At 45.4% G+C, this 567,150-nt stretch overlaps 3 protein-coding genes, 6 long non-coding RNA genes, 2 other non-coding genes and 14 pseudogenes across 23 annotated transcripts, besides 59 other annotated features; 8 read left to right on the forward strand and 17 right to left on the reverse strand.

Moving 5' to 3' along the window:
• Nucleotides 4,588-4,637: an enhancer, noted in NCBI's record as "active region_12600". NCBI's record gives its function as "activates an Ori minimal core promoter by ATAC-STARR-seq in GM12878 lymphoblastoid cells {active_cell/tissue: GM12878}" and the evidence as "EXISTENCE:reporter gene assay evidence [ECO:0000049][PMID:35858748]".
• MICOS10P2 (MICOS10 pseudogene 2) lies at nucleotides 38,630-39,135 on the reverse strand (annotated as a pseudogene).
• On the reverse strand, nucleotides 41,257-46,261 carry KPNA2P3 (karyopherin subunit alpha 2 pseudogene 3; annotated as a pseudogene).
• On the reverse strand, nucleotides 41,257-73,594 carry ARHGAP27P1-BPTFP1-KPNA2P3 (ARHGAP27P1-BPTFP1-KPNA2P3 readthrough, transcribed pseudogene; annotated as a pseudogene). The gene is made up of 13 exons (NR_026899.1): nucleotides 73,520-73,594; nucleotides 73,029-73,275; nucleotides 71,938-72,634; nucleotides 56,046-56,143; nucleotides 53,950-54,305; nucleotides 53,511-53,642; nucleotides 50,124-50,221; nucleotides 49,837-49,974; nucleotides 46,016-46,249; nucleotides 45,600-45,759; nucleotides 43,402-43,551; nucleotides 42,189-42,318; nucleotides 41,257-41,603 (listed from the first exon to the last, which is right to left on the reverse strand). The product of NR_026899.1 is annotated as an ARHGAP27P1-BPTFP1-KPNA2P3 readthrough, transcribed pseudogene (transcript).
• On the forward strand, nucleotides 41,997-43,195 carry LOC101929240 (U5 small nuclear ribonucleoprotein 200 kDa helicase-like; annotated as a pseudogene). The gene has a single exon (XR_243770.4). The product of XR_243770.4 is annotated as a U5 small nuclear ribonucleoprotein 200 kDa helicase-like (transcript).
• Nucleotides 50,694-50,906: a silencer, noted in NCBI's record as "fragment chr17:62755217-62755429 (GRCh37/hg19 assembly coordinates)". NCBI's record gives its function as "represses an EF-1alpha promoter that drives an FKBP-Casp9 reporter gene in an ReSE screen in K562 erythroleukemia cells {active_cell/tissue: K562}" and the evidence as "EXISTENCE:reporter gene assay evidence [ECO:0000049][PMID:32094911]".
• On the reverse strand, nucleotides 53,509-54,307 carry BPTFP1 (bromodomain PHD finger transcription factor pseudogene 1; annotated as a pseudogene).
• Nucleotides 69,393-70,062: an enhancer, noted in NCBI's record as "H3K27ac-H3K4me1 hESC enhancer chr17:62773916-62774585 (GRCh37/hg19 assembly coordinates)". NCBI's record gives its function as "activates a minimal SCP1, AML or CMV promoter by ChIP-STARR-seq in naive and primed H9 embryonic stem cells {active_cell/tissue: H9 hESC(naive and primed)}" and the evidence as "EXISTENCE:reporter gene assay evidence [ECO:0000049][PMID:30033119]".
• Nucleotides 69,734-73,099, reverse strand: ARHGAP27P1 (Rho GTPase activating protein 27 pseudogene 1; annotated as a pseudogene). The gene is made up of 3 exons (NR_027487.2): nucleotides 72,990-73,099; nucleotides 71,938-72,634; nucleotides 69,734-71,800 (listed from the first exon to the last, which is right to left on the reverse strand). The product of NR_027487.2 is annotated as a Rho GTPase activating protein 27 pseudogene 1 (transcript).
• Nucleotides 70,063-70,731: an enhancer, noted in NCBI's record as "H3K27ac-H3K4me1 hESC enhancer chr17:62774586-62775254 (GRCh37/hg19 assembly coordinates)". NCBI's record gives its function as "activates a minimal SCP1, AML or CMV promoter by ChIP-STARR-seq in naive H9 embryonic stem cells {active_cell/tissue: H9 hESC(naive)}" and the evidence as "EXISTENCE:reporter gene assay evidence [ECO:0000049][PMID:30033119]".
• Nucleotides 70,218-70,437: a silencer, noted in NCBI's record as "silent region_8847". NCBI's record gives its function as "represses an Ori minimal core promoter by ATAC-STARR-seq in GM12878 lymphoblastoid cells {active_cell/tissue: GM12878}" and the evidence as "EXISTENCE:reporter gene assay evidence [ECO:0000049][PMID:35858748]".
• Nucleotides 70,598-70,657: a silencer, noted in NCBI's record as "silent region_8848". NCBI's record gives its function as "represses an Ori minimal core promoter by ATAC-STARR-seq in GM12878 lymphoblastoid cells {active_cell/tissue: GM12878}" and the evidence as "EXISTENCE:reporter gene assay evidence [ECO:0000049][PMID:35858748]".
• Nucleotides 71,911-71,960: a silencer, noted in NCBI's record as "silent region_8849". NCBI's record gives its function as "represses an Ori minimal core promoter by ATAC-STARR-seq in GM12878 lymphoblastoid cells {active_cell/tissue: GM12878}" and the evidence as "EXISTENCE:reporter gene assay evidence [ECO:0000049][PMID:35858748]".
• MIR6080 (microRNA 6080) lies at nucleotides 72,354-72,419 on the forward strand. Its single transcript, NR_106728.1, has one exon. It is a non-coding gene; the product is annotated as a microRNA 6080 (primary transcript).
• Nucleotides 72,729-72,828: a silencer, noted in NCBI's record as "silent region_8850". NCBI's record gives its function as "represses an Ori minimal core promoter by ATAC-STARR-seq in GM12878 lymphoblastoid cells {active_cell/tissue: GM12878}" and the evidence as "EXISTENCE:reporter gene assay evidence [ECO:0000049][PMID:35858748]".
• Nucleotides 73,595-76,435: 2,841 nt separating the features above from the next.
• On the reverse strand, nucleotides 76,436-128,779 carry PLEKHM1P1 (pleckstrin homology and RUN domain containing M1 pseudogene 1; annotated as a pseudogene). Its single transcript, NR_024386.2, has 11 exons — nucleotides 128,651-128,779; nucleotides 120,756-120,844; nucleotides 113,849-113,988; nucleotides 113,362-113,647; nucleotides 96,425-96,695; nucleotides 91,595-92,512; nucleotides 88,859-89,004; nucleotides 83,944-84,137; nucleotides 78,843-78,906; nucleotides 78,162-78,319; nucleotides 76,436-76,962 (listed from the first exon to the last, which is right to left on the reverse strand). The product of NR_024386.2 is annotated as a pleckstrin homology and RUN domain containing M1 pseudogene 1 (transcript).
• Nucleotides 76,574-77,333: an enhancer, noted in NCBI's record as "H3K4me1 hESC enhancer chr17:62781097-62781856 (GRCh37/hg19 assembly coordinates)". NCBI's record gives its function as "activates a minimal SCP1, AML or CMV promoter by ChIP-STARR-seq in primed H9 embryonic stem cells {active_cell/tissue: H9 hESC(primed)}" and the evidence as "EXISTENCE:reporter gene assay evidence [ECO:0000049][PMID:30033119]".
• Nucleotides 77,705-78,205: an enhancer, noted in NCBI's record as "H3K4me1 hESC enhancer chr17:62782228-62782728 (GRCh37/hg19 assembly coordinates)". NCBI's record gives its function as "activates a minimal SCP1, AML or CMV promoter by ChIP-STARR-seq in primed H9 embryonic stem cells {active_cell/tissue: H9 hESC(primed)}" and the evidence as "EXISTENCE:reporter gene assay evidence [ECO:0000049][PMID:30033119]".
• Nucleotides 77,705-78,970: a biological region, named in NCBI's record as "CDK7 strongly-dependent group 2 enhancer GRCh37_chr17:62782294-62783493".
• Nucleotides 77,771-78,970: an enhancer, noted in NCBI's record as "CDK7 strongly-dependent group 2 enhancer chr17:62782294-62783493 (GRCh37/hg19 assembly coordinates)". NCBI's record gives its function as "activates an origin of replication core promoter dependent on BRD2, BRD4, P300/CBP, MED14 and CDK7 cofactors, with strong dependence on CDK7, by STARR-seq in HCT116 cells {active_cell/tissue: HCT116}" and the evidence as "EXISTENCE:reporter gene assay evidence [ECO:0000049][PMID:35650434]".
• Nucleotides 89,650-90,150: an enhancer, noted in NCBI's record as "H3K4me1 hESC enhancer chr17:62794173-62794673 (GRCh37/hg19 assembly coordinates)". NCBI's record gives its function as "activates a minimal SCP1, AML or CMV promoter by ChIP-STARR-seq in primed H9 embryonic stem cells {active_cell/tissue: H9 hESC(primed)}" and the evidence as "EXISTENCE:reporter gene assay evidence [ECO:0000049][PMID:30033119]".
• Nucleotides 113,385-113,885: an enhancer, noted in NCBI's record as "H3K4me1 hESC enhancer chr17:62817908-62818408 (GRCh37/hg19 assembly coordinates)". NCBI's record gives its function as "activates a minimal SCP1, AML or CMV promoter by ChIP-STARR-seq in naive H9 embryonic stem cells {active_cell/tissue: H9 hESC(naive)}" and the evidence as "EXISTENCE:reporter gene assay evidence [ECO:0000049][PMID:30033119]".
• On the reverse strand, nucleotides 113,625-113,697 carry MIR4315-2 (microRNA 4315-2). Its single transcript, NR_036271.1, has one exon. It is a non-coding gene; the product is annotated as a microRNA 4315-2 (primary transcript).
• Nucleotides 117,195-117,695: an enhancer, noted in NCBI's record as "H3K4me1 hESC enhancer chr17:62821718-62822218 (GRCh37/hg19 assembly coordinates)". NCBI's record gives its function as "activates a minimal SCP1, AML or CMV promoter by ChIP-STARR-seq in naive H9 embryonic stem cells {active_cell/tissue: H9 hESC(naive)}" and the evidence as "EXISTENCE:reporter gene assay evidence [ECO:0000049][PMID:30033119]".
• RNU7-115P (RNA, U7 small nuclear 115 pseudogene) lies at nucleotides 117,360-117,414 on the reverse strand (annotated as a pseudogene).
• Nucleotides 128,314-128,403: a silencer, noted in NCBI's record as "silent region_8851". NCBI's record gives its function as "represses an Ori minimal core promoter by ATAC-STARR-seq in GM12878 lymphoblastoid cells {active_cell/tissue: GM12878}" and the evidence as "EXISTENCE:reporter gene assay evidence [ECO:0000049][PMID:35858748]".
• Nucleotides 128,494-128,953: a silencer, noted in NCBI's record as "silent region_8852". NCBI's record gives its function as "represses an Ori minimal core promoter by ATAC-STARR-seq in GM12878 lymphoblastoid cells {active_cell/tissue: GM12878}" and the evidence as "EXISTENCE:reporter gene assay evidence [ECO:0000049][PMID:35858748]".
• On the reverse strand, nucleotides 135,991-138,352 carry LOC105371860 (uncharacterized). The gene is made up of 2 exons (XR_934918.4): nucleotides 138,272-138,352; nucleotides 135,991-136,665 (listed from the first exon to the last, which is right to left on the reverse strand). It is a non-coding gene; the product is annotated as an uncharacterized LOC105371860 (long non-coding RNA).
• Nucleotides 139,646-139,695: an enhancer, noted in NCBI's record as "active region_12601". NCBI's record gives its function as "activates an Ori minimal core promoter by ATAC-STARR-seq in GM12878 lymphoblastoid cells {active_cell/tissue: GM12878}" and the evidence as "EXISTENCE:reporter gene assay evidence [ECO:0000049][PMID:35858748]".
• LOC105376844 (uncharacterized) lies at nucleotides 141,406-201,360 on the forward strand. Of its 2 annotated transcripts, XR_934912.4 has the most exons (4): nucleotides 141,406-141,582; nucleotides 184,324-184,463; nucleotides 196,946-197,071; nucleotides 201,190-201,360. It is a non-coding gene; the product is annotated as an uncharacterized LOC105376844 (long non-coding RNA). The 2 variants fall into 2 exon arrangements; XR_001752972.3 differs by lacking the exon at nucleotides 141,406-141,582 and having other exon boundaries at nucleotides 183,867-184,463.
• LRRC37A3 (leucine rich repeat containing 37 member A3) lies at nucleotides 145,725-211,073 on the reverse strand. Of its 2 annotated transcripts, NM_199340.5 has the most exons (15): nucleotides 211,026-211,073; nucleotides 210,345-210,465; nucleotides 189,957-190,054; nucleotides 186,244-189,249; nucleotides 184,124-184,195; nucleotides 181,276-181,347; nucleotides 178,410-178,481; nucleotides 177,681-177,761; nucleotides 160,690-160,761; nucleotides 160,057-160,131; nucleotides 154,495-154,613; nucleotides 151,037-152,568; nucleotides 150,374-150,478; nucleotides 147,435-147,484; nucleotides 145,725-146,239 (listed from the first exon to the last, which is right to left on the reverse strand). In NM_199340.5, exons 4-15 carry the CDS (start codon nucleotides 188,850-188,852, stop codon nucleotides 146,194-146,196), a joined length of 4,905 nt encoding a protein of 1,634 aa, NP_955372.2. In that variant the 5' UTR covers nucleotides 188,853-189,249; nucleotides 189,957-190,054; nucleotides 210,345-210,465; nucleotides 211,026-211,073; the 3' UTR covers nucleotides 145,725-146,193. The 2 variants fall into 2 exon arrangements, with proteins under 2 accessions (NP_955372.2, NP_001290184.1); NM_001303255.3 differs by lacking the exons at nucleotides 177,681-177,761; nucleotides 178,410-178,481; nucleotides 186,244-189,249; nucleotides 189,957-190,054.
• On the forward strand, nucleotides 162,480-174,486 carry LOC102929163 (ARF like GTPase 17A pseudogene; annotated as a pseudogene).
• Nucleotides 163,099-163,379, reverse strand: RN7SL404P (RNA, 7SL, cytoplasmic 404, pseudogene; annotated as a pseudogene).
• On the reverse strand, nucleotides 197,478-197,613 carry RDM1P4 (RDM1 pseudogene 4; annotated as a pseudogene).
• Nucleotides 210,423-210,802: a silencer, noted in NCBI's record as "silent region_8853". NCBI's record gives its function as "represses an Ori minimal core promoter by ATAC-STARR-seq in GM12878 lymphoblastoid cells {active_cell/tissue: GM12878}" and the evidence as "EXISTENCE:reporter gene assay evidence [ECO:0000049][PMID:35858748]".
• Nucleotides 210,873-210,962: a silencer, noted in NCBI's record as "silent region_8854". NCBI's record gives its function as "represses an Ori minimal core promoter by ATAC-STARR-seq in GM12878 lymphoblastoid cells {active_cell/tissue: GM12878}" and the evidence as "EXISTENCE:reporter gene assay evidence [ECO:0000049][PMID:35858748]".
• Nucleotides 210,873-211,398: a biological region, named in NCBI's record as "H3K27ac hESC enhancer GRCh37_chr17:62915421-62915921".
• Nucleotides 210,898-211,398: an enhancer, noted in NCBI's record as "H3K27ac hESC enhancer chr17:62915421-62915921 (GRCh37/hg19 assembly coordinates)". NCBI's record gives its function as "activates a minimal SCP1, AML or CMV promoter by ChIP-STARR-seq in naive H9 embryonic stem cells {active_cell/tissue: H9 hESC(naive)}" and the evidence as "EXISTENCE:reporter gene assay evidence [ECO:0000049][PMID:30033119]".
• Nucleotides 211,063-211,282: a silencer, noted in NCBI's record as "silent region_8855". NCBI's record gives its function as "represses an Ori minimal core promoter by ATAC-STARR-seq in GM12878 lymphoblastoid cells {active_cell/tissue: GM12878}" and the evidence as "EXISTENCE:reporter gene assay evidence [ECO:0000049][PMID:35858748]".
• Nucleotides 211,474-211,975: an enhancer, noted in NCBI's record as "H3K4me1 hESC enhancer chr17:62915997-62916498 (GRCh37/hg19 assembly coordinates)". NCBI's record gives its function as "activates a minimal SCP1, AML or CMV promoter by ChIP-STARR-seq in naive H9 embryonic stem cells {active_cell/tissue: H9 hESC(naive)}" and the evidence as "EXISTENCE:reporter gene assay evidence [ECO:0000049][PMID:30033119]".
• Nucleotides 211,976-212,475: an enhancer, noted in NCBI's record as "H3K4me1 hESC enhancer chr17:62916499-62916998 (GRCh37/hg19 assembly coordinates)". NCBI's record gives its function as "activates a minimal SCP1, AML or CMV promoter by ChIP-STARR-seq in naive and primed H9 embryonic stem cells {active_cell/tissue: H9 hESC(naive and primed)}" and the evidence as "EXISTENCE:reporter gene assay evidence [ECO:0000049][PMID:30033119]".
• Nucleotides 221,386-221,680: a silencer, noted in NCBI's record as "tiled region #3243; K562 Repressive non-DNase unmatched - State 7:EnhWF". NCBI's record gives its function as "represses a minimal TATA promoter and a strong SV40 promoter by Sharpr-MPRA in K562 cells {active_cell/tissue: K562}" and the evidence as "EXISTENCE:reporter gene assay evidence [ECO:0000049][PMID:27701403]".
• LOC107985000 (uncharacterized) lies at nucleotides 234,950-254,359 on the reverse strand. The gene is made up of 3 exons (XR_001752973.3): nucleotides 248,787-254,359; nucleotides 248,549-248,551; nucleotides 234,950-234,960 (listed from the first exon to the last, which is right to left on the reverse strand). It is a non-coding gene; the product is annotated as an uncharacterized LOC107985000 (long non-coding RNA).
• SLC16A6P1 (SLC16A6 pseudogene 1) lies at nucleotides 245,270-248,819 on the forward strand (annotated as a pseudogene).
• Nucleotides 257,399-257,448: an enhancer, noted in NCBI's record as "active region_12602". NCBI's record gives its function as "activates an Ori minimal core promoter by ATAC-STARR-seq in GM12878 lymphoblastoid cells {active_cell/tissue: GM12878}" and the evidence as "EXISTENCE:reporter gene assay evidence [ECO:0000049][PMID:35858748]".
• Nucleotides 257,668-257,831: a silencer, noted in NCBI's record as "fragment chr17:62962191-62962354 (GRCh37/hg19 assembly coordinates)". NCBI's record gives its function as "represses an EF-1alpha promoter that drives an FKBP-Casp9 reporter gene in an ReSE screen in phorbol 12-myristate 13-acetate-treated (for megakaryocytic differentiation) K562 erythroleukemia cells {active_cell/tissue: K562(+PMA)}" and the evidence as "EXISTENCE:reporter gene assay evidence [ECO:0000049][PMID:32094911]".
• AMZ2P1 (AMZ2 pseudogene 1) lies at nucleotides 258,145-267,180 on the reverse strand (annotated as a pseudogene). The gene is made up of 5 exons (NR_026903.1): nucleotides 266,150-267,180; nucleotides 264,837-265,112; nucleotides 264,349-264,522; nucleotides 264,129-264,257; nucleotides 258,145-259,976 (listed from the first exon to the last, which is right to left on the reverse strand). The product of NR_026903.1 is annotated as an AMZ2 pseudogene 1 (transcript).
• Nucleotides 266,006-266,300: a silencer, noted in NCBI's record as "tiled region #14154; HepG2 Repressive non-DNase unmatched - State 4:PromP". NCBI's record gives its function as "represses a minimal TATA promoter and a strong SV40 promoter by Sharpr-MPRA in HepG2 cells {active_cell/tissue: HepG2}" and the evidence as "EXISTENCE:reporter gene assay evidence [ECO:0000049][PMID:27701403]".
• Nucleotides 266,850-267,049: a silencer, noted in NCBI's record as "silent region_8856". NCBI's record gives its function as "represses an Ori minimal core promoter by ATAC-STARR-seq in GM12878 lymphoblastoid cells {active_cell/tissue: GM12878}" and the evidence as "EXISTENCE:reporter gene assay evidence [ECO:0000049][PMID:35858748]".
• Nucleotides 267,230-268,100: an enhancer, noted in NCBI's record as "H3K27ac hESC enhancer chr17:62971753-62972623 (GRCh37/hg19 assembly coordinates)". NCBI's record gives its function as "activates a minimal SCP1, AML or CMV promoter by ChIP-STARR-seq in naive H9 embryonic stem cells {active_cell/tissue: H9 hESC(naive)}" and the evidence as "EXISTENCE:reporter gene assay evidence [ECO:0000049][PMID:30033119]".
• Nucleotides 267,420-267,489: a silencer, noted in NCBI's record as "silent region_8857". NCBI's record gives its function as "represses an Ori minimal core promoter by ATAC-STARR-seq in GM12878 lymphoblastoid cells {active_cell/tissue: GM12878}" and the evidence as "EXISTENCE:reporter gene assay evidence [ECO:0000049][PMID:35858748]".
• Nucleotides 276,501-276,780: an enhancer, noted in NCBI's record as "active region_12603". NCBI's record gives its function as "activates an Ori minimal core promoter by ATAC-STARR-seq in GM12878 lymphoblastoid cells {active_cell/tissue: GM12878}" and the evidence as "EXISTENCE:reporter gene assay evidence [ECO:0000049][PMID:35858748]".
• Nucleotides 277,398-277,697: an enhancer, noted in NCBI's record as "active region_12604". NCBI's record gives its function as "activates an Ori minimal core promoter by ATAC-STARR-seq in GM12878 lymphoblastoid cells {active_cell/tissue: GM12878}" and the evidence as "EXISTENCE:reporter gene assay evidence [ECO:0000049][PMID:35858748]".
• Nucleotides 277,978-278,027: an enhancer, noted in NCBI's record as "active region_12605". NCBI's record gives its function as "activates an Ori minimal core promoter by ATAC-STARR-seq in GM12878 lymphoblastoid cells {active_cell/tissue: GM12878}" and the evidence as "EXISTENCE:reporter gene assay evidence [ECO:0000049][PMID:35858748]".
• On the reverse strand, nucleotides 287,680-289,644 carry LOC124904044 (uncharacterized). The gene is made up of 2 exons (XR_007065877.1): nucleotides 287,920-289,644; nucleotides 287,680-287,833 (listed from the first exon to the last, which is right to left on the reverse strand). It is a non-coding gene; the product is annotated as an uncharacterized LOC124904044 (long non-coding RNA).
• Nucleotides 289,645-300,883: 11,239 nt separating this feature from the next.
• Nucleotides 300,884-348,335, reverse strand: GNA13 (G protein subunit alpha 13). 2 transcript variants are annotated; one of them, NM_006572.6, is made up of 4 exons: nucleotides 347,906-348,335; nucleotides 345,097-345,323; nucleotides 309,848-309,898; nucleotides 300,884-306,424 (listed from the first exon to the last, which is right to left on the reverse strand). In NM_006572.6, the coding sequence occupies exons 1-4, from the start codon at nucleotides 348,186-348,188 to the stop codon at nucleotides 305,852-305,854; spliced, it is 1,134 nt and encodes a 377-aa protein (NP_006563.2). In that variant the 5' UTR covers nucleotides 348,189-348,335; the 3' UTR covers nucleotides 300,884-305,851. The 2 variants fall into 2 exon arrangements, with proteins under 2 accessions (NP_006563.2, NP_001269354.1); NM_001282425.2 differs by lacking the exon at nucleotides 347,906-348,335 and adding an exon at nucleotides 347,188-347,369.
• Nucleotides 319,282-320,221: an enhancer, noted in NCBI's record as "H3K27ac hESC enhancer chr17:63023805-63024744 (GRCh37/hg19 assembly coordinates)". NCBI's record gives its function as "activates a minimal SCP1, AML or CMV promoter by ChIP-STARR-seq in naive H9 embryonic stem cells {active_cell/tissue: H9 hESC(naive)}" and the evidence as "EXISTENCE:reporter gene assay evidence [ECO:0000049][PMID:30033119]".
• Nucleotides 320,222-321,161: an enhancer, noted in NCBI's record as "H3K27ac hESC enhancer chr17:63024745-63025684 (GRCh37/hg19 assembly coordinates)". NCBI's record gives its function as "activates a minimal SCP1, AML or CMV promoter by ChIP-STARR-seq in naive H9 embryonic stem cells {active_cell/tissue: H9 hESC(naive)}" and the evidence as "EXISTENCE:reporter gene assay evidence [ECO:0000049][PMID:30033119]".
• Nucleotides 339,260-339,893: an enhancer, noted in NCBI's record as "NANOG hESC enhancer chr17:63043783-63044416 (GRCh37/hg19 assembly coordinates)". NCBI's record gives its function as "activates a minimal SCP1, AML or CMV promoter by ChIP-STARR-seq in naive H9 embryonic stem cells {active_cell/tissue: H9 hESC(naive)}" and the evidence as "EXISTENCE:reporter gene assay evidence [ECO:0000049][PMID:30033119]".
• Nucleotides 347,573-347,832: a silencer, noted in NCBI's record as "silent region_8858". NCBI's record gives its function as "represses an Ori minimal core promoter by ATAC-STARR-seq in GM12878 lymphoblastoid cells {active_cell/tissue: GM12878}" and the evidence as "EXISTENCE:reporter gene assay evidence [ECO:0000049][PMID:35858748]".
• Nucleotides 348,113-348,622: a silencer, noted in NCBI's record as "silent region_8859". NCBI's record gives its function as "represses an Ori minimal core promoter by ATAC-STARR-seq in GM12878 lymphoblastoid cells {active_cell/tissue: GM12878}" and the evidence as "EXISTENCE:reporter gene assay evidence [ECO:0000049][PMID:35858748]".
• Nucleotides 355,360-356,326: an enhancer, noted in NCBI's record as "H3K27ac-H3K4me1 hESC enhancer chr17:63059883-63060849 (GRCh37/hg19 assembly coordinates)". NCBI's record gives its function as "activates a minimal SCP1, AML or CMV promoter by ChIP-STARR-seq in naive H9 embryonic stem cells {active_cell/tissue: H9 hESC(naive)}" and the evidence as "EXISTENCE:reporter gene assay evidence [ECO:0000049][PMID:30033119]".
• LOC105371864 (uncharacterized) lies at nucleotides 369,560-392,307 on the reverse strand. 3 transcript variants are annotated; one of them, XR_007065878.1, is made up of 3 exons: nucleotides 385,383-385,498; nucleotides 383,121-383,197; nucleotides 369,560-370,150 (listed from the first exon to the last, which is right to left on the reverse strand). It is a non-coding gene; the product is annotated as an uncharacterized LOC105371864 (long non-coding RNA). The 3 variants fall into 3 exon arrangements; XR_934923.2 differs by lacking the exon at nucleotides 385,383-385,498 and adding an exon at nucleotides 392,276-392,307 and having other exon boundaries at nucleotides 369,750-370,150; XR_002958120.1 differs by lacking the exon at nucleotides 369,560-370,150 and adding an exon at nucleotides 379,979-380,329 and having other exon boundaries at nucleotides 385,383-385,417.
• Nucleotides 392,174-392,503: a silencer, noted in NCBI's record as "silent region_8860". NCBI's record gives its function as "represses an Ori minimal core promoter by ATAC-STARR-seq in GM12878 lymphoblastoid cells {active_cell/tissue: GM12878}" and the evidence as "EXISTENCE:reporter gene assay evidence [ECO:0000049][PMID:35858748]".
• LOC100507002 (uncharacterized) lies at nucleotides 392,407-402,690 on the forward strand. The gene is made up of 3 exons (NR_110801.1): nucleotides 392,407-392,637; nucleotides 392,802-392,891; nucleotides 402,311-402,690. It is a non-coding gene; the product is annotated as an uncharacterized LOC100507002 (long non-coding RNA).
• Nucleotides 414,219-414,750: an enhancer, noted in NCBI's record as "H3K27ac hESC enhancer chr17:63118742-63119273 (GRCh37/hg19 assembly coordinates)". NCBI's record gives its function as "activates a minimal SCP1, AML or CMV promoter by ChIP-STARR-seq in primed H9 embryonic stem cells {active_cell/tissue: H9 hESC(primed)}" and the evidence as "EXISTENCE:reporter gene assay evidence [ECO:0000049][PMID:30033119]".
• Nucleotides 414,751-415,281: an enhancer, noted in NCBI's record as "H3K27ac hESC enhancer chr17:63119274-63119804 (GRCh37/hg19 assembly coordinates)". NCBI's record gives its function as "activates a minimal SCP1, AML or CMV promoter by ChIP-STARR-seq in primed H9 embryonic stem cells {active_cell/tissue: H9 hESC(primed)}" and the evidence as "EXISTENCE:reporter gene assay evidence [ECO:0000049][PMID:30033119]".
• Nucleotides 415,087-415,136: an enhancer, noted in NCBI's record as "active region_12606". NCBI's record gives its function as "activates an Ori minimal core promoter by ATAC-STARR-seq in GM12878 lymphoblastoid cells {active_cell/tissue: GM12878}" and the evidence as "EXISTENCE:reporter gene assay evidence [ECO:0000049][PMID:35858748]".
• Nucleotides 428,655-429,154: a silencer, noted in NCBI's record as "silent region_8861". NCBI's record gives its function as "represses an Ori minimal core promoter by ATAC-STARR-seq in GM12878 lymphoblastoid cells {active_cell/tissue: GM12878}" and the evidence as "EXISTENCE:reporter gene assay evidence [ECO:0000049][PMID:35858748]".
• RGS9 (regulator of G protein signaling 9) lies at nucleotides 428,965-519,298 on the forward strand. Of its 3 annotated transcripts, none has more exons than NM_003835.4 (19): nucleotides 428,965-429,192; nucleotides 445,017-445,113; nucleotides 449,890-449,940; nucleotides 451,828-451,934; nucleotides 452,131-452,182; nucleotides 452,446-452,504; nucleotides 454,608-454,684; nucleotides 459,795-459,876; nucleotides 469,327-469,398; nucleotides 480,881-480,910; nucleotides 481,770-481,831; nucleotides 485,138-485,251; nucleotides 488,721-488,836; nucleotides 493,588-493,675; nucleotides 495,758-495,896; nucleotides 499,517-499,602; nucleotides 502,083-502,200; nucleotides 516,597-517,081; nucleotides 518,870-519,298. In NM_003835.4, exons 1-19 carry the CDS (start codon nucleotides 429,136-429,138, stop codon nucleotides 519,000-519,002), a joined length of 2,025 nt encoding a protein of 674 aa, NP_003826.2. In that variant the 5' UTR covers nucleotides 428,965-429,135; the 3' UTR covers nucleotides 519,003-519,298. The 3 variants fall into 3 exon arrangements, with proteins under 3 accessions (NP_003826.2, NP_001075424.1, NP_001159405.1); NM_001081955.3 differs by having other exon boundaries at nucleotides 469,327-469,389; NM_001165933.2 differs by lacking the exons at nucleotides 516,597-517,081; nucleotides 518,870-519,298 and having other exon boundaries at nucleotides 469,327-469,389; nucleotides 502,083-504,857.
• Nucleotides 446,871-447,030: an enhancer, noted in NCBI's record as "active region_12607". NCBI's record gives its function as "activates an Ori minimal core promoter by ATAC-STARR-seq in GM12878 lymphoblastoid cells {active_cell/tissue: GM12878}" and the evidence as "EXISTENCE:reporter gene assay evidence [ECO:0000049][PMID:35858748]".
• Nucleotides 455,510-455,709: an enhancer, noted in NCBI's record as "active region_12608". NCBI's record gives its function as "activates an Ori minimal core promoter by ATAC-STARR-seq in GM12878 lymphoblastoid cells {active_cell/tissue: GM12878}" and the evidence as "EXISTENCE:reporter gene assay evidence [ECO:0000049][PMID:35858748]".
• Nucleotides 456,000-456,059: a silencer, noted in NCBI's record as "silent region_8862". NCBI's record gives its function as "represses an Ori minimal core promoter by ATAC-STARR-seq in GM12878 lymphoblastoid cells {active_cell/tissue: GM12878}" and the evidence as "EXISTENCE:reporter gene assay evidence [ECO:0000049][PMID:35858748]".
• Nucleotides 456,739-459,743: an enhancer, noted in NCBI's record as "VISTA enhancer hs1517". NCBI's record gives its function as "enhancer in: neural tube[6/13] | other[10/13]" and the evidence as "EXISTENCE:transgenic organism evidence [ECO:0001131][PMID:17130149]".
• Nucleotides 464,545-465,338: an enhancer, noted in NCBI's record as "H3K27ac-H3K4me1 hESC enhancer chr17:63169068-63169861 (GRCh37/hg19 assembly coordinates)". NCBI's record gives its function as "activates a minimal SCP1, AML or CMV promoter by ChIP-STARR-seq in naive H9 embryonic stem cells {active_cell/tissue: H9 hESC(naive)}" and the evidence as "EXISTENCE:reporter gene assay evidence [ECO:0000049][PMID:30033119]".
• ZNF848P (zinc finger protein 848, pseudogene) lies at nucleotides 468,023-469,119 on the forward strand (annotated as a pseudogene).
• Nucleotides 472,880-472,929: an enhancer, noted in NCBI's record as "active region_12609". NCBI's record gives its function as "activates an Ori minimal core promoter by ATAC-STARR-seq in GM12878 lymphoblastoid cells {active_cell/tissue: GM12878}" and the evidence as "EXISTENCE:reporter gene assay evidence [ECO:0000049][PMID:35858748]".
• Nucleotides 474,873-475,409: an enhancer, noted in NCBI's record as "OCT4-NANOG-H3K27ac-H3K4me1 hESC enhancer chr17:63179396-63179932 (GRCh37/hg19 assembly coordinates)". NCBI's record gives its function as "activates a minimal SCP1, AML or CMV promoter by ChIP-STARR-seq in primed H9 embryonic stem cells {active_cell/tissue: H9 hESC(primed)}" and the evidence as "EXISTENCE:reporter gene assay evidence [ECO:0000049][PMID:30033119]".
• Nucleotides 475,410-475,946: an enhancer, noted in NCBI's record as "OCT4-NANOG-H3K27ac-H3K4me1 hESC enhancer chr17:63179933-63180469 (GRCh37/hg19 assembly coordinates)". NCBI's record gives its function as "activates a minimal SCP1, AML or CMV promoter by ChIP-STARR-seq in primed H9 embryonic stem cells {active_cell/tissue: H9 hESC(primed)}" and the evidence as "EXISTENCE:reporter gene assay evidence [ECO:0000049][PMID:30033119]".
• Nucleotides 477,050-477,573: an enhancer, noted in NCBI's record as "H3K4me1 hESC enhancer chr17:63181573-63182096 (GRCh37/hg19 assembly coordinates)". NCBI's record gives its function as "activates a minimal SCP1, AML or CMV promoter by ChIP-STARR-seq in primed H9 embryonic stem cells {active_cell/tissue: H9 hESC(primed)}" and the evidence as "EXISTENCE:reporter gene assay evidence [ECO:0000049][PMID:30033119]".
• Nucleotides 477,574-478,097: an enhancer, noted in NCBI's record as "H3K4me1 hESC enhancer chr17:63182097-63182620 (GRCh37/hg19 assembly coordinates)". NCBI's record gives its function as "activates a minimal SCP1, AML or CMV promoter by ChIP-STARR-seq in primed H9 embryonic stem cells {active_cell/tissue: H9 hESC(primed)}" and the evidence as "EXISTENCE:reporter gene assay evidence [ECO:0000049][PMID:30033119]".
• Nucleotides 515,925-516,729: an enhancer, noted in NCBI's record as "H3K4me1 hESC enhancer chr17:63220448-63221252 (GRCh37/hg19 assembly coordinates)". NCBI's record gives its function as "activates a minimal SCP1, AML or CMV promoter by ChIP-STARR-seq in primed H9 embryonic stem cells {active_cell/tissue: H9 hESC(primed)}" and the evidence as "EXISTENCE:reporter gene assay evidence [ECO:0000049][PMID:30033119]".
• Nucleotides 516,730-517,534: an enhancer, noted in NCBI's record as "H3K4me1 hESC enhancer chr17:63221253-63222057 (GRCh37/hg19 assembly coordinates)". NCBI's record gives its function as "activates a minimal SCP1, AML or CMV promoter by ChIP-STARR-seq in primed H9 embryonic stem cells {active_cell/tissue: H9 hESC(primed)}" and the evidence as "EXISTENCE:reporter gene assay evidence [ECO:0000049][PMID:30033119]".
• Nucleotides 545,873-546,073: a silencer, noted in NCBI's record as "peak2941 fragment used in MPRA reporter construct". NCBI's record gives its function as "represses an SCP1 promoter by STARR-seq MPRAs in K562 erythroleukemia cells {active_cell/tissue: K562}" and the evidence as "EXISTENCE:reporter gene assay evidence [ECO:0000049][PMID:32103011]".

Genomic DNA, 567,150 nt, shown 5'->3' on the forward strand with positions numbered 1-567,150 from the left:
CAGCCATAAGTCTTATTTTGCAGCCCAAAGAGAGAAAAACAGTCCCTACAGACACTCCCCAGGGGCTCTGCCTTGGTGGGCTCTCAAATTTGGACTCTGCCTGTAGGCCAAAGGGCACTAATGTCATAAAACCCACACCAGGAAGCTTGCGAAGAAAAACAACTTGGCTGTTTAAGAAAAGACCCACAAACACAGTGCCGAACATGGAAATGGACAGAGGCATCGATGCAAGTTTCCAGAAGGGCAGAAAAAGCTAGAAAACTCTCCCAACACTGAGTAACCACAGCAATCTCTAGACAGGTTCTGGGCCTTATGTTTACGATGAAATGCAGGAAGCAGCTCAAAGCCTAGAATGTTATTGTGAGCATTAATATTATGTTCATAAAAGCTGTGGTATTTTTTTCTTCTTCTCTGAAAGCCAAAGCAAGCATCTCTAAACTTGTCCTTGATAAGAGGTTAAATATAGCAGGAGGTGTCATGCCAGTATGCTGCTTCTAATTTATTTACAGAAAAGAGCCCCTATGGTGCAAGACATTCTGTAAGCTGCTTTTTTGTTTGTTTAAACAGTTGATCATGAGCATCTTTTCATGTCGGTATGTATACATCTACACGGTTCTATGTGCTTTCTGTAAACTAAGAAACTAAGGGGTCTTCCTCAGTGAAAGAGGTAGAGCTTTTGTAGGAAATAGCCTGGAAGTGGGCGTGGCCATAGAGGCCCCTGGGCCCCAGCCAGGCATCCATTCTTCCTCCCGGCTGCGGCTGCGGTGAACATTCTTGTGACCAGGAGCTCACACTTCAGCCCTTTCTCATATTCAGCAGAAACTGGCGCATCTCAAGTCTGAGCCCCACTTCCTGTTACAGCCAGAAAGCCGAGGAAGCACCACCCCTTGGCTGTCTAGAGCTCCCCAAATCCCTGCAATTTCTTCTCACCTTGCCCCAAGCTCATGTCTTCCTTTCTAGAAGCTGGAGATGAAGGCAAAGCAACCATTCTTCCTGGGAGAGTCACCAACCATCCCCATTTGCCTGGGACTAGGGGGTCTCCTGAGTTGTGAGACTTCAGGTTTTAAAACCAGGACAACCCCAAGAAAACCAAGATAGTTGGTCAGCCCACTCCCAGAACTGGAGGCATGGCCAATCCTGACAGAGCTGCTGGAGGTCCCCTTTTCACAGTTCCAACAAGGGTCAGGTTGGAATTTTCCAGAAGGCATACCTACGGAGATTCTCCAGCTGGGCCTGCTTGAGTCCCATGTCCACCCCAGAGATAATCGCCAGGACAGAGAGTGGATGCAGAGGAGGCAGATGAGAACCGCCCACCAGGAAACAGGCACGTCCCATTCTACAAAGCCTTCACATGTCTGAAGCCAGCCTGACCTCTCCCCAGTTTCTCCATTTGTCCTCAAATGCAGGGCTTCCCAGGCCCTTCCCCATCTGTGGTATTAGGGAGGGGACCACTCTGGAAGGAGACCCTAGGCTTTCCCTCCCACCTGAGTGTCAGTATTCTCAGAGGAGCCAATCTGGAAACGAGATCTCAGGAGGTCTGAGGGGAGCTGTGGCCAATGGGCAGGCCTGCGAAGGCAGAAGACACCGACTCCACTGCTGGGCTGTGGGAGACCCTCGGGGCCAGCAAAGTCAGGCAACCAGGATAGGCTCATGTTTAAGCAAAATGTCAGGAACAATTTTCAAATAATCGACTCCATTTGCTCCAATTCAGCCTTCCAACACTGCTTCAGGTAAAATGCCTCTTTTTACATTTCAACCAACGGGTCTTATTGTTAATCTGGAAAATACACAATAAATGCATTACTTTCCCTGTATTTCCAGGCTTTCTAGACACTCTTTGGCACATGTATGGTACTTTTTTAGTTTAACAATTGAACCCACTAATTTCAATGTAAAGGTACTTTGCAGGCAGACACCTATAATCCCAGTACTTTGGGAGGTTGAGGTGGGCAGATCACCTGAGGTCAGGAGTTCAAGACCAATCTGGCCAACATGGTGAAACTCCATCTCTACTAAAAATACAAAAATTAGCTGGGCATGGTGGCAGGTGCCTGTAATCCCAGCTATTTGGGAGGCTGAGGCAGGAGAATAGCTTGAACATGGGAGGTGGAGGTTACAGCGAGCTGAGATCACACCATTGCACTCTAGCCTGGGCGACAGAGCAAAACTCCATCTAAAAAAAAAATACAAGGCTGGGCAAGGTGGCTCACACCTGTAATCTCAGCACTTTGGGAGGCCAAGGCAGGTGGATCAACTGAGGTCAGGAGTTCAAGACCAGCCTGGCCAACATGGTGAAACCCCGTCTCTACTAAAAATACAAAATTAGCTGGGTGTGGTGGCTCATGCCTGTAATCACAGCTACTCAGGAGGCTGAGACAGGAGAATTGCTTGAACCCAGGAGACAGAGGTTGCAGTGAGCCAGGATTGTGCCATTGCACTCCAGCCTGGGCAACAAGAGTGAAACTCTGTCTCAAAACTAAAACAAAACAAAACAAAAACCTCAATGTAAAGGTACTTTGCCCACTGAGCACCATGGCTCATGCCTGTAATCCCAGCACTTTGAGGCTGAGGCGGGCAGATCACCTGAGGTCAGGAGTTCAAGACCAGCCTGACCAACATGGTGAAACCCCCATCTTTACTAAAAACACAACAATTAGCCAGGCATGGTGATGGGTGCCTGTAATCCCAGCTACTCGGGAGGCTGAGGCAGGAGAATCGCTTGAACCTGGGAGGCAGAGGTTGCGGTGAGCCGAGATTGCACCACTGCACTCCAACCTGGGAGACAGTGAAACTCCATCTCAAAAAACAAAAAAAAGATACTTTGCCTGAAAACATAATGAGCATATTATTTGAAAATGTCAGTAGCATACACTTAAAAAAAAAGTAAATAAATAAGTAATAGAGACAAAAGACAAATCTCCCATGTAGTGTTCCAGATAATTCCTGTAGATACTCCACCTCATAACTCCCACTCCTTAAACGTGGGTTGTACATGGTGAATGACCAAAGAGGATGGTATGGAAAACGGGAAGAAAAGAGTAACTTTACAGTGGAGAAACTGACAAACACTACTTCAGCCAGGTAATTAATAGCGGAGAGAGTGAGCGTGTATGTCCTGTGTTTCTCAACTTTGCTGACACCCTATAGTCTTGTGGGGAGCAGTCTGGTGAAGCATAAAGATCTTGGATCTGGAGTCAGCCAGCTCTGAGCTCCAATCCTACCTCTGTGTGCTCTTGGAGCAGTCACTCAACCTCATTGAGCCTCAGTTTCCCCATCTGTGAGAAGAGGATTAGAATGCAGGGATGAGGCCAGGTGCAGTGGTTCATACCTGTGATCCCAGTACTTTGGGAGATCAAGGCAGGAGAATCACTTGAGCCCAGGAGTTCAAGACCAGCCTGGGCAACAAAGAGAGACCTCCGTCTCTACAGAAAGTTAAAAAATTAGCTGGGTGTGGTGATGCACACCTGTAATCTCACCTATTTGGGAGGCTGAGGTGGGAGGATCACTTGAGCCTGGGAGGTTGAGGCTACAGTGAGCCATGATGGTGCCATTGTACTGCAGCCTAGGTGACAGAGTGAGACTCTGTCTCAAAAAAAAAAAAATTTAAATTAAAAAACGAAAAGAATGTCTATCTGGCCCTTAGCAACCGTGAGTGCTGGAGGAATCATGTTACATTTGAAGGCAGCTCCGAGGTACTGGAGTGGAGTCGGGTGGCTTCGCAGAAGGGTCCTGCTGTTAACACACTTTCCCTCGGGCAGATCCCCTCATACTGCCCGGACCTTCCAGTCCTTCACTCATTCTTCACTAAAGGCTGCAAGGGGCCAGGGCATGATGGCTCATGCCTATAATCCCAGCACTTTGGGAGGCCGAGGTGGGTGGATTGCTTGAGGTCAGGAGTTCAAAACCAGCCTGGCCAACATGGTGAAGCCCCGTCTCTACAAAAAAAAAATTACAAAAATACAAAAATTAGCCAGGCATGGTGGCGTGTGCCTATAATCCCAGCTACTCCGGAGGCTGAAGCACGAGAATCACTTGAACCCAGGAGGCAGAGGTTGCAGTGAACTGAGATCATGCCACTGCACTCCAGCCTGGGCGACAGGGCGAGACCCTGTCTCAAAAAATTAAAAAAAAAATGCTCCAAGGTCAAGGGCTTTTCAGACCCTCTTGGTCCATTTGGTTAGGGGGTGTTTTCACAAAGCTTTGCCTTGTTAGCTTTATGGGACCCGGAGGGCATACTTTATAGAACACAATCTTCATACCAGTGTCTCTAACCACAAACCCCAAGAGTCTGAACGTTGAGACACTCAGGAAGTTGAAAGGGACCTCTCCTCTTCAGAGGCCCGGCCCAGCTCTCAGGAATGGCATGCATCAAAAGGCAGGAAGTCCCTCACAAGTCTGTCCTATCAAGCCACCAGACACTGGTTACCTTTATGTGGCTGCACAAGAGGCTGAGTTCCCAGGGAGGGGCGAGGTGGTCTGGGGCTTTCAAGCCGTGGTGGAACCCACGCCTGAGAAGGGAGGCCTGCCGCTCCCACCACAGGAAGCCTGGCCCCCGCCAGCAACAGAGAGACTCAGAGCCCAGGCCTCAGTGCCCTCATGGGATAAGTGGCATTTTGGTTCCTGTTTCCTTCCCTCTCTGTTTTTCTTTTTCTTTTCATAGATTCTCCAAGCAAATATTAAACATGTCCTGCAAATCTCAGGAATCAGCACACAGAGAAACACAAAGAAGAGTAAGTGGCCTTCTTCCAAGACCTGGTTTATCAAAGGTCTGAGGCAGTCCTGATCCGCTGCTCTCCTCCTGCTGGCTGAGCCTTGCCACTGGCTCAGTGGCCCAGGGTGCCAGCTCCCTTTCCTGGGCCTCCCGGGAAAGGGGAGGGAGAAGGTCGAGGGAGCAAGAGGGTTCCAGGGCTGCCTCCAGGGCTGGCCTGGCAAGTTGCAGCTCTGTCCCTGGCGATTTCCCTGCAGCCAATGGCTGTGGAAGAGGAAAGGAGAGGACCTTTTGATGTGGTGGAGAAGCATCATTGTAGAAGGGAGAGGAATAAGTAAAAGGTTGGCCAGGGAACCATGGCCGGGCACGGTGGCTCCTGCCTGTATTCCCAGCACTTTGGGAGGCCAAGGTGGGCAGATCACTTGAGGCCAGGAGTTCAAGACCAGCCTGGCCAACATGGTGAAACCCCTTCTCTACTAAAAATACAAAAATTAGCCGGGCGTGGTGGTGAGCACCTGTAGTCTCAGCTACTTGGGAGGCTGAGGCAGGAGAAGCACTTGAACCCGGGAAGCGGAGGTTGCAGTGAGCCGAGATCGCGCCACTGTACTCCAGCCTGGGCGACAGAGTGAGTGAGACTCCGTCTCAAAAAAAAAAAAAAAAAAGTAAAATGTTGGCCAGGGAGCCTTGCTGGCCTCCTGAAGGCAGCCAAACATTAAACACACCTACAGTCACAGAGTCCAGCTTAAGGAAGAGGCAGACCAGAAAGTGAAAGTGAAGAAAGAACGGGAGGAGAGATGGGTGGGGGCGCGGATCAAGGCAGAAAAGGGAGGCAAAAGGCAAGGCTCCTAGGGACAGAGAGTGGTGACATGCCAGCTTCTGTTCGTTAAAACCCTGCTCTGGACCATGAACACTGCTAGGCAATTTCGTTATGACAGCTCCTTGCATCCTCCCAGCATTTTACAGCTAAGGAAACTGAAGACCGTGAGGTTAAATTCTTCACCCGAGGTCCACAGCTAGGGATTAGCAGAATCAGTGTTTGAACCCAAGGCTGCCTGACTCCAGTGTCACACCCAAACTGTTCCTGTCTCTCTGTTAGCAGTTCTTAGTTGCTGGGGATTCAGACTCTATTTTGTTGCTTGTGTAGTTCAATACAGCTCCCCCCACTGTGGCCACATTGCAGCCTACAGATGCAATAAAAAGGAGGGGAAGGCATGCATTTCCTTTAAGGGTACACCTGAGGTCAGGAGTTCGAGATCAGCCTGACCAACATGGAGAAACACAACTCTACTAAAAATACAAAATTAGCTGGGCATTGTGGTGCATGCCTGTAATCCCAGCTACCCGGGAGGCCAAGGCAGGAGAAACGCTTGAACCCAGGAGGCAGAGGTTGCGGTGAGCCAAGGTTGTGGTGAGCCGAGATCACACCATTGTACTCCAGCCTGGGCAACAAGAGCGAAACTCCATCCATCTCAAAAAAAAAAAAAAAATGCTGTGAATCTTGAACAGAGAATGCAATAGACAGCAAGAAAGGTCTGGTGGCATCTTCGAAGGAGCCTTCATCTCCTATACTTTCAGGGTGGATATGATGGAAGACTCAGCCCAGGGCCTCATTGTGCATGTAGGAGTTCCAAGTAAATGCTTAGGAAAGGGCATAGTGGGGACGTAGTGGGACCCTGAGACTTAGAATAGGAGCATCTAAGTGGTCACAGACAAGGCTGAGACTCTGGCACTTTTGAATTCTCAAATCCTTCAAAGCTCCCTTGTCTGTTCAGGCAGGTCCTCCCGTGTAGAGGTAACCAACTTATCCCTGCCTAAGGAACCTTCTGTGACTGCACCTAGGACAGTTGCTTCACTAAAAAGGGACACCAGATCTTCTCTTCATTCCTCCAGCATCAAAAGGAGAGTTAGATCCCAACATAGCCCACTTGGGCAGTACAAGGCCTGCTCTAGAAAGAGAATGTCTATACACTAAAGAAGTGGCAGGACCTTGCCAGTTCAAATCCACAAGGGTCTTGGGAGCACGTGTCGGAGAGGATTCTAAGCATTGTGTTAGCCTAAAGATGGTAAACACAAGGCTTGGCTGGGCACAGAGCCTCGTGCCTGTAATTCCAGCACTTTGGGAGGCTGAGGCGGGCGGATCACTCTTCAAACTCCTCAAACTCAGGAGTTTGAGACCAGCCTGGCCAACATGGTGAAACCTGTTTCTACTAAAAATACAAAAAATTAGCTGGGCGTGGTGGTGGGTGCATGCCTGTAGTCTCAGCTACTCGGGAAGCTGAGGCAGGAGAATCGCTTGAACCCAGGAGGCAGAGGTTGCAGTGAGCCGAGATCGTGCCATTGCACTCCAGCCTGGGTGAAAAAGTGAGAATCTGTGTCAAAAAATAAATAAATAAATAAAAATAAATAAATAAATAAAAGGCTTGATTGGGCTGAATTCACTGATACACTCACCCAGGTTTGGGCTTTGGAGTTGGCATGAATAGTCTACAATGGCTAACTCAGACTTGACTTAATAGAGACGTAAAGTTAAAGTTCCACCACCCAGAAGCAGCTGGGTTAGAGGGCGGTGAAATGGCTGCTGAAAGTTCATTTACAGGGTTAGCCTGGAGACAACACCCTGTTGGCTTCAAGTGTTGGCCTACAGGTTGCAGTTATGTCTTTTAAAAGCTGCTAACATTTGGAATTGTCTCCTTCAAAACTAGAAAGTGTACATCTAGATGCCGGGCGTGGTGGCTCACGCCTGTAATCCCAGCACTTTGGGAGGCTGACGCAGGTGCATCAGGAGGTCAGGAGTTTGAGACCAGCCTGGCCAAGAAGGTGAAACCCCGTCTCTACTAAAAATATGAAAATTAGCTGGGCTCTCCCTCTCCCTCTCCCTCTCCCCTCTCCCCTCTCCCCTCTCCCCTCTCCCTCTCGGTCTCCCTCTCCCTCTCTTTCCACGGTCTCCCTCTGATGCCGAGCCGAAGCTGGACTGTACTGCTGCCATCTCGGCTCACTGCAACCTCCCTGCCTGATTCTCCTGCCTCAGCCTGCCGAGTGCCTGCCATTGCAGGCGCGCGCCACCACGCCTGACTGGTTTTCGTACTTTTTTGGTGGAGACGGGGTTTCGCTGTGTTGGCCGGGCTGGTCTCCAGCTCCTAACCGCGAGTGATCCGCCAGCCTCGGCCTCCCGAGGTGCCGGGATTGCAGACGGAGTCTGGTTCACTCAGTGCTCAATGGTGCCCAGGCTGGAGTGCAGTGGCGTGATCTCAGCTCGCTACAACCTCCATCTCCCAGCCGCCTGCCTTGGCCTCCCAAAGTGCCGAGATTGCAGCCTCTGCCCGGCCGCCACCCCGTCTGGAAAGTGAGGAGCGTCTCTGCCCGGCCGCCATCCCATCTAGGAAGTGAGGAGCGCCTCTTCCCGGCTGCCCATCGTCTGAGATGTGGGGAGCGCCTCTGCCCCGCCGCCCCGTCTGGGATGTGAGGAGCGCCTCTGCCCAGCCGCGACCCCATCTGGGAGGTGAGGAGCGTCTCTGCCCAGCCGCCCCGTCTGAGAAGTGAGGAGACCCTCTGCCCAGCATCCGCCCCGTCTGAGAAGTGAGGAGCCCCTCCGCCCGGCAGCCGCCCCATCTGAGAAGTGAGGAGCCCCTCTGCCCGGCAGCCACCCCGTCTGGGAAGTGAGGAGCCCCTCTGCCCGGCCGCCCCTACTGGGAAGTGAGGAGCCCCTCTGCCCGGCCACCACCCCGTCTGGGAGGTGTACCCAACAGCTCATTGAGAACGGGCCGGGATGACAATGGCGGTTTTGTGGAATAGAAAGGGGGGAAAGGTGGGGAAAAGATTGGGAAATCGGATGGTTGCCGTGTCTGTGTAGAAAGAAGTAGACATGGGAGACTTTTCATTTTGTTCTGTACTAAGATAAATTCTTCTGCCTTGGGATCCTGTTGATCGGTGACCTTACCCACAACCCTGTGCTCTCTGAAACATGTGCTGTGTCCACTCAGGGTTAAATGGATTAAGGGCGGTGCAAGATGTGCTTTGTTAAACAGATGCTTGAAGGCAGCATGCTTGTTAAGAATCATCACCACTCCCTAATCTCAAGTTCCCAGGGACACAAACACTGCGGAAGGCCGCAGGGTCCTCTGCCTAGGAAAACCAAAGACCTTTGTTCACTTGTTTATCTGCCGACCTTCCCTCCACTATTGTCCTGTGACCCTGCCAAATCCCCCTCTGCGAGAAACACCCAAGAATGATCAATTAAAAAAATAAAAATTAAAAAAAAAAAAAAAGAAAAGAAAATTAGCTGGGCATGGTGGTGGGCTCCTGTAATACTAGCTACTTGGCAGGCTGAGGCAGGAGAATCACCTGAACCTGGGAGGCCGAGGTTGCAGTGAGCCAAGATTGCACCACTGCACTCTAGCCTGTGCAACAGAGCAAGACTCTGTCTCAAAAAAAAAAAAAAAAAAGGAAAAGAAAAAAGAAAGCGTATATCTAGGAAACAGAGGGTGAAAGAGTAGCTACTCTCATGCTTACACCTAAGAACACACTTGAAGAACTCTTGCTGCCCATCCCTATGACCTTGGATTTGGGAGTCTGAATATTCTAGTGCCTGAGGTGGGAACTGTTTCTACCAGGGGATTGTACTACCATGGTCATGGTTCTGATAAATTGGAAGCTAAGGCTTCCTTCAGGCCATCTGAGGATCCTCATGTCACTGATCCAGCAGGCAGGGAAGGAAAGACAAATGTCTTTCCTTTTGGCCACCCAACATCTGAACCTTCTTCCTATATATCTACGGTATAAGCAGATGACCTGGGCTCAGCTATATAAAAACAGCCCCTTGTCAGGCGTGGTGGCTCATGCCTGTAATTCCAACACTTTGGGAGGCTGAGGCAGGAGAATCCTTTGAACCTGGGAGGCGGAGGTTGCAATGAGCCGAGACGGCACCACTGCACTCCAGCCTGGGCGATAGAGCAAGACTCAGTCTCAAAAATAAAAATAACAAAATTAAAAATAAAAACACTCAGCCCTAAGTGAAATGGAACATGAGTAGCCCCACCTCCAGTGGCATAGGATAGAGTTCCTGGAGCAGGTGCAGCAGTGCTACTGGCAGTCTGAAGGATTCAGTGCTGGAGAGGTGGGAGGAGCAAGCAGCAGCATCTACAGTTCAGAGAACCAGTCTTCCCTGTAATTCAGAGAGATGCCACTCTCCTCCTCATGAATCATTTTACCACCTAAACCGCTAGAGTTGGCTCCTATGGCCTGTGACTGACAACTCTTACTGAAGCTGTTGTACTATTCTCTATTTCTCTGTTTTTGAAGTATTTCATAATAAAGAAAATGAATAACTAAGGAGGAAAGATGTAGGATCATCTTAATAAAAGCAGAAAAAGCATGCAATAACATTCAACATTCATAAATAACAGTAATAGGCTCGGCGTGGTGGCTCACGCCTATAATCCCAGCACTTCGGGAGGCCAAGACGGGCAGATCACAAGGTCAGGAGTTTGAGACCAGCCTGGCCAATATGGTGAAACCCCGTCCCTACTAAAAAAACCAAAGTGTGACCGGGTGCCGTGGCTCACGCCTGTAATCCCAGCACTTTGGGAGGCCAAGGCGGGCAGATCATGAGATCAGGAGTTCAAGACCATCCTGGCCAACATGGTGAAACCCCGTCTCTACTAAGAATACAAAAATTAGCTGGGCACGGTGGCAGGTGCCTGTAATCCCAGCTACTCAGGAGGCTGAGGCAGGAGAATCACTTGAACCCGGGAGGCAGAGGTTGCAGTGAGGCGAGATCACGCCACTGCACTCCAGCCTAGGTGACAGAGCGAGACTTCATCTCAAAAATAAATAAATAACAGTAATAACAAATCCATAGGAAACTAGACTAGCTGCCAACTTCCTTAACATGATGAACATTTTCTATCAAAACACACAGGAGAAATAATAATGGAAATGTGGAAGCCTTCTCTTTAAGAGCAGAAACAAAGAATGAAAGCCCATTGTCACCATTTCTATTTAACACTGGAGGGCCAGGCTGGGCGCGGTGGCTCATGCCTGTAATCCTGTGACTTTGGGAGGCCAAGATGGGTGGATCACTTGAGATCAGGAGTTCAAGACCAGCCTGGCCAACATGGTGAATCCCTGTCTCTACTAAAAATACAAAAATTAGCCAGGCATGGTGGCGGGCGCCTGTAATCCCAGCTACTCAGGAGGGTGAGGCAAGAGAATCTCTTGAACCCGGGAGGTAGAGGTTGCAGTGAGCCGAGATCGCACCACTGAACTCCAGCCTGGATGACAGCAAGACTCCATCTCAAAAAAAAAACAAAAACAAAAACGAAAAGTCCCATTTACAATAGCAACAACAGTTATAAAATGCTTAAGAATAAATCCAGCTGGGTGCAGTGGCTCATGCCTGTAATCCTAGCACTGTGGGAGGCCGAGGCGGGCAAATCACTTGAGGCCAGGAGTTTGAGACAAGCCTGGCCAACATGATGAAACTCTGTCTCTACTAAAAATACAAAAATTAGCCAGGCATGGTGGTGTGCACCTGTAATCCCAGCTACTTGGGAGGCTGAGGCTGAGGCTGAGGTGGAAGGACTGCTTAAGCCAGGAGGTCCGCAGAGGCTGCAGTGAGTCATGATGGTGCCATTGCACTCCAGCCTGGGCGACAGAGCCAGATCCAGTGTAAAGAAAAAAAAAAGTGTAGTATTTGTTCAGGGAGAAACAAAGAACCCAGTGGAACAAAATATAACCAGAAAATGACCCATGCCATATGAAAACAATATATGGCAGAGAAGACATTACAGATCAGTGAAAAGAAGATAGTGGTGCTGGCCTAATTAGTTACCCAAATGGGAGAAAATAGCTTGATCCTTACTTCATAGCATACACAAAAATAAATTATAGGTGAATTGAAGACCTAAATGTGGAGGCAAAACTCCAAAAATGGTTAGAAAAAATATATAGGGGATTTTGTTTATAGCAGAGTAGAAAAGAGTTTCTCAAATAAGACAGAAAAAGGATATACTATAAAATTATTTTAGAAACTTCTTACCAAAAGAAAGAAAGGAAACAAGAAGGAAAATTTAAAAACCATAACAACACTGAAAATAAAGCCACAGACTTTAAGATTCATTTTCAGAAAATATTTTTTAAAACTCCCATAAAATCAAGAAGAAAATAACAAACAACCCAAGTGGAAAATGGGCAAAGGATATTAAAAGGAAACTCACAGAATGGTCAAGGGCATGTGAAAAGAGCCTCCAAACTCATTAACAGGGAAATGAAACTTAAAACAACCCGGAAAGACCACTTTGTATCCCTCAGCTTGGCAGGAGCTTGAAGGACTGACAATGGCAAGTGTTGGCAAGGACACGCAGAAATGGGAACTCACACACACTGCTGGCCAGAGTGTAAATTACTACAGTCACTTTGAAGAACAATTTGGCCATAGCTAGTAAAATCAGTGGTGAACAAATCCTTCAGTCCACCAGTTCTGCTTCCGGATATACACCATAAGCTCACACACTTGCCCGAAACGGAGTAAACAACAACGCACGCTGCAACTCTGTCTGTAATAGCAAAAAACTACAAACAACTCAAATATTCATCAACAGAAGGCCAGAGAAACAAATTGCATACAGCTGAAAAAAAAAAGAACGAGAGCCACATATATCACTATGGATAAATTTCAAAAACAAAATTGAAAGCATGCTGAAGTTTTTTTTTGTTTATTTTTGTTTTTTTGACTGAGTCTCGCTCTGTCACCTGGGCTGGAGTGCAGTAGTGCGATCTCGGCTCACTGCAATCGCTGCCTCCCAGGTGCAAGCAATCCTCCCACCTCAGCCTCCTGAATAGCTGGGACTACGCCTTGCTACTTTTTTGGGTGTTTTTTTTTTCTTTTTTTGTTTTTGTTTTTGTTTTTGTTTTTGTTTTTTTGAGATGGAATTTCGCTCTTGTTGCCCAGGCTGGAGAGCAATGGCGCAATCTTGGCTTACCGCAACCTCCGCCTCCAGGGTTCAAGTGATTCTCCTGCCTCAGCCTCCCAAGTAACTGGGATTACAGGCACCTGCCACCACACCCAGATAATGTTTGTATTTTTAGTAGAGGTGGGGTTTTTCCAGGTTGGTCGGGCTGGTCTCGAACTCCCGACCTCAGGTGATCTGCCCACCTCGGCCTCCCAGAGTGCTGGGATTACAGGCATGAACCCCGCGCCTGGCTGAGTTTTTTATTTGTTTGTTTGTTTGTTTGTGGTGGAGACTGGGTTTCACCATGTTGATGGCTTTCTCAAAATCTTAAACACAGAGTTGCCCTATGTCACCTTATGACCCAACAATTCCACTTCTGGCTATACATCTAAGAGAATTGCAAACATACATTTACACAAAAAATTGTACACAAATGTTCATGGCAGCATTATTCATAAAAGCCAAAAAGTGGATATAACCCAAATGCTCTTCAATTGACAAATGGATAAACAGAATGTGGTATCTCCATACATTGGAATGTTGCTTGGCAATAAAAAGGAATGAAGTACTGATCCATGCTACAACAGGGATAAACCTTGAAAACACACTAAGTGAAATAAGCCAGACACAAAGGACAACAGAGCGTATGATTCCATGTATATAAAATGTGCAGAGTAGGCAAGTCCATAGACACAGAGAGTAGATGAGTGGTTGCCTAGGGCTGGGGAGGAAGGGATCAATGGGGAGTGACTGCTAATAGATGCTCAGTTTCTTTTAGGGAATGAAGAAATCTTCTGAAATTAGATAGTGGTGATAGTTGCATAACTCTGTGAATACAGTAAAAGTACTGAAATGTACAGTTTACAAGGGTTAATTTTATGGCACATCAATTATACCTCAATTAAAAACACACACACACGGAGAATCTTATGTTGAAGTTTGTGGTCTGCTCTGCCCATTTCTATATCGCCTCCACCATTTGCCCCTAGGAGGAGGTTCAGGACAGCATAATGGGAGTGTGAGCTGGACACTGTTCAAATGCTTGCCCTCCTACAAAGACCCTGAGGAAATGAAGCTGGAGCCCAGTGTCAGAAATCCAGTTTTATACACTGCAGTGTGGTCATCAAGAATGTTTGCCACTTTCTCCTATAGCCAAGCAAATGTTTAATTGTGGGAAACAGGTGAGCTTCGGAGTGGCATGTGATGGTTTAAAAGGTTACTTCATATTTTATTTTATTTTATTTTTTAAGACAGAGTCTTGCTCTGTTGCCCAGGCTGGAGTGCAGTGGCATGATCTCAGCTCACTGCAGCCTCTGCCTCCTGGGTTCAAGCGATTCACATGACTCAGCCTCCTGAGTAGTTGGGACTACAGGCATGCACCGCCATACCTAATTTTTTTTTCTTTTTTTTTTGTATTTTCAGTAGAGATGGGATTTCACCATGTTGGCCAGGCTGGTTTTGAACTCCTGGCCTCAAGTGATCCACCTGTCTCGGCCTCTGCAAGTGCTGGGATTACAGTCGTGAGCCAACGCGCCCAGCCTAAATGTCACTCCATATTTTAGATCTGCTTAACTACTCAGAATTTACTTATAAGACTGCTATAGTCATGTCACAAAGTCATGGTAGTCTTCTTGATAAGCAGTCATTTTTATACATTTTGTACGCAGATCTGAATGCTGTAGTATTTCCAATGTCTAAAATATATGTAAATAAAAATATAAGGCCGGGTGCAGTGGCTCATACCTGTAATCCCCTTTGGGAGGCTGAGGTGGGAGGATCAGGATCACTTGAGCCTGGGAAATCCAAGTTGTAGTGAGCCCTTATCATGCCAGTGCACTCCAACCTGGGCAACAGAGTAAAACACTGCAAGAGAAAGAAAAAGAGAAAGAGAAAAAGAGAGAGAGAGAAAGAGAGAGAGAGAGAGAAACAGAGGGAAGGAAGGAAGAAAGGAAGGAGACAGACGGGGGGCTGGGTGAGGTGGCTCATGCCTGTAATCCCAGCACTTTGGGAGGCCAAGGCAGGTGGATCACCTGAGGTCAGGAGTTCAAGACCAGCCTGGCCAACATGGTGAAACACCATCTCTGCCAAAAATAAAAAAGTTTCCCGGGCGTGGTTGCAGGTGCCTGTAATCCCAGCTACTCAGGAGGCTGAGGCAGGAGAATCACTTGAACCCAGGAGGTGGAGGCCGCAGTGAGCCGAGATCAGGCCATTGCACTCCAGCCTGGGCAACAAGAGCAAAACTCCGAATCAAAAAAAGAAAAAAAAAAGAAAGAAAAAAATTAGCCCAGCATGGTGGCACACGCCTGCAGTCCCAGCTACCCCAGAGGCTGAGGTGGGAGGGTCATTGAACCCCCAAAAGTCAAGGCTGCAATGATTCAAGATTGCATCACTGTACTCCAGCCTGGGTGAAGGGAGTGAGACCCTGTCTCAAAAAAAAAAAAAAAAAAAAAAAAAGCTCTGAATCTATAGGTTCCAGCCCTGAGAAATTCTGGATAAAATGGAGTTAACAGTTCACCTGCCTCAGGTGAGATAATATAAAACTAGAAAGGTCCATACCATTGTAATATCTAATTGAATCTATTTGTCAAAACAGTACCCAAATGCAGTATGTTCAGAAACCTTATAGTGTTAGGTAATAATAACCATAGACAAGATAAAAAATATGGGCTGGGTGTGGTGGCTCGCACCTGTTATCACAGCATTTTGGGAGGCCAAGGTAGTAGGATCACTGGAGGCCGGGAGTTTGAGACCAACCTGGGCAACATAGCAAGACCCCATCTCTATAAAAAAATATATATATAAAGATATATATTATATATATATTTGTACATGTTAACTTGAGGTGAGGGGTGCAGGGAGGGTGGAAAGGAGAAAGTAATAATATTAAGCATCAGTAAACAACTCTAGAGCCAGGCATGGTGACTCACTCCTGTGATCCCAGCTTTTTGAGAGGTTGATGCAGGAGGATTGCTTGAGGCCAGGAGTTCAAGACCAGCCTTGGCAACATAGTGAGACTCTCCCATCTCTAAAACAACAACAAAAAGTTAATTAAAAATTAAAAGAAAAGAAAACTTCATAGCCGTCTTCTCCAGGAAAACAAGTCCCAAAGCCACTTGCCACTGATGCAGAGGTGCGCAGAGCCCGAGGAACACGGAACCATAGCAGCTCTGCAAGTTGATTTTATTCCAGGCTAAAAGATGCTACTTCTCAAAGAAAGGAGCTTGGAGCGTCTCTGTTTATGAATTCATTTTTCAGGGGTGGGGTGATTTCAAGAGTCCAGGCTGTTTCCTGACCATGCACACTGTGCCGGCCTGGAAGCCTCAGGCCCCAGCCAGGCTGACCACGAGCCAGACCCGGAGTAAGCTTCGTCCCACGCTTCCTGTCGGTCCAGGCAGCCTGAGTTTCCTGGTGACCCTTCCCTGCACCCAGCTGATTCAAAGGCCTGGCAAGGCCTGGTGCCAGCCAAGAAAATCTGAGGCAGCCAGGTTTGTTATTTCAAATCTCTAAACCTTCAGACCTTTGTGCTTGGCTTACATATGTGAAAGTTAAAACAAGGATGTGTGTCGCAGTGGTGATTATAATTCAAGTAAGCAAAGATCCCTGCATGACCAGCCTTCAAATGTCAGCCCATGCTGAAGTTAACACATTTAACTCATAGAACAAAATAATTAAAATGAGGAGTAGATGCAAAATGGTACTGCCATTCTAGAAAACAGTTTGGCAGTTTCTTATAAAGTTAAACGTACACTTACCACAAGAACCAGCAATCACTCTCCTGGGTATTTATCCCAGAGAAATGAAAATTTATGTTCATATAAAATATTGTACACAAATAATTATAACAGCTTTATTTGTAATAGTCGTGTATCAGTCAGGATTCTCCAAAGAAATAGGACCAATAGAAGAGAGATATATACATAATAAATCATATATATAAATGAAATATATAAGAAGCTATATATATATGTACACACATACAGATATCTCTCAGAGTTCTCCAAAGAAATAGAACCAACTATATATATATTATATGTAATATATTATATTACATATATTACATGTAATATAATATATATTATATATAAAATGTATGTAATATATTATATATAATATATGTAATATAATATATTATATAAAATGTATGTAATATATTATATATAATATATGTAATATAATATATATAATGTATGTAATATAATATATATATTATATATAAAATAAATCATGGCCAGGCATGGTGGCTCACACCTGTAAACTCAATACTTTGGGAGGCCGAGGCAGGAGGATCACTTGAACCCAGGAGTTTGAGACCACCTGAGCAACATAGTGAGACCCCGTCTCTACAAAAAACATTTTTTTAAATTAGCCAGGTGTGAGCCAGGCATGGTGGCTCATGCCTGTAATCCTAGCACTTTAGGGGGCTGAGGCAGCAGATCACCTTGAGCTCAGGAGATCAAGACCAGCCTGGGCAACATGGTGAAACTCCATCTCTACAAAAAATACAAAAATTAGCCAGGCATGGTGGCACATGCGTGTGGTCCCAGCTACTCAGGAGGCTAAAGCTGGAGAATTTCTTGAACTGGGGAGGTGGAGGTTGCAGTGAGCCAAGATCAGGCCACTGCACTCCAGCCTGAGTGACAAAGTGAGACCCTATCTCAAAAAAAAAAAAAAAAAAATGTCCAGCAGCTACTCAGGAGACTGAGGTGGGAGCATTGCTTGAGCCCAGGAGGTTGAGGCTGCAGTGAGCCATGATCACACCATTGTACTCAAGCCTTGGTGACAGAGCAAGACCCTGCCTCAAAAAAATAAAAAGACATATGTATAAGAAATGATATATATTGATCTATATAGATAAATGATATGTATATAATAAATCATATATATATAATATATACATTTATTACAAAGAATTGGCTCATGTGATTATGGAGGTTGACAAATCCTAAGATGTGCAGTCAGCCAAGCTGAAGACCAAGGAGGATCGACGGTGGTGTTCCAGTGCCAAGGCCAGCAGGCTGGATACCCAGGAAGCGCAGATGTTTCGGTTCCAGTCCAAAGGCAGGAAAAAAACTGATGTCTCAGCTCAAAGGCAGTCAGGCAGGAGGAATTCTTTGTTATTCAGGAAAGATAGTCTATTTGTTCTATTCAGGCCTTCAACTGATTGGATGAGGCCCACCCATCTTAGGGAGGGCAGTCGGCTTTATTCAGTCTATTGACTTAGATGTTAAACTCACCCAAAATCACCCTCACAGAAACACCCAGAATACTGTTTGATCAACTGTCAGGCCACCCCATAGCCCAGTGAAGTTGACACATAAAATTAACCATCACAAGCCAAAAATTAGAAACAAGCCAAATGTCCCTCAACAAGTAAACAGATAAACACATGATGGTCTATCCATTCAGTGAAGTAACTCAGCAGTAAAAGGTAATGAGCAATTGATCCATGCAACAATGTGGATGGGTCTCAGGGCTTTTTGCTGAGTGGAAAAAGCCAATCTCAAAAGGCCAGTCTGATTCCATTTATTTAACATTCTTTCTTTTTTTTTTTTTTGAGATGGAGTCTTGCTCTGTCGCCCAGGCTGGAGTGCAGTGGCCTGATCTTGGCTCACTGCAACCTCCACCTCCCAGGTTCAAGCGATTCTCCTGTCTCAGCCTCCCGAGTAGCTGGGACTACAGGTGCACACCACCACGCCCAGCTAATTTTTGTATTTTTAGTAGAGATAGGGTTTTACCATGTTGGCCAGGATGGTCTCGATCTCATGGCCTCGTGATCTGCCCCCTCAGCCTCCCAAAGTGCTGGGATTACAGGCATGAGCCAATGTGCCCGGCCAACATTCTTTTGTTTTTTGTTTTTTTTTTTGAGATGGAGTCTCGCTCTGTAGCCCAGGCTGGAGTACAGTGGCACGATCTCAGCTCATTGCAACCTCTGCCTCCCTGGTTCAAGTGATTCTCATGCTCTGGCCTCCTGAGTAGCTGGGATTACAGGTGTGCACCACCATGCCCGGCTAATTTTTGTATTTTTAGTAGAGAGAAGGTTTCAACATGTTGGCTAGGCTGGTCTCGAACTCTTGACCTCAAGTGATCTGCCTGCCTCGGCCTCCCAAAGTGCTGGGATTACAGGCATGAGTCACTGTACCTGGCTTTATATAACATTCTTGAAGTGACAAAATCATAGAGTTGGAGAATAGATCAGCAGTTCCAGGGGTTATGGTAGGAGGAAGGATGTGACTGAGGGGTAACAGGAAGAAATTTTATCTTTTCTTTTTTTTTTTTTTTGAGACAGAGTCTTGCTCTGTCACTCAGGCTGAAGTCCAGTGGCACGATCTCAGCTCACTGAGACCTCCGCTTCCCAGGCTCAAGCAGTCCTCCCACATCAGCCTCCCTCACAGTTGGGACTGCAGGAGCGTGCCACTGGGCTCAGCTATTTTTGTATTTTTTGTAGAGATGGAGTTTCATCATGTTGAGATGAGATCAGGCTGGTCTCAAACTTCGGAGCTCAAGTGATCCACCTGCTTCAGCCTCCCAGAGTTCTAGGATTATAGGCATGAGGCACCATGCCCAGCCCCAGGAAGAAATTTCTTAGTGGTGATGGAATACTTCTGTGTTCTCATTGTGGGGATGGTCACTTGAATCTATGCATATGATAAAATTTCATAAAACTTGTCCAGGCTCAGTGGCCTGTAATCCCAGCACTTTAAGAGGCCAAAGTGAAAGGATCACTTGAGACCATGAGTTTGAGGTTACAGTGAGCTATGATTGTGCCACTTCTCTCCAGCCTGTCTCAAAAATTTTTTTTTCATAGAATTACATGCCAAAAGAAAAAGATGAGTGTCTCTTTCATGTGTATCTATTATGTTCCCAACACTGCTTTTGGGACTTTACACACAGTAACTGGCCGGGTGCGGTGGCTCACACCTATAATCCGAGCACTTTGGGAGGCCAAGGTAGGCGGATGGCTTGAGTCCAGGGGTTCGAGACCAGCCTGGGCCATAGTGAGACCTCATTTCTACAGGAAAAAAAATAATAATGATGGTGTGTGCCTGTAGTCTCAGCTACTCGGGAAGCTGAGCTGGGAGGATTGCTTGAGCCTGGGAGGTCAAGGCTGCAGTGAGCCAACATTGCGTCACTGCACTCCAGCCTGGGCGACAGAGTGAGATTCTGTCTCAAAAAATAAAAACAAAAACAAACCAGACAGACAGTCACCTTAGGAATAAACACTATATCCCCACTTTATAGTCAAGGAAACACTGAGAGAGTGTAATCACCACCCAGTCACATAGCTGGTAAGCGGCAAAACCAGGATTTAAACCAAGTCTACCTGACTCCAAGGCTTTGGCCCTTTCTCATGTTGCCTGCTAACATACACACAAGCTCCAAAGAATGGGGCCTCCATCCTGCCCGTGATAGATATTTCTAGCCCTGATGTTGCCTCGCACCACAGCAGAGTGTCCTGCACTGTGTTTTCTACATTCCCTGGATAAACACAGAAAGTCCTGCTCTGTGAAGAGGCCATCAAAATTAGCACAGAGATGAGGCATTGGAGAGCAAACTCCAGGACAAGTCCAGAGGGACAGATGGCTCAGCCCGAGGTCAGGGTCCTCTTTATACCTCACTTGAATTTAGGCGGCAGGCTGGGCATGATGGCTCATGCCTGTAATCCCAGCACTTTGGGAAACCAAGGCAGGTGGATCACCTGAGATTAGGAGTTCGAGACCAGCCTGGGCAATATGGCAAAACCCCATCTCTACCAAAAAACTAGCCAGGTGTGGTGGCACGCATCTGTAGTCCCAGCTACTCAGGAGGCTGAGGCAGGAGAATCCCTTGAGCCAGGGAGACGGAGCTTGCAGTGAGCCAAGATCGCTCCATTGCACCCCAGCCTGGGCAACAGAGTGAGTCTCTGTCTCAAGAAAAAAAAGAAGAATTTAAATGGCAACCAAATTCCCAGGGGTGTGTGTCTCTGGGATGCCTCCCCTGACTCCCTCCAGGCTGAGCTGCGGACCCATCATCCACGCTCCCACATCAGCAAGATTTACGTTAATCAAGGACCTAGTGTGTGGCTCTAGAATCACCAATGTATCCTTTGTTGATGCGGGAGCCTCTCACAGAACTTGGCCTGGGTAGAAGCGCAGTAAGCGTTTGCTGAGTGAATGAATGAACTGCAAGAATCTCATGCAAGGGCTGTGGACTCAAATGCCTTCAGAGGCCAGGCAGACACCACCAATGAATGAGGTTGGGGGTGGTGATTCGTGGAGAGTGGAGAGGACAGGGGTGGAGTGGGGACATGTGCCCGAGCCACCGGGGCAGCTGCCACTCCGCTTGCCCTCATGCCACCAGGCAGGAATGTGGGCCATCTATTACCACATCTGATTTTTCAAAAGAAGCCAAAATCCAGTCTTTTATGATGAGCTTCTGATTTTTTCACGTTGCGGACTAATTTTAAGTTTTTTAAATTAAGTGAGGGCCAAACGAAACACATATGCTAGTTGAATACTGCCCAGAGGACATGGTTTGGAATTTCTGCTTTGAAACTTCAGGATGTTCCAGCGTTTCTGATGCAGTGACAGTGATTTTCCTGATGACTACGAGACAAAGGTGTCCACAGCAGGTAAAGGAAAGCCAGTGCCACCAACAGCCATAAGCCAATTCCATGTGGACGGCCTCCTCTGCTGACATCCCACTGGGAGAGCCGGTAAGAACTCTGAAGGCGGGGTTGCAGGGAGGACAGGGAGGAGGGTACAGATGACCTATGACTGCTGGCTGGCATAGTACGACTCTTGTATAACTTGAATTCTCATGAAACATGCATTTTTGATGGATTATTGGATTATTTTCATCCTTGCACTAGTGGCACAAAGACCGGACAATCCCATGTAATGGACAAAAGATAGTGCCACTTGCACCAGAGGGAAGCTAGGACAAGGCTGGACAAGGTCCTGGGAAAGAGGCCACAGGTGGCAAATCCACCCCGCCTGAAGGACCTCATCTGGGTGCAGACTTCTACCTCCCACCATTGCTTCAATACCGGAGGTCTTTCCTTGTTTTCCTCACCAGACAGTTCTTTTTCTCAAACTAAGGAAATGAGCACACATCTCAGAGTGGCCCCAGTTCAAATCCTTCCTCTACCATTCGCTGACTGTGATGAACAGCTTTGGAATCCCCATTTGTCCATCTTTCCAACATGACTCATATATGTTGATATCACACATCCCGGATGTGATAGGATGAGGGCACTTCATCTCTTAGGTGTTCTTCCCAAAATTCTGCAGTCCCAGTCTAATCATGAGAAGACCAGAAACTGTCACCAGTCAGCGGAGACTAAGGAGACATGGACACTCAACGCACCATGGTGTCCTGGATTAGGTCCAGGAAGGGAAAGAGGCCATTAGTAAGACAACTGCTGAGACCTGAAGAAAGTGTTTAGTCCAGTTGAAAAATCATGGATCTAGACCAGGCAAGGTGGCTCACACCTGTAATCCCAGCACTTTGGGAGGCCGAGATGGGTGGGTCATTTGAGGTCAGGAGTCTGAGACCAGCCTGGCCAGCATGGTGAAACCCCATCTCTACTACAAATACAAAAGTTAGCCAGACGTAGTGGCGTGCACATGTAATCCCAGCTACTCAGGAGGCTGAGGCAGGAGAATTACTTGAACCTGGGAGATGGAGGTTGGAGACGGAGTTTGCAGTGAGCCGAGATTATGCCACTGAACTCCAGCCTGGGGGACAGAGTGAGACTCCGTCTCAAAATAATAATAATAATAATAATAAACAATAAATAATAAATAATAAAATAAAAATAAAAATTATGGGGCAGGGTGTGGAGGCTCATACCCATAATCCCAGCACTTTAGGAGGCTGAGACAGGTGGATCACCTGAGGTCAGTAGTTCAAGACCAGCCTGGCCGACATGGTGAAACCTCATCTCTACAGAAAATGCAAAAACTACCCAAGCATGGTAGCATGTGTCTGTAGTCCTAGCTACTTGGGAGGCTGAGGTGGGAGGATTGCTTGAGCCTGGGAGGTGGAGGTTGCCACAAGCTGAGATTGCACTACTGTGCTCCAGCCCTGGTGACAGAGTGAGACTCTGTCTCAAAAAAAAAAAAAAGATAAATAATAATAAAAATAGTTAAGATGGCAAATTTTATGTTATATGTATTTTACCACACTTTTTTTTTTTTTGAAACGGAGTCTCACTTTGTCACCCAGGCTGGAGCACAATGGTGCGATCTCAGCTCACTGCAACCTACATCTCCTGAGTTCAAGCAATTCTCCTGCCTCGGCCTGCTGAGTAGCTGGGATTACAGGCACCCACCATCACACTCGGCTAATTTTTGTATTTTGGGTAGAGATGGGTTTCACCATATTGGCTAGGCTGGTCTCGAACTCCTGACCTCAGGTGATCCGCCCAACTCAGCCTCCCAAAGTGCTGGGATTACAGGTGTGACCCACTATGCCCAGCCCACAATTTCTTAAAATAATAAAGAAACGAATACAGATTTGACTGTATATGTGCGTGTGCATGTATGTGTACACATCCACATTCCCTAGCTGTATCCACTGAGAGGGACACGGAACAGCCTCATCCTAGTAGCAGTGAGCACATGTAGCATCCAGATCTTGACTTCTAAATACCATTTTCAAAAAAAGAGAACCAGGATCTTCAGAGAACAGACTGATTCCAGGGCTGAGACCAAAAAAAAAAAAAAAAAAAAAATACAGATGCTCCTGGAACAGCTTGTACTAGAAAGCTCAAAGAATGGTGGGTCACTGCAAAAGGAAAAGGGCACAGCTGCGAGCTTGAGTGGGCTCCCACTGGCCAAACTGGGAATTTTTTTTTTTTTTTTGATACAGAGTCTCACTCTGTCACCCAGGCTGGAGTGCAGTGGCACGATCTTAGCTCACTGCAACCTCCGCTTCCCAGGTTCAAGCAATTCTTGTGCCTCAGCCTCCCAAGTAGCTGGGACTACAGGTGTGTGCCACCACACCTGGTTAATTTTTGTATTTTTAGTAGAGATGGGGTCTCACCATGTTAGCCAGGCTGGTCTCGAACTCCTGACCTCAAGTGATCCACCCGCCTCAGCCTCCCAAAGTGCTGGGATTACATACATGAGCCACTACACCCGGACTGGGAATAATTTAATTATTACAGTGAATAGTGAGAGTCATGGATTATAACCTATTGCATTCACGAGTCCATGCAGACATAGATAAATCACTTGCCAAAGATCACAATGGGATAAGATAGCACTGGGGACGAGGGACGCTCACTCTCATTTTCCTTTAGCACTTCTTTCCCCCCAGATACTGTAAGTGGGAAGGACATGACACATAGAGCAAGCTGGAGGCCCAGGAAATTCCTAGAGAGAGTGTCCAGGACATATGGACTTTTGAGATCTGTCCAGTGTCATTTCCTGTTTCAAATCATGCTGGGGGAAGGGAAGGTGCAGGAGGTGCAGTGAGGGAGGGGGCGTAGGGGTGAGAGAGGCCGGAGAGCAGGGAGGAGGCTGGTCCATCAGCTGCAGCTGCCAATGATGCCTGCTGGGGGGTGTATGGGCGAGGGACCTCCTGGAGAGCGAGGTGCCCACATCTGGTTCACATTGAAGGGTAAAAACAAACAGGTTTGTGAGCTGGAAGAAGCCCAGTGGACTGAGCCAAGCCGTGCTGCTTGGACACTAGGGCACAGCATCCCCTCTTCCACGGGTCACTGGGCCTGGCCAGCTCCCAAGGGCTTGCAGAGGGGACGCGGTTGGAATAAGGCCATCTTCTCTGCTTGGAACCACATTATCTGGGTCCAGCTCCTCCTAATGTACAAACCGGCCTCATCGTGTGTCCGGAGAGGCTGGTTCTTTGATTTGTAGATGACTCATTTCAGGCTCTTGAACGAGACTGAGACTGCACATGTACCAAATGTCACCATGTCCACCCAGAGGGCTTGTTTGTGCTTCGTGTAATGTCTCCCTTGGCTAGGAAGAGACAACGGCTTGCTGTGGGATCTGGAGCAACTTTCTTAACTTCTATGAGCCTCAGTTTCCCCAGGTATAAAATGGAAACAACAGTTCCTCCTTAAGGGGTCATGGTTGGCCTATTAGAGTTACTGAGTATCGGGCCCAGCCGCAGTGCCAAAAATCTCTCAATCAACGTCCACCATTCCTACTGGTCATTTGGACTCCAGCCTTATCTCTTCTACTGGGTATCTAAAGTTAGCCTGTAGTCCCAGCTACTTGGGAGGCTGAGGTAGGAGGATCACTTGAACTCGGGAGGCAGAGGTTGCAGTGAGTCAAGATCATGTCACTGCACTCCAGCCTGGGTGACAGAGTGAGACTCTGTCTCAAAAAAAAAAAAAAAAGTTTTAGGAAAAAAAGACTTTCCTCTAGGCCAGGCAGGCATGGTGGCTCACACCTGTAATCCCAGCAGTTTGGGAGGCTGAGGCAGGTGGATCCCCTGGACAATATAGTGAGACCCAATATCTGCAAAAAAAAAAAAAATTAAAAATTAGCTGAGCATGGTGGCACACGCCTGTAGTCCCAGCTATATGGGAGGCTGAGGCAGGAGGATCACTTGAGCCCAGGAGGCAAAGGTTGCAGTGAGCTGTGATGGCGCCATTGCACTTCAGCCTGGGTGACAGAGTGAGACCCTGCCTCAAAAATAAATAAATAAGTAAATAAATAAGGCCAGGCACAGTGGCTCATGCCTGTAATCCCAGCACTTTGGGAGGCCGAGGCAGGCAGATCACTTGAGGTCAGGAGTTTGAGACCAGCCTGGCCAACAGGGCCAGACCCTGTCTCTACTAAAAATACAACAATTAGCCTGGTGTGGTGGCTCATGCCTGTAATCCCAGCTACTCAGAGGCTGAGGCAGGAGAATTGCTTGAATCTGGGAGGCGGAGGTTGCAGTGAGCCAAGATTATGCCACTGCACTCCAGCCTGGGCTACAGAGCGAGACTTTGCCTCATAAATAAATAAATCGGCAGCAGACAGCAGGGAGCTGATTCATTCTGGAGAGAGCCCTGAGGCCCGTGTCCTGGCCAGCACCTTTTAGAGACCTCAGCTTCCTACCCTAAACTCACCTCTTGCTGTCCCCAAACTTACAGAAAAGGATGTTGTCCCTTTGCCAGATGCAATCAGTTTGCGCTCCTCCAGCACCCTCCAGGGTGTTCCTGGGGAGTCCGCTTCTGTGGGCCCACTTGTCAGCTGTCAAAAGCCCTTGGCCGGCCGGGCTTGGTGGCTCACGCCTGTAATCCCAGCACTTTGGGAGGCTGAGGTGGGCGGATCACAAGGTCAGGAGTTGGAGACCAGCCTGGCCAATATGGTGAAACCCCGTGTCTACTAAAAATACAAAAACTGGCCAGGCAAGGTGGCGGGCGCCTGTAATCCCAGCTACTTGGGAGGCTGAGGCAGGAGAATTGCTTGAACCTGGGAGGCGGAGGTTGCAGTGAGCCAAGATCACGCCACTGCACTCCAGCCTGGGCGACAGAGGGAGACTCTGTCTAAAAACAACAACAACAACAACAACAACAACAACAACAACAACAACAAAAGCCTTTGTCCAGGAGCCACTGCAAAGCACAAGCCCGGGACACCATCCACCTTGGTCCTTGGGAGAAGGTGAAATTAGACAAACTGGTTACACCTTGGCAAATCATTTGACCTCATTGTGCCTCAGTTTTCTCCTCTGTGAAAAGAACTTTTTTTTTTGAGATGGAGTTTCGCTCTTGTTGCCCAGGCTGGAGTGCAATGGCACGGTCTCAGCTCACTGCAACCTCTGCCTCCCAGATTCAAGTGATTCTCCTGCCTCGGCTCCCTAGTAGCTGGGATTACAGGAGCCCGCCACCACGCCCAGCTAATTTTTTGTATTTTTTGTAGAGACAGAGTTTTACTATGTTGGCCAGGCTGGTCTAGAACTCCTGACCTCAGGCGATCCACCCACCTCAGCCTCCCAAAGTGCTGGGATTACACACGTGAGCCACCTCGCCCGGCTTAAAAACGACTTCTAAATACTACTCACTTTATAGGGTTGTAATGAGGCTATCCTGAGAGGTTTGAGTATGCATGAGGCATATTTGGTACAGTGCCTTGCATATAGTAATTGCTCAGTAAGTGCTCACTATTATGGTTGTTAGCTGTCATTCAAGATGTCTCCAGCCCCAAATAATCCTCACTGAACAGTTCAGAAGTTGCCAGGGCTCAAGCTCAAGTCTGATTTCCTAGGGCTACTGGGGAACAGACAGAATCCTTCATGCGGTTTCTTTTTTTTTCTTTCTTTCTTTTTTCTTTTTTTTTGAGACACAGTCTCACACTGTTGCCCAGGCTGAAGTGCAGTGGCACGATCTTGGCTCACTGCAACCTCTGCCTCCTGGATTCAAGTGATTCTCATGCTTCAGCCTCCTGAGTAGCTAGGGTTACAGTCCCACACCACCATACATGGCTAATTTTTATATTCTTAGTAGAGATGGGGTTTTGCCATGTAGACCAGGCTGGTCTCGAATTCCTGACCTCAAGTGGTATACCCACCTCGGCCTCCCAAAGTGCTGGAATTACAGGCGTGAGCCACCACACCCAGCCCCTTCATGCAGTTTCTCTCACTCCTTTCAGAAACAAGGAGTCTGATATTCCATCAACATGGAATCCACTGCTATAAACCAGCCTGCAGTCCCAGCCGGTGAACTACAATCCAATCAGGGATTAAATCTAAATTCCTCCCATCTGATCACTGGGATCCCTACACATCCAACTGACCCCCTCCCCCTCCAGAAATGTTATCAATCCCCTAAATGCCTCCAATCACCAGTTTAACCACCAGCCAAGAGCTTACTACTCCCCCTCTCCCAAGCTTAGACACTCAGTGTAATTAATGGACACGCAACATTGGGAGCTTTCACATTAAGCTCTTACTTTGAAACTTTGAATAAGAAAAAGCTGAAAAAAGCAGATCTCCCAATCTCGGTGAAATTGTAGGTAAAACTCCAAGTAGAATACCCAAAATAAATTGTATAAGTAATGATAATATATCATAATGTATTTATTATATGCATATATATTAGATATATTTAGAATATATAGGTATTAAGTATTCTAAATTTCTATCACCTATCTATCTATCTCCATCTGTCTATCTATAGTCACTGCAAAGGCTAAAAGGAAGTTTTCCACACTCAAGAGTGAAATGGGGCTGGGCTCAGTGGCTCATGCCTGTAATCCCAACACTTTGGGAGGCTGAGGCAGGAGGATTGCTTGAGGCCAGAAGTTCAAAACCAAGACCAGCCTGGACAACATAATGAGACACTGTCTCTACAAAAAATATAAAAATTAGCCAGCTATGGTGGTGCACACCTGTAGTCCCAGCTACTTGGGAGGCTGAGGTGGGAGGATTGCTGAGGACAGGAGGTGGAGGCTGTAGTAAACCATGATTGCTTCACTGCACTCCAGCCTGGGTAACAAACTGAGAACTTGTCTCAAAAAAAAAAAAAAAAAAAAAAAAAAAAGAGAGAGAGAGTGAAATGGAACAAATTATACATCCTTTGCATGACAAGAAAGAGCTAGAAGAATAACATTGTGGAGGGCCTGGTTTCTCTGAAGGAGCTGTTGAAATCTGCTCTATGATCAGAAGGGACATGATTGTAGGTGGAGGCTGGAAAAAGGCTGTTTAAGCAACTGTTTAGATTTTGGGTTAAACCATTTTGCGCAGCTTGAAAAATAGTATGCTCTCAAAAAAAATCTATTTATCCAACAGCTATCTATCTATTTATCTATCTATCTCTCTATCTATCTGAAATGAAATTAGTTGCCCCTTTCAACTCCTGCTTTGTAAAATAACACTGACTGAGAGCTTACTTGTTGAGCTGGGTATTCAAATCACCTTTAAAGCACCTCTAGGAGTTAGACACTAGTTTTATCTTCATTTTGCTGAGTTGGAAAGTGAGGCACAGAGCAGTTAAGCAACTTGCTGGAGGTCACACAGCTATTAGGTGTCAGAGCTGGATTGAAATTCAAATCTGATTCCAGAGCCAACGCTATTTGCCACTAAGCTCTACTGCCTCCCTGTGGCGGTTTTCCAGTCAGGAGGGAGTCTTCAGCTTTCACAAATACTATACCTCCCTCGCCCACAACACACGGAACTCAGTCTCCCCCTGTTGCTTTTCATAGCAAATCCTATGCCCTCTGTTCATGTTTTTGACATGCATAAAATCTTGGCCCACCATGAGAAAAAAAATACTTTGTTGATGTGTGTGTTTGTTTTAACCAGTAACTTCCACTTTCTGTCTTTCTAAACCATTAGAATGAAAAACATTTGTTCTCACCCTTCCTATGTTTTTGTTTGTGTTTGTTTGTGGAGATGGAGTTTTACTTTTATTGCCCAGGCTGGAGTGCAATGGCATGATCTCGGCTCACCGCAACCTCTGCCTCCCGGGCTCAAGCGATTCTCCTGCCTCAGCCTCCCGAGTAGCTGAGATTACAGTCATGCACCACCATGCCCGGCTAATTTTGTATTTTTAGTAGAGAGGGGTTTCTCCATGTTGGCCAGGCTGGTCTCGAACTCCCGACCTCAGGTGATCTGCCCACCTCGGCATCCCAAAGTGTTGGAATTACAGGAGTGAGCCACCGTGCCCGGCCCTCACCCTTCCTATGTAAAACCAAAAGCATTCACTCACTGTCCATCCACAGCACAGATTGGAAGCCACTTAGGCACCCCGGGGGTTGAATCTAGTGAAGAGAATCTGACGATGCCTGGTGCACTCTGGGGTGAATTCATTTTGACACGTAGCTCTGAAGTTTTAGAAATATCGTTGTTCTTCATATTGGTGTTTTAGATAGAGGAGGCATGTTAGTTTTATTTTTCTTTTTTTTGAGACAGAGTCTCACTATATCACCCAGGCTGGAGTCCAGTGGTGCAATCTCAGCTCACTGCAGCCTTGACCTCCCTGGCTCAAGTGATCCTCCCACCTCAGCCTCCCAAGTAGCTGGGACTACAGGTGCACACCACCACGCCTGGCTAATTTTTGTATTTTGTAGAGACGGGGTTTTGTCATGTTGCCCAGGCTGGTCTTGAACTCCTAGACTCAAGCAATCCTCCTGCTTTGGCCTCTCAAAGTGCTGGGATTACAGGAGTAAGCCACCACACCCGGCCGAAATGTTCTATGTCTTTATCTGGATAGTGGTTACCTGGGTGTCCATGTAGGTAAAAATGCATTGAGTGGCTGGGCACAGTGGCTCACTCCTATAATCCCAGCACTTTGGGAGACTGAGGCCACTTGAGTCCAGGAGTTTGAGACCAGCGTGAGCAATATGACTAAACCCCATCTCTACTAAAAATACAAAAATTAGCTGGGCACTGTGACTTGGGCCTATAATTCCAGATACTCAGGAGGCTGAGGCATGAGAATCACTTGAAGCTGGGAGGCGGAGGTTGCAGTGAGCCAAGATTGCACCACTGAACTCCAGCCTGGATGACAGAGTGAGACCCTGTCTAAAAAAAGAAGCATTGAGCAGCACACTTCAGATTAGAGCAGTTCACACTCATTACTGAATACAAATTGCACCTTAAAGCCAGCTGCAGTGTCTCACGCCTGTAATCTCAACACTTTGGGAAGCCAAGGCGGGCGGATCATCTGAGGTCAGGAGTTTGAGACCAGCCTGGCCAACATGGCAAAACCCTGTCTCTACTAAAAATGCAAAAATTAGCCAGCCATGGTGGCAGGCGCCTGTACTCCCAGCTACTTGGGAGGCTGAGGCAGGAGAATCCCTTGAACCTGGGAAGTGGAGGTTGCAGTGTGCTGATATCGCGCCACTGCACTCCAATGTGGGTGAGAGAGCGAGACTCGTCTCAAAAAAAAAAATTAAATAAGTTGTACCTTAATAAAATAAAGACAATAGAAAGGGAGGAATCTAGGAGAATTATTATTTTAAGGGCGAACAAAGTTCATAAAACAAACACACACACACACACACCCTGTGGTGGTTGTGAGGACTGGTGTGGGACAACAGAGGAAGAGAAGGCAGGGAGACTAGAGTTAAAGACTATTGCTTGTTGTCCACGTTTTAATCTCTTAGGCAGAAAAGGGCAAAGACATGCCCTTTTCATTGTCACCAGCTTTACTTTCACCTTTTAAAAGTAAATTGTTGGCTAGGTGCAGTGGCTTACGCCTGTAATCCCAGCATTTTGGGAGGCTGAGGCGGGTGGATCACCTGAGGTCAGGAGTTCAAGACCAGACTGGCCAACATGGTGAAACCCCATCTCTACTAAAAATACAAAAATCAGCCAGGCCTGGTGGCACACACCTGTCAGCTACTCAGGAGGCTGAGGCACAAGAGAATCACTTGAACCCGGGAGGCAGAGGTTGCAATGAGCTGAGATTGCAACACTGCACTCCAGCCTGGGCAACAGAGTGAGACTTTGTCTCTCAACAACAACAAAAAGTAAATTGGATCGGAGTGCAGTGACTCACACCTGTAATCCCAACACTTTGGGAGGCTGAGACTGGGGGATTGCTTGAGGAGTCTCCCTGGCTGAAGTGAAGGTTTCCCAGGCTTTCTCATGAGAGAATGTCTTTTAAGTTTACAAAAGGAAAGGCTGAAATTAAATTCCCTGGTATCTTTCCATTGGCTGAATTTCCCTGTAGCTGCCTCTTGCTGAAGCCTGGGGTCTCCCTGGCAGCTGGGCCCGGAGGAGGCAGGAAGTAAATAGCTGTTCTCTGAATGGGCTCTTCAGAGAAACGGGACGCCTCACTGTATTCACTGCGAGGAACACAGGACCTCAAAGCTCTGGGGCCCAACTGGGAACTACACAAGTGGTTTCTTTTCCAGAAAGCCCACTCATAAGACGCAGAGGCATCCAATTTCCCAGGAACCTATGGCACAGTGAGAGGCATGTCTTCGTCACCCAGAAGCTCAGGACAATGTCATCACCCACAGAGGCATCGATGGGAGGGCTGAGCTCAGGAACCCACAAGAGGCTCAGGGTGCTGCCATGAGCTTAGATCCTAGACTTGAGTGGGCTGAAAGGTCACAAGGCTAAGATTTAGGGCTAACACAGAGGAGACAAGCCAACGCTGAGTCACTTTGAAGCTTGAAATCAGGGGTTTTAACCCCCACGCTATTGACATCTTAGACCAGAAAATTATTTATTGTGGGGCTGTTCTGTGCATTATGGGGTGTTTAGCCGCATCCCTGGTCACTATCCACTAGATGACAGTAGCATCCTCCTCCCCGAGAAGTGACAACCAAAAATGTCTCCAGGCCAGGCGCGGTGGCTCACGCCTGTAATCCCAGCACTTTGGGAGGCTAAGGTGGGCAGATCATCTGAGGCCAGGAGTTCAAGACCAGCCTGGCCAACATGGAGAAACCCCATCTCTACTAAAAATACAAAAATTAGCCAGACGTGGTAGCAGGTGCCTGTAATCCCAGCTACTCAGGAGGCTGAGGCAGGAGAATCGCTTGAACCCACGAGGTGGAGGTTGCAGTGAGCTGAGACCATGCCATTGCACTCCAGCGTGGGCAACAAGAGTGAAACTCCATCTCAAAAAAAAAAAAAATGTCTCCAGATTTTTGTCAAATGTCATCTTGGGGGGCAATATCTCCCTCGATTGAGAACCACTGCTTTAGGTAAAAGCAAAATCTTAGGCTGGGCGCAATGGCTCACACCTGTAATCCCAGTACTTTGGGAGGCTGAAGCGGGTGGATCATTTGAGGTCAGGAGTTCGAGACCAGCCAGACCAACATGGTGAAACCCTGACTCTACTAAAAATACAAAATTAGCTGGGTGTGGTGGCGCACGCCTGTAATCCCAGCAACTTGGGAGGCTGAGGCAGGAGAATCACTTGAACCTGGGAGGTGGAGGTTGCAGTGAGCTGAGATCGCACCATTGCACCCAGCTTGGGCATCAAAAGTGAAACTCCATCTCAAAACAAAGCAAAATCTTAGACTTTTGGGGCTATTGCCTGAAATCTTGGACAAAGGCCTAACTGACCCAGTTAAAATACTGAGTTAAAATCTGAGCCCCACTGTTAGACTAAAGCAAACCAAGGAGGCAATGAATTACGTGTTGCCTAACTTGCTTCTCCCTTGCAGTTTCAATTGCGTTAGGCAGCCAGCTTCCCTTCCTCTCCACTGTTTGAATTGTTGCTGTGCCGGGCAAAAACTGTGGCTGGTCCACCTCAGAGCTGGCCTCATTTCAATAACAGCCGGGAGGACTGGCATGGGGCTTTCCAAGCTTAATTAGCTCATGTTTGTAAAGTTCTTAGGAAGCTCAGGCCAGCATGCTATGGGAAGTCCAAGTTACTAGGATTCTCGCCACACTTAAAAAAAGAACATTCCCACATAAAAAGGCTGGTAGAGGCAGAAAAGAGTGCCTCAGAGCATGTGTGTGAATAGCAAAGGGTCCTTCTGAACCACATTTGAGACCGTAAAGAAAGAGGGTAATGCATTCCAACTTTCAGGCCCTCCTCCTATTCTCTAGAGCAGGAAATTATTTAAAGTATTTCCTGAACAGCTGAAGTATGTTAGAAACCTGCTAGCATCCTCCACAGAATCTCCAGGAAATGGACACCAAAGAATTTCTTTGCAACAAGAAACTATTTGAGCTCTACTGGCCATTTCTACCTGAACAGGTTGGATACTCTCAGCCTGGGACCTAGAGAATACAATCTTCTTAGATCATTTTTATGTCAAACTTAGCATCCTACAGCAAGAACACACACTGGAAGAGAATTCCTCTTGTGTATGCACATATATATGAAGAATTCTCTTCTAGCATATGTATATATATATATATAGAGAGAGAGAGAGTATATATACACATATATTAGTATACATCAAGAGAGACGGAGACAGAAAGAATGAAGAACTTTCTTTGTTAGGTAATTTAGCAATGTCAGTAATAGCTTGCTAGTTAGTTATTCCCGCTCAATCTTCGGGTGGGGCAAGAATGAGGTCAGCCTCTTCTGTTTTAGGCAGAATTCTAGAACATGTAACAAAAGGAAACTGCTTGGCTCCATCCCACCTCTAGAGATTTGTTCTCTCCAAGGCCTGCCTATAAATCTCCCAGGGTGGGGTTCCAGAAGCATGGTGCCCCGGCAAGCCAAGTTTGAACCTCCCAAGCAAATCAGCATTGGAATGTTGGTGGTGTCACAGGATCAAGAGCCATCTGGAAGCCAGCTGTGACTTGGGCTGATTCCCATGGTTTCCTATGAGAAGGGCAAGTATGATCACTACAGCAGAAATACCAAAGAAAAATGGCAATTGTTACCTCTGGAGCAAAGAACAAGGCCTAGAGCAGAGCCAGTTCCTAAAGAGAATGACAGATCTGATAATGCTGGTGAAGGCCAGGCAAGTTCTGTGCTTCCTAACCAGTTAGAAGCCTTTCCTCCGGCGGCGGCAGAGCTCGGATCCAGAGTTTGGGAAGTGTGGGACTTGCCTCTCTGAGACCTGGCTGTCAGCAGGAGGATGAGGAGCCAAACATGTCCCATTGTTACCACCCACCCTCTGGGGCTTGCAGGGAAACTGAACTCCTGGCCAAACGAGAAATATAAACCCTTGCCATCTTCTCTTTCCGAGGACAAAGGCACCACAGATTTTTAGTGTGTTTCATCATGCTTTTGGAATGAATGTCAACCAAATGCCATCTTTTAGGGACAGTGGCAAAAACGCCTGTCCAACTGGAGTTCTTTAGTCAATGGCAGTTACAGTCACTGATCTGAGGTCTTAAACTACCTATTAGGCTCAGGGAGTGACATTAAAAAAAAAACAGCAGCCGGGCGCGGTGGCTCATGCCTGTAATCCCAGCACTTTGGGAGGCTGCAGTGGGTGGATCACAAGGTCAGGAGTTCGAGACCAGCCTGGCCAACATTGTGAAACCCCATCTCTAAAAATACAAAAATTAGCTCGACCCGGTGGTGCATGCCTGTAATCCCAGCTACTCAGGAGGCTGAGGCAGGAGAATAACTTGAACCTGGGAGGTGGAGTTTCCAATGAGCCAAGATTGCGCCATTGCCCTCCAGCCTGGGCAACAAGAGCAAGACTCCGTCAAAAAAAAAAAAAGAAAAGAAAAGAAAAAAGCAAAAAGCATATTTACAAATGTGTAGAAAATAGGCTGGGCGTGGTGGCTCACATCTGTAATCCCAGCACTTTGGGAGGCCGAGGTAGGTGGATCACCTGAGGTCAGGAGTTCAAGACCAGCCTGGCCAATATGGTGAAACTCCATCTTTACTAAAAATACAAAAATTAGCTGGGCATGGTGGCGGGTACCTGTAATCCTAGCTACTCGGGAGGCTGAGGTGGGAGAATTGCTTGAACCTGGGAGACGGAGGTTGCAGTGAGCCAAGATTTCGCCACTGCACTCCAGCCTGGGCGACAGAGTGAGACTTTGTCTCAAAAGAAACAAAAAAAGAAAAACAAAACAAGAAAAAGAAAAGAAATGGAAAGGAACTACACCTGAAACTCATAATATTTTGAAGGTAGCTCTGCCTTTGAGGGCCTAATTTTCCCCAGGCTGTGATCCCCTTTCTTTGAAAAGCACCCACATGTATTTAACAGTAAACTGTGCATACAGTTTCAGAGGTTCAGGAGCCCCATAACCTATCTTGGATCTCAGGTTACACAGGTTAAGAATTCTTATTCAGGCCAAAATATAAAATCCAATGGTAGAATTTTAGGTTATTATTTTAATTGTTTTAGGTTATTATTTTAATCTTTGTGGTATTCTGTTTTTCAAATTTTCTAAAATAAGTATTATTTCTGTAACTACCAAAAATACATTTTAAAGAATTACCAGAAAGAAAAGAAAGAGAAAAGGAAGAAAAAAAGAGAAAGGAAGGAAGGAAGGAGAGAGGAAGGGAGGGAGGGAGGGAGGAGAGAGAGAGAGGGAGAGAAAAAAGAGAGTGAGAGAGAGAAAGAAGGAAGCGAAGGAAGGAAGGAGAGAGGAAGGGAGGGAGGGAGGGAGGAGAGAGAGAGAGGGAGAGAAAAAAGAAAGAGAGAGAGAAAGAAGGAAAGGAAGGAAGGAAGGAAGGAAGAAAGAAAGAAAGAAAGAAAGAAAGAAAGAAAGAAAGAAAGAAAAAGAAAGAAAGGAAGGAAAATGAATTAGCTTTGTGTTCCCTAAGTTAATCTTTGCTGAGTGGTTGAGACGTTGGTTGAAAGAATGGGCAAGAACAGAGTAGGGTGACAGTCATTGGTCACTTACAACTTTAGTCTAAGCCAAAGGGTTGAAAAAGACCATCTTGGCTGGGCGTGGTGGCTCATGCCTGTAATCCCAGCACTTTGGGAGGCCCAGGTGGGTGGATCACTTGAGGTCAGGAGTTTGAGACCAGCCTGACCAACATAGAGAAACCCGGTCTCTACTAAAAATACAAAATTAGCCTGGTGTGGTGGCGCATGCCTGAAATCCTGGCTACTTGGGAGGCTGAGGCAGGAGAATCTCCTGAACCTGGGAGGCGGAGGTTGCAATGAGCCAAGATCATGCCATTACACCCCAGCCTGGGCAACAAGAGTGGAACTCTGTCTCAAAAAAAAAAAAAAAAAGAAAGAAAAAGACCACCTCATTTATACACAGTTTTCTACATTTCTCCTATATTTCAATAGTTTTGCTTTTAAAATATGTATTTTTTGCAGCCACAATCAGGAGATGCCTTCTGGGTATCATACCTTGACCATTAATTTTAATTTTGAATTGATTTAAAGTTTTCTTATTCATCCAATCTTTCCTCATATTCCCTTGTTTTTATGGATAAGCTTCCAATATTTCTGCCTAAACTTGTTCAAGTTCTAAACATGAGTTTCTTCATAGTAGAAAATATGGCTTTGTGGTGGCTGTCTCAACAGTCAAGTGTTTGCTCATTCAAGAAACTTCATTAACACTAGTATTAGGGCCCTATCAGGTATTGATACTGACAAGCTTCCATCACCAAGTTGGACTTGGGTGGTTCAGTCCTGTTCTCATGGCCAATGAGAAGTTAGGTGAGGAGGTGCTCCAATTAGTCTGTCCAATAGAATTAAGAGAAAGGGAACCAGTGGGCACAAGAAGACAGCTGGACCTCTCACTGGGATACTGCAAAGGCTAACAGCCAGTCTAGGAACTTAGTCACAGTGGGCTCTCCTTGAGCCAGTTCCACTGTTCAGAGAGCTATGCCAAGCCCGTAAAAGACCTAAAGGCTGACAAAACATCTGACTTTTCAGTAGAATCCCATCATTAAGTATGTAAACAATCCAGTATGGTCATCTTATGTTGATGTGTATCTGATTGATAAGGGGAAAAAAAAGAAGAGTAATAATCAACTTAGACTAGAAGGTAAAATATATCAAAACAAGAGTCTATGTAAGAACAAACAGAAATCTTTGGTGTTAAAAGGTTGGAGGCAGCCAGGTGCAGTGGCTCATTCCTGCAAATCCCAGCACTTTGGGAAGCTGAGGCAGGAGGATAGCTTGAGGCCAGGAATTTGAGACCAGCCTGGGCAACACAGCGAAACTTTGTTTCTTCAGTTATTACAGCTATTCCCAACAACAAAAAGTTTGGAATAGCCGTAATACTCATCTAGGATATTTCTATTATGTAGGAATTAGTATCTATACTTTTCTTATGCCAGCACTGAGCTGCCCCATCAAAAGGTCTTTCACTGACATAATAAAGAGGCAGGATTTGAATTCAGACAGATCTGGCTCTTAAATACCAGTCCACTTCACTGCACCATGCTACCTCCCACAACTAGGATGGGAAAAGACATTTACGATTGTGAAAAGCCTGGAACGCACGAACTGATCAGTTTAAGAGGGTTCGATGCATACACCTCCCACACAGTGTTATGAAACTGTCCCAAATATTTAGGAAGAACTGAGCGTTCACAGACACTAGAATTAGCTTTCAAACTATGCCAACATGTCGTTTAACATGCAAGTGCTCAAAATTAAATTGCACTTCTGCCCTCAGAAAACCCTAGTTGATAGCTTGGGTGTTTCTTATCATCTTTATTAGCTGGGGTTATGAAACTTAAATGGGTGATGTTGCTAAAACACTTTTCTCTAACACTTTCCCATGGGGAGTTAGAGGCAGGCTGCATGATTTGGCCGGGTTTTGTTCATCACAAATTAGGTCAACATCCCAATCCCAAAAGAAATCACCATTAGTGAAATGACATGTTTCAAGGGCTTTCCAAAATCAGTCCACCGGGTTTTGGCAAGCTCCAGCAAGGGTGGAGAGGGGTAAGGGGCAGCCAGGCCTTAATGGCCTTCTGAAGTTGGGTCCTGTATCTGACAAGGTTTCCAATGGCTCCTATGAACAAAACTGACTTTGCTCTTACTGCTTTTATGCAATTAAAGAGGCCAAATGCTGAAATAAAAATCTCACTTAACAATGAGGATTTACAGTAATGAAAAAATTATCCCGAGTTTTTTCTTCAGTGATGATGCAGTGACAGAAAGATTGAGGATGAGAGGGGAAAAAATCAACATTAGGAAACAGAATGTTGATTTCCTTTGTCCTAAAAATGCAATATAGCAATGAAAGAATCAATACTTTATTAAATGTTTAACACTGATGTCCAATCTTTTAAAGTTACCCTTTTAAGATTATTTCAACAAGCAAAATAAGTCTTAGCAGTTTTTACTTTGATAATTGCCAAATGATATTAGGAATATTACCTTTCCTCCCTTGCTTACAACAAAAACAAATACAAAAATGAAAGTTATAGGTAAAGATATATAATTTATCAAAGTGTTTTTTTGTTGTTGTTTTTTTTGTTTTTTTGAGACGGAGTCTTGCTCTTGTCACCCAGGCTGAAGTGCAGTGGCACAATCTCGGCTCAGTGCAACATCCAACTCCTGCCACCACGCCCAGTTAATTTTTTGTATTTTTAGTAGAGACAGGGTTTTGCCATATTGGGCAGGCTGGTCTTGAACTCCTGACCTCAGATGATCTGCCTGCCTCAGCCTCCCAAAGTGCTGGGATTACAAGCGTGAGCCACCGTGCCCAGCCTATCAAAGACTTTTTTTCCCCTATTTTTGTTTAATTTATTTAAGACCACCTCCCTACAATTTCCAGAGAAAAAATACAAAACAAGAAACAGACTTGGTTTCAAATACATAACCAGGTGCTGGAGTTTAAAGCATTACTGATAACATTGTTACAGAAGAATGGCAGCTTACTGCAGGACACTTCAGTATTCCTGAGGAATAAACATGATTTCTCTTGTCCTCCCACTGGGACGTTCTCAGGTGAAGTCACTGCTCCTGCTCTTTGACATATTTTCCATGTAGAAGATATGGAGCCTGGAAATCATGCTGACAGTTGGAGTAAGCCATTCCTAATCCCATGCCAGAACTGAAGGCTAATGGCCACATTCTTCTTTTAAAGAAGTGAGAAAACAATTCCTAATCCAAAACCAGTACCTGTCTTCACCACCGCATCTGCCAGGCACTGGTCCCACTTCCTGCTGAGCTCCAATTCCAACATGTTCCCCACCCATGCCTCTAGCTCTCCTCTCCGCCAGCCCCTGCACTCTTTAACACTACCAAAGTCTTAAATGACATTTCAAACTGCTAGATGGCCGGGCACAGTGGCTCACACCTGTAATCCCAGCACTTTGGGAGGCCAAGCTGGGTAGATCACTTGAGGTCAGGAGTTCGAGATCAGCCTGGCCAACATGGCTAAACCCCATCTCTAATAAAAATACAAAAATTAGTCTGGTGTGGTGGTGGGCACTTGTAATCCCCGTTATTCGGGAGGCTGAGGCAGGAGAATTGCTTAAGCCGGGAGGTGGAGGTTGCAGTGAGCCGAGATTGCGCCACTGCACTCCAGCCTGGGAGACAGAGTGAGATTCCGTCTCAAAAAAATAAAAATAAAAATTAGCCAAGTGTGGTGGCGGGAGCCTGTAGTCCTAGCTACTCGGGAGGCTGAGGCAGGAGAATCTCTTGAGCCCGGGAGGCAGAGGTTGTGGTGAGCCAAGATCGCGCCACTGAACTCCATCCAGCCTGGGCAACAAGAGCGAGACTCCATCTCCAAAAAAAAAAAAAAAAAAAAAAAAAGCTTTCAAACTGCTAGGAAACTAAAAATGTTGGTACATTAATAAATCACTAGCAGTTTAGACATTAACACTGCAAGAGGGAGAAGTTGGTGGCTACACAATGTTTTTATCGTGACTTTTACAAATCAAGCTGGTTATAAAGTCATTCTGTCATTCTCAAAGATATTAAGTTACCCACAGATAAATTAAATAAAAATCTCCCAATGCCTCTACGGATCTAACCACTCCAAGGAAACTAGCATGTTAAGCATTTTATCTAAGATATGAAAAAAAAAACTTTTTTGGAAACCAGCTATCTCCTGTTCATTACCTCACTATTGAGTCATGCTTCCTTTAACAAATCCAGACCTTACGCTTTCTATCCTGTCTTTTACACTAGTCTTTCTGAAGCCATTAAAACTCTCCCATGTTAAAGCAAAAATCTAGGATGTCCAGGTTTACTTCCCCATCACCTTTTCTCAAGCTGAAGACTTTTGGATTCAGTATCCAAGAAGGGACTCGAGTTGGGGAGAGGAAGAGAGGAGCAAGTAAGTAGGAAAGGAAGGGCAGTCTGTACTGTTAATGTCTCTTCCCCCTCCCCTTTATGGGAGCCTTTGTACAGGAAAAGCTGAGAAAGTGATCCACGGTTCCAAACAAAATGCTCTATGCTTACGAGGACCACGTGTAACACAGGGGTTTAGTGTTCCATTTTATTTTTTGTTGTTGTTTGTGTGTGTGTGTGTTTGAGACAGTCTTGCTCTGTCGCCCAGGCTGGAGTGAAATGGCGCAATCTCAGTTCACTGCAACCTCCGCCGCCCAGGTTCAAGTTATTCTTCTGCCTCAGCCTCCCAAGTAGCTTACAGGCGCCCACTAGCGCATCCGGCTAATTTTTGTTTTTTGTGTTTTTTTTTAAGTAGAGACGGGGTTTCACCATGTTGGCCAGGCTGGTCTCAAACTCCTGACCTCGAGTGATCTGCCTGCCTCGGCCTCCCAAAGTGCTGGGATCTGGCCAAGATGGTGAAACCCCGTCTCTACTAAAAATACAAAAATGAGTCGGGCGTGGTGGCAGGCGCCTGTAATCCCAGCTACTTGGGAGGCTGAGGCAGAGAATCGCTTAAACCTGGGAGGCAGAGGTTGCAGTGAGCTGAGATCGTGCCACTGCACTCCAGCCTGGGTGACAGAGCGAGACTCCATCTCAAAAAGAATAGTGGTGATCAATCTATATTGTACAAGAGCCCTTGGGAATTACATTTTTAAAAAAGACACAAGGTGGACCCTCATGCCCCTCATCAACGAAACAGAACTGGGTACATTCCCAGGTGAGGCCCACGTGCAGCCATGATTTTACCTTGGAATCCCATTCAGCCTTGAAGTTTGGGAGGAATGAATTCCACTTGTAGCTCCAGGAGAGATTTATGATTAAATTTACAGTGTTTAGCGCATCTCCCTGGCCAAGGAGACTTAAGGAGACACTGGCTGAGGGTTTCTGGAAAATTTTATTCATTCTTCTGTAAAAACTGCAGCCAGGACTACCTCTGGTTAATCCCATCAGTTTGGACGGGTTACCTTTCACTAGCAACATTAAAGACCCCAAATTAGAAAGCAACACATAGGCATGGTGAAGTCAAGAAAAGGGTGGACTTGAATGTTTATTTACAGGATGCTGCAAGATAGGAAATTCCACATAGAAATTAGAAACCTAGTCAGAGGACAAGCTTCATACAGTATGTACAGTTGGAACTGTTCAAGTATAGTTTCAGTGTAAAAAGTGCTACAATAACAAACCACATTTAAGAAAGAGTTCTTAGTAGAGAAACAATAAGACAAAATACCAAACATAGTACACAACAAATTTATGCCTCAGCTACATGATCTAAAAGTTAAAGGTCCCAGGAGCCCCATCCTGAACTTGGAAAGTGTAGCCTTCAGAGGTAGTTTCTGGCACAACGTTTTGATCTTCCTCTTCCTGGAAATATATTAAAAAATAAGTATAAAAATAATAAGTATTCCAAGCAGCAGCCTACCTGAAGTCTGTATTTAATCTCTAGGTCTTGATCTGCATATTACACCTTTAATCCTGTATGGTATTGTAGTATCTGACATAGGGGAGGGAGGGTCTCTGAAACTTTGCCAATTCATAAGTGCTAGCTACTACAGTAACAGAAACAGGCCGAGATTTTTTTTCTTCCCCAACCGTCACTTTTCAATAGGAAAAGACTGTATTAGGCCCAGAGCATGGTGGTGGGTTTGGCCTACTTCTCTATCACCTCCTACAATGACACCCGTTAACTTACCCTCAAGATATTCTAAGATTCTCAAGGCTGTTCATTTGAAACTAATCTGGTGACTTTTAAAATCTCACCTCAACGCCAAGACCAAGGTGCGAGGGCTTATTGAGATCATCTCCAATGCAGCAGGGTACGAGAATATCCCCATCCAGCACCATGAAGAAAACTTCCTGAGGCAGTTGGCTCAGAAGGTCCCTGACAAGCTGAATAACCCTAAGTTCAATGATCCGCACATCAAGACCAACCTGCTCCTGCAGGCTCACCTGTCCCGCATGCAGCTGAGTGCTGAGTTGCAGTCAGATACGGAGGAAATCCTTAGTAAGGCAGTCCGGCTCGTCCAGGCCTGCGTGGATGTCCTCTCCAGCAATGGGTGGCTCAGCTCTGCTCTGGCAGCTATGGAATTGGCCCAGATGGTCACCCAAGCCATGTGGTCCAAGGACTCATACCTGAAGCAGCTGCCACACTTCATCTCTGAGCATATCAAACGTTGCACAGACAAGGGAGTGAAGAGTGTTTTCGACATCATGGAGATGGAGGATGAAGAACGGAACACAATTCTTCAGCTGACTGACAGCCAGATTACAGATGTGGCTCGCTTTTGTAACTGCTACCCTAATATCGAACTATCTTAGGAGGTGGTGGATAAGGACAGCATCCGCAGTGGCGGGCCAGCGGTGGTGCTGGTGCAGCTGGAGCGAGAGGAGGAAGTCACAGGCCCTGTCATTGCGCCTCTCTTCCCGCAGAAACGTGAAGAGGGCTGGTGGGTGGTGATTGGAGACACCAAGTCCAATAGCCTCATCTCCATCAAGAGGCTGATCCTGCAGCAGAAGGCCAAGGTGAAGTTGGACTTTGTGGCTCCAGCCACTGGTGCCCACAACTACACTCTATACTTCATGAGTGATGCTTACATGGGATGTGACCAGGAGTACAAATTCAGCATGGATGTGAAAGAAGCCGAGACGGACAGTGATTCAGATTGAGTCCTGAGGCATTTACTCTTGGGTAAAGGAGAGTTGAGCCTGAATTAGGAATGTGTATATTGTAGGGATCCTGGTGGTTATGGGGACCACGTCTGTGGGCCTGAGGTCTGGCCAGCCAGGGCTGGTGCTGTCCCTGCCCACATCCACTTCCTTTTCCCTTGTTCACACTCTGGATCCAGTGACAGCAGGTGTCACGGGTCAAGCATAAATCATATATAGCATGTTCAGGCATGTTACTGGTAGTTCCTTTTGAGTCTGACATTCTAATAAAATAATTTGTAGAAACCAAAGCTAAATAAATAAATAAATAGATTTTATTACCATCAAGCCAAACATCAGAGGGGCAATAAGTACATTACGTCCTATGCACACTGATATTTTACTATATTTAACAAAGATATGAGGCTCATTTTTAAAAGTATGAGGGAAAAAAGGGCTCATGGCCTTGGCTTTACATTTTTCCAAGTTGTTATTAATATTACCATCCATTACTCACCTCTACAGAGAAATACTTCTCAGTTAAGCTTAATGAAGCCTTATATACAGACTCATTTTCATGGTTTTGTAGAGCTTCAATTTTGTCTACGCCTCCACATTCTTCAATCATTATACTAAGTTTCTCAGTTTCACCTAGTTTCTCAGCAGCCTAAAAAAAAAAAAAAAATCCAAGTTTACTGGCGTATACTCTGAATGTTTTAATGAAGAAAACATCGAAAATTTGAATATTGATATGTCAGGCAGAAATAAGCACCTTAACAGTTCCTTCATCAAGCCTATCATAGTTTTATGTCCATTCTATATTTTGTTGAAACTCAGTGTGATTGGATCTGTACCTACTCTTAGCAGTACTTCGACTGGAGCCAGAGATCTTACAATCAGTAGCTCTCAACCTTTTGTATGTATCAAAATCACATGGGCCACTTTTTTTTCTTTTTTTCTGTTTTCTTTTTTTTTTGAGATGGAGTCTCGCTCTGTTGCCCAGGCTGGAGTGCAATGGCGTGAAGTCGGCTCACTGCAAGCTCCGCCTCCCGGGTTCATGCCATTCTCCTGCCTCAGCCTCCCAAGTAGCTGGATCTATAGGCACGTGCCACCACGCCCGGCTAATTTTTTGTATTTTTAGTAGAGACGGGGTTTCACCGTGTTAGCCAGGATGGTCTCGATCTCCTGACCTCGTGATCCGCCTGCCTCAGCCTCCCAAAGTGCTGGGATTACAGGCATGAGCCACCGCGCCTGGCCAACGTGGGCAACTTTTAAAACAACACTACACTCCAGTTCAACTGGTCTGCTATGGGAACAGGGGCGTATTGTTTCGTAAAGCATCCTATATCATCACAAGGTGTAGTCAAGGTGTCTAAGGGCAAAGATGGCCTATGGAGTGCTAAACTAAATGTCTCCGAACAGAATGTGTGTTGGTATTAAGGATTTACGGGGCACATGGAATGGTATGTAGGTTAGTTTTTCTTTAAATTTTCAACTTTTAAGAGATACATAAATATCTATAGATGAAATAACAGATTTGCTTCAAAATAACTTAGGGGATTAGATGAAGGAAAGAAGAAATACTGGCCACATACTGACAAATTATTTATACACAGTGACAGATACACCAGCATCCATTATTGTAGGCTCAATTTTTTTTTTTTTTTTGAGACAGTTTCACTCTTGTCACCCAGGCTGGAGTGCAATGGCGTGATCTTGGCTCACTGCAACCTCCGCCTCCCAGGTTCAAGCAATTCTCCTGCCTCAGCCTCCTGAGTAGCTGGAATTACAGGCGCCTGCCACCACGCCCAGCTAATTTTTTTAATTTTTAGTAGAGACGGGGGTCTCATTATGTTGGCCAGGCTGGTCTTGAACTCCTGACCTCATGATCCACCCGCCTCGGCCTCCTCAAAGTGCTGGGATTACAGGCGTGAGCCAACATGCCCAGCCTGTAGGCTCAACTTCTATATGTAAAAATTTCTAGAATCCAAAGTTGATGAGAAGGGCTTACCTACCACCAATCACTACGGCAAAGTGCCATATGCTGGTATGCTTGGATCAGTTAGGGGTGGAACCAGAAGAAAAATATAATTAAGTCATTCAAAAAAAATTTTTTTTTGAGACAGAGTTTCACTCTTTCGCCCAGGCTGGAGTGAAGTGACGCAATCTTGGCTCACTGCAACCTCTGCCCCCCACCCAGAGTTCAAGCGATTCTCCTGCCTCAGCCTCCCAAGTAGCTGGGATTATAGGCGTCTGCCACCAGGCCTGGCTAATTTTTGTATTTTTAGTAGAGATAGGGTTTCACCATGTTGGCCAGGCTGGTCTCGAACTCCTGACCTCAGGTGGTCCACTCACCTCAGCCTCCCAAAGTGCTAGGATTACAGGCATGAGCCACTGTGCCCGGCCAAGTCATTCAAATTTAATGTCACCAAAATTCGGTATGAAATTGGGAAATTAAATCAACCAAGTAAACAGGTGTGATGAGTCCACATAAGCGCCTGACTCCGATTCAGTTCGCACCATCCACTTGTCATCTCTTTTATATCTTTTATAATGCCTGCCACATTTTTAATCAAAGGGGTGGCCACATAAACAGGCTTTCTGATTCTGTGGCTTACTAGTGAGTAAACTTACAGCTGCCCTCCCCCAAGTCTAAATAGTAAACCAATTATTATCAAGTCCAAATTCAAACAAAGCCACCTTGATAGGACTTACCTGAAAGATATTTGAAATGGCATCCAGGATAACCAGAATAATCTTGGTATCTTTTGCAGGTAAGAGGTTCATCAACGGTTCTATTATGCCACAGTGAACAAGGTACACAATCTGTTCAACTGTTCCACGGCCCATACAGCTTCCTTTTGTGTCTCAAAATCTGCCAATTAAACATAAGGAAATGGTTTTATTTCAGAACAGTTGCACAAATAAGATTCCAAGAGTACTTTTTCACAAAAACGGTGACTGAAAGTACCAAGGTTCTATTGATACAACCTTAAGTAAAGGGGTTACTGGGTATTGTTCAGCAAAGGACTCCTAGTAGAACCCAAGATTCTTGCACATGAAGAAGCTTATCAAGCACAGCTTTCTATAAATACTAAAAATGACTTGATTAAATCCTAAGACTTCGTTACCTTAGAGAGATCGCTGACAAGGAATGGGACTAATCCATGATTCACAACTTGCTGTATCTGGTCCTGGCGGCTGGCTGTGATGTTTGACATTGTCCACGTAGCTTCCTTCTGAATGTTAGTTTTGGGGTTGGTGAGCAGGCTGGGAAAGACGGCGAGTGCTCCTGCATCAATCACAACCTGAGTCTGTTCATCTGTACCAGTGACGATATTCCCTATGGCTCTTAGGGCAGGAGTCTGAAAAGGAAAAAATGTTGATGCTGGTTACCTTATATTTTTCTCAGCACTTCAGAAATTCTGTACTCCAAAAGTTTTAACAAGAGGCCCAACATGACCTGAAATAGGCAATATTTCAATATTGGTATCAACTGATTATGCTTTTTTTTTTGAGACAGGAGTCTTGCTCTTGTCACCCAGGCTGGAGTGCAATGGCGTGATCTTGGGTCACTGCAACCTCCGCCTCCCAGGTTCAAGCAATTCTCCTGCCTCGGCTTCCCGAGTAGCTGGGATTAAAGCGTGTGCCACCATGTCCGGCTAATTTCTTTGTATTTTTAGTAGAGATGGGTTTTCACATGTTGGCCAGGCTGGTCTCGAACTCCTTACCTCAGCTGATCCACCCGCCTCGGCCTCCCAAAGTGCTGGGATTACAGGCATGAGCTACTAAAAATTTAGACCTACATTTAATTTTGCCTGTTAAACATTCATTATTTTATATGTAGAACAGTTTCCAAACTCGATGTCAGGACTCACTGGAGTCTCAAGTTATGGAGTATCCAAGTGTTTCGTTGCTAAAAAAGGCAGCTTTGAATAATTTAAAAAATGAACTAGAAGGCCAGGCACAGTGGCTCACACCTGTAATCCTAGCACTTTGGGAGGCTCAGGAGGGAGGATGGGTTGAGCTCAGGAGTTCGAGACCAGTCTGAGCAACATAATGAGACCTCCCCTTCTACAAAAAATTAAAACAAAACAAAACAAAAATCCAGGCATGGTGGTGTGTGCCTATCACCATGCAAGACCTTCTCTCAAAAAAAAAAGAATCAGAGCAGACTGAAGATTATTCCTACATTAATCTCAATAACTTGCATTCAGATATACTTTGAGGGAGAAAGACATGAAGTTATAAGCAACATTCTGAGAATTTTGATATCTAATTTTATAATCTATATATTTCCATGGTTGAGTGTTGTTGCAAATATAAATGGGTTATGTGCGGCCAGGTGCAGTGGCTCACGCCTGTAATCCCAGCACTTTGGGAGGCCGAGGCGGTGGATCACCTGAGGTCAGACGTTCGAGACCAGACTGAGAAACATGGTGAAACCCCATCTCTACTAAAAATGCAAAAATTAGCCAGACGTGGTGGCGGGCCCCTGTAATCCCAGCTACTCGGGAGGATGTGGCAGGAGAATCGCTTGAATCCAGGAGGCAGAGGCTGCAGTGAGCCTAGATCGCACCACTGCACTCCAGCCTGGGCAAAAGAGCAAGACCTGTGCCCTGCCCCCCCAACAACAAAAAAATGTTTTATGTTGTGAATCAAAGTAGAAAGGAGGTTTGAGAGCCAATGCTACCCATAATTCAAAAAGCCAGTATCCCTGTCTCTCCAGGAGCTTGACACCTAACAGAAAATGTGACAAGTAGACAAACAGCATAAAACAAGTGGTAAATAGATGGGTTACATAGCATTTACTCCCAATTTTGGGTGCAGAATCAGGGCGCTAGAGAATCCTGAGAAAGGAGTGTCTTTCCTACGAGGCTAAGGAGTGCTATAAGAAGAAGATGAGCTTTGAGTATTAGTACCCTAGAAATAGAACACACGTAGTAGTCAATTGGAAAAAAAAAAAAGATAAATGTGGAGTGCTAAAGGGCTAAAGGAAGCATAACGTGGCTGGGTGCAGTGGCTCACACCTGTAATTGCAGCACTTTGGGAGGCCGAGGCGGGCAGATTACCTGACGTCAGGAGTTTGAAACCAGACTGGCCAACGTGGTGAAACCCTGTCTCTACTAAAAAAAAACAAAAATTAGTTGGGCGTGGTGGCGGCACCTGTAATCCCAGCTATTCGGGAGGTTGAGGCACGAGTATCACTTGAATCCAGGAGGCAGAGGTTACAGTGAGCCAAGATGGCGCCATTGCACTCCAGCCTTGGCAACAGCACGAGACTTTGTCTCAAAAAAAAAAAGGAAGCATATTGTGAGAAAAAGAAGTAGGAAAGTGCCCAGTTATCTTTGGAAGATGAAAGATAAATTTGAAAATCTAAGATAGGTCTACTTTGTGGAAGGCCTTCATGGAGTATGGATTATATTATTATTTTTTAGACAGAGTTTTGCACTTGTTGCCCAGGCTGGAGTGCAATGGTGCGATGGTGCGATCTTGGCTCACTGCAACCTCTGCCTCCCAGGTTCAAGCGATTCTCCTGCCTCAGCTTCCCAAGTAGCTGGGATTACAGGCACCCACCACCACCCCGAGCTAATTTTTTTTTATGTTTAGTAGAGACAGGTTTCACCATGTTGGCCAGGCTGGTCTCAAACTCCTGACCTCAGATTATCCACCCACCTCAGCCTCCCAAAGTGCTGGGATTACAGGCGCAAGCCACCGTGCCTGGCCAGAGTATGGATTTTTATTTTTAGAGACAGGGTCTTACTCTGTCATCCAGCATGGAGTGCAGTGGTACAATCATAGCTCACTGCAGCCTCAAAATCCTGGGCTCAAGTGATCCTTCTGCCTCAGCCTCCTGAATACCTAGGACTAAAGGCCTGTGCCACCATGCCCAGCTAACTTTTTATTTTTTGTAGAGACAAGGTCTTGCTATGTTGCCTAGTCTGGGCTCAAACTCCTGGCCTCCAGTGATCCTCCTATTTCAGCTTCCCAAAGTGCTGGAATTATAGGCGTGAACCATCATGCCCAGCGGAGTATGGATTTTTTATTTTTATTTTTTTTCTTGAGACAGAGTTTCACTCTTGCTGCGCAGGCTAGAGTGTAATGGCAAGGTCTTGGCTCACTGCAACCTCTGCCTCACAGGTTCATGCAATTTGGAGTATGGATTTTAAGGAGAGAAAAAACACGTCTAAAGCAGTACTTTAGGAAAAAATTCAGAAAAATAGCATTTGGCACAGAAAGAAGGAAACGATAAATTAGGAGGCTACTGTAAATATTTCAGGAGGAAAGACCTGAACAAAGCTGGTGACAAATACAAAAAAACACAGAATACCAAAAAAGACAGAAATAAACCAAATGGGCTGGGTGTGGTGGCTCATGCCTGTAATCCCAGCACTTTGGGAGGCCCAGGTGGGTGGATAACAAGGTCAGGAGTACAAGACCAGCCTGGCCAACATGGCGAAACCCTGGCTCTACTAAAAATACAAAAATTAACCAAGCGTGGTGGTCTGTACCTGTAATCCCAGCTACTCGGGAGGCTGAGGCAGGAGAATTGCTTGAAACTAGGAGGCGAAGGTTGCAGTGAGCTGAGATTGTACCACTACACTCCAGCCTGGGCGACAGAGCAAGACTCCATGTGGGAAAAAGCAAAAAGAAATAAACCAGAAACTGGTTGGCTCTGGACACACTGGTCAGGTCAAGGTACCCAGCTAGTAGCTAGAAATGCAGGGAAGTCTGAAGGAAGGTCAGAGTTAAAGGAAGATCCTAAATCAGCTTCAGTGGATTATGGAAGGCAGGAAAGAAGATAATTAGTAATTGCAAACAGAGAAAAAGATCTTCACAGATAGTTAAAACCATAAGACTAGAAATGTTAAGTTTACTTGAATTTCTAAGAAAAGTCCCTACTGATTTTCTGGATTTCATGTAACTCATAATCTAAAATATATTTTTTTACCTGGTTGTTGCAGTTTTCCTGCAGCGGAGAAGTAGCATCATCAGGAAATGAGCTTACATTTCTCCTCTTCAGCATCTGGTCATCCTTCTTAGCTTTCCTCAGCTCCACATTGACCTCTATTCTGTGACGCCTCGTTTCCTTGAGAAAAGATAACATGCTGTTTCACCTACCACATCAGTTTTTGTTGCTAAGTGAGGACATTTTTAAAAAGATCCCTAAGTTTTCATCCCTTTCCAAATGTCTTCCCATTTAAATAACACCATAAGAAAGCAACAGAAGGTACTCACTGTACTGTCCTTTCCCTTGTTCTTAGATCTGTGAAGATGGGCAGCTTGTGTATTAGCATTCTCATTGGTGGACATGGTTATGAGACAAAGGGAGAAAGCTAAAAGATGGGGGAAGAGAAAAATATTTCCTTTATCGTTTTCCTTTGTCAATAATAGTACCAAATAAGAACTGAATTATCAAGCATCTACTGAATCCACACCTGTGCACTAGAGGGATATCATCATGTTTTCAGCACTATGGAATAGTTTTAGCCAACGGATAACTGTCCCCCTTCCATCTGAAGGGCTGAGACTTCCTAGAGCAGGGCTGTCCATCAGAAATAGAATGCAAGCTATATAAATTGAAACTTCCTAGTAGTCATTTTTGTTTTGTTTTGTTTTGAGATGGAGTCTCACTCTATCGCCCAGGCTGGAGAGCAGTGGTGCAATCTCAGCTCACTGCAACTTCTGCATCCCAGATTCAAGTGATTCTCCTCCCTCAGCCTCCCAAGTAGCTGGGACTACAGGCGTGTGCCACCATACCTGGCTAAGTTTTGTATTTTTAGTAGAGATGGGGTTGCGCCATGTTGGCCAGGTCGGTCTCAAACTCCTGACCTCAGGTGATCCACCCACCTCGGCCTCCCAAAGTGCTGGGATTATAGGCGTGAGCCACCACATGCAGCCAAAAAAAATTCAAAATTAAAAAAACCCAATAAATAATAATGAACTTAGACAAAAATACCTTCTTGGCATCTAATGAGATGATCAAAAGGTTTCCTTTCTTTAACTTTTTTCTTTTTGAGAGTGTCTTGCGCTGTTGCCCAGGCTAGAGTGCAGTGGTGCGATCTCAGCTCATTGCAACCTCTGCCTCCTGGGTTCAAGCGATTCTCCTGCCTCAGCCTCCTAGCAGCTAGGACTACAGGCATGTACCACTGTGCCCCACTAATTTTTGTATTTTTAGTAGAGATGGGGTTTCACCATGTTGGCCAAGCTGGTCTTAAACTCCTGGGCTCAAGTGATCCACTCGCCTTGGCCTCCCAAAGTGCTGGGATTACAGGCATGAGCCACCACATCCAGCCTTTCTTTGACTTCCTAAAATAGTATGGTATTAGTAATCTCCTAGTATTGGAGATTGGTGTCTAAGGTGAAGCCAATTCAGCCATGGTTTCTTATTCTTTAAATTTACTCCTGAATAGATCTGCATACCAATATTTTGAGATTTCTTATAGACACACCTATTTGCTATTAATTATTAATAATAAATATTAATAAAGGAGACAGGGCCATAATTTTTAATTTGTCTATTTCTATTTATCAAGTTTTCTAACAGTTTCACACTAACAGAAACAATAATCTGTAAAATTTCCTCCTTTTTCTATTCTGGCAGAAAAGTTTAAATGGAACTATCTGGTTCCCAAAATTTAAGAAAAACCTTATGAAATCATTTGGTCCTGCCATCACCTTAATGACAGGTGCAGTGATAAACAACCAGAAATCCTTTTCCTGCCTAAGAGTGTGGCTTCTGACCTATTAAGGACTGAGATGACTGTGGCATCCTTCTCAACCCTTCCCCCCACCCAAAGGGAGCTCGGTGGGTCCCTTTCTGTGGCTGTGGGGATGGAAGGTGGGGCACGATGAGTTGGGGCCTTCTATTCCACCATCTTGCTCCACTCCTTCTAGGTGGACCCCTTTCATTGTAGATGTAGGAAACCTGAATACTATGTTAGTAGACCCTGTGAAGGCTTTAAAATTCCAAGTTCTAGTAAAAGAGAATCAGAAATGTTGGTTAGTATGTCTCTTTTTTTATTCTTGATATTGGTTATTTGTGCTGTATTATTTCCCCCCCTTGATAATCTTATCAGAGGCTTGTAAAACATAATGGGATCTAAAGTATGTTTGTTTTCTATTTCATCACATTTGGTCATCTTTAATATTTTCTTTCTTTAGGCTGGCTCCTTGAGATGTACCCCTAGCTAATTAATTTGCAGTTTTTCTTTTCTAACATAAGCATTAAAGGCTAGCAACTTCTCCTAGGAAGTCTTTAACTGCATCTCACAAATTTCAATATATGTAGTACTTTCATGAACATCCAGATCAAAATGTTTTCTGGTTTTCATTATGATTTACATTTGAGCACTTCTTATTTATTTAGAAGTGTATTTCTTATGTTTCAAGCATATAGCCCTTGCATTTCTTTAAAATTTTACAAATGTCTGTATCCCTAAACAATACTGTAACATTGTGTTATCACACATGCTTTTAAACGCTACACAAATGTATGTAGTATATACATTTATCCTTATGTATTTTTAGTGATGGAACTGTTTTCTTTTTTTTTTAATTTTTATTTTATTTTAGATTCAAGGGGTCTATGTGCACTGGGGGAACCGGGTTTCTAGTTACTCATTACCCGTAGAGTAAACACTGTACCCAACAGGTAATTTTTCAACCCTTATGCCCCTCCCAGCCTCTCCAAATGTTTTCCTTCTATTGTAAACTTACGAGATTCAATCTCGACACTTGTTGCTCTAGTGTGTTTTTCACTGCTATGTAACAGTCCATTATGAAATGATGACACAATTTAAACATGCCTGATTATGAGTACTTAGGAATTGTTTCCAAATTTCACCATTATGAAATAATATTATAAGGAATACCCTGTTACAATGTCTTCTCATGTACACAGGGTAAAAGTTTCTCTACCATATCGAGAAGGAGTCAAATTGCATTTTTAACTTTGGTTTTGTCAAACCATTCTCTAAAATGTTATAGCAACCATTGTACTAATTGCTCTCGTATCAGAAATGTATCACAACTATAATCCCAACACTTTGGTAGGCTGAGGCAGGCAGGTCGCTTGAGCCTAGAGTTTGAGAACAGCCTGGGCAACATAATGAGACACCGTGTCTACAAAAAATACAAAAACTAGCCAGGCATAGTGGAATGCGTCTGTAGTCCCAACTACTCGGGAGGCAGAGGTGAGAGAATAACCTTAGCCCAGGGAGGTCAGGGCTGCAGTGAGCTGTGATGGCACTACTGCATTCCAGCCTGGGTTGACGGACAAAAAATTAGCCGGGCGTAGTGGTGGGCACCTGTAATCCTAGCTACTTCGGAGGCTGAGGCAGGAGAATCATTTGAACCCAGGAGGCAGAGGTTGCAGTGAGCCGAGATTGTGCCACTGCACACCAGCCCGGGCAACAGTGCAAGACTCCGTCTCAAAAAAAAAAAAAGAAAGAAAGAAAGAACTAATAATATTCATTCATGTTTACAACTTATATAGGAAGAAACTGAGCCAAAAGTAAAGTCTTTAATATGGCCTCTTAAATACATTAACTTTCATGATTAATAGGCTAGTATTTCAAAAGCGAGTCCAATATTCATCATTTACAAGGCTCAGAATTCACTTACCTGGTATGTCCTAAAGATTCTCGCCATATTGGTAGCATCACAACTGGTTTAACTGCACACTCCAAAATGGCTAAAGCCAATGCAAATTCTCTGAGTTTGCTACACATCTGAACTGCCTTGATCCAGTTTGCCCTGTATTTCAGAAGAAATGAAAGAAATTATTTCACTAGGTTGATCTAAATTAAAAGCATAATAGTTGTAACTTTGGTCTCCATCTGATTCCAGGAATAAAGATTCTGACTCCTAGGAATCCTCCAAATAGTTAGTGGTGTCAGTTCAGTAAGTTAGAAGTACACTCATGCCTCTAACGTCCTGTCTGCTGACCACATTGACTTCATTCAACTCATTGGTAATGACGTTTTCAAGTGCACAACTACAACAATCATTTTATAAACATTTAGTATATTTACAGCAATAAATTAACCTTAGTTTCCTTTACCTATGTGATGCCCGGTTGGGATGAAGAAAGGATGAAGGGATGTTGTTTTCTAATTGGGTGATAGTCAGTCTCAGAGTAGATATGGTAAGAACTTTGGACCCATGGACAGAACCGTTCCATTTGAACTCTCCTGCTGGAGTCAGACAGAACTTATGTGCAAGATGCCTTCTCTTATCATGGTCTTCTCTGTGCTGGTGCTTATTCAAAGCAAATGAATTAGTGGAGTATTGATTGTGGTAGACGCGATACTTCCCTTCTTGACCCAATTTAAGATAATTGTTGATACTTCCTTTCATGACCACTTTCTTTTCGGTGCTCAACCGTGAAATTTCTCCTTGAGAGTTAACTACCAGTACCTGACCAAAAAAATAAAAAGACTGCATTATTTATGTCAGCCAAAGATGTAAATTGTATCCAATCAACTGTCTTTCAATAATTAAAATTAATCACTCAAAGTAAGTTAAGATAAATCTTATGATAGAACTTTTGAAGTCTAAAAGCTAAGTTAAAAGTAAAGCTAATTGTTTACAATTAAACAACCAAGATATGCCTGCAGAAAGAAAACTAACACATATTAAGTACCTATTACGTGTCAGATACTATTATTCACTGCTTTCATGTATTAATATTTCAAATATACACATGAAACCATACATATAAATTACTCACCTACCATTTTTTCAAGTTTATAACAAGCTTTTCAAGTTTATACCTAAGGGAAAAAGAAGGGCATCACAGGTATTCTCCCCCCCAAAATATATTCCTAAAAACGCTCTTTTGGGTCCTTTTATCATTCCAGCTATAGTGTAAGACCTCATGGATACTTCAAAATAGTATTTTCAAACAGTTGATCCCAACTCTTTAGTGACTATGAAATAAATAGTGGGTCTTATTCAGCTTTTTAAAAAATAAAATGTAACGCAGCCAGGCACAGTGGCTCATGCCTGTAATCCCAGCACTTTGGGAGGCCAAGGCAGACAGATCATGAGGTCAGTAGATTGAGACCACCCTGGCCAAGGTAGTGAGACCTCATCTCTACTAAAAATACAAAAAAAATTAGCTGGGCATGGTGGCGTGTGCCTGTAGTCCCAGCTACTCGGGAGGCTAAGGCAGGAGAATCACTTGAACGAGGGAGGCGGAGGTTGTGGTGAACCGAGATCGCACCACTGCACTCTAGCCTGGCAACAGACAGAGACTCCGTCTCAAAAAAAAAGGTAATGCAATAGGCTAGCACAGAAAATATCAGAGTGCTTCCCACATAATAAGGTAAAACAGTCTTTCAGAAAGCTTTTGAATATGTATACTGGGCTGCTATGAAAAAATGTGTATTTGACTGAGGGTCAGAGTCAAAAAGAAGTATGAAAGCCACTACTTTTAAGCAATCGCTGTGATGTTAAGAACATCATTTATTCGTACATATTTACACTGCAAATAATTCTTGAATCTGGGAGACACAGTTGGGGCCACGTCCTGTCACCATGGCTAGCTGAAGGGCAGAGATACTGAGTCCTAGCTCTGATCCCATGATCTGATTCACGATCAGAGCTGGGACGCCATGCTGTCCTATCTACAGTGTTCTGCTATCAATGGGTAAGCCTCGTCCTTTAGCTGCAGGTTCACCCGGAGTGATCATAGCTAGAACTGAGCAGTGAATCATCGATAATTCTTTAATAAACCATAAAACCCAAAATAGCCTACTCATATGTGTAAAGAAGGCTTTAATTCTTTAGAATTGTATGTAGAATAAAACTGGTCATGTAGTAAGAAAGTGTATCAGCCATTTATAGCATTTATATGCCTCGACTGAAATTTGGGTATGCAACTATGCTTAGAAAGCCTAATGTTTTTAATCTTGTTACCTACTACAGCTTTGGAAATAGAGAAAATACAATTCAAAAATAGGTCTACAAATTTCTACAGATTATATATATATATAAAATATATATATATAAAATTATATATATATATAAAATATATATATAATTATATATATATAAAATATATATATATAATTATATATATATATAAAATATATATATAAAATTATATATATATATATTATATATATAAAATTAGCCGGGCGTGGTGGCGGGTACCTGTAGTCCCATCTGCTTGGGAGGCTGAGGCAGGAGAACCACTTGAACCCTGGAGGCAGAGGTTGCAGTGTGCGGAGATCACACCATTGCTCTCCGGTCTGGGCAAAAGAGAGAGACTCCATCACAAAAAAAAATAAAATAAAATAAAATAAAGTTTGTTCCCTGGATCCAGCATCCCCTTTTAACAACTAAATCCTTTTTCCCTTCCTCCTTTTCGAGCCAACTTCTCTGTCCCCTCACTTAGACAACCAGCTCACTGCTCAGAGGCCTTCCACCACTTCCTTGATGACAGACCTGGTCCTTGTTAAGCATGTCCGTGTGAAGAGACCACCAAACAGGCTTTGTGTGAGCAACAAGGCTGTTTATTTACATCCGGGTGCGGATGGGCTGAGTCCAAAAAGAGAGACAGCGAAGGGGGATAGAATAGGGGCAGCTTTACAGGACTTGGGTAGGCAGTGGAAAGGTACAAGTTAAAGGTGGTTATCTATTGATAGCAGGGGAGGGGTCACAAGGTGCTCAGTGGGGAGCTCCTGAGACTCACTGTCCAGGAGGAGATTGTCACAAGGTCAATTGATGAGTTGGGGCAGGGACAATGCAAGGAGCTGGCTGTTTTACTCCTTTTTGTGGGTTTTTTTTTTTTTTTTTTTTTGGCTGCTCCAGACTTTGTGGCTCCTGCAGGCCATTTGGATGTATACGGGCAGGTCACAGGGGTTACAAGGACCTTGCTCCGGCTTAGAGGCCTGACAATCTTCCTCTGGCCTGACTTCTGTCCAGTGTTTGCTCTTTAAAATCCTCTCCTTCTTGGGCTTTCTCGGGCCAGGCCTCCTGGTTTTCCTTCTTTTTCTCTGCTACTGCTCAGCAGTTGGGCCCCAGGCTCCATCTCCTCCGCCACGGCCTCATGCTTGGTGTCTCACCTGTCTTCTCACTCCACCGCCTTGGGAGAGCCCAGCCCCACTGGCTGTAGATCAACAACTCGCAGCACAGTCTCCAGGCTCACATAGCCCACTGCCATCTGGATGTCCTTTGTACATGTTGAAAGCTGTGTGCCCCAAATCAAATTTGTCCTCTCCCTCCTCCCTCCCCATTCTCAGCATCTGAGTGACATCTACTTCTGTCACCCAAGGTAGAATCATCCTTGCCTCCTGCTGGCTTTGCCTCATCTGTCACTGAGCCCTGTTGATCTCACCAGCCTAAACCTTGCAGACCTGCCTACCAGTTCTCACGTAACACCAGGGTTAGAAGAACATGAAAACACTGCTGCAAGGAAGCAAACAAACACCTTGCAGGCAGGCAATGAGTCAATGTCCAGGCAGAAGGAAAGGGCGGGGCTCTTCAAGGGAGATTGAAGAGACAGCCAGATACAAGGCATGACCTTGCATGGGATCCTGAACCAAACAAACCAGCTGTGAGAGAGATGTTTTAGGATAAGGTGGAAATCTGACGATGGCTTAGGTCATAGATGACATTAAGGAACTATTGTTAATTTTGTCAGACATAATAATGGAGGGTGTTCATGGAGAAAGACATCACTTTTCAGAGATGCATGCTGAAGTTTTCGGGGTGAAATATGATGCCTAGAATTTATAATTCATCAGCAATAAATAAATAAATAAATAAATATAAATAAACATGGCAAATATTGTTTTTTCTCTTTTCTCTTTTTTTTTTTCCTAGTAGAGCAGCCAGCAAGGAGCAAGTATTGTTAAATCTAGGCAATAGGTAATTGTATTCGTTTTTCAAAAATATTATTTTTGGCTCAGTGTGGTGGCTCATGCCTGTAATCCCAGCACTTTGGGAGGCCGAGGCAGGCGGATCACCTGAGGTCAAGAGTTCGAGACCAGCCTGGCCAACACGGCAAAACCCCTCCTCTACTAAAAATACAAAAATTAGCGGGGCATGGTGGCATATGCCTGTAATCCCAGCTACTCGGGAGGCTGAGGCAGGAGTATCACTTGAGCCCGGGAGGCAGAGGTTGCAGTAAGACGAGATCATGCCATTGCACTCCAGCCTGGGTGACAGAGCAAGACTTGGTCTCAAAAAAAAAAAAAAAATTCTTTTTGGCCGGGCATGGTGGCTCACACCTGTAATCCCAGCACCTTGGGAGGCAGAGGTAGGTGGATCTCTTGAGATCAGGAGTTCAAGACCAGCCTGGCCAACATGGTAAAACCCTATCTCTACTAAAAATACAAAAATTAGCCAGGCATGTGCCTGTAATTCCAGCTACTCAGGAGGCTGAGACATGAGAATCACTTGAACCTGGAAGGTAGAGACTGCGGTGAGCTGAGATTGTGCCACAGCCCTCCAGCCTGGTGACAGAGCAAGATTCTGTCTCAAAAATAAAAAAATTATTTTTACTTTTCTGCATGTTGGACATTTTCTTAAGTTTTAAATTTATTTACTTATTTTTAATATAGAGGTAGGGTTTCACTGTGTTGTTCAGGCTGGTCTCAAACTCCTGAGTTCAAACAATCCTCCCGCTTTGGCCTCCCAAAGTGCTAGGATTACAGGGGTGAGCCACCAGGCCCAGCCTAATTGGACATTTTCATAATAAAAATAAAATTAAAAAAAAAATTCCTCAAACATTTTTACTATTCTCCATCCTCACTGTCACTACCATATAAGCCTGTGCTCTCGGCTACTTGGAAGGACGAGGTGGGAGGATTGCTTGAGCCCAGGAGGTTGAGGCTGCAGTGAGCCGTGATTGCACCACTGCACTCCAGCCTGGGTGAAAGAGCAAGACCTTGTCTCAAAAAAGAAAATAAGAAAAAGTTGTTCATTATTTCTCACCTGGAAACAGACTTGCTCTTCCAGCAATCCCTGCCCCCGATGTATTACAGACGAAGTAGTTCCTCTCCCTTTCAGACACAGCTCTGGAGCCAGGATTCTGGGAATAAGGCCACTTAAACACGCCCTGTTTCCCCTCTGCTCCCAACTGTGACCTGCTACTACTGCCTGAGTCAAGCAGAGGCTGGGGCAGTGGGTGGGTGGGACCTGGCTGCCACAGGTGAGAGGCTATGTCTGAGGTGGAGGCTCCCAGGGGAACCCTGGGGCAGGCTGGCCCATCATGGGACCCCAGGGAGAAGGCAGTGTGGCTTTTGTATCCTTGTGCCCAGGAGCTGAGGGGGGCCAAACAGGTGGGCCAGGTAGTCTCTACCCATAAGGCCAGGGCACCAAGGAGACAGAGAGAATTCCTGCTGGTGTTTTGACATCACGGATGTCCAACACCCACAGGCTCACTGGCAGAGACCACCATCCCTTCTCCACTCTAGGGCCACCCCTCCAAGTGGGGTACTCCTGCAGCTTGACTCCAGCTCTGAGGAGCAAACTCACTCTGTGACAGCTCAGCAGGGGCAACAGAGAGAACCACCAAACCAGCTGCTGCCACCAGACCCCAGCACAGCCGGGACCCAGGACGCACTAAACCAGCCGCCGCTACTAGACTCCAGCACAGTTGGGACCCAGGACACACTAAACCAGCCGTCGCTACCAGACTCCAGCAAAGTTAGGACCCAGGACACACTAAACCAGCCGCTGCTAACAGACCCCAGCACAGCCAGGACCCAGGACACACTAAACCAGCCGCTGCTACCAGACCCCAGCACAGCCGGGACCCAGGACGCACTAAAGATGCCATCACAGGTCATGGGGAAAGACAGACTTGTCAGTGAAAGGTCACAGGACAACTGGGACAACTTAGCCCATCCAGAGATAAACAAATAAACATGTATATAAATAAGGGAGGGTCCACATCTCATTCTGTCCATCCACATTAACCTTCAAAGGATTAAAGATTTACATTTTTAAAAATGAAGCCATAAAAATAATCAAAAAAGAAAACAAAATCCAATATGCTGTATGTACATATATATAAAAGCCCATATATTTTATATATATGTCTCTTTATATATATAAAAGACTTCAATATGCTGTATGTATATATATAAATATATATTATATATAATATGCTGTATGTGTGTGTATATATGGCTTCAATATGTTGTGTCTGTGTGTGTATACATATATGTATATATATAAATATAAGACTTTGTAACAAAGACTCAAAATATAAAAGCCATAAAATAAACGAGTGATACATTTGACTACATAAATGTGTTTTAAGAAAACTTGTGTGGCAAAATAATGCTATTAGCAGAGTCAAAAGACAAGCTCAGGGTGGCGGAGGGAATTACAACTCAGGTAATAATAGACAAAGGGCTATTTTCTCTAGTATAGAAAAAGCTACTAGAACTCAATAAGAAAAAAACCTAACAACCCAATACACAAACAGGCAAAGGATATAAACAGACCACTCACAGAAAAAAAAAAAAAAGTGGAGGGGGACAAACAGCCCTTAAATATATGAAAAGATACTCTTTCTGGAAAGAAAAATGCAAATTTAAAGTACCTTAAGATAAGACATATTATGGTCAGATTGGCAGAAAAGGAAAGTTTGACAACAGTTAGTTGGCAAGGCTGTGGGGAATAAGACACCCTCATTTGTGTTGGTGAGGTCAAATTGGTATATGCCTCATGGGATATACCCATCAAGTATCTATTATTTACCTTTTGACCCCAAAATCCCATTTTTGGAATTTTTCCAACATCTACCTATACATATATAAAAGAGTATTCATTATGGCATTGTTGTAATAGCAAAAAATGGGAAACATTCCGAGTGCCCGTCAACAGGAGACTGGTAAAATGGATTATTTGTAGTTGTAGGGAAAGAGATAGAAACTCTCTAGGTATAATCTCCAAGATACATTGTCAAAGGAATAAATAAAAGTAAACAAGCTTGTTTTTTTAAAAAAAATCTTGTTTTACACACAAGATGGTGTGTACAAGGTACTACCTTTGCTTAAGAGAGAGAGAAAATTAAGTAATCAGATATGTAGTTATACTAGTTTGTACTTAGAAACTCTGGAAGAATGAAGAAAGAATGAACGAAAGGGGTGACTTTTGAGTTGATGGAGAACAGAGCAGGGAAACAGGGTACATGTGAGATTTTTACTATAGATTTTAAAATATTGCTTTGATTAAAAAAACCTGTAAATACATTACCTAGTAAAATAAATTCAAGGCTATTGGCAAAATAGAGGGCCTGGAGAATGCAATTACAACTTGAATACAAACTCTTAAGGAGACTCGAATCAAGCAGAATTTTTAAAAAGGACTGATTTTTAGAACTTAAAATATGTCATTGTATTAGTTGAAGGGGAATAAATTCACTCTTGAGATTCAAATTTGCAGCCTGGAAGGTCAAAAAGAAATATCAAATTTCAGAGCAAAAGTACACCAAGATTGAAATAAAGATGCCAAAGATAAACTGCAGGGGACCCAGTCAGGAGCACTCACATGCAAAGGAAAGAAAAGGTAAAAGAAACAATAATCAAGCAACAGGCCGGGCGCAGTGGCTCATGCCTGTAATCCCAGAACTTTGGGAGGCTGAGGCAGGCGGATCGCTTGAGCCCAGAAATTTAAGATCAGCCTAGGCAACATGGCGAAACTTTGTCTCTCCAAAAAATACAAAAAAAGTTAGCTGGGCCTGGTGGCGTGTGCCTGTATTTCCAGCTTCTCAGGAGGCTGAGGTGGGAGGATCACTTGAACTCAGAAGGTGGAGGCTGCAGTGAGCCGTGATTGTGCCACAGCACTCCAGCCTGGGTGGCAGAATAAGACCCTGTCTCAATAAATAAACAAACTAACAATAATCAAATCAAGCAACAAATAGATGTTCCTAAGCTGAAAAAAGACCAGAACCTACAGAGTGACAGGTTCTGTGAGCTCCAGATGAGGGTGCTGCGAAAAGAATCCCCATCGAGGCATGTGCTAAAGAATATGTGTTTGATTAGGAACCCCAGAGAAGGGACAGCTGCCAATAATGAAATGGAAAGTGCAACAGGGGAAGAAAAAGGAAATCGATAACCAGATCAGAGGGAAGAAAAACACAAGATAAACCAATAAATGTAAAATAAGCCAAAGGTAATTAAGTACAGTAGATCAATTGTTAAATGAAACATGAACAGAGTGAATTCTCCCACCAAAAGACGAGTCATCTTGGGTTTAAAAATACAGTGATAGGCTGGGCACAGTGGCTCACACCTGTAATCCCAGTACTTTGGGAGGGTGAGGCAGGTGGATCGCTTGAGGTCAGGAGTTTGAGACCAGCCTGACCAATGTGGTGAAACCCTGTCTCTACTAAAAATACAAAAATTAGTTGGGCGTGGTGGCATGTGCCTGTAATCCCAGTTAATCAGGAGGTTGAGGCAGGAGAATCACTTGAACCTGGGAGGCGGAGGTTGCAGTGAGCCGATATCGAACCACTGCACACCAGCCTGAGTGACAGAGCAAGACTCCATCTCAAAAAACAAACAAACGAGAAAAAATGAAGACAACAAAAATACAGTGGTGATGGGCAACATGAAGAAACCCCATCTCTACAAAAAAGACCAAAAAAAAAAAAATTAGCTGGGCATGGTGGCACACAGGCCTGTGGTCCCAGGTTCTCGGGGTGCTGAGGCAGGAGAATTGCCTCAGCCAGGGAGGTTGAGGCTGCAGAGGGCCATGATCACACCATTGCACTCCAGCCTGGGCAACAGAGGGAGACCCTGTCTCAAACAAAACAAAACAGTGATGTGACATATACAAGAAATTAGTAGTTTCAAAAAATGATAATGGTAGAAAATAAAAGAATGCTAAGCAAGTGCAAAAAAAAAAAATAAAGTAAAATAAGGAGTGGTCATATTAACAATAGAAGGGTGAAATTTAAGGTTAAGCACTATAATAGGATAAAGAGGGACACCACGTAATGATAGAAAAGCACAATTTGTAACGACATGACAGAATACTCAAAATCTGCAGGCTCCCGACAGCATCGTAGTTAAATATAAAAAGCAAAAACTAGGAAAAGCACCAGAAGAGCTTTATAGAGAAAATGTGAGTGGAAGGTTTAACATAACACATCTCTATCAGAATTAGAGTAAAAGACCCCTGCCCCCAAGCAAAGGATACAAAGGAAATGAAAGTTTGAATAATATAATCAATAAACTTGATTTGATGCAGTTAGGACCTTATAGCCCTTAAATGGAAAATATGCATTTTTCCGTCCAGGGATTAATATGCATTAATCCCAGCACTTTGGAAGGCTGAGATGGGTGGATCACTTGAGGTCAGGAGTTCCAGAGCAGCCTGGCCAACATGGCAAAATCCCCTCTCTACTAAAAATACAAAAATTACCTGGGCTTGGTGGCGCACACCTGTAATCCCAGCTACTCAGGAGGCTGAGGCAGGAGAATCGCTTGAACCCAGGAGGTGGAGGTTTTGGTGAGCCAAGACTGTGCCACTGCACTCCAGCCTGGGTAACAGAGTAAGACTCCATCTCAAAAAAAATAAAATAAAAATAAAAATAAGAAAATATGCATTTTTCTTATATGTCTATGAAAAACTTAGAAAAATCATTTACTTGGTCACAAAGAAATTCATAATAAATTTTAAAAGTGGAGATTTTACACATCTGGAGAAAATGAATGCTTTCCTAGTAAAATATAAAATGGCCAAAATTAACTAGAAGGTGAGTAGAAACTTAAATAAACTAATTACCACTGATGAGAAAAAAAATCTGCCACTGAAAAAGGCACCAGGTCCAGAGGGTTTCATGAGAGGGAACTGTAGAAACCTTTTGAATTCATCTTTGCCAACACCTTCCTCCTCCAGGAAGCACTCTTGGATTTCCCTCTTGCGAACAAGATTCTGGGAGGATGGCTCCTCCAACATGCCCCCCACAGCTCTTTGCAGATGCATCATGTCATATCATATCATATCTGCCATACCATAACTACCATGCCATACCATATCATAATTGGATCTGCTGTTCAATTTCTCCTGGACAGTAAGCTACCTGAGGGCAGGAACCATCCTTTATTTTTCATTGCTCCCTAGTGCCCAGTACAGCAGCTGACATTCACTGACTAGGTGAATATGGTAAGTGAAAAAGCAGAAGGCACAATCGTCATTACGCTGTGATGTCTCTATGGGAACTGCCCAAGACATACACATAAGAAGGCAGAATAAATGGGAAGAAACCAACATGCTAACAGTCATTTGATTGAGATTTCCTCCTATTATTCAAATATTTGTAATGGAGTTAAGCTATTTTTATAGGGAGGGAATAGTAATTTACACATTTAACTGGGCCAACGAGGAGAAAGGAAGGGGGAGGTTGGGAGGATTCTGCAGGCAGGCCCTTCTGCTACCTCTGCTTCCTCTCTCTGGCCCAGCCCCTAGACAGACACAAAGGCCTGGACGGGGGCCCCTGCCCCACTCCCTTCATGCCTCACAGGGGACCCCCAGCCAGGAGAAGGCAAGGAGGCAGGGTGGGCACCCACAGGGGCCTCAGTTGGACAGAAGGGTCCTGCGGGGCTCACCTGGCAACAGCTCTGCAAGTTCCCTCAACACCAGAATCCTTCTGCAATCTGGAAACAGAGCTTCCCAAAATTTAGCAAGAGCACCTGTGCCCCTATGCCCCTGTGCCCCAGAGCCCTAGTCCTGGCAGCCCTATTTCCCCCTCAATATGAACAAACAGCCGCTGACCTCTCACTCCCCGGCACAGATCCAGCTCTGAATCTCCCTAACATTCAGGCATGGAGCCCCGACCGCATTTCTGGTCAGCAGCTACCCCCTGGTCACGATCATGGACTTTCCCATTCCCCAGGGCCTGGCACTGACCACCCATCCAGGCTGGCATTCAGAAGTACTGATGCCCACCCTTCCCTGTACTGGACATAGTCATCTCTAAGAAGGGCAGAGAAAATAGGTCCATGGGAGCTAAGCTATGAGGAGGCAAAGGCCTAAGAATGATATAATGGACTTTGGGGACTTGGGAGTGGGGGAAGGGTGGGAGGGGGGTGAGGGACAAGAGACTACACATTGGGTACAGTGCACACCACTCGGGTGATGGCTGCACCAAAATCTCAGAAATCGCCACTAAAGAACAAACACCACGTGCTCCCCACAACTATTAAAATAAAATAAACATTAAAAAATAGGTCTAGAGTGAGGTCAACTACTGAGGCCTGGGAAGGAAGTGAGGGGGCAGGTGGGGCCCATCTCAGGCCTCTGGGGGCCGAAGGGAGCCAGGGACTAAAGAGGTGAGAACCAGGCGCAGGCTCCAGGGAGACCCCCAGAGACCATGTGGCCTGCAGGGGAGTTGGGGGGGTGTGCAGGGAGATCTCTGGGGGGACAGCAATGTGGGGTGAGGGTGGGAGGGGTACCCAAGAAGCTGCTCTCTCCTAAGTCAGGTCCTAGGCAGGCAGAGGGGCTCTTGGGACAGCCTGGGGCTGCAGGTGAGTCCCTGGGAGGGAGACAGCTGAGGCGGCTGCCCCAGCTGGAGGGTGGGGGTGAGGGTTGTTGGAGGAGGGAGTACAGGCAAGGGGCTAGCTGGAGTCCCCTCAATTTGGACTTAGCTTCCTGCTATTACCAACGCCCCTTGCCAAAGGCTCCCTGGCTGGCCCTGAGTGGGGACAGGTGGGTCTGTCCCGAGGCCAGTTTCTTTCTCTCAATCACAGCGGCCTCGGGCTGCCCTCGGAGTTTGTCCTAGGAAGTGGGTGCTGGGCCTGGATCCAGAGAGGAGGGGCCCCCAGGTGGGTTTTAGGATTTGGGAAAGGGAGGGGAGAGAGTGGAGAAACTGCTGTGGCCGCCCTCTAGTCCCTCAGGGGCAAGGGCTCACTCACAGTTCCCAGCGGAGGAGGAGAAATGAGGGCCCCCGCTCCTTCCAGTCGGGGCTGCCTGCTCAGGTGCGGCGCCTCCAGGGTTGCTTGTATAAGAAGGTGCAGCAGACCGGCTGGAACTTCCCTCCCAGCGGCCAATGCCCCAGCAGCAGGGGCGGGCTCCAGGCCAGCTCCACCCACCTGGGCCTTCCCACTTCTGGGTGGGGATGGTGACTGCACCCTGAGATCCCAGAGCCAGGACCACAGCCATGGGGAAGAGTCTCAGAGGCCCCTTTATTGCACCGCCTTTGGCCTGGCTTCCCAGGGCTCCCTGAGTGGCCTCTTTGGGAGAGAGGAGGAGTCATCCCTGCTTACCTCTCCCTGTCTCCCTGTCTCCCCTCTCAGAAGGGGTTGCTTCTGCCCTCTCCTGGGCAGCAAGAGAACAGGAGACGTCCCTCTCCTGGGACATCAACTCTCCCACCACAGGGCTGGGCACGCAGGATGCTCAGAAGAAGGAGCGCTTGCTTGCCTTCAGCTTGTACTGTTCTTGCTGAGAGGAACAGGGTGGCCAACCCTAAAGGCCACCTGGCTGAAACTGAACCTGCTGGCCAGGGTGGGGCTTGGGGTCAGGGGCCTGGAACTGTCCTGGACACAGCCACTTCCTGGCTGTATGAGCTTCGTCCTGTCACTAAACCTCTCTGAACCTCTGTTTGTACTCAGGGCAAATGGAGGTGCCTACACCTGCCTTCCAAGCTGCTGGGAGCTTAACCCTGGGTTACAAGCCTTTGAGCAAGAGCCCACAGGACTGTTAGCCCCTTTGGGACTGCGTCTTACCACACTTTGTCCCCAGTGTCCAGCACAGTGACCAGCCCACACCAAGTACTCAATATGTGCGATTAGAGTGCATGGGGAGTGACAAGGCTGTGAAACACCATCCATGGCAGGAACTCCTCTGTTCTGGGGGTCCCTGGCCTTGCCCAGTAGCCTGCCCTAAGCCCTGAGCTGCCGCCTGACAGACGGGGGTCCCTATACACTCCCCAGTGCCCCCGTGCCATGCCATCCCCACATCCTGCCCCCTCTGTTCTGCACCCACTTTCTTCCGAGATCCCTTCTCAGCAACAATCTCCTCCCCATCTTCAGCCTCCCCATCTCCTGCCCACCCACCTGAACCTGGGGATGTTTCCATCTATGACCTACACCCCCTCTGGCCACGCTGTGTCTCTCTCTCTCCTTCTGTCTGTTGTCTACACACTCAATTCGCACCCTCACTTCACTCCTGACCACTGCCCTCTGCCTTCAGCACCCCCCTGACCAGCTGAGCTTCTAGTGGCCACTTCGGATAAGTGTTATATGGCCTTTCTCTCACGTCACCTTCCTGTGCATCTTTCTTCTGGACACTTCTTGTCCTCTGAGCCAGCACTCTCATGCTTCTCTTCCCTTTGTCTGGCACCTAAATCCAGGCAGGCCCCACCTTTCTCCACCCTGCTCCTCCCCAAGTCCCCCCCACCCCCCAACTCAGTAAGCAGCACCACTGTCTGCCCACAAGTGCCAGCTGGGAATCTGAACTCAACCCGATTTCCCTCCCACCTCCCTCGGCCCCCAGACCCTGCCCATCCATCTCCCAAACCTCTGTTACCACCACATGCCCACGAGACCACCAAGAGCTTCGGCCATTCTTGAGGCCCTGGCCACAGGGATTTTTTTCTCAATCCCATTCCTGTCTCTGCTAAAAGCCTCACAGCAGCTGCAGGATAACGTGCACATTCCTGGCAAGGGCTCATGAGGCCCTGCCCCGGTGGGCACCCACTCTCAACCCCATGCTCCACTCTGAGCCCCGGCCCCATGTCTTCTGTTGCTGGCCTCCTATCCAAGAGGGTGAGTCCCCCAGGACCGTGGCTGTGCCTGAGTCCTCTCTAGATCCAAAGGCTCACCAGGGCTCTGCAGCTATTTGGCTAGTTCATGCCTAATGAACGAGTGAATGGGCCTGGAGGATTATGGTGGGGAAATGCCGCCTGGGACAACTAAGGGCAGGGGTGGGGTTCCCTTGTGGGGGCAGGACCAACTCCCTACCCTGGACTTTGTTGGGGGTGGAGCACCAGGGAGAGCCACAGCTGCCTCTTGAATAAAGCTCCGTGGCAGGGAACGTGGTATTATTGCACTCATTGCACAGGGGAGGAAACTGAACCAGAGACGCAAAGTGACTTGTGGAGGTCACATAGTGAATTAGGGCCACAAGTGGGGCCAGGGAGCAGCCTGTCTCTGGCCAATGTCCTAGTTCCCCCCTGGGTAAGTCCCCTGCCCTCATCACCTGTGCCCCTCCCCCCATATGCCACTGCAACTGGGAACCTGCTGGGAGCTGGAGGAAGGATGGGCAGAGGGGCCACCTGGCAGGCGCCCTGGCAGCCGGGGTGATCTGTCTTCTCAGGAGATGTCAGGACCTGGGCAGTCTCCTTCCTCTTTGGTCCTGGGGCCTGGGGTGGTGGCCCTTGGGCAGACCTACAGAGGCCTGGCTCATAGGTAAGGGGCTGCCGCACCTCCGCCCTATTCAACATACACTCTCTGTGCACTCTGTCTGAGCCAGACCCTGGGCCAGATGCGAGGTTCAAAGAGCAAGGCCATTCCCCCACCTCCAGGGGCTCCGCTCAGACGGGCAGGCACCGTCCCACCGTCACTAGGACAGAGAATGTGGAGAGGCCGGGAAGTGCGCCACCGGGAGCCTGCGCAGGAAACGGAGGGGCGCTGCGGGGGAAGAGCGCTGGCATCCAGCCACCCATCCCAGAGAAGCTGCCTGGCTGGCTGGCAGGGGCGCGAAACAGGAACCAGCCGCGGTCTCCAGCCCCGCCCGCCGGGTGCCGTTTTCCACCCTGGCCACAAGGCGGCGGGCTGCCGCTGCAGGAGCCAGAGTGAAGGCGGCGCAGACCCAGGGAAGCCAAACGAGGATGACCCAGTCTGGGTGGACCCCCTGCTGCTGCCAAGCGCTTCGAAGCCTTAATTCATTTAAGGCTCACAACCCTAATCCTTAGGTATTGTGCTTACACCAGAGGACGCTGGGCCTGGGGGGGGAGGGGGTGGTCCTCGCTTGTAAGTTAAGTGGCTGTCAGCAGCTGGCAGCTGCCCCAGCAAAATCCAGTTCCCCTTTCCCTAGTCTCAAAACCTGAGCTCTGCATTGTAACGAGACAGGCGGAGGGAACACCCAGCAGCGGGCCTACGGAGGCGTGTCTCCTTCGTCTGGGCATCCCGGACTCAGTCCTGGCACATGGTGGGCATCAGTGTTCATGGTAATGACATCAGGCACAGCGAAATAAATCAGAGGCTCCCAAGGTTCAGAGGTCATCTGTCCATCCCCTCCCTTTGTGCTAAAGAACAAACCGAGACCCTGAGAGAGGAAGAGAGCTGCCTCTAGATCATCACACGGCCGGTGGCAGATGGCAGAACGGTTCTAAGCATCCTTTTCTCCCCCTCGGGCTGCCCCTCCCTGAAAAGTTCCTAAAGTTCAAAATGTCAGAGTCCCCCAGAGTGTTCTGAGGATGCAAGAGTGTTTGTAAAACGTGCTCTATTTTCGATTTCCCAGATTAACACAACTGGATTCTGAAGAGGGGAAAAAACAACCTCACTTAACACGTCTTTCTGAAACAAACCCATCAGGAGTTCTTTTAAAAAAAAAAAAAAAAAAAAAAGGAACTGAAATGCTGGAAGCACCCTCAAAGGGAAGCAGACGCCTGACTTTCACATCCACCCTCTCATCTGACTCCAGGCTCCTTGAGCTGGCGGCAGGCCCGCAATCCCCCGTTCCGTGCCCAGATGCACTTCGGAATATAGAACAGCTGGGACTTGGAAAGATAATATGTGGCACCCACCTGCTGTAGGTTACATAACCTCCCAGCAGGGCTTGGGGCAGCAGCCGGCCATCGAGCTTATTTGCATTTCTGCAGCAAAACATGAATATTCACACAAGTGCGATAAATAAAGACCATCAACAGCCTCATATCAGTTCAAGCGCAATTTTGCCACCAATTTGATTACGAAAAATCTTTCGGGCTTCCAGGGAGCTTTGGAGCCTGGAAATTGCAGATGAGGGATGGGGGCCTGCACTGTTTCGCGGCTGGGGAGAGGGAGCTCATCCGAAGTCTTCCGACAGAGGTGGGCGTCATGCCCGACGCTGAGCGGAGTGGGTCTCCTCGAGCCCAGGCTCCCTGCGGGCGCTGTCCTCAGCGAGCCTCCCCGCCTCCGCGCCCGGGGTCGTACCTGCTTCACGATCTCCTACCGCGGCGGGCCGCGTACCTCCTGGATGGCCTCTTAGACGTTCTCTGAGTCGCTGCGCGACAGGGGCAGCAGGCACACCCAGGAGCCCGCTACGCTGCAGGCCTTGAAGCTGCCGCTGCTTCCGAGGTTGCCGGCGGGAGGCGAGACGACGGCGCGCGTCAGGTCGTCCAGGGACTGCGCGGGCCGCACGGGCGCCGTGGGCCGCAGGTACAGGCAGGCGGGCAGGCCGGGCGCCAGGCTGCTGCGCTGGCTCGCGGCGCCGCGCTGCGCAGGGCCGCACAGGGAGCTGGCCCCGCCTCGGGGCTCCGCTGGGGGGCCGTTGGGGGCCGCTGCCACAGCCGCGCTCACGAACCGGTAGTCGTAGGCGAGCGGCTCAGGGGCTGCGGGTCCCGATGGGGGGACCTGGCGGCGCGTCAGCGGCAGGGTTGCCCAGCGCAGGCAGCTCGCGCACGTACTGCGCGGGCAGGTAGAAGGGGCGGCCGCCGGGCTTGCGCCGCACGTGCCACCAATGCTCAGTGCTCTGTGCTGCGCCGCAGCGGCCGGTAGCGCTCATTGGGCGGGATGGCCACGCGGCGCCCGTCCTTGCCGGTGTACTCGAAGGGGTGCTCCACCAGTACGTACACGTCCCCCTCCACATCCGCCGCCATTGCGGCCGCGGCATTTTCCTGCAGGCAACAAGGAAGAGGGCCGCGGAAGTCAAGACCACTGAGCCCGGAATAGCCCAGCACTCGAGGAGAGACTTGGGTTCGAGTCCCGATGCTGCACTTGCCGTTCGCCTTCGGGCCTCAGTTTTCCCATTTCTAAAATGAGGACTTGAATAAAATCACATGCAAGGCTTCCATTCTTACACTCAGTGCTGGAATTAGGACAACCTCTTCATTCCGTGGGGTTGATTCTAAGATTTCAGCCTCGCTTCAGTCCTGCGGTGGGGAGATTGTGGGTAGTCTTGGTCCAAATCGACTGCGAGGGAAACTTTGGCTTTAAAACGAGGGGTGATTACCTGCTCTAAGGTCGACACCACGCTTGCTTGATAGTTGACCGTGCCTTAGTTTTCCCGTCAGTCAAGTGGGAAGAGCAGCCCATTTCCTGCCGCTCCCCGGGCCCTGTCCCGCCTGGACGCCTCCCTCCAGGAGCCTGCGCCCCGGCCCCGGGGTCAGGGTTGGGATGCGGGCTCTGCAGGCGCCCCGGCGAACAGCTCTACCTGGAGGCTGTCCCTGCCCCGCTTAGTCCAAGGGCCTTGGTGTGGGGGCCTCCGCTGTCAAGGCGGGGGAACCGGTTCTCTCGGTTTCTCTCCCCTTCCCCAGCGGCTTCAACGCAGACGTGAGCCCGAGCCGGGCCCGCCCCCGCCCCCTGCTCTCCGGCTCTCACGCCGCCCCCCGAGAGAGGCTGCCCACCTGCCCTGTGACCCCTACAGTGTCCCCAAGAGAGTGGCCCCTGGAGAATGCACTCTGAGACAGTGACTGTCCGTGCGGAGTCCCAAAGCAGGGGCCCTCAAAGCTCTCCGGAGTGGTCACAAGCCCCGCTCCCGCCCCGGCTGGGTGTGTCAGGGATGGGGGAGAGCTTAACTAAATCTGCCGGCGCCCCTCCACCAAAGCCATGAGTCGGTGGTCTTCTCCGGAAGTGCATGGCCCCTCCAAGCTCCCACACTGACCACATCTCCTCCTGCCTCCTAAGGTGACCCAGGCCAAGGGCCAGGAGACCGCGGCTTGCCGAGGCTGAGGGACCGAAGGAGCAGGGTCCAATCCGGGACTCCCGTAGGGCTCCTTCGCCACTTTGTCAAGCGTTCCTCGACTAGGAAAGGGTATACACTTGAGTCACTAAGCACACTGGGCCCCGGAGGCGGGGTCATCGAGCTGCCCAGAGCCAACAAACCCCAAGGTGGACACTGCCCCGGCGCCCCTTCCCCCCGGACCCCGCAGCGCACTCACGTCTGCTGGGCGGGCCTCAGGGAGCCCAAGGGCCGGGTGGGCGGGGCCGGCAGGTTAGGCCCGGACCATCGCCCTGGGCGGGGCTTCCGAGGTGGTGCCGGAGAGGTTTCGCGGAATCGGAGCTGGCAACGGCAGCGAATAGGGACAGCGACGCTCAGGAGTGCTGTCACCCATACCCAAAGAAGCTGCGTCTGGGCGGGGCGAGGAGGAACCTGAATGCCTCTGCTGGGGACCTTGGGGGGCATTGGGACGAGGACCGGAGCAGAAAGCCGGGGTCCGGAGCCAGGAAGGCTGCGTCTGAAGGGGCGCTGGCTGGTCGCTAGCGGAGCCCAAGGAGGGTGGGCCTCCCCTGTCCCGCCTTCCCCCTTCCCTTCTCCCCCGGGGATTTGCTGTCCCGGAGTCCCTGCGTCCCTCCCGCCTGCGGCTCTGGGAATGCCGGTCTGGGGCTGGTTGTCTAGTGCGGGCGTTCCCGTTCGCGGGGAGGTCATTGGCACCCTGAATCACCCACTGCGAGCCCTTCCAACCGGATTGTAGACCTGCCAGCTCCGGGCCCACCTCCCCCAACAGGGCCTTTCCCGGAGCAACCCGGCCGGGCCTGGAAAAACTCCGAGAGGGATTCCCAGCGCAGGGACGCCCACCGGAGCGCAGTGTCTCGGGCTGGATAAGAAGGGGACCCGGCCACAGCTCCTTCGCCAACCTGCGGGAACACAGAGAAGGGGAGGGATTGGTGGGGGCCGAGAGGATCCCTGGAGCGCGAGAGCGCACCCGTCGCCAGGAGGTCCCCTGCGTCCACTGCCCAGGCGACGCAAGCTACAGCGGCGTCAACGCCTGGGTCGGCGCTAGGGGCCTGGGCCTGCTCCCCACCCGCCTCCAGAGGGAGGGCAGCCCTTCGCCTACCTTCTCCTCCCCGTGGGATGCGGCCCGAGCAGCTCCCGCCCCAGCACGGAGACAAGGGGAGCAGGCGCGCGGAGCTCCCGGGTGCGGACCCGCCACCTGCCGCACCCTTCCCTCCCCAACCCTGCCCCTTTCCCCACCCCCACCCCACCTCCCACCTCAACTCCCGCTCGGCGGCCCACTGCCTGCCCGGGCACCTCGGGGCGTCCGCTCGCCGGCCTCGTCTCCACTTGTCCCGGCAGGCGCGCGTGGGCTCGGCGTCCCGCGCTCCCTCCTCGACCGCGCGGCTCCGGCGCTGCCAGGTTTCCTGTATAGCACTATAACCAGTGAGGCACCGGCGGAGAGCGCCCGGCAGAACTTCCTCCCGGACTGGGGCTGGGCTGCGGTTGCGAGAGACAATCCCCGGCGTCCTGGCTTCCTGTCGCCTCTGGGCCAGGCCCGCGCCTGAAGAGGAAAGATGCCACCCCCTCCCCTGCATTTCCCGGGATCCTGGGCCACTCCCGGGATCCTGGCTGTCTCCAGGGAGGAAGAGGCCGCGGGGCTGAGATGGTGGGACTGGGGATGGCGGGAGTCTCCCGCGCAGCTTCTCCTGGCCAGATTGCCTTCCCACCATCCCCCACTCCCTCTTGACCCTTGCGGGGAAAGAGGTCCACCCTCCAATCCGTCCACAGGGTAAGCTCAGAACAACCTCCTGGGGGCCAGGAGTCCAGCCCCAGGGCCCTCCGCCTTGGGGGTCTTCTGTTTGGGAATTATCTGCCTCTCTGGACAAGCTGCCTCGCCCTGATCTGAGCCTGCGCTCACTCCACACGTCACAAACCACAGCCCTAGCAGACCCCCTGCCCTCAGGGGCCCCCAGAAACAGTTGTGCCTATGGACGTGGCTGTGTGTGCGGAGAGCTGGCTGATTCAGGCCAGTGTTCTGGGACGAAGAGAAGCCCACACCCCAGGCCATGGCCCCTCTTGACTCCACCTCCTGGGGGCCCAGGGTTGGATGGGAAGCTGAATCTGGCCACACTCGTTCTGGAACTCCCTTACCTCTGTATCTTTGCCCCTGCTAGGCGTTGCCCACCCGTGAGTCTACACTTCCTCTGAGAATCTCAGTGTGTCTGAGGCCTGGTGGCACTTTGGGACCCTCCAGGGTGGGCACACAGCAGAACTCAGCATTGGTCTTTGGTGCCCGACATGCTTAGAAAATAGTGACTGGAGGAATCTTCTCTCCCTCCCTACCTTTTAGGTCTCTCCCCACCTGCAGCACAGCCAGGCAGCGGCTGGCAGTGGTGATGGTCTTTGCGTGGGGTCAGGCAGGTATGATGCCCCACTCTGCTGCTTGGCGGCTGGTAGGCCTTGGGAGTTCTGCCTTATCTCTGCAGCTCAGCTTTCTTTCCTATCAATAGTAACACCCACTTCACTGGATTATTGGGAAGATTAAATGAGATCCACTAAGCAGTGCTTACCACATGCCCAGCGTACACCATATATCAGCTATTTTTTTTTTTTTTTTTTTTTTTGAGATGGAGTCTGGCTCTGTCGCCCAGGCTGGAGTGCAGTGGCACAATCTCGGCTCACTGCAACCTCTGTCTCTGGGTTGAAGTGATTCTCCTGCCTCAGCTTCCTGAGTAGGTGTGATTACAGGCACCCACCATCATGCCCAGCTAATTTTTGTATTTCTGCAGAGACGGGGTTTCTCTATATTGGCCAGGCTGGTCTTGAACTCCTGACCTCAAATGATCTGACTGCCTCGGCCTCCCAAAATGCTGGGATTACAGGCGTGAGCCACAGTGCCTGCCTATATCAGCTATTATGACACTTTTATTATGTGATGAGCTCTTGGGGTTTGGACTGGAATCTCCAAACCACCCGTCCTCCTTCAGGCAGAAGAGAAGGGGAAGTCCCAGCTACTCGGGAGGCTGAGGCAAGAGAATTGCTTGAACCTGGGAGGCGGAGGTTGCAGTGAGTCGAGATCACACCACTGCACTCCAGCCTGGGTGACAGAGTGACTCCGTCTCAAAAAAACATGGGTGAGAAGGGGAAACAAGTGCCCTCAGAGGCGCTTGGCTGAGGATGGAGAGGGGCTGAGCCCACTGGCAGGGCAGAACCAGGTCATGTGCCATGGCCCTCCACTGGGCCTCCCTCCCCCAGTTTCTCTTCTCTTCTCTGGCCCTACCATCTATTGTCCTTGGGGGAAGCTGTGGCACCTAGATGGGCAGAGGGTGCCAACTTGTAATCTGAAAGGGGCCTTCAAGGACAGGAAATCGCAGATCTGAATGTTGTCTGTTTCCATCCCATTTTACCGCAATCTGATTTCCCTGAGAATTAGTCTGTTTCCAAGGGCGCCTTCGGGAAGAATCCTCACAGGCCTAAGCCCTCCCCAGGCCAGACTCCTGCCCACTCAGGGATGGGGCAATGAGGGCTCTGACCAGGCCAGGCTTGTGGTCATGGCAGGTGCATAACCCAGCTCCTGGCTTAGGAGGTATTGGCATCTGGGCACAGGTGTGCGCCATGACCGGGAGAAGCTATGCACAGCCTCCACCTGCCTGCCACCGCCACCTCTGTTCTGCACAGGCATCCAGCTCCAAAGCTGGGTGGGTGACTCAGCAGCTGATCACCCCCAGGGAGGGGTGGGGGTGGGCTCATCTCTGACAGTGACAGGTGGATCTCCACCTGAGGCCTCAGACTCCAAGCTGAGCGCAGGTAAGACAGCTAGGACTGAGGGCCCGCTGGGTCCAGGAGAGGTGGGAGAAGGCGACAGAGAGACCAGCAAACCCACATTTCCCTGAAGCCTGGAGGGTCTGAACTTCACTTCAAAAACAATTCCAGGCTCCCACCCCAGCACCAAGGCCCCTTCAAAGGCAGTCCTGCTCCGGGGAAGTTCTTCAGTCTCCAGTGTCCTGGCTGGGCAAGTTCAGTGATGCTTTGGGAATTCATAGCTTTGTGAGGCGGCGGCTGCATCCACAGGGCAGCTCCCCCGCATGCCCTGCACAGCTTAGGGCGAAGGACCAGGTCATTTCTCCACAGTGCAGGGCCCAGCTGCCTGCTGTCTCTAGGGTCCTGCCTATCTGTGCCCTGGCAGGGGTCAGTCAGGCAGAGAGGGTGACCCCGGGCACCCACCAAGGTGGGCCTGGAGCATCTGCAGCAGTGCCCCTGTCTGTAGAGGGGTGAGGAGGGCACGGGGATTGGGGGTGGGCAAGACGGCGACCCTCCCTAAACCGAGGAGGGCTCATAGTGCTGAAAGTGCTGGTTTCCAGTCATTTCTCCTTCTCCTAATGGGGCCAAGGCCCCAGGCTAGAGAAGAGCTAGGGGCTCTGACGCTGAGAAAGGGGTGGGCTCAGCAGGTGAGACGCACTGGGGTGGGGAGTAAAGAGGAGACAGAGAGGAAGTGGGGTCACCAGGACTGGCCCTGCCCTGCTGAGGGGCGGTTTGGCACTGGCAGTGAGGGCCAGGAAAGGCACTGGGTGGGCCCACAGGCCCTGTCCCAGCAGTGGCCTGCCCAACAGCCACCCGCTGCCTCTAGGACAGGCCTGAGAGGCTCCTGTGCATCCGCTGGGGGTGAAAATGTCTGGATTTCATGGGTGACTCGCATACGGTCAAGAATAAAAAATACTTTCTGTTGAAATATGAATGGGAAAAACCCACCTTAAAAAACCAGACCTTTTAATCAGGAATGTGGAATTGAAAATGTTCCCCAAGTCCCCTTTCCACAGTGTTTGGCCAGCCCTAACGGAGGCGCCGGGACGCTGGTGAGCCAGGGCCTGGTGAGTAAACGGCCCTGCCTGCCCCAGACAGGGAGCATCTGGTGGTGGCCACGCCTCCTGCAGCAGAGGGGTGGGGGGAGGGCCAGGGGACATCATGGGGACTTCCTGGGCTTTCTGTAGGAGGCCAGTGCTCTGGTCACATCTGAGGTCTTCCTGACAAGGGGACACAGCTGTGACACGGTGAGTATCCTGGGCTGATAGGAAACCCAGCTGGGATGGCTGAGCCACACTCACCCCCGGCCTTCAGAGTGGGATCAGCAGAGGGGCATCAGGCGAAAACGTTCTGTTGCTGGTACTTGCGTCAGCGAGCACAGCGGGGGCAGCCCTTCTTCACCACAGCCTGGCAGCTCTGGTGGAAGACGGTCTTGCACTTGGCACACCTGGGGAGAGAGCAGCACACCTGCTGGTGCCGGCTGGGCTGGAGGTTGACCTGTGGCCACGCTGGCCAGCACTTTTGACCAGAACCCACGATATGGCTGTGACATACTGTGTAACCCATGCACGCACGCTGTGCCTTTCCATCCCGGAACAGGAGATTCTCGAAACAGTGCTTACCCATACGTCACACAATGCACACTGATATTCTCTGTCCTACTGCATTTTTTATAAATGCTGCTTGAGATTCATTAAAGATTTCTTACCTGTATTTTAAAAAGCATTTACTTATTTATTTATTTATTTTTGAGACAGAGCCTTGCTCTGTTGCCCAGACTGGTGTGAGGCTCACTGCAACCTCTGCCTCCCAGATTCAAGCAATTCTCCTGCCTCAGCCTCCCAAGTAGCTGGGATAACAGGTGCCCACCACCACACCTGGCTTACTTTTGTGTTTTTAGTGGAGACGGGGTTTCACCATGTTGGCCAGGCTGGTCTCAAACTCCTGACCTGAAGTGATTCACTCGCCTCGGCCTCCCAAAGTGCTGGGATTACAGGCGTGAGCCACCGCACCCGGCCAAGACTGTATAATTTTAAAAACTCACTCCCAGGCCCATTCAGGGCTGAATCCCGGCCAGTGGACACCGATAAAAAAAGAACTAATGTTCCCAGTTCAGTTTTCCACTCCCACATGGGTTGCAGGAAGGTCTGGATGAATTTTTCCATTGAGAGGTTGCTGATAATGAGCAATAACTGGGAACAAGAGGGATCATTTCAGCAACCGAGGCAGTAGCAGTGGCAGTGGCAGCTACCACCCACCAGGTGCCCACTTTGTGCCTGGTCTTATGCCAACAGTGCAGGGCGGTAACTCATACAACCCTCCTCAACCCATGCATACACTGAGACCCCAGGAGGCTCCACTCAGAGAGCCGGCAGCCACCTCTTCTTTAGGAAGACAGATGGTTCTGTAGAGGCAGAGGAGTCCTGGGAGAGCTTGTCTTGCCCCCTGAACTGGTCCAGAGCTGGCCATGACTGCCCAGGGCGTGGGCTGCCCTGAACAACTGCACCGCCCCTTGGCACGGCACAAAGCAGATGTTCAATACATTCCTGCCCATAGAGCGAAGCCTGCTGCCCTGCGTGCTTGGGCCAGGCTGTGGGTGTGGCGAAGGGTAGGGCTGGGAGGCAGCTGGCTGGGTGTCCCGCATACCTGACTGTGGTGTCAAACTCAGAGGGGAAGATGATGTCGTGGTGCTGGCAGATCTGGCAGATGAAGCTGCGCTGGGTGCACAGGTCGCAGTGGTAGACATGCTGGGAGGCAAATTCAATCAGGGCCTTGAGGAATCCTTCATATACCTCATCTGCGATCTGCGGAGGGTAAGTAGGAATCCTTCATACACCCCGTCTGCGATCTGCGGAGGGCTGGTAAACTGAGGCCCCAGGCCTTTCAAGCAGCTGCACTGAGTCGCCATGGCACCCTGCCTAGAGAACTTCTACCCCCAGTTTCCATGCGGGCAAGAAAAGAAAACCTCCCTGAATCAGGCTGAGTAGTGGCAGCATCCAGCCCGTGGGTACTGAGGTCACTCGGGGCTTATGGGATTTATAGATGAGACCCAAATCCACTGTACCCTCCCCTTGGGGAAAGGAGTATTCCAAACTCTCTTCCCTACGATCCTGGGGTTGCTGGAGTTTTATTTCAGGGGTGCTGGGGGTATCCGTCCCTGCCCAGGAAGCTGGGGCAGCAGGGCAACCCACCCTGAGCTGCAGAAAAGCTGCAGACTGCTGTCTTCTTCAGTAAACTACAGACACCCTCTCTCCCATCTTCCTTGCTGACTTCTCCAGGAATGAAGTCTTTCTAGAGTTCTGGGCGGGGTAGGCATGACACTCTCACCTGCCGGAGGTCAGCAACACGGAACCTATGCGGAGACTCCAAGAGATAATTCCGGTGGTTGAGCCTTCAAACAAAACACAAGCGATTCTTTAGAAAAGTTTCGAAGACCCAGGCCAGCCCGTGTTGTTTATTTTCATTCCCCTGGCGCTGCTCACCAGGCAGACACCTCCCGCCTGGGCGGGGCAGGGCCTAGGAGCACAATTCAGCCTGCTTGGGACCCGGTCTTCAAGGTAACTAACTAGCTGGTTGGACCTTGGACATGTTACTTAAGCTCTCTGAACCTTGGGTTCCCCTCTCTGGGAAATGGAGTTGTCTGGATTGAGTAACTTATTGAAAGCATTTGGCTTGGTGCAGAGCTCACAGTAAACATGTAATTAATTAATTAATCATGAGGAGGATAGGTGCTGACATCTGGGACCAGGAACTGGGCTAAGAGCTTCATACGCACTCATTCATTTGATCCTCACAATAATCCTGTGAGGCTGGTACTAACACAACCCCAACTTTGAGAAGAGGAAACAGAGAGGTTAAGTCACTTGCCTGAGGTCACATATCTAGTAGGTGGGAGAGCTGGAGTTTGAACACAGGGGCCTGGCTCCTGAGCCTGCACCCTTGTCCACCTGGTAAATGCCTAGAGATGCAGGCTGTTGTCATTATTGCCAAAGTCACATACCAGGGACAGTGCTGGGGACAGTAATGCACAGGATATGGCCTCTGCCCTCCTGTGGCCCCTGGTTTGGCCGAGGGACAGACATCCAAGTGTCTGGTTTCAGTGCTACATGAGAGCAACCGAGACGTGTCCTAAGTACAGCAGTCCCATTTCAGAGGTGGCGGGGGGAGCAGAGGACAAGGGCTCAGCTGCCAACGCGGCTCTAGTTTCCACCACACCAACGGCAGGGATCCAGCGGGCCCCATCCAGAGAGATGGAGAGGAAACACTTGCAGAAAGTCCCCTGGTACAAAACCTGCCTGGCCTGGCTGTGTGTGTTTACATGGGTACTGGGGGTGGGAGGTTACTCCAAGTCAGAGGATGCTTGGGAACCTGCCCCAGGATGCCCCAGACATCTGGGGACAGGATGGTGCCAGCCCTGGGTCTGGGCCTCCCAGGTGCAAGCTGTGGAGCATCTGGAATGGGGACTTGGCCTTGTCCCAGCTAGTGGCCTCAGCTGTGGTCCAGGGGAGCCCAATCTGGGGTGGAGAGGGTGAGTCTCACCAAGCAGCCACACAGGCCAAGATGCCAACTGGCCCCTCAGTTTACCATGCTGGTGACCCCAGTAAACTTCCTACACTCTAGGAAGGGAAGCTGCCATTTGTCACCAAGAAAACATGGGACACAGCGGGCTGGGGGGACACAGGTTGGCCCTCAGCTGGCAGGAGGGTGGGCTGATCTGGATGGAGAATTAGCTTTGCCATCTGTCCTCTGACCACAGTCGTGGAAGCCCTGGGAGCCCCTGTGCCCTGGGCCTGTCACCCTCTCAGCAAGGGCTTGTGACTGGCTTCTCCACAGTGCTCAGTCAAGGCCAGAGGGGAGAGGGCGCCGACCCAGGGGTGAGAAGCCACTTCCCCTCCTGGCTTCCAGGAGAGAAACTCTCATGCACCAGGGCACAGTCAGCCCTACTTAGGGCCTCAGTTTCTCCGCCCACACAATAAGGAGAACCTCTTTGTCCTCTGGCGTGAGGCTGGCTACCTGGGAAACAGACCAGAGGAATCTGGACGGCTCTCCGGGAGAGAGGAAGATGAGGGGAAAGGTCGACTCTTAGCTCCTGGAACCGATGAAGTGATGGGGAAGGAAAGGGTCAGGCAAGGGCTGGAAGATCCGGGGGACATGGGTGGGGGGCCTGGGTGCCACCTGTCTCCTGAGCCCTGGCTCCTCCTCTGCCCACCCCTCCCCGGCTGTCGGGAGGGACAGCCTTCCCTCTGGCTGACTCGGTCCAGGCCCAGCTCCCTGGGCTAATTACTAACACCAGCTGCCACCCAGGGCTCTCCCCTTCACCAACTGCACTCCGCTGGGGCCAGAATGGTCTTTTTGTGTGTTTGTTTTGTGTTTTTGAGACAGAGTCTCGCTCTGTCTCCCAACCTGGAGTGCAGTGGCATGATCTTGGCTCACTGCAACCTCTGCCTCCTGGGTTCAAGTGATTCTCCTGCCTCAGCCTCTCTAGTAGCTGGGATTACAGGTGCCTGCCACCACGCCCGGCTAATTTTGTACTTTTAGTAGAGACAGGGTTTTGCTATGTTGGCCAGGCTGGTCTCAAAATCCTGACCGTAGGTGATCCACCTGCCTTGGCCTCCCAAAGTGCTGGGATTACAGGCATGAGCCACCGCACCTGGTCTTTTCAGAGTGGTCTTTTCTAAGCCGCTGACCGGAAGTGACAGCCCTGTGCTCAAAACCCTTCAATGGTTCCCCACAGGTGGCAGATCAAATCCAAAGGCCTCGAGGGCCCTTTGAGTTCTGGGCCCTGCACCTGAAGCCCAGCTGCCCAGAGCCCCTCAAGGGTGTCAGTGAGCTGTGCTCCTGCCAGCCTCTTGCTACCGGTCTCTTAGCCAGGAAAGCCAGGTTCTCCCCTGCCCTTTCTACTCTTTTCTCATTTTTCTAAGCCCCAGTTCAACAGACACACAATGCCACTGGTGTGGCAACATGTGTGTGTGGATGGAGTGAGGTGCAGAAGCAGGTGGTGGTGGGCTCTGAGAAGGGCTGATTGAATGGTCTGCTTTATTCCCTTTCATAAATTTTCCTCGCTTGGAAGATTGACCTTTGTAAAGAAGAAAAACATTTTAGAAGGAAAAAGGAAAATATCTCTGCATGCCCTCAGCTCAGATGCCATCTCCTCTGGGAGCTCCTCTGGCCCCTGCCAAGGCTGGATCAGGTGCCCTCAGGGCACACACGATGCTGACCCAGGGCCATCTGTGGCCCAGACTCTGGGTCCCTCATGCAGCCCTCACCACTGCTCAGGAGGCCACAGGAACAGAGGAATCACTGGCCCATTTTATAGACGGGAAAGCTGGACCCGGAGAAGTGAAGCAACTTTCCTGACTCACAGTGGGTGAGGGCCTCCCACGCTCTTTCCCCTGCCCCATGCTGTTTCCATGGGACTTCCACAGGCATGGGAAGCAGGCTGAGCACATAGCAGGAGTACAGCGCTGCTGCCCAGGGATGGAGCAGGAGGGTCAGGGAGAGAGAGACAGGGCTGCCCCTGGTGCCCACAGAGACAGGTCTGTAAAGCCGATGAACAAACTCTCTCAGCAGGGCAGGGATGGGTGAATGGGGCTGGGGTCCACAACCCACCCCACAGGCATCTGGTCTACACAGGTCTGCATGCCTGTGCAGGTACCTGGCTCCTTGACCAAGGAGGGTGATAAGGCCCCACCTGACCCCAGAGATTTCGCCACCTGGTTAGGTGGGCAGGAGGATAGTCTCTCTGGAGCCCTGGGTCATGGACTCTCAGAGGTAGGGAGTGAGTCAGCGCTTGCCAAGAGGTGGAGACCCAGTCACCCACGGATGCTTGGGATGGGCAGAGCCTCCTGGGGTGAAGTCTTCTAGGGTCTAGGGTCCCACATGGTGGTCCCTGGAAGGCTTTCTGTTCTTCCAGGCCCTACAGAGGAGACCAAGGCTCAGCTGGCAGCTAGCTGTGGGGCCAAATTCTCCTCTCTGCCTAGGGGAGAGCCCCCTGCAGTACCCCTTGAGAGCCCCTGGGGACCTGCCTGGGGCACACCCTGGCCCTGAGGAGGCCCGGCTCTGGGAGCACTGCAGCCAGGATGGAGGAGGCAGTCTTCAGAGAGGCGCTCTCTGGGCCAGCCCTGTGGGGAGGGAAGGCCAGACGGGGGAACCTGGAGGGGCTTGTGAACCGGTCCCTGCCCCCAGAAACCCAGCAGAGGTGGATTTGAAGCCCATTCTGGGCAGTAGGCACCGGCAGGCTTCTCCGCCTGAGGTCTGCCCTCCTGAGGGTGCTGGGAGAGCACAGCCCTGGGAAGACTGCAGCCTGGGCGTGACCTGAGGACTAGGAAGTGTTTATGACAGACATGGAGAGGCCTAAGTCCCTGTTGAAGCCCAGCATCACATCCCATTCCTGAGCACCAAAGGCCCCAGGCCCTGGGTAAGAGAAGCTTCCTGAAGGGCATCCTGAGGGCCCCGCCCGGATCACGTCTTCTTTGGACAATTTCAGGAGGGAGGCTGGCATGGGCCAGACGACTGGCTGGTACAGGGAAGAGACGGGAACATCTGGCCCTCGCCTGCCTCTCGCCACACTCCCCACTTCCCTCGTCACTGTAGCCAAAGTTCTCCCTGGGCTTTCCACCAACGGTGCCTTCGTTCATGGCCTGTGCGTGCCATTCCTTCTGTCTAGAATGCTCTTTCCCCCTTTGCTTCTCCTTTCTGATTCTTCCTAATTTTTCAAGTCTCACCTTATAAGTCACTTCCTCCAGGAAGTCCTTCCTGCTTTGTCCTCCTCTGATCTGGGCTGGATGTCAAGCCTCTGTGGTTCCAGGACGTCCTGCCTCTCACCCTCACCCCCAGATGGAGTTGCTGGCTTTCCCACCTGTCTCCCTCTCACCCTCAGCCCCGGATGGAGTTGCTGGCTTTCCCACCTGTCTCCCTCTCACCCTCACCCCCGGATGGAGTTACTGGCTTTCCCACTTGTCTTCCCTGCCAGGCCAGAGGCTTCCAGCGGGTCAGCCCTGGCTCTGCCCTGCTCAGTGTTGGAGCCCACATGCCTCGCCAGGTGTGCAGTGCTTAGTATGTTCTCAGTCCATGTTTTTGAGTGAACAAATAGATACATGAACAAAACCCCAAAATCACCCCCAAAAGATGTGATCATTTCCCAGGCCCAATGGGAAGATCTCTGCCCAGGTTTCCTCTAGGTGGACGCCTTGCCCTGGGCACTGCCCTTGTGTGTGTGTGCGTGTGCATGAGTGCCTGCATGTGTGTACATTTGTGCACATGTGCATGGGTGTGGATGTCTATGCGTTTGTGTATAAATTTATGTGTGTGGGTATGTGTGCACATGTGTATGTGTGTCTGTGTGTACATGTGCATATAAGTATGTGTTTGTGTGCATGCATGTGCATGTGTACGTGCACTCACACGCATACACGTAGAGGTTGCTCACCTCTTGCTGAGCTCCTTCAGGGCGCCACTCCGGCACAGGCCCAGGTAATCCCCCAGGAGCTTCAGCTGCTCCCGGCTCCTCCCAATGAGGTGCATCCGCTCCACATGCTCGTACAGAGACGCGTTCACCATCTGCAGGTTGATGAGGGGCTGGGCCCGGATCTGCGTCAGAAACTTCAGGGCCTGCCTGCAGATCTGGGGGTACCACCAGACATTGGGGATGGGAAGGAATGGCTGTTCAGTGAGCACTGCCTGGCCAGGTGCCACATGACCTGCTCACTTACCTGAGGGGCTATCTTCATTTTACAGATGGGGAAACTGAGGCTCAAGGAGATGAAGAGATTTGGCTAGGGTCACCCAGCTTGTAAATGGTACAGTCAAGCTCTGAACCCAGTTTATCTGACTCCCAAACCCGCTCTCCCTCTAATGGCAAGGGTCACTGCCCCCTCCCCAATCATGCTGAGATGAGGGAGGGACTGCTCTGATAACGCCCCCTCCCTCTGGGCCTCACAGATCCTTCCCACTCTTTCCTGTCCTCCCAGCCGCTATTTCCTCCCACTAAAGGAAACAGGCACTCCCTTCTGTGCCCTGATTCAGGAACCAGGTGACAGGCTGAGTCAGGCTCCAGCCACAGGAAGCTACAGATCAGACACAGCTCACCAACAGGCTTCCCTGAGCTCCCTCGGCTCACACCAGTAGCAACACCGGGACTCTGTGTGCAGCTGAGTGATCCATCTCAGTCTCTCCTGGCTGACAGGGTGTTGAAGGTTCTACCCTTGGCCCTGATCCTAATACCAATGCCAATAATCAAGCGCCTACTATTTGCAAAACACTGGGTCAGGAACTTGACCACATCCTCCCGTCATTCTCAGAACAACCTGTTAGGGAGGGTGTCCCTGTCCCTGTTTTCTAGATGAGGAAACGGAGGCTTAGAGGGGCTAACGTAGCTTATACAACCTGCCTGCAGAACCTGCCAGGTTTGAGCTGAGGTGTCATCTCTGAACACCAGGCTGCTGCACTAATCAGAAGCCCCCTCCCCTGCAGTGGCCTCGCTGCATCATAAGGACGGAGGAGCTGTTGTCTCCACAGCCGACAAGTGCACAGTGATTAGAAGTCTGGCTTTGGCCTGGCTCAGATCTTTAACATCTTAACTAGTCCTCTCGTTACATATTTTATTTCTGGTGGCTTTGTTTTTGATACTATTATAAGTGATTATCTTTTAAAATAGTAATTTGTTTGCTGATATATAGAAATGAAATTGATTTATTTGATTGTTATATCCAGCAACCTTTTCAAATTCTGATAAATTGTGTAGGGGAAAAAAAGTCTGGCTTCGGAGTCAGAATGGAATTGAATCCTGCCTCCACCACTTTATACCTGTATGAATTGGTGAAACTTATCCCTCTCTGTGACTCAGTTTCCTCATCTGTAAAATGGGGAAAATGAGAGCAATTAAGGCTCACGGGTTTGGGGCCTTTTTGTTCGCTGCTGCTGCTTTAGTGCTGAGGCCCGGCACTCGGCAGGATGTCAGCCCAGGACTGGGACTTCTTTTTCATGGGATTATTTTGAATTCAGATTAAAAGAGGTATTCCAGGAGAGCTCCTGGCATTAGGGCCTGGCAGGTGGCACATCCCCAGTAAATGTGAGCTGTTATCAGCTGCTGTGTGAGTGCCTGGTATGGCCCTGTTGTCCCCTTGAGGGTTGGGGGACTAAACTGGCCCTCAGGAGACCTGCCCCTGTATTTGGGGGCTGAGGGGGCCTCTGACCTCTTGTCTCCCAGCTCCACCAGCATCTCTCACCTCCCCCCGCAATGGACAACCTCTTCTTTTCCCAAAGCCTGGGGCCCTGAGGTACCAGCCCCCCCAGCCTAGGGACAGCCCAATGGCAAACTCCTGGTGACTTGGGTCAAGCTGCTGTTCTCCAATCCTAACTCAGCTCTTCCCATGACTTGGCCCCAGGCCTTGGGTGAGGCTCCAGTGAAATAACACACAGGAATGTGCGCTGAACACTGCCAACCACTGCAGATGGGCAGGGGCTTTGTGCTCCCCAGCGACTGTTCCTATCCTGTGGGAATGGAGGAGACAGAAAGAAGCCCCACTCCTGGGCTGACATCCTGCCAGTGCCAGCCAGGCCTCAGCACCAGTGGGTCAGCCAGAACAGCAACGGCGAACAATAAGGCCCCAAACCCGTGGGCCCCCCACTTTCTATCTTGAATTTCCCTGTCTTTCCTAGGCCAGCAATCTTTGAGAGGGAGAGCGAGCTGAGGATTTCCTGATCTCAGATATGCCTAGAAAAGGATTGTACTTTTCTTTCTTTCTTTTTTTTTTTTTTTGAGGTGGGGTTTCGCTCTTGTTGCCCAAGCTGGAGTGCAATGGCGCAATCTCAGCTCACCGCAACATCCGCCTCCCAGGTTCAAGCGATCCTCCTACCTCAGCCTCTGGATTAGCTGGATTACAAACATGCGCCACCACGCCCAGCTAATTTTTGTATTTTTTAGTAGAGACAGGGTTTCTCCACGTTGGTCAGGCTGGTCTCAACTCCCGACCTCAGGTGATCCGCCCACCTCAGCCTCCCAAAGTGCTGGGATTACAGGTGTGAGCCGCTGTGCCCAGCTAGGATTGTACTTTCCTAGTTAGAAAAGGAAGTGGCACAAGGATGAGGGCAGTGAATAAGGAGATGGCTCAGCGGAAGTATCAGGGTCCTGTAAATAGTTAACGTGTTTTATGATCAAAGGGTTCTTTGCATTTTTGGTGATTTTGAGGCTTAATTTCCTCTATGTAGTTAGTTAAATATTTAACACTGAGAGCAAGGGCGGGGACAAGGCAAACAACAAAAAAATCAAAATGAAGCCAACTTCTGCGGGGTTCCCCTGCCCCAGGGAGGTGGAGGTTGAGGTAGAACTGACTGAGAGAATCACCCTGCACTATGATGAAGACACATCCACACATCAGGACTACATAGCTGGCAGGCCCTGACTCTCCAGAGGAGCAAACAGCTTCTTCCTTATGTTTCTGTGTCTGTCTTAGTAGAAATCTGTGCCCTTGGAAGAAAACCAAATTTGTACCCCTTGAGGCAGACACTAACCAAGTGAATTAGGTAGATGGGTGGATGGGTGGGTGAACATAGGCAGGAGGTGTGACAGGCCCCAGGGAGGGAAAGGACACTGTTCTTACTGACAGGCACACACTGCCACACCTGCCCTCCCAACAACCCCGACACAGACACTGTTGTTAACCCTCCTTTTACAGATGAGGAAACTGAAGCTAATTTGCTCATGGTAACACAGGTAGGAAAGTGGCTAAGTTCAGCTGGAGAAAAGGAAAATTCTGAAAGACTTTAAGATACATCTTATTCAAAAGCATTTGGTGAACATAAAAAAGTACCCAAGGCATAATATTAAGTGAACCAAGCTTCTTATAAAGCAGTATGAGTCCTGTGTGATCCCAACTTTATAAAAAAAGATGCATATGTCAATAAATGCACAGAAAAGGGTATACCCCGAAATGTTAATAATGGTGATCTCTTGTTTATGACACAGAATTTTGATTGGTCTTTGGGTTTTTCTGTAACTTTAAAATGTTAAACAATAACCGTGTATTATCTTAATAATGGGGGAAGTCACAGAAAAAGTGCTTTTCAAAAACATGAAATAAATAAGCCCATGTAGGGCCTACAGGGGAGTGCAGTCACCTGGGCCTCATAGGGTTGGCAAAGGCAAGGATGACTGCTCCAAGGTATAGCCAGCTCGCTGGCCAGCCCATCTACCCATCCACCTACCTATTCACCCATCCACCCAGCCATCTACCCACCATCCACCCATCTACCCATCTACCTACCCATCTCCCTACCCATCTACCCATTCACCTAACCATCTACCCATCTAGCCATCTGCCCATTCACCCACCCATCTACCCATCTACCTACCCATCCACCTACCCACCAAGCCATCCACTCATCCACCTAACCATTTACCCATATGCCTATTTAGGCACCCATCTACCTACCTATCCACCCATTCACCAATCTACCCAACCACCTACCCATCCATCCATCCACCAACCCATCCACCTAGCCACCTGCTCATTCACCTACCTACCTACCCATCCACCTAACCATCCACCTAGCCACCTGCTCATCCACCTACCTACCTGCCCATCCACCTAGCCACCTGCTCATTCACCTACCTACCTACCCATCCACCTACCTACCTGCCCATCCACCTAGCCACCTGCTCATTCACCTACCTACCTACCCATCCACCTAACCATCCACCTAGCCACCTGCTCAGCCACCTACCTACCTGCCCATCCACCTAGCCACCTGCTCATTCACCTACCTACCTACCCATCCACCTAACCATCTGCTCATCCACCTAACCATCCACCTAGCCACCTGCTCATTCACCTACCTACCTATCCATCCACCTAGCCACCACCTGCTCATTCACCTACCTACCTACCCATCCACCTAACCATCCACCTAGCCACCTGCTCATCCACCTACCTACCTGCCCAGCCACCTAACCATCCACCTAGCCACCTGCTCATCCACCTACCTACCTGACCATCCACCATCCATCTATCTATCTAATCTATCAAATCTATTTTATCTATCTTTCTATCTATCATTTATCTGCTGGTGCCTTAAGCAGTTATGTTTGTAGCTGCAGGAAACCATCCTCAAACTCTTTCCTCCTGGGGACCAAGACAGCCACCGATAGAGCCCTGCCCAGGGCTGTGGACAGGCACCAAGCTTTTCTCTTGGTTAGCTCCCCCACGTCACACTGCCTGAACCAGTGACCCCAGCTTCCCTTGTTTAGAGGAGCCAAACTCCTCTAAACAGATGAACAGCAGCAGCAAAGAGGAGTGAACACCCCTCTGTCCCTCAGCAGCTGGGCTGCTGGGCTCGAGACTTACCGGGCGCTTGGTGAGGTCCCAGTTGTGGATGATCCTGGCCGGAATCACTGAGGCATCGTCTTGGTGGCAGATGTCACAGTAATAGAGGCCAGAGAAGGCACAGAGCTTGGGTCGTACAAAGGAGAAGCCGATCTGCCGGGAGCAGCCTGGGGAGATGGGTGGAGAGTGAGTGGTGTGGCCAGAGTCAGCTCCTAGTAACTTGGGAGCTGCTGTGGTGGAAAGGATCTGCTGGTTGATTTTTTTTTAAGGTAGGCACAAACACAAGAATAACCACCACTCGTATTTCCACCACTCAGAACTCCCCTACTAATTAATCTTTACAACAACACACTGTAAGAACTATCATTATTTTACAGCTGAAGAAATGGATGCTCAGAGAGGTTAGGAAATCTGTCTGGTCACATAGTGATGAAGTGGCATGGCTGGCATTCAGATCTGGGTTTGGCTGGTTCCAGAGCCTGAGTTCTGCTCCACTACCCCTTGCTGCCTGTGTCCGGTGTCCCCACTGCTGGCTTGGCAATGCCAGCCTCCTCTAGGTCCACCCCTCCACTCGGGCCCCATAATGGAAGCAGCAGAGTAGGGGCTGTGGCAAGCAGTGAAGTAGCTGGGGGACAGGGACCGGGGTCGGGGCTGGCAACAGGGAGTGGATGGGTAGCCAGCAGGGGGCAGGGGAGCGTGCACAGTATCTGATGCCTCGGGACTGTGGGGCAGGGCTGGCTTCAGCCCCCTTGGTTGGAGGTGTCTCCACAGCCGGGGCCAGTGGGAATGGGAGTGGGATGTGCCCTGGGCAAAAAGCAGAGGCCCTGACTCAAACCCTGAACATGTGCCGTAACTCCTCCAGGGGCAGGCAGAAGGGTCCCCGGGCCTTGGGACCAGAGGGCGGGCTCTGCTCCTCACCCGCTGCCTCACCCTGACCTTCACCTGATTTCTTCAAGGTTCCATTTCAGTGACTGTAAAATTCAGCTACTACCAGCTATTTTGTGGGGTTATTACAAAGCTTAAATGAGACAAGGTTCTGCAAGTACCCTGCAAATTATGAAATACAACCCAGATGCCAGTGGTTGGTGTCTGCCACTGAGCCATGCCTGCTGGGTAGAAAGGAAACCCAAACTCCCCGGTGGCACAGTCCCACCCGCTGGTGGGTGGCAGCCATGGTGAGAGTTGCCCCCGCAGCATTCACACCCACAGGCGAGGAACCCTTTCTTGCAAGCCCTGGAGTCCTGGCCCCCTCAGAGCCTGGCCTCCACAGGCTGAAGAGCAAAGTGTGAGTGCTGGGGCAGGCGGGGGAGAGGTCAAGCGAGGCTTGCAGGTGTTTTCTGCAGGAAGCTCTGTTCTGCCTAGCTTCTCCCATCCTCCCGGGGCCAACCGCAGACTGCTTCCTTTCAGACGCTTGAAACAGGCTTCCCTCCAGTCTGTGCCAACAGGACAGCTCCCAAACCAAGGCTCAGCTTCTTGCTCTGGCCTTCTGCAGCAGGACAACCCCCTCACAGGTCACCTAAGGGTCCCATGGTGATGGGATGCCATCTGCCTCTGGATGGTGGGGGGAGTGGGAGGAGCTAACAATGGAACATGGGCAGGGGGATGTCACTCAACCTTGAATAAGACCCTAGAGGGATGCCCTCTAGGGTCCTGCCTATGAGCAAAGGCTCTGGGGCCTGACTGTCAGGGTCCCATTTCTGCCTCTGGCCAGGCATGGTTGCTGATATCTGTAATCCCAGCACTTTGGGAGGCTGAAGCAGGAGGATCACTTGAGCCTAGGAGTTCAAGACTAGCTTGAGCAACAGGGGGAGACCCCATCTCTACTAAAACAAACAAACAAACAAACAAAAAAGGAAAATTCTGCCTCTGCCACTTACTAGCTGTGTGAGCTCAGTAGCAGACACCAACCAGGTACTTACCAGCTCTGTGCTTCAATTTCCTCCCCTATCAACAGAGATGATAATAGTAGCGCCTATCTCTACAGGGTTGTTATGAGACTTAAATGAGATAATCCAAATAAAGCAGCTGGCCCAGTGCCCAGCACAGAAGTATTAGATTTGATGATGAGGAAGACATAGCAGATGTACTGATTTGGAATAACATCCACAGTGTAGGAAAAAACCAAGTTGTGGAACAATATATCCAGCATTCAACACAGCAGCCAAGAGCCCCGTGTGTCCCCTTTAAATGTATGAATTTAAATGGAAAATTCAGTTGCTTAACCACACTAGCCACACTTTAAGCACCTGGTAGCACTACATGGCTCGCAGCTATGGCACTGGACACACAGATCTAGGACATTTTCATCATCACAGAAAGTTCTATTGGACAGCACTGAATAGCACGAGCCCATTTTTGTAATTAAAAAAAAAGGGTGTACACTTAGAAAAGCAGCAGAAATATTTGGAAGGAAACCATGCCCCTGCTCTGAAAGAACAGGACAGTAGAGCAAGAAGAAAATGAAGCAGGCTGGGACTCCCTGAGCAGCGCAGTGACTAGCCAGCCTGTGGCCCATCAGTGGGAGGTGCCAGGAGAGGGACGGGTGAGCAGGGCCCACTGCCTATGAGCAGGGCACTGGCCCCAGCCGGGGCTGGGGAGGAGCAGAAGCTGTAGGGCAAGCCTGATCTGTGGCCTCATCCCTAGGGGAAGGATGGGGGCATTTGCGGGGAGGCAGAAGGGTGGGGAGCCTAAATCAGGAACCAGCAGGAGGCGGAGTGAGGCTGGCAGGCTGGGGGTGGCAGCAGAGCAAGTCGGCACCTGCGCAGAAGCAGCCTTGGGAGTCAAGGCCTTTCTCCATGGGGATGGCCACCAGGTACTGCAGCAGGAAGCCATTCTCCCGGGTGGCAAATTTCAGCACCTCCTGACAGTTTTCATCCAGGCTCCCGCCCAGGGTCACCGCCTCCTCGGCTGTCTCCAAGTAGGATGCCAGGACTTTGCGGACCAGATCCCTCCACAGGGCGGCTTCCTCGGCGTTTCCGGCCTGCAGCTTCAGGACAGCCTTGGCCGTGATGATTTTGAAGAAGGATGGGCCCCCAAGGCTGGTGTCTGGCAGGATGTCCCGGATGGTCTCCACGCCGTGGCTGTCACTCAGCATCTTCTCATTGTTCCTGATGCGGAAACATTTCAGAGCCTCCAAGGGCAGAGAAAATATATAGGGCATCCAGGTCCTGTCCATGTACAAGTACAGCAGGGACTCCTTGATGGCATCTAGCTCTGGAACCTGGGCGGACGACCAGTCAGACTGTGTGCCCTGGAGGGCCGCGGGCTCCGAGAGCAGGTCTGAGGGAGAGAGGCAGCCCTGGGGCGCCTCGGGGGGTTCCTCAGGCTGGTCTGAGTACTGCACGTTCACCCACTCATCCTCCTGCTGAGGCCGGACCTTCTGCAGGGCCTCCCGCACCAGGTCCAGCCAGTCCTCAGCTTCGTCCTGGGAGGAGGCGCGCAGGGCCAGCTTCTTGCCAGAGAAGACCAGCTCAAAGCGCCCGTCACTGTGGGCTGGCCCCACAGACTCACAGCGAAGCAGGGAGCAGTTCTCCACACAGGTGTGCTCCTCGTTGCTCAGGTAGAGGCGGAACTCCAGTGGGGAGAGCTCGCAGAAGAGCTCCTTCCAGATGCCCATTGCCCCCTGCCGCTCCACGGTGCCCAGCTTCATGAGACCCTGGAATGGGTTGGACAGTCCTGGAGGCAGAGGCAAAAAGGGGCACATTAGTTGGCGGGCCTGTCTCTGTCCTGCCCAAGGCAGCCTCTGCTGCCTGATGCCCTGCAGTGCATGTGGCCAGTGACTGTCCCCAGAACACAGGCCAGCCACGGGGCACTATCACATGGGACCCTGAAAGCTGGATGGGAACATCCCCATTCTCACCGTCCACTGCTGCTCTTGCATCCTGTATTTCACTGAGAAAATAAGAGCACCCAAAAGATCACCTCCACACGCCCTGTTCCCTACACCCACGCCTTCCCTCCTGTTGCCAGGGATGAACCAAGTGTGCTTCTTTCTGCGTGAGGCCAAACCCTCCATTTGTGCAGGAGGTCTCTCCCTTGGCCAACTACTCAAGGACAAGGAGCAGTCCTTCTCTCCTCTGTCGCTGCTTTCTTCCTTCTCTATGGGGTGACTCCCATCGGCACACATGCACGCTGTCATTTCTCCCATCTTTAGAAATACCTCTCATCTCCACGCACTTCCCTAATGACCACCATGTTTCTCAGGCCCCTTTACAGAAAACCTGTTTGAAGAGGCATCAAAACTGTTCATCTTGGCCGGAAGCGGTGGCTCACGCCTGTAATCCCAGCACTTCGGGAGGCTGAGGTGGGTGGATCACTTGAGGTCAGGAGTTTGAGACCAGCTTGGTCAACACGGTGAAACCCCATCTCTACTAAAAATACAAAAATTAGCCAGGTGTGGTGAGCACCTGTAATCCCAGCTACTAGGGAGGCTGAGGCAGGAGAATGGCTTGAACCGGGGAGGCAGGGGATTGCAGTGAGCTGAGGTCACTCCACTGCACTTCAGCCTGGGTGACAGAGGAGTGAGACTCCGTCTCAAACAAAACAAAAAACCTCTTGGTCTCTAGTTTCCCTGCTCCCATTCCTTCTCAAACCTGCTCCAAGTAGGCTTCTCTCCCCTCATTCTACTGACACTGCTTCTGAGATGGTCAATGCCCTCCTCGTTGCCAACCCCCAAGGCCACTCCTCAGCCCTCGCCCCCACCCTTCTATCTCTCTGGCTCGGTCCTCCCTGTGGCCTCTCACGTTAGAGTGCCCAGATGTCAGTCCTGGGTCCTTGTCTCCTCTCTGTAGATGCCACTTTCTCACCACTCTACCTGCTCTCAGGCTTTAGCTCCCAATTTTTATCGCCAGCCTGGACCTTGTTCTTGAAATCCACATTCATATATCCACCTGTGCCATACATGTCCACTAGGATCTCAGCTGACATGTCCAGGATGAATTCCTGCTGCCAGCCTGCTTCCTCCTGAATGGTCCTCATCTCACCAAATAGCAAAATTCATCCTTCCAGATGCTTGGGCTAAAAATCTTGGTGTTACCCCAGGTTTTCTTTCTTTCGCAGCCTACATCAGCAAATCCCATTGGCTCTGCCTTCCACACATCCGGAATCCCCGCCTCTCCCCAGCCGCACCCCACCCACTGTCATCTCTGGCCTGGCTTGTGATGACAACCTCCTAACTGGTCTTTCTCCCCTTCTCCCCGTAGTCCCTCAACGTAGGAGCCATCATGACCCATTTAAAGGGAAGTCAGAGCATGTCCCCCTGCCCCAAAACTCCACAGTGGCTGCCATCTCCCTTAGCTGAAGCCAAAGTGCTTCCAGTGGCCCACAGGCCTCGTCAGATTGACCTCGTCGCTCACTGCCACACCCCCATCTCCTCTCTCCTGCCACTCTGGTCTCCACTGTCCCTGGATGTGTCAAGCGCAGCCCCAGCGCAGGGTCTTTGCATTTGTTCTCCTTGCTTGAAACACGTACATTGCCTCATGACTCCTTCCCTCTCTCCCCTCGCATCTCCTCAAACATCCCCTTATTGGTGAGGGCTTTTCTGGCCATCCTATATGCAGTGGTCCACTCTCTACCTCTGTAGACAGGTAGAGATTTACTGTCCTCCATAGCACTTATTACCACCTGACCACACACTATGCTTACTTGTTAATTTTATTTCCCGTCTCCTCTACTAGAATCTAAATCCCATGAAGACAGGGCCACTGCTTTGCTGCCTGCTATGTCCCCAGCACTTAGAACAGTGCCTGGCACATCACAGAGCCTCAATAATATTTGCTGAATGAATGAGCAGGTGAGTGCCTATGTATCACATGTTGCCCAAAGCTCCCTGCTGCCTGGGGTGTGACAACAACCAGAGTGTCCAAAGGACACACAATTCTCTCTCCGCCAGCCTGGAATAGCCTTGGAGATTTCACACTATTCTATGGGGGTTCCCTACCCCTCAAGAAACCTGATGGCCTAGACCTGAAGCACAGCTTCGCTGGCAGGTTAGAGACCACAGCCATCACACGGGCCGACAGACAAACCTAACAGAAGCCAGCCCGGAGACTGGGCTCTACCCACACAACCCATGCCAGGGCTACCCACAGCAAGGCCCCCTGAGCTGGGCAGGATTCTCTGCTGGGTCACTGCAAACAGAAAATGAGGAGAGAAAGAGACCAATTCTAGAGCGTACTTTTTTTGTTTGTTTTGAAGAGGAAACCCATCATGAGGGTTACTGAAAAATTTGGTTATGGTTATTTAAGGCTTTCTGGAATTTCAGTGTGTGGAGATCAAGCTGACCTTGCTGTAAAAAGCACTGGGGAGGTCGGGCATGGTGGCTCACACCTGTAATCCCAGCACTTTGGGAGGCCAAGGTGGGTGGATCACATGAGGCCAAGAGTTCAGACCAGCGTGGCCAACATGGCAAAATCCTATGTCCACTGGAAATACAAGAATCACCTGGGTGTGGCAGTGCATGTCTGTAATCCCAGCTCCTGGGGAGACTGAGGCACTTGAGCTGGGAGGCAAAGGCTGCAGTGAGCTGAGATTATACCACTGTACTCCAGACTGGGTGACAGAGCAAGACTCTGCCTCAGAAAAAAAAAAAAAAAAAAAGGAAGCACTGGAGGACATTAAACAAATAGCAGATCCTCCAGCCTGGCCAACATAGCAAAACACCATCTTTATTAAAAATGTAAAAATTGGCCGGGCGCAGTGGCTCATGCCTGTAATCCCAGCACTTTAGGAGGCCGAGGCGGGTGGATCACCGGAGGTCGGGAGTTGGAGACCAGCCTAACCAATTTCGAGAAACCCCGTCTCTACTAAAAATACAAAATGAGCCAGGCATTGTGGCTCATGCCTGTAATCCCAACTACTCGGGTGGCTAAAGCAGAAGAATTGCTTGAACACGGGAGGCGGAGGTTGTGGTGAGCTGAGATCACATGATTGCACTCCAGCCTGGGCAACAAAAGGGAAACTCCACCTCAAAAAAAAAAAAAAAAAAAAGCAAAAATTAGCCAGGTGTGGTGGCAGGTGCCTGTAATCCCAGCTATTTGGGAGGCTGAGACAGGAGAATTGCTTGAACCCAGGAGGCTGAGGTTGCAGTGAGCAGAGATCATGCCACTGCACTCCAGCCTAGGCGACAAAGGGAGACTCCATCTCAAAACAAACAAACAAACAAAACAAATAGCAGATTTGATCAAGCCACCCAGAGCTGTTACATAAACCAACTACTGAGGGTAAACACGTTTGGAAGGACCATTTAAAACACCTGGGGCTTCATGGGGCTGGATGTGCTCTGAGCTACAGGTGGAATCAAGAGTTTTCTATAATCATAAATTGCATAGTTTTCAGGGAAAATATTTTCCTATTTGACTGGTGAAACAGTATTTTTGTCCTCTGTAGGCAGTTTTGAGACAATATACTACTTTTCCTGAAATGCTTCCCTGAATGAACATGATTATGATGGCATTCTGGAATGAGGTTTTATAACACTTGTGGGAACACACTACCCCTTTAGCAATGGAAAACAGAACTTCACAGCTGCCTTCTGAAAGGCCTGGTCCCTGCAGATGGGACCCACCCGGGACCCTCCTGGTCACCTACCCATCTGCCTCCGGTGTACCACCTGGAAACTCTTATGCCCCTGGGATGGGGCTGCCTGGGCTTGCCTTCTTCCTGGGGAAGGTACACACGCTTGGTCTAACGCCCCCAGGGAGCAGTTTTTTCTTGGTTCTTGAGAAAAATGCCTGTGGAGACCAGGCCTTGACTCTGGAGTCCCCCTGTAAGAAGCTATTGGGTGGTCTGAAGCACTCTTCAGGGGTTGCTCCCGGGAAGGCCGGTAGAAGTCATCCTCTGAGATCCAGCTCTTGTTTTTCTGTTGGGAAAGAAGACAACAGTTGTTTGTTTTAAAGTTTTTTTGTTTTGAGACGGAGTCTCGCTCTGTTGCCCAGGCTGGAGTGTAATCGCGCAACCTTGGCTCACTGCAACCTCTGACTCCTGGGTTCAAGCGATTCTCCTGCCTCAGTCTCCCAAGTAGCTGGGATTACAGGCACCCACCACCATGCCCAGCTAATTTTTGTATTTTTAGTAGAGGCGGGGTTTCACCATGTTGGCCAGGCTGGTCTAGAACTCCTGACTTCAGGTGAGCCACCTGCCTCGGCCTCCCAAAGTGTTGGGATTACAGGTGTGAGTCACTGTGCCCAGCCTGAAGTTTTTTTTTTTTTTTTTAAGTCTTTATCTAGATATGGCTCTTATATCATAAAATTAACCCACTTAAAGTATGTAATTCGGCCAGCCATGGTGGCTCACACCTGTAATCCCAGCACTTTGGGAGGCTGAGGTGAGAGGATCACCTGAGCCCAGGAGTTTGAGACCAACCTGGGCAACACAGTGAGAACCCATCTCTACAAAAAATAACTAGCTGGGTGTGATGGCACACACCTGTAGTCTCAGCTACTGAGGAGGCTGAAGAGTGAGAATCGCTTGAGCCAGGGAGGTCAAGGCTGCAGTGAGCCGTGATCACGCCACTGCCCTCCAGCCTGGTTGCAGCCTAGGCAACAGAATGAGACCCCATCTCTAAAAAAATAAATAAATAAAGTGTCCAATTCAAACATTTTGGCTTAGTCAGAGTTGGGCAATCGTCACCACCACCTAAGTTTAGCAAATTTTCCTCACCCAAAATGGAAACCCCATACCCATTAGCCATCATCCCCATTTCCCCTGGCCACTCTCAGCTCTAGGCACCTACTTATCTACTTTCGGTCCCTACACACCTGCCTGTTCTGGATATCTCATATAGATGGAACCATATGACATGTGACCTTTTGTGCCTGGCTTCTTTCTCTTAGTGGAAGGTTTTCAAGGTGCATCCATGTTATATAAGCATGTTTAAGTGTTCATTCCTTTTTATTGCCAAATAATATTCCATTGTCTCGATCCACCACATTTGGCTTATCCACTCCTCGGCTGATGGACATTTGGGTTGTTTCTACTTTTTGTCAATTATGAATAGTGCTGCTATGATCACTTATACACAAGTTTTTGTGTAGACATGTTTCATTGTCTTGGGTATATACTTAGGAGTAGACTTGCTGGGTCATGTGTAACTCTATGTTTCCCTTCTTGAGGAACTACCAAGCTGTTTTCCAAAGTGGCCGCACCATTTTATATTCCCACCAGCAATGTACGAGGGTTCCAATTTCTCTCCTTGGGAAATCTATCCAAATCCATTGGAATCTACTCAAATCCATTGTCTGTCTTAAAATGGGGCTGTCTTTTTGTTGCTGAGTTGTGTTGTGGGTTGAATTGTGACCCCCCCACAAAAGGACATGTTGAAACCCTACCCCCCAGTACCTCAGAATGTGACCTTTTTTGGAAATATAGTCTTTGCAGAAGTAATTAGTTAAGATGAGGTCATGTTGGAGTAGAATGGGCTGTTCATCCAGTATGACTGATGTCCTTATAAGAGGAGGAGAAAAGATACACAAAGAGAGGAGAACACCAAGTGAAGACAGAGATACAGAGGAAGAACTTGTATGACAGCAGAACATGTGTGACAGCAGAGGGGAGACCGGAGTGACATGTCTACAAGCCAAGGAATGCAAACGAGCACCTGCAACGCCAAAACCCAGGAGAAAGGCGGGAACAGATTCTTCCTTAGATTCTCCAGAAGGAGCCTCCAGAACGATCAGAGAATAAATACCAGTTTTGTTTTGTTTTTGAGACAGAACCTCACTCTGTCACCCAGGCTGGAGTGCAATGGTGCAATCTCAGCTCACTGCAACCCCCGCCTCCCAGGTTCAAGCAATTCTGCTGCCTCGGCCTCCCGAGTAGCTGGGGTTACAGATGCTTGCCACCATGCCCGGCTAATTTTTGTATTTCTAGTAGAGACAAAACCTTGTCGGCCAGGCTGGTCTTGAACTCCTGACCCCAGGTGACCCACTTGCCTCAGCCTTCCAAAGTGCTGGGATTACAGGCGTGAGCCACTGTGCCTGGCCTATTTTGTTTTGTTTTGAGGCAGGGTCTCGCTCTTTGCCCAGACTGGAGTACAGTGGTGCAATCAGGGCTCATTGCAGCCTTGACTGCCCAGGCTCAAGCAATCCTCCTGCTTTAGCCCCACTGAATAGCAGAGACTACAGGCATGCACCAGCACGCCCAGCAAATTTTTTATATTTTTAGTAGAGATGGGGTTTCACCATGTTGGCCAGGCTGGTCTTGAACTCCTGGACTCAAGTGATCCGCCCACCCTTGCCTCCCAAAGTGCTGAGGTCACAGGCATGAGCCACCTGCCCAGCAATGTCTGTTTTTGTTTTTTGTTTTGTTGTTGTTGAGACAGAGTCTTGCTCTGTCGCCCAGGCTGGAGTGCAGTGGCACAATCCTGGCTCACTGCAAGCTCCGCTTCCCGGGTTCATGCCATTCTCCTGCCTCAGCCTCCTGTGTAGCTGGGACTACAGGTGCCTGCCACCACGCCCAGCTAATTTCTGTTTTGTATTTTTAGTAGAGACGGTGTTTCACCATGTTAGCCAGGATGGTCTCGATCTCCTGACCTCATGATCCGCCCGCCTCGGCCTCCCAAAGTGCTGGGATTGCAGGCATGAGCGACTGCGCCCAGCCAATGTCTGTTGTTTTAAACCACCCTGTGTATGGTACTTTGTTATGGCGGCCCTAGGGACTAATTCAAGTTGTAAGGTGCTTTATATATTCTGAATACGAGACCCTTATCAGATTTATGATTTGCAAATAATTTCTCCCATTCTGTGAGGTGTCTTTTCATTTTCCGGATGGTGTGCCCTCTGGAGCACATAAATTGTTAGTTTTGATAAAGTCTAGTTTATCTATTTTTGTTGTTGTTTTTGTGCTTCTGGTGTTGCATCTTAAAAAACCATTGCCTAAGTCAGTATCACAAAGATTCACTTCTGTGTTTTCTGCCAAGAGCTATATAGTTTTAGCTCTTACATTTAGGTTTCTGGTCCATTTTGAGTTAGTTTTTGTGTAAGGTGTAAGGAAGGGGTGTTATTATTTTGCATGTGGGTATTCAGCTGTCCCAGCATGTAGGGTTTCTCAGTCCTGCTTTTGGGTTTGAGATGAGGGAGTCCTGGCGAGCAGGCCTCAGGGTCCTCATTGGCCGCCTCTGTCTCTGCCGCCCACTTCTGTGCAGGCCCCTGCGACCCCAGGCAGCCAGGCCCTGCCCCTTCCCTTCGTTGTTCTCTTTTGAATCTGAAGCTGCTCATTGGCTGGGGAAGATGGGGTTGCGGGGAGCATCTGGGGTGAGTGGGCTTGTGGGAGTGGATTCTGGTTCCTTTTCTCCAGTATTTCAAGTCCTCCCTGGCATTCTGTGCCTCAACATGGAAGGGCAGAGGCAAGGAAGCTGGCTGGGCCAACTCTAAGTGGCTGTGTACACAGAGGAAATGAGTCACACAAGCAGTGGGACCAGCCCCGCTGTTTTGTGAAGTGCCACTAACCTCACCCTGACATCGCTATTTCCAGTCCCTGAATCAAGAGTGCACTCCCTGCTTTGTAAACAGGGAAGGGTTGGTTTGGACAGTTGGATCCATTCAGATGCTACACGACTCCTCAAGCCAAGGGTGGCAAGTTCTGACTCAGGCAACTTGAGGGGTGGCTCACAGAACTAGGTCCCCAGAGACTCCTCCATGGGGCCTTCAGAATTGGCAGGTGCTTCCCCCCTGCCAGTGACAGATGATGTGTCAGTCAGGGCAGCCACTGGGGACCATCCACAACACTAGATTCTGAGCAAAGCCTGCCTAGGTCATCAAGAACTGGGGGACCTCCCTGAGGAAAATGGGTGGGAGAAACAGCTCCCTGGCAACCATGTGGCTGTCCTGGCAGCCTCACATATACCTGGGAAGTTGTGTGATCTCCAGCGCCTGGTGGGAGAGGGCACTGTCCCTGAAGACTCAGCTCAGGAGACATCCATCGCCTCTGCCTGGAAGCTTCTCTCACCCTTCCCCAGCCTCCACCCCTTCCCACCCCCTAGCTGGGTTAGGGCCCCTACTGGGATCCCACAATATTCTGTGCTTACCCTCATTCTAGCATCTATAAGGCTGTTTGGAATGGTTTTCTTGATATCTCCAGCAAGTGCCTGCCAGAGTCATACAAGATGAGGGAATAAATCATGACCATCCCAATGTCTTTAACATAAAATAACAAAGGTGGGTCAAGTGGACTGGAAGGAAGGAGACAAATGTAAATTTTAAGATTATGGACATTCAGAATGGGCGTGATGGATCATGCCTGTAATCCCAGCACTTTGGGGGGCCGAGGCAGGAAAATTGCTTGAGGCCAGAAGTTTGAGACCAGCCTGGCCAACATGGAGAAACCCCATCTCTACTAAAAGTACAAAAATTAGCTGGGCATGGTGGTGCATGCCTGTAATCTCAGCTACTCGGGAGGCTGAGGCACAAGAATTGCTTGAGCCTTGGAGGCAGAGGTTGCAGTGAGCCGAGATGGATGGAGCTATTGCACTCCCACCTGGGCAACAGCGCAAGAGTCTGTCTCAAAAAAAAAAAAAAAGTTTATGGACATTCACTGGGGAGGACTTCTCTCTCCTTTGAGGAAAAACACTACTAGGAAATGTTCAGACACAGTCCATTGAGCACAGCTGCCAGGAAATGAAACTAGGGAACATCTTTTACTCTCTTAAGCAACAGGGAAAAAACAGTGGAAATGCAGGTTCCTCGGAGCTTCTGCACATGGGCCTGGACAGAGCTCTGAGGCTGTGTGCCCCTGGCCCCAGGCGGGTGGGGAGCAGAGAGAGGGTGTGAGAGAGAGTGCACGCATGAACACCACTGTTTCTCTCTTCTCTCCTTTTTTTCTTTTAGAGATGGAGTCTTACTCTGTTGCCCAGGCTGGATCACAGTGGTGTGATCTCAGCTCACTGCAACATTTGCCTCCCAGTTTCAAGTGATTCTCCTGCCTCAGCCTCCTGAGTAGCTGGGATAACAGGCTCACGCCATCATGCCCGGCTAATTTTTGTATTTTTAGTACAGACGGGGTTTCACCATATTGTTCAGGCTGGTCTCAAACTCCCGACTTCAGGTGATCCACCTGCCTCAGCCTCCCAAAGTGCTGGGATTACAGGCGTGAGCCACCGCACCTGGACCCCTTCTCTCCTTTTTTCCCACCACCTTCCGACAACCTGCTCACTCAGGGTCCATGTCTGGCCAGCACCCTGCCCTTTAACAGTGGAGAGAAACCATCACCGACTAAGGATCTATACCAGAGCTGCAACTGCCACCAGGGACCCAAGACAGAGAAATGCCACCTTGCGTTACTAAAGGGCTCATGACACCATATACAACAGCTGAATCCCCAAGAGGAATGTGGCTGAGGAGTGAGACGAAGGTCTCTGGGACACTTTCAGAAGGATGAGACTTTGTCCAGCCAGTCCTCATTATGCCAGGCAAAGGAACTGCCTGTACTCATAACTGTGGAAGGGGAACCACATACCATGGGCAGGTGGTCCATGGGGGCAGTGATTAAGAGCAAGTCCTAGAACTCACACTGCCTTTTGGGAGTTAAACTGAAACCAACTCACAACCCCCAGATCCCAGACATGCGTCACCCTTGAGAGGCCCCTATTCCCTGCACCTCTCCTTCCCAGTGCTTAGCACAAGTGTAATTATGATGTGGATAATCATTTGTCTAATTTAATGTCTGTCCCCAAAGAGCCTTTGTCTGTCCTGTTGTATCACTCTACCCCTAGGACCTAACATGGTGCTTGGCTTATAGTAGGTGCTTTGGGTTCAATGAATTAAAAATAAATGTTTTTAAAAGAAAGACTGAATGGGCCTCTACACTATAAAACTTGACAGTGACCCCAACATCTCCCCCAAAATAACATCAAATAAAAAGCACGTGGCTAACTGATAGAAGTATAGAAAGATGAGGACCACAGGGGCAGATATGCAGGGCACAGCCTGGCACTGTCCACAGGCCAGGAGCCCAGCAGGCCCACATGAGCTGGCAGGCTATTCAGTGGCACCTGGTGACTACCTACTGAATAAGCAGTGAATGAATCCACAACTTCCCTGTGAGACAGACACAGGACGGGGGCAGGATCCGAGATTCTCACATCGGACTCAGCACCAAGCGCTTAGATGTCACATTCGCTAAGCAACCTTCCAGCAATCAGAGTCCCCTGTAGCTGGCACAGAGGCAGAGCCTGCCATGATCACACCAACCTGACCACCCTGTCCACTCGATGGTACACTTCGCTGACCCACTTTGGCCTCCCAAATTGCTAGGATTAGAGGCGTGAGCTATCACGCCTCGCCTGAACGTCCATAATCTTAAGTTTCACATTTGTCTCCTTCCTTCAAGTCCCCTTGACTTATCTTTGTTATTTTATATTAAAGACATTGGGATGGTCATGATTTATTCACACATCTTGTATGATTCTGGGCCAGGTACTTGCTGGAGATACCAAGAAAAAGAACCATTCCAAACAGCGTTATAGCTAGGATGGGGGAACAAAATAAACTTAGGAATTGGCATCTCAAGAGTCTCTTGGGAGTTCAAGAACTATTCATCCATGCCTACTTTCTCCCAGGTACAGTGCTTGGTGCTGACAATACAGAAGTGAACAGGCCTGGTGCTCTGTATCATAGAGCTAATATTCTAGTAAGGAAGACAGAAAATAAACAAGGAGACAAAGAGATAATATACTGTAATTGCACATAGTGATGAGTGTTATAAGCGAAGTCAAGCAGATGAATGGGACAGAGAGTCACTGGGGATGGTGCTTTTGAGCTACGGGGGTCCGGTCAGGGAAGGCTGAGACAACAATGAAGTGAGTCGGGAAAGAAGGAACAGCAAATGTAAAACCCTGAAGCTGGGCCGGGCACGGTGGCTCATGCCTGTAATCCCAGCACTTTGGGAGGCCAAAGTGGGCAGATCACTTGAGGCCAGGAGTTTGAGACCAGCCTGGTCAACATGGTGAAACCCCATAATTTTGTAAAAATACAAAAATTAGCTGGGCATGGTGGTAGGCATCTGTAATCCCAGCTACTTGGGAGGCTGAGGCATAAGAATAAGTTGAACTTAGGAGGCGGAGGTTTCAGTGAGCTGAGATTGCACCACTGTACTTCAGCCTGGGTGACAGAGTGAGACTCTGCCTCAAAAAAAAATTTTTTTTTCAAAGAAGCCTGATGTTGGAAGGAGTTCGCTTGGACTACAGAGCTGCAAGGAGGCCGGTGGGTCAGAGCTTAGTGAGCAAAGATGCTATTCTGTCCCACCAGCTTTGAGGCCCTGGCAAGATAAGATGCCTGAGCCTGCAAAGCAGAAGCTAGACCATGGGCAGGAGTGAACTCAACATGCTTAGTGCCACTCTGGAGTCCTGTGGGGCGCACAGCCTGCATCCCCAGCAGACGTCACTCTGCCTCCAGCTTGAGGAAGGGGCTGCAGAGCTTTCCTCTTCAGCCTTCAGCTTGAGTTGGCAGGTGCACAGTCACAACCTTCAGGGTCCTAGAGCATTCATTTTCAGGAAGTAAATCTTCAGGATGTACTGAAGCATCTTCAGGATAGCAAATTCGAAGACTCTGACCCACACTGACGGTTTTGTGATTTACATGGTCATATTCAAGAAACAGAGCGAGGCCAATCAGATATCCATATGGAAAAATATGAGGTTTGACTTCTAACACCACACATAAAAATTAATCCCAGAAAGATCATAAACCTAATTGTGAAAGATAAATCACTAAAGCTTCTAGAAGATAATATAGGCAAATACCTTCAGATCCTTGGGGGGAGATGAGTATCTCTTAAATGGGACAAAAACCAAGCAAACCATAAACAAAAAGACTGATAAACTGCACATCATTAAAAGAACCTCTGTTCAATAAAAATACCATTAGGAGGTTTAAAAGTCAAGCCCTATAGACTAGAAAAAGATACTTGATAAATATAGTTTTTGTCCAATGAAAGACTTATATCTGTAATATATAAAGAGTTCCTACAAATCAACACATACACATACAACTCAATTTAAGACCAGAATGACAACTTGGACAGACATTCTATAAAAGAGGATTGACTGGCCAATAAGCAAATGAAAAGGTATCATCATTTAGTCATCAAGGATATGAAAATTAAAACCACTACACATCTACCAGAGTGGCTAAAATTAAAAAGATTGGTAACACCATTGGCCAGGATAAAGAGCAACTAGAATGCTCATTTGTTGCCAATATGAGTATAAATTAGCACAAACACTTTAGAAAACTGTTTGGTGGTGGTATCTATTAAAGCTAAACATAAGCCACCCAAGGACCTAGCAATTCCATTCCCAGGTATATATACCCACAGAAATAAGCACCGAGTTTCTCCAAAAGCATGTATGAGAATGTTCACTACAGCTTTCTTCATAATAGTCAAAACCTGGAAACAACCCAAATGTCCATTAACGGGAGAATGGATAATAGGTTGCGATATATTTTTACAATGGAATACTGCAGAACAATGGAAAAGAATTAACTACAGCCTCATGCTATATGTACAGCCACACACCACCATGCCCAGCTAATTTTTGTATTTTTTGTACAGATGGGGTCTCACTTTGTTACCCAGGTTGGTCTCCAACTCCTGGGCTCAAGCAATCCTCCCTCTTGGTCTCCCAAAGCGCTGGGGTTACAGGTGTGAGCCACCATGCCCAGCCCCCAAATATTTTCATTTTAACTTGTAATCCATAAAAATGAGATTTTCTATTCTTTTATCATACTAAGTTATTGAAATCCAGCGCTTATTTCACATGGCACATCTCCATTTGGACTTGCCACATTTTAAGTGTACAACAGCCACACGTGGCTTGTAGCTGCCATATTGGACAGCACGGCTCTAAAACCTGGGTCATGTTGCAAAGTGAGTATGTTCAAGGCCTAGTATTTTCTAAAAATATTAATTTAATAGGCTGAGTGCACCAGCTCATGCCTGTAATCCCAGCACTTCAGGAGGCCCAGGCAAGAAGATCGAGACCAGCCTGGCCAACATGGTGAAACCCCATCTCTACTAAAAATACAAAACTTAGCCAGACATGGAGGTGGGCACCTGTAATCCCAGCTACTCAGGAGGCTGAGGCAGGAGAATTGCTTGAACCCAGGAGGCGAAGGTGGCAGTGAGCAGAGATTGTGCCACTGCATTCCAGCCTGGGCAACAGAGCAAGACTCCATCTGAAAAAAATACCAAAAACCAAAAATCAAAAAATATTAATTTAATAATAACAAGTACTAAGGAGGAAATGAAGGTTCAGAGAGCTGAAGTGACTTGCCCAAGGCCTTATGCTGGTGAGTGGTAGTGGTTAAAGAGCTGAGACTGCGGTCAGACTGAGAACGACCTTCACAAAGTGACGTGAAAATGACAGGAGATACACACGGGAAGTGATCAGCACAGTGCCGGGCTTATATCTATAGCTCACATGCCAAGAAACAGCCGGGCTTATATCTACAGCTCACATGCCAAGAAACATGAGCCCCATCATCATGATGCTATTAACACTATCACTATGCAGGGAGAGGAAGGCTAACAGGGAGAAGGCAGAGACCACTCAGGGTCACTAGCTGGGGAAACCCTGTGTCAGCTGACATTTCCCAAGACCGCCCCCTGAACGGCTTGCACCACTCACCGGACTGGTGGGTGAGGAAACTACCAGCTTCAGACCAGCTCCGTCATGAGCCTGGGCCTTCTGCAGGCCATTCCCTTGGCCCACTTCTCTGGCTGTCTCGCTGACAGTACTAGAAGGCTGCTGGCCTGAGGTGCTCTCTACAGGCTGCTGTAAGTCCAGGGGGCTGGGCGCCTGGGGATGCGGCTCCTGCACGTGGACACCATCTTGAGTTCCAGAGGCTGCCTGGGCAGGAAGGGGCTCTGCAGGTGCCTCACAGTGCAGGTGTGTGCTGGTGTTGAGGCCATGGAGGGAGAGTTAGGCCTGTGGTGTGGGGATCTCCGTTTCTTGGCTCAGTCCGTTGGTTGGCACAGTTTACCTGGGCTTTGCTGAATTCCAACAATACCATAGAAGTTTTAAACAAAGAAACCTGTGTGACAGGTTGTCTGCGATAATGCCCAAGGCAACTGGGGCAGAGGGAAGAATGCAAAACTGCTGTTTTATGATTTAAAACAACCCACACCCTCTAAATGATCCACTGCACTCCCCCTCACACAGTCCTCCTCTGACACTCCCACCACGTTTTTCCTGGCCAGGATTTAGGCAGACTGCGTGGACAGGTGATGTGTGGAGCCTGGGATCTCAGGCGAAAAAGCTCCCCAGCAGAGGAAGAGGACTTGGTATGAATGAGGACTTACTGGCATTCTGAGCAGGCTAGCTGTGGGCCTGGAGAGCTTGCTCAGCCAAACACATGGTTGTGTGGGCAATCGTTTCCCCAAACATGGTATGCAGCAGAGCCTCCTCCTCCACAGCACAGGGAGTAGAGATGCCAGGACTCTGTGCCCTGGGGCAGGGACTAGGAGAAGCGAGGGCTAGGCAGGTTTCCTAAGCGAGGTCATACTTTGTTCCTGTGCAGGCACTGGGACAGCAAGGGGAGGTGCAAGGGCTGGTCCCCTCAGAGCTGGACTGGAGGTGGAGACAGAGAAGCTTCACATCCCCAGAAACTGCTGCTGGAGCTCAATGTATACCAGGTGTGTGAGGGTGGATATGAGTACACACGAGATGTGCCCCTGCTCAGTCTCCATGGTGGGACTGCCACTCCCTGTCTCCTCCGTGCTGCTTCCTGGGGCCACAGGGAGCAAATGTTACTGCCTTGGTACACGTGCGTGTACACCACACTCACACATACACACTGCACAGAAACATGCCCTGGGCCCTCTGGAATGTGCACTGACTAGCAACTGCTCCTCCCTCTCCTGAGGCTTCTTCTGAGGATCCAAGCTCCATTTTGAAAATAAACCCGTTTGCTCTCTCTTCTGCTTATAAAACCAGTGGAGCATGTCATGGGCAAAGCCTGGTTCAGGTGGCCACAGGCTGTCTAAGGCCCCAAAGCCTCCCTGCATCTGCCCTGATGGCTTGGACTGGGTCCAGAAGATACATGAAGCTCTGCTTAATTTGGGCTTATGGAAATGAGGATTTTAGAATTCAAGTTGCTTACCTGATTGTCTTTCCAGTGAGCTCTGCACCATCTTAACCCCAAACAACATTTCAAGACATTATCGTCAAGAATAGGTGGCCAATCCATACATGTATAAGTAACTGATTTTGGCCGGGTGTGGTGGCTTACATCTGCAATCCCAGCACTTTGGGAGGCTGAGGTGGGTAGTAGAACCACAAGATCAGGAGTTCAAGACTAGCATGGCCAAGATGGTAAAACCCCGTCTCTACTAAAAATACAAAAATTAGCCAGGCTTGGTGGCAGGCGCCTGTAATCCCAGCTACTCGGGAGGCTGAGGCAGAGAATTGCTTAAACCTGGGAGGTGGAGGTTGCAGTGAGCCGGGACTGTGCCACTGCAATCCAGCCTGGGTGAAAGAGCGAGACTCCATCTCAAAAAAAAAAAAGTAACTGATTTTCAACATAGACACCAACACATTTTAATGGGGAGGGAATAGTCTTTTCAACAATTGTGCTGAGATAAGTGGATAATCACATGCAAAAGAAAAAAGCTGGACTGCTATCTCACATTGTATACAAAAATTAACTCAAAGTGGATTAAAGACCTAAAGGTAAGAGCTAAAACTGTAAAACTCTTAGAAGGAAAGAGAGGTATAAACTTCATGTCTTTGGATTAGGCAACGGTTTCTTAGATGTGAGATCTACAGCATAAGAAAGCAATAAAAAATAAATTGTAATCCCAGCACTTTGGAGGCCAAGGCGGGTGGATCACCTGAGGCCAGGAGTTCGAGATCAGCCTGGCCAACATAGTGAAACCCTGTTTCTAATAAAAATACAAAATTAGTTGGGGGTGGTGGTGGTGCGCACCTGTAATCCCACTACTTGGGGGGCTAAGGCAGGAGAATCACTTGAACCCGGGAAGGGGAGGCTGCAGTGAGCCGAGATCACACCACTGCACTCCAGCCTGGGCAACAAAGTGAAACTCTGTTTCAAAAAACAAAAATAAAAAACGTTTGTGTGGTTTTTTTTTTTTTTTTTTGAGACTGAGTCTCACTCTGTCGCCCAGGCTGGAGTGCAGTGGCGCCATCTCGGCTCACTGCAAGCTCCGCCTCCCGGGTTCATGCCATTCTCCTGCCTCAGACTCCCGATTAGCTAGGACTACAGACGCCCGCCACAACGCCCAGCTAATTTTTTGTATTTTTTTTTTTTTAGTAGAGATGGAGTTTCACCGTATTAACCAGGATGGTCTCGATCTCCTGACCTCGTGATCCTCCTGCTTTGGCCTCACAAAGTGATGGGATTACAGGAGTGAGCCACCGTGCCTGGCCAAAACGTTTGTGTTTTAAAGGATACTATCAAGACAGTAAAAAGACAATTCAAAGAATCGGGGGAAATATTTTTAAATTATACAGAAGGGCCTATTATCCAGAATATACACAGAACACTTACAAATGAACAATAAAAAGACAAATAACTAAATGTTTAAATGGGCAAACGATCTGAACAGACATTTCTCCAAAGAAGATATCCAAATGTTTGATAAGCACATGAAAAGACACTCAACATCATCAGTCATCAGAGAAATGCAAATCAAAACTACAATGAAATACCACTTTATACCCACTGGGTTGATTGTAATAAAAAAGACAGAAAATAATAAGGGTGGCAAAGATGTAGAGAAATTAAAGCTTGTATATATTAGTGGTGGGGATGTAAAATGACGCAACTACTGCAGAAAACAATTTGGTAGTTCCTCAAGAAGTTAAACATAGAGTTACATATGACCCAGCAATTCCACCCCTAGGTATGTAACTAAGAGAATTAAAAACATGTCTACCCAGGCTGGGCGTGGTGGCTCATGCCTGTAATCCCAGCACTTTGAGAGGCTGAGCCAGGCGGATCACCTGAGGTCAGGAGTTCACCTGGCCAACATAGTGAAACCCTTTCTCTACAACAAGTACAAAAATTAGCTGGGTGTGGTGGCAGGCCCCTATAATCCCAGCTACTCAGGAGGCTGAGGCAGGAGAATCGCTTGAACCCAGGAGGCGGAGGTTGCAGTGAGCCGAGATCATGCCACTGCACTCCAGCCTGGGGACAGAGCGAGACTCCGTTTCAAAAAATAAATAAAATATTGAATAAAATAAAATACAACAATACCATCGATTGAGCACTATTGATGCCTCTGTGCCAGGGACCATTCTAAGTACTTAAATCTAAGTACTTAAACCCTCCAGACTATACCTATGCCACTCAGTGATGATTATAATACAGATCCAATCTACACAGAAGAAGCTATTTAGGACAGTCAATTCACTAGGCCAACTGCAATTTGGTTTCTGCCAAACAGAACCGATTTATATTAATAAATTTCATTTTGAATGTTGTGTCTTTTATGCTTTTCTTTATGTTTGATTTGTGGATGTTTTGATTTTATATGTGTAATGATAAGCACAAGGAATTTATGTCTAATTTAAAGTTACAAATATTTAAATAATGTAATAACTTTGATGAACTCTAAGTGTCAGTGAGAACATTTTACCCTTGAAATATACACTTCAAGAAATGCTGGTCTCTGTGGATGCTCAAGGACTAACTTCAAGGCCCAGCTCTACGAATGCTGGTGCTGGCTGTGTGTTTGTGCATCTGTATGTCTTACATTTGCCAGTTACTCACACCACTGTCCGGCATTTGTCTATACATCCTGACCCTTGCCCCTCCAGTTTCTCCATAATAGCCGGGACAACACTTCCTGCACAGAGAGGATGGTCACTGATTCAGTGACCTTAAGCTGGAATTTTCCATCACAAGACACATGAGATAAAGGCGAGACATATGACAAGGGGATGGCTGGCTGGTCTGCAGAGGAGGCAGACACACAGGAAGGGCTAAGACAGGTGAGTAAACCTAGGTCATGCCCTGTGCTCGGGACACACTGCAGGCCTGTCATGCCATGGTCCCAGTGGTCACAGGAGGCAGAGACTGTTCCTCCCCAATGTATTCTATCTAAATTCCTCCATTTAACATTTGAAAACTCCACCTAATGTGCTCAGAAGCCATTTCTGGGCCTACGAGACAATCTCCTATATTGTTTGACTAACAAGCAATGTGCCTGACCTTCCTGGGCTTGTAAGTGGTGGAACAGGACTCGAAACTAGGTCTGCTCCAAGCCCAGTCTGTAACACCACCCAATGCTGGTGCTCTTTCCATGCTGGGTGAGAACCCTGGAGGGACCTGAACCAAGGCGAGGGCACAGGGCCAGTGGAAAGAAGGTCCCAAACACGTGGGACCTTCTTTTCCGCTGATGCAACATGGATCCAGCTGAAGGAGGCTTTTAATAAGAAGTTCCCATTTTCCACCTATCAGATGAGCAAATATCCAAAAGTTCACTAATACCATCAGTTGGCAAGGCTAAGAAACAAGGACATTCCTGGTGGAGTGTAAATGGGCAATAATCTGTGAACATTCCATATTAGTCTATCCTTTTGCTCGGCAATTTTGCTTCTGGGAGTTTATGGAACAGAGATAGCTACGCAGAACTAAAAGACCACATACACAAGGTTATTTATGAAAACACAGGCCCCAGCACCCATTAAATACTGGGCTGATTAAGTAAACTAAGGTACATTGATACACTAGAACAATATGCAATAGAAAAAAAAAGAATGAGGCTGAGCGCAGTGGCTCACGCCTGTAATCCCCAGCAATTTGGGAGCCTGAGGCAGGAAGATCTCTTGAGCCCAGGAGTTCAAGACCAGCCTGGGCAACACAGTGAGACCCCCGTCTCTATAAAAAATAAAAATAAAAGAATGAAGAAGCTCTGATATGAAAAGATCTTCTCCAAAACAAGATATAGAACAGTGTGTATATACTGCCTTTGTAGGAGAGAAAGTAATAAATAAGGAAGACATTTTAAAAATCTTGTTTTTTTTTTTGGGACAGAGTCTCACTCTGTCACCCAGGCTGGAGTGTAGTGGCACAATCTCAGCTCACTGCAAGCTCCGCCTCCCGGGTCCACACCATTCTCCTGCCTCAGCCTCCTGAGTAGCTGGGACTTCAGGCGCCCGCCACCACGCCCGGCTAATTTTTTGTATTTTTAGTAGAGATGAGGTTTCACCGTGTTAGCCAGAAAGGTCTCGATCTCTTGACTTTGTGATCCGCCTGCCTCGGCCTCCCAAAGTGCTGGGATTACAGGCGTGAGCCACTGCGCCCAGCTGAAAATCTTTATACTGGTATTTGTTGTAGATGCATTTAGAAATTTGGAAGAATATACAGGAAATTGATTATTATGGTTTTAGGGGTGGGAGGAAAGAACAGGGTAGAGGGAGAACAGGAATGGGAAAGGCTTTCACTGTATATGTTTTAGATTTTTTTTTAACCATAAAAAGATTATCTATGCAAATTTTTTATTTTATTTATTTATTTATTTATTTATTTATTTATTTTTGAGACAGAGTCTTACTCTGTCACCCAGGCTGGAGTGCAGTGGTGCGGTCTCAGCTCACTGCAAGCTCCACCTCCCAGGTTCACGCCATTCTCCTGCCTCAGCCGCCCATGTAGCTGGGACTACAGGCGCCCGCCACCATGCCCAGCTAATTTTTTGTATTTTTAGTAGAGACGGGGTTTCACCATGTTAGTCAGGATGGTCTCAATCTCCTGACCTCGTGATCCACCTGCCTTGGCCTCCCAAGGTGCTGGGATTACAGGCGTGAGCCACTGTGCCCAGCTGCAAAAAAATGTTTAAAAGGCTGTGTGAAGAAGGCTCTGCCCAGTTCTCTCTTCAGCCTAGTTCATCTGCCCCACATACTCTTCCACACATCTGTCTGTCCCCACCTGTCCACCACCTCCTGCATGCAGCACTCAGGTCCTGTGTCCCCCGGGAGGTATTCTGTGAAGTCACACTCTTATGCGTTATGTTTCATCTATTTGTTGGAAGTTTTAAATGTACTCTGACCTATTAGTTTCCTTCCTTCTAGATGAAGACAACAATATTTTACACTGTGCCTTGTAGAGACTAAGTATCTTGTTTTTTTGTTGTTATTGTTTGTTTTCAGTTTTTGTTTTATTTATTTATTTATTTATTTTTAATTTAGAGGCAGGATCTTGCTACATTGCCCAGGCTGGCCTCGAACTGCTGGGCTCAAGCAATCCTCCTGTATCAGCCTCCCAAGTGCTGGGATTTCAGGCATGAGCCACTGCACCCGGCCAAGTAACTTGCTAAAAGTCACCGGGGCAGAGCTGGAGCCCAAACCAGCTCTAAGCTGTTCTAAGTCCACTTTCTCCACTATGCCTGTATTGCCTGCTACAGTTCCCAGCTACTCCAGTCCCTGGAGAAGTCGATGACTCCCTTGGCTTTCTTTAATTACTAATAGAGTTCAGTAACAGACAATCACATGCTATGGGAAGAAAGGGAGGAGGAGAGGAAAGAAAGGAGTGAAGAGAGAAGATGGGAAGGAGTGGGGGCAGGGTACTCACTCTTGCAGAGACTGGTCTGAGTCCTCAGCATTTGCTGTGCCCAGGTCTGAGTCATAGGACATGGGCTCCTCGCAATGGTCTGGACTCTTGGAGCCATTCTCTTGGAGTAAGCAGCTATCAGAGTTTAGGCTGCAGGACAGCTGGGATGAACTGGCCGTGTCCAGGCTGAGGGAGGAGGCAGTCGGCTTCTGGTTCCTCCGTATCTTATGGCCCGAGTGATGGACTTCGATGTCTTCAGAGCCTGAAGAATGGGAAATGGAATCCAGAGATTCCTTCCGCTGTAGTTCTGCACCAGAGGTAGAGAGAGGGTCCAGCTCAGAAAGCGGGCAAAGCCCAGACAGGGCCAGTGGGGTGAGCGTCCACTCATTTAAGATGGCAGACTTGTAGGAGAGTTCGAAGGACAAGGACATGAGGCCCTGCAGGAAGCTAAGGAGGAACTCGCCCTCCTCAGCATCCCGGAGCAGGGCGGTGGGCTGGTAGTACTCACGCAAGCGGGCCTGCTCCTGCAGCAGCAGCTTCAGGTAGCACTCCATCAGGCCATTGTTCAGGGCCAGCCGCAGCCATGCCCGGCAGCGGCCCACATCCATGTTGACAAACGTCAGGTGCTCCAACTCTGAGATGATGTGTCTGGGAAGGGAGAACAGACGTGTTTCAAGAAACTACCCCAAATCACAGAGATGTGCTTTTATCCACTGATGAGCAGGAACCAGGAGTAACTACTGCAAATAGATACAGGCATGAAAAAATATTGGGTAATAGTGTTTTAGGCCAGATGTGGTGGCTCACACCTGTAACCCCAGCACTTTGGGAGGCCAAGGCAGGTGGATCACTTGAGCTCAGGAATTCGTGACCAGCCTGGGCAACAGGACGAAACTCTGTCTTTACAACAACAACACAGCCAGATGTGGTGGCTTGCACACGTAGTCCCAGCTACCCAGCTACTCGGGAGGTTGAGGTGGAAGGATAGCTTGAGCCTGGGAAGCAAAGGTCACAGTGAGCAGAGATTGGACCACTGCACTCCAGCCTAGGCAATATATATATATATTTATATTTATATATAATAAATATATATAAATATAAATTATATATATTTATACATTATATATATATTTTTTGAGATTGGAATTGTGAAAGATAATTTCCATGTTCATTCCAACTACCACGGGGCCCCTGACACATCTGCTCATCCAAGGCATGCTGTCAGAGCTCCTTAAGTGCAAGGTCCTTGGAGCAATGAAGATGCAGGGTAAAGACATGGTCCCTGCCCTCAGGCACAAGGAACTGATGAAAAAAGGCATAAAGGGTAGGAAATCAACAACCCTGTAAGAGGATTGGGGAGCGCTCCAATTACAGCATGTGGCAGAAAAGTGGGTGGTTTGGTTGCAAGGCCAGGAAAGAGAGGGTCTTAAATATCAAATCAATAAGGCAACAAGGGGTAATGGCCCCACACCCAGCTGTGCACCAGAATCCCCTGGGGAACTTGAGCAGGATACAAGTTCTGGGACCCCAACCTAGTGAATCAGTCTCCAGGCTAGCATCTGGGAGCCTGTAGGCTACAGATTTTTGTTTAGAAAAGTGACTTGACCACAGTCATGCAGACTGCAGGGTAGATGTTCTGCATAAGGAGATCAGACCCCAGGTGTACCAAACTCAGTCCCAGAATGCCTCCGTCTGATGTACATGCCCCTCTGAGCTACCACAGTCCCTAGCGCAGGTTTATCTCCTCCATGGGAATGTCGACCGCACTCTACTAGGCTCAGTGAGTAAGCTCCAGGGAGCTTCAGCTCAGTAAATGTTGACCAGATGATGGACTCAAGGAAAGACAGAGTGAGATAAGGGGGAACAATCGAAAGCCAGTGTCACCCAGGAAAGAAGAACGTGAGACAAGGCAGTGGCAATCTGCATGGAAAGGAAGATTAGAGACTGACAAGGCTTCTTTTGGGCTGAAGATGGCATTTAGTAGTCCTCAGAGGCACAGTGCCAGCTACTTGCTCAAAAGCCCAGACAGTTAGGGGCCAAAGAGATAAGTGTCTCCGGGTGAATATTCATATGCTTTTCCTGATTCCACTCTTTAATAAAAATAACCCCATACCTCCTTAAGAGATAACATTAATGGCTGGGCGCGGTGGCTCATGCCTATAATCCCAGCACTTTGGGAGGCGGAGGTAGGCAGATCACAAGGTCAGGAGTTTGAGAGCAGCCTGACCAACATAGCAAAACCCTTCTCTACTAAAAATACAAAAATTAGCTGGGCGTGATGGTGCGTGCCTGTTGTCCCAGTTACTCAGGAGGCTGAGGCAGGAGAATTGCTTGAACCTGGGAGGCAGAGGTGCCAGTGAACCGAGATCGCGCCATTGCACTCCAGCCTGGGTGACAGAGCGAAACTCCGTCCCAAAAAAAAAAAAAAGATTTACAATTCGGATGTTTGAATAATCTAAGGCAGGGTCAGCAAATCTAAGGCAGGGTCAGCCCGTCTGTAAAGGGCCAGATAGTAAATTCTTCAGGCTTTGCAGGCCACACAACCTCTGTTGTAACTATGTAATTCTGCCCCAGTGTGGCAAAAAAGGCTGTTCCTGCTAAAGGTGGCCAGTCTCACCTGTTTTTTGTGACCAGTCTCAAAGCAGCCACAGGCTCTTGCCTGAGTGCTGAGGGTCTCAAGATCTGCTGGCACACTGGCTGGGAAGCTTGGTCTAGAGATAAGCCTTTCTAGAAGACACTTTCAACCCCTACCTCACCCTCTCTCTATGCTAGAACACAGGGCACCTCTGTTGGCTTCCTGAACAGCCGGGGAGGAAAAGCCAAGTGTCCCATACTCTGCTGCTCCTCTGCAAAGCAAAACCTCTCCAGCTAAATCTCACTTGGGGGTGACAGCTTTCAGGAGGGGCCAGAAGACAGGCTGGGGCAGAGGCTTCTGGTGGGCACTTTTCTTCCTTTTTCCTCCGGCCTCAGCTCGGATGTGCTTGGTGTGCAGGCCATGGATAAATACGGCCTCCAGGGCGCTGCACATGGTGTTGGCATCTCCGTCTTCACTAGTGACCACCATGTCCAGGGACACGTACTGCTTTTGCAAGGCTTTCACGGATCCCACCAGCTTCTTCTTGATGACCTAGGCAGCACCACACAGAACACAGGCCTTTAGCAGAAAATCCTATGGAGAGTCCCTAGAGTGTAATCCTTTAGCTGGTGCCAAATATATGTGCAACCACATGCACACACACCTATGTGTGTGTCTGTAGATTCCTTCTGCAAAATTAGCACATTGTTAACTACAGCAAAGAAAGATAAAGCATAGAGAAGAAAAGGAAAATCACACACACTACCCAGAGATAATTACTGTTATTGTTGTTTCATATGTCCTTTAGTGTAGATACTTTTTGTTTTTTAGACCAAACTTAAGTGAACTTAGAGCCATATAATCTTGTGTTTAAATATTGGCCCCATCATAGCTGCAGTGATGGGAGCTTGGGTAAATCCATCTAGGACAAGGTTGGGGCTTCCCACCTTTTTTACATGGACAAGCTTCTGTAGAGAATCAATAAGCCAAGAGGCAAAAACTAACAAACAATAAACACCCACACTGCTTTAGAACAATAAAAACATGAGGAGAACAGGAGCATGGTTTACTTTAAGAAAGATCCTACGCTGGGCGTGGTGGCTCAAACCTGTAATCCCAGAACTTCGGGAGGTCAGAGGCAGGAGGACTGCTTGAGTCCAGGAGTTCAAGGCTGCAGTGAGCTGTGATCACACCACTGTACTCCAGCCTGGGCAACATAGCAAGACCTTGTCTCAAAAAAAGAAAGATCCTAGGCCTGGAAGCCAGAGGACTAGGCTCAGTCCTAGCTGTCAGTAACCAGATGGGCCTCCTCAGACATTCCACTTAACCGCTTTGAGCCTCAATTTCCTTATCTGTTAAAGTGGAAATAATACTTTCTGATTTATAGTACTATGAGGATTCTCCTGAGGACAGGACTACCTTTTTTTTTTTTTTTTTTTTGGGAAGTGGTTTCTGGTGAAAACCAGAAAACCTACTAGATAAATTCTAAAAAGAGGCTGGGTGTGGTGGCTCACGCCTGTAATCCCAACACTTTGGGAGGCCAAGGCAGGCGGATCACTTGAGGACAGGAGTTTGAGATCAGCCTGGCAAACATGATGAAACCCTGTCTCTACTAAAAACGCAAAAATTAGCCAGGTGTGGGCCGGGCACGGTGGCTCACGCCTGTAACCCCAGCACTTTGGGAGGCCGAGGTGGGTGGATCACGAGGTCAGAAGATCGAGACCATCCTGGATAACAGGCTGAAACCCCATCTCTACTAAAAATGCAAAAAAATAGCTGGGCATGGTGGCAGGCGCCTGTAGTCCCAGCTACTCGGGAGGCTGAGGCAGGAGAATGGCGTGAACCCGGGAGGTGGAGTTTCCAGTGAGCCGAGATCGTGCCACTGCACTCCAGCCTGGGCGACAGAGCGAGACTCCGCCTCAAAAAAAAAAAAAAAAAAAAAAATAGCCAGGTGTGGTGGTGAGTGCCTGTAATCCCAGCTACTTAGGAGGCTGAGGCAGGAGAATCACTTAAACCCGGGAGGCAGAGGTTGTACTGAGCCAAAATCATGCCACTGCATTCCAGCCTGGGTGGCAGAATGAGACTCCATCTCAGAAAAACAAAACAAAACAAAACAAAACAAAAAACATGTATATAAAAGAGCTGAGTGTGGCACTAAGACTAGTGTTTTATTCATCCTTGTGTCAACACTTGGCACTGTGCCTGGCACATAGAAATACTCAATAAATGTTTGTTAAATGAATACACCACAAAATGTACAGAGTCTTTTGGAAATATAGAGTAAAAATTGAGCATAATTATAAGTATGTGAAAATCACATAAGTGATTGGAAAAGAACTGGAAAGGATTACAGAAAAACTGGTTTGAATTGTTGGGTGATAGGATTATGGCTACATATTTTAATCTTTTATTTTGATTTCAGCCAAAACACTAAATGTTAACATTCTTTGAAAAGTTAAATTTGAAAAAATATAACGGTTTTAATGAGATATAATTCATATACCATAAAATACACCCATTTAAAGTATACAGTTCAATTGTTTCTAGTATATTCACACAATTGTGCAACCATCACCACTACCTAATTTTAGAAGATTTTCTGGCCGGGCACGGTGGCTCACGCCTATAATCCCAGCACTTCGGGAGGCCAAGACGAGTGGATCACCTGAGGTCAGGAGTTCGAGACCAGCCTGGCCAAGATGGTGAAACCCTCATCTCTACTAAAAATACAAAAATTAGCCGGGCATGGTGGTGCACACCCATAATCCCAGCTACTTGGGAGGCAGAGGCATGAGAATCACTTGAACCTGGGAGGTGGAGTTTGTGGTGAGTCAAGATCGTGCCACTGCACTCCAGCCTGGGCAGCAGAGTGAGACTCCGTCTCAAAAAACAAACAAACAAACAAACAAACAAACAAAAAAACCGATTTTCATCACCCCAAAAAGAAATACTGTATATTAGTGATTGCCAGTGGCTGGGAGAAAGGGGAATACGAAGTGAATGCAGTCACTAATCTATTTTCTGTTTCTGCGGCTTTGCATATTTTGTACATCTCACATGAATAGATATCAATACAGCATACGACCCTTTGAATCTGACTTATTTCACTTAGCATATTTTCCATCAAGTTGTAGCATGTATCAGGACTTCATCCCTTTTTATTGCCAGAAAATATTCCGCTGCCTAGATATACCACATTTTATTCATCCATTCATCAGTTAATAGACATTTGGGTTGTTTCTACTCTTTTGCTATTATCAATAATGCTGCTATGAACATCCATGTACAAGTTTTTGAGTGGACTCATATTTCTAGTTCTCTTGGGTATATATCTAGGAGTGGAATTGTACACATAACCCTATGTTTAACTTACCAAGGAACTGGCAAACTGTGTGCCAAAGTGGCTGCACTATTTTACATTCCCACCAACAATATATGAGTTCCAATCTCTCCACATTTTTGCCAGCACTAGTTATTGCCTTTTTTATTACAGCCATCCTAGGGGGTGTGAAGTAGTATCTCACTGTGGTTTCGATGTGCATTTTCCTGATGTCTAATGATAATGAGCATCTTTATTGGCCATGTGTGTATCTTCTTTGGAGAAGGGTCTATTCAAATCCTTTACCCATTTTATAACTGGATTATTTGTCTTTTTATTGTTGAGTTATAAGTGTTCTTTATACATTCTGGATACTAGACCCTTATCAGATATTTGATTTGCAAATATTTTCTCCCATTCTGTGGGTTGTCTTTTCATTTTCTTGATAGTATCCTTTGAAGCTCAAAAGTTTTTAATCTTGAAATAGTCTAATTTTAAATGTTCTTTTAAAAGCAAGATGTTATTTGTATATTATATTTAAAAAGTACATACATACTTCGTTCAATTGAGCACCTACTAGGTGTTGGGTTAGGGTATACAGGGAGAAATAAGGCATACCCTCAAGAAAGGCATACCCTCATGGAGTCAGTTTGTGCAGCTGTTGTTAGAAGGCTGGGTTGGCCAGGCTTCTGCCCTAGCTCTGGAGGGTCCTGGGGTGGGATTCGGCAGGCACTGGGGGTGGGAGAGTGGGGGTGCAGAGGGGAGGGAAGAGCCTCTGCATGAAAGCCAGCTGGGAAACAGGTGGAGCTGGACTCTCCTGTGGCCAGGACGGGGAAAGGCACGTCTCTGAGAGCTACAGTTTCTTTCAAGCAGAGAGTTCTCTGAGCTGGGAAGCAGCAGTGGGGAGGAAAGGAAATCCTGGCTTCTCCCCGAAAGCCATCTCAGGATGCTGCTAAGGCACCAGCCCCAAAGCTACCTGACTTCCTACCTCTCCAAGAGAACAGAGAGCTCTATCTGGAGTACCCAAGATAGCCCAGGAGGGTGCAAAGGGCTGTCCAAGAAAAGGTCCTAGGGGGCTCCAGTGAACTGCTCACAAATAATTACATTTAGAATATCCCAGAAAATGGTAAGTGTTCAGATACATGTAAGTTACCAATTTACCCCCATTACTGAAACAACAAACCAGTGCCTGGGAATATCTGTTTCCCACCCATTCAGTGCTTTGGCCAGACTGTGACCAAATCATGGCCTAAGGGCAGAGGGCTGAAGGGCTGAATGGAAATCCTTGGTCTTCAGGTTACTGATCTTAAATTCCCACTGCTTTTCATAAATCTCCATCTTATCACCAATAAGGTGATCTAGAAAAGACAGGGTCTCCTCAGAGCCTGCTTGTGCTATAACTTTTTCTCAACCTGGTCTCTCTTGCAGGACAGTGCCCATTCATTTCGAAGTGAGCCAAGCCGATGATACAACTGTCCCCTGCAGCCCTTCCCCGCCCTTGATCCTCCCTCACCCACCTACCGGGATGGCAGCCTGGGGGTCCAGTCCATTCTCCACCACTGAAAGCATCTCCACTCACGCAGCTGCTCCCTCAGAGAATCACATGACACCTGAAGAGACAGATGGCAGCCAGATGAATGGGCAGGGAACTTCCCCCCAGCCAGAGTCCATTCCCAGCAAGCAGCAGGAGGTCAGCCTCTCTTACTCAAACTGCAACCAAAAAGGCCTTTGAAGAACACAAAAGTAAAAACTGATAATAGATTTGAAGGAAAGAAACAAGGAAGGAAAGCCCAGGGGGCTCAGTCATTGGGAGGCAAGGAGTCCTGGGTGCCAGGGGTGGGTCCACCCCAAGGAGTAGGTGGTAAGGGCGCTTCACATCAAATGCTGCCCAGAAAGCCAAGGCCCTGTAGGATCGAAACCTGTAGGCAGGGAATGACAGGCTGATTCAGATACGGAGCTGCAGGTTCGAGGGGGAGGCTGCAGCTGAAGGTGGCAGGAACCCACTGGGACCAGGAAGCAGGGGCTCACAGGCTCACACATCACATTCAGGGGCTGGGTCCTGCAACACCCTGCCCCCACCCCTCACTCCTGTCCCAGTCCAACATCTGCCAGCTCGGCAGTAAAAAGTACCACTGGAACGGCTTCAAAAGGGGAGGGCTCCCTTGCTACACTTCTGCTCCTCATTTGGGCTTCGAGGGTCTGGCTTGAGCAGCACAGACAGGGACGTGTCTAACCGGGATGACCATGAGGTCTCATCGCAGTTTGCCACTAACCAGGGAGACATGCACAGACCTCTCAGAAGGAGAATGTGTAAAATGCCTGTCACGGGGCCTGATATGTGCCTGTACCTGATATGTTGTACCTGGCATCTGTCATCCCAGTGGATGTGGCCACCTAAACCTACAGACCAAGAATGTCATCGCCTAAATGAGTATGCAGGAAGAGTTGAAGTCAGTGAGTGGTTAAATCCCTCAGGGCTGCCAGCTTCCTCCTGGGAGTGGGTGGGGTGGGGTGGGGTGGGGTGGGTGGGGTGGGGACTTTAGCCTGAGCCTGAGGGGGCTGCTGACTGGCTTGGCCCCACCACAGCAACTTGGACAGACCTGGGCCAGGCAGGCACATTCACTCGTAAACAAATCTCTAGCCAACTCCTGGCTGAGCATCAGGGGAACGCCGGGAAAGGTGATGTCTGTCTGTCTCAGCTCTCAAACAATCACCGCACAAAGAAGTTAACAAAACCAAGAAAAGTTAAATGGGCTCAGTTCTCTTTACATATATTGCCTAATTTATGTTCCTCCTAAGGACCCTAGGAGTGCTGTTTTATTGTCTCCACCTGACAGATAAGGAAATGGCAGCTGACCCAGGTCAAGGAAGTTCCTGAGGTCCCAGGGCTGATAAGCGGCCTGACTCCACCACCAGCCCCCAGGAGGAAGCCAACCCCAGCCCTAGGAAAACCCGATTCCTAAGTGAGTGCTGTAAACCAAAAATAAAATTCTAAGCTCCCCAACTGCCTGAATGGGCCCCCCTTGGCCAAAGGGATTTCAAAAAAACTGAAAACTGAGTTCAGGCCATGACAGGAAGTGGGGCGTGGGCCATGCCTCATCCTAGCCTCTCCCTTTTGGAGCTTAGACACAACTGACCAGCATTAACATTGAAACAGACTCCTAAGACTGACAGAACAGACTCTCAGCAATTAAGACACCAACTCCAACCTGACTGGTCTAACATCACATGGGAGATAACAAGCCCTAAGGAAATCAAAGTATCTTACCCCCAAGTATATTTTTGACATAGTTTGGAATGGCCCTGCAAAGCCATCTCTTGTTGGGAAAATCTATGTCCTGCAGAGATTCCCTTCCCTTTCTAGGCCTTTTCCTGATTTAGAGGAGATTTAACTAAGAGTCTGACACCTTAGAGACATTTACCATCTATTCTCTTGAAGGCTTCATCTACGTAACATGAACCTTGGCTTTCACAACCCACCTTATCTTAAACCCAAGCTTTTCTTCTGCTGACTTTTAACTCTTTAGGCAAAGTTTAACTTTTTCAGCCAATTGCCAATCAGGAAATCTTTTAATCCACCTTACCCTGTCCCCACCAATGTATACCTTACATATATTAATTTATGTCTTTGCCTGTAACTTCTGCCTGTAACTTGGATAAAAATCAAGCTGTACCCCAATCACCTTGGGGACATGTTCTCAGGACCTCCCAGGACTATGTCACAGGTCATGGCCCTCACATTTGGCTCAGAAGAAACCTCTTCGAATATTTAACAGAGTTTGGCTTTTTCATCAACAGTGCCATCACCTCAGAGCTAGGATTCCAGGGGTGGTCTGGGAAGATCCTTTCGCTGGGGGCCGGGAACAGGGGGTGCAGGGGAACATTAAGGCCAGTGTGGCAGGAAAGGTTTCCTGGACAGCCCTGGAGCAGCATGAGGTTTGGAAAGCAGACAGGCAGGCTGGCCCTAAATGGTGGAAGGTGCTCTGATTGGATCTCTGGCTTCTGGGGATAGCAGAGGGCAAACAGGACACAGGGAGTCAGGACCCAGAGCCAACCTCCCTAAGTCAGGTCCCTCAGGAGGAAGCAGGCATGTATGGAGGATGGTTCCTGCAGACCCAGTAACAGGCCGGGTGCTGCAGATGGCCAGAAGAGCCCTCAGTCCTGACTACAGCCCCATCTGACTGCCTCACCCTTCACCATAGTCTGCTCCCAGCTACCCAGGGATTCTCAGAGCCCTCCTCCGGAGACCAGTTCCACATTCTGGCCACGGGGTGACAGGAAAAGGGGGCTGTATGCTGCAGTGACTCTGCATCTAGGGTCACTTCCAGAAACAGGCCTGGTCTTGAGGTCAGGCTCCATCAAGGCTACCCTTTTGCAGCTCAGCAGGCCACGTCCAGCTTCTCTGGCTCCGAAACCCTGGGCTCCAATCCCAATCCACAATTTCCAGTGGCCTGAGGCCCTCAGGCCCACCCTTCTAGAGAGAGCCCGAAGCCCCAAAGTTGCCCTTCCCTTAACCAGCTACAGGGCCGGGACCCTAAGGACTTAGACCCAATAATTTGAATTATAGCCCAGGCCCATTAAGACCTCATTAACTAATTAGCTGAGAGTGATAGAGTATTCACAGAGTATTCACTGGGAGGAGCAGGCCATTGGTAAGTCAGTGCTCTGGCCAAGTAACAGTATGCTAAGAAAACAAAATAGGCCAGGTGCCATGGCCCACACCTGTAATCCCAGCACTTTGGGAGGCCGAGGCAGGAGGTTCACTTGAGGTCAGGAGTTTGAGACCAGCCTGGCCAACATGGTGAAACCCTGTCTCTAATTAAAAAAAAAACAAAAATTAGCCAGGCATGGTGGCCCATGCCTGTAATACCAGCTACTGGTATTACCAGCTACCATACCGGCTGAGGCAGGAGAACCACTTGAACCCAGGAGGCGGAGGTTGCAGTGAGTTGAGATCGTGCCACTGCACTCCAGCCGGGGCAGCAAAGCAAGAATAAATAAATAAATAAATAATTTATGTCTCAAATAAATAAATAAATAATAAACTGAAGCTGGCTGGGCGCGGTGGCTCATGCCTGTAATCCCAGCACTTTGGGAGGCCGAGGCGGGTGGATCACGAGGTCAGGAGATCGAGACCATCGTGGCTAACACGGTGAAACCCCATCTCTACTAAAAATACAAAAAATTAGCCGGGCGTGGTGGCGGGTGCCTGTAGTTGCAGCTACTCGGGAGGCTGAGGGAGAATGGCGTGGACCCAGGAGGTGGAGCTTGCAGTGAGCCAAGATCGTGCCACTGCACACCAGCTTGGGCAACAGAGCGAGACTCCATCTCAAAACAAAAAAAAATTAATAATAATAAACTGAAGCTAAGAGAGACAGGGCCAGACAAGAGAAGGGTCACTTGGCCTAAAACAGAGTCAGAAATGCCACAAAATGACTGACAAGAGCTCAGAGAAATCCAGCAGAAGAGCCACTTGAAAATTCACAAGATAGGACTGAGCCTCTGGGGTTCCAGCCACAATGCAGGACACCTCTGTTTGTAGGCAGCCATAGCACCCCACCTATCTGTATCTGTTCCATCATGCTCAGGGAGGCAGGGCTCAGATGGTCAGTGACATAAGAACTCACGGCAGGAATCAGAAGGAGGCTTTGTGTCTCTTGACTGTGGGGACAGCACTGCGTCACCCACCCTGGTGGCCCAGATTCTGAATCTACCATCCTATGGAACTGGTTCCACTTTCTGTCCTCAAAACGCTCTTCATTGACACAAAGAACCAAAGTGAAGAGAGGTGTGGCTTCAAGGAGACCTACCTGAAGGGAGTGAGGCAAAGCTGGGCAACAGTACCAAAGGGCTCTTGAACATGACGGGTGAAAGCTTAGCAGGGGAAAGGTGACTGGTGCCATTTAGGAAGCCCCAAACCACACCAAGTCTACTGCCACCCTATGTATTCATTCGCCTTCACATAGCTCTCCAGAGTGCAGAAAGCAAGCTTCTCTGATGTCCCTCTCTAACCTCATTTAATTCTCACAGCAATCCCGTGAGAGAGTGATTATCCCTGTTTTACAGAGGACAAAACTGAGGCTCAGTAGCAATGGGTCTCAGGTAAGGGACAGAACTCTCTGGTTTCTTCATCCCAACTCCTGCATCTTTCCCTGGACCAAAAGGCCTCAGGTCTTTGGCTCAAATTCAGACAAACTATTACTTCTTCTTTAGAGGTACGCGGAAGCTCCATTTCATCACAGAAGGTCTGAAACCAACAAGAAACAGTTCTGCCAATCAGGTTTATAGCCCCAACCAGCTGAGACCAGGTCCTACCAATGCTCCTAAAGTCTCAGAGCTATACTTTCTTAAATGTTCCAACATAGTTAGGAAGGAACAGTTCCGGCTGGTTTCCTGCATTATACTGCCTGGCCTTCTCTATATGTCCAATTTCACTTCCTCCAGAGATCAAGGAAGCAAAAAAAGAGAATGACCTGGATGAGACTTACGTTAAAAGAAGAAAGGGATAACCTGGTTTCACCACTCTCAAAACACTCCACCATGACTGAACAGCAACCTCTTCTCTTGAGGGACTCCTCAGCCACTCCCCATGGCCTTCTCTCCACTGCCCGAATTGTGTAACTGGCTGTTCAGAGCCACAGCCTGGCTTTAAGCCATCCAACTGCTGTACCAATTGATGGAGTCATGTTTTTTCAATTGGAAAAGAATGACAAAGTTATCCTCTGATTCAGAAAGGCAGCTGATCTTTCAGGCATGTGAGTGCTGACTGAGGAAACCGCACCTCTGTCCACCTGAGGAAAGCTGGATTTCTGTGATGGGTGGAGTGGTGGGGGTTGGAGCTTTGAAGCAATTAAATACCAGATGAAGGGTGAGAAACTTTTAGTTTGTGATTCCCAAACTCAGGGCTAGTGGATGAGGGCAGAATTGTGGAGTCAGTGAACACTAGCTATCTTTCTTTCCTCCCTCCTTCCTTCCATCCAGTATCACCCAGCTTCCCTGTATTCTTGTCCCATATCCCAGAGGATTCTAACAAGGACCAAACTCTGAATGAATGAAAACAGGACCGTTGCCTGACCCATTCACCATTGTATTTCTAGTACCTGGAACAGTGTTTGGCACAGACTGGTGCTCAAAAAATAAGCTGTTGAATGAATTGATTAATAAAATAAAAACAAGGCACGGGGCACGTACCTCCACTTCACACACTGTGGGAAGTTGGGGTATACAACTCTTAAGTGCTGGGGCAACTGTGGAGCTCCTGTCATTAAGCCAAGCTGCCAATAAGGCTGAAAACAACTTAAATATACTGCATATTAATGGGAGGACATTGAAGGTAAACAGCATTCACTTTTCAAAGGAATACGACTATAAGTGGCAAGCACAGACAATGTTCTTTGGGGCCCTTTAAAACTGCAATCAGCCGGGCACGGCAGCTCACGCCTGTAATCCCAGCACTTTGGGAGGCCGAGGTGGGTGGGTCACCTGAGGTTGGGAGTTGGAGACCAGCCTGATCAACACAGAGAAACCCCCATCTCTACTAAAAACACAAAACTAGCCGGGCATGGTGGTGTATGCCTGTAATCCCAGCTACTCGGGAGGCTGAGGCAGGAGAATCGCTTGAACCTGGGAGGCAGAGGTTGCGGTGAGCCGAGATCATGCCACTGCACTCCAGCCTGGGGAACAAGAGTAAACTCCGTCGAAAAAAAAAAAAAGAAAGAAAGAAAAAAGCTGCAATCAAATGGCCCACCCATCTGATGCCGGGTCCTCAGGATTCAGAGAAAATGTGTACCAAAAAGCCCCCAGGAAACCATAAATGCTGAGCATAGGACTTGGGTGCCTCTGGAATGTCCTTCTGCCTCAGCTACTCTGAGATAACATGGTCCCCTGTGTTCATGGAACCCAGATGGCCAAAAGTCAATGATCCAGCACTTATAAGAAAAGAAAGCGATTCAAGAGCCTCTGTACCCACCTAGGCCTCAGCCTCCCCAGGACCTACTCACCTATACTCTTCACAACAGGTAACGTTGCCTCTGGCACCCATCATATCCCCTGAATTCAGCATCAGGACTGATCTGCCATCAGCTCTGGCAGGGAGAGTCCCTTACAAGTGCCAAGAAAAGGAACATGAACAATATTCTGTGACCACAGCCAACACCACACAGAACTTCCCAGAAGCTCTCCAGGGCGAGAACACCAACCAGAAGGAAGTGACAGCTTCCATCATTCTGTGCTAAGTGAGCTGAGTGAGTGGCCATCTCTCACCTTCCAGATATTTGAATGATACCTACCATTCCAGCAGCCAGCACAAGTCATTTAATATGAATGCCAGAAACACAATCCCTGAGGACAGGTACAGGAGACCAGATGCCAGGAAAAACCCCGGCCCCACCCAAGAGTTGGGGAGAGCCCACTGCTCCTCCACCCTTATTTACCACCTGAGCCCCTGCACCCGCCAATCATGCTGCTCAGTCTGTAACTGCGGGTCTGAGTGAGCACCTACATTTGGCTGTTGAGGGGCAGCTGGTGGAGTTGGCAGGCGACTCTGCACTAAGTTCTCAGGTTGAATGGGAGTTGGGTCGAGGGAAGGAATGGACGCAGAGTTAGGGTGAAGAGTTGCGGTGGGTCAGCGGGGGTGAAAGGACATGGAGATGTCATTTTTAACAAGATTGGGTGAGGGTGGTAGGAAAGGAGGCAGCAAGAGTTCGGGACAGTTTGGCAAAGACTTAGGGATGGGGTGTCCTCAGTACGGCAGGAGACGCAAAGGAAGGTATACAGTGGGCTAGGAGACTAAGGACGAGAAGACACAGTTACGACTTGGAATAAGGCTGAGATCGGAGTTATCCAGAAGAAAGCGGTGAGCTCAACAGGGCACCTACTTTGGGGGTGGGTCTTAGATGAGAGGGCGGAGGTAGAATGTTTAGGATGAGCAGATCTTGGGGAGCTGGACAGGGGATGGGGGTGACTGGGATAAGAAAGCTGAGCCAGAAAAGGGGAAACCTGAATGGTGGGTCTCGGGGAGGTGAGCGCGGAGCATCGGGATTACCAGAGGGGTGGGGAGAGAGGATGAGGTGTGTCAGGGCGGGGCGAAGGGACGTGGCCGAGATCGGGGTTGGAACTGGGGTAAAATGGGGTCACGAGTGAAGCTGCATTTAAGCAAGACCGCTGGTGAGGGGATGCGGGCGCGGGCTGGGGGCTGGACAGACGGAGGGGACGGGGCCACAGCGGCGGTGCAGGGGGAAGGCTGGGTCGGAGCGGAGCGGGCGCGGGCTGGACAGGGCTGAGGGCTCTGAAGCCGGGCAGTCTCAGGGTAACCAGGGGCTGGGAATCGCGGAGGGAGCGGGAGGCCCACCGCCCGTTCGCGCCTCGGCCCTCCCACCACTCCGCCGCCCTCCTCGCATCTTGACCCCCTAACTCACCAAGCGGAGCGAGGAGCGAGGCGAGGGGGGCTCCCGGCTGCGGCAGCCCCTCAGCCTCCGAGCCGACGATGCGGTCTCTCGGCCACTGACAACAGGAAGCAGCGCCCCGGCCCCTGACGCCATCACGTTGGCTCGGCGCTCCGGCCCTGCCCCCGGCCCGCGGTGCCAATCGCGCAGCCCGAAGGAGCCTTGGGGCGGGGCCAGCTGCTCCCGGAAGTCCCTGGGAGCTGAGCCCCGGGGCAGATGCGAGGTCTGGGAGGCTGGGGAACTGGGGGCGCCTGCAGGGCGCAGAGAGGCGACGGCACCGGTGTCAGGGAGAACGCATCCGTTACCGCCCGCCTCCCGCAGGTCTGCGTCAAACTAGATCCTGGCTTCTGGGTTCCTGACCTCGTTTGGCCTCAGAACCATCTGTGCAACATTGGGGCTGTCACTTCGCCTCCCTCAGCTGAAGAGTTCCCACTTGTGAGTGGGACTAATAACGCCTGCCCTATCTTTGCCTCTCCGAGGGCAGCAGTGCAGCCCGTGGGGCGGAGCCCGGGCCCAAATTGGAGCCTCCGCGTTGCGCTTTCAGGATAAACACAGCTGTTTTGACCACACTTTATCCCAAGGGAACGCCTTGAGGTCCCCTTGGGCACACTCCCGTGTGTAACTCGCCCATTAGCACCGCCTGGCTTGAAGCTTAGGGGTCTGGTTATTCTCTTCTAGCCCGTGTAGAGGATTTCTTTCTTCCTTTCTGTTTTTTTTTTTTTTTTTTTGGGACAGGGTCTCACTCTGTCGCCCAGACTGGAGTGCTGTGGCACGATCACGGCTCACCACAGCTTTGACCTCACGGACTAAGCGGTTCTCCCACCTCAGCCTCCACGCAGCTGGGACTACAGGCGTGCACCACCACGCCCAGCTAATTTTTTCTTCTTCTTTTTTTTTTTTTTTTTTTTGCGACGGAGTCTGGCTCTGTCGCCCAGGCTGGAGTGCAATGGCGCGATCTCGGCTCACTGCAAGCTCCGCCTCCTGGGTCGACGCCATTCTCCTGCCTCAGCCTCCCGAGTAGCTGGGACTACAGGAGCCCGCCACCACGCCCGGCTAATTTTTTTATGTTTTTAGTAGGATGGGGTTTCACCGTGTTAGCCAGGATGGTCTCGATCTCCTGACCTGGTGATCCACCCGCCTCGGCCTCCCAAAGTGCTGGGATTACAGGCGTGAGCCACCGCGCCCGGCCAATCTTTTCATTTTTAAAAAAATTTATTTATTTTGTAGAGACAGGGTCTCACTGTGTTACCTAGCCTGGTCTCCAACTCCTGGCCTCAGGCGATCCTCCTGACTCGGCCTCCCAAAGTGCTGGGATTACAGGCATGAACCACCACACCTGGCCTGTATATCTTCTTTCTAACGCAAAAGTGACATTTCTCTTTCAGATGAACTCGGAACAAAATGTCATAAGTGGTGGCCACAGGTAGTGAAGAGCAGGGCAGGGAGTGTTGGCAGGGACCCATGCTCTGGACACTTTATACTTGCAGGCTTTGGTCAATTGGGAGCCTAGGGCCTGAGTGTGGATGAGGAGAGGTACTGCTACATGCCAGTCGTAAGTGGGCACAGGGGTTGGCTGGGGAACGGGCCAGTTCTTGGAAGCAAGCTTCACTGCCCTCGGCCTGGGCGTCCTGTGCTCTTTTGGCTTCTCTGGGTAGGAAGGTGTCCCTCTTATCTCTGCAAAGGTCAGAGTCCCACTGTCTGCTTTCAAGTATAAAACCAGCACTTGGGGGTATGACCCTGGACTGTATGAGGGCCGCCCTTTCAGTAATTCTCTCTCCAGGAGTGAGAACCTCCCCTTCTCAATTTTAGACTAGATGGGTCTGAGTGTGTTTAGTGCAGTTAATGGTTGAGCAGGAAGATTAGAAATAAGGACATAGAGACAAACTATTCTCTCGGTGTTAAACTCATTTTAAACAAAGTGGAAAGTAAGGGATTTAGTAGGGAAATCCTTTCACCTTGGCAAAACGATAGTATACAACTGGCACAGCATGATCCTTGGTGGCTTGGCACAAGCATTCCCTGTCCCCCCCCATCAAGCACATAATGTCCCTCAGTAATTCCACTGCATTTTTGTGCAGCGGCTGTGTGCTGGAGTGTGGGGAACCCCCCGGTAATCTCTTGTCTGCTTTTTAGGAGCCCCTATCTCCTGGTCTTCTCTTACCTCCCAAGCTACCCTGCTTCTTTGAAAAGTCTGCAGGCTTGTCTACCTCTTCTCAGCTTGCTCTGCATGCCTTGGGGAAGCTGCATAAAGCATGGATCATGAAGGAGGGGGGCGGAGGAGAGGGAAATGCATGTTTGCACAAATGGACCCTGAGCCCACCAGGCAGGCTCCAGATAGGGAAAAAAAAAAAAAAAAAAACCCTTACATTATCATGTGACTTGCGCAAGAAAAAAGGTACCTGCAAAGGGCCAAGGGACCAGAGAGGAGAACTTGAGAGGTATTCTGGAGGAGGCTACTTTTGATATGAGCTTTCTAGGTGAGTAAAGGGTATTGCAGCTGAAGGGACTGGCTGGTAAGTGGCCAGCAGATAGGAATACAGGCTGAGCTCAGGGAAGGGTGCACCCAGAGGTGGGGAGGAAGGTGGGAAGTGAAAAAGGAGGCTGGGCGCGGTGGGTCATGCCTGTAATCCCAGCACTTTGGGTGGCTGAAGCTGGTGGATCACTTGAGGTCAGGAGTTCGAGACCTGCCTGGCCAACATGGTGAAAGTCCATCTCTACTAAAAATACAAAAATTTGCCATGTGTGGTGGTGTGCGTCTGTAGTCCCAGCTACTAAGGAGGCTGAGGTATGAGAATTGCTTGAACCCGGGAGGCGGAGATTGCAGTGAGCCAAGATAATGCCACTGCACTACAGCCTGGGCGACAGAGTGAGATCCTGTCTCAAAAAAAATTTTTTTAATAATAATAAAAATAAATAAAAATAAAAGGAAGTGAAAAAGGAAAGGGGAAGGGGAGAGGGCCAGAATGGAAGGGGAGCTGAAGACTGAGCAAGGCAAAGTTGGAGGCCAGTGCAGAAAGGGCTCAAACCATTTGCAAGGATGGTTCACATCCCACTGGTCTGTCAGCTTAGATTTAAAGCACTACCCAGCGTTATTCAAAGCCAGACAGGAGAACTGTAGGCATCAGAATGCCCTGGGGACAGGTCCAAAATGCAGATTCCTAAGCCCCACACTAACCCTAAAGAGTCACTCTAGGATGAGGTCCAAGAATTTGGGCTTGACCCCACCGCTCCTGTCCCCTGCCCTCACACTGAGGACCTAAAGGATAATGAAAGGGGGGAATCTGTGCCCTAAATAATCCCTTTTGGCAGTTACTTTCTGTTTTCAAAGTTCAAGTCTGTCCTCCGGGACTAACCTAGGAGATGAGGGATAAGGGAATTAACATTTATGGAAAATGGAAGAACCTACATAGGCACCTGTGTTCACCTAATATGCCTTACCAGCCACCTGAAAGGTGGGTGCTGCCATTATCTCCATTGTATGGATGAGAAAATAGGCTTAAAAGAGGTTAAGTGGCCAGGTGCAGTGGCTCACGCCTGTAATCCCAGCACTTTGGGAGGCCGAGGTGGGTGGATCAAGAGATCCAGACCATCCTGGCCAACATGGTGAAACCCTGTCTCTACTAAAAATACAAAGAATTAGCTGGGTGTGGTAGCGCGCATCTGTAGTCCCAGCTACTTGGGAGGCTGAAGCAGGAGAATCGCTTGAACCCAGGAGGCAGAGGTTGCAGTGAACCGAGATCACGCCACTGCACTCCAGCCTGGTGACAGAGCGAGACTTCATCTCTTAAAAAAAAAAAAAAAAAAAAAAAAAAGAGGTTAAGTAACTTGCGGGGGAGCCACAGCCACAGAAGTATTAAGTGCTAGAAGTAGGATTCTTACCTAGTTCTTTCTGATTCTAGTTTCAGCTTTGTTCAGTGGGTTTTAGAGCCAGGGCTGTTTAGGTTTGAATCTCATCTCTATCCCATATTGTTTGCTGGGACTTCCTTAAAACAGTGTGGGGCCCAGGGCAACCCAATGAGTATGGGGCTAAGACAGCTGACAGCTGCCACCAAATCAGCATTTTTCACAGGCCCGTTGAGATAGCAGTGAAGACAGAAATTTCTAAATTGAATTTTATTGATGTTCAGGAAAGAGAAGTAAGTCACACCGCCTCTTGGTCCTCAGCCCCAAGCAGAGAGCCCAGAGTGTGTGACCTCAGGCAAGTGCCAAAACCTCTCTGAGCCTCAGTTCCTCATTGTAAATAGGGGCTAATGTCAGTTGATGTGAGGAGTAAATATCATGATATCCTGGCTGGGCACAGTGGCTCACGCCTGTAATCCCATAACTTTGGGAGGCTGAGGTGGGTGGATTACTTGAGGCCAGGAGTTCGAAACCAGCCTGGCCAACATGGTGAAACCCCATCTCTACCAAAGATACAAAAATTAGCCAGGCATGATGGTTCATGCCTGTAGTCCCAGGTACTTGTGAGGCTGAGGCACAAGAATCGCTTGAAGCTGGGAGGCTGAGGTTGCAGTGAGCTGAGATTGCGCCACTGCACTGCAGCCTACATGACAGAGTGAGACTCTGTTCCAAAACAACAACAACAACAAAAAAAAAAAAAAAAAAAGAAAAGAAAAAAAGAAAAGAAAAAGATGATATCCTTAATGCAAGTTCTGGCCTGTAGTAAGTGCTCAAAGATGAACAGTTGTTATTATTCTAGTTGTGGCTAATTTTCACCCTGCCAATTGGGCAGGTCCTTGCCTTCCATTGCTCTTGTAAGCACCTGAATGAGAGCCTTTCTTGTCTGAACCCCAGATATATTCTTGCTTGGCGTCTGATTGAAATAATAAAACTAATGTTAATGCACCCTCCTCTCTGGACACTGGAATCACTGGTGTGCTCTTCAGTTCTGTTGTAGGAAGCGGTTTCTTTCCACTCTCTCTTTTTTAAAAAATTGATTAAAAAGTGTTGTTATACACACGGTTTACAATTCAATAAAATGAAACGGAATGGGGATGAAACATAACGAACAACAGCAGTTCATTGTCCCCATTGTTCCCACCCTTCTGGGGAGCAGGCTTTCAGCAGAATCTTCTGGTGCTTCTCCCCACATCTCCTGCACGTCTCATTGTTTGTATTTTATTATTTTTTTGAGACACAGTCTCGCTCTGTCACCCAGGCTGGAGTGGTGCCATCTTGGCTCACTGCAACCTCCGCCTCCTGGGTTCAAGCAATGCTCCTGCCTCAGCCTCCCTACTAGCTGGGATTACAGGCACCTGCCACCATGCCCAGCGAATTTGATATTTTTAGTAGACGCGGGGTTTCACCATGTTGTCAAGCCTGATCTCAAACTCCTGACCTCACGTGATCCACCCGCCTTGGCCTCCCAAAGTGCTGGGATTACAGGCGTGAGCCACCGCGCCCAGCTGTCTCATAGTTTTAGACACTGTCTGTTGCCTTCCTGGTAAACCTGGCAAGGACTTAGCTCTTTTACACCCCAGCCCTGTCCATTCTTGAGGTTTGGGTATGCCACAATTTGTAGAAAATGAACCATGTTTACAGAATTGTGACTATATAAATATTATTCACCACAGAGCTTAATAATGTGCTGTGAGGTCAGGCATGGTGGCTCATGCCTGTAATCCCAGCACTTTGGGAGGCCAAGGTGGGCGGATCACCTGAGGTCGGGAGTTCAAGACCAACATGGCCAACATGGAGAAACCCCATCTCTACTAAAAATACAAAAATTAGCCGGGTGTGGTGGTGCCCCCCTGTAGTCTCAGCTACTTGGGAGGCTGAGGCAGAGAATCACTTGAACCTGGGAGGTGGAGGTTGCAGTGGGCTGAGATCATGCCACTGCACTCCAGCCTGGGCAACAGAGTGAGACTCTATCTCAAAATATAATAAAATAAAAATAAAATACACTCTGATGATGATGGCTGCTTCCCCCAAGGGTGCCTCAAGCTCTCCTTTTCTTTCAGTGCCATCTGCCATTATCGTGCCCTTGTTCTCTTCCAGTGCTCTGGCGGAGCAGGTGGCGCCCAGGCCCACAGTGCCCTCTCCAAGTTCTGTCCTCCATGTGCTCAAGTTATCCCCTAAACTTGTCACATGTGGTCATCCTGGAACTTTGCTTAACTGCTTCCTGGGTTGGGGCCTTTATTTCCTGGCTCCCTTCTCTTCTTGCTTAATTTCCCCTCCCTTTGCTGCAGCACATACTCAGTTAAGAATCCCTTTCTAACATTAAAAAAAGAAAAAGAGAATAGTTCTTGGACCTCCTCATGATAGAAATTATATCTTTAGGCCGGGTGTGGTGGCTCACGTGTGTAATCCCAGCAGTTTGGGAGGCCGAGGCAGGTGGATCACTTGAGCTCAGGAGTTCAAAACCAGCCTGAGCAACATGGTAAAACCCTATCTCTACAAAAAGTACAAAAATTAGCCAGGTGTGGTTGCATGTACCTGCAATCCCAGCTACTCAGGAAGCTGAGGGAGGAGAATCTCTTGAACCCAGGAGGTGGAGGTTGCAATGAGCTCTGATCATGCCACTGCACTCCAGCCTGGGCGACAGAGTGAGACCCTGTCTCAAAAAAAAAGAAAATAAAGTTGTATCTTTAATATCCATTAACTGAAAAATAAAAATAAAAATAAGGACCAAAAATTACTATGCGGACACACATGCTTTTAAATGAATTTGTGTGTTATTAACCACAGTAACATCTATGAACCTGTGAAAAACTGTTACTGGTTTAGGCTTAAGGGTTTGCCCAGTCTAGCTTCAATGTTCAATGGGTGGGCACGGTGGCTCACACTTTGGGAGGTGGCCAAGGCAGGCAGATCGCTTAGTCCAGGAGTTGGAGACCAGCCTGAGCCACATAGCGAAACCCTATCTCTACAAAAAATTTAAAAATTAGCCGTGTGCAGTCACGCGCACCTGTAGTCCCAGATATTGGAGGGCAGTGGGGGGTGGCGCTGAGGCGGGAGGATCACTTGAGGCCAGAAGGTCAAGGCTGCAGTGAGCCGAGGCTGAGTCACTGCACTCCAGCCTGGGTGGCACAGCAAAACTCTGTCAAAAAAACAAAACAAAACAAAACAAACAAACAAAAACCAAAGTTGGATGCAGTGGCTCATATCTGTAATCCCAACAACTTGGAAGGCTCAGGCAGGAGGATTGCTTGAGGCCAGGAGTTCAAGACCAGCCTGGGCAACATAGTGAGACCCTCGCCTCTGAAAAAATTAAATATTAATAAAAACAAACCCTAGTAGCTTCAGTCTTTGATTCTCCATCCCTCATTTCATCCCTTTGTCTTCTGGTAATATAATTTCCTTCTTGTTTTTCCTTTGGGATGAGCCACTTTCGCTCCCTGGGATTCTGCTGGGATTGAGTTACCGCCTTCCGGGCTCAAGCGATCCTCCCACCTCAGCCTCCCAAGTCGCTAAGACCATAGGTGCATGCCACCATGCCTGGCTAATGTTTTGTATTTTCTGTAGAGCCGGCGTTTTACCCTGTTGCCCAGGAGTTTTTCCTTTAATGTTCTCCTGCTACTTACTAATTCACTTTGTCACCCTGTGAGCTCATAAGAGCAGAGAGATAGCAACAGGAGCTAAAAAAAACTCTAAGCTGGGAAAAAATATTAAATATGAAATCATGATAGCTATTAGCTTAATTTGTTTTAGGCAAATTGCAAAGTAATTTTTTGGGAATCAGTGTCCCACTGCAGTGATTCCATACGGGGATTCCTAATTCCCAGTATGTTTTTAAAATAATTTGTAAACACCTAGTACAAACACATGATATGAAATTCAAGAGGTACAAAAGGGCATACAGCCCTGCACTCTCCCAGTTTCCCTCCCCGAAGGCAACCGCCATTACCAGTTTCTCGTGTGTGCTTCCAGAGGTATTCTTGTCCAACAGAACTTCAGTGATGAAAACAGTTGCCTGTGCTGCCAGTTTGGAAGCCATTAGCCACACGGGGCAGTTGAGCACTTGATATGTGGCTAGTGTGTCTTAGGAGCTGAATTTAAAAAAAAATTTTTTTTTTTTTAAAGACTCAGTGTCTTGCTCTGTTTACCAGACTGGACTGCAGTGATGTGTGAACATGGCCTCAAACTCCTATTTATTTATTTTTTGAGACAGGGCCTCACTCTGTTGTCCAGGCTGGAGTGCAGTGGTGCAGTCATAGGTCACTGCAACCTTGACCTCCTGGGCTCAAGAAATCCTCCCACCTCAGCCTCCTAAGTTGCTGGGACTACAGATGAATGCCACCATGTTTGGCTGATTTTTACAATTTTAAATTTTTTGCCTGGGCGCAGTGGCTCATGCCTGTAATCTCAGCACTTTGGGAGGCTGAGGCGGGCAGATCACCTGAGGTCAGGAGTTCGAGACCAGCCTGGCCAACATGGCGAAACCTTGTCTCTACCAAAAATACAAAAATTTGCTGGGCATGGTGGTGCGTGCCTGTAGTCCCAGCTACTTGGAGGCTGAGGCACGATAATCGCTGAACCCAGGAGGCAGATGTTGTAATAAGCTGAGACTGCGCCACTGCACTCCAGCCTGGGTGACAGAGTGAGACCCGTCTCAAAAAAAATAAAAATAAATAAATAAATAAATTTTTTGTAGAAAAGGGGTTTCACTATGTTGCCCAGGGTGTTCTTGAACTATTGGCCTCAAGCTATCCTCCCACTTGGCCTCCCAAAGTGCTAGGATTACAGGCATGAGCTACTGTGGCCAACCTAAATTTATATGTAAATAGCCATATGTGGCTAGTGGCTACTGTATCAGACCTCACAGTTCTGTACAGATAACGCACAGCGCACAGTAGCATACTATACACGCCCTACTAAATCTTGCTTTGTTCCCTTAACGGCACCTATGCATCTTGGAGATAGATTGTCCCAGTCTGCCTCATTTTTAAAAACTGCTGCATAATATCCTCTTGTAATCCACAAAGGCAATCCCAGACCCAGCCTGGGGGGCCATGGGTCATCACTTTTTACAACAAGCTCTAAAATCTTCCACATATACCATAATCAAGGCACTTCAGAACAACCCTAGGTTCCTCATGCCTCTACTTTTATTAGCCTGGGCCTGACATAGTTGGACATTGAATAGTCACTTCTGGGGGCTGGTGGAAATAATTTACCATGAGTGACTGCCCTAAAATATACTCTCCACCCACATGGCCCGTGTCTGGCATTCACTAGTGCTGGTGGCATTCTTTAAGGTTGCTCATATCTCTAAGTGGTTCTCCTTTAAAGAGCAAAGTCTCCTGGGAAAGGTGGTCATTAAGCAGAACATCTGGGGCTCATCTTGCTTTTGCCCTGTTGAGAGGGGCCAAGGGACTTGGTAGAGCAGCAGGGGCTCTGACGGTGAACCTCATTGTTTTTAAAATTATTCTTAAGAGGCCAGGTGCGTTGGCTCACACCTGTAGTCCCAGGATTTTGAGGAGCAGAGGCAGGAGGATCGTTTGAGTCCAGGAGTTCAAGATTAGACTGAGCAACACGGGGAGACCTCATCTCTACAAAAAATTTAAAAGAAAATTAATTGGGCATCGTGGCATGAGCCTGTGGTTCCCGCTACTCGGGAGGCTGAGGTGGGAGGCTGTGGTTCCCGCTACTCACCTGAGCCCAGGAGGTTGAGACTTGCAGTGAGCTGAGTTCACACCACTGTACTCGAGCCTTGATGACAGAATGAGAGTTTCTCAAAAAAAAAAAAAAAAAAAAAATTGTCCTTAAGTCCATGTGGACCCCTGACTAGGTTTGTGCCCTAGACAGCCTTCCTCTGAGGGCAATTCAGGTGGTGAGACTCCAGCTTTAAATGGCCTCTAGAGAAATTTCACTAACCTGCCTTGGTGTTTGACCCTGTATAACCCCTTTCTTCTGGAGGTCCCTTTGGGTGGCAGTAGATACGGGATTTGGTGTCTGACAGCTCTGGGGACAGATCCCAGCTCCAAATGGCAGAGTCTCTACAGATTACAAGCCAAATACTTAGCACTATGTGCTGATCTTCAGGAAGTCAGTCTATATTTCATAACAAGTCACATGGGGATAATGAAGGAATGGCCTAAAACGCTCTCAGTAATATTCCTGAGTCATCCCTCAGGGCTGGGCTTGGTGTTAGGCATGGCGGGGAAGGGAGCAGAGCTGTGTGCAGAGGAAGATGCAGTTCTTGCCTTGTCAGGGTCCCTGACCTGATGGCGACCCATGGTGGAGTCTTCATAGTGATAGACACCACTGTAAAAGCAGATCCAGGTTGTGCAACCCTCAAAGCAGGTCTCCTCACTCACCGGGATAGATAGACTATTGGCGGTACCTGCATCCACCGCTTGCCATGGTTTCGTTGTGGGTGGAGGATACTTTCCTGTCCCCTGGCTTTGGGTTTGCCCATGTGGATTGCTCTGGCCTTGGAATGAAGCAGAAACCAAAGGCTGCCAGTTCCGAGCCCACGTCTGAAGTCGCCTTAGGTGGTTCCGCGGGCCCCGTGCGCTCCCACCTTCACCCAGAGGGCCTTCTCTGGTGCAGCCGCTGCTTCTTCAGCCTCCGCCCAAAAGGAACGGAGGCCCCTGGCTGATCCGCAGGCCTACAGGGAGCCACAGAGCGCAGCGGCTGGACCAGCGTTCAAGCCCAAGCACAGGCCTGCGAGAACCTTGTTCCAGCCGCCGTTTAGGATGGTTGATTAGGACGCGTTGCAGTGGCGGTAGCTCACCAATCCAGTGCGTGCACCCGCTCCTTTATTAGGCCATAGAGCCAGTGGCTCCCACAGGGACCTGATACAACAGTGCGTTAAATAAGGAGCATATTGAGCTCTCATGTCGTAAGCCAGTGGAGAAGTCCAGGGCTAGTGTGGGGGCTCCGGCGGGGGCTGTGGCCCGCATCCGCATGGAGCCTCCCCATGGTTCACAGGTCTCAGTCTTCGGAGCCTTCGGCCCTGCGAGCCCGAACGGTCCACAGGGGGGCGCCAAACCCTCTTTCGAACGCCATCCTCTAAAGCCTAGGCTCCAACCGGTTCCATTTCTTCAGGCTCAGGATTTTCACTCTTCTCGAATGGGGGTGTCCCTCCCCCAATCTTCTGAGTCGCAACAGCATCTCCCTCCCTCCAGGACCTCAGAGCCAGAGCTGGGCGAGAGGCCCTGACCTCCGGGGTAGGGTGGAAGCGTCCCTGTGAAGGTGCTGTCCTGCCTCCCATCCCCAGGCGCCGGGCCTCTCCCACCCTCAGCGCCCTGCTCACCTCCAGCTGAAGATGTCAGGGCACCTCTGCTTCCTCCCTGCCGTTTCTGCAGTACCGCCGAGTGTGCATAAACGGGTTTAATACAGGCTTTGCTGGGTGCGGGGACTCCCACCTGTAATCCCAGTACCTTGAGAGACCAAGGCGGGAGGATCACTTGAGGCCAGGAGTTCAAAACCAGCCTGGGCAACAAAGTGAGGCCCGTCTCTGGAAAAAAAAAAAAAAAAAAGAATAAAAGAGGTCCCTTTTTCTGGGAGATTGATATAGGGGAGTGTGAGTTAGAAGGGAGGCATCGAGGATCAGTCATTTAAAGCAGCATCCAAGGATGTTCAAGGCTAGAGATCCACAGGTGTATTTTCAGAAACTGAATTTCCTGGCGGGGCACAGTGACTCATGCCTGTAATCCCAGCACTTTGGGAGGCCAAGGTGAGTGGATCACTTGAGGTCAGGAGTTCAAGACTAGCCTGGCCAACATGCTGAAACTGTTTTTAGAAAAAAAAAAATTGGCCAGGCATGGTGGTGGGCGCCTGTAATCCCAGCTATTCGGGAGGCTGAGGCAGGAGAATCACTTGAACCTGGAAGGCAGAGGTTGCAGTCAACCGAGATCACGCTACTGCACTCCAGCCTGGGTGACAGAGACTGTCTCCAAAAACAAACAAACACACAAACAAAACACAAAAAAACCCCAAAACCCAAAACAAGCCAGGCGTGGTAGCTCGCACCTGTAATCTCAGCCCTTTGGGAGGCCAGGGCGGGTGGATTACCTGAGGTCAGGAGTTTGAGACCAGCCTGACCAACATGGGGAAACCCCGTCTCTACTAAAAATACAAAAATTAGCCGGGCATGGTGGTGCATGCCTGTAACCCCAGCTACTAGGGAGGCTGAGGCAGGAGACTTGCTTGAACCCAGGAGGCAGAGGATGCAGTGAGCTGAGATCGTGCCATTGCATTCCAGACTGAGCAACAAGAGCAAAACTCCACCTTAAAAGAAAAAAAAAAAAAGAAAAAACAAACAAAACTCCTGAATTTCCCTGTGGATACCTTTTCTCTGGCAGACTTTTTCAATGAGGGCTAAGTTGTCTCCAATACTATATGGCCTGTAGACCGCTCAGCTTTCATTCCAGTGAAAACATTCCAGAAAAATCTCTGAATCAATCCCAGGTGTTTCTCCAATCAGCTCAGGATGATTGTGTGTTACCTGCTGCCCAGCTAGTGACACCTCTCCAGGCCTCTGACTTAGCTAGGTCTCCACCATGTGACTCCACCGTAGACTCCCCGCCTTCTTCTTTTGCAAAGCCTTGGACACCCAAACACCTACCAAAAGTGGGTTAGTGTGCCAGGACACCTCCAAGTGTAAGTGGGGCTCTCCAGCACACCTGGATGTGGAGGTGTGATGCAGAGTGGTGGCTGCTCGTGACACTCATTTCACCCCTTTCTGTGCAGGTGCCAGAAGCCCAGGAAGCACACATCAAGGCTCGCTTGCCAGCGGGGTGCTGCCAATAAAATGTAGTCACGTGGAATTTGGGATGTGGAAAGGAGGTAGAAGTCATCCTTTCCTCCCCCATAGCAGCAGGTGTGCAGGCTCTGGTGGTCAGCTGGACTCCATACTCCCCCACCAGTCACCAGCCTGGGGACCGTGGGGCTGCAAGGACCTCAGCAGCAGTTTCCCAAGTTTCCTGACTTCTTCCATCCTCTGGAAATCAGCTGTGGTAAAGTAGCCTGAAAGCCAGTGGTGCAACCCCATCCCCACAACCTTCACCACCTCTAGCCCCTCCAGTGATAAGCACTAATTGCCTATATACAACCCTTTTTTGTTTGAAATATCTAGAGTAATTTCTGTTTTCCTATCTGGGGTAGTGTAACATAAGAAGAAATATATATTTGGTCTCTGCCCCCAGTTCCTAACACAAAGCTCCCAAAACCCTTGAAAATTCCTGAATGATGGCAGTGCTAAGAGCATTGTCCTTTGTTAGTTTATCATTTTTCTTTTCTCCTAGGTGTTTTTTCCTTTTTAAACTTTTCTTTTAGGTTAGGGGGTACATATGCACGTTCGTTATATAGCTAAACTTGTGTCATGGGGGTTTGTTGTACAGATTATTTCATCACCCAGGTACCAAGCCTAGTACCCAATAGTTTTTTCTGCTCCTCTCCCTCCTCCCACCCTCCACCCTCAGGTAGGGCCCAGTGTCTATTGTTTATGAGTTCTCATTATTTTGCTCCCACTTATAAGAACATACAGTATTTGGTTTTCTGTTCCTGTCTTAGTTTGCTGAGGATAATGGCCTCTAGCTCCATCTGTGTTCCTGCAAAAGACATGATCTCGCTGTTTTTTATGGTTGCACATCTTTTGTTCTAACATTTGGTCCTTAAACCTGGTTCCTGACACAGAGCTCCTAAATCCCTTGGAATTTTCTGGGTGATAGAAGCGTCCTTTGTTCTCATGAGGTGACTCTTGGTGGGCTCCTTATTTGGGGACTGGTCACCAAAAAGACCTATGGTTGGAAGTGTTGTGCTGTCAGCCCCATTCCCCATCCTCTGGGGTGGGGAGTGGAGCTGGAGCTCAATCATGCCTACGTGATAAAGCCTCCAGAAAACTCCTTAAAAGACAGGACTTGGAGAGCTTCCGGGTTGGCGAACACATCCATGTTCCAGGAGAGTGGTGCACCCCAACTCCACAAGGACCCTTCCAGACGTCACCCTGTGTATCTCTTCATCTGGCTTCATCATTTGTGTCCTTTAAAATATCCTTTGTAATAAATCAGCAATAGTAAGAAAACTGTTTTCCTGGGTTCCATGAGCTGTTTTAGCAAATGTTCAAACCTGAGGAGGGAGTTGTGGGGACCTCCAATTTATAGCCAGTTGGTCAGATGCATAGGTGATGCTTGGCCTTGCACCTGGGGTCTGACATGGGGATGGTCCTGTGTGACAGAGCCCTTAACCTGTGGAGTCTGGTGCTCACTCTGCTTAGGGCTTCTCTGCCTTTTTAGTGTCCTTCTAGAAGGCCTTTCCTTCCTCTTGTCAGCTCAGAAAACTTTTCTTCCACTTCCCTTCTTCTAAACCATCCCTTACATCTACTCCTTTCCAGCCGACCAAGAGCAGAACCACGGCTGGCTCCACTGCCACCATGCTGTCCCACACTGTCTCCTCGGGATGTATTCAGATGTCCAACCCTCCCCCCAGTCTAGGAGCCACCCCCCTTTGAGGAAAGGGATGCTGGCCTAGTCAACTCTTTCCCAGCACCAGGCACAGCATCTGGCACATTCCATCTTTTTCATGGACTCTCCCCAGGCGGCCTGACCTTCCCTCCTCTGAACCAGTGCATTTCTTGTCTGCATCATGTTTGCCCTAATCAGATACCACCTTATTTCCATCTTTTAAAAAATGCTCTATTTCTCTGGCAGGCTTCATCGGAATCACAATTTTCATTCATTTAGTAACTGTTGGCCTTGTATCCACCTCTCTCTGGCACTCAGGTCTCACTTAAGAGCTGGCTGTCTGTGATTTGCAATCAGTGAGATGGAGACAGAGGGAGCCCTAGGCAGTCATGTTTTGTTCCACCTGACCCTGGGCGCCACTCCCCCTCCCAGGCTACAGGCGGACATGGGCACCAGCCAGGGAGAGACAGCTCATCCATACTCTGGCCCAGCAGAAACTCTGGGCTTAGACAAAACTGCTCAATTGAGGACAAACTGGGCAAAGTAGAATCTTACTTTGGGAGTTTTTAGAAATATGGTGGGGTGGCATTTGGGAATAATAAGAATTGTAGCTGGGCATGGTGGTACGCGCCTGTAGACCCCCAGCTCTGGAGGCTGAGGTAGGAGGATCTTTGGAGCCCAAGAGCTTGAAGCAGCAGTGAGCTATGAAGCACCACTGCACTCCACCCTGGGTGACAGATCAAGACCCTGTCTGAAAAAAAAAATGTACACATTTGAGATGCATAAAATTTTCTTGTTATATAAAAAAATTATAAGCATCGAAATGTGAAATTATGTAAATATGCCAAAATAGAAACCTGGAGGTGCTTGGAATCCAGACTTTGAGAGCCCAGCAGTGCAAGGATCTCTAGTGTTGGCTTTTTTTTTTTTGAGATGGGATCTCACTCTGTTGCCCAGGCTAGTGTGCAGTGGCCCATTATAAGCTCACTGCAAGCTCCGCCTCCCAGGTTCAAGCAATTCTCTCTCCCTCAGCTTCCTGAGTAACTGGTGTTACAGGCGTGCATCACCACCCTCAGCTAATTTTTGTAATTTTTAGTAGAGACAGGGTTTTGCCATGTTGGCCAGGGAGGTCTTGAACTCCTGCCTCAGGTGGTCCACCTACCTCAGCCTCCCAAAGTGCTGGGATTACAAGCATGAGTCACTGCACCCGGCCTTGTCTTGGCTTCTTGTCAGCTCCCTGCTTATGTCCAACACTCACCCCTATTAGAGCTGGTGTGGGGAGCTTCTGTCCTGATGACTTAACAGTGTAATTAAAGTGCTTAGCGCTGTACCTGGACCACAGCTGGTGCCAATAAACAGCAGCTGCCATCATCCTCACCATCTGCATGTTATTGTTATATTAACTCTTTGATGGCAACCATGGCTTATCCCCCCAACTACCTAAGCCCTACAGCAGGGCAGTAGAATGGTTAAGAGGCTTTGAAGTCTAACAGTGCTAGCTTAAAACCCTAATTTGTTGCTTTGGATGTGTGGCTTTGGACACTTTGGGCAGCTCACCTACGTTCTTTGAGCCCTGTATCCTTATCTGTCAGATGATGATTTTTTTTTTTTTTTTTGAGATGGAGTCTCATTCTCTTGCCCAGGCTGGAGTGCAGTGGCGTGATCTTGGCTCACTGCAAGCTCCACCTTCCAGGTTCACACCATTCTCCTGCCTCAGCTTCCCGAGTAGCTGGGACTACAGGCTCCTGCCACCACACCCGGCTAATTTTTTTGTATTTTTAGTGGAGACAGGGTTTCACCATGTTAGCCAGGATGGTCTCGATCTCCTGACCTCGTGATCCGCCCGCCTCAGCCTCCCAAAGTGTCAGATGATTTTAACAACTATGCTTCCATGAATTGCTGGGCTAGATGATGTGACTGTAAAATGCCTAACCCACGGTTTAGCATCAAGTAAGCAAATTGTAAATGGTAGCGCTACTCTGCCTATGACTATTTAGTCTTGTGCTTTAAACTCAAATATTTGTTGGCCTACTGAAGTCACCACACAGAGAAATATGCTTTTCATTCTCAGTAAAGAACTTTGGGAGATAACTGGGGCAGGCAGCAAGAGAACAGATGTCATATGTCTAGATGTCATATGTCTAGCATCAGCAAACTCATCGGAACTGATGGGCAGCTCACTTTGCTTAGAACCTGCACCAGCATACACACGGGGCTGCTTCCCAGTCACACTGCTCCTGGGAAGGTAGGGGGGCTGCTGTTCTGCAATTAGCACGGTTCTTTACCTCCTATTACCGAACTGCCAGAGTTCATTTGTGTTCAGTTAGGTAGATGACCAATTCTTGTTCATTCCTATTTTCTTTTGCTCACTAATGTGTTTAACGTTCACTAACCTACCAAATGTGATTTATTAGTGACTTTTTCTTTGAAGATGGAGTGGAGGAATCCTAGTGCTTTCTGCAACATGCTACTGCTGTTATGGAACAGTGCAGTTATGGATGTGCATCAGCCGGGGATGGGGAGAGGCTAGGGCAGTACATGTGAATGGAGAGGTAGCCCCACCAGTGTGTTTTCTGAAATACAGTCCCTCAGAGGGCAGTCTTGGGAAATTACTGTTCTTACACATTCTTCTTGACTGTACCCCTCCAGCACCTCCCTGCTATCCAAGGGTTGGGATTTTTAAAAAGAAAAACACATTTTAAAAAAAGCAATGTGAATCTTTTGCCATCTTGTAAGGGTGAAAAGCCCCCTACCAAGTCGGGATGAACATTCATGCGTGTGCTTGAGGGCTTGGGAAAAAGACAGGGCTTGGCCCCACAGTGCAGGTAGGCCCAGTGATCCTATGATAGGGGCCAGGAGATGGGAGGTCCCCTGTGGGCAGGAGTTCAAGTATGTGGTATTATATGACTGGTGCTTGATGAACCAAGGGAGAGGGCACCAAAAACAATGTTATTTAATTGTAAAATCTCCACCCCCTGAGCATATGTTTTCAGGTCTGGGTGACTAATTAGACTGGGAAACAAGGGCAGGAACGATGGCCCTGTGCTTGCTCTGCCCGCTGCCTCTGTGGATGTGTGGGCCGCTGGCTTCAGTCCTGCTTTTTTGATGGCCGTTGTTTACGCTATGTATTTTTGCAGGAGGCCTGAGGTGGGCTGGGTTCTCCTCCTATGGCAGGGCTTCACTCTCCTCCTCCGTTGGGGCTTCGCTGTCCCTGGGATAAGAATAACAATGCCAAGGTTTTGATTCTTGAAAGGAGCAATTAAGCTTCTCACCCCCTCCTCATTTTAGATGGGAACTGTGAGGGCCCCGTCATTTACCCAGGGTCCCTGTTGAGGATCTTGTCCTCATTAGATGACTTCTTGTGCAGCTTCCATGTGTGATTATTTACTCTTGTGGCACTGAGAGGTTTGTACATATCTTTAAGCCAGATAGTTTGGCTCATTCCCCAGGCTGGAGTGCAATGGTGCTATCGTGGCTCCCTGCAACCTGCGCCTCCTGGCTTCAAGCAGTTCTCCTGCCTCAGCCTCCCAAGTAGCTGGGATTACAGGCCTGCGCCACCACACCCAGCTAATTTAGTATTTTTAGTAGAGATGGGCTTTCACCATGTTGGTCAGGCTGGTCACGAGCTCCTAACCTCAAGTGATCCCAAAGTGCTGTGATTACAGGCATGAGCCATCCTGCCTGGCCTTTCTGGTTAAAATTCTGTGAGGTTTGCATAAAAGGAATAGAGTAGGGGCCCAAAAACCAGTAAGATGAGAAAATAGTGTTTCCTCAGTTCTAGGATCCAGGGGAAAAAAAAAAAGAAATAAAAGAGAAAATACTGTTTCCTGCCACTTAAGAGGAAGGACTCACATATCCTACCTTCCATCAGCCTTGAAGGAGACAAGTGCCCTCTCTCTCACACCCGGTGGCCTTCCCTTCCCCTTTCCCAGAGCCTCCAAGAAGGCCCCTGGCCTGGCCTGATGCCCACCATCAGCAGCAATAGGCACCAAAACCTTTCTCCTTCCTATCCCTCCCCACCTCCCGAAAGGGCTGGGGACAGCAGGTGTGTCCTTGTTAGTTCCATCCAGCTCAGCTTTGGCTGGGGAGCTAATTTCACTGGAGCCAGGCTAAGCATTAGGGTAAGTAAGTATTTGTCCTGTCTCGGGCAGTTTCCTCACTGAAAAATGAGGGCAGAGTTCTAAGCCCTCCTCTAATTCTAAAATTCTAATTAAAACGTCGCGAGACTAGTGGTGGTGCATGCCTGTAATCCCAGCTACTCGGGAGGCTGAGGCAGGAGAATCGCTTGAACCTGGGAAGTGGAGGTTGCCGTGAGCCGAGATCGCGTCATTGCACTCCAGCCTGGCAACAAGAGGGAAACTCCGTCTCAAAAGAAAAGAAAAAAAAATCACCAGACTAATATTTACCTTGAGAATCCTTCTTCATCTTCTTGTAATGACCTTCGGTGACAACAGATCTGTTTTAGAAGAAAACGCAATTAAGATTATCTATGACAACAACCACCATCTCCAAATCTGTATTGATTCCTTTTATTCATTATAAGTCTCATCTACCTGATGAGGTAACTTTTTTGAAGACAGGAATTGCATACTGTGTAACACTGCTTTGATTCTTCCATAGTTCAGTCATCCTTGCTATCTTGCGGGGGATTGGTTCTAGGATACCGCCCCCACACCATACCAGAATCTGTGGATGCTCAATCCCTTACACATAATGGTGTAGTATTTGCTTATAACCAACACGCATCCCCCCTATACTTTATTTACTTAGCGACAGGATTGCCCTCTGTTGCTTACGCTGGAGTGCAGTGTCATTCTCTGTTACTCAGGATGGAGTGCGGTGTCACGATCACAGCTCACTGTAGCCTCAACCTCCTGGGCTCCAGTGATCCGCCCACCTCAGCCTCTTGAGTAGCTGAGACTACAGGTGCATACTACCACACCTGGCTATTTTTTTTTTAATTTTTAATAAAGACAAGGTCTCACTATGCTGCCCAGGTTGGCCTCCCAATGTGTTGGGATTACAAGTGTGAGCCACCATGCCTGGCCCCATGTAATTTAAGTCATCACTAATAAAATGTATACATATTGTACAGTGGTGACAGTTGTTATATTGTACTTTCTGTTTGTATTTTTATTGTTTTTTTTTTCTTCAAATATTCAGCCTGATCTAGTTGAATCTGAAGATGTGGACCTGCTGATGAAGAGGGCTGACTGTATCTAACTTAGGGTCTTGCATGCAGCTGGCACTTAATACATTTTATTGACTGTTTTAGATAACATTCAACAGATAATTCCTAATAAAAACTCTTAAAAGTAGGAGAAAAAGGAAACCTGAGTCCTTCCTCTGAAGTGGCAGGAAAACTAGCCTGGGCAACATAGCAAGACCTTGTCTCTACAAACACATTTTTTAAATTAGCTGCCTGCCTGTAGTCCCAGCCACTCAGGAAGCTGAGGCAGGAGGATCCCTTAAGCCCAGGAGTTTGATGTTACAGTGAGCTAGATCACACCATTGCTCTCCAGCCTGGGTGACAACAAGGCCCTGAGAAGGGAAAAAAAAGGAAAGGAAAGGAAAGGAAAAAGGAAAAGGGAAAGGAAGGAAAGAGTAGAAGTATTGGAAAGGAAGAGACAAAACTATCATTATTTGCATACTAAATGATAAATGTTAGCCAAAGAAGCCTAAGAGAATCAACTAAGATTTTACTGGAAGTAATGAGGATTCAATACAGTGGCTATCTACAAAATCAAGAAATCAGCACACAAACCTCAAATACTTTTCCCATGTACCACCAATAACTAATTAGAAAATGGAAGAAAGATCCCATTTACAATGGCAATACAAATGTATGAAGAATTTAGGAACAAAAATACAAAGATCTTTTATCTAACAAAAGATGTGTAAGATCTATATATGGAAACACTAAAGCTCTTCTGAAAGACATTAACAAGAAATGAATACATGACATGAGATAGCACGTTCCTAGAATGTTGTACAGATGTAAATTCTCAAATTAATCTACAAATTTAACATAATCCTATTCAAATCCCAAGATAGTTTTTGGTGGTGGCTGTTTTTAAGACAGGGCCTCGCTGTGTTGCCCAGGCTAGAGTGCAGTGGTACGACCACAGCTCACTGCATCCTCGACCTCCCAGGCTCAAGCGATCCTCCCACTTCAGCCTCTGAAGTCTCTCATATGGTGTCCAAGAAATGGTGACAAATCTCACAAAGGGACTAGGCTCAGCAGGGCTGGAATATTCAGGGAAGGTGTCAAGAAGAAAGATGAACTTGAGTTGGCTTTTGAAAGATGCATAGGACTCCCACAGGCAGGGTGAAATAAGGGCATTTTAGATGGACAAACACACAGACAAAAGCAGAAATGCGGGTGGTGTGACTGGGGTTTGGTGAGGGGCTGCTGTGGCTGGAATGGAGGGCTGGCTGCCACAATCATGGAAATGGTAAATGAGGCAAATAAGGTTGGACTGGTGGCATAGCATCAAGGTTGCCAGCTTTATTAAATCACTCTTCCAATATGCTAGCACTGGCCTGTTGGGAAAAGTAATACATCATGTAATCGAACAAAAGACAGAGGCAAGCTCCAGGAATCGGCACTGTAAACAGGACTTGCCCCAGAGTAGCCAGATGTAGGCTTTAGGTAAGTTGATGCAAGCTGAGCATCTCTAATCTGAGGGGGAATGTCTCACATGGTGTCCAAGAAATGGTGACACATCTCACAGAGGGTCTAGGCTCAGGAGGGCTAGAGTATGAGATGTTCCCCCTCACCAGTGAACTTAAAAATGTGGCCAACAATTTTTGTAAAAGATGGCTACTCTGTAGTGCTTTAACTGGACCTATTTAGACAATGCCTTACACACTGGAGGACGATACTGTGTAAATCTAATAAGTCTACAAGACAATACTTCTGTCTTTTGGCTCTCTCCTTCCTCTCCAGGGTGATGACAACTCCGTGAGGGTGGAGATTATACCTCTCTCATCATTTCAGCAACAAGGAAATAATTTAGTGGCAGAGTAAGGGTGACTTGGTGAGTACATCCAATTGTTGACATAGTTTTGGGTGGGAGAAATTTTGCTATTATATCCACTTCTTAAAATAGTCTAGTGGGATTAACTTGGTTTCAATTCACAGAGATCTGGAAGCGAGGATCCTTTAAAAATCCTGAAATATACACTGCAGTAAAAGAACAAAGCATACACCTCAGCCTTAAATGACTGAAGTATGTCAAGTAGCAGCAGGTGGGAAAGTGGCTTTGGTTTTCAGTTTGTGAGCTCTGAATCCACACAAAGACAGGACTGCATTCTGAAAACCTGAATTAATTATTGTCCTTACCTCAATGAGGCAGAGAAGTATAATCAAAATCGTTAGTATTCCAGTCACAATTAACGCCAAGATGAGTTTTTTGGTATAGCCATATCCTGGAAGTTCTTTTGTGAACTAAAAAAAAAAAAACCAGAATGAGAGCTAACTATTCAAAACCCCAGTATTCCAGGTGAGTAGCTTACAGGTTCTTTTTTATTTTTTTGAAAGAGGGTCTCACTCTGTCACCCAGGCTGGGGTACAGTGGTGCAATCACCATTCACTAGACTCGACCTCCCTGGGCTCAGGTGATCCTCCCACCTCAGCCTCCCAAGTAGCTGGGACTACAGGCACGTGTCATCAACCCAGCTAATTTTCTTATTTTTTGTGGAGACAGGCTTTCACTATGTTGGCCAAGCTGGTCTCAAACTCCTGACTTCAAGTAATCCACCCACCTTGGCCTCCCAAAGTGCTGAGATTACAGGCGTGAGCTACCACCCCCAGCCTACAGTTCATCTTGTGCCCTAATCTATTTCACTCTCTACATGAGCAAAGTGGGAGATCACTGTCATGACCAAAGTTACATGGCCAAGATAAGCTATGGCCTGGGAGTCCCAGATTCTTCTGTGTGGGCACTTTCCTGGGATATGCTAAATGATGGGAAATCTGGGTCTCATGTTTCTGTGTAGTCCTCACCTCAAGCGACTTCTCTTTCTGTTCACTCTGGGCTTCTGTGCTCTCATTAATGTAGTTCTCAGTCTTCCATTGGTCCGTATCCCATTCTATCTTGGATGCCTTTACTTCCTGCTGCCCACTGAGAAGCTTCATCAGGTGGCCTGTCCTGGAGACGAGCTTGGCACAGGTCACTTGCACATGGGCCCCAGAGCAGTCCATCTTCAAGGTCCGGATAACATGAGCAATGAGCCTTCTCACATTGTTGTTGGGGATAACGGACTGCAGCTGCTGGGTTAGCTGAATTTCAAACTGATCACCTGGGGACGAGAGCAATGGGTAATTGAAGCTTTTGGGCTCGGGGGACAGGTCAGTGCCCACGTTGTTGTATTCCCATTTTGTCTCAGTTTGTTTAACAGTTGGCCCTAAGTTGAATGCAGTCCCAGCGGAATCTGCCTCAGGAGGATGATTGTAGTTTGTGTTTTCAGAGATGGTTCCTTCTGGCATGTTAGTGTTTTCCATAAAAACATTTTCTTCAAAGGCATTTCTTGCAGTTGTGTCTTTTGTATTATTGTTTTCTATAAAATGTTCTGAAGGAGCAGATACTTCCAGAAAAGGATTTTCTTGAGGACTCAGGTCTCTTAAGGATGAAAAAGCCCCTTGTGAAGGGGAATTTATGAGGCTCTTCGCTGCAGAGAACGGAAGCCTGTTTGAGAGCATCAGTCTACTCAGATAACTTTTCTTTCTGACCTTTGGACTCTTTTTGACCTTGGGTGTTCTGTGGGTCATGCGGGAGCGAGTTTTGTGAAAGCGGTATTTTTTTCTGGAATGTACGATGGGTTTAGATGTCTTCATATTTGTAACTCTAGCCTTTGCACTTTCTAAAATGGAAATAGCGTGGGTTAAGTCTTTCCATCTGTCTCTCACCTGTGGTAGGGCTTTTGCAGGGCTGGAGGTAGAAGGCGCGCCCTTGGAGAAGGGTTTCAGCACAGAGACTGCTGCCTTATGCTCTTGGGTGAACGAAGGCTTGGTGTAGACGGCGTTTCCCGCTAACTTCTCAGGCCCCTGCTGTGTGTGAGGCTGTTTCAGCTCCCTTGGGGCTGGACTTCCGAGCCTTTTTTCTTCGGCAGTGTTCTCCACAGATGCCTGGGCACCCTGTTCCCTCCTGATGCTCTGCCTTCCTACCTCTTTGAAGTGCCTTTTCTGGATGCTCCTTGGGCCCATGAGGACTCTATTCAGTCTCTGCCGGTTTTTGCCTACAGTTTGAATCTTTGCCAGGCTGTTTCCTGTGGTTGGCAGTTTAATGAACGGTAGTAACAGTGATTTCACATCTAGGTTAACGGCTGAGAAATAAGGTAAGATGTAACTTAGTGTACTGGTAACATCACTCTCGTCATTGGTGTCTAGCTGCTCACTCCCAAAGCCTGACAAGTTGATGCCACTGCTGTCTGAGGGCTCCTCCGGCTCAATAATCAGCTCAGTGCTTGTGTAATTCTTCCGGGCTTGTAACACCTTCATGAACGCTCCTTCTGGATTCCCTACAGATGCTTCTTCAGCTGTCAAAAAAGAAGAGACTGCTTTGATCATGAAAGATGATGGGATGGGATGCATCAGTCCATAGCTGTACACTCCAGTCACACAGAGTAGGAGTCAGCAAACATTCGAGTGCCATTCAGAGAGGAGAAACACACACTCAATCCTAAACCTATGAAATGGCAACAACAAAAGGAGAAAATACATCTTTTGAAAACACGGCCACCTACTTGGAACATTCCATAGTGTGACATAGAGTAACTCTGTTTAGGATTATTTCGTTGATCCCCAGAGGCCAATTGCCCAGTGCTCAGTCAAAGCCCAAGGTGGAAGACAAGTGCTTCCCTGATGAGCTGGCCTCTCTGCAGACTGCTCCGTACCCTGTGCTGTCCTGCCTCAGATGCAGAGAGAGCACAAGGCTCCTGCTCACCTCGTCCTCGGTGCACCTGTGTTCTTGCTACCATCACAGCTGAATGCAATGAAAGGCGGTCCTCTGAGAGGAGCAGGGTGGAGATGCTAAAGTGGAGGCCCCCTCCCATTGCTGACAGATCCTCATCTGGCATGCGCTCCACCCACCCCATTCTCTGCTCCCACGTGTGGTAGCCCCATCACAGAAGATGCGACATGGAAAAAAGCACTGTGTCCACCCTAGTTCTTAAATTTGGGCAGGGATTTGGGGTGTATGTTAAGAGTTTTTCAAATTTGCCAGATTGTATGCCTATGTTGTTAAATACACAGTGAATCTCTGGTATGATAGCAGTTTCGGGATAAACATTACTTGAGGTCCTAAAATGCAGAAGGGAAAAAGCAACTTTTGTCAGATGCTTACTTTGCTTTCATTTCATCTCTAATATTTTGGATGGGGAATCATCCAAAGCTTCTGACTGCATGAAGGTCAGGTGTGCCAGTGTGCAGCTGGGTTTCTTTTCCAGAATTAAAAGTACTTTGGGTGGTGGTGAGGGTCAGAGGAAGAAGTAAAGATTGTGAGAAAGGGGAAGAAACATGGGCTTGGGGAGAACCCAGAATTGGGGCCAGAAGACCTGACACTAGGCTACAGCACTTAGCACCTCTGATCTTGTTTTTCCTCATCTGTAAAAGGAGGTTAACAAAGCTTTTCTGCCCGCTTCTTGGGGAGAAGGGAATAACATAATTGGTAAAAAAAAAAAAAAAAGTTTTGAAAAATAAGCAACACTGACTTTATGTAACCAAGCATTATTAATTATCCACCCCATATCACTGGTAGATACCTGTATTCAAGCTATCTGGACATGAAAGCAGTCACATTTTAGAAGTCATGAAGTTGATGCTAATAAACCTAATCTACAAAAATACTCTTGAAAGCCCTTGAGCATTTGTGAACAGAAAGGTTTGAGATTCGGAGCAAGTTCAGAGTTGGATGGTCTAAGAATGGAAAAGCCCTCCATTCCATTAGAAGAGCCAGGTAGCAATTTCTGGTTATGGAACCAGAAGCTCTCAGGCTTCAAATAAAACAGCATCACTTGTACTCTTATAAAACTGTAAAAACAGAAAGACCAAAACCGTATCTACATCTGTCCTATAAGGCAGAGAGTACTTGAGATCTCATGGATTTAAAACCAGCTTACAAACTACATTGCACTATATGAAGAAATTATCACTGTGGGCAAAGCATCAAGCAGAGAGCACAGTATACAGTGTGTGGATGTTAATGTTATTCCCTAGCCTTCCCATTCCTTTGTCTTGGTCCTTTGTGCATATGGAACAGTTCTATTATTAAATTTTGTAATAGTAACTGAGAACCTGACTCTCAGCAAGGGAGTAGTTCAGAAATTGAGGGAGTTTAACTCTGAATGAGTAAATAAAAATAAAGCAATTATGTCATTAGCTTAAAATTTTATCATCATTAAAAATAAAAAGTTTAAAAACAAATACTTAATGTAACAATTTATCACCATGCAATTTGGACTCACGACAATGTGTGGTGTTTGTCAGACATGCACTGTTGCAATGCAGCTTGACTGTCTTGCAGACAGCCTCAATGCTGTTTTTAAATTGGCAGAGGCAGCAGGCCATATGGCTAGGTACGATCCTATAGATGAAAACAGAGAGCAATAAATTAGCGGTAAAGCGGTTACTTGAGTAGGTAAAGGAGGCAGCCAACACTACCACAGGGGTGGGAAAAAGGTATCATTGAAGCCTGTGGACTGGACAGTTGGGTAGGAACCAGAAGGCCAATAGGAAGGAGGACAAAAGTGCCCAACTGAAGGGTAAGCATGGCAGTGAGTATGGTATGCCTAGAATAAAGATGGTTGGGATTAGAATTGGGTGACAGTGATTAGTAGTTTCAGAAGTATCTCTTCCCAACTCAAAAGTCTCACTTTGGGCTGAAAGTACAGAGGAAGAAGGTAGACTTTTAAGAAGTCTGAATAAGCCCCCAACTTCCGGAGTCCCTTTCTCAATTCCTGTTGGGAGTGGGAAATATTATAAATTACTCTGGGCATTAAAAATAGCTTAGTTTAACCTGGATTGCGGAGTTAAAAAATAACAAAGACTGCATTGGTCAAATCTGGACAATTTGAGCATTCAAAAGAATAACAACAATAAGTTACAACATATTTAATATAAAGAAGAATCCACGAAGAGTGATATTGAAAAAGAAAGAGGGGGAGTTCTTCTTCAATGAAATAATGCCAGCTAGTAAATGTAGAAGGAATGACAGAATTTTTAAAAGTGTCACTTTGCAACCGTCAGTGCAATACAAATTCATTCAGACAAGGATTATCATTGATGCACATTTGGGTGAAAAGACATTTGAGAACAGGATCTTCACTGAACTCAAAGTAACAACCCACAGATTATTTATTAATTACCAAGGGGAAAATTATTATTTTTTATTTTTATTTTTATTTTGTCACCCAGGCTGAAATACAGTGGCAAAATTATACCTCATTGCAGCCTCAACCCCCCTGGGCTCAAGGGATCCTCCAAATTCAGCCTCCTGAGTAGCTGGGAGTATAGGCTTGCACCACCATGCCCAGCTAATTTTTTTTTTTTTTTTTTTTTTTACTTTTGTATTTTCAGTAGTGACAGAGTTTCCCCATGTTGCTCAGGCTGGTGTAGAACTCCTGGGCTCAGGCAATCCTCCCACCTCGGCCTTCCAAAGTGCTGGGATTACAAGTGGGAGCCACTGTACCCAGCAAAATAATTACAATGGAGAGATCTGGAAGATCACCTTAGTCAAGTGATCAAACTTAGTATTACAGGCCATCTGCGGTTACGAGGCAGGAAGAATACATCACCTATGCAGTATTTTTCCCAAAAATGCTTAACTTGAATTTCGTCATGAGGAAACAGACAAATCCAGATTGTGGGACAATTTACAAGACAACTATCTTTGACTCTTAAAAAATGCCAATGTCATGAAAGAGCAAAGAAAGTAGAGGCATGTTTTAGATTAAAGGAAATGAAGACATGACATGCAGTGCCTGATCTTTGATTGGATTCTGTACTATTCTTTCATCTTTCTGGCTTGTTTGAATTTTTTTCAATACGTAAATTTGGGCAAAAGAGGTAACCGAGACAACTGATTAATTTATTGTTGTGGCTTATTGGGGGCACTTTCAGAGAGATAAAAACAATCCCTGTAACTGAAGTAAAAGGTTAATCTTAGGCAGTATAGCATGGTCATTAAGAATACAGATTCCATAGCCAGACTATGCTTCAATCTCAGCTCTGCTAATAATGTGAATTTGGGCAAATTGTTTAATCTCTGTTCCTTGGCCTTGTCATTATAATAGTACCTACCTCTAATGAATTTTGAGGATCAAATGAATCAATACCTGAAAAATGCCTGGTGCACAGTGAGTGCTCAATAAGAGTTAACTATAATTATTGTGTTGCAGAGGTTGTGGGGGGCCTTTTCTGAGTCCTCCAAAAGGATGGCTTTATTGGGGCCATATTAAGACTGTGGAAACAGAAGAGGGTTTCATGGATACAAGAAGTCTATGAGTTGGGGGTACAATGTATAGAGTTTTAGATTAAAACTGCATCCAATAAGTTGGCCTGACACATCTTTCAAACCTATAAAGGAACAATCACAAGTGACTAGTATTATTCCTTTGGGTCCAGTGGAAGCCTCTGATCTTCATATGGAATGGACCCGGAACCGTAACCCAGCATTTTGTTATATAGCAACTTTACCTCTGCCACAAAGGTGTTTCTTTTGTTTATTTTGAGGCCAGGTCTCACTCTGTTACACAGGCTGAGTGCAGTGGTGCAATCTTGGCTCACTGCAGCCTCTGTCTCCTGTGCTCAAGTGATCCTCCCACCTCAGCCTCCTGAGTAGCTAGAACTACAGGTGTGTGCCACCACACCTGGCTAATTTTTGTATATTTTGTAGAAATGGGGTTTCACCATGTTGTCCAGGCTGGTCTCGAACTCCTGGGCACAAGCAACCCTCTCTCTTTGGCCTCCCAAAGTGCTGGGATTACAGGCATGAGCCCAAAATTTTTGTTATTCTTTTTCTGCCCCCAACTTTTTATTTTAAACATTTTCTTTTTTTCCTTTAAGCCTTAGGATGGCTGGGAAACATTTTCAAATGGTATAATGAACACCTGTATAACTTTCATCTGGAATCAATAGTTGCTAATACTTTGCCACATTTGCTTTCCGTGTGTGTATGTCTATACATTTTCTGGACAAAACCATTTGAGAGTCAGTTGCAGACATAATGACCCTTCACCATTGAAGACTTCAGTGTGCAGCCCCTAAGAACCAAGGCATTCTCCGACATAACCAGAGGACTGTCATCACTCAATGGAACTTCATATTATCATTGTCTACTATGCGGTCCGTATACACATTTTCACAATTGTCCCAATCATAACATGGCTTAAAAAATTCAGAATCCAATCAAACATCAGACATTACATTTAGTACATGATTCTTTAGTCTCCTTCAATCTAGAACTGTTCCCAGGATTGTTTTAAAGTATACTGACAAATCTTTGAGACTGTAAATGACCTGAGGTATACTTGAGAATAATTTTTCAATACACATGAAAGATCATTACACATGAGCCAAGACTCAAATGAGCTGGCCTACTTACTTTGTACATAAATGTGTAAACTCCTGAAGACTTCCAATAATGAACTCCCATAAGACAGTTAGTTCAATGTCTTTATGGCCTTGGTGACAAATCATTACAGAGGATGAGAGCATTTTTCCTATCCAATAATGGTCAAGAAAAAAGCAGACAGATCCTCACTATCTTAGAGAACTAAGTGAGAAAGCTGGTCGATGAAGGGGACTTCATCCAGAGAGGAAGGGATCCAGCTGACGGGGAAGATGCTACAGGAGGCTGAGGAAAGTGAGGCTAGAGCAGTAAAAGAGATCTGACAACCTGGTGAAGATAAGAAAGTGACCTGACAAAAATGAACGGAGCAGAGTGCTAAATGAAGGGCCCTTTCCATGCTAATCTTGCATAATGCCCTCAACCAGCCCTAGCATAACTGAGTCTCTATTTAGCTTGCCATATTGTGGGGGCTGGTGGCACAATTGAAGTTGCAGTAAATTGTGTAACAAACTCACAATAGGGCCCTGCAGGCATATATATACATATATACACGTACATATATATATATATACATATATACACGTACATATATATATATATATATATATATATATATATATATATATTTTTTTTTTTTTTTTTTTTTAGACAGGGTCTTGCTCTGTCACCCAAGCTGGAGTGCAGTGGTGCCATCTTGGCTCACTGCAACCTCCACCTCCTGGGTTCAAGTGATCCTCCTGACTCAGGTTCCCTAGTAGCTGGGACTACAGGCGTGTGCCACCACACCTGGCTGATTTTTATATATATATATATATATATATCCTGCAAAGAAGGCCAGGCACGGTGTCCCATGCCTGTAATCTCAGCACTCTGGGAGGTGAGGCAGGAGGATCACTTGAGACCAGGAGTCCAAGACCAGCCTGGGGAACATACTGAGACCTCATTTCTACAAAAAAATAAAAAATAAAAAAGATACATCACATATGCAAATTAACTCAAAATGGATCATAGACCTAAATGTGTATCATTTCTGGGAGAAGACATAGGAGAAAATCTTTTAGATGCTGGATTAGACAACAGGTTCTTAAAGATTTCTTAGGTAAGAAACAAAAAATCACAAGCCATTTAAGAAAAAAATGCTAACTTAAAGCTGGTCAAAATTAAAAACTTCTGCTCTTCAGAAAACATTTTTATTTCTTACTTTTTTTTTTAGACAGAGTCCCACTCTGTCGCCCAGGTTAGAGTGCAGTGGTGCAATCTCGGCTCATTGCAACCTCCACCTCTCAAGTTCAAGCACTTCTCGTGCCTCAGCCTCCTGAGTAGCTGGGATTACAGGCATGTGCCACCACACCTGCCTAATTTGTGCATTTTTAGTAGAGATGGCATTTCCACACAACCGGAATACTACTCAGCAATAAAAAGGAGTGAACAGTTGTCCCGCAGTGTCTGCAGGGGATTGGCTCCAGGACCCCCTGCAGATAGATACCAAAGTCCACAGATGCTGAGGTCTTTTTTATGAAATGACATAATGTTTGTATACAGCCTCAGGTATACTCTAAGTACCTAATACAGTGTAAATGGTATGTACATAATTATACTGTATTTTAAATTTTCTACTGTTTTTATTGTTGTATTGTTGTTTTATATATTTTATTTTTTCCAAATATTCTCCATCCATGGTTCGTTGAATCTATGGATGAGGAACCTGCAGATATGGAGGGCCAGCTGTAGTGATAGGTGCAACAACATGGATGGTAGCATAATCTCAAAAAAAATTCTGCTGAGTGAGGCCAGGCAAGGTGGATCTTATCTGTAATCCTAGCACTTTGGGAGGCTGAGGCAGGCGGATCACTTGAGGTCAGGAGTTCGAAACCACCCTGGCCAACATGGCGAAACCTTGTCTCTACTAAAAATACAAAAATTAGCCAGGCATGGTGGCATGTGCCTGTAATCCCAGCTACTCGGAAGGCTGAGGCAGGAGAACCACTTGAACCTGGGAGGTGGAGGTTGCAGTGAGCCTAGGTCATGCCGCTGCACTGCAGCCTGGGTGACAGAGTGAGATTCCATTTCAAAAACAAAAAAAAAAATTAGGCTTTGTGAAAGGAGCCAAACACAAGAGGCTACGTGCTATATGATTTCATTTATAAGACATTCTGGAAAAGGCAAAAGTATAGGAACAGAAATCAGATTAGTAGCTAACAGGGGCTGATGGTGGGAGGATGGGATTGCCTACAAAGGGACAGGAGGGGCCTTTTTGAGGCATCAGAAATGCTTTATATTGGGAATGTGGTGGTGGTTATGTAACTATACATTTGTCAGACTCATCAAACTGTACACTTAAAAAGCGTGAATGTTACTATATGAAAATTATACCTCAATGAACCTGACTTAAGAAAATAATAAAACAAACCTAAAGAAACAACTACGTAAAAATAAATCTCGGAAAAAAATAACTTACAGTTTTTCCAGTTCAACAGTCATCATGAGAATGTTCTTAAGTGTTGTAAGTGGGACTAGCGTTGTTCCCATGTCTCTGAAGAAGAAAGCCGAAACATTCATGATATGAGCCCCAATAAAAAATTCTGTACTTAACAATTCAATTTTGGCTTCTCTATTAAACAAGCCAGCTCAAGAGTTTATTTGCTGTAGAATTCCAGGGAGCTCTTATTAAAGAAATTAAAGTTGATTTGCATCATCAAATTAATGATACTCAAGAGCAGAACTTACACTTTTTTTTTTTACCATTATCTTCTCATTTTCATATTGCACTCACCATCTTATTTACTCTTTTCTTTATTTTTAGAATAATGAACACCTTTTCCCCTTTGCTTTCTTGGTTAAATAATATTCCTCCATGTGTCTACATGTTGCAAATCTATATGGGTTCTTCAATGCTGTTCTCTTCCCCTGCTGGCTGTCTTGACCATTATACATCCTCTTAATTTTTTTCTTCGCCAATAACTTTTTTTCAATAACCCAGTTAAAATTTAAATTATGACATTTTAGCCTAAATGCAAAATACTTAAGCTTTGATGAAAAATTTAAAAAGCATAAATCATCTCTTGACTCATGAGAGTACTATAGTACTTACAGATATTTTAATGCTGGCAATTTAAAGAGATATGGATCTTCAACAGTTGTCAGAGGATTGTGATTGAGAATTCTGAAAAATGGAATGGAATTAAAATAACCTGCATTTTCAATGTGTAAAACTGCATGAAAAGTTTACATTCATTTTTTGGTATGGAACTTGTAGGTAAAAAAGAAAAAAATGTTTCCTGTCTTTACCTAAGAAATCACCATTAGACTCCGTAAAGCACTATTCCTATGGGAACTACCGAGGTCTCTAGAAGATAAAGGATAGAACGCGGGGAAGAACTACAAGGAAAAAAAAAGTGGATAGCAAAGAAAAAATATGCCACAGAACTTTTCAGGTCAAAAACCCTAAAAGTGACTATGTTGGTAGGAAGCCCTGACTGCGGAGGAAACAGTATTTCTAGCAACCTCCATAATTCAAGTTGTTCATCTATTTTTTTTTTTTTTTTTTTTGAGATGGAGTCTCGCTCTTGTTGCCCAGGCTGGAGTGCAATGGCTCGATCTTGGCTCACTGCAACCTCCGCCTTCCAGGTTCAAGTGATTCTCCTGTTCTGCCTCAGCCTTCCGAGTAGCTGGGATTACAGGCACCCACCACCACGCCCAGCTAATTTTTGTATTTTTAGTAGAGACGGGGTTTTACCATGTTGGCCAGGCTGGTTTTGAACTCCTGACCTCAGGTGATCTACCTGCCTCAGCCTCCCAAACTGATAGGATTACTGGCATGAGCCACTGCGGCTGGCTGCTTGTCTTTTATCTTTATAAAGTTTTTAAAATTTATGGTTTAATTTGCACAGTTAAAAAAAAATAGGACCAATTATTTTGCTTTATAGCCAAAGAAGGAATAAATCTAAGAGGAAGAACTGGTCAAAACCATACTCCCACTTGTCCTCTTGTATGACATCACAGCCTTTCTTACATTGCATGTAATCACCTGTCCACTTGTCAGGCTCCTGGACTATGAGCGCTTTGAGGGCAGAGACCACATTTTTTTTTTTTTTTTTTTTTTTCTGAGACGGAGTCTCACTCTGTCGCCCAGGCTGGAGTGCAGTGGCGCAATCTTGGCTCACTGCAATCTCCGCCTCCCAGGTTCAAGCAATTCTCCTGCCTTAGCCTCCCAAGTAGCTGGGATTACAGGTGCCCGCCACCATGCCCTGTCATCCCCGTGCCTGGCATGATGTCTGAAATGTATTAGGCATTTAACAAATGTTTATTGAATAAACAAATGACATTTTGTTCATATGTCAATAAAATGAATAAATTGATTTTGATGCAAATTTTTATTCCAAAATGCTGGAATCAATTTTCTTTTTAATTCTTTAAGGTGAACAAGAAAAATAAAAGAAACAGGAAGAAATAAAAGAAAATCTACCTTTAGGTTAACCCAAGAATCATCTTTGTACTTAGGCAGAAATTATAAAAATAATAATTATTACAGTGAGTATCTACTGGGTTGCCAGGTATTTGTGATCAGCAAATACCTTATGTGGTAGATATTATTATTGCCCTATTTTTAAATGAGGAAACTGAGGCACAGAGAGGTTATATAACTTGTCCTAGGTCACCAAGCTATTAAGCAGCAAAGCTGTAATTTGAACTCATGTGTTTAATCTGTATGAAGAAAAAGGGTTTATTTTAACCTTAGGTTTTTTAAAAATTTTCATTTTCGTTCTTCATTCTTTTTCTTTCTCTCTCTTTTTCCTTCCTTCCTTCCCTCCCCCTTCCTTCTATTTTCTTTCCTTTCCTTTCTTTCCTTTCTCCTCTCCCCTTCACTCCCCTCCCCTCCCCACCCAAACAGGGTCTTGCTCCATTGACCAGGCTGGAGTGCAGTGGTGTGATCTTGGCTCACTGCAACGTCCTCTTCCCAAGCTCAGGTAATCCTCCTTCCTCAGTCTCCCAAATAGCTGGGACTATAGGCACGCACCACCACGCCTGGCTATTTTTTGTGTTTTTAGTAGAGATGGGAGTTTCACCATGTTTGCCAGGCTGGTCTTGAACTCCTGATCTCAAGTGATCCGCCTGCCTTGGCCTCCCAAAGTGCTGGTGTGAGCCACTGGGCCCAGCCTTAATTGTGAGAAGACTAAATACAGAAGTGCCTTTCAACCTTCTTCTACTCCTCTGGGAGGACCTCTATGAGAATTACAATTTCTCATTAGCAGGGCACGGCAGTGCTTGCCTGTAATTCCAGCTGTTTCAGAGGCTGAGGCAGGAGAATTGCTTGAACCCGGGAGGCGGAGGTTGCAGTGAGCCAAGATCAAGCCACTCTACTCCAGCCTGGGCGACAGAGCAAAAAAAAGTGGATTACAGTTTCTCTTTTTATGTCTTTCCCCTAATCATTTCCCATGATTAAATAGTTAATTAGTCTATGGTCAATGAGACTTTTTTTTTTTTTAAGAGACACATTCTCACTCACTGTGTTGCCCAGGCTGGAGAGCAGTGGCTATTCACAACCATGATCCCACTAGTGATCAGCATGGGAGTTTTGACCTGCTCTAGTCCTGAACTGGGCTGGTACACCCCTTTTTAGGCAACCTGGTGGTCTCCTTTTCCCGGGAGGTCACCATACTGATGCTGAACTTAGTGCGGACACCCAATCAGCATAGCATGCTACAGCCCAGAATTCCTGGACTCAAAGGATCCTTCTTCCTTTGCCTCCCGAGTATCTGGGACTACAGGCATGTACCCAGTGAGCCTTCAGAGATTTAAAATCATGTCGTAAGTGACATCAGTGAAAATGGTGGAATAAAGACATCCAGGCTGGGTGCGGTGGCTCACGCCTGTAATCCCAGCACTTTGGGAGACCGAGGCAGGCGGATCACGAGGTCAGGGGATCGAGACCATCCTGGCTAACAAGGCGAAACCCCGTCTGTACTAAATATACAAAAATTAGCTGGGCGTGGTGGCAGGCGCCTGTAGTCCCAGCTACTCGGGAGGCTGAGGCAGGAGAATTGTGTGAACCCGGGAGGTGGAGCTTGCAGTGAGATGAGATTATGCCACTGCACTCCAGCCTGGGCAACAGAGTGAGACTCTGTCTCAAAAAAAAAAAAAAAAAAAAAAGAGAGACATCCAAAAATTCATCCCTTCATAAAAGCAACAAATACCAAAAAAATAGCCAAAAAAAAAAAAAAAAAAAAATTGACCAGAATAAACTTTTTCAGAACTCTAGAAATGTAACCAAAGTCTTGCAGCAACCCAAGGAGCATTTATTCAAGAAAAATTTCTGTAAGAATAGTGAGATTTGTGTTAACTTGCCTTAGACCATTCCTCACTCTCTAGCTCAGTAGTCGCCTTGAAAAACAGCCCACATCCCCAACCAGAGGGAGCAGAATGGAGATGGAGCTCCTTCAAAGCCTTATTCTCAGTTAACTGTCATGATGTCATCTGTCTGGTGGTTCCCTGGAAGACCTCATTTGAAAGGTCTGTCTTTATTTGACCAGAATGAAAGCTGTCTAGTGCTAAAGCCTCTCCACAGAGGGTGTTTTTGGAAAACAATTACAGACAAGTGTTTGAACATGGCAACTGTATTCGGCAATGAATAACAGTTTGGGGGAAAAAAGCCTAATCAAAAAGCTTAATAGGAAAAGCTGAGGAATAAGATGTCCACAGGAATTTGAAACACACTGATATATGCTTGGGAAACTAGAAGTCCATAAGACATATTCCTGGCAATTTGGAATCTCACGCGCATGCATAGGGCAGACTGTCAGCATGGTCAGGAAAGACCTACTAAGTTCATAAACTCTCACCCCTGGCTGACACCTTGAGGTTCTGCACAAGCAAGAAGTGAAAGCTAAGGCATGGCTGTAAATTGTCTAGCTGAGTGCTGAAGGTATGCCCCAACATGTACACAGAGCCCCTTGGCAAAAACTAGGAGACTTATCAGTTCCAAGGATTTAAGTAAATCTTCATTTAATCATTAGCTGATCAGTAAGCTAACCGAGGAGGGACTTTAGTGGGAACACATGACATATAATGCGAGACTTTACAGAAGAAGTTCAGAAAAGTCACTAAATAAATAGCAACTACTAACACAAGCAGGAGTAACACCAAACCCTGGCAGCATGGATCTGATTTTCAGAATTGCTACATTATATTATTTAAAATATTCAATTTTTAACAAACATTTATGAAAGATGCAAGGAAACAAAGTATGGCCCAAACACGTGGTTGGGGGAGAAATAAGCAGAAATTGTCCCTGAGAAGGACCAGATGTTAGACTTACTAGACAAAGATTTTTTTATTTTTTATAGGTGGGGTCTTGCGAAGTTACCCAGGGTGGTCTTGAACTCCTGGCCTCAGCCTCAACCTCAGCCTCAGCCTCCCAAAGTGCTGGGGTTATAGGCACAAGCCACCATGCCTGGCCTAGAGAAGGATTTAATTCAGCTATTTAAAATATGTTCAAAGAGATAAGAGAAACGATTCAGTTCTGTAGACTAGAGAACTAAAGGAAAGTATGAAAGCAATGTCTCATCAAATAGAGAATATCAATAAAGAGATAGAAACCATAAAAAGGAGTCAAATAGAAATTCTAGAGTTGAAAAGTATGGTAACTGAAATGGAAAAATTATTAGAGGTTCTCAATGGCACATTACAGCAGGCTGAAGACAGAATGGGGAACTTGAAGGTTAATTGAGATTGTTGACTCTGAGGAACAGAAATAAAAATGAATGAAAGTGAATGGAATCTCAGAGACCTGTTTGTGGAACACATCATCAAGCTTACTAATGTACACATAATGAGCATCCCAGGAGAAGAAAAACAGAAAAAAGGAGAAAGAATATTTGAAGAAATGATGGCCCCAAACTTCCCAAACATGATGAAAAACAATCTGCATATTCAAGAAGCTCAAGGAACTACAAGTAGGAAAAACTGAGGGATCCACATCTAAACATACTGTAATCAAACTGACAGAAGGCAAAGACAGAATATCTTGAAAGCAGCAAGAGAAAAGCAACTCATCACATACAAGGGATCCTCAATAAGATTAATAGCTAATTTCTCTTCAAAAACAATGCAGGTGCTGGGCATGGTTGCTCACACCTGTACTCCCAGTACCTTGGGAGGCTTGAGGCTCAAGAATTGCTTGAAGCCAGGAGTTGGATACCAGCACTGGCAATAGAGTAAAACCCTGTCTCTACAAAAAATTTAAAAATAACTGGGCATGCCCGTCTGGGATGTGAGGAGCGCCTCTGCCCGGCCGCGACCCCGTCTGGGAGGTGAGGAGCGTCTCTGCCTGGCTGCCCCGTCTGAGACGTGAGGAGCCCCTACGCCCGGCAGCCGCCCCGTCTGAGAAGTGAGGAGCCCCTCCGCCCGGCAGTCGCCCCGTCTGAGAAGTGAGGAGCCCCTCCGCCCGGCCAGCCGCCCCATCCGGGAGGGAGGTGGGGGCCAGCCCCCGCCCGGCCAGCCGCCCCGTCCGGGAGGTGGGGGGTGCCTCTGCCCGGCTGCCCCTTCTGGGAAGTGAGGAGCCCCTCTGCCCGGCCGCCACCCCATCTGGGAGGTGTACCCAACAGCTCATTGAGAACGGGCCATGATGACGATGGCGGTTTTGTTGAATAGAAAAGGGGGAAATGTGGGGAAAAGATACAGAAATCAGATTGTTGCTGTGTCTGTGTAGAAAGAAGTAGACATAGGAGACTCCATTTTGTTCTGTACTAAGAAAAATTCTTCTGCCTTGGAATGCTGTTGATCTATGACCTTACCCCCAACCCAGTGCTCTCTGAAACATGTGCTGTGTCCACTCAGGGTTGAATGGATTAAGGGCGGTGCAAGATGTGCTTTGTTAAACAGATGCTTGAAGGCAGCATGCTCGTTAAGAGTCATCACCACTCCCTAATCTCAAGTACCCAGGGACACAAACACTGTGGAAGGCCGCAGGGTCCTCTGCCTAGGAAAACCAGAGACCTTTGTTCACTTGTTTATCTGCTGACCTTCCCTCCACTATTGTCCTATGACCCTGCCAAATCCCCCTCTGCGAGAAACACCCAAGAATGATCAATAAAAAAAATTAAAAAAAACAAAAACAACAACAAAAAAAACTGGGCATGGTGGTGCATGCCTGTAGTCTCAGCTACCCAGGAGGCTAAGGTGACAGCATTGCTTAAGCCTGGGAGGTGGAGGCTGCAACGATGTGAGTGGTTGCACCACTGCACTCCAGCCTGGGTAACAGAGCAAGACCCTGTCTAAAAACAAAGCAACCACACACAACAGTGGAGGACAAAAGGCAATGAAATGGCATATTCAAAGTTCTGAAGAAACTGTCAACCAATAATTCTATACCTGGCAAAACTACCTTTGAAATTGAAGAGAAATTAAGATATTCTAGATAAATAAAAACTGAGAGACTTTGTTGCTAGAAGACCTGCCCTATAAGGAGTACTAACGTGAATCTACACAAAGAAATAAAAAACACTGGCTGGGCGCAGTGGCTCAGGCCTGTAATCCCAGCACTTTGGGAGGCTGAGGCTGGAGGATCACTTGAGGTCAAGAGGTTGAGACCAGCCTGGCAAACATGGTGAAACCCTGTCTCTACTAAAAATACAAAAATTAGCTGGGTGTGGTGTTACGTGCCTGCAGTCCTAGCTACTCAGGAGGCTGAGGCACTAGAATCGCTTGAACCTGGGAGGCAGAGGTTGCGGCGAGTAAAGATTGTGCCACTGCACTCTAGCCTGGGCAACAGAGTGAGACTCTGTCCCAAAATGAAGAAAAAAAAAAACAAAAAGATACTTACATAATGCAATAATTATAAATCTAGTTGATGAACATAAAGTATATAAAGATGTAATGTGTGACAATAACAGTATAAAGGAGGGGGTGAGAGTGGAGCTTTAGAGAAGCAAAGTTTTTGTATACCATTGAAACAAAGTTGGAATTAATCTGAACTACAACGTTATAAAATTAAGATGTAGCTGAGACGACAGATGCGCACCACCACACTCGGCTAACTAAAAAAAATTTTTAGAGATAGGGTCTCACTATGTTGCCCAGGCTGGTCTCAAACTCCTGGCCTCAAGCAATCCTCCTTCCTTGGCCTCCCAAAGTACAGGGATTATAGGTATGCACCACTGCATCTGGCCACAAACATTTTGTTTTTTTACTGTTCATTTTTCAAGACAGGTTTTCACTGTTTCCCAGGCTGGAGTGCAGTGGCACAATCATGGCTCACTGCAGCCCCAATCTCCCGGGCTCAAGTGATCCTCCTGCCTTAGCCACCTGAGTAGCTGTGACTACAGGCATGTGCCACCACGTTCAGCTAACTTTTAAATTTTTTTTGTAGAGATAAGCTCTCAGTATGTTGCCCTGGCTGGCCTTGAACTCCTGGGGTCAAGCAATCCTCCCACCGCAGCCTCCCAAAGTGCTAGGATGACAGGTGTGAGCCACTGCACTGCAAAAATACAGAAGACCAAATTATTAAAATTAGAAATGAGAGGGGACATTACTATTGTTCTTAGAGACATAAAAAGGATTATAATATGAATAAAAAGGATTATACATATATACAATATATGCTAATAATTGGATAAGCTGGATGAAAGACACATTACCAGAAAAATATGAACTACTGAATCTGACTTGAGAAAAAAACAGAAAATCTGAATAGACAGACCTATGTCAAGTAAAGAGATTGAGGTAGTAATCAAAAAACTTTCCACTAAGAAAAGCTGAAGACCAGCAGGCAGCCTCACTGGTGAATCTACCAAATACTTAAAGAAGAATTAACACCAATCCTTCATAAAGTCTTTCAAAATACAGATGAGGAAAGAACATTTCCTAACTTATTCTATGAGGGTGATATTAACCTGGTATCCAAACTAAAGACATCACACACAAAAAATTACAGACCAGTATTTCTTATGAATGTAGATGGAAAAATGCTTGACAAAATCTGTCAAACCAAATTCAACGGAGTATTCTGTAAACATGAAGCCGATAATAATAGCACGATTCTCCAAATTGATCTATGGTTTCACTACAATTGTTGTTTTTTTGAGTGAAAAAGTTTTCATTTATTGGCCGGGCACAGTAGCTCATGCCTGTAATCCCAGCATTTTGGGAGGCTGAAGCAGGTGGATCATCTGAGGTTAGGAGTTCGAGAGCAGCCTGATAAACGTGCTGAAACCCCATCTCCATTGGAGTCTCACTCTGTTGCCCAGGCTTGAGTGCAATGGCGTGACCTCGGCTTACTGCAACCTCCACCTCCCGGGTTCAAGTGATTCTCCTACCTCAGCCTCCTGAGTAGCTGGGATTATAGGCGCCTGCCACCACGCCCTGCTAATTTTTGTACTTTTAGTAGACATGGGGTTTCACCATGTTGTCCAGGCTGGTCTCTAACTCCTGACCTCAGGCGATCTGCCTGCCTCAGCCTCCCAAAGTGCTGGGATTACAGGCATGAGCCACTGCACCCTGCTAACATATCCTCTTTCTAAAAAGCTACATATATTGCAAAGTATTGGAGTGGGAATAACATAGCAGTTAGGTTGGGCATTTGGGTTGATTACATATCTGCTATTATCAGTACAGTTCTTATCAAAATCCCAGCTGGCTTCTTTCCAGAAAGTGACAAGCTAGTTCTAAAATAATAATGCAATTTAAGGCACCCTAAATAGCAAAATAATCTTGTAAAATAACAAAGTGGGAAGACACAAATGTCCCAATTTCAAAACCCAAATCAAATCCACAGCAATCACAGTGTGATACTGGAATGTGGACAGACAAATAAATCAATAGAATAGAATTGACAACCCAGAAATAAACCCTCACATTTATGGAAAATTGATTTTTGACAAGGGTGCTGAAACAATTCTACGTGGAAATAATGTTTTTTTTTTTAAAATGGTGCTGGAACAACTGAACATCTATGTGCAAAATAATGAAGGTGGACCCCCTACATCTCACACGATTATAAGAATTGATGCAAAATATGTCAAATACCTAAATGTAAGAGCCAAAATGATAAGACTCTTACACAAAAACATGGGAGTAAATCTCATGACCTTAAATTAGACAACAATTTTTTCCTCTCCAAACTGGATTTTTTTTCTTTTAAAACAATTTTGTCTTTTGAATTTAATGAAGTATTACTAGCTGAAGGCAGCCTGACATGGTGAAAAGAATGTCAGACAGATGAAAGGGACACAGCCTGATTTAAAACCAAACACTGAACCTTTTTAAAGAAGAATAAGACATTTTATACACACACATGACACCAAAAGCACAAACAACCAAAGGAAAAATAGATACATTAGATTTTATCAAAATTAAAAACTTTTGTGCATCAAAGGACACTGGCAAGAAAGTCACAGAACTCACAGGATGAGAGAAAATATTGGCAAATTATCTGTTAAGGTCTAATATCCAGAGTATCCAGAATATATAGAGAATTCCTATAATTCGATAAAAAGACAAATCAATTTTTTAAATGGGCAGAGGATTTGAATAAATATTTCTTCAAAAAAGATATATAAATGGCTCATATACACATAAAAATGTTGAATGTCTTAAATCATTAGGGAAATGTCCATCAAAAACTGCAGCGAGATACTACTTTACACTCACTGGGATGGCTATGAGAAGAGACAGACAATGACAGTGTTGACAAAGACCCGGAGAAATTGAAACCCTCAAACATTGCAGATGGAAGTGTAAAATGGAGCAGCCACTGTGGAAATCAGCCTGACAGGTCCTCGAAAAGTTAAACATAAGAGTTGCCATATGATCTAGCAATTCTGCTAGGGATGCACCCTAGAATTAAAAACATGTCCACACAAAAAGTAGTAGATGCATGTCCATAGCAGCATTATTCATAAAAGCCAAAATAAAGTAGAAACAACCACATGTCCACTAAGTGATGAATGGATGAACTGATATAGTGATGGCTCCATACAATGGAATATCACTCAGCCTTGCAAAGGAATGATCCATGCTGCAGCATGGGAGGACCTTAGAAACAACATGCTTCGTGAAAAGAAACTAGACACAAAAGGCCACATACTGTATGATTCGTTTATATGAAAGATCTAGAATAGGCAAATCCATAGGGACTCAAAGTAGATTAGTAGTTACCTGGGCCTGCGGGAAGACAGCACTGGGGAGTGATGGCTAATGGGTACCATGTTTCTTTTTGGGATGATGAAAATGTTCTGGGGTTAGATAATGGTGATTGTTTTCTATACAACCTTGAGAATATACTAACCACCACTGAATTGTACACTTTATAATACTGCGTTGATGGTATGTGGATCAAGTCTCAATGTAACACAAAGAAGCATGTTGTACTGTATAGAACACCAGGTGCCAGAAGACCAAACATGCTGGCAGATGGAAAAAAGAGGAGTGAAGATTCACTCTCCCTTGACCAAGATCAGAGTGAGTCAGTGGCGAGGCTGGGAGCCACACAGCTTGTCCTGCCTTGTGATCCCCCTCCTCTTCCTATTCCATATGGTTTTTCAGTGCCATTAACTTGTTTTGTAACACTAATATTCAATAAGATGATGTTACAAAGAGAAAGAATGTGAGTGCCACATGACTGGTTAAGTATGGATTCTCAAACTAGGGCTTTAAATATCCTTCGTGATTTTTTTTGGCATGAAAACTTGTAAGACCACTGGTGGGCTCTGTACAAAGTCGGCTACCCCCTCATTCTATATCTTCCTCTGCCCACTTTCCTCCCAGCTATTAAAAATGAATGTAGGCTGGGCACAGCATCTCAAGCCTGTAATCTCAGCACTTTGGGAGGCCAAAGCAGAAGGAGAGCTTGAGCCCAGGAGTTTGAGACCAGCCTGGGTAACAAAGTGAGACCCTGTTTCTATTTTTTCTTAAACACCAAAAATAATGACTGTAAGGCAGTATGTAGCCAAACAACTTAGCAAAGTTTGTTATCTTTCCTCCAAAATTCTCTCACTCTCCAACCTTCCCTCTTTCTTGATAGCTCATCCATAGCCTTGAGCTCAGCATTACCTCTGAACTAGGAAGCTCTTCTCCAGCTGACATTAGGATCTTTGCATTTGTCCCTAATGAAATCAAAATATAGGGCCATTCGATATTATCCTATTTTCCTCCTGTTCTAAGGCATTCTTTTCTTGACTAAGGTTGTGCCTGGGCCGTGGAGAGACTGAGTGGGAACTGGCTCAACGGCTCAAGTTTGAGGACTCTACAGCAACTCTTTTCCACAAACCAAATGATATGAATGCTTTTATTTATTTATATTTATGTTTCCACTTTTTAAAAGTCTTTTTGTAGAGATTGGGGTCTCACTTTGTTGCCCAGGCTGAACTTGAACTCCAGGGGCTCAAGCGATTTGCCTGTCTTGGCCTCCTAAAGTGCTGGGATTAAAGGCATGAGCCAGCGCGCCCAGCCTCGAGTGTTTTTAGATTCACAGTAGATGATCATTTCCATTTCTGGTTCAAGTCCTTCATTTTATACATTAAACTAAGGTGCACTGACTCCCAGTCCATCGACTTTTTGGTATCTTTATGGGAGTAAAATGTGGCAAGCTTTTTTTCAGCCTCAAAGACTGTCTCAGAGTAAAAGTTTAAGAAGTACTGCTCTAAATAATTTTATTAAATATGCCTTATTAGATGAGGAAAACTGAAATATTTTTATATAAGCCTTTTGCTGTAGAACAATGGGACAGAATAAAGGTAGCTCACAAAATAAGGGAACATTTCTTGCCTGTTTTTTTTTTTCCCCTCCAAATTCTTCTACACAGGTCCAGATAGATGGGCTATGTTTCCTTTCTATTAACTGAGGAGACAGAGATGAAAGGACTGGAGCATGTCATCACTGTCTTAAATGTACTGAAATTCTAACAGCTCTAGCTGAAAAAATGTCCAAAGCAGGCCGTGAAAATAAATTTAAATGACAAACTCCAAAATGATCTATGCTAGAATCCCAAGGCTGTCAGGGAAAACTGGTTCCATGGAAGAAGGTAGTCAAAGAAATAAGCAGATGACCTAGACCCTCACCCAATATGCGCGATGTACTTGGGGAGAAAGTAACCTCTTTCCTTTATTCATCTACATAGGTTCGTGAGCCACACATCTCCCCACACCAAGCTCCTCCATACAAGACCTCGGACTGCATCACGTAAATGCTTTTTCAGGGGCAAAATCTAGAGAATCTGAAACAGTGAGCCTTTTTCTTTTCTTTTCTTTTCTTTTCTTTTTTTTGAGATGAAGTCTCACTCTGTTGCCCAGGCTGGAGTGCAGTGCAGTGGTGTGATCTTGGCTCACTGCAACCTCCACCTCCTGGAGTCAAGTGATTCTCCTGCCTCAGCCTTCAGAGTAGCTGGGATCATAGATGCCCGTCCCCATGCCTGGTTAATTTTTGTATTTTTAGTAGAGACAGGGTTTCACCATGTTGGCCAGGCTGGTCTCGAACTTCTGAGCTCAAGTGATCCACCCACCTTGGCCTCCCAAAGTGCTGAGATTACAGCATGAGACACCATGCCCAGCTGTGAGCCTGTATCTTAATCAAAGTCCTGAGAATAACCTTGAAGAAGACTCCCTTGCAATGAGCAACAACAGAAGAAGCAAGGGACCTGGAATCTGGCAGACCTGGGTTTGAATTCTGGCTCTGTCACTTTCTGGTGAAGTGACTTGAGTAATGAACATGAGCCTTTCTGGGTAGCGTTTACAGCACAAAGCAATTTGAGGAATAAATGAAAGAGCACGTCTAGTGCCTAGCAATGCGCTGGACACAGTGCCGGTGCTCAGCCATCATGTCACACCAGCACTGACCGGTGAGCATAAACCCTGGGGATGCCCAGAGCTGGTACAGCCAGGAGCTCCAGAAGCGTGGGATTCTCAGAGGGAAGTGGAGCTCACTGCTCTACAGGTCCTATTCAAGTTAGAAAGTAAGATACAATGCACACAAAGCCAAATTGTCATCATTCAGCTCCTATTACAGGGGAACTAAGAGCTGCATTGAAAATTATTTGCAAAGCTTGTAAGTGGTTCTGCCACTTATTAGCCGTGTGAACCTTAGCAAATTACCTAGCGTCTCTGAGTTTCAACTTCCTCATCTACAAAATAGAAATGATAATAATAACCGCATCGCAAGAGTTGTTGGAAAAATGAAAATGAGGTATCATAGGAGGTAACATGTATGGAGCATTTACCATAGGCCAAGCACTGTTCTAAGAACTTCGGACATGTTATCTCACTTGTATAAGTACTTAGGTGCCTACAACATAAACAGCACCTGGTAAATTAAGTATTGAAAAAATGCTATGGGGCAGAGGAAGAAATGCTAAGCTTCTGTGAGAAGAGAAGACAGCTTGTTACACAGGTGAAAAGAACAAGCTGCAGCTGAGAGAAGAAAAGTATAAGAGTTGTTAGGTGTGACAATCTCAAGACTTTTCAACCACTACAAATTTAAACAGCCACCCTAAATCACCCCAAAGGACAGACTCGAGTTGTTCTTTTTGTCTTTAATGTTTGCACCTCTCCGAATCAGAGAAGAAGCTGCCAGGATTCCAGTACATACCAAAACATGATGACAATACCCTCAACTGTGCAAACTTTTGTGCATCTACCGCTATGTAAAGGAAGCTGATGTCAGTAGACTGGGGGGAACAGTAAGGCATGTTTGTGACCGAAGCTCAATTTGCCATCACAGTGTGGCCACACCTACCTCACTAATATTCTAATAGTGGGATAAATAATTCAATAGGGATAAAGCCTGGATTTTCCTCTTATTCTTAGTGCTTACATTCTTGGCATGATATCGATGTGCCATAGACAAGCCAATATGTGAGTGTACTCTATCTGAATAAAGTATAGCCTTTCTACATTGCAAAGTCATCCAGTTTCTAAAATTATTGTTAGAACCAATGAAGTGACTAAGAGAATTTTAAAAAATAAGCCATCAGTCTGGACCTGTGTATAGGAATGAAGGAGAAGCACTTTAAAGTCAGGGAAAAAATATAAACATACTTAACATTTAGGATTATCAACCATTGCTGCTTTTCCATAAACCATTTCATTCATGATTTCATCTGTAAGAGATATGATTATTGCCCCCATTCAGTGAGGGGCTTTGATAGTTAGCCGCCTGGTCCTTCTTGCTTGGATGCCCTGCAAATAAATGTCCTCCTTTCCCCAATGCAAAACCTCGATATGGTTGTTTGACTTTACTGTGCTTGGGCCAGCAGAATCCAGTTAAGTCCACTAATAAGCTCTTGGCCTGTCTTTGAGATGGATTTCAGATTCAAAATAGACAGACCCTATCACCCTGCTAACTTGGCCAGTCAGTATTTGTCAATAACATAGAGGCTTCATTCAAGAGATTTACTGGGTTGTAACTATTGGAACCCAGGGATGATTTCAGGATTTTGTGGGGCCTGAGCCTTATCTAGTAAAAACATTAAAAAAATTATGACTACAAAAATTTCCAGGGGCCCTCCCAGGACCTTGGAAGGGCCTGTGCAAGTGAGAAGCCTGGAAGGTTAGGCTCTATTCATCATCGATCAACCACAGCTGGGGCCTCTTTTTTTGTTTGTTTTTTATAAACTTGTGTAATGCAGGGAAATATATTGTTTCAACTTACAAACACCACAAAATGGTGTCATATTGGTCATAAAATTACTGGCACCTTCCCTTGGCATCTTGCCTTTGGAAGGAAATGCAGTGGGCCTATATGTCACATATGCCAAATATGACTGCAGTGTAGCTTTGTTTACCAGGAAGATTTGACTCCAAAAGAGCCCAGCCCCTAACATACACTTGGTGTGTTGAGACCCTTGTGCCAATCTTTGAAAGTAACTGTGACTTAGTTTGAAGGGTACAGCTCTATTCTGTTTATATGAAATGAGTGCTAGTTTCCAATATCAGCTAGCTCTGATTTTTTCATCACCATGAAGCAAATGCCTTTTTCTGTTGTTTAAGATGAACACAGAAACTCAAGATAAGCAAGTTAGTGTCTCTCAAGTCTTTCTTAACCCAGCCCCCATTCCTGCTTTGTCCTCTCCTTGTCACCCTGCCGTACAGATCCCCACATGGCTCTCATATGTTTTCCCATCAGCATCCGCTTCCTCCTTGAGGAATGAAAGTCCCCTGGGGACAAAGTCCTCATCTTGGTGTGTCTTTGAGATGGATTTTGTAGCCCCAGCACTTAGTACAGTACCTGGCACAAATGGACATGACACTCTGAATGTTTTTGAGTGAATTCATTAATTTTTATCAACTGTGATTCCAGTGTTTTCCTGGTGTTGCCTACATAATTGTAGTGAAGCTGGCTAGATGATGACGATGATGATTATTATTATTATTATTATATTATTATTATTATTTGAGACAGAGTCTCACTCTGTCCCTCAGGCTGGAGTGCAATGGTGCCATCTCGGCTCACTGCAACCTCCGTCTCCTGGTTTCAAGTGATTCTCCTGCCTCAGCCTCCTGAGTACCTAGGATTACAGTTGCCTGCCACCATGCCCAGCTAATTTTTGTGTTTTTAGTAGAGACAGGTTTCACCATGTTGGTCAGGCTGGTCTTGAACTCCTGACCTCAGGTGATCCACCCACCTCAGCAAAGTGCTGGAATTACAGGCATGAGCCACCGCTCCCGGCCACCAGATTTTTATGAGGGACTCCCAGTTGTATAAAGTGCTTAGTAAAGATGGTGAGTTTAAAACATTTGTATTGATGCTACCTAAACCTCTTGGTGGAGGGACCTAATGAGCCTGTTCTCTGGTGTGAGGGCAAAAGAAAAACAGACCTTTAGTGTACTTTTCCTAAGTTATGCATCAGCAAATTAATGAGGACAGAGGGGAGCATGTGCAGAAACTGCTGCTCTAGTCCAGACACATCCTGAATGCCTCCCTCTAACTTGAAATGAACTGTGTGAAACTAGATTTCTGAACCACAAGGCAGGTGGAACGTCTTTTCTAAAGTCAGATGTAGAGGAGAATCTTCACCTTGAGTCCCCTTCAGGCCACTGAATATACCCACTCTGATTTGATGGGTATGTTATACAGAGAAATCATAGAATTTTTGCAATTATGGTAGAAGAGTAGTCAGGAAAGTATATGGAATTAAGATACAGCGATATATTTTCTTTACAAAAGTTTTTTTTTGCACAATAGCTTAACATAAACACCATCTTGGCCAGGCATGGTGGCTCACACCTGTAACCCCAGCACTTTGGGAGGCTGAGGTGGGCGGATCACCTGAGGTCACAGGAGTTCGAGACCAGCCTGGAGGGGAGGTTGGAGGGTAGTGGCACAATCTCGGCTCACTGCAACTTCCCCCTCCCGGGTTCAAGCCATTCTCGTGCCTCAGCCTCCCGATAGCTAGGATCACAGGTGCCCGCCACCATGACCTGCTAATTTTTGTATTTTTAGTAGAGATGAGGTTTTGCCATGTTGGCCAGGCTGGTCTCAAACTCCTGACCTCCAGTGATCCTCCCACCTTGGCCTCCCAAGGTGCTGGGATTACAGGCATGAGCCACCATTCTGGCCCTACAACTTTGGATTTGATTCCTGCTCATATGCAGAGTTTCTAACTGCTTAAATGTCTGCAACATTTAGCTGCAAGGAAGGAAGCTTAACACAAAGTCCTCCAGGGAGCAAAAAACTGCACCACCACGCCCAGATTTTTTTTTTGTATTTATAGTAGGGACAGGGTTTCACTATGTTGGCCAGGCTGGTGTTGAATTCCTGACCTCGGGTGATCCACCCACCTCGGCTCCCAAAGTTCTGGGATTACAGGTCTGAGCCACCCCGCCCAGCAACAAGGCTAATTTGAGGGTCACTTCTTTGATGCCTTTTCTTGCCCATGCTATAGGTCAGAACTAGGACAAGCAGAGGAGGTCATATATAAGCTACGTAAGTCTCTTGGCCTCTTTGTACCTTAGCTTCCCCATTTGAGAAAAATGAATGGATCTTAAGACATGCTTTTCAGAGTTGATAATGGGCTTATACCCAGCTACCCAATAATTGTATGAGTTTTTGTACATAAATAGTTGTTTACATGTATTCATCTTCTATTTCACTTACAACTTATGTAAAAACTGCATTCCGTGCCAGGCCTGAAATGTTCCAAAGCTGAGTTCTGTAATTACATTGCAACTAAGATTTCTAAAAAAAAAAGACACAAGCCAAAGAAAAAAAAAATTATTTCAGAACATTTATCATTTGCCATGATTCTAATTTATATAGGATGGAACATAACCTCAATCCTTTCTCTATGCACTAAGGAAATCTGACTGTGGAAGATACTGGCTTATGATTTATACTTTAACACTGCACATGTGGTGCATTAGATACAAAACAGTGAATGCTCAGTAAATACCTGTGTTAAGTGATCTTTATTTCTCTAGAACAGGATTTCACAACTTCAGTGCCATCAACATTTTGGACTATATAACTCTTTGCCATGGGGGTTTGTCTTATACCTTGAAGGATGTTTAGCAGCATCTCTGGCCTTTGCCCACCAGATGCCAGGAGCACACTCACAGTTTTGTCAACCAAAACTGTCTCCGGACATTACCAAATGCCACCTGAGTGCAAAATCACACCACCTGAGAACCACTGCTCTCTGATGATTCACTAAGATCTGTGTAATAATTCTCACAATAATCCTTGCTAGAGACAAAAAGGATTTGCTGTATAATTTTAGTAGCTTTCTACTGGTAAAATTTTAATCATATTTCAAGAATAGCAAAAAGGTTTATAATTAAGTTTTATAAAAATTCCAAATGTAATCAAGTTATATTTGTAACTTACATAAACTTCAAAAATGGTAGTGGTTCAAATGTATGTCTTTCAATAGACTGTATTTTATTGCAGGATAAATCTCTAGGAAAACGAAAATATTGCCTTGATTAGTTATTAAATGTCAATTGGTATGAATAACAGCAAGAGTTTAGAATAATACTGAATACCTGTTTTTCATCTCAACTCTAAACGTTTGGACTTGTATTTGAACATTCCAGAGCCCCTAACCCTGCCCATACCTCTCCTAGAGTCTCACCTTCATGGTTTTAATAAATATACAACATAATAGACTTTGGAATTAATTTTTCCTGAGAGCAGTAGACTTGATTAGATGCCCTTTTGTAGTGTCATCAAATCTTAGATTATGAGCTCAAAGATTTTATCTCTATATACACAATTTCTAATATTAAAAAAAATAGTCGGGCCGGGTGCGGTGGCTCAGGCCTGTAATCCAGCACTTTCGGAGGCCGAGGCTGGCAGATCCTGAGGTCAGGATATCGAGACCATCCTGGCTAACACGGTGAAACCCTGTCTCTACAAAAAAAATAAAAAATTAGCCGGGCCTAGTGGCACGTGCCTGTAGTCCTAGCTGCTCAGGAGGCTGAGGCAGGAGAATGGCATGAACCCAGGAGGCGGACCTTGCAGTGAGCCAAGATTGCACCACTGCACTCCAGCCTGGGCGACAGAGCGAGATTCCGTCTCAAACAAACAAACAAACAAACAAGTCTCACATTTCTACACCTTCTTAGTTTAGGTCTGTTTTCCTAAGCCACTTCAATATCAGAAGAAATAAAAGACATCCTTTCACATCATTTGAAAGGAAGCTACCCCTTTACCTAATACATAACTTTGAACTAATTCAAATCATATTAATAGAATTAATTTCTATCATATTAATAGAAATTCATTTTTGGTTTTGTATTGCTTTAATATTTCATAAAAAAAAATTTCTTCAGTTATACAGTGATGGAGTTTGTCCCTCCCTCTTTACCTGGATGGTGTAACGTTGTCTGGCTGATGTCTCCATCTCTAGTCTCTCCCTACCTAAACTATCCTGCACACAGTCATCATATAAACTCTCCAGAAGTGGCTTGCAAAGACCAGCATCTCCTGGGAAATTACTGAAGATGCAAATTCTTGGTCCCACTCTAGACCAACTGAATCAGTAACTACGAGGGTGGAGTCCAGAACTGAGTTCTAACGTGCCCTCTCAATGACTGTGATGCAGATCTACCTTACAGCGCTGCTGTGGTAACACGGTTCCCCATGTTGGCTCCTCAGCTTGGCATTCAAAGCTCTAGAAGATCTGGCTCCATTTTCCTACTCTCCCTTCTTGTACTCTACGGGTACTCATGGCATTCCTTGAATACTTTCCTGTGTTTTGCCCTCCCATTTTCCTTTTGCAAGTTTAGAGTATTTTCCCCAAGATGTCTGTCTGGTGTTACACAATGGCCCTTTAAAGTCCTATTCAAATGGCATTGTTCTAGTAACATCCTCCTGGGTCCAAATTGAAGGCATTTTTTCCTCTTCTATGTTCGAGAAACAATTTATCCCTCCTAGTGCCCACATCCGTTTCTTCTTCTTAATGTAGTTATTTTTTATCCCATTTCTTCTGAGCATAAACTCCCTGAAAGCATGGACTAGGTCTTGCTCATCTGCATTGCCCACCATGTTTAAAACTGACACATGGAAATAAAGCAAACTCAAATATTTGTAAAATAAATGAATAGCTGGGGGAGTGAGTAGAAGGAAAATAACTATTTTAAAGGAAATGTAGTTTTATTATTTCATGGTCTCTGTAGCACTTTGGCATCCACCTGAGGGTCTTTACACCCACTTTCCTTAAGCCTTCTATATTTGAAAGAATCTGTTTGCAAAAGAGCATCACTAATGAGCTTAATAAGGATTAATGACATACAGACCTCTATGGACAAAGGGTAAGAATCAAGCTTTCATAGCAATGAACATAGTATCTTCTTGTCTCTAAACAGACAGAAATACAGGGATCCCTTTCTGGTAACAGGGCTGGGGCGATCGTTATTTTGTAATTAGTGAAGAGTTAGGGGCATTTCTGATGTGCTTCTTAGTGTAAACATTTCTAGCTCTACCAGTTAACCATCATTTTAAACATCTGTTTTAATATAACAATTCCTGAAATGAAATCCTTAATACCAGTCTATTCTCTTGGTAGCTTAATATTCTTTATAATATTATTGATATAATTCAGCTATTTTTAATATTTAAATGTTAATTTAATTCCGATTAAATTACCAAAAAATTCTGGATTAATGATGTTCAAATGAATGCAGGTGGTCTCCATTTTCTTCTCCTTTAGGCAACCATCTGAAGTTAACTTTAGTTCCTTTCATCCTACTAAACCAACTTTTTGAAATTTTTTTTGGTGAAGGTCAGACAGTAAATATTTTAGGTTTTATGGGCCACATATGATCTCTCGCATATTTCTTTGTTTCTTTTCTTTTTCTTTCACAGTCCCTTTAAAAATGCAAAACCCATTCTTAACTTAATGGGCTATTTAAAAATAGACCATAAATTAGATTGGATCTATTGGTTGTAGACTGAATAGAAAAAGAATGATATGTGAACCCTTATAAAACAAGGTTCATATGGGTGTCAGTCACTGCTCAGATTTTCTTACCATGTGAAATGTTTTTGTCTGTATTTTGTCTATACAACTTAAAAACTGAAAATGCACAGGAGGTAGCTAGTGCTAGAGATGGGCTGAGACCCTATACAAACTTACAGAATTGCAGAATTTTATTGCTCAAAGAAATCTGAGAGATTATCTAATTTGAACCCCTTATTCATTTTACAGATAATATGACTAAAAACTCATAAATATAATTAACTAACTTACAAATACTGGAGGGATAGCAGGCCTTCAAATGAATCCTTGTGTAATTCAGTCAAGTTATTTTCTCTGAGAATTCTGGAAAATGAAGAAGTTATTTCTAGATTAAAATGCAAACTACAACTATTTGCTACACAGAACCATCTCCTGCATGTGGAGGAAAGCTGGGTCATGGTCACTTCAAGATGGTGGGATCTGCTCTGCTTTCATTCAAACCTTTTCTTATATTTTCCTTTTTGTGTCCATCTCTCTCCACCACCACCACAAACACACACACACACACTCAAGCACACCCCTTGAAGAGTGGGTTTCTTCCCACCAAATTCTATTATTTCATGCCTCCTCTCTAGATCACAAAATCCCTTTTAGAATCCAACTCTGGGTGGCACCAAGATCAGCAGAACCTCCATTTCCTCCTCTCTTTTCCCAAACCTTATTATGAAAGCCCCACATGGAACCATGTCAGGGCTGCAAGTGAAGCCATTCAACCTTTTTCCCCCCATCAAAAAAATTGGAGAACTATAATGTGCATAAAGTGCACATAACATAAATGTTGTTTATTTAATTTAATTTAATTTTTGAGACAGGGTCTCACTCTGTTCCCAGACTGGTCTCAAACTCCTGGCTCAAGTGATCCTCCTGTGTCTGCTTCCCAAAGTGCTGTGACTGCAGACATGAGCCACCTCACCTGGCCAAAATATTCAGTTTAATAATTATGAAGCAGATACCCATGTAAACATCGTTACAAAAGATCATTGCTAGCATGCCAGAAGCCCCAGTGTGCCCCTTTCCAATCATATCCCTCTCTCTAACCCTAATAGGTAACCACTATCCTGACCTTTGTAATAATTTTCTTGTTTTTAAAATGTAGTTCTGGCCTGGCGTGGTGGCTCATGCCTGTAATCCCAGCACTCTGGAAAGCCAAGGTGGGTGAATCACCCACGGTCATGAGTTTGAGACCAGCCTGGCCAACATGGTGAAACCCTGTCTCTACTAAAAATATAAAAATTAGCTGGGTGTGATGGAGGGCACCTGTAATTCCAGCTACGCGGGAGGCTGAGGCAGGAGAATCCCTTGAACCCGGGAGGTGGAGGTTGCAGTGAGCCAAGATCGCACCATTGCACTCCAGCCTGGGCAACAAGAACAAAATTCCATCTGAAAAAATAAATAAAGCAATTCTCCTGCCTCAGCTTCCCAAGTAGATGGGATTACAGGCACCCACCACCACGCCTGGCTACTTTTTGTATTTTTAGTAGAGATGGGGTTTCGCCCTATCGGCCAGGCTGGTCTCAAACTCCTGACCTCAGGTGATCCGCCTACCTCCCAAGGTGCTGGGATTAAAGGCGTGAGCCACCGCGCCTAGCATATGTTTATTTTTAATTTAGAACTCATCGTGGCTTGTCTATATACATTGAAATAATGATGTGACACACAAACTGTTGTGAAAAATGTCAGTTACTTTGAATGTAAGCATTTTTTCCAAAATCACTTATGTGTCTAAACCAATTCCTTCTATAAATCAGTAAGAAAATGATAAAACAATTCAACAGGAAAATGAACAAAGGCCAGAAAACTCAGAGAAGAAACACAAATGTTCAATAAACATATAAAGATACTAAATTAAATTCATGAGTAATCAGAAAAATTCACATTTAGATGGAATCCCTTTTATTCATCCATAACTTCAGCAAAAAGTTGGAGAATACCCAGCGGTGAAAAGGTGTTGGGAAATGAATGCTGTCATATTCTGCTGACAATAGAGTAAGTTGGCACAAAATTTTTGAAGGCAACTAAAATTTTATATCTACATAGTCTTCACCCCAAGAATTCCATTTCCAGATATCTATGCTACAGGAATACTTGCACATGTTCACAAAGAAGCATGTACAGGGATTTCATTGCAGCAATGCATGTAACAAGAAAACTAAGCATAATCTAAACATTCATCAATGGGGGAATTATTAAATAAACCATGATGCATCCATACTATGGATTATGCAGGAGTTTAAATGAATGGGGTGACCCTCTCAGTACTGGGAAGCAAAGAAATCTAAGGCATATCATGAAGTGAAAGAATCAAGTTGCAAGATGTTACCCTTTATGCGAAGAAAAAATTTTAAAACCACAAAACAAATCTATTTTGCTTTATGTAAATATGTATGTAGGTAAATGAGGAAAAGTCTGGAAGCATGTATACTAAATGCAGAGTAGCATTACTTCAGGGATGAGGGAGTAGGGCACAAGGAGAGTTTTTGTTATATCTGTTATTGCATTTTTATATATTAAAAATGGAATCATGGGCTGCGGGTGGTGGCTCATGCCTGTAATATGAACACTTTAAGAGGCCAAGGTGGGAGGATCACTTGAGCCCAGGAGTTCAAGACCAGCCTAAGCAGCATAGGAAGACCCTGTCTCTACAAAAAATACAAAATTAGGTGGGTGTGGTGGCATGCACCTGTGGTCCCAGCTACTGGGGAGGCTGAGGTGAGAGGATCACTTGGGCCTGGGAGGTGAAGGCTGCAGTGAGCTGTGATTGTGCCACTGCACTGCAGCCCAGAGGACAAAGTAAGACCCTGTCTCTGAAAAAAAAAAAAAAAAAAAAAAAAAGAGAACAAAAAGGAATATAACCATGTACTATTTGTATGATAAAAAATAAATTTAAATTGCCTCTTATTTTAAAGAGAGCCTACCAAATTTAATTTTAAAATAACCATACAATTGCAATCAACAGTGGTTGATTTGGGGCGTGGAGGAGAAATATCTTTCCTCAGAGGTACCGACCTCAAAATTCTGGACCAAGAAGGATCTTACAATGCAGTTAGCTTTTTGTCATATTTGGAGAGAATATACTCACAGTTTCTCGGTCCAACTGTATGCTTTCCATACATTTCCATCAATGTAAGAAATATAGTTTCCTTGGAAATTTCTGTGAAGAAACACAGTTTATATCCTTGAATAGGTAGGAAAACAATGAACACGATAAGTAAAAGAATCATTGCAACCTTGTTGGGGATATTCAGAAACAGAAAATAACACCTGCTTTCTCATTTCCAGAGCTATCAGCTTCCCAGTTTGCACAATTCATCAAGAAATTATGCGGGGTCACTGGCACAAATGATGAGGCATCTCCTGGAAGCTTAACTTCTTATCCATCCCATCTCTTGGACAGATGATGCCAGTTAATTACTTTGAATGTAAGTATTTTATCTAAAAGCACTTATGTGTCTAAACAGACTTCTACAAATCAGTACCAAAATGGTAAATAATTCCACAGAAATATGGGCAAAAGCTTATCATTATCAACAAATGAGAAGAAAGAAACCCTATGCCAGGTAACACCAAAGCTTTGGCCCAGTGCCCTCTGTTGAAACATCCTAGGCTTTTTCTTTCCACTCCTATTACAACTGATCTGATTTGGCCCCTTCACACCTCACTCCTAGATTTTGCTAGACCTTTCTATTTTGTCTCCCTGAATTAAGCTTTTCCTTTTGGACACTTTACATATGGATTCTAAAACAATCCTCTGCATGTCTACACTTGCACATAATGCAAAAAACAAAATAAAATAATCTTCCTGTTTTGATCATGTAATCTCTCTTGCTTGGAAACTTTCAATGGCTTTCCATACCTCATTGTGTAACTTTCAAACTCCTATAGCTGATAATCAAGGTTTTACAGAATCGTATCTTCATTGCTCCCTCACCTAATTCTTTGTAGCCACATTGGTCTACTAAATTCCAACCATACCTGTAGCCATGCGTTTGCCTAGACTGTACTCCCATTTTTCTCCTATTTAACAAATTATGGCTACTCTTTAAGACCCAAGTAAAGTTTTAGCTTACCCATGTAGCATCTCCACACCTCAAGGATCACAGATTCTGGCAAATTCTAGCACCAATGGTCTGCATTATCTTTTAGTACTTAATTATATATACCTCCCTTTTTATGCCTATTCTCTTTCTTCCCTCCTATCATTTTTTTTTTTTTTTTTTTGAGATGGAGTCTTGCTCTGTCGCCCAGGCTGGAGTGCAGTGGTGCAATCTCGGCTCACTGCAAGCTCTGCCTCCCAGGTTCACGCCATTCTCCTGCCTCAGCCTCCCAAGTAGCTGGGACTCCAGGCACCCACCACCATGCCTGGCTAATTTTTTTCTGTATTTTTAGTAGAGATGGGGTTTCACCATGTTAGCCAGGATGGTCTTGATCTCCTGACCTCGTGATCCGCCCGCCTCGGCCTCCCAAAGTGCTGGGATTACAGGCGTGAGCCACCACACCCAGCCTCTTCCCTCCTATCATTTTTGTGTTCTGGAGACAGTAGCATACTTGGCCCTGGGTTTGACATAAAACTAGTTCTACATATAGAAAGCTAGGGACAAAAATGAGTTCTGGACAAAACTAAAGGACTGAATAATCATGTGAACAGCCAACTCTCCTACATATGCTAAGCACTGATGAAGTGTTTCATATATTCACTCACCTAAATTTCACAACAATCCTATGAAATGCTAACTAGCATGATCCCCAGTTTAAAGGTGAGGAAATTGAGTCACAGGCAGAATAACTTGCTCTGGGTCACCAAGCTAATAAATAGATCTGGGTTCAAACCCAGGCAGCCTGGCTCCGGAATCAACTCTTAACCACTTAGAGCATCATCACTGAGATCGGGAGAGGGACAGGCTGCTGTAAAGAGGGTGAAGCGAAAATGGGAGGAGAGCAGCGGTTAAGCAATGATGTGATGGGGCTAAATAAAAATGGATACAAAAACGAGTAAAAGACCAGAGTAAAAGGAAAAGACTGGAGAAGGGGCCTAACATTAAAAGAGAATGAGGAGAAGGGAGAGTTGACAAGCAAAGGTGAAAGCAGAAAGTCAGTTGTCCATATGGCTTGGGGAGATAAAGAAGGCCCAGGAAGGCCTCCAGGAAAAGGCTGCCATGTCAGGCAGGACACAGAGGACAATTGAGGAAAAGTGATTCTTACAAGATGGTGAAGGTGCCATTGTGGGTGTTGGGCTCTGGCACAGGCACTTGGCGGAGCCTCTGCTCTGGGTTGAGATCAATACATGACAACATCTCATCTCCGCAGGTACAGAGCTCACATATGTTGGTGCTTGTGGAGGCCTTGTGTTCCTCTGGTGCAGTTAAAGCCTTATTTTGGGTGTAACTTTCAGACTGCACCAGTGAATCCTGAGCAGGTTCTAGTTCAGTAGGTGGACCTGTGACTTCAGTCAGGCTTCGATGCAGAGTCTGAACCCGGTCTGGACGAGGAGCTGTAGTCTTCTCCAGGGCTGTAGAATGTCCAGTCTCTGTAGTGGGTTCTGGAATGATGGCAAGTCCCAGGTCTGGAAGCTGAGTTGAGGTCTCCTCCGTGGTTGGAGATGGTTTAACCTCTGTAGTAGGTTTTGTAGTTATGGTAAGCTCCAGGTCCAGAGGTTGAACGGTGGCTTGAGTCAGGTGTGAATGCTGAGCCTGACCCTTGTCTGAAGGTGGAAGTGTCACCTCAGGGTGTCCTGGAGGAGGAGCTGTAGTCATCAGGGCTGTAGAAGGTTCAACCTCTGTCATGGATTTTGGAGTGATGGTAAACCCCAGGTCCAAAGGTTGAACTGTGGCTCGAGTCAGGTGTGAATGCTGAGTCTGAACCTGGTCTGGATGTGGAAGTGTCACCTCAGGATGCTTTGGAGAAACTATAGTCCTCTTCGGGGGTGTAGAATGTCCAACCTCCGTAGTGGGTTCTGGAGTGATGGTAAGTCCCAGGTCCAAAAGTTGAACTGTAACGCTGGGTGACACTGGATGCTGAGCTTGATCCTGACCTGGTGTTGGATTTGTTACCCCTTGATATACTCGAAGTTGGGGTACAACTTTCTTAGGAGGCTGAGTTGGGGTCTCCTTCATGGTTGGAGAAAGTTCAACCTCTGTCATGGATTCTGGAGTGATGGTAAACCCCAGATCCAAAGGTTGAACTGTGGCTTGAGTCAGGTGTGAATGCTCTGGAGGTTGAGCTACAACTACATTAGGGAACTCTGGAGTCTGAGCTGGGGCCTCCTGATGGGTTAGGGAAGACTCACCCTCCTCAGCGGTCTGTGGATGCTCAGCTGCAGCCTCCTGCTGGGTTGGAGAGGGGTTCTCATTATTAATAGGTTCCGGAGATTGAAATGAAGTCTCCTGTTGAACTGCTAAAGGTCCAGCTTCTTCTGATGACTCTGGAAGCAGAGGTGGGCCCCCGTGCTGGATGGCGGGAGGTTCTACATCATTACCTGACCCTGAGAGCCGAGTTGTAGCCTCCTGGTGGACTAGAGAAGTTCCCACCTCTGCACTAGGCTCTGCTGCTATGGTGAGCTGCACGTCTGGAGGCTTCACAGAGACACTGGGTGAAGCTAAATGATGAGTTTGATGGTGACCTGGAGGTGAAACTGTGACTTCATGATGTTCTGGAGGCTGACCTGGGGTCTCCTGCTGGGTCGGAGAAGATTCGACCTCCCTAGAAGACTCAGAAGGCTGAACTGGCTGCTGCTGCTCACTGATGGAAAGTTCATGCTCCATAGGAGGAACTGGAGGCTCAATTGGGGCCTCCTGTTGGGTTGCAGAAGGTTCCACCTCCTCTGGAAACTGAATTGGGGTCTCCTGCTGGGCTTGGGAAGATTCTGTCTCATTGGTAGGCTCTGAAGTTATGGTAACCTCCACATCTGCAGGTTTAACTGTAATGTTGGGCAAGTGATAATAAGCTTGATCCTCACCTGGAGGTTGAACTGACACCTCATGATTCGGTAGAGTTAGACTCTCCATAGAGGACTCTGGAGGCAGAGCTGGGGCCTCCTGCTGCATTGAAGAAGGTTCTTCCTCAAGGAGCTGTGGAAGCTGTGCTGGGGCTTCTTGCTGGAGTGAAGAGGACTGGATGTCTTCAAGGGTCTCTGGATTTTGAGTTTCGGGCTCTAGATGGAATTGAGAAGGTCCAACTTGCTCAGAGGGCCCTGGAGGCTCATCTGACTTCACCCGGAGTTCTGGAGGCAGGCTACCGGGATACGGTGTATCTGTACTGGAATATTCATTCTGCAAAGTCTGTTTCTGACTCTGAGGTGTGGATAATTGGTGTATAATTCCAATAATCTCAGCAAGGCTCCAACGCTGAGCTGGATCTTTCTTCAGCTTCTTGGGCGAAACAGGGAGCCTTTCCTGTGGACTCAGCTTGTCCTTTAAATCCTGCTGTGAAGCCAAGAACTGCTCTGGCTCCAGGGGCAGCTCTCCAGCTGAATCCCAGGTGTCCAGGAATGGAACCAAATTTTCAGTCGATTCCTGGGGTGGGGCTGGCATCTCTGAGGAAGCAGAGGGCCCCAGGTGATCAAAGTCCCACGGGTCTGCTGGGAGAGTAGGCGCATGGGGAGATTCCCGTGGGAAATGGGAGGAGTGGGAAGACCAGGGCTCAGGCGGCCCCAGGGGGTTAGAGGTCAGCTGGAGCGGGTCCTTGACCCACTCCAGAGGCTGAGCCTCCTTGACTAGTAGCCACAATAGTTGCCACATAAGGAGGGGCCATGGGCCCCAGAAACGCAGCGGGGACATGACACACGCTAGTGCCGGGCACTGAGCGGAAGTCATTCTGGCAGCTCCGAGACGCTCGTGCCCCTTGTAAGCATGAGTCCCGCCCTGTCTTTATGACACCTTTATTTATGCCACAGATCTGCTCCATGTCACCAGGGCACTCTTATGTCACAATCCCGCCCAAGCACGCCTTCCCATCCTGCCCTGCCGGAGCACCCCTCTCCTCCCCTTAGTGAGGAAGGATTTGGGCCTCAGATCCTGGTGGTCCCAGGACTCCAGCGCCTGCTGTGGTGGGGTAGGGTGGGGTAGGGTGGGATGGGGGCGCGGCAGAGCTTCCCAAGGAAGTCACCGGACCTCGCCTCAGGATATTCAGAAGTGCTAGTTCAGTTCTGGCAGCCTTCCTCCTTTAAGGTGAAATCCGAGAACACTCTTCCTTCCAGGGAGAGCAACTGACCTGCAAAATGGGCGCCAGGATGCACATTACAGTCATTTATTCCAAAGTGTTGCCATTTTCGCTAAACTGTCGCATGTTTGATAATTAATTCACCACCCTATTAGGTAGGGGCTGCCAGGGAATAAGCGAGGACTCCAAATTTTCTGTAGGAGGGGTGTTGGGAGTTGGCAATTCGGTCTGGGAGAGAAGGTTTTAATCCGAGTGAAGAGCCCTTTGCACTAGCCTGGGAGGAGGCTGAACTGTCATCCTGCCTTGACTCAACACAGCCATTCCCCTAGAAGTTACAGCACTTCTAGGGTCACCTGTGTTCAGAGATCTACCCTGTGTGCACACATGGAGAAGAGGCTTAGGTTGTTAAAGTCAGCATGTTAAATCATTTCCTGAAATGCGACTGTAACTAGAACCCAGCTGACTTCCCCCACAGCCGTTCTTACCTATTTTATTACTGTCTGGCATAATTACCAGCATGTAAACTCCAAGAAGGTGCTTCATCTTATTTTAGTGCCTGGCATAGACATAGGGTGCATAGTGATGGCTTTAAAATTGAAGGGGGGCCGGGTGTGGTGGCTCACACCCATAATCCCAGAACTTTGGGAGGCCGAGGTGGGGGGATCACTGAGGTCAGAAGTTCGAGACCAGCCTGACCAACATGGTGAAACTCCGTCTCTACTAAAAATACAAAATTAGCCAGGTGTGGTGGTGCATACCTGCAATCCCAGCTACTCAGGAGGCCAAAGCAGGAGAATCGCTTGAACCTGGGAGGCAGAGGTTGCAGTGAGCCGAGATCACAACATTGCACTTCAGCCTGGGCAACAAGAGAGAAACTCCATCTCAAAAAAATAAAATAAAATAAAATGGAAGAGATTCCAAGATTCACCTCATTTAGGGATGGAGCTATTATTATAATCAGATTTCTGAAATGAGTGCTGACTTCCTCTCACATTTCACAGGAAGCTAGACTTCTTAAAGCTTGAAGTCTCCTTGGTGGGTTTTATTTAAATTGAATTAAAATAATTATTTTACAGGGAAAAATTTCAAAACACTTTGCAACTTTGGGGTAAAAGTTAAATAAAACACTGTAGCCCCAAGTTAAGTTCCCACTGAAATGATACTTTTGCTCCTTTTTTTAAAAAAAATTCCATAAATAGTAAATAATGACTGTTTTGAGATTAATTTAGAAACAATCCCTATTTAAGAGCTTTCATATGCAGTCATGCATTGCTTGCCACGTGAGGAGCTTGAGAAATGGGTCACTAGGTTATTTCACCATTGTGCTAATATCATAGCGTATACTTACACAAACCTAGGTGGTGTAGCCACCATACCTAGGGTACACGGTATGGCTTAGGACTCCTAGGCTACAAACCTGTACTGTATGTTACTGTACTGAATACTAAAGGCAACTGTCACAGAATGGCAGGTATTTGTGTATGTAAACATGGAAAATATATAGTTAAAATACTGTGTAAAAGATAAAAATGGGGCCTGGGCACAGTGGCTCATGCCTGTAATCCCAGCACTTTGGGACGCCAAGGTGGGTGGATCACTTGAGCTCAGGAGTTCAAGACCAGCCTGGCCAACATGATGAAACCCCATCTCTACTAAAAATACAAAAATTAGCTGAGTGTGGTGACGCGTGTCTATAATCCCAGCTACTCAGGAGGCTGAGGTAGGAGAATCACTTGAACCTGGGAGGTGGAGGTTGCAATGAGCTGGGATCATACCACTGCACTCCAGCCTGGACAACAGAGTGAGACTCCATCTCAAAAAAAAAAAAAAAAAAAAAGATAAAAATGGTATACCTATATAGGGATAGCTCCATTATACGCTTACGGAACCACCATCATATATGTGGTCTACTGTTGACGCAAACTTCATTTTGCAGCACATGATTGTAAATGATTGACAGAAAGATCTTCAGCAAAATATTCCACCCAAGATACGTGGGAGATATTGAGATCCAAGCAATAAGCCATATTTGAAAGGCATTATAGTTTTCAAAAGCTGTAGCGCAATCATTCTTAAGGCCAGTTACCTTCTCCCCACATCTCTGGGATCCTGTTTGAAGGGAGTTCTAACAAGGCCTGTGTTCGAGCAGCCCAGCATCCCTTACTCCTGGAGCGGGGGGAGACTAACCCCTCTCCTGTGTCCACAACTGTAGTAACACAATCCTCGGTTCTGCTCTCCAAACTTCAAATAAGGGGTCAGAGCCAAGGGTCAAGACTTTAGGAAAAGCCCCGGAAATACCCTGCACTCAAAAAGCAGTTTCAGAGTTTCACATTTTCCTGAGAATTAAACAAATTATCCTCCAAATTCTGCTGCTTGTTTTGAATTATGGTTATACTGGCAATGTTATCCAACCCTTGAGTTGTTTTTCTTTTCTTTTTTTTTTTTTCCTCGAGAGAGTGTCTTGCTCTGTCACCCAGGCTGGAATGCAGTGGCATGATCTCGGCTCACTGCAACCTCCGCCTCCTGGGTTCAAGTGGTTTTCATGCCTCAGTTTCCCAAGTAGCTGGGATTACAGGTGCCCACCACCACACCCAGCCAATTTTTGTATTTTTAGTAGAGACAGGGTTTCACCATATTGGCCAGGCTGGTCTTGAACTCCTGACCTCATGATCCACCCACCTCGGCCTCCCAAAGTGCTGGGATTACAGGTGTGAGCCACAGCGCCTGGCCTGTTTGTTTTTTGAGATAGAGTTTCACTCTTGTTGCCCAGGCTGGAGTGCAATGGTGTGATCTTGGCTTACCGGAACCTCCGCTTCCCGGGTCCAAGCGATTCTCCTGCCTCAGCCTCCCGAGTAGCTGGGATTACAGGCATGTGCCACCATTTCTCCATGTTGGTCAGTCTGATCTTGAACTCCTGACCTCAGGTGATCCACCCGCCTCAGCCTCCCAAAGCACTGGCATTACAGGTGTGAGCCACTGTGCCCGGCCCTGTTACCTTTGAGTTTTTATCTCCACATACTTATATTAAACCGTGTAGTTCTTCTTCCCATCTGACATCTACAATCTCTTCACTGGGTCTGTACTCCATAGCTATTTTACCACTTTCTGAAATAAAGTTAGCAAGGATGAATTCAGAATCTTTTTCATTCCAAAACTTCCTGCATATAATGGTAGCAACCCACAATGAGACATTCTTTTAGTTTCTAAAAGCAGGAAATAAGCATTTTCCTGAAAGTTTCCTCATCTCTTCATCATACACTTCGATTTTTGTTTTTCTTTTTTCTTTTAGACAGGGTCTCACTCTGTCACCCAGGCTGGAGTACAGTGGCACTATCATAGCTCACTGTAGCCTGGAATTCCTGGGCTCAAGTCATCCTCCTGCTTCAGCCTCCAGAGTAGCAGGCACTATATCACTGTGCCCATCTAATTCTCTTTTTTAGAGACATGGTCCCGCTTTGTTTTCCAGGCTGGTCTCGAACTCCTGGCTTGAAGTGATCCTTCTGTCTTGGCCTCCCGAAATGCTGAGATTTCAAGCGTGAGTCATCATGTCTGGTCTCACAGCTCAGTTTTTAACATATGTATGAAATATCAACTGTGTTTGGTTCAAAGGACTTTATGATCTTACAGATAGGAACTAAGGAATAATAACATAAGAAATAAAAAATGTGGAAATAAAAACGTTCAATCATAATATGATTAAAAGGTAAGGCACCAGGTGGGGGGTCGAAGTAAGTTCAAATCCAAAATAGAGACCACTGGGCTAGTAGACACTTCACATTAGAAGCATGGCTAGGTGTCTACTCCCTGAGAACCAAAATTCCACCAGATACAATGAACAAAGCTTTAGAGAGAGAAAACATTTGAACATTTTACGGGCAGAAAATGGCCCACATACTCTATAGACAATACAATTTCCTTCAAGGCAAACTAGAACTATAAGGCTTTTGGTCTAAGAAGTGAGTGTGTGCAAGGGATACCTTTGCATACTAGGGAGGGGTAGACAACCCACACATTTAGCTTGGTTATTAAATGTCATTACTCAGACTTGACAGTTGATGACCAAGGAAGTAAGACTTTCACTAGAATGGCTGCCCAGGTTGGAAAGCTGAGAGCAATCAGGGCCACCTCTTACAAGCAAATAAAGGTCTGTAGTAACTTAATTACAATCTCAGTCTCTAAGCCTTCAGGGTTGTGAAGCAGAAAGGCAACTCTGTTCAGGGACTCGTTAAACACCAGGTTTCCTTTGGGCACAGGCTATGACATTTGTGCCACTGTAGAACTGAATAGGAAATACAAGCAGTGCCATTCAACAGCATGACCACTTCCAAGGCTCACAGCAAAGCAGCTGATTATTGTATAAGAATCATATTTGGCCAATATGTCAGTGCCAGAAATGAGAGCTGGAACTGAATTCTCGATTCGAGAAACATAATCTAATAAATTCTTCAGCAGAGTTTATTTATTCAGAGAGAAAACAATCACAACAATAGCATATTTTGTCTGCTTACCTTGTAAGTATAGTTCTGAGTTTTTACACTTGTCATCTCATTTTTTCTTACAATATCCGCAATAAGGTTGATTGGATTACTAACCCCAGTTTGCAGATAAAGATTGCAGCTTAGAGATATTAAATATCTTCAAATCTCTCTGGCCATAAGACCTAAAACTGCATACAAAAATCTAAGAGACAGAGTTAGGACTCAAATCCATGTGTCCAGGGCTTATAATCACTATTCTGTACGATAGGCATGCAATTAAAGAAGACCTGCCTCAAACATTTTCTGTGTGACCTGAGGCAAGTCCTTTTATAGCTATAAACTAGGGACAATATTTGCTGTCATTTTTTCTACAAATGTCACAAAGAACAAATTTGAGCCTGTCGCTGTGAAAGAACTTAGCAAATGAAAGCATCCTAGGGAGTGTTTTAGATATCGATATTTTTATCCAATTAACTTTTCAAAATGAGTTTATTTGCTCACTGAAACTGAAGTACTTCAACGACGATTAAGAAAGTTTTACCTAGAACCACAATCAACAGTTTCTGGAATGCATCTGACAAAGCCTTCTCAATAGCAATCTGGGCTATCTTCCCTTTCATAGGAATGACAACGGTCTTAAATCCAACCCAAACTAATGGATTTAAGATGCCTATCTGAGTGATCATTGCTACATGTTGGTTAAAAAATAAAAATGCATCCACGAATCTTAGCTCATAATCTTCGTGATTAAAGGCAGACAGCACAAGGGTATGGTTGAACGTCTCTGTTATAGGTACATCCTGGCAGGGCCCATTTTTACTGCCTCCATCTAGTTGGGAAGTTCCTAAAGTACTAGAGGGAGACACAAGCCAAGAACCTGGCACATATCTCACATCACCCAGAGATTTAATTCATCAGTTAAGGCTACACTCCTATGGACCCCACCCTCCTATGCATCAAGGGCTGGAATCACTCACTGAAAAAAAGCTTTGTTGGCTGGACACGGTGGCCCATGCCTGTAATCCCAGCACTTTAGGATGCCAAGGCGGGTTGAGGCCAGGAGTTCAAGAACAGCCTAGCCAACGTGGTGAAACCCCATCTCTCCTAAAAATACAAAAATTAGCCGAGTGTGGTGGCACACACCTGTAATCCCAGCTACCTGGGAGTCTGAGGCACAAGAATAGCTTGAACCGGGAGGCGGAGGTTGCAGTGAGCCGAGATCATTCCACTGCACTCCAGCCTGGGTGACAGAGTAAGACTATTTTCAAAAAGAGGCCAGGCACAGTGGCTCATATCTGTAATCCCAGTACTTTGAGAGGCCAAGATGGGCAGATCACTTGAGGTCAGGAGTTTGAGACCAGCCTGAGCAACATGATGAAACCCTGTCTCTACTAAAAAATTTTTTAAAAATTAAAAATTGGCTGAGTGTGGTGGTGGGCAGGAGGGAGGTGAACTGCTTGAACCTGGGAGGTGGAGGTTGCAGTGAGCCGAGATCACACCGGTGCACTCCAGCCTGGGCGACAGAGCAAGACTCTGTCTCAAAAAAACAAAAAAGGTTTGGTACAGATAATCTGGCTCCTCCCTGGGCATCATCCATGAAAGCCTACTCCCCTCCATTAGCCTACAGCCCTGCCTCTGACTTCAAACCCTAAGCCTGAGGGCCATGAGTACTAGAAAAAAATCTCAACGTCAGTTATCAATTGAGTACCCTTTCTAGTATCTCTAGTAGACTCTTGTTCCACTGAAGCCCTTCTACGAGTAAAAAAAAGGCTGAATGGGCCGGGCGCAGTTGCTCATGCCTGTAATCCTAGCACTTTCAGAGGCCAAGGCAGATGGATCACGAGGTCAGGAGTTTGAGACCGGCCTGACCAACACAGTGAAACCCCATCTCTACTAAAAATACAAAGATTAGCCAGGCATGGTGGTGCATGCCTGTAATCCCAGCTACCCAGGAGTGTCAGGCAGGAGAATCACTTGAACCTGGGAGGTGGAGGTTGCAGTGAGCCGAGATCACACCACTGCACTCCAGCCTGCGCGACAGGGCAAGACTCTGCTTCAAAAAAAAAAAAAAGACAATGTTTACACAAAACTTTCTGTAAATCTTTACATGATGACTTGGCATGGTGGGTGGCTCATGCCTATAACTCCAGCACCTTGGGATCCTGGGGCAAGAGGATCACTTGAGGCCAGGAGTTTGAGACCAGGCAGGACAACACAGCAAGACCCCATCTCCAGAAAAAATAATTAGCCACATGTGGTGGCGCACGCCTGTAGTCCTGGCTAGTCAGGAGGCTAAGGTGGGAGGATCCCTTGAGCCCAGCAGTTTGAGGTTGCAATGAGCTATGAGCATGCTACTGCACTCTAGCCTGGGCAACAGAGCAAGACCCTGTCTCTAAAAAATAATAATAAATAGATAAACAAATCTTTAGATAATTTTGTTGGGATAACTGAAGGCTATAAGAGATACATATTTGAAGGACTATTTTAGACGAGATTGGGCGCGTTCAGGGTGGTATGGCTGTAGACTTGAAGGACTATTTTAATACAAAGCAAGTTCTTAACCGAAAACTGGAAAAACATTACTTCCTTCTTCCTCCTACGCTTCTTGGCAGGAAGTACACTGTACAATTTTAAATTTAAAGGTTCTGGCCGGGTGGGGTGGCTCACACTTGTAATCCCAGCACTTTGGGAGGCCAAGGCAGGCAGATCACGAGGTCAGGAGATCGAGACCATCCTGGCCAACATGGTGAAACCCCATCTCTACTAAAAATACAAAAATTAGCTGGGTGTGGTGGTGGGCGCCTGTAATCCCAGCTACTCAGGAGGCTGAGGCAGGAGAATGCCTTGAACCCGGGAGGCGGAGGTTGCAGTGAGCCGAGATCACGCCACTGCACTCCAGCCTGGTGACAGAGCAAGACTCTCTCTCAAAATTAGTTAATTAATAAATCAATTTATTAAATAAATTTATTAATTAATAAATCAATGTATTAAATAAATTTATTAATTAATAAATCAATGTATTAAATCAATTTATTAAAGCAATTTATTTACTTATTTAAAGGCTCTGTCAGGTATTGCCTAAGGTAAAAGTCTGTATTGTAAGACAGAAAACCTCTGCCCAGGACTTCAGTAGCTCAGAGAGGGAAAGGCTTGATATGTGTCTGAAAAGACAAGTTTTAGACAGCAAGAAAAAAGAGATCCTTCCCATTTCAACTCCTTACCCTCCTCTACCCCCAATGAAAACAGACCTTCCTTCGCCTTATCCACAGGCTCCTCCACCAAGCCAAGGCCAGACTCCTGCAATCATAGGATGGCAACACCACCTCTAAAGCACAGAACTTCAGCCTTTGCTTCGGAAGTGGCACCATGGTCTCTTCATTTTCCCTTTCTTCAAGGTCAGAAAACTGAAGCTGTTAGGAGTTTTAGTGTTAAGTTCCTTCCGAGGATGTTAATTAGGCTTCAAACTGTTTTGTTCTGAGAAATAAAAACTAAACTCCAGTCATTCAAGCTAACAGTTGAGGTGTTCTATGGCTTCAAAATCAAGTAAGATTTGTAAATGAATTGCTAGGTGCAACCATTACTTATTATATGCCACACAAACAGTGGAGAAAATTATGGACACCACCATCCAAGTGATTGAGATTATTAATTTTAGGTAGCAGGCCAATTCAGACATGTCCACTTATCCTCAATGGCAGGGGGCCTCTCACATCCCCTCCCTGTAACCCAGTTCAATACTTCTGTCTAAAGTCTAGAATTTCAATGTTGAAAGGAGAGCGTGGTTAGTGAGAGAAAATCCACAAAGTTTATCCTGATGATCCTTTCTGACCATCCATTGAAACCAAAGTAGTAATTCACCAGTTCTTGGCATCAGGAGCTGTTTCAGGCAAGGGCCTGATGTGCAACTGCCTTATGTCTGCTGCCAAGAGGAACCTAAAGTCACAAGAGACAGACCCACAAATATCACAGCCTGCCAGAGATTTTATTTTGGATACACCTGAGATTTATCAATACCAACTGTGCAAAGAAAAGAAATTGTTTCAGTCTTCCCATTCAGTAGCTCCTTCTTGAGAACATGACCTGAAGAATAGATAAGATGAACCCACCCATCCCCCACCCCAAGTTACCCCTGCTTAAAGAGGAAATACACATACCTCTATACATTTTACAAGCAACTAAAACAACTAGAGGTTCATCTGCATTTATAAGCTTCTTTGACAATGCAAATATCTACTGAGTGTTAATTCTTGAAATATTTTACACATTTCTGTGAATTTCTTACATCACCAGTTCTTTCTTATGTCTATTTCATTTTGTAAGTGTAGAATATGATTATATTCATGAAACTCAAATGATACAAATAGTCAAATTTATTGTATTAGAAATTAATAAGAATAGTAAAGTTAATTCTTTGTTGATTTGTTTATGCACCTTCCTCTGTCACTGGTTTATAAGCTCCATAAGTGCCAGAGGAAAACATATCTTATTCTTTTTTCATTCCCAGAACAAAGCACAGTTCTTGGCATACAATACAGGATAGATGATCTGTTGATTGAGTGAATGAATAAAACAATGAGCAAGTAAAAAATGAAATTACTTTTTCCCACTGAAGAGAAAGAGAAACGCTTGTTGGGAAGGAGAAATGAAGACTATTTTTTTTTTTTTTTTGAGACGGAGTCTCCCTCTGTCGCCCAGGCTGGAGTGCAGTGGCACGATCTCGGCTCACTGCAAGCTCCGCCTCCCGGGTTCACGCCATTCTCCTGCCTCAGCCTCCAGAGTAGCTGGGACTACAGGTGCCCCCCCACCACTGCCGGCTAATTTTTTGTATTTTTAGTAGAGATGGGGTTTCACCGTGTTAGCCAGGATGATCTCCATCTCCTGACATCGGGATCCACCCACCTCAGCCTCCCAAAGTGCTGGGATTACAGGCGTGAGCCACCACGCCTGGCAATGAAGACTAATTTTTAAACGTTGAGTGCTACCACGGAGACCAGCCTGTATCATGAGTCACAGTGGAGACTTTCGGAACATCTAGGAAACTTCAGAAGGGCTCTAAGCCCCTGGGTGGTACAGACAGTTGTCACCTTGGATAACGTTGCCACAGTTCTTGCTGGCGACCATTTCCCTTCATTTCACTGAAACAAAAACAAAAACAAAAAACCCTCACAGATGCCTTAGGCCTTTCCTTGATTTTAAAACATTATTCTCTTTTCTGTATTTATAAAAACCAAAAAAGACAGGAACTAGGTGCATGTGCTAAAGTAGAAAAGAACACTTAAGGCCAGGAGCAGTTGCTCATGCCTGTAATCCCAGCACTTTGGGAGGCTGAGGTGGGCAGACTGCCTGAGGTCAGGAGTTCGAGACCAGCCTGACCAATATGGTGAAACCCTGTCTCTACTAAAAATACAAAAACTAGCAGGGCGTGGTGGTGGGTACCTATAATCCCAGCTACTTGGGAGGCTGAGACAGGAGAATCTGGGAGGCGGAGATTGCAGTGAGCAGAGACCGGGCCATTGCACTCTAGCCTGGGGAACAAGAGTGAAACTCCACCTCAAAAAAACAAAAAATAAAAGGACCCTTAAACTAGATAACAGTGGGGGTCAAGCAGTAACCCAAGGCTCTGAGTTCAGTAAGTAAATAAATCTAATATGAATGCCCTCTCCTCTCACTCATCTATTAACTTGTAGAACATTTCCTTCATTACTGCATCAGCGATGAGCTTTATGCTGTGAAATTCTCAAAATCTAAAGCTTATGAAGTGGTCTCAAGGTCCAAAGCACACTAAAAACTCATTACTTACAAAATGATACCAAGTAACTGTTTCATCATCTTTACCGTACCTTTACCATATTTGAGTGGCTATGTGAAATGGTCACAGGTTAGAAACACATCATAGTCCAAAAGTTGAAGAATATTCCACAGGTAATCATTTCAGTCACAGGAAGTGGAACCAGGATTGAAGAGGGTGTTGAATAAGCTACAAAAGTGGGTATAGTATACCTGGAGTCATTACTAAGCAGAGTTCTCAGATTTGATCAAGGTTAATTCAATGAGAAATGGAATATATATAGACAATAGGCAACAAGATTAGCAGGAAGCAGTCAGATCAAGTAGCCAATCAGGAATTGAAATCGGTCCTTGAAAATGGAAAGGTGATTGAATTGAGGCATACAATGAGATATCCTTCTGTGGCTCTGGGAAAGTAAAATTGGTTGGCATATTAACATGGAATAGGATTTCTACAAGGCCGCTTAAAGAATGTTTCCATCCTCTGAGAACTGAAGGGAGTTCCAAATAGGCAGTTTGTGACTGATGATGAGCATGTTGATGATAAAGTCTCCTTTATATAACAGCCGGCAGACGACTTGGTCACACCCACACATCTTAAATTCACATAAAGGTAAATATATGGTCAGGCGTGGTGGCCCACACCTGTAGTCTCAGCACCTTTGGGGAGGCGAAGGCGGGGGTGGATCATTTGAGGTCAGGAGTTCAAGACCAGTCTGGCCAACATGGTGAAACTCCATCTCTACTAAAATACAAAAATTAGCCAGGCATGGTGGTGCATGCCTGTGGTCCCAGCTACTCAGGAGGCCGAGGCAGGAGAATCACGTGAACCCGGGAGGCGGAGGTTGCAGTGAGCCAAGATCGCACCACTGCCCTCCAGCCTAGGCAACAGAGACTCCGTCTCAAAAACAAGTCAATATAGCTGGGCATGGTGGCTTGTACCTAGCTACTTAAGAGGCTGAGGCAGGAGGATTGCTTGAGGTCAGGATTTAGAGACCAGCCTGGGCAACACAGGGATACTCTGCCTCTCTAAAAATATTTTAAGAAGTACCACCACCATGCCCAGCTAATTTTTTTTGTATTTTTAATAGAGACGGGGTCTCACCATGTTAGCCAGGCTGGTCTCAAACTCCTCACCTCAGGTGATCCACCCGCTTCAGCCTCCCAAAGTGCTGGGATTACAGGCATGAGCCACAGTGCCCAGCCCAGAACTTGCATTTCTAACAATTCCCAGGTTGTGCTGTTTGGGGAACCATACTTTGAGAAACACTTCCCTATAATCTGATAGGTTATTTCCCCTAAGATCCAGATGAGTAAAAATTAATACACATTAGATGAAATTCCAGAAGTTATCTTCGAACTTTGCTACTCATTGAATGTCATGAAGATATTGGAAAAAAAAGAAAAAAAACAAAAAACAACCTTGCTACTCAACGAGGGATTTGCTATTATCACATTTCAGAGAAATTCAGAACCTCAGGCCTAAACCCAGGCCTACTAAATCAGGATCTGCAGTTTCTCACAATCTTCAGGTGATTTCTATGGTCATTAAAGTTTGAAAAGCTGCCTTGAAACAGTCCTTCCTAAAACTGAAGTGGAGGTGCCACAAAAATCATCTGGTAAATTGTTTAAAGTAATCCCAAATGCAACTCAAATCTACAGAATCCCAGGTGAAGCTCAGTAATCTGTATTTTTATCCTTCTCCCCAAATAATTCTGATGTGCAGGCAAGTTTGAAAACCACTGCTTTAAAGAAAATGGATACTCCCCTTACCAAGCAGAAAGTAGGATTTTGGAAACTGATGCAAGGGAAGCAAAAAAGATGCCTCAGGAGGCACGATTACAACAGGATTGATGCAAACGGAAGCTGAAGCTTAACCAAAGACATTAATGTACGCCCACAAAAGAAACTGCTAAGGAAGTCAAGTGGTCTGCATGAATTCTGAAGAAAAATGGAGAACCAAAGAACAAAATTTGTCAATGAATTTCCAGCACAGTCTAGGTTAAGGGAGTGAATTTCTTGACTGAATGGCACAGACTCTGTACCACCTGATTGGCTGTTACCTTAATGGAGGAATTATATTACAATGTATAGGTACTTTAATTAGAATGACCTGGCAGTTACTGAGGCAAAATTTTCCGCTCCTTTGTATTCTGTAATACAAGAAGGATCTACATGGATGTTCTGTTCTCTGAACTGTCTGGATGAACCGGTCAACGGCACTCATCATACCTTAGTTTTTAAATCTGCATTGTGGTCATAATCTGTTATTTAATTAATTTCTCGTATTTTTAATAAAAACTTTGCCTATATATTTTAGACAGAAATTGCCTTACTTTGCTGAAATGCTGAGAAATCCTAGACAGTTTTCAAGGCTGGGCTCAAATGTCACCTCTACTACCCTTTGCTGTGCCTCCTGGCACTGTGCTTCTGACACTTTGTACGGTCCTCCATGACAGCGTGAGCACAATTATATTACAGGCAATTACTCATGCCCCCCTGGCTCATCTGTTGACTCCTTTAGAGCACAGATCATGTTTTATTTATTGTAGCAACTAAAACAATTATTTGTTCAACCAATGACACCCATAAACAAAACTACCTGCCGAGGGCAGAGATGCAGGGGTAAAGTCATGCCAAGATTGAACCCCAGAAACCACTGTAGATTTTTCAGAGTTGACTCCTACGTTTTCAGACTTCTAGACTTCAAAAAACAACTCTCTATAAAATGTATGTTTCTAGAAGGAAGAAGAGTAACATTGTCCCCCCTTTTTTTTTTTTTTTTTTTTTTTTTGAGCTGGAGTCTTGCTCTGTCGACCAGGCTGGAGTGCAGTGGTGCAATCTTGGCTCCCTGCAACCTCCACCTCCCAGGTTCAAGCCACTCGCCTGCCTCACTTCAAGTAGCTGGGATTACAGGAGCCCACCACCACACCCGGCTAATTTTTATATTTTTAGTAGAGACGGGGTCTCACCATGTTGGCCAGGCTGGTCTCAAATACCTGACCTCAAGTGATCCACCTGCCTAGGCCTCCCAAAGTGCTGGGATTACAGGCGTGAGCCACCATGCCTGGCCTATAGAGTGCTTTCTATTTGCCAGACATTGTGCTAAGCACTTTAAAATGCATTATTTCATTTTATCCTCAGATCAGCTCCATAAAATAGCTACCATTATTACCTCTACATGTATATAGATATATGTATCTATATATACGTATATCTACATACACTGAAAGTCTCACCAGTGTTTTAACTTTTGCTTTCAACCACTATACATATTTTAAAGAGCTTAAGAGGAGAAACAACCGTTTGCATTTTTAAATTTTCCCAGATACCATTTCTGCTGCTCTTTATCTCTGAAGTTCTAGTATTACCACTGGTATAATTTTCCTTTGGCCTAAAGACCTTCTTTTACTTTTATTTTAGAGCAGAACTTCCGCCAACACATTCTCTTAGATTTTCTTCATCCAAAATGTCTTTCTTCTTTTTCTTTTTGCCTTAATTGTTGAAGGGTATTTTTGCTGGATATAGAATTCTGGATTGACATTTCTCTCAGTACTTTAACGATGTTCTGTAGTTACTTGAATCGCTGAAAGGCTTAAAGTTGGGGACCAGCTCTATCACCTATACATTTTATAGAAAGGTTCATTACTTTCATATCTTCATTGTGGACCATAGCCTTTATCATCACAAAATTTTGTCTCATTTATGAGTTTTTAAATTTTGCTTTGAACCTAAACTTTTACAACTCCTTTCTATTTCCTACAATGTGGAGTTTATGGCGGACAGCACAGGCAGTTGGAAATATATATCTGGAGTTTAGAAAAGAGGTCTAGGTAGGAAAATGGATCTAGAAGTCATTGATATTTTGGCCGGGCGCGGTGGCTCATGCCTGTAATCCCAGCACTTTGGGAGGTTGAGGCAGGCTGATCACAAGGTCAAGAGATTGAAACCATCCTGGCCAACATGGTGAAACCCCGTCTCTACTAAAAATACAAAAATTAGCTGGGTGTGTTGGCACACACCTGTATTCCCAGCTACTCGGGAGGCTGAGGGAGGAGAATCACTTGGACTCAGGAGGCAGAGGTTGCACTGAGCCAAGATCGTGCCACTGCACTCCAGCCTGGTGACAGAGTGAGACTCTGTCTCAAAAAAGTCATCGATATTTTGGTGGTAATTGAGTCAACTGATAATTAGGGGAAAGTTGGGGAAACTAAATGCTGAGGACTATCACATGTAAGAGGGATGTTTGAAGGAGGAATAACTGGTCAAGGAAATCAGGTCATAAGTGGCAACAGGAAATTTAAGAAGGATGTAGTAGCCAAAGGTATCATACATGCATTGTATATGTATGTAGATATATATCTTTCAATGTATGTAGATATACATCTACATACATACACAATGTATGCATGTAGATATAATATACACTGAAAGTATAGATACATATCTACATACATTGAAAGTGTATATATATACACACATACACACACACATATATACAATTATAAGGGGGGGCTAGAATAAAGAAACCTATATGTTTGCAATACTTTTACATTTTATTTAGAGGTAAAATGCTAACTCTAAGTAGGTAGGTTAGGTATATATTTTGTAATTCCTACAGCAAAAACATAGCACAGATATAACCAAAAGCCAATTAATAAAACATAACACTAAAAAATATTCAGTTAATCCAAAAATAGGCAGAAAAAAGAAACAGAAGAAACCCCCCAAAAAAAGAAATAACCAGAAAACAAATAATAAAAAGGAAACCTAAATCCAATCATCATCAATCATATTAAATGTAAATGGTCCAAAACACATTAATTAAAAGACGCTGTCAGATTACATTTAAAAGAAAAACGAAAAAACAAGAAACCATTTGAAAATATAATGATATGGCCAAGTATGGTGGCTCACGCCTATAATCCCAGCGTTTTGGGAGGTTGAGGTGGGCAGGTGGCTTGAGCCCAGGAATTCAAGACCAGCCTGGGCAACATGGCAAAACCCCATCTCTATTTTTACAAATTAAAAAATAAATGAATATCATGATATCTAGATTAAAAGCAAAAGGGTAGAGAAAGATATGTCATTTTAACACTAGTCAAAAACAGTATTATACTACTAATATAAAACACTAATTTTATATTAATATTAAGTAATTTTTTTTTTTTTTCCCCCGAGATGGAGTCTTGCTCTGTTACCCAGGCTAGAGTGCAATGGCATGATCTTGGCTTACTGCAACCTCTGCCTCCCGGCTTCAAGCAATTCTCTGGCCTCAGCCTCCCAAGTACTTGGGATTACAGGCAGCTGCCACCGTGCCTGGCTAATTTTTGTATTTTTAGTAGAGACGGGGTTTCACCATCTTAGCCAGGCTGGTCTCGAACTCCCGACCTCAGGTGATTCACCTGCCTCGGCCTTCCAAAGTGCTGGGTTTACAGGCATGAGCCACTGCACCTGGCCTATTTTGGGTTTTTTTTTTTTTTTTCTTTTGAAATGGAGTCTTGCTCTGCTTCCCAGGCTGGGGTGCAGTGGCGTGATCTCGGCTCACTGCAATATCCAACTCCCGGATTCAAGTGATTATCTTGCCTCAACCTTCTGAGTAGCTGGGACTACAGACGTGTGCCACCACACTAGGCTATTTTTCTCTTTTTAGTAGAGATGGGGTTTCGCCATGTTGTCCGGTCTGGACTCGAACTCCTGACCTCAGGTGATCCACCCGCCTCGGCCTCCCAAAGTGCTGGGATTACAGGCATGAGCCACCATGTCTGGCCAAATAATGGTTTTTAATATAATGATTATTACCAGAAATAAAGGTTATTTCAGAATGATAAAGGGGTCAAATAATCAAGAGGACAAAACTGTAAATGTTTCTGCATCTAATAACAGTGCCTCAAAATACAGGAAGCATAAACAGACAGAATTTTAAGGAGAAAGAGAACAAACCCATAACAATCATTGCAGACTTCAACACTCCTTTCTCAGTAATCACTAGAACAAGCAGACAGGAAATCAGCAAGGATAGGGAAGACCTTAACACGATCAACCAACTTGACCTAATTATTATTTATGAAACACTTTACCTAAAGGCAGCAGAACACATCTTTCCTATTACAAACTGAACATTGACCTAAACAAACAATGTTTCAGGCCATATACAAACCTCTACATTTTTTTTTAATTCATCATAACGAGTATGTTCCCTAACCATAATGGAATTAAATTAGAAACCAACAACAAAGATGTCTGGGAAATCCCTAAATGTTTGAAAATTAAACAATACGTTTTAAAACAAATCATGGGTCAAAGAGTAAGTCATAGTAGAAATTTTACAATATTGTGAACCAAATGAAAATGAAAATAAAACATGTATCACAAATTCTAAGATATGTTTTTAAAAGTGCACAAAGGGGCTGGGCGCAGTGGCTCATGCCTGTAGTCCCATCACTTTGGGAGGCCAAGGCAGATGAATCACCCGAGGTCAGGAGTTCGAGACCAGCCTGGCCAACATGGTGAAACCTCATCTCTACTAAAAATACAAAAATTAGCTGGGCGTGGTGGTGGGTGCCTGTAATCCCAGCTACTTGGGAGGCTGAGGCACGAGAATAATTTCAACCTGGGAGGTGGAGGCTTCAGTGAGCCAAGATCGCACCACTGCACTCCAGCCTGGGCAACAGAGCAAGATTTTGTCTTTAAAAACAAAAACAAAAACAAAAAAACGCATAAAGGAGCACAGTGGTTTAGCCTGGAATCCCAGCACTTTGGGAGGCCAAGGCAGGAGGATTGCTTGAGCAAAAAAATTCAAGACCAGCCTGGGCAGTATAGTGAGAACTCATCTCTATTTAAAAAGAAAGAAAGAAAAATCAAAGAAAATGAGGTATACATGCACAAGAGGATATTATTCAGCCATTTAAAAAGTGAAGTCATCTATAAAGCTTAAGGTTTGGAAAATAAAATCTGTTTGCAGCAACATGGATAGAACTGGAGGACATTATGTTAAGTGAAATAGGCCAAGGGCAGAAAGACAAGTATCACATATTCTCATTCATATATGAGAGATTAAGAAGTTGATTTCATGGAGATAGGCAGTAGAATGATGGTTACCGGGGGCTGGGAAGCAGGTAGGGATGAAGACAAGTTGATTCATGGGCATAAAAACTCAGTCAGATAGAAGGAATACGTTTTAGTTTTTATTTGCACAGTAGGGTGACTAGAGTCAACAATAACTTAGTGTATATTTTAAAATAGCTAGAACATTTGTTATCTTCCCAATACAAAAAAAAGGATAAACATCTGAGATGATGGATACCCTAATTAACCTGATTTGATCATTACACACTGTATGAATCTATCAAAATATTGCATGTACCCTTATAAATATGTACACTCTACCTTAAGGAAACAGTGAAAAAAGGTGTGGAACAACGACCACAACAAAATCAAAGAGGAAAATCTTTGTGAACTTGGGTTTGTCAGGCCAGGAATCAGCAAACCATGGCCAATCCACTACCTGTTTTTCTAATAATCAAAACAATATAATTGATAATTTGTAAATTATGTGAAATTCAAACTGCAGTGTTCATAAAGTTTTATTGGAACAGCTATTATCATTCATTTACATATTGTCTATGACTGCTTTCATTGCTACAATGGCAGAGCTGCAACAGGGACAGCAAGGCTGAAATATTTACTATCTGACCTTTTACAGAAAAAGTCTGGCAAGGTCTGGGTTAGGTAGAGCTGTTAGATGAACACCAAATGTGTAAAAGAAAAAATGTGGTAAATCAGACTTCATCAAAATTTAAAACTTATGCTCTGGGAAAGAGACACCGCTAAGACAATGAAACACAAGGCACAGATGGGGAGAAAATGTATGAACATCACACAGCCTAACAAAGCACTTATATCCAAAATATATAAAGAATTCTTACTACCCAACAGTAAGAAATTGGCCAGGCATGGTGGCTCATGCCTGTAATCCCAGCACTTTGGGAGGCCAAGGTAGGCAGATTGCTTGAGCTCAGGAGTTCAAGACCAGCCTGGGCAACATAGCGAAACCCCATCTCTATTAAAAATACAAAAATTAGCCACACATGGTGGCATGCATCTGTGGTCCTAACTACTTCAGAGGCTGAGGTGGTGGGAGGATCACCTTGAACCTGGGGTCGAGGGGAATGACAGGCTGCAGTGAGCCAAGATCATGCCACTGCACTCCAGCGTGGGTGAAAGAACGAGACTCTGTCTAAAAAAATAAAAGAAGCCTGGCGTGGTGGCTCACGCCTGTAATCCCAGCACTCTGGGAGGCCGAGGCAGGAGGATCACAAGGTCAGGAGATCAAGACCATCCTGGCTAACATGGTGAAACCCCGTCTCTACTAAAAATACAAAAAATTAGCTGGGCGTGGTGGCGGGTGCCTGTAGTCCCAGCTACTTGGGAGGCTGAGGCAGGAGAATGGTGTGAACCCGGGAGGGGGAGCTTGCAGTGAGTCAAGATCGCGCCACTGCACTCCAGCCTGGCGACACAGCGAGACTCCGTCTCAAATAAATAAATAAATAAAATAAAATAAAAGAAGAATAACAATAAAGAAAGCAACCCAATTAAACATCTTAAATAAAGATTTTGGTATCTTGGCCAGGCATGGTGGCTCATGCCTGTAATCTCAGCACTTTGGGAGGCCGAGGCAGGCAGATCGCTTGAGCCCAGGATTCGAAATCAGTCTGGGCAACATATCAAAACCCCATCTCTATTAAAAAAAAAAAAAAAAAAAAACTAGCCAGGTGTGGTGGTGCGCACTTGCAATCCCAGTTACTTGGGAGGCCAAGAGGTGGGAGGATGGCTTGAACCCAGAAGGTGGCGGCTGCAGTGAGTGGTGACTGTGCCACTGCTCTCCAGCCTGGGCAACAGAGCAAGACTCTGTCTCAAAAAAAAAAAAAAGACTTTAGTATTTTTCCATAAACAATGATATACAGATGGCAAATCAAAAGATGCACATAAAAAGAGGCTCAGAACCATTAGTCATTAGGGACAAGGAAATTAAAACCAGAAGAAGCTACCACCATATACTTATTAAGGTGGCCAAAAAAAAAAAAAAAACTTGAGGCCGGGCGCAGTGGCTCACGTCTGTAATCCCAGCACTTTGGGAGGCCGAGGCGGGCAGATCACGAGGTCAGGATATCGAGACCATCCTCGCTAACATGGTGAAACCCCGTCTCTACTAAATATACACAAAAATTAGCCGGGCGTGGTGGTAGGCCCCTGTAGTCCCAGCTACACGGGAGGCTGAGGCAGGAGAATGGCATGAACCCGGGAGGCGGAGCTTGCAGTGAGCCGAGATCGCGCCACTGCACTCCAGCCTGGGTAACAGAGCCAGACTCCATCTCAAAAAAAAAAAAAAAAAAAAAAAAACCTGAAAATATCAAGTGCTAGGGAGGATACAGAGCAACCGGAACTCTTCATACATTTGCAGGTAAGAATGCAAAATGGTACAGCTACTTTGGAAAACAGTTTTGGCAGTTTCTTATAAACATACAACCCAGAAATCATACTCCTAGGTATTTACTCAAGAGAAACAAGAATTGTGTTCAGACAAAAAACATTATGGAAATGTTTACGGCAGCTTTATTCATAGGTGCCACAAACTAGAAATAATTGAAATATTCAACTATTGAACAGATAAATGCACTGTGATACACTCATATAAAGGACTGCTACTCAGCAATAAAGAAACTACTGATACAACAACACAGATGAATCTTAAATACATTATGCACTGTACACGTATAAACTAAAAAATTAAAATACCTATTTAAAAGTCAAACAGGCCGGGCGCGATGGCTCACACCTGTAATCCCGGCACTATGGGAGGCCGAGGCCGGCGGATTACCTGAGGTCAGGAGTTCAAGACCAGCCTGGCCAACATGGTGAAACCCTGTCTCTACTGAAAATACCAAAAATTCGCCAGGCGTAGTGGCGGGCGCCTGTAATCCCAGCCACTCAGGAGGCTGAGACAGGAGAATCGCTTGAACCTGGGAAGCGGAGGTTGTGGTGAGCTGAGATCGCGCCACTGCACTCCACCCTGGGCAACAAGAGCGAAACTCTGTCTCAAAACTAAATAAATAAAGTCAAACAGTACATGAAAAAATAATATGATCAAGAGAGGTTCACTGCAAGAATGTAAGGGTGAATCAATATAAGATCTACTAATATAATTCTATGAATATACACTACTGTAATTAATATGTAGCATGCAGGAGGAAAACTATATGATCATCTTAAAAGATGCTAAGATGTCATTTAACAAAATATAATAGCCATATCTGATTTAAAAAAAAAAAACTTAAACAGAAAAAAAATTGAAATAGGTGAATATACTCAACACATTAAAGGTCTCAAACCAACAGTTAACCATTAAATATCTGCAACAGTTCCATTAAATTGGGATAGCATACTAAGATGCCTATCATTATAACTAACATTTGACATTGTTTTGGAGGAGGTGGTAGGGAATGCAATTTTTTTCTTTTTTCTTTATTACCCAGGTTCCCATCAATGGTAAAGGCAATGTAATTTGAAGAGAAAAAGGAGACATAAATATAAGAAAATCAGATGTGTACATGATTCATGTTTGCAGATGACAAAACTTTATTCCTAGAATAAAGTTATTCCAATCAAAGCAAAAGCTACAAGAAACAATTAGAAAAAAGAATAGGTGGCTGAATTCAAAATTAATTTTTTAAATTAATGAGTTTTCAACTAGAAGCCCCCTAGCAGAGCAGGTATTTTCATAGACAAATTAAAGATTAAATAAGATATCATGGCATAAGTGAAAATATTTAACAAATAAATTATACTTCATCCAATTTTGTAAAAAATACATACATATACCTGTGCCAGGTGCAGTGGCTCACGCCTATAATCCCAACACTTTGGGAAGCTGAGGCGGGCGGATCGCCTGAGCTCAGGAGTTCGACACCAGCCTGGGCAACACGGTGAAACTCCATCTCTACTAAAAAATACAAAAAATTAGCTGGGTGTGGCAGCGAGCACCTGTAGTGACTACACCACTTTGTTGACGGCCGTCCGGACCTGCAGCTGTCCGGGCCAGGTGGCTGCCCCCGCCTCCCCCCGGCCGGGGCGCTGGTGCTGGGGTGGGGCTGGCGGCGGCGGCGGCTTTCTCCGGCTACTGCTGCCCCCCCTGGGCGAGCTCAGCCGCGTCTTGGGCGCCACCTCAGCCTGGGCGGCGGCCCACCTGCCCCGGCTGCTGCCGCGGTGCCGCGAGCGGAACCCCGGATGGGTCCGGACGTGGGCGGCGGCGGCGGCGGCGGGGCCGGGGCGCAGCGCTCCGCAGAGGGAGCCGCGGGCTGCTTGGTCGGCCTGCCCCGCCGGCCCCTCATGTTGGAACCGAGGCGGAGGGAGAAGGGAAAGCGGCCGGGAAGGGGCGGGCGCAATGGGCGCAGTGGGGGCGGCCGGGGCCGGGTGGGGAGGCCAGAGGGGCAGGGCAGGAGGGGCCCGGCCTGCGGAAGCGGTTGGAGGGAGAAGGCTCAATCCGAATGGCTGGGGCCTCACTGCGGATCGCCTTCAGCCGCCATCTTGTTTCTTCCGTTACCGGAGCGCGGTCACGTGAGCTGAGCAGCCTACGAGCCTGGGACGGGGCGAGGTGGCGCGGCGGCCGCTAGGGGGAGCGCGGGAGCATTGAGTCGGGGGCGGAGAGCCTGGGGCGCCGGGGCTGGGCGCAGCGCGGCGCGGCTGGACTCCGGGCGCGGTGGCGCCGTTGAGAGAGACGCGCAGCTCGCGAAATGCCCCGCGGCTAAGGCCTTCGGAGACCATAGTCTCCGCGGACCCCTGGCTGGAGCCCAAAGCCGGCCGGACCTCCTCCCTGCGTCTCCCCTTCCGCGGCTCGGAGAGGAAGGCAGGAGAGCCCCCAAATATTCCCCTCCCGCCCCCTAGGGAAACTGAAGCTGAAAGAGCCAGCGAAAGAAAAAAAAAGTCTCGGAGTGGGGCGGCCCGAGCGACCTAAGGGACGGGGCAGCGCCAGCGACCGAGGGAAATTAGTCGGGGTGGGGGAACAGGGAGACAAGCCCCCAGAATTTAGGAAACTCCTAAATTCTACTAAAAATACAAAAATTACCTGGGCATGGTGGCGGGTGCCTGTAATCCTAGCTACTGAGGAGGCTGAGGCAGAAGAATCGCTTGAACCCCTGAGGTGGAGGTTGCAGTGAGCCAAGATTGCGCCATTGTACTCCAGCCTGGGCTGCAAGAGTGAGACTCCTTCTCAAAAAATAAAATAAAATAAATCAAGAAAAGTCTGGAAACCATGCCAACTGGTGAAATGAATAAAGAAATAAATGTTGTCTGGACTGAGTGGCTCACACCTCTAATCCCAGTACTTTGGAGGCCGAGGCGGGCAGATCACTTGAGGCCAGGAGTTCAAACCAGTCTGGGCAACATGGTGAAACCCTGTCTTTTCTACAATTGCAAACAAATTAGCCGGACGTGGTGGTGCATGCCTGTAATCCCAGCTACTCGGGATGCTGAGGCCCGAGAATCGCTTGAACCTGGGAGGCAGAGGTTGCAATGAACTAAGATAACGCCACTGCACTCCAGCCTGGGTGACAGAATGAGACTAGGTCTCAAAAAAAAAATTATAATTCAGTAACATAGTCAGTTACAAGATAAACATTGAGCCTGCCTCCTAGGTTCAAGCGATTCTCATGACTCAGCCTCCCGAGTTGCTGAGATTACAGGCGTGTGCCACCATGCCTGGATAATTTTTTGTACTTTTAGTGCAGACGGTGTTTCACCATGTTGGTCAGGCTGGCCTCCAACTCCTGACCTCAAGTAATCCACCCACCTCAGTCTTCCAAAGTGCTGGGATTACAAGCGTGAGCCACTGTGCCCGGCCTCAATTTGGGTTTTTATGGAAGCTTCATTACAGAGTCATTAATGATTACACCGTTGGCCGTTGGTGGTCAGCTTAACCTTCAGCCTCTCTCTCTTTCTCAGAGGTTGAGAGTGGCACTGAAAGCCCTGACCACCAGCCCCAATCCTGAGGCTGTCTAGGAAAGCCTAATCAGTCAATCATTAGCATAAAAAAAAGACTTATTTTGCAGATTCTGAGGGTTTTAGGAATTGTATGCCAGGAACCAGGAAGATCAAATACGTGTTTCACAGTCTCACAGGACCACATAGAGGAGATTGGTCATCAGTGTTTCTCAACAGAAGCGCTTTGGCCTTTTGGACAAGCCAGTTTACACACTGTAGGAAGAAGTTTAGCATCTCTGGGCCCGGATACCAAAGGCTAGTACCAGCCTCATCATTTTTACAACCAAAAAGGTAACCTTGCCCGCTCCCCATACATTCCCACTAGGAGGTGTCAGAACCACTTCCGGCTGAGAACCACTGGAATACATTTTGGAATATCCAAAAAATGTACTTCCATTTTAAGAAAATAATGTGGGATTGGTGTTTTTCATTTTTTAATTATTTGGAGGAAATTGCCAATGACAAGTGCTTGAACAAAAAATCCAAATTACAGACTAGTGTATATATAGTGTGATGTATCCATTCAATTCACTCAGGAAATGTTTATTTAACACTTAAGGTGTGCCATGCACTGTTTCCATTCCACATTCTGTACAGAGTGGGAAAATATTTGTAGTTTATATCCTTTATATGTAAATAAATAGGTCAGTTGCACTTCAAAGCCAACAAATAAAAGTGATCTCTAAATCTAAACCCCAAAGACAATCATTTTTAAACAACTTTAGAATATATCTTGTATATATTGTTTTAATGCATGTGTTCATATATAAACACATTTTATACAAAAACAATCTAATGAGGAAGAAAAATTATACTTTGGGAAAGAAGGAGCCGGGTGCAATGGTTCACGTCTGTAATCCCAGCACTTTGGGAGGCCAAGGGAGGTGAATCACATGGCGCCAGGAGTTCAAGACCAGCCTGGCTGACATAGTGAAACCCCATCTCTACAAAAATACAAACATTAGCTGGGCGTGGTGGCGCACACCTGTAGTCCTGGCTACTCCGGAGACTCAGGCAAGAGAATCGCTTGAACCTAAAAGGCAGAGGTTGCAGTGAGGCGAGATCGCGCCACCACATTCCAGCCTGGGCGACAGAGTGAGACTCTGTCTCAAAAACAAAAACACATTATTGCTAAGGTAATTTGCTTTTGAGTTCAAGACCAGCCTGACCAACATGAGGAAACTCCGTCTCTGCTAAAGTTTCAAATATGTATAAGTACTGGCATATTTTAAAAATACATTTTATTTTCTTTTTAGTTTATAAGATATGTGATTCCTTCTTTACATCTACCTATTTTTATTTCTGCCTCTTTTTTTAAATAGGGTTAATTTTTTTTTTTTAAATGGAGTCTTGCTCTGTTGCCCAGGCTGGAGGGCGTAGGGCTGCCTCTGCTCACTGCAATCTCCGCTTCCCGGGTTGGAGCAATTCTCCTGCCTCAGCCTCCTGAGTATCTGGCATTACAGGCACCTGCCACCATGCCCAGCTTTTTTTGTATTTTTAGTAGAGACGGGGTTTCACCATGTTAGCCAAGCTGGTCTTGAACTCCTGACCTCAAGTGATCCTCCCTCCTCAGCCGCTCAAAGTGCTGGGATTACAGGTGTGAGCCACCATGCCCGGCCTGTCAAATTGCTCTATAATTTCATTTGGAGTGAATTCAGATTAGACCATTGATTTTATTGGCTTTTTTTTTTTTTTGCTTTTTGAGAAGCAGGGCCTTATTCTTTTTCCTAGGCTGCAGTGCAGTGGTGCAATCACACCCCATCGCAGCCTCCCCCTACCCAGATCAGTAAGTCCTTCCGCCTCAGGCTCCCAAGTAGCTGGGACTACAGGCGCGTGCCCTGCCACCATCTCTGGCTAATTTTGGGGTGTTTTTTGTTGTTATTGTTGTTGTCATTGTTTTTTTGTAGAGACAAGGTTTTGCCATGTTGCCCAGGCTGGTCTCAAACTCCTGGGCTCAAGCAAGTGATCTTCCTTCCTTGACTTCCCAAAGTGCTGGGATTATAGGCATGAGCCACCGTATGGGCCCTGGTTATCTTTTTTTCATATTACACATTTTCATTTTCAAACATTTGAATTTTGCAAGCTTATTTTGAGTGAGAGGAGTGTTGTTTTCTTCTCTCCTGAAGCCCAGTGTAGCCCAGTCAACCCTTAACTTCCAGCAGGGAGCCAGCGCTTATCACTGCCTCACACACAGCATGTTAGCCTCCCTTATCCCCGAGAAACTCATACTGTTAGTGTTCAGCCACCACTTCCTCCTTCTGCATCTGGAGTCTAGAAGGCCTGCAGTTTTAGTCCTGCTCACAGTTTTGTGTCTGTTCCGTTGAGATTGTTGTAACTTATTTAAGCATGACTATGTCTTTTCAATTTCTCTTTTTTATATTTTACTCTCACTTGTATGTTCTTGAAGGGAGAGGGAGGATCAAAGTGTGCGCCCGCTATACCATCTTGGTTTTCCCAAAATCTGTCCCACGATGTTATAAAAATATATGAACTAGGAAATGAAACTCAAGGTTTTCTTTCTAACCAAGGAAGAAGTTCAGTCTCTCTCTATAAATAGAGAAGGGCTGTTGAATAATTTGTCACATTGCTTCTCTTTTGACTTTATAAGACTAGATAGTCTATAGACAGAGAAACAGTTTCATTAAACCAGGGCCATTCAGGTTTATTTGGTAAAATATTTGTGATATATTTAAAAGCTTCCTGAGGTACTCATGTAATGATTGTTACTAGTATAATTGGTGCATAGGGCTGGGTGACCCTGCAAAAAAAGAGGCACAGCAAACTTTATTTCAGGTACAGATGGACCTTACCTTTAGGCAAATCCTTGAAATTTTGGCGTGGGGAATCAGGTTTTTCTGTGGGTTTTTTGTTTGTTTTTGGCTTTTCATAGACAGCTATATGAAGTCTCTGCTTTAGAATCTATAAAACTATAGCTTCAGAGGCTGGGCGAAATGGCTCATGCCTATAATCCCAGCACTTTGGGAGGCTGAGGTGAAAGGATCACTTGAGGTCAGGAGATCGAGACCAGCCTGGCTAACAGGGCGAAACCCCGTCTGTACTAAAAATGCAAAAATTAGCCAGGCATGGTGGCAGGCACCTGTAATCCCAGCTGCTTGGGAGGCTGAGGGAGGAGAATCACTTGAACCCAGAAGGCGGAGGTTGCAGTGAGCCGAGATCATGCCACTGCACGACAGAGCGAGACTCCATGTCGAAACAAAAAACTGTAGCTTCAGAGATTCACTTAAATTATCATTTATAGGCCAAGAGAGTTGTGGCTCACAGCCTGTAATCCCAGCATTCTAAAAGGCTGAGGTGGGTGGATCACTTGAGGCCAGGATTTTGAGACCAGCCTGGGCAACATGGCAAAACCCTGTTTCTACAAAAAGGAATTTGCTGGGTGTTGTGATGCACACCTGTAGTCTCAGCTACTTGGCGAGGCTGAGGCCAGGGGACTGCTTGACCCCAGGAGGTCGACCCTGCAGTGAGCCATGATAGCACCACTGTACTCTAGCCGGGGCGATCAAGTGAGGCCCTATCTCCAAAAAAAAGTTTTGTTTTGTTTTGTTTTAACAGGGTCTCACTTTGTCATCTACATTGGAGCACAGTGGTGCCATCACAGCTCACTGAAGTCTTCACCTCTCAGGCTTAAGGGAGCCTCCAACCTCAGCCTTCCAAGTAGTTGGCACTACAGGCATGCGTCACCACACCTGGCTCATTTTTGTATTTTTTAGTAGAGATGGGGTTTCACCATGTGTCCAGGCTGGTCTTGAGCTCCTGGACGCAAGTGATCTTCCGCCCTCGGCCTCCCAAACTGCTGGGATTACAGGTGTGAGCCACTGTGCTGGACGAATTTTTTTAAAGAAGGAAAAATAAAATTAATTCGGCCCTTCATTAAAAAAATTAAAAACTCTTTAAAGGAAACGTGGGCTAAGTTATTTTTCTGAGAGACTATAAGATTTGGGAAGAAAAATAATCATGATGAAACGTTTTGGGAATATTTTTGGTATTTAAAATTATTGTAGAAATTTATAAATGTGTCAGATTTTGGCTGGGCACAGTGGCTCACACTTGTAATCCAAGCACTTTGGGAGGCCAAGGTGGGCAGACCACCTGAGGTCGGGAGTTCGAGACCAGCCTAGCCAACATGGTGAAACCCTATCTCTAAAAGAATTTTTAAAAAAATTTTAAGTCAGATTTTAAGAAATATTCTTATGGCTGGGTACAGGTGGCTCATAACTGTCATCCCAGCACTTTGGGAGGCAAAGGCAGGCGGATCACTTGAGCTCAGGAGGTAAGTTACCTGGGCAACACAGCAAGACTCCATCTCTACAAAAAAAAAAAGTAGCTGGGCATGGTGGTGAGCACCTGTAGCTACTTGAGGGGTTAAGTCAGGAGGATCACTTGAGCCTGGCAGGTCAAGGCTATAGCAAGCCGTGTTTATGTCACTGCAGTCCAGGCAGGGTGACAAAGTGAAACTCTTATCTCCAAATGAGAAAGAAATCCTCTTGGTCGTAGATATGATTTCTTTACACCAAGTTTGTTCGTGGATGCCAATCACAATGGGTTTGTCCCTAGGGTAATATAGTTTGCTTTGATCATTTCCAAGAGTAAGTTGTACTACAGGATAGCAGAAGAGATGCACTTAAAAAGTATGGCAAAATGCATATTGAGACAATAGTATGTTGGCCAGACACAGAGACTCACGCTTGTAATCCCAGCACTTTGGGAGGCTGAGGTGGGTCACCTGAGGTCAGGAGTTCAAGGCCAGCCTGGCAAACATGGTGAAACCCTGTCTCTAACAAAAATACAAAAAATTAGCTGAGCTTGGTGGCACGTGCCTGTGGTCCTAGTTACTTGGGAGGCTGAGGTGGGAGGATCACTTGAGCCTGGGAGGTGCAGGGTACACTGAGCCGAGATTGTGCCACTACACTCTAACCTGGGTGACAGAGTGAGACCCAGTCTTAAAAAAAAAAAGAAAAAACAAGATGCAGTAAAGAAGCCGACCAAAACCAAGATGGTGACGAAAGTGACCTCTGGTCGTCCTCACTGCTCGTTAAAACTTTTTTTTTAAAAATATGAAAAGAGGCTGGGCCCTGTGGCTCACACCTGTAATCTCAGGACTTTGGGAGGCAAAGGCAGGTGGATTGCCTGAAGTCAGGAGTTTGAGACCAGCCTGGCCAACGTGGCACAACCAAAAATGCAAAAATTAGCCAGATGTGGTGGCACACACCTGTAATCCCAGCTACTTGGGAAGCTGAGGCAAGAGAATTGCTTGAAGCCAGGAGACAGAGGTTGCAGTGAGCCGAGATCATGCCACTGTACTCCAGCCTGGGTGATAGAGCAAGGCTCTGTCAAAAAAAAAAAAAAAAAAAAAAAAAAAGCCTGGCCTGGTGGTGCACGTCTGTAGTCCCAGCTACTCGGGAGGCTGAGGTGGGAGGATCATGTGAGCCTGGGAGGTCCAGGCTGCAGGGGGCCGTGATCCTGCCCCTGCCCTGCAGCCTGGGTTATACAGCGAGACAAAAGAAAAAAGAAAAAAGTTAGTGGTAACAGGATAAACTACATAACCGTATATTATTCCTTCACATTCATGAAGCAGGTCAATTTGAAGCTTGAGGACGACTTCCATTCCTCTAGGTGAATCTACCAAGAAATGCCTTGGTAGAGCTAGGAGTGCCAATGGTATCAGCAAGGCCAGCCTGGTTCCCTGTGATTCATGGTAATTCTCACTATGACTTTGACATGATGTTCCTACACTGTGCCTATCAACACTTGTAGACACACTGTATAAGCGTTTGTTACATTTACTTTTTCTTTTGTCATTAGGTCTTTTATTACAGAGGCCACTGTGCACTCCACAATCACACACTTACACAGCTCCGCCTTGCCAGGCAGTGTAGACCCTGCCAAGCAGTGTAGACAGATTCTGGATAACTATCTTTGCATCCTTCCCCATACCATGTCCCAGATGTTGAACTGAAGCAGCTCCTTCCATGTTCCCTACCCGTTAATTAGCCAGGCCGCTGCCCACATTGTCACAAACATTATATTAACTGAAAAACTGGCCCATGCCATATTCCATTATGAGAAATTATTTTAAATTCGATTAAATTCCAATGTTTATTCAGAAAACCTGGTAGAGATTGAATTGCTCTATGTACCTTTCTTAGTTTTCTTCTTCATAGCATATTTTGACCATTTATCTTCTACACCTGGCTGACCTGCATGGTCCTTGTAGTGTAACTTCTACTTGGTGTTTGCGCTTTGCTTTGTTTTCAAATTTAAATTGTGAGATACATTTTTAAACCTATCTAAGAAATAGCCCTGATATTGAAATGGCTTCTGTGGAATAGGTTTGACAGATGTAAGTCTTTGATTCTTTGGCTTTGGTTTTTGTGCTTGTTACAGTTTTACACACATTCATTCAGAGGAAGACATTACCATCAATGTGTTGTTTCTTTTTTCAAATTCCAGTATGTTTTTAAAGACCCATATTTCACTAAGCAGTGTACTTGTTGAAACTGATGTGAGTGACTTTATGTTTCCACATGTGATAGAGCATCAGATACTGGAGTTTGCCAGGGGTAGAATGGTTGGATTCAGGAATGTTTAGCTGACTCATAGCAGGAAGTTACACTGTAAAAAAATGAAGCAAGGCAGGGAAGACAGATTTAAGTACCATGCAGCTCAAAACGACAACTACATTGTCATTTTCATTGTGAATACTTTTAGGTTCTATATTGGCTGTGATCTTTGTACTAACTGGTATTATGGAGAATGTGTTGGCATCGCAGAAAAGGAGGCTAAGAAAATGGATGTGTACATCTGTAATGATTGTAAACAGGCACAAGAGGGCAGCAGTGAGGAATTGTACTGTATCTGCAGAACACCTTATGATGAGTCACAGTGAGTTCTGATAAGAGCATCACATTTAATAATTTAGGAAGCCAAATTGCTCTGACTGGTTACTTATTTACTTTAAAATAAAAAGCAGATTTTTTCTACATTTGTTATACACTTACGTTACAAATTCCTTTTCATTTTTTTTTTCTCTTTTTCCCTTTTTACCTACCCTTCAAAATTTATCTTGCTTCATAGTGAATGTTTGAGACACATTGGGGAAAATGTGGTTTAATGGTAGATTTGATTCTTCAATATGTAACATAGAAATTAATGAGATTAAAATAGCCTGACTTGTTTGGACTTTATCAGTGTTTGAAATGGTGCTTTATTGCAGGTTAGAAAAACACTAATTTGGGTATAAGCTTTGAGACTCTGTTATTACCTTACAGGATTTTGAACTCCCATATGGTACAGTACTAGTTGAAAGATTTGTGACTTGTTTTCAGCTTTAAAATCAATTGAATGTTTCATATTTATCTTTAAATTGGTTCTCCAAAATTACAGTGTTCTTATAAATTTTTTTACTGCTTGTTCTTAACATCAAAAATACTAAATTAATGTACTGGAATGTCGATCTTGAAAGTATTAAAACCATAATACTAAAACTATTTTATATCCCAGGGTTTAGCAAATTTTCAGGTGCATGCTTTATTATAAGTAACATCATCCCATCTGTTTTGAACTCACATTTCCATTTCAGATCTTGCAGATTTTTTATTGGCCGTGATCGGTGTCAGAATTGGTACCATGGGTGCTGCATTGGCATCTTGCAAAGTGAGGCAGAGCTCATTGATGAGTATGTCTGTCCACAGTGCCAGTCAACAGAGGATGCCATGACAGTGCTCACACCACTAACAGAGAAGGATGATGAGGAGTTGAAGAGGGTGCTCCGTTCCTTACAGATGAGAGCCCCTCTGTGTGCAGCATTTGAAAATGAAATCAGCCGGCATAATTTTGGAAGCATTTCTAGGATTTCAAGTTTCCAATGTTAGGATTTCAAGTTTCCAATCTTAGAGTGATTATTTACTGACTCTCAGCTAGTCTAGTGAAGGGCTTGACAAACTTCAGTCCTTCACATACCAGTGTCATGAGCTTTATCATATCCCCACACCACCTCAGCTTATCTAACACTCAGATAATCTAACGTGACTCACTTCTTTATACATTTTATTTTTAAAGAAACTTCCTCTCACTCCCATGGATTGAGAAACAGTATGATTAGATTATAGTTATTATTTTCCTTATGAAAGACAGAAAGGGGGCTGGGTACGGGGGCTCACACCTGTAATCCCAGCACTTTGGGGGGCTGAGGTGGGCAAATCATGAGGTCAGGAGTTTGAGACCAGACTGGCCAACATGGTGAAACCCCATCTCTACTAAAAATACAAAAAACTAGCCGGGTGTGGTGGCGTGAGCCTGTAATCCCAGCTACTAGGGAGGCTGAGGCAGGAGAATCGCTTGAACACAGGAAGCAGAGGTTGCAGTGAGCCAAGATAGAGCCATGGCACTCCAGCTCGGGTGACAGTGCGAGACTCTGTCTCAAAAAAAAAAAAAGGAAAGAAAAGAAAAACAGGATAGGTATGGTTTGCAGGATTAGCAAGTGATACAGATGTATTGAAGACATAGAAGGCCAGTGTGGTTGCTCACCCCTATAATCCCAGCACTTTGGGAGGCCAAGGCAGGAGGATCACTTGAGTCACTTAGTTAGAGACCAATCTGGGCAACAAAGTGAGACCCCATCTCTACAAAAAATAAAAATAAAAAATTAGCTGGGCATGTTGGCACGCACTTGTTTATCCAGCTACTCGGGAGGCTGAGGTGAGAGGATCACTTGAGCACAGGAGGCTACAGTGAGCTATGATCGTGCCACTCCACTCCAGCCTGGATGACAGAGCGAGACCCTGTCTCAAAACAATGGGGGGAAATAAAAGGATATAGTGCATTGGATTGAAACTTTCTCCTATTTTTATCATAATCACAAGAATTGAAGAAACTAAAAAGGGAATCGTAGTCTCAATGTGTGGTTGAATGTTATCTAACATCACATCTCTGCCACCTCATCATTAATCAGCTGTGGTAATGATTCCACACTTTGAACCCATCCCACCTGTTTACAGAAGCAGTTGCAATGCCAGCATCACTCAGTGACAGCTCACCATGTAGGGCCCAGAATACTGCTTTTGTGACTTCTAAACTTGTGTTCCACCCCCCACACTGTGGGGAAAAGAAAGAGAGATCAGATTGTTACTGTGTCTGTGTAGAAAGAAGTAGACATAGGAGACTCCATTTTGTTCTGTACTAAGAAAAATTCTTCTGCCTTGAGATGCTGTTAATTTATAACCTTACCCCCAACCCCGTGCTCTCTGAGACATGTGCTGTGTCAACTCAGGGTTAAATGAATTAAGGGCTGTGCAAGATGTGCTTTGTTAAACAGATGCTTGAAGGCAGCATGCTCCTTAAGAGTCATCACCACTCCCTAATCTCAAGTGCCCAGGGACACAACCACTGTGGAAGGCCGCAGGGACCTCTGCCTAGGAAAGCCAGGTATTGTCCAAGGTTTCTCCCCATGTGATAGTCTGAAATATGGCCTCATGGGAAGGGAAAGACCTGACCGTCCCCCAGCCCGACACCCTTAAAGGGTCTGTGCTGAGGAGGATTAGTATAAGAGGAAGGAATGCCTCTTTGCAGTTGAGACAAGAGGAAGGCATCTGTCTCCTGCCCGGCCCTGGGCAATGGAATGTCTCGGTAAAAAACCCAATTGTCTGTTCCATCTACTGAGATAGGGAAAAACCGCCTTAAGGCTGGAGGTGGGACATGCGGGCAGCAATACTGCTTTGTAAGGCATTGAGATGTTTATGTGTATGTGTATCTAAAGCACAGCACTTAATTCTTTATCTTTTCTATGATGCAGAGACCTTTGTTCACGTGTTTATCTGCTGACCTTCTCTCCACTATTATCCCATGACCCTGCCACATCCCCCTCTCCGAGAAACACCCAAGAATGATCAATAAATACAAAGGGAACTCAGAGGCCGGCAGCATCCTCCATATGCTGAATGCAGGTACCCTGGGCCCCCTTATTTCTTTCTCTATACTTTGTGTCTTTTTCTTTTCCAAGTCTCTCGTTCCACTTAACGAGAAACACCCACAGGTGTGGAGGGGCAACCCACCCCTTCACCACACCAAGGTCTTCCGACCAGGCTTTGAGTACCATTATTGCAAAGGAAGCTCATCTTAGGTAACTTATTACTAGAGCAGAAATCACCTAATGTAAAGTATTTCATGTATCGCATTTAAAACTGACTTTTGGGTTCATTGATGTAGTGACTCAACTGGGAATCTTAAATGGAATTAGTGTTTTCACTGACAATAAGAATGCCTACTTTTTCATTATAGGCCCATAAGATGTCCCGGCCTTTCCTTGAACCAGTAGACCCTAATGATGCACCAGATTATTATGGTGTTATTAAGGAACCTATGGGTAAGTACATGAGTTGAATATGAAGTTTTTTCAGAAGTCTCAGTGGATATTTTATTAACCACAAAATTAATATCTTAGAATACTTTTAGCAAGGCTGGTGGGGGTATAAATTGGTATGGTCACTTTGGAGGGTAAATTGATAGTATCTATTACAGTTGAATTGTGCATACTCGGTTATTTTATTTTATTTTTTTGAGATGGAGTCTCACCCTGTTGCCAGGCTGGAGTGCAGTGGTGTGATCTCACCTCAATACAACCTCTGCCTCCCAGGTTCAAGCGATTCTCCTGCCTCAGCCTCCCGCGTAGTTGGGACTACAGGCACGTGCCATCACACCCGACTAATTTTTGTAGTTTTAGTAGAGACGAGGTTTCACTATGTTGGCCAGGATGGTCTCAAACTCCTGACCTCAGGTGATCCGCTCGCTTCGGCCTCCCAAAATGCTGGGATAACAGGCATGAGCCACCGCGCTCAGCCCCCCCAGTGATCTTCCTTTGAGGAAAAGCCACGGGGTGCTTTCTCTCTTCTGTAGCAAGGAAGATGGTTTCTAAGAGGGTATTTTAAAGGCAGTTTACCTAAAATAAAAGTGAAAGGCCAGGCAAGGTGACTTATGCCTGTAATCCCAGTACTTTGGGAAGCCGAGTGGGGAGAATAGCTTGAAGCCAGGAGTTCAAGACCAGCCTGGGCCACAATATGAGACCTTGTCTCTACTACCAAAAAAAAAAAAATTAACCAGGCTTGGTGATGAGTGCCTATAGTCCCAGCTACTTGGGAGGCTGAGGCAGGAGAATCACTTGAGTACAGGAGTTTGAGGCTGCAGTGAACTATGATCGAGCCACTCCACCCCAGCCTGGGTGACACAGCAAGAACTTGCCTGTTTAAAAAAAAAAAAAAACTGAGGCCAGGTGCAGTGGATCACGCCTGTACTCCCAGCACTTTGGGAGGCCAAGTGGGGCGGAGCACGAAGTCAGGAGATCGAGACCGTCGTGGCTAACACGGTGAAACCCCGTCTCTACTAAAAATAACAAAAAATTAGGCGGGCGTGGTGGCAGACGACTGTAGTCCCAGCTACTCGGGAGGCTGAGGCAGGAGAATGGCATGAACCCAGGAGACAGAGCTTGCAGTGAGCCGAGATTGCGCCACTGCACTCCAGCCTGGGAGACAGAGCGAGACTCCGTCTCAAAAAAAAAAACAAAAACAAAAAAACTGAAGGATAAGCCCAGCTAAAGTATCCAATTTTTATTCTCAGCAAAGGAATTAAAAAATAAATGAATATATATATAGGCAAGGAAGCAAGAAAAGTAGGCAGCAGGTTATAGACCAAAAACAAGAAACTACAAAATCTGTAAAACTAGGCTAGGCGTGATGGCTCATGCCTGTAATCCCAGCACTTTGGGAGGCCGAGGCAGGTGGATCACCTGAGGTCAGGAGTTTGAGACCAGCCTGGCCAACATGGCAAAACCCCATCTCTACTAAAAATACAAAAATTAGCCAGGTGTGGTGATGCACACCTGTAATCCCAGCTACTCAGGTGGCTGAGGCACGAGAATTGCTTGAACTCAGGAGGCAGAGGTTGCAGTGTGCCAAGATCACACCACTGCACTCCAGCCTGGGTGACAGTGAGACTCTCACAAAAGAAGAAAAAAAAATTCCCAACCTTACCAACATAACAAGACCATGTCTCTACAAAAATTTTAAAAATTAACCAGGCATAGTGGCGTGCACCCATAGTCCTAGCTACTCAGGAGGCTATGACAGGAAGATCACTTGTGCCCAGAAGTTCAAGGCTGCAGTGAGCTGTGATCACTTGTGCCCAGGAGTTCAAGGCTGCAGTGAGCTGTGATTACACCACCGCTCTCCAGCCTGAATGACAGATTGAGACCCTGTCTCAAAAAAAAAAGACAAGAATAAAAGAAAAATTTTCTGAGCTGATGCGAGTCACAGGACTTTAAATTCTAGCAGAATAAATTCATTCACTCAGCAAATGACTATTGAGAACCTGATGTGTGCCAGATACAGGGAATTTAGCAGTGAATAAATTAAAGCCCCTGCACTCTATGAGGGGTGGGGGGAGCAAGGGGTCAGTTGATAAACATTATAAACCAGGTGGACAAATGGAAAAAGACTCACCCCTACATACATCGCTATAAAATTTCCAAACATTAAGAATAAAAGAAACTTTTAGATAAAACAGACAATCTATAAAACAAGAATTAGATTGGTGTCAGATTTTTCTGCTACAACATTTAGTGCTAGAAGATTATGGAAGAATAAATCTAAAAGTTTAAGAAAAAATGATTTTCAACCTAGAAGTCTATGTGCAGCCAAACAGTCAAGTAAAGTCAGAATAAATACATATTCAGTCATGTAAGGACTCAGGGTACCCTTTCTTGGCAGGTATTTTTTAAAAGCATGTGCTATTGGCCAGGCAGGAAATGGCTTATGCCTGTAATCCTAGCACTTTGGAAGGCAAAGATGGATGGAACATTTGAGGTCAGCATTTCGAGACCATCCTGGCCAACATGGCAAAACCTCGTCCCTGCTAAAAATACAAAAATTAGGTGGGCATAGTGGCGCATGCCTGCAGTCCCAGCCACACAGGAGGCTGAGCCCCAGTTCAATAGATACACGATGCCACTGGTGTGGCAACACGTGTGTGTGGATGGAGTGAGGTGCAGAAGCAGGTGGTGGTGGGCTCTGAGAAGGGCTGATTGAATGGTCTCTTTATTCCCTTTATAAATTTTCCTCCCTTGGAAGATTGACCTTTGTAAAGAAGAAAAACATGTTAGAAGAAAAATGGAAAAGAACTCTGCATGCCCTCAGCTCAGATGCCATCTCCTCTGGGAGCTCCTCTGGCCCCTGCCAAGGCTGGATCAGATGCCCTCAGGGCACACACGATGCTGATCCAGGGCCATCTGTGGCCCAGACTCTGGGTCCCTCATGCAGCCCTCACCACTGCTCAGGAGGCCACAGGAACAGAGGAATCACTGGCCCATTTTACAGACGGGAAAGCTGGACCCGGAGAAGTGAAGCAACTTTCCTGACTCACAGTGGGTGAGGGCCTCCCACACTCTTTCCCCTGCCCCATGCTGTTTCCAAGGGACTTCCACAGGCACAGGAAGCAGGCTGAGTGCATAGCAGGAGTACAGCGCTGCTGCCCAGGGATGGAGCAGGAGGGCCAGGGAGAGAGAGACAGGGGTGCCCCTGGTGCCCACAGAGACAGGTCTGTAAAGCCCATGAACAAACTCTCAGCAGGGCGGGGACGGGTGAATGGGGCTGGGGCCCACAACCCATACCACAGGCACCTGGTCTACACAGGTCTGTAGGCCTGTGCAGATACCTGGCTCCTTGACCAAGGAGGGTGATAAGGCCCCACCTGACCCCAGAGATTTCGCCACCTGGTTAGGTGGGCAGGAGGATAGTCTCTCTGGAGCTCTGGGTCATGGACTCTCAGAGGTAGGGAGTGAGTCAGCATGGCCAAAAGGTGGAGACCCAGTCACCCACGGATGCTTGGGATGGGCGAGCCTCCTGGGGCGAAGCCTTCTAGGGTCTAGGGTCCCACATGGTGGTCCCCGGAGGGCTTTCTGTTCTTCCAGGCCCTGCAGAGGAGACCAAGGCTCAGCTGGCAGCTGTGGGGCCAGATTCTCCTCTTTGCCTAGGGGAGAGCCCCCGCAGCACCCCTTGAGAGCCCCTGGGGACCTGCCTGGGGCACACCCTGGCCCCCAGGAAGCCCGGCTCTGGGAGCACTGCAGCCAGGATGGAGGAGGCAGTCTTCAGAGAGGCACTGTCTAGGCCAGCCCTGTGGGGAGGGAAGGCCAGATGGGGGAACCTGGAGGGGCTTGTGAACTGGTTCCTGACCCTAGAAACCCAGCAGAGGTGGACTCGAAGCCCATTCTGGGGAGAAGGCACCGGCAGGCTTCTCCGCCTGAGGTCTGCCCTCCTGAGGGTGCCAGGAGAGCACAGCCCTGGGAAGACTGTAGCCTGGGCTGTGACCTGAGGACTAGGAAGCGTTTATGACAGACATGGAGAGGCCTAAGTCCCTGCTGAAGCCCAGCATCACATCCCATTCCTGAGCACCAAAGGCCCCAGGCCCTGGGTAAGAGAAGCTTCCTAAAGGGCATCCTGAGGGCCCCGCCCTGATCACCTCTTCTTTGGAGAATTTCAGGAGGGAGGCTGGCATGGGCCAGACAACTGGCTGGACAGGGAAGAGGTGGGAATATCTGGACCTCGCCTGCCTCTCGCCACACTCCCCGCTTCCCTCCTCACTGTAGCCAAAGTTCTCCCTGTGCTTTCCACCGACAGTTCATGGCCTGTGCGTGCTATTCCTTCTGTCTGGAACGCCCTTTTCCCCTTTGCTTCCCCTTTCTAATTCGTCATTTTTCAGGTCTCACCTTAGAAGTCACTTCCTCCAGGAAGTCCTTCCTGCCTTGTCCTCCTCTGATCTGGGCTGGATGTAAGCCTCTGTGCTTCCAGGACGTCCTGCCTCTCACCCTCACCCCCGGATGGAGTTGCTGGTTTTCCCACCTGTCTCCCTCTCACCCTCACCCCCGGATGGAGTTGCTGGCATTCCCACCTATCTCCCCTCTCACCCTCACCCCCGGATGGAGTTGCTGGCATTCCCACCTATCTCCCCTCTCACCCTCACCCCCGGATGGAGTTGCTGGCTTTCCAACCTATCTCCCTCTCACCCTCACCCCCGGATGGAGTTGCTGGCTTTCCCACTTGTCTTCCCTGCCAGGCCAGAGGCTTCCAGCGGGTCGGCCCTGGCTCTGCCCTGCTCAGTGTTGGAGCCCACATGCCTTGCCAGGTGTGCAGTGCTTAGTATGTTCTCAGTCCATGTTTTTGAGTGAACAAATAGATACGTGAAAAAAAACCCAAAATCACCCCCAAAAGATGTGATCATTTCCCAGGCCCAATGGGAAGATCTCTGCCCATGTTTCCTCCAAGTGGACGCCTTGCCCTGGGCACTGCCCCCGTGTGTGTGTGTGTGTGCACGACTGCCTGCATGTGTGTACATTTGTGTGCATGTGCATGTGTGTGCAAGTCTGTGCATTTGTGTGTACATTTATGTGTGTGGGTGTGTGTGCGCATGTGTATGTGTGTATTCATGTGTGTGTGTTCGTGTGTGTTCATGTGTATGTGTGTGTGTTCGTGTGTGTGTGTGTGTGTGTTCGTGTGCATGCACGTAAAGGGTGCTCACCTCCTCCTGAGCTCCTTCAGGGCACCGCTCCAGCACGGGCCCAGGTAATCCCCCAGGAGCTTTAGCTGCTCCCAGCTCCTCCCGATGAGGTGCATCCGCTCCACATGCTCGTACAGAGATGCGTTTGCCATCTGCAGGTTGATGAGGGGCTGGGCCCAGATCTGCATCAGAAACTTCAGGGCCTGCCTGCAGATCTGGGGGCACCACCAGGCATTAGGGATGGGAAGGAATCGCTGTTCAATGAGCACTGCCCGGCCAGGTGCCACATGACCTCCTCACTTACCTGAGGGGCTATCTTCATTTTACAGATGGGGAAACTGAGGCTCAGGGAGATGAGGGGATTTGGCTAGGGTCACCCAGCTTGTAAATGGTACAGTCAAGCTCTGAACCCAGTTTATCTGACTCCCAAACCCACTCTCCCTCTAAGGGCAAGGGTCGCTGCCCCCTCCCCAACCATGCTGAGATGAGGGAGGGACTGCTTTGGTTAACGCCCCCTCCCTCTGGGCCTCACAGATCAGGGTCTCTGGGTTCAGGAACCCTTGGAGCTCTTTCCCCAGAGTTGTTTCCTGGCCATGCCCATCCTATTCCTGGAGTCAGAGTGCCACAGCAGACACATCTGAGCCGAGGGCTCCCTGTGACCTTCCTCCCTCTCCCACAGAGGCAGCCTTCCAAGTTTTCTACCCCCGACTACACAGTGGAGCTGAAGAGCACCACTCTCTGCTGGGCCCCTAAAACAAATCCAGTAAGAAGAACGTGCTGGAGGTGAGTGGTGGGGGTGGGGAGAAGGAGGGAAGGGGCTTAGTGATGCCTGCCAGCCCTCTGAAACTAGTGACCTGGAAATGACCTGGGGGTTTTTGACCCTTAATTCCCTATGAGCCAACACTGAGTGCAGCTTTTGGCTGTATTAATAGAGGTAAGAGTCCAGAGCCAGAGAGGTGATATTGGTGCAGTTGCTGGCAGTGCTCTGGGACCCTTACTGTAGGCAAGCCCCAAGTAGGAGGACCTGGGAAGAATTGGGGCTACCATTCTCAGGGCTCAAGGCCAAAGCTGCATCCCCGCCCCAGGGGACCTGTCCTGTGTTTCTAGCATCACAGATTCTGCAGTTCCCCCTCCAGGAGCTGAGTTAATAATAATCCTTGCCCTGGAGGGTGGTGAGGAGTAGGGCCTCTGGAAGAGGAAATTCTCATGCCTAGAATGGCAGCCCTCGTCCCAGCCTGAGAGAGACAGGAGGCTCCGTGTCCTTGGCTGCTTACTGTGACAGGCCTGGTTGGGAAACCTCTTTCTCCCCAGGTGCCCTTCCCTGTCCCTGAGCCAAAGCCCCATTTCTGTCTGGACTGCATCCCCAGTGAATAAACCGGGGCAGTGGGCAAGACTACCAGGTTACCCCCACAGGAAGGGAGAGAAGACCCAGGATGGGTACTCCCAATGCCACACCCTTCACTGTCCACGTCTTATCTTGTTTTTAAACTACTCTTACCCTGACCTCAGTCCCTAGAAGGTTTGAGGCAGATCACAACAGAAACACACGTGGTGAACTGGCAAATTCACTGAAAAGCCAGGACCACAAAAAACAAGTTAGAGATGGGACTCAAGATGGAGAGGAATTAGGGGGCAGATGATGTACAGGTGCTAAGGTGTGGTTGCTGAAGAAAATTTAGCTCTGACTTTCCTGCTAGGTAAGGTGAAAAGAGAGGGGCTATCAGGTGCATGTCTCTTTGTTGTTGAAAAAATAATAAAACCCACCCAGATGTTGAGGGAATCAAAGCTTTTTCCTAACCCTTCGCTCTTAAATTTCTTGTGTGTAGCTCTGTGAACATGGGATCTAGAAGGACAAGTCAGGTACCCTGCAAAACACCTCCAGGGAGGTTTAATGGGGCTGCTTCAGGTGGCATTATTATGATGAAGGCCAGCAGCATGACCTCATGTCTCAGCTCAGAAAAAGCAATTCTGCAAAGAACCTGACTGTGTAGTTTCTTGATTATTCACCAAGCTCCATTCAGTTCTAGAACCAGGATATCTACAAAGCAAAGTTGGAAAACTGGTTTCATCTCATGAGCTACTCTGATGACTAGGTCTGGAGTCTTGTGGGGTTTTGTTTTTATTTTTTGTTTCTGTTTTTGTTTTTGTTTTTAGAGACAAGGGAGCTTGGGTTTCCTTTCTACCCAGCAGGCATGGCTCAGTGGCAGACACCAACCACTGGCATCTGGGTTGTATTTCATAATTTGCACAGTACTTGCAGAACCTTGTCTCATTTAAGCTTTGTAATAACCCCACAAAAATAGCTGGTAGTAGCTGAATTTTACAGACACTGAAATGGAAGCTTGAAGAAATTAGGTGAAGGTCAGGGTGAGGCAGCTAGTGAGCAGCAGAGCCCGCCCTCTGGTCCCAAGGCCCAGGGACCCTTCTGCCTGCCCCTGGGGGAGTCAGGGCCTTTGCCTTTTGCCCAGGGCACACCCACTGGCCGCTCCCACTGGCCCCCCGCTGTGGAGACACCTCTACACTGTAAGAACTATCCAACCAAGGGGGCCAAAGCCAGCCTTGCTCCACAGTCCTGAGGCATCAGACACTGTGCAGACTGCCCTGCCCCCTGCTGGCTGCCTGTCTGCTTCCCGTGGCCAGCCCTGACCGCGGCCCCTGTCCCCCAGCCACTTATTGCTCGCCACAGCCCCTACTCTGCTGCTTCCATTCTGGGGCCCGAGTGGACGGGTGGACCTAGAGGAGGCTGGCATTGCTGAGCCAGCAGCAGGGACACTAGACACAGGCAACAAGGGTAATGGAGCAGAACACAGGCTCTGGAACCAGCCAACATGGCAAAACCCTATCTCTACTGGAAATACAATAATCAGCTGGGTGTGGTGGTGCACGTCTGTAATCCCAGCTCCTGGGGAGGCCGAGGCACTTGAGCCCAAGAGTCAGAGGTTGCGGTGAGCTGAGATCATACCACTGTACTCCAGCCTGGGTGACAGAGCAAGACTCTGTCTCAAAAAAAAAAAAAAAAAAAAAGGAAGCACTGGAGGACATTAAACAAATAGCAGATCCTCCAGCCTGGCCAACATAAAAATACAAAAATTAGCTGGGCATGGTGGCGGGTGCCTGTAATCCCAGCTACTCGGGAGGCTGAGATAGGAGAATCACTTGAACCCAGGAGGCTGAGGCTGCAGTGAGCCGAGATCGCGCCACTGCACTCCAGCCTGGGCGACAAAGGGAGACTCCATCTCAAAACAAACAAACAAACAAACAAAACAAAACAAAACAAATAGTAGATCTGGTCAAGCCCCTCAGAGCTGTTACATAAACCAACTACTGAGGGTAAAGACCTTTGGAAGGACCATTTAAAACACCTGGGGCTTCATCGGGCTGGATTTGCTCGGAGCTACAGGTGGAATCAAGAGTTCTCTATAATCATCACTTGCACAGCGTAGTTTTCAGGGAAATATTTTCCTATTTGACAGGTGAAACAGTATTTTTCACCTGCCTGTAGGCAGTTTTGAGACAATATAGTACTTTTCCAGAAGTGCTTCCCTGAATGACTGCGCACGATTATGATGACATTCTGGAATGGGGTTTTATAACACTTGTGGGAACACGCTGCCCCTTTAGCAATGGAAAACAGGACTTCAGAGCTGCCTTCTGAAAGGCCTGGTCCCTGCAGATGGAACCCACCTGGGACCCTCCTGGTCACCTACCCATCTGCCTCCAGTGTACCACCCGGAAGCTCTTATGCCCCTGTGCGGGGGCTGCCTGGGGGCATTAGACCAAGCATGTGTGCCTTCCCCAGGAAGCAGGCAAACCAAGGAAGCAGGCAAACCCAGATCTGAATGCCAGCCACACCACTTCATCACTATGTGACCGGACAGGTTTCCTAACCTCTCTGAGCACCCATTTCTTCAGCTGTAAAATAATGATAGTTCTTACAGTGTGTTGTTGTAAAGATTAATTAGTAGGGGGAGTTCTGAGTGGTGGAAATATGAGTGGTGGTTATTCTTGACTTTGTGCCTACCTTTAAAAAAAATTAACAGATCCTTTCCACCACAGAAGCTCCCAAGTTACTAGGAGCTGACTCTGGCCATACCACTCACTCTCTACCCATCTCCCAGGCTGCTTCCAGCAGATCGGCTTCTTTGTACGACCCAAGCTCTGTGCCTTCTCTGGCCTCTATTACTGTGACATCTGCCACCAAGATGATGCCTCAGTGATTCTGGCCAGGATCATCCACAGCTGGGACCTCACCAAGCACCTGGTAAGTCTCGAGCCCAGCTCGTCACAGCCACTCAGGGCTGGTGAGGGACAGAGGGGTGTTCAATCCTCTTTGCTGCTGCTGTTCATCTGTTTAGAGGAGTTTGGCTCCTCTAAACAAGGGAAGCTGGGGTCACTGGTTCAGGCACTGTGACGTGGGGGAGCTAACCAAGAGAAAAGCTTGGTGCCTGTCCACAGCCCTGGGCAGAGCTCCGTCGGTGGCTGTCTTGGTCCCCAGGAGGGAGTCTGAGGATGGTTTCCTGCAGCTACAGACATAACCGCTTAAGGCACCAGCAGATAAATGACTGATTAGGTAGATAGATAGATAGATAGATAGATAGATAGATAGATAGACAGACAGATAGGCAGGTGGATGGTGGATGAGTGGATGGGTAGGTGGATGGTTACCTGGGCAGGTGAATGAGTAAATGGGTAGGTGGATGAGTGGATGGGTTGGTGGGTAGGTGGATCAGTAGGTAGATGGGTAGATAGGTGGGTGAACGGGTAGATAGCTAGATGGGTAGGTGGATGGGTAGGTAGATGGGTAGATGGGTGGGTGATTGTGTAGATGGCTAGCTGGGTAGATGGGTAGGTGGATGGGTAGATGGGTGGGCAGTGTGTAGATGGGTGGGTGGATGGGTGAATCGGTAAGTGGATGGGTAGATGGGCTGGCCAGCGAGCTGGCTATACCTTGGAGCAGTCATCCTTAAAGACTATCAAGTAGGCGTATCCATGAATTAATGACGAGGAACCAAGAAGATAGTAAATGACAAAGCTAAATGCAGTAGCAAAGCTGATACAAGGTGACATGGAGCTCAAAGAAGGAGCAGATTTTTAATAATATGTCTAAAGCAATAGTTTCATAAATGCAATTGTTAGCTTAGAGGAAGTAATAATGACCCACATGGTGAATGGTACATGGTAGAATGCATAGCTTTCTATGATTCTATAGCAAGCTGAAGAAAGAGAAAAAAGAACGTGCACTGTGGTAGACTATAAAAAACTGCTTCAACAAAATTTTCAACTGAAATTGGTCTTCCAGACCTTTCTCCACCCCTTTATCCTGAATGGGCTTCTATAAAATCCCCAACAAATAGAATATACAGAGAATGACAGTGTAGGATTTCTGAGGATAAGTCATAAAAGTTAATACAGCTCACTGTCTCTATTGAAGCTTGTTGTGGAATTTAGTACCAGGTATAAGGAAGCCAATGCCATGCAGAAAGTCAGCATGTAAGTCTTCCAACAGATAGCATCAGCTAACATCTAAGCCAATGGCTGGCATCAACTTCCAGATTTGTGAGTAAGCAATCTTTAGACAATTCTAGCAACAAGTCTTTGCAATACCCCCCCAATGACCATGATCAGAGCAAAATCAAAATAAAATTGCTGCTTTATGAAAATAAACGTTGTCATTGTTTTAAGCCACTTAATTTACGGTTAGTTTATTACAAAGAAATAGATGACCAGTAAAAACTTTGAGTAGTGAAGATGTAAGAGCAGTAAGGATTAAAAGTGCTGAAAGAACTGGAAGTGAACAGCAGAGGAGGAAAAGTTAAGAAACAAATGAGAGCTCCTGAGAATGTCAAAAACAGAGAGATTTGCATTTTGGCTGAGGATAAGAAGAATATAGATCAAAGGCATAGAGAAAAAATGTGCTTGAAATATAGACTAAACTCCCAGAGTTTCAGCTATTGATAAAATTCAGATTTTTTTCACGAGTTCAAGAGATCAAGACCATCCTGGCCAACATGGTGAAACCCTGTCTCTACTAAAAATACAAAAATTAGCTGGGCGTGGTGGCGGTGCCTGTAGTCCCAGCTACTCCGGAGGCTGACGCAGGAAAATCACTTTAACCCGGGAGGCAGAGGCTGCAGTGAGCTGAGATTGTGCCACTGCACTCCAGCCTGGCGACAGAGTGAGACTCCGTCTCAAAAAAAAAAAAAAAGAAAAAAAAGAAAAGTCAGATTTTTTCAGACAGAAGTGTTTTATCAGCATTCAAAATAAATTTACTAAGAAAATCACAGTGTCTATTTTGGGAAAAGTAACCATCTCCTAGTCCAACTGTCTACCTAAGAGAAAAGTCTGAAATATATATAGCACTTAATTGTTATTGTATTTCTTTTCTCATAGTTAAAATCATTGAATGCCATCTTTGCATGAAAATATTGTGCAGAGTTCAAAACACTAAAAATATACGAGTAGTTCTTGGTTTTTGGTCATAAAAACAAACTATATTAGATGAGATAAAAGAACTACTGCTTTTCATTTATTCAATAATAGTTATATTGAATCTTTCTGCCATTGGTCTTTACATATACTCAGTGGAAGAACGAGTTTATTAATAATATCTCAAAATTTTAAAATAAACTGAAAATTCAAAATTATAGAGCTAAATTTACATATAATGCTACACTAACAAAATTCTGTGTGGTCAAGGATATTTATTTGAAAATAATTTTATATTTAGTTAATGATAAGTAGCCAGATAATTACTTTTCTATGAAGAAATGCTGAAAAGGATGAGAAGGCACTATTTTAAAATGAACGTCTGAGATTTAATCAGAAAACCATTGGTCAATAACTGTTTTAAAATCACTGAAATACAAATCATCTGACATATGTTGTTTACCTTAAGTATATACTCATTTTGTAAATTTTTTTACCCCCTGACACACACACACACACACACACACACACACAAACACACACACAAGCACTATTCCCAGCTTTCTCTTCATGGAGTAATTTAATTTATTCCATTTTAAAAATCTTAGACTCAGAAAATAATAAATAATTAAGGAATATTATAGAACCGATTACATGATTTCAGTAAGCTAAAAATGTTCACTCTGTATTTCTCACTATATCAATGAGATTCTTTATTATACAAGTGTAACAGCTCTTAAGAGCAATTAGTTAAGTAAAATTTTGTCAGAAGATATGAGGATTACTCTCTTATTTAAAAAAAGTAACTTGCCAACAAACAGGCATGATTGAATTAGAGAAGCTTCAGTTTTTTGTGACCCTGCTCCTGAAGTGAAACTTGGATCCTAAACACCAAATGGTGGGTTCACCTGCCATGATACATGACATTTGTTTTATCAAACAGCATAAACTCCGTTAAAGATGTTCCTTGAAAGGTCTAACTTCATGTATACCCTGCCATCAGAGCTGATCTACCATAGATAGACTAACAAATACCAACCGAATACAATCTAATGCACAAAGGACAGAAAAATAAATTACATTTTCCCCCAAGTTTACAAAATTGATTGCTCATTAAGATGTTTATGGCCGGGTGCAGTGGCTCACGCCTGTAATCCCAGCACTTAGGGAGGCCAAGGCAGGCAGATCACGAGGTCAAGAGATCAAGACCATCCTGGCCAACATGGTGAAACCCCGTCTCTACTAAAAATACAAATTAGCTGGGCATGGTAGCGCACCTGTTGTCCCAGCTACTCAGGAGGCTGAGGCAGGAGAATCGCTTGAACCCGGGAGGTCGAGGTTGCAGTGTGCTGAGTTTGTGCCACTGCACTCCAGCCTGGTGACAGGGCAAGACTCTGTCTAAAAAATAATAATAAAATAAGAAGATGTTTATATGTACATCTTAATTTAATTCACTATCTCAGATTATTTTTAAATTTGCCTTTAAGCTTAATGGAAAATTCCCCTGAACTGTGGTATAATTTGAGTTCAAAATGTATTAATCATATCCAAATCTTCATCTTGAATTAGGAAATGTTCATTTATTATAAGCCATTTCTAAAATTGCTTTTAAACCTATACAATATGAATATGATTGGGTTACTAAGGTAAGCCTGGACATGATAAAGTAGGTTGTAAAAATTTAGAATTTTTAATCCCAGTAATCAAATCAGCATTCTAGGAAATCAAGTATGATATCTATTGAAAGGGTGATGACACCTGAATTATGGTATTATGCTTTTATAGCCAGCTTCTGAAACTGTAATATCACTGAGTATCACAGACAAGACACAATAATAAGGTTACCCGCAGAGAAAAGGTAAAATGCCTTGTAAATTTAACTTTCTAGATTTTCAAGTTTCAAGTTTTTGTACTAAATACTAAAGTTGTACTAAAGTTGAAGCCTTATGTTCAGAAATGTTCCTGTATCTAAAAAATAAGCTTATGGCATTTCCCCATAAAACACATTTCTAAGTCCCAAGATGGAGTAATTAGAGAGATGTTTCTGCATGGAATTCTATAAATTGTCACACCTGTTTAGTTGAACAATGAATGAAAATATGCAGACTTGAACAGAATTCAAGAAATTATTAAAAGACTTACACTTTACCAGCAGAAATTACTTAATATAGGAAAAACATCAGTCATTTTTCAGGGAGTCATCAAGGGATTTTTAAATCACTAAAAATGACAAATAAGAAGCGGAAAATTATCACAATTATATAAGCAGTATTACTGCGATGTACAGAACATCTGTCACCAGTGATAGCCATTCAACATTCTACAAGGGGAGCCAATTGACGCATTCAATATTACAAGGCTAAAAGCAGTTATTACTTTTTTTCACTTTTAAAACAAAACGCAATCATGTAATTTTCAGTTAGTATAAAAATTGAATGCACCCTGAGTCAAAAATAAGCAGGTATCATATTTTCCATATGGCCATTTGTAGCAAATCATACATTTCATTTTTGAGAAATGGTATATTTTTCAAAGTATTTTTCTGTGTGTTAATAAAACATGGAGAGAAAGCTGTGATTCTTTCTTTCTATACATGGCAATAAGAGTGTACAATACTCAGTCAGACACGGTGGCTCATGCCTGTAATCCCAGCACTTTAGGAGGCCGAGGCCGGTGGATCATGAGGTCAGGAGTTCAAGACCATCCTGGCTAACATGGTGAAACCCCATCTCTACTAAAAATACAAAACATTAGCTGGGCATGGTGGCATGCGCCTGTAGTCCCAGCTACTCTGGAGGCTGAAGCAGGAGAATCACTTGAACCCAGGAGGCGAAGTTTGCAGTGAGTCAAGATCGTGCCACTGCACTCCAGCATGGGCAACAGAGTGAGACTCTGTCTCAAAAAAAAAAAAAAAAGAAAAAGAAAACCAGAGTGTACAATACTCAAATATAACTCTGTGATTTCAGACTAAAAAATTGTGTAGCACTTATTTTCAAATATGTCTGTCAGAAGAGAATGATAATACTTTGAACTTCTTTTAAGATTAAGAACATCCCCACATCTTGTACTCTTCTCATTATCAAACATTTATTCAATACCTTATATATGCTGTAAAATAGGGCTGTAAATTTGAATCAATCACAGGCTTTGCTGTCAAGAACTTTGCAAATCAGTAGGAGAAGTAAAGGAAGGGGATTTTTGCAGAAGTGAAGGAAAAGAAGAGAGACTTTATTCTAGAGAAGATATAATATATGAGTGATGGCAGAGAAAATATGAATGTATATGGCCTGTTCATAATACACTCACTAACACTAGTTGATTAGAGCAAATGATTGGTTAAGAAAATATTGAAAAATGCTTATAAAAGTAGATAGACATCAATTACATAAACACCTGAATGCCATAAAAAGGATACCGGATTTGACTGTATTCACAAAATGGTGGAAATAAAATTAAATGAGAAGTTGTTATGCCAAACAATAGCAAAAGTACCCAAAGCTAAAATTAATTAAATGCTTACCAAGTATTTTACATTAATTGGTTCATTTCATCTTAAGAAAAACACATGAAAAATGCTACTCAATTCTCTTTCCCCTTAAATTCATCCTCTTGACAGTGTTCCATTTACTGGTTTCCTCATTTATATTAGTGAATTTCATTTTTAAACAATTACCAAATTATAGTGAAGTCAGGACCACTTTACAAGAAATTGATCTTTATGCCTAATTATACATAATTGATTTTAGTTAAATGTCCCAAATTACTGTTTCTACTTGAAAGGGCCCTGTTTAGAATCACTGAAGAGTTGCTTGTTTCACTGGAAACACAGAAAAGTTCTGAAAATTAAACAGAAAGAGAGAGAAAGCCACATTGACATTTGCTGTTCTGTGTCGGTGGTGTAGCTTTTTTTCAGATGAACTCTCTCACTGAAAACTACAAAAGTTCTGTATAAAAACACACAGAAATCTGCACAAAGTCCTTTAAGAACGAACAAAACCAGGCAGAAATAGAATGCATGAGTAAACTCAAAAACTTATCCAAAGAAATTATCTAATCTGAAGAATAGTGAGAGGACCACAAATGGTTGAACTAAAATGAACAGAGCCTCAGTGACCAGTAGGAGAATTCTGAGTCTACCATATGTGTAACTGTAGAAGGAAGGGATAGAGATATTTTGGCAAATAACTCCTTGGCAAATATTTGGCAAATATCAAAAGAGGCTGAATTAAAATTCTGGTAGAATTTTTAAAATAAATTGACAGGTGAATTCTAAGATTTATATGTATATGCAAAGGATCTAGAATAGTCAGAACAATTTTGATAAAGACTAAGAAACTGGAGGATTTGTTTCATAGAACCTCAAGTTTTAATATAAATATACACTATCAAGAGACACTGGTATTGGCCAAGGAAAGAAAAACAGACCAATAGCATAGAATAGAGATTACAGAACTAGACATACACACATATGTGTTTAATTTATTTTTGATAAGATGCCAAGCAAATCTATGGGTAAAAGAAAGAGTTGCCACATGGTGCTGAACTGTATTTCCATATATTAAAAAAAATAAACCAACCTTCCATGAAATGCAAAAATTAACTGAGTGGATAATAAACCTTAACAGAGGGCTAAATAACTGTATGTATTCTAGAAGAACACATTGAAGAAATTACTTGTGACTTTGGAAAATGCAAATGTTTCCTAAAGAAGGCACAACACCTACAAAATGTGTTTTAAAACGATAAATTGATTTTATTAACATTGAAAACTTTTGCTTATCAAAATACATGAAAAAAAAATAAAAAGGTGGCCGGGCACAGTGGCTCACACCTGTAATCCCAGCACTTTGGGAGGCTGAGGCGGGCAGATCATGAGGTCAGGAGACCAAGACCATCCTGGCCAACATGACGAAACCCCGTCTCTACTAAAAAGACAAGAAAAAAAAATTAGCTGGGCGTGGTGGCGCGTGCCTGTAGTCCCAGCTACTCGGGAGGCTGAGGTAGGAGAATTGCTTGAACCCAGGAGGTGGAGGTCACAGTAAGCCGAGATCGTGCCACTGCACTCCAGCCTGGCGACAGAGTAAGACTCTGTCTCTAAATAAATAAATAAATAAATATCAAAAAAATAAAGAGCCAGAGACAGAAAAAAAATTATTTGTACTATATGCATACCTGACAAGTGACTTCTATCTAGGACATACACAGTTTGACAGATTAATTTTCCAACTTCTATCAGAATTGAGTCTCAAAATAGGATTAAAGTTCAATTATTAAACATGAAGAAAGTTATATCTGATTTAGCTCCTGCCTGCTTTTCTTTCCATGAACCAAATTCTATTCTTCATAAATTCTACCCACTGGTGAGTGTTATGCAAATGGAGAAATATGTACTTTACATTGGAAAATAATCTGTCTACCTCTGATTTAAACTGCTAACTATTTTAAATGTCTTACACTATTCTCTGCTAGTCAGATTGGATCTCTTGTTATCTGTCCAAAATGGTAACTGAAGTTACTGAACTGTAAAATTACTATGCTATACATTATTAGTTCATGACACATTTTCAAATATGAATGTGACGTAGAAACAGGTGATTGTCAGTTTAACTCTATCTCTAACCCCCTGCCATGTAGAGAATTGAACTAGCCCTCACTCTCATAAGTGGAATTTTAAAAAATAATGTGAGTTGGCCGGGCGCGGTGGCTCACTCCTGTAATCCCAGCACTTTGGGAGGCCGAGGCGGGCGGATCACGAGGTCAGGAGATCGAGACCACGGTGAAACCCCGTCTCTACTAAAAATACAAAAAATTAGCCGGGCGCAGCGGCGGGCGCCTGTAGTCCCAGCTACTCGGGAGGCTGAGGCAGGAGAATGGCGTGAACCCGGAAGGCGGAGCTTGCAGTGAGCGGAGATCGCGCCACAGCAGTCCCGCCTGGGCGACAGAACGAGACTCCGTCTCAAAAAAAAAAAAAAAAAAAAAAAAAATGTGAGTTACATGAGCTGATAAGCACACATGTATAGTCAACGTTAAGGCTTAGTATTTATGAAATTTGGAATGATGATTTATGGCAAATGTTTAACACATTTAATAATGTAAATACTTTTTAAGGCATTGAATAGGTAGGAGTTCATATAAGTTTACTCTGGGTTGGTTGTTTACTGAACTGTAAACATTTTTTATTCATTGAATGCCATTGCAAAACCTTTTTAACATCACTCATCTTGGGTTCAAACATCCCAGCATCCTTACAAATAAACTTTCCTATCTTGAAACTAAATTTGTTTTTGTTTTTGCTTTAATTTAGTCTTAAACTAAAAACAATGAGTTTATTTTCTGACAATCACCTGTTTCTACATCACATTCATATTTGAAAATGTGTCATGAACTAATAATGTATAGCATAGTAATTTTAACATTTCCTTGCATTGATCAAAAATACACCTTTAAAATTTAGCAATAAATCTTATACAATTACAATGAATCACTTTCTAATGGATGCACAAATCTTATATAACGTTTTCAAATTTGGGATTACAATGAAGAATAAATTTTCATGTGGCTTTAGATTAGATTTTAATTCTTAATTTTACTTTTATAATGTTTGAAAATTAAGTTTGACCTCATGGCTAATTATTCTTAGATATACTCTATTTCACAATATTTGAGATATCTGAAAAATCAAGAATTTGTTTTTCTAAGAGCTCTTTAGTTTTGAAATAGGATTGTCATACTCTACACCATAATTATTTGCAGTCTTAAAGTAAATTTGTATTAGAAGTGGGTTATTAAACTGCTTTAGGTATGACAACTATAGTATTCCAAATGATATGAATTCCAAAATTCTGTTTGGAATGAAATTCAGGAGCAACGAGAATTTGACATAAAGGCTAGTTTTATAATAATCATCGGTTGATAAGGCATTAGAAATATTAATTTTTTTTCTTTTTTTTTTTTTTTTGAGACAGAGTCTCGCTCTGTCGCCCAGGCTGGAGTGCAGTGGGGCGATCTCGGCTCACTGCAAGCTCCACCTCCCAGATTCACACCATTCTCCTGCCTCAGCCTCCCGAGTAGCTGGGACTACGGCGCCCGCCACCACACCTGGCTAATTTTTTGTATTTTTAGTAGAGATGGGGTTTCACTGTGTTAGCCAGGATGGTCTCAATCTCCTGACCTCGTGATCTGCCCGCCTCGGCCTCCCAAAGTGCTGGCATTATGGGCATGAGCCACCGCGCCCGGCCGAAATATTAATTTTCTGTACTTTTACTATGACTCATTAGAACATAATCTCAATTATGAATCCAGATTCATATATAAAATAATATATATTAATATGCACAGTTGATCATTGTGGAAAATATACATATATTAATTTCTGAAGAGTTTTGAAGAAACCAATAATAAAATATTAGAAAATATGTATGAAATAACCAGATAGATGATGTATTAGAAGGAGGAGCAAGTCACGTCTTACATGGATGGCAGCAGGCAAAGACAGAGAGCTTGTGCAGAGGAACTCCTTTTTTTAAAACCATCAGATCTCGTGAGACTTATTCACTATCATGAGAATAGCACAGGAAAGACCTGCCCCCATGATTCAATTACCTCCTACCAGGTCCCTCCCACAACATGTGGGAATTCCAGGTGAGACTTGGGTGGGGACACAGTCAAGCCATATCAGATGGATAGATATAGAAATATTTTATACATCTTTTAAATGTGATGCTTCCTGTACACTTTTGGCACAGGCTGTAGGTCTCAAAATAATGCAAAAAGTACCCCTATTATAGTTACTGAACCTTCACAGGGCAATCATTCTAGTTTTCTCAGGATAGTACTAGTTTATGCTCATGGAGTAGAAGATAGAATATTGCCGAAGTATCAGTTGTCTCCATTGGAGCCAAACTTGAAGAAGCTGTGTGATAAGACTTAATGGGGAGCTGGGTGCAGTGGCTCACGCCTGTAATCCCAGCACTTTTGGAGGCTGAGGCGGGCGGATCACCTGAGGTCAGGAGTTTGAGACCAGCCTGGCCAACATGGTGGAACCCTCTCTCTATTAAAAATACAAAAATTATCCAGGCATGGTGGCACGCAAGGCAATTATCTATAAACCCTGTGACAAGACTGGTAGCCTCAATTCTCCTAAGTAACATAAACATAACTCATAATTTCCTGTGGTTCCTACTGACCAAGCTCACTGGCAGCCAGGAAGCCTTGGCTGGAAGAGCAGTATTATTAGTAACCTTCTCTTCATACCAACTGAAATAAGGAGGAATTAGCTAGTTTTTGGCTGCTTGGGTCTTCAAAGTCCTACAAGCTGCCCTCGAATAATTGATACGATACAATTTGCATCTGGAAAGCATTGAAAAAGAGAGGTAGGTTATCACTGGTTACATTACCATATTATCCTCATGTTAAAAAATAATTTTCTGCTTATGTATATCTCTATAGTTCACACTCCTAGAAAAGATGATGGCAGAATTTAAAGCACCAAGTGGTGATTTATCAAACCCATCCCTATTTATTTTAATGCAACTATAAATAATAGTACTTGGTTAAAAAATCCAGGACGAATGGTATATATATGTATATATATGTATTTTTTTATCTGAAAATTGTTCATCACATTCACAAATGAAACTATTTGAAGTAATGTTGCTGCATTTTCCACGGAAACAGATATGTGGTTGACATCGGCCAATTATTTCTGAGCAATTCATTCCTATAACAATGAAAAAAGGTTTATTTACATTGCATGTCAATATTATAATCATCAGTTTTCCCTCAATTCTTTAATAAAAATGTCAAATTCTGACAAATATAATTTCAGTTATGAAACCATGTTATATGATGCTGCATTTAAATTGAAATAAAAATTAATTTTGATACTTTACATAAGTTTTTCCTCTTCTGACCCCAGACTATAATATCCAAATATTTTTTCTGGCTAGTGGTATTTGAACTTTATTTAATTTACATAATATTTTAAAATTTTAATTGTTTTTTCATGGTAGATAATATTAGTACATGTAAGTACCAGTTTTTCAACTTACACTGATAATATTGCAGTGGTAATTTACAAAGTGACACATTCAAATGTGCATTGTGTCTCACCCTTATGCCCTAGCCAAAGGAACAATTCAAAATGAGAAACAGCTGCCTGGATTTTCAGAATATGTGCACAAACTTGCAAATTCAACACTTCTTTGCCCTTGCTGGCCTATCAAATTTTCCAAATCTCACTTACACATACTATTGTGGTCCCACTATATCAGGTGACATAGCCTTCCATAACATACTTGTACTATGCATATTTAATCATCTTATAATACGCTTAGTAGAGGAATGTGCCTTGGAAATCTCAGGGCATAGCAAGTGGACAAATGCTGTTACAAAACAACTGCATGTAATTTGGCAATATGCTTTTTTCCTCAGTTTAATTAAGCTCTTAATTTAATTTATAAGCAGCTTTTGCCATTATCATTGATGTCTTTCCAATTCCTTATATACTGACATCCCTGCCTCACTAATGCGGAACTCTTCTTTCTTCATTTACCTCCAAGCAATCCTAAACATAATGAAAATATAAATAATGAAATTATAAATAAAAATCATTATGTTTCAAAATGTTTTCCAAACATAAAAACTAAATTAACAGTAGAATGCTTAATAGTCCATGCCCTAATTACCTAATTAAACCTTAGTGAGTTTTATGAGCTAAATTGTGCCCACCCACCCCCACCAAATTCACATGTTGAAGTCCTAACCCTCAGTATCTTACAGTATCCATATTTGGAGACAACGTCTTTAGAGAAGTACACAATTAAGGTTAAATAAGGTCAGTAGGGTGCGTCCTAATCCAATGTGACTGGCGTGCTTCTAAGAGGAGAACATTTACACACAGACACACACATTGCTTTCGCACCAGGTAGGTGGACTACAACAGTCTAAGTATGAATGTGGATGAGGGACGTCACTCAGGTATTCTTGCTACGCTAACTTTTGCCAACAGTATGGATGACTTTAAGTGTATACGTAATGACAGGTTATTTACGTCTCTTCTCCAGCTCATTTTTAGGATCTGTCCTCCTTAACCCCCACTTTGGGAATTCAGACCACCTTACTAATAGGTTTGAATTCCTAGCTGGGCACATATGCAGTGGTAGGGCTTTCTTGACACATGCATTCCAGAATAATCTAGTAATTTGCAGTTGTTCACCTGTTATGTCCTCTCCTTTTTCAAGAGAGCTACATTCAATGTGGATTTAGATTATGCTAATAAAGACAGCGTTCTTACCTGTGTGCAGATCATCTCAAAACAAAATTTTTGGCCAGGCACAGTGGCTCATGCCTGTAATGCCAGCCCTTTGGGAGGCCGAGGTGGGCAGATCACCTGAGGTCACGATTTGGAGAACAGCCTGGCCAACATGGTGAAACCCTGTCTCTACTTGAAACACAAAAAACAGCTGTGCTTGGTGGCACACGCTTGTAATCCCAGCTACTTGGTAGGCTGAGGCAGGAGAATTGCTTGAAACCAGGAGGCGGAGGTTGCCGTGGGCCAAGATCACACCACTGCACTGCAGCCTCGGCAACAGAGCAAGACTCCATCTCAAAAAAAAAAAAAAAAAAAAAAAAAAAGATTGAGTACATTCATAATGCTGAGTACAATAAATTTCCACAAAACTTATAATGAAATCTGGATCCATATTTCTTCTTGATGGCTTCTCCCACGTCTTGAGTCCATGATTGACCTTATATTTTATTTCTTCTGCACTCCTGCCTATTCAAGCAATTCATGGCTCTGAAGGAGCGCATTGGCTGGAGATACAGCCTCCTCTTCGTGGGCCTACTACAGTTAAACATTGTCGTCTTCGGAGCACTGCTCAGACCCATCATCATCAGAGGACCAGCGTCACCAAAAATAGTCATCCAGGAAAATCGGAAAGAAGCACAGTATATGCTTGAAAATGAGAAAACACGAACCTCAATAGACTCCATTGACTCAGGAGTAGAACTAACTACCTCACCTAAAAATGTGCCTACTCACACTAACCCAGAACTGGAGCCGAAGGCAGACCTGCAGCAGGTCCTGGTGAAGACCAGCCCCAGGCCAAGCAAAAAGAAAGCCCCGCTATTAGACTTCTCCATTTTGAAAGAGAAAAGTTTTATTTGTTATGCATTATTTGGTCTCCTTGCGACACTGTGATTCTTTGCACCTTCCTTGTACATCATTCCTCTGGGCATTAGTCTGGGCATTGACCAGGACAGCGCTGCTTTTTTATTATCTACAATGGCCATTGCAGAAGTTTTCAGGAGGATCGGAGCTGGTTTTGTCCTCAACAGAGAGCCCATTCGTGTGATTTACATTGAGCTCATCTGCGTCATCTTATTGACTGTGTCTCTGTTTGCCTTTACTTTTGCTAGGGAATTCTGGGGTCTAATGTCATGTAGCGTATTTTTTGGGTTTATGGTTGGAACAACAGGAGGGACCCACATTCCACTGCTTGCTGAGGATGATGTTGTGGGCATTGAGAAGATGTCTTCTGCAGCTGGGGTCTACATCTTCATTCAGAGCATAGCAGGACTGGCTGGACCACCCCTTGCGGGTAATTTAAATACACAAAATACAAGCGCTTGTCTACTTTCCCTTATGAATTGTGCTAGCTTCCTGTTCAAGCCATAAAAAAACTTACTGCTGTTTTATATTTCCATTGAATTTTAGAGCTGCCAGGGATTAGAGATTACTTGAGCCAGCCCTCTTGATTTAAATATGAGGAAACTGGCCAGGCACGGTGGCTCACGCCTGTAATCCCAGCACTTCCGGAGATCAAAACCATCCTGACTAATACGGTGAAACCCCGTCTCTGCTAAAAATACAAAAAATTAGCTGGCATGTGTGGTGGTGGGCACCTGTAGACCCAGCTACTCGGGAGGCTGAGGCAGGAGAATGGCGTGAACCCAGGAGGTGGAGCTTGCAGTGAGCCGAGATCATGCCACTGCACTCCAGCCTGGGCGACAAAGCGAGACTCTGTCTCAAAAATAAATAAATAAATAAATAAATAAATAAATAAATAAGGAAACTGAAGGCCAAAGAATTGAAACCAAAGGTCACATGGTAAATTAGTGGTTGAATCAGGACTGGAAGCTGTGTCTGCAGTCCAGAACTGACCCAGGCTTTTTTTTTTTTTTTTTTTTTGAGACGGAGATTCGCTTTGTCACCAGACTGGAGTGCAGTGGCCCGATCTCGGCTCACTGCAACCTCCTCCTCCCGGGTTCACGCCATTCTCCTGCCTCAGCCTTCCAAGTAGCTGGGACTACAGGCGCCCACCACCACGCCCGGCTAAGTTTTGTATTTTTAGTAGAGACGGGGTTTCACCATGTTGGCCAGGATGGTCTTGATTTCTTGACCTCATGATCCGCCCGCCACGGCTTCCCAAAGTACTGGGATTATAGGTGTGAGCCACCGTGCCCGGTCGACCCAGGCTTTTTCTGTCACCTTGCCTTCTCTCATGCTAGACAGGAACGCATGGATTTATCACCTTCAGAGCCCACCTGACTTTTGGAATGACAGAAATATCGGACTTCTGTAAGTCATCTTCCCTTCTTAGGAAAGGTATTTGGGAATAGAAAGCAGCACTCTGTAAATACCTAATTGATTTGTATAGAATGTTTCCTTGTAAGAGGGACATAGGTATGTTTCATAGCTTAGATCCCAAATGGGTCTTTAAAGTGTTGTGATTAGAAATTGTACCCCCTGTCAAAAGATACCTACAGTGGCCAGGCGCAGTGGCTAATGCCTCTAATCCCAACACTTTGGGAGGATGAGGCGGGCAGATCATTTGAGGTCAGGAGTTCCAGACCAGCCTGGTCAACATGGCAAAACCCCGTCTCTACTAAAAATACGAAAAGTAGCCGGGCATGGTGGCAGGCGCCTGTAATCCCAGCTATTCGGGAGGCTGAGCTGGGAGAATCGCTTGAACCTGGGAGGCGGAGGTTGCAGTGACCCAAGATCGTGCCATCGCACTCCAGCTGGGGCGACAAGAATAAAACTCAGTCTCAAAACAAACAAACAAACAAACAAACACCTAAAGTGAACTCAAGTGAAAATAATACAGTTCCTTCCTACCGAAGAATATTACCTTTTCAAAGAAGTATGCATCGAAATGTCCCAGGTTTTAGGTCCTCTGCTAGGACAGGCTTAGCCCAAGAAGAACAAGTATATTGGGTGTTTGTCTCTTTCTCCTCTCCAGTCTAGTAAAGATTTCTGCCCTTAACACCCATTTTTCTTTAGAAACACAAAAGAAAACAAGGAAGGCAATGAAACTGAGAGGCTTCTGAATGGGATGGTCGCCTGGGTGAGGGGCTTATGTCTAGGAAGGATGCTGTTAACGGACGCCATGCTCTCTTCCAGGTTTGTTGGTGGACCAAAGTAAGATCTACAGCAGGGCCTTCTACTCCTGCGCAGCTGGCATGGCCCTGGCTGCTGTGTGCCTCGCCCTGGTGAGACCGTGTAAGATGGGACTGTGCCAGCATCATCACTCAGGTGAAACAAAGGTAGTGAGCCATCGTGGGAAGACTTTACAGGACATACCTGAAGACTTTCTGGAAATGGATCTTGCAAAAAATGAGCACAGAGTTCACGTGCAAATGGAGCCGGTATGACACACTTTCTTACAACAACAGCCACTGTGTTGGCTGGAGAGGGATGGGGTGGGCCCAACGGAGACACAAGGAGGTAGAGGAGCTAACCCCTCTACTCCACTTTCAAAACTACATTTTAAAGGGAATGTGTATGTGAAGAGCACTACCAACATCGCTTTTGTTTTAAGTTTTCCTTTTTGCTTGTTTTTAAAGCCAAAACAAAAAACAACCAAGCACTCTTCCATATATAAATCTGGCTGTATTCAGTAGCAATACAAAAGATATGTAGAAAGACTCTTTGGTTCACATTCCAATATTAAAATAGTGACACGAACTGGCAAAGTGGTTTTAAAAGCTTTCACATGGGATAAATGATTTTCTTTCTTTCTTTTCTTTCTTCGTATGGTCTTGTCAGAATAAACTACTATCTTGAATAAAACAACATCCAACCCAGGTCATTGAAATGAAATTGGCCAGTCAAAAAAAAAAAAAAAGACTTCAATCATTTAAAAAATTCCTAATTTTCAGAAATATGAATAAATGGTTTTTGTTAAACCCTTTGTAAAATACTGAGGTTCCCATTAACAAATTATGGCTTCTGCTTGCTGGAAATGAAGTATAGTTTAAGACCAAACATTTTACTAATAAGCAAATTTTAAGTACATATATAACTTGAACTTCATAAATGTGAAGATTACCACTTCTTTTTATGGCCAGTCCTTACCAGAAGTGTTTCAGTACAGAATATACAAAATGGCATTTAAAAATGTGTTTCCTGTTGCTTTTAGTTATACAGAAATATGTGACTGTAGTGTCTTTAATTTAAACCGCTATTTATTATTAAGTTATTCTAGGATGATTAATCAAAAGAAATAAAATCTGAGACATAAGCAGCATTTTTACCTCCTTTCTGCAGTCCTTTAAATGCCTCACAGAATACGTCTTATCTTGTAAAAAATACTTTCATAAAAGGCCAAGTTGTCATGATTCTTCCATTTGATTAAGGGCAACATGTGCTATTTAAAGGGGAAAAAATAACGGATAGCAAATCACCTTAGCTTTCAAAAATAATTTGTTTTATCATCTAAGAATACTTGAGGAACTTCTTTGATCAGAATTATATTTCATTGAACTGTTAAAGCATTTCTGATTTAAAGAAAAAACCATCTAATTGTTGAAGCATTTCTGTATTTCACATGGGGGTAACAGAGACATTTATGTTATAGCGAGTTACAAGTTGCAATTTACATCTTCTATAACTCACAACTTGATTGTTCTAAGTTGCCAGAGGTATCGGGTAACTGGTCATTGTTTTTTTGTTGTTGTTGTTGTTGTTTGTTTTATTTTTTATTTTTGGAGTCACACTACATGTATAGTATTGCTCACGTTACAGTTTTCTGTAAAGAGGACAAGTGTCAGGATAATAGGTGGACTTTTTACTCACCTATTTTACTGCAATCTCACCCTGCAGGTGACGGTCAATGCTCGCTGCTCCATCTTTACTCATCATTAATGTTAATTTATGACAACTCGGGGGAAAAACATAACAAGCCTAGTTTGGTTACAGGTACACACAAGCTTGAATATTTCTCTGCACTGAAATGAAAGTGGCATAGTTCATCACCACCTGCTACATTTTGTAGAGCATCTTACCAGCCATAGAAATAGGACAATCTATAAAACTTTGGGGAGGGTGGGGGAGGAAATGACACAGTGTCTGTCAAAAACAGGCATAATCTAAAACAAGGTGGATATAGCAAATCTCTGCCACTGCTTGAGAAGAACTTTGAGCTTGTGGCAGTTTTGCAGACTTACATGACTTCAGCACTTTACAACGTATTTTTACTATGAATGTTCAATACAATTTAATATTTATAACTGATTTCAGAGGGATCTGCTCCATGTCTATTCTGTTACCTGCATGAAAAGAGAATGCATGCCAATTTCAGTATGTCAATAATCAAGGTTTTAAATGTTTGGAAGAAAATAAAAACAAGATTGCTGATTTGTTCTGTATTAGTGACATTCTGGTACTTCTAGATTTGCAATACATTTATGGCTTTTTTATTTAAAGATACTGATTTTCTTCTGTTATAAGATTTTTTTATTGACTCTCACAGCATTCAGTATTTGATGCAATTAAAGTTATAAAAACTCACCAAAGATTCACTCCAAATAAATAATTTTTTAACGTTTATCTTCTGCAAAACCTTTTAACTCTACTAGAGACACATAAAGTTTCCCAAGAAGTGTCTACTGAACTTTTTATTTATTTATATTTACTAGTATTTTTTTTTGAGATGGAGTTTCACTCTTGTTGCCCAGACTGGAGTGCAATGGCACAATCTCAGCTCACTGCAGCCTCCCAGGTTCAAGTGATTCTCCTGCCTGAGCCTCCCGAGTAGCTGGGATTACAGGTGCCCGCCACCACGCCTGGCTAATTTTGTGTATTTTTAGTAGAGATGGGGTTTCACCATGTTGGCCAGGCTGGCCTCAAACTCCTGACCTCAGGTGATCCACCTGCCTCGGCCTCTCAAAGTGCTCGGATTACAGGTGTGAGCCATCGTGTGTGGCCTGAACTTTTAAATCATTTTTTCTGGTCATTGAAAGCAGGACAATTTTATTTTATGTTGAGTTTTTCATGCAAATTACAGCACCTTAGAAAAAGACTAAATAATTCAAGGGAAATATTAAGTAATGAATAACAGGAGAGCGAAATAAAAATTAAACAATATAATCAAATGAAGAAGCATGTTTTCATCTAAGAATTAAGAATGAAAGCAGCGATGGTATTTAATTATTAATGAAAAATACATGAATGAAATGATATCATGGTAGCCAGAGTAAGCCTATCAAAAGTCATAACGGCAAATAGTTAAAGACTACAACCAGTTACAGAATCGTTCCAAGAACTGTTGCAACCTGTAAGTAAACAGCACAGACTCTACATGCCAGGGTTTGGCAAACTTTTTCTGTAAAGGTCCAGATAGTAAATATTTAAAGCTTTGCAGGCCATGAGGCCTCTGTCTAGTCAACTCTGCCATTGAGGGTCAAAAGCAGCCACAGACAATATATAAATGAATGAATGTGGCAATGTTTCAATGGAATTTTATTTATGGATACTGAAATGTGAATTTCACAAGATTTTCATACAGGAAATATATATTTTTTCAATCACATAAAAATGTTAAACACACACACACACACACACACACACAATTAGCTCTCAAGCTGAAAAAAAAAAAATTCTAGCTCCTTCACCACATATCTGTAACACTGGCACAGATCAGTACCACCAGAAGCAAAGCTCTGAAAACTAACAGTCCTGACTCATGGGAAAGGATTCATTGTGGTCAAAGTAATTCTTAGATCATAACTGCCCCAAAATAGGAAAGATCAAGCAGCTAACACTTTTTCGTTGTTGTTGTTTTGAGACAGAGTCTTGCTCTGTCACCCCGGCTGGAGTGCAGTGGCACGATCTTGGCTCACTGCAACCTCCACCTCCCGAGTTCAAGCAATTCTCCTGCCTCAGCCTCCCAAGTAGCTGGGATTACAGGCATGCACCACCACACCCAGCTAATTTTTGTATTTTTAGTGGAGACAGGATTTTGCCATGTTGGGCAGGCTGGTCTTGAACTCCTGACCTCAAGTGATCTGCCCACCATGGCCTTCCAAAGTGCTGTGATTACAGGTGTGAGCCACCGTGCTTGGCATTATAGCTAACGTATTTGTTAATTATGTTTTCTTTTTTTTTCCTTTTTTTTTTTCTGAGATGGAGTTTCACTCTTGTTGTCCAGGCTGGAGTGCAGTGGTGCGATCTTGGCTCACTGCAACCTCCACCTCCACCACACCAGGCTGTTAATTATGTTTTCATTTCTCCTGATTAAAAAGATTCTGCTTTAAGATTGTTGACTTCAAGAAGTTTCAGTATAAACCTTATGTAGACTTTCTCTCCCCAAAACTAAAATTATTCTAGTTATAAAAATGAGTTGGGCCGGGCGCAGTGGCTCACGCCTATAATTCCAGCTCTTTGGGAGGCCGAGGCGGGTGGATCGCCTGAGGTCGGGAGTTCAATACCAGCCTGACCAACATGGAAAAACCCCGTCTCTACTAAAAATACAAAATTAGGCGGGCGTGGTGGCACATGCCTATAATCCCAGCTACTCGGGAGGCTGAGGCAGGAGAATTGCTTGAACCCGGGAGACGGAGGTTGCAGTGAGCCGAGATTGCGCCATTGCACTCCAGCCTGGGCAACAAGAGCGAAACTCCGTCTCAAAAAAAGAATTAAGATCATGTACTCTTTTAAGACCTATGTATCCGTAACTAATACAAAATGTGTCCAAACCTTTTAACAAAGTTATACATTTTATACTCCAATAGCATGTAATGTAGCTTTTGAGCATTTATTTGCCTTTCCCTTTGCTTAATACCTGGTGATAAAATAGAAAATGGATTCTATGTCAGCATTCTTGTGGCACAGATTCAAATCACCAGGTGGTATTTATTAGATTTAGATTTCCATACTCCAATTCAACTATTGTAAATTAGAAATCATCATGATCCTTCAGCTGGGCATGGTGGCTCACACCTGTAATCCCACCCAGCACTTTGAGAGGCCGAGGTGGGTGGATCACTTGAGGTCAGGAGTTCGAGACCAGCCCAGCCAACATGGTGAAATCCTGTCTCTACTAAAAATACAAAAATTAGCCGGGCATGTTGGTGCACGCCTGTAATCCCAGCTACTTGGGAGGGTGAGGCAGAAGAATCACTTGAACCTGGGAGGTGGAGGTTGCAGTGAGTCAAGATCGCGCCACTGCACCCAAGCCTGGGCAACAGAGTGAGACTCCATCTCAAAAATAATAATAATAATAAAAAATAAGAAATCATGATCCTTATTTTCACAAGTTTGCAAATATGGGGCTCACAAGGAACTAGAGTTTAGAAACCATTGCCTTTAAATCTTTAAACGGTGGCCAGGTGTGGTGGCTCATCCCTATAATCCCAGCACTTCAGGAAGCCAAGGTGAGTGAATTGCTTGAGCTCAGGAGTTCAAGACCAGCCTGGGCCACATGGTGAAACCAAAATTAGCCAGGTGTGGTGGCTCATGCCTGTGGTCCCAGCTACTCGAGAGGCTGAGGTGGGAAGATCACTTGAGCCCAGGGGGCAGAGGTTGCAATGAGTCCAGATGGCACCACTGCACACAGCCTTGGCAAAGAGTGAGAACCTGTCTCAAAAAAGAAAAATTGTAATGGTTATGCACATTACTTAAAATGACCTATTTAAGGAATTCAGACATGTTACATGCAAAAATGATCACTGCTATAAATATACATTGCATTGAGAAAAGAGAAGCTGCCCTTGTTTTCAGATTTGTGTTTATATTGCATGTGTCCTAAGTGAGGGCGATCGTAGCGTACAGCTGGGCCAGCCGCCGTTGCATAAGTAAGGAAACTGGGTCCCCCTAGTGTTCAGTTCTCATAATGACTCTCGAAAGGTGCAGAACAAGAAAAGTGGCAAGAGAACTTACAACTTCGCTATCCGTGTAACAACTCACCCAAATCAAAATTACTTCAATGACTATCCGTTTCCTACAGGGAAAGTTAGACGGGAAACCTGATGCCCAGAACATTTCCCCAAATATTATTGAGAAAATACATATTGTGGCCATGTATTTGTGTCATTTATATGCCTTTCCAGCAACTCAAGAACAAGCACGCTAACTTCCCTAACAACTTATACACCCTGGAATTCAACCAAAACTTTAAGTACCTTCTCTGCATCGACACCTCCCATTCTTAGTCTCAACTTTGTCCCTGAGCTCCTGATTTACATCTGCCTGCATGGCAGGGCATGGATATAAACTAAGCATCTTCAACTTAAAATGTCCTCAGCAGAACTCTGGATCTTCCTCCTCAAACCCACTCCTCCACACATCCAATCGGCTCTCCTTTCTAAATATATCCAGGAGCTGACTGCTTCTGCCAACTGCATCAGGACCCTTGATCCAAGCCAATATCATCTTAGCTGGATTATTACAGTAGTCTTCTAGCTGGCCTGCCTGCTTCCACTCTTGCAACATGCCACCCCATCTTAATTTTCCATACAGTAGCCAGAGTAATCTTCTTACAGCACAAGTCTGACATAAATCCTTGGCAATGAGCCCTGCGTGAACTGCCCGATGGTATTTCTTTTCCCTCTGCTCCTGTTATACTAGCCCCACTGGCTTTTTTTTTTTTTTTTTTGAGATAGAGTCTCGCTCTGTTGCCCAGGCTGGAGTGCAGTGGCATGATCTCGGCTCACTGCAACCTCTGCCTCCCAAGTTCAAGCAATTCTCCTGCCTCAGCCTCCCAAGTAGCTGGGACTACAGGCACATGCCACCACGCCCGGCTAATTTTTTGTATTTTTAATAGAGACGGGGTTTCACTATGTTAGCCAGGATGGTTTCTATCTCCTGACCTCATGATCCGCCCGCCTTGGCCTCCCAAAGTGTTGGGATTACAGGCGTGAGCCACCACGCCCAGCCCCCCCACTTTTTTTTTTTTTTTGAGATGGAGTTTCACTCTTGTTGCCCAGGCTGGAGTGCAAAGGCACAATCTTGGCTCACTGCAACTTCTACCTCTGGGTTCAAGTGATTCTCCTGCCTCAGCCTCCCGAGTATAGCTGAGATTACAGGTGCCCACCACCATGCCTGGCTAATTTTTTTTTTTTTTTTTGTATTTTTAGTAGAGATGGGGTTTTGCCATGTTAGCCATGATGGTCTCAATCTCCTGAACTGGTGATCCGCCTGCCTCGGTCTCCCGAAGTGCTGAGATTACAGGTGTGAGCCACGACACCCAGCCTCTCTTATTGTTTCTGGAATTGTTCTTCTTGTTGCAAGCTTCAGGCTTTGGCATTTGTGGTTTCCTTTGCTTGGTACTCCCTTGCCTGAGATGTATATGCAGTGTGACCCTTCAATTTGATCACTTCCAAATGCTACCTCCCTAGGGAGGCATTCCTGTCTATCCTATTCAAAATGGTACTTGTTTCTATTTGTTTACTTTGACATTAGGTTATAACAGCATCCACTTTGGGAGGCTAAGGTGGGCAGACTGCTTGAGCCCAGGAGTTTGAGACCAGCCTGGTCAACATGGTAAAACTCCTCTCTACAAAAAGTACAAAAATTAGCCAGGTGCGGTGGCACGTGCCTGTACTCCCAGCTACTTGGGAAGCTGAGGCGGGAGGACCACTTGAGCCCAGGAGGCAGAGGATATAGTGAGCCAAGATCACACCACTGCACTCTAGCCTGGATGACAGAGCAAAACTCTGTCTCAAAAAAAATTAAAAATAAAAATAAAATAAAGCATCTGTTTACTCCTTGACTCTCTGTCTCATCCACTAGTGTATTAGGGTAGGAGTTCTTTGTTCACTGCTGTATTCCCAAGGCTTTGAGCAGGGCCTGGCACCCAGTAGGTGGTGCTCCATGAATATTGTTGAATGAAAAATACATGAATGAATGAGTTATAGACTTTTTTCCCCTTTAGTTACACAAGAGAAGAAAAAGATATCTATTGACAGTTACAGCTCAAGAGAGTCTTTGCTGCTATGAAACAGCTGGATAACCACAGGACACTGAAAGCACTGTGCCGAGAACCCACCGGTTCAGCATCTGAGGATGGATGGATCTCAGACTGCCCAGCAGTAGTGTACTACATGGGTGGGTCAGTTGTAAAGAAGAAAAAACTGATCCATGAGCAGACACTAAAGAAAACAGTGGGATGAAATCAATACTGGGTTAAGTATGGCAGTCTGTGAGTTTGAACATATTGCCCCAATAGATTTTGTTTTAACTATTTTCCAGTAGACATTTTTTTTCATAATGCTTTCTTTTAATGCCTCAACTAGTCGCAAGAGCTTTACTAAATATTGCAACTCTTGGCGGGGCACGGTGGCTCACGTCAGTAATCCCAGCACTTTGGGAGACCAAGGCAGGCAGATTGCTTGAGCTCAGGAGTTCCAGACCAGCCTGGACAATGTGGAAAAAATCCCATCTCTAAAAATTAAAAATAAAAAAAATACACCGGGCATGGTGGTGCACACCTGTAATCCCAGCTACTTGGGAGGCTGAGGTGGGAGGACCACTTGACTATGGGAGGTGGAGGCTCCAGTGAGCCGTGATCATGCCACTGCACTCCAGCCTGGGCAACAGAGCGAGACCCTATTTCATAAATAAATAAATATCGCACCTCTCTTTTTTTGGTACTAAGGCAGAACTGTACATAGACTGATTTCTCCAACTTTGAGCAACCCCAGATGGCTCTACTTGAACAGAAAAGAAATTGAAAGTTTAATCGTGTATAATCCCTTGTAAACAACCTGGGGGAAAAATGGTTAGGTTCTCGCCGGTGATATTTTACTTCAATGAGGTCATGTAGCACAGTGAAAATAACGAATAACTCAGCATTAGGGAGAATTGGGATCTGATCCCATTTTTGCCATTGGTTACATGACACGCAAGTTTACTCGGCTGCTGCAGGCTTGTGTCCTCATGCATGAAATGGACTAAACAATCTCCACATTATTAATGCTTTACGACTCCGCTTTCCAAAAATGGAAATGCATTTGAAGACAATACCAGGCCCTTGAAAATGAAGACGGGAGGGTAAAAAACAAGCTGCAACAGAGAACAGTATCAAGCTTTTAAAGAAACAAGTTAACACCGAAGCCAGAGGCCTTTAATGTAGACATTAAACGGTGTCTACATACACCCTTTCAGCTTGAATGTCAGCACCGGCTGTACTGACAGAAGATTTACATGACCTTTTCCTGAAATAAGCCTTCCTCTCCTAGTAACTCAATACCACGGGTACATTTTTCCAGGTACACTAGAGTTGGGTACTGCTCTAGAGCTGCACTGTCCAATACAGTAGCCACAAGCCACATGGGGCTGTTGAGCACTTGAAAATGTGGCCAGTTGGAAGTAAGACGTACTGCAAGTGTAACATACATACAGGAATTTGAAGACGGTAAAAAAAAAAAGGATATAAAATATTCAGCATTGATATTGATTGAAATAATATTTTGGATGCACTGGATTAAATAGAATATACTATTAAAATTAACTCCACCTGCTTCTTTATGCATTTGCTAATACGACTACTAGAAACATTAAGCTTACATAGGTGGCTTGTATTATATTTCTATTGGACGGTGCCATTCTAGATATCCGAATCTACAAAGTGACTGAGATTCAAACTCTTCAATGAAGCACTTTTTAAATGCTCTACTTGAGAATTAATTCCACTCACTGCTCTGCTGCCGTCGCGGTCCTGACTTTCCAAGGCTGTGCCCAGAGCGCGGCACACGTGGCTCTCACACAGGCAGGCCTGCACGGCACGCAGCAGTGGAGGAGGTTACCCTGGGTCGCCGACGCCAGGGGAAGCCAAGCGACCGACCCCACACTTCTGAGCCCCGCCGGGGAAGTCCCCGGGCGCGGAAACAGGTGGTGCGCCGGCGGTTCGCAGCTGCTGTGCCCGCTGGCCTGGGCGCAGCCGGGGACAGCGACGCGTTTCCTGCCCGGGAAGGGCCCGAGCGCAGGGCCGGCTATAGCGGTCCCGCAGCTGCCTGCTTCGATTTTAGCACTGCTGCTCCCTAGAGGGAGCAACGCGGCCCTCTGTCCCTCGTAGGGCTTGAAATGTAAATTATTCATATCAGGGGAATGTGTGCTTCAAAAAGCAAGCTGGACAAGAACCGACGGGTAATCCTCGCCAAATTCTTCTATTTAACCCTCACCATTAAAAGTCTGAGGCCTGAAAAATCTCTTGACTGGAGAGATATTAACTCCACAGGTAAACGGGATCAGGATCTACGACATAAATGAATCAAATTCACTGATTTCTAAGATTATTTAGACAGTAGAAAATTATTAATCCTTTTTATTAGTTCAATACTTCATTCAGCATTTGCAGAGCAAAATCTGCTTGGATTTATTTAGTGAAAATTATCTTCTAAAACTACAAAGATTTAACCACAGTACATAAAATTTAGTTGCAGTAGGCAAATTATATTTTTAAGCTGAACCCTAAGAAATTGTCCAAAAATATGTACAATAGTTATGCACAGCACTTATGATTGCTGAATAAATGCATCATATAAAATTTAGTTCAGTTTTTAGCAAGAGTGAACGATTTCTTAGATGATTTTTCTCCTGGTCTCATAGTGCAGAGTATTCACAAATGGACCTTATATCTTCTCCAGACAACCGTCATCCCCAATTTATTCACCTAGGCAAATCTTAGTTCAAAAGAGTTTGTGAGAAAGGCTGACCTACAGGACTAAAACCGTGCTTACATTGTAGGAAAATAAAAGAAAATGTAATCGAATGGACAATAATTTTTAAAGCACATTATTCAAGGAGGAATAAGCCCTGTAACAGAATCCATAAAACACCATGCTCCATCAGTCTCTTTTTGCTAACAGAATGACCAAGTATTCTCTCCAATTAATTTTAATAGCAAACCACCATTTCCTAAAATGACTTAAATGGGTTCAATCAAGTAGGAGAATGAATCCAAGGGAAACCACTGACTAGGGGTATAAAATGTGCCTTACATCATATTGCATACATCAAACAATCAAAGAATTTAGGCTTCAAATTACAAGAAAAAAAAATACCTTTAAGTCTTACCCTCAAGGTAAGATAGGAAAGTGGGAAATGCTGTCTGCTCACTGGCATTCCATAAAATATTCACTGTAATTTCTGGATTTCCAAGACACATCTATCTAGCAGAGGTGGTTTGTCAAGTCTGAGCTTTTCCACCTGTCCACCCCTGTAGCAATGGGGCTGATGTTCACAACCTGCAGACCATCATCAGCATTCATGGCACCCCGACAGATAACCCCATTAAACTCTCTCCCTGACTCAGGTAAACACTTCACAATGTGAGAAGGTGAGAAAGACATTATTACTGAAATAAACCTGAAAGCTGCTCTAAGTCTATAGAGAAAGTGTAACACTCACAAATATAAATACCATTACACACTATTTGTAAGATCCCTCATAAATGACTATGTTATAGCTGAGACCTGCAACGGAACTCCCACCACCAAATGTTGTGGTAGTGTAAGGACCATTGTTATTTTCACTTGCAAATATTCCTGAGAGGTCGTATTTTAAGCTGCTAAAAACTAAAACAGGAATAAGGTGACAACCAGCAAAAGAAAAAAAATGAGCTAATGCACTCGAGAGAGTAAGGAAGGCTCACGGAAGAGGAGGGCTGTGGTGATCAGAGTCCACGGACGTCCAAAAATGTGACTTGGCTGGCCCTAACAGAGGGGAGCAGCTCTTCTAAAAACAAAATCACCCCCTGGAAATTATGTTGGTTGGTTCCTTGGGGCATCTACAGTTCTTTTTCAAGTTATTTACTTGCTCATTACCGCCAGTCCCAGCTTTCTTGGGAGACCTAAACATATTTGGGGAATGGAAATAATGTGCTTGCTGCCACAGACCAGGCCAGTAAGATGAGAAGATAAAGAGTTTCTAGAGTTTTTATTATTCAAAATGAGTTTCATTTCAATTCAGGTACTTGAAAGAAGGTTCTAGTCTGTTACTTTGACACAGCACAAGATCAATAGTTTATTCTGATGAAGTATTCCACCCAAATGAAAGCATAACATGCAAGTAGTCATTTATTTCAATCACTCCTATTTGAAGGTCCTTATTTTTGGAGAACAGTCAGGCATTTTATTATCCACTCTTTCCATTCCTTAAAGGCTTCCTTCCACGGGTTTCAGTAAATTCCCATTATCCTCACGACTGTGTTCTGGAGTTGCTCCAGGTGTGCCAGAAGATTCATCATCAATCCACCTCACCAGTGCCTGGAAAAGCATTGAAAGATGCGCACTTCAACAAACCACAGCAAAATACCATCAGGCAAGAGAGAAGCATTGGCTTCTAGATCATAGGGTGACATATTACCCCATGAAGACGCTGCATTTGATAATGATGCTGTGAATATGAATAATGCTAATGATATACTGAGTGAAATGGCACGTACCAAATACACACAGAATTACAAATGATGTCAAAAGTACGCACTGAAAAAAGATGAAAAAGAAATACACTCATTCTTATACTTTGTTTCTAGCATGATAGGATATTTTTTCTCAACTTGCTGAATATTCTACAAGGCATTATATTAATTTGACATGTATGTATATACATATATAAGTGTCCACACAGGCATGGGTAGACATATGTATGTGAAAACACATGTGTAGACATTTCTGTGCAGTCACCTGAATGCAGTCATACCCATGAGTAAACACATGAATGTATATTGATGTTTGTGGGCAAGTGTGGGCACACACACACATACTGAGATTAGGTACTTTCCTTCTTCCTTTTTAAAGAAAATCACTTTTTTCCTCCTAATGAACATCATACCTCTGTCCCATATTTGGAAAGATAAATCCTGTCCTCACACTTATAGGGTTTAAAAAATGAACTTTGCCACACATATCAATATTTATTCAGTTTTGCAAAGTCAAGCTCTCTTGCCCTAAATGGAAGAGAAGCAGAAAATTTCTTCCACTATTTCTCATTGAACTGTAAGCATAAATCACTCTAAGGCAAGCTGAAGTTTTTAAGAAGGGCATTTCTTCGCATGTTTTTAAACCACAGCTTCCTGCTTATCTTTACACTAATTTCCTCTGATAAATTATAACTCTAGAGAAGGATATAATAGATACATCAGTTTGCTACTCAGATAACCACTTCCCCCTCTTTACACTATCCATCCCTCAACTTACTTTATATCTTTCTACAATGCTGAAGCCAATAACAGCACACTGCAACTTGTGCAAACAGATAGGGCAAAGGTTTAGAGGGCGCCGGTCAGCTTCTTCCAAGTGGAAGAAGCCCCAGATTTCCCTATCAAAATCCTTTGCTGCTATCCACCATGCCTTGTCTTGTAAAACTTAATGGGCTGGAGGTCAAATACTTGAGAAACTGAAGTTTCAGAGTCTTTTCCCACAAAAGAAGTCTTTTTCTGAAAGTAGCAAGTACTCCAAATCAAGTACTCAAAAAGGAACCACAAAAACTAATCACATGGGTCAGGCATGGTGGCTCATGCCTGCAATCCCAGCACTTTGGGAGGCCAAGGTGGGCGGATCACCTGAGGTCAGGAGTTCAAGACCAGCCTGGCTAACATGGTGAAATCCTGTCTCTACAAAAATACAAAAATTTGCCAGGCATGATGGTAGGCGCCTATAATCCCAGCTACTCAGGAGGTTGAGGCAGGAAAATGGCTTGAACCCGGGAGGCGGAGTTGCAGTGAGCCGAGATCCCGCCATTGCACTCCAGCCTGGCGACAGAGCGAGACTCCATCTCAATAAATAAATAAATAAATAAACAAATAAAATAAAATAAATCACATCAACAATAGGCAGTCATGATTTCACTCTTTAAGGACACGCTAAACAGATCTGTTACACGTGTGCCTGGAGGGGTTGCTGGCCTTCCCTCACGCAGCACTGACTGAGGACAACTGCCCTGATGTCTTGAAGCCCATGCTTTAAACCACGGCTTTAGACAGAATAACCTCGTCCCCTTCCCCACCCCCACCCCCTTTTTAAAGAGCAGCTCAACTCTATTCTGTCACTAGTGTCTGGTGACCAGAATAAATACCCTTGTAACTGACTTCCTGTGTTACATTTAGAGTTATATCAACCATCTCTGCAAGCACAGAGAACACGGTTTGCTACGTAACTCACCCTACAGGGTACTGCTTCACAATTCGACTTGTTTACATGATCACTTTTATTTATGTCTCTCGTTCAGTTTTTATTTTAAAGTAATAAATTTTTAAAGAAAATAACCCATGGTAGGTTTGTTCAATCTAATTTGATTCAAAAACAACTTCCTCACCTCCCTTTACCCAGAAAATGTGGACTGATATTCGAAAATTAGGGAAAATAGCATTCTAGAAGTTAAGAAAACACTAAATCTATTCATGTATCACAAGTAACCCCCTCTGGCCAATCAAGTGTGAGCATATTTCACTACAGTAATACTTTCAGCAAGGACATTTCTTTCTTCCAATAATCCTACAAATAGAAGATTATTTTCTTTCGTAGTCAATGCTTCTCAATTTAAAAATATGAATCTTTGTAAACTTGGAGAAAACAAGACCACTGTGTTAAGATATTGTCACTGTCTAATCCTGCCACTTTCCTATGTAAATCTTTCATGTCATGTAATATTTAAGAAACTTACAAAAAAAAGAATTAAAGTAAAAACAGTTTGGGGAAATGTTTCCTGACCTCCTCAAATACATAAGATAAGTTAGCTAGTAATATCTAGATAAACGAACATATGGTTTGAAAATTATTTTTTTAGCTGGGTGTGGTGACTCACACCTTTTATCAAAGCACTTTGGGAGGCTGAGGTGGGAGGCTCGCTTGAGCCCAGGAATTCAAGATGAGCTTGAGCAACACAGGGAGATCCCATCTCGACAAAAAAAATAAAATAAAATAGCTGGGTGTGGTGGTCCTGTGGTCCCAGCTACTCAGGAGGCTGAGGCGAGGCAGGAGGATCCCTTCAGCCCAGGAGGCTGAGGTTGCAGTGACCCATGATCAGCCTGGGTGATAGAGGGAGACCCTGTATCAAAAGAAAAATGAAAGGTAGATAAAATTAATTTTTAATGTTTCCGTCTCTATCAGGTTAATAATAAGAGAGAAAACTTATGATAAAAAGCTACCTCACACCACCAAAATCAGTAAGAGAGTAGTGACCCACGTCTCCAAGACTGCATGTTGGTAGGGCCATGGGGGGCCACAAGTAAACCTCACATAAATGGAGAATAAAGAATAAACGAGTAAGTGGGAAGAGGCTCTATAGCCCTACAGCCCCCACCTCTAGTAGAAACATTTGTCCCAAAAAGCTTACCACCCCACACAAATCCTAAGGCTAATGTAACATCCAGACAGACCATAAACTCTCAGGATAGTCCCTGTACTTACTCCCCATCCCCAGAACACTAATGAACCACTCCCCTTAGGGGGCCTTTTCCCTTTCAAGTCTGTCTTGGATTATTGGGGATGAAGTTAGAGAAGTAAGAGCAAAAATGAAGGGGAGGGGAGAAGTAGAGAGATGACAAAAAAAGGTTAAAAATATAACCTGTTTCGTGAACCTTTCCCATCCCCAATATTACCATGCAGAGTTCCTAATGAGTCAATGTTTACTATGTATCTCAAATCAAAGATGGAAGTTTTTACTTTTTAAATTAAAAAACAAACAAAAAACAAATGTCGTATGATGAGAAAGAAGCAACACTTAGTCTATGGCTATCCTAACTGTGCAAGATGACTATGAAAAGAATTGAAAAACAATTAGCAAGATTTTCACATCCATTAATGATAGCTCAAACTGTAATTGGCTTAATTCACCTTGCTACTGAATTACTGACGTTTACTAGCTGTTATGCTGAATGCCTATATATGTGCCAGGCCTATATATGCTTTTTTTTTTTTGAGACACGGTCTCAATTTATTGCCCAGGCTGGAGTACAGTGGTGCGATCACGGCTCACTGCAGCCTCAACCTCCTGGGCTCAAGCAATCCTCTCGCCTCAGCCTCCTGCATAGCTAGGACTACAGGTGTGTGCCACCATGCCCAGCTAATTTAGTTTTTTTAATTTTTATTTTTTGTAGACATGTAGTCTCACTATGTTGTCCAGGCTTATCCACACTTTTTATGTACAGGCACTTTTATGTAAATTATCTCCAAATGACTCCATGATGTGGGTATTGTTACCTTTAAGGTCCTGTAGGTAGTGAGTGGCCAACCAGAACCTAGATTATCACAATCTACCAACAGCACACTTCCCATTATGGCATAATGTCTCAACTGAAAATACTATAGTTTTAAATATCAATATGATTCTTGGTTGGAATTTTTTTCCCTCTTTTAACATCTTCAAATATTCTCAAGTTGAAGAAGCTTCTAACAACAATGCCAAAAACGGAATACCATCTGTCAAAGAGGCCTGTCCAAAGACAAAATTCCACAAGTCTCTTGGGTAAAGATCAATCATTGTTATTCCCACAACACAGAAGGCATCTTCAGGTTTCTTCTTTTTCAAGAACTTCAGGATGTCCCCTATTTAAGAAGAAATACATAAATGTATGAGTGTATATTATATACATATGCTTCCTTTACTCAGTTCAAATTGCAAAGTTGTGTAATTCACCTGCATGAATTTGTAGGTTTTGTGTGTTCTCATTGACTCTAAAGGAACACCTTGTTGTAGAAACAGGAACTGGTTCTAGCAGTTTTACTCTCAAGCGATAGAAATATGCTTTACAGTAGCCCGTGAGCCATTTAATATATTCTTCACTGATAATTCTGGTGCTTCATAGAGATCCTATAATATGGAAGAACATTTAAAAACAGACTTTAAGACGATTATTCAGTGTTTACCCAGTCTATGAGTAAGAGGATTCAAATTAGAAACAAAACCAACTCTAAATTTTCAATACACCTTTAACATTCATCGGTGTTGATATGAATTAAAAAAAAATGTTCTAGGTCTGTTTGGCTACAAAACTTGTACCATTGCAATGAATATCAAAAATGATCCTAAAATGGCCCATCTGAATCAGACCAATAGCCCGGACTATTCCTGACAACAGAACCATTGCAAAACCGAACCAAAACTAGCACATTACCAGTATTTACCAATGGACCGTATATAAATACTGCGTTTGTCTGGAGAGGGTATCTTTCTGTAAGGATGACTGAAGAACTGTTCAAAGTCTTGGGGGGCCTCAGGGTGGGAGGTGATCCAATCTGATGGAGAATGCAAGGTCCAAAGAGATCACTGGCTGGCTGGAATGCTTCATTCATTAAACGCTGTTCCCCAGCATCTACTTTCTCATACTGTGACACAAGCACTGGATTCTTTGAGATGACAGCTATTTTTAGTGTCTGTTCGGAATACCGTACTATTTGCATCTAACAAAAAAATACAAGCAGTCAAATATAAAAATACATATCCATATTGGGGACTTTACCTATTCTCCATATACAGCTCTGATTTCTCCCTAGAGTGAAATGACTGACTGCTAATGCTTTAGAGTGGTCACACTTAGAGTGGTTTCCTCATGTCCAATCAATTTCTTGGGGACCTAAGAAATTACAAAGACAATCATGAAATCCATTCCTCCATCTCATATGGAACCTGCTCCCATTACAAAAACTAGTGGTGGCCAGGCGTGGTGGCTCATGCCTGTAATTTCAGCACTTTGGGATAGGAGGACTGCTTGAGGCCAGGAGTTTGAGAACAGCTTGGGCAACATGGTGAGACCCTGTCTCTACAAAAAACTTAAAAATTCCCTGGGCATAGTGGTGCACACCTGTGGTCCTAGCTACCAGGGAGGCTGAGGTTGCAGTGAGCCATGATCGTGCCACTGCACTCCAGCCTGGGCAAGAGTCCAAAACAAACAAAAAAATCTCATGGTGACCATAGGAGCAGGACCTCACACCCAATTTCCTTCTTTTGGGGAATAATATTGGCCTGGCATGGTGGCTCATGCTTATAATCCCAGCACTTTGGGAAGCCAAGGCAGAAGGATTACTTGAGCCTAGGAGTTTGAGATCAGCCTGGGCATCATGGCAAAACCCCATATCTACAAAAAAATTAGCCGGGCATGGTGGTGTGCACTTGTAGTCCCAGCTACTTGGGAGGCTAAGGTGGGAGGATCATCTGAGCCCAGGAGGTCGAGGCTGCAGTGGGCTGTGATCGTGCCACTGCACTCCAGCCTGGGCAACAGAGACTTTGTCTCAAAAAATCATATTATGAATTAACTCATTAGTGCCACATGAAAAATACTCCTCGTTTCTAGTGTGACTCAAAGATCTTCAACATCAAATAAAAACAAAACTAATGTAAGCCCTATCATTTCTGCAATTTAACTGCAGGCTGAGAAGCTACGGCTTAGTCACATCACATTAGGGAAGACATCAGATGACTAATCAAAAGCCAGACTCACAATGACAGGTTTCTTCCATTCACATCGTGTTCCTATGTAGAGTTTTCATCCTTCCTCTTGAAAAGGGTCAGATGTTCCACCACGAGACTTTTTGAATTACACAAGGAAAAACCTGAACATCTCTGTCTGGATCATCTCTGTCATATTTTCTAATTATCTAGATTTTGCCAGTTTAATGATAGACAACTGATGGGAAAACTTAAGCTAATGTCTGTTCTGATTGAACCTCTGAATTCTGGGGTTGAAGAGGCTGGCTGAAATTCCAGATCAAATGTCTCTGTACTCAAAGCTCTGATAAGAGCATAAGCTCATCCTCACTCCTACACAACTGGGCTGAAATCTGACTTCTACAGGACAAAATATAAAACCAGATGTACCTTCCAGTGGTCTACCTACCTTGATTAGGAAGGAAGGCTCCCATGGAAGCTTTTATCTCACAAGGACAGACATGTCTGGGCCTGGCCAGAAGGAAGTTGTGGAGTGTGCCTTCATCTTTATATTAACGAAGGCAGTGAGAAAAGTCAGGAGGCCTCCCCTTGCCTCCCAAGCCTAATCTAGGGAAGCTGCGGGAGAAGATGGGCAGGGGGCGCACAATATGGTCACTGTGGTGGGCTGGAGGCCTGGGACGCTGTGGTCCCAAAACCAGAACATCTCGGGCCAACCGGGAGAAGTTGGCCACCCTAGCTGGTTGCCTACAGCAACTCGCACTGTGGGCTCTGGTCCGTGCAGGCACAACCCAGGCTCCGGCTGGGGGTGGAGTAGGGCTTCCCCGGGGACTCTCGCTTCGCCTCTTCTTCCCCCAGGAGCCTCTGGAAAGGCCTCCCTGGCTCCCCAGAGGCACTCCGCCCCCGCAGTCCCCGCGGCTTCCGCCACGTCCGTCCCTCCTACATCCTCATCCCTCTCCACCGACCGCGACTGGCGCCCGCCTCTACGACCCGGCTGCCCCGCCCAGCTCTGACAGCACCTGCGAACCGCCCTGACCCAACAGGCCTCGACACCACTCACCCGCGACATCCCTCACGCGCGTGCGCACCGCGTCTCTTCGCACTACGCCACGCCCACTGGCGCCACGCCCCTTCGCGCCGCGCGACGCGCCGCTCCATCGCACACGCTCTCTGGGCCCCGCCCCACTCACGACCCGCCCGCGCCACGCCCCTGAGCGCGCCAGAGCTGGAGTTCGGCGGCCGCGGCTCGCCTTTTCCTGAGTAGAGGGTCACGAGGGGACTACAAGCCCCAGCCGTCCGCCCCCGCAGTCGCCAGTTCCCCGTCTGCCCTCGCCGGGGCTCCGCGGCCTGGTTCTCCAGAGCCACAGACGCGCCCGCGTCACCAGGGTCGCCCGTGTGGGAACGTGCTCGGCAGGCCGCGGGTTTGAGAGGCGTCCCGGCGTGACGAATGCAACCAGCGTAGCCCCCAAATGAGTCGGCGGCCGCCGCAGGTTGTCGTACAGCCGCGGCGCTCCCTGGGGCAGTCACCCAAAGGACTTTCCCTTCTTTATTTGTTGGGGGCGGCGGGGACTGGAACCCAGACGCGCAAGTGTGGGGCGTGTCCTCGTGGCGTCCCTGGCGCTCCGAGGCCGAGACCCGGATGCCAGGAGAGGCAGTGAGGTCGGAAAGGCACCGCGGGGCCAGCATTAGGGCTGAGCTAGTTCTGTGGCCTCGGGTGGGACGTTCAATCTCTCTGGGCCTCGCCATTCTCTTTCTTTTTATTGCTTTTTGTTTGTTTGTTTAAGACGGAGTCTCTCTGTCGCCCAGGCTAGAGTGCAGTGGCCCAATCTCGGCTCACTGCAACGTTTGCCTCCTGGGTTCAAGCGATTCTCCTGCCTCACCCTACCCAGTAGCTGGGACTACAGGTGCCCACTATCACGTCCGGCTAATTTTTGTATTTTTAATAGAGACGGGGTTTCACCATTTTGGCCAGGCTGGTCTCGAACTCCTGACCTCAGGTGATCCGCCCGCCTTTCCCTCCCAAAGTGCTGGAATTACAGGCGTGAGCCACCGCGTCCGGCCTCAGTTCTTTTGAAGTCATTTTACCATCCTCTGGATTTTCCTCATCCTAATTCTCCTTCCCAGTCTCCAGGAAAGACAGGCACATTTTCTTGATGACTTCAGCACTTGTAACCCCTTGTTGGCTCTCCTTAGAGGACATTAACTCTGTGTGTTTGAACCTTTCAACTTCGAGGATCTCCTCAGCCCATCCTTATTTGTTCACCCTTCTGGATCATGAAATCTCCAAATTTGTCTTTTGAACCCAGTGCCCATATCCACCCTCACCTGAACCCATTCTTGAATAAAATGCATTCCTACCATGACTGTTCTCAAAGTTTGAAGTTGAGCATACCGATGCGCCACTCCTGCTTCAATGCTTGAGAAGTCGTAGGCTTTCTTCTATGTGCCTTTTGACTGGGCGCCTATCTCCCGACAGCCTGAGGTGGTGTAGCATAGGGGCGAAGGTGGTCTGTGCTTGAATCCCAAAACCCTCACTAGCGTGGGACCTGTGCCAGTTACTTGACCTCTTTTTCATTTCTTCACTAGTTTGTAAAACGGACACAATTACAGCACATCTTTTATTGTTATTATTTGACACGAAGTCTCACTCTGTCACCCATGCTGGAGTGCAGTGGCGTGATCTTGGCTCACTGCAACCTCTGCCTCCTGGGTTCAAGCGATTCTCGTGCCTCAGTCTCCCGAGTAGCTGGGATTACAGGCACGCACCACCACGCCCGGCTAATTTTTGTATTTTTAGTAGAGACGGGGTTTCACCATGCTGGCCAGGCTGGTCTCAAACTCCTGACCTCAGGTGATCCATCTATCTCGGCCTCCGAAAGTGCAGGGATTACAGGCATGAGCCACCGCGCCCCGCCTACAGCACATCTTAGCAGAATTTTAGGGATCAAATGAGTTCCTTTGGATACTGTGCCTGTTTTTGACTGAACGGCTGTCTTCTGACATCCTGAGTGGCTTCTTTAGCTTAGTTGTCACCTCTTCTATAGCCTCATCCTGCCTCATGACAAAACTTCTCTTCTGCCTGTTCATTGCCTTGTGTGTACGTAATAATACTGCAGTTGTCCTTGTCACAATGATTGGAACCTATTTCTTACATGTCACCCTTACTCAACTGCGAGATGCTTGAGGGTAAAGACTCTCATACGGGGTGTCTGAAGCATAAAAGGTATTCACTAGATTTTCAGTCAGTTTTTTTTTTTTTTTTTTTTTTTTTTGTTGTTGTTGTTGTTGTTTTGAGACGGAATCTCACTCTGTCGCCCAGGCTGGAGTGCAGTTGCGTATCTGAGCTCACTGCAAGCTCCGCCTCCTGGGTTCAGGCCATTTTTCTGCCTCAGCCTCCCGAGTAGCTGGGACTACCAGTGCCCGCCTCCACGCCCAGCTAATTTTTTTTTTTTTGTATTTTTAGTAGAGGCGGGGTTTCACCGTGTTAGCCAGGATGGTCTCGATCTCCTGACAGTTTTTTGGTATTCATTAAAAAGAACTTCATTTTGCATTTAAACTGTTTAAATTTCTGAATCGTGAACTTTGTACTTGCTCAAAAATTTTAGGATAGCATGTTTCTGCATGGTCTAATATTTATTTTTTTAAAAAAACTTACCAGGCGTGGTGTCTCATGCCTATGATCCCAGCACTTTGGGAAGCTAAGACAGGAGGATCACTTGAGCCTAGGAGTTCCAGACCAGCCTGGTCAACATAGGGGGAGACCCCATCTCTAGAAAAAAAGCCAGGTGTAGTGACACATGCCTGTAGTCTCAGCTACTTGGGAGGCTGAAGTGGGAGGATGGATTGAGCCTGGGAGGTCGAGGCTGCAGTGAACCATGATTCACAGCACTTTAGCCTGGGCAACAGAGTGAGACCCTGTTCAAAAAAGTAAATAAATAAACACCTTAGTGCTTCAGGGGGGTTAGTTTTTTTTTTTTTTTTTCATTAGAAGGAAAAGACACTTTCTCTTACTAAGGTATTTTTGCCTGTTAACTAATATGCAGTTGCAAAATGAACCATAGGCTGTTTGCATTTCAAAGAACACTACAAGTTCTGATATTTAGAAATGAGTGTATATGCCAGTGGCCCAAGGTTGGAAAAGAAAGTTGGTAACAACATTAGAAGGTGGCAGAAATCAGGAAAGAAATGTAACATATACGGCAGATGAAGGGTTTAAAAATAGCTTTTACATATCAACACGGAAAAACACCATGACATAAAAATGAGCAAAAAATATGAACCATATAATCCGAATGGTTCATTAACATCCATGTGTTCAACTTTATTGAACACATGAATGAACTCAAAGGAAAACCACTCTAATAATGTTTTCTTACCTGCTAATTTGGCCAAAGTGTTTATTTTGAAATAATTTCAAGCTAACAGAAAAGTGGCAAAAATAGTATAAAGAATCCCTGCATTCTCTTCACCCAGATTCCCCAGTACTTAACATTTTACCTCATTTCTTTATCATTCTCTTTCTTTCTGTGTCTTTATCTCTGTCTCTCTCTATATGTAAATGTACATTGTTTCCCTGAACTGTTTGAGAGTAAATTGCAGGCCGGGGGCGGGTGCAGTGGCTCACGCCTGTAATCCCAGCACTCTGGGAAGCTGAGGTGGGTTGATCACTTGAGGTCAGGAGTTTGAGACCAGCCAGGCCAAAATGGTGAAACCCAATCTCTACTAAAAATACAAAAATTAGCAGGGTGTGGCGTTACATGCCTGTAATCCCAACTACTTGGGAGGCTGAGGCAGGAGAATCGCTTGAACCCAGGAGGCGGAGGTTGCAGTGAGCTGAGATCACGTTATTGCACTCCAGCCTGGGCAACAGAGCAAGACTGTCTCCAAAAAAAAGTAAGTTGCAGACATGATGCCCTGGACTCCTAAATACCTCATAGTATATTCCCAAAAATCAAGCACATTTTCGTAAGTAGCCACAGTACAACTAAAACATGAGTCCATACTGACATTTCCAATTCCAGTCCAGCCTGACACCACAGAGTTCATTCATTCTAGCCTTCCATTTTTCCATATGTATGATGTCCTTCATCAGTAGAGAGAAACCTGGCTCCTGTTATTCACAATTTATTTATTTATTTGCTCTGTACTAGAATATGTACTAAAAATAATTTCAGAATTCCTAATCCATAGCACTGCAGGAAAACAATTCTACCAATTAGTATGTATTTAAGGTTCTTTATAGCCAGAGGATATATATTAAAATAACTGTGTTCAAGTTACCTACCTAGGTTAGTTCCCCCTCCCAATTCTGCCCTTCAGTGTAGTATTGTTATTAACATGAAATATAGTTAGGTTCATTTATTTTTGTTTGCATTCCATTTTATGAATTTCCCCCCAACCTTGATCTTTTTTTGATTGTGTGATACATTAACATGGTTACTAAAAAGTTGTATTTGATGATAATGTCCAATGATGGTAGACTGTCCTGGCGGAGTGTATAAACAGGTCGAATCTTTCTGGTGAACAACCTGACATGGAGTATTAATAGCTTTTAAAATGTTCATACCTATTGACCCAATAAGAGATCTCACAGACTTATGGTTAAGGATAGTCAACAAAATATTATTTATAATTATGAAAATTAGAAACAATCAAAATATCCAGCTATTGGAGACTGGAAAAGCATAAATTATTAATCATAGACCATAAATTACATGTACATTCATATGTTAGAATACTAAGCATCTATTTAAAATCATTTCTCAGCTGGGCACAGTGGCTCATGCCTGTAATCCCAGCACTTTGGGAGGCCAAAACAGGCTGATCACCTGAGGTCAGGAGTTCAAGACCAGCCTGGCTAACATGGCGAAACCCGGTCTCTACTAAAAATACAACAATTAGCCAGGTGTGGTGGCACATGCTTGTAGTTCCAGCTACTCAGGCGGCTGAAGCAGGAGAATCGCTTGAACCTGGCAGAAAGAGGTTGCAGTGAGCCATGGTCACACCACTGCACTCCGGCCTGAGCGACAGAGCGAGACTATCTCAAGAAAAAAAAAAATCATTTCTCAAAGACAGTAGTGACCTAGAGAAATGCTAAGGGGAAATAAAGTGTGACACAGAAATGTTTACACGTTGTAATTTTTTTTTTTTTTTTTTTGGGACGGGGCCTTACTCTGTCACCCAGGCTGGAGTACAGTAGTGTGATTACAGCTCACTGCAGCCTGGACGTCTCAGGATCAGGTGATTCTCCCACCTCAGCCTCCCAAGTAGCTGGGATTATAGGTATGCACCATTACACTTGGCTAATGTTTTGTGTTTTTTGTAGAGAAGGGGTTTCACCATGTTGCCTAGGCTTGTTTTGGTTTTGAACTTCTGGGCTCAAGCCATCTGCATGCCTCCACCTTCCAAAGTGCTGGGATTACAGGCATGAGCCATCTTGCCTGGCCTATATGTTGTAATCTTATTTTTGTTTTAAAAAGATGTGCTTGGCCGGGCATGGTGGCTCATGACTGTAACTCCAGAACTTTGGGAAGCTGAGGCAGGCAGATCATCTGAGGTCAGGGGTTCCAGACCTGCCTGGCCAACAAGGCGAAACCCCATCTCTACTAAAAAATACAAAAATTAGCTGGGCATGGTAGCACACGCCTGAAATCCCAGCTACTCGGGAGGCTGAGCCATGAGAATCACTTGAACCAGGGTGGCGGAGGTTGCAGTGAGCCAAGATCGTGCCACTGTACTCACTCTGTGTCCAAAAAAAAAAAAAAAAGAAAGTGCTGATAAGTAATAATCTATGAATAATGAGATATTTGGTGGTTTTGATTTCTCTCTCTCCTGCTTTACTTGTTAATTTGCCTTTTCCAAACTTTCTACAATAAGTATTATTACTTTTACAGTCAGAAAGCAATTTAACAAGTCAGTAGTGTATTAATATTTAGGCATTCCTAAATATACAAATGACCCTTGGGCATAACAGCTTCTCCATGTTTTCTAGGTGGTTCTCTGCCTCTGTCTTTCTGCCTAGGCTTTCAGCTGCTCCTCAATCTATTTTTCTATGGTCTCTGAATTTTACTTACACCAACATACCACTAACTAGAGATTCATTTAGATTAACAACCAAGCCATCCTTTGTCTTCCTAATTTGTTGACTTTATTTTAAAATTACTTTATGGACCGGGTGCAGTGGCTCACGCCTGTAATCTCAGCACTTTGGGAAGCCAAGGCAAGCGGATCACTTAGGTCAGGAGTTCGAGACCAGCCTGGCCAATGTGGCAAAACCCCGTCTCTGCTAAAAAAAAAAAAAAAAAAAAACCACACAGAAGATTAGCCAAGTGTGCCAAGTGTGGTGGCACACACCTGTAGTCCCAGCTACTTGGGAGGCTGAGGCAGGAGAATCGCTTGAACCTGGGAGGCAGAGGTTGCAGTGACCTGAGATCACACCACTGCATTTCAGCTTGGATAATAGAGCAACACTTGGTCTCAAAAAATAAATAAATAATAAAATTACTATATATATGAAAATATTCCAAATATACATTTTTAAAAGCTAAGAAGTACTAAAAGCATTGTAATGAAAAGTAATAGTCCCCACCCCATAGGCCAACTTCCTAGAGGCTACTGTTCTCAACTCCTTGGCTGTTTTTTCTGGTATTTATCTCCATGTTTCTCAACAATGTGTGTATAGTGAGATTTCTTGATCTTTTGATTTTAGGTAGCATCTGTTAATTTATTGCCATGAGAGATGAGGACTTAACTCTCATACATCATACTTTCTACCTCTCATTCCTCTGGTGATTATATCACACATTTTGGTTGAATCTGGTGGTCAGTGTTTACATTATGATGATTATGCAAACATTGTGTACTACAGAGCCAAGTAGTGTACTATGACCATGCTTTCTTTCTTGTAGAACCTCTTTATTTTTGCCTAGAGTTAATCATCACTTGATTTCTATTATTTATTTTCTTTTAAAAAACTATATAACATGCATGTGCCTTATTTTTTATGATTCTCTGATTCTTTACTTTGTTTTTTAATGCTTCTCTACATGGCCCGTTTACACTAGTTACATTTTTTTTCTGGGTACCCTCATCTCCACATTCCTATCTATACTGGTCATCCATGGGCCTACTGCATAGCTGTTCCTAGGACTGCAACTACACTTTGCTCTGTTGGATCCCCTGTTTCTTAAATTACTAAATTCTGTCTTCCTCTTTCCTGGCCTACTCCTTTGGTTTCAGTAGCACATCCCCAGAACCTTCTGGAATAAAGGTACATAGAGATAAATATTTTGAGAACTTTGACATCTGAAAATGTTTTTATCCTGCCCTCATACTTGATTGAGAATTTATTGAGTTGGTGTGGAATTCTAGATTGCAAATCATTTCCCCTCAGAATTATAAACAGTTTGCTCCAGTTTCTTCTGACTTCCAATGTTGCTACTGAGATGTTCAATGCCATTTTGATTCCTAGTTCTTTGTATGTTATCTGTTATTTTTAGGAAGATTATAGGGTCTCCTTTTTATCCTTAGCGTTCTGAAGGGTTATAAAGATGTGCCTTAGCCTGAACCTTTCTTCTCATTCATTTTGTGGCTCACTTAGCAGGCCCTTTGATACTGAGACTCTTATCCTTTCATTCTGAGAAATTTTCTGGTATTATTTTTTTGATAATTTCCTTCCCTCCATTCTTGCTGGATGTTGGACTTTCAGAATAGATCCTCAAATTTTCTTATCTCTCACATTTTTTCCATCTTTTTGTACTACATTCTGAAGTTTTTATCAATTATTTTTTTTCTTTTTCTTTTCTTTTCTTTTTTTTTTGAGACAGAGTTTCGCTCTGTTGCCCAGGCTGGAGTGCAGTGGTGCGATCTCAACTCACTGCAACCTCCACCTCTTGGTTTCAACCAGTTCTCTGCCTCAGCCTCCCTAGTAGCTGGGATTACAGACACCCACCACCACACCCAGCTAATTTTTTTTTTTTTTGTATTTTTAGTAGAGATGGGGTTTCATCATCTTGGCCAGGCTGATCTTGAACTCCTGACCTCGTGATCCACCCATCTCGGCCTCCCAAAGTGCTGGGATTATAGGTGTGAGCCACTGTGCCCAGACTTTATAAATTATCTTCTATCTTTTCTTTTGAATACTTACTTTAAACTATTCTGCTTTTCAATAGCCAAAATCCCTTTCTTGTTATGATTATTTTATTTTGCACCCTGCGATGGTTTGAATGTCTGTGTCCCCCCAAATTTCTATGTTGAGACCTAACCCCCAACGTGATAGTATTTGTAGATGGGAACCTTTGGGAGGTGATCAGGCCATGAGAATGGAACCCTTATGAATAGTATTAGTGCCTTTATAAAAGAGACCCAAGGGAGTCAGCTCACCCCTTCCTCCACGTGAGGCCACTGCAAGAAGACACTATCTCTGAACCAGAAAGCAGGCCCTCCCCAGACACCAAATCAGCACCTTGATCTTGGATTCCAGTCCCTAGAACCATGAGAAATAAATTTCTTTGTTTATAAACCACCCAGTGTATCATATTTTGTTACGGCATCCTGAAAGTCTAAAATACATCCTATTTCATGGATAAAATGCCTTTTCTTATTTCTCTATAGATAGTAACTATACTACTTTTGAAGATTTGTTCTGTTGTTTCCTCTGTTTTGGTCTTTTTGTTTCATGTTAGAACTTTCCATAAACATCTGGTAATCTTTGGCTATCTGTTAAGATTTCATTATGAGGCACAAAAAACTGGTGGGGGGTTCTGTGTGCATGAATGTGGCTTATTCTCAGAGGCAATCTGGCAGATAATCAGCTTATTCACTGAGGGGATTCTCCCCAGTGTCTGAACTTGAAAGTTTCTTCTCTGCGACCATTGCATTTTTTTTCCAGAGTAGGATCATTTCCTAACTGACTGCCAGTGTTCTGGAAGCAGGTGCAGTGAAGAGCCTAAGAGTCCTACTAATGTGTGTGTGAATTCCGAATCCTTAGTCACCGTGTTCATCCCTAACCCATACTGCCACAAGGACTCTCAAGTCTCACAACTAATTCATTTTAACATGAGAAGATATTAAGAGGGTTAAGAGGTTCTCCATGATTCACCTACTAGTGTGAATTCATATCTTCTCCTTTTGCTTTTCCCCTGGCCCTTAGCTGATATCAACTGCTCTGAGGAAATGGAAGTCTGATTGGTCAGGAAGCAGGAATAGTGGGTAATTTGGGGTCCCAGACCCCCCTTAGCAGGCAAGCAGCCCAGAGGTGGGTAAAGCACTTTAGGAAAGGGTGCTGCAATCCAGGGACTACGGCCCTGGACCTGGACGCCAAAAGGGAGTTGAGAAAGTAGAAAAGAAAACTACTTATGCTTAAATTGTGCTCAGAGCCAGGTCTCTATGCAAAGGAGCAGCAGGTGACCTGATTTCTCCCTCCTGCACTGCAGAGAACCTGCCCTCAAAGACCCAGAGCTCAGCTTCAGTAGAAGTTGAACAGCACTGTGCGAGCGAACCTGAGAACCCAGTCACCCTGAGAAAAACGGTTTCTAGGAGAAAACACATTCTTTGATCCAAACAACCAACTTACAAATGATCTTTTGGACCACGTCCTGCCTGCAAACTGAGGCTCAATTCACCTTTAATGGGCCAGCTCTGGCAGTGCCAAGGGAGAGAGGCCATTAGCAGAAATGAAAAAAGCAAGAAATCTTTTAGTCCATTAGGTTAAAAGAAGATTTTTCATGCTTTATTATTTATGATTTGCGACTTCAGTTACTGTTTCCTGGAACAAATGTTATGATTCAACTTCTATTTACTGAAGCAAATAGATGCTTATCAGCAGTCATGCTACAAATCACAAAGCAGTCAGTAAGGCCTTTGGGGCTGTGGCCTCTTTTGCAATTCTTTGATGTCTTGTCAGGCAACTTATTTTCTGTGCCTTAGAGAGTTTCCAAAAGCTACCACAATCTGATGTGTGTGTGTGTGTGTGTGTGTGTGTGTATACATTTGTGTGTGTATATCTACATGCACTCTTTCTGTCTCTCTTTCTCTCTCTCTCTATATATGGCATATAAATACAGTAAATTCAAAGAATTGAGCAAAAGCAGATTTTGGTTTTTACTTTAAGAATATCATTTCACTTCCTGAAAAATTAGGAATTAGGAGTCCTAAGAATACCACATAGCATTTAGGAAGACTTGAGTGGGAGCTAAGAAAGTTCGAATGAGGGGAGGAAGAAAGTCCCTGGTCAGCCCGGTATAGTGACTCAAGCCTGTAAACCCAGCACTTTAGAAGGCTGAGGTGGGAGGATTGTTTGAGCTCAGGAGTTTGAGATCAGCCTGGGCAACCTAGCAAGACTCTGATCTCTATTAAAAAAAAGAAAGAAAAGAAAGCCTGGGCAGTGGCCTCAGTGAACCCTCGAGGATGCTGTGATCCTCTTGGTGACGTCCCCAGCCTCTGCTTCAGGATGACAGCATGGTCTCCTGCACCATAGCTCGGTCTGAAATTTTCGGTTTTTCTTTCAAGTTCCCCTTTTTCAGTCTTCAAGGGGGATGGAGGAGGTGGCCTGAATAAGACATAAATGAAAGAGGAAGTGTCTCAGCACCAACCAAACGTAAAACAGCGACAGCGACCCACTTAGCTTGTGACCTCTACGGAAATACTGAAGACGTCCTCTGTGTCCTTTTAGACTTTCTGGGGGAGGGGACAGCTGCTGCCCAGAAGCAAGCAGCTTCCTTTTGGCCAGGTCAGTGCAGGGAACCAACAAAGACAGGGACCTGTGGCCAGAAGAAGCACAGCCACAGCAGGTATCTGATTGGACTGAGCCAGGAAAGGCCTTCTTGCCCTTAGGGACCCCTCAAAGCTTCTTTCCCACAAGCTGGAAACTGCTTGGCTCACTGCTGTCCTAAATGCAGGTGCCAGCCGAGGGGGTTACCCTAGGACCGTGAGCCATTAACAGCTTGTCTCAAATACGCTTCTCCAAGGCAGTCAGCGACTCCCCACTGAACACCTGTGGGTTCCTGCTGGTGCTAACTTAGGCACAGGGCTAGCAGGTCCCTCCCCTGTAGCAGATGATGAGAGCAAGTGTGGTGCAGGAGGAACTGGAAAGAGAGCATCGTCAGAGGCGACACTTGCGTGGATTAAAACCATATATTCTTGTGCAATGTAAAATTGCCAACTTGCATCAGCATAACGAAGGACACACTTAGAATAGAAAAGCTGAGGAGGACAGAAGAATAGGAAGAACAACAAAATCATGCCTGGTCCTTTTGCCCAGAAATGACCCATGTGAATCTTGGCTGAACTTTTAGACTTTTTCGCGGTGCACATTTCTGAACATAATTTGACAACGTGGGACCTCTAGAATTGTACATTCTAATTTTTCAGTCCATTTATTTCTTATTCCAGAAAGAATCCATATATAAGGATGGCTCATCACAGTGTTGTTTTTAATTGTGAAAAGCTGAAAAATGGATGCTCGCCACTAGTGTTTATAAATAAATTCAATAAAGTTATGCTCTCACAATAAAATATTATGTAATCATTTAAAAGAATAATCTCATGCTCTGCGTATTATCATGGAAGGATGTCCACAAGGTCTTGCTGAAATTTTTTTAAAAGTCCCAAAACAGTGTATATATAATTTGAGACTATTGATATAAAAATATGGGTGTATATGTGTGTAAAAAAAGATGTTTGGGCCGGGCACGGTGGCTCACGCCTGTAATCCCAACCTTTTTGGGGCTGAGGTGGGCGGATCACTTGAGGTCAGGAGTTTGAGACCAGCCTGGCCAACATGGTGAAACTCCGTCTCTACTAAAATAAAAATAAAAAAAATTAGCTGGATGTGGTGGTGCATGCCTGTAATCCCAGCTACTCCAGAGGCTGAGGCAGGAAAATCGCTTGAGCCAGGGAGGCGGAGGTTGCAGTGAGCCGAGATCTCACCACTGCACTCCAGCCTGGGTGACAGAGCGAGACTCCATCTCAAAAAAAAAAAAAAAAGGATGTTTGCCAAAATGTTAATAATGGTTGTCTTTAGAAGGAGGGCTTTTTGTGCTGTTTACTTTCTTCTTGATATTTTTTAGCAATTTGTTTTTGCAATGAGCATTTACTAGTTTTATATTTTTTAAACTATTTACCTTGAAAAAATTAGGTAAATCTATACTTACCATATAAAATACATTTATTTTGTAGTGAGTGAAAATGAGGGTTACAAAATATATACATAGTATAATATCATGTTCATATTTTATAGTTTTATACATAAATTTACATATTTTAGTTTAAGTGTTTATAAATACAAAAATACATTCACACATTTGAACATATATATAATATGCATATACATTTTACATGTATATATAAAAAGTTTTAAAACATATATTTTTATTTTTTAAGATTACTCTTTTTTTCTTTTTTTTTTTTGAGACAGAGTCTCACACTGTCGCCCAGGCTGGAGTAGAGTGGCACGATCTTGGCTCACTGCAACCTCCACCTCCCGGCTTCAAGCGATTCTCTCGCCTCAGCTTCCCAAGTAGCTGAGGTTACAGGCGCCCACCACCACGCCCAGCTAATTTTTTGTATTTTTAGTAGGGACGAGGTTTCACTACATTGGCCAAGCTGGTCTCAAACTCCTGACCTCGTGATCCACCTGCCTCAGCCTCCCAAAGTGTTGGGATTACAGGCGTGAGCCACTGTGCCTGGCCAAGATTACTCTTATATTTTGAATAATAATTGTATTTCCATTCTGGGGAAAAGAGTAATATTTTGGAAACCAGGCGCAGTGGCTCACGCCTGTAATCCCAGCACTTTAGGAGGCCGAGGCGGATGGATCATCTGAGGTCAGGAGTTCGAGACCACCCTGGCCAACATAGCAAAACCGTGTCTCTACTAAAAATACAAAAATCAGCCAGGCATGGTGGCGGGCACCTATAATCCCAGCTACTCGGGAGTCTGAGGCAGGATAATTTCTTGAACCTGGGAGGTGGAGGTTGTAGTGAGCCGAGATTGTGCCACTGCATTCCAGCCTGGTGGACCGAGTGAGACCCTATCTCAAAAAAAAAAAAAAAAAGTATGATTTTGGGCTAAGTCTTGGAGGGGTAGGGACGGCCAGTCCAGGGCAGCCCAGGCTGAGGGCACAGCATGTACCAAAAACACAAAGCCACAGCAGAGCAGGGCCATGCGTGGCACACGCTGCTCCTGGCACCTGATAGCACCAGTGTTCTGTCCTCCTGGAAACTCTCCTCTTGCATTTCTGGGTCACTGTTCTCTCCAGGCTGCCCAGTCAGCCAAGCAGGCACCTGGGCACAGAGGGGCCCTGAGGGATTGAGGCTGTCCCGGGTAGGGGCTCCGTAAGGGGGAAGCCAACCTACTTTGCAGTGTTCCTGAGGCTCAGGCCCGTGTGCCACAGTGAGAGGGCGCGAACTCCACGGTCCGTGGACTTGGGTTCAGCTGAGGCACCACCAGCTCCTGGGTGGCACTCGGCCAAGGCACTTTACCTCCCTGGGACTCAGTGTGTTTATCCAGGGGTATGAACAATAAGAACCTCTGGCCCACAGGCTTAATGAGAGAATTAAATAAGACATGGGAACAGCTCCTTTCAACTAACTGTTTATTACCAGAAGGTGCCCAATAACCAGGCATGGCAAAAGCCCAAAGGCAAAAACACAAAGCCCTGACATTTAACAGGTTCTTTTTTTGCTAAGAAACCAGCGCTGGAGACAAGTACTTGTGATATATCCTCGTGGCTGGACTTGTTGGTCACAAGTTCTAATTATGGAAATGCCCTCTGACAAAAGAGCCTGTTGATGTGAGTCACTATGGGTGGTTTAACTCTCTAGGCCTGGGCTGCTCCTAAGAATCATTTGCAGATACATCTATCTACCTAGCTATTTTTTTTTTTTTGAGACAGGGTCTCACTCTGTCACCCACTCTTCACTCTGTGAAGTGCAGTGGCACAATCAGGGCTCACTTTATCCTTGACCTCCTGGGCTCAAGCATTCTTTCCACCTCAGCCCTCTGAGCAGCTAAGACTATAGGTGTGTGCCACCATGCCGAGCTAATTTTTTTATTCTTGTTTTGAATTGTAGTATAGATGTCTCACTATATTATCCAGGCTGGCCTTGAATTCCTGAGCTCAAGCAGTCCTCCCACCTCGGCCTCCCAAAGTGCTGGGATTACAGGCATGAGCCACCGCACCCGGCCCATAAGATACATATGTTTTTTTTAAAATAATGCAGTGAGTTGTTTTGTTTTGGTTTTTGTGTTTTTTTAGAGACAAGGTGACATTCTGTTGCCCAGGCTGTGCTCTCACAGCTCACTGCCGCCTTGACCTCCTGGGTTCAGGCAATCCTTTCACCCCAGCCTCCACGTAGCTGGGACTACAGGCATATGCCACCACACCCTGGTTAATCTTAATTTTTTTTTTTAGAGATGGAGTCTTGCTATGTTGCCCAGTCTGGTCTTGAGTTCCTGGACTCCAGTGATCCACCCCCCTCAGCCTCCCAAAGTGCACCACCATGCCCAGTTAATTTTGTATTTTTAGTAGAGACAGGGTTTTTCCATGTGGTCAGGCTGGTCTCAAACTCCTGACCTCAGGTGATCTGCCTACCTTGGCCTCCCAAAGTGCTGGGATTACAAGTGTGAGCCACTGAGCCTGGTCGCTACTTGTTCTTATTGTGCATTTATATCCTGAAGAAATGGAATCTGCCATTTGCTGTAGCAGCGATCCAGAAAAACAAAGTGTAGTTGTTGGAATAAAACACAACTAACTGACATTGAGTGTCACCTGGGGGTGACCCAGCACAGCAAGAATGGATCAGCTTAAGCAGGTGTGGTGGCATGCACCTGTGGTCCCAGCTACTTAGGAGGCTGAAGTGGGAGGATCACCTGGCCCAGGAGAACGAGGCTGCGGTAAGCCAAGATCATGCCACTGCACTCCAGCCTGGGCAACAGAGCAAGATCCTGTCTCAAAAAAAAAAAAAAAGAATCAAAGAATGGATCAGCCTCATATCATCCAAGCTCATAGAGACAATGATGTAGAAAAACCCCAATGGCTTTGTATTGAATCGTCACCTTCAGAGGGCTGGGGACATAGGTTCATAGATAGTACCTTCACTCCCGGGAGGCACGGGAAGACAATTCCTTTTTGGTTTTTTTTTGAGACAGAGTTTCACTCTTGCCACCCAGGCTGGAGTGCAGTGGTGCAGTCTCAGCTCACTGCAACCTCTGCCTCCTGGGTTCAAGTGCTTCTCCTGCCTTAGCCTCCCAAGTAGCTAGCATTATAAGTGCCCATCACCACACCCAGTTAATTTCTGTATTTTTAGTAGAGACGGGGTTTCTCCATGTTGGCCAGGGTGGTCTCGAACTCCTGACCTCAGGTGATCCACCCACGTTGGCCTCCCGAAGTGCTGGGATTACAGGCATGAGCCACCACGCCCGGCCGGGAAGCCAATTTATAACAAGCTTTCTTGGTAAACATGGGTAATTAGTTGATGACCCTAATGGTCCCTACCCCTCAAAGTTTGGTGCATCCTCTTTCTCTCTCCCAGCCGTGTGAGGACACAACATGAAGTTGGTCATCTCAGGACCAGGAAGAGAGCCCTCCCCAGAACCCAACTATACTTGCACTTGACTTTGGACTTCCTAGCCTCTGCTGTGAGTGATGAATGCTTGTTGTGTAATCCACCCAGCCTATGATACTCTGTGGTAGCAGCCCAAGCTGACTAAGACACTTGGCAAGTGCATCTCCACAATAAGATCCAAGCCATCTCAGCCTGGAAGTTGATGCTTCCAGATGGCATTCAGGAGAATGACCAAAGTTTGTCTCTCTTTTTTTTGAGACAGAGTCTTGCTCTGGCTGGAGTGCAATGGTGCGATCTCAGCTCACTGCAACCTCCGCTCCCTGGGTTCAATAAATTTCTTGTGCCTCAGCCTCCCGAGTAGCTGGGATTACAGGCATGTGCCACCACACCCAGCTAATTTTTGTGTTTTTAGTAGAGATGGGGTTTCTCCATGTTGGCCAGGCTGGTCTCAAACTCCTGGCTTCAAGCGATCCACCCACCTCAGCCTCCCAAAGTGCTGGGATTATAGGCATGAACCACCACACCGAGCCCAAAGTTTTTCTCTTTGACCCTTCATTTTGTATTGTTGATCAATCTCCTCACCTTTTTTTTTTTTTTTGAGATAGGGTCTTGCTCTGTCACCCAGGCTCAAGTGCAGTGGCATGATCACAGCTTATTGTAGCCTCAAAGTCCCAAACTCAAGCAATCCTCCTGCTTTAGCCTCCTGAGTAGCTGGGACTACAGACGTAGGCCACCACACCCAGATAATTTTTATTTTTTTGTAGAGATGGGGTCTCATTATGTTGCCCAGGCTGCTCTCATACTCCTGGGCTCAAGTGATCCTCCAACCTTGGCCTCTCAAAGCACTGGGATTATAGGCGTGAGACATCACGCCCGGCCCTAACCCCCTTTCTGATTGACATGTTCTTAAGGTACCTTACAAGAGGTTAGAAGTGTTTTTATAAATATACCTTTTTTTTTTTTTTTTTTACAAACTTCAGTTGTAACCAAATCTTGCTAAAGAACTCATTCTGATCTCTTAAGGTAACTTTACATTTCTTTACATTAGAACTTTATATTTCTTCTAATCCATATGCATTGGTTTTACAGTTTTACCGTTTTGTAATTGCCAAAACAATACAGGATTCTCAGTCACATCGGAATTTCAGATGAACAATGAGTAATTTTTTAGTATAAGCATGTCCCATAAATTTCATGGGATATATTTACATTAAAAGTGATTGGTTGTTCATTTGAAATTCTAGTTAACTAAGCACCCTGTATTTTTATTTGTAAAACCTGGCCACCCACTCTCCAAGGGAAATACTAGTTCCCTATTTCCAAATTGGTGGAGGTGGTGGTGACCTCATGATTGCTCATATAACCTATCCACAGTTTCAAGAAGGAAAGAAAGGTAATTCTGTATGCCAAAAAGACACAAACCACACAAATAGCAAATATGTCCCCATGCAAGGCACAGTGCTGGATGACTCATGGAGAGTGATGTCTGGTCAAACACAAGCCCTCGGGCACGATGGCTCATGCCTGTTATCCCAGCACTTTGGGAGGCTGAGGCAGGTGGATCACGTGAGCCCAGGAATTTGAGACCAACCTGGACAACATGGGAGAAACCCCTCTCTACTAAAAAAAATACAAGAAAACTAGCCAAGCATAGTGGCACATTCCTCAGGGCGGGAGGCTGAGGTGGGAGGATCACTTGAGCCCAGGAGCCAGGAGATCCAGGCTGCAGTGAGCCATGGTCACACCACTGCACTCCAGCCTGGACGACAAAGTGAGACCCAGTCTCAAAAAAAAATTAAAATTAAAAAATAATAAAACAAAAATGTAAAAAAAATACATATATATGTTGCTCTACAGATTAGATGCATTCAGAGAAATTTACCTGAAAATCAATTTCTGAAAAGTAAATTTATTTCCCTAGTTTTCAACAAAAAATAAGCATACTAGGCTTTCAACCTCAATCTGCCAATTTATCATTTGGTCCTTGGCAAGTGTATAAACTAAAAACTTCATTGAGACTCAGCTTTCTCATCTGTCAAACATAGCCCAAATGGCTACCTTTCCCTCCAGCCAATGCCAGAGGAAGTGCTTGGTGAGGAAGGGGTAAGGAGCATGACAGGCCCTCCAAGATGGCCCCATGGCGTCTGTGATCTCCCTGTTCCCTTCTCAATAAAATGAATGTAGATCAAGCAACTCCTAGGTGTGAGCCATTCTGAAAGGGGCTGTGGGATAGAACACATCCCTGCATCCCTTGAAGAGTTAGACTCCACCTGGAAAGATAGGACATGTGTAGTCATCTGTTACAGTGGTAGCCCCCAGTGAAATGCACCTCTTAGTATTCATGCCCTCTATAGATCACTCAACTGAATCTGGGCTGCCTGAAACAATAGAATGTGACAGAGGTGATACTGTGCCAGCTGTGCCAAGGGGCACACGTGGAGGGGCTCACTTCAGGGTGCTGGATGAAGAACAGGGCAGGAGGCCAGACACAGTAGCTCACGCCTGTAATCCCAGCACTGTGGGAGGCCGAGGCGGGTGGATCACCTGGGGTCAGGAGTTTGAGACCAGCCTGGCCAACATCTCTATTAAAAATACAAAAATTAGCCACGCATGGTGGTGGGCACCCATAATCCCAGCTACTCGGGAGGCTGAGGCAGGAGAACCCCTTGAACCCAGGAGGTGGAGGTTGCAGTGAGCCGAGGTCGCACCACTGCACTCCAGCCTGGACAACAAGAGTGAGACTCCATCCCAAAAAACAAAACAAAACAAAACAAAAAAACAGGACAGGGACAGATGCTGGGCTTTGAAGACTGCACAAGCTCTAGGGCTACGCCTTAGGAAATCTTGGTGGATTCCACATTTGTAGTCCTGGGAACCCTGAGCCACCAGGTAACAAGCCTTACCTTCCTGTTGGAGAGGCCACATGGAGAGTGAGAGGCCCTGAGACTATATGGAGGAGAATGAGAAGCTCAGCCAGACATGTGCACATGTTCAAGCTGACCCAGCCACCCTCCGGACTCCGGAGCTACAACAGCCGGGACCCCTGACATGGGGGTGATGAAGCCACATCTTCAACTCATTCTTGGGTGTGCAAGATGCAAGTTAACATGGAACTCATTCTTGGGTATGCAAAAGATCAGGAATGTTTAAGCAAAGCAAATGATGTCTAGGTGAAGGTGATGCTCCCCAGACAGGGAACAGCACCCAGTATCCCCTGTTTAAATTCCAGACCCACAGATTTGTGGGCAAATAGCATTTTGGTTGTTTTTATGGTACCTCGCTTTTGGGTAGTCTGTTATGTAGCCATAGGTAATAAAATGTCAAACTCTCAGGAAAAGTAAAATGTCCCTCAAAATGTTAGGAATCTGTGCCTTCCAGCCAGACAAGTTTCTCAGGGTCGAAAGCAAGGACATGCCCAGTTCTAACACAGGCAGGAACACTTCCTGTTGGGGACTGAGCAGGAACTCCCTGTGAGTGCCCCAGGTTTCTGGATCCTGGGGGGGTGTGGGGACAGGCACCTGGGCTGAGGGGCTCGCCTGTGTCTGTTCAGCCACGGCTGTGCTTCCCCAGAGACGAAACATCATGGGGGGCTGCGTTTGAGGTGGGGGTGTCAGTGCCACGGAATCAGGGCTACCTCTACTGTGCAGAGCACCGTGACGTCCCCTACCTTCCAGGCAACAGCAAAAACCAAAAGAGACAGGCGGTAGCAAAAAGGGAGGGTGGAGTGGAGGGAGAGAGGGATAGAGGCCAAAAAACACCCCATGAGACAGCAAGGGAGCTGCCAAGCCTTCATTTAACCCAGGACAGAAGCAGGACTCGCCACCCGGCCACGGAGGCCAGAGGGCTGCAGAAGGGCACACATGCGGAGGGGCTGACTTCAGGGCACTGGATGGAGTACAGGGCAGGGACAGACGCTGGGCATTGAAGACAGCACAAGCTCTGACGGGGCCAGGAGGGGCCAGGATACTACACACACAGGGCCAGCAGGCCAGCACACGCGGAAGCAGCAGTGCAGGTGTCCCGCTGTGGATGTAGGCTGCTTGGGGCAGTGGTGGGTCGCTGTAGCGGGCAGGAGGAGCAGGTGGAAATGTGAATGCCAGGCCAAGGCAGCATATGGGCCAGGCTGATTGAAGGCTGGGCCTATGCCTGGTTCATCTTGGGCTCCCCAGCCCCTAGCACATAAAAATAGATGCTCAATAAATGCTTGCCAACAGATGGACTTTGCTTCTAGGTCACTGGGAAACACTGAAGCTAACTCCACAGGGGTGACCCAAATGAAAGCAGTGAAAGGAATGCTGGAGTGGCCAGAGTGGCTGGCTGGAGAAGGCCCATGAGGCTTCCGCAGCCTCCCGAGGAGGGGAGGCAAGGGCAGGGCTGAGGAAGGGACAGAAGGATGGAGACAGCCTCGTCCTCAGGAAGCATTTTGCCGATGGTCAGTCAGGGTAGGAGTGGATCCCAGGGGCCTGGGCTATGGTCCAGTCTCGCCATGAAATCACCATGTGACCCCAGCAAGTCACTCCCTATCTCTAGGGCTCAGCTCCATCTCTGTGCATCAGAGGAGTCAGATGAGAAGTTTCCCTTTTGGTCAGACTGTGATGCTGAGATTTGGTGACTGATGTAAGGCGTAGGTGGGGTGGCGTCAGGAAAGGGAAGGAGCACCAAGGGTCAAAGATAGTTCTGGGGAAGATGGTGGAGAAAATGATGTGGCTGTGGGAAGAAATAGGAAGTCTCAGGATGGGGAGCTGAGCTCGGGCAGGAAAGATGATGCGTGGGCAGCTAGGGGAGCTTGGTGGAGACGAGGGCCCAACTCCACAGCAAACGGGCAGTGGAGGCAAAAAGGACAGCCGGCTTGAACATGCCTCCTGCAGCTGGGTGTGATAGGTGAAAATGTCTCCCTCCCCAAAATATATCCACACCCTGATCCCCAGAACCTGTGAATACAAGGGTCTTTGCAGATGTGATTAAGTAAGGGTCTTGACATGGAAGCAGATTATCCTGGATTACATGGATGGGCCCTAAATACAGTTGTTTTCTTTTTATTTTGTAGAGACGGGGTCTTACTATGTTGCCCAGCATAATCTTCAATTCCTGGCCCAAGTGATCCTCCCACCTCTGCCTCCCAAAGCACTGGGATTACAGGTGTGAGCCACTGCATCTGGCCAATGCAGGTATCTCTGTAAGAGGGAGACAGAGGGACATTAGACACACCGAGGAGAAGGCCGTGTGAAGATGGAGCAGAGAGAGATTTGAAGATGCTGACCTTGAAGACTGGAGCGATGCAGCCACGAGCCAAGGAATGCGGCTGGCCACCAGAAGCTGGAAGAGACCAGGAACAGATTCTCCCCTGGAGCCCGCAGCCAGTGCACAGCTGAGCAGTATGGAGTTTAGACTTCTGGCCTCTAGAACTGTGAGAGAGTAGATTTCTGTTGTGTTAAGCTACCAAGGATTGTGGTAATGCCAGCAGTCACTGGAAGTGCATACACTGGCCATCCCACAAATCCCAGGCTCTGAACTCACAGCCAGGTCCCTACCCGGGCTCCTGGTTAAGTGCTTTGCATGTGTTGCCTCTTACTCCTCCAATAAGCTGGTGGGGAGGACCTATTAATATCCCCACTTCCCAGAGGAGGAAAACCAGGTGTCGAGAGGTCAGATCATCTTCCCGAGGTCACGGAGCAGGTCTGTGACAAAGGCTGATTCTTGCTGAGATGGGTGTGACACCAGTGGGAACACTTCACCATTCTGCCACTCTGTCCCCAGCTATGAACATAGATTCCTAAAAATGTTATTATGTACACAAGTGTTCGAGTTCTGGTAAAGGAATTAGGGCCTCCCTCTCTCGGTGCCCGAAGCCATAGAAGTTATTATGTATAACAACAGCAGTTCAAAATCCCAACTCAGCCACGGGGTGATGGCAGGTTAGCTTGTGCTCCTCCCTCCTAACCCTGCTGTGCCACAGGGCAGCAAACTGGGACCCTAAGAAGTGGCGGCTTGCTCCAAGTCTTAAGGCTGGTCCCCTGATGTGAGAGCCAGAATCAGAAGCCAGTTCAGAATTTCCCCACCCAGCACACAGAGTACATTTTAGGGGTAAATTAGGCAGCTGAAATGTGAAAAGAAATGGGGACTTGGTCACATGATCCTTGCTATTGAAGACAGTCCCAAGACCACTGTCCAGAATTAAACTCTAAAATCAAATGTATTTTCCAAACACATGCATGATGCCTGCCCTCCACCAGAGGTGGGAGGTGGCCAGGCAAGCCAGACTGGGTGCCACCTAGGTCACTGGAGATCAGGGGAGGACACTTGACCAGAATAGGTCCACTGGCTGATGGGTGGCCCATGAGGACTTCCTCCGATGGGGCAAAGTATTGAATCCATCAGACTGGCTCCCTGCAGTGGGCTGGACAATTTGTAGAGGACTGGACAACAGAGAAAGAGACAAAGGGTTAAGGGGCAGAAGGGAAGACCCTGTCGCCAGAGCAGCCTTGCATCCTGGCAGCTTTCCCTCCTCACTCTTCATCTTGAAGGAAGCCTCCCTGGGTTCTCCATTCTAACTACTTTAGAGTCAGCCTCTCGCATAACTCTTAAGGCACAAAACAGAGTCAAATGTACACAGTAGGCAGGTCTTCTCCCAGTCCTTTTGCTTGGCATCTTTGCGTTCAGATTCCTGCAGTTTTGACTCCTTTGTGAAGTGATACACTTACGAATGCCTTACTGAATTAATTTTGCTGCCTGTCACTCTAGCAAATCCACTTCGGGCCAGTCGGATTTGCCAGGGTTTGTTCTCCTCCTTACGGGTCCAGGAGGGCTCCCGGGCGAGCCAGCTTCAGGCGGAGACCACAGCACGTCTCCCTTTTCATACTCCAAAAGCCAAAAGAAGATGGGCTTGGGGTGAGGCAATCTGGGACCCCATTTTCTTTCTATTAATCTTGCCTGAATTTACGTGTTGAAAAATGAACGTTAAGGCCGGGCACAGTGGCTCATGCTGTAATCCCAGCACTTTGGGAGGCCAAGGTGGGCGGATCACTTGAGGCCAGGAGTTCAAGACCTGCCTGGCCAGCATGGCGAAATTTCATCTCTCCTAAAAAAATACAAAAATGAGCTGGGCATGGTGGCGGGCACCTGTAATCCCAGCTACTCGGGAGGCTGAAGCTTGGACCTGGGAGGCGGAGGTTGCAGTGAGCCAAGATCACACCACTGCACTCCAGACTGGGCAACAGAGTGAGACTCTGTCCCCCCACCCCAAAAAAAGAGAAAAGTAAAGAATGTTAAAACACTCACCACTGAGGGATGTTTACTATATGCCTGAACACAATGCTAACTTTAAAAAACAGCTATTGCTCTTTGGCTCGAGTCACAGACGGAAGAAGAAAAAAAATTAAAATACACGGCTATTGTGTGTTTTCCTATAGTAAAAATAGAGGAGAGCTGAATTCTGTTGGGCATGGAGTTAATAATAATTTACACCTGTGATGCTCAGCCAACCACACAGTTGGGGTGCTTGTGAATTTTACTTACAGATCCTATTAATATAAGGCTGAACTTCTCCATTTCCACCCTCCCACTTCAACCACCATCAACACGACTCCTCTCTCAGGGGACTTTTAGCTCCACTATCACTGCAGGGTGGCAAAGGTGATGCTACAGCCCAACAATTTCACACATTTGTTTCCAGTTTATTTTATTTTATTATTTTTTTTTGAGACAGAGTGTCTCCCTTCACCCAGGCTGGAGTGCAGTGGCTCCATCCTGGCTCACTGCAACCTCCGCCTCCCGAGTTCAAGCGATTCTCCTGCCTCAGCCTCCTGAGTAGCCGGGATTACAGGTGCAAACCAGCATGCCCGGCTAATTTTTGTATTTTTTTTTTTTTTTAGTAGAAACGGGGTTTCACCATATTAGCCAAGCTGGTCTTGAACTCCCAACTTCAGTTGATCCACCCGCCTCGGCCTCCCAAAGTGTCATGTGTGAGTCACCATGCCCAGCCTGGTTTCCAGTTTCTTTGGGGGAAAATTGCCAAGGCAAAACCCAAATGAAACGAAGAGGATGATAGAGAAAGAGGAAAGAAGGAAGGCAAAGCAAAGGGAGTGAAGAAGTAGATAAAAATAAAAATAGCTGCCCCTCAGCCTGGGCAACATAGGAAGACCCCCACTCTAAGAAAATTTTAAAAAATTAACCAGATGTTGTCACAAGCACCTGTAGTCCTAACTCCTCGGGAGGCTGAGACTGGAAGATTATTTGAGCCCAGGAGGCTGCAGTGAGCTATGACTGCACCAGTGTACACCAGCCTGGGCAACAGAGTGAGACCCTGTCTCTAGGAAAAAGAAAAAACAGCTACCCCCAATTCCTATCCCATGCCTGGCACTGCAGCACTTTCTGCATTTGATGTTAAACTGAACCTGCCGCATAGGTGTTATAGGTAAGGCAAGCGACACGCAGAGGGGCTGGCATTTGCCTAAGGCCACACAGCTCAGGAAACACAGAAGCCTGGATTTGAATCCAAGTCCATCTTATGTTAAAGCCCATGTTCTTGCTTACTGATCACAGAAGCACCCTACTCTCATTCCTTAAAGAATCTTACAAAACGAAAGAAAAAAGCAGCACAGCAATTCTCTAGAAAATCCATTAGCGGGCACGGTGGCTCATGCCTGTAATCCCAGCACTTCGGGTGGCTGAGGCTGGTGGATCACCTGAGGTCAGGAGTTCGAGACCAGCCTGGCCAACATGGCAAAACCCCATCTCTACTAAAAATAGAGAAATTACCAGCCTGGCCAACACGGCAAAACCCCGTCTCTACTAAAAATAGAGGAATTACCAGCCTGGCCAACATGGTCCAGTCTGGCCAACATAATGAAACTTCATCTCTACTAAAAATACAAAAATTAGCTGGGCGTGGTGGCACACGCCTGTAATCCCAGCTACTCAGGAGGCCAAGGCAGGAGAACCGCTTGAACCCGGGAGGCGGAAGCTGCAGTGAGCTGAGATTGCGCCACTGCACTCCAGCCTGGGTGACAGAGCGAGACTCCATCTCAAAACAAACAAAAATTTAGCTGGGCATGGTGGTGGGCACCTGTAATCCCAGCTACTTGGGAGGCCAAGGCAGGAGAATCACTTGAACCCGAGAGGCAGAGGTTGCAGTGAGCTGAGATCATGCCACTGCACTGCAGCCTGGGCAACAAGAGTGAAACTCCATCTCAAAAAAAAGAAAAAAAGAAAAGAAAATCCATTAGTTAGAGTTGAAAGCTTGAGTGAGAAAATGTAGTGAGTTATGTCTTATGCTGGAATAGCAGTTTGGATCTCTTGTATTGTTGAGCAAAAAGGCCATTAAAGAAATGGAGCACAGTAAGGCTGGCAAGAAAGCGCTGCCCCGCAGGGCTTCATTATAATGAGGCCACGAGGGGCTTCTGGCTGAGATGAAAGATCTTGATGTCATGGATCCAGCATAACTCAGTCCTTCTTGCCTTCTGGTGTGGACCCTACTCAAGCCCAGGCTTTGAAACTGATTATGTTTACAACATTTCCCCAATGAGGGTATGATCTCTTTATTCTTTCTGACTTTTTATGATGAGAAGTTTCAAACATACACAAAATTTGAAAGAAGAGAATCAGGAACACCTAAGAACAGAATAATGGACAATTAATATCTTACCACTTGCTTTATTTCTCTGTCTCTGTCTCTCTCTCTTCCTCGATTTCCTCCTTGGCTTCCTTGATACCCCTCCCTCCGAGAGCACACGCCTTTCTGATGCTCCTACTTGGACAGTTCTCTGTCCTCCTCTTGAAGCCAAGGTTTCCTGCTAGCCCACTTCTCTCCTGACTCTAGGCAGTCAGTCCCCTAGGACAGGGGTCCCCAACCTCTGGGCCACAGACCAGTATTGGTCCATGGTTTGTTAGGAACTGGGCCACACAAGCAGGAGGTGAGCAGTGGGTGAATGAGGGAAGCTTCCTCTGAATTTACAGGCGCTCCCCATTGCTCGCATTACCGTGAGCTCCGCCTCCTGTCAGATCAGCGGTGGCATTAGATTTTCATAGGAGCGCAAACCCTATTGTGAACTGTGCATTTGAGGAATCGAGATTGAGCACTCCATATTAGAATCTAATGCTCGATGATCCGTCACTGTCTCCCATCAACCCCAGATGGGACTATCTAGTTGCAGGAAAACAAACTCACTGCTCCCACTGATTCTACATTATGGTGAGTTGTATAATTATTTCATTATATATTACAGTGCAATAATAATAGAAATAAAGTGCACAATAAATGTAACATGCTTTAATCATCCCAAACCCACTATCCCCACTTGGTCCGTGGAAAAATTGTCTTCCACAAAACCGGTCCCTGGTGCCAAAAAGGTTGGGGACCACTGCCCTAGAACCATCTCCCTACAACCCACAGCTTCAGCCACTGTGCTTGTAGCTTACATTCTGCACTTTTATCAATCAGACCTCTCCACTGAGCTTGAGACCTGTAGATCCAGCTGCAGTTAGATGCCCCAAAGGGACCTCAGACTCAGCATGTCCCTCAGAGCCTACCTGGCCCACCCAAGTCTGTTTCTTCCCCCAGACGTCCTATTTCAGGAATGGCTCCATCCAGTTGCTCCACCAGAAACCTGGGCAGCCTGCTGGGTTTCACCCTCTTCCCTCCACCTGCTGCTTCCAAGTGCTCTGTCCAGTTTTCTGCCTGAAGTATCCTTTTCATTCACCTCCTTCCAATTCCATTGCTAATGTATAAGCTCAGGTATCTTGCTTTTCCTGTACCTCAGCAGCCCTCACTTCAGTTCTTGCCTCCGGCCAGTTGTCACCCTCACTGGGATTACTGTAATACCGCTGAGGTCATGTCGTTCTGCCTCTTGTTTTTCTTTTTCTTTTTCTTTTTTTTTTTGAGATGGAGTCTTACTCTGTCACCTAGTCTGGAGTGTCGTGGTGCGAACTCAGCTCATTGCAACCACCTCCCAGGTTCAAACGATTCTCCTGCCTCAGCCTCCTTAGTAGCTGGGATTACAGGAGTGTGCCATGCCCGGCTAATTTTTTTTTTTTTTTTTGACAGAGTCTTGCTCTGATGCCCAGGCTGGAGTGCAGTGGCGTGATTTCAGCTCACTGCAACCTCCGCCTCTCAGGTTCAAGTGATTCTCTCACCCCAGCCTCCCAAGTAGCTGGGATTACAGGCATGCGCCACCATGCCTGGCTAATTTTTGTATTTTTAGTAGAGATGGGGTTTCACTGTGTTGGCCAGGCTGGTCTTGAACTCCTGACCTCAAGTGATCTGCCTGCCTTGGCCTCCCAAAGTGCTGGGATGACAGACGTGAGCCATTGCACTCGGCCCCATTCCACTTCTTATAATGCTTACTGGTTTTTCATGCCCATGGGATAAAAGCCAACGGTGTTGATCTGGCACGTGAGGACCTCCATGACATGTTCACTGCTCATTTACTCAGCTTTACCTCTTGCTACTCATCCACCACCTTTCTATCTTCCAACTGGTTAGGGTTCTTGCTGCTACCCAACTTGTAAGCCCCACACACCTCAGTGCCTTCGCACATGCGGTACCCTCTGTCTAGGACTCCCTTCCATACCTGTGTCTGACTCATCTTTTATCATAGTCTTTCATATTTTTGTTCCCCTTACTAAACAGTGAACTTTTGGGGGTGGGGATCAGGGAACTGTTTCTCCTCCTTACCCTCATCACCTTACAGAAGGCTATCAGTGAAAGGTGCTCGATCAAAGCTAGATAATGAAAGAACTCCCGGCTTTCTTACTGACACAATGTTCCACCATCTGGCATGCAGCCTTTCCTGCGTGTTAGGTCTAGGTAAATTTAAGACATCTTTAAAGCCCCAGCCCAAACACCTTCTCTTCCACAAAAGTATCCCTGCCAGGCTGGGCAACACAGTGAGACCCTGACTCTACAAAAAAAAAATAATAATAATAATTGGGCACAGTGGCACGCACCTGTGGTCCTAGCTACTTGGGAGGCTGAGGCAGGAACATCACTTGAGCCCAGGAGGTCAAGACTGCAGCGAATTGTGATCCTGCTTCTGCAATCCACCCTGGGTGACAGAGCGAGACTGTGCCTCAAAAAAAAAGAAGAAAAAAAAAAAAAGGCTGGGCACAGTGGCTCATGCTTGTAATCCTAACACTTTGTGGGGCTGAGGTGGGTGGATCTCCTAAGGTCAGGAGTTCAAGACCAGCCTGGCCAACATGGTGAAACCCTGTGTCTACTAAAAATACAAAAAATTAGCTGGGTGTGGTAGCGGGTGCCTGTAATCCCAGCTACTCGGGAGGCTGAGGCAGGAGAATCGTTTGAACCCAGGAGGCGGAGGTTGCAGTGAGCCAAGATTGCGCCACTGCACTCCAGCCTGGGTGACAGAGTGAAACTCCATCTCAAAAAAAAAAAAAAAAAAAAGAAAAAGAAAAAAGTGTCCCTGATTGCACGTAGATGGAAGGAATTGCCTTTCTCTGAAGGCTTGGAGCATTGTATCTAGTCCCCTCGAATGGCGTCTTGACTTAAGTACTTATGCACCTGTGTCTTCTCCCCTGCTGGACTGGAAGCATCTTAAATTCAACTCCATAAGTGGATCATTTTCTTATCACCCAAAGTGTCCAGCACACGGGTGACATAGTAGACATTTAACAAATTCAGTTAAATTCTACAAACATTTTTTGAGCACTTATATATACCCATCAAGCTACTAGACTGAGGATTCAGAGGCAAATGAGACAAATACAGTGATCTCTGACTTCCGGGAGCTTACAGTCTAATCTAGAAGTCAGACTGGAAGACAAATAGTTACACATGTGATGACCGAGATCAATGCAGTAGGTGAACTCTTGTAAAGCAAGCAAGGGGAGGTGTACTCTGTGCAGGGCAAATGCAGGGCTGATCTTCTGCCTCTAAATGTTTATTAAGTTTTTTCTTCATATAAAAGTGACCAATCCTCTTCGTAGAAAATTTGGAAAAGAGAAAAGTGTAAAGAGGACAAAATACTTTGTGATTCCCATCACTCAGAAAAGCTAACATTTTGCTATATTTACTTTTAATCTCTTTGCTAACTTTGTGGAGTGACTGAAGTCTCAAATTCTTTGAACAGCCTTATTGAGATATAATTCATATGCTATAAAACTGGAGAGCCAGTCTCCATACTGGCAGGGTGGCATTCTCTCCACTCCTCCACAGTCAGATTCTCATCACAATTTGATTGAGATTTGAATTAGATTGAGTCCGATGGGCACTCTAAGAGCTTAACAGGAGCATCTGTGTAACAATGTCGAGTTCACAGCACAGTGGAGTGGAGGAGCTAAGAATCTATGAACAATAATAGCTTCAAGATAAGGTACAGAGGTCAGGCGAGGTGGGTCATGCCTACAATCCCAGCACTTCGGGAGGCTGAGGTGGGCAGATTGTTTGAGCTCAGGAGTTAGAGACCAGCCTGGGTAATATAGTGAGACCTCATCTCTACCAAAAAAAAAAAAAAAAAAAAAAAATTAGCCAGATGTGGTGGTGCGTAACTGTGGTCCCAGCTACTTGAGAGGCTGAGGTGGGAGGATCACTTAAGCCTGGGAGGTCAAAGCAAAAGTGAGCTATGATTGTGTCACTGCACTCCAGCCTGGGTGGCAGAGTGAGACCCTATCTCAATAAATAATAGTAATAATAATAATAATAGTAATGTAGAGTGATTTAAGTGCCCTGAAAAAGCAATAACATGGGATAAGTACTCAGAGAAAGAACTGCTTCTAGCCCAGGATGCATAGCAATTGGGATGTCCTCCTTTGAACTGGGTCTTGAAGGATGAGTAGGATTTGCCGTGTGAACAACAGAACCAGAGAGAAGAGGTGTGGGGCAAAGAAGCCATCTAGTTTAGCTAGAGTGGAGGAAGCTGGAAGGGAAGGCCGGTTAGAAAAAGGTTGATGCAGCTGGGCATGGTGGCTCACCCCTGTAATCTCAGCACTGTGGGAGGCCGAGGTGGGCGGATCACAAGGTCAGGAGTTCGAGACCAGCCTGGCCAACATGGCGAAACCCTGTCTTTACTAAAAATACAAAAATTAGCCAGGCATGGTGGCGCGCGCCTGTAATCCCAGCTAGTGGGGAGGCTGGGGTGAGAGACTCGCCTGAACCCGGGAGGCGGAGATTGCAGTGAGCCAAGACCGAGCCACTGCACTCCAGCTTAGTGACAGAGCGAGACTCCGTCTCAAAAAAGAAAGAAAAAGGTTGATGCTGGGTCCTGAATGGTGTGGATGCCATGCAGGGAGTTGGAATACTCTTCTGTCTCACGCACTACAGAAAGGAATAATATCCGGTATTCCCGTGTTGGATTAACGCTTCTTATTTCCATTAAGTTGGGCATCCGGCTCTTCATCTAGAATATATTCCCCTTTTATAGCGATGTATGGCATCTTCCCCCAGACTATAACCTGCTACAAATGCAAGGATTGCCTGCAGAAAATTAGCCTTGATCTGTAATTTCATTAACAGAGCCAAGCTGTGGGTGCTGTGAGGTTCATTTTTCCTTTATTTCTTTCAAGATTGAGTCTTGCTCTGTCGCTCAGGCTGGAGTGCAGTGGCAATCTCAGCTCGCTGCAGCCTCTGCCTCCCAGGCTCAAGCGATTCTCCTGCCTCAGCTTCCCGAGTAGCTGGGACTACAGGCGTGTGCCACCACGCCTAGCTAATTTTTGTATTTTTAGTAGAGACGGGGTTTCACCATGTTGGCCAGGCTGGTCTCGAACTCCTGACCTCAGGTGATCCACCCGCCTCGGCCTCCCAAAGTGCTGGAATTACAGGTGTGAGCCACCAGCACCCAGGGAGGTTCATTGTTTTCAGAACAAAATTTCAACTAAGTCTGATGGTAAAATCAGCTAGTTAAATCCTACAAAGCTTACAAGAACTGGGGATTTTCCACGTAGAATAATGTGAAAGTAAAACGAAACAACTTTTTCTCCCCCCAAGGTCAGCAGTGCTTAGCCTTCAGTTCATCTTATGTTCTGTCTCCCCTTCAGCAGTTGGCAGGGGCAGAAAATCAAGCGTGTCTAAAGCGGCAGTCTAGGTCATTACGGAAGAATCATCGACTTTAAAAAAGACATGATAGCTTCTGTTTTCCTACCATGAACCTTCATGGGGAAAAGAAAAAGCAACATACTCCTCCACTCAGTATAAATGTTAATTCTGGACACAACTTCCCTCAGTATTCTTGTGGCAAACAGATAAGCTGAACACAGCCTCCTTGAATGGCTAATTTGTATCCCATACTTGTTTGAGCCTTTTGTTTTCTTGGTGTACTTCAAAGAAAAAGGAACACTGTGAAATATTCTTGCACAGCATTTTCGTGGATACCCCTTATGCCAACCACAATACCGTATTTCAGAGGCCCCACTAATTTCTGACGAAAAATTACATGTACTTTTATTTATTTACTTATTTATTTAGAGCCGGAGTCTCGCTCTGTTGCCCAGGCTGGAGTGCAGTGGCAAAATCTTGGCTCACTGCAACCTCCCCATCCCGGGTTAAAGTGATTCTCCTGCTTCAGCCTCCTGAGTTGCTGGGACTACAGGCACGTGCCACCACACCCGGCTAGTTTTTGTATTTTTAGTAGAGATAGGGTTTCACTGTGTTAGCCAGGCTGGTCTCGAATTCCTGACATCAGGTGATCCGCCAGCCTAGGCCTCCCAAAGTGCTGGGATTACAGGTGTGAGCCACCACTCCAGGCCTTTATTTTTATTTTAAATTTTTTTGAGATGGAGTTTCGCTTTGTCACCCAGGCTGGAGTGCAGTGGTGCGATCTTGGCTCATTGCAACCTCTGCTTCCCAGATACAAGCAATTCTCAGTACAGGCGCCCGCCACAGGTCTGGCTAATTTTTGTATTTTTAGTAGAGACGTGGTTTTACCATGTTGGCTAGGCTGGTCTTAAACTCCTGACCTCAAGTGATCCGCCCACCTTAGCCTCCCAAAGTGCTGGGATTACAGGCGGGAACCACCACGCCTGGCCTATAGCATGTATTTTAAAACACTGCCCTGGGCCATCTGCTTTTTGAGGATTTGCCAAATTTCCCAAGTCACCAAAACAGACCTCTAGTTTAACCTGTAAACCTTGAGTTTCCTATATTCTCAGGACCAAAAAGTCTCCCTTTTCGTTTTCAACAACCCACTCTGTGGGCAATGAAACAGGTCATTTTGGGAGAGCATCCTGTACTGACATGACATCCCACAGTGCCAATTAACCAGGATTGTGCCCACTTTGCTACACAATAGTTTGTATTGTTTCTTTTTACACAGATAAATATTCCCTTGTTCCAACAACAGCATAAAAAAGGTGTTTTTGTTTTTTAAATGACCTCTTGGTTTGTTTGGGGATTCAAATGCTCAAGTGAGTCTAGTTTCAATTTTTAAAGATCTTAAATCTCTCCCAGAAAGACCTGTTTCCAAAGTCACAGATTTTTAGATGTTAAGAGTTAGACTCAAAGTCCAAATTTTCTAACCCAGTTTCTCTTGAGATCAACAGTAACATTTCATGTTAGAGGTGAGAACCTGGAGAAGAATTTTTATTTGCCAGAGAGGTTGGAACCAGAGCAGCTAGGAGCACAGCCAGCCATTACCTCCAGCCATTTCCTCACACCTGCTTTGCAACACCAAGAGAAAGCCCTTCATTCTGTTTAGGGGAAGAACAGTACAAGCACAGCTTTATCTATCTGTCTGTCTATCTATTTACTTAGAGACAAGGTCTGGATCTATCACCCGGGCTGGAGTGCAGTGGCGCGATCTTGGCTCACTGCAACTTCCACGGCCTCCCGAGTAGCTGGGGGACTACAGGCCCATGCCACCATGCCCACCTAATTTTTGTAAAGACGGGATTTCACCATGTTGCCCAGGCTGGTTTCAAACTCGTGAGCTCAAGTGATCCGCCAGCCTTGGCCTCCCAAAGTGCTGGGATTACAAGCGTGAGCCACCACGCCCAGCCATAGCTTTCAATACATGCCAGGTAAGAAAAGGCATAAAGATGCCAAGTGATTTGACAACTGCTAACTTAGCAGGAAAGCGTAAAGGGAAAAGATGAGTAGTAACCACAGAAGGTGTGCTTGACACGATTTGATAATGATACTTTCTCTCTCTGGTTCCCAGACCCATAACCCAGTCTAATCATGTGAAAAACACCAAATTTCAACAGATGGGCATTCTACAAAATACCTGACCAGTACTCCTCAAAACTGCCAAAGTCCTCAAGCCTCTAATCCCAGCAATTTGGGAGACCGAAGCAGGCAAATCGCTTGAGCTCAGGAGTTCCAGACCAGCCTGGGCAACATGGCGAAACTCTGTCTCTACTAAAAATACAAAAAGTAGCTGGGTGTGGTGGCACGCACCTGTAATCCCAGCTACTTGGGTGGCTGAGGCAGGAGAATCACTTGAACCTGGGAGGTGGGGGTTGCAGTGAGCTGAGATCGGGCCACTGCACTCCAGCCTGGGTGACAAAGGAGTGAGACCCTGTCTCAAAAAGAAAAAACAAACAAAAAACACCTGCCAAAGTAATCAAAAACAAAGTCTGAGATAAACAGGAGTCTGTTAACTACCAAGAAGAGCTGAAGGAGACATGACGAGCGAATGTAATGTCGTGTGCTGGATGGATCCTGGAACACAAGTAAGGCATTAGGGGAAAACTAAGGAAACAAGAACAAAGCATGGGCTTTAGTGAATAATGTTATCAGTATTGGTTCATTAATTATGACAAATGTACCAAAGTAATGCAAGGCGGTAACTACGGGAACTATTATAAGGGGTGTGGAGTATAGGGGAACTCTGTACTGTCTTGAAATTTTTCTGTAAATCATAATCTAACATGAAGTTTATTTTTTTAAAAAAGATGAGTGGTCAATGTTGGTTTGTCTCCAAACATTAATTACAACAGACGTAACAGAATTATTAATATTGTCGCAGCTGGATGAACTGAGCTCAGGTACACCCTAATACAGTTTCAGTGGCCATAAGAGGAGCAGAGAAAACAAGTGGTTTCTCTTCCCCTATTCCCTTGTCAAAACATATTAAGTGTCTGAGAACTTCCTTGGAAGAAGTCCACATCTCCATTTCTAGTAAGAAGTTTCTAGACTAATATTCAAGCCAAGTGGCATTGGGATTCTGCTGAAGTAGATTTGTGCCTTAACTCAGGCCCTAGATGAAACTTTTGCTTTCAAACTTTTAGTATCTGCTTTACATTTTACAATTACCAAACTGTTAAATAACATCATAGTATTGAATTGTTTACAAATGTTTATTAAATGTCAGTAATTTTTACAAAGCAAATATTAATAGCAAGAGGCAAATGTTTTGCAAAATATGTACAAAAGTAAAAAGCTGTAATGAACTAGCAACTCATTTTATAAAATCAAACCATTCTTTCCACTTTTAGACCTCCTTTAGAAATAATTTATTGCCCATCCTGAACTAAAGCACTGACAAAAAAATTTACAACAATTATCAGATAATGTGCTTAGTTCCTGGAAAGTTATAAAAAGATATATGTAAAAAAAAAATCCTAAGCCACAAATATTTTATAGAGCTAATACGAGTCATGTTTTGTTAGGTACAGTATCTACGGGGTTATTACAAAATATACTTTTTTATAAGGCTTCTTGTGGTAAATGAGCTCTCACCAGAGTAGAGTAGTTTAGAAAAGCCATTTCAAACGTTTTGCGATTCTGCCTTCAAGTAAGAGGTAAAAGGTAAATGGCATAGTTTGTTGCACTGTTGCTTATACTGTGCAAGAATTAATCTCTACCCCTTTCTTTCCTAGTACCATCAAACAGGCATGATTAAGGACAATTTCTCACTTACTATGGCAAAAAATATTATATACAAGCTTTCTTAACACAAACCAAAGTCACATACCAAGTAGTATATGACGTTCAGTGATATTCACTGACTGAAATTTTATGCACACTGAGTTCCAGCATACTCTGATCCACCTGTAAACTTTCATCATCAACAGCAGATTTGTATATGTCACAAAACTCTCCTTATCAAGACATAAAATATTGCCATATCATTCATGCTTTCAAAACAATGTTCATATAAGCTCTCGCATTTGAAACCAGATGGTAAGACCTGAATGCTACAAGAGTGAACATAACTTAAATGCTAACTACACGTTCAAGTACAGACATAAGAATGCTAGTGGTACAAACACTGTACTCCAAATGATGTTGTTAATCACCTACCAGCCTAAGACTAGTATCTACTTGATGGAACTTGAAAAAGCCATAAAGTCCAACTTGTTTAAAATGTTCAGACTTAGACTTACACTTCAAGATCTAGTATACATTTATTAATAAGCCCTAACCTCGTACCATAAAAAAATGGGCATGTGCTGTATTTGGGACATGCGGACACACCCACACCCACCCACAATCTCTCCCCTCCTCATGTTTACTAGACTGAAAAGCCACCCTGTATCCTATCATTAAAAAACAAAACAAAACAAAACAAAACAGTGCTTTTAGTCAAGCAGCACAACACAAGGACAGATCATCTGTGATTAACAGAAGCGAACGCCTTAAAATGATGGGAGAGAGACAAATTAACTAGGTACTAAGTCAGATTTCCAAGTGAAAAAGACATGAGCAAAACTTCTGGTCTTAATTTCTCAAATAAAACTAAAATAAATGAAATGGTAACAGAGTGACTTTCTCTAAATTTATTAGGGAGTTTGTTACAAATGTTTGGGCTTTACAGGCATGATTTCACGGATTCAAACAAGAAATTAACACTGATATTTAGCCTTCTCATGACATACACAGAAATAACATTGCTACAAACTGCAATGGAGAGAATCTTGTTTCAAATGGCTTAGTTTGGGGTTTTGTCTAAATGTATCATTATATAATGAAAGCACCAATTTGAGGGTTTCTCAAATAGTGATTTGAATTTTAGGACATAACAGTGTAACATGGTAACTTTATTCTTCATATATAAATAAGGCATAATCGGATGTGTATTAATGCTGAAAATACATTTTATCAAAAGCATAAATACAAGTATTTGGGTACACATTGAAAGTTAGGACTTAACCAATTTCTTCTTACAAAAAATGATAAGGACATATGGTATTTGTTGAATCTAAATCAGCACTTCTAATCATTTCTGGTATTAAGGCGATCTTATTTCCTTCTACTTTAAACCAACCACTGCCACCAACTGAATAAGGATTTCCCTAAACAGCCTCAATTTGAGAGACTAACCAGAGGACCTTCTCTATGCAAATTACATGCCAATACACCTTAAAAGAAAATAAGACAAAAGTGAATGAGTTTTTTCATTCCATATTGCTTTCTTTGGTTGCAGAGCAATCCAGTGCCCTTTCCAGATAATAAAATTGAAATGAAGATTTCAATTTAATATTTGGCAGACAGCAACAATGCAGGTTATTAAAAATATTAAAGGGGCAGAGGCATGCTTTGAATTACTCAGATTTTCAGAAAACATTTGACAAAACCCTTTCTCTATAAAAGTTATGGTCTAAATTTATGTTGTTTTATAAGGCAACTGTATATACATTTCTTCAAGGTCAATGAAGACACTTGTGTGATATTTCCTCAGAATTAAATGAGAAGGCATTCAGATTTAAGAACAGAATGTAACACAGGATTAGGCACATTTTATTCCAAATCATAACCATAAAGATTTAGAAAATCAAATACATCAAAGAACTTTAAATCTAAATTACTTTTTTAGAGACTGGGGTAAGTTTGCATAGTGAAATTATGAGCACCTTTTCAATTCTGTTCACTAAATTTCATCTCTCTCTTCATATAGTGGTATTTCAAAAGGATTCAGTTTTCATGATACAGGTGTAAGACTCCTTTCAAACGTTTTTAAAATACAACGTATAAAAAAATGTGGACTGAAGCCTTTAGATTGAACTTAAAGTTCTACTGAATGTCAAAACAAGCCTAAGTTGAATATAAGTAATTCATTGCCTCAAAATATAGTCTAGATTTTAAAAGAATGTTGATTCTGAGACATTACATGCAGCAGGGAAGAAAACTGCAAATGCCCAAAATAACATGATATCTATTTGGTGTTTCAACACTTCTTGGTGGTAATTCAAAAGGGGGAAACTTGGTGATTTCTGCTTTGTCAGGCAATATCTATGGTTCGTATCACAGATCTTAACTATGACTTAAGTAAGATGAAGTGTCCTCTTTCTATAGGGATCTAACTTGAGCCCTCACTGGAGTCAAATGTTTTGGCCATTCAATTTGCTAAATGTATGGGTAAACTCTCCAATGAATAGTCCAAATGTTACTGTGCACATATTCCGATATTCATTAGCACTGCAATTATGCTAATTTTGTGAATTTAAACAATGTATTCTTTTTGGCAAGAAGCACTAGATGTAGAACTATTCAAACACGCATGAATGATACCATGATACCACGAACATGCACGATACCATGAACTTGCATCACGGTGCCGGGCTACGTATGTGTAGCTCATGGATTACCATGGCATGAAAATGCTAGAAGTTATATGGATACAATGATAGTGGAAGTTCAAATGTGAGAAAAGTCAGGTATGTCAAGAACAATCCCTGGTTAGTTCACTGAAAAGCCCCACTCTCGTATCAGACAGCAAGACAGAACAACAGCCACTGACTTGGAAAGGCTGGGTGATCCATAACGACCAATCTTTCAAGGACCAATAAAATACCTGAGTACACAGTCAGCTATACAGTAAAATGACAGATATCACAGTCTTAAAATTTTCAGGAAAAGTAGAAAAGCTGTCAGACTTTTCAAGCTGTCGCCAGCCTTGGACTTCTGTTTCTCTAATTGTAGCACTACATACAGCCTAGAAGATAGTATTTCAGTACTGCAAACCAGCCATTCTGATGAGTTCACTATGAATGTATCTGCGATCACAAAGCTACTTCGTGGACACATTTTAATTTGGTAAGCAGTCGGGGGAGGTCAATGTAATCATCTTTAGGTGCGAACTAAAAAAATTACTACTGATCCTTAGAAGCATCCTTAAAACATTTAAAATATACCTCAAAAAAGCTGGACTTTCAACAACAACAATTATACAAATGTATACATACTGTATCTGTTAGAGACACACCAAGAATGAACAGGAATCTCAAATAATGCCTTCTTGAATAGTCTTGACAGAAAAATACTGCCCTTAGCAAACTCCAAATAAACAAAACGATGCCACAAATGGCACAGTGTGGAGTTGATGGGACTGGACAGGACAGCAAAAGATAGATGTTTGTGATGATACAACAATGATTTCCTACAGTAAGGATTGGTCTTTACTGACCAACTGAGATAGGGCTTAAAAGTCAAATACATGACATTCTGGAACAGGTTAAGTTTATTTAGAAAGTTCTGTTACCAAGTTGCTTGCAGTTTTTAGTTGCTGCTATGGCCAGAATGTTTCACATATGGTACATTAAACTACATGATAATTAAATATGAGAAAGGCAAATTCTATTTCACTCGTTACGTTTGACCAAAACACGGTAAACAGCATTAGCTTGCCTTTTGCTCTCCCATACCACCTGTGAACTCTTCATCAGCATCAGACCAAAGATCCTTATGTAAACTTGAAAACAGGAAGAACATTACCTTCAGAAACACAGAAATCTAAAAGCAAAACAGCTGTTGTGTATACAAGCAATTAAAATATGAAGGCTAAACCTTCTATAAACCTACAGAATGCCATTTCTTAGATAGAACTTCTAACAGCCCTTACAAAATAGGAGGTCACCATAAAGTTAGGCAACAAGTGTCACTGCTATATGTAAGGCGGACAGAAGATATCTTGTTTTGGAACTGAATATTCCTAACCTCATCCCTACAAGTATTTAAGGACACCTTTGATACTTGGCACTGCAGGAGAATTCAGTTTGGAAAGTAGAATAATTTAAAGCCTGAAATATGCCTAGTCTGAGGTCAGCTGGGAGGTTTTAACTGGACTTGAATAGAAGCCATGGTGAAACAGATCAAAGCCTGCATTACAGCAAATCTTGGCGATGAGTCACTCAACAGCTTTCAGCCACAAACCAAAGGCCGCAGAAAAAGTACTAAGATTTTCAAGAAGTTAAACGTAGAATTAAGATTGTTCTAATTCTGGTTGTAAACTGCTATTTTAAAAAACAAAACAAACAGAAAACATCAAAAACACAAAAAGATATTAAAACAGCAAGTCTTTTGTACATCACTGTAGCATAAGCTGCTTGAGGTTGTCATGCAGAATAGTATCCTTCACGTCACGGAAAACAAGGCGGATGTTCTCCGTGTTGATAGCAGTGGTGAAGTGGTGGTATAAGGGCTTCTGTTGCTGGTCCCGGCGTTTGTTCCGGAAACATTCCACCAGGAATTTTTGGACGTCTCTTAAGCAGTGGGGATCCCCTTCAAATTCTAGGAAATAGTCTTTGATGCTCACAATTTGCACCTTCTCCTCAAGCAAGTCTGTCTTGTTTAAGAACAGAATTATGGAGACATTGCTGAAAACCCGGTTATTGACGATTGTTTCAAAAATGTTCAGAGACTCTGTAAGGCGATTGGTCAGTCGATCTTCCATAAGCACCTGGTCAAATTCACTTGAGGAAACAAGGAAAAGTATTGATGTCACACTGTCGAAACATTCAAACCAACGTTTCCTTTCTGATCTCTGACCACCTACATCAACCATTTTGAAAGGAACATTTTTTATTTCAAAGTCGTATTCATGGATGCCTTTGGTGGGTCTTCTGGCAAGCAGAATATCTTGTTGTGATGGAATATAATCCTGGAAAAGAAAAAACTTGTTTTATACCTATTAATCCCGAAGTAATGCGAATTTTTAATGGACTACTAACTGGACTAGTGAATAGATATGCAAACAAAATGATCTTTTAAGTGACATTTTCAGATAGATTATGCTTATTATAAAATGCCAAGACTGGTCAGACATGGTGGGTCATGCCTATAATCCCAGCACTTTGGGAGGCTGAGGCAGGAGGATCGCTTGCGAAGCCAGGAGTTTGAGAATATCCTGGGCAATATAGCAAGACCCACTTGTGCTCCCCACAACAAAAGCCAAGATACATTAAAATGTTAGCAGGACGGGTTCAAAATTTACTACAAATGGCCAGAATCTACTTGTTTTCATCCCTGCAATACTACTCAAAATTTAAGCTGAAGTCTTATCAATTGTTCTTACCCACCCTCACTGCTATATATCCACCTGCAATCTTACTCCCCACTATCAGCCACTCTTGGTTCTAGCCAGAGTGATCTTCCTGTCTGCGTATCTACCTTCTCCACACTGCTCCTTGCTCCTCTATTAAAAGCAATGGGGGCTGGGCGCGATGGCTCACGCTTGTAATTCCAGCACTTTGGGAGGCCGAGACGGGCAGATCACGAGGTCAGGAGATTGAGACCATCCTGGCTAACACAGTGAAACCCCATCTCTACTAAAAATACAAAAAAATTAGCCAGGTGTGGTGGCGGGCGCCTGTAGTCCCAGCTACTTGGGAGGCTGAGGCAGGAGAGTGGTGTGAACCCAGGAGGTGGAGCTTGCAGTGAGCTGAGATCATGCCACTGCACTCCAGCCTGGGTGACAGAGCAAGACTTTGTCTTAAAAAAAAAAAAAAAAAAAAAAAAGGCAATGGGATCTGATTCCAGTGCCAATTCACAAGGATCACTTCCCAGTTCCAAGTTCTGCCCACCTCTCTCTAACCTATTCTAAAAGTTCTTTTACTGTGCAACCCCACTCATGACTTAAAACTTCTATGTTTTCATTGCTGCTATATTACATGTGTGAAAAATCCTTTCTCTACTATAATTAATTTCTTACTTATTGACCCAAGAACTCAAACTAGTCACTTACTCTGAGTGTCAGCACCTCTGTCTGTGAAATGGAGGTGATCACACTTGGTCTATATACCTGGGAGGGAGGGTTGTTGCAAGGATCAAATGAGCTCTTCTCTGCACTCTTGGTCAGTGAACTCTAAGACCCTGAACAAACAGAAGCTGCTGGTCACACAAGTCTCTGGCTACTCTGTGATGGCACACTTCCTTATGCAATGTAACTGGTTCTTCCTTGTCAGTCTAGCATTTTTCCAAAACTACAACACAACTTTCTGGTAATACATGAACGGGACAGCTAATATTTATCATCAAGGTCAAAATATTTTAAAAATCAAGGCAGGATTTAAAACAATGCTGTTATTCACAATGCTGCACTTTATGCCTTTCTGAATAGTGTCATATGATTTTGAAATTTCATTACAAGAATACTCATTGTCTCAAAATGGTGCAATGGAATTAAGAATATATATATATACATATTTTTTTGAGATGGAGTCTTGCTCTGTTGCCCAGATTGGAGTGCAGTGGCGGAATCTCGGCTCACTGCAACCTGCGCCTCCCAGGTTCAAGCGATTCTGCTCCTCAGCCTCCCGAATAGCTGGGATTACAGGTGTGCACCACCACGGCCGGCTACTTCTTTGTATTTCTAGTAAAGACGGGGTTTCACCATTTTGGCCAGGCTGGTCTCGAACTCCTGACCTCAAGTGATCCTCCCGCCTCAGCCTCCCAATGTGCTCGGATTATAGGCGTGAGCCACTGCACCCGGCCAGAATTCAGAGTTTTTTAAAAGTAGGTGGGTTCTTAGTTACTGGCAACCAACAGCCATTCATTAAATAACTCTAGGACTCAAGTGTTAGCTTTTCCATGTTTTCTTCTAGCTTTGTTCAGATACACGCCTGCTTTATTTATAATCAGCATATGCACACAGCGTTCAGCCTACCTCTGCATTTTTGCTTAATATTTTGTGAACTGTTCCATATGCTGATACAATCATACCTCATTTTAAAAGACAAGAAAATACACCAAATGCATTAACGTGCTGTACTTTACATTAACATTCCCCTACTAGTGGTCATTAAGGTTGTTTCCAATTTTTAGCCATAATTAACAGAAATACTGCAATTAAAATTCTCATGCACATTTTTTTTTTCCTTTGGACTATTTCCTAAGATTAAAATAATCAGGGGTACGATTATGACGTTAAAGGTTACAAACATTTTAATGACTCTGGATACTTAACACCCGACTGCTTTCTAGAAGGCAATACCAATTTACAACATACACCTATGCCAGCTCCTTCAGAAACACGCCGGGCCCTGAGCTTTTAAAAAATGTAATTCCATAAAAATAAAAAGTTCTCTATTATTGTCTTTGTCTCTATTAAAGCTAATAATCTAGTTAGCAATCTAAAGGCTGCTTCACATGAAGCACAGAACTTCATGCAATCGAGTGCTAAATAGTCTGGCAGAGCAGAGTATGTTGATGAGGACACACACATACTAGCTGTGTGAAGAAGAAGAAACCTGCCTTATGAGGAGGCAAATGAAGCTGTGCTACATTTAGAGAGTAACAGATGACTCTAAGGCAATGGCTTTCAAAATTTTCCTAAGCAGCAGAAACCTTTCTCCCACTGAACTCTTCTGTGTACGCCCAATACAGAGGTCAAACAAGCGAGATGCTCTGCCTGCAGTGGGCCCCGCTGGCCACAGCGCCAGCTTAGAGCTGCTGGCTCCGAGGAATACCTACAGGAAAATGATAGACTCTCTTTTCAAGGGCGACTCCCCCTACCTCGTGGAGTCTCTTCAGCCTTTTAAATCTAGCCCTCCTACTCCGTGACTCGACACAAAGGGGGCATGAATTCGAAAATGTCATTTGTCAAAAGATTTGGAAATCAGTCAACCCACTGTGTTCTATTTCTGTTTACAAACAAAAACCTCTAAAGATACTAAAGTATAACAGATAATGCACAATATCATCTTCAAACACAAACTTCTTTCTCTAAACAGTTTTACTTCCAAGAAATAGCAGACAAAGCATTCCTCAAGAAAATGGTAGAGACCTGGACAGTTAGAGGGAGAAAAAAGAAGTGTCGTGATTAAACAATAAAAATACTTTCATTTTGAAAAAATAAAAATCATTCAATATTCTGAGCTACCAATCACTCTAAATAAAGCAGAGAAGAATCAGAACGCCACCACTAAAAAAAAAAAAAAAAAAAAAAAAAAAAAAAAAAAAAAAAAAAAAAAGAGAGAAAGAAGCAAATAGCTTAATACATAATTTTTCTAAATTTCCTAACATCGATATCCTGACTTCTGCTTTCAAATGGCACTAAACATAAACATTTGGTTTAAACACTTACTGGTTCTCCAAGTTTATCCAAGTTATCCAGGAAATATTTTACAGATTCACCCTAAAAACAAGAAGAAAACAAATAGTTATTAGGGCTTAGAAATGGAAGATCTTGTTACAACAGTTTACATCATACTGTCTGGTTGTACACTTAACCCAAACAGACTTTGTTTAGTCACCAATTTCAGACAGCTAACCTTCCTAAAAACATATAAAACGTCTGCTCTGTCACAGACTGCTAAATCTGCAAAGGCAGGCTGATTTCACAAATGCTTAATAGAATCAATATCCCAAGTGATCATCTGCTTGGACAGGATTACACGCATGCTTTTTGCTATAACTACGTATCCACAGTGAAGACATATAATTAGAAGATGAAAACTGCTTTTGAGATAAAACATAAATCTACATATAAAATTTAAGTGACAGTCTTTTTGTCTACATTTTCTAGCTTAATAGTGACGATAGTTATCTTCAGAGACAAACCAAACCAGAGATGAGGTAAGAATACTGTACAAAATCCCCCAACCACAGGCATGGACAGGCGTGCCTTGCTCAGGAAGGCCCTGGATAGTGCTGCCAGCTTCACATCTCCAACAGGTCTTTTCCCGAGTGGCCTATCCTTTCTGAGCCCAGTTTTCTCGACGAAACTTCCAAGCAATTTCAAACATCTAAACTGTACGAGAATACATTCCTAACATGAAAACGCTTGACCAGAGCACACAGAGAAGAGGGGAACTATTTTGGGAAAGAAGGGGTCTGTGTCCGAGTCTCCTAGTCCTCACCCCCTGCGTTTCACTTTCCCGCGGGATTCTACAGCTGCAGCATTGTCCCTGCCTGAAGCTACTTCCAAGTGTTCCTGAAGCAGCACCTCATTTAGTATGCCTGGGCATCATGTGAAGATCTCCTCACACTGCAGGCTCCGGTTTAGTAGGTCTGGGTGGGACCCCAGTTTCTGCAATTCAAGGAGTGCCTGGGACCACACTTTGAGTCACAAAGCTTGAAAGTAGCAGTTCTATAATTTTTTGGTCTCAAGATCACACAATATGATCCAGCAATGGCACTGCTAGGTATATACCCAAAAGAAAGGAAATGAGTATATGGAGGAGAGAGATATCTGCACCCCCACGTTTACTGCTGCACTCTTCACAAAAGCCAAGATTTGGAAGCAGCCTAAGTGTCCATCAACAGATGAATGGGTAAAGAAAATGTGATACACATACAGAATGGTGTCCTATTTAGCTATAAAAAAGAATGAGATTCAGTCATTTGCAACAACATATATGGAAGTGTAGGTCACTATGTTAAGTGAAGTAAGACAGACACAAAAAGACAAACATTGCATGCTATCACTTATTGGTAGGAGCTAAAAATCAAAGCAATTGAACCCATGGAGATAGAAAGAAGGATGGTTACCAAAGGCTGGGAAGGGCAGCAAGGGTTGGGGTGGCAGGAGGTGGGGACGGCTAATAGGTACAAAAGATAGTTAAAGTGAATGAATATGGACCAGTATTTGATAGCACAACAGGGTGACTATAGTCACTAATAATTTAAGTGTACATTTAGAAATAACCAAAAGAGTATAATTGGATTGTTTGTAACATAAAGGATAAATGCCTGAAGGGAGAGATACCCTATCTTCCATGAGTGATTATTACGCATTGCATGCCTCTATCAAAACAGCTCATGTACGCCAGAAATATATGAATCTATTATGTGCCCACAAAAATTAAAAACAGAAAAATTAAAAAAATAAAAACGGAAGACATGGAAACAAATGATGATGTCTCTGGACTCAATAAGCTCAACAGCTTCTGATCACTTCTTTTTGTGTTTAGTGTCCTCATTCAAATTTTATACAAAGCTCAGTACGAGGCAACTGGTATCCTCTCCTCCTACCTTCCTAAAGTGTCTGGCAGATAAAATATGAATTACTGGGAGGAAGTTACCCTTCAATATTTTTTTCTTAACAATTTCAGAAGTGATCAAAGTCTTCTTGTTTTCTAATATTAATGTTAAGGAACAGATGTGAATTTCAGTCCTTTCTCTAACAAGGAGTGATCTGGCCAAGTCTCTAAACTCCTCCAGGTCTCCATTTCCCCCAGAGTTACATGAAGAAGTTCAGTGGTTCAATGGATAACCAACCGCTTAAGTTCTGCCCTGTGCAACAATTTCAGTTAGTTCCACTGATTTCAAGTTAAGTTCTCCTTTCCTCATAGGCCATGTGTTTGTTAATCCTAAATCTGCTTTTGTTGTGACTCATTCAAGCGGTGTTGCTTCCACGTTCTTTGCTAATAAATAAAGGATTTAATGTATTGTGCAAGAATATTATGGGTTTAAGACTCACTTTTTGCTGGTTGTAACTTGAGGCTCTCATATTTTTCCCAGTTCATTTTATGTTACTGAAGGGAATTTTTTTTTTTTTTGAGACAGGGTCTCAATCTGTTGCCCAGGCTGGGGTGCAATGGCGCGATCTTGGCTCAATACAACCTCCACCTCCCGGGTTCAAGCCATTCTCCTGCCTCAGCCTCTGGGGTAGCTGGGATTACAGGTGTGTGCCTCCGCGCCTGGCTAATTTTTGTATTTTTAGTAGAGACAGGGTTTCCCCATGTTGGCCAGGCTGGTCTTGAACTCCTGACCTCAGGTGATCCACCCGTCTCGGCCTCCCAAAGTGCTGGGATTATAGGTGTGAGCCACCATGACCGGCCTGGAAATTTTAAAAATAAAATTTCAAAGAAATTTCATTTCACAGTTAACACTTTAAAAACTTAAGATTATTTTATTCGGCCCTTAGCTCTTTTTTCTCTGTTCAGAACACTACAGGTAAGTTTCTAGGTTACTGTAGTAAGGCTGAAGAGTAAAAGTAGCATGGCACTCTGAAAAGTGTTCCAATATTTCTTTAGCCTTGTGGATATTTCAGTTCCATTTAAATGGCATAGCAGCCAGTGTACCTGGGTTCCAGCCCCAAGATAGACTTTATTACTGACAAAGTCAACAAACAATATTAGGTGAGCTTCAGTGACCCTTTGAGTATTAGAAGTCTATGAGGTTCCACGAACCATATTTCTTACGAGTTTTACAAAATGGTGTCTAAGCTGGGAATGGCTTCAATGTTGCCCCCACTTCACAACAATAATTTGTTATAAACATCCTTTGCTTGTAAAGACAAAATGGGTCTGGAGTCCTAAGCTTGAAGGTAACAGAAAAGCTAAGAACAAAAGTTAGAAAATAATTTCTATTAAATTCATAGTCATACAGAGAGAGGCTTAGCAGCTTATCGACCCAGTTACTGAACAAGTGACATTTGTATTCAATGCTCTCTTCTGCACAGCTAAAATATTAAAAGGAAAGGATTTAGAATGCACTTCTTTAAAAGGATATGGAATTTAAGCTGGATAGCCAAAGAACACACAAGAAGAACTGATCTGCTGTTTTAGAACATACTCAAAAACACCAGTGGCTTTATGTCAATAAGAAAAGGGCAACTCTGCTTATAGAAAATAGGTAAAGAGTAGAGTTTTTTAATTCAAAGTCTGATTCATGCCTTAAGAATATAACATAAGGTTTATAGAGATGGGTATCAAATATAGATTTTCTAATAAAAAGCAAGGTAAACATATTCTAGAAAGCAATTTGGCAATATGTATTAAGATCTTTCAAATGATCCTCAACACAGTACCACTGAAAAAGTATATACAACTACAACAGTGCTAGTGAATTACTATTATGGCAGAAGGAAGAGCTGGTTGAGAGCAAATGGATTGCTCCTTATATTTAACTAGATTCTGGACCAGGGGTCTGTCCACAAACTATATAGCCTGAAGGCCAAATCCAACCCAATGCCTGTTTTTGTACGGCTCATTTTTAAATGGTTGGGGAAAAAACTTAAAAGACTATTTCATGATATGTAAAAATGATATGAAATTCGAACTTCAACATCCATAAATAAAAATGCACTGGAACACAGCCACGCTCACCTGTTGGTGTATCGTCTATGGGAACTTCCAGGCTACAACAGCAGAGGTGAGGAGTGGAGACTGAGGCAGTGTGTTGCACTCTCATGACTCTGCACCACTGCTTGGTGCACCACAAACTGCAGTGACACAGTTATAACTTGAAAATATTCCAAGTGTCACCAGTATTGCCACACCATGACATTAAAAAAAAAAAAAAGGGAGTAAATACACATCCATCCAAATAAAAAGAAGGCCCTGAATACCACACTTTTAAGGCACAGTAGGATGTAAATAATTTTGCTATCAAATTCCATGGTAAAGCATTATTTATTATGCAATGACACTATAGCTATGCTAGAAGAATACAATGTATGCCAACATTTACAGACTAAGCTTTCTTCAATCCTCCCAACCCACAGAAAAGCAACGGTCATAAAACAAAAACAAAACACATGCAAAATTTTAAAATGGAATAGCTTATCACTGCAGAATTTCTTCACCAAAACAAAAAATGAAATGAGACTGCAACCAAAGTATTTTCAAGTTTTCAAAGTTTTTGTTAGACAAGCAAGGAATGCCATTTACCAAGTGAGTGAGTAACTCATGTTTGATTGTAACAGCTGAAGAAATATGGCCAGAGAAAGTAACCTTGTTTAAGACTATTAGCCTTTCAGTGAGAGCAGCTGCTCAGAGTTGAGGACACTCGGAACAACCATCAACTGTCAATTAAGAAACATGGCAAATTATTTCAGTGGTTTTCCCTGGCTCTTGCTGAGTTTATTACCACAATGCTCAGTTGTTGTTTACTTAGGGAATCAATGCCAAGTTTGAAGTGACTGAAGAACCAGCCTGTATGAACAGTCCATGTGGAAGAGCTACGTGTGAGAGTATTTTCAGAGAAGCTGAGAAAACACTAAATGAGTACAGCCTAAACTGGAATATGCTAGGCTGTGTTACAACTGATGGTGGTAAAAATGCGTGGAACAGAAAGGGGGTCAAACATGCAAAACCTGTGTAAGGGTTACTCACTGCATTACTCATGAGCATGTACCTTGTGGGAAACACATGAATCTATTGTGCTCATGAACGAGTAATGTCAGTGATGAATTTAACACGCTCCTGTGAACCTGACCATCAGCAGGTCATGAGTTTCTGTCAGAAACAAAAAGTGAAAATTCTGACACAGTTCGATGTCTTAGCAGCGCTAAAGTTTTACTGACTTTTTTCTGAGCACAGGGATGGAACTGATTTCTTTTCCTGAACAAGAACTACCCTTAACCACTATTGTTGAACGCTGAATGGTTTCGGAAATTAGCCTTAGGGCAGACTTGATTTGATTTCTGAATGAATTCAACCTAAAATTACAAGGCAAAACGGCACTGTTGGTGAAACTTACACTCTGGTAAAGTCATTTCGACAGCTAGCATAGTTTTAATCAAAACAATGTCAAACTGCTTTATATACTTTCTTTGCTGTCAAAAGTTAAAACAAAAAGTGAGACTTCCATTCCCATACAAATTTCCAGTGGACATAATATTTCTAAACTCTAACTACAGTTCCAACAGCATCTTTCAGACCCCTATGTAAGTGCAAAGGAAATTTCCATATTTCAAAATCCATTTAACTACGCAAATGAAGAGCTTCTACCTAACCTTCAAGTGGTTAATCTGCAATGTAATGACATGCTAAGAGGCAAACACTGAGAAGAATCTAACAGGATTCTGTAAGTATCTCTCAAGCACTGACTATGCTCAATAAAAATCATATGCTATGGCTGGCACGGTGGCTCACACTGTAATCCCAGCACTTTGGGAGGACGCCAAAGCGGGAGGATTGCTTGAGCCCAGGAGTTTAAAACCCACCTAGGCAACATACTGAGACTCATCTCTACAAAAAGTTAAAAAATTAGCTGGGTGTGGTGGCATGTGCCTGTAGTCCCAACTACTAGGGAGGGTGAGGTAGGATCATCACCTGAGCCCGGGGGTTGAGGCTGCAATGAGCTGTGATCATGGCACTGCACTCCAGCCTGGGCGACAGAGCAAGACCTTCTCCAAAAAATAAAAAATCATATGCTCATTTGGTAGTATCTGTGTGAAAATATATTTTCAAGGATGAAATGTGTAAAATCTCATTACAGATCAGAATGGAGGAATATTTGCAACTGACTCTGACAAAAAAATGCTAAAACATTGAATCCCAATAAACAAAATGTTATTCCAAAAGAATCCAATTTTTTTCACATTCGTAGCCACAAAAACTTGCACACAAGTTTATATTTTTAATCTCATCAATAAAACTTTTTATATAAATACCTACATAATGCCCTTGATTTCTTCCCTTGGCACGCAGTGCCTAAAATATTATACTATCTGACCCTTTACACATTTCTAGACCAATGATACTTAATCCTGGTAATCTATCAGAATTACCTAATGTGCTTATTAAAAATACAGATTCCCAGGTCTCCAAACAAATCCACCCAATCAAAATCTTAGCAAGTTCCGAGAGAAGTGATTCTGATGTAGCCAGCCCTCGCATTACTTCAAATCTGGATATATATTTTACTCAAAACTAGATTTCGTATTAATTTCATCTTTTAGGATCAATTACACAAAATCTGTTTTTAAAGTCTAAAAATGCCAAGATAAGAAATTTAGTTTAGTTTTATCTTACTGTACAAGTGGGCTTGTTTTTTGTTTTCTTGAGATAGGGTCTCAACTCTGGTTATCCAGGCTGGAGTACAGTGGCACAATGTAGCCACTGTCGAGGCTCACTGTAGCCTTGACCACCCGGGCTCAGGTGATTCTCCCACTTCAGCCTCCAGCGTAGGTGGGATTACAGGCACTTGCTACCATGCCTGGCTAATTGTTTGTATTTTTAGTAGAGATGGGGTTTCACTATGTTGCCCAGGGTGGTCTCGAACTCCTGGACTCAAGCAACCCACCCACTTCGGCCTCCGGGAGTGCTGGGATTACAAGCATGAGCCACTACACCCAGCTGTAAAAGTGGATTTCAAGCAGTATTTGCATTCTTCATAATTCACCACGTCTCACAAGAAACTATCAGGCCTTCTTTTGGGATATCTGAATCATAAACAATAAAATTAAGTCTATATATAGCTTCCTCTTTTAAAAAAACTTATTTGACAATTCTGACAAGCTTTATTTCCTACTGTACTACAGTTCTAGCTGCCTACTTGTCTATACCCCTAGAGCCTATTTTCAAATGTTCACCATAGTCCACAGCTTTCAAGCTAACTCAGATTTTGTGGTTAAAAATTAATGGACCTGATACTCCAGATGTAACATTACTGAACGTGCTGAGAAGCGCGGATGGGAAAAGTTATCGTTAAGTGCTACTTATATTTTAGCAATAGGACTCTAAGGAACTTGAAACCTCAATTAAACTTACAAAATTAATTTGCTTCTATAATAGACACCTAAACATTGCATGATAGGTAAATAAGCAATTAAAAATGCTTAATAGGCAGCACTCCCTGGCCAGGTTCAGTGGCTCAATGCCTGTAATCCCAGCACTTTGGGAGGCTAAAGAGCAAGGATCGCCTGAGCCCAGGAGTTCGAGACCCAGCCTAGAACACATAGAGAGATCCCATCTCTACAAAAAAAAAAAAAAAAAAATTAGCCGGGTGTGGTGGTGCACGCCTGTGGTCCCAGCTATTTGGGAGGCTGAGGTGGGAGGATCACTTGAGCCTAGGAGTTCAAGACTGCAGTGAGCCACGACTAAGCAGCAGCACTCTCCATCGTTTTACGTGGTAAACAGGTAAAAAAACTGCACTATGATGAAAACAGCAGATAAGACACAACAAAAAAAATTATAAGTAATGTATAAGGTTTTAATTTTCAGAGTTAAAATGAGAGGCCTACTCTGCCAAACATTACTATGATTTTATATATTAGTTAATCATCACTAAAAACCCAAAAACTATACAATTTTCTATATTTTATACTCCCAAAATAAGACCAAATCACTACTCTCCACCAAAATAAAAAAAAAAAACCATAAGACAACACAAAAATCACATCCAACCCTTAAACAAACCTCAAATCCTTCAAATCAAGACTACACTATCCCTCTGAGTCAGGTCAGAGTCCCAATACCAACATAATTGACAAATACAATTTATCACTTTATCATCTGATCCCCAAAGGGAATGATGATCTATAGTTATATCAGGAAGCCATGACTAGAAAATACTCTATGGCTTAGATGTAAGACTTTCCATTAAAAACAAAAACAAAACAGTACTCATTTTCACAAATCATAAGCCAAGTTTATATAGGCTGTAAAATAAAGCCGTTTCCAAAGTAAGTATAATTAAAGAAATAATTTTTTGCCAAATGAATCTTACACTAAAGAATCACAAATTCATCAAAAAATATGAAGCAGAGGGGGTTCATTAAAATACAGAACTTCTAGATCATTCAAGATCTAATATAGTATGAACCCCCTTTTAAGAAAATTGCATAGAAAATGAGATTACAAGGAAACTCATCAAAATGTAACAGTGGTTATAAAGACATATACATGAACCTTTTCCAAGCACATTCAATTTTTTGTTTGTTTGTTTGTTTGTTTTGAGACGGAGTTTCGCTCTTGTTGCCCAGGCTGGGGTGCAATGGCAGGATCCTGGCTCACCACAACCTCCGCCTCCCAGGTTCAAGCGATTCTTCTGCCTCAGCCTTCCAAGTAGCTGGGATTACAAGCATGAGCCACCATGACCAGTTAATTTTGTATTTTTAGTGGAGACAGGGTTTCTCTATGTTGGTCAGGCTGGTCTCGAACTCCCGGCCTCAGGTGATCCGCCCACCTTGGCCTCCCAAAATGCTGGGATTACAGGCGTGAGCCACCGCGCCCGGCCTCTTTTCCCAGCATATTCTTAAGGCTCACTACTTTCTGAAGCAGAAGGAAAGAAACCATTTTATGAAAATCTAGTTTACTGACTTCCTAATAATTTTTCTACAATTCTGATCTTAACACTAGCACTTTTGTGTCCTTTCTCTTGCCTCAGAAATCCAAAGTGCACCTGTCTTTCTCAAATCATCCAGATTTATTTATATAGTAAAGCCAAATTCCCACCTCACACCCCTCCCCCGCCTTTTTTTTTTTTTTAAAGAGATAGGTTTTCACTATGTTTCCCAGGCTGGTCTCAAATTCCTAGGCTCAAGCAGTCCTCCTGCCTCAGCCTTCCAAGTAGCTGGGATTACAGGCGTACCACCACAAGCAGCCACTGGGGGCCCTTTAAAAATCTAAGAAAACCTTTTGCTTAAATTTCCATAGTGGTTTTATCAGCACCTCCTATGGCATGAGTCATTTTCTACCTCATATGCAATCATCTGTGTACTTGTTTTATTTCCTTTTCTACAATGTATTGTTCCTGGGGACAGTTTTTGCCTTCTTAGTCACTGTATCCCTCTAAATATTTGCATATAGTGTTAAATAATATATATGTTTGAAAAAAGTGAGTATCACAGAATTGGACTCTCTTTGAAACTAGGAACACTGACATGCTAATTTCTCCTTTACAACAAAAGGCTTTCCTAAGAATGATGGGAGAGGCCAAAACAAAACCAAATATTCAAAACTTCTATCAGTTAAGAAAACAAGGCTGGGCGTGGTGGCTCATGCCTGTAATCCCAGCACTTTGAGAGGTCAAGGTGGGCAGATTACTTGAGGCCAGGAGTTTAAGACCAGTCTGGCCAACATGGTGAAATCCCATCTACTAAAAGTACAAACATTAGGCTGGGCACGGTGGCTCACGCCTGTAATCCCAGTACTCTGGGAGGCCGAGGTGGGCGGATCACGAGGTCAGGAGATCGAGCTCACGGTGAAACCCCGTCTCTACTAAAAATACAAAAAATCAGCCGGGCGCGGTGGCGGGTGCCTGTAGTCCCAGCTACTCGGGAGGCTGAAGCAGGAGAATGGCGTGAACCCGGGAGGCGGAGCTTGCAGTGAGCTGAGATCGCGTCACTGCACTCCAGCCTGGGTGACAGAGCGAGACTCCGTCTCAAAAAACAAAACAAAACAAAAGTACAAACATTAGGCGGGCATAGTGATGGGCTCCTGTAGTCTCAGCTACTTGGGAGGGAGGTTGAGGCAGGAGAACTGCTTGAATCCGGGAGGCAGAGGTTGCAGTGAGTTGAGATCACGCCACTGCACTCCAACCTGAGCGACAGAGTGAGGCTGTCTCCAAAAAAAAAAAAAAAAAAAATACCACCTACCATATAAGGAAGAAAGTGGAAAAAAAAAACCCACTTCACAGGTGATTCTTAAGGTTGCTCATCATCTACTTGCAAGAACCACTGTAATTATAATTTTCCTAAATGGTAGCAGTTGCCTCTTGTAATTAGCTCACTGGTACTTAGGGCATTTCATGAAATACTTGAGCCTAAGAAGACTGTTTCATGTGTCATGAGAGGTATGACTGCAGATCACTTGTCTTGGCCTCAACACTAGGATGATAGCGCCACAACCTTAAGCAACTTTCAGGTCACCAAGAAAGATGAAAGTCAAGGAATACAGATCAAACTATCTCTAATTCCTGCCTCCCTACTTTACTCTTCAGCTCCACACCACCTTCTTCTTCCAATCTGCAGCCTCCACTTCCCCCACCTACACACCTTCCAGAGAGCTACAGCCTCTACATGCAGTCTCTAGAATCTAGCCTTCCCCAAGTAGGTGACAGTTTCCTTAAAGAGGAATACTATGGATTTTGTTTCTTAAAAAGGAGGTAGAAACAAAAAGAAAAAGAAAAAGAAAAAAAAAGGAGGCAGAGTTACTGATATAATACTGAGAAGTTCACCTGAATGAGAAACATAAGGATGTTGGGAAAAACTTGGTGAACACTGAAGGATCAAGGATACTGTTCAGTTGTGCTGCTGAGTCAAAAAGTATTTACCAAGAACTACCTAAAACAGGAGAAATATAATAGTATCTGATAAAATGCTGAATTAGCTATGCAGTTAGCATGTCTCGTGTTTGAAGTCTCCAGCTAGTCCCAACTGACTATCTCCAACATTATCTCCTACTTTTCCCTATGAAACAAGCTCCATGCTCATCTCCCCATGCTTCTGGAAAATTCTGTGCATATTCCTACCTCCTCTGCCTAACACCATTTCCCCCACACGCCTCTGCTTCCACCTCTCCTTCTGGGGTTCTTACTATTATACAGGGAGCAAAGATAAATTTTAAGTTGGAAGACAGCTTGGAGAACAAGTAACCTTATGCTCCATTTTACAGATGAGAAGCCTAAGGGTCAGGGAAGTTAGGTGGCTTAGCCAACAAAACTGTTTCAGTGGCAGAACCAAGAATTTAATGTATCCTGATTCTTATTTTTCCCCTACCTCCACTGCAACTTCCCAACTCTCGGTAATCATACTCTTCACTCAATATCTTTTGCACTTACGGTTTATACCACTCATGGCACTTCTTTATTTTTATATGTAGTCCTACATGTCAAATTTAGACTCAAAATCTCTTTGCTACACCTCCCTGTATCCTAGGATAGCAATTTTACCCTGTACAGAGCAATAGCTACATAAACATCTGTTGAATTTTTTGTATTATAACTTCCCCTTTATGACATCCTGTTTCCATCTTATTATTTCTACAAATGTCAGAGTTGTCACAAGCATAATACATTGAACGGGAAGGTTTTTTTTTTTAAAGGCAACTTTCTGCCACTAAATTCCACTTGTTTATAAATGTAAATGCTAAAGACAGAAAAGAGATCAACTCAAATGTACATGGCAAAGATCTTCAGTGGCATAAAGTGCGTGACTCTTTTCAGTAAGTCTGAATGCTTTGAAGAGCACTGTAGGCAGTGGTACGGGAAGATGCTAAGACAAAATGGGAAGCTCCTACTCCATGTAAGTAACCACTCAGTGTTAACATCAATCAAAAAGACATCCCATAAAAGTGATAAAGTATCCTGGTAGTTCGAAGAGAATAATATAAAGATAGAATTTGGAAGGAGCAAAGATGATGACAAATCTTCCTAACTGCTTTTTCTCTGAGCAGATTTAGAAACTTTCAGAATATTTATAATCCTGAAGTTTCAGCAGATCCAAATTCAAAGTAATGACCAAGCAGGGCTATTAACTACTCCAAGACTAGATCTCCAGATGCTGGTGAAGAATCACAGATCATGCAGAATTTGAAAGGTTTGTTTTTGTCATAGATAGTATATGTTCTAATGATTAATACCGGAAATCTGACAAAGGTCAAATTCTGATAATGAGAATGTTAGGTAATAATATGCATCACACATGTAATTAACTTCATTTTACTGGATTTTATAGACTATAATGAAGGTCAGAAGACTATCACACTCAAGTAGGCTATTCAAAAGTTTGTTTGCTACTAAAATAAAACATCACTGCTTAATCTTGTAAAATGTCCAGAATTTAATTGCAGGCCAATTAAGAATGTACGTAAATGGCAGAAATTTCACTTTGAAAAAAACAAGCCAACTATAAAGGACAAAATAAAGTGAATTAAAAAGTTTCCAATTTTGGTTGGGCATGGCTGCTCATGCTTGTAATCTCAGCACTTTGGGAGGCCAAGATCAGAGGACTTTTTGAGCCCAGGAGTTCAAGACCAGCCTGGGCAACATAGCAAGACCCCATCTCAATTTTTTAAAAAAGTACCCAATTTTTATGTGTTGAGATCTCTTTAGTTATGAGGCTAACATCACCTGCAAGTGTCTTTTAAAAGTAAACAACTCAAAAAATATTGAAAGTAAAAGAAAATCTATATTACCAAGATAATTAAGTAGAGTTTCTTCTGAAACCTAAGTATACATGTGATTCCAAAAATGAAAGTATAATTCAAAGTTAATATCCAGTTTTTCTTTATAGAGAACCAACCAAGTGCTATAAAGAGCAGAACATCTTAATTACTAGCATACACAGCCTACTACATACCTCGGCTATATGGCATGGCCTATTGCTTCTAGGCTACAAAGCTGTACAGCACGTTACTGTACTGAATAGGGTAGGCAGCTGTAATACAATGGTAAGTATTCGTGTATCTAAACATAGGAAAGGTACAGTAAAGATATACTACAAAAGATTTTAAAAATGCTACACCTGTATAGGGCAGCTCCCTTATCATCTTACAGGGCCGCCATTTTATATGCAGTCAGTCCTTGACCAAAACATCTTCCTGGCACACGACTGTAAATGTCTGTGTTCTAAAATAGCTAAGCCCAATGGTTTAAATGGTTTACACACTTCCCATGCATATATAAGTCCTTTGTTGTGCAAGTTTGGAACATTTCAAAGAGGAAAAAGAATCAAGTGATATCAGAGAAAACTGGAAATCTAAGTTTATTCATACTTAATCACAACTGTGAGTTACTTTTATTATCGTAAGGTTTTTATATACCTATAATATACTTTTAATTTCCATCAGTGTTATAATCCCAAAACAAATCCAGGTCAAAATGTTTTCTAAATATTTATTAGGCAGGACTCATTAAGCATATGCTTGGGGAAAGCTATTCAATAGCAAACTTATTAACTTGCTTTTAAAAGAGACCTAAGAGTTGGGCATGGTGGTGCATGCCTCTAATTCCAGCTACTCAGGAGGCTGAGGTGAGGTAGGGGGTACTATTGAGCCCAGGAGTTCTACACCAACCCGGACAACATAGAGAGAGAGAGAGAGAGAGAGAGAGAGAAAGAGAGAGAGAGAGAGAGAGAGAGAGTGTGTGTGTGTGTGTGTGTGTGTGTGTGTGTGTGTATAAAAGAGACCTAGATATAGGCTTTTATCAATAATTCGCATATGTATACACTAATAATTTCAGTCCTGGAAACATCTTGATAAAGTCATATATAAATAAGGAGCTGTTCATTGTAACAGTAGGCTTATAATGAAGTCTATTCAGAAGCCATTCCATCTAGCATGTACTTACATAAAGTTTTCAGCAACAATTAAATGCCAAACATAAATAGATACAAAATGGAAAACTCTGGGGTTAAGGCTGGTTAATCAACCAAGACTTTTCGATTCAACCCGAGGATATGGCTAGTAAAAAGACAGAAGGTAATATTTATTAGTACTTACACTCAATTTCCCACCCTATCTGTCCTTTCTCTCTCGTCTCTCCACATATTAACATAAAAATATGAAATATACCATGAGATTGTTCTGCCCACACTATCTGAAATCTATTACATGCAATTCCTTAAAGACAGTAAATACAAAACCAGGCCTGATTACATTTTAAGTTTATTCACAGCTTTGAAAATGATTTTAAAGTTAAAAAATCTTGGAACCATCCTATTTCAAACATTTGAAATATACTACCTCTTATCCTAGGTCTTTCTCCCTTTAATTTTTATTTCAAATTAAGTGTGATAAAGAATGACTTGAGAAGGTCTTCCCAGTCCAAAGGCTGGCTTTACATACAGCATACAAAACTCTCCTCCTGGTTCTCAGAGCTTACCATGGACCAGTTTCACTTCTTTTATTTAATGCCTTTCCAACATTTTCATTTTGCTTGGTTGTCACACGGGACCTATTCTATTGGTCTTTATCTTTGATATTGCCTTTTCTGCCCCATGGCTTTCTCTATGACTTCATTTTTCTCTGGAAAAAAAACACAGTATTAGGCTGGGTGCGGCGGCTCATGTCTGTAATCCCAGCACTTTGGGAGGCTGAGATGGGTGGATCACCTGAGGTCAGGAGTTCTACACTAGCCCGGCCAACTTGGTGAAACCCCGTCTCTACTCAAAATGCAAAAATTAGCCGGGCGTGGTGGCTGGCACCTGTAATCCCAGCTACTCAGGAGGCTGAGGCAGGAGAATTGCTTGAAACCAGGAGGCAGAGGTTGCAGTGAGCCAAGATCGTGCCACTGTACTCTAGCCTGGGCAACAGAGCGAGACTCCATTTAAAAAAAAAAAAAAATCACAGTACTTGATGTGATGTATAGGATATGTTTTCAATGAGGGTAATACTGTCATTGTTATCATTAGAGCATAGTTAGGCTGGACACACTGGCTGACACCTGTAATCCCAATGCTTTGGGAGGCCAAGGTGGGAGGATCGTTTGAGCCCAGGAGTTCGAGACCAGCCTGGGCAACAAAGCAAGACCCCATCTCTAAAAAAAAAAGAAGAAATCAGCTGGGTGTGGGTGTGTGGTAGACCTGTAGTCCAGCTACTAGGAGGCTGAAGCAGAAGGATTGCCTGAGCCCAGATGTGCAAGGCCATAGTGAGCTATGATTGCACCACTGCACTCCAGCCTGGGTGACAAAATGAGACCCTGCCTTTAAAAAAAATAATTAAAAAAAAAAAATTAAAAAAATTACAGCATACTCAAAGTACCACCAGTCATGCCTTTCTGTTTAGTTCAGGAGGAGTAAAATGTTCAGTTCATGAGGAACAAAACTTATAGCCGACAAGCCATTTTCCTTTGCTGTGTAGATACATAAAAATTAAGCAGACTCCAAGTGAATACACAGTTCCAAATTTCTTGCCAGCAATTTCTATGTACATCAGTTAAAATTTTCAAAAGAGGCCGGGCTTGGTGGCTCACACCTGTGATCCCAACACTTTGGGAGGCCGAGGTGGGCGGATCACAAGGTCAGGAGTTTGAGACCAGCCTGGCCAATATGGTGAAACCCTGTCTCTACTAAAAATACAAAAATTAGCTGGGTGTGGTAGTGGGCGCCTGTAGTCCCAGCTACTCGAGAGGCTGAGGCAGGAGAATCACTTGAACTCAGGAGGCGGAGGTTGCAGTGAGCCAAGATCACCCTGCTACACTCCAGCCTGGGCAACAGAGCAGGACTCCGTCTCAAAAAAAAAAAAAAAAAAAAAAAAAATCCAAAAGAACCAAAATTAGTCAGTTACATCATAAACCATTTCAATATTTGAAAATTTCTTTTTCAAACTAAGTATCTTTCCAGACCAATGTAAGACAGTCTATAATAGCATAAGTAGAATACTACCTTTATCTCACTTAGATAAGTTATTTCAATGTTTTCTAGCATATAAGCTACAAAAATAAACTACTGCACATGAAATAAGAGCTTTTTTGGAAAGAACTTATTACATTATTCTAGAAATTGCCTTTTTCTTGTTGCTGCTCACAAATTAATAAATTCCTCTTTATATCAAGTTTTTGTGTTGGCCTTATCACCAAAATAATTTAAGGCTAATAATTTTTTTTTTTTTTTGAGATGAAGTCTTTTCCTGCCTCAGCCTCCCGAGTAGCTGGGACTACAGACACCCGCCACCACGCCCAGCTAATTTTTTGTATTTTTAGTAGAGACGGGGTTTCACCCTGTTAGCCAGGATGGTCTCGATCTCCTGACCTTGTGATCCACCTGCCTCGGCCTCCCAAAGTGCTGGGATTAAAGGTGTGAGCCACCGTGCCTGGCCCAAGGCTAATAATCTTAATGATCCAAGTGTTCTAGGAGTATTTCCGTAGTCCTATCAAATGTTAACACAAAATGTACAACGCAGTTTAGTAATTCTCCTACTACAGAAGTCACAAAAAAAGGACCTTACTAAAATGCTTCATCGTGGAGAAACAGAGAAAAAAGTTTTAGCCATATGTTTAGTATTTATTTTATTTTATTTTTTTGAGATGGAGTTTTGCTCTTGTTGCCCAGGCTGGAGTGCAATGGCACGATCTCAGCTCACTGAAACCTCCGCCTCCCTGGTTCAAGCGATTCTCCTGCCTCAGCCTCCTGAGCACCTGGGATTACAGGCATGTAACACCACGCCTGGCTAATTTTGTATTTTTAGTAGAGATGGAGTTTCTCCATGTTTGTCAGGCTGGTCTTGAACGCCCGACCTCAGGTGATCCACCCGCCTTGGCCTCCCAAAGTGTTGGGATTACAGGCATGAGCCACGGTACTTAACAAAATTAAGTACAAATTTTAAATGTGAGAAAGGAGTTTAATACTGCAGAGATGGGTCAGCTCTGACATCATATATATTGCTGATCAGGTAGCAACATGGTAATATTTACCCCATATTTGTTCCATGTTACCATTTAGCACCACTATCTTCTGTTGGCTAAAAAAATACATATATAGCGGGAAGAATTTTCCATTTAAATAAAAAATACACATCTATTTCTAAAAAATGCCTTGCTGCTCCTCTGAGAAAATCACCTCCTCCAGGAAATGCTCATGATGCAACATTAAATGAACAGGATATAAAGTTGTACAGAAAGTACAAACAAGCTTATCTCAACATCCAATATCGTATTCAAATACTGGAAGGAAATACACCAAAATGTCAGCAGAGATGTCCTGAGGTGGTAGGATAGTGGCTAACTGGATGATATTTTACAATGAACCATGTATGTTTTAAAATTTTAAACTTAAAAAAAACAAGCTAATTAAGGTTCTGGAGCCTGTAAGTCATGAACAGACAAACCACTTTCCTACTCTTCAGTTTTCACATAATGATAACAACAGAAAGCTTAAGAATTCTGAGCCTTGAAAAATCCCTCAAGGTTAAAATACTTTTTTGAAAAGGGCCAATCATATATAATCCCATCAGCATATCAAGAAATATTTAGCTTTGTCAGAACTAGAACCCTTCGTTGTTAATTTTTTTTTTTTTTGGATTCCCAAAAAGCAACGACTTCAATTGTTAAAAAGAAAAAAAGTATATGCTGTTTTCCAACGCAGGACATACTTCCCAAATACAGTTTCAATTCCTCCACTATCTAAAGAGAGGCGCCTATTAGAGCGCTTCATAATACCCCGAAGTCCTCGTGAACGCACTCCAGGTGGAAAATTCTGCTGTGATGATGTGCTAAAAAATACCCTATAACTCAAATATTACACAATAATCAACACTAATTAATAAGGTAATTCTACGCCTATGATCACAAAACAGGTGAAAGGAAAACCCAGATGACTTTATTCCCAGTTTAGAGCTCAATCATTATCCCAACCAAACTCTCTCCAGAAGAAAATTTCCACACAGCCTATAAGGAGCACTAAATACTTTCCCATCCTTCACAGTCAGGCAGCAAAGCAAGCCAACCTGTAAATATTTTCAAAAGCTGATGAATGTGAAAATTAGCTCAAAATGTATGCTGGCACATCAGCTCCTGTTTCCAAGTCCCGATTTGGTCAATTTTGTTACTAAGGAAGCAATAAAGCAAGGCAGCTGAGTATCAGCCTCGGGCTTTGGAATCCTACAACCCGGAGTCTGAATCTTGGCTCTATCACTAAAACTAGCTGGGCCAGGCACGGTGGCTCACGCCTGTAATCCCAGCACTTTGGGAGACCAAGGTGGGTGAATTGCTTGAGGCCAGGAGTTTGAGATCAGCCTGGCCAACATGGCAAAACCCTGTCTCTATTAAAACTACAAAAATTAGGTGGGTGTTGTGGTGCGTGCCTGTAGTCCCAGCTACTCAGGAAGGTGAGGCATAAGAATCGCTTGAATCTGCAAGACAGAGGTTGGAGTGAGCCTACATCGTGCCACTGCACTCCAGCCTGGGTGAAAGAGTGAGACTATGTCCCAAATAAATAAATATATAAATAAATAAAACTAGCTGTGACCTTAGCCTCTATGTGTCCTTCACCTCTGTGGCCATATGCTTTACTTACAAAATGACCAGAACTCGACTACATGCTCTCTCAGGTCATTTCTAGGTTAATAAAGAGTGATTCTGCACACTCTTGGCAGAACAGCTGCTAGTGCAGTAAATGATCGCACTGATCATTTCATTTGCTCCCCACTAGATTGGGAGCCCCCATTAAGGCAGCCAGACAGGCAGTTCACTTGGGTTGCTAGGGCCTAGTCTGGGCCAAGAACATACTAGGGGCAGGTATTCAGTACATGTTTGCTGAAGAATGAATGAGTGCAATGTATATAACTGATCAGGTTATTACCCCAACTAAATTGGAAATGATCATAAGTAAAATAATCAAGAATAAAGTGAAAAACTCTTCTGTATTTGCCTGACCCAGCAGATTAACAATCTTATGAACTAATATTTAATACTTCTGAGACTGAAATTCAAATAAATTGGTTAATATAAATAAAATGTCCTCTCAAACTTTAAAAAGGTCAGAAAAACCACAACTTACTAAGCCAGAGGGTTGAAAGTACTGTAAAAGGGAAAAGAGAACAGTGAGCTTGACTTCAACTGAATCTTCTCCACTTCCTCGCCTCTCTCTCCTCTTAAGCCCTTCTAGGCTGGCCTCTCCCTCACCAGGGCACCTGCTGCCATAGTCAGCATATCCAACTTTCCTGTGCCAACATCGATTCTTCCTAGAATTCTTCCTAGACCTCTCAATGGCACAGGACACCACTGACCACTTTTTTCTTCTTGAAACACTTTCCTGGCTTCCATGACGTGACATGTGCCTACATTTCTCCTACCTTTCTGGCCACTTCTGCTAGGATCTCCTCCTCTGAACATTCTCAAAAGATGTAGAGATTTCTCAAGACTCTACTGTCAGACTGAGCACAGTGGCTCACACCTGCAATCCCAACACATTGGGAGGCCGAGAGAGGCAGACTGCTTGAGCCCAGGAGTTCGAGACCAGCCTAGGCAACATGGAGAGAGACCCAGCCTCTACAAAAATGGAAAAAAAAAAAAAAAAAAAAAAGACAAAAAGACTCTACCGTGAGCCTTCATCTCTTCTTTTTACACCCTTTCCCCGAGTAATCATATCAGAAAAATTATACTCAGTAATTATTTCACAGACATTAAATATCTCCTAGATACAAACACCTCCTCAATTTCTATCTCTAGCCCCAAACTGTTCTGGATTCAAGACTCATGTATCAAGCTGTCAACCTGGTATCTCCACCCATACATCTCACAGAGATCTCAACCTAGTACTTAAGCTCGTTGACTTCCAACAGGGTTATGCCTCAACAAACCCATCACTTAAGATGAAAATATCGTTAAGTCAAAAACACATTTATGGCCGGGTGCAGTGGCTCATGCCTGTAATCCCAGCACTTTGGGAGGCCGAGGCAGACAGATCACAAGGTCAGGAGTTCGAGACCAGCCTGGCCAATATGATGAAACCCTGTCTCTACTAAAAATACAAAAATTCACCGGGCCTGGTGGCACGTGCCTGTAATCTCAGCTACTTGGGAAGCTGAGGTAGGAGAATCGCTTGAAGCTCGGAGGCGGAGGTTGCAGTGAGCCAAGATTGCACCACTGCACTCTAGCCTGGGCAACAGAGCAAGACACCATCTCAAAAAAAAAAAAAAACCATTTATTTTTAGAGACAGGGTCTTGCTTTGTCACTCAGGCTTGAGTACAGTGGCATAATCACGGCTCACTGCAGCCTCAACCTCCTGGGCTCAAGGGATGCTCCCACCTCAGCTCTGAGTAGCTGGGACCACAGGCATACACCATCGTACCCAACTATTTTTCTGTATTTTTAGTAGAGACGGGGTTGCGGGGGGGCGTTTCTCACCATGTTGGCGAGGCTGGTCTCGAGCTCTTGAGTTCAAGCAATCCGCCCACCTTGGCCTCCCAATGTGTTGGGATTACAGGCGTGAGCCACCGTGCCCCGCCCAAAAATACATTTAATACATCTAACCCACCAAGCATCACAGCTTAGCCTAGCCTCCCTTAAACATGCTTGGAACACTTACATCAGTTGATAGTTGGGCAAAATCATCTAGCACAAAGCTTATTTTATAATAAAGTGTTGAATATCTCACAACGTTTACTGAATACCATACTGAAAGTGAAAAACATAACGGCTATATGGGTACCTGAAGTACAGTTTCTACTAAATGTGTATTGCATTTACACCACCATAAAGTAAAAAAATCGTTAAGTCAAACCACAGTAAACCAGGGACTGTCTGTATGCCCAAACTAAACTCTTAATCATCCCCCTCAAATATCATTCTCCCATGATCCTGTGATTTGAGTAAATAGCACCAATATCCACCTAGTTGATAAAGCCAGAAACTTGAGTCACTCTTAATATATGCCTTTCTTCCCTACCCCACATCCAATCTAGCAGATCCCAATGATTTTCCCTACAAAGTATATCCTGAATCCATTTTCTTCTCTTATCTCTACAGCCACCAACTGACGACAAGCTGCTTGCTCTGCAATAGTCTCCAAACTCTGGAACTGGTTAGGACGAAGAACAGTATCTGGTGCAAAGGCTCTCCCTCACTCCCCTCTAACTTCCACACAGCAGCCTGAGTGATCTTGCTTAAAATCCTTTGGTGGCTTCCCAAGGCAGTCAGAGAAACCCCAAACTTCTCAACATGGGCTACAAGGCCTGGCAGTCACAGGCTGCTGCCTGCCTCTTCCACCTCAGTTCTCCCTCACTCACTCCTCCACCCTGGCCTGGATCACGTTTTCTGACCAGCAGTAAGTTTTTTTCCAACTTTGCACATGGTGCTCATTCTGCCTGGAGCATTCTTCCCCCTCCTTTCCTGGAGGACTTTCTCATCCATGGGATCTGAACCTAAATGTTGCCTCCTCAGACCATCCTCTTGGTCTCTCATTGTTTCTCTTCCTTCGCAGCATTTACCACATGTGTAATTACATATTTGTTTGCATATTTCATGTAGATTACTCTGACTAGCATCTAACGTCAACGCAGAGATTACTTTCACTTGGTTCACTAGCAAACACCTAACCCACAAAAAGGTAACTGACTCATTAATAGGTGTTCAGTAACACGTGACTGCATGGCTGCTGAAAGCTACCAGTGAACTGTTACCAGACCTGTTTCAGAATAACACATTTCCTGTAATCCACTACCTAGGGCTTTCTTGTCTCCTCATCACTTTTTGCATTCGCTAGTTACTTTTCATATAGAATAAAATATAATTACATATACAAATATCACATGAACATATTCTTACCAGAAAAAGTATTTCTATAGAATGAAGCTTTTTAATAAAATACTTTTTCAAAAAAAAAAGACACAGTAAGGCCAACTGTGCAAAATACTGTACAACAAGGGGAACCTTGGTTCTCTTACTAAACTATTAAACAAAACACCAACTTTAAAATTGGTTGCAACATTTAATCATAACATACCATAATTGGAAAAGTCCAGAAAAAATGGAAGCAAGTATAATTCTCCTTGTTCTAGTCTAGAGTTGAAATGTATATTATCTTTATGGCAACAGTTTAAAGTCCCTACCATGTTTGAAGCTGTGGCAAATAGTTTAACAGTAAATGTGGCAAGCTGGTAACAGTTAAAAATAGCAAATCATTTGTATTATAATATTTTTAACTGAATTGGATAAATCACATTTTCTTTTTAAAATTTGCAATTAGGATAAATGGTATTTGCAACTTTGTGAACATACAGTATTATTTAGGTTTTGTTTTTTTTGAGACGGAGTCTTGCTCTGTCACCAGGCTGGAGTGCCGTGGCATGACCTTGGCTCACCGCAACCTCCAACTCCCTGGTTCAAGCCTCAGCCTCCCAAGTAGCTGGGATTACAGGTGCCCGCCACCACGCCCAGCTAATTTTTGTATTTTTAGTAGAGACGGGTTTCACCATCTTCGCCAGGATGGTCTCGCTTTCCTGACCTTGTGATCTGCCTGCCTTGGACTCCCAAAGTGCTGGGATTACAGCCATGAGCCACTCTGCCCAGCCAATAATTTAGGTTTTTAAAAACCCGTTAGTTGAATAGCAACTTTATCTGTCTAAAGTATACCCCCGTACATTCTCTCATGTGTTAGGCTTACTGTAGCAGTTGGCCAGGCAATAACTTGTGAGCAACTCTCTAGCAACATGGAAATTCTGGGACAGCTGCTCATTGCTAGTAGCTTCCATAAATGTTTCTTTTATTTAATATCAATGAAAAGATACAACCACATTTCACATCATGATGCTTAAATAAAAATCACATGATGATATATCTGATTTTCTATATAACTTCTGAGCCAATTCATCCTATTTAGCAGAAAAATAATTTTTTAAAAAGAGACTAAGAAAACAGTAACCAAGATGTTGAAAAGGAAAGTGAAAGTCTCTTGCCCCAATTATTCATTATTCCAGCTCTTTTTCTTTAACCTTTCCAAAAGAGTTTAAAGAGAAAAGAAATGGCCTATTTACAAGCTAAATATAGCTGCCTTGGCTCAAAGAACCCAATGACATTGTTTTATGTTTTTTGGGGAGAGTGAGGTGGTATAGAAGAGTTTTGTTTTTAAATGCTAAAATCAATACTTTCTTCTTTGAGGGGAGCAAATTTGAAATTTGCTAATTTTGCTCCATGAGAAAAAGTAGATATTCTCTAGACTTTTTAGTTGGTTTTTATACAAAATAGTCAGAAGTTTTAAGATCTCACAAAAAACATGGAATCTAAAAAAAAAAATATATATGTATTTTGTGAACATATGAATTTTTTTACCTTGGAAATGAAGCTCTAACACCCTCTTTAACTAAGTACTCTCAACGCCTCTGCTAAGTCACAGGGCAGAGAAATGACAGAAAGGGAAAGAGTACGTCTGTGTGTGCACGTGGAAGGGGTGTGGGGAGCACCTCAGAGACAAAGGTGAAGGAAGAGGGGATGAAAGCAGCACATTCAGTGGGAGTGGTGAGCACTCTGCACCTGAGCCAGAGGTTATCTCCCCATGCCTCCAGCAGGAAGATAAATGACTTGTCTCACTCTGGTACATCTGAGGCATTTCAGGAACACATTCTCCAAACAATCAAATAATTCTGGCTACAAATGTCATCGTGATGAGAAGGATCAATACTGGTTAGTTTCACCAACCATCTATATAACACTCTATTATTTTCAAATGACATTTGATTCTTTAGAGTTGTAAGTTTTTACATTTACAAAGACACACAAGGACTAGCCATAAAAATATAGACCCATTGTTTGTAAAATGTTTTCACTTGTTTAAAAAGGTACTGTGAAAAAATGAAGAACCAGCCAGCCGCGGTGGCTCACACCTGTAATCCCCGCACTTAGGGAGGTCAAGGCAGGTGGGTCACCTGAGGTCAGGAGTTCAAGGCCAGCCTGACCAAAATGGAGAAACCTTGTCTCTACTAAAAATACAAAATTAGCCAGGTGTGGTGGCACATGCATGTAATCCCAGCTACTCGGGAGCCTGAGGCAGGAGAATTGCTTGAACCCGGGAGGCAGAGGTTGCCATGAGCTGAGATCAGCCATTGCACTCCAGCCTGGGTAACAAGAGTGAAACTCCGTCTCAAAAAAAAAAAAAAAAAGAAGAACCACATCATAAGTTTTTGATCTAAAAATCAAGCAAAGCGGTATCACTAGGCAACAAGAACGAATGTAACACGGTGGCTGGGCACGGTGGCTCAAGCCTATAATCCCAACACTTTGGGAGGCTGAGGTGGGCAGATCAATTGAGGTCAGAAGTTTCAGACCAGCATGGCCAACACGGTGAAACCCCATCTCTACCAAAAATACAAAAATTAGCCGGGCATGGTGGTGCGGGCCTGTAGTCCCAGCTACTTGGGAGGCCAAGGAAGGAGAATCACTTGAACCCGGGAGAGGGAGGCTGCAGTGAGCCAAGACCGCGCCACTGCACTCCAGCCTGGGCAACAGAGCGAGACTCCATCTCAAAAAAAAAGAACTAATGTAACAAGGAAAACTTCAAATCTCTCTTCAACATGTGGTCCTAGAGACAACATACAGTCTAATAAGAAAACACAAGTAATATATTCTACATTATTCAGAATTTTTTATGTTGGTAATGAGGTTTAGAGAGTAAATCAAATCAAAGTTTATACTGCTTTATTTTTCTATGCAGCTACTTAGGTGCATAAAGCCCATTAGGAATATTAATAACTAATATTAATAATATGGTTAATACAAGTCAGGTACTGTGGGGCTTTACATGGGTTATCTCATGTCCTCGTCACAATAGTAACAGTAGGTCCCTAATAATAGATCATTCTCATTTTACAGTTGCAGAACTAGAAATTCAGAGGCCGAAGGACTTGCCTGAGCTCACACAGCGAGTGGCAGCCGGAAGACGAACTCTGGCTGCTGCCTTACTCCACTTTATCCCACAGCATGGCACAAAACCAAATCCAATCTTAAGGCCATCACATGAAACCAAATGTAAAAATGTTTTGCAATATATACAATCATTAAGTTTGAACATGTTTATTAATTTTTTTTTTTTTTGAGACAAGGTCTTGCTCTGTCTCCCAGGCTGGAGTGCAGTGGTGCAATCTCAGGTCACTGCAACTCTGCCTCCCAGGGTCAAGCAGTCCTCTTGTTTCAGACCCCCGAGTAGCTGGGACCACAGGTGTGCGCCACCATGCTCAACTAATTTTTGCGTATTCTGTAGAGGCAGGCTTTTAGCATGTTGCCCAGGCTGGTCTCAAACTCCTGGACTCAAGCAATCTGCTCACCTCAGCCTTCCAAAGTGCTGAGGTTACAGGTGTGAGCCACTGCGCTTGGACTGAATGTGGTTTATTTTAATTTGTATGGAAGATAAAAGCTTTTAAAAAGTCACAGATAGCACAACCAAGCACACAGATTTTACTATTTAGATTAAAAAACAAAAATATCTGTAGGCCAGGACTGATAAAAAATGAAAACAAGAACAAAAAAAACAAACATCAACGAAGAGTTCCACTAAAGTATTCTGGATCTACTGCAGAGTAGATGGGGATGAAAAAGTTTACCCACCGCATGGATTTAAAAATCCTTTCGAGGCTGGGCACAGTGGTCACGCCTGAAATCCCAGCACTGCAGGAGGCCAAGATGGGAGAATCATTTGAGGCCAAGAGTTCAAGGCCACCCTGGTCAACACAGTGAGACCTCATTTCTGAAAATAACAAAAAAACTAGCCGGGTGTGGTAGTATGAGCCAGTAATCTCAGCTACTCGGGAGATTGAGGTGGGAAGGTTGCTTGAGCTGGGGAGGTCAAGGCTACATACAGTAAGCCATGACTGTGCCACTGCACATTGGCCTCGGGAACAGAGCAAGACCCTGTCTCAAAAAGTAAAAAAAAGAAAAAATACTTTCAGTTCATTTTGCCAAAGGAAGAGTGATTATATTTGGAAGATTAAGATAAATAGCTACCATCAACGCAACAGATTGGTACTTTGGCCAAGTGCACTAAAGTTCAGTTCTCAAAACAAAACTATTTTCTTGATTCATATCAGCTCATTCTAATACTGCTCTGCTAATGTGGCTATAACAAGTTCTTTTGAATAAAAGGCATCTTGTAAACAAGATAGGTTCACAATATAGACAAAGGTGAATAGTATATAGCTAGGGAAAAACGAAATACTTTCAAGCAGGGAAATAAAAATCACTTCTCATTTCCAGAAATACACACTTAAAAAAAATTAGGTCACTTTTAACTGGAAAAAAATTTGTGACAAGCCAGGCACGGTGGTGGCTCACGCCTGTAGTCCCAGCACTTTGGGAGGCCAAGGTGGGAGAATTAATCGAACCCAGGAATTCAAGACCAGCCTGGGCAACCCAGCAAAAACCCCATCTCTTAAAAAAAAGGAAAAAAAAAAAAGAAAAAACTTTGTGAGAAATTGCAATCTCGAGTGCTCACAGGCAGTATGAAAACTGTGACATGATTACATGAGAAGCATTTCAAAGGAGTTCATAAAAAGTTAACAATAGGCCGGGCTCACGCCTGTAATCCCAACATTTTGGGAGGCTAAGGCGGACAGATCACTTGAGGTCAAGAGTTCAAGACGAGCCCGGCCAACATGGTGAAACCCTGTCTCTACTAAAAATACAAAAATTAGCCAGGCATGGTGGCCCATACCTGTAATCCCAGGTACTCGGGAGGCTGAGGCAGGAGAACTGGCTGAGCCTGGGAGGTGGAGGTTTCAGTGAGCCAAGATCACGCCACTGCACTCTAGCGTGGGCAACAAAGTGAGACTCCATCTCAAAAAAAAAAAAAAAAAGAAAAGAAAAGAAAAAGTGTTCTGGTGTCCCCTTCTCTAAAACAAAAGCAAATCTGACCAATTACATAGAAGACAGGCACTAAAGATGGCACTGTCCTAGAAAAATGTTGGCAATCTCTTTCAGCTAACTGGTTGCCATTAAACTTCTATTTTTCAGAATACATTAAAAACTGTGTTCAGCCAGGCATGGCGGCTCACACCTGTCATCCCAGCACTTTGGGAGGCTAAGACATGCAGATTACCTGAGGTCAGGAGTTCGAGACCAGCCTGGCCAACATGGTGAAACCCCATCTCTACTAAAAATACAAAAATTAGCTGGGTATGGCGGTGCACGCTTGTAGTCCCAATAACTTGGGAGGCTGGGTCAGGGCTTGAACCTGGGAAGTGGAAGATGCAATGAGCTGGGATCAGGCACTCCAGCCTGGGCAACAGATCAAGACTCTGTCTCAAAAAAAAAAAAAAAAAAAAACCAAACTGTTTCCACTGATGAAACATCAGTTGAGAATCACTATTACAGTTAGTTTTCAAGGAGGTAAAGATTCAAACTGAACCTTTACCAAGCTGAATAGTGATTAGGATAAAATGTACCATTCACAGTTAGTAAATTTACTATTAAACATTGCTTAAGATCACTTATATCGTTACTATAATAAAGAAAGAAGAAATGGTACAAGGATATTAGGAAAGTTCAGGATATAAAAATAACTACGTGACTATCAGTGTAACACCAAACATTCTTAAATAAAACCTTACATGCACTTAAAATAATGTGCTAAAACTTAATAGGGGAGTGTTAATTATTTGTATGTATGGGTGGTGGTCAGAAGAAGTTGGGAATGAAAGACAAGAAGAATGCTCCACAGATGCCATGTTTGAGTGCTAGTAAAATGGTTTGGTGGCCAGAGCTGTGGACTAGGAGTCAGCAGATTGGGACTGCGGTGTCTATTCTATTATTATTTACTAGGTCTGTGAACTGAAGCATCTCAAGGGATCTTTCTGAGTCTCCATTTTTTAATCTGTGAAATGCGGATAACAGTATATCTTGTTTTGCTTTTTTGTGGACCTGACACTTCAGGATTCTTTCTCCTTTTTAAATATAGCACTATATGATCATGAATGTGATAGGGATTTGAAAAGTGCAAAGCAAATGTTGTTATAAAACGTAAGATATTAAACAATTATTATAATTAAATTAAACAATTATTATAATTATCAATACTATGAATTAATTTTATTTTTATTTATTTTTGAGACAGGATCTCACTCTGTTGGCCAGGCTGGAGTGCAATGGTGCTATCATAGCTCACTGCAACCTCAAACTCCTGGGCTCAAGCAATCTCCTTCTCTCAACCTCCCAAGTAGGTGGGACTACAGGCACGTGCCACTGCGCTTGGCTAATTTTTAAAATTATTTGTAGAGACAGGATCTTGCTATGTTGGCCAGGCCGTTCTGGAATTCTTGGCCTCAAGCATTCCTCAGCCTGAATTAATTTTCTGAAGAAAGAAACTGGCACCTGTTTTGGGCTAATAGGACTGGATACCCCAACTTGGTTGGCTGCGCATATCTGTGAAAGATAAGCAGGGAACATTCAATCCAAGGAGTCCTTTGGCCATTATGCTTTTCTTTAAAGTAAGCTCACAAACCTTTTTCCTGGGTTAGGTCCACGCTCTAGGTAAAGAGTTCTGAAACTAAAGTCTACTTTTCATAACAAAACTATTTACTTGTTCCATCTCTTAGTTGTTTAATAAACATTTTCAGAGAATCATAAATTATTGTGCCCCTAGCTTTGTTTAGCAATAAAAGGTAATATAGAAAGCAGCACAGTATTTTCCAATTCCGGAAGCTTTAGCACCAAGAACCCAGACATCCTACAGCCAGTCAAGTTTTCACCCAAAAAAATGCGAACATGAAAATTTCAACATAATAGAATACAAGTGATACCACCTATGTGTGCATGCACACACACTTCACAAAGTTGTATTAAAACTATAAGTGTAAACTTAAAGGAACTGACGGAAATTTTAAAAAAGAAATTAATTAAAAAGAAAAAAACTTCATTTTTAACGTAAATAAACATAAAGCTCTGGGTTTACAAGATTTGGATAAAATGTAACCACTCTGACATCTGATCAATTTCATCAAAAGGAAATTAAACTCAACTTTAAAATCTCTACTATCTCTGGCTGGGTGAGGTGGCTCACTACTGTAATCCCAGCACTTTAGGAGGCTGAAGCAGGAGGATCACTTGAGCCCAGGAGTCCCAAGGTTACAGTGAACTATGATCACACCACTGCACTCCAGCCTGTGTAACAGAGTGAGACTCTGTCTCTAAAAAATATTAATAAAGTAAGATAAAAACCTCTACTATCTCTAATGTTATATATAATCTTTATTTTAGATGGGATGAAATATTTAACACTAATCCTAGAATCAAAAGATAACCAATAGGTTTTTAGCAACTCAAAGTCCTTGCTTGACTATACTTATAGAGAAAATGGACCAATCATCCAAAAGAAACATAGTATTTTACAACTGAAAGTAGCAATTCTTTAATATTTAAAGCAAATCCAAATTAGCATTAATTAATAAATGACTCTGATTCTTTTTTTTTTTTAAGAGGGAGGGGGCTGTCCTCACTATGTTGCCCACATTGGACTTGAACTCTTGAGGTCAAGCAATCCTCCTGTCTCCCCAGAAGCTGGGACTACAGGAGCTTCAAATGACTCTTGATTGTATTATATTTCCAATACATGCTGCAGTGCAAATAAATAAATAAAAAAAATTAGCTGAAACTGAAGTTTCTAGAATACTTAGTTGGACCTCCCCTTTTTACAGGCCAATCATGGAGCTAAATGGTTACTTTGTTACACAGATTGAGGGAGTAAATCTCTGTGTTAATGAATACACTATCTTATCGGCTTCAAGAAGAGTAACCTCAAGCACAAAAAGAAAAGAATTAAGTCTAACTGAAGGTACCATGATTAGCAAAAACACTTTGGTTTCAGGAATTGCAAAGACAGACTGGCCATTACAGGAAGTTGTATTAATGCTGACAATGTTAAACTGTTTACAGAAAGTAGGAAGCTGTGGGATGTTCCTCCCACTGTCACACACACTGTCCTGTCCTACGTAACAAGTGTTGCCTTATTTCTCAATAAGTGAATATAAATTAAACAAAAAAAAATAGTTGGAAATGACTCCTAGCCATTTTGTCAGTTTTCATCCATATCTCCAATTGTATCATCCAGCCAACCCCTGACTCCCATCTCTTTATTCATCTGAGTTACCAAATTATCTAGCTATTGTCACATAAGAAGGTTTTCTAAAGACAGGGTAACTCAAAAGTGCAGTGGCAGGCTATGTTGAATGTACAGCCAGAGTAGAGTATTTCAAATATTTAATTCAGTACTAAAACAGGCCACTTCTTACAATCTATTATCCTCAGTATGCTAATTTATAATAACTAGAAAGGTACCTTAAGTTATAACGAGAATGTGAATCTTGTATTTTTCTTTTCCACAGTAAGCTATTTAGCTGACCCATGATGGAACTAACCAAAAAAGGAAATGTTTACCTTTGGGAACTTAGAAAGAAAAACATTCATGTTTACACCCAAAGTTATTACTAACAAATGAGTAGTCTGCTAAAAACCTAAGCTGTGTTATCAACACCCTATCCCTTGTCCCGAAAATTGATTAAAGGGCAGTTGTTCATCTTAGGCAAAATGTTAAGTCATGTAGGGCCTTAAAACCTGTCAGTTTTTAATGTGCATTAATAAGTTTAATAATCAAATCATTAGTTGAAACGAAAAGGTTAATTTTAATTTTAGTTATTTTATCTGCTAACCTCTATTTCTTCTGATGTTTACCTTTCCTATCCAAAATTCAAAAATATGCTGCTAAACATAACAAAACACATTTCAACCCCCCCAAATAAAAATTATAATTACACAAGAACTGTCCACTTCCTAGAAAATTAGGAAACTATTATAGAAATAATCCATATTTCCCAGAAGGAACTTAATGTAGAATTAAATTATATTACATATTTTTTAATTTTTATTTTTTTGAGACAGGGTCTCACTCTGACGTTCAAGCTGGAGTGCAGTGGCATGATCTCCACTCACTGCAACCTCCACCTCCTGAGTTCAAGCGATTCTCGTGCCTCAGTCTCCTGAGTAGCCAGGACTACAGGTACATGTCACCATGCCTGGCTAATTTTTGGTTTTGGTTTTGGTTTTTGGTAGAGATGGGGTTTCACCATGTCAGCCAGGCTGGTTTCCAACTCCTGACCTCAAGTGATCTGCCTGCCTCAGCCTCCCAAAGAGCTGGGATTACAGGTATTTTATTTTTTTAGAACATCTTTGTAATTAAGAATGTCTGAAAAACGAGGAAATAAAAGTGTCAGGCACTATGCTAGTAGGAGAGAAAAAGACAAACTAGGCATACCAAAGGACTTCTACATGACTGACAGCCACACATGAAAGCTGTGACTCTAACACACATAATGGGTACTGTGAGGAGTGACAGGAGTAAGCATGCTAGGGAAAGCAAAGGACACGGAGATCTCCATTCTAGCCAAGAAGACTGGAGATGCTTCAAATAAAGAGACACAGCCCCTAAGGCACTGTTCCTGGGGAAAGGGAGGGGGCATGGAGCAAATTCATCCAAACCACCTATGGCTATTTGCTGAAAACACAGATCACTGGGTCCCATCCCAGAATCCAGAATCAGATCCTCAGGTATAAAGTCTGAGCATCTGCTTGTTTGTTTTAACAAGCATTCCAGTCCATGGGGTCCATGGGCCACATTTAGTGTGATTATCACTACATTAAGTGAAGGGTAAGACCTAGTAACAGATAGGGTAAAGAATAATTCTGGCAGAGGGACTACGCATGATGAGAGCTATAGAAGCAAAAAATTAGGGTATGTGGGAATCAAGAGATTACAGAGTATGTCCAGTGGCCTAATGAAATATATTGCTGGAATCACAGGTAAGCTAGCTAGAGTCTTTACTCCCACAAAAAAGCTGAGCTCTGTTCTGAAGACAATGGTGAGCCACCAAAGCTTTCTGAGCAAACCAATGCTGTGTTTGAACAAGACTGCCTTGGAGTCCAAGCAAGAGGTAGCAGAACACAAAATAGAGGAAAGGAGGGAATGAATGCAAGAGACGTTACAGAGGTAGAAAAATCAGAACTTGGGGAGCTGCTGCATGTAGATGAGTAGATGGAATTGATGATGACTTTGAGGAAAATTTTAAGTAAGCCAAGTGCCTTCTCAGTGCCTGACACTATGCCAAGCACCACAGCACATCCAAGAGTTTAAGAGTCATTAAGTCAACATAATAATGGAGCATCTCTATGTGTCAGGTGCTATTAACAATGCTGAAGCCACGCACAGTGGTTCATGCCTATAATCCCAACATTTTGGGAAGCCAAGGCAGGAGGACTGCTTGAGGTCAGGAGTCCAAGACCAGCACTGGCAACATAGCAAGACTCCGTCTCTACAAAAATTTTTTTTTAAATTAGCTGGGTGTGACGGCACACACCTGTAGTCCTAGCTACTTGAGAGACTGAAGCTGGAGAATCACTTGAGCCCAGGAGTTGAGTCTACAGTGAGCTATGATCACAACAGGGCACTCCAGCCTGGGCAACAGTGAGACCTTCTCTTAAAAAACAAAAACAAAAAAACAAAAAACAATGCTGAGCGTAGACTCAGGAAAAAAGAATCTCTGTCCTCCAGAAGTTTAAAATTAGGTCTTGCTCTGTTCCTCTTTTCTTGTCTCTACTTTTCATCATGGAAAAAAGTATTTCTGGAACTTATCTCTCCTCATCTTTGAGGACTTCTTTGCTCCTTAAGGATCAACTGGCTCAAGTCAACAACAAGCAGGTCCTCATCCTGAGTGGTTTTACCTATTCGTTCTTAATCACAAAGATATACTTAGGGATGCTTTCTCAACAATGAGGACATGACAGTCCTGATGTGAGACAGTTAGACGTCAGCTTCCAAATTAAAAAACTGTCCATGAAACACAACTTTAATTAAATGGACTTAGGGCAAATACGGAACTTCCCCACAGAGAACTTTCAGGTATGCAGTTCTTTATTTATTCATTTAATCCATATGCACTGTATGCTTATTACAGATGAATGTTTCTTCTCTGACCTGGAAGGATGAATAGAGCCTGACAAAATTGAGTTGAAAGTGTGTGGTTTGTTGAGAAAATGAACTAAGAAGAAAGGAGAATAAGCAGCACTTAAAAACAGGAGGTAGATGGCCAGGCACAGTGGCTCATGCCTGTAATCCCAGCACTTTGGGAGGGCAAGGCAGGCAGATCACCTGAGGTCAGGAGTTAGAGACCAGCTTGACCAACATGGAGAAACACTGTCTCTACTAAAAATACAAAATTAGCCAGGTGTGGTGGCGCATGCCTGTAATCTCAGCTACTTGGGAGGCTGAGGCAGGAGAATCGCCTGAACCCAGGAGGCGGAGGTGAGCCAAGATCGCGCCACTGCACTCCAGCCTGGGCAACAAGAACAAAACTCTCAAAAAAATGCAAAAAAACAAAAAACAGGAGGTAGAGTGATGGGCGATGGAAAGGGGTATATGGAAGAACTCATGCAAGCAAATCTACCAAAAATAAAGTAATAAACATTGATCAAGGGACAAAACTAACCAGAAATCTGGGAATTGGATGGAGGTCATTTGTCAAGTTAAATTCATCATTTTCAACATGCAATACTGGCAGCTACGTAATTTTAACAATAATGTGAGACAGTCCCTGCCTTTCAGAAATAAACACATTACTTGAAAAGACAAGATACAAACATGATAGAAGAGAACTATACAAGACGGTAAATAATCAAATGCTAGTTGAATGACAGATATAAAAGCCATAATTCAGATATAGTCAAAATTAAGGTGTCAGTTTTATAAAAAGCTATCGTGAACACTTTCCTGGAACTTTTAAAAGGCAAGACTGCTTCTAAGTATAAATAATAACAGCAAGGACTGCTGGTTGTACATCGCTTTGCAGCCACACCCATTAATGTGGATTAATGTTGGTGACATCATCAAACAACTTCCTAAGCAGCTTATTTATTTTTTTTTTGGAGATGGAGTTCTGCTCTTGTTGCCCAGGCTGGAGTGCAGTGGCACGAACTCGGCTTACCGCAGCCTCCGCTTCCAGAGTTCAAGCGAGTCTCCTGCCTCAGCCTCCTGAGTAGCTGGGATTACAGGTGCCTGCCACCACACCTGGCTAATTTTTGTATTTTTAGAAGAGACGGTGTTTCACCGTGTTGGCCAGGCTGGTTTCAAACTTCTGACATCAGGTGATCCACCCGCCTCAGACTCCCAAAGTGCTGGGATTACAGGCATGAGCCACCGTGCCCAGCCAGCAGTTTTACTTTTAACTGTCACTTCATTTTAATCATATTAGAGTAAAACACTTCAGATCTGAACTACCTCCAAATTGCACACAGTCTAGATTTCTATCACTGCTGGAATCTTTCTGATCTTTGGCAAATAAAACCCAATCACAGCATTCACAGTTAAATTACAAAACACTTGATTAAAAATTTGTTTCAACTGTATTCTGTATCTTTAACCTGGATTGGATACTTTTATTCCAAACCTGTCTTCAATGCTGTGTAACAGCTACAAAGCATTTTATGGGTAGTCTCGTTAAAGAAAAAAGGGGAAAAATGCCTGGCACAATGCCAGCAATTTGGGAGGTCAAAGTGGGCACATTACCTGAGGTCAGGAGTTCAAGATCAGCCTGGCCAACATGGCGAAACTGCCTCTACTAAAAAGACAAAAATTAGCTAGGTGTGGTGGCACGCGCCTATAGACCCAGCTACACAGGAGGCTGAGGCAGGAGAGTTGCTTGAACCCTGGGGGCAGAGGTTGCAGTGGGCCAAGATCACACCACTGCACTCCAGCCTGGGCAACAGAGACTCCGTCTCAAAACAAACCCCCCAAAAACAAAAAAACAAATTTCTGAGGCTATAATTTTGGATAGATACATTAAATTATGGAAGTCAGTGAAAAAAGTGTGCTAAAATCAGATACAGGTTGAGTGTCCCTTATCCGAATGCCTGGGACCAGAAGTGTTTTGGATTTTGAATTTTTTCAGATTTTTGAAATATCTGCATACATATGAGATATGCTGGGAATGGGACTCAAGTCTAAACTAGAAATTCATTTATGTTTCATATATACCTTAAGATATGTAGCCTAAAGGTAATTTTATACACTATTTTTACACGTAGTCATTAGAGACTAGGACACATTAGGTCTGTGCCTTAGCCTTTCAGTCTGTTCCTCCATCTCAAATACTTTTAGATTTGGGAACATTTCGAATTTTCGCATTAGGGATGTGCAACCTGTATTACTAAACATCATTAAAATAAAACCACACGTTTTAAAAGAGCAAATCTCTTACCAGTTGAAATTCTCGACGCCGGTCATAGGCATTCTGTATGCCGCTGTCTGCCCATAATGCTCTTATAGCAGGAAGATATTGTAAGAAAACCCTTGTTTCCACCATTCCTTGGGCTGCCATGGGGGCCCGGGTATCAAACGACATCATCTTATCTCCATGTTGTTGGTTTGAGTTGTCTCCCCAGGGAATATGAAGCTTCTCTCGAGCATCAACCAGCACCCTCATACCTTTGTTTAAAAAGAAGAAAAAAAATGTATGGAGAGGAGTCATTACATATTATCATAAGTTTTTATTCCAGTATTATTTCCTTATACTTCTGAATTAACCTAGACAAACCTTCTTCAAAAATGAAGACCAACATCGAAAACAAATGTAACTTCTCAGAGGTTAAAAAAAATAACAGTTGCTCACTGTCTTAAAATTAGAGCCTTGAAAAGCAAATACTATTAGCACAATTCCTCTCTCTGAAGGATTTTTAACATGTTCCAATTTATAAAATAACTTCTAGGATAGAAGGTAGTCAAAAAACAATCTAACTCAAGAAAGAAAAAGAAGTTATGCTGCACAGACCAACAATGTCCAAGCTCAGAAGAAAACAGACACAACCAAGGTTTTATGAGCCTAAAAGATGTTCATTTATGAAACACTAAGAACCAACTACTATAGCTCCATGTTCTGTTTGTTGCTTCGGCACCCTAACCCAACATTGAGTCTTCTAGCAACACATTCAAAATTTAAAAACTTCTTCCAGCCCAAGTTTCAATCCAGTTTAAGTTACAGGATGGCCTTCAATTTCCCTAAAAGGGAGGAAGATCAACTGCAAAATAATACAAAGTCGGACTCCAACTCACAGAGGTTAGTTGAAACTCATTTTTCCTATCACTGATCTATTACTTTTATTAAGTTTGATCAATCTGAACAGTCACTTGGCTATTAGGAAGTCATCTGAATAACTGAAAAACGGGTGGGGTTTTTTTGTTTTTGTTTTTTAATAGAGACGAGGTCTGGCTATGTAGCCCAGCTGGTCTGGAACTCCTGGGCTCAAGCCATCCTCCCACTTTGGCCTCCCAAAGTGCTGGGATTGCAGGAGTGAGCCACCACGCCCAGCCTGAGAAACTGTTCTACTGTCAAATTTCATGTCAACTTGAAAAAACTAGATTCCTGATGACTTACATCATCTCATAATCAATGCTCAACGTAGATCACACTTACAACTCAGTGTACATTAAGAACGAGGTGTTTACCAGGCTCACAGTCAGTTAACATGTTGATGCTATTCATTAACATAATTCCTTAAGTTCAGCTGCATCAGGTTACAAAGGTACCTTCAATTAAGGACTGTCAAGGCAGAGTCTGCAGCCTTGAAAGAGACCTTAATTAGTTTTGAGCTAAACATTACAGCAGGATAAATACAACTGTTCTTTATAGTTTAACTGCAGAGGTACTAGGGCTAGAGCTGGCTGTGGTCTAGTGATTCTCTCTAATTCATTACTCCATAATGCCTGGCTCTTCAGGCAGTTTTCCTTTACCCAAACGCTGGAAGCTCGGGAGGCGGTTGGCGGGGAGGGGGCGGGGGGGTGACATGCAGAAGTCCCTTATGTACTTCCTGAACAAAAATCCCACTTAAAAAGACCTGCAATCTGTAGCAAACTCCTAAACTGCTCCCCAGATAAAATAAAATCCAGATGCACCTGAGTTACCAGGCGCTGCACCTAAATTTTGCCAAAATGCCTTTTCTATAGAACATACTTGACACGCAGAAACGAGTGTTAATTATCTTTCAAATGACAAAATAAAAACCATCTTTTCGATTTCTTTGAATGCCCAGAAATAAACAACTTGTTTATTTTTCACTTAAGAACAAAGTTTAATTTTAAAACTACTGTCAATAAAGAGCCGAGCCAATTATCTAACTCAACACTCATTCATTGTCTCCATCTGTACAGGATCCACATGACTTTTAGGCCAGTCTTCTTACTACTACATTTCATCTAAATAGAAGCAGTGGTACTCCCTTCCTGCCAGCCCCCAGTTACTTAGCGAAAAGGAGAGTGGAACGTGTTGCACAGAAATCACACGCAAACATCCTACCTGACCGTGACACTGGGGCGAAAAAGCACAGATGCTACATTTTCATGCTAACTGTATGGGTCCACTCTCTCCTGATTCCAGTACAGTCAACCTGACACTCCTCAAGTTTCATATTCTCGCCCAAAAGGAGGCTGTCACCCTACGCCCTTGACAAGAAGTCTCGGGCAAAAAGTTCCCTTATTGCGACGGTTCCAGAACTCGCTTGCTTAGGAGACGGCCAAGGAAGCAGGGAGTTGGGAGCGCATGCGACCCCATGTGACTCGGGTCACCCAGCCAGGGTAGCGAGGTTCGGCCCACATCGCCCGAGCAGGGGATGGGGGTGAAGCGGCTAGGGCTGCTATTGGTGTTCCTGCCTCATCCGCAGCGGGGAGGACAGGAGAGGTCTGCCCACACCCCGAGGCAGCACCCAGCTCGCCCCACTTCCCTCTCGCAGGGGGAGAGACCAGGACGCGGTGGGGGGTGGGGGAATGGCCGTGACGCCCACCGGGGAGACAAGCGGGAGAGCAGGGCGACCCCGAGCATCCTCTCGCCCTGGGGCGCGAGGGCACCCCGGGCGGGCAGGGCCAGTTGCCGGGGCGCGCCCCCTTCCCGCCAGCCCGCCCGCCGGGCCCGTTCCTTCGCCAGCGACACAGCGGACCAGGGCGGTGCCCCGCCCCGCACCCGCCGCCGCCCCAGCCCCCCTGCCCTTAACCCCCGGCCCCCATTCCCGGCCCGGCACCTTTGATCACGTTGCTGTAGATGGTGGGGCGGAACTCCTCGCGCGCGCGCTGGTCGAAGTCCTGCCCGTGGATGATCCGCATCTGCTTCAGGAAGGTGGACTTGCCGCTCTCGCCCGCGCCCAGCAGCAGGATCTTCACCAGCCGCTTCACATAGGTCTTTTCCCGAGACAGGCATTTGTCGATCTCCTTGGACTTGCGTTGCTGCTCGGCCTCGCCACTCGTCAGCAGGCAGCCGGGGAAGCACACGGACAGCACGGACCGCGACGGCAGGAAGTCCGCCATCTTGCCGCCGCCGCCGCCGCCTCGGCGGGCCCCTCCGGCTCCCTCCACCTCCTCCTCCGGCGGCGGGCGGCTCCGGCACCGAGGCTCGAGGGCGGGGAGCGCGGCGGCGGCCCGAGCGCGCCCAGGGAGGGAGGGAACCAGCGAACTGACTCGCAGGGCGGGCCGGGCAGGGCGGGCCAGGACAGCGGGGGAGGGAGGGAGGGAAGGAGGGCGGGCCCGGCCCCGGAGGGGCGGTGGCCCCGGAGCGTGCGCGCTCCCGCTGCCTCCCGGAGGCGCGCTCGCACGCCGCGGCCGCTTCTCCGCCTCCCGCCCTGGGCGGCGAGTCACGAGCTCGATGTGTCGCTCGGGTGCCCGCGCCCGCAGCCGCGGCCGGGCGCGCGGGGAGGGCTGAGGAACCGCGGTCACGTGGGCCAGGCTGGGGAGCCCGACTTTCTGTTTCCCTTTCATGGCCTGAGCCCACTTGTGGGCAGAAGGGCTCCTTCCCCAAGGCCGGGAGGCCGGAGACCAGGTCCCGGACGCGGTTCTTTGGGCTCCCACTTAGCCTCCCTTTCTCCCGCGTTGCGCGCCCGCTGCCCGCTGTCACCGCCCACCCGACCCATTTCGAGGCCACGGACTCGAAAGTTATTCGAACAGAACAGCCGGCGTGAGCCTGGCAGGCCTTTGGTGCATTTTCTTTATTTCATTTTATTTTTTCTCTTTTGAGACGGAGTCTCACCCTGTCGCCCAGGCTGGAGTGCATTGGCTCGATCTCGACTCACTGCAACCTCCGCCTCCCAGGTTCAAGCCATCCTTCCGCCTCAGCCTCCCGAGTAGCTGGGAGTACAGGCGTGTGCCATCATACCCGGCTAAATTTTTTGTATTTATTTTTAGATACAGGGGCTCCCCCCTATGTTGCCCAGGCTGGTCTCGAACTCCTGAGCTCAAGCGATCCTCTAGCCTCGGCCTCCCACAGTGCGGGGATTCCAGACAGAGCCACCAGGCCCAGGCCTGGTGTGTTTTCTTAAAGTGACTCCCTTGACCTTCTAGTCTCCGAATCCCAGAACGGTAACCAGACGTCGTCCACCCCCACTTCCAGCTCTTTCTGGCATTTTCAGACCCCTACCAGGGCTCTCTGTGAGGGGAAAGAACTGGAGTTGATGTTCACTTGAGACGTGCTACCAGGGGCATTTAATGGCTCACTCGTGCATTCCACCTGGGCTGTGATGTGACTTCAGGGACGCTTGGCCGCGCCGGAATTAGCGAGTGGCAGCAGGAGGGTGAGGTCATGGTGAAAATCCCCTACACCGGACACTGTGATGTAGGCTCTTCCCAACAAGGAAGCAGATACACAAACACAACGAGGAATGGGAGCACGCAAATTTTAGCTTTCCTGCCAGATTACAGAGGATATGACCCGTCCAGGGACTTTTTTTCTGTCCTAACAGCAGATTCAGGCCAGGACACCTGAAAGGAGGCCAGGAGACAAGCCACAAGTGACAGCTGTGGGTTGGCAGAGAAACTGCTTAACCGGGACCCCCGAGAGCCGACCTCTTCATTCTTAGTATTTAGTTTCAAGTGGAAAAAGCCACTTTGGTCTGTCCCTGTTTTGGGCAATGCAACGTAGCTTTGGGCTCCTGTGGCTCAGAAACTTCGTATGTATAAGGGAGCGGAGGTAAGAGGTCAGCATTCCAAGAAACTCCCGAACAGGTTTAAATTTTAAAATCGGTACTAATCAGTTACTCCCTGGGGTTGGGTTAATGACCGAGAAGCCTCGACTCAGTAGATTGGCTGCAGTAAACAATGCCTGTAGTAGGATTATCTCCTGTGGCTCTGGCAAGCCCAGAGGGTGGACAACCTACAATATACAAGTAGAGTAGGCTCACCTCCAATATCTGTGGATTGATAAGAGTCAGAATCACTGAGCAGTGCTGTCAGGCAAAATATATGGTAAAAGCCTGCCCTGGATGGAGAATTTTTCCATCATCTCATCTAGTGTTTGGGAGGCCCTGTTCTCTAACCATGCAAGGACTCGCCTCTCCCAGGATTGGGGCATAGAACCTGTCCCCGAGCACTGTTTCTGCATTGACCCCAGGTGCTAATCTGAACTCCAACAAAGAGGAGAGAAACTTGTAAGTTAGGTAGTTAACATCTTTTTTCAGAAGTGTGTGTAATATAATGGAAAACCAAGAATGCCTAGGAGGCAGGAAGGTATTCCTGCCCAGCCAGTTCATGTCGTGACATGCAGAGCAGCAGAGAAAGCTGTTTAAAGCCCTGCGTGTAAGCTTGCCTTGGAACAAACTTGGCTCACATCAAGTCTGGCTGTTCTAGTCAGTGTAGTTTTTAAAAAGAGACCTCTTTGACCTGAAAGTCAAATGAAGGAAGAAGAAGAAGAAGGAGGAAGGAGGAAGGAAGAAAGAAAGAAAAAGAAGGCCGGGCACAGTAGCTCATGCCTGTAATCCCAGCACTTTGGGAGGCTGATGCAGGCAGATGACTTGAGCCCAGGAGTTCGAGACCAGCCTGGCCAACATGGCGAAACTTCATCTCTACTAAAAATACAAAAATTAGTGGGGAGTGGTGGTGGGCGCTTGTAGTCCCAGCTACTCGGGAGGCTGAGGCAGGAGAATTGCTTGAACGTGGGAGGCGGAGGTTGCAGTGAGCCGAGATCAGGCCACTGCACTCCAGCATGGGTGACAGAGTGAGACTCTCTGTCTCAAAAAAAAAAAAAAAGAAAAAGAATGAATGAATGAAAGAAAGAAAAAGAGACCTCTTTGGGTCCAACCTAGGGGTTTGGCTGCAGCTGTCCAGCTTCTTCTAACTGGTGATCAAGACACCTTGTAAATTGTAAACATAAAAATGAGTTAGAGACTTGGTGGTTTCTCAAAGAGGTGAACATAGAATTGCCATATGACCCAGTAATTTTATCCTGGGTATACCCCCCAAAATACTAAAAAGAATTGAAAACAGTGTTCAAACAAAAACTTGTATACCCACGTTCATGGCAGCACCATTTATGGTAGCCAAGAGATTAGCCGGCTGCAGTGGTTCACGCCTGTAATCCAAACACTTAAGCCAGGAGTTTAAGAGCAGCCTGGGCAACATGGTGAAACCCTGTCTACAAAAAAATATATAAAAAGTAGGGGAAGGCGGTGTGCACCTGTGGTCCTAGCTACTCAGAAGGCTGAGGTGGGAAAATCGCTTGAGTCCAGGAAGCGGAGGCTGCAGTGAGCCAAAATTGCACCACTGCACTTCAGCCTGGGGAACAGAGCCAGACCCTGTCTCAAAAAAAAAAAAAAAAAAATAGCCAGATGTGGTGGCACATAGCTGTAGTTCTAGCTACTCAGGAGGCTGAGGCAGGAAGATTGCTTAAATGCAGGAGCTCAAGGCTACAGTGAGCTATGATCATGCCACTGAACTCTAAGTCTGTGTGACAGAGTGAGACCCTATCTCTAAAAAACAAGACACAAAGAGGGGAACAACAGACACTGGGACCTACTTGAGGGTGGAAGGCAGGAGGAGGGAGAGGATTAAAAAAAAAATACCTGGTCGGGTGCAGTGGTTCACACCTGTAATCCCAGCACTTTTCGGAGGCCGAGGCGGGCGGATCACCTGAGGTCAGGAGTTTGAGACCAGCCTGGCCAATATGATGAAACCCCATCTCTACTAAAAATACCAAAAATTAGGCGGGCATGGTGGCACGCGCCTGTAATCCCAGCTCCTCAGGAGGCTGAGACAGGAGAATTGTTTGAACCTGGGAGGCGGAGGTTGCAGTGAGCCGAGATCACGCCATTGCACTCTAGCCTGGGCAGCAAGAGCGAAACTCCGTCTCAAAAACCAAAACAAAACGAAACAAAACAAAAAACATATCGCATACTATACTTATTACCTGAGTGACTAAATAATCTGTACACCAAACTCGAGATGAGCAGTTTACCTGTATAACAAACCTGCATATGTACTCCTAAACCTAAAATAAAAGTTAAAAAAACCCACAACAACAAAAAAGGAATAGCCAAAAGGTGTCCAAATGTCCATCGATGAACGAATGGATAAACCAAATGTCGCATATCTATACATTGCAATTATTCAGCCATAAAAAGGAATGAGGTGCTGACACATGCTGCAACATGAATGAACTTTGAAAATACTAGGCAAAGTGAAACAAAAGGCCCCATATTATAAGGTTCCACTTATGTGAAATGTCCAGAATAGGCAAATCCATAAAACAGAAAGCAGATGGGGTGAGGGAAGTTGTGGGGAGACTGCTTAACGGTACAGAGTTTCGTTTTGGGATGACGAAAATGTTTTTGGAAATAGATAGTGATGATGGTTGGAGAACATTGTGACTGTACTAAATGCCACTGAATTCTACACTGTAAAGTGGTCACATGATTAATTTTATGTTATGTGAATTTTGCCACAATAAAAAAATGAATTGGGGAAAAAAATCTATATTATATATTTGTAATATATATAATATAAATATATATTTTTTATTTTATTTTATTTTTAAATTATTATTATTTTTTTCCAAGACAGAGTCTTGCTCTGTCATCTAGAGCTAGCATGCAGTGGCGTGATCTCGGCTCACTGCAACCTCTGCCTCCCGGGTTTAAGCAATTCTCCTGCCTCAGCCTCTGGAGTAGCTGGGAACACAGGAGCTGCCACCATGCCCTGCTAGTTTTTGTATTTTTAGTCCGCCTCCCAGGTTCAAGCAATTCTGCCTCAGCCTCCCGAGTAGCTGGGATTACAGGCGCCGCCACCATGGCAGGCTAATTTTTGTTTTTTAGTAGAAACAGGGTTTGACCATGTTGGCCAGGCTGGTCTCAAACTCCTGACCTGGTGATCCGCCCACCTTGGCTTCCCAAAGTGCTGGGATTACAGGCGTGAACCACCGTGCCCAGCCAGAAAAATATTTTCTTTAAAAAGTCATTGGCATCATTTAAGGTTGAAGTGCTCACAGTGTGCAACATTCAAAGAATGCAAATGCCATTGTGTTTATTTCAAAATAATACTAACAATTGAAATTCTTTGCAACAGAAGGAAATCTAGCCATTGCTTCAGGTTATACATTGCAATCGTATTAATGATATTTTCATTTTCAGATACATTGTTTTATAACTGAAAAAAATCCAAACTTTTTAAGGGAGTATAAAGTCTACTAGTTAGAATTGAATCTGCTGGATGCTCTATTTCCAACAGACCCAGACGTTAACTCACTGGAAGCGTCTGTATTGTTGCCAGCCAGTTAATCCATATGCAAATAGATTCAGATGCCCTGTGGAGCTGTGATAAAATAATTGCAGCTGTTGATTAGTTGCAATGTTCGTTTCTTTCTGGAAACTCAGTTCAGTGTCCGTCTTGCAAGATAAATAATTAAAGGTGTGATTAAAAACGAAATACATTTCCAAATAGCTTTTCTCCTCTTGTCACCTTAGAAAGAAACAAGCTCTTTCCAACAATACTGCCAGTCTTGAAATCTATTTCTAACTCTTCTGGAAAGATAGGCTTCTTATAGTTACAGTTTATTTTCAATGAAAAAAAAAGGTCTTACTTAGCTTATTTGCCAATCTTTGTGCCAAATAACTTTGGGCTGTTTACAAAAATCAGAATCATCCACAAAGGACAAAAAATGTGTCACCCTCAGACATGTTCAGAAGAATGTGCCAAAGGCTCTAGGAACAGTTCCAAAAGAGGTGTCAAAAATTTTTTTTGATGGGAAATATAATTTAAATAAGTGTTTCCCCTGCCAAGGTGACTACTTACTACTCAGGATGAGACAACGCCCATTTAGATGTTTATTTAAAAATCTGTCACATTACTTGATGGTTAAACCTTGTGTTAATCCAGCCTTCTTATTACGAAACTCTCTTTTGTCTCACCATCAGTACAAAATAGGTGGATTCTAACCCTTCCTTACAGATAAAACAGGCGTAGACTTTTCTTACCTTCCATAGGGAAAGGAAGGGAATTCCCAAGCCCTCCCAAAATACAAATCCCTTGCATTTGTGTCATGTTTTAAATGCCTCAAAGCACTTTGACCTACTTTATCTCATTCTCTGCTCACAGTAGCCCGACTAGGAACACCCAACATTAACCTCGCTCCCATTTAGCAAATGACTCTCTGAAAGCCTCATTCACTGTGGCCAGTTGCAGAGCTGGAACTGGAAGCTGCTTAGTCCAGTGCTTTTTTTTTTTTTTTTTTGGTAGGAGATAAGATCTCGCTCTGTTGCCCAGGCTGCAGTGCACTGGCGCTATCATAGCTCACTGCAGCCTCGATTCTCCCACCTCAGCCTCCTGAGTAGCTAGGACTACAGGTGTGCCCTACCAGGCCTGGCAAATTTTTTAATTTTTAGTATGTTGCCCTGGTTGATTTTGAACTCCTGGGCTCACGTGATCCTCCTGCCTTGGCCTCCCACAGTGCTGGGATTATAGACATGAATGACTGCACCCTGCCCCAGTGTTCTTGACTTTTTCTGTTGTTGTTGTTGTTTAAGAGACAGGCTCTCACTATGTTGTTCAGGCTGGTCTTGAACTCCTGGCCACAAGCTATCCTCCCACCACAGCCTCCCAAAGTGCTGAGATTACAGGCATGAGCCACTATGCCTGGCCCCCCTTGCTCTTTTTGATGTACAAAAATTGCCGTAGTGCCCAGAATGCCCAAGTGTATGAATTTCAAACCTGAGACAAGTAGCTAACTGGACTTAACCTCCAGGCACCATAGAGTTCAGTACTTTATTATTTTTCCAGCCCCTTTCAGGCTGACTGCCATCTTGAAGTTCCCCAGCTCAGACAGATCCTGGTAAGATGTTCTGTACTTTGAACTCAGGCTCTGGTTTGTAAAATATTCCAGGTGGCTGATGGAGAAATAAGAAAAGAGGAGCCAAGCTTGTTTGTTTGTTTATTTGTATGATGCACAAGCCCCACACATTTTTCACTTACCGTAGGAAGATTTAAAAAGAAACCCTTTTGTGTGTGTGTGTGTGTGTGTGTGTGTGTGTGTGTGTGTAATGAAATTTGATGTTGCCTTTACCAGAATAAGCCTCTCATGTGGAAAATTTTGTATGAAACTAGACATGTGGAATCAAATTGGTGGTGGTTTTGTTTGTTGTTGTTAATAACCGAAAACATGACTTTAATTATTGGTTGTATTTTTTCTCAGCCTCCAAAAAAGACCTATGGGCTGCTGTTGACCAGCTGAGACCTCAGCTCCTCCAAAGTCAGAAGCTGGTACTGTCTTAAAGGGACACTGGCACTCCTAAAATCCTTCCACCTTGCTTACTGCGTCAGATAGGTTTAAGGGCAATCTGTATGTAACACTCATCACAAGGCTTTGCCTGTAAATCTGAGATTCGGAAAAACTCAAAACATCGTGCTCACCCCTTCTCCTTTATTTTTACTTACAGCTTTTAAAGCAGAAGGATACATTTTTAGTATTTTATTGCCTGTCAATGCTCTGCGCCTTGCCAGAAACGGATAACGATAATTTTAAATTATTTATGTGTTTATTTTTATGAGACAGTTTCACTCTGTCACCCAGGCTAGAGTGCAATGGTATGATCACAGCTTACTGCAGCCTCCAACTTCTAGGCTCAAGGGGCCTACCTCAGCCTCCCAAGTAGCTGGGACTACAGACCACCACACCCGACTAATTATTTTTTGTAGAGACAGGTTCTCACTTTGTTGTCCAGGCTGGTCTTGAGCTCCTGGCCTCAAGTGAGCCTACCACCTCGGTCTCAAAAAGTGCTATGACTACAGAGGAGAGTCACTGTGCCTGGCCTAAGGATGCTTGAATGTAAATTCTGTTTCTCCAGTGAAGTTCAAGTTGGCAGTCTCAATTCATTCCTCCATGTAAAGATCTTCTGCTCACAACCCGGCAGCAGACAGCAGTTTTCTTTCCCTCGGAACACTGGATTAGCAAGCTTGGACCTGCCCCTTCCAGCAGCCACACTCCTGGCTAGCTTGCTCTGTCTACAGGTAGCATCACATGTCATGGCCTGTAGACCCGGCCTTTACCTCAGTGCAAAATGCCAGGGCATGTCCTCTGGTTGAGTTTATCATCGAGCAGTAAGGGCTCAGAGGGTGCTGAGAAATGGTCCATGCAGCCTTTGTCAGACCATAACACGTGGGCTCCCAGTGCAAATAATATCATAAGTTTTCTTTAAACTCCTGTGTCAGCTGCTACAGAAAAGAAAGGCCTGCTCACGATAGGATTCAGGGAAAGGCAGCAACTGCTGAGTCAGAATGACAGAATTAAAGGGCTTAGCAGATGAGGCACTGTAGCTGAGGTCCCTCATTTACTTTGTTTATTTAGAAACAGGGTCTTGCTCTGTCGCCAGACTGGAATGTAGTGGTGAGATCACTGCTCACTGCAGCCTTACCTGCTAGGCTCAAACAATCCTCTTTCCTCAGCCTCCCAAGTAGCTGTGACCACAGGCACATGCCACCATGCCCTGCTAATTTTTAAATTTTTTGTAGGGATCGGAGGGCGTCTCACTATGTTACCCAGGCTGGTCTCAAACTCCTGGGCTCAAGCGATCCGCCCACCTCAGTCTCCCAAAGTGCTGGGATTACAGGCATGAGCCAATGCACCTGGCCCTCATTTGCTTTAGTTATTAGCTTTCTCCTGGTTGTGGAAAGGTTATGCCAGGCCCAAAGAGGAGAAGAGGAGAAAATAAAAACAAAGGAAGGTGCTGGGTGTGTGGCAAGCAATTGTGTATTTGTGATTGTTTCCCCTTTCTTTGCTCATTAACAGAACTATAATAGGAAAAGCTCCCTTAAGATAGTGAGATACTGGGTGTGGTGGCTCACACCTGTAATTCCAGCATTTTGGGAGGCCAAGGTGGGAGGATTACTTGAACCCGGGAGTTTGAGACCAGCCTGGGCAACATGGCGAGATCCCATCTCTATATCAAATGTATACATATACGTACATATATACATACATATATATATTTTTAAAGATAGCGAGGGAATCGACTTTTCTGTGGAAACCAGTATGGATCATATCAGATTTTTTTTTTTTTTTTTTGAGATGGAGTCTTGCTCTGTCACCCAGGCTGCAGTGCAATGGTGCACTGCAACCTCTGCCTCCCAAGTTCAAGCGATTCTCCTGCCTCAGCTTCCTGAGTAGCTGAGATTATAGGTGTGCGCCACCACGCCTGGCTAATTTTTATATTTTTAGTAGAGATGGAGTTTCACCATGTTGGTCAGACTGGTCTCAAACTCCTGACCTCGTGATCTGCCCGCCTCGGTCTCCCAAAGTGCTGGGATTACAGGCTTGAGCCACTGCACCTGGCCCATATCAGATTGTTTGCTATTCATTTGGTTTTCCAGAGAAGGATGTAGTACAGTGGGGAGAACCCCAGGGAGAACTCAGTTAATAGAACAGAGCCTTGCCTTTCTTATCTGTAAACTGGGAGTTACACACACAGATTTATTGTAGGATTAAATTACAGAACCCCCAGGCTCAGTGTTTGTCCATAAATGGGAGGTTCCGTTTTAGGTTTTTTGAGGAAGGAACAACAAAACTTCTTTAAAAGCCCTTTGAAGGTTTAGCAACGTTGTCACTGTCAGAATGCTCTCTCTGTATCTTTCCAAAGCCCTTCCTTTTATGATTTAAACATGGTTGCTCTCTGTCTCATGCGCAGGCTCACTCACAGCCACAGGTGTGTCCCCAAACAGGATCTGTTTCTGGTGGAAAGGGCCTGATGCAGCAATAAGAAAAAAAAAAATGCCTATTTGGGGTTATATCCAGAATCTTAACTCTGAAGAGAGGAAGGATTTACTAATTCCCACAAGCCTAAGCAATCACTTCTTCAGCCAGAGAGCAGAGGTTAGAGTAGGGATGCTGGCACAGTACAGTAAGAGCAAGAGCTTTTATCTGAGGGGGTGGGGGGCTTGTGCAAAAGGGGGAAGAAAAAGGAGTGGGTTTTGTATTCTTTTTTGTTTTTGGAGACAGAGTCTCACTCTGTTGCCCAGCCTGGAGTGTAGTGGTACTATCTCGGCTCACTGCAACCTCTGCCTCCTGGGTTCAAGCAATTCTCCTGCCTCAGCCTCCTTAGTTGCTGGGATCACAGATGTGCGCCACCATGGCCGGCTAATTTTTTTGTATTTTTAGTAGAGATGGGGTTTCACCACGTTAGCCAGGCTGGTCTCGAACTTCTGACCTCAAATGATCTGCCCACCTCAGCCTCCTGAAGTGCTGGAATTACAGGTGTGAGCCACTGCACCCGGCCTGGGCTTTGTATTCTAATCTGGAAACTGGACATCATAATTTCAGAGGGTTTTGTAGGGGTTATATAAAAGAGCAGGCTATCCATGTTACCATGTTTTCTTCTATCAAAGTGCTTATTGTCCAGTTGATGGACTGGTATCTATGCCATCAAGGTCATGGGCAATGGGGGGTGCCTCATGGGCATGAATGTGGATGAGTCAGCCCGCACGCCCATGCTCTGTGCACTCCTTCACCCCCAGCAGCTGCCACTGGACAGCCCTCAGGCTTAGGATGGGTACATCAGTGGTGCAGTCCTCCCTCAGCACAGCCCTACACCCAGACCTTGGCCCACTTGAATGAATAGCCTTGTAGTCCCCGGTACCTAGGGTTTGGTCTGAGGGGAAGTACAGGCTCTGGTAAGTCCCTTGGCATTGCTCCATGTGTAGGGGTAGCACCAGGCGAGGACCAGAGCAGGATCCTCTAAAGCACAGGCGGGCAGGGGCCTCTGTTGCCTGGAGCTAAGAGTGGTACTGGCTGGGAAGACATAATGCAATAGCATCTAAATTGCCCCTGTTTGTCAAGGGCTGAACTAGACCTCCAAGTTCCAAGACTCTCGAAATGGATCCCAATAGGGACACTGAATGCTCGGCTGAAACACTGCATTGGATTCATGCAGTAGCCAGAGCTTGGCAGGGGACTGTCTGTGCCCTTCCCGTGGGAGCCTGCTGAGGCTCCTGTTGTCACTCTCCTTCTCAAGACTACCCGGGGCAAGAACCCAAAGGGCACTTTATAGAACAGCAGATACAAAATGCATTTTGGACTATCCCTCAGTTATTCTGTTACCCTGGATTTCTGCTAAGGGAAGAAAGTTACCCTCAAGGAATTAAACACACTTCAAGAGGAGGTGAGAGTTCTACCCTGAGGTAGGGTGTGAAGCCCTTAAGGCTTTTCCTCCTCCATGATTTATGAGCTTAGTGTAGGCATTCAGAAGAGTGGAAGGTGCAAGGTGCTCAGATTTATAAAGATTAATACCTACAGGCCGGGCATGGGCGCGGTGGTTCATGCCTGTAATCCCAGCACTTTGGGAGGCCGAGGAGGGTGGATCATCTGAGGTCAGGAGTTCAAGACCAGCTTGGTCAACATGGGTGAAACCCGTCTCTACTAAAAATACAAAAATTAGCCGGGTGTGGTGGTGCATGCTTGCAGTCCCAGCTACTCCGGAGGCTGAGGCAGGAGAATCGCTTGAACCTGGGTGGGGAGGTTGCAGAGAGCAGCCTGGGGGACAGAGCAAGGCTCCGTCTCAAAAAAAAAAAAAAAAGAAAAGAAGAAAAAGAAAAAGAAAAAATTAACACCTACTTCCTTAGATGGTTTTCTAAGGATCACAGATCCACAGAGACTGTGGGCTAATTTGTTACAACAATTAAGGAATTGGGAAAAGGGATGCTATTTAATTCCTCTTGGGACAAACACTCTTCACCCAATAGACTCACCAAGGAGAGCAAAATGAGTTCTGATGGAAAATCTAAACAAACTACATACTTAACAATTTTATGTCTTGTTTCCTGAAAGATTTGACCCTCAATGGTCCTATTCTTAATTACTTAATCATTGACATAAATGAGGGAACAAATAATAGTAGTGATCACTTTATCAATAGGCAGAAACGATGAAGTATTTCTACAATGCCTTTGCCTCCATCCCTCAACCTAGTCTTCTCTTAACATAACAGCATTTTCCCTTTCCTTTCCTTTCCTTTCCTTTCCTTTCCTTTCCTTTCCTTTCCTTTCCTTCCTCCTTCCCTCCCTCCCTTCCTCTCTCTCTCTTCTCTCTCTCTCTCTCTCCTTCCTTCCTTCCTTCCTTCCTTCCTTCTTTCTGCAGTGGCACGATCTTGGGCTCACTGCAACCTCCACCTCCCAGGTTCAAGTGATTCTTGTGCCTCAGCCTCAGGGATTACAGGCACCCACCATCACGCCTGGCTAATTTTTGTATTTTTAGTAGAGACGGGGTTTCACCATGTTGGCCAGGCTGGTCAGAATAACAGCATTTTCTTCGGATTTTTTTTTTTTTGACAAATTACTGTCTTGGTTAATTTTATGTCCATCCCAACAGTGCCAGCTGTTTTTCGAGTTTTACCAGCAGTGGTAGAAAACACACAAAGTTCTCCTTGTTTTTGGTTTCCAGTTCATCTTGCCCCCTCTCCCATCCTTTCCTTCCTCCCCCTCCCTCCCAGCCCTTCCATCCCTAGTCTCCTTTCCCAGGCTGCTCAAGATACCTTGCCTCTGAGGTTCTACAGCATCCTCGCTTCTTTCCATCACAGCACTTGTCACCCTAGATTGTAATTGTCCCCTTCCTTGCCTACCACACCAGAATATGGGTTCTTTGAAGAAAGGGACACAGCTAACTTATTCTGTATCTTCAGCACCTAGCATGGCATATAATAAAGGCCCAATAGTGTTTTTTAAAATTTTTTACTTTTTTAGAGACTGCATCTCGTTCTGTCACCCAGGCTGGAGTGCAGCAGCACGATCACAGTTCACTGCAGCCTTGAACTCCTGGGCTCAAGTGATCCTTGTGCCTCAGCCTCATCACAGCTCACTGCAGCCTCGAACTCCTGGGCTCAAGTGATCCTCCTGCCTCAGCCTCCCAAGTAGCTGGAATTACAGTTGTGCACCACCATGCCTGGCTAAGTTTTAAATTTTTTGTAGAGATGAGGTCTTGCTGTGTTGCCTAAGCTCGAGTGCAGTGGTATGATCACAGCCAGCTAATTTAATTTTTTTTTTGTTTTTTTTTTTTTGAGACGGAGTATTGCTCTGTTGCCCAGGCTGGAGTGTAGTGGCATGATCTGCAAGCTCTGCCTCCCGGGTTCATGCCATTCTCCTGCCTCAACCTCCGGAGTAGCTGGGACTACAGGCACCCGCCACCAGGCCCGGCTAATTTTTTTTGTATTTTTAGTAGAGACAGGGTTTCACCATGTTAGCCAGGATGGCCTCGATCTACTGAACTTGTGATCCACCCGCCTCAGCCTTCCAAAGTGCTGGGATTACAGGTGTGAGCCACCGTGCCTGGCTAAAAAAAATTTTTTTAGAGATGGGGTCTTGCTGTGTTGCCCAGGCTCATCTTGAACTCCTGGCCTCAAGCGATTTACCTACCTCAGCCTTCCGAAGCACTGGGATTACAGAAGTGAGCCACCACACCTGGGCAAGATGCAATAATTGAGCATAATTTAAGTGAGTATGCACCATCTCCAGGCAACCACCCTTCTTCCTGCATTTCTGAGGGTTGGGAGCTGGATTTGCTGTCCACCAGAATGATAGGGAACTATGCAATGGCTAGAAAAGAGACTTTTGGCTCATCTCTACTGGTTAGAACCAGAGTCCTGGGTCTTACTGCATACTATGCTACCTAGAAATGGGTAAATAGGCCAGGTGCGGTGGCTCACGCCTGTAATCCCAGCACTTTGGGAGGCCAAGGAGGGCAGATCACGAGATCAAGAGATCAAGACCATCCTGGCCAACATGGGGAAACCCTGTCTCTACTAAAAATACAAAAATTAGCTGGCTGTGGTGGCGCACGCCTGTAGTCCCAGCTACTCGGGAGGCTGAAGCAGGAGAATTGCTTGAACCCAGGAGGGGGAGGTTGCACATAATACCACATTGTGGGCTATTAAGTGGATCTAATTAAGGATGTATCTATGTTGGGGTGGGGATGGAAGATTGGGGCACAACAGCATACAACAGACATCAGTCTAGTAGCCTCCTCACAGATGGGCGAGTAGGACAGTCACGTTTCCCTGTGTAGGCCAGGGTAAATTAGAACTTCAGCCATCAATATCAACAACAGATACTTCATGGATTCCCACTCCCATTAGATGTGAGCTGGGGTCAGAAAGAAGTCGGCTGGCATTTTCAAATCCCAGCTCTGGCACCTCGTGCATCTATCGGTTCCTGGTCATGACCCACCTAAGTTCTTTGAGCATCAATTACCTTATCTGAAAAATGGAGCTAATTATGCCCACACGTCAGGGTTGCTGAAAGGGTTAAGTATGATAACATAAGCACCTAGCAAAGTGCCTGGCCCATAACAGGAGTCCAGAAATAGTAGCCTTTGCTGCTAGGTATTGGAGATAAAAAATGGTAACAATGAAGTCATTATATACATACAAAGATTTTAAAAACCAACACAAAGTTGCATATACTGAGTTTTAAAGAAGGTGTGCTGATCATTGCTTCAGGAATGCAGAGACCAGAGCACTGTTAACAAAAATACAATGCAAGCCACCTAGATAATTTTAAATATTCTGGTAGCCACATTAGAAAGGTTAAAAGTTCATGTAAAGTTTCTTAAAACTTAAAATTGTATAAATAAAAATGTTAAAAGAAAGTGAAATTGATTTTGATAATATTTTATCAAGTCCAATATCTCTAAGGTATTATTTCAACATGTAATCAATATAAAGATCATTTAAGAGATATGAGACTAAGTCTTCAAAATCCAGTGTGTCTGGGCCAGGCGAGGTGGCTCATGCCTGTAATTCCAGCACTTTGGGAGGCTGAGGCAGGCAGATCACCTGAGATCAGGAGTTTGAGAGCAGCCTGGCCAACATGGTGAAACCCCATCTCTACTAAAAATACAGAAATTGTTCGGGTGTCACCACACCCGTTCCTGTGGTCCCAGCTACTCAGGAGGCAGACCCAGAAGAATCATTTGAACCTGGGAAGCGGAGGTTGCAGTGAGCCAAGGTTGCACCACTGCACTCCAGCCTAGGTGATGGAGTGAGACTTCATTTCAAAAAATAAAAATAAAAATAAAAAAAACAACAACCAGTGTGTCTGGAGGAAGAATTGTTTCTGAGAAAACCAAAGAGAAAGAAAAGAAAAGAAGAAAGAAAGAAAGAAAGAAAGAATCCAGTGCATGTGTTTTATATTTGCAGCAATCTCAGTTCAGATGTGAAATTTTCGTCAGAGATACTTCATCTGTATTTAAATTTCATAAAATTTGCAGTAGAAAAAGTAGATTCACAAAACCAAGCTGCTCCAAATGTAGTCATACAATTTCTAGTCAGAGTTAAGTATCAGTCTTAAAATTAATTAAAATTAAATAAAAATTCCAATTAGTGACACTAGCCACATTTCAAGTGTTCAGTAGTTACCTGGAGCTAGCAGTTATTTCCTGGGCTAGTCCATGGGAAGTGGGCAGGAGCCTTGAATGATTGGATATGAGGAAAGGAGTAGGGAAAGGCAGATGGAATAGCCTGAGAGCCGGCATGCAGCTGGCGTGAGCCTGGGACAGTGTGGAAGCCAGTTTGATTAGGACCAACAAGCTGAGGCTGATGAGTCAGGGTAGAGTCAAATTGGGAAGGGTTTGGACTTCAGGTTATGAGGTTAGCATTTTGTTCTGTTGTTAAACAGTAACCCCTGGAATATTTCTTTTCTTTTCTTTTTTTTTTTTTTGAGATAGAGATCTATCACCCAGGCTGGAGGGCAGTGGTGCCATCTTGGCTTACTGCAACCTCTGCCTCCTGGGTTCAAGCGATTCTCCTGCCTCAGCTTCCCGAGTCGCTGGGATACAGGCGCGCACCACCACGCCTGGATAATTTTTATATTTTTAGTAGAGACAGGGTTTCCCCATGTTGGCCAGGCTGGTCTCAAACTCCTGACCTCAAGTGATCTGCCTGCCTCGGCTTCCCAAAGTGCTGGGATTACAGGCATAAGCCACTGTGCCCAGCCAACAGGAATATTTCTGAGCAAGGGGCAGGCAATGTGAGCACTGTTTTAGGTTAACTGTCTGGCACCAGTGCCCGTGAGGGGATGGAGAAAACAGACACCATCCAGTGAGATCAGGTTGGAGATGGCTGCAGTGATTCAGGTATGGGGTTAAAGCACCTAGCTAGCATGTGAGCCAATAGAACCATTCAGAGGCTTTACAAAGCCATACTCCAAAGGACTTAGAAACCAGCCAGGCTATTTAGAGATAGCTCTTTAGAGGAAAGAGGCAGAGAGGGCAGGAAGCTTGGGGCCTACGTGCCTGGGAGACTGGGTGGACACTGAAAAGTTCAAGGAACCAGGGTGATTCTGTTGGTTAGGACATGACTCCCTAAGACAGATAACTGAACCCAGACCCTGGAATCTGTATTTTTTAATTGATTTTTAAAACGTAAATGTAAAATGTGTAACACCCACCCCACCCTCTGAATCACAGTGACCCTGGACTTTGCCCTGAGTCTCTGAGATTGTTCAGAGACACTCCTTTGTTCTAGGGAACTCTTTGAGGTGCTGGGTCCAAACGGGATTCGAATTAAAGGCGCTTCAAACTCAGAAGTGAGAGAAAAAGGAAGGCTAGGCAGCAACCCCTGGGCTCTCTGGCTTGCTGTTTCTTACCCCGACATCTTCCCTGGGAAATGCATTACTTCTAATGTGAATTTAGGTTTTGCTGTGCCTTATGGAGGAGGCTCCGCTGGGGAAATTGCTCCTCCTCTTCCCCTCAGCTTCCCTAATCTTCCACTCCCCTGAGTCTCTGCAAAGTCCAGTCACCACACGCAGACAGACCAGGTCAAAAGCAAGCCTCTTGGGACTCAGACAGGCTGCGGGCACTCAGCGACTGACCCATGGACTGCGCTTTCTGTTATGTAAAACAAGCCCAACGCTGCATTGTTCAGACATATGAGGAGTGCCCACCCTGGGTTGGGTACTGGGCTAGATGCTGGGAGTAAGAGTTTATGGGGTGATCACAGTCAACCTGGGCGAGGCAAATGTGTCACCCAGCTCCTACAGTGCTAAGTCCTCTGTGCCATGATGGGGGCAGGGACAGCTGCCCAGGACTCTGACAGTAAGAACTAGCCTGGAGCTTGGCATGAGTTTCAAAAGAAGAGGAAGAGGCTGGGCACGGTGGCTCATGCCTGTAATCCCAGCACTTTGGGAGGCCAAGGAGGGTGGATCACCTGAGGTCAGGAGTTGGAGACCAACCAACTCCTGGCCAACATGGCAAAACCCCATCTCTACTAAAAATACAAAAATTAGCTGGGCATGGTGGCTTGCGCCTGTAGTCCAGCTACTTGGGAGGCCGAGGATCCCTGGAACCTGGGAGGCAGCCAAGATCGGGCCATTGCATTCCAGCCTAGGCAACAGAGGGGAAGGAGGGCGTTCTGGGCTGGGGAACCATATGGGGTAAAGACACAGATGTGGAATAATAATGCAACCATAATAGGATGATGATGGCGCTTGTTGTCTGCTGAGCTCTTGTTGCATGCTGGGCACTGTTCAAGGGGTTCTCATCTATTAGCCTTCTCATTGCTCAGAGGGAAAAACTGAAGCTCTGAGCAGTAAAATGCACTTGTCCAAGGTCATACTCAAGGAATGGTGCACATTCAAACCCATAAAAGCCTGACTCATGTCCACTTCTTTTTTTTTTTTTTTTTTTTTGAGACAGAGTTTCGCTCTGTCACCCAGGCTGGAGTGCAGTGGCGCGATCTCAGCTCACTGCAAGCTCTGCCTCCCGGGTTAACACCATTCTCCTGCCTCAGCCTCCCGAGTAGCTGGGACTACAGGTGCCTACCACCACGCCCGGCTAATTTTTTGTATTTTTGGTAGACACGGGGTTTCACTGTGTTAGCCAGGATGGTCTTGATCTCCTGACCTCGTGATCTGCCCGCCTTGGCCTCCCAAAGTGCTGGGATTACAGGCGTGAGCCACCGTGCCTGGCCTCATGTCTACTTCTTTAAGCAGCGCAGATCTGCAAACCACTGAGCAGCCTATTGGGAGTACTGGGGAACCCCACACTGGTCTACAAAAACTAGGTTTTATTATGGTTTTGATGAGTGGACCAAAGTCATGAAGCAGGGGTGTCATGAGGTACTTCCTATTTCTCATTGGAATAAACTGGAAGAATTGAACAGGTAATTCTGTGCAGGACGTGAAAGGGATACTTAAGCTATTGTCATGGCTCTGCTCAGCCTGCAATATGGAGCCAGCAGTGTGCAGGCAGCCCCCGCCCCTCTCCCCCAGCCCCCAGCATGTCCCAGCAGCTTAGAGCCCCCTGGCTGGGTGGGTCTGGGCAGGCGCTTCCTCCCGGAGCTGGCTGGGCACCGCTCCCAGACCCAGGCTTTTCTAGGTCAGGCAGTTCTATCTTCAGGCTGGCCCGAGGATACGGTTTGTGTAAACTGCAGACATTGCTGGCGTGCTGTGTAAACACAGACTATCTCCCACTGCAGCTTTTCCTTTGGGGAGGCTCCCCCTCCAGTTGGGATACTGGATTCCAACTTCTTATCAACTTGTGTTTCCTATTCTGATATAAGGAAGCTATTAAAGTCCCTTTCCTGGTATTGCCTTGACCCCATCAGGACTTAACTTGTGTGGAAGCAGATGTCCTTTAGAGAAGTTTTTCACACACCCCCGCCCCCCCCATCCATTACCCAGCCTCAAATTCTCCACTTTAAACAAACCTGCAGGAATTTGTTTTCAAAGCCTTAGGCCCCGAACATTTACTTTCTACTCCAGCTAGTTAAAATGTGTTTTCTTGGCTTTTTGGGCCCTCCTTGATGGGTCCGCTGCTTCTTTCAGCTTCTTTCATCTTATGTCTTTTTTTTTTTTTTTTTTTTTTTGTGAGACAAGAGTCTTGCTCTGTCCGCTAGGCTGGAGTTCAGTGGCGCGATCTCAGCTCACTGCAACCTCTGCCTCCCGGGTTCAAATGATTCTTCTGCCTTAGCCTCCTGAGTAGCTGGAATTATGGGAGTGTGCCGCCATGCCAGGCTAATTTTTGTATTTGTATTTGTATTTGTATTTGTATTTGTATTTTATTTTATTTTATTTTATTTTATTTTATTTTATTTTATTTTAGTAGAGACAGGGTTTTATCATGGTAGCCAGGCTGGTCTCAATTTCCTGACCTCAAGTGATCCGCCCGCCTCAGCCTCCCAAATTGCTGGGATTATGGGTGTGAGCCAACGCGCCTGGCCTCATCTTCATTATTTCTAAACTTTTTATGCTTTTCAATGTCAGTCTACTCTTCACTGCCCCTAAATAAGGCCTTGCTCGACTCTTTTTAAACATTTCCTCATATTTCCCTGCTTCCTTCTTGCCCTTCTGACTGTGACAGTCCTGTCCTCCATCCTCCTTTCTTTCCAAGTTTTGCTGACGGGAGGAATATGAAGAAAAAGAAATGAGGAAAGACATTCCTTCAAGATCTAGCTTATAGACCGGATAATAATCTGAACATGCCCTGAGCCCTCTAATGTTCATTTTTCTCCCTTTCATCTGAACTCCTGTGGAGCTCATGGTCTCTATACACAATTTAGTACTAGCAGTAGCCGGCCTCCAGGGTAGCCCCAATGTGACTCTATGCCTGGTATTCATGCATACAGGTCTGGTGGCATGCACCTGTAGTCCCAGCTGCTTGGGAGGCTGAGGCAGGAGGATTGCTTGAGTCCTGGAGTTCTGGGCTGTAGTGCACTATGCCAACTGGACGTCTGCACCAAGTTCAGTATCAATAAGATGGCCTCCCAGGAGCAAGGGACCACCAGGTTTCCTAAGGGCTTAATAATAAGTGCCCTGGCCAGGCGCAGTGGCTTACGCCTGTAATCCCAGCACTTTGGGAGACAGAGGCGTGCACATCACTTGAGGTCAGGAGTTCGAGACCAGTTTGGCCAACATGGTGAAATCCTGTCTCTACTAAAAATACAAAAATTAGCCAAGTGTGGTGGTGCACGCCTGTGATCCCAGCTACTCGGGAGGCTGAGGCATGAGATTTGCTTGAACCCAGGAGGCAGAGGTTGCGGTGATCTGAGGTCATGCCATTGCACTCCAGCCTGGGCAACGAGAGTGACACTCTGTCTCAAAATAATAATAATAATAATAATAATAATAATAATAATAATAATAATAATGTTCCCAATAAGGTCTCAATAGATGCCTGATGGTCAGGTGCATCCCCTAGCTCAGTACTGTCATTTAACAGGTTGAATGATAGTGCCATTGTGGCACTTTTCACATGGAAAGATCTTAGAAGTTTTTTCCTGGCACAAGCAGAACTGCTGCCACACAGAGGCCCAGACAACGACACTGCATGAATAAATGTATTTTTTTAGCTAGAGCCATGAGGAATCGTATCCTGATGGGTTTACCCAAACAGGCTGCTACCAAATGTGAGGCTGGGGTTGGGCCACAGGATTTGACTTGTGGTCACTCATGTTCCTTGATCCTCTACGCTCCTATCCTGCCCATTCTGGGGTGCTCAGCTCTCACCATGGACCTGGGGACATTAAAAGTCCCTTCCCTTTATTAGTCAGACACCTGCAAAAACCTCTGGCATCTATTTCACTTAACAGCACAATCAGTCATGTTCCACGTAAACATCAGCTCATTTCAGCTCCTGTCTCCTACTCTGGGAGTTGGAGCTTTGAGAACCTGGGAAAAAAGAGGATGAGGAGACTGTAAAATTGTGGAGTCCTTGTTTAAGATGATCACTAGCTGGGTGGTGCTAGTGGGACCCTGATAGGATGGGTGGCCAGCAGACCCCCAGCTGAGTAGGCTTCTTTGTGTCATTTTGCTCCAGCATTGACCTGAAAACTCAACAATTGTTTTTTTTTTTTTCTTTCTTTCTTTTTTTCTTAGACTCTTGCTATGTTGCCCAGGCTGGCCTTAAACTCCTGGGCTCTTGCTCTACATATTCTCAGTCCAATAAAAAAGGAAAAAAATATGACAGGGCATGGTGGCTCACACCTATAATCCCAGCACTTTGGGAGGCCAAGGCAGTAGGACCACTTGAGGGCAGGAGTTCAAGACCAGCCTGAGCAACATGATGAAACCCTGTCTCTACAAAAAAATACGAAAATTAGCTGGGCATGGTGGTGCATGCCTGTAGTCCCAGCTATTTGGGAGGCTGAGCGGGGAGGATCACTTGAGCCCAGGGAGATCGAGGCTGGGCTCGAGTAAGCTATGATTGTGCCACTGCACTCCAGCTTGGGTGACAGAGCGAGACTCGTTTCAATTAAAAAAACAAACAAATAAATAATAATAAAAGAAAAGAGAAAAAAAAATTCCGGGGCTCAAGCTCTCCTCCCATCTCAGCCTCCCAAGTAGCTGGGACCACAGGAATGCATCACTATGCCTGACTCTCTCCAGTTTTTTTTTTTTTTTTTTTTTAGACAGAGTTTCACTCTGTCGTCCAGACTAGAGTGCAATGGCACAATCTCAGTTCACTGCAACCTCTGCCTCCCAAGTTCAAGCAATTCTCCTGTCTTAGCCTCCCAAGTAGCTGGGACTACAGGCGCTGCCACCACGCCAGGCTAATTTTTGTATTTTTAGTAAAGACAGGGTTTCACCATGTTGCCCAGGCTGGTCTCGAACTCCTGACCTCAGGTGATCCACCCGCCTTGGCCTCCCAAAGTGCTGGGATCATAGGCGTGAGCCACCGCACCCGGCCACCAGTTGTTTTTAAAATTAATTTTACCCAACATTTTTTGAGTCTTTACTACAGCAGAACCCAAGGCCCTAAGGATTAATATGGCAAGGTCCCTGCCTTCCAACGTGTTGACATCTAGCGAGGAAGAAAAGTGTAACATATTTCTCAGATCATCCTGAGGACCTGGACAGGGGAGGGAGAGGGCTGAGAGCAAGGGATGAGTATGGAAGTTGGTGGAGTCCAGGTTTCAAATTGGAACATCATGGCCACAGCCATTTAAATGTGATCCTGGTGGCCTGCTCAGCCTTCTGCATCTGGAAGCAGGATGTCAGGCTGGATGGAAAGTGCTGCTTTTACATCCTGTTCCAAGGGCTTCCTGGAAAGACAGAAGAAAGAAAAAGAAAGCACAGGCACTTGAGTCCCAGCCCGCTTCTCTCCCTGCAGCAGTGAGTCACCCTGGGAAAGAGTCAGTAGAACCCACTAGAGCATCCTGAAACTTGACTTGTTTGTTTTGACCATGGCATGAGACTGGAATATGTCCTGGGGGCTGGCCTGTGGGAATGGGCACAATAGCTCTACCAGTCTCCTTGACACCCTTCGAGATCGCAAGCACTCCACGGACTCCTGGTGCCTTAGTTGAGCAGGATTTAGTGACTCAATGCCCAGCACTGGAAGCCTGTGGGGTGTTAGGCCCTGAGCTGGGAGCTGGGGATTTGAGCATGCTGAGGATCACTTTCTTGGGGCGGGGGGGCTCAGGTTTACAAATTACTGCATGTCACAGACTTATGGGGTCACCAGAGGCAGTTGGAAGCGTAATTTAAAATCAGTGACTACAGCCAGGCACGGTGGCCCAGGCCTGTAATCCCAGCACTTTGGGAGGCCGAGCCAGGCAGATCACCTGAGGTCAGGAGTTTAAGACTGGCTTGGCCAACATGGTGAAACCCTCTCTCTAATAAACATACAAAAATTAGACGAGCGTGGTGGTGCAAGCCTGTAATCCCAGCTACTCCGGAGGCTGAGGCAGGAGAATTGCTTGAACCCAGGAGGCAGAGGTTGCAGTGAGCTGAGATCGCACCACTGCACTCCAGCCTGGGTGACGGAGCGAGACTCCATTTCAAACAAACAAACAAAACAAAATAAAAAAAAACACCAAAAAATAAAATTGGTGACTGCCACTTTTTTTTCTTTTTTTTATTGCACTGAGAATATGCAGAGCAAGAGCCCAGGAATTTAAGACCAGCCTGGGCAACATAGCAAGAGTCTGTCTCTAAGAAAAAAAGAAAAAGAAAAATAATTGTTGAGTTGTCAGGTCAATGCTGGAGCAAAATCACACAAAGAAGCCTACTCAGTGACTGCCAGGATCCACTTGGCACTCCCAGTAGAGCCCCAGGGGGACTCCACATCCAGTTAGTATTCCAACACCCCCCCACTTCCCAGCGAGGAGGGGCTTGAGCCTCCCCAGATGTATGCATTTCCTGGGGCTGCCATAACAAAGAACCAAAAGCTGAGAGGCTTAAAACAACAGACATTTACTATCTCCCAGTTCTGGAGCCTGGAAGTCTAAATGCAAGGCGTCAGCAGGGCCGTACTCTCTCCGATGGCTCTGGGTTAAGAACGCTTCCTCGTCTCTTCCAGCTTCGGTTGCTGGCCAGCATCCTTGACATCTCTATTCACATGGCTGTCTCCTCTCCGCATCTTCACACTGCCCTCCCCTCTCTATTCACATGGCTGTCTCCTCCCCACATCTTCACACCACCTTCCTTCTGTATTTCTGTGTCCAAATTTCCCTTGTTTACAAGGACACTAATCATATTAGATCAGGGCCCCCGACCTCATTTTTTTTCTTATATATATGTATATATAATGAAAAATAAATATTATAAATCTAATATAATATTTTTATTTTTCTTATATATGTATATATAATGAAAAATAAATATTATAAATCCAATAAACTATAGTCATATTAATATAATATTTAATATATTATAAATATATAGCTTATATAAATGTTTATATTATATTATATAAAAATGTTAAATTTATATATAATACATGATATATAACATTTACATTTATATTTTATATATTATAAAAATATCATATATTAAAATATATTTAAACTATAAATATATATTCAATAAATATGTAACAATATGTACATATATGTGTGTATATATATTTATAAATATAATTGAGATAGTGTCTCACAGTGTTGCCCTGGCTGATCTCAAACTCCTAGGCTGAAGTGATCCTCCTGCCGCAGCCTCCCAAAGTGCTGGGATTACAGGCCTGAGCGGCTGCACCCAGCCCTGAACCTCATTTTAACCTGATTACTTCTGTAAAGACCTTCCTTCCAAATAAGGCCCATTCTGAAGCAGTGGGCGTCAGGACTTCAGCATATCCTTCTGTGAGTGTGGGAGGGGGTCACAATTCAACCCGTAACACCAGTCTTAATAAAACTTTTTTTTTTTTTTTTTTTGAAACGGGGTCACGCTCTGTCCCCCAGGCGCGATCTCGGCTCACTGCAAGCTCCACCTTCCGGGCTCACGCCGTTCTCCTGCCTCAGCCTCCCGAGTAGCTGAGACTACAGGCGCCCACCATCACGCCCGGCTAATTTTTTTGTATTTTTAGTAGAGACTGGTTCACCGTGTTAGCCAGGATGGCCTCGATCTCCTGACCTCGTGATCCGCCTGCCTCGGCCTCCCAAAGTGCTGGGATTACAGGCATGAGCCACCGCACCCGGCCAATAAAACTATTCTTGGCAAGACCTGCAGCAACGTAAAACTGTGGCCAAAAGTATGAACTGTGCAGCTAGAAGGACTTGGTTTGACACCAAATCCAAACCTCTTGCCAGTTTTCTGAACCTGGCACATCACTGCAACCTCGGCCTTCTGGGTGTCCTCTAAGATAAGGACAATAGTGCTTCCCTCATAGTGCTTGTAGAAAGGGGTCACTACTGATATATCTAGCTATCTAGCACCTAGAATGCCAGGATCAATAAATATTTTATTAAATAAATATATATATTTATATCCTTACTTTTTTTTTTTTTAAGAGATAAGATCTCACTCTCTTACCTGGGCTAGAGTGCAGTGGTGTGATTATGGCTTACTGTAGCCCTGTAGCCTCAACCTCTTGGGCTCAAGTGATCCTCCTGTCTCAGCTTCTCGAGTAGCTGGGACTGCAGGTGTGTGATACCCTGCCCAGCTAATTTTTAAATTTTATTGTAGAGGTGGAATCTCACTATGTTGCTGAGCTTAGTCTTGAACTCCTGGCCTCAAGTGAACCTTCTGCCTCAGCCTCCCAAAGCACTAGAATTACAGGTGTGAGCCACCACATCTGGCCTAGTCCTTTCCTTAAGAGGCACTCTATGGGCAGAAAAGACAATACAGACCTAAACAAGAAATTATAATATATCATGATGTCATAAATAATGGAAATACCAACAAAATACAGTAGAAGCAGAAAGGAAGGCCTGGGGGACTTCCCAGAGGAGGCAACATCTGGAGAAGGGTTTTAAAGGTTAAGCAAGAGTTTGGCAGGCATAGGCATGGAGGTGGAAAACAATAGGGCCCCTTCCGGGCATCATAAGCAATCTGGCATTATAGGACTATAAAGCGCAAGAGAAGGAGAGGTGGGAGATGAAGTGGAAAGAGCAAGCAGGAAACAGATCATAAGTGGCTTCAGGTGCTCTTCAAAGAAGCACAGGCTTTATTTGTCTCCTGTGGGTGACGAGGAGGCATTTCAAGGCTTGGAAATATCAATCAAGTCCCAGAAGAAATGGATAACACACTGAATCTGGGCAACCAAGGAGAGTTTAATAAACGGACCATGAATAAAGACTTGAGAAGGGCTGGGCAAGGTGGTTCATGCCTGTAATTCTAACTTTGGAAGGCCAAGGTGGGAGGATTGCTTGAGCCCTGGAGTTCAAGACCAGCCTGGGAAACATAGTGAGACCCTCATCTCTAAAAATTAAAAAGAAACAAAAACAAAAACAAAAAAACTCAGCTGGGTGTTGTGGTACACACCTGTTGTCCCAGCTACTTGGGAGGCTGAGTTGGAAGGATCACTTGAACCCAGGGGTCGAGGCTACGGTGAGCCATGATTGTGCAACTGTACTCTAGCCTGGGCAAGAGTGAGATCCTGTCTCAAAAAAAAAAGTTGGGGGGGTGGTGCGCGGGGGGATTGAGACGTGATTAGGGAAACAACAAAGGGCGGCGCAGTGCCCCAGCAGAACCACAGCAGGGAACTCTTACTGCATCTAGGCTGGAAGCAGCAAGTGAAAAGAGTGAGAACCAGAATCCCGTAGCTGTAGGAGTGGCCACCTCATGGACATGGGCTTTGGTAGAGGAAGGCAGCTACCAATAACCCTAGGAGCTCAGTGGTTAGATGCGCCAACCTCTTCCCACCCTCCAGTCTTCCTGACCCAGTTGGAAGTCCAAGAGCAAAGAAGTCCAGGTGACAGGGTCTATAGAAACCAGCTACTAGGACATCAGGATGGAAGGGTGGAGATGGAGAGGACATCCGGAGAAGCAAAGGAAAGCTGTCCAGCTCAGAGGTCTGCTGGTGGCTTGGCGGAGGCTGGGTGTAGGGAATTGGTGATAGCCTGACAAGAGAAGCTTTGATTCTGAACTCAAGCCTCTGAGAAGGTTTGGAAAGGCAAGGATGGAGCTACAAGAAATTTAGGAGGGAGAATTGACCACATAATTATAGAAGATGAGTGAAAAGGAAGAGCCTGGAAGTCTAGAAGTTTAGGGTTTGGGTAAAGGCATGAGTGTTGATGCTGTCAACTCAGGAAGAGAAATCAAGAGAAAGAGAAGGTTTTCATTTTGCTCAAGGGCATGGAGGCGAAGGTAGGGGAGAGTGTGATGCTAATAAGCTCAGTTTGGGACTTGTTGAGGAGCCAGAGAGACATCCTAATCAAGATGTCCCCAGGCAGTTGGCAATGTAGGTCTACAACTGTACTGTCCAATACAGTAGCCACTAGCCACTTGTAGCTATTGATTTTTTTAATTTTTAATTTTTTTGTTTTCTTTGAGATGGAGTCTTGTTCTGTCTCCCAGGCTGGAATGCAGTGATGCAATCTCGGCTCACTGCAACCTCTGCCTCCCGGGTTCAAGCAATTCTCCTGCCTCAGTCTCCTGAGTAGCCGGGATCACAGGCACCCACCACCGCACCCAGCTAATTTTTGTATTTTTAGTACAGATGAGGTTTCACCAGGTTGGCCAGGGTGGTCTCGAACTCCTGACTTTGTGATCCACCTGCCTCAGCCTCCCAAAGTGTTGGGATTACAGGCTTGAGCCGGCCCTGTAGCTATTAAAATTAAAATTAAATAACATCTAAAACTCAGTTCCTTAAACACACTAGCCACATTCCTTTTCTCTTTCTCTTTTTTTTTAATATATAGAGATGAGGTCTCACTATGTTGCCCAGGCTGGTCTCTACTCCCGGGCTCTCACTTCAACCTCCCAAAGTGCTGGAATTATAGGTGTGAGTCACCATGCCTGGCCATTAACCACATTTTAAGTGCCCAGTAGCCACATGTGGCTAGTGGCTACCATATTGGACAGCCCAATTTATAGAACATTTTCATTATTACAGCAAGGTCTATTGCACAGCACTTGATTAGAAGATTGGAGAGTAGGTAGGGCTGGAAAGGAGAGACTTGGAGGTCATCAACACGTAAGGGTGGTTAACCATGATGGGATGAGTGAGGTCAGCTTGAAGAGCACGAAGAATGAGAAGACAGATGGACTAAGAGTGAACTCTTTCATGTCCTTTGCAGGGACATGGATGAAGCTGGAAACCATCATTCTCAGCAACCTGTCACAAGGACAGAAAACCAAACACCGCTTGTACTCACTCATAGGTGGGAATCGAACAATGAAAACACTTGGACACAGGGTGGGGAACATCACACACTGGGGCCTGTCATGGGGTGGGGGGCTGGAGGAGGTATAGCATTAGGAGAAATACCTAATGTAAATGACAAGTTGATGGGTGCAGCAAACCAACTTGGCACATGTATACCTATGTATCAAACCTGCATGTTGTGCACATGTACCCTAGAACTTAAAGTATTAAAAAAAAAAAAAAAGAGTGAACTCTTGCAGAACACACACATTTACTGGGCAGCTTGAGGAGCCAGCAAAGAAGACCAAGAAACAGCTATCAGATGAAGACTAAGAACTAGAATAGAGTCATGTCCCGGAAACCCAGGAAGAGCCATCAAGAAGGGAGAGGTGAGCAGTGTAAAATGTTGCAGATAGAACAGAAAAGGGGGAGCAGGCACAGTGGCCCTCTTTTGTAGAGCTGCAAATCCCAACACTTTGGGAGGCTGAGGTGACCAGATCACTTGAGCCCAGGAGTTCCAGACCAGCCTGAGCAACAGGGTAAAACCTGATCTCTACAAAAAAATAAACAACAACAACAACAACAACAAACTAGCTGGGAGTGAATGGCACACACCTGTAGTCTCAGCTAACCAGGAGGCAGAGGGAGGATCACCTGAGCCTGGGAGGTTGAGGCTGCAGTGAGCCGTGATCATGCCACTCCAGCCTGGGTGACAGAGTAAGACCCTGACTGGGGAAAAAAAAAAAAAAAAGGAATGCAGGGTGTCTCTTGCAGTTGACATTTGGCAGGACATTTGTGAAGAGAGCAGTTTAAATGAAACAGGGATGGGACCAATTCCAGATTGCCCCAGATTAGGGAGTAGATGGGAGGAGAGCAAGAGACGACCACCCACCAGAAGGGACAGAGAAGGGCCGAAAACAGATAGAGTGGTAGCAAACAGATATAAGTGATAGCTGAGGGCAGGGAAGGGAGGACCACATTTTTTTAAAAGATAGAAAAGGTGGCCGGGCACGGTGGCTCACACCTGTAATCCCAGCACTTTGGGAGGTTGAGGCAGGCGGATCACCTGAGGTCAGGAGTTCGAGAGCAGCCTGGTCAACTTGGTGAAACCCTGTATCTACCAAAAACACAAAAATTAGCCAGGCGTGGTGGCAGGCGCCTGTAGTCCCAGCTACTCGGGAGGCTGAGGCAGGAGAATTACTTGAATCCGGCAGGCAGAGGTTACAGTGAGCCAAGATTGTGCCACTGCACTCCAGTCTGGGCGACAGAGCAAGACTCTGTCTCAAAAATAAATAAATAAATAAATAAATAAATAAATAAAAATAAAGGATAGAAATGGCTTTAGCATATTTATAGATCAAAAGAATAGGGATGGGCAAGGTCAAAAAGGAGACAGGAGGAGAGCACACACAACTGGAGGGGGTGGCCTTGAAGAGGAAAGAGATACATCGCCCTCTAACAGGGGCAGATGAAGATGCATTTGTGGTGGGGGAGGTAGCAGTCAAGGCTGCCAGCTGCTTAGCTTAGCAAATGCATTGTCAGCTGCCAAGAATGAGAGGAGTGGAGGCTTGGTCAGGAGCTTGAGAAGATGGGCTAATGTGTGAGAGCCGCAGAGGGAGCTGCCAAGTTCAAGAGGGGGATGAACAGTTTGGGGACCCCAATTGGACGGTGAGCCTTGGGAGTGTCCTGATGTGATGTCACAGTTACGTTTCGTGAAACGCAACACAGATGGTCCCGTACCTGGGGGACTGGAGGGTGAATCTTCACACCAGGGTGGGAGGACCCGAAGAGTGAAGGAGATGGAATTTGAAACTCCCTGTCTAAAGAAAGAAAGTGGAACTTGTGGAATAGTAAACAAAATCCTTGCAGGTGCTCCCGTTTTCATTTCCTTTGCATATCCTGGCTCAGTCATCTTCCTGCACCCTTGCAGATGTTGCCATTCCCAGGAAAATCAGGGGCAGAGAGCAGCATGGGTGGGAACTGGAAAGTCCCTGCCGTGGAGGGTCTTGGGGGGATGCACCGGCTCCTGCTCCCCCATCTGCTGCTCACGGAAGGAGACGCCTGCCGGAAGCACAAGGAGGGGCTGGGGGTCTGGAAGGCTGAGCTTGAGTCACAGGAACACTAGGGATGCCAAGACCCCTCGGGAGGTCTTGGTGGCTGGTGTCTCTGAGGGCCATCAGCTGGTGTCTCTTTGGCCGAAGCAGCCCAGGCAGGGATTGGGAAAGGTTAGGAGTGTGGACTCCAGAACCAGCCTGCCGAGGGCGAAACTCCAGTGCTGCCACTTACCATTCAAAGCTACAGGACCCAGGCGAGTGATTTAAAGCCTCTGTGACTCAGTTTCCCCAAGTGACTTAAAGCCTCTGTGACTCAGTTTCCCCATCTCTAAAATGTGGATCATAATTGCTGCTTCCTCATAGGGATGTTTTTGTGAGAATTAAATGAATTGAAAGGTGGGGACCCCAAACACCCAGTAAAGGTGGGGTATGATCCTTTAGCTCATGGCTGAGTGCCTGCCACTGGGAATTCAGCTTGGGTTGTCTGAGTCAGAGGGGCCTGGCACTGAACCCCAGCCCTCCACCCAGACCACTCAGGACTCCCTTAAGATCCTAATGGGTGTAGAGTGTGCCTGCCTTTCCTTCCTTCCCTTCCCTTCCTTCTCTTTCTTTCTTTCCTTCCTTCCCCTTCCCCTTCCTGTTCTCCCTTCCCTCCCCCCCTTCCCCTTCCCATTTCCCCTCCCCTCCCCTCCCCTCCCCTTCCCTTCCCTTTCCTTTGCTTCCCTTCCCTTCCCTCTTTCTTTCTTTTCCTTCCTTCCTGAGACAGGGGTCTCAGTATGTTGCCCTGGCTGGTCTCAAACTCCTGAGCTCAAGCAATCCTCATGCCTTGGCCTCCCAAAGTGCTAGGATTACAAACATGAGCCACTATGCCTGTCCTACACTTTTATTTCTGATAAAGGCTAAGTGAAGACCTTAGCTTAGTCTGAGAGCCAAATGGGCCTGCCTAAAGTTAGAGTGGGGTGGACTCTCCCACCTGGTCACAGCCACGCTGGCCCCAGGCGGGGGCTGGCCTAGGGTGGAGTAATGCAGAATAGATGCTGCCTGCAGGAAGCTCAGTGCCTAAGAGGAAAGCCATTCATATTAATATGTTATATATTCATGTATTATATATAAATTTAACGGCCGGGCGCGGTGGCTCACGCCTGTAATCCCAGCACTTTGGGAGGCCAAGGTAGGCGGATCACGAGGTCAAGAGAACGAGACCATCCTGGCCAACACCGTGAAAACCCATTTCTACTAAAAATACAAAAATTAGCTGGGCATAGTGGCGGGTACCTGTAATCACAGCTACTCGGGAGGCTGAGGCAGGAGAATCGCTTGAACCCAGGAGGCGGAGGTTGCAGTGAGCTGAGATCACGCCACTGCATTCCAGCCTGGCAACAGAGTGAGACTCTGTCTCAAAAATAAAATAAAATAAAAAATAAAATAAATAAATTTAACAGTCATATATAATATAATATAAAAATAATATTTATATAAACTATATATTTATAATATATTAAATATTTTATTAATATGAATATAGTTTATATTAGATTTATAATATTTATTTTTCATTACATAGTTCTTCCCAAATGTATTAATCCAGTGAGTCATTCCATCTCTTCTAGGGCCCAGCCAGCAAAGGGGCAAAGCCTCAGCAGTTGTTGCGGGGAGGGCAGACTCAAAGAAGAAAAAGGGAATGGGGAGCAAGCCTTCTCCTAACACTCAGCTACTCCATGTCTCTTATGTCTATTCTACAAACACTTTTATGCTACACTTGGGGCAGGGCGTTGCAACCAGTATAATGGTTCGGCAATGGACTTTGGAGCTGGACTACCCAGGTTTTGAATCTGACCTTCGCTACTTCCCAGTTCTGTGCCAAGTCCACACCTACCTCCAGATTCTCACCTGAACAATGAGGAGGCTATCACCATATCCCCCTCAGGGGCTGGTCATGAAGATTAAATGAGTGGTCTTTAAATGAATGTTTTACAGATAGACTCTATGAGTGTTTGTTATTACCCTTGCTATTAAATGAAAGGCCTTGAGGGCTTTTTTGTTCCTTTGTTTTGCTTTTTGTTTTTTGAGATAGGGTCTCACTCTGTTGCTCAGGCTGGAATGTAGTGGCGTGATCTTGACTCACTGCAGCCTTGACTTCCTGAGCTCAAGTGATCCTCCCACCTCAGCCTCCCAAAAAGCAGGGACCACAGGTGTGTACCACCACAACTGGCTAATTGTGTTTATTTATTTTTTGTAGAGATGGGGGTGTCTCACTATGTTGCCCAGGCTGGTCTCGAACTCCTGGGCTCAAGTGATCCTCCTGCTTTAGCCCCACAAAGTGCTGGGATTACAGGCATAAGCCACCACACCCAGCCCATGAGGCTCGCTGCAGCCTTTCTTTTGAAGAGGGAAAAAGCAAATTTCCAGCTCTCCAGAAAGAAAAAGGACCTCATGCCACCTTAAGTAAAGGAATTTAAATGACGTGTCTGTGCCTCCATGGACAGTGGACAGCTGAGCTTCTTCAGGGCTGGAACCCAGCAGGCAGAAACGGAGGCTCCTGGGGCTGTGTGGTTCCCCATCTCTGGCCTCTGCATTTCTCTCTGAATCTTATTCTTTTGTATATTGATGGAGGAACTGCTGTATCCTAGGTATGGAGCCAAGTGCTGGGAAGAGAGAGTGAATAATAAAATCTCTGCCCTGAAGGCACTGACAAGCCAATGAGCAAGACAGACACTATGGAGAATCACATAAAAATCATCCGTGTTGCAGCATGGGTCAGAATTTTCTTCCTTTTGAAGGGTGAACGATGTTCCACTGCATGTATATAACATGTTGTTTGTCTAGTCATCCATTGATGGGTACTTGGGTTGCTTCTGCCTTTGGGCTATTGTGAATCATGGTGCTATGAACATGGGTATACATTTAACCTTTTCCTTTTACAAGTGAAAAAAAAAAGTACAGTTAAGGAAAATGGACTAAAAAGAGGCATAATAGAAGGATCTAACCTAATAGGGGGAGAGAGGGAAGGTTTTCCCTTGAGGAAGTTCTATTTTGGCTGGAGCCCAAAGGATGAGAAGTTAGCTGGGTAAAAGGTAAGTGAAGAATAGTTTTGGCCACACGTAAGAGCCTCGAGGCAAAAAGAAGCTTAGATTGTTCCAGAAATGGAAAGGGAGCAGTGTGACTGGGGCACAGAAATCCTTAGAGAGAGGGGCATGGGGGGGATCCTTGGGGTGGGCAGCATCCAGATTGAGGGATCATTCAGGACTCATTACAAATGGGCTGTTTTCTAAGAGCTGTGGTAGACAACTGAAGCCCTCTAAGCAGAAAAGTGGAATGTCTAAACATAGAGTTAAAAAAAAAAGTTGCTCCGGCCACAGTGGAGGAATGAATTGGAAGCTAGAAGGAGGTGTGGGGCAGGAGCAAATGCGGGAAGACCAATAAGGCACCATGGGAGTTGCCCAGGCAAGAGATACTGGTAGGGTGGGTGGCAGTGAAGATGACTGAAATTGATGTATTAAAGAAACATTAAGGAGACAGAGTTGGTTAATTTAATGATTGATTGGCTCTCAGGAGTAAGGGAGAAAGGGGTATCTGGTTGAATCCCAGGTCTTTGCGCTGAGCAAGTGAGTAGGTGTTGGTATTATCTGCTGTGATAGGAAACAGTTAAGGAGACATGGGCTGTAGGTGCATAGAAATTATTCACTCGGTTTTGGATATCACAAAGTTGAGATCCCAAATGACATGAGAGGTTATGGTGTTGCTGGGTAGACAGCATTGGACACCCATGGCTTTCAGAAAAGAGGTCTTGTGTGACATGAGATACAGCTGGAAAGGTAGACTGGGCCATGTTTAAGATAATAATAGCACGCCTGTAATTCCAGCACTTTAGGAAGCCAAAGTGGGCAGTTGCTTGAGCTCAAGAGTTCAAGACCAGTCTGGGGCAACATGGAAAATCCCCATCTCTACAAAAAATACAAAAATTAGCCAGGCATGGTGGCACGCTCCTGTAGTCCCAGCTACTTGAGAGGCTGAGGCGAGAGGATCACTTGAGCCTGGGAGTGGAGGTTGCAGTGAGCTGAGATAGCACTACTGCACTTTAGCCTGGGCAACAGAGCAAGACCCTATTGCAAAAAGAAAGAAAGAAAGAAAAAGATAACAGTAGCCAACATTCACCAAATCATCAATATATGACAGATAATATCATTTTTCATTTATAGATGAGGATGTTGAAACATGGAGAGGCTGTGAAATTTACCCAAAGTCAAACAACTCATAAGTGGCAGTGCTGGGAATATAAACCCTGACAGTCTGGTTATTATGTCTCCTGTTGAACCGTTCTGTGATCCTGGAATGCTAGAAGAGCAGGTCTGCCCAGCCTAACCTTTTCCTTTTATAAGTGAAAAAAAAATCATCAAGGATAAGTTACTTGCCCAAGATCACCCCAGCTATTAATAGTTATGGCAGACATGAGGCTATAATCCAAGTCTTCTGACTCTCAGCACATCCCTTTCTACCATACATTCAATTTCACATCTTTTACACTTCTTTTCCCAGATTCATTGTTTTTAGAGATGGAGTCTTGCTCTGTTGTCCAGGTTGGAGTACAGTGGCAAGGTCATAGCTCACTGCAGATTTTAACTCCTGAGCTTGAGTGATCCTCCTGTCTGCCTTCTGAGTACCTGGGACTGCAGATGTGAGCCACCATGCCTTGTGTAGATATTATTACATTTGTAAAAATTTGTGTTTCTTTGTTTTCTAAATTTTCAGTAGGGGACATGTATAATATTCATAGTGGGGAAAAAGAGACTTGCAAAAGCAGAGACATCAATATTATTAAACAGAATTCATCTGACTTTGGTCTAAAGGAGGCATGTGGGGTATCAGAAGACAGGATGGTGTTGCCATATTTGTCTTTGATAATTTCTAGCAAGTGTTTCTGGGAAATTTCTATCATTGCAGGAACTCCATTCCTTAGGATGGAAAGGAGGAAACATCTCTTATTGTAGGGTAGCATATGGAGGAGGTGACCAGGAGGTCTGTCTTAGGGCAAATCGTTCTCCATGAAATCCCTAAAACCCACTCTCCTCCCCACTCCTCCCTTCCTCGCCTGCTCACTGGCCCACCTTGCCTGGAAATGATGGAGGTGCAGGGAGAAGAACAGAGTTCCAGGCTTGCGGGAACAAGACACCCTTTTACTGTCAAGCAAAGCCAATTGATTTAGATGGAGAGAGGTGCTCTAAGCAAAGTGTTTACATTTTCAAACAAAGATGCAAAAGAATGTAAGGATAAGAAGGCGCAAGGTTATCAAAGCTGACTACACTTCCTCAGACTGTTCTCCCTCTAGCAGATGTCTTGGACCAATGTAAAACAATGTAGATTCAAAAAATCAGTTTGATATAGTTACTTATCTTGAAAACTGTTGAGATTGCTCCTTTTCGCCCTTTTTTTACCTACCTTGTCCAATTCATCAAGCTGTCTTCCACTTATTATTCAAACAGGATATATTTAGTTTATTTATATCCCAAGTCATTCTAAAAAAAAAAAAAGTTGTTGTGGCTTACCAATAGATAAAAGCCCAGATAATAAAAGCCAATTGTATAGGAATCAAAATAGGAAAAGAGTGGAGAAAATACTAGAAATCAAATGTTTATTCCAAGGGAGCCTGATGGCAGATCTGAAGTGATCTGATGATCAAGATGAAAAAAGAAACATGATATACATCTCTCTTGAGCAGAGAAACATTTTGAGTTTTTTTAAGGAAAATTAAGTTTTTCTTGGTACAAAACTTTGAAAGAAATTTCTCCTATTATACATGGTAGAGAGATAGAATGGGTAATTCTTTGACAAAAGTGTTTGAATCTGATTTGGTATCAAATCACAATTTTTTTTTTCAAAGAGAAATTCACACAACTAATTCTTTTTTTTTTTTTTTTTTGAGATGGAGTCTCACTCTGTGTGTTGCCCAGGCTGGAGTGCAGTGGTGCGATCTCGGCTCACTGCAACCTCTGCCTCCCAGGTTCAAGCGATTCTCCCACCTCAGCCTCCCCAGTAGCTGGGATTACAGCCACTGCGCCCAGCTAATTTTTTTGTATTTTTAGTACAGACTGGGTTTCACCATGTTGGCCAAGCTGGTCTCAAACTCCTCACCTCAAGTGATCTGCCTGCCTCAGCCTCCCAAAGGGCTGGGATTACAGGTGCCAGCCACTGCACCAGGCACAACTAATTCTTATAATGATTTTAGATAACAGTGGGAAACTGTAACACTGAACTTTAGCCCAGAGATGCTGATTCACAGTGGAGATTTGATCAGTTCTTGAAAGCACGATAGCTTACGCTTAGGTTGGCAAGAACTTTTGGAAGCAAATCCTATTTTCTAACGTGTTAGTCATTCTTTCCATTTGCATCTTTGTTTGCAAATGTAAACAGTGTGTCATCAATGTTGTTATCTAAATCATTTTAATTTTTAACAGGAGGCAGTTTTGGGTGAATCCTGTGACATGCTTCTAGAGACCTATCTCTACCCCTGTGATGATGATTAACAGGAGGAATTGGGGTTATGGTCATTCAGATACAAATCACTTAACTTAGCTCTCATCTGGTACATGTATTTATTTATGTTGTGTCTCTGTGTCTCTTTTCTTTTTGAGACGGAGTCTTGCTCTGTCGCCCAGGCTGGAGGGCAGTGGCATGATCTTGGCTCACTCTAAGCTCCGCTCCCCCAGGTTCACTCCATTCTCCTGCCTCAGCCTCCCAAGTAGCTGAGACTACAGGCGCCCGCCACCACTCCCGGCTAATTTTGTTTTTGTACTTTTAGTAGAGACGGGGTTTCACCGTGTTAGTCAGGATGGTCTCAATCTCCTGACCTCGTGATCCACCCACCTCGGCCTCTTAAAGTGCTGGGATTACAGGCATGAGCCACCGCGCCCAGCCGTTGTGTCTCTTTTCACAAGTGAGTCAACAAGGCATTTAGGAGATGCATGAAATAAAATGATAAAGTATAAATTAAAAATCGGTACAAGAAAAACAAATTAAATATGGAGTCAAGACCAGGGTGGATATAGGGTGAGGTTGGAGAGAATGAAGATATAAAGGCAATAAACTTCTACTATTGCTTCAAGTTGGCTGCAAATTGGCTTTGGGCTTCCTAGAGGGAAGGGGGCAAAGTTCACTTTTTCCCCTCTGGTCTGAAAATGGTGAAGCCCCATCTCTACTAAAAATACAAAAATTAGCCGGGTGTGGTGGCACACGTCTGTAATCCCAGCTACTTGGAGGCTGAGGGAGGAGAATCGCTTGAACCCAGGAGGCAGAGGTTGCAGTGAGCCAAGATCGCGCCCACTGCACTCCGGTCTGGGCGACAGAGCAAGACTCCATCTCAAAAAAAAAAAAAAAAAAAAAAGTCCCATTGAAACATAACTGTACTATTCTTCTAGTCTGTAGCCTGTTACCATCATGAAAAACTAAGTTACTCTTTTTCACCCAGCCCCCAGTGGCTTTCCCTTCTGTGTTGGCTCCTTTTTTTTTTTTTTTTTTTTTTTGAGACGGAGTCTCGCTGTCGCCCAGGCTGCAGTGCAGTGGCGCGATCTCGGCTCACTGCAGGCCCCGCCCCCCGGGGTTCAAGCCATTCTCCTGCCTCAGCCTCCGGCGTAGCTGGGACTACAGGTGCCCGCCACCTCGCCCTGCTAATTTTTTGTATTTTTGGTAGAGACGGGGTTTCACCGTGTTAGCCAGGATGGTCTTGATCTCCTGATCTCGTGATCCACCCGCCTCGGCCTCCCAAAGTGCTGGGATTACAGGGGTGAGCCACGGCGCCTGGCCTCCTTCTGTGTTGATTCCTAAAGAAAAGGGGTTTAATTGGCTCATAATTCTGCAGGCTGTACAGGAAGCATGGTGCCAGAATCCCCTTCAATTCTGGGGAGGCCTCAGGGAGCTTTCACTCATGGCTGAAGGCGAAGCAGGAGCAGATATGTCACATGGTGAGAGAGGGAGCCAGAGAGAAGGGAGAGGTTCTAGACACTTTTAAACAACCAGATCTCACGTGAAGTAACTGAAGGAGAACTCACTTACCACCAGGGGGACGGTGCTAAGTCATCCTTGAGAAATCTGCCCCCATGATCCAATATTTGCCACCATGGCTACCTCCAACGTTGGGGATCACGTTTCAGCATGAGATTTGGAGGGGACACGCATCCACACCACATCAACTTCCATTTCTAAGAGCTCTCGGGGCATCTCTGCAGTGCTCTGTGCTTCTGTTCCATTCTGGAACAGAACATTCTGCTTCTGTTTCTACTCTGGGCTTTCACGGCCTGCTCAGCGTTCACTTCCCTCATAATTTTGCTCTCATGTGGCTTTGCCTCACCATGGGTCTGATTCCACCCTTTTCAAATTTGTCCACCTCTACCAACTGGCTCAACTGGCTACTTCCAAGAGTGATCATATAGTTGATTGGTCCAGGTCATCCTTTTTTTTTTTTTCTTTTCTTTTGCAGGGTCTCTCCCCATCATCCAGGCTGGAATGCAGCGGTGCAATGACAGCTCATTGCAGCCTTGACCTCCCGAATTCAAGTGATCCTCCCACCTCATCCTCCTGAGTAGCTGAGATTACAGGCATGCACCACCACACCTGGCTAATTTTTAAAATTTTTTTTTGCAGAGACAGAGTCTCACTGCGTTGCCCAAGCTCAGGTCATCCTTTTATACCTGGCTGTGTTACAGGTTGATAGCCAGTCTATGAGTCAAGTCCCATGGTCCAAAATGGAAGCTAAGGGATTGGGTGGGAATGTGAAGGGAGCTGTGGATGAAACCAGTTTCTTTGCAATGAAGTTTAAGGATGGCAAGACATCATCTGTTCATCTGGGAGAGGGATTGAGCAGGAGCATGGGAAAACCCGTTGCCCTCTTGCCTCTATTGCAAATAAATGCTTTTGTCTTTCTGAAAAACTTTTCTTCTGAGTTGCTTAAGTCATTCTATTTGGAAGTATGTTAGAGGCTTTGGGGAGCTCTGCACTAAAAAATACCCCCCGCTTTTTTTTTGAGACAGAATTTTGCTCTTGTTGCCCAGGCTGGAGTGCAATGGCATGATCTTGCCTCACTCTGCCTCCCAGGTTCAAGCTATTCTCCTGCCTTAGTCTCCCGAGTAGCTGGGATTACAGGCACCTGCCATGTCCAGCTAATTTTTGTATTTTTAGTAGAGACAGGGTTTCACCATGTTGCCCAGGCTGGTCTCGAACTCCCAACCTCAGGTGATCTACCTACTTCGGCCTCCCAAAGTGTTGGGATTACAGGCGTGAGCCACCGTGTCCGGCAATAATCCTTTTTAAATGTATTAAACACATAGACTTCTGAATGTGTGTGGCTATAATACACCCCCCTGTACCCCATTTCTTATATTTCTTTATTTACATCAGCTGTTAGTAGCTAACATGCTATTGCTTTTACATCTTGCTACTCAGATTGAAGTTGGCTTGGGCATCACCTAGCAGCCTGTTAGAAGTGCAGAATCTCAGCCTCACCCCAGAACTACTGCATCAGAAACTGTACTTAATATATTTATTTACTAAATTTAAAAAGTTTTAATTATTTTAAAATAGCTAAATTAATTAATTTAATACATTTATAAATTTAAACTAATAAAGTTAATTAATTAAATTAGAAATTTACAACTTATACAAAAATTAACTCAAGATGGATTAAATACTTAAATGTAAAACCCAAAATCATAAAAACCCTAGAAGAAAACCTAGGCAATACCACTCAAGACGTAGGCAAGGGCAAAGACTTCATCACAAAAATGCCAAAAGTAATTGCAACAAAAGCCAAAATTGACAAATGAGGTCTAATTAAACTAAAGAGCTCTGCATGGCAAAATAAATTATCAGAGTGAACAGGCTACCTATAGAATGGGAGAAAATTTTTGCAATTCACCTGTCTGACAAAGGTCTAAATCCAGAATTTACAAGGAACTTCAACAAATTTACAGGAAGAAAATAAACAACCCCATCGAAAAGTGGGCAAAGAATATGAATAGACACTTCTCAAAAGAAGACATTTATGTGGCCAACAAACATGAAAAAAAGCTCATTATCACTGATCATCAGAGAAATGCAAATCAAAACCACAATGAGATACCATCTCATGCCAGTCAGAATGGCAATTATTAAAAAGTCAGGAAACAATAGATGCTGATGAGGCTGTGGAGAAATAGGAACTCTTTTACGCTGTTGGTGGGACTGTAAATTAGTTCAACCATTGTGGAAGACAGTATGGCAATTCCTCAAGGATCTAGAACCAGAAATACCATTTAATCCAGCAATACCATTACTGGGTACATACCCAAAGGAATATAAATCATTCTACTATAAAGACATATGCACACATATGTTCATTGCAGCACTATTTATAATAGCGAAGACATGGAACCAACCCAAATGCCCATCAGTGACAGACTGGATGAAGAAAATATGGCACATATACACCATGGAATACTATGCAGCCACAAAAAGGAATGAGATCATGTCATAGCAGGGACATGGATGAAACTGGAAGCCAGTATCCTCAGCAAACTAACACAGGAATAGAAAACCAAATACCACATGTTCTCACTCATAAGTGGGAGTTGAACAATGAGAGCACATGGACACAGAGAGGTAAATATCACACACCGGGGCCTGTTGGGGAGTGGGGGGTGAGGGGAGGGAACTCAGAGGATGGATCAATCGGTGAAGCAAACCACCATGGCACACATATACCTATGTAACAAGTCTGCATGTTCTGCACACGTATCCTGTTTTTTTTTTTTTTTTTAGAAGAAGAAAAAAAAAATAGGGATGAGGTGTTCATCTGGCTTGAGACCAGCCATGTTGCCCAGGCTGGTCTCAAACTCTTGGGCTCAAGCAATCCTCCCAGCTCAGCCTCCCAAAGTGCTGGGATTACAGGCGCGAGTCACCATGTGCAGCCTATTTATTTTTGAGAGAGGTTCTTGCTCTGTCACCGAGGCTGGAGTGCAGTGGCTTGATAATTGCTCACTGCAAACTCAAGCTCCTGGGTACAAGCTATCTTCTCACCTCAACCTCCTGAGTAGCTAGGACTACAGGCACACACCACAGCATCTAGCTCCTATTTTTATTTTTTGTAGAAATGGAGGTCTCACTTTGTTGCCCAGGCTGATCTTGCACTCCTGGCCTCAAGCAATCCTCCCGTCTCAGCCTCCCAAAATGCTGGGAATACATGCATGAGTCACTGCACCTAGCCTATTTATTTATTTTTGAGACAGAGTCTTGCTCTGTTGCCCAGGCTACAGTGCAGTGGTATGATTATAGCTCATTACAACCTCAAACTCCTGGTCACAAGAGATCTTCTCACCTCAGCCTACTGAATAGCTAGGACTACAGACGCACACCACAGCATGCAACTCATATTTTTATTTTTTTCATAGAAAGGGAGGTCTCACTTTGTTGCCCAGGCTGATCTTGAATTTCCAGCCTCAAGTGATCCTCCTGCCTCAGCATCCCAAAATGCTAGGATTACAGGCGTGAGCCACTGTGCCCGGCCAGAATCTGCACTTTAACAAGATCCTCAGGAGACTAACATTTGCATTAAATGTTGAGAAGCATTGATCTTAGAGCAAACTTGGGAAACACTGAACAAGTCTGATCAGTGAATGTGGCTCGGAGAAGTAATGTGCCTTGTCTAAGCTCCCTAATTAGCCAGTAGTAGATCTGGGATTAGAATCCAAGTGTCACGAGTCCTAGTCATATTAACTTTCCAGCACAACATGGGTGTCTCCCTCATCTAGAAAACAAGGAGGCCTGATTTGGTCATTGTTAGAGAAGGAAATTAGCATGTGATTGGGGTGACCACATAAGTTATCATCAAAACATAGTTGCTTTTTTGTTTTATTTTATTTTATTTTAACTATAAAATAATTTTCTTTACTAGAGACAGGGTCTTACTATGTTGCCCGGCTAGTCTTGAACACCTTGGCTCAAGCGATCTACCTGTCTTGACCTCCTAAAGTGCTGGGATGACAGGCATGAGCCACTGTACCCAGCCTAAACATAGTCACTTCTGAGAGTGCAAGAGGGCACCATTAGCTATTTCAGGACAATAAATGCAACCTGACATAAGTGGTCACTCTATATACCTAAAGATATTTCTAGTTTACAGGGCCCCTTCATATTTGTTAACTAAACTGCATAAATATCTGATGACAAAATAATTTTAAAGTTCTAACTTTTATTTATGTGTTTATATTTATTTTTGAGACAGGATCTCACTCTGTCACCCAGGCTGGAGTGCACTGGCACTATTTTGGCTCACCATGGTCTCTGCCTCCCAGGCTCAAGTGATTCTCCTGCCTCAGCCTCCCAAGTAGCTGGAATTACAGGCATGCACCACTACTGCCCAGCTAATTTTTGTATTTTTAGTAGAGATGGGGTTTCACTATGTTGGCTAGGCTGGTCTTGAACTCTTGACCTCAAATGATCCAACTGCTTCGGCCTCCCAAGGCACTGAGATTACAGGCATGAGCCATCATGTCCAACCTAAAGTTCTAACTTTCAAGTAAAACCTGGTTCTCAAGGAAAAATAATACATGTATCTCATTATAATAATAATAAAAAAATTAACCTCATTAAGAATAAAAGAAGCTGGGCGCAGTGGCTCACGCCTGTAATTCCAGCACTTTGGGAGGCCGAGGCGGGCAGATCATGAGGTCAGGAGATCAAGACCATCCTGGTTAACAGGCTGAAACCCCGTCTCTACTAAAAATACAAACAATTAGCTAGGTGTGGTGGTGGGCGCCTGTAGTTCCAGCTACTTGGGAGGCTGAGGCAGGGGAATGGCATGAACCCGTGAGGCAGAGCTTGCAGTGAACCGAGATCACGCCACTGCAATCCAGCCTGGGCTGCAGAGCGAGACTCCGTCTCAAAAAAAAAAAAAAAAAAGAATAAAAGAAAAAAGAGAGAGAAAGCCCAAATTAGCAAAATAAGAGAATATGGGAACCAATCACAGATACATACAAAGTTGAAATGATTTTGAAATTGCTTTGCTGAACCCATTCAACTAAATTTGAAAACCTGGTTTCCACGTTGTCATTCACCATGGCTGTGGCCAAGCTAGGGCTGGAAGCTACATCTCATGGCTTTCTGCCTAGTAATTTCCCTGTGAGTCAACCAGACTTCAGAGTCTCATTTCTGAAACTTTTATTCCAGTACTCTAACCTAGAGCTAAGATGTCTTTGTAGCTTGGTGGGAACGCGGCTCTTCCATGGGAATGAGACACAGATGATCTGAAGACATATCTCCTGAGCATACCTCTTATGATAAATGCCCACATGCCTCCATCTGACATCAGCTTTGTCTGCCATGCTCAGGCCACCTGGCTCTAGAAATAAAAGATGGGAACGTCCCTGATCCTGAATGTTAAACCTGGAAAATCTCCTCCTGCCAGAGATGTAGCTAGCATTCCATATTTAAACTATCTTTAAAGATTTTAATGTTGACAATAGTAACAACAACTGGTATCTATTGATTCTTTACTCCTTTGTCCCCTATCATTGTACCATCCCCATTTTACAGAAATCAAAGCACAGAGGGGTTAAGTAACTTGCCCAAAGCCACACAGAGAGTAAGTAATGGAGTTGATATTTGACCCCAAGTAATCTGATTCCAGAGATTATATTTTACCTCCAATTATGACTCCAACAGTTTTCATATTATTTTGAGAATTCTGAGAATTATTCTCAGAATAATATATATATGTGTATATATTATATATACATATATATATATATATATGCCAGACTATGTATATAATGTATATATGTATATAATGGAACCACTACGCCTAGTAAATTGTTTTTTTTAAGGTCCCAAGAGACATAGGAGAGAAACTATTGGTTACTGGACATTCACCAAGTGTCAGTCATAGTTCTAAGCGCTTGTACATGAATCAGCTCAGTAATCTTAAAACCAAAACCAGAACCAAACAAACCGCCGCCCACCCCCTGGGGAGAGTGCAGTGATTCTCACTCATCAGATGAGACAAAGGAAGCCCAGAGAGGTTCCATAACTTGCTTGAGATCCTACAGCTAGGTGGCAAATCCAGGGCTCAGAGCCAGCCCATTTGGCCCGTGAGCAGCATTCTTCACCACCAAGCACACCCCACTGCCAGTCTTTAACCCAGTTATTCATTCAGTCCTCACAGCACATGATCGACAGGAGTCATTTCCTACCCACTTGCTTTTCTCGGGTTAGATGGGGTAACTGACGCTGATAAAGTTTAAATATTAGGTTGGAGCAAAAGTAATTGTGGCTTTGCCATTTTAATGGCAAAACCCGAATAATTTGCTTAGTGCCATTCAATGACTTGGGGCTGGCTAGCCAGGGAGCCAAAGCGTGTTGCATCTGTTTTCACTTCCCCAGGCCTTAGTGGTGCGGTCTAAGGCTCGCCCTCTGCCACACATCCTCCTCTCCCTCCTCCCGGCAGCTCCTCCTCCTCCTCGTCCACCTCCACCTCCTCCTCCACCCCCTCTCCCTCCACCTCCTCCTCTCCCTCCTCCTTTTCCCCCCGTACCCCTCCGCCCCCCGGGGCCCTGCCCTGCGGGTCTCACCTGCCGCTCGGCGGGGTCCCGGCGGGGGCCGGACAGCGCCACCTGGCGGCAGGTGGACGCCCGCGCAGCGCATGCTAATGAGCCCGCGTCGTCGCTCGCGGATTGGCTGGCGCGGATTCCAGCTGCTTTCCAAGTTGGAGGCGCCTAGTGAGGGTCAGGGAGGCCCGGCCCGCGCCCTCCCCGCCCAGCCGCCTCCCCGTCGACCACCCAGGGCTGGGGCGAGCCAGGCTGCCTTTCGAACTTGGGGGCTTCTCCTCTTGTCTCCCACTGGTGCTCTGGCCGTGAATCCATCCAGGCGCCAGGAGATGACAATCCGGTACCAAGGCCGGCAGTACAGGCTGAGGATGGCATTTCTCCAAAAGGTAACCCTGGCCCCTTACCTGGGCCCTGGAGTGCCGGGGACCACATCTGGGAAGCGTCCGAGGACACGTGGGGCAGGAGTGGAGGGCACCCCTTTGGGTCGATTTGTGCAGCTCGATTTCATTAAGTGACTGGTGTGAGTTGTGATAAAGACAATTCCGTTTAGGTTTCCAAGCTGCGTCCTGGGCCTGGAGACTGAGACAGAGATCCACGGACTGCAGTGCAGGCAGCCCACCCCAGATCCGAGTCATATAAGGTAACCCAGACAACCACCTACGAATTTAAAGCTCCTATAAGTTGCCCTTTCTGCATCCGAAGTGTGATATTTGAAAGTTAAAAACGTTATCTTACATACATAGATCTTAAAACGTATCTTACACCACAACCTACTCACAGATGCAAAGGCAGTGGTCATGGTCTTCCATTGCTTGGGGTCCTGGGGCCGGGTTTGAGGCTGAATGTCAGGGTTTCCTTTGCCATAACCTCATTCTGCACCACGTGCTGTCAGCCAGGCAGCCAATGTGGACTTGGAGGCTGGCATCTGCTGGGCACTGCTCGAGGTACCAGGGACACAGTGATGAGCAAAACGAGCATGGCCCCTGCCCTCAAAGTCCCTTGAGGCTAAATGGCCCACCCAAGGGCAGCTTAACAGTGCCCAGCCTTGGGGGATGTGGGCTGATGGAGGACTGGGCCCACCACAAGGTACCTTAGGGTGCCCCCAGTCAAATATATCTACTTTTTTTTTTTTTTTTTTGAGACAGTCTCACTCTCTTGTCCAGGCTGGAGTGCAGTGGTGCGATCTTGGCTCTCTGCAACCTCCACCTCCCAGGTTCAAGCGATTCTCCTGTCTCAGCCTCCCGAGTAGCTGGGATTACAGGTGCGCACCATCACACCTGGCTAATTTTTATATTTTTAGTAGAGGCGGGGTTTCACTATGTTGGCCAGGCTGATCTCGAACTCCTGACCTCAAGTGATCAGCCCCCTTCGGCCTCCCAAAGTGCTGGGATTACAGGCATGAGTCACTGCGCCCGGCCAAATACATCTTTCTAGAGGAGCCAAGCTCCCTCAGCCAGCCAATGGCAGAGCTGCAGGTGAATGGCATCAGATGGTGTTGACATCCCACCCAACATCAGGGACTTCTACTGTAAGTGCCCGAGCCTCTCTGCTCAGGGGGTTTTCTCTGGCCATAGGAACATGACTGCCACACATGTGGCCAGAGTGCCAGGGAGTGGATGCCCCCTGGATCAGCCTGCAACTGATAGTGAAAGACAGTTGCTTGATGAAAAGTACCAAGCTTCCTCCCCACCGGGTATGGCTCTTCTGAGGGTGTTCTATGTTGTTTCTCCCAGAGGCTCCCAGTAGGACAGAACTCAGGTGGCCCACGGGGGTTGCTGCTCATGAATGAGCCCTGTATTGTCCACCTTACTTACCCTGTCCCACCTCCCCAGGCACCAGCCGCTTTCAGGAATCAATCTTCCCACCCATGCGACAGGCTAGTTCAATTATTATCTCCGTTTTACAGGTAAGGAAACTGAGGCTGGTAAGGGCTAACACTAGAAGAATTGTTGACATGATACAGAAAAGCTGGTCTCACTACAATTGTAGAAACATAATTATTTATTTTATTATTATTATTATTTGAGACAAAGTCTGGCTCTGTTGGCCAGGCTGGAGTGCAGTGGCGTGATTTCGGCTCACTGCAGCCTTGACCTCCTGGGCTCCAGTGATCCTCCCTTCTCAGCCTCCCAAGTAGCTGGAACTACAGGCAGGCACTACCATGCCTGGCTAATTTTTTTTGTTTTTTTTTTTATAGAGATTTTTTTGTATTTTTAATAGAGATGGGATTTTGCCCTGTTGCCCAGGCTGGCCTCAAACTCCTGAACTCATGTGATCTGCCTGCCTCGGCCTCCCAAAGTGCTGCGATTACAGGCATGAGTCACTGTGCCCAGCCAGGAGAAATATAAAATTAAGACTGTGGTGAGAGGGAGCTTCCGATTCTACTTGAAGAGTGGGGGTAGTCATCACTGAAGAGAGAGCCTTCAAGCTTGGAGGATCCTGAGGCTTCCGCTGGGCAGAGGAAGGAAGACCCCACCTGCAGAAGCAGCCCCTGCCGAAGTACAGGGATGTATGAGAGTCTGGTGTGTCTGAGGGCATGCTGATTGCTGTTCACTGAGCATATAGTACAAGGGGAGTGTGAGGTGGGACAGGCAGGCAGGGATGGATAGGAAAGGTCTATGCCTTACAGAGGTGGTGCTATTTTTCCCCAAAGAGCAGGTGAGTGAAGTGGTCAGATTTAGGTTCAAATGAGGGCTCTAATGTAAGCCAGAAGAATGGATGGGATATATTTCCTTCCCTGAGCCAAGAGAATTCACTCAGGGTCTTTCTGTGCTGTCTGCAACTCCAGTTACCTAGGAAATGACAGCTTTTCATGGGGTCAGAGGGAGTGGTGCTGATCAGAAGGGCCCTTCTCCTGTGACTGTGGAGGCTTTCACACCTGTCATCACTCCTGTGATGTCCCAGGCTCGATGCAGCCCTGTGTAGGTATGTCTACCAGCCAAGCTGATGCCAACCAGCCAAGCTGATGCCCACCTCTGATGCCTGGACTTGTTGAAAATGTGGTGGAGGCTGGGCATGGTGGCTCATGCCTATAATTCCAGCACTTTGGAAGGCCGAGGAGGGAGGATGGCTGGAGCCCAGGAGTTTGAGGACAGCCTGAGCAACAGAGTGAGACACTGTCTCTCCAAAAAAAAAAGAAAAAAATTAGCCAGGTGTGGTGGTGCACACCCGTAGTCCCAGGTACTCGAGAAGCTAAGGTTGGAGGATCGCTTGAGTCTAGAAGGTCCTGGCTGCAGTGAGCTGTGATTGCACCATTGCACTCCAGTCTGGGCGACAGAATGAAACAGTGTCTCAAAAATACATAGGTAGATTTTTTTTTTTTTTAATGTGTAGAAGGAGATGAAGAATTCCCCTGTCCAGCGGCTCTGCCTGGGGGGTGTTAGCTGGTGACACATAGTGAACTAAACAGCAGGGCTGGGCAAACTGCTGTGGCCTCCAGCACACGCAGGGCTCTTGTTTCAGCCTAGCTTCTCATTTCCTGTGTTCCGGCAGCCCTGACCACCTGGGGTGAGGTGGAAAAAATTTCCATCTGGACTTCTAAAATGCTTTCCTATTTGACTTAAGGAAAAGTTGAGGATGTGAGGGTGTTCTTGCAGCAGATGGGGTGCCAGGAAGAGAGTTGAGCTTAGACGAGGGCTACAAGAAGAAAGGATCTTAATGAGGCTTGGGCAGAATTTAGAATTGCTTGTATCATTTGTTCACTCCTCCATGTGACAGACATTTATTGAGCACCTACTATGTGTCAGGTATTGTTAGACACTGTCATAACACAGACTTCAGGACACAGTCCCTGTTCTCAAGTGACTTGTAGTCTAGTGGTAGGAGATGGCCACATGTATCAACACAGTGGCATGGCACAGGTGCCATGCAGACAGCTGGAGGGTAAAGGAGGTGCTTAAGTGTGGGCCTTTACTTTATCCTGGGTGGAATGTCAAGAAAGCATTCTGAAAGATATGGTGGTGGTTTCTCTAGGTCTTGAGGATGTGAGGCTGTTCTTAGGGCAGATGGGGTGCCAGGAGGAGAGTTGGGACAAAGGTGGAAGAGGAACATGAACTTGGCTTGGATCTATTGTGTGTCAGCTGTTGGTCAGAGCCAGATGGTGATGTCCAGTAGGCAATTCTGTGTCTGGAGGCAGGGCCTGAAAAACCTGGGAGACACATTAAACTGGTCATTGAGAATGTAATAGAAATGAGGGATGTTTCTGAGGCTGGGTACAGTTAACAAGGCATATTAGACTTGGGCATTTGGACTGTGGCTGGCAGTGCTATAGTTGGGATGTGAGTTGCCAACTAAAAAAAAGAGCACAGTGGTTTGGGGTCACTATTTACATCTCTGCACAGCAAACTCATAATTATGATTGTCTTCCAGGAAGCTTGCTCTGGATTATAGGAAAATTCCAGTCCCTGAAATCTTGTAGAGAGTGACAGCCACTTACTATGAGAAGAAATCGTGACCATGGGGTGGATGGAATATTGAGACTATCACTTTCTGATACTTTCAGTGACTGTCTGGGTACTTTAAAATGTTCAATGTCATACCTCACTTAGCTGGAATCTGAGAGGGGCAACGCTAGGCCTGTGATGGGGTCAGAGAGAGTCCAGTGATGATGCTTTTTTTTTTTTCCCCCGATGGAGTGAAGTGGTGCGATCTTGGCTCACTGCAACCTCCACCCCCGGGTTCAAGCGATTCTCCTGCCTTAGCCTCTGGAGTAGCTGGAATTACAGGTGCCTGCCACCATGCCTGGCTAATTTTTATATTATTAGTAGAGATGGGGTTTTGCCATGTTGGCCAGGCTGACCTCGAACGCCTGACCTCAGGTGATCCACCCGCTTTGGCCTCCCAAAGTGCTACGATTATAGATGTGAGCCACCGTGCCCAGCCCAGTGATGACCCTTTTATGTAGCATTTGTTTGAGGCCTCAGGAAATAGTTGTGGAGAAGTCAGGATTCTGGGAGAACTGGGCAGCTGTGCTCTGGTAAACAGTGGTGGGGTGGGGTGGGGAGGTGATGGTATGGGGAAGGACCGGGGGTCTTCAATGTGTCTCACGAAAGGAGATAGCTCAGAAGGGATGCACGCTGGACAGAAGAAGGGGTAGCCTGGAGAAAGGCCACAGCTGCACCCTTCCTGGGGAGCTTGAAAATCAAGGTGGGTTTTCTCCCGTCGTGAGTGGAGTACAGGCACCTGTCACCTGCCACCTTGCCCACCAAGACCACCTCTCCAAGACCATTCCGGACCCAAGGAGTCAGTCATATTTTTCGTAATTGAGATTTATTACAATTTAAAAAGGAATCCCTTAAGTGAGTTTACAGGGGAAAAGGTTGGAGGAAAATTATTCTGTCCCCTAATGGGAAGACCCCTAAAAATGTTCAAGACACAGACTCCCCTCTTCCCAGAAAATCCCTCCTTTGTGCAGAGACGTCATCGCTGGAAAGCCCCTCTTGATTGTGCTTTTAGAAATAACTCCTGTTAATCTCCTTTGAGGGGTAGTTGCAAATTCCTCAGAGATTGATTTTTTTTTTTAAACACAAAGGGAAAGAAATGGAGTGACTGTCATTTTTATCAGAGAAGTTTAAATGTCTAACTGGCAAAGTAGGTACAACTCCGCCATCCACCGTTAGCTCCCTCTGCCTCACTACTAAGGAGATGGTTATTTTACCCGATGAAGTACCGTATTTATAATCTGAAAAGTTATGACTGAAAGGACGAGGATGCTTTAAGCCCTGTCATCAGAAACTGCATAACAGTGTGTGTGTGTGTGTGTGTGTGTGTGTGTGTGTGTGTGTGTGTGTGCTGGGGAGGACGGGGCTGTTGGCTGCTGCTGAAAAGAATCACTCCAGTAGCCATGGCTCCTCAGTCCCCTGGCCATCCCAGGAAGAGCAGGACCACCTCTCAGCATCCCCCAGTACAGTGTGGGGTTGTGTCTTTGCTCCCCTCTCTGCTGTTGGCCTCATGGCTGACCCAGTGGCCAGAAACACTGCCAAGTCCTGACACTGCAGAAAGCCAAGGATTGTGGCTCCAAATCAAGCTGAAATGAATAGCTTTTGTTCCAAAACAATTCTGTGAGCCAAGAAAGTGTCCATGCAGATAAAGCTTGCAGTCAGTCTTGCACAAGGAGCCCCAGCCGTGTTTTGCACGCTGTCTGAGTGACTGGCGCTGTGCCCGGAATGCTGAGTGGTGAGGCTATCCTCAGAGCCTTCCCTGTGCACCTGATCTTGGCCCATTTCTTGAGATTGTGGTTCAGCTGCAAATGCTTGTTTAGCAACAGAGATTGAAATAGGAAATCCCTTTCCTTAGTGTTGGCATAAGACATTGTTCCATACTCTTTCCCTCCTTGGGAAGATTGGAGCCTCCTAGCTTCAGGAGCAGGCTGCCTGAGAGGGAGGGGGCAATTAGGATTTTTCTGATTCAGCTCTCTTCTGATATATCCAGGTTAGTCTACACCTCCTTCCTGTCTACCTAGCCATATCATGGGTTCCTTCCCAAGTTCACTTCCTCTAGGAAGCATTCATTGACCATCTGTCTTAGTCCATTTTCTGTTGCTATAACAGAATGCTTGACATGGGCTAATTTATAAAGAAAAGAAGCTTATTTGGCTCACGGTTATGGAAGCTGGGAAGACCAAGGGCATGGTGACAGCTTCTGGTAAGGGATTTTTTTTTTTTTTTTTTTGAGACAGAGTCTCGCTCTGTCACCCAGGCTGGAGTGCAGTGGCCTGATTTCAGCTCACTGCAAGCTCCGCCTCCTGGGTTCACGCCATTCTCCTGCCTCAGCCTCCCTAGTAGCTGGGACTACAGGCACCTGCCACCATGCCTGGCTAATTTTTTGTATTTTTAGTAGAGACGGGGATTCACTGTGTTAGCCAGGATGGTCTCAATCTCCTGACCTCGTGATCTGCCCGCCTCAGCCTTCCAAAGTGCTGGGATTACAGGCGTGAACCACCATGCCTGGCCCCTGGTAAGGGATTTCATACTGCATTATAACACAGCAGAAATGGGGAAGGGCAAGTGAGTGCACGCAAAAGACACCTCAGGGCACTAACTCAGTCCCTTGGAAATGATCTCACTCACAAACAGCATTAATCCACTTATGGGGCTCTACCCTTATTACCTAATTCCCTTTTAAAAGGCCCCACCTCTCAATACTGTTACATTAGCAACTAAGTTTCCAACACATGGACTTCTGAGGGACACACTCAAACCTATAGAAGCATCCTGTGATCACAGTCCCTTTTCAGCTCCTGTGCAATTAGGATCTGTATGCTTCACATGAGACACATTTTTATTCTGTGCTGTGTATTGGTCATCTCTCTCTATATACTTTACCACCTCAGCTCCCAGAGGACAAAGATTATGTTGTTTATTTGTAGCAGTCATGCCACTGGATTCATAAAAAGTATTCAATTAAATCTCACTCTTTGCATTAGGTTGTCTAACTGAGTTTTTCTTATGTGTCTTTACTGTCTGGTCCCTAGAAGGCATATTGTGACAATGATAACATCTATCACTACCACTCCCACCCTATTGTCACTGTTCCTATATTGCCTTAGGGATTATATAACTGTTTCATATTCATTATTTTCATTTGATCACAAGCACCCTTTTAAATAGATAGGGCAGATATTAGATGTTTTTTTCCTTAGTGGATGAAAATACTAAGGTTCAGAGAGGTCAGTTAACTGGTCCAGTGTCACACAGCTGACATCATCTATTTTTCAGCTTCACTGAGGCTAGAAAAACCAGTGGTCTCATTCTGAGGACGGCTACGTGCATATATGTTAAAAGGACTTTGTGAACTGAGGGCTCATACAATGGTGCATAGAATTATGATTAATGGCAGCCAGACACGGTGGCTCACGCCTGTAATCCCAGCACGTTGGGAGGCCGAGGCAGGCAGATCACGAGGTCAGGAGATCGAGACCATCCTGGCTGACATGGTGAAACCCTGTCTCTACTGAAAATACAATACAAAAAAATTAGCCGGGCGTGTTGGTGGGTGCCTGTAGTCCCAGCTACTTGGGAGGCTGAGGCAGGAGAATGGCGTGAACCTGGGAAGCGGAGCTTGCAATGAGCAAGATCGCGCCACTGAACTCCAGCCTGGGCGACGGAGCAAGACTCCGTCTCAAAAAAAAAAAAAATTATGATTAATGGCAGAAAAATAGATACTGCAAGATTGAAACAGTTCAATGAAGACAGAGCAGTATGGATGGATGGCTCTGGATTTGGTTGATAGGAGCCAAAGAGTTGATTGCGTTTGAGGGGCCCTCCAGGTGCAGATGTGTAGCAGGCAGCGGGAAATAACTCTGAGGAGGGCGGCAAGGGCAGAGTAAATGGGTGAGGAATGACCTTCATTCTTACTGTAGGTCTCCTGTATACCCTGATATTTCCTGTCTCCATTCCTTTGCTTCTGTTGTACCTTCATCCTGGGATGCCTCTCCTCACCCCAGAGCTTGAGGCTGTTATTTCCAGTTGGCTGCTACACATTTCTGTGTATATGTTCCAGAGCACGGCACAAACAAGTTTTTCTCTTTCAAAACAGGCTGCTTTCTTTTGTGTTTCCTGTTTTAAATACTGACTACCACCATTGGCTTGGCAGAGAGGTAGGAAATCTTGGAATCATATTCTCTTGCCTTCACCAAATTGTATACATTATCAACTAAGTTTCAAACACACAAACTTTTGGGAGTCACCTTCAAACCACAGGACCATCCTATGATTGCTGTCCCTTTTGAGCTCCTGTGCAATTAGGATTGCAGTGTCTAAGTACAAGAGACTCATCTATAGTGCTTCTAGTGACCATATTCTCTTACTTTTCCTCATTGCCTCTGCCTGAACTGTGCTCTCTCCTGCATGATTATTTCCTCTGATACAGAAAGGTTTACTCCTCCTTTTTCTCTACTTGGCCGTACCATGGGTTCCCTTCCAAGTTCACTTCCTCTAGGAAGTATTTCTTGATTATTTGTCTTAGTCCATTTTCTGTTGCTCTAACAGAATACCCGAGACTGGGCAATTTACAAAGAAAAGAAGCTTATTTGGCTCACGATTATGGAGGCTGCGAAGTCCAAGGGCATGGCTACAACTGCATACCCTCCTTTTTGCATCTATAATTTTGCACATCTAAAACCATCTATAATTTTGCAAAACAAGGCAAACTCTGCTGCTTCTCCATGAGAGCTTCCATTTGTCTATGAATGACATCGAAGACCTATTGTGTCCTGGATTTATTTGCTCTCCCTTGGCATGCCATGCAGTTTTACCCATTCATGCCTTTGCACGTGCTTGTTCCTCAGCCTGGAATGCTCCTTTTCTCTGGGGCAGAAGCAACAACTTCTTGCCAAATAGCCCATGTTCTCTGAGTTAGAATTACTGGGCCATGAGCAGAAGTGTTGTGTGGGTTTTCAGGCTGAAGTCTTGAAGGGTGAGTACCAATTCTCCATGTTTTTCTCTCTTCCCCTGCACAGTGATGGAGCACATGTAATGGAATGAGAAACCATAAATGGTAGCAGCCTAGAGAGTTGAGTCAAGACATCAAGGGAGGGCCCTGGACACTGCCCAACTTGACTTAGCATTTTCTTAAGAGAGATAAACCCTTGTTGGGTTAAATCTGTGTTACCACAGCATAATCTAAATTATCCTGAGTAATACATTCTCATTTTCTGCCAGTTACAAATCTTTAAGTATCAGCTTAAATCCTCTTTCTTTAAAAGCCTTCCAGAACCAACCCACCCCTAGCCAGAATTGATGTCTTTTCTTTGTGCTTTCACAGCCTGTGTAACTTATGTCTATTTGACACTTAATGCCTAGTATTATGGTTGGTCATGTAGAGTTAGTGACAGAATGAGTAAGAGTATGAATTCCAAAGCCAGACTGACTGGTTCACATATCAGCTCTGTCATTTACCAGCAGTGGGAATTTCGATGAGTTACTTAGACTTCCAGAACTTGGGTTCATATTTGTCCCTCCAGAACCTACCAGAGTGTCCGACATAGTAATTATATTACATATGTCAATAATTATGTTAAATAATACCTGTTTACCGGCCTCCTTCTTTTTTGTCTTGCAGGTTGAAATATCAGTAAAAAACATGCAGACCCAAAGATGGGGACCAAAATCCAAAGCCAGAGGGTCCTGGAAATCAGAGGGTCTTACAACATAACAGGCAGTACAGGCCATGGCTCAGGCTAGGCGTGGAACAGACTGCAGTTCTCTTCTACAAATCAATCTAGACTGGACAGACAGAACTCCAAGGGAGGAAAGAAAAATGAATCTGATGTTACTTCTTGAAACCACATTTTCTGAAGTCACCATTTTTATGTATCTATCAACTCATCATTTTTATGTATATATCAATATGATTTTATGATCTTATTTTTTCCTACTAATGTGATGAATTACCTTGATTGATTTTAGAATATTAAATCACTTTTGTATTCCTGGAATAAACCCTAGATGGATGCTTGATTTTTTCTAATTCCTTAGCAAAAATGCTAATATTTTATTTAGGATTTTGCATCTATATTCACAAGTGAGGATTTTTTTCCTCTCCTGACACCAACCAATTCTCCAACACAAACTGAGTGTCCTACAATTCAATTTAATTCTGACACTACCCAGAGTTAGCATTAGCCTCCACAGATTTAAGGCCTCAGCCCTACAAGACTGTCCCAATCAGACTCCAGTTGCAAGTCCTGGGCCACCCATACTTCTGGGCAACTGGTTACAAATTGGGGGTTCTTATGACCACCTCCCACAGGCTTGACAATTTGCTAGAATGATTAGTGGAAAGCAAGAAAGTGCTTAACTTAATATTACTGGTTTATTACAAAGGATACAATTCAGGAAAAGCCAAATGGAAGTGATGCATGGAGCAAGGCAAGGGAGAATGAGCACAGAGCTTTCCTACCCTCTCCAGGCACACCACTCTCCCAGCACCTTGATGTGTTCACCAACCTGGAAGCTCTCTGAACCCCATCATTTAGAGGTTTTAATGGAAGTTTCATTACATAGGCATGACTTTTTTTTTTTTTTTTTTTTTTTTTTTTTTGAGACGGAGTCTCGCTCTGTCGCCCAGGCTGGAGTGCAGTGGCACCATCTCGGCTCACTGCAACCTCCACCCCCCAGGTTCAAGCAATTCTCCTGCCTCAGCCTCCCAAGTAGTTGGGACTACAGGTGGACACCACCATGCCCAGCTAATTTTTGTATCTTTAGTAGAGACGGGGTTTCACCATGTTGGCCAGGCTGGTCTTGAACTCCTGACCTCAGGTGATCCGCCTGCCTTGGCTTCCCAAAGTGCTGGGATTATAGGCATGAGCCCTACATAGCAATGACTGATTGAATCTTTGAACACTGGTGATTACTTCAATCTCCAGCCCCTTGTCCCTCTCCCCTCCCCAGAAGTCAGTGGGTGGGGCTAAAAGTTCCAACCCTCTAATCATGCCTAGTTCTCCTTTTTTTTTTTTTAGTTGTTTATTTTTCTTGGCATGCAGAATAAGAGCTATTGTCTAGGTCTTTCTGGTGACCTCTTCATCCTGAACTACCTAGAAGCCTCCAGCCACTAGTCATTTCATTAGTATACAAAAGACACTCTTGCCATTGTGGAGATTTCAGGAGTTTCGGGAGCCATGTGCCAGGAACCAGGGACAAAACCCAAATATTTATTTTTTCTCATACCACAATGATTGACATTGGTCTGTAATTTTTTCTGCTTATAATATCCTAGTCCAGTTTTTCTATTAAGGTTATGGCCACATAAAAAGAGTTGGGAACTATACTCTGTTTTGCTATTCTTTGGTAGAGTTTGTCCAAGTTTATGCAAGATTGGTATTATTCTTTTTTTTTTAGAGACAGGTTCTCACTCTGTCACCCAGACTGGAGTAGCAGTGATGCCATCACAGCTCATTCACTATAACCTTGAACTCCTGGGCTCAAGCAATCCTCCCACCTAAGCCTCCTAAGTACCTGGGACTACAGGTGCACGCTGCCATGCCCTGCTAATTTTTAAATTTTTGGTAGAGGCGGTGCCTTACTGTATTGTCCAGGCTGGTCTTGAACTCCTAGACTCAAGTGATTCTCCTACCTCAGCCTCCCAAAGTGCTGGGTGTATAGGTGTGAGCCACCACACACAGCCCATGGTATTATTCTTTAAATATTTGGAAGAATTAACTGATGAAGCAAGCCATCTGGGGCTTGGAATTCTTTGTGAGAAGTTCTTGAATAGATTCCATTTATTTATGAGATATTGGCTATTCAGATTTTACTTTTTTATGTGGGCTTTGGAAAGTTGTATTTTTCAGGGGGTTTGTCTATTTTATCCAAGTTGTCAATATTTTGGTGTAAAGACAATAATATTCTCTTATCTTTGTTATATTTGTGGGATCTGTATTGATATTCCTTTCTAATATTGAAAATTTGTCTTTTTTGTTTCTGTTGATCAGTATTGTTTGGAGTCTATCAATATAAATAATATTTTCAAATAACCAAATTTTGATTTCGTTGATTTTTCTCCATTGTATATGTGTTTTCTATTTCTTTTCTTTCTTTCTTTTTTTTTTTTTTTGAGACGGAGCCTCGCTCTGCCGCCCAGGCTGGAGTGCAGTGACACGACCTTGGCTTACCGCAAGCTCCACCTCTCGGGTTCACGCCATTCTCCAGCCTCAGCCTCCTGAGTAGCTGGGACTATAGGCGCTCGCCACTACGCCCGGCTAATTTTTTTGTATTTTTAGTAGAGACGGGGTTTCACCACATTAGCCAGGATGGTCTCGATCTCCTGACCTCGTGATCTGCCCGCCTCGGCGTCCCAAAGTGCTGGGATTATAGGCGTGAGCCACCGCGCCAGGCAGATTTGTTTTCTATTTCACTGATTTATAATCTTTATTATTTACTTCTATTTTCCTTAGATATAACTTACTGTTCTTTTTGTTCTTAAACTAAAAAAATAAATCATTGACTTTCACCCTGTCCATTTTTCGAATATACACATTTTTAAGGTTATAAATAACTCTCTAGTCCCTACATTAGCTGCATCCTATGAGTTTTTAGAAGTTACGTCTTTTATGGGGTCACATTCAGTTCAAAATATTTGCTAATATCTGTCTAGATTTCTTCTTTAATCTATGAGTTATTTAGAAATATATTTTTTATTTCCAGGCCGTGGAGATTATCTTTTTATTATTGAGTTCTGACTTAATTTTATTCTGGTCAAACAACATTCTCTGAATGATTTCAATGTTTTGAAATTTGTTGAGGCTTTCTTTATTGCCCATCATATGATCAATTTTGATACGTTTCATGTACACTTAAAAAGTAAATTCATGCATGCCTGTAATCCCAGCTACTTGGGAGGCTGAGGCAGGAGAATTGCTTGAACCTGGGAGGCGGAGGTTGCAGTGAGCCGAGATTGCACCATTGCACTCCAGCCTGGGCAACAACAGCAAAACTCCATCTTAAAAAATAAATAAATAAATAAAATAAATTCTATCATTATGGGTACAGAATTTGATACATATACAACAACTAAGTCAAGTCTGTTAGTTGCGTTATTTAAATCTTCTAGATCCTTACTATATTTTCTTGCTCTATAAGTTACCGAGAAATGTATCTTACAGTCTTCCATAATGATTGTGGATTTGTCACTTTCTTCTTTGAGTTGCTTAATTTTTGCTTTCTGTATTCTGAAGTTATAAGTATGTATAGATTTGTGATTTGATATCTACTTGTTGGATTGACCCATTATAATATGTACCTTTTAATATCTAGTAATGCTTTTTGCTTCAAAATCTTACTTCATACTGCTATAGAATGCCTGGTTTCTTTTGTTAGACTTTTACAGTCTATCTTTCCTCATCCTTTTTCTTTAATCATCGATCTCCATGTATTTAAAGTGTCTCTTTTAGAAGTCACATAGAGTTAGGTTTTGTATTTTTCATCCAGTATGATAATCTTAGTCTTTTTCTTTTTTTTTTTTTTTTGACGGAGTCTCGCTCTGTCACCCCAGGCTGGAGTGCAGTGGCGCGATCTTGGCTCACTGCAACATCTGACTCCCTGGTTCAAGTGATTCTCTTGCCTCAGCCTCCAGAGTAGCTGGGATTACAGGCACATGCCACCACGCCCAGCTAATTTTTGTATTTTTAGTAGAGATGAGGTTTCACCATGTTGGCCAGGATGGTCTTGATGTCCTGACTTTGTGATCTGCCCACCTTGGCTTCCCAAAGTGCTGGGATTGTAGGCATGAACCACTGCACCTGGCCAATCTTAGTTTTTTATTTGGATTATTTAGTCTATTTAAATAATAGTAAAGTAATTATTGATATAAAGTTGGGTTTATTCTATTTGTTTTCTGCTTGACCCATCTGTTTTCTGTTGTTTTTCTTCTTTCTTGCATTCTTTTGGATTAAGAAAATATTTTCTATCATTCTATTCTTTACCTCAAGCTTGTTAGTTATACATTGTTTTGTTACATATTCTTTTTCTTTAGCTGTTATCCTAGAGATTAAACAACATGCAATCTTGACTTATTTCTGTGTAATACAAATTATTACTTTTACCAGTTCCCAAAACATTTAAAACTTTAGGAAACTTTAGTTTTATTTATCTCCTTCCTCATTTTGTGTTGTTGTTATACATGTTTAGTTCTACACATATATTTAAATTCCATAAGACATTATACCTATTGGGTTGGCAATAAATATTCATTAATAATTACCTATATATTCATCCATTCTGGTATTTTTCTTCTTTTTTGAGAGACAGGGTCTTGCTCTGTCACCAAGGCTGGACTGGTGTGCTAGCACAATCATGGCTCATTGCAGCCTCAGCCTCCTGGGCTCAAGCAGTCTTCCCGCCTCAGCCACCTGAGTAGCTAGAACTACAGGCATGCGCCATTATGCCTGGCTAATTTTTAAATTTTTGTAGAGGTGAGATCTCACTATGTTGCCCAGGCTGGTCTCAAACTCCTGGGTGCAAGCAATCCTCCCACTTTGGCATCCCAAAATGCTGGGATTATAGGCACTCCTGGCATATATATATATTAAAATATATATACCAAAATATATATATATATACATTTTAATTGAAATATGGTATTCACTCAGAAAACATGTACAGATCAATACATTTTCACAAGCAGAATGTGGTACATATATTTTAAAACATTAAATTCTGTTTAAAGAAGCAAAATTTTGTATTTTAGGAACACATTACTTACTGTTCAAACAGATGGTTTCCTGAGGAAATGTGTGTGACTTCACACTATGGGGCTGTCTTTGTCAGCCCTCCCAGACTGCCCCATCTGTGACTTGATTTTTTTTTCTCCTTGTCAAGGTGTCCTCCTCAATTCAATTCACCTCTGCTTCAGGCCAACCGAGACAGGGTCCTTTTGTCAACCTTCTGGCTTCCTTTGCCCTGAGGGACGGAAGCCTTTCCCCACAACCCCCATCAGCTTCTCTTTCTGCATGTTGCTGATCTGGAGACCTGCTGTCATTTGTGGCTGCTCTGAGACATGGCCTGGTCATGGGGGCAGAGCCTCCCTTTGACTGCACCATTTGTTAGCTGTGCTTTAGCCTTCTGTGGAGATTACGACTGGAAAGGCTTGAGACATTGATGACTGGTTCAACAACAAGAGCTTGAACTGTATGGGAGGAAAGACTGAATACTACAATTTTAGCAGTCATTACTGGGGAAGCTGGCAGGAGGATCATTTGAGCCCAGGAGTTCGTGACAGCCTGGGTAACAGCAAGACCCTGTCTTATTAAATTATAATAATAATAAACTGAATTATGGACAAAACGAAGTTAACAAATTTTTTTAGCAGTCACCATTCCTTAAGCACCTACTGTCAGGTGCTCTGCCAGAAACTTCTATAGAGCATCTCATGAATCCTCAAAATAATTCTGTGAAGAAAATATCATTACTATCTGATATGGTTTGGCTGTGTCCCCAGCCAAATCTCATCTTGAATTGTAGTTCCCATAATCCCCATGTGTCATGGGAGGGAGCCAGTATGAGGTAATTTAGTCATGGGGGTGGTTACCCTCATGCTGTTCTCATGATAATGGGTGAGTTCTCACGAGATCTGATGGTTTTATAAGGGACTTTACTCCTTTTGCTCGACACTTCTCCTTCCTGCTGCCACGTGAAGAAGGACGTGTTTGCTTCAATTTCTACCATGATTATAAGTTTCCTGAGACCTCACGAGCCATGTTGAACTGTGAGACAATTAAACCTCTTTCCTTTATAAATTACCCAGTCTTAGGTATGTCTTTATTCGCAGTGTGAGAATGGATTAATACACTATACAACTTCAAATAAGGAAGAGGAAGCTCAGGGAAGCAATTTGCCTAAGGTCACACATCTAGTAAGTGCAGAGAGTGTTTGGATCAGATTTAATTCATGTTCTTTGCTCTAGGTCCAGTCACATCTTCTATGCCTATCTCAGCTGCTGACACGTGACTCAGCTGCTCCCATTTTCCTTGGAAAAGTAGGAGCTGGAAAGGACCTCAGTCAGAGGTCATCCACATCAACCATCTCATTTCACTGATGAGGAAACTGAGACTTGGACCAGGTCAGTGGTTGTCATTCACACCCACGTGCCATCCATACCCACGTGCCAGTCACTCCAAACTACACACATTTCTCCAAAGGCATCTGGGTGTTCCCACCTCTCTGCTTTTGCTAACAAGTTTCCCTCTGCTGGAAGTCCCCTTTCTCCTCATTTCACACTGTTAATGATCTTTTCAGCTTTCAAGATTCACTCCAAGCATCATTTCTCTCATCATCTCCTGAGTATCTGCAGGCTACACTTAGCAATTTCTACTGTGCAGGGGAGTTACCACAGCACGCCTGAGACTGCTAACCTTAGAAAGCCCTGCTTTCAAGGTTGGCCTTTCCAAGGCTGGCATGTAGGAGCTTGGGTTTCAGGAGAGTTCCCATGATTCCCTGATAAGAGTGGCTCATTGTGCCTGGACTGTTTGTGCAAACAGTATGGCTTATGTGAAACACCTGCTTTCCTTCTGGGAGTCTGGAATCTTGGTGCATGCTAGGCAGAGGTTGGCTACATGACCAGCCCTCAGTAAAAACTTTGGGTACTGAGTCTCTAATGAGCTTCCCTGATAATGGACAACATTTCACACTTGTCACAGCGCATTGCTAGAGGAATTAAACGTGTCCTGTGTGATTCCACTGAGAGAGGCTCTTGGAAGCTTGCCCCTGGTGGCTTCCAGACTTTGCCCCATGTGCCTTTTCCCTTTGCTAATTTTGCTTTATATCCTTTCATGGTAATAAATTACAGCCATGCTGATGGCTATACTTTGAGTTCTGTGAGTCCTCCAAGCAAATCACTGGACCTGGGAGTCTTGAGTGGTCTTTGGGATCCCCAGCGCACCTGCTGTATGTTCTGCCATATGCTTGAATATAGATTTCCTGCATTAACACTCAAATGCTGCAATGTTTTGGTTTATGAATCTCTCACTCACACTGTCAAAAAGCAAGTTTGTGTTATTCTTCTTTTCATTTCAATAGGTTTTGGGGGAACAGGTGGTGTTTGGTTACATGGATAAGGTCTTTAGTGGTGATTTCTGAATTTTGGTGCACCCATCACCCAAACCGTGTACACTGTACCCCATGTGGGGTCTTTTATCCCTCACCCCCCTCCCACCCTTCCCCCAGAGTCCCCAGAGTCCATTGCATCAATTTTATGCCTTTGCATCCTCATAGCTTAGCCACTTATTTTTGTTTATTTATTTATTATTTATTTTTTGAGACAGAGTCTCACTCTGTCACCCAGGCTGGAGTGTAGTGGCACCATCTCAGCTCACTGCAATCTCTGCTGCCTGAGTTCAAGCGATTCTCCTGCCTCAGCCTCCCAAGTAGCTGGGATTACAGGCGTGTGCCACTACCCCAGGCTAATTTTTGTATTTTTAGTAGAGACGGGGTTTCACCATCTTGGCCAGGCTGGTCTTGAACTCCAGACCTCGTGATCCACCTGCCTCGGCCTCCCAAAGTGCTGGGATTACAGGTGTGAGCCAAAATGCCCGCCCTGCTTAGCCACTTATAAGTGAGAACATATGATGTTTGGTTTTCCATTCCTGAGTTACTTCACTTAGAATAATGGTCTCCAATTCCATCCAGGTTGCTGTGAATGCCATGATTTCGTTCCTTTTTGTGGTTCAGTAGTATTCCATGGTATATATATATATACCACATTTTCTTTATCCACTCGATGATTGATGGGCATTTGGGCTGGTTGCATGTTTTTGCAATTGCGAATTGTGCTGCTATAAACATGTGTGTGTTTATAGCAAGGGAACAGCAAGAGAGTTTTGGTAGCCAGCTTCCAAGATGGCTCCCAATCATCCCTGCACCTGTTTTCATGCCTTCTCCCATTGAGTAGGGTCAACTTATGTAATCGCTAGGTTATTGGGGAAATAATGGTGTGTGACTTCTGAGGTTAGGCCATAAAAGATATTATGGTTTCTGTCTTACTCTTTTGAGTCACTTATTCCAGGGGAAGTCAGCTGCCATGTTGTGAGGACACTCAAGCAATCCTATGGAGAGGCCCATGTGATGAGGAACTGAAGCCTCCTGCCAACAGCCATGTGAGGGCACCATCTTGGAAGCAGATCCGCCAACTTCACCCAAGCCTTCAGATGAATATAGCCCTGACCGACATCTTCACTACAATCTCATGAGAGAACCTGCGCCAGCACTACCTAGCTATGATGCTGCAAAATTCCTGACCCATAGAAACTGTGAGATAATAAATGCCTGTTGTGTTAAGCCACAAGTTTTGTGGAAATTTGTTACTCAGCAATAACTAACATGAGAGTTAGCTGAAGGTCACATTCTTGTTGAGTAGTGGAAAGGGTTTTGTTAACCCTTCACCCACTGTGGTTCACTTGATAAATGATAGATGAATAAAGAGTGAAAATGAGCACAAAAGTGCCTAAGAAAATTTTCTTCTTTATTGGATGAGGAAAGGGTCTGGAACAAACTAATGTAAAATTGAGAAAGGATGAGGGGTATAATCAGAATGACATACAAGCAATGAAAATGAATGAGCTAGAGCTAAACACTACTACATATATTAATATTAGCTGCATAGTGTTGAGTAAAAAAAGCTAGTCCAGAAGACAAAATAGTGTAAGACATCCTTTTGATAAAGTTTTAAAAAAGTGAAACCAATGTATTGTTTAGATATAAATGGCTGTGATAAAACAAAAAACTCCAAAGGCAAGAGCATAAACTTTACAAAGTTTATCATAGTGGTCACTCCTATAGACAGGGAAGCAGGAGGATTGGTCAGAGAGGAGCATGTTGTAACTCTAAGTTATTGGTCATGTTGGTTCATGAAATATTCCTAATACTATTAAATAAATCTAAATAGAATAAAATAAATAGAAAGGGCCACGCATAGAACAAAGATGTTTTTGTACCAGGGACTGAGAATTATGACTAACCCAATCCAATAAGCCTGAGGTCCAATAAAAAGGGTGGTGGTGATGGGGGTTAGTCTAAGGCCTGAAGAAAGGGAGGGATGTTAACACTTTAAACACTGATAGTCGAATGTGAAGCGGAGGCAGGGTGGTCAGTGGGATGGAGGCCACTCTAAACAAAATGTATGGTTTTTGCTATTTGGGAGTAAAAGGCAGCACAATTTCAGGACACTTTATTTTTTGTTTGTTTGTTTTGAGACAGAGTCTCGCTCTGTCGCCCAGGCTGGAGTACAGTGGTGTGATCTCGGCTCACTGCAACCTCTGCCTCCAAGATTCAAACAATTCTCTTGCCTCAGCCTCCTGAGTAGCTGGAATTACAGGTACGTGCCACCATGCCCGGCTAATTTTTGTATTTTTAGTAGAAACAGGGTTTCACCATGTTGGCCAGGCTAGTCTTGAACTCCTGACCATCTCCTTGTTCTGATTGCAAGCTCACTATATGTCTCAGTACAATATAAGAATCTAGTCTCCCATGTAGATCTTCCTACAGGAAAGAAACACACTGTTGGCAAATACAATGATCCAGTCTGACTGATAATTATGTTTTTCACTAGAAAGGAATTAACTCACACTCCAGGTTTATACATCAACTTCTTTTAGTTTGGTTAGCATGTGACCTCTGGATCCTGCTTACCTCTGTGTGAACTAATGGAACCAGCGTTTTGGCCCTACAGAGTGAAGGACAGGATACTGGAAGAAGACAGTCCAAGGCATTGTTACCCAGTCATCCCCAGTCAGGTCTTGTTTGAAACTCCAACAGTTTAGTAATATACTAGTAAGTCAATTTGTAGCTCTACTTGAAGAAGGTTTGTGCCAAACAAGATAGTTTCAGTAACTAAGCTATGTTGAGTGATGTTCAAAACAATTGTTCTAAATTTTATTCTATGTCAGAGCAAGGTTCCAATGAATATCAATGCAAATATACAACACATTTAAATGGTTTTTAATTACATTCTATTTATACAGTTAGCAAATGTTGATCACATCTTATTAAAATAGGTCCATCTAGGAGACTGTGAACAAATTTCTAGGTTTGTCATTAAGAATCCCTGAATCTACTGAATTTTAGAATTTCGACACAATTCACATTTTTTCCAAATAATTATTTCTACTGTTTTATAAATAACTGTATATTGATAATGTTTGCTCAATAATATTGAGATGTTATTTACTGTTCATGATGTGTGCAGGAGGAAGTCCAAGGCCAGGTTTTGTTCATTTCCTTTTCCAGGTGTTATATGGCTTGTGGCACTTCACTAACTAGGAATCATTTTCTTGAACGTTCACAAAACAGAAACTATCCTAACCGAAATCCAGTCAGATGATTTCAAAAAAGTAGATCTGAAATGCCTTTTGAGAGCTGCGAGTGCCTTCTGAGCAGTCCTGTGCCCAGGTGAATGCTTTATGTCAGCATTTTGCAAAATGTGTTCTGGGAAAAACCACATGGGAGGGATATTAATAGAGTGTTACTTTAAAGTTTCTGTGGTTAAAATGCTAGAGAAACACCAGACTAAACAAAGTTAAGCAAGTTCATCACGGCAGGCCTTCTCTGAACGATCTAATATTCTATTAACTGTGTTAAGAGACTGGCAGATTCCTCCCTCCCTCCCTCCCCCCGCTCTTTCTCTCTTTCTTTTTTCTTTCTTTCCTTCTTTTTCTCTTTTCTTTTCTTTTCCCTCCCTCCCTCCCTCTCTTTCCTTTTCTTTTCTTTCTGTCTCTCTCTCTCTCTCTTTTTCTTATTTTCGCCTCAGGAACACATAATGGCAAATGCTTCTTTATAGGGAATATTTCCCAACACAATCTCATAGAAGTGTCAGAGAAGGTATATCAGTTTCACACATGAATAGTTTCCGTTTTATGGATAGTTTCCGTTTTATAAATGTTCAAGAAAATGATTCATAATCACTGAACTGCCACAAGCCATATAACACCTGGAAATGGAAATGAACAAAACCCGGCCTTGGCCTTCCTCCAGCATACATCATGAACAGTAAAATAACATCTCAAAATTATTGAGGAACTAACACCTGTGGTAAGTGGCTGCCCTGGTAGAGAATCCAGGCCAGTATTCTCAAACTAGTAGTCTACAATCATGAGTCTCATTTCTCCTTGGTAAGATTTTTTTTTTTCTGAGACAGGGCCTCATTCTGTCACCCAGGCTGCAGTGCAGTGGCACGATCTCAGCTCACTGCAACCTCCGCCTCCCAGGCTCAAGCCATCCTCCTACCTCAGCCTCCCGAGTAGTTGGGACTACAGGCGTGCACCATGATGCACAGCCTTTGGTTAAGAGATCTTGATTTTGTCTTCACCCTCCTCTCCCATAGGGAGGACGTTAGGACCCTTTCTACCCCTGTACCTCCAATCCTCCTTCCAAGTGGCACTGTCTGCATAGTTCTTGTACTCTACTCTTCCAGGCTCATAGTTCCTCATCTTCTGAACTAATCTTCTTCCCCATTATGTGGTCACAATACTAAAGTGCATTTTTTGTTTGTTTGTTTTGGTTACTTGACTTGTTAAAATTGACAAGTCAGTCGTTCTCCTACATACGGGAAAAATGGGCCCTGAAGTATATATATTTACAGGTCTTGTTCTGTCGCCCAGGCTGGAGTGCAGGGGTGCCACCAAGGCTCACTGCAGCCTCGACCTCCCAGGCTCAAGCAATCCTCCCACCTCAGCCTCCAGAGCAGCTGGGACCACAGGCGCACACCACCACGCCCGGCTAATTTTTGTATTTTTTTTTTTTTTTTTTTTTTAGTAGAGACTGGGTCTCGCTATGTTGCCCAGGCCGGTTTCTAACTCCTGAGCTCCAGCGATCCTCCCAACTTGGCTTCCCAGAGTGCTGGGATTACAGGCGTGAGCCAGTGCGCCCGGCCTAAATTAAATACTTTTAAGTTGCAGTGTCACCATTATTTTTTTCGAGCCTGTAGGGGTTATAAAAAGGAAAGTCCAGAGCTTAGGTATTGGAGGGGCCGATCTCGAGGTAGCACTTAGGCGAAAGGGATCCCGGCGCTATGGGCTTCAAGGGGGCCCCTCCGAAAAGCCTTCCACCCCGGCCCCCAATCCCGCGGCGCGCGAGTTCCGTGGAGGAGGCCGCCCGCGGCCCCAGAGTCGGCATTAGGGGTTCGCGTCCACCCGGCAAGGCCTCCCGTGAGCCCAGAGCAGGGACCTAAGAGGATGCGAGAAACCCTCCAGCAGAAAAAACCCCGCAAACTCAGTGCACTCAGGACGCTGTCTGAAAGAAGCCGAAAGTGGGCAACCGCCGGAAGCCGACACCCTGAGCCCGCATTTCCTCTCTAGGAATCCGGAGGTTTCCGCATCTCTATGGTCTGGGCGTCGAGCGGCGGAGCCTGTGGTCTCTGGCGCAAAGGAAAGTGAACTCCCAGCGAGGAGGGGAAGGAGCATCGGCTTGTCTCTTCGCGATCCCTTTCCTACCCCTTCTCACTCGTGCGCACCTGGCAGTACCACCAGCAGAGCCTCGGAAATTGCTTTCATCACGATTTAACAAAATGAAGACACAGGAACACAATAGGACACCCCCAAACTCAACAAGTTTCTCTAGCTTTTTGCCAGTAGTGTAGCGCACATGCATTTTTAAAATTTAGATGAAGTCTAACATTCATGCAATAACACAGCTGAAATGACGAGTAATAACAATAATAATAACCCAGAAATGTTTGACATTTGAAGTTCCTTTTGAGTTTGAACCCCAGGCTGGAACTGGATGAGCTGGCGTCGTCTCTCAGCACAGACCCTGTCCTCTGGTCCCTAAGGCCGCGAGCAGGAGAGACACACCTGTTCTTCCACTTGCTCCCAGGGCTCCAGCTGGCCCATCTGTTGATTCGAAGGTTCATGCTAACCAACTTACATATACTTTCTTATTTGTATTTTCCACTCTAAAAAGGGATAGGGAAAACAATGCAAATATAAATAACTGCAGAATCTACTAAAATTAGAATTGTCTAGGTTTACAAAACATATGGCATCCAACACAAATAAGGGTGTGGTGAAATTTGTTCATTCTGAGCAGACAGAATGTAAATATATGCATCCTGTTGAAAAACTACTTGGCATTTTATATCAAAAGCCACCGTGACTCATGGGATCCCATCTGTGAAAATTTATCTCAAGCAAATAATGCAAGAGAAAGGAAAAGCTGTATTTTTGAAGTGATTCTGCAATGGACAACTACTGTTATTGTTCGCCCAACATTCAGTTTTTCTTTTAATGATTTTAACAGTAGGATTTTTCTGTGGGAAACCTACTAGCCCTCAATCCACTTCTGGGGTGGGCCCATGACCCAGGCCTGGCCAATGAGAATATCCCAGCATGGCAAGGCAGTAAGACATGAAGTCATGAGCCAGGCTGAAGGCCCCGAGTCCTGGCTCTGCTGCTTAACAGATGCATGAATGTCAGCTTGTTATTCAGCTTCTCTGACTCTCAGTATACTCATTTGTTGAATGGGCACATTAATAGTCCCCTGCCTCACAGGGGTAAAGATTAAATGAATGAAGCAGGTGTAACAGGGCTTGTTATGTCCTACCATGATCAGTTCCTACCTCTGTGACTCTGATCAATATTTCCTATGTCTAGCATGCTTTATTACCACCTTTCCTTTCTTTCCTTTTCTTTTTACTTTCCACATGTTGCAATATCATCTACTGCATTATCCTAGACATTTATTTTATATTTTTCTTTCCTCCGGGGAATACCCTGAAGGTGGGACTGTGTCTTATTCATCTTTGTACTCTGGTTGCTTAACACAGTTCCCACCCCAGAAATGGTGCTCAATAAAGGCTTCTTGAAGAAACGGAATAGCCTTGAGCCCAGAGATGAGAAAGAAGTTGGAACAACTAGTGAAAAGGTGATAAATCCTAGATGATAAACAAAAGGGGAATAGAGAGAACCACATGAATATGAACAATTTTCTTTAAAAAACAAAAAAAAACTTGATCCCTGGGGATTGCAGACTCCCTATCTCCCTAGCCCTGGACTGGCTCCCATGTGGTGGACAGATGAGTTCTAAGGACAGACTTGTGCCTAAGATTCACTTTCTGAATTACTGCTTCCTTTTTCTGCCTTAGGAATCATCTCTTCCCTTGGAGACTAACAGGAGAAATTAGCATTCTTTTCAGATAGATCCAATCTGCCTTCAGGAAAGACCACCCCGCATGGCCAATATTCATGTGCAAAAATTCAGACATAAAATGCAAAGTGTAGAGGAGGCTTTAAGATACAGTAAACAAGGCCAGGCATGGTGGCTCATAACTGTAATCCCAGCACTTTGGGAGGCCAAGGCAGGAGGATCCTTTGAGTCCAGGAGTTCGACACCAGCCTGTGCAACCTAGCGAGACCCCCATCTCAACAAAGATATAGTAAGACACTAGGGAAAGGACAGGCTTCATTAGGTGCCTGGAGGAGATGGGTCAGGCCAGCCTGGAAACCCTCGAAAACCCTTTCTAATGAGTGATTGCTCATCTTTTGATGGTGATACTGAACGAGTGATACCAGCATCAATTTCTCTGCTGTACAAGACCCTCCTGGAATCCATCTGAGACTCAGAAATTCTCAGGTTTGAAAGAGATGGACAGCAGCACAGTTTGCCATTGAGTATAGAGTAGATCTCATCTACAACTTTGGACTGTGGCCACTGAAGCTGGGAACACTCCAAAGACACCCAGTTCCCTGGTCTGTGAGATCATCTGCTTAAAGTACAAAATTAGTTGTTAGAAAGTTTTTCCATGAAGTCCTAATTAGTATTAATGTAATAGTGTCTTAATTCAGGTATTGGTAACCCTTAGCAATCTTCGGTGAAGCATCCAGAACCTAACAGATAGAGGACTTCCTGACTTAACCGACTTCTCCTACCACCAGATTCTGCAATTTAGCAAACATTTTCACTTTTTTTTTTTTTTGAGACGGAGTCTCACTCTGTTGTTGCCCAGGCTGGAGTGCATTGTCATGATCTCGGCTCATGCAACCTCTAACTCCCGGGTTCAAGTGATTCTCCTGCCTCAGCCTCCCAAGTAGCTGGGATTACAGGTGTGCGCCACCACACCCAGCTAATTTTTGTATTTTTAGTATGGATGGGGTTTCATCATGTTGGCCAGGCTGTTCTCGAACTCCTGGCCTCAGGTGATCCGCCTGCCTTGGCCTCCCAAAGTGCTGGGATTACAGGCGTGAGCCACCATGCCTGGCCTAAACATTTTCACTTACAATATTAATTATAATTTTTTAAGAATAATTTGATTTTCTCATAGCAAGCAAATGAATTATTAGAAAGTGGAGGCTTTGCCCAGGGGTACGCATGTTAGTAAGCAGCCAAACCAAGACTCAGCCATGGTTTATTTTGTTCTGAATCCTGTGCTGTTTCCATGACTGCAGTGCTCGGCCTCCCTGAACTGCTAGATAACAGTGACATAAATTCAGTGAAATAAATTCTGGCTGTGTTGGCCAGGCACGGTGGCTCATGCCTGTAATCCCAGCACTTTGGGAGGCCAAGGCGGGCAGATCACTTGGGGTCAGGAGTTTGAGGTCAGCCTGGCCAACATGGTGAAAGCCCAACTCTACTAAACAAACAAATGAACAGAAAAACAAAGCAAAACAAAAAAACAAAAATCAGCCAGGCATGGTGGCATGAGCCTGTAGTCCCAGCTACTCAGGCGGCTGAGGCAGGAGAATTGCTTGAACCTGGGAGGTGGAGGCTGCAGTGAGCCAAGATTGCACCACTGCACTACAGCCTGGGCAACAGAGCGAGACTCCATCTCAAAATAAATAAATACATAAACAAATAAATAAATAAATAAATAAATTCTGGCTGTGTCTACCTGGGTATGGGATTGATTGATCCATGACTGGGAAATTTTGGACAAGTCTGTTAGAAAGAAGGTGAGGGGCTCTTCTTGAAAGGCTCTTAAGAAGGTAGTAGGCCAGGTGCAGTGGCTCGCGCCTGTAATCTCGGCACTTTGGGAAGCCGAGGTGAGTGGATCGCTTGAGCTCAGGAGTTCAAACCTGGGTAACATGGCAAAACTCCGTCTTCACCAAAACTACACCAAAAAATTTAGCCGGGCATGGTGGCACGTGCCTGTAGTCCCAGCTACTCAGGAGGCTGAGGTCAGAGGATCACTGGAGCCCGGGAGGTTGAGGCTGCGTGAGCCGAGATCACGCCATTGCACTCCAGACTGGGTGGCAGTGAGACCCCTGGGCCCAGAGAAAAATAAAAAGAAATGAAAGTAGCAAATGTGGCAGACTTAAAGCTGAGAGGAGGGAAGACCTAACTCATGAGGGATGGGACACTTGGAGCAAACAGAGGGTCCTGGGATCTAGAGGTTTCACAAGGATGAACAACAGGTAAGTGAACCCTGAGCAGAACTGAATGCTGGACTTAGAGGGCAAATATACAAGTTCAGACTTTCCAAGACGACTCAGCTCAAAGTTAAGATCGGGATATGGCCATGGAAGTGGATAGCTGAAGTGAAGCAGAAGCAAAGATCGCTGGAAGGGAGGAGGTTAAGGTCAGAAGGTTGGGGAATTCATCCACTGGGACCCTGAAATCACCCAGGATGGACAAGAGGAGGATGTGGGTAAGGTGCTCAAGTTCTGTGGGGGAAAATCTGGAGGAAGACAAGAGTGCAAGGAGGAGGAGAGGGGTGGAGAGGGGTGTGTACGTCTCAGAGGAGGAAAGGTTTAGCACCAAAGTAGAAGAGCGATGCCTCAGAAGTGGCAATGGGAAGCTTGGGGAACTCCTAATACCAGCCTGGAAATAGGGTGATGACAGGGGAGTAAAGCAACCTCCCCTGTAATGGATGTGACACCCCGGAGGACAAGCCCAGTTGCCCTTAGGAGGAAGATCTAGTAGAATATTCCAGGAGGACAGAATGCTCATTCTATTATCATTATTTTTTTAGAGACAAGGTCTTGCTCTGTCACCCAGGCTGGGGTGCAGTGGTGCAATCATAGCTTACTGCAGCCTCACACTCCTGGGCTCAAGTGATCCTCCTCCCTTAGCCTCCCAAGTAGCTGTGATTACAGGTACATGCCACTACCTGACTCATGTGTTTTAAAAAATTGAGATATAATTCACATACCATAAAATTTACCCTGTAAAGTATACAACTCAGTAGTTTTGGTATATTCACAGGCTGAATCTCTACTACAAATTCCAGAACATTTTCAAGAAGAAACACTATACTCATTAGCAGTCACTTCTCATTCCTTCCACCCCTAAGGATTTGTTTTTTGTTTTTGTTGTTTTTTTTTAAATGAAGTCTTACTCTGTTGCCCAAGCTGGGGTACAGTGGCACAATCTTGGCTCACTGCAATCTCTGCATCCTGGATCCAAGTGATTCTCCTACCTCAGCCTCCCAAGTAGCTGGGATTAATAGGCGTGTGCCACCATGCCCGGCTAATATTTGTATTTTTTAGTGGAGATGGGGTTTCACCGTGTTGGCCAGGCTGGTCACGAACTCCTGACCTCAAGTGATCCGCCCACCTTGGCCTCCCAAAGTGCTGAGATTACAGGCGTGAACCACTGCACCTGGCCGGGATTTGTACTTTTTAATAAAACACCACATTTGCTGTCAGTAGGGTGGCTTCAATTTTGAACTCAGAAGGAATCTCTACTAAAGATAAAGAAAGATGAGAAAAAAAGGACAATTAGCTTTTCCAAGGTTCAGGTGATGTAATAAGACATAAAGATAAAGATGGATGGACGGATGGATGGATGGATGGATAAATGGTTAGATAGACAGATAGATTGATTGATTCGCAGATAGAGAAAGCGATTATTAGGTTCATACATCAAAACAAAGATAAATGAACCTAGGGAAAGTGGATCTTTAGAAGCAACACCTGAACTGGATTAAAAATGCATTCTTGCAGCATTTAATGTTTCTTTGTGTCTCCTGTATCAATCATCTCCCTGTGCCCTTCCAGACATTTCCATTTCTGGGAAAACCAAGGGTAAAATGGGCAGGAGTTTTGGAAAATCCCTTGCTTTGGAAAACCATAAGACAGACACTTGTTCCCTATCACCCTCTCAGCTCCTTACAAAGAGCGGTGGTGGCTGCTGGAAGCTGAAGGAGGAGGTGGGACCCCCCAACCTCCAACACACAGCTGTGGTGCCTGAGCCATCCCGTCACAGTCAGGCAAGGGGAGAATCTGGGCAGTTGGCAGAAACACCGAGGGAGCCACAAGCCTCCAGGTGGATCTTGGGGGCCTGTGTCAGTAGAGGACCCTCAGTTGGCGTGCATTCTGTTTAAGCATCCTTTGCAGGGTGGGAGTGTTTAGCCAAAGAAAGGGGCTTCAGTAAGATTAATACAAATGGAGTGCAGCAATTAGTACATTTTCCTGAGGTCTTTTTTTCTAAAGTAGGTCCCTCTTGCTCCAACCCCGATCTCTGTCTGATAACTTGTGGGGAATGTTGATGGTAGCACTCAGCTCTTTTGAATGTCTGCCACATGGAATCCCATTTTGGGGCGGCTGGTCTAAGTTCAGAGGGGCCTTGACTTAGGGGGAGCACTGTTCCCACTCTGCTACACCTCAGGGCTGATTGAACTTTTTACTCTACTCAGAATACTGACCTCATAGGATTTCAAAATTTGAGGGGACTTTTGAATTCATCACGTCTGATTCTTTCTGAAATTACATATTACTAGTGAGAAACTAGAGAATCAGAGAGGTTAGGTAACTTGATCAAAGTCACCCATCCTCAGTGGGTGTGGTGGCACACATCTGTAATCCCAGTTACTTGGGAGGCTGAGGCTGGAGAATCGTTTAAGCCCAGGAGTTGGAGTCCAGCATGTGTAACACAGCGAGACCTTGTCTCTACAAAACATAAAAGAATTAGCCTGGCGTGGTGGTGCATGCCTGTAGTCTCAGCTACTCGGGAGGCTGAGGCAGGAAGATTTCCTGAGCCCGGGAGTTGGAGGTTGCAGCGAGCTATGATCGTGCCACTGCACTCCAGCCTGTGCAACAGAGCTAAAAAAAATAAAAATAAAAATAAATAAATAAATACAACAAAGTCACCCATCCAACTAATCCATAGTGACAGAAAGCAGGTCAGTTGTTGTGTGGGTACAGTGTAGGGGGAGGAGGTGAAGGTCAGAAGGTGGTGCAAAGAAGTTCTGGAAGATGATGGATAGGTTCCCTATCTTGATTGTGTGTATAGTTTCATGGGTGTATATATATGCCAAAACGTATCAAATTATACACTTTAAATATGTGCAGTTTATTGTATACCAATTATACTCGATGAAGCTGTGAACAAAAGGCCCCTATCTGGTCAGAAGCAGAGGAGGGATAAGAACACACATCTTGTGCTTCGTGGTCTTCACACCGCCCTAACCCCAGCACTGTCTTAAAACCAAAGCTTATTCTAAGTCATAAAAGTACCTTTACCCATATTGTCATTTTTTTAAAACTCTGTATTTATAAATTTTCTATAATAAAAAATAATAACACCCTTAAAACAAGTAGCAAATGCCCTTCAACAGTTCCAATCTGACCCGGTCCTTAGATGGAATTGTACCCTACAGAATTGGGAAGGGGTGGGGAACAGAGAAAGGTGTGATTTTTTTTCTTTTTTCCTGTGTTCATCTTGAGCAATGCATGTGCAAAATATCTTTTCTGGATGCATCAAGTGAATTTAATTTAGGATAAAAAAATTGAGAGGAACCAGGTTTCTATTATAGGACTGTGGTTTGTGGTGGTAGCTGGTGGTCCCCACTAGGTCGAAATAGTTTCCGTACAACCCCTAGATGAGGAAGATGCAGGAAGCCTTCTAGGAAGTACCAACTCTTCTTTTTCTCCTTCTTTCCCTGATCAAACACCCAGGGCCACGAGGTGTGGCCAGCTTCCGGAGGTCCAACATAGCTTCTTTGTGGAGCATGTGGAAGTGCAGAGATAAAGGTTGGTGTGTCCAACCATCACTTCCCTTTATTGTTGAACTTGGGCTGACCCATGAGGAGCATAGAGACTCTGCCCAGCTGGCTCGATATGCTCAGTGTGGAAAATGAGGCCCTTTGGTTTCCCACCAGAGTATGTCTTCATGCTGTATTGCCTAAAAGGACCTAAGAAGAAACATTCATGCAACTGAAGGTTTTTCTGTCTGTATGATTTTTTTAGAATTGCAGATGTAATATACACGTATCATAATTTCAAACAAGACAATTAGATGAAATGTAAGCAAGGGTAAAGGATGGGCAGTGACTCTGGGAGTCAGATGAACCCGACACCATTTCTGTCCAGGTCAGGGAGATGTCTCTTTGTGCACGTGTGGGAGGTGCTGTACCTGAGTTGTTCAAAGTGCTGGGGGACAGTGGATGAACTCTGAGACCGAGATCTGGGTGTGCGCACTACCATAGACATTTAAACCACACGCTGCCTCTTCACACTGTGCCTCCCCTGTGTCCCTCCCAGCCACCAGAATTTTTGCCCTTCTCTGCCTGACTTCTGTGCTCCAGGAGGCTAACTCTAAAAGACTGCAGACCCATTGCCCTCTGGATTTGGGTCAAGACTGAACACCGGGAGGAAACAGGAGATGGAGGGCAGGAGGAGAGAGAGCCAGGATATGTATTCCCTCAGGTTTTCTCCTTCCAAGATGACAGACCCCCCCAGCAGGGCCCTGGCTCTCCATCCTTAAATGCCTAGATAATGCATAATAGCTTTCCACGGTTGCTATTATATTACCTGGGATCTTTAACATCCCTTAGTGGCTCCTTTAACCCTGCCCCACTTCTAAGAAGTCCCTTCATGGAAGTCTTGGCCTGGCAGCGGTCTGAAACATCCATCCTGTTGAAATGAACTGTTTAAGTTTCTGTCTCTTTTTCCAGACTTTGAGAGGGGCACAAAGGCAGGGAACATGTCCTTTTAAGCTTTAGTGCAGCGCTTGGACTGAACTAAATTGTTGGGTTGACTAGGGGTGTTGCGACATTTTATTGAGATGATCTTAGACCTGGATTTTAAAGGGCACTGCTGCTTGCGTGTGCTGTCTGGATGAACACATGATTGTACCGAGATGAGGTTTTAGCCTACAGGGAACAAGGTCCAGGACTATGTAGATCATGTTGTACAATACCCAGGGCAGCATGAGTCCGCTTAGGGTCTGAATCACACTCTTTTGTTGATATTGATGCAGAGGATACTGGTCACAAAACTGATGATGATGTTGATGATAATGGAATGTCCATTTACTGACTCAGTCAGAGTCACAGGAGGATTTAATTTTAGTACTGGTTTATTGCAAGGTAATATTTGTTTTTTTGGTCCTTTTTTTTTTTTTGAGACAGAGTCTCACTCTGTCACCCAGGCTGGAGTGCAGTGGCACGATTTTGGCTGACTGCAACCTCTGCCTCCTGGGTTCAAGCGATTCTCCTGCCTCAGCCTCCTAGGTAGCTGGGATTATAGGCATCTGCCACCATGCCCAGCTAATTTTTGTATTTTTAGTAGAGATGGGGTTTTACCATGTTGGCCAGGTTGGTCTTGAACTCCTGATCTCAAGTGATCCACCTGCCTTGGCCTCCCAAAGTGCTGGTAGTATAACAGGCATCAGCCACTGTGCCTGGCCTCAGTTTTTGTTTTTTTTTGGAGACAGGGTCTCACTCTGTCACCCAGGCTGGAGTACAGTAGTGATCCTGAGCTCAAGTGATCCTCCTGCCTCAGCCTCTCCAGTAGCTGGGACTACAGGTACGCACCACCATGCCTGGCTAATTTTTAAAACGTTTTGTAGAGACAGGATCTGACTATGTTATCCAGGTTGGGTCTGAAACTCCAGGCCTCAAGTGACCCACCCGACTCAACCTTCCAAAGCACTGAGATGACAGTGAGCCAAGATTGCACCACTGCACTACAGCCTGGGCAACAGAGAGAGACTCCATCTCAAAATAAATAAATAAATACATAAGCAAACAAACAAACAAACAAATAAATAAATAAATAAATAAATAAATAAATTCTGGCTGTGTCTACCTGGGTATGGGATTGATTGATCCATGACTGGGAAATTTTGGACAAGTCTGTTAGAAAGAAGGTGAGGGGCTCTTCTTGAAAGGCTCTTAAGAAGGTAGTAGGCCAGGTGCAGTGGCTCGCGCCTGTAATCTCGGCACTTTGGGAAGCCGAGGTGAGTGGATCGCTTGAGCTCAGGAGTTCAAACCTGGGTTTCTATCTTGATGGGAGTGCTGGTAAACAGGGAAATAAGTTTGCCAAAACTCATCCAACTATTCTTAAAATTAGAGCATGTAATTGTATGTAAACTGTACCTTGAATATAAACTTTACCTCAATTAAAAGGTTTATGTCCCTTTCCATTTAATCCCTGACCCAAACCCTCCAAATTTCTTTTCTTTTCTTTTCTTTTTGAGATAGATTCTCGCTCTGTCGCCCAGGCTGGAGTGCAGTGGTGTGATCTCGGCTTACCTTGGCCTCCCGGGTTCAAGTGATTCTCCTGCCTCATTCAGCCTCCCAAGTAGCTGGGATTACAGGTGCCTGCCACCACATCCAGCTATTTTTTGTATTTTTGGTAGAGACAGGGGTTTCACCATGTTGGCCAGGCTGGTCTCAAACTCCTGATCTCAGGTGATTCTCCCGCCTCGGCCCCCCAAAGTGCTGGGATTACAAGCATGAGTCACCATGCCCGACCCCTCTAAACTTCTTGACCTTGTGTCCAACAAACTCCTAGTCACCACCCTCAAATTATGCTAATCCTTGCCTCTGCACCTTTTCTTGTGCTGTTCCCTGTGAGGAAACTTAGCTTGCCCCTACACCTGGTTAACTTCCTATCTTCTTTTAAGACTCCTCTTCCAGGAAGCCTTCCTGATCTTCTCTTCCATTCAGGATGGGTGAGGTGCCTTTCCACAAAATCCTGTATTGCATTGACTACATCTTCATCACACATAGATTTTATTTTATAACATTTTTGTCTAAATATTCTTTTTCCACTTTAAACTCTGAGCTCTTTGAGACAGGAACTGGGTCATATTCTTTTTTTCTTTTTTATATTTGTATTTTTCTGGTCTTATTCTCATAGAAAGGACTGAGTCATATTCTGCTTTGAATTCCAGACTCTAGCAAAATGGCTGGCAAACAATATGTTTGTTGATTAAATAAATCGATGAATTAAATCAATTTTTTCCCCTAGGACACTGGCATGAAACTTTGAATACCATATTATATGACAGGCTCTTTCAGTTGCAAGAAACAAAGACTCAGATATGTGGGAGGATTCCAGAAGATACCCTTGCCCTTGGTAAGGCACTGACCCAACTTAGTCCGAGGGGCTTGTCTGTGTCATGGCCCCTCTGCTGCTCTCTGTTCAGCTTGTTGCTTCCCTTTTTTTCTTTTCTTTTATATGTATATTTTTTGAGACAGAGTCTCGCTCTATTGCCCAGGCTGGAGTGCAAATCTCAGCTCAATGCAACCTCTGCCTCCCAGGTTCAAGCGATTCTCCTGCCTCAGCTTCTCGAGTAGCTGGGATTACAGGCATGCGCCAGCATGCCCGGCTAATTTTTTTGTATTTTTAGTAGAGATGGGGTTTCGCCATGTTGACCATGCTGGTCTCGAACTCCTGACCTCAGGTGATCCGCCCGCTTCGGCCCCCCAAAGTGCTGGGATTACAGGCGTGAGCCTCCGCGCCCAGCCTGTTTGCCTCCCTTTTCTGATCAGCTTCCTCTGCTCACCTTTCATTTCTCCTTCCTCATAACTTCAGCTTGCATTTGGTCTCAGCTTCCTGTGGCCCTGACTTTATCTGACTCAAGTTGGCATTTGTGAAGGTAATAATCTAACAAGCTCCTCTCCGTTTTTCAGATCCACATCATGGTCCTATCATGTGGGGAACTGGCCTCTGGTCCAATGAGCAAAGATGGGTCCCACAAAATGTAGTTGCTTGGAGAGCAGGGCCTGACAGAAGGGGTGGGGAGGAGAGTGGCAGGCACTGAGGCCTCTCCTATTCTATTAATGAGCAAAGTGCCTTTTATTTTTGCCTCTCTTTGCTCCTGAATAATTTTTCTCATCCTTCATTTTAGGAAAGCCACTTATCTTCTTGATGCTTAGGGTTTCTAGAGACAAGGGATGTTGAAGCTGGAAGGAACTTCATAGCTCATCTTGGTCAGATCCCAGCATGTGCTCTGTATAACACTAGGCTCAAAAGATGCTTCATGAGAAAAAAAATCAAGATATTCCAGCATTTTCTTTGGATTTAAACTCACACCAGGCTCAAAAGATGCTTCATGAGAAAAAAAATCAAGATATTCCAGCATTTTCTTTGGATCTCAGCTCACACCAGGAGCATACTTCTCAGTGGTTCAATTTGCTTGGCAGGATCTCTGGTCTTCTGCTTGGATGGATCTCTGCAGGGTCCAGCGTCCTCTAAATTGGAGGCTCTGAATCAGGGATTCCTGAAAAGGCACAAGAGAGGCCCAAGCATGAACCTCTTGAAATTGTTTGCAAACTTCAGTCAGTGTTGTGTACATGTGCATGTGTGTGTGTTCCTGAGTGTCCATAGCTTTCATCAGATTCTTACAGGTAAATATCACCCGAGAGAATGGATAAGAACCACTGCTTTTTTTTTTTTTTGAGACAGAGTCTCACTCTGTCACCCAGGCTGGAATGCAGTGGCTCAGTCTTGGCTCACTGCAGCCTCTGGGTTCAAGTGATTCTTGTGCCTCAGCCTCCTGAGTAGCTGGGATTACAGGTTGCTCCACCATGCTGATTGATTTCTGTATTTTTAATAGAGATAGGGTTTTGCCATGTTGGCCAGGCTGGTCTTGAACTCCTGACTTCAAGTGATTCACCCGCTTGGGCCTCCCAAAGTGCTGGAATTATAGGCGTGAGCCATCACACCCAGCCAAGAACCACTGCTTTAAAGGGACATTGGTTGACTGTGCCTTCCTAAGGTAAAGGCCTTCTTGTTTTCTTCCAACTTAAACATTTTATCTGCTACACTCAATAACCATCGAGTATGTTTAAGAGAAAGTGCTTTATATAACAAAGCAGAAAGGCTCTTGATAATAACTTAGAGGCTTCATCCTTGCATTTTTCTCAAGATGAAAACGCTAACATAATGAGCTGTCAAGGTAGGTTCATCAATTGTAACAAATGGGCCACTCCAGTGGAGGATGTTGATCATGGGGGACGCTGTGCGTGCGTGGGGAGAGGGGATATATGACGTGTCCCTATACCTTCCGCTCAATTGTGCTGTGAACCTAAAACTGCTCTAAGAAATAAAGTCTATTAAAACAAGCAAACCAGCCAGCTGCAGTGGCTCACTCCTGTAATTCCAGCACTTTGGGAGGCCGAGGTGGGTAGATCGATTGAGCCCAGGAGTTTGTGAAACTCCCTCTCCACAAACAATTTTTGTAAAAATTAGCGGGGTGTGGTGGCACGTGCCTGTAGCCCCAGCTACTGGGGAGGCTGAGGTGGGAGGATTGTTTGAGCCTGGGAGGTTGTAGCTGCAATGAGCCATGATTACGCCACTGCACTCCAGCCTGGGTGACAGAGCAAGACCCTGTCTCAAAAAAAAAGTTAAACAACAACAAACCCAACAACCAACTAACCGAAACACTAAGAATCAGAGAAGTAAAATATAATTCGCTTCATCCAGACAGCTAGCCCGGTGAGGACTACAACCTTCCTCTCTTCCTTCTTCACTTCTTTGCTCTCTCTTTTTAAACCCACATCTTAGCAATTCCTCTGCTATTGGGTCATTAAATCGCCACCTCTAATTTTTTTTTCTAAGCATTTATTGAGGGCCAAGCACTGTGTTACACATCTCCTCATTAAAATGGTATAGCAACCTTTTCTGGTCGATATTATGATCCCATTTTTCAATTTTTACTTTTGAGTGAAGGACATTGATTCTTAGAGATTGTAAGGAACTTGCCCAAGGCTGCCGGCTGGTTAGTGGCAGAGCTGGGATGGGAAAGTCCGTATTTTCCACCGCGCTGTATTAGTGAGGGCTCTTTGTGTCACTTCTGTGCATAACTCCGCCCCAAGTTAAAAGGCTCGCTGCTCTCGACAGGTCCTCCTCCTCCTCCCGCTAGGTCCTCCTCCTCCTCCCGCCAGGTCCTCCTCCTCCTTCTCCTCCCGGGGCCCTGCCCTGCGGGTCTCACCTGCTGCTCCGCGGGGTCCCGGCGGGGGCCGGATAGCGCCCCCTGGCGGCAGGTGGGCGCCCGCGCAGCGCATGCTAATGAGCCCGCGGCGCCGCTCGCGGATTGGCTGGCGCGGATTCCAGCTGCTTTCCAAGTCAGCGGCGCCTAGTGAGAGTCAGGGGGGCCCGGCCCGCGCCCTCCCCGCCCAGCCGCCTCCCCGTCGACGCCCAGGGCTGGGGCGAGCCAGGCTGCCTTTCGAACTTGGGGGGCTTCTCCTCTTGTCTCCCACTGGTGCTCTGGCTGTGAATCCATCCAGGGGCCAGGATGACAATCCGACACCAAGGCCAGCAGTACAGGCCGAGGATGGCATTTCTCCAAAAGGTAACCCTGGCCCCTCACCTGGACCCTGGGAGGAGGGCGGGGGACCGCATCTGCGAAGCGTCCGAGGACAAGAGGGGCAGGAGTGGAGAGCACCCCTTTGGGTCGATTTGTGCTGCTCGATTTTATTAAGTGACTTCTTTGCTGTGTGTGTCGATATTGATGGCTATAATAATTAGGTTTTCGTGTGCCCTGCCTGTAGTGGAGAATCTGAAGCCAGCGCTGATGGTCTGCGGGAGGTGAAAACAACCTGTTACTCGGGAGAGGCAGGTTCAGTTCAGGCTGTGGCAGATTTGAGACAGCCTGCTGATATTGTTGTAAGACGACCAGATGTGACATTGCCATTTTTGCCTTTTTTTTCTGATCCCAAACTGCACTATTTTAAAGTGTGTGTGTGTGTACACATAGACCATGAAAACGGGGTGATTTGTAGGATAAAGGGCCACCCCATTTACAATGCCCTGAGAGCCCTCATTTGAGTGTGTCTATCTGTGCATCTCCTGCTGTCTGCGCTGGCGGCAGAAGTCCCAACCTTTTCGCTTCCCTTGCGAATGCTTTCCCAGACAAAGTGACCGGGCACAGGGTGTGCACACAGGATGGACATGTGGGAGGTGGAATGCACCTGTGGGGTGATGTGTTTGGGGACAAAGTGGTTCATTTAGTTCTGAGCTTCTGGTATAATCACTGTCCGATGAGATCTACAGAGGATTAGGTCCCGGGTCACATCTTTGTCCTTCCTCCCACCCGTAGCCACTTTTCACAGCGTAGTGTCCATCTTCTTAGGCTTATCTTGTTGAGTAGAATTAGTTGAATGTTTTGTGACAAGCTGAGCTCTCCCTGAGCCCCTGGAGCTCAGCAAATTTGTATAGTCAGTGACCGCTGTCCTGATTTGCCCAGGACTTTCAATGCTAAAACCTGGACAGTCCTGGGGACCCCGAGACGGTCGCATTTGGTCCACCTGTTTCAAGATGCTCGTGCTCATCTTCCGGGTAGCAGAGGTGTGGGTATCATCTGTAAAGCAGACAGGCTGAATGTTGTCTCACTCAGAAAGAACCCTGAGAGCCTGTATTGCAGATACCAGTTACTAAAAGCAGAAGAAACTGCCTAAGTCGGCTATCTCAAAGCCACACATCATCTTCCAGGATTTATCCTAGGACTGTCTCCTCCCAGGCAGGACAGCTCTGGCTTGGGGGCTCAGAGGGTAATTGTCAAGAGATAAATTCAGTTTGTTTATTGAATCTCTGGCATTCTTTTCCATCATGACTCTTCTCTGGTAGATTCTCCTCTCCTTACCTTGGTCTTCTGACTAGTGTCTTGGTCTCTAGTTTCTCTCCTCCACCCCAGGCTTCCCTCCTCCTCCCCAGCCACCCCTCCTCCACCCCAGCATCCCCTCCTCCACCCCAGCATCCCCTCCTCCACCCAAACTCTCCCTCCTCCACCTTAGTCTCCCTTCCTCCACCCTAACCTCTCCCTCCTCCATTCCAGCTCCCCTCCTCCACCCCAGCTCTCCCCCCTCCACCCCACCTTTCCCTCCTCCACCCCAGGTCCTCTTCCTCCACCCTGTCTTCCCCTTCCTCTACCCCATCCTCCTCCTCCTCCCCAGCCTTCTCCTCCTCCATCCTAACTTACCTCTCCTCTACCCTAACCTCCCCCTCCTGCATCCCAGCTCCCCATCTTCCACCCCGGTCTCCCCTCCTCCATGACAGCTTTCCTACACACACTGTTTTTTTCCCCCAAATCAATGGTGACCTCCTTGACCTGAAACGCTCCACTGGCTTCCCACATTCCCAGCATAAAGTCCAACCTTCCCCTGAGCAGCCTGGTTACCCAGGATTCCGCTCCCACCATCTTCCTGGCTTTGCCTCCTGCCTGCCTTCCACACCTGCCCTCTGGGAAACAACAAAGCAGCCACAGGCACCCCTGGGCTCCTGCCTCAAACACTTCCTTCCTTTTTAGGAACCCGGTGCCCTTTCATGCCTCAGGGTCCGTCTGCTGGGAAAGTCCTTTCTCCCCCTCTCGCTTGCCAAGCTCCACTTCTCTTCCCATGCCCAGCTCAGTCACCCCTCGGCTGTGAAGGCTGGTTCTCCTAATGCCCCTGGGCAGGACAGCTCCCTTCTCTGTGCACTACAGACCTTGCCACACCTCCAGCATTGCTCTTTCCCTAGACCTTGTGCTGGCAAGGGCCCTGTCTATGTATCCTCTATATCTATGTATGTATTGGTCATGTCACAGAGCTCCTTGGAGCAGCAGACAGAATAAAGGTCTGCAGAACAGGTCTCAAGAGCCCATGCCAGGCGATCCTTAATGAAGAACCAGCTACATTCGATGTTCAGCTTTCTGGAGAAGGGCCTGGAACAAAAAAATGTGGACCTGGGTGCAACTGTCACTCATCACTCGTTCCATGCATGTGATGAAGTACACGGTGTCCATGATGGTGTGGAGGGGTGGGCATTATGTGCATTATCTCATCTATTTCATTAGCTGGAGGTTATGGCCACCATTTTACAGAGAAGAAAGCTGAGGCTCAGAGAGGCTAAGCGGCTTGCCAGTCACGCAGCACTAGGTGGTGAAACCAAGAAGAAATACAGGAGTGGTCGTTGTCTGTCACAAGTTGTGGTGCAATGCCCTGAGCTTTCCCATGACGTAGGGCAGAGTGTGGAGGCTGTGGGAAAGCCTGGCTCAGTGTGCTTAGGGACACAGAGCTGAGACCTGAAGGATACATAGGGTTTCCAGGCAGAAAGGGAAAGATGTTTCAGGCAGAGGGAACAGTTTACGCACAGAGGCATGGGAAAGCTAGTGGGTTTGGGGCCATGTTCTGTAATGGATGGATTTTGAAGTGCAAGGGGAGTGGGAAGCTGGAAAGGAAAGGCAGAGGTAGTGGGTGCCTATGGGCCTTCAAGACCTTTTAAAGGTTTGGTTTTATCTCATACGGAGCCACTATAGAAATTGGAATGGGCAAGTGATATGGCAGATTTGCAAATTAAGAAGATCACTGGTGGGCCAGTTGCAGTGGCTCATGCCTGTAATCCCAGCAGTTTGGGAGGCCAAGGTAGGTGGATCATCTGAGATCAGGAGTTTGAGACCAGCCTGGCCAACATGGCAAAACCCTCTGACTATTAAAAATATAAAAATTAGCAGGGCGTGGTGGTGAGCACCTGTAATCCCAGCTACTTGGGAGGCTGAGGCAGGAGAATTGCTTGAACCCGGGAGGTGGAGGTTGCAGTAACTGAGTTCACAAGTTCTTGCCACTACACTACACTCTAGCCTGTGTGACAGAGAGAGACTCTGTCTAAAAAAAAAAAAAGGACCACTGGTGTGAGCCAGAGGAATGGGTGGAATGCCTTCTCCCTGAACTAAGAGAGTTCACTCAGGATCCTCCTGTGCCCCTGCAGCTCCAACCTCTTGAGAAATGACAACTGTCATGGGGCCATGGAGAGCCATACTGGTCAGAAAGGACCGTGTGCGATTCCCGAGGTTCTCACACCCATGCCTCCATCTCAGTCTCAATGCAGCTGTGGGTCGGGATGCCCGCCGGCCATGCTGCTTCCCACCTCTGATGCCTGGGCTCGTTTCAGATGTGGTAGAAAGAGGCAGAAGGCCCATCTGTTCATGGCTTTGCTGGGGAATTAGCTGATGGCACACAGTGGACAGATGAACACAGGTGGGTGGCCTCCTGTGGTTCCAGCACCCATGGACTCTTGTTCTGGGGATGGCCCATTCCCCTCTGCAATTACCAGATCACCATCCCAGCCAGTACCACCACCGCCCTTGGGATTCACCATGGGCGAATTTCTTGGACTTTCTTGGAGAAGCCTTCTGGTGACAGCTTTGTTTTCCTGTGCGGCTTCTGGCATCTCTTTTTGCCTGAGAAAGGAATGCAGAAGCAGAAATATTGAGGATATCCAGGCCGAGTTTGGTATCTCTTGCTTGTAACATTCTTTCATTCAATACAGACATATAATTGGGTACTTATGGGCTAGATGCTGTGCCAGGTGCTGGGAGCACCAAGGAGCTTAGAGTCTAGTGGAGAAAGACAGATGTATAAACAAGGAGACAAGAAGTGTTCCATAGGCTGTGGCAGACATTGTTGGAGGATACATGTGACACCAAGCAGGGAGTGGTCAGTTCTACCTGGGGTCAGGGGGGATCAGGACAGATTTTACAAGGGGGCTTGCAATGGAGTCGAATTATAAAAAGTCAGTAGTTTTTGGCCAGGAGGTTGAGGAAATGAGTGACATTTTAGGCAATACAAAACAGGGACATGTGAAGTAGCATGGTGGTTTGGGAGATTGCCTGCGGGTTGGGAGAGCTGGCCCCAAGTGTACAGGAAGTGAGTTTGGCGTTGATGGAGAAGACTGGTAGGTAAGAAAGGCCCAGATCTGCTGGGTGCAGTGGCACATGCCTGTAATCCCAGTACTTTGGGAGGCTGAGGTGGACGGATCACTAGGTCAGGAGTTCAAGACCAGCCTGGCTAACATGGTGAAACCAAAAATACACAAATTAGCCAGGCATGCTGGCATGCGCCTGTAATCCTAGCTACTTGGGAGGCTGAGGCAGGAGAATTGCTTGAACCCAGGAGGCGGAGGCTGCAGTGAGCTGAGATCATGCCACCGCACTCCAGCCTGGGTGACAGAGCAAGACTCAGTCTCAAAAAAAACCCAAAAACCAAAAACCAAAAACAAACAAACAAAAAGAAAAGCCCAGAACTGGAGGGCTTCCTAGGTCATGCTACAGAGTTTGATGGCTTCTGTGTTTAATGAGAAGCTGTTTGACGTTTTAAAATCAGGGATGAATAAGATGAGTTGGTTTATATGCTAGAAAGATGATTCTGGTGAGAGGGAATGAGTAATTCTCAACCTGGGCTGCACTTTAAAAAACATTAATATCAACTCACTCTACTTTGAGTTTCTGATTTACTTGGCCTGGAAGTGAGGCTTAAGCATTGGTCTTTTTATGCCACTGTTTTTCTCCCTTCCTTTCTTTTTTTTTTTTTTTTGTTTGTTTTTGAGACAGAGCCTGTCTCTGTTGCTCAGGCTGGAGTACAGTGGCGAGATCTCGGCTAACGGTAACCTCTGCCTCCCGGGTTCAAGTGATTCTCCTGCCTCAGCCTCCCAAGTAGCTGGGGATACTGGGACCTGCTACCATGCCTGGCTAATTTTTGTGTTTTTAGTAGAGACGGGGTTTCACCATGTTGGTCAGGCTGGTCTCAAACTCCTGACCTCAGGTGCCCCACCTGCCCTGCCTCCTAAAGTGCTGGGATTGCAGGTGTAAACCACAAAGCCTGGCCTGGTTTTCTTTTTGTTTCTTTCTTTCTTTTTTTTTCTTTTTTAACAATTTCTTTTTTTAGAGATGGGTTTTCACTATATTGCCCAGGCTGGACTCAAGCTCCTGGGCTCAAGGGATCCTCTCACCTTGGCTTCCTGAGTAATTTCATTTACAGGTGCCTGCCATCATGCCAGGCTTAACCATTGCTCTTTTTGAAAAGTTTTCCAGGTGGTTTGAATGTGCAGTCAGGATGAGAGCCTCTGGGGACATTTGGCAATGTCTAAATACATTTTAGGTTGTCATAACTGGGGGTGCTCCTGGCATCTAGTGGGTGGAGGACATGAATGCTGCTAAACATCCTACAACACACAGGACAGCCGCCCTCACCAACCCCCAAAGAATGATCCAGCTCCAAGCGTTGATGGGGCCACTGTTGAGAGCCCTGGGCTAAGGAGCACCCCGGAGGCTGGAGACAGATGCCAGCTCAAAGGCAGAACCTGATAGTCCAGGAAGGGGGTTAGAAGATGTTCCACGGAGGCAGGATTGAGTGGGCAGAGAAGAGATGTGTTGAAAACAAAAGCAGTCAGACTGAGCAACATATCAAGACCCATCTCTATAAGAAAATTTAAAAATTAGCTGGGGGCCAGGAGTGGTGGCTCACGCCTTTATCCCAGCACTTTGGGAGGCCAAGGTGGGTGGATCACTTGAGCCCAGGTGTTCGAGACTAGCCTGGGCAACATGGTGAAACCCTGTCTCTACCAAAAATACACACACACACACACAAATGAGCTGGGCATGCTGGCAGGCACCTCTAGCCCCAGCTACTAGGGAGGCTGAGGTGTGAGAATCACTTGAACCCAGGAGGCAGAGGTTGCAGTGAGCCGAGATTGTGCCACTGCACTCCAGCCTGGGCGACAGAGCCAGACTCTGTCTCAAAAAAAAAAAAAAAAAAAATTAGCTGGGCAGGGTGGCACATGCCTGTAGTCTTAGCTATGGGATGCTAAAGTGGGAGGATCACTTATGCCCAGAAGTTTGAGGCCACAGTGAGCTATGATCATGCCACTGTACTCCAGCCTGAAAAAAAAAAAAAAGGAAACAAAAGCAGATTCAACAAAAGTTGGCCACATCTTGGCTGGGGTCACCTGGAACGATTCCCAGGCTTTTGAATCGGTGGGAAGAGCAGATTTTGGAGAAAGACTACCGAGCACTGGTTAGGGCATGGTGCCTCATGAGTGTCTGAGCGTCTGCGAGACATCGGGTGAGACAGCGGGAGGGTGGCTGGACTCTGTGTGGCCAGGCTTATTAGCAGGAGTACATCCTCCTCTGTTAGAAAAACAACTCTGCGGTTCTGGGTCACTTTTCCCATCTTTGTATAGAAAAGTACCGATTATTATTGTTCCCCCGGGTGCCTTCTCCAGCTTAAAGGAAAATTCCAGCCCCAGAGATCTTCCGCAGTGAGTGACAGCTCCTTAATGTGAGGAGCAGCGTGGGCGTGGTGGGTGGGATGTCAGAGCCATCAAAGCCCTCATTTCTGATCCCTCTGTGATGTCGGGGTTCCCTGGCACGCCCACTGTCATGCCTCAGCACATTGGCATCTGAGAGAGGAAAGGTGCAGCTGACACCCTGACCCCCTTCTCCCCGACACGGGGTCAGACAGGGTCCCGCGGTGGCCTGGTTGTGCAGCACTGACATGTTGCCTGGGAACGAAGCGGGGCTGATGCTTTGTCTTGGGAGGAGCTGGGAAGCAGAGTCTGTTTGGGAGTGAGAGTGTTGGCCTTTGAGGGTGAGCATGCCCCCAAGGACACAAGGAGGAGAGTGCAAGGTCTGCTGAAGTTTGCAGCAGAATAGCAAGGGCATCTCACTCCCTGGAGAACTTGGGAAACAGTTCAGATTCTCTCCCCTCTGTGCAGGGGAAGGGATGTTTCTGATTGAATATAGGACACAGAGTCTGTATGAGTTTGTAGGGCTGTCGTCACAAAGATGCATAGACTGAGTGGCTTAAGCAACAGAAACTTCTTTGCTGACAGTTCTGGAGGCTGGAAGTCTGAGATCAAAGTGTGGCACGGTTGGCTTCTCCTGAAGCTTCTCTCCTTGGCTCGCAGATGGCCGTCTTCTCTCTGTTCTCACATCATCTTCCCTCTGTGTCTATCTGTGTCCTAATCTGTTCTCATAAAGACACTGGTCATAGGGGATTAGGGTCCACTCCATGACCTCATTTCACCGCTTTATTTTATTTTTTTATTTTTATTGAGAATGAGTCTCACTCTGTTGCCCAGGCTGGAGTGCAATGGCGAGATCTTGGCTCACTACAACCTCCACCGCCCGGGTTCAAGCGATTCTTCTGCCTCAGCCTCTAGAGTAGCTGGGACTACAGGTGCCCCCCACCACGCCTGGCTAATTTTTTTGTATTTTTAGTAGAGATGGGGTTTCACCTTATTGGCCAGGCTGGTCTCAAACTCCTGACCTCATGATCCACCGGCCTTGGTTTCCCAAAGTGCTGGGATTACAGGCATGAGCCATTGTGCCCAGCCTTATTTTTACTTTTTTGAGACTGAGTCTCACTCTGTTGACCAGGCTGGCGTGCAGTGGCTTGATATCGTCTCAGTGCAACCTCTGCCTCCCGGGTTCAAGCGATTCTCCTGCCTCAGCTCCTGAGTAGCTGGGATTGTAGCCTGCCACCACTCCTGGCTATTTTTTTTTTTTTTAATATATTTTTAATAGAGATGAGGTTTGCCATGTTGGCCAGGCTGGTCTCGAACTCCTGACCTTGAGTGATCTGCCCATCTCAGCCTCCCAAATTGCTGGGATTACAGGTGTGAGCCAGTGCACCTGGACTCATTTCACCTCTTTAAAGACCTTATCTTCAAAAGCAGTCACAGTCTGAGGTACTGGGGTTAGGACTTCAATGTACGAATTTGTAGGGGGACGCAGTTCAGCCCATAGAGCTAGAGTTCTGTGGTTTCCTGGGGAGACTGAGGAGACGCCTCAGAGGAATTTGTACGGGGAAAGGTCTGAGGAAAAAGGATCGGATCCCAATGGGCCGAACTCCCTCAAAATGTTCCCGAGGTCCACGTGACGTTCCCTCCTCCCACCCAGCCCTTCTTTCTGTGAAGGGTGACACACCTCCTAGAAAGAAATCTGACTCCCCTCATTGTGTTTTTAAAATAACTCTCATTATTCCTCCTCTGAAGGTTATTTTCAAACTCTTTATAACTCGATTTTTTTTTAAATGCAAAGACAAGGAATCAAATCTGCCAACTTTCTATCAGAGAAACTCGGGTTTCTAACTTTTAAAGTGGGATTATATGTCTTCTCCAATATATGGGCTCCCTGCTTTTATAACATGCTGCTGTTACATCTAATAAAAACCATTTTGAATGAAGGCAGCCTTTCATCCGGCAGCTAATGTGGGAAAAAGGAGTCTTGGGCCCTCATATTAGAAAATCTTGGCCTGGCGTGGTGGCTCACGCCTGTAATCCCAGCACTTTGGGAGGCCAAGGTGGGCGGATCACGAGGTCAAGAGATCAAGACCATCCTGGCAAACCTGGTGAAACCCCGTCTCTACTAAAAATACAAAAATTAGCTGGGTTTGGTGGGGTGCGCCTGTAGTCCCAGCTACTTGGGAGGCTGAGGCAGGAGAATCGCTTGAACCTGGGAGGCGGAGGTTGCAATGAGCCAAGATCCGCCACTGCACTCCAGCTTGGCGACAGAGCAAGACTGTCTCAAAAAAAAAAAAAAAGAAAAGAAAATCTTGGCCGGGCACGGTGGCTCATGCCTGTAATCCCAGCACTTTGGGAGGCTGAGGCAGGCAGATCACTTGAGGTCAGGAGTTTGAGACCAGCCTGGACAACATGGTGAAACCTCATCTCTACTAAAATACAAAAAATTAGCGTAGTGGCGCGCGCCTGTAGTCCCAGCTTCTCAGGAGGCTGAGGCACAAGAACCGCTTGAGCCCAGGAGGTGGAGGTTACAGTGAGCCAAGATCATGCCACTACAGCTTGGGCTACAGAGTAAGACTCCGTCTCAAAAACAAACAAACAAACAAAAAAAGAAAATCAGGCACTTCTTGGGTACCATGGAGACCTGAGGTCACAGTTAGTGGAGAACTCCAGAAGGAGTCACTCCTGCAGCCTGTTGCCTCCTCAGTTCCCTGGGCCACCCCCAGGAGCAGCAGCTGTACCTCCCAGTGCCCCGCAAACACCCTCCTGGCGTTGTCCCTTTGCTTCCCTCATTGCTGCTGGACCTACAGCTGACCCAGTGACCTCAGATGCTGCCAAGTCCTGACACTGCAGATGGCCAAGGACTATGGCTCTGAGTCAAGCCAAAATAAGTATTTTCTGTTCCAAAACAATTCTGTGAGCCGAGAATGTGTCCGTGCAGAGGAAGCTGACAGTCAGTCTTGCACCAGGAGTCCCTGGAGCTGCCTGGGTCTGCACGCTGGCTGGCTGTGTGCTCAGAGTGGCCTCAGCTGTGTACCTGCCCTTGGCCCATTTCTTGAAATCGTGGTTCAGCTGCAAATGCTGGTTTAGCAATAAAGATTGAAATAGGGAATCTCACCCCTCAGCATCAAGTTAGGTCATGGTCCCACGCTCCTTGGGAAGGTGGGAGCTTCCCAGCTTCAGGCTGCCTGAGTGACAGGTGGCAGGTAGCATTTTTCCACTTCAGGACTCCCTTGAATGACCCGTCACCTTGAATGCACCTGGATCATTCTCTCTCTCTTTTAAAAACTTTTTTTTTTTTTTTTTTTTTGAGACAGAGTCTCACTCTGTTACCCAGGCTGGAGTGCGGTGGCATGATCTCAGCTCACTGCAACCTCCACCTCCTGGGTTCAAGTGATTCTCCTGCCTCAGCCTCCTGAGTAGCTGGGATTACAAGCATGCGCCATCACACCCAGCTAATTTTTGTATTTTTTGTAGAGACGGGGTTTTACCATGTTGGCCGGGCTGGTGTCGAACTCCTGCCATCAAATGATCTGTCTGCCTTACCCTCCCAAAGTGCAGGGATTACAGGCATGAGCCACTGTGCCCGGCCTCTCTTTAAAAAATTTTTATTTTATTGTGGTGAGAACATCTCACACGAGATCTACCCTTTCAAAACTTTAAGTGCACAATACAATATTGTTGATGAGGTACAATGTTGTACAGCAGATGTCTAGAATGTATTCATCTCATTTAACTGAAAGTTCTTTATGTCTGTTGAGTAGCAACTCCCCAGTTTCCCTTCTCTCTAACCCCTGGCAACCACCATTCTGATATTTGATCTATGAATCTGTCTATTCTAGGTACTTCATGTAAGTGGAATCGTGTGGTATTTGTCCTTCTGTGACCGGCCTATTTCACTTAGCATAATTAGCCCTAGGTTCATCCATTTGCTTGCATATTGCAGAATTTCCTTCTTTTCGAAAGCCAAACAATGTTCTTTTGTATGCATAGAACACATTTTCTTTGTTCATCTGACAGTGGACACTTAGGTTATTTCCACATTTTGGCTAACGTGTATAGTGCTGCAGTGAACATGGGAGTGCAGGTATCTTTTCCAGAGCCTGATTTCAATTCTTTTGGGTACATACCCAGAAGTGGTATTGTTGGATGCTGTGGTAGTTCTATTTTTAATTTTTCTGATGAACCTCCATACTGTTTTCCACAGCAGATGCACCATTTTATATTTCTACCAACAGTGCACAGGGTTCCAATTTCAATCTCTTTCCATTTCTGAATTAAGAAACCTGAGTCCTTCTTATACCACCCCTCCCTTGGAGTGCGGCCTGGTCCTCACCATCTAGGGAGATTCTGTTGGCCCTCTCTGCACTTTTTTTGGGATCATCTCAGCCAGTCTGCAGTTGCTATTTTTTTTGTGGGTAGGTGTGGGGAGGAGGACAAGGGCTCCCTGTGTTGCCCAGGCTGGTTTCAAACTCCTGGGCTCGAGTGATCTTCCTGCCTCAGCCTTCCAGGTAGCTGGGATTACAGGCATGAGCTACCATGTCTGACTTGCAATTGCTATTTCATAAATACTTTGTGCACAGAATGATATGAAATGCTTTGTATGCTTAATCTCATTTAGTCTTTGCAATATCCCTACGATGATTGGTTTTGGTGTTTTTTTTGTTTTGTTTTGTTTTTTGAGGCAAGGTCTCTCTCTGTTGCACAGACTGGAGTGCAGTGACGTGATCTCGGCTCATTGCAACCTCTGCCTCCCAGGTTCAAGCGATTTTCCTGCCTCAGCCTCCTGAGTAGCTGGGATTGTAGGCGCCCGCCACCATGCCCGGCTAGTTTTTTTTTTGTTGTTGTTATGTTTAATAGAAACGAGGTTTTGCCATGTTGGCCAGGCTGGTCTCGAACTCCTGACCTCAAGTGATCCACCCGCCTTGGCCTCCTAAAATGCTGAGATTACAGGCATGAGCCATCGCACCGGGCCTGATGCTATTGCAAGTTCTATTTTACAGATAAATGAGTCCTAGTGAAATTTAGCAATTTACCAAAAGCCTCTAGCTTCTAAATTGGAGCAGAGATGTGAAACTGAACTTTCTCTGCATTCAGACTCCTAGCTTTCATATTAGTTAACTTTTCATTTTCATGTAACTGTCTGCTCAACTTTCTGAAGACTGGGTGTATGTCTTTTACCTTGTATCCTTGCAGTGCAGGGTTCTTAATACATGCTCAATAAATACCTATACTTATTTGGTTTGTTGACCTGGGTTTCTATTCCTGGGCACCTAAACACAACCCTGCATGCAAAGTTTCAAAATGTATTAGTATGAATGCTACTAATATTAATAATTCTAACCATAATAGTGAACATATGTCTCTCCTGATAAAGCATATATCTTCATGCATACATAACATATATCTCTCCTTATAGAGCATTTTACATAATTAAATTCTAAGGGATTATAAAGTCACAAATTAATTAAATTCTAAGAGATTATAGAATTCTTTAGTAGTCCACATCATGGTCCCCATTTTATGGAGAGAAAGGAGATTCAGAGAGGTTAAGTGAGTTGCCCAAGATCCTACAGTTAATAGAGAAAGAAAGTCCCATGGAGACTGAGTGCTTTTTCTTTGGACTGCAAGCAAGCACCTTCAGATCATGAAAGGATTTTGTAAATTGTAATGAGCCAGACAGTGTTGGGAGATGTTGTTTAATTCAGTGCCAGAAGACTAATGATGGTGTAAGCAAGGTGGCTAAATGGAGGGGAAGCAGGTAAATGGATGAGATGTTTTACTTTGGGTAATGGCGGGAATGTGGACAGACTTGGTGTGAGAGCAGCCATCCACGTTGATGTCCAGCTGCACGCAGCAGCCCAGACCTCAGGAGAGAGCCCTGGGCCAGGTGAAGGCAGGAAAGGGCTTTGTTTCCCGCTGCTGGTTCATGTTCTGTGCTTCTGCTTCTGTGGCCCTTCCACCTAGAACACCCTCACCCATGCTCCTTTTCTCTTTCTGCTTCCTACTCCTTGCTAATCTTTGTAAAATTCAACCTAGGAGGCTGGGTGCAGTGGCTTATGCCTGTAATCCCAGCACTTTGGGAGGCTGAAGCGGGTGGATCATTTGAGGTCAGGAGTTCGAGACCAGCCTGGCCAACATGGTAAAACCCTGTTTCTACTAAAAATACAAAAATTAGCTGGGCGTGGTGGCGGGCACCTGTAATCCCAGCTACTTGGGAGGCTGAGGCAAGAGAATCATTTGAACTCGGGAGGCGGAGATTGCAGTGAGCTGAGATCATGCCACTGCACTCCAGCCTGAGCAACAGAGAGAAACTCAGTCTAAAAAAATAAAAATAAAAATAAACCTAGGAGGAGTCCTTCTCTCCTGCCCAGCTCTAGGCACTGCTGTGTTCACATGACACCATAGACTCACCCTTGTCATTGCATGTTCTGCATTGTCCTAGAATATCTTTGCACTGGTCAGTTAGATCTTTGGGCTCAGGGACCACAGCTTCTCTCTGGTTTCCCAGAGTTGATCATGACTGTGCCTGGATGTCGAATGACCAGCTGACCATTGGCAAGCACATCTGGGGCAGGGGGAGTGGACAGCTTTCCCGTTAGTGAGGGCTTTTCCAGGGGAACATGAAGTTTGAAACCTCTGCACATGAAGCTTTGTCAAGATCAGTAGCAAACAGCGAATAACAAGAGAAACACCTGGGTTTTCTCTAGTCATCTTTGTTGACTAGTGTCAAACATCCAGTTTGTTTAAAAAAAAATCCTTCACGCCAGGTGTGGTGGCTCATGCCTATAATGCCAGCACTTTGGGAGGCTGAGGCAGGTGGATCACTTGAGGTCAGGAGTTTGAGACCAGCGTGGCCAACATGGCAAAACCCTGTCTCTACTAAAAATACAAAAATTGACTGAGCATGGTGTCATGTGTCTGTAATCCCAGCTACTCGGGAGGCCGAGGTAGGACAATTGCTTGAGCCCAGGAAGTGGCGGTTGCAGTGAGCCAAGATCGTGCCACTGCATTCCAGCCTGGGCGACAGAGGAAGACCTGTCCCAAAAAAAAAAAAAAAGAGTCCTTCAGCTGATATTATTTCCATTTGATTTTTTCAAGTGGGAAATAATTTTTAATAATAAAAATGAAAAAAACAACTCTAAAGATAGTCAGGGCTGTCCCTGTGGCTGCCTTCCTGCAGTGCAGGCTTCCTTGGACAGTTTGTTGATTCTCTTTAGCTTCAACTCTCCCTGACATTCATGGCTCTAATTCATATCTCTGACCCTGTCTCTTCTGAACCTGGGGCAGTCATTTCCAATCACCTCCCAGACATTGTGGGAATCTCAGAAGCCCCTTACAGTCGACCTTCCAAGGCAGACACCTTTGCTTCCAGAAGTGGCTTCTTCTTTGCATTTTCTAGTTTGGTAACTGGTAACTCTGGTCTTATAAGTTATAAACCTTGGCATTATTCTGTGTCACCCTTAGTGAACCTTTCAATCACTTGCAAATGCAGTTTATTTTCGCTCTTCCAGGGCTCTGAAAGTCATGCCTCCTTACCATCTTCCTGGCCACTGCCTCATTTATTTATTAATTCACACATCACTTGCTTACTGGGTACTATCTATGTGGCAGGCATGCTTCCTGACACTTGACATCCAGCAGCAAACAACAACAGAAAAAGACCCCCAGGAAGAGCTTGCTTTCCAGGAGCTAGGGGAGATGCACCACCGACAATGTATTAACTAGGTCAATTATTTTGTATGTTTGAAGACCACACATGCTCTTGAGAAACGGAGCAGGGCGTCAGGAGTGCCAAGGGTGGAGTTCAGGGTTGCAGCTTTAGGAATGGTCAGGGTGGGCCTCCTGAGACCATCAGAAGGGGAAGAAGGTGAGGAGGGAGCCAAGTTGGTCTCTTGCGAAGACTGGCCCAGGTAGAGGGAAGAGCCAGAACATGGGACCCGCCCAAGGCTGGCTGGGAGTGTCCTTGGTATGGCTGGGGGAAGGAAGGTGGCCAGTGTGGCTGGATCAGAGGGAGCCGGTGGGGAGTGGGTAAGAAAGAAGTCAGAGAGGAAGGGGGTCCCGAACATGTAGACCAGTAGGGGAACTTTATCATTTACTTGGAGTCAAGTGGTCCTTGCAGTGGAACAGCCACGCAGAAGAGTGACATATTCTAAAATAATGGAAAGCCCATCTGGCTGCTCTGCTGAGAATACAAAGAGTGGGAGTGTTAAGGGTTGAAACGCTGTCATTTCTTTTCTTTTTTAAAAAGAGACAGGGTCTCGCTCTGTCACCCAGGCTGAGTGCAGTGGTGCGATCATAGCTCACTGTAGCCTGGAACTCCTGGGCTCAAGTGATCCTCCTGCCTCAGCCTCCCAAGCAGCTGGGAACTACAGGCATGTACCACCACGCCCAGATAATTTTTAAGTTTTTCGTAGAGGCAGGGTCTCACTATGTTGCCCAGGCAGGTCAGAAACTCCTGGGTTTAAGCGATCCTCCCGCCTCTGCCTCCCAGATTTTGGGATTACAGGCGTGAGCCACTGTGCCTGGTCACTGTCGTTTCTCACCTGGGCTGTATGCAATAGCTTTGAATAGGTCACTGCACTTTTTTCTACCTCTGCAAACTTCTTCACACTTCAGTGTTCTTCTCTCTGTCATGGGCCAAATTTCCAGAACGCTCTCTAGGAACAGTCACTGGAATAAAATCCACACTGCAGGGGTGGCTTTGAGGTCCATGTGGTCTGGCCTCCACTGGCTTTTCCAGCTGCAACTCCTGCTGTTTTCTGTTCCACTAACCCTGGGAGCTGTCATCCTTCCATGCCTTTGCCCATGGTGTTCTATCACTTTCTGTTCAGCAAAATCCTTTCTTGTTAAGCTCCATCTTTCCTTAAAAGCCACCCCAGAATCTCCCAGTCAGGATGAATCTGCGAGTCTTCACATGCAGGGATGGGATCTGTGTCTGTGGAGCACACCTTAGTCCTGGTTGCATTAGAGTCACTCAGTGCCCACCTGGCTCCTGTACCAGATGGGGAACCCCTGTGTCCACCTTTGCATTTTGAGGTCCCTCTCAGTGCAGTGGAAATTGCCCTGCACAACTTTCAAAATTGTTCTCGTCAGTCGGCTTTTTCCTGTTCTGTCTTGCAGATTGAAGCGCTCGTGAAGGACATGCAGAACCCAGAGACAGGGGTCCGAATGCAGAACCAGAGGGTCCTGGTCACCAGCGTTCCTCATGCCATGACAGGTGATGTAGCTTGCACTTTAGTCTTGGCCTGGAATAGACCCCACAGGCCCAATACGGCCCACCTCCTGTGTTTGTAAAAAACTTTATTTTTGGCCAGGTGCAGTGGCTCACGCCTGTAATCCCAGCACTTTGGGAGGCCGAGGCGGGTGGATCACAAGGTCAGGAGATCAAGACCATCCTGGCTAACACGGTGAAACCTTGTCTCTATTAAAATACAAAAAATTAGCTGGGCATGGTGGCAGGTGCCTATAGTCCCAGCTACTCGGGAGGATGAGGCAGGAGAATGGCCTGAACCTGGGAGGCAGAGCTTTCAGTGAGCAGAGATTGCGCCATTGCACTCCAGCCTGGGCGACAGAGCGAGACTCCGTCTCAAACAAAACAAAACAAAACAAAACAAAGCTTTATTTCTAAATAAAGTTTTATTGGAACATATCCATGTTCACTCATTTATGTATTGTCTATGGCTGCTCTTACACTACAATGGCAGAGTTAAAATATATAGTTGTGGCCAGGCACAGTGGCTTACACCTACAATCCCAGCACTTTGGGAGGCCGAGGCAGGTGGATCACCTGAGGTCGGGAGTTCGAGACCGGCCTGACCAACATGGTGAAACCCCATCTCTTCTAAAAATACAAAAATTAGCCAGGCATGGTGGTGCATGCCTGTAATCCCAGCTACTCGGGAGGCTGAGGCATGAGAATCACTTGAACCCGGGAGGCGGAGTTTGCAGTGAGCCAAGATCGCACCACTGCACTCCAGCCTGGGTGACAGAACAAGACTCCCACAAAGCTGAAATGTTTATTTACTATCTAGCGCTCTACAGAGTACATTTGCTGACTCCTGGACTAAAGTCTTCCTCTGAGGAAGGGGTCAGGAGGGAGAAAAGGACTCAACAGGTCATTTCTTGAAGCCATTCCTCCCAGAAGGTCATTTTAGAAACCTTCACTGTCATTTTTTGTTTTGTTGTTTTGTTTGCTTTGTTTTAATGAAACCAAGTAGCAGAAAAAAAAATACTATTTAGCAGAAAAAAGTTGGCCTTTGTTTTGCTCCACCGTTTACCTTCTAATTCATTTCAGGCCCTTCTCAACTGCCCTGTGGGAGTGGTGCCACTGTCTCCTCTCTGTGTGTGGGGGTGAGGTGCCTACAGAGCATCATTTGGGGATATTGGCAAGAAGGGCTGGACGCCAATATTAAGAGAGCATTTTGGTTAATGTGTTACCTGTTTTCTGATCTTGATTTTGCAGTAAAGACAATGTTTCATACTTAGGCGTATTGCCTGCAGAAGCAGACAGCTTCTCATAGCCCAAGCCCGGGCCTCACCACGGCTGTGCTCAATGTGAGGCCTCCCTCTCTATGCCACCCCTGACCTGACTATTTATTTTTCACTCAAGGTGCCCTAGTCTTTGCAGAGACAAGCTGGCTCACAGCTTCCCCTTTCCCTTTCTGACTGCTTAGAAGAAAGGATGCCCCCACCAGCAATGTGTCACTCAGGTTTCCTTGCATGCAAGCAACAGAAGACCCACTCTTTTGTTGGAGCAAAAGGGGAAGTAATTGAAATGCTATAGAGCAGCTCATGGAGGAAAAGGAAACACTGACAAGCCAGACTTTGGAAAGGCCAAGAACCAGCGTAGCTCTGGGCACCCAAAGAGTGGAAACAGGGGGCAGACTTTTCAGGGTGCCTTTGTGTCCCCCATCACCTCAGATGCAGCTGGGGCAATTCTTCCTGAAGGCATCCCTGACCCTGTCCCCCTCCCTGCCTTTGACTGTCATTAATTTTGGCCTGAATTCTCTACTGGACTGGGGCCCTTTAAGGGAAAGTACCTTGTCTTGCTCATCTGGGTAATCCCAATGCTTCTCAGAGCTGTGTTTGTAACAGATGGTTAGTAAAAGTTTATTGAATGCATGAGTCACTTATTGTCTGTCCTTGTGTGGAGAGTGAAGGATTAAATCCTTCAGGTGTCTTTTCTAGCTGTAGCCCTGGTCTCAGTTTACTTTCTCCATTGTTTTTGTTTGTTTGTTTTGTTTTGTTTGTTTGTTTTGAGACAGGGTCTCATGCTGTCTCCCAGGCTGGAGTGCAGTCATAAAATTATGGCTCACTGCAGCCTTGACCTCCTGGGCTCAAGTGATCCTCCTGCCTCGGTTTTCCAAAGTGCTGGGATTACCAGCTTGAGACTCCACAGCTGGCCAGTTTTCTCATTTTTAATGCAAGAATGGCAATCCCTCCCTAAGGGAACGAGTGCAGGAAGGAAGTGAGAGAGTTCTGTGCAGGTGCTGAGTATGCAGTGGGTGCTGGATGGTGGTGGTAGCTAGTGCTTTCCCACACATTGTCTGTTAACACTCACAATAAAGTTAAGGGTAGATATGACTGCCCACTTTTTGCACATGGGGTTATGGAGACCAAAGAGTTTCAGCAACTTGCCTTCATGTCCTTAAGCTCATTTCATGAGTGAGCTTGAATTTCAGCCCAGCAATGTGACTCCAGAGTCCATATATATATTTTATTTTTACTTATACTTTTTTTTGAGACAGGGTCTTTCTCTGTTGCTCAGGCTGGAGTGCAGTGGCACTATCTTGGCTCATTGCAGCTTCTGCCTCCTGGGTTCAAGCGATTCTCATGCCTCAGCTCCGGAGTAGCTAGGATTACAGGCACCCACCACCACATCCAACTAATTTTTGTATTTTTAGTAGAGATGAGATTTCACTATGTTGGTCAGGCTGATCTCGAACTCCTGACCTCAGGTGATCCACCCGCCTCGGCCTCCCAAAGTGCCGGGATTACAGGCATGAGCCACCGCGCCCAGCCCAGAGTCCATATTCTTATCTACTGTCAGTTGTGCACCAGCTGCTTTCCTTCCCTGCACACGGGGCACACTTGGTTCCTGGATTTGGGCGAGGTCGCCCATCCTGCCATGGCTTCCTTGTTCCTCCTGCACAGGTGAATTCCAGCTGCTGTAGAAACAACACAGGGAGAAGCCCTGGTCCTGCAACAACAGCACCGATAAAAAAAAATTATTTAACTTCTTGGACGGCAGGCGTCCCAGGGCTTCCTCGGGACAAAGGTGGCTGATGCGGGAGGCTGAGCAGCCTGCCAGGCTGTCAACGTAGACCGCGTGGTACAGATGCTGGTGGCACCATAATCTCATTTGATCTATTTCGGGAGGCAGTCAAGTGGATGAGAAAGCCCTCGGCTCCTCGGTGGAGAGAGCTAATCAGTCTGATGTCTGCCTAGGTCTGTCTCTCTGCCTGCGCACCACTGTGTAGCATTTAAAGAGAGAGACTTGGTGTGGAAAGTCTAAACACCCAGTCCTAGGAGTTTAGATGAAGGATTTTGCTTTTGAACAGCCATCCAGGAGTGAATGATGCTAAGAGCAACAGAGGGAGAACCATGGAAAGCCATGACAGTGTGCATGTGGACACTGACAGAGATCATGGCTGGACATTTGTGTCCTAGGGTGTGGGCATGAAGGGAAGAATTACAGGTTGTCTACACCCAGCCATGGTCGTAGGCAGGCAATTACGCCCAGAGAGCGTGTATATGGGTCATAAGAAGAAATGTCCCTGCACCGCCTCCGAGGAGGGAAGTATCATTGGCAATTATCCAGACATAAGAACACAGGGAGTGGAGTCTCAATCCTGGCCCTCTTCTTTGATGTGTTATGTGGGCCTGTTTCCATGCAGACAGGCTTCCAGCTTGGCCTTTGGAAAGCAGGCTAAGATTGCTGGAAAATGTGACCATTGGCATCTGCACGATGGTATCTGTGATGCGGTGCTTCGTTCCAGGGCACCTTGTCTATCTTCTGAGATGCTATTACCTTGTGCCTACGAGCTGTACCTTCTGCTTGTGAGGTGAGAGGGCCCAGGCTGAGGGAAGGGGCTCAGAGCTTCTGTGGGGTCGTACGGCAGCTCTGGGCTTGTTGGTGGAACTTGGCTTGCCTTGACCCTTAGATAAATCTGAATCCTTGAGGGGAGCAGGTGGGTGGGACGGGTGTACGGGTGCACATTCTCTCCTGGCCTCTGAGCCCGCCTCTCCTGCTGTTTTTCATGCCATTTTTTCATGTTTTTTTGTGTGTTGTTCCCAAGCCAGCCCCTAAGATTTGCAGGGCCTGGGGCGAGAGTACACATGGAGCCTTCATTCCATCATCTAAAGTTATAAATCAACTAGGATAGGTCCCAACCTCCTACCCTGACAAAAGTACCTTCACAATGTCATGGAAGGCCAGGTTCAAGTTTAGAAGTTTCTGACTCCTCGGAGTTCTGCCTGGGAACTTGGGGAGTTGGAGAGCCGGCCCCAGCCCTCAGCCTGTCCTCTTCTCATCCCTGTCTCTGTTTTACTCCCAGAGTCCCAGCTTGGTCCAGAGCCCTGCAAACAGCTTGCCTCGGGTCTGTTTTGTGTGTGTGTATGTGTGTGTGTGTGTGTTTAGACTTAGCCTATTTACTATCCAGTTAGTGAATAACAGACCATGTACAAGTTATCGTCAGGTAAAAGATCAATACAACAAGAGATGTAAAGATGAAGCGTGTGTGTATGTATGTGTGGGCTGGGGGTGCGTGCGGTGTTAAGTTGCACATCTGCTGGAGTCAGATCATGGATAGCCTTGAATTACAGGCTGCAGAGCTGGGACTGAGCATGATGAGGTGGGGGTTTCTGAAGGTTCTGAGCGAAGAGGAATGAAATCGCAGCTGAACGGGAAGGAGACCAGTCAGGCAACAGCGTGGAGGAGCGGGGATGTGTCAGGAGGCTATGACAATAACCGCAAATGTCTCTTGTTTTTCAGGAAGTGATGTTCTGCAATGGATCGTCCAGCGGCTTTGGATCTCCAGTCTGGGTGAGAGCTCATCTGGCACTCAGTTATCCGGGACAGCTTTGTGTACAGCACCATGGGAGAAACTAAATAGAGACTTAGCCTGTGTTTCTGAGAAATTTACATTTTAATTGGACAGACATGACCTTCGTGTGTAAAAGTACCAGAATCAAAAGCAAAGGCAGGATAATTTGGGGACGAAAGAGTTATTTTGTACAAAATATTTAGAGCATAAATAACAGGGATAAGTGGGGAGGACTCAGTCAAGAAAGTCCTGGAGGGGGTGCTGTGTATAGCTGGTCTTGAAAGAAGTGATGCTTGTGAATTGGTGAAGAGGAGCTCTGAGGGTCTTCCTATAAGGGGACACTAGCAAGAGCAATGGTTTAGAAATGGAATGAGTGGAAAGTGGAGGAGTGACAAGGGAGATTGAGAGTCATGGCTCCAGATGGCTATGGAGGGTGGCAGAGGGGTGGAAGAGCACCTGCAGATCTGGGAGATAGGCAATAGGAAGCCACAGGCAATTTTTGAGCATGGCAATGTGCCTGATAATCATATTTCAGCTAGGGTGCCTCGCAGTGTCAGGCCTCTGAGCCCAAGCTAAGCCATCATATCCCCTGTGGCCTGCACGTATACATCCAGATGGCCTGAAATGAACTGAAGAATCACAAAAGAAGTGATATTTACATGGCCTGTTCCTGACTTAACTGATGACATTCCACCACAAAAGAAGTGAAAATGGCCAGTCCTTGCCTTAACTGAGGGCATTACCTTGTGAAATTCCTTCTCCTGGCTCATCCTGGCTCAAAAAGCTCCCCCACTGAGCACCTTGTGACCCCCCACTCCTGCCCGCCAGAGAACAACCCCCCCTTTTTCCTTTACCTACCCAAATCTTATAAAACAGCCCCACCCCTATCTCCCTTCGCTGACTCTCTTTTCGGACTCAGCCCGCCTGCACCCAGGTGAAATAAACAGCCTTGTTGCTCACACGAAGCCTGTTTGGTGGTCTCTTCACACGGACACGAGTGAAAGGCAGCAATTTAGAAAATGGATTGGAGCAGAAAGAAACTGGAGAGTAGATTTCACACTAGAAAATAGGCTGTTGGTACAATGAGGCATACAACTTTAGGACTTGGTCTTTGATGGAGGGAGCGAGACCTGGAGAGGGAGGGCTGGGGAGGAAGTCTTCCCACACCTTGGAGGCTGAGCTATGGGATGGGGAGATGGGTTGGGTCCTTGGGCTGGGGGGTCCTGCAGGAATGGAGGGATGGAATCCTCCCCAGAGGATGGAAGGATATCTGCTTTCATTGATGCTTTGGAGAAAGAACCAAGGAAGTTTGTCCTTTAATTGATATAATTGATAAACAAGGCTGTGCTTCCGAATAAACTGGAGCAGGGTGGGAATTAAAGTGAAGTGGGAAGGAGAGGAAGGGTCTGGACCCGAGATGCAGGCAGAGGTGAGCTTGGGATAGAAGTTGGCAATAAACATGATGCTCCTTGCTCATTCTTGGAGTGACAAAGTGTCTGTTGGTCCAACAGAGACATTTTCTTCCCAGTCCTGTGACCTTTCCCAGACCCAAAGGGCCTATAGAGGCTTCTCTAGGCCTTCCTTAACCATCACCCGCTGCAGCAGACCACGTGTGGTTTCTGTTAACATCCAGATTTCCTAGTTCCCATCTAGACTTATTGAGTTGTCACTCCTGGGGATAAGACCTGGGAGGTCCTCCTTTTAGCGTGCAACCCAGCTCACGCTTGTCCACAGCCAAGTTCAGCAACCAGTGTCCTCACTGCTCATGAGATGCAGTGCTGTTAGGAAGGGGCACCTGTCCTGGAGTTTGGGGTGCCGTGGGGGCCGGCAATGAGCTCCTGTCTCAGCCCTGCTCTTAACATCCATGTCTGAACTGCTTTTCCCAGAGGCACAGAACTTGGGCAACTTTATTGTCAGGTATGGCTACATTTACCCCCTGCAAGACCCCAAGAATCTCATTCTCAAGCCTGATGGCAGCCTCTACAGATTTCAGGTGAGTCTTGGCCTTGACCCTGGCTGTTCATATGGGGTTGATCTCATTTGAAAAGGTGGGGTTCATAGTTTCACAGATCAAGGACTTCAGAAATGGTGGAGGGGGCCAAGGTGGTTGGATTTCTTTAGTCACAGGGTTGGGGTCCATTGAGTCACAATCCAGTTTTAAAGCGTGGTTTCCCTGGTTTCTTTTGCAGACACCGTATTTCTGGCCCACCCAGCAGTGGCCAGCTGAAGATACCGATTACGGTAAATACTTCAGCCCCAACTATGCCTTTGGTAGTGCTTAACATGCTGCTTATTTACTTGCTGCACTTTGGTGACATTTGTCTTGCTGTCATCATGACCTTTCTGTCAGTCCACATCTGTACTGGGCATGTCCCCAGGGGCAAGGGGCTGGGTGTGCTGAGCGTTCTCTCCCCGACTCTGAGCACAGCAGCCTCAGGCTTAGGGAGGCTGCAGATGGGGTTTTGAAAGATGATGATGGAAAATGTCATTGCTTTCTTTTCCAGCCATCTATCTGGCCAAGCGAAATATCAAAAAGAAAGGGATTTTGGAAGAATATGAAAAGGTATGGAGGTGCTTTTAAGTAGAGGTTGTTATAATTGAGTGGAAGATAGTTTTGAGCTGTACTTTCCTCATTCCCACATCACTACATTCATATGCGCCCACATTCATATGCAATCCATCCAGCCAGCCAGCTAGCCATCCATTTATTAATTAGAAGCAGCTAGCTGAAGTAAATTCTTTCTCATGTCTAACTTCAGTTTCTCTTGCTGTAATTTAAGCCCTTGCCTCAGTGGCTACTGGGCACACAGTGGCTACCCACTTCCTTTTGCCATCCCAAAACAATGTGACATAATAAATATGTACTCTAATGGACAACCCTTGGTTAACAGATTTGAACTTGAATTGTTTTTTTTGTTTTTTTGAGACAAGGTCTTGCTCTGTTGCCTGGGCTGAAGTACAGTGGCATGATCTCAGCTCACTGCAACCTCCACCTTCCAGGTTCAAGCGATTCTCCTGCCTTAGCCTCCCGAGTAGCTGGGATTACAGGCGTGTGCCACCACGCCTGGCTAATTTTTGTATTTTTAATAGAGATGAGGTTTCACCATGTTGGCCAGGCTAGTCTCGAACTTCTGACCTCAAGTGATCTGCCTGCCTCGGCCTCTCAAAGTGCTGGGATTACAGGTGTGAGCCATCGTGCCTGGCCCGAACTTCAATTTATGATGGGAAAACAATAGGACTGTATAGACTTTTGTTTTAGGCTGGGTGAGTCCAGTTTCCCAAAGAACACATGCTAGCCCTCAAAAGGCCAAAATTTCTGGGTGGAGGGTTAAAATCTTGCTGTGTTTTTATTTTTATTTATATATTTATTTATTTATTTATTTATTTATTTGAGACAACGTCTTGCTCAATCACCCAGGCTGGCCTATAGTGGTGCAGTCTCGGCTCACTGCAACTTCTGTCTCCTGGGCTCAAGCCTCAGCCTCCCAAGCAGCTGGGACTACAGGAGCACACCACCATACCCAGCTAATTTTTGTATTTTTTGTAGAGACAGGAGGCCCAGGCTAGTCTCAAACTCCTGGGCTCAAGTGATCCATCCACCTCAGCCTCCCGAAGTGCTGGGATTACAGGCGTGAGCCACCATGCTAGGCCACGTGTTTTTATTCTTACAAACATGTTTTCAGAAAGGCCGGTTTATCTTTGTTTTATCTTAGGGTTTATTTTGTGAATTTGTGATGCTCTGTTGTTGAATAGTGAGTTTCCAGGTTGGGTGTGGTGGCTCACGCCTATAATCCCAGCATTTTGGGAGGCCAAGATGGGAGGATCACTCGAGGCCAGGAGTTCAAGACCAGCCTGGCAACATAGTGAGACCCTATCTCTACAAAAGATTAAAAAATTAGCCAGGTGTGGTGGCATGCACAGGTAGTCCTAGCTACTGAGGCAGGAGAATGGCTTGAGCCCAGGAGTTTGAGGCTGCAGTGAGCTATGATTGTGCCACTGCCTTCCAGCCTGGGCAACACAGTGAGACACTGTCTCAAAAAAAAAATTGATTTTCAAATTATTTTTAATCTCTGATGCTCTCTTCCTAATCAGATTTGGGATACATTTATTTATTTATTTATTTTTTATTTATTTGAGAGGAAGTCTCACTCTGTCACCCAGCCTGGAGTGCAGTAGCACAATCTTGGCTCACTGCAAGCTCTGCCTCCCAGGTTCATGCCATTCTCCTGCCTCAGCCTCCCGAGTTGCTGGGACTACAGGCACCCGCCACCACGCCTGGCTAATTTTTTGTATTTTTTTTTTTTAGTAGAGACAGGGTTTCACCATGTTAGCCATGATGGTCTCGATCTCCTGACCTTGTGATCTGCCTGCCTTGGCCTCCCAAAGTGCTGGGATTACAGGTGTGAGCCACCACGCCTGGCCGGGATACATTTATTTTTACAAAAGCAAAGAAAACCAATAAAAGTGAGGCTTCTTGTGAAAGTGTTTTGAGAATTCAGCTGCTCCTTGAGTGAACACCATGGTAAAACCAGCTTAGATACCATCGGGCTGGGTCCATGGTTGCCATGAGCCAGGGGTGTGCCCTTGCTGACTTAGAGTTTGTTGCCCTGCGGCACATGGCATATGTCTTGGGGCTTTCTGTTCTCATTTTGTTTTTCTTCTTTAGGAAAATTACAATTTCTTGAACCAAAAAATGAACTATAAGTGGGACTTTGTCATTATGCAGGCCAAAGAGCAGTACAGGTGAGTGAAAGGAGACCATGCTTGTCCTCTCGGTGTCTTTCCTCCCTCTCTTCCTTCTTTGTTTCTTTTTATTTATTTTATTTTTTATTTTTATTTTTTTTTTGAGACAGAGTCTTGCTCTGTCGCCCAGCCTGGAGTGCAGTGGTGTGATCTCGGCTCACTGCAACCTCCGCCTCCTGGGTTCAAGCGATTCTCCTGCCTTGCCTCCCAAGTAGCTGAGATTACAGGCACCCAGCACCATGCCTGGCTAATTTTTATTTATTATTATTATTATTTGTATTTTTAGTAGAGACGGGGTTTCACCATGTTGGCCAGGCTGGTCTCAAACTCCTGACCTCGTGATCAGCCTGCCTCAGTCTCCCAAAGTGCTGGGATTACAGGCGTGAACCACTGCGCCTGGACTCTTTCCTTTTATTAAAATAAACTTGTTTTTGAGCATTTATGTGCCTAACACTGGGCTGCGCAGGGGGAATCAAAAGACACAGTCTCATAGGTCAGGCAGATGAAAGAATAGGCTATGGTGCTGCTGTGAGATGAGGGCCACCTGGCTGGGGTTTTCAGAAGGAATCGTAGAAATGGCATTGAACCTGGGGAATGCATAGGAGGGGTCCAGGTGAAGGATAGCAGTTGTGGAGGAAGAGGAGAGGTGTGGTGAGAGGAAGGGGCTCTCAGCAGGCAGAACCAGAGGCTGGAGGCAGGAGTGTGCCCACTGCAAGCAGTTCCTTGCAGCTGCATCTGAGAGTGCAAAGTATGGAATTAGGAAGATGTGAACTAGAGATGTTAGCAAGAGTGGATCGTGAGAGGGCTTTGTGGTGAGGGCCATAGGGAGCCATAGAATGATGTTTAAGCAGGGAAGGGATACACAGTGATCAGATTGTCATGTTAGAACCACGCCTCGTTCACTTGCATTTGCCTGTTGCCATATCAGAACTGGAACTGGAAGTCCCCTCCAGGGCTCTGCCTTAACAAGAGCTGGATGCAGATATTGGGGACAGGGAGTGGTAGGGAGAGGGTGTGGTCAGGACAAGGTTAGCCTATCATTACAAACAGCCCCCAACTCTCAGGGGCTGGAAACCACAAGGTCCATTTCTTGCTGGTGCTCCTCATCCACCGTGGGGCAGCTGGGGCCCTGACATGCTTTCCCCACTTCCAGGACCCATATGCAGAAGAAGCAGCACCATCTGGGCTTTGTGCGTTGCTTAGCAGGGACAGGGATTTCCTGTGTGTATCAGAGCAGCCCTGTCATCCTGCTCATGAGTCACTAGGCAAAGCAGGTCAACGTCAAAGGTTGGTGGGTGGGGACATAGAATCCTACTAGGTGCCTGAGAAGAGGGACAGCTGGGAACATCTGGTGACCCGCACCAGTGATTACCAAAACCGATGATCCCCCCAGTCCAGCCTCACTCGCTGTGACAGTCCCAGATCCAGGAAGGTCTAGACTTGCTGGTGCTCAGCTGGGCTGGATGGGGAAGACCTGATTCTCACCCAGCAGCCTAGGTATTGGAGTAGTGATGAACACTGTTTATGGGAGAGCTGGTCCGGGAAAAATAGATTCTTATGGCGGAACAGCTTTATTGCCCTCCAGGGGGGAAAATATGTTCTTAGGGTTTAGAATCAGGTAGAACATCAGTGAGAGAGCTGCCACTGCTCATTAGCCACAAACATGTTTCTACCTGGGTACATTTGAGGCGAAACAACACGGGTTATCTTTAATCACTTATATTTGTTCATAAGGCTTCATTTGGTGAGTTTCTGGGTACTGTCTCACTTTATGTTGGTGTGGGGAAATACTTACCATAGTAATTATTGTCACCCTTCATTTCTACAAATGGGGAGACTGAGACTTAGGGAGGTGAAAATTACTTAGCTGAAGTCACTTGGTGAGATAATGGTAGATCTTAGGCTGATATTACTTAATTCCATTTGTTGCACCAGTTTTGAGTTTCTGATGGGTTCCAGCACTGGGCTGGGCTCCAGGGACACAGAGATGGGTAAGATGTGCCCCTCTCCCTCAACCCCTCCATCCCTTCTTCCTCCTGTCTGCTCTGAGCAGGACTATCCCAGCAACCCACAGGACTATGAACCCTGACATCTGCTTTCTTGGGCGCTCTGGGTGCTCTTGAAGCTTGGAGCTGTTCTCAGTGATCCCTGCAGGTCCACCACCAAGGCCTTGGACTCAGCTGCGATAAAGCTCTGTGCTGCCCAGGTCCTGGGACATTCCCCTCTTTCATTCTTCCAGGTGCCTTGGAATGAGCGATTCCTAAAAGGCTTGCTCCATTTGAGATGGCTTTTTCCCACTTATTTTATGGCTTAAAGGCTGCCTCTGATTTCAGATTTAGGGTCTCAGCACAAAACGTGGTTGACCATGTAGGTTGGCCCATAAAGTAGTCATTTTGTTATGCTGAGTCCTGTCTTCCAAGTTCCACACTCAGCACCCAGACAGCTACTCAAGATCTCATGTTGCTGTCAAACCTCAAACTTACCTTGTCCATATTCAAATATGTCTTTCCCTCACTCTCCAAACCTCTTCCTCCAGTATCACCCATATCAGTACCTCTACTGCCCCTACCCTGGTTGAACCAAACTCACCGTCACCTGAACCATGGCAACATCCTCCCAACTGGCCTCTCTGCTCCCAATTTCTCCCCATGTTTGAAACACAGATAAGATCACCTCAATCCATCTTCTCTAGCTATCGGGGAGAACATTCACTTCCAATGTTACTTCCTCAAAGAGGCTTTTCTGATTAGCTGTTACTGCACTCAGATCATCCTAAATTTAGTGGCTCAAAACAACAACAATTATTTTATTATGTGTCCTGATTTCTATAGGTTAGGGATTTGGGAAGGTCTTGGCCTATCAATTCTAACTCAGAGTCTCTTGAGTGGTTGCTGTCAGATGGCTGGAGCTGGGGGCCTGGAGCAACTGGGGCTGGCTGGCATTTCCTACTCTCTTCTTGTAGCCTCTCTGTGTGGTCTAGCTTGAGCTACCTCACAGCATGGCGGCATCAGGGAGGGTTGTTAGATTGCTTAGAGGTGTTTGGGGACTTCAAGACCACATATTCCAGTAAGGAGGGTGACTGCTGTCCCACCTTTTATGGCCTGGCCTCAGAAATTAGTGCCATGCCTGACGTCCCATGTTGGTAGAAACCATCACAAAATCCCATCTAGCTTCAAGGGGAGGAGACATAGACACATCTGTCAATGGAAAGAGTGTCAAAGAATTGTAGACATATTTAAAAATCACCACAGAGGCCATCCCTGATGCTGCATGATGGTACTCTGTTTCCTTATGGCAAATAATGCAATTTGCAATTCTGTATTGATTCTTTGACTGTGTATGTGATGTTTAGCTCAAAAGCTACTCAAGGGCAGGGACTATGTTTGGTTCACCAGTAGACTCCCAGTGCTTGGAATATACTGGAAGATCAATGAGTACATGAATGAACGAATGAATGAATGAAAAATTAAGCAAATGCTGTTGCTGAAAAAATCACAAACTAAAGTAATTCCTAGGTTACTAACTCTCTTGCATTCCATTTATCATGACTCTCCTCTAATAACATCTGTTACAGAAAAGCAGAAGAGCAAAGCCGGAAAGGACCCGTGGGGTAAATCAGAGAGTGACTCTATTTACCAGGCTCTCCAGCATTGTGGAAACTGCAATGCCTCAGGCTGGTTGTGGCCCATGCTCCTGAGGTCAGGGGCTAGTTAATGTGGTAGAAAATCCAGTTAGGCTGTCAGGGGGAAGTTTGAAAACAATGTTTATATTTAATTTCCAGAGGAGGCTGACGGAACGCCCAAATGGAATGGCGCTGTTCACCCATCTGGCTCCCTGAGTGTTATGATGTTTTTCACAGTACGTTAACGGGGAGATGAATTCGCCGACTCTGTCTTGCAGAGGGCGTGTGCGTCATCCCACGTTGCCTGGGAAAACAAGCATTAACAAGTGTGAGCGCGGGTCTCCGTGGAAATGGTACAGAAGGGGGCCCACGGCGGGATCATTAGTGTTACTTTGCCCCTGGAGGAAGAAGGCCCTGCGTCATTTCCCATCCAGAGTGGGAAAGGGAGAGAGACTGAGAGATAAAAAGGAAAATAAACAGCCCTTTTTTATTTATTTATTTTTTTTTGAGACGGAGTTTTGCTCTTGTTGCCCAGGCTGGAGTGCAGTGGCGCGATCTCGGCTCACTGCAACCTCTGCCTCCCAGATTCAAACGATTCTCCTGCCTCAGCCTCCTGAGTAGCTGGGATTACAAGTGCTTGCCACCATGCCCGGAACATTTTTATATTTTTGGTAGAGACGGGGTTTCACCATGTTGATCAGGCTGGTCTTGAACTCCTGACCTCAAGTGATCTGCCCACCTCAGCCTCCCAAAGTGCTGTGATTACAGGCATGAGCCACTGCGCCGGGCCATAAATAGCCTTTTATAGCAATAAGTTGTGCTCAGAAAAAGCCCCGACGTGGCATGAACTCTTTGCAGTGCCAGAGTAGAAGTTACAGGCACGGAGGAGAGAGGACTCCCCAGGCCAGCATCTTCCTTGTCACCATCCCACAGGGGGTTGCCTGCCTGACCAGACGTTGACTATGTTGTTTGCCCAAACAGGGAAAAGTTAAGAAGCCAGGAGGTCAAATGTCGACCCGGAAGTTCACCCATGCGCGCTGCTCTCTAATGTTGAAGTTGGTGGAGTTGGTTTGATTTAGGGCTGGTGGCGGCAATATGATCTCAGTGCAGCACTGTCCTGTCCGGGGGAGTTAGACCCTGGCCAGACTCCCAAGTGCAAGTGCCACTTCTGCCAATTGCTAGCAGTGTGACCCTGGTGGGCTGGTGGGGCATTCACCCCCTCTTCATTTCAGTGCCCTGAACTTTGAAGTAAGAAAAGGCCACCGGGAGGATGAAGTGGGATTAAAAGAGTTAATACGTGTCAAAGTGGTTAGAAGGGTGCTAGTACTTAAGTGAGATGTCAGTGCTTGCTGTGTTCATTACTATTACGGTATATGTGAATTACTTGGGCAGGTTGGGAGAGGGGTCTAGGTCATCAGGAATGAGGGGCATCACTAATCAAAAGACACAAAGTCTTCCTGGCCTTACACGTGGCTTTTGGCTTTCCAGGGCTGGAAAGGAGAGGAACAAAGCAGACAGATATGCCCTGGACTGCCAGGAGAAGGCATACTGGCTGGTGCACCGATGCCCTGTGAGTATCCTCCTGCCTGGTGTCCTCTGTCTCTTCCTGTGCCTCCCACCTCCATCCTGTGCTCTCCATACCTGTTGCCAACTCCTCTTTCTCTAGGGCGAGAATTGGATCAGCAGGAGGAGCTGCTCAGTGTTGGGTTAGCATCCAAGTGCCTCTTGGCCAGAAAAGGAAGTTCTCTGCCTGGATGGGGTCTGCTCATGGCCCATCTGTTGGTGTTAGGTAGGGAGGGACCTGAATGAATTTGTCTTTTACGAGGGCTGGGACTTTTTTTTTTTTTTTTTTTTTTGCTAGGATATCATACCTTGGGAAAGGAATATAAGGAGAAAAAATTAGAACGTAGGCCCCAATGGAGGCGCCAATGCAGAAAAATAGAGTCCCGTGAGAATGGAAACTGCTTGGCCAAAGTTCTCCTTGGTGTCTCTAGCTCCCTCACTTTTTCCTCTCCTAGATCCAGTTCCCAGCAGCTGAGATGGGAGAAGGAGAAGGAATACGTCTGTGTTGAGCTTCTCCTTGCTTGGAGCACACTGAATCTCTGGCTTTGGGACTTCAGTGGCCCAGAGGGACAAGCTGTACAGAGCTGGTGTAACTTGCCCCAGCTCATCACTGGGAAATGGTAGCCTCATTCCCCAGCACACAGAAGTGGGGTCTGACTGCTACATACTGGGATTAACTCTGCTACCTCAGTTTCCTCCTGTACAGCTCCCTGTGCTGCCTATGGGTCATGGGAGGTAGGAGATGTGAATGAGATTCTGGAAACCGAAGAGTTAGAAAGAAATGTTCTTCCTCCTCTTCCTTTAGCTTCCTTGCCTGCCAGGTATCAGAAATTCTCAGAAGCAGAAGGAGAACTGAGTGAGGCCTGGTGTCAGAGTTTATGGATTTTTGAGTTTCAAGCCCATCCGATTTTGGCTGTTTTGCTTATATTCTTTATATACTGAAAACAGATTCTCCTAAGGTGTTCCACTCTGTAGCGGCATGGGTTTGGATGCTGTGTTGCTGAGGTTAAGGTGCTGAGGTTGATCCCAAACAGCTTGTTTGATTTTTTCTTTGCTTCAGGGTTTCTCCTCTAGGGAAACCAGTTTACAGATGCCTGACGCAGGTATCTGGGGGCCGGGTGACAGAGCACAGGGTCCCAGAGATAAGCACCCCTCCTGGTTGGTAGCGAAGAAACTCTTTGTATGAGAAGGAGCCTCACATTGCTCGTGTGTTCCAGAAGCACTCTGTGGTGAGGATAAGGAGACATGGCGGATATGCCACATTTGGCAAGACACCTTGGTGCCCAGTGGCACCATACCTGAGGGTAGGTAAAGAACGGCTTCTATATTATGTGCAGAGACTCCTCACTGTGCGAATGCCTATGTGACTACATTCCTTGCAAAGTGACATAGACTAGCTATGCATTAACATGAAAAATTGATCATCCGGGTTCTTCTCAGTTCTTCTGGGGTAAGTTCTCAGCCCCCACCAGGCTAGTGGCTGAGTGGCTCTTCACAGGATGATGCTGAATCACATAAATATGACCATGTGTCTCTATGACCACTGCCTCCCCCCCAGCCCATCTCCACCACCATGACCGTCATCCCACCTCCCACTCCCTCACCTCCTTTATCTCCCTGACCTCTACCACCTCTCTTATTTCCCCCACTTTCTCCACCACCTCCACCACCCTTATTGTCTTCATCACTGTGGTCACTGTCACCGTCACCATCACAGTAGACATGAACTGAGAACTCCCAGTGTGCTGGGCACTGTGCTAAGCCTTCTGCATTCTTTTTTTTTTTTTTTTTTTTTTCTGAGATGGAGCCTTGCTCTGTCACCCAGGCTGGAGTGCAATGGCACGATTTCGGCTCACTGCAACCTCTGCCTCCCAGGTTCAACCAATTCTACTGCCTCAGCCTCCTGAGTAGCTAGGATTACAGGCATGCACCACCATGTCCGGCTAATTTTGGCATTTTTAGTAGAGATGGGGTTTCACCATGTTGGTCAGCCTAGTCTTGAACTCCTGACCTCGTGATCTGCCTGCCTCGGCCTCCCAAAGTGCTGGGATTACAGGCGTGAGCCACCGCGCCTGGCCGCCTTCTGCATTCTTATTGAACCTTTGCAGCCCTGTGTGGAAGGGTTTATTATTATTCTCATTGTACTGATAAGCAAGTGAAAGCTCAAGGATGCTGCTAATTTGCCCAAAGTTACACAGCTAGTTAGTGCCAGAGGGTCTGAACCCACATACCACTGACTGTGGAGCACCAACCCCTGCACCTTAGCCCTGTGCACTTCTGCCTCTCATGACAATGTCATGTGATATCTTGGTACAGTTCAGTCCTTTGGTAACCTCCTCGGTCATTAGAACGTTGCCTGGGTCACTGCTGCTCTAAGAAGCCGAATGCCTGGGTTTACACGTGCCTGGTCCTTCTTTGACAGCACTGGGGACCCAAGTTCAGCATGAGGCTTTGATGGACTCAGAGTGGTCCTAGAACTTCCAGGACTAAAAACTGCTCCCCACATCTAACCTCTTTCATGGCTGCTCCCTGAGTGAAAACCAGACCAGTAGTCAAAGATGAGGCAGGAGAGTGCAGTGGCCCCACTCTCTGTGATTTTCTTAAAATTCTCCCCATCTCTTGTTGGCCTGTGGGGGTGGAAGGTAGTGTTTTTGAAGAGCATCTCAGTCTAGAAATTGAGCAATCTGACTGACAGGCTCAGGAAGCCCCGGAGCTCACAGGCTGCCAGACTGTCTCCAGGAGACCCAAACAAACCGTCAGTTCAATGGGAAAAAAGCCAGCCAAGGCAAACAAAGCACTTGGCGCCGTGGAGTGTCGCGGCCACTCCGTGTCAGACTGTAACCAACAGTTGTAGAGTGAGACGTGGCCTGCTGTTACTGAACCGACTCATTCACTTGTTCATTTGTCTGTTCATTGATCCATGAAATCTTCGTTGAGCCTTGACTTTGTCCCAGGGAAGGGGTTAGGTGCTGGGTGTGAAATAACAGCCAAGAGTCATTGAGTACTCCTCTGAACCTGTGTTAAGCTCTTGGCACAGATGACCTCATTGACGCCTGATGCTATGATGTAGGGAATATCACCATCCCCGTTATTCAGATGGAGAAATTGAGGCTCATAGAGGTTCAGTAGCCTGCTCAGTTCTGGGAGAGGAAGCCACATCTTTCTGATGGTAAAGCCCGATATTCTGCTTCTGTGCAAGGAGGCCCCACCCGTGGTCCCTCTCTCAGCTCAAGGAGCTCAAAATCCAAATTGCTGGAGCACAGGTGAGTGACACTCTCCCAGAGATAAGACCTAATTGCAGAAGGGGCACAGCGAGAGGGTGATTGATTTAGAAAGGCAGGGAGAAATGTCTGATAGATGGTGTTTCAGGGAGATCATCACTGGCAAAGGCCAAGACCCCACGTGGGTGGTGGTAGTTGAGGGCTCTGACCTGAATTCCTACCCAGAGCCCAAAGGACACCTGTGATTCAGCATCCTGTAATGAAGGAAAACGATGTTTCTCACCTGTTTTTTACTCAAATGGAACCAAGTACAGATCTGAGCACGATGCAAACAACAGTGAGTTTTGTAAATGAACAAAGGGAGAAAGTGCTCCCTTAGACAGGCATGTGGAGGCCTTCCCTGCATCTTTGCTGTGCCATCTGTGACTTCCTGCCTCCCAAGGATGTAGTCTGAGGCTGCTTCCTGGCGGTGGGTGTGCTTATCTGCTTATCAAGCTAAATGACCCTTGTTTCAACCACATATGCAGACACTTGCCAGAGATGTCTGCCCTCCATTTCCCATCGAAGTTAGGCTAAATGTCCAACAATGGAAAATGGCAAAATAAATTGAGGTATATTAACATGATGGAACATTGTGAAGCTATTCAAATAATATTTTCAAAGGCCATTCATTGATCTAGGAAAATGATCTGACATACAATGTGTTTTTTGTTTGTTTGTTGTTTTTTGTTTGTTTTTGAGACAGAGTCTCGCTCTGGGGTGCAGTGGCATGGTCTTGGCTCACTGCAACCTCTGCCTCTTGGGTTCAAGCAATTCTCCTGAATCAGCCTCCTGAGTAGCTGGAATTACAGGCGCCTGCCACCACACCTGGCTAATTTTTGTATTTTTAGTAGAGACGGCGGTTTCACCATGTTGGCCAGGCTGGTCTCGAACTCCTGACTCTACCTTGGCCTCCCAAAGTGCTAGGATTCCAGGCATGAGCCACTGTGGCGGCCTGACACATAATGTTATATTATAAAACCAGGGTGGGTGGAATGCTCCATGTGCCATGGTCCAAAAATAAAAAATAAAAAAAATTAACATATATTTTGTGAATATCTGCTCTATGCCGGGTGCTTACTAGGCATTGGGGATATTTGGATTATGAGCCAAGACAGACATTGCCCGTGACCTCAAGGAGTTTCTTGCAGTCTGGTGGAGAGACAAAGACTAAAATGATTAAACCAATGAATGAGTAACAAGCAGAATGCCATGGCAGCTGGTAGGAGGCAGGGGCTCTGCGTCCGGTTGGGGGTCAGGGAACACAGGACACAGGACGTGGAGAGTGACATTCAAGCCAAGATCCTCTAGGAGCTGACTTTCCTAACACAGCAACATAAAATTGTCTCCCTGTTTCACCTCATCTCTATTTCTTTTTTCTTTCTTTCTTTCTTTCTTTTTTTTTTGAGATGGAGTGTTGCCCTATTGCCCAGGCTGGAGTGCAATGGCGTGATCTCAGCTCACTGCAACCTTCGCCTCCTGGGTTCCAGCGATTCTCCTGCCTCAGCCTGCCGAGTAGCTGGAATTACAGGTGTGCGCCACCTCGCCTGGCTAATTTTTTGTATCTTTAGTAGAGATGGGTTTTCACTGTGTTGGCCAGGCTGGTCTCGAACTCCTGACCTCATGATCTGCCGGCCTCAGGCTTTCAAAGTGCTGGGATTACAGGCATGAGCCACCGCGCCTGGCCTCATCTCTATTTCTTTCCCCTGTCTTATTTTGTTTAGAAAACGAGTTAGTGTTTTACTTAGTATTTGTTTTCTGTTCCATGCACCAGAAGAGTCTGATATTTTTGGGAAGAGAGTGAAGCTGAGAGAAGGAGGGGCAGGGGGACACGGTGGAGTACCACCGAGAAGTGTCCGTCAGCTCCACGCTGGCCTTGCTCTGTATGTGGGTTCCTGGGAACATCGCCTCCTCACGAGCAGTTGTCACGAGTACAGGAGCTCCTTTCCTGACCTGAATGATGATGCATTGAGCAAATTGCCTCTTTGGCTTACACCCAAGGGATGTTGTTTGTGGGGGGCGGGGTCATACCCTGGTGTTCACAGTTCCTCAGGGTGGAGGAGGGGAGCTTGCATGTCTCTGAAGGCTTCCTGCATGAGGCACCAGGGCAGAAAGTGCCTGCTGCCTCCTTATCTGCGGGCCACACACCGCAGGATGCATCGGCTGCCCTTATTTCCTGGGCGCTGACAGTCAGTTCTGGTTAACTTCATCTGAACACCCTGTTATGTGCCAGAAACTGTGTCAGCAGCACTCTGGTGATGATCATAGTGGGTCAAAGACTTTACACTACCTGATGAATGAAGAAATGGATGAATGAAAGGAGCTTGGGAGTCTCTGAAACCAGCAGAGGCAGAAAGGCAGCCCTCTCACCAGTTTCGAGGGCAGGGAACTGGAAAAGGACCACAGCTTGATTGGGAACAACTGAGACTTAAGGGCTGCTGCCCACAGAGGTGCAAGAGCCGAGGCAGCAGTGGCCAGAGGACTGTGCCTGGCTGTTCTGTAGGGAAGGCATGGAGAGCCAGGTTGGGGCTGGAACTGGACAGGCTGGCAGAATCATGAAGCCCAGTGGGTGGCTGCAGGTCTGAGAGTCTAAGGCCGTCTGGTCTGGGCAGCTGAGGGCATAGAGGACTCTATCTCAGTTATGCAGTGCACTGTTGAGCACTGGGGCAACCAAATTTATATCAGAGCCTGGGGCACATTGGAAGGAAAGAACTAGATAACGAATTCAAGACTTGAGCAGATGACCACACCGAAGTCACCGAGGCAGTGAGCGCCTGTGGAATAGCAGCCAGACACTGGTTGTAGGGCATCATGAGCACAGGCTGTGTGTGAGTGTGAGTGCATGTCAGTATGTCTGGGTGTGCATGTATGTGAGTGAGTGTGTGAATGTATGTGTGCGAGTGTGTGTACATGTGTGCATGTGTGTGAGCATGTATGTCAGTGTGTTGGCGTGTCAAGGTGTGCATGTATGTGAGAATATGTATGTATGTGTGAGAGTGTGTAGATGTGTACATGTAAGTGAGCATGTATGTGAGTGTGAGTGTGCATATGTATATGTGAGTGTGCCTAGGTTTGTGCATGCATGTAAACATATATGTGTCAGTATGCACGTGTGTGAGTGTGTGAATGTGTTATGTGTGAGCATGCATATGTGTGTGCATGTATGTGAGCATGTTTTTGTGTATTCATTCTCATAGTGTTATAAAGAAATACGCAAGACTGGGTAATTTATAAAGGAAAGAGGTTTAATTGACTCACAGTTCTGCATGGCTGGGGAAGTCTCAGGAAACTTACAATCATGGCGGAACGGGAAAAGGCACATCTGACATGGTGGCAGGCGAGAGAGAGCGAGTATGTGAAAGAGGAACTGTCAGACACTTATAAAACCATCAGATCTCATGAGAACTCACTATCATGAGAACAGCATGGGGGACACCACCCCCATAATCCAGTCACCTCCCACCAGGTCTCTCCCTCAATCCCTGGGGATTATGGAGATTACAGTTCAAGATGATATTTGGGTGGGAACACAGAACCAAACCATATTAATGTGTGTGTGTGTGTGTGTGTCAGGACATGTGTGTATGTGAGTGTGTGTGAGTGTGCATATGTACATGTGGGAGTATGTGTAGGTGTGTGCATGTATGTGAGCATGCGTGTGTGAGTGTGCCAGTGTGTCAGGGCATGTATGTATGTGAGCATGTGTGAGTGTGCATATGTATGTATGAGAGTGTGTGGGTGTGTGAGTGTGAGTGTGAGAGTGTGTGAACGTGCCAAAGTGTGTGTATGAAGTCTGCCTTCAGTTATGCAGGGGGATTTCTCCATACCAGATTCAGGGGGCAACTCCTAGAACCCTTTTTGGCAAAGGCACTGACTCTGCTGAGCCCCTGCCATGTGAGGTTAGATCCCATGGTGTTATCCCTTCAAGACACCTGTCTCAACTCTAATTTATCCTTTGTGTGATTAATTGCTGAGTGGCTACCTCCCCCTTGAGACTGGGAGTGCCTCAGTAATGCCTGCTGGGGAGCAGTGGTCTCGGGGCACACTCACCATGGGCTCCCCAGGGCTCAGCACAATGTCCGGCACATAAGAAGTGCCCCATAGATATTTGCTGATCAAGATCCACTTGTAACAACTAGGGTAAGGATGGCCATTCCCTTTCCCTGTCCTCCTCCCCACCCACTTTCTATTGCCTTTTCCTTTCTCTTCCCTGTGTCGTCTTGTCTGCACATATTTGCCTCCATGGTAGCCCGGTGAGCTAGGTTGCTAGATTTAGCAAATAAAATACAGGAAATTTGGTTGAATTTGAATTTCAGATAAACAACAAATAATTTTTATGTAAAATGTATTTTGTATATTTAGTATAAATATATAATAAGCATCAAAATATTGGGACAGAAATTATTTGCCATTTATCTTAAATTAACTGGGCTTCCTACATTTTATCTGGCAGTCTTACATCTGAGCTAAAACCCAGTCTGATCCCATGGATGAGGCTGAATTTGATGGCAAGAAAGCCCAGTTGCTTCCCAACTCTCTGCTTCAGTGTAGCCAACCTGGTTGGTCACATGTGCTGAGCAATGGGTGGATGCCTGGCATCACACCTGCATCAGGGGAAGTGAAAGACCCAAATTATTGGTCTCAAAGAGTCAAGGAGTTGAGAGAGACCAAGTAAGATTTTCTGGAGAGCTGGGTTACCTGCTGGCAAAGGGAACTAACAGAGATTACAGTCCCAGTTTTGGGCCATTCTTTTACATATGTAATCTTAAAATGAATACAACCCCTTGCTCAGCAATAGCTACCTTCTGTGGAGAGCTTCACACCCTATCTTGTTAAATCTTCACAAGAACCTGCCACGTAGGAGGATTCTTCTCTGTTTCTTAGAGAGGTTAGTGAGTGCCAAGACAAGGAGTGTTTTCCAAGATCTTCTGCACAGCTGGGAAGTGGCAGAACCAGGAGTGGCACCCAGACGTGCCTGACAAGCCTGGACTTTCCCAAAGCACTGCTCTGTCACTTCACTTTTCCCGCCAAGCCCAAGATGAAACCACAGAGTGTGGGGAAGGAGCACTGTGGGAAGAGTCAGGAAGCCCATGTATTAGTCTCAGTGAACTCTTTTGGAGCCTGAATGTTACCCATCCATATGCCCACTCACTCATCCATCCATCTACTCACTCAACCATCCATCCATCCATCCATCCATCCATCCATCCATCCATCCACCCATCCACCCATCCGTCTATCTCTTCACCTATCCATTCACCATCCATCTACCACAAATTTACCCATTCATCCATGCATCCATCCCTCCATCTATACATCCCACTATGGTGCTGAGTTTGCCATTCATCTGTCCATCCATCCATCCATCCATCCATCCATCTCTTCACCCATCCACTCACCATCCACCTACCACCCATTCATCCATCCATCCCTCCTTCCCTTCCTCCATCCATTCGTACACCATTCCATTCCTTCATCCATCCATCTCACTATGGTGCTGGGGATGCCATTCATTTGTTTGTCCATCCATCCATCCATCCATCCATCCATCCATCCATCCTTCCATCCCTCCATTCATCCATCTCACTATGGTGCTGGGGATGCCATTTATCTGTCCGTCCATCCATCCATCCATCCATCCACCCATCCATCCATCCGTTTATTCACCCACCCACCATCCACCTACCACCCATTTACCTATTCATTCATCCATCCACCCATCCCCCTCTCCTTCCCTCTTTCCTGCCACCCATCCAACTCTGGTGCTGGGAATGCCATTCATCTGTCTGGCCATCCATCCATCCATCCATCCACTCACCCACCCATCAACCATCTACCCGCCACCCATTTACCTATTCATCCATCCACTTATCCATGCATCCCACTATGGTGCTGGGGATGCCAACCACCTGTCCATTTTTCCATCCATCCACCCACCCACGCATCTACCCATCCTTCTCTCCCTCCATCCTTCCATCTCACTATGTTAGGTGCTGGGGATACTGGGAGGCATAACAGCCCTCATGAAGCTCAACAGCTCACCTGGAGGGTTTACACCCACTCAAAGCTTCCCATGGGCTAGGCCACAAGCTCTTCTCAGCTCAATCTCACAATTGGCAGATTAACCAAGACCCACAGTTAACCAGAAACTGGAGACTCTCCCTGTAATGACCTTATGTTGTTTTTATTCCATTTAGCCTGGAATGGACAATGTGCTGGACTACGGCCTGGACCGAGTGACCAATCCGAATGAAGTCAAGGTAAACCAGGTATGTCTCTGCTGCATAGTTTGGGTAGGGCCTAGGTCGGATTCTGGGGCTGGGAAGGTGTCCACATGTCTATTCGTGTCTGTTAGGGCAACGATATCTCCTCTTTGAGACTATCAAAGAGAGGAGGACCGTGGGCTCTGTGGACTCAGGGTTAGGGGAGAAGTGGGACCATGGCAGGATGCTAGGTGAGAAGAAATTACGACTGAAGACAGACAGAGGCTGTAGAGTGCAGGGAAGAGCTAATGGGATCTAGATGGCTGGTTTTCAAACTTTTCTGAGTCACTTCCCCCTTCGAAAATCTGATGAAAGTTATGAGCTCATTCCACTCAAAGATGCACAGACAGACATTCTGTACACAGTTTCAGCCAGTTCCTTGATCCTGAGGAGACTGTAGACCCCAGCCTCGAAACTCTTGAATCAGTTTTAGATTTAACCTTAATCCACATGACAGGACCTGGAATCTAACACTTTCTTTCACATCCCAGTGGAGTGGGATCTTTGTAAAGATTCTCCAAGCAGGTTTCATTAAAAAAAAATACCTTTCCTCAAATAGGCCATCTTTCATGATGGATAGCCAATGTCCTATGAGTATTTATTTATTTATAGAAATACAGTTCATAAGCTGTTGAGCCCATGGCCCTATTGACATTTTGGGCCAGATAATTCTTTTTTTTTCCTATTTATTTATTTATTTATTTATTTAATTCATTTATTATTTGAGACAGGGTCTCACTCTGTTGCCCGGGCTGCAGTGCAGTGGCATGCTCATAGCTCACTGCAGCCTTGACCTCTTGGGCTCAGGTGATCCTCCTGCCTTAGCCACCCAAGTAGCTAGGACCACAGGCACATGCCACCGTGCTTGGCTAATTTTTGAAATTATCTGTAGAGACAGTGTCTTTCTATGTTGCCCAGGCTGGTCTTGAACTCCTGGGCTCAAGCAGTCCTCCTGCCTTGGCCTCCCAAAGCACTGAGATTACAGGTGTGAGCCACTGTGCCTGGCTCAGATAGACAATTCTTTGGTGAAGCTGTCCTGTGCATTTTAGAATGTTCAGCAGCATCCCCAGCTCTGCCCATGAGATGTCAGTACCTCCATTCCTCTCCCTGCCCACCTAAGCCCCAGTCCTAACAATCAAAAATGTCTCCAGACATTGCCCATTGTACCCTGGGAAGGAAGTCAACATTACTCTGGCTGACAACCACTGATTCCAATGAACCATCCTAGACCCATTTAAACAGATCTTAGGTAGTTTCATTGCTTTCTGTCAAACATTGTCTTTGGGTAGCAAGGGTGTCATCTCTAGCCTAGGGTGCATCTATAGGGCTCTGCAGAGCCTTAAGGCATGAGTGGGGGCCTGTAGGGGTGTGCAGGGGAAGGAGGAGGGTGGAAGTGGGAGGGGAAAGAAAAAGGAGCCAGAAATGTTAGCAAGGCAGCTCTGGGACAGTGTTTGCTTTTGCTCCCTGGAGAGGGTCACCGGGGGAACCATTAGGTCTCTTGTCCACAAGCTGGAGAGACCCTTCCTTTGATACACACAGGGCACAGTCAGCCTTAACTCAGCTGTTCCCAGGGCAGCCTTTCCCGTGTTCCCCTTGCCAGAGAACAGATCACTGCTGAGGCCTTGTAGGCTTGGTTGCCATGGAAACAGAATCCTCGAGTAAAAGATTGAACCTGGGTGGAAGGGTTGCTTTTTTTTATGGCTAACTAGCAGCTCTGGAAACCTCTTTCCTGGGGAGGAGAGAGAGGGTGGAGGCAGAAAGCACATCACTCATTCTGAGATGGGGGGGTGGGAACAAAGGGTCACCCATCCGTGACCCAAGCCAGGATACTGCTCAGCTGTGTGTGTGTGTGTGTGTGTGTGTGTGTGTGTGTGTGTGTGTGTGTTGGGGGTGGTTAGGCAGGACCTTAACTTCATCCATTTGAGAGGGAAGCTAAGGAGCTGAGCTGCTCCATCCTGGGGGTGACTTCTGAGGAGGGTGACCAGATTACTGTCTTTACTGAGGAGGCATCTTTGTGCTCCTTGGCCTTCAGAGCCCACTTCCTGCGGATGTGGATGCTGGCAACACCCTCAGCCCAGAACCCAGTGGGCAGGCTGGGTGTACGACAGAGGGTGCCTTTGCCATGGTGGGGTGTGATACGGGCTGTGTCTCCGCTGTTTACCGTTATCTTCTCTGTCTCTCTCTCTCTCTCTTCCCAGCTATCTATCTATCTCCTGTCTGTGCACTCTGGCTGCTGTGGAATAAAGTATTAAGAAGAATAAAGAACTGCAATTCTCATGCATGCAGAGCCCCTTCCAGCCCTCCCCTCAGGCAGCCCCAGCATGCTGTGGTTTATCTGTCTGCAACATTTTCCACTGTCTGCGAGTCCCCTGTGTTCCCGGGTTAATCTGCCCTGAGAGAAGAGGGTTGCCAAGAGCATGAAGCATCTCCATGAAGACCTGGGAGTGCAGAGGCTTTGGATTTTTGTCTCACTTCAGAGAACTCATGGTGCCTGAGCTGGTTTGAAGAGAGGTCATTTTGAGAAGGAATCGATCCTTCTTTCTTTTTTTCTTTTCTATTCTTTTTTTTTGAGACGGAGTCCTGCTCTGTCACCCAGGCAGGAGTGCAGTGGCGTGATCTCGGCTCACTGCAACCTCCGCCTTCCGGGTTGAAGTAACTCCTTGCCTCAGCCTCCAGAGTAGCCGCGATTACAGGTGTGTTCCACCACGCCCAGCTAATTTTTTCATATTTTTAGTACAGACGGAGTTTCTCCATGTTGGCCAGGCTGGTCTTGAACTCCTGACCTCAGGTGATCCGCCCATCTTGGCCTCCCAAAGTGCTGGGATTACAGGCATGAACCACTGCGCCTGGCTATCAATCCTTCTTTTTAAACTTTTATTTTAGGTTCAGGGGTTACATTTCAGGTAAACTGCATGTCACCGGAGTTTGGTATATAGATTATCTTGTCACTCAGGAAATAAGCATAGTACTCATAGGTAGTTTTTCTATCCTCTCCCTCCTCCCACCCTCCACCCTCAAGTAGGCCTGGGTGTCTGTTGTTCCCTTCTTTGTGTCCTTGTGTACTCAATGTTCAGCTCCCACTTATAAGTGAGCCCATGTGGTATTTGGTTTTCTGTTCCTGCGTTAGTTCGCTTAAGACAATGATCTCTAGCTCCATCCATGTTGCTACAAAGAACATGATCTCATTTTTTTATGGCTGCATAGTATTCCATGGTATATATGTACCACATTTTCTTCATCCAGTCTACCAATGATGGGCATTTAGGTTGATCCCATGTCTTTGCTATTGTGAATAGTGCTGCAGTGAACATAGGCATGCATGTGTCTTTATGACGGAATGATTTATATCCCTTTGGGTATATACCTAGTAATGCGATTGCTGGGTCAATGGTAATTCTATTTTAAGTTCTTTGAGAAATCACCACACTGCTTTCTACAATGGCTGAACTAATTTCATTCCCACCAGAAGCATATAAGCTTCCCTTTTCTCCTTGCCAGCATCTGTTATTTTTTGACTTTTTGATAATAGCCATTCTGACTAGTGTGAGATGTTATCTCATTGTGGTTTTGATTTGCATTTCGAGAATGAGTAAATTCTTGAGAAGATGTATCTGTTTTCCCCAAATAGAGGCAAGTAACCGTCAACCATAAGGAGGAAAGTCATTAGGTTGGCAGGTGTCTCGGGCCCTGGGTGGCCCACTCCCACTGGCTAATGGCAGCTGGGAGGGACTGGCCAGGGGCCGGGACCACACTCTAGAAGTGAGTCCTCTTTTAGCTCCAATACCTTGAGGCATACGGAACCCCCAACTCCTGCACCCCAGGAGGTGATGGGGGCAGGGGCCGCTCATGGCAGGATCACTGCCATCATTTAGGGATGAGGGCAGTGTCGGGTGCTGAAGAGACCCTTGACATTGGCCTGAGCCCCAGCTCTGCCACTTCCGGTCCATGTGATCTTGGGCAAGCTCTTTCTTGAGCCACAGTCTCAGTTTCCTCATCTCTAACAGGGGAAGCATGCTAGTTCCTTCATCAGAGGATTAAGCAGGATCACTTATGTGTAGTGTCTAGAATGCTAATCAACACGTAGAGACACTCCACACACAGCTGGTATTATTCTAAATGTTGTCATGCTATGAGAGAGAATTTATGGGACTTGTAGACCTCAGACTCCATGTTAGGGTGCTGTACCTAGCCAATTTCCTCTTCTGCCTTTTCACCTTCTCATACTTCTCCCCTGGTTAGAGGTGGAAGGAGGGGTTACATGCCAATTTCAACCTCTCTGCCTACTCCAATAAGCAGCTGCTCAGAACCTCAGTCTACACTGGCGAGTATACAGATCTTTTGGTAAAAGGCAGAAATATGGCCTCCCAGTATAAAATACTGTGCTCTGCAGAGGTGCTCAGCCTGGAGCCCTCACACACCATATGCTCCCGCCAATAGGGGACAAACTTCTTTCTTCTTGTGGCTTCTGTGTGACCATGCCTAGCTGAGGGAAGGGAAGGGGCTGATGTTTGCTGACAGCTCCCTGCGTGCCAGGCATGGACCTGAGTGCGCCACCCTTTGTAACGGCTCAGCTAAGACTCACTACTGCGTTAGAAGGTAGATGGCCACGTTGACCTCCGTTTCACGGTTGAGAAAGCAGGCCGAGAGAGAGGGTGGCTCCCCCAAGGACACACAGCTGAGAAGTGGTGAAGCCAGGATCTGAACCTCAGCTGATGGCCGCCAGAGCCCACTCCACATCCTGCCTGATGTTTTCTAATGTCCTTATTGTGGCTTTTAGAAGTTTTTCTGCATTTCCTGAAGTCCATTAACAGAGACAATGTCAGTTTCCTTTTTCACATGAAGAAAACAAAATAGAGAGACATAGCCGTTTGCCCAAGGTGACCCAGCCAGGATTCAGTTACGTGTTTCCAGTTCTGTAGCTCATGGGCCTCCCTGATCCAACCGCTGCTCCCCTCTCCACCCCACAAGGCCTACGTCCTGCACCCAGGGCCGGCTTCATGGGCAGGGGGCTTGTACAGCCGCCCAAGACCCCACCCTCAGAAGGACCCTTGTTTGATTTAATGTTCTGTTACCATCTCAGAATTCCTTACACTTTTTTTCTGAACAGTGAACTGCATTTTTATTTTGCACTGAGCCTTGCAAATTGTAAGCAATTCTACCTCTACTTGATGAGGTCGTACCTGGCTGGACGGCTATTTACTTCACATGATCGCAATCTTAAATCCAAGACTCCTTAGACAGCTGCACCCCCTTAATTTTTTTAAATCTATCTATCTATCTATCTATCTATCTATCTATCTATCTATCTATCTACCTACCTACCTACATACCTATCTATCTATTTTGAGACAGTCTTGCTCTGTCACCCAGGCATGAGTGCAGTGGCACAATCTCGGACCACTGCAACCTCCGCCTCCTGGGTTCAAAAGATTTTTATGCCTTAGCCTACTGAGTAGCTGGGATTACAGATGTGTGCCACCATGCACAGCTAATTTTTATATTTTTAGTAGAGACAAGGTTGTGTCTTTTTGGCCGGGCTGATCTCAAAATCCTGTCCTCGAGTGATCCGCCTGCCTTGGACTCTCAAAGTGCTAGGATTACAGATGTGAGCCACCACGCCTGGCCTTTATTTATTCGTTTTGAGACCAGGTTATAAGACTAGCTAATTTTTGTATTTTTAGTAGAGACGGGGTTTCACCATGTTGCCCAGGCTGATCTTGAACTCCTGGGCTCAAGCGATCCACCTGCCTTGGCCTCCCAGGGTGCTGGGATTACAGGTATGAACCACTGCACCCGGCTCCATCTCTTTTCTTGCCTGCTTAACCACTTGTGTTTCTGGATCTCCGGGTTTCTGACTTTAGACCCCCTCTCTGCTCTCAATGCCAGTGCTGCCCGATTCCTCACGGTTCTCCCCATCTCGCCTTTGGCTCCGTGGCTTGCTTGGCCCCCCACCTGAGTTTCTCTGCAGATACCTGCCTGGCTACCCCATCCCAAGGTCCTTGCTTATTTCTCCCCTGCACTCCTGCCGGTGGCCTGACCCCTTCTGCCCTGTGCCAATTGTCTGCACCCTCCATCCGGGGTTTGCCAGTCAGCCGGCCCAGAGCTATGTAAACAACAAGTCTAGATGTGTCCCTATTTGGGCAACTCTGCAAGGGAAAAATAAGAAGTTGTTAGAATGCTAAGAATGCAGAGCATCCGGAGATTCCTTAAGCAGAGTCTTCCTCCTGTAGCAAAGTGTGTCGCTGAGATGAGGCATAAAGAAGTGGCTTCACTCCAGGAGGGCCGGCAGCTGAGAAAGGAGGGAAGTTGTGTGTGAATGCCAGGCTGGAAAAAAACTCTTATTTCTTATTTTATCATGAGGTGGTTTTCTTTGAATTGCTTAGAATTGTGCGTACTTTTTTTTTGTAACAACTTCGTTTTAACATAATGTTTCTTATTGCCTTTGGCTAAGATATAATAATATTGATAGTAGGTTTGAAAGACTTAGCAAATAAAAATACAGGATTCCCAGTTATGTTTGAATTTCAGATAAGCAATGAATATCTTTTTTTGCATAATAGGTCCCAAATATTGCCTGTGAATCCTGCATTTTATCTGATGAGGGCTTAAATTGTGCCGCTCACGTGCTCAGTGGTGGTGTAGTAGCCCTAATGAATAGGCACTGTGTGTGGGTCTCTGCTATGTGCCAGGGACCTTATGTCTATTATCGCATTTAGTCCCTCTTTTTTTCTATTCTCCTTTTACGAATGAGAAATTAGAGGCTCTGAGATGCTGAGCAACTCATCCAAGGTCATAGCCAGGAAGTGGTAGGACTAGAATTTTAACCTTTGTCCGATCCCCAAAGCCCATATGCTTCTATTTCTTTTTTTCCTTCCTTCCTTTTTTCTCTCTTTCCTTCCCTCCTTCATTCTGTCTCTCCCTCCCTCCTCTCTCTTTTCTTTTTTCTTTTCCTTTCCTTTCCTTTCCCTTTCATTCTTTGTTTCTTTCTCTTTCTCTTTCTTTCTTTCTCTTTCTTTCCTCTCTCTCTCCTTCCTTCCTTCCTTCTTTCCTTCCTTCTCACTGTCTCTCTCTCTCTCTCTCTTTCTTTTTTGAGACAAGGTCTTGTTCTGTCACCCAGGCTCCAGTGCAGTGGTGCCATTGTAGCTCACTGCCACCTCAAACTCCTGGGCTCAAGCAATCCTCTGTCCTCAGCCTCCAGTAGTTGCTGGGACCACAGGCATGTACCACCATCCATACTCTTTCCTGAATCTCTTCTCCACCACTCCCTCCAAATCAATTTGTCTCTTCACCTTTTAAAAAGTTCAGGACTCTTTTCTCTCACTGTCCCCTCCCTGTACACACTCCTAGAAGAGCAGAGATCCCTGTATGTTAATCTAGAGGAAGCAGATCCCATGGATGGCTGCTTTTTCCAGGTTCATAATTTATTGTACAAATTGAATTATCACATGACAAGTCGACATGAGCTTCTCCAGGCATGAGAACTAAACGGCTGAGGCACAGACAGTTTAGAATCCATTATATTGCTTTCACAGATGGAGTTTTTTTAGATCTTGACTTGAAGTGAAAGATCATCAAAGCAATGCCTCCATATGTGGCCAGTACTCAACTCACTGTACTTGTGAGCGTCTAAGAGTTGAAATGCATTTTAACGCCTGGAATTGGGCATCAGTTTCTGGACCTGCCATGATTTCAATCTAGCCAAAGCCACACATTCCACAGCCACTGTCCTTCAATGTACGCAACCTGGACAGCTATTTTTAAAGCTAGAAATACAAGCTAAATTCATGTGGACAATCCAAGGTAGAGGTGGGAAAGTCTCACCTTCAACCAAATCCTATTAATGGAGAGCAAGCTGCAGTTCCATTCCCAGAAGGTAACTGGTAATTCTGGGAATCAGAAAACAAAATAGCAAACTACAGCACAGAGGCAGAGCCCTAGGGAGATAATAAAATCAAATGAAGTGAACAGGAGTATACAAATTGTAAACCCCCGAAGACTGAGATAATGGCCCTAGAAGCAAGTATAGTAAGCCAAAGGGAGACCCCCTAGAGGCAGAATGGAAATGAGCATGGCAGAAAGTCCTGCAAATACAGCTCCCTGCAGGGCCCAGAGAACACCAGGCAGCCAGGATGCATCTGTGTGCGTCCACTCAGGAGCCCTGTGCCCCCATGTTCTGGCCGCAGAACAGTGGCCGACAGGCAGAAAGCTTGATGCTGGGGTCTGGACACCTTGGAGGTGCTTATGACACTGGCGGCTGAGTGTGAGCCCAGCACGATTCTGCACCATCATGAGTGTTAAGGACAGAGTGTTTCTGGTACTTGTATTTTGTCTTGCGTTACGGCTCTAGTTCACTTTTGGTTTACATTTTATTTATTTATTTATTTATTTATTTATTTATTTATTTATTTATTTATTCTGAGATGGAGTCTCGCTCTGTGGCCGAGGCTGGAGTGCAGTAGCATGATCTCGGCTCACTGCAGCCTCCACTTCCTGGGTTCAAGCAATTCTCCTGGGTCAGTCCCGCCTCCACCCCACCCCCCACCAAGTAACTGGGATTACAGGTGTTCATCACCATGCCCGGCTAATTTTTGTATTTTCAGTAGAGATGGGGGTCTCACCATGTTGGCCAGGCTGACCTTAGATGATCAGCCTGCCTCAGCTTCCCAAAGAGCTGGGGTTACAGGCGTGAGCCACCGAACCCGGCCTTGTTTATGTTTTAAATTAAGTGACTGGACAGAGTCATTCCATCCTGTAGCACTCTCAGCTTCAGGGCAAGGAAGGAATGGGAAGAGAGCAGGCTAGGAGGAAAAAGTGAACAGGATCAGCGATTTTGTGTTTCTCAACAATCGCTCTTCAGCTTTGCAAAGGGAAGAGCTGAATTTGAATCCTGGCCCATCCAATTACTGACCAGGAGGTGTTGAGAAGTTTACCCACAACCTCTCAGAAGCTTTGTTTCCTCAGCTAAAAATTAGTATAATAAAATCTCCTTACCTTAAGCTTTGTAAAGACTCAAAGAAGTATAAATTGCTTTGCAGTAGTTGCTAGGCAGTTATCATTATGTAAAAGTACAGCTCCCCCTTTGAGCAGAGGGCATAAACCAGTAGATGCTATTCTGAATAACCCACTCCAGCAAGGCTCCAACAGAAGGAAGTAATTATAAAGTATTAGATTTGAATGTAAGTCCACTCTGGCCCCAGGGTCCTTTTCTACCTGAAATGTGCATCTTCTAAAACAGTGCCTTAGGTTGGAAGAGAATGGGATCAAATAAGTATGACTGCCAATGCATTTGGATCATTTGGGGAGTGCTTTCAATTTTTTAGTGGAAAAAAATGCTATTAAGCTTAGAAAATGTCCCCATTCTTCTAGGCCCCCAAGCATGCTGAAGTCATCATTTATTACACATTTACTGAGCATCTACTCTGCATCGGACATTGTGCTAGGGAAGATAGACCTGGTCCCCTGCCATTAATGGTGCCTTCATGTTGATTCATACATTAAACAAAGAGTCACACAAATAAGGATAAAATTCAAATGGCGATCAGTGCTATGAAGGAGGAAGTCAGGGTGTATAAGAGCCTAAAACTTAGAGAACTACGTGAGCCTTACCTTTCTGAGATAACTCTTCCTAATCCCCTATGCAGGAAAAAGATTTCTTGTGAAAAGCAATGATAGAAGAGCAATCCGGGGAAGCAAAATGAAACCCAGCCTGAGTTAGAAAGGAGAGACCAGTACATGACATTCTAGACTGGACTCTCCTTTACTCCTTTTCAATGGGCTCATGGGCCAGTGTTTATTTTGCTGACTGCCTCAAAGGAAGTAGTGTCCTCCTCAGACTTAACCACTCTTTTCCAAGTGAAGACTTGGGTGGGTTAAGCAGCATGGATATTAACAAGGCAGGAATTAAGAGGGTCCGCGTGAGGCCGGGTGCGGTGGCTCACGCCTGTAATCCCAGCACTTTCGGAGGCCAAGGCGGGCGGATCACGAGGTCAAGAGATTGAAGTGATCCTGGCCAACATGGTAAAACCCCGTCTCTACTAAAAATACAAAAATTAGCTGGGCGTGGTGGTGTGTGCCTGTAGTCCCAGCTACTTGGGAGACTGAAGCAGGAGAATCACTTGAACCCTGGAGGAGGAGGTTGCAGTAAACTGAGATCACACCATGCACTGCAGCCTGGCAACAGAGAGAGACTCTGTCTCAACAACAACAGCAATAACAACAACAACAGCAACAAAAAGAGGCTCCTCTTGAAGTATAAGAGTCAGTACCAGCCAGCCCCTGGACACAACCAAACCTAGAAGAACTGAGGCTGGGATCACCACCTTGCCCAGTCTCCAGGAGTTACATGGAGCAGAAAAGTGGTGCAGAGGAAGCACGGCCCACTGCAATTGCAGATCTATGTATTTTAGCCAGAGATAGATCTGAATGGTTTCCAGGAGCTTCTAAGAGCCTGAACATGAAGCCCCTCTTGGAACTGTCCTTTCTTTCTCTGCCTTAACTCAAAAAGTTGAGAGGGGACACCCTGAAGCTTATCCCCAGTATGACCCTGCTCCAACAGCTTCAGCAAGGGGATGGGGCCTGATTCCACAGGGCAGCTCAACTCGGGGACTCAGCTTGCAGTGCATGCTGGCCTCAAGCCTTTCCATTATGTGCTTTATTTTTGGTAACATTGGTTTAGTTTTCAACTTATATTATTGGTCAAATTGTTATGACTACTTGGGGAATGCATCTCACCATTGCTTCAGAGCTCTCCCCTGTAACAAAAGAAACCAACACCCAAGCTCTGTGCTAGTTTTTCTATCTCTTCTCTCTTTCTCTCTCTCTTTTTTCTTTTTTGAGACAAGGTCTTGCTCTGTTACCCAGGCTAGAATGCAGTGGCATGATCATAGCTTACTGCAGTCTCAATCTCCTGGGATCAGGCAACCCTCTCACCTCAGCCTCCCAAGTAGCTGGGACTACAGGTGCACGCTACCATGCCTGGCTAATTTTTTTGTACTTTTAGTAAAGACGGGGTTTTGTCATGTTGCTCGGGCTAGCCTCAAACTCCTGGGCTCAAGCGATCCTCCCTCCTCGGCCTCCCAAAGTGCTGGGATTACAGGCTTGAGCCACCGCACCTGGCCTTCCCCATTTTTCTCTTAATCCATATCTCAGACAGGAATCTGTATCTCTCACTCTACAGATCATTCTGTAGGCACTATGCTAAACTGACACCAGTTTCAAATTTAGTCCTTAATTGATCTTGGCCTTTAGGTGAGCAAAGTTACAGTGGTAAATTACGCTCCTTCGCTTACAAAATCTCTTGCTTGGTATTTATTCCCCAGGGGTTACATAGAATAGAGTGGAGGCAGTAGACATGGAGAAATCCTATCTTTTAAGAAAGAAAAAAATGGGCATTTTTCTCATGGGGAAGGATTTTTATTTTTCAAATGGGTGTTTGAACTGTAATGATTTCATGACATCTGCCTAACGGTTTTGTTTCTTTGTCTTACAGAAACAAACAGTCGTTGCTGTCAAAAAAGAGGTAATTAGTCTTACACTTCCAGTGAAGAATGGTTTTAAATCTTCTAACAGGTTATATGTACTTTGTTTTACCCTCTGCGCTTGGTAATGAAATGAAAACCACGTGCAATGTTCAAACAATTATTTCCAAATTCACGGACAGCACAGAGTGACGAAGCATCTTCTGTAAGCTCTGGCTGGGGCTGGGGCTGAGGCTGGCACTCAGGGTCTGAAAAACCCCTCGAAGGCACAGAGCTGAGGGGTGGCCAGAGAGGACTGTGGAACCAATGCTGCAGGCTGCAGAGACTCTACATCCCCAACGTGGCCCCTGCACCTATCATTACAGGGCCAGAATCTACCCAAGGTGGCAACTGCCTATTTTGGCAAATCTTATGTCTGGGGCCCAAGACAGAGTCCTGGGAACCATGGGGCATTGAGCTGGGGTGTACGGTTAGCTATCTGAACGTGGAGGAAGGTGGTTGAGGAGGGGATAACTTGCTTTGGCCAATGCTGCAGAATCAGGAAGTTTAAGGATGTCACCTGTGGTGGGGACCACTCTCTGCTTCTGTCTGCCAGAGACATGTGAGGGAAAAGCCAAGCGTTTGTCCCCGTGTCTCAGTTGAATGCTCCTTAGAACTTTTTTTTTTTTCTGCTGATGCTTTTTCCCAGACTAATACATAATGGCTGAAGGAGGCCACTGATTTGAAGTCTGTGGTCATCTGTCCACTGTGGGCCTGACCCACTGGTACTGAGGGGGCTGGCTCTGGGCATGGAACGGGATGTGGCTCTGGGTAAATGGCTTCTGGGTTTGGAGGCTGTGTGTAGTGACACTGAAGGGTGGGAGGGGGTTGAATACCTTCTAACAACTGTGTCTCTTCCAGATCATGTATTACCAACAGGCCTTGATGAGGTCCACAGTGAAGTCTTCTGTGTCCCTGGGAGGGTATGTCCCTGATTTGTTGATCTTGCTAAAGTCTGATGAACAGGTAGACAAGAGGAGAACTTCTGCAAACTCGACAAGTCCTGGGCTGACAGACTGAAGATTCAGCAGAACTGTGAGGGACAAAACCAGTCTCTTGGGGGCTTAGTTCCTAGTTCATCCCTCAGAATAAACCTCCGGGTCTCATCTTGGGTTATGCAAAATCGAGCGTAGGTGAGGTTCTAGAAAAGACTGTTATGTTTCTTGGAATCCACTAATGTGTGGATGGGGAAGTTAGAAAGAGTTGGAAGTCCGTGGACTGTAGACCCTGTGAGGATCCAAGACAGCCTGGGTTCCTATCGTTACTGGTTCCAATTCATTAGGAGTGTGTGAGTCATGTTTACTGGTTCCATGTGCTACTAAATGTCCATTGTTCATCTTTGATTTAAAATCCCATTAAGATAAATTGGACATTTATGTTTGATTTATTGAACTTTCTGGCTACCTTGACCCAGCCCCCCATAGGACATCATCTAGGAGACAAGAAAGAGCTGAGTGCTGCCTCCCACGTGCAAGCAGTTATTCTTTTAAAATGCGGAATTTATCTTAGGACTGCATTTCTAACTCTGGGATTTTCCTGCACACATGAAAATAAACTTGGCTTATTCCTGGGAGGCACGATGTGACTAATCATGTATTCTGACTGTGTAAGACTCAAGTCATGGTACTAATCGGGACTGAAGATGCTGTTTTGTTTAGTGCCTTCCTTCAATATGTTTAAGGGTTGGGCTCTTGTAAAAATGTTTTACATCTTCCTATGTCCCCAGTTTGCAAAAATGCCATCTGCCTGAGAAAATATGCCCTGACCCCACACACATTTCAGTGACTCTGCTGCTGCTAAGCCCTGATCCCAGCTGAGGAGGGCACCTGTGTACTCAGGGGCATTCACTTTGGGTTATAATAATCATCATTGTTCAGTGATAAACTCAAAACCATTTACTTCCGTGTTCCATAAACCCAGTTTCATGAAACCAAACAGAAAGAAAATGGAAGGAGACCCAAGGATAGTTCTTAGACCCAGTTTCCAATTTTTATTTGTCTCAGGACCTCATTACCGTAATTTTGACATCATTAGTGTTTTGACCTGTGAACCAGTTTTTTTTTTTGTTGTTGTTGTTGTTTTTTACCTCCAGCTTCTCCACTGGTAAATGTCTGGGCCCGTCGAGGTGCCTCATGCCTGTAATCCCAGTACTTTGGGAGGCTGGGGTGGGCAGATCACCTGAGGTCAGGATTTCAGGGCTGAGGTCGGGGCGGATCACCTGAGGTCAGGAGTTCAAGACCAGCCTGGTCAAAATGGAGCCCCGTCTCTACTAAAAATACAAAAATTAGCCAGGAATGGTGGTGTGCCCCTGTAGTCTCAGCTACTTGGGAGGCTGAGGCACAAGAATTGCTTGAACCCAGGAGGAGGTGGCTTCAGTGAGCTGAGATAGCGCCACTGCACTCCAGCCTGGGAGACAGAGCAAGACTTTGTCTCAAAAAGAAAAAAATAAAAAAGGTCTGATTGTCGACTAAGAGAGTCTCGGGAGAGAATAAGCCAGGGGGCTTGAGTTCTGAATAGAATTGCAAACCCAGTGCTTGTCTCTAAGGTACCAGTGGTTTATCTCTAAGGCATGGATCCTGTTCTGTCCAAATCTTATGGCTGAGGGAAGACTTCAGGGCAGGTGCATTTCACATTCACTGTGGACACAATTCCCCACCTACGGGGAGGAGGCACAGCAGGTTTTCAATACCCAGACAGCAGGAAATGCATTGACTCAGAAGGTCTGACTCAACTCAAGGGAATTAGCTTTTTTTAGAAAAGTTTTTTAAATTGACACATAATTGTACATGTTTAGGGGGTACATAGTGATGTTTCAATACATACAATGTGTATTGATAGGATCAGGGTAATTAGCATATCCATCATCTCAAACATTTATCATTTGTTTGTGTTGGGAACATTCAATATCTTCTTTTCTGGCTATTTGAAAGTATATAAAGTAAAACAGAGGTTACTACAGACTGGGAAGGGAAGGGGGAAGGGGAGATAGGGAAGTATTTGTTAAAGGATAAAAAATTAGGCCGGGAGCGGTGGCTCACGCCTATAATCCCAGCACTTTGGGAAGTTTCAGGCAGGAGGATTGCTTGAGTCTAGGAGTTGAAGACCAGCCTGGGCAACATAGTGAGACCACATCTCTACAAAGAATAAAAAAAATTAGCCAGGTGGTGGCACATGCCCGTGGTCCCATCTCATCATGACACTGACGTGGGAGGACGGCTTGAGCTGGGGAGGTCAAGGCTGCAGTGAGCCATGATTGCATCACTGCACTCCAGCCTTAGTGACAGAGCAAGACAATGTCTCAAAAAAAAAAAAAAAGTTACGAAATTACAGCTAGATAGTGTTCTGTAGCACTGAAGGATGACTGTAGTTAATAATAATACAGTATGTATTTCCATAATAGCTAGAAGAGAAGGAATTAGCTCTTCCTCCAAATAGTGTGTTTGGACCAATTAAGCCCCAGGTTTAAATAATGGGCCTAAGTTTCCAAACCCAGGCATTATCCTGAGAAAGGGTAGAACCCAACATGGCAAGAGTCTTGGAGTCTGTGGCAACTTTGGGCTTCTAAGATGGGTGCAGAGACACAAGTTTGAACACTCCAAGTTGGTTTGAATCTAAAAACCTATTGATAAAATATAAACAGGCCATATTTTAATGAAATAGATACAGAAAGGCCGGGCATGGTGGCTCACACCTGTAATCCCAGCACTTCGGGAGACTGAGGTGGATCGCTTGACCCCAGGAGTTTGAGACCAGCCTGGGCAACTTGGCAAAACCCTATCTCTACCAAAAATACAAAAAAAAAAAAAAATTAGCCTGGCCTGGTGGTGCGCGTCTGTGATCCCAGCTACTCAGGAGGCTGAGGTGGGAGGATTGCTTGAGCCTGGGAGGCGGAGGCTGCAGTGAGCCAAGATTGTGCCACTGCACTCCAGCTTGGCTGTCTCAAAAAAAAAAAAAAAAGAAAAAAAAGAAAAAGAAATAGGTATAGAGGAATGACAGAGGGACTGGATGGAAGACAATGTTTCATTTCACAAGTAGAATTGGGACTGATTTTGTCAAATACCTGCCAATCCCAAGGGTTATTTGATTTGAGGAAATTTCTAGGAAAACAGTAATAAGTATGTCACCAAATCGATACAGGAAAAGAGGACAGCCTGGTCAGTTGACCTGTGTATTGATGTCATATCTTGGGTGTCGAGCTTCTAGGAAATCATTTTCTGTTTCCTTTTCAGGATTGTGAAATACAGTGAGCAGTTCTCATCCAACGATGCCATCATGTCAGGCTGCCTCCCCAGCAACCCCTGGATCACCGATGACACCCAGTTCTGGGACTTAAATGCCAAATTGTATGTATTTTATATATTGGTGTTTTTTAAAAAACCGTTTTTGAGTTACAATTCACATGCCATAAAATTCACCCCTTCAAAGCATACAGTTCAATGGTTTTTATTATATTCATAGAGCTACAATCAATTTTAAAACATGTTCATTACACAAAAAAGAAACCCTGGACGCCCTCCAGCCTTAGGCAACTATGAATCTACTTTCTGTGTTTACGGATTTGTCTGTCTGGACATTTCCTATCAATGGCATCACTTGGAATCTGAGGAATGACAGAGGGACTGGCTGGCAGACAATGTTTCATTTCACAAGTAGAAGAGGAACTGATTTTGTCAAATACTTGCCAATCCCAAGGGCTACTCGATTCGAGCAAGTTTCTAAGAAGACAGTAATAAGTATGTCACTAAATCGATACAGGAAAAGAGGACAGGCTGGTCAGTTGACCTGTGTATTGATTTCATCTCTTGGGTATTGCGCTTCTAGGAAATCTAGGAAAGACTATGGGGTCTTTTGCGACGAGCTTTTTTCACTTAGCATCATGTTTTCAAGGTTTACGAATCTTGTAGCATGGATCAGAACTTCATTCCCATTTATGGTTGAATCATCTTCATGGTATGGATGCACTAGAGTTTGTTTATCCATTCATCTGCTGATGGACATTTGGGTGGTTTCTGCCTTTTAGCTATTATGAAGAATGCGGCTATGAACATTCGTGGGCAGGTTTTTGTGTGGGCATATTTTCATTTCTCTCGGGTGTATATCCAGGAGTGGAATTGCTGAGTCAAATGGTGACTCTATGTTTAACAACAGATTGGTTTTGAAAATTAAAAAATCATATGTATGGCTTTGCATGTTTGATATCTAATTAGCGTAAACTTAAGTTCTGGGCGGGCAGGGCCCTAAACCTGCCCTTTCCCTTACCCTTTGGCTTTTTTTTGTCAGTTTTGAATAGTCATTGCTCACTGGACCTGCACGCTTGTGTTATTTGGAAGAGGGGGCAGAGGCAGAAACACAGGAGAGTTCCGGCACACAGAGGGAGGAAGAAGAGAAGGGTGTAATGGTCAAATTAGAGGGAGAGAGAGAGGAGGACAGGGGAGAAGGGACAGGCCTGAGTGTGTGAGGGAGGTGGGGTGATGGGAAAGGAAGGAGTGCCAGGTATAGGTCACAGCTTGGGTCAACACTGCCGAGGCCATGAGGAACACACAGGTGACACTGACCCAGCTGGGTAAGCAGGCCTGGCCTGGGAGGGCCCTGATTCTCATCTTAAGCAACACTGGTACCTATTCCACGTGGCCCGCTCTGGGCAGCCAACAGGTTAAGGAGGCCACTCCTCTGGAGTCAGGGGTCCCCTGTCTACTAAGGTCAACTGCAGAGCCAAAGACTCTAGAACTACCTTCTGGGGAGGCTTCCCTTATCCTCTTTGGGCTCTGGCTGTTGGGGTGCTTCTCTGCAGCCCATGTCTGCCTCCCAGCGTACTGAATGAGAGAGGCGACCTGTGTCTGCCTGTGGACAAGCATGTGCGGACGCTGGCTCTCCCTGGAGGAGAAGGCAGGGAATCTGGCCAGGAAGAGGGTTGTCCTAGGAGGGCTTGGGGAGGAGAGATGGATGGCCGCTGAATTTTAAATAAAATGGGGAGCATGGTATTGAAGACAGGTAGAGATTGCTGGCAAGAAGAAAAATGTGTGTTCTGTGTAAGAACCGTTGATCAGAGGGCACTGGGTGGGTGACAACTGGAACTCCCCATTAAAGTGGGAAGCCCTGTTCTTTTTTGTGGATCCTATATGTTTATTGAACCAAATATATATATACACATATATGTATTTGTAAGTATATGTATATATATATTTTTATTGGTGCACCTATCAACTGTGCCGCGTACACTGAACCCCGTTTTTAGTCTTATATCCCTCACTCCCTTTTCACCCCTTTCCCCTGAGTCCCCGAAGTGCATCGTGTCATTCATAAGCCTTTGCATCCTCATAGCTTAGCTCACATGAAAGCGGGAAGTCTTGTTCTTAATGGTTTAGATTTTAGAACAGTATTACAATTACTGGGGAAGCTTAACAAAAACATCAACGTTCAGGCCTTATCCTCCCAAACCTCTTATTTGGTTGGCCTGGGTTGCTGTCTCACCACTATCAGCGTTTTTTGAAAGCTCTGCTGATTTTCACAAACAGCCAGGATTCTTAGGCTGGTTTACAGCGTTGATTCCCAGTGTGGGCCCTGGACCAGCGGCATCCGCAGCACCAGGGAACCTGTCAGACATGCGTATTCTTGGGCCCCACCCACTCCTACTGAATCAGAAACTCTGAGGTTGGGACCCAGCAATCTGTTTCAATGCATCTTCCAGGTGATTCTGATGCATGTGGAAGTTTGCAAACCACTGTCGTCATCACAACTCAGCTTCTTACTAATTATGTGAGACTTGGCAAGTATTTAATCTCTTTGAGCCTCAGTTTTCTTGACAATGAGATGGGATAGTAATACTCAATTCATAGTGTTCTTTTAAGGATTCGATGGTATGTGTGTAACGCACAGTACCTCACATAGGACAATGCTTTGTGAATGGCAGTTGTTAATGTTATCAGTTTTCTTATTGTTTGTACACTTGTTCTTATGGAAAGTGTAAAACTTGCTTGGCATGCTTTATCTTGGATCCCATAGACATGAATTGTGCCTGGTTCTGGTCCTAGCTGCTACATCAGTGGGAAAAATGGTGTGAGGGACTTGAAACCTTAGTTTCAAAGGTCTGTGTTAGGTTTAGGAGAATTCCATAAGGGATAGGAGAGAACACTGAGTCTTTTTCTGATTCTCTGGAATGTTAGATCTCTGCTAGCTGGGCTCGAATATCCTACCTGGGATCAGGGAAATCTTTCCAAACAAGGAGGTGCAGTGGGACCTGCATCTTAGAGGAAGCCCTGAAAGGGAGTGCAGAGATGGCAAATGGGTCTACTCCGAGGCACATGGCCTGAGGCAGGTACAGGAGGAGCCACCGGCTCCCACCAGAAGCCAGGGTGTGCCATGGTAGGGGGGCAGCTGTCGTGGGTGATAGGCACCCAGCAGGTGGCAGTGATTGTAGCACCCATCACCAATGCTGCTCCAGAATTCTCTCCTAGTCCAGGTGGCAGCCTGACCCTCTGCTGGCCAGGCTCCAGGCTGTTACCATGCCTTGGAGGAGGCATTTGAATTCGTTTGTCCTTAAGGTTAAGTGAGCAGGACCTGAGTGTGGGCTCCCCACGGTGGGCATCCTCCTCACCTCTGGGATGGTCATGTCTTTGATGTGAGCCCCGGGGGACTTGTCTGTGGCTGCATCTTCCTAGCAAGTGATTACTTGGCTTGTGTGTTATGCAGGGATTGGGAGGAGGAGGATTGAATTGAGCCCTGGGCCATGAGACTAAAGGCCCTCACCCCAACCCAGGCCACCACCTGTCACAACCGCTACCTCTCTGGTGCATTTACAAATCATCCTTGCAGGGTGGAAATCCCAACCAAGATGCGAGTGGAACGATGGGCCTTCAACTTCAGCGAATTGATCCGAGACCCCAAAGGTCGACAGAGCTTCCAGTACTTCCTCAAGAAAGAATTCAGTGGTGGGTCTTTGTTTACAAAAAAAAATTAAAATAACTTACTTTTAGAAAGAGTCCTTTAATGTCTAGCCTAGGGTTTGGGGAATTTCTCAGCAGATGTTTTCAGAGCTTTGCTTATGCCCTTAAACAGTTGCTTCCTTTCACAGCTTTAAGAATGGGACCTGAGCCCAAGACTCGTTCTTTCCATAGACTCAAAGAGGCCCCACCGTCTGGGGGAAAATTGCACCTGCTCACAGAATCTACATCAGGATCCCTCACATTTCTGAGGGCTCCATCCATCCTGGATGCCCCCACTGTCACCCGAGGAGCCCCCGCTCCTTCTAGTCAGCCTCTAAATATAATGAACCTGGAGGAAGGGAAGGGAGACAGGCAGGCTTTCCCTTTCTTTCTCTTTTTGTCTCCCAGCCTGATTTTCTTTTTTCTTTGTTTCTTTCTTTTTTTTTTTTCTGGAGACAGAGTCTTGCTGTGTCGCCCAGCCTGGAGTGCAGTGGGATGATCTCAGCTCACTGCAACCTCCGCCTCCCTAGTTCAAGCGATTCCCCTGCCTCAGCCTCCCAAGTAGCTGGCGTTACAGGTGCCTGTCACCACACCTGGCTATTGTTTTGTATTTTGAGTAGAGATGGGGTTTCACCATATTGGCCACGCTGGTCTGAAACTCCTGACCTCAGGTGATCTGCCCTCCCCAGCCTCCCAAAGTGCTAGGATTACAGGCGTGAGCCACTGCGCCTGGCTTCCTGATTCTCTTTAGCTCAGTGGTTCTACACATTCAGTCTGCCTGGGGATATTTTAAAACATGTTTTCCTGGATCTCATCCCTAAAGTTGCTTTTAAATTGGTGGGGGTTGGAATCCTTGAAGTTTTGGAAACTCCCCAGATGATTCCAATGTGTGGTGATTGACAGCCATCACCTTAGCTCCTGGCCTGATTTCTTCAGGGCCTTAGGAGGGTGTGGATTTTAGTGAAATGGGCAGGGCCACATTTTGTCCCATCTCTGAATGTCACCTCATGAGGGGAACTGTGACTTTTTTTTTTTTTTGATATGGAGTCTCGCTCTGTTGCCCAGGCTGAAGTGCAGTGGCATGATCTCAGCTCACTGCAACCATTGCCTCCGAGGTTCAAGTGATTCTCCTGCCTCAGCCTCCCAAGTAGCTGGGACTATAGGCACGTGCCACCACACCTGGCTAATTTTTGTATTTTTAGTAGAGACAGGGTTTCGCCATGTTGGCCAGGCTGGTCTCGAACTCTTAACCTCTAGTGATCCACCTGCCTCGGCCTCCCAAAGTGTTGGGATTACAGGCGTGAGCCACTGCACCAGGACTGTGGCTTTTTAAATATACTGCACTTCCCGGAGAAGCATCCACAAAAAAACACGAGGCCAGATCAGAACCAGGCTGTGCATTCACCACCTTCATTGAAATATTTACCTTTACGGGATTCTTTTACTTCCTTGCTCAGTACCCAGCCCTGGGGGCATCACTCCTGAGCCTTGACACTCAGCTGCTTACTACCCAAGATCCACTTGTCTGTGGCACTGCTCCAGAAACGAATCCTACTGGACATGCCTTTAGCCTGGCTGACTGCCGGATGCAAAACATTACATGATAATATGGATTGTTGATAATCATCTCCCTAATCAAGTCTAATTGCTGCTCTAGAACAAAACCCAGAAAAGATGGATGGACTGGCGAATAAGTGGTTATAGTGCCATCTAGTGGCAAAGTGACAACATACACCCTGAATTTATTATCTCCCCCCCACTAATTCCTTAGTGAGAATCCAGCGAAAAGATTTCCCTGCATTATTTAAACCGTATTATTAGCAATCTCCTCATGAGATTCCTGAGGCTTTAGGTATGAACAGGGCAGATAAATCATCAATTTGCTCATTTACTTTTTAAAAAGATTTTTAAATTGAAATATTATTTGCATATGATGAAATTAACTTTTTAAAAGTGTACAATTCAGGGGTTTTAGTGTATTCACTAAATTGTGCAACCATCATCACTAATTCTAGAACATTTTTGCCACATTAAAAAGAAACTCTTTACCCATTAGAATCATCTTCTATTCCTGCTTCTCCTGCACCCCAGCCCTAGGCAACCACAAATCTACTTTCTACCCCTACGGATTCACCTCTTCAAGACATTTCATGTAAACGAAATCATGCAATATGTGACCTTTTGTCTTTTTTCACTTAGCATAATGTTTTCAAGGCTTGTCTGTGTTTCAGCATATAACAGCGCTTCTGTTCCTTTTTTTTTTTTTTTTTTTTTTTTTGACAAATTCTCACTCTGTCGCCCAGGCTGGAGCGCAGTGGCGTGATCTCATCTCACTGCAACTTCTGCCTCCCGGGTTCAAGTGATTCTCCTGCCTCAGCCTCCCAAGTAGCTGGGATTACAGGCGCCCGCCACCATGCCCAGCTAATTTTTGTATTTTTAGTAGAGACGGGGTTTCATCATGTTGGCCAGGCTGGTCTCAAACTCCTGACCTCAGGTGATCCACCCGCCTCGGCCTCCCAAAGTGCTGGGATTACAGGCGTGAGCCACTGCGCCTGGCCACGTGGTTCCTTTTTAATGACTGCATAATATTTCCTTCATTCCTTTTTAATGACCCCATAATATTTCCTTGTTTGTATGTACCACATTTTGCTTATCCATTTGTAAGTTAATGAACATTTGGGTTGCTTTGACTTTTTAGCTGTTATGAATAATGCTGCTATGAACTTTGGTGTACATATTTTTGTGTGCTCATTTAATATTTTTGGTGGGAAAACGTATGTAACATAAATTTTACCATTTTAACCATTTGCTTTTGAGACGGAGTCTTGCTCTGTCGCCCAGGCTGGAGTGCAATGGTACCATCTCGGCTCACTGCAACCACTGCCTCCCTGGTTCAAGCAATTCTCCTGCCTCAGCCTCCTGAGTAGCTGGGATTAGAGGCGCCCGCCACCACGGCCGGCTAATTTTTGTATTTTTAGTAGAGACAGGGTTTCACCATGTTTGTCAGGCTGGTCTCGAACTCCTGACCTTGTGATCCGCCCCCCTCAGCCTCCCAAAGTGCTGGGATTACAGGCGTGAGCCACCCATGCCCAGCCGAAATCTTCTTCCTTTTTAAGGCCAAATGATATTCCCTTGTAGTCTTCACCATATTTTGTTCATCCATTCTTTTATCGATGGACATCTGAGTGCTTTCCACTTACTGGCTATCACGAATAATTGCTTATTTAATTTTACTAAGCAATCAACTGTCTTTTGCTATGGGCAAGATGGTTTACATGGCACTTTTGTCAGATCAGTTACATTTTAGTTGAGAGCATCACTGGTCTGTGATCTCAGTCCAAAGAACGCCCTAAAGTTCATGCTGAAAAGGAAGGACCTCTATAGAGCTATGGGACAAATGCCAACTAGTTTAAAATTGTGCAGCCTTTTCTAATATGAAGCACCCAGGAGCTTTTAAAAAAATGCAGTTGACCCTTGACCAACACTGGTTTGAACTGCACGAGACCACTTATAGGTGGATTTTTTTTTCAGTAAATATATTTAAAAACTTGGGGGGATTTGCAACAATCTGAAAAAACTTGCAGATGAACTGCATAGCCTAGAAATAGAAAAAAGTTATGAAAAGGTATCATGAATCCATAAAATATATATGTAGATACATATCCACTTATGTGTCCATTGACTGTTTATGTTATTAGTAAGGCCTCTGGTAAACAGTAGGCTATTTGTAGTTAAGTTTTTGGATTTTCTACTGCATAATGGTCTGCGCCCTAACCCCTTAATTGTTCAAGGTCAACTGTACTGAGAAAAGAGAGGAGAGGATTTTGTTGTTCATTTCCCCACACTGTGACACACTCCACGATTTACACACACACACACACACAGACACACACACACTTGCTCTCTCTTGTGATCGTCTTTATTTTCCCAGGCAAAAATCACCACCTGGGACCACTGTATGAACATATGCGTGGTACCTCTGGACGCTGCAGGTTAGAGAACCTCGAGTTGGAGGGAGATGAAGGATTTGGGGGAACCTGGCTTTTCCTTCTGGGCCAATCCCCTCTGGCTCAGGTGATGCTCAGTTCAGTCCTGCTCCTGGCCAGACCTTCCCTGAGGGTCAGTCCATCAGCACTGCTTCTTGAACAGCCTCTCTGTAAGAACCGTTGGCCTGGAATATGTCTGGTGAGGGACTGCAAATGATGGGTTCTCTAAGCACAGCCAAACAAAGGAGGAAGAACTCACGCTCAGTCATTCAACGGGAGCAAAGGAAGGAGGTCTTGATGTAGAAAACCGTAGCGTAGCAACGCATGTATAGAAGCCTATTCATGTGCGAGCTCGTTCAAGCAATATTTCCTACAGCCAAATTCTAGAATAAAAAAGAGTACGACAACCTCTGGGGGGTGATATGAACTCTGGCCTGTGTATTGTTGGAGGAAAGGAAGCTGCCACGGTGTGAATGCATTGCTGCAAACATGGTAGGTGCCAATCTAGTTTATTTCTAAGGCCACGTATTGAGCAATTACTAAGTTCCCAATGTTCTTCCAGGCCGTAGAAGTGAAGATGTGGCTCCTTTCCCCAAGGAGTATTGTTGTCTAGCATCACAATGTGCAATAGCTTGTTCTGCGGCAGGAAAGGTGTTCACTGAGCTGGGAAATGGAATCCATCCCGGTTGACTCATTTCTTTTATTTCCTCTTTTCTTCTTCCAACTTATTTCCTGCCCGGCCCTCATCCACGTGGACTTCTCACCATGCAGGAGAGAATCTGGGATTCTGGGAAGCCTGCGAGGATCTGAAGTATGGAGATCAGTCCAAAGTCAAGGAGAAAGCAGAGGAGATTTACAAGTGAGCATCAGCCAGGGTGCTGGAAAGCCTTCCCTTGGGCCTCTGAGGACCACCCCATTGTGCTTGAGGTGAAGATAGGATGAGAGGACAACAGCCTGGTAGCTGGCTGGGCCCTGGTCAGCATCAGTTCACTGTACTTGCCATGCTAGAAATAGTTCCCCGCTGCTTTGGGAGGTTTGGGGGTTCCCTGAAGAAAGCCTGGTGAGACATGCAGTGTGAGTCACCTGTTCCTATGGGAATGTGTCTAGGGGTTAAAAAAGCAAGCTGTCCCGAATTACAGTGCAGAGTGCTCTGTCTTTGACTAAAGCCTTCTTAGGTGTCCTGAGGGGTGTGTGTGTGTGTGTGTGTGTGTGTGTGTGTGTGTGAGAGAGAGAGAGAGAGAGAGAGTGAGAGAGAGAGAGAAGAAGCAGCAAGATGGGAAACCTATTCCTCACGCTTCCTTAGAGATGTGAGGAACACAGGGGAAGGGAGCTCCTCCCACATGTCTGGGACAGTGAGCGCAGCTTGGGGTACAAACATGGGTGGGCACATCTCATTCCTGACATCACGGCTCCAGCCCCCACTTGTTCTGAGCAGCAATAAGTCTGTCCCTCTCCATGACTGTCTCTCCTCCAAATTACACAAAAGCCAAGAGTTCCAGGTTAAAAGGGTCAGTCCTGTTTTCAATGGCCAGGTGGAGAGGGAGGGGAAGGTGTGATGAGGCTCCCAAGGTTGCTGAAAGCCACACTCCCCCTCCCCAACACTCCTCCCCCTACAGGCCTGGTGGGTGCTCCTGTCCTGCTGTGGTCCCATCTCTGTGGGTCCTTTCATCTGCACTGGCTGCAGTGGACATGAGTCCTGGATACTGAGGGCCCAGCATTGTTAGTTCATACTCACATGCTTAGCCGTGTTGCCCAAAGCCCAAGCACCACGCTGGGCTGGAACCAGCCCTTTGCAGTCACCAGACTGTGGTGCTGAACTTTGGGCAGCAGGCCAAACAGCCCCTTCCCTCTGAGGACTTAGCCTCTGGACCCTGGATGTCCTTCCTGCAAATGAACTCAGATTGCAACACCCCGGTTTCCAGAGAAGCACCAGCAGCATTGAAGAGAAAAGCTTGAGGTCTCACTTCTTCTTATACTTAGAGGTTCATACACTCTATTGCAAATTTGCCCAGCTCCTCCCACAGGGAGGGGATCCATGCGCTGAGAGAAATGGGGGTGCGGGTGGGGTGCAGTGGGGAGGGCTGTCGGTCCGGGAAGCTTCCATGACATCCTTTGCAGTACAATGGGTGCCTGATTGCCTTACACACAGTGACGCACACACAACTCCTGATTCCAAAAATCTGCTACAGGAAGCCCGCTGCCTCTGCCATTAGACCAGTTTCCTTCCCCAGGCTCCCTGGTTATGTTATGTAAATCTCAGTTTCAATTCCAAAATTTTAATGTACATCTTAGAAAGGTAGGAAAATATTCATATGAGTATTTCTAATTCAGCAACAGCTCAGAACTGGAAATACTGAGAGAGCTCTGCATCCCGACATCCCAGGTAGAGCCACGGGCTCAGGAAGTGTGGCCAAGTTTGGTCTAATTGGGAGCCTTGGCCTGTCTGCCCAGCGGGTCAGACCTCTGGGTTCTGGGACTATGGGCTGCCTCTCGACACAGCATGTGAAATTCATTACAAAGCACATGTGGGTTGGGAGGAGAGCAGAGACCCCCAGAACACCTGTGTGAAGGTGTCTTAGCCTGGTCCCAGGTTGCCCCTGGAATCCTGGTGCAGAAGGTGTGAAGTTGGAGGCTGAGTTCTTCACCCTCATGGCCAGGACCTAATCCGACCTGGGCCCCAGCCCCTTCTTGCTCTCTCTCCTGGAGGTTGGAAACATCAAAGTTAAATATTCATATTCCCAATACTGGAAGTTTCTTGCTTCAAGGAAAAATTGCTTGACAACCTCTTCAAAAGTTCATGCTCTTTAGTGTCTCCTAAAAAAACCACCACCCTCACCCTCGGTAACCGATTCGTATCAGTCCTTCCCTCCCAAGCAGCTGTGAGCTATCCATGAATTGACTTGGTTTAGTTACTTTTGCTAACATCTCCCTCCCACCCCAGGCTGTTCCTGGCCCCGGGGGCGAGGCGCTGGATCAACATAGATGGCAAAACCATGGACATCACAGTGAAGGGGCTGAAGCACCCCCACCGCTATGTGCTGGACGCCGCACAAACCCACATTTACATGCTCATGAAGAAGGTAGGTGGGTCCGTGCTGTGGATACGGGGTCCAGATAGGCTTTCTGTCACTAAGTACCCGGAAAATTCTTTAGATATAGGAAAAAGAGAGAGGATACGTGGATAGAGCTTTGCCGGTTGTGGCATGCAGCTAAGCATGGGGGCTCATGTCTGTAATCCCAGCTCTTTGGGAAGCTGAGATGGGAGGATATCTTGAGCCCAGAAGTTTGAGACCAGCCTGGGCAACACAGTGAGACCCTGTCTTTATATAAAAAAGAAAGAGAGAGAAAGAGAAAAACCCCAGAATTGTCAACCGTCTCTTCCACCTGTCCACTGGGGTGGACTTGCCTTGAGCCCCTCACCCACGGGCCTAGAGGAACTCCTGTAGAAGCTGTGTGCATCCTTACGGGCCCCACTCTGCAGCAGTAGACAGGTAGGAGTAATGGCATTAGTAATGACAACATTATAATAACAGCCATCATTCGTTGAGGGCTTACAAGGTGCAGTCGCTGTGCGAAACACAGAACTTTATGCTCAAAGACAGCCCACAAGTTAGGCTTTGCTGCTCCAGAATCTAGTGGCTTGGTCAAGGTCTCACCAGAGATGGGGCTGGGATTCATAGCCAGGTCTGCCTGGGTTTCAAGGCCGAGCTCTTAGTTTCTGCTGCAGAGTGATGGCAATTCTCACCACCCTGGCCCCAGGCAAATATTACACATAGAGGCGTAGTGTCTAGGAGAGACAAATTTGTGTGTGTGTGATTGTAGTAAGACCCTGTGAGAATTTAGATAGCCCTCTGGATTATTAACAAAGTGCGAATGCGGTGGGAATTTAAAAAAAAATATGTGAAGGGTACCTGAGAGAAAAATCAATCATTTTCTTAAGAAACTAGAATCGGAGGCTCAGAGTTAGCCTTAAAGAACTTGTCTAGTTTGATTCTTCTTTGGTGCCATCCTTGACAAGACTTTCTTTGGGTGCTTCAACTTCTCATTATGGCAATGATTTCTTTAAGGGCAAAGTATCTTTATAGGATATAGGTTATGTGATATAGGCTATTTGATATAGGTTATGTGATATAGGTTATATGAGATAGATTATGTGATATAGGTTATGGATATTGGTTATGTGATACAGGTTATGTGATATAGACCATCTGATATAGGTTATATGAGATAGATTATATGACATAGGTTGCGTGATATAGCTTATATGAGATAGACTATGTCATACAGGTTATATGATATAGGTTATGTGATATAGGCTATTTGATATAGGTTATATGATATAGGTTATATGAGATTATATGACATAGGTTACATGATGTAGGTTATATGATATAGGTTATAATGTGATATAGGCTATCTGATATAGGTTATGTGATATAGGCTATATGAGATAGATTATATGATATGAGTTATATGTTATAGATTGTAATGTGTTATAGGCTATCTGATGTAGGTCATGTGATATAGGTTATATGATATACATTATATGATATAGGTTATGTGATATAGATTATGTAATATAGGTTATATGATATAGATTATATGATATAGGTTATGTGATATTGGTTATGTGATATAGATTATGTGGTATCAGTTATGTGATATAGGTTATATAATATAGGTTGTGTGATATAGGCTATCTGATATAGGTTATGTGATATAGGTTATATGATATAGATTATATGATGTAGGTTACATGATGTGGGTTATATGAGATAGGTTATATGATGTGGTTTATATGATATAGGCTATGTGATATAGGCTGTGTGATATAGGTTATGTGATATAGGTTATATGATATAGGTTATGTATATAGGTTTGTGTGAATGGTAAATGCTGATTAGCTTTCCTGATTTATATTTCTTCTATTTAGTCTTTTATTGTATCATTTAAAAGTATTTTTACTTTGTTTTTAAAGCATGTAATAATTTAGAATTGCCGCCAAGCCAGATTAGCCATTTTCATCATTTTTTGAATCAGTGGGGTGTTTCTGTGTGTTTTGAATCAGTGGCTGTCTCTTTGTTTTTGTTACTAGACGATTCACAGCAGGGTTTCTTTAATAATAATCCTCTTTAATGTATTTTAAAACGTTTTGGTTCTTAAAAATGTAGTTTTCGGCTGGGCGCAGTGGCTCACGCCTGTAATCCCAGTACTTTGGAAGGCTGAGGTGGGCAGATCACGAGGTCGGGAGTTTGAGACCAGCCTGGCCAACATGGTGAAACCCCGTCTCTACCAAAAATACAAAAATTAGCTGGGCGTGGTGGTGGATGCCTGTAATCTTGCTACCCAGGAGGCTGAGGCAGGAGAATCACTTGAACCTGGGAGGTGGAGGTTGCAGTGAGTTGAGATCGTGCCACTGCAATCCGGCCTGGGCGAAAGAGTGAAACTCCGTCTCAAAAAACAAACAAACAAACAAACAAAAAAACCTGTAGTTTTCATACGGCTTTTTAGGGGATGCCCAGGGAGGCCAGTTACTAGCCAGAATGGAACAGTCATTGGTAACTGCAGAAAAGAATGGCATATATGCCCACTGGACTCCCTATATGCCATTACAGCTATGTCCTATGGTGAAACACTCAACGTATCCCAGTGGCTCCATGGTCCCTATTCCTAGACTCTATCCTAGTTCTCATAACTTTTACTGCTCCCACTTAGTCTTTAGAATAGTGCCATTTCAATAAATTTTTAAAATACCTCAATCCCTGGTTTGTTGCAGTGGCCTTTGTCCCATATTGGGTATGACTAGAGTTTTCCGCTCGCTTAAAAGTAACGAGCATTCATGAAGCTTCTCTGAAATTGCCCAGAGTCCCAGTAAACAGCCCCATAACTGGACTCTACGCGTTGGTTGTTTTTGTTTTTGCTTTGGTATTCTCTTGCCTTTACACCCAAAACACAGGGCAGAAAGGGATGTCAATGGCTTAGAAGTGGGCTCCATACTCCTGGCTGCTCATCTTCCTTGGAAGAAAGTCTTGGAGAGGAGAGGTCAGATGTGCTCTTGTCTCATGCTGGCTTCACTGAACCACTCCAAGGTGGATCTTCATGTGTAGGGTTACAGACTGTAATTCTCAAACTTAAAGGTGCAGCAGAATTACCTGGAGACTGTTCAGGTAGTTGTTAATTGTTAATTGTTTAGGTGTCCTCATGTGAACAAATGATGACAGGCAATGTCTCCATACATGACCAGCTGTCTCACCTGTTTGGCATGTAGCATGCAGCATATGAGAATAAGTGAAACAAATTAAGCAGTTCTGGGTCTAGTGTACTTTTAACTGTAGCAGCTTTTATGCAACTGGCTACATTTACAACATAGGCTGAATCACAGACAATGTTGATAGGATCTGAAGCTGTGAGCTGTAAAACCTGAGACTGTTCAGGCTCAGGGTGAATCACTCCCAGAGTTTCTCATCAGGACGGCTGGGGCAGGCCTGAGAAGTTCCCAGGTGAAATTGATGCTTCTGGAGGGGACCACACTTGAGAACCACTGCTCTCAACACCTCCCCCAACACCTTTCACCCAAGGAGACAAATTCTCATAACTTTTCCATTCTACTGCCAAGGGAGGCTTGAAAATGGCAAGGGTATTGGTTTGATTTGACTGCTTTTTTCTCTCATAATTACTGTTGTTTTCTTGTTCCCACTAGGATTCTTATGCTCGCTATTTAAAATCTCCGATCTATAAGGACATGCTGGCCAAAGCTATTGAACCTCAGGAAACCACCAAGAAAAGGCAAGTGGAATTATCTGTAATTGCTGGCTGCCTGCTGCTTAGTTTACAGAGAAGTGAGGGTCTCTTTCAGCCAAATGGCTATTATGGAGATATTTGCTTGATGAAAATATTGGGGACTGGGAAGTATTGCTCAGGGAATGAGTGCCTCATTTGCTTCATAATGCCCTGAAATCACTCTAGCAAGATTTCCTTAGTAATTACCACCACTAAGTTTTGTTTCCCCTAAAGCTGGCTTGAAAGAGTTTAGAGGATCAGACCAATAATTACCCTTATCACAAATGGAAGCTTCTCCTTGGTTTTTTAACTGCTACTCGTTACCTCCAAACTGATGTATGGGAATTAATTAAGGTACATCCTTGTATTTAAATTGTTCTAAGACCTTAGAGAGAATAGCAGATTGCACCCCAAGAGAAAATGCTCAGTGAAGGGGAAACGGACAGTAACGGGCTAGGTATTCTTGCTGCCTCCGGGGACCATGTTTTAGAAGTCCATGAACTTGTTCATTCTCACTTTTCTCATTGGAGATGTGGATCATCTCATCTGGTAGAGCCATTGGGACAATGGACGAAATAATGTCCTGAGGGGCAGATTGAACTCTTTTCCGGGGGAATTCAATCTACAAGGATTGAAGATTTAAAATATAAATTGAATGGCAGCTTGAACAAAACTGTAAGGCTTTGGCAGAGGTTTTTCCACTGGCAATCGTGTGTCCTGTCCCCCCCAAAGTGAGTGACTGTTCCCCTGTTTGCTGGGTCAACCCACACTGGGCTCCTTTCCAGCATCTTCCATCAATTCAAAAGGGGGATGGCCGGACCAGAGCCTTTATCAAAGGAGAAAAAACAACAACAACAACAAAAAAAACCAACTTGGCTTCATTCTTGAGGATAATGGCCCTGTTATGAAAAGGAGAGAAAGAAGGTCTTTGTGGTGCTATTCTTCTGGGTTTACCAAGTAAGGAAGGGAGTTCAGTGCCCCTGGGGACTTAAAAGCTTCTACTTTAAGCCAGAAGAAAGGCCTGTAATAGCTCCAGTAGTTCTGCCAGAAAGTAATGAGGGGACAAAAGAGGAGTCTCATACCTCTCTCTCCAGATATTTTAGAAGTTGGGGCAGACGTGAGAATTCTCACTATTGTGAGTGAGAATTACACGTGAATGCATTCGTAAAGTGTGAAGCCTGGTCTGTGTCCATACCAGGACTACAGTGGGTGTGAATTTTGTTCCATGATCCCAGGTATAAGACAATGTATTCAAACTCAATTTTTGCATGACAAGTTACCCCTAGCTCCAAGCCTTCCTCTTGGCAGGGCTGGTGAGAAATCCAATGTCAGTGTCAGGCTTTACATCCTGGTAGGGGAGCCCTTCTTCTCCTTAAGATAGATATAAGAGTTCAAGGGGCTTATGTAGTCAAGGGGCTTATGTAGTCCAGAAATATGGAGTATGTTGCAGGTCTTTGTCTCTTATTGCTGCTGAAGTTCTTGGCTCCAAGCTTACGTGGGCCCTCAAAGGCAGGTGGGCTCCACTGCTCACTGCCCACTACATCACTTGGATACCTAGAGCTTTGTCCTGGCTCCTAAGGCCATGGCAGGGAGAGTTTGGTTCCAGGAATCCAGTTTGGCTTTGAAGAAGGTTCTGGCATGTGTCAAGATATTGCACATGAGCAGGGTACCACCAGCCCACCAGCCCTCTTCAGGCCTCTTCCCTCTTTCTCTGTTCACTGGGGCCTAGCTATTTTGGACAGTCCAGCTCTTTCCTTCCTTCCCAGAACCATAGCTTTTGAAAACAAATGCTCCAGCCAGGCGCAGTGACTCACGCCTGTAATCCCAGCACTTTGGGAGGCTGAGGCGGATGGATCAGTTGAGGTCAGGAGTTTGAGACCAGCCTGGCCAACGTGGTGAAAGCCTGCCTCTACTAAAAATATAAAAATTAGCCTGGTGTGGTAGTACATGCCTGTAGTCCCAGCTACTTGGGAGTCTGAAGCATGAGAATGGCTTGAACCTGGGAGATGGAGGTTGCAGTGAGCCGAAGTCGTGCCACTGCATTCCAGCCTCGGTGATTCAGAGAGACTCTGTCCCCGCTGCCCACCCCCCAACCGCCCCAAAAAAGAAAAGAAAATAAACAAATGCTCCAACTCTCTCCAGTACCCAAGCCTTCATTATCCACTTCTTTCATGAAGATGTTACAAAAAGTTAAGATAACAAATTGATTTCTACATACTGTAGAAGTTCAATGCAACTTCGCCAACAAAAGGGTCTTCCTTGTGCCTGACCTAAAATCTGATGGCAGTTGGTACTCACTCTGGTCTCATCCTCCAAGTGGGGAGAAAGGAGCCAAGGTTGGACCCCACTGGAGGTTCACTGGAAAAAGGAGGGAACAAAATATAGATTCTGGACCTTCCAGCCCCAGCTCCCATCAAGTGTGACAGGGTCAGTGTTGGGCAAGCTGTGTCATTTTCCTCCAACCACCAATCTGTCCTTCCTTCCAGCTCCACCCTCCCTTTTATGCGGCGTCACCTGCGCTCCAGCCCAAGCCCTGTCATCCTGAGACAGCTGGAAGAGGAAGCCAAGGCCCGAGAAGCAGCCAACACTGTGGACATCACCCAGGTCATGAGCAAGCTGGACCGCAGGAGCCAACTCCAAAAAGAGCTGCCTCCTAAATAAATCTGTGATTCCTGGGGGTGGGGTCATGCACTTGGGAGAGGCAAATGAAGAAGGGTAGGGTCAGAGTCTAGAAGGTTCCATTCCCCATTTGTGGAGGTCATCAGGTTCATCCCATACTCCTCTAACTTTCTTCATGGGGGACTTCCTAATACCACAGCAACCAGAGCTTGTTCTCCCAAGCCCACTCATCAGGGGACAGGGTGGGCGAAGGCGGTGGGTGGGAGAGGGGATCACCTGACTCAATTGCTGTGTGGCTGCCTATTGTACCTTAGAGAGTTCTTAGGGGAACTATGAACTTTTTCAGTAAGAGCCAGGGGGAAAAAGCTGTCTCAGTGAGAGCCATAGGGAAAAGTGGTACACAAAGCTCTCACTGAGAGAGAGCTTTGTCTACCACTCTCTGCTTTGGAAAATTAAAAAGAAGGCCTCTCCCCATACCCAAGGCCTAGTGTTTTTCAGGGAGATTTGTTTAAAATAGCTTTATGAAGCTCCTCATCCTATCTCTCTAATTTAGACTATTGTTTCCAAATCATTCTGAGGATCCGCCGAGGGGCTAGTTGCAGGGAAGTACTTTCTCTGAACTCCCCTGCTATGCCTGCCTGGAAAGACCCTGCTGAGACGTTTCTCCTGTTGAGTTTGTTCTTAGTCATAATTACTGGAGGGTTGATGGGCTCTCTTCTTCCCATCTCCCCATCCCCTTGTCCATGCTGGGGAAATAAGCGGCTTGCGGGAATGAAGGACTCAAATGGCCCTCTGAGGAGCATCTTTTTGGCTAAAGAACAAAGGCATTGATGTCTTCATTCATGGGAAGAGGATGGTAGACATCGAGATGAGTGAGGATCAGAGATGATACTCTCTAGGACATTTTCTAGATGTTGATTCTTCCCTCTTCTGTAGGTGTAGACGAGGTCAGCCCTGTGGTCAGGACTGGGGGAGAGGACAGTTCTAACTGACCTTGGGGGGTTTAGAAGGTCATTCTCGAAGTTAGGCTCACTCCTTACACTTGTGCAAGAATGCAACAGAGATAGAGCACAGAAGTGAGCAAGAGACCAGCCTGACCAAGCAGGAATACTCACTCATTCAGCACGTCTATTGAGCACCTACTATGTGCAAACATCGGTGAATAAAACAGACGTGGTTCTCTCTCATGGAGCTTCTTCTAGTCTAGGACTGAGACAAAATAATTAAACAAACTATCAGGTAGCTATTGCTGTGTGACAATCAACCAGAAAAATAGAGCAACATTCAGCAAGTGTTCATTGTTCATGCATGTGGGGTCATCTGTGTGGCTCTGTGGATCTTGGCTGGGTCCACTCATCTGTCTAGGAGTGTTGCAGTGGCCTAGGCTGAGATGAGTGAGATGAGTTTTCTCTGCTTCATGTACCTCTCTTCTCCCAGCAGTCTTGCCTAGGCAGAATCCCATGCTGAAGACTGAATTGCAAGGGAGCAAGTAGAAACACACAAGGCTTCACATAGTCTCTTCTACTTTATTTTATTGGCCAAAGAAAGTCATAAAGCCAGCCTAGATTCAAGGGGCAAGGAAATAGACTCTACCTCTTTAGTGAGAGAAATTTCAAAGTCTCATGGCGAAAGATGGATGAAATTTCAAAGTCTCGTTGCAAAAGACAGGGAAAGTTGAAGAATGAGGGCCATTGTTGTAATTAACAACACAAATGCCTGCCCAAGGATTATAAAGGAAATTAATGTGGTACTGGGATAGGAAAGATGGGATGTGTGTAGGCTATGCCCCTGCTAGCTGGTGACAGAGAAGCAGGGAATGAGAAAGAGTTGGCCATAAGAGCATGTGGACCAGGCAGGGAGAACGTTCTGGGGAGAGAGGGCTGTGTGGGCAAAGGCTCAGAGCTGGGAAGTAGCTCAGAGTGAACCGAAAGGCCAGGTGAGTGAAGCCTGCTGGGTGAGGGGGAAACTGTGCAAGATGAGTTTAGAGAGTGGGCAGGGGCCAGATCATTGATGACCTTCAAGGCTGTTCTAAGGAGTCTGTGGTCACTGGTTTCATGTTAGCAAAATGATTCTAGCCCAGAAGAGGGACACTTACACTTTCCATTTGCACTGGTTGCAGACCAGTTTCCACTCTGAAAGTGCATGGAGGGATATGCTTTGCTCATCTCTCTTCTGGAGAATCTTGGAGTCTTCCCACTCTGGAAGGTACCCCAAGTAGAAATGTAAACCATTGTAAACTGGGTGACACGAGAGGAGGGACTGTATTTATCTCATTCATTACTTGGAGCCTGATTCCTGACACCCAGGGGGTTCTGCACCAACATGAATGACATGAGTGGATGAATGAATGAAAGAATGAATGAATGAATGAAAAGAGCCCTGGATTTGGAGAAAGCCTCCTGGTTCCTGTTCCTGGCTCTAGCACTAGTCATGTAGCCTTGGACAAGTCACTTAACCTCTCTACATCCTTATTTGTGAAATGAGGTATCAGGACCAGCTCTAAACTTCTCTAAACAGACTTTGTGAATTCCGACTGGGAACCCGGGCTGGGGCATCCATTTTACTTGAAGATTTGGAATGGGAGGAAAATTAGGTAATTTCTAAAAGTTTCACATTAAAATAATCATGAAAATATTATGAAATAGAATGTAAAATGTACATGAATTTTTAAAGATACAATTTGAGACATCAAAGGCATTTTGTGCTTGGCTGTGGCAGGCTCAGGCCCTGCCCTCCAACTTCTGGGGGAACGTGTTTTCGGGCTCTCCTGCTGTGTGGCCTACTTTTATGGGAACATTTGAGAAGCATGAAACCAGAGAATATTTGCTGTCCCTTTTGGTTACTCCATATGAGCTGAGATGACATACCCAGCAGCCTGGTGGTGAGGGTGGTGGTGAGCATGTTGTTGAGGGTGGTGGTGAGTGTGGTGGTGAGGGTGGTGGTGAGTGTGGTGGTGAGGGTGGTGGTGTGGGCATCGCATGCATTGTGGCTTCTACAGGGCACAGATTGTGTCTTGTTCATCTTTGGCTCAGGTATCTCTTGTCTCACTCGCCACAGGTTTGTGCTCCAGTTATCTCTCATTCTCCCACAGGCTACTATGTGCTCTGTGTCAGGCTCATACGGGGACTCCTTGTGTATTGATGGAAGCCTGCTCAAGTTGAGACACACAGGATCTCACAATCTAATGAGAGACACAGCACGTAAACAAAGCAGATGAGCATTCTTTATTAAATGAATGAGGACATGAGCGTCTCAACACTATCTGTCTAGAGGAAGGAATATAAATGGCTTCATGGCTAAATGGCAGCATTTATGCTTCATAGATGTATTTTATTTATGTATTTATTTATTTTTTGTTTGAGACAGGGTCTTGCTCTGTTGCCCAGGCTGGAGTGCAGTGGTGCAATCATGGCTCACTGCAGCCTTGACCTCCCAGGCTCTAGCAATTCGCTCATCTCAGCTTCCCAGGTAGCTGGGACTATAGGTGTGCGCCACCAGGCTTGGCTAATTTTTTGTATTTTTTGTACAGATTGGGTTTCGCCATGTTGACCAGGCTGGTCTTGATTTCCTGGGCTCAAGTGATGCACCAACCTCAGCCTCCCAAAGTGCTGGGATTATAGGCATGAACAATTGCACCTGCCCCATAGATATATTTTAAAGACCTTTTTTGTGTAAGAATCTGTGGTGAGTGCTATGGTGGATACAAAAATGAACAAAATGGTCTCTGCCCTCAAGGGGCTGACAAGGTGCATGGATGCAAACAGCTGTAGCCGGAGGCAGGATGCAGTCGAGACTGGATGATGATCAAGGATGATGATTGTTGATTGAGACCACAAGCTGGAGGAACCCAGAGGTGGGAGAGAATTGTTTGGCTGGGGGATCATGATAAGGTTTTTGGAGGAGGCGTGCTTGAGGTATGTCTCAAAGGAGAGTAGGGTGTCATCAGATAGAGATTGGGAAGTGGGCACTGCAGGGCATGTGGGCAGAGCCCAGGCACGGCTACTGCTGGCCTCTAGGCAGCTTATTGGGTCAGGAAAAGGTGCTCCCTCCAAGTAGGTGTCCTTATAACACCTGGCTGGATTTCAGTCCCACCTTGCCCCTCAGCCAGGTGCCCCTGAGCAGCACACAGCTTGCATAACCATTTGGTGGCCCTGAGCACAGGGTCCAGGAAGCAAAGCTGGGAGGGTGCTAGGTTGAAGATGTATCATGGAAGGCTGGAATGTGGACTCGTTACTGCAGTCTCATAAGCGCCACTCCCCATCCACCCCTGGCTGATTTAGATGCCCCTTCTCTGGCTCTCCTTCCATTCTGCTCATACCTCTGTCTGTGAATGCTGCACTGTATCGAAACATTGTTTATGTGTCTTTTTCTCTCACTGGGCTGTAAAACTCCTTAAAAAGGAGAGTTAGTGTCTTGTGGGGTTTTGTGTCTCAGGGCTAGACACAGCATGGGCTTGCAGTTCGTATGCTGGATGTCTGAAGAGCTTCAGCACACTGGAAATCAGGAGCTGAGGAGTGAAGACGAGTTAAGAAGTGGTTGCTGTGGTCTCTGTCAAGAGGAAGGTGTGGATTAGGAGGGTGGTGGTGGGTTCAGAGGAAAGAAGAGAGATGCTGGAGGCAGGTGGATAGGACCCGATTGAAATGGGGTGATGTGGGGGAAGAAATTAAAGAAGACCCAGAGATTTTGATCCTCCTAAGACAAGGGTGATGTTAAGAAAGGTATTGATTATGAAAGAGGACTGGATTTTGTGTTAGCAGTTGGGGAGGCACCAGGGAGGTTTGGAGTCCCAGACGAAAATGTGTACACCATTCATGTAATCAACATTTACGGAGTTTCTCTTTCTTTCTTTCTTTCTCTATCTTTCTTTCGTTCTTTCGTTCTTTCTTTCTTTCTTTCTTTCTTTCTTTCTTTCTTTCTTTCTTTCTTTTTTTTTGTTTTGAGACAGAGTCTCAGGCTGGAGTGCAGTGGCACCATCCTGGCTCAATACAACCTCAGCCTTCCAAGTTCAAGCCATTCCCCTGCCTCAGCCTCCCAAGTTCAAGCCATTCCCCTGCCTCAGCCTCCCCAGTAGCTGGGATTACAGGCACCCACCACCACGCCTGGCTAATTTTTGTATTTTCAGTAGAGACAGGGTTTCACCATGTTGGCCAGGCTGGTCTCGAACACCTGACCTCAAGTGATCCGCTGGCCTCGGCCTCCCAAAGTGCTGGGATTACAGGTGTGAGCCACTGCGCCTGGCCTTGGAGCTCTTATGTACCAGACACTGGGAGCCTGCAAAGCCCCTCAAGGAGTTCCAGACTAGGAAAGAGACAGACACACTGTACAACTCACTGACACAGAGGGTATCAGGACTCATAGCGGAGCAAGCAGAACAGAAGGAGAATGTCAAGGAGGAAGTGATGGATCCTATCTGGAGGCATCGGGGAAACTGGACCTCAAAGATTGAGTATAATTTTCCAAGTGGAAGGCAGAGAGCTGTGGTTAATAATTATAGTTCCCCCTTCTTCCAGAAGGGATTTGAGGCAGCTCATAATACTATAATACTATATGATGGAATGTCTAAAATGATAGATTGAAAACTAATTTTAGACAGTAGTTTGTACACAGTGAACCGTGGATGACTGGGTTATCAAAACTGAATGTTACATTTTTTTTAAGCATTAAATTTTGCTCTGAAATTCCTGACAACTACCAAGCAAACAGAGAGACAGATTGGTTTTAGAATTTTACTGTGTCTGGTTGGGTGCAGTGGCTCACGCCTGTAATCCCAGCACTTTGGGAGGCGGAGGCGGGCTGGTCATGAGGTCAGGAAATCGAAGCATCCTGGCTAACCCAGTGAAACCCTGTCTCTACTAAAAATACAAAAATTAGCCGGGCGTGGTGGCAGGCGCCTGTAGTCCCAGCTACTCAGGCGGCTGAGACAGGAGAATCGCTTGAACCCGGGAGGCAGAAGTTGCAGCGAGCTGAGATCGCGCCACTGCACTTCAGCCTGGGCAACGATTTTACAGTGTCATGAAGTCAAGCATTCAAGTCCTTTTTTACCTGGATCCTCCCCCTACTCCTAAGTCCCAACACGAGGTTGAAAATGTGCTTCTGGTGAGGGAGATTTCTAATCCATTCCTGTTCTAGGCATAACGGATGCAGAACTGAATAAGATCATCAAGTCTTATTTCATCGAGTTTGCATTTTAGCTGGGGGTGCGGGGACAGGCAGTAGATAATAAATAAGTGCTCTGAAGGAAAGGAAAGTAGGTTCGAGTAACTCTGAATTAAGGAAGGGGAGTAATTTTAGATGGGTTCATTGATCCAGAATTGACTGTTGAAGATGTGACAGTGGATGGAACTTGAGGGCCAGAGAGTGGATGGAGAGAGAAAAGAAGGCTAAGAGGGAAGCTTGGACGAGGCCACATTTTAAAGGTGTAAGAGGAGAGAGAAGAGTTAAGAACGGAGTGGCAGAGCTGTTAGGACGCCTCCCTGAGAAGATGGGTGGGGGATACGGGTGGGTGGCCAGCAGCGTTGAGCAGAGACAGTGCCTACTGGATAGTCCCTGGGCACCCTTCCACTTCCCAGCCACCCTGCAATTAGCTGGGGCCACATGTCTAGTTGTGGCCAATAGACATGGGCTCTGCTGAGGTGGATCAGAGCATGGGGCTCCACCTCCATCTCATCCCCTGCTGTGGACCTGGGAGTCCCTCCTGGCCCACACAGGACTTTATGTGAACAAAAAACCAGACCTTTATTATAAGAAGTCACAGAGAGTTTGGAGTTGCTGTAGCATAGCCCATCCTGCCGTGCCGAATCAAGAAGTTGAGCATGTCAAGGACTGGCAGAGGCCACTGGATTTAGCAGTAAGGAAATCACTGGGGATTTTGAGTGGGTGATTTCAGCAGAATAGTGAAGGAAGAAGTCACTTTTGTGGGAATAAAGGAGAAGATGTTGGAAGTAAGGAGAGTGAGCTGTGTGTGTAGATTACCATTTCAAGTAGTTTGGGAGGAAGGCGAGAGATATAGTGGTAACTTAGATAATGGAGGGTTGAGAGGAGGCATTTCCAAAGGACAGCGTGAGGTGGGGGTGTTTGCCAAATGAGGGGATGATCCTGGGGAGGTGGGGAGATAAAATAAAGAATAATTGATAAGAGAAAGCCTGGAAAAAATTGGAGGGGATCAGACCAAAGCCAAGATTGGTTTTGGAGAGGAATAGTTTACTCTCTGATGTTGCAACTCAGAGAGATTTGGAAGTGGAAGGGAAGGAAGCTGAAGGCTAAGTTAAGGTAAGATCAATTTTAATGATTAGGGAATATTTGAGGCATTTGCTGAGAGCATTGCAGGAGGAGGGCAGTGTGGCTACAGAAGCAAGGCCATGTGACTGCAGGAGAAGTCCCTGAAGTGTTGAACCAAACAAGTGCTTGACAATCACTGTGAGGCAGTGATGATGGATGCTGAACCAAACAGTTGAGTAGAAGGTTGTCAAGCTAGGAGAGGGAAGAAGTGTCTCCTCTCCTTATATGGAAGTTTCTGTATGTTCAAAGGTGGCATAGAGAGAGATGTACATTCCATGATACTCCTTGGTCAGCCAAGCAGCCATTCAGGAAAACTTTGGAATTCCCAGCAACTTTGTCAATGGGAAATGCTGTGGGATGGCCACGGGAAAGAGGGAGGTGTTGTCTTCCAGCAGTCATTGACTACTTTCGATGCAGAACTTTAAGAAACCCGCTTGCTATCAGCTTCCAGTCAGAACAGCACTTGTAAAGGGTTGATCCTTAAACATCGCTAAATGAACACATCTCTGTCTTGTGGTTCCAGGAATTTTAATCCTTGAAGCTAGATGGTATGAGAACAGCTTTTTTTCTGAAGCCAGGCTTGAATGGTAGGGGAAGGAATGTGGACTTTGGGGTTAGGCAGACATAGTTTTGATATTTTAGCTGGGTGGCTTTGACCTTCAACCTGTCTGAAGTTATCATTTCTCTTAGAATGTTATTGATAGTAGAGAGTGTCTGGCTTAGGGTGGATGCTCAGAAATAGCTCTCTCTCTCTTTCCTCCCCCTTTCTTTCTGTCCTCTTCTCTCACTCTCTCTTTCTTGCTCACTCTCTTGCTTCTTGTAATCTGCCAAGGCTGGGATCCAGAGTTCCAGCTTCTGTGAATAGAGGGGTCAGGCTCTGATAACAGTTTTCCTCTATCTGTTATGACCACTCAACATTCAACAGAGATATTCAGCACCTGTTACATGCCCAGCATCCTGCTAAGTGCTTGGGATCACCAGTGAGCAAGAGAGACACCCTTGCGGCATTTGCTGTTCAACAGGAGAGACAATTAAACCAAATGGTGTGATATTATAGGGAAGCCACATAATGTTTTGGGAAGGGTTGGCAAGGACTGCTAGCCTGGTGAAGGCAGTGGAGACTTGGGGAGATCAGCAGAGGCTAAAGCAGAGGGGTGGGCAGGGCCAGGCAGGGCAGTTCGTTGGTGATCAGGACCAGTGGCCAACCGGGACCATCCATCCTGGAAAGCTCTATGCAGCTCCTAGGGACTCAGGGCTGTGTGCATTTGTGTGGCTTCACCATGATCTCAACTCCAGGTATCAGCTCTTTTCCACCTTGCACCTCCCTCTCCCCAACATCAGTGTATGCCAGTGCTCTGCTTTCCAACCCTGGAGTCCACCAGGAAATTCTCATGTTTGGTAGTGAAGGGACTGCAGGTTCTGAGGGCTTGCAAGCATCTGTGGCTGCTGCTATTGTTCCAGCAGGTGGCAGCTTCTCCTGCTAATGTTTAAACTATGTGTCCCACAGGGCCCGTTGAAATCCCAAATAGCATAAAAAATAAACATTTATTTGGACAATATTAACGATATATTTAAATCACTATGAAAATCTCTATTATGCCGTGTCCTTAGACACCTTTGAATTCCTTAATGTTATATTTTAAACAACTTAACAAACCCCTCTATCCATGGGGTGCATAGCTTGTGCTAGGATATAAGTTATTCTGTAAGTACAAGGATTTCCTTTATAGAGTTCCATTTTCCAACTTGACTTTTAGAGAAAAGGCTGCTTTCATTGTGAATATTAAGTAAAAATATAAGGGCCAGGGACAAAATATGAGTAAAGACCTAAGACAATTCTTGGCCTATTATAAGCCCTCAACGAACACTAGCTGCTATCATCATCATCACCACCATCATCATTGTCACCACCTTCATCGCCATCACTATCACCATTATCACCATCACCACCATCACCATCACTATCACCATCATACCATCATCACCATCATCATCATCACTATCATCATCACCATCACCACCATATCATTATTATTATCATCACCGCCATCCTCACCATCACCATCACCATTAATACACAATCATCATCATCATCACTATCATCATCACCATCAACATCACCACCACTACCATCATCACCATCATCACCATATCATTATTATTATCATCACCACCATCCTCACCATCACCATCACCATTAATACACCATCATCACCATCATCACCTAGTAGCTTCAGTCTTAGAGTAAGCTTGTGCTTTCTTCTAGCTGTTGGTGTTGTCCAATATAGTAAATCATTATTCTTTATTTAAGGCATTTCCTGAGAGATATTTAAAACATTGTCATCTCAAACCATCTATCTTCTCTGTTCTTTGAGAATTTTGCAGTGCGGTCCTCCAGCTCTCCAGAGAACGTTAGGATATATTTGAGGGGAGGAGGGGGAGAAGTTGATGTCATGTCCTCTGTCTGCAGCTTCTAGGAGAGGACTGACCAGCAACAGTGTAGTGACTGGTCAATCCTGTAGTCTGGAGTTTCATGGCTGAAGTAAGGGTCGTTGCTAACTGAGAAGGTCTTGTGCTAGACTGTGTCAAATGGGATGACCAGTATGGGGTCATGCCATGTGTTCACCCATGGCAGAGTTTTCCCCATGGGGCTAACTTTGCACATTTGCTTGGGGGCGGTGGGGAAGGGGAGAGTGGGAAGGCACTGGAAGAGGGGACTTTGCACACTGCATGCTGCACCTAAATGTGGCCCTCTGCTCACCTTTCTGCTCCCAGGAAGTGGGAGTTCAGGTGGCCCCAAGGTCTCTTTCAAATTCTCAACCACATTCCGAGGACAGAAAATGAATTTCATCTCTATGCACTACCTGCTTTGCCATTCATTAAAATGCCTGTGATTGTGTTCTCATGTTAACATACCTGTTTCATTTCATGCTCCTTTACTCCCTTCTCTTGGTTCCCTTGTACAATAAAACAGCAGCATGAAACAAAACAATGCTAAGCTCTCCTTCACTGTGTCTCTGTGGTGTCACATTTCTTTGCCATGTGTCATGCATGCCACTGCTTTGCTGCCTCACACCAATGGTAGGTGGGGCATGGGCTGGAGGGGCTGGGTCTCCAAGCAGAGCCCCAGGCTCCATGGGAGGGACCAAGGTGGGGAATTGTGGGAACGGGTGGAAAAGACATCTGCTTAGATTGTCCAGGACCAGTAAAGCTAATGGTCATTTGCCCAGAAGAAAGGACCATCTCAGGCCAGGTAAGTGGCCATCTTCCTCGCCTGTCTGTCATTCATCCCAGAAAAGAGAAGATGCTAGGGGAGGAGTGGAGCCAGAGATGGACCGAGAGAGGTAGGAGGGTGGGAGGAGGGCACAGAGTTGGGGGAGGGCATATAGAGAGGCTGATCTGGTCACAAACTTTGAGTTTTGTCAAGTTGCATCATATCCATGAACCTCAGTTGTCTTATCTGTATAGTGGGATGATAGAAGTTTATCACAAATTCTGAGGAAGTGGAATGGAAGTTAATTCTGTATCTCTCTTGACAAAGCCGAGTTCCTAGTTTTGGTATTTTTGGATGGCAATGTGAATCAGCAAGGAAAGCAAGGCCCTTTGGGTCACACAGACCTGGCCTCAGGTTCTCATTTAGTCACTGCTTCAGTTTTCTATTGCTGCATAACAATGACCACAAGCACCAGCCAGGTATGAGCTCAGTTTTCCAGGAGACATTTGGCTGATGTCTTGTTCAAGGGGCTGTAAGGGAATTCCATAAACTAGGGAACTTATCAACAACAAACACTTCCCGCGGTTCTGAAGGCTGGGATGTCCACGATGGAGGCCCCAACAGATTCGGGGTCTGGTGGAGTCCCACTTTGTGGTTCATAGATGGAGTCTCTTCACTGTGTCTTCCCACGGTGGAAGGGCCAACCTAGTGCCCTGGGGTCTATTTCATAAGGATACTGATCCTTTTCACAAGGGCTCTGCCCTCATGACTAATCACCTCCCAAAGACCCCGCTTCCTAATACTATCACCTGCAAGGGGAAGGCCTTCAACATATACATTTTGTGGAGGACACAAATCTTAGACAGCGCAGCTGGGTTCTCAGCTCAGGGTCTCACATTCAAGGTGTCAGCCAGGCTGACGGGGTTCTCATCTGGATGCTTCTAAGAAGAATCTGCTTCCAAGCTCATTTGGGTTGCTGGCAGGATTCAGTTCCTCGTTTAAGACTCAGGTCACTGTCTTCTTGCTGGCCATCAGCTGGGAGCTGCTCTCAGCAGCTGGGGGCCACCTGCATTCCTTGAGATGTGCCCCCTCCATCTTCAAAGCCAGCCATGGAGACCTTCTCCCCAGTTGAATCCTTGCCAAGCTTCCGATCTCTCTGCCTTCTGCCTCTGGCCTCTAGACTCAGATGGAAAGGGCTCCTGTGACCAGCTGGAGCTCACCCAGACACTCCCCCTTTTTAAAAGTCAGCTATGCCTCATCACATAGCCTGACTGGGAGTGACTACCCCATCACATTTATGGTTCACGTGTACACTCAAGGACAGGGGTGGGAATCCTACATGCCACAGTCACTGTGATTCTACATGCCACAGTCACTGACTAGTCATGAGAGCTGGTAAAGGGTAATGAGCCCCTGTGGGCCTCAATGTTCTGTTCTCTAAAATGGGGTGGTTATAGATAAGCAAAGTACCTAGCATGTAGTAGATACTTGATACATCTACGAGCCACCCTTTTCCACCTAACAGTTGTCTCCCAAGCCCCTAATCAAGGCCCAGCTTTCCCTGCTGTACATTCTTTGCAGAATGTGTCCTAAGTAGAGTTGCACCTCCCTATAGAAGGGAAGGGGTTAGAAGCTTAGTGCAGAGTCCCTTAAGCTTACAGGGCAGAATAATCTCAGATGTCAGCTAGAAATGCTTTCCTTCAGTCGCACCCCCCTGATATTCTCCTTCAGTGGGGCTGTGGTGGGGCCAGGTTCTGCCTTTGTACTAAGCACCCTGAGTGATTCTGATGTGGCCGATCTGTAGACCACACCGAGGCATCCCGCGAGCGATGACTGCGCCGACTCCGAGTCAGCCAGTTGGGTTTCAAAGTCTGAGCCCACTGTTCCTGGCAGGGTGTCCCTGGAGGAATGGCTGGACTTCTCTTAGTGTCCTCATCTGTAAAATGGGGATAATAACAGTTGCCTCACTGGGTGGCTCTGTGGAGCATGCAATAATCCACAATAGTGGATTTGCAATTACAGTAATAATTGCAATTATAATAGTTATTGCAAATGCAATAATTCATGATTATTGAGTAAAGTGCTCAGTCCAGGGCCTCACATTTGCTGTGTTCTCACTGTGAATTAATGATGTGATTGTTATTACTATAATAACCCCATGGCCCTGGGCGTGGGCCTGGCTTTTGCTCTGCCACCCTGTGGGATTCTGGGCAGTGAGGGGGAATGATGGGCTCTGAGCTGCTGTTTGGGAACAGAATCTCGTTTGAACTTCAGGGAGCTGGTGGGAAGGAATGAGACAAGCCCTCCATGCCCTCCTGGCCCTGCCCTCAGTGGCCCCTGGCCTTTCTTCCCCCACCAGAGCTGTTCTTGGGTGCGCCTGCCCTTCCCTGTTCAGGCTGGGACCTGCCCATGCAGGTGATCTGAAAGCCAGGCCACCCTCTGCAGGAGCCACCTGCTCAGGGACCAGGGCTACCTCCTTCAGCCCGGGGGCAGTGCCCAGATCCCGGGGTCAGCCAGCTCTCACTGAGCAGGGCAACTATGTGGCTGTGCTGTGTGTTAGGCCTTTTGTGCTCTGACTGTCCTGGAGCCCCTCACCTCCTTCTCGAGGACCAGAGCATCCCCAGCTTGTTCATGCCAGGCTTTTTTTTTTTTTTTTAAGATGGAGTTTTGCTCTGTCACCCAGGCTGGAGTGCAGTGACGCGATCTCGGCTCACTGCAATCTATGCCTCCCGGGTTCAAGTGATCCTCCTGCCTCAGCCTCCTGAGTAGCTGGGATTACAGGCACCCACCACCACATCCAGCTATTTTTTTTTTTTGTATTTTTAGTAGAGATGGGGTTTCTTCATGTTGGCCAGGCTGGTCTCGAACTCCTGACCTCAGGTTATCCACCCGCCTCAGCTTCCCAAAGTGCTGGGATTACAGGGGTGAGCCACCATGCTGGGCTTCATGCCAGGCTTTGATGTGGCTTGGGCCACAGCAGGCCTTTAGGAGGGAATCCAGCAAACCCAGGCCCATGGGCCAGTGTGTTCCGCCATGGGAAAAGTGGTGATAGCAGACAGGCTCACTGAAAATTCCGATTTTAATTTCCTTTTGTCTGCTTTCAGGCAACTTTGGGCTGTAAATGCCAGATTTACCCCTCCTGGCCTATGCTCTGGGGGCTGGGGCCATGGTGGCCCAGGAAGGTTGAGATACTTCCCCTTTCTCCACTGAACACCTCCTCGCCATGTATTCCTGTTTCCTTCTCCCCAGCCTGGCCTGGTTCCACATTCAACCTTTCTTCCTGACCACCCCGGCTCTGCCTGAGGGGAGATCTGGGAAGGTGCTGGGCCTAGACCACCCCAAAAGGGTGGTCACTGTGGATACTGGGCAGGGCTCAGAGCAAGGAGGGGCCTCAGGCCCGGAGCAGTCAGGAAGGCATGAGCTGGGACTTCTTCTGTCACCTCCACTTATCAGCTAAAAGTGTTTTAAATGCCTCCAGACCTGAGGTTGGGGCCCAAGGATGGAGAAGGCAGGGCATGGGCTGTGGCAGGTACTATGCATTGCTCATTTGGGGACTGGAGTTGAGGGGTGATCGGGAATGCAGCCTGGCCATACTCCAGCATCCTTGGCCTGGAAGAAGGTCAGTTCATGTCCCGGGATACAACTGCTTAGCCCTGGGACTGTGACCAGGGCTGGGCGACAGGCAGGTCCCTGGACAGGAGGCCTCTGTGTGGCTGTGCCATTGTCATAGGTAGCTTTGGACACCGTTCCCAGCTCCCTAGGAGGCAGCCATATCAGGCCCGCACTCTTGTCGCTGGAAGGGGACTAAGTTAGCAGAGGACAGCCCAGGGGCCCTGCTGGCTGGGGCCATGCAACTCACCACTGAGCTCTCTCCTTTCCTTCTCTACAGCCGGGCCAGCACATGGCTCCCAGCCCCCATCTGACCGTGTACACCGGGACCTGCATGCCCCCGTCTCCTTCTAGCCCCTTCTCCTCCTCCTGCCGCTCCCCCAGGAAGCCTTTCGCCTCACCCAGCCGCTTCATCCGGCGACCCAGCACCACCATCTGCCCCTCACCCATCAGAGTGGCCTTGGAGAGCTCATCGGGCTTGGAGCAGAAAGGGGAGTGCAGCGGGTCCATGGCCCCCCGTGGGCCCTCTGTCACCGAGAGCAGCGAGGCCTCCCTCGACACCTCCTGGCCTCGCAGCCGGCCCAGGGCCCCTCCTAAGGCCCGCATGGCTCTGTCCTTCAGCAGGTTTCTGAGACGAGGCTGTCTGGCCTCACCTGTCTTTGCCAGGCTCTCACCCAAGTGCCCTGCTGTGTCCCACGGGAGGGTGCAGCCCCTGGGGGACGTGGGCCAGCAGCTGCCACGATTGAAATCCAAGAGAGTAGCAAAGTAAGAACCCGAAGGGGACGTGCCGTATGCATGGGTGGCTGTGGGTGTGCAGGCCTCTGCATGTGAATATGCATGCTTTGGGCTGGGGACTGGGATGGGTGAGAACAGATACCCCAGGCAGCCCACTCAGATCCCTTGGCCACTGGAAGATATTCAGAAACTCAGTTTTGTCCTCTGCTGTCCTCCCGAGGGAGAAGGAACAGGTGTCCTTCTTTTTCATCTTCCAAATCTTTTCCATTTTTCCAAATCTCTTTTCCCCTTATATGTTCTTCCACTCACATTGTCCCATCCCAAGACCGTTATTAGTCTAAGAAACCCATTGCATCTGTAAAGAGCAGGAAAGATTGGTGGCAGCAGTGGGAGCTGCAGGTGTTGGGATGCCCTGGGCATGCTTCTGGGTGCTCCAGCCCCTCCCTCACCATAAGTGCCCTTGCCTCCCTTCCCCCACCCTAAGGAAACCTTCCCACCCTCCTCTGCATCCATTGGCACAGTCTCTTAGAGGGACTTTCAGGGAGCCTTGTTCTGGCAGTCATTTCTGTGAAAATGAAAGTGCGTAGCCTTTGCCTGAGGGGGGGCCCCTCTAAACTTCATTTTGGGTGGTCCTGCAAGCCTGATCTCTGAGAACCCCCAGTTCCCTGAGACAGGCCAGAGGGGGCAGAACTAAGGCTCTGAGGAGTGCTCCATAACGCCTGGATCAGAGCAGAAAGAAAACTTGTGAGCGATGCAACACAGAGAATCAGCTCCTACACTTACTGAGTTTTGGGGGAGACAGTCAGGGGCACCCCTGCACCAATCAACATGTGTTTGGCCTCGTCTGGGCTTGGAGAAGAAAGCACCATGCAGAAGTCTTAGGTTGCCAGGGATACCCGGGGACAGCCAGGCAGAGGTTGTTATCCCTCCTGCCTGTGTCGCTTAGGGGGAGAGGGAGGAGCAGGTGACTCTAGTTGCCTTAGGAGAAGGGTCAGAATCCTGTGTGAGTGTGTCTATTGATTTTTCCCAACAGGCCCTGCAGAGGGAATATTCCAGCTTTGGGGCCGCTGCTATGCCTCATACATGGGCTTGGGACTTTAAAAGGCTCTCTTCTCAAGGGCCACTACTTCCTCAGAAGGCAGTTTTTTGTTTGTCTGGGTGTTTTTTTTTTTTTGAGATGGAGTTTTGCTCTGTAGTCCAAGCTGGAGTGCAGTGGTGTAATCTTGGCTCACTGCAGTGTCCGTCTCCCAGGTTCCAGCAATTCTCCTGCCTCAGCCTCCCAGGTAGCTGAAATCACAGGCACATGCCACCACGCCCGGCTAATTTTTTTGTATTTTTAGTAGAGACGGGGTTTCGCCATTTTGGCCAGGCTGGTCTCGAACTCCTGACCTCAGGCGATCCGCCTGTCTCAGCCTCTCAAAGTGCTAAGATTACAGGCATGAGCCACAGTGCCCAGCACCCATGAAGTCAGTTTAAAGGGGTTGATGACTAAGTCCTGGTATGTCCTACAGGGACCTCCTGAATCCATCAAAACCACAGGGATCCGAGCACCTCAAAAATGAAAACAAAGCACCTTCAGAATTATTTTTCATTCAAAATGAAAATATGAATCCCCAATAAAAAGATTCCACCAAGCCAATCACTGCACACACAACCTTTGTAGTCAAATGCTCTACCCCTGAGCTATACCTGCCCCCACCACAGTCTTTGGCAAATGCACCTGGTATGTTCATCTTCAAGGATGTCAGGATGATTTGGGGAGGTGCAGTCCCTCCTGCCCCTGCCCCTACATTACTGGCTTTCCTCTTGCACCTGAAGCTTTTTCCAGATCAAAATGGATGTGCCCACGGGGAGCGGGACCTGCTTGATGGACTCGGAGGATGCTGGAACAGGAGAGTCGGGTGACCGGGCCACAGAAAAGGAGGTCATCTGCCCCTGGGAGAGCCTGTAAGGAAAGAGGCAGGCTGAGCTGGGGGCTCTGGACCAGGAAGATGCTCTGACAGATGCCATGGTATGGGCCACAGGACACACTTGCTCGAGAACCAAAGTGCATTTGGGTGACATTTGAAGATTGGGGAGACAAGATGGGGTAGATTGTGGCAAAGAATGCTCTGGCTGGTTACCAGGGGCCAACTCCTTCTCCTCTTCCTGACCCTCCCTCCCCTGGGCAGAAGAAACGCATGTGGACCAGAAGACTTTCCCTGCTGCCTTAAAACCAATAAAAGGTTAACTTTAAGTTTCTTGGAATGTTAGTGTGTGTCTGGTTTTGTTAGTAATTTGTGAGCTATTATTTATGAGTTAAACTCACGTCTTCTTCAATCTTCTGGACAAAGGGACATTGAGTCGCTTCCAAGAGCTCTCTCCTTGTCTAAATGGGTTTGTGCACAATGCTTTTCTCATCAGCAGAGCTCCCCAGGGGATGCCCCGGGGCATGGCATCTCACAGGAATGGACAGAGGGCTGGGAGCAGGCACACTCCTAAAATGCCAGGTGTGTTGCCTCAGGTCCTCCAAGAAGCAGACACCAAGGTGAGATTCGATGGACAAGAGATTTGTTGGGGAAAACACCTGTGGTAGATAAAGGAAGGGCCAGAGCTGGAGAAAGTTGAAGTTGAGTGTTGAGGGGGTTCGGGGCGGGGGGCAGTCCAGACCGTGCTGCAAGTCTGACCTCTGGGCAGGGAGAGTCTTAGATGGCAGTGCAGTCCAAGAAAGTTTTGAACAGGCTGCTGGGGTGTCCTTTATGCAGTCCAAGAAAGTTTTGGCCAGGCTGCTGGGGTGTCCTTTGTGCAGTCCAAGAAAGTTTTGACCAGGCTGCTGGGGTGTCCTTGAGCCAAAGTCATTGCTGGAGAGGGCCTGCATCTCTGGGAACGGCCCTGCATTCGTACCCCCACGGTGCATGGTCATGTGCTGGGAGATCCCGTGGAAAGCCTGACCTTGGCATGGATATGCTGGTGGATCCTGAGCTGCAGCAGCTTGGCCATCAGCCCGCGTGCTCCCTGCAGTTGGAGATCTGAGTGCTCCTTTTCACTTCCGCTGCACTAGGCCAGTGGGAAATTCTAGAGGTTTGGGCTTTGGTGTGCTCCTCCCACCTCCCCTCCTAGTTACTCACTCAACATGTGTTTATTGAGTCCCTACTATGTGCCAGACGCTATGACAGGCGCTGGGGATGTTGCTGTGAGTAGGACTCCTTGTCTCATGGAATTCATCCGGGACAGTGTTTCTCCACCAGGTCAATGTTGCCCTCTAGGGAACACCGGTCAGTGTTTGGAGACATTTTTGGTTATCAAGACTGCGGCAGTGGGTGGGGGTTGCTACTGGTGTCTAGCAGGTAAAGGCCAGGGACGCTGCTAAGTATCCTACAATGCACAGAAGCTCCCACAACAGAAGATTATCAGTTCAAACCACCAGTGGTGCCACTGTTGAGAAACCCCGCACTAGAGATTACAGCGTATGTACTTGTCCCTGGTTTCTGCGCATGCTCTGAAGTATTGCCCCAAACGGCACTGCTGGGATCATAATTAGATTGGACAGCGGGTTGCGATTAAGGGCTACGCGGTGAATAAAACAGCTCTTAAAAGTTGCATAGGAAGTCCTCACAGGAGAAAAAAATCAAGTGGTTTGCCAAACCACTCATTATACCCCTCCCCTTTAGCCCTCAACTTCCTCAGAATTCAATTAGTAGATAAGAGCCCCTGACTTGCTTTTAACCTCTGACAACTTATTTAGCCCATAAATACTGGGGTTGCTGACTCATCTCTGCACACTTCTACAAATGAATGTTGGGTGGGTGCATGGCTGAAACCTAGATTTGCTAATCCCCGTAGGGAAAACACAGAGCTTCAATACTTAAAGACCATTGCTCATTGTAGATTTTACTGAATCTATTCCACTGGGCTCACAAGAGTCACTCACAAAGGGCTAAGAAAAATTTTCCCCCAGAATGTAAGTGAGAGAGTCTGGTCCTTTCTTGGAAGAGTGAGTGAGCTGTTAACCTGATGCCTTTATTTGCAATGCTGATCTAAAATGAGATGAAAGGCGAAGCAATCCACACCCTTAGTTTACTACCAGCCAATGTCAAGAAATAAGGAGAATCTCAACCCTAGGTTTGTATATCAGTGTTTAAGGGTTCCTCTCCTAAGCCCCCAGGGTCCTAAAGAGAAACTAAGCCCACATGGAAACTAAGATCCACATGGATAGAGCGTCAATGACAGAAGGCTCCAGAATCCACTGGTTGGATTAAATAAAGTCCAGGCTATAGTTCAGTAATAAATAGACCTCAGAAGGGAGGAAGTGGGTTCAAACATGACAGAGTTTCTGTCTGTAACACAGAGTTGCCTAAAGGCAGTAGGGCAGTCCAGGTCATGGGCTGGAAGTGAATGGAGGCCAGGGAAGAGAAAAAAAAATCCAACAACCAATAAATTTTTTTATCTTGTTGCTCCACCCATCCCCTGGTCACAAGTATGATGCTCCTCCATCTTGTCTGGACATTAGAATCCACTGGGGAAACTTGAAAGATCCCGCTGTCCAGGGCACACGCACAGAGCTGTGACACTGGGATTTTTTTTAGCGCCTCTCCCAGGTGATGTCTATGTCCAGGTGAGCTTGAGAACCACTGCCTTGAGGTAGTGATTGAAGCTGGTTCACCACCCCTACACCCATGCCCATACCCAGGGGATAACTGAAAAAGAGGCAATGGTGGGAAGGTGGCTTCATCTTAAGTTCACAACCAGGAAGTAGCATGGGTCATTTCCATTCACATCCCATTGGTTGGCCTTTGGTCACATGACCATGGCTAGCTGCACGGGAGTCCGGGAAATGTAGTCTTCAGTTAGGCCAGTTTGTGAGTAGTTAAACTTCTAGAGATTTAGCTAGAGGAAGGAAGATGGGGAGAGTGGATATTGGCGGACACTTGGTCTCTCCCACAGTGGAATTATTACACAGTTTTGGGGGTAATGGGTTACACTAACATAACATAACGTAACATAACATAACATAACATAATGCAAGAGGTGGGGCAAGAGGAGACGGGAGTGACCAGTTAGTTTCTGTTTGGCCAATATTTGGTAAATGCCTATAAAATGTAGCTATGCTGTATTCCATGGTTGGGTGCTTTCCACTTGCTCAAGGCTGAACACCGGCTAGGTGTCAAACACCAAGTGAGGTCCTGGGAATAAAGTTGATTCCCTCATGGAGGTGCTATCATTGCTTGAGGAGCAAGCTGGGGGCATTGGATCTAGTCCATGTTGGGGGAGTGCAGGGCTGTGGGCTGTGGGAATCCTGCCGCCTGCCTTTCCAGCTTGGAACAGCTCCTTGATTTCCTCATCTGTGAACTGGGAGTAACAATTTGACCTTCTTCACAGGGCTGCTTGGAAACCTATAGAGTGATATGGATATAACTGTGTTGGCTGCTCAGAACCTTATGTAGTGCAAGAAAAAAACAGTTTTGTTTTTTCCCCAAGATGCTCCTTTAAACCTATGCTGCAAGTTATTTCTTTTCCTAAACCTGGATGAAAACTCTGAGAAGTCCCATAACTTTTCTGGTCACTTTTAGATAATACAGATCCTCCAGGTATGATCAGTGACAAGGACAGTCTCCATTTAGTTCTGTATGCAGTTCAATGTTAGTGTAATAAGCAAAACTTGGAACTTCATTCAAAGGTAAGGTTCCTTCCCTCCTTGGGCTTGGGCTGTTGCAGCTGGGATGTCTGCAGGGGGGTCGGAGGGGGGACCCCGGAAAAGCAGAGGTAGGGTGGGAGAACAAGGAGGTTCTTAGTTGACTAACACATAAACCATTCAACATGGTGCTCTTGGGATCCCCCTACTGGCTCTCACTTAGGTAGAGGGTTTCCTAGATTTTTGAGGCCTTCTAGCCTGATATGGTTTGGCTCTGTGTCCCCACCCAAATCTCATCTGGAATTGTAATCCCCACATGTTGAGGGAGGGACCCGGTGGAAAGTGACTGGCTCATGGGGGCGGTTTCCCCCATGCTGTTCTCACGATAGTGATTGAGTCTCACAAGGTCTGATTGTTTTATAAGTGTTTGGCATCTCCTCGGGCTCTCTCTCTTTCCTGCTGCCTTGTGAATAAGATACTTGCTTCTCTTCTGCCTTTTGCCATGATTGTAAGTTTCCTGAGGCCTCTCCAGCCATGTGGAATTGTGAGTCAATCAAACCTCTTTTTAAATAAATTACCCAGCTGCAGTTAGTTCCTTACAGCAGTGTGAGAATGAACGAACACCACTAACAGGGTGAAATCATTGAGTCTGAGAGGAGGCAGGGCTGCTTCCTGCTTATTTGCTGAGGAAGAAAAGAAGAAGGCCAATGATTCATGAGCTGGGAAGGCTGAAGGAAGCCGGGATCCGGGGATACTTCATGCCTCACACACCCCAGCTTCAGAGGTCAGCCCTCCCCTCTGGGCAGCTGTCACCTCCTCACACTTCACCAGAAGAGGGAGTCCTAGGCTCACAGATCCCTAAAGAGAGGCGGCTGGGAGTTTCTTGTTAGCATTCAGAGACCTGTGTCAGAGAAGGGAGAGGGGCTTGAAGAACGGTGCCTTCCTTTTTGGAAAGCCAGATTGGGGTGTGGGGGTAGCAGGATAAGCTGGCCAAAGTGGGGACCCATGAGAGAGAAGCATCTTGTCTACCTGTGCAACCCTGGGTGACTGTGGGGCCCTTATGTGGCTCTCCTGGCTATTGTGAGCTTATGGGGACCAGGGATGGGGAGGCTGGGAGGAGGGAGGCAAGGCTCTGTCCCTAGTGGCTTTGAGTGAGGGTTGGAACCCTCTGCAGAAAATCTCCAGCAGAAAGAAAGAAAACCCCCTCCCTCTCCTGCCGACTGCGGCCAGAAGAATCCCACTCTCGAAGGGCATTTGTGTCAAGCTCTGACTCCTAGGACTGGAGGCCCACGAAGCCTCATTCATTTTTCTTTTTTAGAGACAGGGTCTTGCTCTGTCACCTAAGCTAAAGTGCAGTGGTGATCATAGTTCACTGCAGCCTAGAACTCCTGGTGATCCTCCCACTTCAGCCTCCCAAGTAGCTGGGATTACAGGCACTTGCCACCACACCTGGCTAATTTTTTAATGCTTTTTGTAGAGATGGGGTCTCCCTGTGTTGCCCAGGCTGGTCCTGAACTCCTGGGCTCAAGTAATCCTTCTGCCTTGGCCTCCCAAAGTGCGGGGATTACAGGCATGAGCCACTGTGCCTGGTCCCTCATTCATCTTTGACGACAACCTGAGGGATTACAGCTCCCCTGCTGAGGGGGTGAGGCTTGAGCTGGGGCACCCAGAGGGACCAGAATGGGGTGGCATGTAGGGGGGATAAACGGGATCAGAAAACAATCTTTTAAACTATTCAGCTGGTAGGAGAGACCTGTGTATGGCCTCATGAGAGGCGACTGAGGGAGGGGCAGTCTCTTTTTCTTCTGGGAAGAACAGAATGAGAGTATTCATGGACTCCTGGGAGTGGGGGGAGTATATTTATTAGGGACAGCTGGCTTGGGATATTGGCTCTGGTTACAGCAGCATCAGCTATGTCTAAGGAGGGGCGGGAGCCTGCGTGCATAGAGGTGCGCGTGTGCACACAAGCGCCCAGGGCCACACTCTGGTCCATGCACAGTCTGGTCCATGCAGGCATGGACTGTCTGTGTGGCGCATGCATGGAGCGCTGTGGCTATGCGCCTGGTACTGGCACAGGTGTCAGGGGAACACTATGCCACCTCTAATACAGCGGTTACTCCATGGGAACATGGAGAGGCTTGTGGAAAGCATCACCAGGATGTTTGTGAGAAGCTCTATGCTTTACGAAGCGCACTTCTGTCTCCCTGACCCATCATGTTTAGGGAAAGGGGAGCGCAGTGTGTTAGACGAGGCAGCTGGGGTACGGAGGGGCTAAACGAATGTGACCAAAGTCATACTCTGGGCTGGTCCTGGGCACATTACAGCAGGTCTCCCTACAGAGCCTTTAGAAAACGTTTTCACAGTCCATCTTCTAACTTTTGCACGCTTTATTCCCTCACCTTAACCCGTAGGTAGCTATCAAGTTGTTTTGTCGTGAAGGACTCCATCATGGGGAGTTAGGGATTCAGACAACCACAGCTTACAGGCCTACATTTAAAGATCCCCTCGTGAATTCCTGCTCACATTTAGTCCTCACTACAGTGTTGGGAGGCGGGAGACCACCTTCAGTTTGCAGATGTGATTTCCCCACTTACAAGTGGTAGAAACACTCCAATTGAAGCCTAATGCCATTTATTCTCTCTTTCTCTGTATATACACACGTTATATATTATGTATGTAATCTATATTTAAATTTCGGAATTTTGGCCAACCACAGTGGCTTACGCCTATAATCCCAGCACTTTGAGAGGCCAAGGCGGACAGATCACCTGAGGTCAGGAGTTTGAGACCAGCCTGGCCAACATGACGAAACCCTGTCTCTGCTAAAAATACAAAAATTAGCTGGGCATGGTGGTAGGTGTCTGTAATCCCAGCTACTTGGGAGGCTGAGGCAGGAGAATCGCTTGAACCCGGGAAGTGGAGGTTACAGTGAGCCGAGATCTCACCACTGCCCTCCAGCCTAGGTGACAGAGCAAGACTCTGTCTCAAAAAATAAAATAAAGTAAAAAAATAAATTTTGGAATTTTGAAAATACAGAAAATACAATAAATTATATAATAAACATCCATATGTATATTACTTAGAATTGCCTAAAGTTAACATTTTGCCCTAATTATTTCTAATGCTTAAAAAAAGGTAAAATTTTATCTTTATTCTCCTTTTCTCATCTACCGTCCCTCTCATCTTCTATGTCAACAATTTCTTTTTCAGTAAATGGTCAGTTAATAAATATTTTAGACGTTGCAGGCCACATGTGGTCTCTCTTCCTCCTCCTCCTTCTTCTTTCTTCTTCCCTTTCCTTCAACCACTAAAAAATGTAATATCAATCACCCTTTCCTGATAAAGGTTTAATACCCAGAATATATAAAGAATTCCTCCAACTCAACAATAACAACAAAAACAAACAACTTGATTAGAAAATGGGCAAAGGAGCAGGTGTGGTGGCTCATGCCTGTAATACCGGCACTTTGGAAGACCGAGATGGGCGGATCACTTGAGCTCAGGAGTTTGAGATCAGCCTGGGCAACATGGTGAAACCCCATCTCTGTCAAAAATACAAAAATTAGCCAGGCATGGTGGTGCATGCCTGTAGTCCCAGCTACTCAGGAGGCTGAGGAGGAGGATCACCAAAGCCCAGGAAGCGGAGGTTGCAGTGAGCAAAGATCATGCCACTGCACTCCAGCCTGGGCGACAGAGAGGGACTCTGTCTCAAAAAAAAAAGGGGGGGGGAGTGGAGGGGCAGTGGGCAAAGGACTTGAATAGACATTTCTCCAAAGAAGATATACAAATGGCCAATAGCACCTGAAAAGATGCTCAACATCACTAATCATCAGGAAAATGCAAATCAAAACTACAATGAGATATGACTTCACACCAACTAGAATGTCTGTTATAAACACCAAACAAAATAAAACAGAAAAATGGTGTAGCCACTATGAAAAACAGTATAGTGTTTCCTTTAAAAATTGAAAACAGAGTTGCCATGCGATGCGGTAATTCCATTTCTGGTTAGATATCCAAAAGAATTGAAAGCAGGGACTCAAACAGATATTTGTATACCTGTGGTCATAGCAGCATTAATCATAATAGCTAAACTTTGGAAACAATTCAAATGTTCATCAGTGGAGGAATGGATAAACAAAATGTTGTCTATACATATAAAGGAATATTGTTCAACCTAAAAAGGAAGGATATTCTGACACATGCCACAACATGGAAGAACCTTGAAGATGTTATGCTAAGTGAAATAAGCCAGTAATAAAAGGACAAATACTGTATGATTCTGTTGGAGGTGTTCAATCTCGAGCAACTCCATCTTGAATAGAGGCTGGGTAAAATATGTCTGAGACATACTGGGCTGCACCCATGAGGTGAAGGCATTCTTAGTCACAGGATGAGATAGGAGATCAGCACAAGATACAAGTCATAAAGACCTTGCTGATAAAACAGCCTGCTGTAAAGAAGCCAGCCAAATCCTACCAAAACCAAGATGGTGACGAAAGTGACCTCTGGTCACCTTCACTGCTCATTATGTGGTAATTATAATGCATTAGTATGCTAAAAGACACTCCCACCAGTGCCATGACAGTTTACAAATGCCATGGCATTGTCAGGAAGTTACCCTATATGGCCTAAAAGGGGGAGGAACCCTCAGTTCCGGGAACTGCCCATGCCTTTCCCAGAGAACTCATAAATAATTAAACCCCTCTTTAGCATATAAATCAAGAAATAACTATAAGTATCCTAGTCCAGCAGCCCAAGCTGCTGCTCTGCCTATGGAGTAGCCATTCCTTATTCTTTTGCTTTCTTAATAAACTTGCTTTCACTTTCCTCTGTGGACTTGCCCTGAATTCTTTCTTGCTCAAGATCCAAGAACCCTCTTTTGGGGTCTGGATCAGGACCCCTTTCTGGTAACAATTCTACTTATATAAGATACCTAGAGTAGTCAAATTCACAGAGACAGAAAGTAGAATGGTAGTTGCCAGGGGCTGGGATAGGGATGGTGGGACTGGGGAATCAGTGTTTAATGGGCACACAGTTTCAGTTCAGGAAGACAAAAACAATTTTGGAAACGGATGGTGGTGATGGTTGCACAACAATGTACTTAATACCACTGAACTGTACACTTAAAGATGGTTAAAATCATAAATTTGATGGTATGAATATCTTAACACAATAAACAAAACTAAAGTCATTCTTATCAGAAGACTACAAAAATAAGCTACTGGCTGGATTTAGCTCAAGGTCAAAGTCTGTTAAACTTTGTGCCATATTATTATTAATTTCATTATGTTTTTAAACAAAATAACTCATTAGCGGTGTTATTATTGTGTATTATAGTCAATTCTTTTTTAGCATCAGCTACAAGTTTACCCAAATTTGTGCTCATCACTCCTCTTTGGATACCACTTCTTTTTCCTGGTCCAGTTTTCTTTGTACTGAAGTGCATCCTTTAGTGATTCTCTCACTGATGGCCTTGAGAGAAAAGTCTATTTTTTTGTTTTAAAAATGTCTTTATTTTATCCTCAACACTATTTTACCCTATTATTATTTTAATCATTTACTATTAAATAATCATTTAGGTGAATTGAAAAAGATAGGTTGAGAGTAATTTCTCCTTGGGAATTCAGATAGTATTTCATCATCTTTTGTCCTGTCTTGTTGCTGATGAGAGGTTCAATTACTGTTGCTTGTTGTGGGAAGCCAGGAACCCCAAATGGAGGGACCGGCTGAAGCCATGGTGGAAGAACATAAATTGTGAAGATTTCATGGACATTTATTAGATCCCCAAATTAGTACTTTTATAATTTCTTATGCCTGTCTTTACTGTAATCTCTGAACATAAATTGGGAAGATTTCATGGACACTTATCACTTCCCCAATCAATACCCTTGTGATTTCCTATGCCTGTCTTTACTTTAATCTCTTAATCCTGTCATCTTGTAAGCTGAGGAGGATGTATGTCACCTCAGGACCCTGTGATGATTGTATTAACTGCACAAATTGTAGAGCATGTGTGTTTGAACAATGTGAAACCTGGGCACCTTGAAAACAGAACCGGATAACAGCAATGTTCAGGGAACAAGAGAGATAACCTTAAACTCTGACCGCTGGTGAGCTGGGTGGAACAGAGCCATATTTCTCTTCTTTCAAAAGCAAATGGGAGAAATATCGCTGAATTCTTTTTCTCAGCAAGAAACATCCCTGAGAAAGAGAATGCGTCCCTGAGGGTGGGCCTCTAAAATGGCCCCCTTGGGTGTGGCCGTCTTTTATGGTCAAGCTGTAGGGATGAAATAAGCCCCAGTCTCCCATAGCACTCCCAGGCTTATTAGGACGAGGAAATTCCTGCCTAATAAATTTTTGGTCAGACCGGTTGTCTGCTCTCAAACCCTGTCTCCTGATGAGATGTTACCTATGACAATGTGTGCCCAAAACTTCATTAACAATTTTAATTTCCTCCTGGTCCTGTGGTCCTGTGATCTCGCACTGCCTCCATTTGCCTTGTGATATTCTATTACCTTGTGAAGCACGTGATCTCTGTGACCCACACCCTATTAGTACACTCCCTCCCCTTTGAAAATCACTAATAAAAACTTGCTGGTTTTGTGGCTTGTGGGGCATCAGGAATCTACTGACATGTGATGTCTCCCCTGGACGCCCAGCTTTAAAATTTCTCTCTTTTGTACTCTGTCCCTTTATTTCTCAACCCGGCCGACGCTTAGGGAAAATAGAAAAGAACCTACGTGACTATTGGGGGCTGATTCCCTGATAGTTGCTTAATAGATTTTCTTCTCTATTTTGCCTCTAAGTACTGGTCTTTGTCTTGAGTGTTCTGCAGTTTCCCTATAGCATGTCTAGGTACAGAGGTGTTTGTGTTTATCCTTCTGGGGGTGATGCTTCTTCCATCTGAGGACTCATATCTTGTTTCTACTCCGAAAATTCTCATTTATTGTCGCTGGATAATGCTTCCTCCTCCTCTCCATTTTCTTTGCTCTCTCTCTTTTGGCAGCTCCTACTGCATGTTTGTTATACCTTAGGGAGAAGTGTCTCTTTTCTCGAGTCCCCTTTTCCTGCCCTGGGCAGCCCTTCAGGAATTTCACCTGATGGAGGGGTCTTAGGTCTGGTTTTCCAAGCCTTTGGACCACAGGCCATTTCCTGTCACTCTTCCCTGGGGCCAAAGTAGTTGTTCTCTTCATTCAGTATTAATTCCAAGTTTTCTGATAGGAGGGAGTTCATGTTAGCTCAGTTGTCCTATTGTTAGAGCTGGGTGTCCACCAAGGACTTTCTTTTCCACAACAACATAGCTGCTGCATATGTGTCATATATTGTTATACACATATATTTCATATACTTAAATGAATATATTTCATATAAATTCATATGTATATTTTATTTATATATACACACTCTGCTCTAAGTTATCAAATTATAGTATTTCCTTCTCCATTGTAGCTCCATTTTAACAGGGACCTCTGGCTTAAGAAAATGCATCTCCAAACTTGGAATTGTAGGCACCACAACAAGCTGTAACTTGGGGACAGGGAGATTCACACTTCTTTGGGGATGCTTTATGAGGCTGGCTCTGGCTTTGGCCCTGCTGTGAAGTGCCTCTTTGATTTCCATCCTAAACACACAAATGTGTCCACACCATCTACCCTCATCATTCCATCCATCTGTCAATTCCTCTATCCATCCATCCGTCCATCCATCCATTCATTTATCCATCCATCCATTTATCCATTCATCCATCCATCCATTCATCCATCCACCCCTCCATCCACTCCTCCACCCATCCACCCATCTATCTGTCCGTCTATCTCATAAGATCCCCTTGGACCCACCAATGTCATATGAGGGTTATCTAAAGCCGAAAACATCTGAACAAACAGCAGCCAAAGCAGGGAAAAAAAGACCCAAAATACCTTATCTAAACTTTTTTCTTTTTTTTTTTTGATGACTTAATAAAAGTCTCCTGAAAATATAGCTACCATAAATACTCTCTCCAGGAGGTTTACAGACAGAAAGGAGATGGACCACTCACACTTGGATAAGAAATTATATAAACAAAAAAAATCAAAACTTTCCATGCTTTCTGCTTGTTTCTCATTAGCTCCCCATCATTTGCTCTCCTGGAAAGTCTTAAACCCCCTTCTTATTAAGATGATGTATAAATCCTTACCTCTCACTATTCAGAGAGATAGATTTTTGGGAACTCTTAGGTATGCAAATAAACTTTGTCTTTTCCCAACCTGTTTTTTTGTCAGTTAATTTGCAGGCCCCCAACCACTGAACCTAAGTTGGTAGAGGGAAACATTTTTCTTCCCCTCACACCATAGCCATCCATCTATGCACTCCTCTAAGTTTCATGGAGGGTCCACTAGGCATTTGGTATGCTATCGTGAATAAAATTAGGCCTTGATCTCAATAATGCATAGGTTAGATGGGGAGCATACTTTTAAACTAAGAATTACAATACACTGTGTTAGGAGTGGCTGCAAAACTTGACAGCTGAGGGTACACACTCTGGTGTCACACTGCTTCCGGTCAGATCCAGGTTCTACCCTTTCCTAGCCAAGTGGCCTTGAGCATTTCACTAAAGCTCTCCAAACCTCAGTTCTCTCATCCATAAACTTGACATCAGAATAACACAGCCTCCTTGGGGGTCAGGGTGTGAGGATCACCAGCTAACTTATGTAAACAGCTCAGATCAGTGGCTGGGACCTGGTGAATGCTTGATGAATATTTCCTCCAAGGTAGTGTTGAAGCAAAGAGGAACCTTGAGAGAGTCTTGCTGGCCCCAGAATGTGGCTCTGTGTGTGTGTATTGGGCTAGTGTGTAGAAAGCATTCGTTCCTTTGATGAACATGTAGCAGAAAAGGTCAGAAACATAAGAAAATAATCACAGAACACTTACATTTGATAAATGAAAAATAACATGTTAAAATATGATCCCATATAAAATGAGAAGGCACTGAATGAAGGAGACAACTACTTCAGTAAGGAGCTGAAATAAAGTATTTTCTGGGATGATCGTGTCCTTGGAAGACTAGGAGTCAGTGTTCAGGGACAAAGAAAGAGCAGTGCCTATTTCAAGCTGTAGGGAAATCTGGGCACCTATTCAGGAACTGTTATGGCTGGCTCTGTGTCTCCACCCAAATCTCATGTTGGATTGTAATTTCCAATGTCAGGGGAGGGACCTGATGGGAGGTGATTGGATCATGGTGGTGGATTTTTCCCTTGCTGTTCTTGTGATAGTGAGTGAGCTCTCACAACATCTGGTTGTTTAAAAGTGTGTAGCACCTCCAGCTTCATTTTCTTTCTCCTGCTCCCACCATGTAAGATGTGCTGGCTTTCCCTTTGCTTTCCACCATGATTGTAAGTTTCCTGAAGCCTCCGGTACAGCCTGCAGAACCATGAATCAATTAAACCTCTTTTCTTTATAAATTACCCAGTCTCGGGTAGTTCTTTATAGCAGTGTAAGAATGGACTAATACAGGAACACAACAAGCTTTTTATCCAGCAGCATCCACATACTTGACATACTTGACCCAAGTCGCAGGCTTCCATTGCATATGGGATTAGTTAGACATTAGAAAGACCTAGATGGCAGAGGTCTCTGCTTTTTTTGTAGAATGCGCAGTCCTGGTCCTTCCCTCTGCTAAACCTTAGTCTTTTCTCCCTATTCTTGGGCTTCTAGGCAAAGGGAATTTGAAGGATTGCAGTAACACAGTACTCTTGGGACTTCTGGCCAGTCTTCTGGGTAGGCCTTTGTCCCTGTGTCATGGTTCTTGAATTTTGTGTGTATGGCTCATTACCTTCATCTCAATATATTTCAACAATGGGAACTTCTGCGGGGCACAACTCATGTCCACAGCCTCGTCTATGTACAGAGCCCAAAGCAGCACCACTATCAGTTTGGGGTTTAGGGTGTTGAAGATGTTGAGTTGTCAGTTATTGAGTTAAAAATCTCCTGATTATATAGAAAATGTCCAGATATATCACTTTATCAATGGAGGCCAATATTGTGAATGAGTGGCCCTTTTATTATTTCACATTTATATCTCCCATTTAATCTCTAGCATTCTTGTTAAAACAGATAAAGTCCATGACTTCACAGCAGTCAGTGGCCTGGAATTTTGTCTTTTTAAAAAGATTTCTAGCTGGGCATGGTGGCTCACGCCTGTAATCCCAGCACTTTGGGAGGCCGAGGCGGGCGGATCACGAGATCACAAGTTCAAGACCAGCCTGACCAACATGGTGACACCCCGTTTCTACTAAAAAATACAAAAATTAGCCGGGTGTGGTGGTGTGCGCCTGTAATCCCAGCTACTCAGGAGGCTGAGGCAGGAGAATTGCTTGAACCTGGGAGGCGGAGGTTGCAGTGAGCAGAGATCACGCCATTACCCTCCAGCCTGGGCAACAGAGTGAGACTCCATCTCAAAAAAAAAAAATTTCTAAAGGTGATTTTACTGAAACACTAGTCGTGCTGGATTAGGGTGGGCCATAAGCCCAATGACCAGAGTCTTCATATGTAGTGGGAGGACAACACAGAGGCACACAAAGGTAAGAAGTTCATGTGAAGATGGAGGCAGAGATTGGAGTGAGGCAGCTGTAAGCTGTGGAACCCCAGGGATTGCTTGGAGCCATCAGAGGCTGGAAGAGGCAACAAAGGACCCTCCCCTAGCCTCAGAGGGAGCACAGCCCTGCCAAAACCTTGACTTTGGACTTGTAGCCTCCAGAACTAATAGAGAATTAATTTCCGTTGTTTTAAGCCACCTTGTTTGCGGTCCTTTGTTACAGCAGCTCTGGGGAATTCATAAGGTAGGCTTGTATCATAGTTCGATTATTCTCCTACAGATGAACATTGTTTCCAACTTTTCATCAAAACAAATGCTGTTGTAATGAACATCCTTGTACATTCCTCTGTGCGCATCTATAAGTATCTCCCTGGGATGGAAACCAAAGGCCAGGTATGGTGGCTTATGCCTGTAATCCCAGCACTTTGGGAGGCCAAAGTGGGAGGATTGCTTGAGCCCAGGAGTTGAAGATAAGCTTGGGCAACATAGGGGACCCTGTCTCTACACAAAATTTTTCAAAAATTAGCTGTGTGGTGGTGCATGCCTATAGCCCCAGCTACTTGGCAGGCTGAGGTGGGAGGATTGCTTGAGCCTGGGAGGTCGAGGCTGCAGTAAGCTTTGATTGCACCATTGTGCTCCAGTTCCAGCCTGAATGACAGAGTGAGAGCTTGTCTCAAAAAAAAAAAAAAAAAAAAAGGAAAAGAAAAGAAACTAAAAAGAGGAATCGCTGGGTTAGAGTATGCATATTTTAAGACCAATCTTCCATGCCAAATAGTCTTTTTAAAAAATTTATTTTATTATATTTGTTTGTAGAGACAGGGGTCTCCCTATGTTGGCCAGGATGGTCTCAAACTCCTGGGCTCAAGCAATCCTCCCACCTTGGCCTCTCAAAGTGCTGGGATTACAGGCATGAGCCACCATGCCTGGCCACCAAATCACCTTTTTAAAGTCTGTACTAATTTAGATTGCTACCAATAATGCATGTATGAGGATAATCATGCCCTTACATCCTAGCTGGAACTGTTAGGAACACTTTCACATTGTTGGTGCTAGCATTTACTGCAGCAGTGAGACCACGTGGGGCTGAGCACCACATTCTTCTGGAGGCCAAGAATGTTAGGGGCTCTGGTCCTCCTGCAAACTCCTAACCCTGGGAGGACAGAGATGATAAGGATGACCAGAGAGACTGCAGGGCATGAGCCTCCCTGCCTGTCCTCTGGTGTATCCTAGCCTGTGCCAGGTGATTCAGCCTCAGTGGGGCTTTTGGTGCTTGTCTTGTGCCACCAGCATCAGTGGTCCCAGTGTAAAGCTTAACAGGAAATCAGAGAATCTGTTACATTTCACTCTGTATCTTTTTTTTTTTTTGAAACCGGATCTCATTGGTTGCCCAGGCTGGAGTGCAGCGGTGTGATCAGGGTTCACTGCACTTAAACTCCTGGGCTCAGGTGATCCTTCCACCTCGGTCTCCAGTGTAGCTGAGAATATAGGCATGCACCACTATGCCAGGCTAATTTTTTTTTTTTTTTTTGGTAGAGACAGGATTTTTCCATGTTGCTCAGGCTGGTCTCAAACTCCTAGGCTCAAGCGATCTGACTGCCTTGGCCTCCCAAAAGTACTAGGATTACAGGTGTGAGCCACTGCACCAAGCCTGTATTATTTTATTTATTTATTTATTTGTTTGTTTGTTTTTTGAGATGAAGTCTTACTCTGTCGCCCAGGCTGGAGTGCAGTGGCCTGATCTTGGCTCACTGCAACCTCCACCTCCCAGGTTCAAGTGATTCTCCTGCCTCAGCCTCCTGAGTACCTAGGATTACAGGTGCATGCCACCACACCTGGCTAATTTTTATATTTTTAGTAGAGACAGGGTTTCACCATGTTGGCCAGGCTGGTCTCGAACTCCTGACCTCAGTGATCCACCTGTCTCGGCCTCTCAAATTGCTGGGATTACAGGCATGAGCCACCACACCCACCCTGTATTATTTTAATATGTGATTTATCTTTCTGAAAGTTTGTGAAGTCGTTGGGATTGGGGACTATGCAGTCCTCTTTGCATCCCTAGACATAGAAGAGCCTGTTCCTGGAAGGGACGGAAGTGGGAAACTGTTTTAGCCTCCTTGTTGGGGTTCCGCCCTTGAGGCTGCTGGTGCCCTCATGTCTTCCCCAGTAACACATTCTGTCCTGGAAACATAAGTGTGACATCCCACTCCCCTATGGAGTCAGGCTTCAGGATGTCAGTTACCAGGGCAGGTTGGCCTGACCCCAGAAAGTGACTCAGATTCCCCAGGCACACCCTTGTCCCTTGTTGTGGGAAGTCTCACCCCGGAGAGGCTGACTCCAGGGTTGTTGAAATAGAGCAGCCAGGTTCTGCCGATGACTGCTTAAAATTCATGTTGCCATGGTAGCATGGCATTAGGCCACCGGTGATCCTGCTGCACAAAGCTTTGATCTCGGAGAAGGCAGAGTTTCTTTTGCTCTCTAGCTGGTTCTAAGGGGACTGCCTTGGGACCAAGCTTTGGCTTTGCTCCTGGGCCTGGGGATTGTCCTAGAAGCAGAGAACTGGGGACAGCAAGACAGAGAACAAGACCCTCAGAAGTGGACTAAGCCCCGAGACTGCGATTCCAGTCGGAGGGACTTGGCTGGAAACCCTAAGGGCAAGAGATCTGGGTCTGAAGAGAGTGCAGTCAGATAGATCTGTAATGAGGGGATGTATATGCACTGCTTGACTTGAGAGAAAAGTGCAAATGAGATGGTCTGTGTGTGTTTTTAGTAGCAGAGCTAAGAAGAGGGTGGCTTATAAATGGGCTGGCTCAGCATGTCTCAGCATTGTTTGTAACTTACGCATTCATTCAACACCCATTGATTGAGGATATACTATGTTGGTGGTGCCGGAGGATGTGAATGGCTCACATGGCTTCAGTCCCTGAGGACTTTCCCAGCTGTCAGGGCATGAAAATGCACTAAAATAATACAAAGCAGGCTGGACGTGGTGGCTCACACCTATAATCCCAGCACTTTGGGAGGCCAAGGTGGGAGGATCACTTGAGGTCAGGGGTTTGAGACCAGCCTGGCCAACATGGTGAAACCCTGTCTCTACTAAAACTGCAAAAATTAGCCGGGTGTGGTGGCACGCGCCTGTAGTCCCAGCTACTCGGGAGGCTGAGGCAGGAGAATCACTCGAACCTGAGAGGCGGAGGTTGCAGTGAGCCGAGATCGTACCACTGCACTCCAGCCTGGGTGACAGAGCGAGACTCTGTCTCAAAAAAGTAAAAAAATGATAAAAATAAAAAATAAAATAATGCAAAGCAGAATGTGTTCAATTGTCTGGAGATGATGACATTTCAGAGGGAAAGAATCACCCCACCGGTGCAATCAGGGTATCCCTAGATGAATTTGGGTTGGACCTCAAATGACAGAGAGAGAAACAGGAAGCATCTAGTTGGAGGGTAGGGCAAGAACAACAGTGTGGCGAGGGGATGGGGGCAAATGTGAGAACCACAAGGAGTTTGGTTCATTAAAGGGATGGAAGGAGATAATATTGTAAAGGTAGGTTGATCCCAGAGCTGAACTGACTTTAGACTTAATTTGACAGGCCTTGGGGAGCCACAGGAGGATTTTGGGCCTGGCAGTGGCTGATTGGAGCTGCACTTTGAAAAAATGAATCTGGGTGCAGCTGTAGAATGGACTGAGAAGTTAAGCGGCTATAAGTTTTTGAAATCTCCATGGGGCTGAAGAGGTAAGGAGACTGTGTTAGGGTGACATGATGGCTCTGGGATGGAAAACGAAAGAACAGCCTGATAGGGATGAACAGGACCTGGAATGCGACCTGGTGGAGGTGGGAAGGAGAAATGGAGTCAGTGGAGGCTGAGATGCAAAACCTAGTTGTATTCTGGCACTGCTATAAAGAAATACTGGAGACTGGGCAAATTATAAGAAAAGAGGTTTAATTGGCTCGTGGTTCTGTAGGCTGTATAGGAAGCATAGCAACATTAGCTTCTGGGGAGGCCTCAGGAAGCTCCCAATCAGGGCAGAAGGCAAAGTGGGAGCAGGCACATCACATAGCGAGATAGTGAGAATGAGATCAAGCAAGAAAGAGAAAGAGACAGAGAGAGAGAGAGAAGCCACACACTCTTTTTTCATTTTTCTTTTCTTTCTTCCTTTTCTTTTTTTGAGATGGAGTCTTGCTCTGTTGTCCAGCCTGGAGTGTAATGGCGTGATCTTGGCTCACTGCAACCTCCGCCTCCAGGGTTCAAGTGATTCTCCTGCCTCAGCCTCTCAAGTAGCTGGAATTACAGGTGCCCACCACCATGCCCGGATAGTCTTTGTATTTTTAGTAGAGATGGGGTTTTGCCACATTGACCCGGTCTCAAACTCCTGACTTAAAGTGATCCGCCTGCCTCTGCCTCCCAAAGTGCTGGGATTACAGGTGTAAGCCACTGCATCTGGCCACGTCACACACTTTTTACAACCAGATCTCATATGAACTCAGAGCAAGAGCTCACATATCACCATGAATTGGCTGAAGCCATTCATGAGGGATCCACTCCTCCATGATCCAAACACCTCCCACCAGACCGCACCTGGAAGATTGGGGATTACATTTCAACACTAGATTTGGGCTGAGGTGGCAGGGGCACAGATATCCAAACTATATCACCAGTGCAATAGAGGAAGGCACTGCCAGTCCACGGGGCCAGGAAATCAGGAGGAGGAAGCAGTGTGGGGGAGACGAGCTCATGACGGTGAGTTTGAAAACGACTAGCTTGTACCTGGGAGAGGAAACAGGACTGGAGATGTAGCCTTTGGTGACATCATCCTCTTGACATAATGGAAATATTGGGGTCCAGGAAGGGAGGAGGCATTGAGGGACAGAATTGGGGGTGTGGGAGAGGAAGTATTAGGACAGAACCTGGAGGAAAGCTGGCCTTAGGGAGGGAAGGTAGGGAGGGAGGCCAGAGAAGATGAAGGAGGGCCTGGTGGTGGAAGTGCATGGTGAAGATTCAGGAAGCATCTGCCACATGCTAAGTACTTGCTGCATACACCGTCATTTCCAGTGGAGCATTCCAGGGAACTGAGACTGAGAAAAAGCCACTGCCTTCTGGAAACCAAGTTCAAGAGTTAAGGAATGGGCAAGAGTGGTGGCTCATGTCTATAATCCCAACTCTTTGGGAGGCTGAGGCTGGCAGATCGCTTGAGCCCAGGAATTTGAGACCAACCTGGGCAACGTGGTGAAACCTCATCTCTACAAAAAAAAAAAAAAAAGCTGGGTGTGGTGGCGTGTGCCTGTAGCCTCCAGCTACTATGGAGGCTGAGGTAGGAGGATCACTTGTGTCTGGGAGGTCCAGCCTGCACTGAGATGTGATTCTGCCACTGTACTTGAATGAGACCCTGTCAAAAAAAAAAAAAAAAAAGAAAAGGAAAGAAAGGAAAAGGGAAAAAAGAGTTAAGTAATGAATGCTATAGGCCTGAGAAATTTGGCAGTGAAGAGAATGAGAGATGATGCTAACAGGGTCAAGGGAAGATTTTTTTTTTGTGCTTTTATTCTCTTGCAAACTGAAATTTCTTTTTAGAATGAGTAGACCATCTAGAGTCGTTATATGACCCAGCCACTCCACTCCTAAGTGTATACCCAAAAGAACTGAAAACGTATGTTTACAAAAAACTTATACACACATGCTCACAGCAGCACGATTCATTCATAATAACTGAAAAGCGGAAACAATCCAAATGTCCATCAGCAGATGAATGGATAAACAAAATGTGGTCTATCTGTATAATGGAATATTATTCTGCCATTAAAAGAAATGAAGTTCCAATACATGCTCCAGCACTGATGAAACTTAGAAACATTATACTGAGTGAAATAACCCAGACACAGAAGACCACACATTGTGAGTCCATTTACACAAAATGCCCAGAAAAGGCAACCCATGGAGACAGAAATTAGATGGGTGGTTGCCAGGGGCTGGGAGAGGGGAGAAGGAGGAGCGGCTGCTGATGGGATTTCCTTTTGGGGTGATGAGAATGTGCTGGAATTACACAGTGGTGATGTTTGCACCACTCTGTGAGTATACTAAAAAACAATTTAATGGTTTGCATTAAAAAAAAGAAGAGGTAGATCAAATACTCTCTTTAGATGAAAAGCTTATGGGTTGAATATTGGAGAGGATAAGTGGCAGAGCAAGGAAGATGGGGGAAGTGATCATGGCCAAAGGTAAAACAATGGAATCTAGGAGGGGGATGTTCCTTCCTTCCCAGGGATCAGAGCAAAGAAAGAGACGCAGCAGCCACCTGCTCCACCAACACAGCAGGCACTGTGGCCAGGGCCCGTGCCACACTTAGGGGTCCACAGAAATGTTTTATTTTCTTTTAAACTTAAGAAAAAAAAAGATCAATGCAATTCAACTTGGATTATATTCATCTTTATACCAACACAGTTGTAATGTACATAATTTTGTATTTTTTTAAATTCTGTGAATTAAAAAGTTTACATCAAGGGCTGGGCGTGGTGACTCACCCCTCCAATCCTAGCACTTTGGGAGCTGAGGCAGGTGGATCGCTTGAGTCCAGGAGTTCAAGACCAGCCTGAGCAACATGGTGAGGCCCTGTCTCTACAAAAAATATAAAAAATTAGCTGGGTGTGGTAGAGTGCACCTGTAGTCCCAGGTACTTGGGAGGCTGAGGTGGAAGGATCACCTGACCCCAGGAGGTGAGGGTTGCAATGAGCTGAGATCATGTCACTGCACTCCAGCTTGGGTGACAGAGTGAGACCTTGTCTCTTAAAAAAAAAAAATTCACATAAGTGCCCAGGGCCCATAAAAGTCATAGTGAGGTCCTGGATGCAGTCCGAGAAGGAAGAGTGAGATATGGAGGGGACACACTGTCTTTTAAGAAAGGCACAAGGAAGGCCAGCAGTGGGAGCTGGAAGGAAGAAACACCTGATTTCAATGAGGTTTTGGCTTTTCTGAGCACGTTCACGGACTTTCTCTCAGGCAATCCTCAAACATCGTTTGCTATTCACAGCCCCATTGACCTTTGAACAACACAGATTTGAACTGCACGGGTCCACTGATACACGGATTTTTTTCAATAAATATACTGAAAAATTAGGGAGAGGGGATTTGTGACAATTTGAAAAAATGGACAGGCAAACCTCACAGCCTAGAAATATGGAAAATAATTAAGAAAAAGGTACGTCATGAGTTCATAAAATAGATGTAGACGCTGGTCTATTTGTATGTCAATTGACAGTTTATGTTATTGGTAAAGCGCCTGGTCACTGTTGGCTATTGGTAGTTAAGTTTTGGGAGGAGTTAAAAGTTATATGTGAATTTTTGACTAGGTAGGGGTTGGTGCCCCTAACCCCGGTGCTGTTCAAGGGTCAACTGTATTCACATACTATGCATTATTATAGAAGATTGTAGCCTTTTTCCTCCAGCACCCAAACCGCAAGCACAATGTTGATGACATATAGGCAATTTGCACTCTTTCGGAAGACTTCAGGTTTGCTATGTTTCTTATGAGCTGGTCCCTAGATCCCAAGACTACTAGGGGTTATATGGATAATGTCAGCTCACTCTCCTTGTCACTTAATTTCCTATTCCCTCTCCCTGTGCCCCTGCTGGTCCTTTCAATGCCTTTGTGCAAATCAGAATAAAGCTATCTTCTCCAGATAATCTTAGTCCTTCAGGCAGTGGCTTGGCAAGCACTCTACCCCTTTGTGCAAATTCCAAAAGGCACCCTTTCTTCTACCATTCAGCTTGTGAAGAGGAGCAAAGGCTAGATTTCGGTCTTTGCTGATCCCCACGGCTGGGGACCCAACCTGTCGACTGTGGCAGGGACCCATCTCCTCCTCACCTCTGAGCTTAGGATGTGGCATCCTTGGTATCCTCCATAGTCATTGGCTTACCTGGCACATCCAGACTTTGCAAATTCTTGAAGAAAAACATCATGGCTTTTACTTTTCAAAGGTCTGCATCTTTTTACTGCAATGTAAGTTTCTTTCTTTCTTTTTTTTTTTTTTTTTTAAGATGAAGTCTCGCTGTGTCACTCAGGCTGGAGTGCAGTGGCATGATCTTGGCTCACTGCAACTTCTGCCTCCTGGGTTCAAGCGATTCTCCTGCCTCAGCTTTCTGAGTAGCTGGGACTACATGCACCACCATGCCTGGTCAATTTTTTTTTTTTTTTTTTTAGTAGAGACAAGGTTTTACCACATTGGCCAGGCTGGTCCCAAATTCCTGACCTCTAGTAGTCTGCCTGCCTTGGCCTCCCAAAGTGCTGGGATTATAGGTGTGAGCCACCGCGCCCAGCCTTGGAATGTAAGTTTCTTATTTGCTTTTTTTTCCCCATAGGAGATGCCTCATGAATTTTTACTGTTACTACTACCTTCCAGTTGCTGGGTTCTGTTTTAAAGGCTGACTGTGTGAGCCAAGCATTACATCTCTCTCTCTCTCTCACCCACCCCTAAACACACACACACACACACACACACACACATGCACTTACACACACACTCTCATTGACTCTTCACAGTCGTGTAAAGCAAATACATCCCCGTATTCTTTTGATAGGCTGCCATGACAAAATACCACAGGCTGGGGGGTTTAAACAACAGAAATTTATTTTATCAAAGTTCTGAAGTCTGAAAGTCTGAGACCAAGGTGTTGGCAGGTTTGCTTTCTCCTGAGGCCTCTCTCCTTAGCTTGCAGACGGCCACCTTCTCACTGTGTGTTCACATGCTCATCTCTCTGTGCTTGTGTGTGCCCAGTGTCTCTGGGCTGAGGACAGATGGTGGAGGCAAGGGTGAAAGCAGGAGGACCGTGCATATAAGAGGCTCTCAGATACCAGGGCGAGAAAGCATGGTGTGTTAGAACGCAGTGGTGAGAGTGGAAGTGTGAGAGGGATTTGGGTTCTGCTTATATTTTGACATGAAAGCTGAGGGGTTTCCTGATGGCTGGGACATGGAATATGAGCAGAGGAAGAGTCAAGAGTGACTCTAGATTTTCTTTGGCCACAGAAATGGAGAAGATGACACGGACTTTATTGCCTTGGGGGAGAGCAGTTATTGGGAAGAGTTTCCTTATGGACAGGTTAAGTGTGGCTGTTTACTGGATACTCAAGTAGGAAGTCAATATGTAAGTCCAGAGCTCAGAGGGTTACCTGGGACTGAAGTTATAAACATGGGATTTCTCCAACTTATAGATGAGATCACCCAAGGAGTGAGTGTTAATGGAAAAAAGTAAAGGCCCAAGGATGGTCTTGAGGGTGGTCTACAACTGCAGGTCATGTAGATGAGGAAAAGCCAGCAAAGAGTATGGCAAAGTAGCAACAGATGAAGGAAGAGAACTAGACAAGTATCGTGTCCTGGAGAAAGGGAAGAACATGTTTCAAGAAGGAGAGAGTGATCAGTGGTGTCAAATGCTGCTGATAGGTCTAATAAAGTGTGGGCTTATTCACCATGGCTTTAATGATGTGGAGAGCATTGATGGCCTTGATCATCAATTTTCGGTGGGGTGGGGGGCATACAGTGGTCCAGTGGACTTTTGGGTTCAAGAGAGTAGGTACAGAGAAAAATAGGAGACAGTATGGAATGAAAACTTTCTTTCAAAAAGTTTTCTTACAAAGGGAGGATGAAAATGGGACACTAGCTAGCACGAGGAGTAGGGCCAAAGAGTTTTTAATTTTAAGACGGAAGAAATAACAGCATGCTTCGCAGTTGATGAGAAAGATTCAATAGTGAGGGGGAAAATGAAGATCCAGGAGGGAGTGGGAGGGGTTCTGGAGTGATGTTCCTGCCAGGGAGAAAGCGGATGAGGAGAACGTGCAAGGGGAGGGATGAGCTTCTGCTGGGAGCACAGAAGATCAGAGGAGAGGCCGGGTACACAGGAACAGATGCAGGGAGGTGGATGGATGTGGTAATGGGAGCAGGGGAGAGCTCTCTTCCAGTGGCTTTGATTTCTCAGAGAGAGAGCAAAGGGACATGGAAGAGGAGTTACCGGTAGTGTGTGGAGAGTGGGGATTCCAGATAGTCATGGAGGAGAGTGGGAGTGAGAATGAGTGAGGTGAGTGCAGAGGGTTGCCTGGCAGCGTTAAGGACCCATTTGTGGTGAGAGAGCACGAGCTGGCATTCTGCATTGTAGAATGCAGAATTGCATGAGCTTGCATTTTGCTTTATGCTACAAGTTTTCATAGGCAAATGCCTCAGCCCCACTACTAACTTATAGGTCCAAATATACGTCCTTTACTCCACTCTTTGTGCAGGCTGACTCTAAATATTTGACCTCATAAGTAATGCTTCTGGTAACTTTCAACTTCTCCTTTTCCCAAGGCATAATTAAAATTCCCTTCTAACATTCCCTACTCACCTTTACATAGTAGGTAGGAAAAAAATGCTTTATCCTTAAGCAACTTTTTCTTTCACATTTCTCCATACCTCTTTGACCCACCATGGGTGAGGATATGATTTGGCTCTGTGTCCCCACCCAAATCTCATCTCGAATTGTAATCCCCACAGTCTCCACATGTCGAGGGAGGAACCCAGTGGGAGGTGATTGGATCATGGGGGCAGCTTCCCCCATGCTGTTCTTGTGATAGTGAGTGAGTTCTCATGAGAGCTGATGGTTTTATAAGGACCTCTTTCTTCTTCGCTCCTCACTCTTCTCTTTCCTGCTGCCTTGTGAAGAAGATGCCTGCTCCCCCTTCGCCTTCCATCATGATTGAAAGTTTCCTGAGGCTTTCCCAGCCATGCAGAACTGTGAGTCAATTAAACCTCCTTTGTTTAGAAAATATCCAGTCTTGGGTATTTCTTTATAGCAGTGCAAAAACAGACTAATACAATGAGCATAAAAGTAATAGTATTATTTTTCCTTTCCTCATACATGTTAGTGGTCACTTATATCCCATCTCAGTGATTCCTAAAACTTAGCAGCATTTTTTTTTTAAGACACAGTTTTGCTCTTGTCGCCCAGACTGGTGTGCAATGGTGCCATCTTGGCTTATTGCAACCTCCGCCTCCTGGGTTCAAGCGATTCTCCTGCCTCAGCCTCCTGAGTAGCTGGGATTACAGGTGTCTGCCACCATGCCTGGCTAATTTTTGTATTTTTAATAGAGATGGGGTTTCACCATGTTGGCCAGGCTGGTCCTGAACTTCTGACATCAGGTAATCGACCCGCCTCAGCCTCCCAAAGTGCTGGGATTACAGGCGTGAGTCACTGTGCCCGGCCTGCAGCTTTTAAAAAAATTATTACTGTATTCCACTCACATATACCAAGTTTAAAAGGAATTAAGAAATGGAGTTTATTTAGCATTTATATGTTTTCCCATTATATTAATTAAAAATTACGTAATTCTCAATCAGCTCTTCTGATCTGTAGCTTTTCTGATAGTTTCAGGATGTTGTAAGTCATTCATATGGCCAGAAACAAGTGTGAGGAATGGAGGGACCAGGGACAAAGCTAGAGGAGTGAGCCAGGTTATAAGCACTTTCTAAATAGGGAATTATTCTATAAGACAGTGGAAAGTCACCAAAAGATTTTAAATCAGGAAAGACACAATAAGATTTCTATGATTGAAGCTCTCTCTAGGAGCAATGTAAAAAATACATTGGCTGAACCAAGAAAGTGGCAATGAAGATGGAAAGAAACAGATTTGAAAGATATGTAGATCATAGATTGAATAAGACTTAGGGAATCATTTGAGTGAGAGAATGAGGGTTGAGGACAAGAGAATAGTGTTTGGTGGCATCAGATTTAGGGCAGGAACATAGCGAAGTAAGGTCATAATGGGTTCCAAAGAAGCAGTCTATCACAGAGAAGAGGCTAGCACCATAGGACACAGGGCATATACATCTGCAGGGAAATGTATAAGCCAGGGCATAAATTCATTTATTCAAATATCAATGCCACTGACATTGATCAGATGCTAGCTATAAGAGAAACCATCCCTTCCTTTGAGAAACTGACTCCTTAGGGAACCAGATGTAAAGAAACAAACATCAATACAGTCTATTATAATAAAAGTATAAACAAAGTTCATTTTGGTATATTTTCTTCAGGTCATATTTATTGCACATACAATATTTTCTTAAACAGTTTACTTTGTTGGCTTCTCTGAAGATCATGCATTCTTTTCCCCCTTTAGGACTGGTCGCAAATTATCAGTCATGCTTTGGATTTGGCTCATGGTCATATTTCTTTGGCTCAGTGTTTTGAAAATAAGAAGAATTTATTTTCAATATATTAAAACTGAGCTTTTTTTTATATAAATTCAGGTTCCCAGGTCCTCTTGAAAACTGAAAGATCTGGCAATAATGTTCCCATATGGCAATTCCTGATTGAAGCTGAATAGTGACTCCCTTAGACCGCCCAATTTCCATGGGTGCTATGAATCATGTGGCCCATCAGGACTCTCTCTAAGCACCAGCTCTGGGAAGATCAGAGCCAAATCTTCCATAAGTAGTGTGTGTCAGAGCTGTACATGTGTTAAATGTATAGAAAAAAGAATGAAACACATATTTAATGTATAGGAAAGAGAATGGAAAGAAATGTGTTAATGTTTTATCAGCAACATCTTAGGTTTGTTTCCCAAAAGCAGACCCTGAGATGAGAATTCATGTGCAAGGGATTAACTAGATAAGTGGTTCCTGGAAAAATTAGTCAGGGATCGGGGAAGCAGGACAGGCAAGGGGAGAAGCCAAGAAAGGGTGGCATGTCAGTACCATGGAGAGTAGCTTCAGTCTCCTCTCACAGGACAACCCTGGAGTGGGAGGTGCACCTGCCAGGATTTTGTACTCCTTTGAGTATTATCTGCCCAGTTACTTCCACCTCTCTGCACATTTGCACAAAGCAGCTCTGATAACTAGTGGGCAGTCTTCCAGAATCCCAGATGCTGGGGGTTAGAAGCAAAACCACACTGAAGTCTATAGAGGAGCTCCAGAAATGGAAAAAGCGATCCAGGACTCTAAAGAGAGGACCAATGTCCACTACCCAGTGATTATTTCTGAGCAGCAAGATTACATGTGATTATTATACTTTTTGTTACATTTTTGTAATGTTCATATTTTTTCTATACACTTGAAATATGATTTTGTAACTAGAATAAAGACTAAAAAGATAAACCATCCCTTGACCATGTATCTTCCTCTAGGCACAACTCTTTCTTCTGTTCTTATTTGCTAAGCTTCCCTTAAAAGAACATTCAAGATAAATTTAATTTACTGTCTCATTCTAAAAGCAATACATATTTATTGTAGAAAAGAGAAAGTACAGATGAGTAAAAAGTAAAAAATAAAACCCTCGAATCCCACCACACAGAGATAACCACTGTAATCACCTTCAAGTATATAGTTCTAGGTGTGTGCGTCAAATAAAAATGAGATAGTACTATAAATACTTGCTTTTAAAAATATTTAAATAAGGCTGTGCGCGGTCGCTTATGCCTGTAATCCCAGCACTTTGGAAGGCTGAGGCAGGCAGATTACTTGAGGTCAGAAGTTTGAGACCAGTCTAACCAACATGGTGAAACCCCGTCTCTACTAAAAATACAAAAATTAGCTGGGTGTGGTGGCACATGGCTGTCGTCCCAACTACTCGGGAGGCTGAGGCATGAGAATCACTTGAACCCAGGAGGTAAAGGTTGCAGTGAGCCAAGATCGCGCCACTGCACTACAGCCTGGGTGACAAAGAGAGACCATCTCAAAAAAAAAAAAATTAAATTAACTTTTAAATTTTAGAATAGTTTTATATTTACAGAAAAGTTGGAAAGATAGTACAGAGAGTTTCTGTATGCCTCTCACCCAGTTTAATACATGCCTTTTTTTCATTTCATTCATTTATTCATTCATCATTCATTTATTCAATTCATTCATTTCATTTCATTTCATTTAAGTTGTCATGCACACTTTCCCATGCCAATAAATATTCATCTCCACACCATTTTTAATAATGGGTATTCAATTGTAGAGATATAGCATAATCTCATTTTGTTGGATATTTGGAATATTTCTAATTTTGTACTATTAAAATTTTTTAATTTGTAATTTTTAATATTTTTTGTGTGTGAATTAATTCTCCTGAGAAAATTTTTTACTTTTATAGGTGTTTCTCACCAAAAGTTTCTAGGGGTAGAATTGCTTGGTCAAATGCAAAAAAAATCCTTAAGGCCCCTAATACCAGTTGATCATTGCCTTCCAGGAGAACATGCTTTGCAGAATATGAGAGTTTTCATTTCACCCACTTAAATTTTACTATTCTTTTAATCCCATGGATAACATGAGTCATGTGGCCAATCAGGACTTTCTCTAAGCACCAGCTGGTATACCAACTGATATCATTTGGCTGTGTCCCTACCCAAATCTCATCCTGAATTGTAGCTCTAATAATTCCCATGAGTTATGGGAGGGACCTGGTGGGAGATAATTGAATCATGGGGGTGGTTCCCCCATACTGTTCTCATGGTATTGAATGAGTCTCACAAGATCTGTTGGTTTTTTAAGGGGTTTCCCCTTTTGCTTGGCTCTCATTCTTTCTTGCCTGCCACCATGTAAGATGTGCCTTTCACCTTCTGCCATGATGGTGAGGCCTCCCAGCCACGTGTAACTGTGAATTTATGAAATCTCTTTTTCCTTATAAATTACCCAGTCTTGGGTATGTCTTTATCAGCAGCATGAGAACAGACTAATACCAGCACTCTGGGTATTATAATTTAAGAAGTACCATCCCTTTCATCCCACTGCTATGATCTTTGTCTAAATCACGGCCATCTCTGGCAGAGCCCACCTCCTCCTCTCTGGGCTCCCTATCTCTAATCCTTGCTACCTATTCTGCACAATGCCTCCAGTGTGAGTGTTTAATAACACAGACATGAGCATGCAAGCACCCTGCTTAAGATCCTTCTGTGGTCCCACACTGACTTCAGAATGGTGACCAAACTTCCTGGAATGACATCTAAGGTTGTCCCCAAGTGGGTTCCTCCAGGCTTTGCTCTTCCTGTATCCCTCCTACAGGTTTCCTGCTATTTAGGGGACACACAGCTGCTTGCATTCCCTAAACTCATCATGCTGCTTTCTTTTTCCAGAAGTTTCTCATGCTCTTCTTCCATCCTGCCTGCCTGACATATATATTTTTTTTTTCTTTTTTTTTTTTTGAGACAGAATCTCACTCTGTCACTCAGGCTTGAGTATAGTGGTGCGATCTCAGCTCACTGCAACCTCTGCCTCCCAGGTTCAAGAGATTCTCTTGCCTCAGTCTCCCAAGTAGCTGGGATTACAGGTGCATGCCACCATACCCGGATAATTTTTGTATTTTTAGTAGACATGGGGTTTTGCATGTTGACCAGGCTGGTCTTGAACTCCTGACCTCAGATGATCCACCCGCCTTGGCCTCTCAAAGTGCTGGATTATAGGCGTGAACCACTGTGCCTGGCCCTGTGTGACATTATTAAGAAGTGTCTTACCCAGTTTTTTAAGACTCACTTCAAGCATTACCTTCTCTAGGAAGCCTTTACGGACTCTTTTTCCCTCCTTCCCCAGCCTCCTACCTGGCCTAACGGCTTTCCCTTTTGTGCCTAACTCTGGAGGCCAACTTAGTCAAGGTCGAGTCTCATTCTCCAGTTAACTGACATTTTAAAAATGTGCCATAGGTCCCTAAGGTGGTAACTAAGGGGAGGACAGGTATCCAGTTATGTGTCTACTGCAATGATCCCGGCAACAAACTGTTGTGGATGGGATGAGAGAAGAGGGATTGATTCTGGACATATGAAGGAGATGAAATCACAGGGCTTGGGTGCCCAAGGTGAGAGGAGTGAGAGTGAGTGAAAGGAAGGCTGTAGGAAGAGTCCTGGTTCCTGTTGGTGATTGACGATGCATAATGGTTTCCTAGCACCATTGTTTTTTGTCTTCCCATCAGATCACCAACACCCCAAGATCTTAATTTCCCAAAGCACTAAGCACAGTGTTAAATATTCAATAGGTCCTCAGTGATCCCCTGTGGCTCATACACACCGTGGCTTTAAATTCAACTCAGAAGTAGCTCCAGGGCAGTGCAGTGGCTCATGCCTATAATCCTGGCACTTTGAGAGGCTGGGGTGGGCCAACTGCTTAAGCTCAGGAGTTTGAGACCAGCCTGGGCAACATAGTGAAACCCCGTCTCTACAAAAATTACAAAAATTAGCCGAGTGTGGTGGCACACACCTGTAGTCCCAGCTACTTGGGGGGTGAGAGTGGGGATGGGGGCTGAAGTAGGATAATTACTTGAACCTGGGAGGTTGAGGCTGCCACAAGCCATGATTTTGCCACTGCACTCCAGCCTGGGTGACAGAGTGAGACCTTGTCTCAATTTAAAAAAAAGAAAAGAAAAGAAAAGAAGTAGCACCAAACACCATGCTAGGCTCCTCATTGACCTACAGAATTTTATGTTGTGCCAATGTCATTGATTTGTAGGGTACACCTAGTAAGTATTAACATGGAGTTAATATGGAGTTGTTAAAAAGCCTAGAAGTTTATAGAATATTTTAGTGGTGTGGATGGTGCCTCTCCTACTTTTATCTGCCAGGGCATGGGTATTTGAACTTTTCTGACTGCCGTGCATGGTAAGGAATACATTTTACAGGGCAGAGCCCACGCTGTTGGTGCTCCATCTGTATGCCCTGGGTCTACCCCGAAGTCACTGTAGGCAGCTCCTTTGCACTCCTATGGATGACCCAGCCCTCTCAAGGACATTCTCTGGCCATGGGGGCACACTTGGTCCCTATGAGGCGCATCCTAGGAACTAATGCCCAGCTGAGACTCCAACCAACAGAGGACGGGTGTTATGGCTGATGCTCCACTTCCTCATCTTAGGTAGGGACAGCTCTGAGGCACGGTCCACAGGGTCCCTCCAAGAGTCTCCATGAGATTGAGCTCCAGGGTCCCAAAGCAGGAGCCCGGTCATAAACAAGTGCTTCACTGACTTTTCTCTTTCGTTGCCTCCTTTCTTCCATTCCCTCGCAGTACATTCTAGAATGACCTCCCCCACAATAACCCATTTGCCCTCAAACCTTTATCTCAAACAATAGGATGACTACAGTCAATGATAACTTAATTGTTTATTTAAAAATAACTTAAAGAATGTAATTGGAGGTCGGGCATGGTGGCTCACACCTGTAATCCCAGCACTTTGGGAGGCCGAGGCTGGTGGATCACAAGGTCAGGAGTTCAAGACCATCTGGCCAACATGGTGAAACCCTGTCTCTACTAAAAATACAAAAATTAGCTGGGCATGGTGGTGCACACCTGCAATTCCAGCTACTCAGGAGGCTAAGGCAGCAGAATCGCTTGAATAGGGACCCAGGAGGTGGAGGTTGCAGTGAGCTGAGATTGCACCACAGGACTCCAACCTGGGCTACAGAGTGAGACTCCGTCTCAAAAAAGAAAAAAAAAGAATGTAATTGGATTGTTTGTAACTCAACAGATAAATGCTTGAGGGGATGGATACCCCATTCTCCATGATGTGCTTATTTCACATTGCATGCCTGTATCAAAACATCTCATGTACCCCATAAATATACACACCTACTATGTACCCACACAAATTTTAAAAAATAAACTCTTTATCTCAGGGTCTCTTTGTGGGTAAAGGGGCAGTGAAGACATTTGGTGATCCAATGTACTCATATCTGTTTTTTGTTTGTTTGTTTGTTTTCTTTTTGGAGATGAGGTCTCTCTGTGCTGCCCAGGCTGGTCTCAACTCCTGACCTCAAGCAATCCTCCCCCATCTCCCTCCAGAGTAGCTGGGATTACAAACGTGAGCCACTGTGCCTGGCTGCATACTCGTAAGTGAAACAAAAGTTTCGAGAATGCTTATCCTAATATATCAAATGCGCTGATCTTTTCCCTTCCCTTCCCTTCCCTTCCCTTCCCTTCCCTTCCCTTCCCTTCCCTTCCCTTCCCTTCCCTTCCTTTCCCTTTTCTGCTGTACGAGACCTACTGAACTAATTTGATGACCCCCTCATGAGTCTCAGCCTGTAGTTTGGAGATCACCATTCCAGAGGGTGGGTGTATTAAGGAGAACTGGGTCTTGATCATAAGCCTAATTTAATAGTCAAACTGCTCCTTGGGAGGCACTGCGAGCCCTGAGGTCAGCTGGGAGGGTTTCTAGTGGCTCATGGATGCCTCCATTTCATTGCATTTCAAACTGATGCTTCTTGTCAAGGGGCTACTTTATTGGCTTTGCTGACCATTTTGGCACAAAGCCCAGTAGAAACAATGTCCCCCTTTTCTCTGAATAGTTCTTCGGGTCACCTCAGAGAAGACCAGGGCTCGGAATTGAGGGTGGAGAGAGCAATTAGGAAGGAGGAGGAGAAGTGGATGTGGATTTTCAAAGGTCAGGCAGAGTACAATTAGTGAACTCTTAGACTTATTCCAAGTGCCTTTCCTGGCTGGAAAAACAACAATAAAAGAAAGAAAGAAAAAAAAAAATCCAAACCCACAAGTGGGGTAAAAGTTGAAGAACACTTTAATTCATAAGGAAAAGGGCTTGAATAATTGATGCTGCCGCCATGCCAAAGATAATTTCAGCGCTCTCTCTATCTCACAAAGACATTTAGCATTGATTGAGATCAAAGTATCAGGGATCCCTGCTGCTAGGCTGAAAGGCAAAACTCACAGCGGCCTTTCTCTGCTCTGATAATGTCGTCTTTATGTAGTTAATAAACTGCACACACCAGTCAAACTATATCATTACAGAAGACTTAGGGAGCTAATAATTTAAAAGCAAAGAATTGCCTCTGTTCTTCACTTTGAACTAAACAACATTCTGTTGAAGGAGGAGGACATCAAAGTCTTGTCACTATTACCAGTGTGGATTGAGCAGAAGGCCGCACAGAGAGGGCACTTCAGTCATCAAGGAAAAAAAAAAGAGAAAGAAAGAGAAAGATTAAAGATATTGGCTTATCAACCCAAAGGCAGTACCAGGTGTTTTATTATTATTTTTTTCAACAATGTAATAAGCATCAGGTGGCTAGCTCATCAGTGAGTGTCCTTGTTAAGTGGATGTACATGAACCAGGTCACAGACTGTTCCCTTTCCACCTTGGCCCCATTCTGAACTTTGTCCTTAACTACCTTTATGTTCACTTTCAGCTTGACCACCCCTCTTGCCACCCCACCCCTGGCCTCCCTTAGCCTCCAGGGGTTCTGTTTTGGTGCCTTCCACGACCTCTCTTTGTGAAGAGCAGTAGAGCTCCACATCTCCCACCCCTCAGCATTGGCTTGTCTGTATTTTGCCTCTGAGACTCCACTGGCTTGCTGGAAGAGGTGGAGATGCAACCATTTGAACAGGGGTTTTCTGAGATCGAAACTCCATTCCACCAGTTTTAAAGAGTGACACTGCATAAAGCACATAAGGCTTCTTCCTGACCATCCTCACACACTGCTCTTGGAAGCATTCTTAGAATGGATTCGCTAGAAGCAGGGATTCTCATACAAGTGATTTATGGAGGGAGGCTCTTGGAAGAAAATCCTTTAAGGAAGCGATGGAAACAGGGTAGGGAAGAGGAAGAAGAGAAGATGTGGCTCAGCTGAAGTCTCATCTTAGCCTGTTCCCAGGGGGAGCTGGAAAGTATGAAAGGCAACACAAGGTGGTCCCCACTTCTGGCCTTTGTACCCTGTATCAGTCACCTGTTAGCTGCAGCTGCCTCAGGGTAGTAGGCTGACATTCCAGACACTTCCTGCCTCAGTGGCTCCTGCAACAGGCCAAGGGCAGTTCTCCGGGTAGCAGCCAGGTGGCTTTTGCATCAACACTGACAGCAGCTGGGAGACGGAGGCATCATCCTGTCATAGGGGCTTTGGGCAGGTCACTATGGAGGGTCAATCCAGTGATTTACCAGAAGACTGTAGAAAATGTTCTTGTCGTTTAATCTAGCCGCTTTGTGTTTAGGTCTTTATCCTGAGGATTATATCACGAATTTGTGAGAAGTTTTGTTGTTGTCATCATCAACATAACCACCGTCATCATCCTCTGTTGAGCGTGTATTTGCAGAGCACTTTACAGATACTGTCTCATTTAATCCTTTCAACCATTCTGTGAGGTTTAGAGAGAGAATTACTCTTGCCTTCGAATGCAGGGCTTGACAGTGGCATGTTCAGGGGATATTCATTGCAATATAATTTACAGTAATAAAGATTTGGAAAGAATCCATTTCTCCAACACTGGGTGCAGAGAGGTAAATTACTTACCTCTGTAGAATGGCATAATGCGTAGACCATAAAAATGCTATAATAATACAGAGGTGAGTCCACAATACACTGCTAAGTGGAAAAATTAGGCCACAAAGCTGCATTATACCGGTGCGTGCGTGTGTGTGTGTATGTGTGTGTATGTGTGTGTGTGTGTGTGTGTGTGTGTGTAGACAATATGTTTTAAATATTAAGGGATATTTTTGTGTCCACATTTCCTTTTACCCTTTGTGGAACCTCCTCCCTACCCCCATCCTCTGTATTAAAGTTCAGCTCTTTGGTGCTGTTTGCCTCAGGGAAGGGAAATAAAATAGTAGGCAGTGGAAAAGTTGGAGGAGTAAGAAGAGGGGGAGGAGCTGGAAGCAAGGCGAGACGACCTGGTCCTGGGATCTAGCATCCATCCATGGACCACATCCCCTTGCCCCCCATTTTCTCCCAATCCTATTCCAAGAGGGGAGATTGAACTGGAGATTTTGAATTTCTGCCTGCAGGAATCAAGAATCACAACAGAAATCAAGCTGAGCTAGAGGAAATAAAGATCTATTTCTTGCCTACATAAAGCTTTGGATGGGGATTTACACCCACTGCTTGTGAACAGGAAAAGAGTAAAAGGAAATACCACAAAATGATGATTCAGTGGTTATCACTGAGTGATTTGTATTTCCTTCTTGGTGCTTTCCTGTGTGTTTCGTGTTTTTTTTTTTTCAGTAAAACATTAATTTTGAAGTCAGAAAAAAGTTTTTTCAAAAAATTTAGAGAGTACTTTATTAGTTTCTGTGATCAAACTCATGTAGATAAGACTTTACATATTTAATACAGTGTGTTACCCTTGTACAAATGGAAAAAAAATAAGTTTAACTTTTCTAGAGCAATATGGTTGTTAATTTCTGTACAATGCCACCTCAACATGGTAAACTGGAATATTTTTCCAAAGTGGATAGCACAGCTAAAGTTTCCAAAAATTCAAATTATATGTAGACCAATAATAGCAGTATGTTATGCATTAATAGCAGCAACAGCTTAGGAAAAAGTTATATTTAAAATCTTTCTCTTAAAGGGAATACTCATACACAGTTGGGAATGTAAATGCATTCAGCTACTGTGGAAAACAGTTTGGAGATTTCTCAGAGAACTTAAAACAGAACTACCATTCAACTCAGCAATCCCATTACTGGATATATACCCAAAGGAAAATAAATCGTTTTACCAGAAAGACACGCACACTCATATGTTCATCACAGCACTATTCATCACAGCAAAGACATGGAGTCAACCCAGATGCCCATCAGCAGTGGATTGGGTAAAGAAAATGTGGTACATACACACCACAGAATACTATGTAGCCATAAAAAAGAATGAAATCATGTCCTTTGCAGCAACATGGATGCAGCTGGAGGCCATTATCCTAAGTGAATTAACACGGGAACAGAAAACCAAATACCACATGTTCTCACTTGTAAGTGGGAGTTAAGCATTGGGTACATATGGACATAAAATAGGAACAATAGACACTGGGAACCACTAGATGGGGGAGAGAGGGAGGGAAAAAAGAGCTGAAAAACTACCTATTGTGGACTATGCTCACTAACCTCTGCATCACACAATATAACCATGTAACAAATTAGCACATGCTCTGAATCTAAAACAAAGGTTGAAATTATTAAAAAAAAATCTTTCTCCTCCTTCTCCTCCAACAACAAGAAGAAGAACAACAACAATACCAGCTTATATTTATTAAGGAAGCTTAATATGTCAAGCATGGGGCTGGCCACTTCATATTACCCCATTCATTCCTCCCAACTCCCCTATGGGGTAGGTACTATCATTCTTGCATTTTACAGATAGGAAATTTGAGGCTCGGAGAAGTCAAGCAGCTTACCCAAAGTGGCAGAAATGTGGTAATAGTCCAGGTCTATCTGAATTCAAATCCTATGCCCTTTCCAGCTCTCTCTATTGTCCATCTGGGGAACTTTTTCTGCTATACGCAAAATTAGCCAAGGCATCTGGGGATGGGGTTAGAGACTGCAAGAGAGCCCAGGTGCTGAGCAGTGCTAGCCTTGCCGATAAACAGAAGAGCCCATAAAAAGGGCCAGCATGGGGCCTGGGACACAACTCTCTGTATAGTGAAAAAGAAACATTTGCCATGATGAATTATGTTGATGCAATAATGAAAGGATAATTTTTGGAAGAACTGAACTGTTATTAAGAGACAAAGGCACATGAATCACATCAACATTGATCTACTTAGTATTACTTCTGAACTAGGCAGTATTTTTTTTTTGTTTTTGAGACATGGTCTCACTCTGTCACCCAGGCTAGAGTGCAACGATGTGATCACAGCTCACTGCAGCCTCAACCTCTGGTGCTCAAGCGATCATCCCACCTCAACCTCCCGAGTAGTTGCGACTACAGGTGTGTGCCACCACACTGGGATCGTTTCTTGATTTTTTGCAGGGAAAGGATCTCACTTTGTTGCCCAGGCTGGTTTTGAACTCATGAGCACAAGTGATCCTCCTGCCTCGGCCTCCCAAAGTGCTGGGATTATAGGCCTGAGCCATCATGTCTGGCAGTAGTATTTTTTCAAGGTACATTTCCATTGAAGTTTGACAGAGAAGAGCACACAGAAAACCAGGATACAGCGTAATGAATTTTCACAAAGTGAACACACTCATGTAACCAGCTCCCAATCAAGAAACCGGCATTCCAAGAAACCCAGAAGTTCTCTCATGCCCTGGGCCAGTTACTTTCCCCTCAATAAAGGTAAAAACTATGGTATGTTAATGAGATTTATCCCTGATGTTTATGTGAAGTTTGTTCATGCCCATTGACATATAGCTTTTCACATATTTATCCTGTGTGAGTATATACAGTAGAATTTGCCCATTCTTCAACCCATTCATTATTTACCTATTCATCATTTACCCAGTCATCAACAATCAATGCTGATTGGCATTCATTGTTTCTTTTTTATTTTTTTGTGTTGTTTGGTAAACTTACATATGCATTTCTTTTGGGCATATACCTAAGGGCAGAATCGCTCTGTCACAGGGTATATGTATGTTTTACTTTGGTAGATGCCAAAAAAAAGATTTCCAAAATAATTGTATCAAGTTACATCCAGCTACAAGTGTGTAAGAATTTCCAGTTTCTTTACACTTTTGCCAACACTTGGTTTTCTATTTTGGTGGGTGTACTATGGCATGTCATTGCCTTCGTAAAGTTAAGTACTTGAATACTTTTTCATGGGTTTATTTGCCAATTGGATATTCATTTTCTGAAGTCCTGTTCACATCTTCTGTATAGAGTAATTAAAGAATAATTACTATAGTCCTTTGTAAATGGTAGAATTCTGCTCCTTACTGTTGGTCTTGTTGGACATTGTGGTTCGTGTGATGTAGTTTTTGATGTTTTCTTGCTCAAAAGTACATGTACCCATTAGACTTTTCACTGATGCATAAAATGTCTATGTCACAGTTTCTATTGATTAAGACATTAGCTGCCTACCCAAAAAAGTGTAGATGTTAGAGAGAGAACAGAGTGTAGTGTATGATAGGTTCTTTTAAGTTGTGTGGAACAAGGGCATATTATGATATGGGTATACAGGAAACCCAGAGAGACAGGAAATGTCTCAGTAGCCTCATAGTCAAGCTCCACAAAGAACTGGAACATCTCATAACATGAGTACTGGTATTTTAACAGCAACTTCAGTCACCTAACAGAGTGACCTGGCCATATGCTTGCCTTCTGAGAAGAAGGTGTCATTTATCAGCTGCATGGCCAGTGGACTCCTGCTGTTATTGACAAAGGAGTACTAGATTTTCTTTCTTCCCACTTCCCAGATTCTGCCACATTAAGGCTTCCATAGTCTCAGAGTTTCTATAGCATCTGCATAATATCTTCTCTCCATGTGTCTTTCCATGGCTTCTCCTACTCCACTAATATCTCTCTTTCTCTGCAGGCCTCACTTTTGAGTGAAGAATCTGATTGGACAGCCATTGTAGGACACTTTATGAACAGAGCTCTTGCACCAAACCACTTAGAGGGCCACTGGCCAGCCAAGATGGTTGCTTCATGTCAGCCAGCTGTGTCAGCTTCACATGTGCTATGGATTGCATGTCTGTCCTCTCCAAACCTCATGTTGAAATTTGATCCCCAGTGTTAAAGGTAGGGCTGAGTAGGAGGTGTTTGGGTCATGGGTGCAGATCCCTCATACATAGATTAATGCCCTCCCTGGGGGAGGGGGAGTGAGTCCTTGCTCTTTTAGTTCCCATGAGAGCTGGTTGTTAAAAAGCTGACAACTCTCCCCTCTCTCTTGCTTCCTCTCTCACCATATGATCTGTTCATACACCAGGTCCCATTTGCCTTTTGTCATTAGTAGAAGTAGCCTGAGGCATTCACTAGAGGCAGATGCCCACTTTTGAACTTTACAGCCATCAGAATCACAAGCCAAATAAACAGCTTTTCTTTATGAATTACTCGGTTTCAGGTACTCCTTTATAGCACACAAAATGGACTAATATTTTGTTCATTTCATTTTAGAGAGGAGAATATTGAATGCCAGAACATTTCAGTGGCTTCTGTAATTTATATTCTATAAATGGTAGAGCTGGGATTTGAACTCATCCCTATTTTATTCATTTATTCATTCATGCCATAAATTATTTTATTTATTTTTAGTTGACAAATAAAACTATACATATTTTTGGTGTATAAAATTATATTTTGAAACACGTATACATTGTGGAATGGCTGAATTGAGTTAATTAACATATTATTTCACGCATTTTTTCTATAGTGAGAACACCTAAAACCTACAATATATTTTTATTAACTATCATCACCATGTTATACAATAGATCTCCTGAAATTATTCCTCCTATCCAACTGAAATTTTGTACCCTTTGACCAATATCTCCCAAATTCCCCTTAATCCCCAGCCCCTGTAAATTACAATTCTTTTCTTTGTTTCTATGAATTTGATTTTTCAGATTCCATATACAAGTGAGATCATGCACTATTTGTCTTTCTGTGCCTGACTTATTTCACTAAGCATAATGTCCTCCAGGTTCTTTCATGTTGTTACAAATGGCAGAATTCCCTTCTTTTTAAAGGCTGAATAGTATCTCATTGTGAAAATGGACATTTTCTTTGTCCATTCATCCATTGATGAACACTTACGTTGATTCCATATCTTGGCTATTGTGACTAATGCTGCAGTGAATATGGGAGAGCAGACATATTTTTGACACACTGATCTGATTTCCTTTGTAGGTATACCCAGTAGGGGGATTGCTGGATCATATAGTAGTTCTATTCTTAATTTCTTTTGGGACTTCCATACTGTTTTCCATAATGACTGAGCTAACTTACATTGCTTCCCTTTTCTCCACATTTTCACCAACACTTGTTATCTTTTGTCTTTTTGATAATAGCCATTTTAACAAATATGAGGCAGTATCTCATTGTATTTCTCTGATTATTAGTGATGTTGAGCATTTTTCAAATACCTGTTGGCCATTTGGATGTCTTCTTTTGATAAATATTTATTCAGGCCCTCTATATTTTTTAGTTGGGTTATTTATTTTCTTGTTATTGAGTCGTTTGCATTCCTTATAGATTTTGAATATTAACCCCTTATCAGATGTATAGTTTGCAATTTTCTCCCATTCTGCAGGTTGTCTCTACACTCTATTGATTGTTTCCTTGGCCGTGCAGAAATTTTTTAGTCTGATGTAACCCCATTTGTCTATTTTTGCATTTGTTGCCAGTGCTTTGGGGTCACATCAAAAAAATCATCGTCTAGACCCATGTTATGAACCTTTCCCTTGTGCTTTCTTTTAGTCATTTTACTATTTGAAGTCTTTTGTTTAAGTCTTTAATTCATTTTGAGTTGATTTTTGTATATGGTATGAGATAAAAGTCTAACTTTCTTCTTCTGCATGTAGATATCTAGTTTCCCAGTGACATTTATTGAAGACATTGTCCTTTCGCTGTTGTGTGTTCTTGACACCTTTGTCAAAAATCAAATGACAACATATGTATGGATTTATTTCTGGGCTCTCTATTCTGTTCTATTGGTCTATGTGTCTCTTTTCATGCCAGTATCATGCTGTTTTGATTACTGTAGCTTTATAGTAGATTTCAAAATCATATAGTATGGTGCCTCCAGTTTTTTTAAATTTTGTTTTGTTTTGGAGTTTTTTGCCCAAGATTACTTTGGCTACTTGAGCTCTTTTGTGATTCCATATGGAGTTTAGGATTTTTTTTCTATTTCTGAGAAAAATATCATTAGAATTTTGATAGAGATTGCACTGAATCTGTAGATCACTTTGGGTAGTATGCACATTTTACCAATTTTAAGTCTCCCAGTTCATTGGCACAGACTATTTTCCATTTATTTGTGTCTTCTTCAGTTTATTTCATCGATGTATATAGTTTTCAGTGAACAGATCTTTCATGTCCTTGGTTTAATTTACTTTTAAGTAGTTATGGCTTTTATGAAGGTAAATGTGTCCTAAGGAGATGTGGAGAAAAACATAGTTGTAGCCTGTGGCAGAATATGCAGGTCAGGGTGGTGGTCAGGTAGAATCTTTACGTTCTTTATGTCTCTCCTTGTGGAAATACAGCCCTCCCTTTCCATTCAGCCACCACCACAAATCTGGCCTGACCAATCAGAGTATTTATTCTAATTTTCTAGTCACTGTGATTGGTTCGGGAATAGGCACCTGATCCAAGCCAGGCCTGTAAGAGTTAGCCTTGGGACTTTAGCTAGAACTACTGGGAAAGACTCTTACTTTTTTCACGATGATCATTGCCTGTAAAGACAAGTAAACTTGGAGCTACTTGGTGTGCAGTATCTTTTAAGGCTCCATGTTTAAGAACCTTGGAGAATGAAGCCAAACTAAGGAAAGCAAAACTGAAAAATGAAGAGAGAGTAAGATTTTTGACCGCATTGTTTATGGACCTGATTTCAGCTACATATAGTGGCAAATTTACCTTTGGATTTTTGATGTATACGTACCAACACATCTCCTATGGGGCTGAAGTCAGATTGAGTTAGTTTCTTGCCCTTGCAATTAAAAAATGTTCTGATTCATGTAGTCAACTTCCTACATAAATATTAACATGGAGAAATTGAATCAGAAGTTTGCAATGTTCTCCTTGGAAAAAGATTTCAAGGTTCCAAGGATATGAAATCATCATGTAAAATAGCTGTTCCTCCTTCAGAAGAGATGAATCTGAAGCAAGGCTGGGCCTGAAAGAAATGACCTATAGCTAAGTGAGACTTGTGTGGGTCAGGAAAGAAGGGACACATTTTTGCTTCTGCTGTGACACTCGCTTCTGGTCATTTTTATTATGATAGTGTCTAAGTCCATTCATTCTGCTGTGACAGAACACCATAAAGTAGGTAGCTTATAAACAACAATTTATTTCTCACAATCCTGGAGCCTGGGAAGTTCAAGATCAAGGCACTGACGGAATTGGTGTCTGGGGATGGTCTACTTTCTGGTTCATAGATAGCACCTTCTAGCTGTGTTCTCACGTGTTGGAAGGGGGAAGGCAGCTTTCTAGGGCCTATATATATAGAATTAGTGCCTATATATATGAATAGTGAATAGAATTAGTGTCTACATATGTATACATATAGACACTAATTCTATTCACTAATATATAGACACTAATTCTATTCACAACAGCTCTTCCCTTATGAGCTAATAACCCCTAAGGCTCCACTTACTAATACACATTGGTGATTAGGTTTCAACATATGAATTCTGGGGGAGACATAAACATTTAGATTATAGCAGATATAGAATTCTGGGCAGGGTAGAAAACATTTGTTAGTCCGGTAGAGTTTCCATCCATCCATCTATCCAACCATCCATCTGTCTGTCTCTATCTTTGCCCACTAATTAAACAAATATCTGTTGAGTTTAAATAAGCGCCAGATACAGGACTTCTGAGAGAGAAGATTTGAAGCACTAGGTCAAGGTCAAACTAGCAAGACACTTCCTCTCCTGGAGGCCAGGGTTCAGCCAGATGTCCTCTTTTTCATCTGCAAAATAAGAAGATCTAACCTAGATACTTGCTCATGTCTCTCCCAGTGCTATTACTTGATGATTCAAACAATTTTCAAGGCCTGGCATGGTGGCTCACACCTGTAATCCCAGCACTTTAGGAGGTCAAGGTGGGCGGATCACGAGGTCAAGAGATGGAGACCATCCTGGCCAACACGGTGAAACCCCCTCTCTACTAAAAATACAAAAATTAGCTGGGTGTGGTGGCACGTGCCTGTAGTCCCAGCTACTCGGGAGGCTGAGGCAAGAGAATCGCTGGAACACAGAGGTGGACACTGCAGTGAGCCGAGATCACACCACTGCACTCCAGCCTGGCAACAGAGCAAGACTCTGTCTCAAAATAAAACAAAAAGCAATTTTCAAAAGGGCTGATACCTTAGAGTGTTATCTGGTTCAATTTTCTCATGTCTGGGATGAGAAAATCTAAACCTGGGGAGCTTGAGGGATTTGATCTGAAGTCCACTTCACTCTCCTGGTGATGATGACTCAGTGATGCTGTGATGACTGGTGGACAAGGACAGAAGAGGCTGTAGGCAGAACGCATAGATTCCAGGACAGCAGGTTCAGCAAAGACCAGCGGTAGCTGGTATGGTGGCTACCTCAAAGGGCTGGCTCAACCCAGGCACGGAAAGTGGAAAAGATTGGGGTATAGGGACAGAAAAGCTGCCCCGTGGTTTTCTTTCTTTCTTTCTTTTCTCAACGATTGAAACCCAGCACATAACTGTGTGGGCATTGAGAGAAAACAGGCCCAGCTGCCTAGCAGTGGCCCCAGGAGCCTGTGAAACGTCTGCTCCCACCAGGCTCACGGAGGGCGCCAGGATGCTCTGCCCAATGGCTGTTTCCTTGACTTCTCTCTTCCAAAAAGGAAATTGCAGGCATGTTACTGCTTTGCTCAGGACCGGGGATTATGGAGCTTAAACTCTCTCCTCCAAGCCATGTTCAAGTTTTTGACTTAAAAGGGAAATGTTTCATTTTAGGCCAAATGCATCCCCCTCTTTCCCCCTTCCTGGAACGAGAACAAAGCAATTCAAATCAGAAAACAGGGGGAACTCCATGCGCCCTGTCCACGGGGACCCGGCTCCCAACTGGATCCCACGGAATTTGATTGAAGTGCAACTGAACCCCTCCGCGTTTGTTCAAATGTCATTTAAATAGAAACGTTTCAAATCTCTGCCAAGGAACTGCCCAGGGGGTGGCATGGAACGGAGTCAGGCCCTCACTGCTCTGCGGGCTGCGGCGGGCCCAGACCACAGGGGCGGGACCCAGGCGAGGCTGACTGAAACCCAGCACGAGGGAAAAACAAAGTGGTGGGAAAAGAGGGGAGAGGGGAAAGAGGAGGGACAGAAAGGGGACAGAGGTGGACTCTCTGGGCAGTTTTTACACTAAAGATACAAGATATAAATGAGACACAAGATGTCTGCATTTTGGCATGTTTTCTAAAAAAAAAAACTTTAATATGTTTAAGATAGAGACAAACTCTCAAAGCCTGAAAGGATTCATGATCAGGATTGCAGTGAGCCTTCAAGATTTTGGCTGTCACCCTCTTTGGTCTCATGACGATTCAAACGTGCATGCATCATCGCAACAGTTTTTAGCTTCCCAGTTTGGAAAGAGGACAACAATGTTTGACCTGCCTGGCCTTTGTCAGGGCTGCTGGGTAAGATTTGCCTTGAGGTTTGGGGCTGAGGGTGTGGGTCTTAGTTTCCTTACCCCACTCGATAAAGGCAGCCATAAGGTCAAGGGTTTGAGATACTGTTGGTACCCAGGACTGGAAATCGGCAAGCATTGCCGTGGTGTACTCTGGGGGTGCCCAAGAGGAGGAGGCTGGACTTTCATCCTCCACTCAGCTGTAATGACTACTCTTTGATTTGTTTTACGTTTTGAGTTCTGGGTAAAATTTTGTGGCAAAAAGAAATCTGCCACTAGCAGCATTGTTTAGAAGCACTTAAGTAGACATTTCAAAAGATCCATGGTTCTGACATTCTACGAGATCAAAATTGGGGAGAGATTGTAGTGAGGGTCGTTCCTCCATCCCTGAGGACCCATTACCATGGGATAGAGTTAATTTGCTACATTAAGACCTCCTTCCTGGCCGGGCGTGGTGGCTCATGCCTGTAATCCCAGCACTTTAAGAGGCCTTGGCGGGCAAATCACCTGAGGTGAGGAGTTCAAGACCAGCCTGACCAACATGGAGAAACCCCATCTCTACTAAAAATACAAAAATAGCTGGGCATGGTGGCACATGCCAGTAATACCAGCTACTCGGGAGGCTGAGGCAGGAGAATTGCTTGAACCCAAGAGGCAGAGGTTGTGGTGAGCCAAGATCACACTATTGCACTCCAGCCTGGGCAACAAGGGCAACAAGAGCGAAACTCTGTCTCAAAAAAAAAAAAAAAAAAAAAAAAAAGGTCTTCCTTCCTGGCCGGGCCCAGTGGCTCAGGCCTGAAATCCAGCACTTTGGGAGGCCAAGGTGAATGGATCACCTGAGGTCAGGAGTTCGAGACCAGCCTGGTCAACATGGTGAAACTCCGTCTCTACTAAAAATATAAAAATTAGCCAGGCATGGTGGTGCATGCCTGTAATCCCAGCTACTCGGGAGGCTGAGGCGGGAAAATTGCTTGAATCCAGGAGGCAGAGGTTGCAGTGAGCTGAGATTGTGCCATTGCATTCCAGCCTGGCTGCTGGGAAAACCATGTCGTCAGGACACTAGAACTTGAGAAGGATTCACATGGGCCTGGATCTAGCAGACTGGTGAGTGACTTAGGACTTATGAAACCCCAAGAAAACTCAGTATTGGTGACGCTATAATATGAGCCCCCTCTGAATTGAAATAACCTGAAGATGTACAAGAAGTGCAGCTCAAGAGTTGCTGATGGTGAAATCTCCCCTCCCTCATAGACATTTACTCTTTTATCTTAGAGAGCCTCATAAAGCAGCAGGATATAGTCAAGCAAGGTGCATCCCCTTTCATCACTATGTTCAGCCAAGAAGTAGCTCTGAGACTGAAACTGCCTTTGCAAAATTATAACTAGTAACTGAGACAGTGAAAGAGATTTAACCTAACTGACTCCATCTTGCTTCTAACCTTTAAGCTGTCCTTGCTCCTTCCTGGGTGTAGGTTGAACTAACTTCGGGAGGAACTTAATTTACACTTATAGTTTTAAAAAAATAAAAAATAAAAAAATAAACCTCCTTCTTGCCTGGGGACTCAACTGCCTTTGCAGGACTAACAAATTTAGCTACAAGGTTAGAAATTATGGTTTAGGAGTCATGCAGCTGGAGGCTACAAGATCTGGACTCTCCCTAAACTGCTCCTAAGATCAGTGCCTGAGACATTTTGCAGACCTTGCACTTGATGGATCAGGTGGCACCACCCAGATGGATAAACTGGCTCATCTGCTCTTGTGGCCCCCACCCAGGAATGGACTCAGCGCAACAGGACAGCTTCAATTCTCGGTGATTTTTATCTCCTACCTAACCAATCAGCACTCCTCGCTCACTGGCTTCCCCCCACACACCAGGTTGTCCTTAAAACCCTGATCCCCTCATCAGGAGATGCTTGGGAAGACTGATTTGAGTAATAATAAAACTCTGGTTTCCCACACAGCCGGCTATGTGTGAATTACTCTTTCTCTGTTGCAATTGCCCTGTCTTGATAAATCGGCTCTGTCTAGGCAGCGGGCAAAGTGAACCCATGGTACAGTTACAAGACACCCCTTTCAAGAGGAACACCAAGGGAAGGTGATGGCTCATGCACGAGCAAAGACCCGAGATGCGACGGAGCCCTTCATTCACTAAAACTTGGCTACTTACTGAAACCATAGACCTTCAGAACTAAAAGGGACCTAAGAATCATCTCCTTTTACAGATGAGAAAACTGAGGCCCACATCTATGAATATTCATACATAATTAATTACTTCATTATTTAGTGATCTAATTTGGCATACTTGTACCTTCATAACCTTCATCAATTTTCAGTGACTTTGGTTAAAAATCACAAAAGAGGTTGGGCGCGGTGGCTCATGCCTGTAATCCTAGCACTTTGGGAGGCCGAGGCAGGTGGATCACTTGAGGTCAGGAGTTCGAGACCAGCCTGGCCAACATGGAGAAACACTGTCTCTCCTAAAAAGACAAAAAATAGCCAGGCGTGGTGGTGGGCACCTGTAATCCCAACAACTCAGGAGGCTGAGACAGGAGAATTGCTTGAACCTGGGAGGCGGAGGTTGCAGTGAGCCGAGATCGTGCCACTGCACTCCGGCCTGGGCGACAGAGCAAGACTCCATCTCAAAAAAAAAAAAAAATCACAAAAGCCATGCCATTTAATTTCAAGATGGTATGCTTAACCCCTAATCAAACTTACTGTGCATCTTGACACTCTTAGTCATAGATTAAATTTGATGCAAATCAGCTCATTCCTTTGCAAGTGGCTATGGAATAAGATAGGCAAATATAAAATGCTCCTTTATTGCACAGATTTGGATAGAAAACTGTGTCATTTTGCTGTCATTGTAAGGTCACAGCCATATTGGCTTTTATCAGTCAGTATAAGACAATTGGCCTGAAGAACAGACCGTTGTCCTGTTCCCATTATCAGTGTGCTAAGACAGTTCCCTTATCTGCCCACAGCTTTTCTTCCCTTCCCTTTTCAAAGACAAAATGCCATGGGGTCAAAATCCCTGCTTTCCTTTTTACAGGAATTGACAAGCTGGTCCAATAATTCCTATGGAAATGCGAGGGACCCAGAATGGCCAAAACAATTTTGAAAAAGAAAAACAAATGTGGAAGGCTCACACTTTCCCAATTTCAAAGCTGTAGTAATCAAGACTGTGTGATACGGGCACAAGGACAGATCTATGGATCGTTGGAATAGAATTGAGAACCCAGAAATAAACCCAATTCAACTGATTTTAGACAAAGACGCCAAGACAATTCAATGGGGGAAGGAATAGTCTTTTAAACAAATGGTGGGGTCAACTGGATTTCCATATGCAAAAGAATGAGGATGGACTCTGACCTCACACACCATATACAAAAATTAACTCAAAGTGGATTAAAACCCTAAATATAAGAGCTAAAACTTTTAGAAAATAAACATAGATATAAATCTTCATGACCTTGTATTAGGCAATGGTTTCTTAGATATGACATCAAAGGTAGAAACAACCCCAAAAAAAGTTAAATTGGACTTTATCAAAATTAAGTGCTTCAGAGGACACTATCTACAGAATGGAAGGAACTGTGTATTTCTAATAAATGTCTAGTATCCAGAACTCTTACAACTTAAAAAAAAACAAAAGAAAACCAAAAACTCAATTTAAAAAATTGGCAAAGTATTTGAATAGCTATTTCTCCAGAGAAGATGTACAAATGGCTAATGAGGACATGAAAAGCGGCTCAATATCATTCGTCATTAGAGAAATTCAAACAAAAACCACAATGAGAGTCCTCTTTGCATCCACTAGGGTGACTCTACTCAAAAAGATCGATAATAATAAGTATTGGCAAAGATGGTGGAGAAATTGAAACTCTCACGCATTGCTGGTGGGACTGTAAAATGGTGTACGAACTTTGGAAAACGATTTGTCAATTCCTCAAAAAGGTAAACATGGAGTTACTCGAAGACCCAGC

Source organism: Homo sapiens, chromosome 17 (assembly GCF_000001405.40).
Source record: "Homo sapiens chromosome 17, GRCh38.p14 Primary Assembly".
In the NCBI taxonomy this organism is placed as follows: Eukaryota; Metazoa; Chordata; class Mammalia; order Primates; family Hominidae; genus Homo; species Homo sapiens.

What these genes read in the sequence shown, in the direction of transcription:
- RGS9 (NM_003835.4), top strand. Translation starts at nt 429,136, where the DNA reads ATGACAATCCGACACCAAGGCCAGCAGTACAGGCCGAGGATGGCATTT. An exon ending in TCTTCTGTGTCCCTGGGAGG is followed by an intron (nt 481,832 to 485,137) that starts GTATGTCCCTGA and finishes TTTCCTTTTCAG; the next exon opens with GATTGTGAAATACAGTGAGC. An exon ending in CCTCAAGAAAGAATTCAGTG is followed by an intron (nt 488,837 to 493,587) that starts GTGGGTCTTTGT and finishes CTCACCATGCAG; the next exon opens with GAGAGAATCTGGGATTCTGG.
- GNA13 (NM_006572.6), bottom strand. Translation starts at nt 348,188, where the DNA reads ATGGCGGACTTCCTGCCGTCGCGGTCCGTGCTGTCCGTGTGCTTCCCC. An exon ending in GGCGTCGAGAATTTCAACTG is followed by an intron (nt 309,899 to 345,096) that starts GTAAGAGATTTG and finishes TCTTGTTTTTAG; the next exon opens with GGTGAATCTGTAAAATATTT. An exon ending in TGGATAAACTTGGAGAACCA is followed by an intron (nt 306,425 to 309,847) that starts GTAAGTGTTTAA and finishes TTTCTTTTCCAG; the next exon opens with GATTATATTCCATCACAACA.
- LRRC37A3 (NM_199340.5), bottom strand. Translation starts at nt 188,852, where the DNA reads ATGACTTCCGCTCAGTGCCCGGCACTAGCGTGTGTCATGTCCCCGCTG. An exon ending in CTGCTATCCCTCCAGTATTT is followed by an intron (nt 178,482 to 181,275) that starts GTAAGTTAGTTA and finishes TCGTTTTCCTAG; the next exon opens with AGATTTATCCTGCAATAAAA. An exon ending in TACTTCTCTGCCTCATTGAG is followed by an intron (nt 147,485 to 150,373) that starts GTAAGGACAATA and finishes CTTCTAAAACAG; the next exon opens with ATCTGTTGTCACCGAAGGTC.